We start from the raw sequence: 524,180 nt of genomic DNA, 5'->3' as shown, positions 1-524,180 counted from the left end.
AAAAGAGTGGAATGAAAGTATCATCATCCTGTCAGGTAGCATATTATCACACAGTACGGGAATGGATCCTATTGGCTGGAATGCAGCCCATCACGTGATAGCCATGTGGCTCTGGTGGAGGAATGTGTGGACTGATTCACCCGGTGCTTTTGTCTTAGGAGAGGATTTGCGACGATACTTCAATCAAGCTAAAGCCGTTTCCCACGAATTTAAGGATCATAGTGTTAACCATACCAACATCTAAAAAAGGGAAACTAAAGAATGTCACCCCAAGTGGCGTGTCTTACCTTAATCCCAGAGAATGTCTAATTGATCAACTGTTCCACATGTGCCTCTCCGACCATCACCCTGATACAATTATGTCCATGTAACGTTTGACCCAGGATGGATAGTTATTCAATGTTAAATTTCTCTTCAACAATCTGCATTGGAATCTTGTTATCTCTTTTGGAGCTAGTTGACCAAAAGATTCCTGCAATGAGAAGGCCGATGCTGAGCCAGCTGCTAAGACATCTGTTTATCAGCCCACAGACACCTAGTTGAGTATACTATAATTCCAATTAGAGGAATTTCATGTTCAAGTCATTGTTCACTACAAGGTGATCCTTTCACCTTGCCCTGTCTCCGAATATATATACTGCGACTTGCATCAATATACGACAATACCTTTCCCTGCATTGCAACGGTTGCGAAAACGGTCTACGGGAATTACAAGGCCTGCATGGGATTCATCAATCACTGTATTCCGAAGACCCAATTCCGCGATTCATCAAATACACAGTTTGGTGGCCTTGTAAAGCTCTAGACTATACCTATATCAGAGTAAGTTGGGATCTAGGACAAGATTTAAGGAACTAGATAGCTCACGATGGAGACTTAAGATTGCTGCGATAATGATTTCATCATTCCTGGGTGTTGTAGGGTGTTTTTTCTCAACTATTCATAAGAGTAATAATCATTTGACAGAGAAATTTGTATCAAAGCGCGATCTTAGGCGATGATAATGTTACAATCCTGCCGAGGATTTCTTCGTCAGTATGAAAATAAAAGGCAGCGATGTGAGTGAACCACCCCCTTTTTGAGCTTCTTGAACCTCCTAGAGCGAGCTAATCTCGGTGATCATAAAAAGATAGTGACCACCAGATATCGAAAGCCATTATCAAAAAAACACATGTAATTTTGTGTTGAAACATTCAGCTTTGAGGCAGTTGATACTTGAGGCCTTTTACTGTTTAGGTGTGGCGGCCCCTTTCTACTTCTCTGTCACGGACTGTAATAATAATCCTATCACACTTCCTTGAACAATCAATCCTCAAACTCGCCCACGCATTAACGAGCTGCTGTATGGTTTCCGAGACATAATTCTGTTGAACGTATCGTAGATATACTGAGAGTTCTGTAATAGAAAAGCTCTCTGAACTTATGAAAATTTTCAATAGATCACCACGAAAATGTTTGGACGCTAACATTCCGTCTCCGCATTCAATAGCAAAATCAGTGCCACTGACTTCAGGTTGCATAGATCATTGTTGAGATCGGAATATGGGGAACTAGTCGGTGTCCAGGATATTCTAAACTATTGATGCGCAATGCCTTCTGACCCATTCACTTTCTAATGTATAACGTTATACATCACGTTGATCAGGGGTTATGAGGGGTTGGAGTTGCTCGGAATACTAAATCACGGGTAGTATGTGAGGATAGAATTATATCTGGGCCTTGTATCGTAATGTTGTAAGTCATTTGGTCTGAATAAACTTCGCAAATCTATAGTAGGAAAATTATATTGGCTCCATAATATCCGGGCTGTACCACGGAGTAGCCTGTTACCAAAGAATGTGCAAGGAAGCCCTGTTCCGGATAGAGTACGTTGCGAAACCGGTGCAACAACCTCACTCTTTGATGAACTTTCCCACGTGTTCTCTAAGCGGAGCGTGAAGGCTGATTTTGTGGACCCACTTCCACGTGTATACACTAATAGACAATCAGATCCGCCAGGATCTAAGTTAGTCGCTACGGAATGCTCACGTTTAGACCATTTGCAGACTAGCACAATATTCTTTGCCCCATGATTGGATGAAGAACCAAGCTTGGTCTTGGACTAAGGTAAGTCAAATTGAGGGCACAGGAACAACGCTTTGACACCAGGGACATGACGTCATATTTGTTTTGCTTGCACCGTGATCTTCCGGATTCCATAGAATTCTGTGTCAGATCGACGACTATTCCTAATTAGGATGAGCAAGAGTACGCCTTCCACCTGGAAGAGTCCTTGACATCAGACTCCACCGTGTTCTAGACATCGGGTAAGGAGGGTAGGCATGAGGCGCCATTAAGACCCAGGGTCAAAACAGAGGGAGATAGATTGTGCAAACTGCTACTGATAGGCCTTCAAAAACTCAACGACGAATGAGACCACCACAGTCATGCGCTCATGCGCATCATCCAATACGTGAGGGCATACTGTACCAAATAACCGTTAATTTCGGAAAAATAGGTGAAAGTACGGTCATTTGGTTGTCAGTACCATTCAATACTTTGAACACTAATATTCACAATTGAGGTCCGTCAAATGAATTTAAGCGCCAATGCCTTGGCAGTGGGGCTCAGGACAAGAAAACTAGTCTGTAGGGAGGAAGCCGTTTTTGCTACGGACTATATCAACGGAGAACTCTTGACAAACTATGGCCGCACAGCTGTCTCGGAATATCCTTCGAACACCATTAATGAGCGCTGGAGATCATAATTGTGGGAGATTTTAACCGTCATGATCAACTCTGGGGAGGAGACGACGTGTCTTTGGTAAGACAAGGTGAAGCGGACCCAATCATCGACTTCACGAATGAATTTGCACTCAGCAGTCTACTCAAACGAGGCACAAAGACATGGCATGGTGCAGGACAGAGTGGGGACTGCGAGTCCACGATCGACTTCGTCCTGGCCTCGGGAAACCTAACAGACTCCATGGTTAAGTGTGCCATACTTGGGACAGAGCATGGGTCGGATCACTGCACCATTGAGACCGTATTCGATGCCTTATGGTTGCCCCCAAAGCACCCGGAACGACTCCTGCTGAAAAACTCTCCATGGAAAGCGATCAATGTTAGGATTACGAACAACCTAGCCGCTACCCCGTTAGAGGGCACCGTGCAGCAGAAAACCGATCGACTCCTGCCCGTGGTCTGGGAAGCGGTGCATGCCTTGACCCCGAAGGCCAGACCGTCACCACACGCAAAGCGATAGTGGACAGATGACTTGACACAGCTCCGTCAAACATACACATACTGGAGGAATCACGCCCGCTCGGAGCGACTGGCAGGACGAAAGGTACCCCATCTAGAAGAGATGGCCCAAGGTGTAGCGAACTAATACCACGATGCTATCCGGCAACAAAAGAAAAAGCACTGGAATGAATTCCTCGCAGACAACGATAATATATAGAAAGCTGCTAAATACCTGAAGTCGGGAGACGACGTAGCGTTTGGAAAGGTCCCGTAGCTCCTAAGAGCAGACGGAACGACCACCACCGATCATAAGGAGCAAGCAGAAGAATTGCTGACCACATTCTTCCCGCCTCTGCCGGATATTATTAATGATGAAGGGACGAGACCAGAAAGAGCACCGGTAGAAATGCCAGCTATCACGATGGAGGAGGTAGAGCGGTAACTGTTGGCGGCGAAGTCTTAGAAAGCGCCTGGCGAAGACGGCCTGCCGGTGATAGTCTAGAAGATAACGTGGCCCATAGTCAAGGACAGGGTTCTTAATCTCTTCCAAGCCTCACTAGAAGGAGGCACGTTGCCAAGGCAGTGGAGACACGCGAGGATCATACCGCTCAAAAAGCCAAATAAAGAAGATTACCGCATTGCTAAAGTATAGAGACCAATTTCACTGCCTACGACGCTAGGCAAGATACTAGAATCAGTGGTTACTGAAAGGATCTCACACGCGGTGGAGACGTACGGCTTGCTCCTAACCAGCCACTTCGGAGCCCGAAAGCAGCGGTCTGCGGAGCAAGCACTCGTGTTTCTGCAAGAGCAAATCTACACGGCGTAGCGCGGCCGACGGGTACTGAGTCTGATCAGCTTTGATGTCAAGGGAGTCTACAACGGAGCGTGTAAAGAACGATTACTTCAGAGGATGAAAGCGCGAGGCATCCCGGAGGATCTGCTCCGGTAGGTGGAGGCGTTCTGCTCGGAACGAACGGCAACCATCCAAATCAATGGCCAGTTGTCTGAGGTCCAAAGCCTACCACAGGCTGGACTGCCGCAGGGCTCGCCGCTGTCCCCGATCCTGTTCCTCTTCTTCAACGCAGACCTCGTACAACGACATATCGACAGCCAGGGCGGAGCAATCGCGTTCGTGGACGATTTTACCGCGTGGGTGACCGGACCAACTGCACAGAGTAATCGGTAAGGTATTGAAGCAATTATCACTGATGCACTCGACTGGGAGAAAAGGAGCGGAGCGACTTTCGAGGCAGACAAAACAGCCATCATACACTTCGCTCCCAAGGTCGACAAAACGGACCAGGAGTCTTTCACAATCAAGGGACAGACCGTGGTGCCTAGAGACCATGTCAAGATCTTATAGACCCATAACCGTGTATTTAGACACTACATTGAGTATTTACCTACCTATGTACACTCTATCTTCTTATGTGTATTACTACGACTTTATGGTCACCGCCTAAAGTCCGACATAGTTGTATATTGCATATCGCTTTGCGAGGGGTCAGTGTAAATGACATCACACACACACACACATACTGTAGAAGAAGGACGGGAGGGTGGCCAAAATCGTATTGTCGTGGAAAAGTGGAGAGATTCATTACAGTGACCTCGGATTGGTCACTTCCATCCCAGATTTCCTATGTATTTGTATGTAATATGCGGGTAACCCTTGACCATCGGTATGGTCACTCGAATACCCGGTTACACCGCCATGGGACAGCTCAACCTGCCCCTTTTCCATTCGTTCGAGTCCTTTCCTTTCTTCAATCAATCAACCTTCTCTGTATGATTCCGATAGTTCTCATTCGTCCATATGCATACTAGCCTATACCAATTCAACCGGTTTTGATACAAGACTATGTGTCAAGATATGTAGGATTGGTATAGACTAGTATGCATATGGACGAATGAGAACTATCGGAATCATACAGAGAAGGTTGATTGATTGAAGAAAGGAAAAGGACTCGAACGAATGGGAAAAGGGGCAGGTTGAGCTGTCCCATGGCGGTGTAACCAGGTATTCAAGTGACCATACCGATGGTCAAGGGTTACCCGCATATTACATACAAATACATAGGAAATCTGGGATGGAAGTGACCAATCCGAGGTCACTGTAATGAATCTCTCCACTTTTCCACGACACTATGAGACCCTGGACGACGAGAAGGCGACCGTTGGGAATCTGCCAACTTCCCTCCTTAAATTAAACGTCAGTCGCTTTCCACATGATATCAACGAATGGGCCCTTTGATCACTGGAAATCTTGACGGTGCCGAAGAAGTTTGATTAGCGCTGCAGAAGAGCTAGGTACCTTTCGACGGTAAGCTAAATGCTTGACCGCCCGCTGCCGTATGTCCTCCCAACTTGTGAGTTAACCCGCTACAAGCAAACAATATAAACATAAGTGTTTTCTCCGCCGCGTGCCTTATCACTACCCCGCACTGTAATCGCATGTCCTTTGTCTGGCTAGTAAAAAGATCTTCCTTTTAATAGTGCCGCAACCGTGTTATTAGCACGCCTCATCGCCTCTCTTCATCCAAAACAGCTCAAGATATTGCTCAAGGTGTAGCCTTTCTGGAGAGGGAACGAGGCCTACTATGCTGCATTCGCGCCTGCGATCAGCTCCCCGCCGCAAACCCTCTAAAACCACCACCAAGCCTGCGGCCCTAGCGCCAGACTTTCACGATACAGACTGGAGCTCGGATATCGAAGAGTCCCCAGGGGAACTCTTCGGTAATTTCCTGCTTCATCTCTTTCCCGATGATGCGCCTTCGTTCCATGGTGATCCCGGCCAGTACCTCCTCTACTCGTCCCCGCGATATGGCGAGCTGGAAATCATGATTCCGTCCTATCCAGGCCAGACTGGAAAGAAGTCGGAAGAGGTCACGATTGGACTAGAGGAGAAGGAGGGGGTAGTCAGGCTAAGGAGCAAAGACCGCTGTTTGCGCATTTTCTATGGAGTGCGGGGATGGTTGTGGCGGAAGGCATTGAGAATGCGAATTGTCAGGCAAAGGAGAACGACTCTGCCGCGCAGAAAGAGACTCATGAGATCTGGTCTGAATATGGGGAAACGGTGATGGAGCTCGGCGCTGGTAAGTTCCTCGAAGCAATGCGATACAACTATCTCAGCTTTTTGATATCCACCACCTAGGCGCTGCTCTACCCTCTCTTATCTGTTGCCCTCGCTAATGCCTCGCTGGTCATCGCAACGATCATCCTTCGTCGCCAGCCCTAAATGGTGCAACCGAATTCAATTTGAGGCAGAACCTCCTCAAACGTCAACCTTTCCAACGGACCGCCGTCTCTATCCAGGCCCACGAATGGGGAAACGTTACCGACTCCTTCTCCCAATCCTACAGGGGATCTTTTACCCGTATCATTGCCGCGGACTGCTACTGGATGCGCTCGCAGCATGAGAACCTCGTCCGAACGATACAATGGTTCCTTGCCCCGGCAGGCAGAGTCTGGTGTGTGGCTGGGTTCCATACGGGTCGGGCTATCGTGGCAGGCTTCTTTGAGACTGCGCTCAAGAACGGGTTTGAGATTGAGCAGATCTTCGAGAGGGATCTAATCTCGCGGGATGAGGAGGGTGGGGAGATTCGGCGGGAGTGGGTGCCCTTGCGGGAGGGCGAGAACCCTGAGAATCGGCAGCGGTGGTGTGTCATTGCGGTTCTGAAGAAGAGACAGTAAGTTTGGGGATGACAGGTGGACGATGGATCTCATTTGCATTACGTAGCATAGCGAAGTATTTATATAGCATTGCCTTTGGAATCTGATTGCTGATCATACTATGGAGCCGAGGCGATAGTGTCATGTGATCTGACTTTTGTGCAGGGCAGAAAGAATTCACCGCCCAGACACTCAGTCGGGTCGACCTCTGACCTCGGAAAAACTACCCCGAAGGATCAACAACCCTCCGAGAATCTTTCACCAAGTCAAGACCTCCCATCCACGACACGGATTGGTACCCCTGCTGGAATCTGTCGAACAGAAAGACCTTTGTGGAGCCATCTGATCCAAAATGGCCAAGGTCACTTTTACAGCATGGAAGACCAAGGCCCAATTACTCGACGTGCGGAGTGAATTTTACCCACCCACATGGTACGCTGGGCCGGACATGCGCTCACACGCCTGCGCCACGGTATGTGACCATCTTTCAAGGGCGCTGTGCTGAAGCTAATGCTAGACTAGGTTGAGGCTTGGAAATTACATGGCAATGTCCCACATCATGTGGAGGCCACAGCGTTGTTGACAGACGCGATTCTGCATGACGATGGGCAGCGGAACTCCATTTTTTCCATCCGGGCCACGTACTCTGCAGCTTTCTGTCGGTATGTGATTATCACTTCCCATGCGCTTGGTTTTGCAAGCACCCGACCGAATGACCTTCATGCATGTTCCGCAACGGGCTAACCAATGACACAGGTTTGTGACAGGCTTGGTAGACACCAAAGTCACTGGCCCCCGGAGAACAATGTTCCAGAGGGCGATGGATCTGGGCCTTCCAGCCTCATTTGTTGAACTGCGCCATGAAGCAACCCATCGTGAGCCTCCATCGCTCGTTGTCCTTCGCAAAGCCACACAGCGTTCGTTGGAGTGGCTGTGGGACAACTATTGGGCCAATATTGACCTCGAGGTAACTGGTGGTGCCATTCGTCACAACCATGATGAAAGCTTGTCCGTCACGACGGCACTTGGTGAGGTGTTGCAAGAGTTCATTCACGGGTCAGTCTCCAGACCAGTACAGAAGAAAAGGAAGCGCGGGCAAGATGATGGCTTTGCGGGTCAATTGGTCGAAATTTGTGGTGTTTCGAGGGATGGGATGGATGCTGGCCTAGCTGCTCTGTCGGTCCTTTTGTTGGATCGGAAACTGTTGCTTGATTCTGAGAGAAGGTGTGATTTCCCCATGTGTCTAATCTTGCTATTGCACTAATGGCTAACATTAGAACTAGACTTGGGGACTCCATGGACGCCATGTTCGACAAGTGGGACCCAGTTCTGCGGAAGGTGGCAGACAGTCAATCCTCGTTCTTGCTGTTCCTGTCCGAGGAGCTAGTGCACAGGTTGGCATTCAATCCGGCGACTGAATCACCAGAGAACACCATTGCTGAAGGAATTTTCCTGTGGTTGGATCATCTGCTCACCTCGCCTGCGTGGGAGTCGCAGAGGCCATCTCTTCCTCGGGATTACATCCTCGCCGTGTGCAATGGCCAGTCGACTCATTGGGCGAAGGTCGTGGCTCAGAATCTCATTCTCCAGCAACAAGTCAGCGCTGCTGTGGTGCCCCGGCCTCAAATATCGGCGAACAAGTCTTTGAGGAAACGAGCACATAATGTTTCGGTTGGTGATGTTTCAAAGAAGCTACAGGGGCATGGATGGAGGCTTGCGGAGAAATGGGACAATCGGCCACTGGGAATGACTTCGAAAAGTTAAGAGGCACATGTATACTAATCATTGAACCTCGTACTGCTGGCGGTACTTTCCATGAATTTGCGGGTTACTTTCCGTATACCTCCAATTGCATGTTTTGACAAAGACTTTCCCCGTAAAATCAAATCACGATGCCCCCATTTATCCCGCTTGGCTGCCACGAGCTACCCCGCTAACCTCAAATTCCAACGAGAAACTCATTAATCAACAGGTCGCACTTCCAATGTTCATATTCCTAGACACTGCAGACTAATCAAGTGAAATTTTGATCTTCGCTACTGCTTTCCAGTGTCCGCGGGACCCTCGGAGTACTTCGAGGCGGTAGTAACGGTCTCCGGAGAAACCGTCGTCCCGTGTGACGTGATATGTCATCGGGTGTTGTGGATGAGCTCAATTGGCCATCCCCGCACATCGTCCCTGCGTTTCTGGTAATGTATCTTGCAAAAGCAATTCGGTGCTTCAATCCCTGTTCAGTCAAACCACACAACATCCGCGCCATGCATATTCAATCAATTCCAATGTGTAAGTGAGGTGGCGCCGACCGTGTGCGCATGTTGCACCCGGAGCCATACGGTACCGAGATTTTTGGCGATCTGACTTTGATTTCTTGCAGGGACCGGGAAAGGCAATAATTATGCCTACCTGGTAACAGATGAGCCGTCGAAGAAGTCGGTCGTTATTGATCCTGCGAATCCCCCGGAGTATGTCAATCCAGGCCGAGGTTCATGACAGCTCGAGAAGTTGTTCAACTGCTGACTCTGGTTTCTAGGGTTGCACCGGAGTTGAAGTCGCAGATCAGCGCTGGGAAGATTGATTTGATGGCCATTGTGAATACGCATCAGTAAGTCAATCGCTACCGAAGACAATCCTAGCTCCCGGCCCGGCAATTTGCGCTGACATGCCAACTCAGCCACTGGGATCATGCTGGAGGCAATGACGAGATGGTCAGTTTACCATATCCCCACCTACAGATATGTTGTCTCTAGTCTGACTTTCCACAGTTGGGACAATTTGGTAAACTCCCTGTCATTGGAGGAAGCAACTGCAAGTCGGTCACGAAAACGCCGGCACATGGCGAGGAATTCAAGATCGGTGACCGAATCACTGTTCGCGCTCTGCACACCCCATGTCACACGCAAGACAGCATCTGCTACTTCATGCAAGATGGTGACCAGCGCGTCGTTTTTACCGGAGATACTCTCTTCATTGGCGGTTTGTGACCAAGATCTCTTCATGCTGGAGGAACCCCAGTTTCTAATTTCTCCCAGGATGCGGCCGATTCTTCGAGGGGAATGCCGCCGAGATGCACAAGGCTTTGAACCAGACACTGGCTGCTTTGCCCGATGATACCAAGGTTTACGTACGTTGATCACTCTTCGTGTGAGCTCCCCAACATGTCTGCTGACAATTGCATCCTCCAGCCCGGCCACGAGTACACCAAGGCAAATGTGAAGTTCTGTCTTCATGTGTCCCAGACAGAGCCCATCAAGAAGCTCCAGGCATTTGCCGAGGCAAATCAGCAAACGCAGGGCAAGTTTACCATCGGCGATGAAAAGGTATGTCACTGCTGGCCTTGTGAAGTTCGATGACCGTCGGGAGCTAACCCACTCATGCTTTAGCTTCATAATGTGTTCATGCGTGTTAATGTAAGTGGGATGAGACGAGCGAATTCTATTTTTGTTCGGTCTTTATACTAACTTGCTTCCAGGACCCTGAGATTCAGAAGGCCACCGGCAAGACCCATCCAGTGGATGTCATGGCTGCGCTGCGAGAGATGAAGAATGCCATGTAAATGTAGCCAATCCACCAACTCATGGAATTCCACAACTCAGTCAACCAATTTTCCCTATGTAGCTACATGTATGCGATGTACCGCTATTCCTGACGACTGGCCACGGCAGCAAGCATGAACCATGCGGCCGATACGTGGTCGACCATGTCCATGTGAGGTCGAGCTTTCGCTAGGCATCACAATATTCCATTCCAAGCAAGACAAAAAGATGCAAGGGAACGGATTTCTTCGATGCTCAGGCAGCAAACACTTGAATGGAATGGAAAGAAGCGGAGTGTTCATAACTCTACAACCTCGATGTGTTTGTTACATGGTGGAACTGGTGGGCTTCAACTAAAAATATATCAGACTTGTTAGCAACATCCCTGCTATTAAGCCATCCTTATCAATCGTTCTTCGTAGAACTGATTAAGCTTCCTTTGAATACCGATGCTATGTAAGCGTTTGTTATCTTACTTTTCCAGTAGCAGTCAGTCGTAGAAGCAGAGATGATGATGTAGCCTGCCAGCCAATTAGCCAAGCCACAGAGTGGGCCGCACTGCCACACACCGCCACAGCTCGAGTCTCAGGCATCAGGCTGCAAAAGCAGCAAACAAAGCAAGCCAAACCAGCCAAACACGCTAGCAAAGGGAACAAGCCTCAAGCCAATCCATGTATAGTGACCCGGTAGTATAAGAACTCAATACCAAAAACGAGGATGCTCAATCTGACCAAATTTCGCTATCATGTACCCGATTCTTCCTGGGGAAATGGAGTACAGTATGTTGGCCAATTACGATTCACTGTAGCTTTCACCGCTCGACGGTGTGGCGCTGGTTGGCATCTTTTCTGCCGACAGAAAAAAAAAAGTTCCGTGGATCGGTCTTCTGTTTCCTTCACCTCCTCCGCGGCATGCAATAACGCTTGCAGACCGAGTCACCCCTGGCAATGGACGCAACAACCCTTTCCAGCAACTGGAAGAAGCTACAGGCCACACTCAACCAAGGCAGTGCCGTGAAAAGTACATCAACGGTCAAGCGCAAGGCTGCAGACCGCGACTCGGCGACCGTGTCTGTGAAGAAACGCAAGTTTGTCGAGAAAGACCAGTCTAAGGCACGAACCTCCCAGAGCACCTTCAGGAAACGGAGGATGTTGGATGAATCTGCCAATGCCGGCCTAGAGGGCACCGACTCGGGCTCAACGACAGTCCGGCGAAGATCCAGCACGGTCGCGTCTACTCCCACAGTCCCAGTATCACGGACTGCAAAGGTGAACGAGGGCCGTTCTCCAAGGTAAGCAATCACGCGGTCAAAAATTTTTCCCTTTCTAAATCTTCAATACTCATGCCAAAATCCTTCAGTGCGGAAATCGGAAAATACATTGCCATGGATTGCGAGATGGTGGGCGTGGGTCCCAACCCCGACAACGACTCGGTTCTCGCCCGTGTCAGTATTGTCAATTTCAACGGTGACCAAGTTTATGATTCATACGTGCGACCGAAAGAGATGGTGACCGATTGGCGGACTCATGTCAGTGGCATTGCCCCCAAGCACATGGTGGAAGCCCGCACGCTGGAACTGGTCCAGAAGGAGGTTGGAGAGATCATGGATGGACGTGTGTTGGTGGGCCATGCGGTCAGCAACGACCTGGATGCATTGCTCCTGGGCCACCCGAAGCGCGACATTCGCGATACCAGCAAGCACCCGGAGTACCGCAAGATCGCCGGCGGTGGATCCCCACGACTGAAGATGCTGGCCGAGCATTTCCTGGGGTTGAAGATTCAAGACGGGGCTCATTCGTCCGTGGAGGATGCGCGGGCGACGATGGCATTGTATCGTCGGGAAAAGGATGCGTTTGAACGGGAGCATCTGAAAAAATGGCCGGTGCGGAACGCGCCCGTCAGTTCGACGACGGGTGAGCAGAAGAAAAAGAAGAAAAAGAAGAAGACCACGCGCAAGCGGTGATGTGATTATCAAGCTTGTTGGAACTTGGACTTGTCTGTGTATAGAAATACTTTGGATACCCACAATTTGCATTGAGTTCGAAGAGTCTGGTTGTCGATGGAGTTCCCCCCATATTCTTGTAAACACTCGAATCACCCAATCAAGTCCGACGCAACCGCATATAAGCTACGTACCATCGACCACTTTTCTTTTGTCAATTGCTGTTGACATCCCTCAATCGGTACACCCGTGTCGAAAGGGGAGATGTGGCTGGACTCGCTGGAGCCCGGGGACAATGACGTAGGTGTTGTATCCAGGCGTACGGAGTTGGACATAATGCAAAATGTAGACATCTGTTGTCCATCTGATAGACTATATGAGCACACTAGAAGTATGTTTCTCTAATAGACCAACATTGACATTGTTTGGTACGGCGGGGGAGGAAAATCCTGGGTGACGCTTTGCTGTACTGGACAATGTACAGGCTACTCTATATAAATGTGTGTTGTACTATATAGAGGATGTATGTATAATATAGACCTCCGGATGTAATAGTACATACTCCTTCAGAGTTAGTCCACAATAGATTAAGTACAGTGGCAGTGCATAAGTTTGAAACTATTTCCTTAATGCCAAGGCTTTTCTGCTAGTCAAAAATCTATCGAAGAAGAGAGATTTCATCCCAAACAACATTATATTTTGTATATCACTCTTCTAAGTCTATAATTTCTTGTACCCTGTGAGGCATCGCACCTATATCAGCTAATAAATAACGCATCTCGCGAAAGAGGTAGACGGTAATTAGGAGTCAGTAACAGGCGGTGAAACATGGGCGGTAAGCAGGAAATAGTTTCAAACTTTTGCACTACCACTGTAGAGACCCTGATGGCAATACCGTATGATTCTGTAATACCGGGTTGGTCTAGATGATTGGCTGGTTCGGCAATTCTTACAGTTCCCCTCAAGAAGTATTTGACCAGTTCCAATTTTTTAGATAATATTCTGCCGGAAAATAATGATGTCTCCAAATTCCTATTAGCCAAGCTAAAGCCAGTTTCGATGAATACAGTAGGCGGTAGGTAAGGTCAAATACTTGTTGACGGGCACTGGGACGCTTGCCGGAGGGTTACAGTACCGTACCATGTATACGGTAAATTATGAGTCTAGAACGCCGGTCTTCCCCACCGAAGGGCTAGACCCCCCAGTCAGTTCAAAACGGTCCCTGTCAACTCAGGCAAAGCAGCTTTTCCCTGATTATTCCCCGACATCCCCGATTTTGTTGCGTTTTTGGATTTCCCACTCTCGTTTCCTCGGTGGAGCATCCTATATGCCCGGGAATTACGTTCGGTCGCATGCGGATTCCTATCGCAGTGCAGCTTGCGCTGCTCGTCCTTATCACGACGCTGACGGGAATCGCCATCCTCGCCATTGCAACAGTACGCTCCCCCCCTCCGTTCTCAGGTCCTGATCAAGGCTGGGCGATTACGAGATCCATTGCTGACAGCGTTTAGTGGTTTACCACCTATGATTTTGTGGTGGATGTTGGGTAAGTCCTGATTTCAGTCGCGCAGCGCACAGTGATGGAGGCGGAACGCAGCGGTCGCATACGCATACTTATCATCCCAACAGGTCGCAAGGTCTCGAGCTCGTGGCGTCCATCAAGGCGAGTCAGATCGCATCGACACTCGAGGTCGTTGAGGTGACCTGCAAGACCATCTCCACTCGAATCCTGATTCAGGCAGCCCTCAAGCGATACTATGCCGGCAATACCTCCGCCAGCAATTGGGGCAGTTCGACCTTGGATTTCCAGTCCGCACTGGGTAGCCGAGGATATCTCAGCCTGTACCAGGCCGTACTATACTCACGAAGTGGAGAAAATGGAGTCTCGCGATTGCTCAATGTCACCAGTGACACGCTCCCGGACATTACTCTGCCCTACACCGACGCCAATGGGAGCGCCGTCATGCTGGGAGATGAGGTCTTCCCCTCCATGCTCTATCCAAATTTGACCTACACCCAGTCCTTCAACGATAACTCCTCATGGACCGTACGCGCCTTCCCGGACTATACGCTTGGTTTGAACACGACATTGATGCTTGGCCCGCTCTGGGTCAACGACTCGTTCTCCTTGGTATCATTGACCCTGCCCATTGTGAACAACACCTCCGATACTGAGCTCCTAGGCTTCATGACGTACGTGATTTTCATTCTGGCTACCTCGTTCAAGCTATGAAATCGATGCTAATGACTACAAGTGTGCTGGCAAGTGCTGCCAACATCCAGGACGTGATCTCATCTCGCGATGGACTCGGAAACACTGGCCAGGTGCTGTTGTTGGGGCCCTCTCGACCAGAGAACCTGTTTGCCGCAGATGCTCAGCCTGCAACCGCAACTTCAGCCGCTAACTCTGCCGGATTGACGGATGCGCAGGTTCATTATGTCTTTGAGCCCACCCCACTGCCCGGTCAGGCGAGCCGACATCAGCAGATGACGACCAGTACCCCTTTCGCGCTGTCGAGCTACCCGATGGCATTGGAGATTATGCTACAGCCATACGGTCGGGAGAACAAGTCCATCAGTCGGCTTTCGACAACCAACGAGGAAGGGGCTCAGGTGGCGGTGGGTGTCATTCGTCCTCAGACACAATTGGCGGAGTGGATCTTGATCATGGAAGAGACGCATTCAGAGGCATTTGGTCCCGTCCTGCGTTTAAGGAAAATTATCCTGGCGTGTGTCTTTGGCACGGCGGGTGCCATCATCCTGCTCGTGCCACTACTGACCCACTGGGCCGTGGCTCCGATTCGAAGGCTGCGAGAAGCTGCCCGTAAGTCAGTCGTGCCGCAGATCCAAACCCCGCCCTCTTCACGGCAAGCAACCAAAGGCAGCAACACTCATGAGGGCGACGTTGAAGCCATCGAGGAGCAGCCGGACGAGAAGAGCAGCCCTGACTCGTGGGTGAAGCACATTCGGCGACCGCTGCAGCGATTCAACAGCACGGGTAACGTGCTCAGTGCCACTGCTGATCGGCGATTCCAGATCCCGGCGCGCGTGAAAGAACGGCGACATTTCGTGAGAGATGAGTTGACGGAGCTTACCAGCACCTTCAATGAGATGTCCGATGAATTGACCATCCAGTACAATCGTCTGGAAGAGCGGGTGGCTGAGCGGACTCGCGAATTGGAGAAGGCCAAACTGGCCGCCGAAACAGCCAACGAGAGCAAGACTTTGTTCATTGCCAACATCTCTCATGAGCTGAAGACCCCATTGAACGGCATTCTGGGCATGTGCGCGGTCTGCATGGGCGAAGATGACCTGTCTCGAGTGAAGAAGTCACTCCAAGTGGTCTATCAGTCGGGCGACCTGCTTCTGCATCTGCTGAATGACCTGTTAACATTCAGCAAAAATCAAATTGAGCAGGCCATTCAACTGGAAGAGAAGGAGTTCCGCGTTTCCGACATCCGATCCCAACTGACCACCATCTTCCAAAATCAGGTCCACGAAAAGCGAATTAACTTTAGCGTGGACTGTTTTGCTGGGGACGAAATTCAAACTGGTCCCCGGAGTCGTATGTGCATCGACGAGGGCCATGGGCAACCACGGTCCAGCTTGGACGGCATGCAACCGGCAAAGCTCATGGATATGGTTCTTTGGGGAGATCAACATCGAATCTTGCAAGTGTTGATCAATTTGGTGAGCAACAGTCTCAAGTTCACACCCGAAAAAGGAACGGTGGCGGTGCGCATTCGATGTCTTGGGGAAACTACCAGTGGCATTGACCATGTTGAGTCCCCAACGGAAGGTGACTCGGGAAATCTGCAACTCCTCGTTGATCCTTCTCCAATCCGAAGAAGCGTGCCCGAGAAGGCTCGTCTGCAGGTTGAGACTGCGAACGAGGATCAGTCATCCCCAGTTGCCGACTTTCCACAATTGGCCTTCCAATTTGAAGTCGAGGACAACGGACCAGGCATTCCAGGGCATCTCCAACGGCGCGTGTTCGATCCATTCGTGCAGGGTGACTTGGGTTTGAACCGTAAGTACGGAGGTACGGGACTGGGGCTGAGCATCTGTGCTCAATTATCCCGCATCATGGGCGGTGTGATTCTCCTGGACAGCCAGGAGGGGCGAGGATCTCTGTTCACACTACGGATCCCGCTCGGGTTCGTGAAGGAAGCTGCACCAAGCACGCTTGCACCCAGTACGCCAGGTTCGCGAACTCCCAGCGTGCTCTCCTTGGAAGAGTTTGCAAACGCGGCACGAACCCCATCCAATCATGGCTCTGTGCGAAACGAGTCAGTTGCTCCGGGATTCGAAAAGTCAGACATCCAGCCCCGACTGGTGGGCCTGAGCCAGCCTTTCTTCACACCGACGGTCCCGTCCTCCACGCCGACCGCTCTCCCCAAGAATCCCGGATCGAATCCCGGTGACGTCAAGAAGGATGAAAATGCCAAGAAGATCCGTGTGCTCGTTGCAGAGGATAACACCGTCAATCAGGAGGTTGTGAGACGGTAAGAATGAGACGTATCATTCCTTCCAGATTGCATGAACTAACTTTTACCAGGATGCTGGCCCTCGAGGAGGTTTACGACGTGACCATGGTGAAGGATGGGCAGGAGGCGTTCGACACCGTCAAAGCCAACATGGAAACTGGTGCAGTCTTTGATCTGATATTCATGGATATCCAGGTAAGGAACCGCTGCCCACTACAGCTGATCTTGATTTGCGCTAACTGGGGTAGATGCCGAATCTGGACGGCCTTCAGAGCACGCGACTCATTCGTGAGATGGGATACTCGGCACCCATTGTGGCATTGAGTGCCTTTGCGGAAGAGAGCAACATCAAGGAATGCATGGATTGTGGTATGGATATGTTCATGAGGTATGTTCGGATTGACTAAAGGTTTGTGCATCGACATACTAATGGATGGTAGCAAACCGATACGACGACCGGTGTTGAAGCAAGTGCTTCACAAATTTGCCACTATTCCCGAGGAATCTGAGGCTAGCGTATCAAACAGCGCATATCGTTGAGTTTGTTTGGTGTGGATGTGTATCTGATTCTTGTCGGCGCAAGTGTGGAAGGTGGGAATGCATTGAACTGGCGTTTGGGACGGATTTTCCGTCATTCTCTTTGTACATAGTACCATTCAAACATCGAAAACGTGTCTGTTTGTCTCGAACCATTCCTTATCAATGTGTCTACAAATGTTTATTCCAAAGATCCATCATACCCACTTCTGCGTCTGCGTCCAGGGGGTTATCATAATTGCCAAAACAGGACACGATTCGAACACTGCTTACCCACACTTCAACATTATGCTGTATGTCCGTGGGTTGAAAAGTATTTCCAATGGTTTCCATTGCTGTCGAGGAAACCAATTCAAGAGGCACTTGGAAACAATTTTCGAAGAAGAAACTGCTTGTGGACATCTGTGGCTGGACCTTTTGTCCATGTAGATTCTGACTTTGGGAGTCATAGTACCTGTTCATCTCTGTTCCCTGGCCATCGTACAAGAAACACCTAATATACGGACGATGGCCTCATGTGTGGTTCATGGTGGATAGATGACAAACTAGTTTTTATCAGAAAGAATCACCGTGATTTTACCTCGGGAGCGATATGGATCACGTTTGATTAGAGTTGCCAAGAAGATCAAGGAAGTGGGGAGGATCCACGTGGACGGGTTACATATGTACAATGCACGTGGTTCCGCCCTATGAGAGTCTGTTTATAATATTCAACACCTGCGTGCAAGATATTTGACCACCAACCTCAAGAGGCTGTGCAACAAACTTAATCAAAAAATCGAGTCCAAAAAAATAAAAAAAGAAGACCGAGCCCGGGCCGCCCAGGTGGAGCAGTGGCCCCGGTCACCCGTTAATCCGCCCAACTGGGCATCCGGTACTTAAACCCGACGATCATGGAGAGAGGGTATCAATTCTGCGAGTGCCTCGACACCACCCGGTTTCGAACACCTCCCACTCGCCGGAGGTGTGCGTTAAGCGTAGTGTTTTACCACTACTTTACCAAGGGGTCTTCTTGCCAATTTTGGCCTTGAATCCCTATTTAACCTCTCCCGAGCAAACAAAATGGCCTTAGTTCAAGCCCCACGGGGCCCACCCACTCTTCAATATTGTATCTACAAGGTTTACGCAGACTTGCTTTGGATATCTTTTTCATATCCTCTGCTACTCATACGAACAGCACCATCACCGCACAACCAACTCAGAATGACCGTTGCAAAGCCCAAGGGCATTGTCACAAGTTGCAGTATGATTCCCCCTCCGCAACAGATGGAGCGGGACAATGCAATACTCATTAAAATGCGTACAGTATAGCACTCCTTTTCGAACCAGCACCTCAGTACTCTCCGCGCAGAAGCTGGTTAAGCCACGGGTAACCGAGAGATTTTTGTGCTGCCGATATCTACTCATGACGGGCCGGCTCACGATACAGAGGCAAATCAATCCTTCCCATGAGGGACCTCCCTTTGGAGGTCTCTGCACAGCCCTGCTGCAAGTCACTTACTGTCTTTACGCACGTCATGCTCCTCCAAACGCTAATGTATGGTAAGAAATGGTGCAGTCGGCAGAATACAAGGCATTATTGGAGAGGATTCTCTACAACAGGCATCACGACGTATAACTGCACATTGGACACATTTTGTTCAAAACAGCTCCCTACCAGAAGCATTACATTTTCCGCTCTCCCTCACGCATAGGACGACGGCTTCTTCCCATCTTCGACCCGACAGAGACGATTGCACAGTTCCCCAGGCTGTTGGCTGTGCAGACGAGGTCGTTTGTGGCTGTGGATGAGCGTGTGTCGTCCCTTCTCTGGGATAGATTGCTTCGATTTAGGTGGTTTCTTCTTCTCCTTATAGTCCTTTCTGACTGGTTGTCTCAACACAGAGACTTTCAATCACGATCTGCCGGGGACGAATAGCTCAGTAAGAGTGCTGATATGGTTTGGTATATGTTATGAATGGAGGTTGGAGCATTTCGGGTGGTTTTGGATGAGCCGAGTGCTATATTCGCGTACAAATAGCCCTATTACGCAAAGTCGGGGATATTAGGCTGTAATAATGTAATACCAGGGCAGCCGAGATATTTTCTTGGTAGTCCAACGCTAAGATACACTTATTCAACGCTTGTTTCATCATACACAAATGAGTTGAGAATCATTTTCAATTCATGCTTTATACCGCAATTACAAACTTCAAAAGGTTTCAAAGTACACCGATGAACTCCTGGGAAAGAATTCCAGTTGCATGTTCAGTAAATCTTTTTTCTTCCTTGCGAGAACCACGTCGTCTTGAATGCTCTCGCTGGAAATATTTACATGATGAATGACTTCCATTGTGGTAGAGCTTCTGCCCAGTTCGCGCTCGTACTGTCTTGCCAAATGCTTTTTAGTATATTCAACGCTGTACGAAGGTTCCCGAAACCGGTCTTTTTGAAGAAGTCATGAAATATAGAGGTGAAGAATGATCGATGGGCATGATCGACAGTTCCTGCAGCGACAATAAAGGTGGGCCAAATGAGAATTTTCCAGCCAGGACTCTCATGATGGTATTGGGAGATAGTCTGCCGGTATTGTTCTACCAGCTGGCGCGATTTTCCAGGGCTGAGGTCATTGCGTACACGGAGGGAGTAAATAAGACAAGCAATGTGAATCAACCTTGATGCTCTTTCCAGAACAACAGAATACTCAGGGTGGAGCTGTGAGCATTGAAGAAGACAGCCTAGTCCGCGGTCGATAGACTCTGTGTCATTGAACCTGTTTATGGCCACTTTAGGGTCAAGAAATGGGCCAGCATATAGTTCAAACCTGGTTATTCGATGCATTAGCGCGAATTTCTATCTCCAGGTAAAAAAAATTTGGTGCATACTTTCGCATTTGAAGTTCCACAAATGAGTCAAACGCGAGTTTGCCACGCCTTGTTTGAGTATTGCTGGCTTGTATTGAATGCTCAAGCATTTTATACAAGATGGGAAAGTCGGAGCTTCCAGTGATCATTGCACAGACTAACATGACAACTGTCGTCAGTATGCGCGAGGTCTGGGTTGGCTCGGTGTTGACGTTGGAGGAAAGCTGCATCAACTCATCGATGGCCTGTATGTAGAAAATCTGTGCTTGTTGCAACGCCTCAGTTTGACTACTGAGTTTCAGGGCGATATGATATGTAGATGACGCAAGAACTGCGTTAAGAACAGGTCTATGCCATTCGGCCACAGGAAGGATGATTGCTCGGTAGCCATTCGATTCGTCGTCGATAGCGACCATTGCTGGTGCGATGTGCTCGCTAACTAGATCCCATTCAGTGGCAGACTTTATCAAGCGGACTCTAGGGGCTCAGCACATACAATAGGTAACCAAGTATCTGTTCCATGGGCCCAAAGGGTCAAGAAAGTTACTTGGGCATAAAATGTCCGGCTCAAATTCCATCACACGCGCGTCGGTGCATGGCGACTTGGGTACTGGGTCAGCTCTGTGGAATATCAGTAAGCTGTGCAGGAATACACAACAAAAGAACAAGTTCATTTGTAACCTCTCTCCTGTTATATTCTTGCCGGCTAATTTTCCTCGAGAGGCAACACCATGATTGAACCGATATCGCACTCCCAGTCCAGAGCAAGATATGCCTTTATGAATGCATTTTTGGCAGGAAGGCTCCGTCCTGTCGCAGTTGATCCGACGCTGGGAGCACTCATAACAGCCTATTTTCTGTCAGTCAAAATAGCTCATAAGTTGTGGCTGTCTGCGGAGTCTAACCTTTGACTTTCGGCCGTCTTAGGCGGCGTGTGGGGACTGGGACCATGTGTGAAGCAAAGTGGGAGAGGAGAAAACAACAGATATGTGGTAGCTTCGTGATCCTTCCACCAGAACTGGCTGGTGGAATCGCCCAAACGAATTCCTGACTTTGCGCAAGTCCAGCAATGAGTTGGTCATAGATCGAGGCGTATGGCGGGCCACATCACGTGAGAAATCTCCCCGCATGTGCCAAGCCCCGAGTCCGTAGTCACGTGTTTCACGGGCCCCGCGTAAACTCATTTCCGTGCGGAGTCGCTCGGCAACCTTCAACGGCCACAGCCGATCAATGAGGGCAAAAATGGCATTGGCATTGGCAGTGGTCATCGGCATGGAACCGGAACAGCTATACGGTTGATGTATCGAACGCTACACCGCAGAGTACTCCCATCCTCTCATCTTCGCACCAATCTAACCAGCACTACCACAACGCGCACCATGCGGCTTCCATATGCCCCCAACACCCCGCCCACCGATGGTGACGATGTCGCCGACACCGCCGACATTTATGCCCGCATTGCGGCACGAAGAAACCCGCGACCCCTCATCCCTCTGGATCTCTCCCTGCTGCACAGCCCACCCGTCGCAGATGGTTGGAACAGCTTCCTGGGCGCCATTCGCACGCGCACCATTGTGGACCTGGGTCTCCTCGAATTGGCTGTGTGCCGGGTTGCCGTACTCAACGGCGCGGTGTACGAGTGGAATGCGCATGCCCCGCTCGCCCTGAAGGGCGGTATTGCACCAGAGGAGCTACAGGCTTGCCGGACATTGCCCTGCACCACGGAAGGTGACTTGGCTGAGTTGGAGAGTAGCGTGCTTACCCCCCGTCAGCGCGCCGTGCTGCGATACACCGACCAGATGACTCGGACCATCAAAGTCGAGGATGCAGTCTTTGCCCAGCTGCAGATCGTTGGATTCAACGACCGGGAGATTGTGGAGCTGACCACTGGTATTGCGGGATACAACTGCGTGAGCCGGTTCCTGGTGGCCCTGGATGTGGGTGAGAACAACGACCGCGAAATGAAGAGCGTTGAGGAATTGGTCGCCGCTCTGAAATGAGGCAGGCATAATCTACGCCTGACATCCTGACATGGATTGGTTTCTGTCTCGATATGAATCAAATCCGGATTGAGCTGGGCCTCCAACAGAAGCTTTTGGCGTTGACAAGCGTCGGAAGGCCCCGTCACTATCGTGCTTGTTCTCCAATTTCAGCGTTTTACATATTGGATTATTCTGGGTTTTCAAATCAATTTATCAAATCCTCATTTCACCTTCTTGTGTCTGATTCATCTTGCCTTTTCCTCGTTGCTAACGAAGTCAACATGGTTTCCGGCCGCTATACTTGGTTGGTTTTGCAACCATGTGTCTGTCTGGCATCCTCCATTTATGCTACAACGCAGAGCTGATCAACGACATTCTGTCGATCATTCATCTCCCCATCCCCCATTTTGATGACTCTCTTCGACCTTGACACTACACACCCATCGCAAAACCACCTATCACCACCACAGAGATCATGCATGCAGTCAACAAAACCACCTTCTACAATGCGCCCGGTGTTGACACCATACGAAACGCAACAATCAAACACGCAATCCAAATACTAGTGATCCTCATGGTCATTACCGATCGCTTCTATGCGTGCCTACACATCGGCTCTGCCACACTATCAATCAATCAGTAAGTCTCTTTATTGATTGTTTGATTGAGTCGTGCTTGTTCCCCGAACCTGCAAGCTGGACGTAGATGAATTTTTGGGATGATTTCAAGTAATAAGATAAGATGGATTGAATGATGGACGAGGCTTTGTACACCACATCGCAGTTTGCTAAGACGGTCATGATGTAAATTAAGATTAACGTTTAAGTACTGACGAGTTCATAATTCTGCAGGAAACAGCCCAGGATGACAATCACAACGACAATTTTCATGAACCAACATGCACGCATGGTTCTTTTTCCTGATGTATTTGCGAAGTCGCTTGGCCGTCCACCCTGGCTTCCCGATTAGTCCGCTCTTCCATCGACTAGTCATCCTCTCCATATACATGAAACACATCTTCCGAGTTTGATTTAACTCATTTGTTTCTTGTACCAGGTGGCGTGGATTGATGTTTCTATGAGTCATGTAATGATTAACGCTGCGATGAGCTACAAATAAGATAGGAGTGAGTATACGAACTGGCTCGTTCGCCTTCCAACGTAAACCGTATGGCTGATATCCATCCCCGCCTGAAGATCACCATGATAGGACTGGTAGGTCACTCTATGAGTGAGATACTTGTTTTTCCCAATCCGCACTGCTCTAGAGTCAGTACAGGGAAAACGTAAGGCGTCAACATAGACTTGACTACATACCTTGTGAGTAACCATCATGAGTGATAGCATACGGGGAGAAGACCGGAGATTTTGGCCAGGAGGGGGGTGAGATGAGAAGGCCAGTGAGCTCATCACTTGAAAGATGGCTATTCTCGTTAATAAAATTCCGCGAACGAAGAATTCTTCCGAGGGCTGACTGGAGGACTGCGAGGGGGAGCGTCTCGACCGACATGGTGCTATTTCGAGTACTATGGGCGAAGAACCGAGAGGTTGAGAAGTTTAGATGATGAGGTAGCGGGTGGCAGAGATGAGAAGCCGAAGAGGCGTGTTAACCACAGAGGTTTGTCTAGACAAAAAAGTGGAAATCATCAGCGTAAGTGAGGGCGGGAAGGTGTTACTTTTTCGCAACCTCGCCTCTCCATAAAGGGGCAGGCACCATGATTCAGAGAAGCGTGAAATCATTTTCTGTATTCTCTGAAGCTCGCTGCGTTAAGTTTAGAAGTACATGTTCACGATCTACATCATTTATCCAATATCCAACGTAATGTTCAAGGCAACACAATGTACTTCTCCAGATGCTTGGGGATGGCCGACCGCAGGTTCTTGGACTCGAGCCAAGTCTTGGAGAACAACCGATCAGCGTAGCGGTAAGCACCATCGCAGAGGATGGTCACCACCGTGCTGCCCTTGCCAAGCTTCTCGGCCACTTCCTTGGCAGCCACCACATTCAAAGCAGAGCTGGCTCCGAGATAGAGACCCTCCTCATCCAGGCAGCGATAGACCATCTCAATAGTCTTCTCGTCGGAGATGTTCAGAGAGCCATCCAGAAGATCAATATCGGGCTGCAGGTTATCCGTCACACGTCCCTGACCAATGCCCTCGGTGATACTGCCCCCAGAGCGGTCGATCAGCTTGCCACCACTTTGAATGTAGCTGTGCAGGACACTGCCTGGCGGGTCGGCCAAGAAGCTCTTGACCCTTCCGTCACTAGCAGACTTGAGGTAGCGAGTGATGCCAGCAAGCGTGCCGCCAGTACCGGTGGCACAGGTGAAAGCATCGATCTTGCCGCCGGTCTGTGCCCAGATCTCAGGACCCGTGGTTTCAATGTGAGCTTGGCGATTCCCGGTGTTATCGAATTGATTGGTCCACACGGCATTGTCCAGTGACTCGGCATGGCGGCGTGCTTGATGATTGTAATTCTCGGGGTTGTCGAATGCCACCGCGGGGACTGGGTAGACCTCCGCACCGAGCAGTCGAAGCAGGTCAATCTTGCCCTGCGATTGCGTGTTGGGCATGTAGATGACCAGCTTGTAGCCCTTGGAGCGACACACATGGGCCAGGCCAATTCCCGTGTTGCCAGCAGTTCCCTCCACGACGGTGCCGCCGGGGCGCAGCAATCCCTTCTTCTCGGCATCTTCAACCACAAACAGCGCAGCACGGTCCTTTACACTTCCACCGGGGTTCTGGAACTCGGCTTTGCCCAGGACATTGCACCCGGTCTCTTCGGAGAGTCGCTTCAATCGGATCAAAGGGGTGTTGCCAATGGCTTTGCAGCAGGAGATCAGTTAGTGTCATGTCGTAGGTCGAGCTCGAGCTCCTCCAGAGCTTCACATACCTTCCGTCAGTCCATTCACGACGCCCTGCGCCGTAGACACCCGAGTGGTGTAGGAAGTCTCCGCGGCCGCGGCCCGAAGAGCGGTTGTTCCGAAGCGTCGAATGCTTTGACGGAACATCTTTCGGGCTGGTATTGAAACCGTGAATCGACAAATGAACAACCGGTGGCCTTAAGCTCAATGATCGGCCGAGGGTCTGTACTCCGATGACGGCCGGTGTGGGTAACCACGTGACCAGTACCGATCGCGCAATCCTTATCTTATCGGCTGATTTGGTTTGTTCTGTTTGTCCTCCAGTATGAGCCTCGGTTCTCGCCTTGACATTGTAATGCATTGAGACATACTGGGATGTCGCACCATATTACAAGTAGAATATAGGACCTGTGAAATCGCGGCCAAAAATGACAACCTCTGGCGCTAGAAACGGCCGCCTTTCCACCCATAAATTTGGACGGCGAGCCGCTTCTTGACCGCCCGCTCCCTAGGATACGTAAGGCTACGGGGAGCGTACTAAGAGACCCCAGGAGTTAGTAGAGGTATCACCAGTCTATGCGACTTTATGGTGATCGCCGAGCACCAATCGGATTTCTACAGGTCTGAATTGCAAAGAGGCCCCTAGCTGGCAATTTGGTGGGCAAAACAATGACTAATACATGCGGATCTAGTTAACTAACTAGTCATTGTTTTGCCCACCAAATTGCCAGCTAGGGGCCTCTTTGCAATTCAGACCTGTTGAAATCCGATTGGTGCACCCAGATGAGCTCAGCAACCCATTTCCGATAGTTATTCTACTTTGATTTGCGAGGGGTCAGGGTAAATGACATCAACCAGCCAACCAACCACTGTACTCAATGGCGAGAGGCCATTTAACGTTTCGATACTTACGAAACCAAACAAACGTACTTTGGCTGTTGTGATCATAGTGTCGCAAGGTCAAATACTATGCAATAAGAAGAATTCCAAATGCTATCATATGGACGATTTGCGTCTGTTTCTGTAGTCCCAGGTCTTGTCAGGCTCGGTAATCGTGCAAGAAATCCTCCTTCAACTGCAAGGTGAGTCCCTGTGATGTAGGAGGCATCGTCGGAGAGAAGGACCGCAATTGCGATGGCACATTCCCTAGGTTCGCCCAGGCGTTTTGCCGCAATTTTTGAAGCGACCTGCGCACTTTCTTCCGGATTCATCGCCGTCATGGGAGTTGCTATGACTTCAGGTTGTAGTTCATTGATCCGAATATCTCGCCAAGCCCAGTCGGCGGCAGTCGCTCTGGTAATACCTCGAATGGCGTGTTTCATAGCTGTTTAAGGAGCGCGCCAGACAAGACCGCGATCAGCAAAGACGCTGGAAACATTCACTATGGCTTCCCCTCCAGCCTGATCAACGGCACGAATTTGGGCTTTCATGCAGTAGAAAATGGAAGACAGGTTCGTGCGGAGATAAAATCATGCATTGAGCATGTGATTGATGACTCGAGGAGAGAAAAACGTGGGGTTCAACCAAATTCCACTAAAACCACCGTTTAACTCAAGGTCTCGTCAAACGGTGCTGGTGAAAACTGCTAAATGGTGAGTCCTGACTTAACGAATGGACATGAATTTGCTTAAATATTGACTCTTTTCAAATCCACCCTATCAACATCCACTTAATCCCTATTTACTTTTACTCGAATGAAAATATTGATATTCCGCTTGTTTTCAACACTTAGAGGGTGTATTATCCAAGGTTGAGTCCGAAAGCTTTAGCTTATGCTCATGTTGTAGTCTAGAGGCTGTTGATACATTATACGCTACCAAATGCACTTAATCAACATTGTCCAAATCGTCACTTATTCTTCAACAATCACACCCACAAGGTATTTGGGCAAATCGTGGATACTGCATAACCATTATTGGCGGTATTTGCGGAAATGAACCGAGATTGTTAAACATGCAGCTTTATTGAGTTAGGCTGGCAAATCCATGAGCAGTTCACTACCAAGAAGCCACAAATCAGGTAATTTCACCAGCTTCGAAATCCGTTATGAGGGTGGGGACGTTGCAAATGAAGACTCCCTGGCTTTTGGCCTTCTCAAGGTTTTGATGTAGTTCACCGATTCTGATCAGTGGAAGATATTTTAAAATAATATCATTTAAACTGGAGGTGAAAACAGTCTCAATATTGATCTAAGATAGTGTACAGTAACATGTCCTAGAATCCCCTTACTTGTTCTAATATCCGTATAAGTTGCGCTATATAGACCATACCTTCCCACGATCCCACAGTCTCCATGACTCGATTCGAAGAAATAGACACCTCGCAGCAGGCATACTGCGCTCAAATCCCGCACACTACCGTGTCCCATTTGCTGTCCAGTTATTGGTCGAGATCCCCTGTAGGCGTGGTTGTACACTGGATGACTTTGCTATTTCCTCTCTAGGTTTCCTCAGTTGCTGTCCTTCGGCAGGATGAATTTCGACAAGGAATGATGGAGATTAAGGGGCTTATCATTAGCGATGCAGGGGGCGAAGTATCACTTGGCAACCAGAACCAAACTGATCTAGCCTTGCCGGGTTATTCGCACGAAGCTCGCATTTTAGATCTGCTCGCCGATTCGATTCACGAGGAACAATATATATCGTATTTTGAACTACGCAAGAGATAATTGTGAAATACAACGTATTGACGCAGAGCTAGTATCTCTAACTTATACAGAGTGTCGGAGAAACAATTTTTAAGGTGACAGTCTCAAACCCCGACCTTTCCTAGGTCTGACAACTGGACGCAGGATTGTCATAATTGCGAGATACGTAACGCTTGGAGCTATGATACTTCCTCACGGCGCAAAGATATCTCTTTCCGGTAAGTTGATAAAGATTGCTGATCTTTACCCATATCTGATGTGGTCAGTCTGGATGTGCGTTCTCTGCGTGTCGCCCGGAGCTACATTTCAAAGATGAAGGAAGAAGCAAAAATTCTGTGCACCTTGGTATTGACCATATTGAGCACACTAACTAGTACAAAAGAGGCTCTGGCTTCTTTTCAGAGCCGAGAACCTAGAATCCACGATCTCAATTACCTTCTTCCCCTTGTTCCGGTTTGAAAGACATCAAGCCTGGAAAGCGAAACAGATGAACATCCAATGTTATATAGCAAAAGTCACTTTCATCATCGCTCCCCCCCGCGGTTTGGCAGACAGCGCCATCTCTTGGAATGCCAAGTCGCCCATCAGCAAATCCAAGTCTGTGAACGGAGCTCTGGGCATCTTTCGTGCTTCGACAGTTGCACACTCTAGGTCGAAATTCCGAACAGTCAGTAGGAGCACAATTCGAAGCTCCTCCATTGCCAGCTCCTGGCCAAGGCATGCCCGGGCTCCGCGCTCAAATGGCCGCCAGGCGTCTCGGGGGACCTTATTCGGCTCCAGGAATCTTTCTGGGTCAAAAGACGAGGGTTGAGGGAAAACCTCTGGATCAAAGTGAATGGCATGTGTGCAAGGAATGATCATTTGGTTGGAAGCTGGGTATGACTTTCCCTTATACTGGAGCGTGTCGATTCTGCAACGTAAGTTAGTATTTTTCGAAGATTACTTGGATCCGTTGATGAGGTGAGAGAAAGGGCCATTGCCTAGAAGTATACTTACCCAGGTTTCGTTTTCCGAGCGCTGAAACCGGCAGGGAAGAGCCGAAGGGTTTCTTTGATTACTGCCGTCGTATATAAAAGCTCTGTTGTTTTGTTTGGCGTGGTTTGTAGAATCTCTTGCGTTTTGACTAAATCTGCACTGAAAACTTGGCTGTGCTCCCGTCGGATCCTTGCCATCACATTTGGATGGAAAGAGAGCATGATGAAAATGAACTTTCTAGCATTAGCAAGTTGGAATTATCGAAACGGAAGTTTAGGGTATGTCCATACGCAAAGTGTATCAGTTGTTGTTCCGTACCCACCAACGAGAAGCGCCTTTATACTGGTGCCTGTTAGCTGAAGTCAAATCCCGATAATTACGACTTGCATGCGTCGTTTAGTTTCGGGACTCATTGCCGTGGCACTTACTTATCAATGAGAACTTGAACAGAGCTCATGTCCAATTTACCCGGATTCTGAGAATTCATCTCAGATATCATATGATCCAAGATGCTTGTCCCTTGAGAGCTATCGAAATATCCACCGCTGTGGGCCAAGCGGCGCTTCTCAATAAACGAGCACAGGAAATGATCTATTCTCTGTACCGCTTGTCTCTTTCTCCACCACTTTGTCCATCTCTTCACCGGGTTTGTACCGCTCGCGACGGCTATTGACTGCGCGTAATCCAGGATCCGATCGATATCATAAAGCATCTGGCTTTGGTTTTGCTTGGATAGGGACCCACCAATGACCATTTTGCTGATGATACTAAATATGAGCTGGGCCGCGACTTTCTCCATTGAGAAGGCCTCGCCGGTTGACGCATACGCGGTCAGAGCCGGAAGGAAAATCTTAACTGTCTGTTCCGCAGTAACCGGCATCATTTGCCTCAGGGATGAGGGCCGGAATCCCGGGGCAATCATGCGATGTAACTTTTTCCACATCTCTCCGTCGGCTGCCGGGAGAGACTTATCACCCAACAGCGAGCCGACAAATCGGGGAACTTCGTCATGGAGTGGATATGTTTTCACAACCGTAACCTGATCCGCAGCGTTTGGGGCAATCAATACCATTTGCGGGGGGCCAAATGGCCATAGGTCCAAATAGAAGATGTCGCGGAGCTCATACTTCCGTGCAATTGTTGTGTAAAATACGGACAGCGCGGTGTTGGAGGGGAACAATTTCATCACATCGCTAAATAATTTCAGATGGCCCCAAAGGAAGCTATGTGGGGGTTTGGGCTGGCACAGATTAGCCTAATGGGACGATATGAGCGTCTCATGGATCCCCTACCAGGTCTTTGTAAAGCCGACGATGCTGGATAAGCCGGACGCCGAACCAGATGGGGCTTACCCCAACGAGTAGATAAAGAAGGGAAACAATGGTCATCTTGCGCCGGGGTGGGGGGAGAAGGAACAAAGTGGGAGAAGAACTAACGCAATTGCGCCACTCTATTTACTAGATGAGCCCATTTTTGAGAAGGAAAGAGGGAGAATAGATACTTGGTTCCCCCTGTTATTAAATATTTGCTAATTTTGCGAGACGGGGTAGGAGTGTGACGCTACCGATATCTGCGCATCGCGGCTAATCCGCTTTAAGTAAGTGTTAGCATGCGGCTGAATGTGCTTAGGCGGGCTACCGTCCGCTAGCTCATAATTATAAAAGCAATTGATCTGGTGCACCACAGAAAGTGCGGGGACTGTCGACTTTCGCTTCTCTGTGTACATATACAGGTCTTGATTCCGGGATTTATCTCGTTCTTCTTGAAACCACATTTTGCTTTCTGTACTCAGTGATAACGGCCAGTTTATCCACAGATTTACGTTGCCATCTAACAGGTGTGACAGGTCAACCCTGTTTAAGTTCATAAACACTGTCGATGGACCTTTCGCTGATTCTGTCAACCTTTCTGGCAAAAAAGCTCAGAAGCAGAGGATTCTAAACAACAGAAAATGAGAAGAATCTAAGAGGAAATCGAAGGGAAGCACACGGGATGTTCCAAGCTGCCCACCAGACGTTCGAAAGCTTCCGCTGAGCTCAACAAACGTTGATAGGAAGGTCGCGTTCCGACCACATGTTTCGCACACAAACCTTACCACTACAGCTGGTCCTAGAGTGCGCCTAATTAGCTCTCTACGCTTTTACTAAACAGGAACTCGGTAACCGAGTCCATCGTCAAACGGAAAAAAATACTTTAAATATCGGTCGCCGTGGTCTAGCTATTAGCGGTAACTGGTAGGGCCTACATCGCTTTCTATAAATATCTTTCCTCAAGCCTAAGCTAACTGATCTAGTCGCGAGTGAATTATAGGCGCAAAAGTCCACGCGATCTAGACCATTGCTCCCCATCGGCAGTAAACTAAGAGGCTCGCGGGCCAGGGAATCAGTAACAGGTACAAGATAGACTTAATAGATAACGGTGAAGGTTCTATGTAGCTCACAATACCAGTCCCGAGCAGTAGATGCATGCTATGACGGCGCACCTCACCCACCTCAAATTCCTTAAATTAGGTAGCTAGAATGGCCTAGACGTTTTTGGGATCAATGGTGAACACCAAATCACGATCGAGGTTGCGTAGCATGTAGATAGTGACGTAGCGACCCTCCTGTTCACTCATGATCTCGATACGACGCGTAGAAAGCTCGGGTAAGAGCTTCTTCTTGTCTGCCACCGGCGACTGCTTCAAGGTATCAATACCGACGACATCGTTGCATGGGAATAAAGGCAGGGTGCCGTATCCCAGTGCGCGGGCTTTGCGTGAGTGATGCCAGGAAGCTAACATCATGCGAAGGATTTGGATGACCACGGCCGCGGCCGTTCGAGCCAGGACAAATATATACATTATGGTCGCGCTACGGTGTAACTGAACAGGTAAGGTTGGCTCATGGTGTTAATACACAGGCGAGTGAGTGATATTATATAAAAGAATTGGTGGTCAGTTGAATGCGGGATCAAGAAGAGAATGGAAGGGTCTAAGCCTGGGTAATCGTGAAACAAACAGCCCATGAGCAACGCGGAGAAGTCAGCCACATATTAGAGGAGTTGTAGCGCAAATTGGGATTTCCTAAGCCGATTCAATCAACTGTGACTCGCTTGGTACGGCTGCAATCGAATTTGTGATCGCTCTTCATGAGGGAGGACCAACTTACCCAATCGGGAATGAGCACGTCGGTAGAGTGGAGACTGAGACTTCAATATATCTTGCTGACACCCGTGTGTGGCAACCCGACTCGACGCCGCGGAAGAGCTGAAAAGTCTCACCAGACCCAGAGACCTCTCGTCTGGTTAGTAACCAACGCTATCGATGTACGTTTCCACACTGATGGTTAGCGAAGGAATGACCTGGTTACGGTTACGGTAAGCAAGGTGGAACTCTCTTTTTAGTGTATCACTGGCTATTTTAGATAGAATGTCTACATTAGTCAAGCTGTCAGCCCAGAATAAAAGACTTTCATATAAATTAGCTTTGTCCTTCTAGAAATTGAAACCATTACGCTCATATCGGCCCCTGGACTCCATTCCTTTCACTTACGAGAGGGGACGAAATGGTCGAAACCAAGCCATGGGTCGATGGCCCCTACACTCTAATTAGCCCTTCCATAAGCGGCGCTTCAGTATGACTTATTGTATCCAACTAGCTGGAGCCCTGTGACTAACACTAGTGCAGGTAGGGAAAACACTGACACCGGCCAGAGCAATGGCAGCCGAAATGTCAATTGTCCATAACTGTCTGATTCGCATGATAAATTCGGTGCACAACCAGTGCATTAACGTCGCGACACGCGGAACTGACGCGGACCAGGTTGACTTCGCTAACTATGCGTTTCAGTGGACGGAGTGGCTTCATGAGCATCATTCAAGTGAGGATAGCACTCTTTTCCCATCCATGGGCGAAATTGCTGGGGTGCCGGGCTTGATGGACGTCAATACCAATGAGCACGCCGGATTTCACGACAAAATCTCACGATACGCAAATTATTTGAAGGAGGTTATCCGGGGCAAAGAGAAGCTCGATGGGGAAAAGGTGAAAAACCTCATCGATTCCTTCATGCCGGAGCTTCACACACACCTTGAGAATGAGATTGGCACACTGGTCAATTTGGAAAGTTATGACAAGGTCGACTGGGAGGCTTGGTTCAAGAAAGAGGTGGGCAAGATGATAAAGGAAATGATGGGCCAATATGAATACCGAGTAAGTTCCTTAACTGTGAACACAAAGAGAAGAGAATTTTTCTGACAGCTAGTGGTGTGGTGCTCAGATCAACATTTTCCCTTTAAGCATTATCTCACATGATAAGTCCTTCGGAGACGGCGTGTGGAAAACCTTCCCCCCAATTCCCTACGTGTTCGAATTGGCCCTGCGCTGGATGTATATGTACAAAAACAGACGTTGGTGGAGGTTCGCTGGTTGTGATTTCAAGGGCTATCCGAAAGAGTTGCCATTTGCATAAAGACATGGAAGCGGAGTTTGCCTTCGGTAGGAGGATTACTAGGTAGTGCTCTTGGACGGGCGACCGAGCTAGTGGAAGTAGTCAGAATTATTGCATAGTCAACCATATCGCGCACCAATTGGATATTTTTATTCTATGCACTAATTCGCGCATACGAGGGCGATTTCGGCTATCGATCCTTGACAGCCACGGAGGCTATTTAACATCTTAATCCGATCGAATGTGGGCTGAAAATAATATCACGCTGCCCTCTCTACCTTCGTATTTCTCGAATCCACTAAATTGCTGGATGTTGGGTGTTTTGCAGTGATAATTCGTGCGTACGGTTGCTTCGTGAGCGACCTAGCGTGCACTGCTATAATTATATTAATTTGCTCGCTTGATTTCTAGCCGCTAACGCCTGGTTCTTCTTGAGCGCTTGGCCGGATCTCGGGTATGAAACGGCCAGTGAGGAAGCCGGTGAGGTTTCTGCCATCTTTTCACAGGGATCTATCTCGCTACCCGATTCCGGGACCTGTGCTCCTCAATTAGACCCATATACACGGGCCATGTGCGAGGTTGCGATAACGATTAAGGAGGATCCCACCGGCCCCGAAGCTGTCCGTTTCGCCAACGCAAATGTTGCTATTGCGTCTGGCAATGTCAGTAGTCAGGAGGTCCTGCCATATCTACCCACTCGGCAGATCAAGACGTTCCATCCACGGTCGCCGGGAATTTCTGCGTATCGTGATGCAGTTTGGGATGCGATGGTTGAGGCTGGGTAGGCTTGATTCCGCCCGAGCTAAGTGAACTATCGTGGTGAATTGTCCGGTGCGCATTCTAGGCTGTTCAGCGGGAGATGAATTTTAGTGCTGTTAGTTGTTAAAAGGGCTAGAAGAGTAGAAGAGTCAGGAGTTGCGAAGAGCGAGAGTTATGAAATATACACAATAAACCTCTACAATGCTGTACCTTACTCTGCTACATTCGACCCTGAAATGGCCAGCCTTTCTCTACCCCGATTATTGCGTGGATCAACAACTGCCCCTGGTTTCCCCAACCCCATAAATCCATGGCTAGTGCACCTTTGAACCTGCATCGGAATATATGACCCGCTCTGGAACCATTTTTTGCCGGCATCCGTGGTCAGCAACATGTCGAGGATTCGCGAACGTGGAAGAAAACAAACCCACTATTCTCGCTAAAATTTATTGGAACGTTTGGGTCATTATTTCCTTCAGGGGCATACTCGCCCTCAGCGTCTACTCGCCTCCTGAATCGTATTCCTCTCCAGTGGGTGATTGGGCTGAGATGTGGGAGAGCCAGTATCCCTCTCGTGGCCTTTTGGCATCCACCAAGGCGTATTTTTGAAACGTTATCGGGAGAGCATTTTTTGGGCCCTCAGGTGTCACATTGAGAATCGGCACATCAGGCCTATGATCCAGTTAGGCTTCTTGATTAGCAGCAGTCATTAACAGGACGCTCAATAGGTAGGAGATACACAAACGCAAGAAAGCGGAAAACTCACACTCTTTCATCCTCCCGTACAGCTGGTAAAGGACTCTTGTCTGCCTTCCGCTACCGCTCTTCCCAAGAATTAGCCCTGAAAAATCCCACCGCAGCCTCGACAGACCCCCTCTCAGGCCATGGAATTGTCACCCCCTGCAGTATAAACGACACTTGGTTTTCAGGGCCGCCCCCTGTGAGAAAAAGCTTCGGCCCATAATGAGCATTGGGACTGGCCTGGTTTCTTGTTTCGAGCTTTTGGCCAACATGCGGCCTCGGAGGTCCCTACTCCCGCAGTGCAATCTCAGCACCGGACCAAACACGCAAGTATTGGCACTTATCATAGACCTTCTTCTGGTCTTTACCACTAGAAGCAAGTGCAAGAGCTTATAGTAACAGTCGGGCAAGCAAGTTCGAAAGTGAACATGCGAATCAGGCGATAGCTCCTAGTAGTATCACGTTGTAAAAGATGGATTCCCGATGGTGTGAAAGGGCCAACGTACGGACTCCGGTATAATATTCACAGTTCATTATCATATGCGTTCGATTTGGTATAACAGTAGGGACAGATGATGAAGTCCGGGTAGTACGGAAGGGTTGTTGCCAATATGGGGTCATCTCTGATTCCAAGAGTCAAACAGTGTGTGTTTGGTCTGTGCCGGGCGCAACATGTTAGTGAAATGATCAGTCTCGGCGGAGTGTAATGCAAGCTCCCTGCCTAATATCTACGCTATTAAAGCTGATGGTGTCAAGGACACCAGCGCAAGGAAGCCAGAGAGGGAACCTGAATCGATGGTCTATCTAGACCCATTGATGATGATGATCGAAAGAAGAAGAAGAAGGAACAGAAGAAGGAACAGAAGAAGGAACAGAATGCAACAAACTCCTGGTCCTGGAAACCACCATCAAACCTGCAGGCAATCTATGCAGGTTTGACCAGGAGGACGCAGTACCAAACGACCGAGTACTTCGAGGTCAATGGGACTCGAGTCATCAAAAGCGAATCAAAAAGTTGGTGGTTTCCCCCATGATGAGAAATGCTTTGATCGAAGTTTGAGTACTAAATTTTGACGTGTTGCTAAGGTGATGTGTTTTGTTCTAGGCTTGATGCCAAACGCTAAAACGCGACTCCGCTAGTCCGCAGGTAACTCCGCATATCACGGCAATACCGGGTATCTGTCGAGTGGTGCAGAAAAGTCATGTCAAAGTTGACGCGACGAGAATCAAGCAACAAGAAGAGAGAATCGAAAGATGCCGGGCTGATCAACCCGGAAAATAGGGCCTCTTATCCACTGAATCACCTAAGATGAAATCTACTTTGTATGTTTGACAAAATTACTCAAGAGGGTTTCCCCCATTATCTTCCCCAGCCAGTAGTTTTCCACAAGTCAATTCAACCACCCAGCTATGCCTCAATACGCCAATTTCGAGGAGGATCGCCTGGCAGGAGCCTGTGAGGCCGTATTAGCCCAGAAGAAGCCTAATACCGCTAACATTGCGTGTTAATTCGGCGTTAGTCGCACTACATTGAGCACACGCTTCAAAAAGGGCCAGTCGCCTGCCACTCCCACTAAATCGCTGAAAAACGCCCTCGAATCCTACCAGGAGAAAGCCTTGGTCAATTTGTGGTGCTAACAAACCGTTGTGAGATAAGACTGTGTCTTCCAAGAAGTCGGGTCGAGTCCCGGAAGGCACGTATATCACTTTAATGTCTAACCTCATCCCTGACTCTGGCAATCCTCCTAAATGTGGCTTGTCATACGAGTGGCATTTTTGAGACGCGCGAAATGAATATTTTCGAGACATGTCGAGTCAGGATCAGATAACCAGATAGTACTAACCGTGTCCACCTCGTACAGGAGAGACTATCGTGTACACAGTACAGAGAGTCCGGCAGGGAATTCTGGGTTTGTCGATGCAGGCCGAGGCAATTCTGGCTATTAGGCATGTGGTACACATAGAATAGAAAGTAGTACCACGCGGATTCAATCTTGTATGCACTGTTGTTTGAAGGAAAAGAAGAAATAAATATGCTGAGACAGGTCGGACTAACTAGCCCGTGAATGGCGCAAGTACGTGGTGTTACCACAACCAGAATGCCGAACACGCCGAATAAATATATGAAAAATACGGAATAGTGAACCACATGGTGTCACCTCCCTATGTGGTACATTATAATTCCATCTCTCGACAATGATTGATATCTACAGTTTCACACAGTACGATATCTCTCGAAGTTATTAAATTTCTCACCTTCTGCAACGTATACTTGCGATATATAGCATTCATCAGCGACCTTGTGCAGTCAAAAGGAGCAAGAAGATTGTAGAGTGTCAATAACGGGTCGACTATCCCTGCGGTCTTAGACCGTACAGTCAGACAGGGCTAGTTCGCGATCCCTTGTATGGAGGTAATGTGTCATTACTCAGGTGGCTTCTATCTGCAAAGGCAAGGCAGGTGTGACTGGATGGAGACTTGACTACTTGAGAACGACGAGCTACCCGCTGAGACAAGCAGCTGACTCTGGTAAGTCAGTTGTAGGATGAAGACAACCAGAACAGCAATACTTCTTATAGGCAGATAATGGAATTCAGCATGGAGTAAGCTTCGGAAGAAATAACCACAGGGATGGGAAATGTCCGTGGTTGATGACTGGTATTACAGGGTCGAGCTGAATGGGCAGACATGGTCACACAGTTGCGCTAGCCCGCTAGCCCGCCTCCCGCCGCTCTCTGGCACCAACACACTTGAATGAAATGTACATAAGTACCAGGCCTACCAGTACATCTTTCCAAAGTAATCCCACTTTTAAGCACCAAGGTTCTCCCATGGACTTCAAGCGCCCACAGGAGCCCTCAGTCGACCCTGTAAGTGGCAAAGAAGCATAGCATGTTGAGTCGTCCAAACGGTTCCATAGGTAGGAATTGCAATTTCTCGCAAAGTGGATGAACCTTTGGTTTTCTTCTGCCTTTTCTTGTTGCCCTTCTTGTTGGTCAAATTCAGTGTCCTCCTTCTGGTAGGATATTCTCTTGCTCCACTACTGCCACCATCTTGGCCTTGCGTCTATGATTCGCCCAATCATAAACGCTCCAACTCTGTAACAGTACTGATCCCTCTTTACTTTCGATACAACTGACTGCCCGGCCATGCCTAAGGCTGAACCAGACGCGATCATCTAGCTTTAAAGAGGCGGCTGTTCCAAGTAAGCTTACGAAAGTGTGCGCTTCCGGAGCGGTTCTCATCCATGTATCCATGCTTCCACAGGACACCGCAAAACGCAATTTCTCAACCAAAAGTTGCAAGACATCCATGGAGAACGGAGCAAGATATTCGTGGTCGTCAAGAAACAATAACCAGAAGATCAAGGCCGCTACATGGCAAGCCTCACTTATTGCCTCGGTGTCCGATACGAGAAACTCATCATTGATAAATTGCCCTGTATGTCGGTGGTCTAAGGATAACAACAAAGGGGCTATTCTGCTTGCCCATTTTGCTCGAATACCAGGTTCATCCGACTGAAGGGAGATCACGGATTGAATCTCTCTAAAGATCTCGGTCGTGCTAGGGGAGAGGTTATAGTAGCCTCCTTTCTTGGTGGCTGCTCGACGGAGGATGGCAGAGATGAAAAAGCTTGGGGGGACAAGAGGAGTTGGAGGAACGTCTAAGAATGGAATGTCGAGCGTGGTGTCTATGATAATGGCCTCGGAGAGAACGCCTCTGCAACCAGGAAAATAATGAGAAATCACTGATAATCGTTGAATTGACTTACGGTTAGGAAATACATACGCGGTGATCACTTCTGACAGAAACGTGCCAATGGTAGGATCCACGAGGCCACCTTTTGCTTTAATCATCTTCATCAGCGCTTTCTTGTGGATGCCAGATGATTCTTTGTCGCCAAAGGCGGCCTAAAACAGTCAGAAATTTCTTACAGACGGGCGTTTGGAGGCCTTTTGCAACCAACCTACCGAGAAAAACACCAATGTTGCAACACAGGCCATAAGAGACTCGCTCATTACTGCGTCCGGGTCATGAAGTCTCCCCTGGAGCAACTGCAGTGCCACTGTGTGGTGATATAAGGTCATTGTGCTAATATTGGCACCTTGAAACGCATCCAAATGGGCTGATGCGGCATAAAGAGTAGTGTGAAATGCACAAGGGTCACCGAGCGCATGTTGAATCCACGTCGCCCTAGAAAAGAATGCGATACTCCCGCGGTCAACGGGGAGTGGGTCCATCCCAAAGATCTGAGCGACTATCAAAGATAACCATAAGCACACAATTTGCCCAATGATTCTTAAAATCGAATATGCACTAATTGCTTGTCTCTACTTACACGAGTGAATAAGCATAGGCATGTGGAGTTGTTGTTCGACTGGTAACGGTATTACAGCATTCAACCGGCTAATGTCAAGCGAATGCAGGAAGGAAGCACTGGGGCCATCGATCACGAGAGCCTGCTTGGGATAAGCACAAACGGGATATAGTCTGTCGCTTACCATTAGCCATCTCAAAATTCAATTATCTTCGCTACCATAAGTGATACCTTGAGCATCGCCCGCAGGTCGGCCATTTTTTGTCGCATTTTCGTTTCCCTGCGCGGCAATTGAGACATGCCCCAATAGCCCTCGCTGCACCTGAAGCTTTGGGTACAATTGCTGGCTGATTGACACTGTTTCCGGTGTACAGAGACAGTTCTGGCTGTTGATCCGTCGTGAATTTCGGTAAGTTGGAAGGGTGCAGGTTTTTGTCGTCCTTCACATATTCCTGAGCTGGCACACGCGAAGAAGCTCTGTACCAACACTGTCGCTTTTGTCTGCCAAAAGGTCAGCAGATTGAGGGGATAGCGTTTTAAGAGCCCTTACTTGAAACATGCCGTACATTTGGGAAATAGACGATCGCATTTTCTCTTCTTTTCGGCACAGGACAAGCAAGCGTGGTTGGCAAGAGGATACATCTTGGGCGTGACAGAAGCGGATTGAATTCGGGACTCGAAAATGGCGATCTCGAAAACGAAGGCACAGAGTCCACTATTTAATATGTACTGGGGCTTTGGGACTTCGAACATCTAACAGAGTCCCTTTGGGAAAGACAAATGCATCCCTCTGGTGGAGCCTAGGGAGCGCTCAAAAAAGATTTTGGTATTTTCTCACCTTCAGTCGGCACGCTTGGCCAATCAGATACACTATTGATCGGAGACCCCACCAAAGACCCGATGCACAAGATAACGAGCACTGATCTACTATTTAGGCATAAGAGGTTTGGAATTTGCGGGGCTGCTTATTAGCATTTTGGGAGGAGTCAAATTCCGTTGTCCACTGGTCTCGTGACCTCTCCACCTTTTCACTTCTCAAATTTCGTTTGAGAATCCAAAGAAAAGAAACCTCAACTTGTTGACACAGACTAGACACCTTTTAGGGTATCGAGACTCCCGATTTGCCCGGCCGCTGGACTAACCAATGTAAGGCGGAGCGGTGAGGTGATGAAAAATACGATTGGACCCGTGCCTTCTACACTTTCCATAATAGGCAGCAACAGTATTAGTGCAGTGGGTCGCGCGATGGTCCAAGGCGTTCAAACGATTTTCAACCGGGCGCCAGCTAGCGTAGTTCCCGGCCCAGATCTCTTTTCGGCGCCCGGGGTCTCCATCGTTTCCACAGTGTCTGCAATGACTACCAGCTAAATGTAATCCCGGCTGAATCCAGCTCTTCAAGGGCCCACTTGAAGATTCACACTCTTACTATCGTTCGTCACTGGCCTATGGTTACTCCACGGAGACCCTTGCTCGGGTCATTGGCACTATATCCTTTTAAGTTCCACAGGTTTGCTTCGCCTCAATCTCGGTTGTATTTCCTAGGTCCCCAGCATCACTGTGCAAAAGAAGCCATATCCGCTCCCCACTGTCGACAGCGGCTAATTTTTTTCCCGATCTGGAGGTTTTTTCCAAAGGATATGGTTGATCGCTCTCATCAACCAACTGACATTCTAGCTCGTCATTCAGAGAACTCATTTCCTCGGCTTGGTTAGTAATCCGTTGGGACGTACGGAGGCCATTGATCGACATCGTCCTCGCGCTGATTTGCAATTAGGGCAAGCATGAGCTATACTGCCTGTATTCTTGTAAGGACGGCCAAGATCGTTATTGTAAGCAGCTGTAGATTGACTGAGTTGGTTCATACCCCAGGCACTAAACAACCTGTTGCTTCGATGGGCCAAATAATCATTCCCTGCCACTCAGGATAAAAGCAGTCGACTATTTCTTTGAGGATACGGCTTCCCCAGTTTCCCATCCATACAGGGTGGTGTATATGATGCAGGACAACCACATAGTGAGCCTAAACGACTAAAGCCAAAGGCTCCCTCTCCCGAAGTAAGGCTAGATTTCGAACAGGAATGGAAAATGCCCAGCAAAAGGCTGAATCCTTGGGTTCACACCCGCCCATGACTTGTTCTAAGGAGTAGCGTAGATGCTGGAGGGTCTGCTCGTAGACTCCCCTCTCATGGGAGGGATTTTGCTTCGCTTCCACCGCGTTGCGCGTTCTTAACACCGAAATGATCAATTGAGACATGTCTATCATTGCTGGACGAGTTAAGTCTGGTCGTACGAGCGGACATAATTCGCCGCTCGCGACCCGGTTTATCATGCGTGTCATGGCTCCCTTGAGTCTGTGTGTGACTTTCAAGACTTCTAGTAATCTATCTAGTACCCTAGGTCACTCCTTATCTTCTACGTTGGGCTCATTATTAAGACAATATATAAAGGGGTAAACCACTAATATATAGCACATTACGAATGCTATATTACATTGTGTCGAGGTGAGATTGTCGACGCTATCCAACCGAAAACCCGCTAGGGCACGACTTTGGTGCTCACGCGCCGAGAGCAGATATCGCTCTTTTCGAAGTATCCTGAGCTAATTGCACAGCCGATAGTGCCAATATGCCGTCTCGTAGTGCGGGGAGCTACAAGGATAATTGGTACCCAAATCGTTACATGGTCGTATGGGTAAACGCATAAGAATTAACCTTCTATACCGCTCTCACTATCAAATACACCTGCCTTCAATGGCGAATTCGCGATAAAGAACAGTCACTAAAGCGATCTGGGCGCCCGAAGATCTTAACTGATGATAACCGTCAAAAGGTCCTCCAAAAGATTCATGAAGATCCTCGAGTCTCGTGCGATGACTTACTCTCTGAAGTGAATCATAAATGCAAGAAGGATTCTATCGCGCGATTACTCTCTGTCGAGGGTCTCCAAAAATGGCGAGTTATGAAACGCCCATCTCTTAAGCCTGAGCATGCGGCTACACGACTATCTTGGGCCTTACGGTATCAACACTACACTAAAGATGATTTTGACCGAGTCTCTTGGTCTGACGAGTGTACAGTTGAGCGGGGTATTGGGCTACGTCCAGCATATAACTTTATTCGCGAATCCGACTAAGCAGTCTAAGGCGAAGTTCAACCAGTACCACATCGCGGATTCCAAGTTAAACAGATGTTTTAGGCTGCATTCTCCGGGTCGCTTCGCCGAAGTGGCTTAGTAGCCCGCCCATTATAGAGATTCAGAATCGCCTCGTCAAGGTGCAAATCGCTTTTTTATTCTGGATTTATATCAACGAATCCTACCAACTTTACTTGTTGATCCTACGTCAATCTTTCAACAACACAATGCATGAACGCATACTGCACAGATCGTACGCGAATTTGTAGCAGACCTAGGCCGTGAGATTATGATTTGGCCGCCTTGCTCACCAGATCTTGATCCAATTGAGAATCTATGGACCTTACTCAAGCAAAAGATCTATGACATTAGGCCTGATCTACTACATATGCCAAACAATAATACTACTCTAGCCATCTTGATCGATACAGCGAAGGAAGCATGGCAGCAGATCGATCTTAGTATACTAGACAGTCTATCAGAGAGTATGCCGCGGAGGGTGCAGGCTATAATTGCATCAAATGGCTGGTATACTAAATATTAGTTACTAGATTAAGGTCGTGGAAAAGTGGAGAGTAGCATTACAGTGACCTCGGATTGGTCCATTCCTTCCCAGATTTCCTACTGAAGAGGGAAACGCTCGACGGCAGTCTGACCAATCAGACGGGTCGAGATGAGAGAATATCTACCACCCAGCCTAGAAATCGTGCTGAGAGACCGAGTAGTGAAAGATAGGTATCCGCGGAGGAGAATCCAAAGAGTGTATATTCGTCAGTGTGTTCTTCTTGTCCCTTCGAGTCCTCTTCGAAGTAATGAGCGTTGAGAGGCCTGAATACCTCAGGAAACAGAATCTCAGACTAGTACAAAATAGGAAAAGGAGGCTGACTGGTAAATGACTGTTCAATCAATACTCCTCAGCGTATTCCAATACACCTCAGTGTACTCTCACCCAATCACCTTCTCTACATCGTCACCTGTTCTCCCACTACACTACGTATTTGTATGTAATATGCGGGTAACCTTTGAACATCGGTATGGTCACTCGAATACCCAGTTACACCGCCATGGGACAGCTCGACCTGCCCCTTTTTCCCAGTCGTTCGAGTCCTTTCCTTCCTTTAATCAATCAGCCTTTCTCTGGATGATTCCGGCAGTTCTTATTCGTTTCAATGCATACTAGTCTATACCAATTTACCCCGTTTTGACAATTAATTTGATTATGATTTTTTGGAGGTTTTAGTACGGCAGAATTTATGGCAGAAAATGGGCGGTCAGCTAGGGGTAGTCGGAGACTTTGGCGGCGCAACTGTACCAGAAGATAGAATTTCAAAATCGATTATCTCTATCAACACCCATACAATTTTGTATTGCTAACGATTCTTATAATAATTTATCCTATGACCAATTCCCCCACATCCGCTACACCTAGGAGGTGCCCTAGTACGTGGTGGATCTGCCTGATTAGGCAATTCGCCCTGTGCATGCGATACTACCCCATCAGCTTCTTCCTCCTGATTTAGCTGTTCAACTAGTAGTAGACCTTCTTCAACCGATAGACCAACCTGATGGGGTATCTGCCTATACGACCGATTGCGTTTCTGGCGCTTCATCTCATTGGCTGCGCGTGGATTCGCATTATCTTGAGCAAGTAATGCAGTGTTGTGTAAGGCAATATAGTGACCCTTGATAATCTGATCTAGTAAGATCTTCGATGGTGTTGAAGGGCTATTTGACCGTTGCTTTAGTAATTGCTTAAGCGAGGATGCTTGCTTATGTAATTAGACCACTGTCTTAGGCGTTTTTGGTGTGAATTGACTAGATCTGCTGCCTGGTCTGCTGCCTGGGGGAGTAGGGGTTCGTAGAGAGATATTTAGGTTTAAAAGGGCCCTCTCTGGGTTAATTGGATTTAGACCGGTGGCGACGAAGATATTTTGAATAGTCCTCGGTATAAAGGCTTCTAACCGCGCGCGTTAGCAATCCTCTAGGAGATCAAGCTTGTCGATATTTTTCCATCCCACACGGGCCAGATCGCTCACAAAGCGATTGTATGCACGCTTTACCACCACAAAACAGCCAACATGTAGAGGCTGTAAAGATGCGACGAGCCCGCAGGCATGCAGAGTGGTATGATATCCTTTCTGTACAGATTCTGTCGAATTGGGGTGTAAGATAGCTACCATGATCATCAAGAATCAATCGAAATCTCCCACACACGCGGGTATTGGTGTATGGTATAAAGATCTTCTGTAACCAGCGTAGACTAATCTCATCGGTAGTCCAACCGTTAGCAGAGGCCTCAAATTGCCCAATCTTTTGGTAGATTGTCAAAACAACTAGATATATAGACCTTGCCCTGAAAGACTATACATGGCGGAAGCGATTAGCCATCTACGCAGATAGATTCGATTGCAGTAACCCATTCGCGATTACCAGGTTGTAGGATAGTCCTCCGCCCATATTATTCTGCCCTGGTAACCAGCTTCTGTGCAGAGATAAGGCCAATTGCAAACCCGGTCTCATCAAAATTATAGATATCCTCTGGTTGTATGCCCTTCTCATCAATTATGTGTTGTACGGTAGTAAACCACAGCTGGGGGGACTTTGGATCTTCGTTAAGAGCCCTTGGTAATTGTATCTTCGCGAGAATCGTGTGCGTAGCTTAGGACGGCGGCTAGTTAACGAAGGATGATGACCAATTCTTACTAACAGTAGATGGTGGTAGGTTACCACGCGCAGCTAATACGATATTGGCCATATCTCAAACTGTACAGGGCCTAGGGGCTGCCCCACGCGTACCCATAGAGATTATCTACTCAGTAAGCGAATCATCTTCGGTTTGGGTCAATTTATGACCAGGTGGGCGCTTATCAACGCGTGAGATTTGCCCTTCACTACGCGCGTGTAGTGTTGTAAGCGATATTTAATATAGCTTTGCTACGGCACGAAGAGATAGGAAACGGCCATACGTAATGTCAGAAAGGGCTAATAAAATGTTGCCCTCTTAATTTGCCGGTTTCTGCCGAGATTCAGCGCGAATTGGTGGCATGGTATGTGGTTGAATTAGGTAGGTTGGTGAGAATGGGAGATTTTGGATGAGGTGTTCCGCAAGACTGGGTGTTGTAGGTGTTCCGGTCGGGCGGGAATTACGTTCTACAACTAGGATCTCACCTTCTCGATCTTTCTTGCATCTAGTGTCGGATTTTGGATCTACTGCCAGGTTCTCAAATGTGATTCCAGCTATTAAAGTATACATTGGCTACACAACGCACGACTAATAAGATTGTCTAGGCACTTTATAATTAACGCTTCTCCCTCCTTATCTTGACTTTCCTTGCTCTGCTCTCATTCCCTTCCTCCTATTCAACACCGACCATCTGGAGGATCGTTAACTCAAAATATCGGTCGCAAAGGATCAGTAATTTAAGGTTGAGGTGAAGATAACTAACCGTAGGGAGCCTCCAACTTTCTATCCTATAGCCCAAAGCCCATCCTTATCACAATCGGTCAGATGGTGGCCGTCTTCTATGTCGCTCTTGATAATATTGTATGATTTACAGTCCGTGGTCAGTGATTGCAGCACGTTGATGCAATCACCTAAGATCATAGCTATCACCATTCCTCCAATAATAGATGAATTGCTGTGCTCAACGATACTGGGTGGTAGTACGCATCGGTATTTAATATGACCTAAGGTCATGGTCTGTATTCTTCCGCTTAAGATCTCCATGTGATGGCTTCACTCATGGTCTATTTCTGGTGCATCAGCAGGACGTCTTAATTATCGGTATGACTGAGAAATATTTTCGGGCATTTTATTCAATGAGTTCTGATCCGGTACAGCAATATCCATTCCTTACCCAACGTTCTTGAGTTCGGTTTCATCACTCGGTTCCCATGGGTGCTCTTGCTCAACAGACAAGATAACTGCCTCCTGAGAGGGGCCACGAACTGTGATTGAACATTGGAATGGAGCCGGATGACTAATAAGACCCGGCTCAAATTTCGGGTTTCTTGTGATAGCACCATCTTGTGTAGCGTTGCTAATATTGAAAACCGCAAGAGTCTGCGCTACGCTCAGATAGACTGTGCTGTCCGCTAAGAAACGACCGGGACATATGCGACGTCCGAATCCAAAAACGATAGAGTGCGGGTCCAGCTCCGGAGCATGCCCCTCTATTTCAAGGAACCTCTCAGGTTTAAAAGTTCCTGGGTCAGAGAATAATTTCGGGTCGTGCATCATAGCCCTTTGTGCAGTGTCAGATTAGATTCTCTGACTGCTAGATGTATGTCGGACCACATACCAAATGTTAGGCATAATGATAGAGCCCTTGGGAATGAAGTAACCTCCCCAAGTATCATCTTCAGTTGACATATGAGGAACACCCATGGGTCCGACAGGGTGCCAGCGCAAGACCTCTTTGACTACAGCATTGATATAAGGAAGGCGAGAGCGGTCTGCCATTTTCGGTAACCGCCCAGGTCCTAAAACACGTTCAATTTCATCTTGTGCTTTGCGTTGGACTTCTGGATTTAAGGCCATGGCAAGAAAGAAACATGCAACAGATGAGACAGTCTAAGTGCGTCAGCGTGCGATGGAGTAAGAGGAAGGAATTTTCCTAACTAACTGTATCGGCCCCTCCGGTATAGAGTGATGCAGCAGTCCATTTTGCGACGAGCTCTTTTTCCGACCCAGGCTCAGGAAGTCCATGTCTTTCGAGATGATTAGACAAATATGATGGCTTATACTTACCACTAGCCATCCGTGCCTTAACAAATGCATAGGGCCTATCTGCTATACCTGTCCTTTGTTCCCTCCATGCTTGGGCTTTGCGCTTGAAGCTTGCCCCCGGGAGCCATGCCGGGATATGTTTCACTTTATCCATTAAGATTTTGAAAGACTTACTGAACGAGAAGTGAGTCTTAACACTTACAAGCGGGGATGATGTCTACCATCCAAGCACCAGGGGCCGCAGCTTTGACGAAATTATCGAGCGCCTCATTAGTAATATCCACTAGATGGTCACCACGAAAGGGCTCAATGTTGTAGCCATAAGCGACGTTCAAAATGATTGCCCCGGCTTTTCTGGACGTAATTAAAGTTTAGACCGTAATTCAACACCTGATATTCAATGAGTCTCACGTTTTTATGTGCTGAAGGAAATCATTCGGCTCCCGAAGTAATCGCAGCAAGAAGCGGTGCACTTCTTTCTCTTGAATGGTGTTGAACTGCGTGACAGCAGACTCAGACCCGATCGATGGATGTAATGCTTTGCGATAGGCACGAAATCTTTCTGTATAACCTTGAAAGATTATGCCGTCCTCCCACCCCACCCTGTTCTCAATCTTTAGTTTCTTTATCGGTGTCAGATGACCAGTAGGCGCTTAGATACACACAGTTCTGACGCAAAGACCATTCTTGGTCTTGACGAGTGAATTATAGATCGTTTGTTCAGTAGATCCGTGGCTGGTTCTAGATCATTGGCAATAACGATTGTTTGACCCAAAACTTCAAGAGAACTGATCGGGCCTGAACCTTGATTAATATATTGCCTAAAAGCAAATATGTATTAACCGAGGGGGTGATACCATAGAGCTCTTTGTGCTTCATCCAATGCATCCACTCCCGTTCACCTTTCGGGGGCAAGTCCGTAATATTGCCCAGGATTGGTTTCCGCGGGGGGCCCGGTGGAAGAGAACCGGGCAGTCTTCTATCTAGGAACGCTCTTTTCACAACATAGAGTGCCAGTAGACCCAGGGACAGAGTCGCTATAGAAACGAACGCCATGGCGCCATTTATTGTGTAAAGGCTCGCGAGTAGTACGGAACGAAAAATCCGACCGATATTCTTTGATAGGAATACCAGCGACGAGGTGCAATCTTTTGTATTCTTTTATCATGTCTATGATAGGAAATTATGCTTGTTTGTTACTCGCCACTAAACTGCATTTGGGAGTTGTACATCCCCTAAATATCGGTTGAGTAGACAAGGCAGGCCCAGCTGGACAGAGCCGCCAAACTTTCAGCTCGGTCCTCAATCAGCTGCTTGTGAGAGAGTTTGGTGCCGGCTTTCGTCCCGGCCGTCGCGACCCACGGCTGCTTATCAGAAAGCGGATAGGTTGAGTCTTGCATGCATGGTTGGCCGCTGTGCAGAAGCAGGCTTTGTGCCTTTCTCCACGTGTCGTCCGTTACTCCTGATCCCATCGACAACTGAAATCTGAAACTTACGGAGTTATATCAATCAGACCAAGTATTTTGGGCCTTCTATTGTAAGAAGGATTTTTGGTCGGTGGTAAGTCTACCTTTTGAAAAGTAGTAAATTGTGTGGTTGGGATTTAGAATTGAAGCTGGCGAAAGAAACCACATACTGTTAAATCGATAAACTCCGTATTTGGACCGGATGATTGCTTTTTGCCCATTTCGGTCGCTTTTGCTAACACCTGGAAGTTGAATCTCGGTTGTACTGACAGTAACACGTATCGGGAATCAGAGAACAGATCTACAGTGGCGCCGCAAAAGTCTGTGACCTCCCTGTTGACCGCTTTGGTCTCCGCTTTCCTATGCTGGACTAGTGGCTACCTTAAGTAGTATAGTGCTGTTGATCATTTCTAGTTTGGGCGAATACTAGTCTATCTCAAGAAGGCGGTCAGTAGAGGGGTCACAGACTTTTGCGGCGCCACTGTAGTAATCGTGGCTTGTAACGTATTTCACGACTGCTCAAACTAGTGAGTCTGCGGGCTAGCGGTGCGGACATTCTTCAACAATTACTATACGGGGTAAGTGCATGTATGAAGTTCATCTTTTGCCCCACTCTTTGGCCGATTGGGTACGATGGGGTCATGTAAAGTTTAGGATGTTGCGTCTATTGTACTCTAGTCTTCCATCACGGTTCAGCCGGAGAGGAACACCCGTCCCCACAATCTCCGACTGGTTCTGTCGATTAGTCTTCAATCAAAAAGAACTTAGCCCCACGAACATTCGTACTGTATACTAGTAAAGGACAGGTGATAATCGATAATTAATAAACAATAAATTTTGGTTTGGTTACAAAGTGTTCCACTCGATCCAATCAGTTGGGTGACTTGGGCTACAGGTGGGTTCTGGCCCTGCCACAATGCAAGAAGCACCTTGTGCTTAGTTGGCTTAGCTTGGCTAGCAAAATACCCAAATTAAGCAGCCTACAAACAGAACTTTGCGCAGGACGAATTGGAGGATGGGGCAAACGAGACGGAATCAGGACCGTTGGAAACGGCGTCACGAAGTAAGCAGGTCGATCGATACTGTCGGATACTGGGGGAATGATACTGGTGGTACTGGGGCCTAATAACGGAAGCTAAATTGAGCTCCTTGATCTGAAAGTGGATTCTCGAGCAGGGCAAATGAATCCAATTTTGCATCCAAGCAGAAGGTGCATCTTTCAGTTGCCACAGCCGTACTTACCGTGACTACGCAAAAGTATTTAAGTCTGGCTCCACTTTATTGACAGACTGGCTGAGTGTCATAAGTGCAATGCATAAGAAAACGTGTAGAACGCGATATGGCTTTATGATTCACCTACTGATAGATTCTAGAGCTCCTATTGCGCAATAGTCTAGTGTACCTGTAGTATTGTGAGGTTTTCATAATATCGTATTCTCCGCCACCTAAGACACCACATCATTCCGAACATCCCAAAACACCATACAAAATGCGATAAACTACAACAGGCGGCTGAAACAAGGCCCACTTGGATGTAGTCAACATTATGGAGCTCTCCTCTACCGTCAGCGAGGGAGTGATGCTAGAGCCATCCTACGAGCTGTTAAAAGTGGTTGAGCGCTAGTTGTAGTAGGTAGGTCTCATAATTCTTTCATTTCGTGACAGTCCGAGGATGGATTAGGGCCAGGATTTTACTATTCTAATTTCTTTCCATCCAACGTCAGATTTTAGGTACACTGTTAGCTTTGAAATATGATTCTTAACTTCTGAATTATATATTTATTACACGGTAAGCGATGTTGCGAAAGACCAGGCGCTCGATCATCGGCCTTTCTCCCTCACCATCTTGCGTCTCCTTTCCTTGTGCTGATTTCTCTCCCGTCTGTTCACACCGTTTACTTCGGGGATCGCTAACTCACAATGTCGGTCAAGAAGGATGAGCCACCTAAGGTCGAAGTGAACATCATCAACCACGAGGAGGCTGCAAATTTCTATCCTATAGGCCCAAAGCTCATCCTCATCACCATCAGTCTAATGCTTGCTGTCTTTTGTGTCGCACTTGACAACACGGTATGATATAATACCCAGGGTCTATGATTGCAGCACGTTAACACAAATCACCCAAGATCATAGCCGTCGCCATTCCTCGAATCTCAGATGACTTCCACGCGCTCAACGATGTTGGCTGGTATGCGTCGTCATACCTGTTGACAACCTGCTGTAAGACTTTGCACTATCACACTGGCCAACAACACAGTGAATGACCATGACCTAGCATTTCAACTATTATATGGAAAGTTCTATACGCTGTTTCAGGTCAAATGGGTTTACTTAATGGCATTATTCATTTTCGAGCTCGGTTCCCTCATTTGCGGTGTTGCACCAAACTCCACAACATTGATCATTGGACGGGCTATCGCTGGTCTAGGAAGCGCCGGCATGTGGACCGGGGCCTTGGTCACCTTAGCACATACAGTCGAGCTGGAGAAAAGACCAGTATTCTTCAGTACGCTTGGAGGCATGTACGGCCTTGCCTCGGTCGCTGGACCATTGGTAGGGTCCCAGCCCATTGTAAGATCAATATATGCATTTCTAACACTTCTCCAGCTTGGTGGCGCATTTACCGATCATGCTTCTTGGAGATGGTGCTTCTACATCAATCTTCCTCTAGGAGGTATTACAGCTTTTGGCCTTCTCACTTTACTGAAGCTGCCCCCTAAGGAGAAGACTCAGAAGACACCCATGGATATATTCTTGGAGTTGGATCCCATCGGAACTGTCATTTTCGTCCCAGCTATTGTTTGTTTACTTCTCGCACTTCAATGGGGTGGGGTGACGTACGACTGGGCGAGTGGCCGTATCATCGCCTTGTTCCTGGTTTTCGGCGTCGCTATTGTTGTTTTTGTCGCGCTCCAGGTTATACTTAAAGATAGAGCGACGGTACCGACCGATATTGCTCGTCAGCAGACGATTGCATTTGCCTCCTTCTTTGGTATTTGTATGGGTGGGTCGTTCTTCATAATGATCTATTACATTCCTATCTGGGTAAGCGACATTGTTTCTCTGATTGAATACAGTTTATTGATCCATTTATTAGTTTCAGGCCATTCATGGAGCAAGTGCCGTACAATCCGGCATTGACTCCCTCCCGATGATGCTGTCTAGTGTTTTCGGGATTATAGTAGCGGGTGGGATGACGACTCATTTCGGGTACAACGCGCCCTTTTTCATCGCCAGCAGCATTATCATGTCTATTGGGGCGGGTCTTACCACCACATTTACAATAGGTACATCACAAGCAAAATGGGTTGGTTTCCTCTTTATTTATGGCCTAGGAGGAGGCTTGGGGTTTCAGCAGGGTGGTGTTGCTGCTCAGGCTGTGCTACCTTTGTCTAAGGTATCCATCGGAACCGCCATTGTCTTGTTCCTTCAGCTCCTTGGTGGATCCTTGTTTGTCGCGGCCGCGCAGAATATATTTGCCAAAGAGCTCATCAAGAACCTCGAGGCCCTCAATATATCCGGGTTTTCCCCATTTGATGTGATAAATGGGGGAGCAACAAGTATTCGGGCCATTGTCAGCGAGTCCAATTTGTCCAATGTTCTTCTAGCATATAACAACGCGCTAGTCGAGGTCTTTCAGCTTGCTCTGATCCTCAGTTGCTTGAGCATTATTGGGGCCCTGGGCATTGAATGGAAGAGCTTGAAACCTAAGAAGGCGAATGAAAGGGCAGTCTGAGAAATGTTTGTCCAATACATAGGGGATGCATTTCCAAGGCGACTCTATACGCTAAGGGGTCCCCGGGCCGAAAGATGGTTATTTGGTGTCCAGGATACTTGGGATTTCGCTGGGAGCGAAATATAAGAAGAACAATCAGCAATGATTACGTTACCCTCGATACTGTTCACAACTCCTAACACATTTCACCATGCAAGTTAATCTCGATTCAGATCAATGTTGAGTTCAGGCTATTAATAGCGAGGCGGGCCAGTTGGGTCTGAACGGGGGGTTGACGGAGAGAAAGTACATGTTTATAATACCTGATGGAAGATAGCATATATGCTGTCAACCCAAATGGGTTGGTGCTCGTATCTCAACATACAGCCTGCAGTGTGACAACTACCTACAAGCATGAAATAATGATAAAGCATGTCTGCCCAACACAAATTTGTTGTTATTAGGCATCCCGGATTTGTACCATCCGAGGATCCTTGTTATAATGTAAGCTCATGGGTATTTCAACTCCCATGAGCGCCCTCATATCATGTTTCTCTTCAACCAATCACTCAATTCAATATCAATCCTCGCCCCCTTTGATTCCGTTGCCCTGATTAGCCCATTTCCAAGTACTCCGTAGCTATCACATTGTTGATATATGCGTATATAGCAAATTGCCGGGTATCATGGGTAAGTAGCCAGTTAGATTCCATATCTATCTTAGGACTTACTATTTAACCTCAGCCTTATTATAAGTGCTGCATGAATTCATTGAAATGCAAGAATCAAGGAGGTTGAGGGTCCTCAGCGAGTACCCAATTCCGAACTCCTTACCTTTTCCATATCCAGAGTCACTACAGCACTCAACGCTCCTATAAGGTCTACCTTTTTATTTTAAGTAGTTAATAGTTAACTATTCAAAATACACAATTAGTCATACATCACTGTTCTTGCGCGCAGATATTAAATCAGAACCTGTAGCATAGATTTTGTCAACCGAGCATTCTTACGAAGAGCAACCATAATCGGTTAAACATCTCGATCTATGCCTATGAGATGATATTTGTGGAAGGTCACCAGAGTCTTACTATAATTATATAGTTTCCTATGCAAATTCGACTATAGTCAATGGCTAGCTAGGTCGGTTAATCCTCAATAGCTATCTACGAAAGTAGGTTTGCCCAATAATGTAATCCGAGCCTAGCCTCACAATCAAAGTTGGACTTTTTATATCGATGCCATTATTTTCGTCATGAAAGAAGCATGCTTTGCGGGTATGATAGCTGGCCGCCTGCAGCTGCTGCATAGTCGCTGCCGCATGATACGATCTATTCTTAAGATTACATCGTCATTGACGAATATCTGGGGAAATTCGTTCACGATACTTTTGATGCTGACACGACTATATTTACTGCAATCGCGCTAGTCTGGTCGAAACTTAGCGTATCTTAGGTCATTTTTACTGTGCATCTGGAGGGACGTGTCGGTCATAAATAAATAGGATTATTTGAAAATACGGGAAGCTGCCCAACTTATAGTAGCGCCCAAGAATAAAGCAGTGCATAATTTTTGGTCCGACATTTGAGCCATCCGTCTAAAAAATTCATCAAATCATGGAGACGCGGCTCCTGCCCTGGCAGAGGTGACTATGAAAATTCTACGAACAATTGAAATAGAGATGAAGTACTTAAGTAGACAGATTCGATCATTTAGGGTATTTATTTAGTCCACATAGGTACAATTTCTCCTATGAAGGGAAGTTGCGGCCCCTGTGAATCAATGTCCACCATATTTTTTATAGAGTGGGACGGCTGGCCTTCCAGGTACTCTCTCATCTACTCTCAATATCCCCACCGCGCAATTGCCTCAACACACTTATATCGTTACCTTTAAACTAGCCACTGTGAAGATGAACCACATTTTTGACTATGAATTGGGGTATCTAGGCCAACTAATCAGTAACTCGCTACACCGAGAAGAGTGTATCTAGGCGGAAGGTAATGGAAAGCGGTGCCGGAATACCGTTTCGAAAGCATCCCGAATGGAGGGAGCACTATATTACCAGGCCTTTCAGGACCTTTCATTGAACTTTTCAACGACGTAGAAACTAGCATTTACAGGAAAGTTCTTACTTTACTTAGAATGCAAAAGCCATCGGTGTAATTAATAGGCTTAGCAATTTATACGTTAGTTAAATACACACGCAGACCAGACCGATAGTATCGCTACTTCTAGCTTATTAAACCGCGCAGAGGCCTCACATCAAGAGTAAGGGAATATTACCTAGCCTTTTCGGATAGATATAAGTGCCTGGCTATGATTAAAGATTTCTACGCTATGATCGTGTATTTCGAAAGAGATAAAGGATCTCCCTTTAACGTAATATTTATAGCCTAGTCTAGTAGTAAACGCGGTAGACGGCGTGTTTTTAAGAGCTACGGAGTGTATCGTTTCTCTATTATACGCGGTAGCGAGGCCTTAAATCTTAGTATAAGTAGCTTTAGAAAGCTAGTGTACTCTAAGACGCTTATGATAGCGACATCGGTCCTTGAATTGGCTCCTTATCTATGAAGTATTACTTCTATAACTAGTGTATAAGTGTTACGACCTTCTCGGGCCAGCCCTCGCAGGTACTGCACAACTGGTCTCTGCGGTTCGCAGTACCCCCAGAGTTTATACACACATCGCGTATGTACTAGAAACCTCAGCGATTAGTTTACACCGCGAACGCAGTCAATTGGTTTCCTTCACTCTAATTCATCTCCAACCTTATTAGGCCTATCGAGTACTAGGTCCTGACAATAAGCTATAATTAAGATACCGTAAGCGGTAAATCTATTTTATAGAGCTTTTAATTTCTGTATATTAGCCTCTATAGCCCGCTTCTGTATCGGAGTTAGCTAATACGAATTTTAGAATAGATAAACTTCGAAATATGTAGATCATTTTAGTGATACCTGTCGAAGTTCAGGTGGAATGCATAATCTCGTGGTAATGCACACAAGAAACATATGTATTCATAACAAGATAGGATTCAACGTTGTGTATAAGGACACGGTTATGAATATAAGGATCGTGCGTTCTAAAAGGGCAAAAACCACGGTTGTGGAGGTTGTGGAAGAAAAACACTGATCAGAAGAGCAGATCAAAAGGGATGTCAAACTCGATTCAATTCAGCTGGGAAACAGGGCAATATTTATATCTTATGAAACATGGTAAAAGATCATATGAAATATCAGGAATATCAGAAGTAACCATGGATTGTTGTTTTAGTCTCCTGCCTAGGGAGGCAATTCAATGCGAGCTCGTTGAGGATCAATCTGATAGATCTTATAGAGAAGATCTAGGAGCAGTGAGGGGTAGTGGGTCTTTCTTCACATGACCCCACAACATTCAGATGTTGACAGTGGCGACCTAAAATTCACAGGATACCGTAGCGGGCTAGATCATCTTGGTACTTCTACTCCTATACGACTACCGTTCTAGCTTGGGGAGCGAGGATAAGCTAGGCGTCGGATCGAGCGGTATCTCGGTGAAATAAAAAGGGTAGTGCGTCGGGCTAAAATCCAGGGCGTAGTGGTCGGTGGGGGCCAGAGTGAAAGAAAGGGGGCGCTGATGAGTATAAGATAGAGGAGTTGAAGTGAGGGAAAAGAAGGAAAGAAGGGGACGAGAGGGCAGGTCGAGTGTTTTATGTCAAGGCGACGGCGGTGGAGGTGACAAGACAGTGTATTAGGGCGCTAGGCCGGGAACGGCAAAACTAACCTAATGTAGTAAATCACAGGTCCCAATATTACATTAACTGGTGACGCGCGCTGTCGCACGCCGTGGCCCTGAAACGAAACAAGTACGAAAGATCAATCGTAAATTGAGTGATAACATAGAAGTCGAACGTGTAGTTTTGATAAGGCACCGGAACGGTACACTGTCCTAGGATCAGTCAATTATATGCATACCGAGTTGTGAAGCAAAATACAGCACATTGAAAATCGTGGCAGTATTGATCACGAAGGGCATCCGTCATGAAGATGAAGCCACACCTGCCCTACACTCAAAATAGCAACACTATTAATTTTTTGCCTTCCAAAAAAGCAAGGAAAAACATACAACAGCCAGGATTCGCATGTGGTCACCCACCATACTACTAACTGGCCGGCGTGTGGCTTATCTCCGGCAGATAGTCGGGTGGCTGCCGCCCGGGTGAGAAGTGGGTGAGCGCCGCTTTACGGTCGCGCGACCAGGGTGAGATGGGGTGAGTGCGCAATAGACAGGGTGAGAATGCGGGTGAGAGCGGGTGAGAATCACCCTGTGTCGCGCGGCCACCGCACTGACCCCTCTCATCTGAGCTCAGATGCAGCATTATTAGTTCATCTCGAACGGGCTGAAACTGCGGTCTCTCGACACGTGCATATCCCATCGAATTCCAACCCAGGATTGGCTAAACCTGACGGCTAGGCTGACTTCAATTTCGCCTTGGGCCGAAATAGTGGTTTGGCCTCCAGGCGCCACTGATAGCCGGGGACATCAAAAGGTTGTATTTAGTCAGAGCTTTCTATATAAGTTACACCTATTCTAAGTAATGAGGACTATGTGGGTTTTCTTCACTTCTTCATAGACTGTGGTTGAACTAAATTATGCTATGCACCCTTGCTCAAAGTTGGGCAATCAATATTTGTTTTGAATACTAGATCTGCCTTCTAGGCCTTTGGCATCAGTCTTGCGCAATTCTTACCCAAGGGACATCCAAAAAGACTGGAAAGTGGCGAATGGAGTTCCTCAGGGAAGCATCACGAGGACTCTCGGAGGCTCTGAGGGTCTTTTGCGATCCAAGTGCGGACGTCAACGCTCAGGGTGGTCAGTATGGAACAGCTCTCCAGGCCGCCGCATCAAGGGGACACACTGAGATCGTGCGACTCCTTCTCGACCAAGGTGCGGATATCAACGCTCAGGGCGGTCAGGATGAAACAGCTCTCCAGGCCGCCGCATTAAGGGGACACACTGAGATCGTGCGACTCCTTCTCGACCAAGGTACGGATATCAACGCTCAGGGCGGTCAGGATGAAACAGCTCTCCAGGCCGCCGCATTAAGGGGACACACTGAGATCGTGCGACTCCTTATTGACCAAGGTGCGGATATCAACGCTGAGGGTAGCCAGGATGGAACAGCTCTCCAGGCCGCCGCATTAAGGGGACACACTGAGATCGTACGACTCCTTCTGGACCAGGGTGCGGATGTTAACGCCCAGTATGGTCAAGATGGAACAGCTCTTCAGGCCGCCGCATCAAGGGGGGAATATAGAGGCCGTGCGACTCCTTCTCGACCAGGGTGCGGACGTCAACGCTCAGGGTGGTCAGTATGGAACAGCTCTCCAGGCCGCCGCATCAATAGGACACACCGAGATCGTGCGACTACTTCTCGACCAAGGTACGGATATTAACGCTAAGGGTAGCCAGGATGGAACAGCTCTCCAGGCCGCCGCATCATGGGGACACATAGAGACCGTGCGACTCCTTGTGGACCAGGGTGCGGATGTTAACGCCCAGTGTGGTCAAGATAGAACAGCTCTCCAGGCCGCCGCATCAATAGGACACACCGAGATCGTGCGACTCCTTCTCGACCAAGGTGCGGATATCAACGCTCAGGGCGGTCAGGATGAAACAGCTCTCCAGGCCGCCGCATTAAGGGGACACACTGAGATCGTGCGACTCCTTCTCGACCAAGGTGCGGATATCAACGCTCAGGGCGGTCAGGATGAAACAGCTCTCCAGGCCGCCGCATTAAGGGGACACACTGAGATCGTGCGACTCCTTATTGACCAAGGTGCGGATATCAACGCCCAGTGTGGTCAAGATAGAACAGCTCTCCAGGCCGCCGCATTAAGGGGACACACTGAGATCGTGCGACTCCTTCTCGACCAAGGTGCGGATATCAACGCTCAGGGCGGTCAGGATGAAACAGCTCTCCAGGCCGCCGCATTAAGGGGACACACTGAGATCGTGCGACTCCTTATTGACCAAGGTGCGGATATCAACGCCCAGTGTGGTCAAGATAGAACAGCTCTCCAGGCCGCCGCATTAAGGGGACACACTGAGATCGTACGACTCCTTCTGGACCAGGGTGCGGATGTTAACGCCCAGTATGGTCAAGATGGAACAGCTCTCCAGGACGCCGCATCAAGGGGACACATAGAGATCGTGCGACTCCTCGTCAACCAAGGTGCGGATATCAACGCTGAGGGTGGCCAGTTTGGAACAGCTCTCCAGGCCGCCGCATCAAGGGGATTCATAGAGATCGTGCGACTCCTTGTTGACCAAGGTGCGGATACCAACGCGTGGAGTAGTCTAAATGAGCCTGCACTCTACACTGCGGTATTAGGTAAACATACGGAAATTGTTCAATATCTTCTCCACCAAGGTGCAGACGTCAACATCCAAAGCGGCGAATATGGAACTGCTCTTCAGGCCGCTGCATTTATGGGACTCAGAGAGATTGTACAAACACTTCTTGAGGTTGGCGCAAATGTTAATGCTCAAGGCGGTCGTTGTGGAACTGCTCTTCAGGCTGCTGCATTAGAGAGACGCGCAAAAATTGTGCGACTCCTGCTTGATCAAGGCGCAGATGTTAACGCCTATGGTGGTCAGTATGACACTGCTCTCCATGCTGCCGCTATAAGAGGACACCTAGATATTGTACAGGAACTCTTTAAGAGTGGCGCAAACGTTAACGTTCAAGGCGAAGAATGTATAACTGCTCTCCAGGCCGTACTGGGAACATATGCAGCGACTGTGAGACTCCTTTTTGACGACGGGGACGATTATAGAACTAGCCAGTACAGCGCAACATTAGAGCAGCTTTCAAGGGTTGTGCGACTCCTTCTTGACCACGGTGCAGAATTTAACGGTCAAAGTGGTGAATATAGTACTGCCCCCAAGGTTGCCATAGAGAAAGAACAGGTACTCTTCAAGAGTGGCGCAGATATTGACGCTCAAGGTCGTCAATTTGCTCTCCAGGCCGCTGTATTTAGAGGACACACAGAGATCGTGCGACTGCTTCTCGACCAAGGTGCGGATATCAACGCTGAGGGTGGTCAGGATGGAACAGCTCTCCAGGCCGCCGCATCAAGGGGACACACTGAGATCGTGCGACTCCTCGTCAACCAAGGTGCGGATATCAACGCTAAGGGTGGCCAGGATGGAACAGCTCTCCAGGCCGCCGCATCAAGGGGACACACTGAGATCGTGCGACTCCTTGTTGACCAAGGTGCGGATATTAACGCTAAGGGTGGCCAGTTTGGAATAGCTCTCCAGGCCGCCGCATCATGGGGACACACCGAGATCGTGCGACTCCTCGTCAACCAAGGTGCGGATATCAACGCTAAGGGTGGCCAGGATGGAACAGCTCTCCAGGCCGCCGCATCATGGGGACACATAGAGACCGTGCGACTCCTTCTGGACCAAGGTGCGGATATCAACGCTAAGGGTGGCCAGTTTGGAATAGCTCTCCAGGCCGCCGCATCACGGGGACACATAGAGACCGTGCGACTCCTTGTGGACCAGGGTGCGGATGTTAACGCCCAGTGTGGTCAAGATAGAACAGCTCTCCAGGCCGCCGCATCATGGGGACACATAGAGACCGTGCGACTCCTTCTGGACCAGGGTGCGGATATCAACGCTAAGGGTAGCCAGGATGGAACAGCTCTCCAGGCCGCCGCATCAATAGGACACACCGAGATCGTGCGACTCCTCGTCAACCAAGGTGCGGATATCAACGCTAAGGGTGGCCAGGATGGAACAGCTCTCCAGGCCGCCGCATCAATAGGACACACCGAGATCGTGCGACTGCTTCTCGACCAAGGTGCGGATATCAACGCTCAGGGCGGTCAGGATGAAACAGCTCTCCAGGCCGCCGCAATAAGGGGACACACTGAGATCGTGCGACTCCTTATTGACCAAGGTGCGGATATCAACGCTAAGGGTGGTCAGTATGGAACAGCTCTCCAGGCTGCCGCATCAATGGGATACATAGAGATCGTGCGACTCCTTATTGACCAAGGTGCGGATATCAACGCTAAGGGTGGCCAGGATGGAACAGCTCTCCAGGCCGCCGTATCATGGGGACACATAGAGACCGTGCGACTCCTTCTGGACCAGGGTGCGGACGTCAACGCTCAGGGTGGTCAGGATGGAACAGCTCTTCAGGCCGCCATTCGTCGAGATCGTAATCATATTGTACGAATGCTTCTTGAGAGTGGCGCGGACTTTGATGTCCAGAACAAGGAGTGCCAGACAGCCCTTCACATCGCGGCTGACTCTGGGAATATCCAACTTGTCAGGTTGCTTCTTCGGTACAATGCCGACGGCAATATCAGGCACAAATACGGGAAATCAGCTTTTAACATCGCAGGACGTAGTTGGGATATGCTTCCCGTCATGAAACACCTTCGAACTTCAAGAGCCAGGAGTGCAAACAGGCCTCGAAATCCTGGCAGGTTTCATTCCCGGCTACAATGTCATGACGGGGAGCATTACTTTGACGGTGTCCATTACGTATGCTTTTCCAGTATACCAGCACCATCGCTCCTTGATCGGATAAAATTGTCCATAGAAAGCATTGTAGCGGCTCCTATTGATTGGTGGCCATTGCGTCAACCGTATGTGCCATGCCCACCTGGCCATGTGACAATGAAATGGATGGTAAGAAAGCCTTACATGCATACCACGTATGGAATACTTACCTACCATGTCAAGTATGGACCCGAAGAGCTTTGGATCCACTTGTCAGTGGATGAAGCAACCCGATACCGCCGACAGTGTTTGTCGCTATCACCACAAGTTAAAGCTCAATCGAAGCAAGCTCTACCGCGCCACCGACAGGATATCGTACAACCGATTTCCAGGAATGATCAACAAGATAATTCCTCGGAAAGCTCAGCTCACCGCCACCTCAGCACTTCTCCTACCTTCGACAATGGCACGGGTCGTCTTGGAGACAGCGCCCTCGACCAAGATGAAAATACAAACAGATCATCACACGTCTCCAAAGAAATATACTGGTGTGTTGATAGGCCTTGGTGTGAGATTCGAGAAACGTTACTTTCGGTGCTGGCAGATTCCCAAACCCTTCGCGACGATGAGGAACTTTACAGAAACCTCCAGTCTGAATATATCAAAGCTCGTGGTCGTGTCAGGCACTATCTCACTTGGAAATCCTGTCATTCGGTTGAATTTATCAAAGTAAGTGTAGTAGCCCTTTCTTAACACATCACGAGCTCATCATACAGTTTCAACTGGTGCGAGATAATCATAATGAAGTCGATCCTGGCCCAAATGAAGTTCCGACGTCGAGGCTAGAATACGATTTCGAGATGAGTTCACCTGAGACCCATGTCAGAGTCGCAGCAAAGAACATAACAAAGGGTCTAAAAAATCCTTCGTGGGGTAGTTCTACGATGTCAGTCCTACCAATGATACCAAAAAAGATTGCTCCACCTTCCATTCAGAAGACCTTTGGCACAGAAGGCTGGGGTCTGCACGCCATAGAGGGAATTTCGTTCTTGAGATTTATTTCATGGACACTGTTGACGCAGGTGGCTTGTTTTGCCTTCGTTTGTGTGTGGCTCACAATTATCAGCAAGACCGATTTGCAAAACGCCTTCCTTCCAAGTATCTTGCTCAACACGTTGATCACGATCGTTGCTGTCGGTTGTCAAATAGCCACCACTCCATGAGCTTCGTTACTTCTAGTTAATCAATCAATGATGTGGCTATTTCACACAAAAATCGTATCTTCTAACCAACGATGACTTGACAGATCCGTGCAGGAACGCGCGCGGCGTATACCAGGGACGCACCTTAGAAATATCAAGACAAACATCCAGCCCTATGCTAGGCAATTGGAACTACAACACTGAGACAAGCACCCGTGTTCAGAATATATTTATCGACCAACGTTCTGTTCAGCTAGCCATAATGCGCAACTCAACAGACAGTATTGCTGACTCCTCTGGCTGTTGTGGTAGTCCATCCATGTGCATTAATCCAACATCTGAACAAGGTAATCGACTGCATCTTGATTCGTTGGCAAGCTTTGAACCTGCCAAATCAACCATGATAGCTCTTCAGGAGCTGCAGAGCGTAGTGTGGCAGCCAGTTGGCACAGAGTAGTATGAAATTTCAACAGCCTGGCTGTGTACAGATTGGCTCGCTCGCTCAGGGAGCTTGACCGATTCGCTGTCATCCCGTCTACAATCCCCCGCACTTCCTAGAAACGATACGATTGAATGGGAGTGTGATACCACGAAACCAACATTGCTTCATTATCCCTGTAGGATTCCTTCTCTGGGTCCACACTTCCGGTTGGAATGGAACTCGGGTAACATATGTGTTTTAGGATGGGCAGTTAACTTGGGAAAAAGGTGCAGTGTAAGCAGCCCATTGGTTAGAATTGACAGAGCAGTTGGGGACGTGAAGGTCATTGTCATAGCCTTGTGTATAGCAGCTTTTTTGAGAGACTATAAGTAGCTGGAAGTCGCAGTCGGTTGGTTGGTTGGTTGGTTGGTTGATATCATTTACCCTGACCCCTCGTTCGAAAGCGATATGCAGGCTGCCTCAACTATATCTATCCGTGCGTACGTACATGTAGTGTTCCACTTCCTGAAAACGAACTTAGAGCCTCGTCAAGGCCTACCGTGGCCTAACTGCCGTTCCTCGTTCTCTGATGATCTGCCTCCCCTCCCCCCATCCCCAAAGGTGTCCCCGACTTTCCTCTCAGGATGCCTGGCACGTGCACTGGACGCGACCTGCGGACCGACAATAACCCGAGTTGAATTATGTCATACCTATGGCTGGCTGATGGGGCGGAAATGAGCATGGTCGAGGCTGGTTCGGGCCGACAGTCCTTCCGATGGCGGAGACCAGAAGCTGACATGCAGACACACGGTTCGTGTCACTTCAACCCCATACGGTCAAGGTTCCTTTATTTCCATGAATCATGGGTTCCACCGCGTCATTCCGTGGCTCCAATTATGGATCACAGATAGGGGCCAACTACGGTTCGGTCTCAAACGAGTTTCATCTTCCATGGGGTATTTTATGAGAATCTTTGTGAAGTGTCGATCATGCTAACCTCTATGCAGATCTTGACGACAAGTTATCTCCTGTGTCTGGGGCTGCGTTCGACTCATACGTAGATCAACATGAAGATCAGTGTCTTCCAGGCACAAGAACGGATCTCCTCTCCCAGATCAGCGAATGGGCTTCGTCACCACAGGGCAGATGCATATTCTGGCTGAATGGAATAGCAGGAACCGGAAAATCGACCATCTCTCGAACCGTGGCAAAATCATTCAGCCTATCTCAATCACTTGGAGCGAGCTTTTTCTTCAAGAGAGGCGAAGGGGATCGAGGGAACGCAAGAAAACTTTTCCCGACAATCGCAAGGCAACTGGCTATCAACATTCCTGAGATCGCCCTAGTCCTCCAGGAAACAGTCCGCGAGAACCCAGGTATCATAACAAAGACAATGCGGGAACAATTCGAAAAACTCCTTCTTCAGCCACTCCACAGCCTCGACCGATCTAAAATCCCTACCCAGGCCACGGTGATAGTGATCGACGCATTAGATGAATGTGAGGGAGATGGGGACATTCGGCTTATACTCCAACTTCTCCCACAGCTACAAAATTTACCTGCTATACGTCTACGTGTGTTTTTGACTAGCAGGCCTGATCTCCCGATTCGTCTGGGGTTTTTGAAGATTGCGGACGATGACTATAGAGACTTTGTTCTCCATGACATCCCTCTCGAGGTGATCAAGCATGATATATCGTTGTTCTTTGATTACCGATTGAAGGAGATTAGAACAGAACGCTCCCTACCAACAAACTGGCCTGGTGACGGAGATCTACAAAAGCTAGTGGCATTATCTGTTCCGTTGTTCATTTTCGCAGCCACGATCTGTCGTATATTTGACGACCCGGTTTGGGACCCTAGGGATAGTCTCACAGAGATCCTTACATGTCAATATGACCAATCGAAGCTAGACCAGACGTACCTTCCGGTTCTTAAGCGTCTTATTAACACAAAACACGAGAAGTACAAAGCAAAGCTGGTATCGGAGTTCCGGCAGGTAATTGGAGCCATCATGATACTAGAGAGCCCACTCTCTGTTGCCTCGCTTTCGAGGCTTCTAGGTATCAAGGAGAGGCTTATTCATCTTCGACTAGATCCACTACACTCCGTGCTAAGAGTGCCAGATAATGAAACGGTACCTGTGCGGCTCTTTCACCTGTCATTTCGAGACTTTCTTCTTGATCCAGAAACCCGGAAAAAAACCCCCTTGGGAATAAACGAGACAGAGATGCACTGTAGGTTGGCTAAACAATGCCTCCTGATATGTTATAGTCTACGGAAAAATATCTGTGGATTACCAAGTGATGGAACCGAACGTACGGAGATTGATCTCCATATTGTCGATAGCAACCTTCCTCCGGAGTTAAAGTATGCTTGTCGATACTGGGCATACCATCTAGTGAAATGCGCGAACTTGGATAAAATGACATATAGGGCTCTGTTGTTTCTTGAGAGGCATTTTCTACGAAAACATTTCCTACATTGGGTGGAAGCAATGAGCATACTCGGTCTTACATCGGAAATCCTAGGCATTCTTGATCGGCTGCAAGGGGCCATATCGGTTAGTTGCGCAGACAGGTCATATAGTTCACACTAATAGCTCTAGGGCAATGACTCTTCCCTAACTTCGGATTTTCTTCACGATGCAAAGCGGTTTATTCTGAAAAACTACCAGATTATTGATCTAGCGCCCCTTCAAGTTTATTGTGCAGGCCTTATATTTGCACCCCAGACAGCAATAATCCGTGCACAGTTCAAACGAGAGAATCCAACTTGGATATGCCAGTTACCACGAGTCGTGGAAGGATGGGATGCAGAACTACAGATACTCGAAGGCCATTCGGGTTGGGTTCAGTCGGTGGCCTTCTCGCCTGACGACCGGCTGCTGGCCTCCGGCTCTCACGATAACACAGTGCGGCTCTGGGACCCAGCGACCGGCGTGCTCGTCCAGACGCTAGAAGGCCATTCGCACTCGGTTTTGTCGGCGACCTTCTCACCCGACGGGCAGCTGCTGGCGTCTGGGTCGCAGGATAACACAATACGGCTCTGGGACCCGGCGACGGGCGAGCTCACCCAGATGCTCGAAGACCATTCAGATTCGGTTTGGTCGGTGGCTTTTTCGCCTGACGGCCAGCTACTAGCGTCCGGATCTAGCGATAACACAGTCCGGCTCTGGGACCCAGCGATAGGCGTGCCCACCCAGATGCTCGAAGGCCATTCGGATTCGGTTCAGTCGGTGGCCTTTTCGCCTGACGGTCGCCTGCTGGCGTCTGGCTCTCGCGATAAAACTGTGCGGCTCTGGGACCCGGCGACAGGCGCATTCACACAGACGCTTGAAGGCCATTCAGATTCGGTTCAGTCGGTGGCCTTTTCGCCTGACGGTCGCCTGCTGGCGTCTGGCTCTTGCGATAACACTGTGCGGCTCTGGGACCCGGCGACAGGCACACTCACCCGGATGCTTGATGGCCATCCGGATTCGGTTTGGTCGGTGGCCTTCTCGCTCGACGGCCGGCTATTAGCGTCCGGATCTAGCAATAATACAGTACAGCTCTGGGACCCAGCGACAGGTGAGCTCACCCAGATGCTCGAAGGCCATTCCAATTTAGTTCAGTCAGTGGCATTTTCGCTCGACGGCCAGCTGTTAGCATCCGGCTCTGGTGATAGCACAGTACGGCTCTGGGACCCGGCGACAGGCGCGTTCACACATACGCTCGAAGGTCATTCGGATTCGGTTTGGTCAGTGGCCTTCTCACCCGATGGCCGGCTACTAGCGTCTGGCTCCATCGATAATACTGTGCGGCTCTGGGACCCGGCGACAGGCGCGTTCACACATACGCTCGAAGGCCATTCGGATTCGGTTTTGTCGGTAGCCTTCTCACCCGACGGCCGGCTACTGGCGTCCGGTTCCATGGATGACACAGTCCGGCTCTGGGACCCAGCGACAGGCGCGCTCAAACAGACTCTTGAAGGCCATTCGGATTCTGTTTGGTCCGTTGCCTTCTCACCGGACAGCCGGCTGCTGGCGTCCGGCTCCATCGATAACACTGTGCGGCTCTGGGACCCGATGATAGGCGCCCTCACACAAACTTGGGATGTTGGGAAAATGGTCCTCACAGTAAAGTTTTCCTCCGACGGTTTATCTATCCACTCCAATGCTCGCATTCTTGATATCCAATCCAGGAACATTCCTTCGCCTCACACGCCTGACCCGCCCCATCCGAAGATCGGTATTTCTATTGAGCATGGGAAATGGATAGGCCTGAATGGTGAAAAGATTCTCTGGCTTCCTGTCGAGTCACGGCCAACTTGTTTCGAGATCAATGGTGATACACTCGCCCTGGGACACGCATCAGGGCGGGTTTCCTTCATCAGGTTTTGTACATAGATGTGAACGACTTTGGGTTTCTATTCATTTCTCTATGTTCTCATCTTTTTATTCTGAGGAAAAAGGGAAATTCATACGGCTCTATACTGATAAGAGAATATTCTATAATACTCTTGTTATCTGCCCGTGTCGCGGAAGGTGCGAGGTGACCCCTACACATGGTTTGCGGACCCACCATTAGCTTCCACGGAATTCCACTCAATTTTCGTCCACGTGGTATATTATTACGGAGTTATGTACTGTAGTATACTAGGCGCAGGTTACGGTGTTCTTCAGCAAAGTACGAGTAGTTCAATGGATAATCTACGCTAAGGCCTTGGCAGTGGGGCAAGAAAAGAGTGACTATGAGTGTACCCGTCAAGGCGATTTCGAGAACCCCTGTATCTCGAGACACTCATTATCTCCAATATGTTTCAATCCTCAGGAAATGAGAGCCAAAGGGTTTTCCAGGGGAAGAAATGATGATGGAGGGGAAAAAAACATGCTGTGCTACTGTACTGTAACAGCAGCTGAGAACTTGAGTGTCTTGGGGTGGCTTTTCCCGAAGGATCTCTCTTAATGACATATGTCCGTTAAAGAATCACAACGCCAAATAGACCCAAATATATATTCGTACTTTATAAAAATCTCCAAAAGTAAACCCACAATCTCAAGAAAATGCCCAGCCGCTCCCAACGAAAAATGGTTACATCTCCTCGACAATTGGTATTTTCAACCCAGTCACGAATATTCTCAACGAAACTTCGTGCAATTCCGGGTTTGATTCCCTTGTCAATGAAGAATTCAGGGTTTGATCCTTGTAGATGTGCTCAAGGTCGAAGCCATCTGATAGCATTACGACACACGCTTGTCGAAATGCAGCCTTGAGGGTGTCAACCTCTACACTGGAGGCAGCCACTCGCCAAATTCTTTAATGGCTACATCCTTGAACCAGGGGTGTTCAATGGACCCAAATCCTTTAATCCTGCTGAGTCAACAGCCGTCCTGGAAGCCGCAATATCCAATCCAGAGAAATGAGACTGCGACGGGAGAACATTAATGTTGATGGGAGGATAGGGGGCCCCAATCGCGAGGATATGTTCGCCCTTGCGCTTTCCTTTCTCCAGTCTCTGCTGCTCCTCCATGTATGACTCTTCCCCGATGTCATCGGGAACATCTTTGTGTGTCTCTAGGACACCACCTTTTTCCGCGTAGGTAACTAAACGTCGGAGATGATGCCTGATGAAGCAGTAAAGATCTGGTTATCTAGTTAGCTATCACCGAAATAGATAGCTGAGTCTTTCGTGCCATATAGGTAGGAAATTGGATGATCAAATATAGCTAGGTATAGACCTCGGCAGAGTCCGTCCATAGGCGGACAGGTTAGTGGGGGTGTGCCCATTACACTGGTAATACACTAGTAATATCATATATTATGTGTGTAAATGTGGTAAATACTGTGGAATAGGCGGGTTTGGGCGATGGCAACAAAGCCGGGAGGGTGGTGATTTTTGGGTCACCTATGCGGCGTGGAAAGGACAAAGCTCGGTGGTCGATTCTATGGACCCGGAATGAGCACAGAAGACGGCCGTTGGAAAGAACGGATAGATCCTCTTACCGAAGACAAAAGAGCAAATCTGGAAACGGTGGTTGAGAAGAAACTGGAAGAGATGAGAACAAGACCTCTAACCTGGGAGCCTGAGGAGGCGAGTCCGAAGATCTTGAACTAAATACCTGAGATAGGAGTACTGTGAAAGGGCGCGGTTTTTGTACATCTGTTTAGGAACTCTCCATGTAGTAGGCTTATGTAGATATATGGATATCTAGCCGTGCTAGAGGCGTGTCCCTTCGATTCTATTATGGACTAGAGCTTATCACGCGGCGGAAAATTGAAAATCCGAGAACTCTGGCTCTGGATCCGCAAAGTTTTGCCTTCTCATTGTACTGACCGGGAGATTTATTGTTACAGTGTGAAGTTCCTCGTTCCTGTGGTAGAATCTGGGTCTCAGATTTGCCCGTTCCACTAATTCCGTATAATTTGTATTTGATAGTTACGCGAGGTCGATGGAAAACCTTGGCCAATGCAAATGTCCATAAATATACAGTATGATATAGAGGTATATATATTTCTGTATTCCCTTCTCAGTTGAGGATTAACAATTTACCCGGCAATAACGGAAAAAGCAATACCATAACTCAATCCGATGTAAATTCATCACATCTGTTGACCGATCTTCTGTTCAGCGAGGCATAATGCGCAACAAACGGAACTGCTGTCTTCCATCGTCGTTGTAGTAGTCCATCAATATGTACTAACCCAACACCTGAACAAGGTAATCGATTGCCTCTTGATCTGTTGGCAAGCTTTGAACCTGCCAAACCAACGACAATAGCTCTTCGGGAGCTGCAGAGCGCAGGGTGGCAGCCAGTTGGCAGAGAGTAGTATGAAATTTGAACAGACCGACCGTGTACTCCTTGCGTCTACGATCACTGGTTTGATCATAGAGACACTGTTGTGCACTAGTTGCACATCTCGTGCACGGCGCTGTTCCCGAACACTACTTCCAGCTTATGATGTTAGCCCTGTCGTCAAACTCAGCAGTTATATTTCGGGGGTCAAACCTTGGTCTTCTTTCTTTGACATTCTGTGCAAGCGAGAGAAACGTTGCGTCGCATCTCTTTACCCGGGTTTGCTTCTAAGGACTGCATTGTGTGCTTGTCTTCCGCCGGCAGGAGGGTACGCAAGGTCTTAGTCGTTCCCATTTTAAATCGAGCGCTGTGTCTGAGATGAACACTGAATGTTGCGACTGAGCCAGGTCTGAGAAAAATTGCTACAGGGATCAGTGAGAGTATCAAGAATTCAGGGGCAACAGGAAGGCAGAACTTTCAGCTTTCTTCTTATGCTCGAGAATTTCTTTGTTTGCTCTATAAAGTACCGTACCCTCCGAAGCAAACAAAGAACTGACCCAGGAGACCCACTATGGCCTTTATGCCGCTGCCAGATTGGCTAACTGCCATGCCGGAATATATGTAATTCCGATACCCGCATCCGTTGTGGTACCGGCCTCCAAGTAGCGTCTGCAGGCAGGTAGAAACGTTCCCTGTACTGTTATGCCTAGTAAGCCCCCCATCGACCAATACTCTTCGAATGAGCGAGTATGCGGATAAGGTAAGTGAAGGGTCCTTCCTAGCAGGCGCACGTTAGAATCATCAACTTGGTGGCCTAAATGAATCGCCAATTAGGTCTAGAAATTCTTGCTTCGTATTTCTAGACCTTCACGTGACATAAATGCGTTAAGGTCTGTGGAGTCCCATGACGGAATTTGTGTATTTCCGATGCCCGTACCCTGCCCCTCGGAATTTGTTTCCGAGGTTTACTTTTTATAACGGGCAGCTCGAGAGCGCAATGAGCATAGCATATTTGAATTCGATAAGTACTAATATCCAAGAATCGATTTAGGAGTTACAGTCGCTCCTTTAATAGCACGCTGATTTTCTCGACGCCGTATTGAGCCCAATCAATAAGTAGGACCCTTTGGTGCATGCGTAAAATAGACCACTTCAAGGCAACTTCCAGATAGAGAGCTTAGGTTGATTTAGCACCTGAGGAAAGGGTCTTGACAGGGAATATAAAAAGGAAGAATCCGTATAAATTGCGGTATTTAGTCCAATACCTTCTCAGGGTCTTAGTTACTTGACAGTGTTTCGACGCAATGCTTTCAGCTCCCTCCAAATAGCAACATGATCCGCCTTTTCCCCGGCGATTACGACAAGGCAGGTTGGGGGTTTCTGCCATTCGTCAGCCACAAGTTTCCTCCCGCTCTTGGAGCAATACAGGTCTGCAATGTTCGGCGAGTAATGCTTGAGCTCGGTATCGTTCTCCTCGATCTATGGCACGGCCGGACGTTTGCCAGATACGCTGCGGAAACCCAGAGCCTACTCCATGACTTGTTTGGAGTTCGGTACGATATTGCGCGCAACTGGCTGGATATCAGTAGAGACGATATAAACTTCGAAAAGCCCTAGTCCAATTCCGGGCTATAAATTGTTAAATCGGCCCCGGGAGACTCATCTTCCGATTCATACAACCCATGGTCTATAGAATACAATTTTCCCTTCCCTTTCGCATTTTGTCTTTCGTTTGATATCAAATCTCGAATGGTGCCATCCAACCCTTCTCCGATATCGTTCTGACATTGTTGATCATCGAGACGCATAGATTCGATTGCATTTTTTTCGCATATATCCAATTCGGCTCGCTTTTTTTGTATATCCTTGAGTTGCGTGTGTAGTTTCCCTTCTAAAAGATCTTTGTTGCGCTTGAGCTCTTCAATTGCGCCTTTCAGCTCTCTTCGAAGTACCGAAACCTTTTCTGAACGAACTAAATCATCCAAGGCTTCAAGAAAAAGCTGTGCATTTTCGGCAAGCCGTTCGATACCATTTGCAGTCTTTCGAAGTCTGTGGACTGCAGAGTGTCGCAACTCATGAAGAAGGCTAAATAATTCGTGGGTCGGTTTATTTATGCCCTTTGCCGGCTGCGGAGGATGCTGAGAGAGGAGCTTCGTCCATTCTGTTAGTTCTCCTGCCTCAGGGCAATCCCAGCCTTTTATTGCTAAAACGCGAGGAAAATGCTGCTGAGCGAACTCAAAACAACTCTCTTCGAGTAATTTTTGTATCGTGGTAGTGATAAGATGTTGACACCGATACTGTATGTATACTGGATATAGCGATGGAATGGGTTTATTGATATCTGGCTTTCTCTGTAAGTGTGATTCTGTTGGAGTAAATAAATTGTATTGGGGTTTGATTTCTGTGAATCGGATATACCTACTCTCTGATTCCCTGTCCCCCTTGTTATCTGGTTTTGCTTGAGGAACGATACCGATATCTCTGGCGACTTCCCTTTCGGAGATCTCCCTTACCGCACTTGCTTCACCTCTCGCCGCCTCTGCTTCTGAAGCTTCTCTCTCAGCGCTTTGAGTTGGTGATACGTCAAACAATTCCGGGAATCGTATCTTGGCTTTCAAAGTATCGTCAAAAACTTGATCCTCAAGCAGCTTTTTCACAACTTTAATGGTACGATTGATATTGTGTTCCCGTAGAATATCTGTGAGAGAAGGCTCGTTTTCTTGAATCAAGCTCCTAATTGTTTTCGATCTTCGGACGTGGGAGTTAGAGCCACGGAAAATATGTTGGCAAGCCAGATAAACCAGTCTTTCATCAGGGTCGTTCTGCCCCATCTTTTGAATACTTGAAACCGAGTCTTCTACTAGGCACATCTATAGCAGTTCGGAAATTTTGATAACGGATAGGTGATTGCTCATGAACCGTGAATGTGAGTTCAAGATTGCTCTGGCTCATTTTCTTCCGCCATTCCCCAGACTTCTCAGAACGGCTTTCGAGGTAAGGATTCATGAATATTTTGGCTAGAACTATCCGATCCGTTATTTAATATAGAGGGACCTGGCGAATTGCCCACCTCTCTTGCTCCAGACCCTGGTCAGCCACATTCTATGACTTCGTAATCGATGACATCACCATATTTACCACTTTCAAAAGCCTCAAAACGCCCACGAGGCACCTCGGCGATTGCTTACAGATATTGCTCTCCTATTAGTCAGAATACTCTACACCCAAAATGAAGGCATGACGGACGCGGCGGTTTGCTGGGGACTGCACCGAGCCGTACGAGAGTTACGCGCCAGGCTCATTGAGACGGGGGAGGAGGCGAGAAAGGCCTTTCATCTGGACTTAGGGACTGCAGAAAAAGAGCTTCTGAACACTTACTGGATTCCCTACATCCACTTTGGTGTTTAGACGATGAAGTGGAGAGTACTCCGTTGTTTTCATCATGATTTTGTCGACGGCTTTCGCGTTTGTGATTTCTAAACTAAATTATCTGTCGGTTACGGCACGAAGACATCGAACCGTGGCTTGACTGGTTTCAGTATCTTCTTCTAGAATGTCTTCCACTTGACTTATCATTTTTGCATAGGCCCCATTATATTGACCGCCACACGAAGCTTGTTCCCTTGCTCCAGAAACGTGGTAATTTGTTACGGGCATGAACCTGGCATTTTTGCTTCCAATATTAGCGAAATAAAAGAAGGTTAGAAAGGGGGGCTGGTCAATTTAGACTATGAGGGCATCCTGAGATTACTTCTATCGACTCTCATATCATGAACCAAGGGCTACTTTTCAACCCAATTAAGAACGTTATTCTTGAAAGTTTATCCTGTTGCAAATGTGAACACAACATGTGGAGTTCATGAACACTGTTCATTTTGCTGGCTATTGTCATGAGTACCAAGGCTTGGCAGCGAGCTGAATATCCTACTTAGTGCGTCTTACCGGTGCATCAATAAGATATCAACGAATCTGATTTGCTTTACGACTTATCTTGGCAGGTGTAAAGTGGGACAAGCAAGCGTGTTCACAAACAATACTATTGGCTTCCTTGCATTTGTACTAGCCATCCCATGTTTATTCTGCCCACAATTGAATAAGGAAATTATATGCCTCTTGATCTGTTGACAAGCTTTGAACCTGCCAGAGCAACAATGATATCTCATCGGGAGTAGCGGAGCGCAGCGTAGCAACCACTCGAAAAAGAGTGGTTTGAATTTTCAACAGCCCGGCCGTGTACTCCTTCCGTCTACGGTCACTGTTCTGATCGTATAGACACTGCTGTGCGCTAGTTGCACATCTTGTGCACGGCATTGTTCCGGAGCACTACTTCCAGTTATGATGTTAGCCCTGTCGTCACACCTAGCAGTTGTTTTTGGGGTTTGGACCTTAGTTTTCTTTCTCTGACACGCTGTGCAAGCAAGAGAATGTTGCGTCGCATCTCTTTACCCGGGCCTGCTTCCAAGGACTGCGTTGTGTGCTTGGCTTCCGCCGGGAGGAGCGTACGCAAGGTCTTGATCTTCTCCATTGTAAATCGAGCTCTGTGAAGGTTGCGACTGGGCTAGGTCTGAGATAAATTGCTAGAGAGATCAAGGAGTGTCTCAAACTCAGGGGTAAAGCAAAGCAGAACTTTTCGGCGTCCTCCTTATGCTCGAGGCTTTCTTTGTTTGCTTGATAAAGTACCACACCCTATGTAGCAAACAAAGAACGAACCATGGAGACCCACTGTGGCTCCATCCCACGACCAGGGTGGCTGGCTCGCTCAAGGAGCTCGACAGATTCACTGGCATCTCGTCTACAATTACCTGGCAGTCCCTACTCTACTATGAAATCAAGGGGCGCCAAGGAGCCTTCCTCTCAGGCGTTATACCTCTGAAGATGGTAAGATGAACAAATCGTTAGGGAGGGTGTAAAGATTCTTGCTTTGAATGTAAGATTGGTGGAACGTAGCGATCAAGCGGCTTGTGGAGAACCCCTCATCCCGGAATTTGGGTAATTCCGATGCCCGCATCCGTTGCGATATTCACAGACGGGGCTCCAAGTTGCGTTCACAGGAAGCCAGACGACTTTCAAGTATAACTTCCTAGCCACAGAGTGAGCCATCTCCGTTCATTAGTCGGATGCTGGGATTGCTATCTGTTTTTCAGTTACTCTGTACCCCGAGCGGTAAAACAACTGGATAGGGAACGCCCTTCACCGCACGAGAAAAACCCCCTACTCGCGCGTTATCGGGAGGCAACTACCATGGCAGTCCTTTTGTACGAGAATGCCTGGAATCGGTAATACCCATAAACGTAGCTCTGTCTACTTCCTATCCGCGTCCTGGAATCTCTGTTACTATACAGGCGTGTATTTATGTACTATATTATCGGAACTGGGCTGCTGAGCTCATCTAGGTGCACCAATCGGATTTCAACAGGTCTGAATTGCAAAGAAGCCCCTAGCTAGCAATTTGGTGGGCAAAATAATGACTAATACATGCGGGTCTATAGTAATTCCTTCTTCCGAGTATCCACTCCTGGTTCTGCTCCGACACACCCCCTCAGCGCTTAGCGAGTGTTGAATAGCTTCGCCAATTGGTCTTCCTTGTTGAATTCAATCGAGATGAGCGCTGAATCTCTTCCAACAGCTCTCTCTTTTCTCTCAATTACACCTCAATTAGGTGCTGTATATCTTGCATGCGCAAGATCTTGATGAAATCTTCATGTTTCTGGCGTGGCAGGATCTTTGTGAGCCCATCTGCTGCCATCTTGGCAGTAGGCACCCATTGAATTATGATTCGACCTTCTCTAATCTCTTGTCTTAGCCAGTGCCCATGGATATCGACGTGACGAAGCTTTGTATCGATTTTGGCATGCTCCGAAGTCAATAGGTTGACTGTCTGTTGATTGTCACACTTTAATGTGATTGGGTGGCTTGGTTTGAATGAGATTCGGTCGAGAAACCTCATCCACCATAGGAGAGATCTTCCTGCGTCGGATAATCCAAGCAATTCGGCTTCGGTAGTCGATGTGGTGACTGTGGGTTGCTTGGTAGCTTTCCAATCTACTGGTCCACCATAAACCTGGCAGATATAACCTGCAGAGCTTCGGCGATCTCTGTTATCTGCGAAAGAAGCGTCGCTTGCCAATTCAATCGATTCCATATCTCCTTTGTCACCGAATTGCAAAGCGAGGTATCGCGTGGTATAGAGATAGCAGATGACCCTATCCACTGCACGTTGATGTTGAGGCCCAGGATTCTGAAGGAATTGTGAGAGTTTGGCGGTTGCCTTCGCTGCATCTGGCCTAGTAATTGTAGTGGGATATTGCACAGATCCCACCTTTCCTTAGTACAGTTTGACCTCTGCAGGGGTTGCAGTGCTATCGTATGGCTTCATTTCTTCCACTGGCAGTGGTGTATAGACCGGCGGACGGTCTGTCAGATTGTATCGGGCTGCCATACTGCTAATATAGGCATCTTGGCATAGCCAAAGCTTATGTTCACTGCGGTCGCGGATGATTCGAATGTTCAAGAACCATTCAGCTTCCCCATGGTCTGTGAGCTCCCAGTGTGCCTCGAGGTCCTTTTCTAGCTGCTTAGCTTTCTCGCGCACTGATGGGTGATTAGCAATGAGGATATCGTCAACATAGAAGAAGACGATGATTCCTTGTGAGACGAAGACACAGGGGTCTTCTGGTATTGGTGTGAGACCTAGTTTCTCGAGTACTCGAGATGCTTCTTGTTGCCATAGCTTTGGTGAGATGCGCAATCCATATAGCGCCCGCTGTAGCTTCCAACACATCCCTGGTCTATCGAATCCTTCTGGCATTCTTGTGTAGGTCTCGGTAGGCAGTTCACTATTTAAGAACGCTGTAACTGCATCTCTCTGGCGGAGATCGAGGTTGAACGCTGCGATTAGTGCGAAGATCATCCTCGCAGACCTTGCTGCGAGTGTAACCGCCCTCTTATCCTCTGGGGATATCGTCTCGAGGTCACCTCGCACGCAGATTCGTGCCTTGAGCTTCTGGAGGTAACCGTCCTGGTCGAATTTATATGCAAAGACCCATCGGAGTGGTAGGATCTGCTTCGAAACGTCTCTCGGTCGGTTTATGACGGTAAAGGTTGATTTCTCTTGTAGAGATCGTATCTCTTTCGCGCATGCAGCTAGGAAACCCTCTGCCATTGGATGCTTCATCATCTCTCTCCACCCATTAGGTACTGGTGGTAGATCGTCTCTGTGGCGTTGAATCGGCTTCTCGGTGTATAACGCTGCTGCGAATGTGCGAAGCAGTTCAGGTGGTTCGTTTTCGATCAGTGGTGTTAGGATAGTGGCGTATGCGTGGTAGTCGGGATCTACCCTTGGTCTTCTTCTTCTGCTGCCCTCGAGGATATTGGCAGTGTCGATTCCATCGCTTCTTCGTGTGTGTAGTTCAGTGTGTAGCTGCTGCTCGCTATCAGAAAGCGAATCTTCTTCGGTAACCTCTCCTGTGAGAGTTTCAGGCGGTATCTCCGGCTCTGGCGGCTGGTCTTCATTGAGACAGGATCTCTGGTTGGTAGCCTGGGATATTGGCTGGTTGTCCACCCCCTGACCAGCTGCACTAGGAGACACAGTGGTGATTTGGTCTCCTGGAGGACTTAGTGGTAAAATCGTAGGCTCTTCGATCGGAAATGAGCCTGGTAGGGTCTCCACCGGCAGAGGATGATCTACCAGTAGATGGTCTCTACTGTCAGGTTCCGGGGTAATCGGTATAACCACCCCCTGAGGTTCAGCGGTAGTCTCAACGGTAGGTTCTGCAGGGTCTCCTTGGTCAGGATCTTCTTCTTCAACCTCACAAACACGCTGATGAATCGCTTGGTCTTCGTGACAGATTTCGTTATGATCCTGTTGCCGATCCTCCTCTGTATTTCGGTTCGCTGATAGCTCCGCAGGCATCCCGAGGTCCTCTCGTAGGACATTCAGATGTTCCTCGTCGGTCAAAATCGTCGGTTCAGGTATAGGCAGTTCGATATCTTGCCAGTACTGCATATCAGGTTTCCATCGTCTCGCTTCATCGAACCTTGCGTCTCGCACGATTTCAACCTTTCCTTTCGCAGGGAACCAGACCTTCCAGATATTCGAAGCAACGTATCCTACCAAGAACCCAATCTCTGCACGGGGAGAGGTCTTCTGCAAGCGTGGTATATGGCGGATTCGGCAGTAGGTCAACGACCCATACACGCGGAGATTGGCAAGACTTGCCTTCTTCATCCTCTCGCCGCCGAAGTCCTTTCGTGCTTCATTCCACGGCACAATCCAGTGATTCTCCTCTTTCAGGTGTGTAGGGATTCGATTCAAAATCCATACTGCAGTGCTAACCATCTCTGGCCATAGCTTCTGTGGTAACTGGCTCTCTATTTGTAGGTGCCTAGCCATCGTCAGGATGACACTTCCCGATCGTTCTGCAGAACCGTTCTGCTCAGGGTGGTATGGGATACTGTGTGAGACGACGATGCCGATATTGCTTAGGAAGCTTTCGGTTTCTGCTCCTGCGGATAGCTCGTTGTCATATTGAAACGCTCTGATTGGTAGGTTCCACCAGTTCTTGACTAGGGCAATGAAGTTTCTGACTGCATCCCTACACTCCCATTTGAATTGGTGTGTATATAACCAGTGAAATCTGATGCCTTCAACATAGAAATGGGTCATCCATTGGTGGTTATTGTACCCAGGGGGAAACTGCACTAGATCGAAGTGGATTCGACCGTATCTCCCGAAACTACGACCGATGGGTCGTCTTGAGATCTGGCGTGGTGCGCTTGCAAGATTGCATATCTGACAGAGTTCCCTTTCTTCTTCCTCCGATGTCGAATCTGGCAGATCCTCGTTGATTTTGATGCCATCCACTATCTCGGCGGCCTTCTTGACCACACGCTTGGATACGTGGGCTAATCGTCGGTGCCAGCGGTCTACTGAAGCTTCTGCAACCAGTGGTTTCTCCGATGTGCGTACCGCATGTGCATGTGCATGGGCAAGGTCTTCTGGTAAGATTTGCTCCTTCGGTTGATCGAATGCCCATATATCTAACGCTTCGTTTAGGCGCACATTGATGACGGGTTCACCATTGGAATCCTTAATGCATTCGTTGTCCTCATCCCATTTCAGACCCTTCTTCTTTAGGCCTGCATAAGACATCAAATTCGCATGGAAATCAGGTGAATATAGCACATTGCTTAGTTGGATTGGTCTGGTAGAGCCATCAGGCCCCACGCCTGTCATTATGGCACTTCCAATTCCTTCAACAGCGGTATACGAGTCACCGGTCTTCAAGCCATCTTGCTTCGGTGTGAGCTTAGTGAATAGGTCCCTCTGGTTGCATATATGTACTGATGATGCGGTGTCCAAGAACCATCGCTTGCGAGTATCGTCTTCTCCTGCTGCTTTCACGCTTTGGTACACCTGCTTAATTGGAAAGCTGGTAAAGTACGAGCCCCAGAGCTGCGTTGAATTGGCCATTTTAGTGGTATCGTTAACCCCGTTCTTCTCGTTATGGTCCTTGACCATCTTCTCTATCCAGGTCTTCCACGCTTCATCTTTCGAAAGACGTTCCTCGACACGTTTGACCTTCCATCTCAGTGCAGGTTTGTCTGGGAAAGCCTCTCGGTTGATGACCCAGCAGTCCCATGGCTTATGGACCTTATTACCGCATGGGCACCAGCGCTTTGGAATCGGTGGTAAGAATCGTGGTTGCTGCGGTTGTAGCGGTTGCGCTTGCTGTTGATCTTCTTGCTTTGCTTCTTCGAATCCTTGCAGAGTTGAGAAAGAAGCTTTTGAGATCGTACTAACGGTAGATCTCTGTGGGTGTATCTCACGATAGGTTCCTCTGAAGTTTTCGATCAAATCGCGAGTATCCCACTCTTCTTGATGCAATACAATTGCCTCGAATTTGGATTGCCACCACATAGGAAGCAGATCCTTGACCGCACGAAGGAAGTCCTTGTTAGCGTTTTTTATCTCTGGCAGGTCTAGGCTGACACCCTGCTCTCTTAGTGAATCCCATTCGTTAATCCACTGGTCGATATCTGCACCTTTCTTTGGTGGTAATGCAGACACTCGCTTCCACTGCGTACGCACGTCTTCTTCTGCGGCTGTCGCTCTACCGAATCGAGTATGGAGATACACAAGTCTTTCGTATGGGGTTTGGTAGTTCAACATGGAAGTATGGTGAATTGCATCCAAATTGGAGATGATCCACTCGTTAATAGCGTCTAGGCTCTTATTCTGTTGTTCCCATTCGTTCAAATCGAGCTTATAGATATCCATGCGGTCTCTCCACTCTCTCTTCGCTGATTCGTTGCCATCTTCTGGGTATTGAGGTCTTCGAGGCTTGCGTATTGGTTCCTCGAGGTAACCTTCTTCGGTATGGGGGTCAATGAGGTCCCACACCCTCTTCTGGCGTGCGTACAGCTTAATTCGTGCGAACCAGTTCCTCCATTGCAGAGGGTCTTTCAGCTTTTCGCCCTTCATGGCGGAGATCACTGTTGACTCCATATTGATCGCCTTTCAGCAGTGTATTCAGCGATAGGAAGTTCAGGGGTAAGATAGGGCAGATCGTATATGTGGACTATCGCAATCATCGACGTATAGTCTCGAATTCGACGAATCTCCCTTCTTAATGGCGAATCGGGCTCATAACTATCGGAGCTGGGCTGCTGAGCTCATCTAGGTGCACCAATCGGATTTCAACAGGTCTGAATTGCAAAGAAGCCCCTAGCTAGCAATTTGGTGGGCAAAATAATGACTAATACATGCGGGTCTATAGTAATTCCTTCTTCCGAGTATCCACTCCTGGTTCTGCTCCGACATATATTAGATATCACGTGAGGTGAGGGTATCTGATCGACATCTTGGCCCGACCGATTTTGGCCTTAGTTTCCTGCCAAAACGGATAACTAATCTGTAAATCTGGTAAATCGATATAAGTGTCCCTCTTGGATAATGACCATCCCTGGTATAAAGAGGATGATTGCGCGGTGAAGAGCTGAAAATTGGTCTCTCGTTATGGATCACAATTTCTGTGATTCGCTCCGTCCTAAGCCTCTTCTGTCTTTCCATAGCCGCACCCGCTCAGAATCGACATGGCGTGCGTTACTTTGCTTGGCCGAGTCTGTGACTCACTTGCCTTACTCCTGCAGCAATATTAAAGCTCTCCTCCATCAGACACCTTCAATTTCTCCGTCCCCCGAAGTGCCAGAGGTAGCTAAAGCAAGTTCGTTGTATATTGAGGGCTATGCCACGTGGGCTACCCCTGCAGGTAACAAATCGTCAAGTCGCACCTGCGAGCTAGCTCCTATCAAGCACACATTATCTCGGAAAGTCTATATTGGAGAGTCTAGGCCGAATGACTGCAAACTCTCCAATGAGAATTCCTCTGGATGGCCTGGATTCCAGCCAATCTCTAAACCGGATACAAACTATCTCTCCGCCTTTGTACTTGGCTTGTCGTATGTCCTTTCAGCACGGCTAGTTGGAATGCGCCAAACCACAGTCACCGATCGGGAAAGGAGCAGATGCACAGGAAGAACGGAGCTACACAGAGTGAACCAAACTGGAAGCTAGAGAGTATCATATTTTGAGACGAAGCACAAGGTGTGAAGGCAATACCAGTAGGTCAAAAACCCCCAAAGGCCACATGGTCAGGCATACAGTGCCGCCACACAAGTCCTAGTTAAGTCCTGCTGTTCTCATAGTATCGTTGACAAGTGTCTCTCTTGATGCCAGGGCAATAAAAAACACACGACCCGAGATGCAGCCAATCGCAACAGTCCGGACACGTTGAAAAAAGGAAGGGTTTCCTGGTAAGAGCTCAGAAGATCGGTATTCGGGCGGTATCCAAAGGAGGTTCTCTCCATTGAAGGTGATCCAGGAACAGTCATCATTCAGGCCATAACCGTAAGGTGCTCGCAAACTTGAATCGATAGCGAATGTGCCAAAGGACGTATGGAGATGATTGAAATCCACTGAGCTACCTCCCAGGTCCTGACTGTCCTGACTGTGTTGTCCGAAGACGCGGATACAAGGCGACTTTCATTTTGACGTTCTTTGTGGCCCTCGAAGCTCACACGGCTTTTGAACCTCAACTGTTGTTTGCCTCCAATTAAAAGGGTTTTCATTCACAGTTGTCGCTAGCGTGGAGATCTGCGCCCTTTTCAATAAGAAGCCTTCTCACTGCTTCATGGCCATCCCTGGAGGCCCAGTGTAGCGGTGTCTGACTATTTTATCACTTGCGTGGATATCTGCTCCATTCTCGATAAGAAACCCCACAACTGCCTCATGGCCTTCTAATGAAGCCCAGTGCAGAGGAATTCGTCTCATTCTATCATTGGAGTATGAAGACCGTACTCGGTCGTGTGCCCATAATCAATCATGATTATACAACGGCCACAATACACAAAAAATTCGGGAATACACCAGCATCAACTCAAATGATTGCTGGGCACATGTTCCTGAGAAAACCAGACGAAGCATTGGGCGACAGTAACAGAAGACTAGTCACAAACACTGGCAAGCTGTATCTCCAGAACCAAACACGCAAAAGATAATCTATCGTAGACTCTGCAACGATTTCTTCTCCCCATGCATCGACAATCCAAGATCTGACTTACTGAGTCTTGCCAAGTACAATGTCACGCACTATTCTGCTGCTTCTTGCTCAATTTCCCCACACCTCCATTGAGCTCCACCGAATTGCCCTGGCCGATTGATTTGTTTAAAGGAACAGGCCGACTCTTTGTGTAATATGGTCTACTAATCATGCTTCGGCAAATCGTCAATATCCATCAAGTATGGACCATAGATATGTATCGAGATGTATATTTTCATGTCACAGATTCAGCGGGGTTCTTATTTATAGGTGCTTGGAGTAGTCTGACCAACCAATGGGTGGAGAAATTACGGAGCTAGGCTGCGAACAAGCCAATGCTTCAGCATCTTTTTTTCTCGCTAGTAAAGTGCACAGCGTTTGCAGAATCGGGGAGATACTTTTGTAAGTGATCCATTATAGGGGACATTTTGTGCACGGACCTGGCCCCGCCCTTTGATTGGACAGTATGGCTGAATCCCGCAACACGTTCGTTCCTCCTCAAAATTGGAGAACGCGAGGAAGTTTATAGTCACCTTTTACAGGCTTTATTCTAGATTCCCAGAACATTCCCATCCATTTAAACAAGTCTCGAAAAATCATAAGGCTATAATCTCATTTGACACACATCCGATTTTTCACTCCGTCTCCCACCACTATTATAGGGCGATTGAGTATCTTCGTTAAATATCCCAGGTCACGTCTGGTTAAGGTCTTGCGATCGACGCCGAATTCACGCGCAATCTTAGTGATATTCGGCTTCTTTTGGGAGAGGACCATTTTGCATGCCTCTTCAATGCGAGATTCATCGAAATTAATAGATTTAGGCATGGTTGGTAGTTGAATTGGCTAGTAGAAGAGTACTTGTGGGAAAAAGGTCAGGATTGCGGGCGCACCCAAACGCGGAAGCGGTTTGGGTGGGCAGAAAGGCACTGATACCAATGGCTTGCAGTCCCTTGTGTTAAAGTGGACGAACATACTTCGCCTCCACAGCTTAACAACATATCCGCAAAGGATCCCTAAGCTTCTACACACTATTCTACGTCAACCCATACAGTTCAGTGCAAGACCAGCTTCACCATTACTCCCTTTGCACTGTTTTTCTGCCCCACTGCCCAGCCACTAGTCCAGGCAAGCAGGTGCATTTTAAACAGCTGTCTATCTATTGCAGAAATCAGTTCAACGCAGTCTTACATTAGTCATAGATCAATTAAGTCAAAGGCTGGGCCTAATAAACTTAATGGTGCGCTTTAGAGCTGTAATGGAAAGCAAATCATGCAGTACGTTGAGACCTTATAGTGATCATTATTGGTTCCCAGATGGAGATCTGGAGTGCACAAACACAGCCTCTTCTCGACCCGGACTGTCCAAACGCAGGGAAACAGTCTTTCCATTTTGGTAGCTTCGAGGGTAGTTCGCTATTAGATTTCCAGTCCGAGTATCAGCTTTGATGAAACTACACGTTATCCTTCCACGCAAAATATTGGTACGTAAGATATACTGTCAACATTGCGACCAGAAATGCTCCCAAGCCAAAAGCAGAAGAATAATCAGACGTAATTGCTGCGTAAAGGATCACGCCGACTGCTATGGCCAATAGCATGATGAGTATTGAGAGTAAAATGACGACCCAGTTCAGACTCTCATTCATACGGATGCCCCATCCAATGACACGATGGGCATTATTCCCGGGTAGCCGGACCAATGGGTCTCGGAGTTTCTTGGGAAATGTGGTTATCCAGAACCTGTCAGTGTGAGGCCCCGGTTTCAAAAGGTGTTGCAACGGAATATCGGAAATTTCTACGTCTTCCATTGGGACTGGTGCATAAAGGTATCTTCTTGCCTGAACCTCGGCCTCTGGGGGAAATTCTCTCGTTTTGAACCATCTTGGACAATGGTTCATTCCGATGGGAACTAGTGAGAACTGTGAGCGAGAGTCAGTTCACTGGTTTGACCCTTTCAGCACCGTTTGCAAAACTATCATGTACGTACTCGGACGAAATCTCCCGATGCAATTTTGAAAAGCTGCATTTCGGGAAGTGTATGGCAAAGTTTCGAAGAGAAATGGAAGAGCCTCGACAGTGACAGGGGCAGTGACAGCCTCGTTGAAACCGCACAAAAGAAGTTGCGAATCCACAATGGGACGATCATCGAGAGCCTGAATTCATGTTTCTCACGAACGCTCCGGTATTCTTGATACAATTGCCGAAAGAAATATTGGTCGTTGGTGAGAGAACTGACTTCAATATGAACTAATACAGTTGAGTTCTTTGTATTCATACACAAGAGAACAAACTGAGGATCATGATTCTGGGATGTTGCGCTTCCAGCTTGGGTATCCTGGAGTTGCGTGGATAGTGACGACGAATGATGTGGGACCCTGTTTTGGACAGGGAAGTTTGAACTCAATCCGGGATTCAAATGCGCCTGAGGTGGGGGTTCTAGACGACTAGAAACAGGTGGATTCTGTGATTGAGTGCCAACGGCAGCAACGCTACTAAGAAGTCTTCGCCGGAACCTTTCAATCCCCCCTGCTGATATCTCCCTAACATCAAGGTAAGAAAGCTCCCCACAGCCCTAAAACATTGTTAACGCTAAATCATTTGGAAAGATTGGAGAACTGACACATGTGTAAATAATCCGTTGGTAGCCGGCCGCTGGCGGAGTGTAGATATTCACCATCCGAAGCCACCAGGACGACAATCTTGCCAGCCTCCCGGTCCCTGTATACCCGACCGAGAGATTATCCGTGAGACTATCACTGTCTTCTAAAAGCTGATTATAGTCGCCGGAATATGTATTCAACGGCGCGGATTCGGCAAGATCGTTAAGCCGGCAGCCTGTAAGTCATGTTACCAAAAACAGTAGCAGTCGTGACCACATCGATAGCTAACCTTCTCCGATGTTTGGGTATGAGGTACTGCAGTCTTCGTGGACTGCAGGAGACACCTCAATCTTTTGGTTCAGATCCTTACGTCTATCTTTCCTTTTGACTTCCAACCAGTCTCGAAATTCTTGGCGTAGACCGGGAAACGCTTTCGTTGATATCATGAAGTCTTTCACCTGTTCAAGGGTGCCGAATGGGGTTCGCTGATAGCTTTCCGAACTATCTGAATCGCTGTCCGCAGACAATTTGTCAGCATCAGCATCAGCATCAGCATCAGCATCAGCATCAGCATCAGAATTCGGACGACCTCCCGTCAGTGACTCTATCCACGCGTTGACTCGAGCCGACTTCGATACATCCAATTCCAGATTCTTTCCTATGGGAAGTTCGCCGCTATCTTGCATGAGCGACAAGCGAATTTGAGCCGCTGTCCGCCGCGCAGACTGCCGAACAAAATGTGCCGCTTGGCGTTGAAGTTCATTTGAAGCCTCGCCATTCAAGCTCCGCCCATAATTTCTCAAGATGCGCGCAAAGTTCCTTTGAAATCTATCGGGACCAACCCTTGAGATAGCCATTGGATATAGAAGCATCAATTCGTCGTCATTCAGTAGTAAATGGGTCAACTCAGATATAGCGATTGATGTGATTTCGCCCTGAGATGATTGGGAAGACAAGAAGGAATCTGTGGAGAAAATGCTTTCAATGTCACTTTGTTCACACATTGAGCTCTTCGTGTCAGCTTGGGTCTCACGATGCCATTTCTGCCGCCTTGTAGATTCACTGTGTTTGTTGAGCAGTCGATTCAAAGCGGGAATATCGGCTTCATTGTACTCGTCACCAAGATGTGGAAGGATCTTGGTGAGTCTTAGAACTGGATCGAATTCGAGGAAATGGCACACAGTAGCGGCGAATACGAATGACGGAACAGAGATTGTGGCAAGAGCCTGAATAATAGTGTCTCCGGGCCAATCGAGAGGAAGTGATTGTTCCTGTCTGATCTTCGAAAGCCGGTCCCGTAGGAATAAATGTACGTCACGTTCTGTTACCTCTTCGGGTATCTCATGAAGAGCTAGGTCCTGATACCCATGATCCGCGATCTCTGAAAAGCCGAGGCTGATTGGGAGTTCGGGTCTGCTAGTTAAGAAGATCCGAAGACGAACTGACTTTGCTTTCCGTAAAAGAGGCAGTAATTGAATAATGTTTCGGACATCTTGGTCACGTTCGCATTCGTCCAAAGCGTCGATCACTATCACAGCGGTTTGAAATTGTCGATCGAGTTGATCCAGATCAAGCAGCGGTTGAAGGAGTAGGTTTTCAAACTGCTCCCTGAGCGATTTTGACGCAATGTCAGGGTCATGATCGAGTGCCTTCTGCACGCCAGACCTCAGCTCAGGAATTCTGAACATCAGTTGCCTTGTTAATGTCGGGAAAAACTTCTTCGCGCTCCCTCGGTCCCCTTCACCCCTCTTAAAGAAGAAGCTAGCACCTAGACGATTAGTGCCCTTGAGCGACCTGGCCACAGTCCGAGATATTGTGGATTTTCCTGTCCCGGCCATTCCCTTTAACCAGAAAATGCTTTTTTGGGATGGCGACATAGCCCATTCCATTATCTGCTGGAGGAGATCGACCCTAGTGCCTTGGAGACATTCCACTTCGTCTCGATCGTCGAACGTGTCAAACCCGGCGTCAGTCGCAATGGGCAGTTTATCCAGTAAGGAATCATGGTCTATGCGATCTATGGTTCGAGCCACATGTTCAATAGCTGGCTTGAGAATATCCAGAATCCTCTCTTCTCTCTCCACTAGCCCAGGAACGATTCGGCATAGAAGGTCTTTGGCATAGGCTGCGGCGACCATTGCCGCATACCCTTGCCATTCTTTGTTCTTGTGTGAATCTGAGTAGTCACAGATACCGCGGATCACAAGGCATGGGAAGTGATTCATCAGCCCAGCCATTTCCATTTCAAAACATAGTACATCCATTTCTGCCGCAAATTTGTCACGGATTATAGCATCCTTCATTAGCTGATTAGCCGATGCGATCAGACCATAGTGAATGGTCGGGTTGTCTTCATCTATAGAGCGTGGATGGCGTGAGACTAAGGCGGATGAGTCATTACCACAAAGCATCTTACAATCCGATCTGCCTTCCGGTGGATGGACGATGTGACTTCGGTAAAGCCGGTCGCTTGCTAGATTTGGCCTCTGGTATTTTTTCCGTAGGCGTGGCGTTTTCTCCAGAGCACGACAGATGGACTCTTCCAGCTGATGGCCCTCCATCTCATATTGGGCCTGAAGGCCGTTGACCGCTGCGCGAAGGAGGGTAGGGGGCTGATTAATGAAGCCTGTCGGACAGAAGCCTTGGCCTTGCATCATTTTACCGAAGTCGTACTGAATAAACCCACTTCGGCCGTTGCGAGGAACGCTTATTACCACGTCACCAAGGCGAATGTCATTCTGAGAGCTTGGAGCTCCGCCGCCGATGCCAACCATCAACCCGATCCGAACATTAGGGAATGTGTGTAACATATCCTCGGCGACTCCGGCTGCTGAAGAGGTACCGTATTCGCCTAGAGGCAAAACGCAAATCACCACATTGTGTCTTCCAATTCTGCCTAAGGTGTATTCGTTTTTATCTTGAGGCGGTAAGGACTCTGGGCCCGTATGCTGTTCATCGAGGAAGGCTTGGGCGGCAACATATTCCGTAGTGATAGCGCAGATCCAGCCGACGGTGTAGGTTTTTGGATCCGCCATTTTTGATATAGTAGCACACTTGCTATACGGTCGCCTGGCTGATATTGCGGCCGATCCAATGTCTTCAGGTGTTGTGTTCGTCTGCGGGGCAGTCGCCAACGGAGGTGTGGCTGTTTTGCAGACGAGTTTCTATTGGTGTAGTGGCTAAGTAGGATTTCGGCTGGAAGTCGGCCCGAACCGAGACCCATCTCGTTGCCTTGCGCCTTTAGCCACCTCATCAACCTTGGTTGACAGCGTTACAAAGACCATTATGGCGCCTCGGCTCGCCCTCTTCTAGCTTGTGATGATATGTGATATAATTGACAGCAGATTGCTGACTACCTCAGAGATTACAGAAGCGGCTGGCTGCAGCAAGCGTTCGATTATCACCATCAGTCACAACCTACGAATGTTCGGCGACGTTCGAGCACCCTCGTGGCCGTCCTCATATGATCACACCGTTTATGCTCGAAATCCCTATGCGAAAACTTGATTGAAAAACTGGACTTATACCTAGACGAAATGGCAGACTTCCTATATAATAAATTCGAACTGCTCGTGTCCACATTCACTATTAGTCGAGCCCTTCGATCGCAGGGTTGGACCAAAAAGGTAGCACGACGAATAGCACAAGAACGAAATGCGCATCGTATGGGGTAGCATAGAATAGTTTGTAGAAGCTTAGGGATTCTTTGCGGATATGTTAAGCTGACGAGCCGAAGCATGTTCGTCCGCTTTACCCACAAGGGAATATAAGCCATTGGTACTCCATTCTCCATCCTTGTATTAACGTGATAACGTATTGCCCGAGCGACCGAGTTGACCGAGCGACCCCACCAAAAACCCATCTCAAAAAATAATACATCTTGTTTACCACAATAATCATGCCCCCCCCCCCCCCAACGATCTGATCGAAAAACAAAATTAATAGAGCAGGAGGGCCGTCTTTTGTTATCTATAAAAGCAATAAAAGATGGTAAATATCCCTCTGCTGCAGCTGCTGCGCGGTCTTTTCAATTACCAGTCTCAACTTTGAAGGCCCGCCTTAATGGGCGTGAGGCTGCTTCTGAAAAACGACACAATCGCTTTATTTTCTCTGAAATTGAAGAGCAATCGATTGAAAAATGGCTGTTGGATATGGATACCAGAGGTGCTGCTCTTACACTGCCTATGTTAAGAGATATAGCTAATTTACTCCTTCATGCCAAAAAAACAACCCGCTCTACTATTGGTAGAGATTGGGCATTTCACTTTGTTAAACGACATCCAAATTTGTCTACACGATTATCTCGAAAGTACGACTATCAGAGGGCTCTCTCAGAGGACCCTCGAATTATCAAACCATGGTTTGATTTAGTCCAAAGTACCGTTAAAAAGTGGGGTATCACTTCGGATAATATTTTCAACTTTGATGAGTCTGGTTTTGCTATAGGAGTTGGTGCTACACAAAGGATTATTACCTTAGCTGAATACCACGGAAAAAGAGCTCTCTTCCAAGCTGGAAATCGCGAGTGGGTGACTTTAATTGAGTGTATTAGAGCTGATGGAAGTGTTCATCCTCCACTCTTCGTTTTCAAAGGGAAATTTTTTCCTGAACATCTACGTATTCCCCTTGGTTTAAATCAACCTGGATCTCATCTGACTGTGAGCAAAAATGGCTGGACTACCAATTAAATTGGCTTATGGTGGTTGAAATCTCATTTTATCCCAAATATTGGGAAAAGAGTGGGAAAATACTGCCTCTTAGTCCTTGATAGTCATAGGGGTCATTTAACCCCTGAATTCGATCGAATTTATGAAGAAAATGATATCATTGCGATATGTATGTCTCCTTATGCCTCTCATCTTATACAACCTTTAGATGTCGGTTGTTTTTCGGTTTTGAAGAGGCTTTATGGAGGAGCGGTTTCAACTATAATACGGAATGGAGTTAATTCTATCGATAAGGAAGATTTCCTTGAATTAATTGCAGATACAAGAAAGGGAGCCTTTAAGACCTCTACTATCCAGAATAGCTTTTCAGCTACTGGATTAGCACCATTTAATGCTAATAGAGTCTTAGAAAAGCTTAATGTGTGCCTGGATGAACTTCCTCCTCTTGAGATCCTTCCTCAGCGACTACTCTCTTCTGGCAGTGATAGTGATTCAAACACTCTCTGGACTCTCTCAAAATTCTCAAAATCGCAATCTCGGATCAAAAAAGGTCTAGAATCTTCTTCTTCAATCCTTTCTTTACTAACTAAACGGGAGATTGAGAGGACCTACGAAATGACCATAAAAGTGGTCCATCATCATATTTTTCTTCAGAATCGCTGCGACCAATTAGAGGCTTCTAATAGGAAACAGATTAAAAAACGAGTAATTAAGCATAAGTTTACTAGCCAGAGGGGCATTTTCGGGAGTCGGGAGGATGGTCAGGATGATGTGGTTGTTGAGGATGATAATGCTAGTGAAGATGTATATTTGCCAGGGGTGCCTGAAGAACCACCCGCAGAACTTGCTTTACCCTCTATGCCTATAGTTAGGCGTCAGATACTCCCGGACAGGAGCAATAGCATACCTCGAGGAAGCTATTAAGGTAGCACGACAAGCTGTCGACGCCACCCCGCAAGACCATCCAGAGCGCACTCGGCAGTTAAGCAACCTTGGACTTCATCTAGGTAACAGACACTCTCGGACAGGAGCAATAGCAGATCTCGAGGAAGCCAAGCAATGCTTCAATGCTGCCCTACATCAATCTACCTCTATTGTTAGCGAGCGCATCACAGCCGGCCGTTATTTCCTGTCCTCCCCAGCCATCCTTCAAGACCAACAACAAGCATATTCTATTGCCAAGACGACGATCGATTTAATACCCTTACTAATGACTCGTTCCCTGCAAAGTGCTGATAAGCGACACCTTCTGTCTGCTGCTGTTGGGCTGTCGTCGGATGCCGCAGCCATTGCTCTGCACGTTAATCAAGGTCCAGTTACTGCTGTCCAACTTCTCGAGACCGGTCGCGGTGTCATAGCAAACACCCTTTTCGAGCGATCCGATGTTTCCGTTCTGGAGAGGAATTATCCCGAGATGGCGCGCTCTTTTATCGACTTGCGGGATCAGTTAGACTCGCCATCATCACGGGATTTTCTTGCCACGCCTATGCACCCCGCTGTGCCCGCAGAGACAGAAGGCCGTCAGCGCCAAGGGGCTGAGATCCAGCTTGCCAGCCTCCTTGAGACAATTCGATCACAGCCGGGTTTCAACCGATTCCTCCTTTCCGTATCAGAAGCCGACATGATAAAGGCTGCATTGTACGGCCCGATCGTTGTCTTGAACGTAAGCTCCTATCGCTGCGATGCGCTAATCATTCATCATTCCGGCATTCGACTGCTGGAGCTACCGCATCTCTCCCAAGAGGCCATCGATGACCACATCGACCATCTGCAGTCCCTCGAGACGCTTGAATGGCTCTGGGATTATATCGTCGGCCCTATTCTCGATGATTTAGGCTTTAGTAGGCCTCCGTCAGACAGTCAGTGGCCGCATGTGTGGTGGGTCCCAACCGGCAAACTGACCCGATTTCCGCTCCATGCGGCGGGATACCATCTCCGGCGTAGCGGTGAAACAGCGCTCGATCGAGTTATCTCATCCTACGGCTCGTCCGTTAAGGCAATCATACGCAGTCGCCGACGGCGGCTTCAAACACTAGCGGCTGGGAAGCACCACAATGTCGTCGCCGTTGCCATACAACACACGCCAAAACAGGAACCGCTCAACTTTGCCGGCGACGAGATCGAAGCCGTGCTTGCTATTTGCAACTTAATGGAATTACAGCATACTGAACCTCAACCGTATAAATACAACGTCTCATCAGCCTTGGAGGACTGTTGGATATTTCACTTTGCGGGACATGGTAGCACGCATCCCACAGAACCGCTACATAGCCAACTTCTCCTCGAAGATTGGGATCGAGATCCATTCACAGTAGAAAGCCTTCTAGAGACCAACCTTTCTTCAAAGTCGTCGTTCTTTGCCTACCTCTCTGCATGCGGGACAGGACAAATCCTGGATGAGATGTCCGTCGACGAAAGCATCCATCTGGCCAGCGCATTTCAGCTTGCTGGGTTCCGCCACGTGATAGGCACACTGTGGAGTGTCGATGACAGACTGTCTGTGGATATGGCTCGAATGACGTATGAGTTTCTGCGCGATGAGGGAATCAGGGATGAATCCATAAGCGGCGGCCTTCACCACACCACTCGGACGCTTCGAGACCAGTGGGTTGACAGCGAGACAAAGGCTATGCACGGGAAGTTCGGCGGTTCGAGTTCACAAAGGGATGGAAGGGTGGTGGTTCTACATCGGGAGCCGCTGCACTGGGTTCCTTACGTTCACTACGGCGTCTGATACTGAGGTTATATTTTATCCTGGATTTCGGCAATAACTTCTGGCCGCCCGAATATTATATCACTGATGTATATGGGTCAAGAAAAGTGGGTCCATTCATTACAGTGACATAGCATTGGTTCATTCGTTTCCCGTCTTTCTTATGTGTTCGTTGGTGTACCTACCACAATATAACCGAGGCGTATATCAATATTTCCACCTGTAACACCCCCATCTGAGACCGACCATTAAGCCAAGTCGAATGTTTTGGAAGGTAGATGTCAGGTGGACTGTCACGATCACGTGCGTCATGATGGTCTGGTCTGGTAAGTGTTGATCTGATCATGAGGTCGTATTATATAAGCTCTTAAATAACCAGACCTTGTTCTCAATCACTACCAACACGGCCGTTCCTGTTGGCGCAACCTATCGGTTGGATCACTCCACAGTGATCATAGCCCTCCCGCATGAATGCTTACTGTACCAAAACACGGATACAGGCAGCTTCCCGGAGGTCTACAACAAGCTGGTCATACTTTGGCTCAAGGCGACATTAAAGTCAGCCTGGTCATTAATCTAGCCAATCATGAGTTATAATTCTGTGAGATATGCAAGCGCCAAGAGATCGCGGTTTCAGGCAGCTCGAGGTGAACCAATTGTATCTGTGCTCAGGTGAGAGGGTCAGTGCGGGAGAGATTCGCCGGCATCCCATCTAGAAGTACCTGGCGGTCCCTAATCTACTATGGAATCGAGGGGAACCAAGGAGCCTTCCTATGGATCTTTTTGTAGCTCGGTCTTCGCAGTGACAAAAATCGAGAAGCGCTCGTCAAGTCTGAAGTATCCAACGCCCACAAGTTACAGTACCAGTAGTTTATGACATCCTTTTCAGCGCATTTTATCTCGACCGGCATTCCCATCCTGCGTCTTTTGCTGAGTGTTCCTGTTTTGGAAGCGACTCCCTTGCCACCTCTCGGTCAGGCCCGATTTCAATCTCCGTGAAGGCTTCGGCTCGCCATGGCGGCAATGGTCTTGGATCGATCGTTTCTAGGTCGTTCAGCCTGTCTACGTTCATGGTTTTCAACGCTTCCGCGAGCGGGAAGCGGGCATAAGACCCAATGTTGTTCCTAGGTTTCTGACCTCGCGATAATGCACTCTAAATAGGGTGTTCTCGAGGTAGAGTGTGGAGGCGTGCGATGGTGTTCTGGGCTCGGTGGCGGAGACGGGGGTGGGTAGGAAGGATGTGTGCCTCTACTTCCAGGGTTCGGAGTTACGGTCGGGAGCGAAAACAGCTTCCCTAAAGACTGCGTTTCTTCTCCCGAGCTCCACTGCTAAGGCATTAATTACGGCTAACAATTATTTGACTGACCTCGCTTATGGATATAACTGTTTAGGGTATTCAGTGGTATTAAAAGGTGTAGCATACTGTAGGGTGAACGACTCATTGACGAGTTCTTCCTTTTATTTAGCAAATCTTCAGGTTCGAGTGACAAATAAATAAAGGAAGAATTATAGTACTGTTTTTCGAGAAAGCACAAGGGATCAAGGGACTGCATAGCAAATAATGGGATCACGCTATGTGTCGAAGGCCCTTATGGATTTTGGAGTCTTTTGGAAGATAGAAGGTAAGATCAACTTTTATTGGCAACAAAAAATATAACCAGAAAATTTGAGACATGCAAATGCATCGTTTACCTCTAGCAGCCTGGAGGGGGGATTCCATAGTCTCTACCTGGGGCGTCAACATCGGCCCCGTGCTCAAGCAGCAGCCGGACGATCTTGTCGTGCCCTTCATGACTAGCAGCCTGAAGAGCAGTGTCGTACGCACCGCCGTGAGCGGTGACATCGGCACCATGATCTATTAATACTTGCACAATCTGGTCGTGTCCTTGAAAACACGCAGCTTGTAAAGCAGTGCCGTAGTGTCCAACCTGGGTATTGACATCCGCACCTTGGTTTATCAACACTTGCACAATCTGGTCGTGTCCTTGAAAACACGCAGCTTGTAAACCAGTGCCGTAGTATCTCCGTTGGGAGTCGATGTCGCGTTTTTCTTGACGGAGCATCTGAACGGCCCCTTCATGACTTGTAGTACAACAGGCCATCAGTAAAGAATTTCTATAATGTCTGGGCCTAGTATTGAGGTGGGTTTCGCCATAATTGAAACGTTCATCTTGGACATTGCTGCTGGCTTCGCGCATTATAATCTGCATGAAGCTTTCATGTTTTGCCGAAGATGCAGTTTGTAGGGCATAGCCGCAGTGTTTACCTTGGGCATTGGCATCAGCTCCATGCTCTAATAGTAACTGCACGATGTTCGTATGGCCTTCGAAACAAGCAGCTTCTAGGGCATTACCGTAACGTCCACCCTCATCATTGATGTCGACTCCATATTTCAAAAGCATCTGGACGATATTATAATGACCTTCAGAGCAAGCTGCTTGTAAGGCATTATCGTAGCGCCCTTGCTTAATATTGACATTGGCCCCGCTATCCAGCAATAGCTGAACAATCATTTCATCCCCCGAGAACAAGCGGACTGTAGAGCATTGTCGTAGCCTCCACTGTGAGCATTGGCATCGGCTCCATATTCCAAGAGCAGATGCGCAAGTGTTACATGTCCCCGAGAACAAGCGACTTGAAAAGCAGTGTCGAAGACACCGCAATGAGCATTGGCATTAGCTCCGTGCTCTAATAGTAGCCGCGCAATGTTTTTGAATCCCAAACAACAAGCCGCTCGAAGGGCATTAGCGTAGTGTCCACCCTGGGCATTGATATCGGCTCCATGGTTCAGCATAATATGCACAATTTGGTCGTGTCCTGAAGAGCACGCAGCTTGTAAAGCATTGCCGTAATATCCACCCTGAGCATTGACGTCGGCTTGATTTTCCAATAGGAGCCGGACGAGTTCTTCCTGTCTCCGAGGACATATATCCCGTAGAGCATTGCCATCGTAGCTGGTCCCATGCTCCAAGAACACCAACATAATCCTGTCTTTTTCTCCGCAACACGCAAGCTGTAAAGCATTGTAGTAGTGTCCACCGTGAGAATTGACATCGGCGCCATTGGCTAGAAGTATCTGGACAATCTGATTATGTCCTCCAGCACAGGCAGCCCGGAGGGGGTGCCGTGGCGTTCATCTTGAGCATTGACATCGGCCCCATGGTCTATCAACAATTGTACAATCTGGTCGTGTCCTTCAAAGCACACAGCCTGAAGAGTAGTACTATGGTGACCACCTTGGGCGTTGACTTCGGCCCCATGCTCGAGTAACATCCGCATAATCTGGTCGTGTCTCTTAAAGCACGCGGCCTGAAGAGCAGTATTGTATATGCCACCCTGGGCGTTGACATCAGCTCCATGCGTGAGTAACATCCGCACAATTTGATCGTGTCCTGCAAAACACGCAGCTTGAAGGGCAGTGTCGTAGTCACCACCCTGGGCGTTGACTTCGGCCCCATGCTCGAGTAACATCCGCATAATCTGGTCGTGTCTCTTAAAGCACGCGGCCTGAAGAGCAGTATTGTATATGCCACCCTGGGCGTTGACATCAGCTCCATGCGTGAGTAACATCCGCACAATTTGATCGTGTCCTGCAAAACACGCAGCTTGAAGGGCAGTGTCGTAGTCACCACCCTGGGCGTTGACTTCGGCCCCATGCTCGAGTAACATCCGCATAATCTGGTCGTGTCTCTTAAAGCACGCGGCCTGAAGAGCAGTATTGTATATGCCACCCTGGGCGTTGACATCAGCTCCATGCTCGAGTAACATCCGCACAATTTGATCGTGTCCTTCAAAACACGCAGCTTGAAGGGCAGTGTCGTAGTCACCACCCTGGGCATTGACATCGGCTCCGTGCTCGAGTAACATCCGCATAATCTGGTGATTTCCATTTAGTGAGGCCCGCATGACCGGAGTTGTCGATGTGCCATCCATTGTATCGATATCGCTTTTGTTTTGGGTAAGAATAAATTGGACCACTTGCGCATGGCTATTGAAAACTGCCAGGTGCAGTGCGCTCATTGTAGGAATTTCGTCGTATGGCATCACTGCTTTCCAAAAAGTGGGAAACCACATCCAAAACCTCGCTCCACTGGTATCATATAATTCATGCAGTCGATCAGTAACCTCTTGGTTAGAAGTCAAAGCCATTTTCCGTACATGGTCGGGCCAATGTACTGCTGAATATTCCAAAAACCTTTTCGTATCAGAGCATGATGTATCCCCATCGCATTCTAAATCCTCCATTAACAAGTATTTTAAACAGATAAGAGCCATCTGAACCTCAGTATCATTGAGGCTACACGAGTACGGGAAATCGGAATCATTCAATCTGGTCTGTTCGGTAAGAAATTCCCTTGCTGTCTGATGAATTAGATAGATCTTAGAGTCGTTGATAAAAACAAACAGGCCGCATAAATGTCGCAGCTTTTTATGAACCTGTAGTGGATCTAATCCAGCTTGTGCTATAGACCGCGATTGTGGGCAAATAGCTATACCCAAAGCTGTTGCCATTTCTGTCACAGTCAGAGGACGCCGTGCTGCAATTATAATACGGAAGACCTTTTTCACAGTATTAACTTGGCCGGAAGGGACTCGACGGAGAATCTTTCTATATGCTTGATTCACTGAATGAGGTATCAATCTGATTGATTCCTCAGAAGGCCGAAAGCTATTCTCGAATGTAGATCGAATATCGTCAATGGCTAAATGTAGCCAAAGATATGTCCGGTGTTCCATTTGCAAAAGCTTTTGCTCAAGTCGCTGTTGCATATCCCGTGATAATGCCGCTGTTTCAGCTAGCTCTTTAACTCGAATCTTTACGACGAGATCAATTTCTCGGCGAATTTGATCATTTTCTTCCTCGCCTTTCAGATGGAGATGTGGGAAAGAGTCTGTGATCCTTCGGAATCCGTTCTGGATACGGTCATAGGGGCGACTGGTGACTAAGAATTTCAACCAGGTATCCTGTTTTAGTGGACAGCGTGGGCGGTGAAAAGACTGGAGTTTCTCGATCAGTCGACCTTGATCAATCTCACGGCATTCATCAAGCGCATCGAATATGCAAATTGTCTTGCATGGCGTGTTAGATAATGTAGCCGCTGTAAAAATTCGCCAAAGTTCGTCAACTTCCCGTTGGAGCTTCTCCCCGTTCTTTTCCCAGGAGGGAATGGCATGACGTAATAATTGGGGCCGCTGGCTGAAGAGCTGATGGAGTACTGAGCACAGTGCTGCAGCAAGATGATTCTGTTCATCGTTGTCCTTGAAAAAAAAGTAACAGACCGCCCTCTCTGAATCAGAGGCTTCCAAATGGTTATCGATTATGGATCGGGACAGCACAGATTTCCCACAGCCGGGGTCGGCAGATATCCATAGAAGGTCGTTACAGCTGCTGTCCGACCAGCGGATGTATTCATCGCTCTGGAGAGCCCACAGGCAGGTTCCTTCCACTTTCCTCGGATTCATGTTCTTTTGCTCCTCGTAGGTTGATATCTTGAAGGTTTGGAGACAACGATGTTGCTGAGTTGTCAAGGCTCTATCCTTCTGTCCACTGTGATACTGAGCTTGTTCACTAAGTAGTCGATCTAAGCGCTGATTGGCGCCTTCTAGCTTTTCTGAAAAATGCCGTTGATCAATTTAAGTTTAAATAACACTTACAGGACTGTACAATACTAACTGGCTATAAGGTCACTGATCCTTTCCTCGGCCTCAATTCGGTTTAGAGGAATCCTCTGTATGAGGTCTTTTGTGTATGCAGCCGCCACCATCGCTGCATAGCCTTGCCATCTTTTGTTTTTGTGCGAGTCGGAGTAGTCGCAAATACCACGAATAACGAGACACGGGAAAGTGTTCATCAGTCCAGCGGCTTCCATTTCGAAACAAAGAACGTTTTTTTCCGCTGCAAGTCTATCTCTTATCAAAGCATCTTTCATCAGCTGATTACCAGAAGCAATCAGTCCATAGTGAATAGTAGGATTGTCTTCATCCTTAGCCCGTTCACATCGAAGTACTAACTTTGACGGATCATCCGCACATGATAAACCACAGTCTCCTAGGCCGTGTATCACTTCAGCTTTGAATAGCTTATCCGTATCGTGTGGCGGTCGCTGGTACTCGCCGCGGAGTCTTGAGTTCTTGTCGAGAATGCTATCGACCGTTCCCTGCAGTTGATGCCCTTTTCTTTTGTACAGTGCCTGTATCCCTGCCATCGCAGTGCGAAGCGTAGTTGGTGGCTGGTTCAAGAATCGCATATAATGAAAACATTGGTCTTGGGTCGACTTCCCAAAGTCGTACTGGAAAACACCACCCCCGTTATCACGGGAAGCACTGACCACAACATCGCCCAAACGAATGTCATGGCTTTCGCTTGGTACACCTCCTCCGATGCCGACCATCAGGCCGATCCTGATGTTGTGAAAACTGTTCAGCATGTTTGTCGCTACGTTGGCGGCGGAGGCAGTTCCATATTCACCATCAGGCAAGACAGCAATAACAACTTTATGTTCGCCCATCTTGCCCAGTGTATAGTCATTGTCATCGTGTGGCGACACGAAGCTCGGTTTTTCATGCTCTTCGTCGAGAAGTTCCTGTGCGGCAATATATTCCACCAGCAAAGCGCATATCCAGCCCACAGTGTATCCCTTAGGGTCTGACATGACTTCAAATCGAGAGAGAAGAAACTGAAGCTGTACGTGAAGTCTGTTCACTGTCCCCACTTTGCATTCGAAAGTCTCAATGTCTGCTGCGTAATAGAGACCGGAGTCACGAAGTCGACATGTGTTATTATGAGCAAGGGGTAATGAAGGAGCTTTGGGATAAAGAATATGAAATATAAGCCGCCTGCTAGGAAGGCTCAACCGCATGACTAGCACGACACGTCACAGCCGGCGGCAACAGAACAGACGCTATTGGTGGGAGCCGTCTTGTCCATGCGCCCGAAGAAAGAGAGAACCAGGATATAATAAGACAAGGCGCAAGCACAGGCATCGACGGATCAAGTGAGATGTCTGGGGTGTGAGAAGACTGCGTGGACGGAGGGAACAGAATAGACGCCATTCTCAACCACATGGGCTAAGTCTCGCGCCAAACCCGAAGCATAACGGACGCGAGAGTTGAGATGCTATTGGTGGGACCTCCGTAGGCAAGATGAGTCTCACTTGCTCTCACCCCGCATCTCACCCCGTTGATTGCGCACTCACCCTACTCGCCCATAGTCGCGCGACCACAAAGCGGCGATCACCCATTTCCCCACCAAGGTAAGCTACCTTATTTGCTAGGATTGGCAAATGGTGCGTGGCCTATGTGCGGCAGATAGTCGGGTGGCTGCCGCCCGGGTGAGAAGTGGGTGAGCGCCGCTTTACGGTCGCGCGACCAGGGTGAGATGGGGTGAGTGCGCAATAGACAGGGTGAGAATCCGGGTGAGAACGGGTGAGATCTCAGCCTCGGTCGCGCGACCACCGCACAGACCCTCTCGGCTGAGCTCAGATACAGCATTATTGGTTCACCTTGATCAGGCTGAAACGGTGCTCTCTTGGCACTTGCAGAACCCATTGAATCCTAACCCAGGATTGGCCAAATCAACGTCGAGGCTGACTTTGAATGTCGCCTTGGGCCAAAAGTACGCATGTACCAAGGCTTACAGCGGCAAAGGTACTTAAGTCTTGATCCTTTCATTCAATGGAGTTTCCTGCGCCTCGAAGAAGAAGTGATAAGTGATATTGATAAAAAGTTCTGAGTATGAAGTATCATCAATGAAATGGCGCGGTAGAATTATTTTCTGAAAGCTATTTTGCTACTTAATTTCTCCTGATCACATCAGAGAAGGACAACGCGAAATTCCTGAAGCGATGAGAGCTTCGAAGACCGCCAGAACGAAGGGACGGCGCCTACAGAGTGTCTTCACCCTATCCTAAAACTTGTTCATACTGTACGTATCTTGATGTCCTGCAAGTGAAACATCATGGGCAAAAATGGCCAGGCAAAGTTACTATTGAGACCGATGCAGGAATAGCAATATTCCGGTTTCAAGCCTAATATGGGCTAGTGTGCTGTGCCGGTGAGGGTAGAAGTACCACTTCCTACCTCCCCATTGTGTTCCTTTCATTTGGAATGTACAGTCGATACATGTTCCATTAAAACCCAGCTACTGCACAAGTATAGTCTTTTCTTGGTTATTGAGAGTGCTTTGGAAGTTGACTATTGCCATATTCAAGTTTAGAATGAACCTTAACCAGGGCCTCCATGCCGCTGCGAGCGCGGGTGACATTGATTCCATAAACCGAGCTCTCGAAAAGGGAGATGATGTCAACAGTACAGATGGAAATGGGGACACCCCACTTCATTGGCCGGTATGGAAAAAGTGTCGACATTCCGTCAGGTTATTAATACTTGCTGGGGCGAACGCAAAGGATCTTGACGCCCACGGGAAGTCGGTATACGACAGATGGAATGGGGAGGAGAAGACCTGTTGAGGTTCTTGAAGAGTGTCGAAGATGAATATTTCAAAGTCCAGCAGGGCCTACGTGAATGCGCTTCGAATGAAAATTGGACAGAGTTCGACAAGCTGTTAGAATATTCCGGTCTGATCAATATTTACCTGCCAGAGGGACATACCTTGTTACAGGAAGCAGCAAATTCAGGCCTATCTACAGTGTTAAGAGCACTGATCCAGACAGGTGCCAATGTTGAAATGAAAAGTAGGAAGGGCCAAACGGCGCTTCATTTTGCGATAAGGTCGGGATCTAAGCCCGCCATTTGCGAGCTTCTTGATTACAGAGCAGACTTAGATACCCAGGATCAGGACGGGCAGACATCTCTTCACATTGCTGCACAGTCTGGGTCTTCAGAGAGTACAAAAGTACTCCTTGACCGTGGTGCAGACATCAAGATCCAGGACCAAGACGGTCGGACGGCTCTTCATCTTGCCGCACAATCTGGGTCGTCCGAGAGTGTAATGCTACTCCTTGACCATGGTGCAGAAATCGAGATCCAGGACCAAGACGGTCGTACAGCTCTCCACCTTGCCGCACAGTCTGGCTTACAAGACATCATGAAAGTTATTCTCTGTAACGGTGCAGTTGCCGACGTTCCAGACAAAGACGGTCAGACCGTCTTTTCGATGATTCAAAGCCCCAGCCTACAAATCAGCATCAGAAAATTCGCAATGGCTTGGGAGAATGAGAAGTTGCATTTGCTCGCATCTAAAACTTGCCTGAATTCGGCCGTCCGTCTTAAATGCACATGCAGGCAGCATTACTTTGATGGCATTCGTGTAGTATGTTTCTCTGCTATACCACCCCCGTCTATCATTGGTCGCATGAAATTGGGCATCGAATCAATCAGTCAAGCTCCCATTGATTGGTGGCCCTTGAGTCAACCCAATACCCCTTGCCCAGCAGGACATGTAACAGTCAATTGGATGGTAAGCATAGGGTCTTGGACGAACGCGCTCAAAGCTAATCCCTGTTCTTGAAGTGTGGAACAAGACAGCTTTACCTACACCTACGACCAGATGAAGCAGAAAAATATCGTCAGGAGTGTGTCCCAATAATGCTCAGTAATATCCGCAACTTGAAACCAACCCTACCACGCCATCAGCAGGACATTCAAGATTCAAATAAAGACACCCACCAGAAGAGTGGCGAATCGACGAACCGACTTCATCCAGAACCGATTTCCTCTTCCTCCCAAAAAAACAGTGGGGATCAAAGTGGAGATAGCGAGAATATCTCCCGGGAAGACGATACCTGCAAAGAGATATACTGGTGTGTTGACAAACCCTGGATTTCCCTACCAGTAACGATGCTTTCCGTGCTCGATAATCCACACAATCTACGGTCGGATGCAGAATTCTACTCAAGACTCAGGACTGAATATACCAACATTCGTGGTTACTATGTACACCGGCTGTTTTCATGGAAGACATGCACAAGTATTGAATTCGTCAAGGTAGATAGGTCCACTTATCACTTTGCGGAAAATGTCTAATATCCCAGTTTCACCGCATTTACGATAATCGAAACGAAGTTTTCATTCAAACGCCAAAGAGAGTCCTTCCTCCAGGATCAGACTACGAGTGCAATATACTTCAACCTGAGGATGTCCAAATGCAGATAGCAAGTGAATACATTGTGAGAGGCTTTAGAAATCCTAATCTGGACAAAGATGACAAGCGCGTCCTCGAAATGATACCGAAAAAGATTGTCCCTCCTCCACTTCCAAACGAGAGAGGTAAAGAAGGATGGGGCTTACACGCCATGCATGGATGGTCATTTTTGAAGATATTTTTGTGGTTCGTTACGACACAGGTGATTGGTTTTGTATTTGTTCTATTTTGGCTTCGTTTTATCAACAAAACAGACCTACAGAACGCCTTCATGCCCTTGACATTCTTCACCACGACTATCATGGTGGGCTTTGGCATATGCCAATTTTTCACTCCAGCGTGACTGATGATGCTGTCCTTATTTCAAGCCTCTTTTAGCAACTCGGCGTGACAGGCATGCCTGACCTTGTTACAATTCCTGTGTTGCTTCCGTTCTTTGATATTTTGGCGTCCTGGCGCAAGTTTTTTGTATATTAATACCGATGTCAATAATCTTTTGCCCTGTAACTCGGTGACTGGCGTGTAGTCTCGTCGAATGCGCGCTCACCCTATGTGCACCAAATAATTCAACCGAATTCAGCGAGGAGCATATCAATAGAAAAGATACGATTGAATAGGGCCTACGTGAAGCACATCCAACAGAAAACTCGCTGCCGTGTTCAGGTCAAGGGCCGGGGCTCTGGATTCATCGAATCTAACACTGGACGGGAAAGCGACGAACAGATATTCTTGCATGTTGCGTGAGTTTCAAGAAACTCCGGGCTCACAAATCATTCATGCTAATCATTCTTCAAGCGGTCCCGACCCGAATGACGTCCAAGCTGCCAAGAAGCTTAGTGAAGATCTTTTGGCCAATGTCCGGGAACAATATCAACAGGCTAAATGGGCTGATTGGGTGTTGCATAAGCGCTCGCCGCAAGCCGGACGTTCACGCTCACCTAAGACTCCCCAAGGATCGTCCGCATCTCATGGCAATTTGCTTTGAGTTTTCTATCCCGAATGTAAATTTCCTGGCGCCCGGCTCGGTTCGAAGTGATCTCTGAATTTTTTTTATTTTAGATCCTTTGCACCTCTGTAGTAACTTGACAGGTTTTTCCCGCGATGTTTAAGCAAACGAAACAGCGTCTTTTTCAATTTATTGGCAAGGTCAAACTGTCTGACCTTGGTTTAATGTTGCCTTAGCATGTCTTCTCGCTGTCATATTAATTTGAATGTGTTGTTCAGAGCCACGCCACGCCAGGGTACATATATATCATCAAGGGCCCGTAGACTTCCCCAATTGAAACAGGCGAGCTATTACGGGAATCAAAAAACGATCTTGCAAGCCTCACCATCATCATCTGTAAAGAAATAACAATCTCCAATAGCCTCGACGTCATCGTCACCGATACCAGCCTCCGTAATAAAGATATTCAATTCTCCTTTCCCGCTCTCTTTAATGTGAATGGAATCTTCCCCGAGAACGGCTCCCTTGTTGTATTCCCTTGTTTTCAAAGTGCCGCTCTTGTAAAAGATCTCCCTCATGCGGTACGCGAAGACAAATTCCCCAGCCGAGCCAAAATTCTGGTTGTAGTGCGTAGCCCTGGAGTAGTTGAAATGTTCACCCACCTCGACTGGCACATATACCCCTGCATTAGTGCCTCCTTGGATGTTGGAACCAAAGGCGTGCAACTCCCTATGTGTTCCCTCGCCACCCCGCGCAATTTTGACACCTGTAACCATGTACAGATTTGGTCCGTATCCAAGAATCTCGGCTGAGACGGACGCAACACTCTTCTCAATGTACGCTCGCGTCGGTTCAATAGAGTATGTGTCCATCGTAGGGACTTTGTAGGCGCCGCCCGCAGTATTGTCCCAGTGGGCGCGTGCGGCTGCCCCGAGGGGCAGTTGCGCGACCTTAGCCCACAGAGCGAATCCTCCGTGGGATTCGCGGCCCAAATTAATGGTAAAAGAATCTTTGCGGGTATGATTGATTTTCATCTCACTGGTGATGGGAAGAGGGTCCCCAATGAATGACCCAGGGTCTCGCGGGTTCCGCCAGACGTGACCGAGCTGGATATTGTTATCGGGAGCATAGTCATCGTTGGCTGGTCGTAAATAAGTCTTCTTGGGCATTTCGAGGACTCAGCTCGGATTGTTGAAGGTTGTTGTTGCCCAAAGTGATGACTATTCACTTTGGGGATCAGTATGAAACGCTCGATCTCAAGTGGGGTCGAGATCATGTGCAGCCTCAATGAGACGTGGTGAAAGATGATTGGAGGAACGTAAACGAATGCTAGTGAGCTGTTGGTGGACAATTATATGGGAGCTGTCAGGGGAGTTGATCCTACGCTAAGAAGACACGCCATGTGCATTACCTTTCAGTCAAAGAAAATTCTACGCAATTTTGCCCAAATCTCGCAACAGGCCTACTTTCCCCTTCTAAGTCTACCTCCACGAGGAAGCGAGCAAGTTGATACCTCAATATTGGAGCCATTAGCTCGATAAAAGATTAGAGCCTCAATGTAGCTACTTCAGACAAAATGGCAATTCTATGACGTCGAGTTCATCAACATCTCAATCTCGTACTTATGACCTTCATAGTCCCGTTCAGGATTGAAGAGTCTCCAAGGAGCAATCATGCGGCAATCAATGTTCACGCTCTGATCGTCAATGGTTGACATATACAGAAAGACTCTTCGGAGTCCACGGTAGGACCGAAGGATGGCCCTCTGTGGCGGAGACACGTTGGGCCCGTGTCTGCCTCGCTGCATCGAAAACTCTAGGACAAGAGCTGCAATGCCTGCGGCCACCGGTGTTGCAAAGGAACTTCCCGAGACATATCGAGTTTTACAGCCCGATTCGTTTAGGTATGGTGGCCAGGCTGCTTTTATCCCTTCACCCAGAATCATAAAGCTATCATCGCCGTCTGAGCGCGTAGGTGAAGCAAGAGATCTTGAACCAAAGCCTGTAGCAGATCGAATACTTAGGACTTGCCCTTGGACATTGGCGGGATAGGTCACTCGCTTCTCCAGACTCAAGGAGCCTGAATTGGACGCAGCAGCTAGAACAATCTTGTTCAGGTTGAAGGCGTCCTGGATCGCCAAACGAATGGGGTCAACTTGCCGGTCAAACCCGAAAGATAGCACAATGATATCAACGTCCCATCCCGTTCTCGAAGCAGCATGATTAATCGCCTAGTCAAATTAGCTTTACCGCCGGAACGATTGAAGGCTCATGTTACCTCAGCGACTCTTGCAGCTGTTTGGTCATCGAAATGGGACCGCTCGGATACCTTTCCGACATACAGGTCTACCTTTGCTACTTGTAGAAGGATGTCACACACTGCAGTACCGTGGCCAACGCGATCTTCGATACCATGAGGAGAGTCGGTCCAATCCCGGTAATCCCTTATGCTAGAGCAGTTCTTTCTCCGATTTTTTTCGATCGCCGGATGTTCGCGGTTAATACCGGTGTCAAGAACGGCAACTTTCACCGCCGTGTCTCCTTGTCGTCGACGCTCACGTATCCGAGAGCCTACTGTTGTGCTCAATTTGTCGAGCCATATCTCTGCCGAAAAATTTCTGTAGACAGTTAGGCTGGTTCCTCACAAGAATGATAATGAGGATCTAATTTACGCACGATTTAGGGGGCTGAAGCACCGACTCGGAGTCAAAGAGAGACCCCGAAAGGCCTGAATGCTCAATTGCCATCTCGAGTCCAGTGGTAAGTGACACTGTTTGATCACTGGCGTTTTTCTGAAACGTCTTCAGCAGCACTGTCGGACTGTGAGGACTCAGCTCCATTCCCTCGTTGACTTGAGGTTGGACAGTCCTAGGCTGAATTGGGACCTTCGGCCAAAAGCCCCATATTCTATCCAGCCCCTGCAGCCGACCAGAGACATCCGGACTGATAACAAAAAGGTGGTCCCCATCATGTCTTACCGTCACCCAAAGCTCCCAAGAAAGCGAGAGTTGTGATTCCTTTGTACCCCTGGCCTCCTTAACCATCCATGTTATGCGCCTACGTAGGGTGTCACCTTCTTCCTGAGTCGCAGACGTCGAGGCATTAAATTGCCAGGTATGGCTGTTGTCCCTTCGAGGTCCGTAATCATCAGTCACCACGATACCGTGCCGAGGCTGCTTACCTGGAGCGCTTGCCTTGAAACCTACGCTCAGCGCAGCGTAGTCAAGTTTTCCAAATCCTTGCTGAATCTCGAGGTCCATGACTAAGCGCCACGCAGGGCATTTATCGTGTTTCCCGCAAAGTCCAGTGAGAACACCCCATTGGGAACACGGTTTGTAGCAGCACTTCACTTCGACACCTCCTAAGCTTGTCTCGGCAAGAAAGTCATTTTCTTCTAAGTTTAACGAACGAGGATCCAATTTGTATCTCCCAAACACGATCTCACCCACAGTTGAAACGAGCCCTGGTGTCATCGTTTCAAAAGCGATGAGTGGACCTAGCCGAGTTCAACTGGATTCTGAATTATCGACCGTTGTAACAGATGTGGTGGGCACAAAGCAGGTAGTACCGCCTTGGTCTAAATGTAGGCTCAACCGAGCACGGTTTTCGGGTCGGACCAGGTTATGAATAATTGCAAAATAATCCTGGCGATGTGCACATTAGGTATGCTTTATCTTTGACAAGCAGCGGGTTTGGGCTGGCTGAACAGTTTCTCTCACAGGATAAGCTGATGTGATCACCTGCACATGTATCACGACGCTAAGGCAGATTCCCTAGTTTTGGTGGAGAGTTACCAATGAGAAGAAGAAGCGGGGCGCGCGCGGCACGGGAGCAATGTGCAAAATTCCGTTGAACTGTCTGGTCATGCGCTCCAGGCCCGAAACGTACATCTCCAGCTAAGGCCCCATTCCTTTTACATGACTACTATTGATCTTCCACTACCTTGCTATCCTAGATACTGGTCCTTACCTGAGATCACAGCCGGTAAAAATTTATGTCGGTGCTCTACTTGAAGCACTTGTCGGCCCGAAAAGTCAACCAAGCAGTGGATACAAACGATGGTCTCTACGGAACCAGAACCCACATCGAAGGAAGTGACTAAGGCTACCCCATTTCTAGAACCTGGAGACACCATTTTGCTCGAGATGGAGGTACAAGAGGATATCCCTGCAGAACTTGAAGCATTTGTGCAGCTCGCCCGTCTGTCTCTTTTTCAAGAAGCCGAGAACTGGTTTATGGCCTGCCTTTCGCGCTATGGTCATATGTTCCCTGTCCTTGCAGAATATACGGATATGCTTCTGCAAAAGGGATCATACTCCAAACTCGTGGAAATTCTGGATAACATCGACCCTAATTCCCTGACCGCACTGGGCTACACAAACATCACCGACGTATTGCACCTTTTCAAATTCATGAAATCCTTAGCCACTTTACGTTGGAAAGGAATGCCAAAGGAGGGACTATCAATTGTAAAGGAGTGTTGGGATTATCTGAACGAGAGAGGTGTTAACGTTTCTGAAAGACTTGACACGGTCCAGATTCAAATGGTCGAAATATATCTAGGCATTGTCGTGGTTGCGTTTCAATCCAATTTACTTGAAGGAAAAGACAAATACACAAATCCACCATGGACAGGACTTGAGTCGCCACGATGGTCTGGATTTCGTGCCCTATACACGACCTTAAGGAAGGACGGCTTCCACTGGGAAGCACAATATGTTCAAAGCATGCTTCTTCCTGTTGTCTCATTCGAGGACGTGATGAGTACGTTTGTCCAGAAGGGCCAATTTGCGACTGTGGTAGGGGCCATTCAGGCATGCCAAGTCGACGAATCCGTGGTGCTTACGGAGCTGATCATCTCCAACCAAATATGCACGTATCTGCTGGAGTGGCAGCCACTTTTGATCATTCTCGCTGAAGCTTATCTCAACGCTTCCCGCTCCTTGAAGGCAGTGCTTCATGCAAATAGCAAAATAGACAATATTGAACAGGGACGCCCACTTTTGCAAGTCAAAAATCTAGAGGAGCTTTGCGACCAAGTGAAAAGCGCGCCTATGTCACTTGCAGCTGAGAAGGGACACCAGGGGGTAGTCAGGCTGCTACTTGAAAAGGGGGTTAACATGGAGACGAAGGGCCCTGGGAACAGAACGACGCTCCACATAGCAGCCGAAAACGGGCATAATGACATAGTCGGAATGCTACTCGAGAAAGGCGCCAATATCGAGGCAAAGGACAAGGCTGGCTGGACGCCATTGTGGTGCGCCGTGGTGAAGGGGCAAGAGGGCATTGTTAGGCTACTACACGAGAAAGGCGCTAATATCGAGGTAAAAACCGAGTTTGGCCGAACGCCACTCTCGTGGGTTGCCGAGAACGGACATGAGGGTATTGCTAAGCTACTCCTCGAGAAAGGTGCTGATATCGAAGCAGAGAGTAGCAAACAAAGCGGAACACCGCTCTCATGGGCTGCCGAGAACGGCCACGAGGGCATTGTTAAGCTACTGCTCGAGGCGGGCGCAAATATCGAAGCGAAGACTACCTCTGGTCGAACGGCGCTCTCGTGGGCTGCCAAAGGGGGGCATAGGATTATTGCCGAGCTCCTACTCGAGAAGGGTGCCAATATCAAAGCAACAGATAACTCTGGTCGAACGCCGTTGTCATGGGCCGCTGAAACGGGGCACGAGAATATAGTTCAACTGCTGCTCGAGAAGGGTGCCAATATCGAAACGAAAATCATGAATGGCCAGACGCCGTTGCTATGGGCAGCAGAGAACGGGCACGAAGATATATTCAAACGGCTGCTCGACAAGGATGCCAATATCGAGGCGACAGACAACTACGGTCGAACGCCGTTGTCGTGGGCCTCTAAAAAGGGACACGAGGATATATTCATGCTACTGCTCGAGAAAGGTGCCAATATCGAGGCGACAGACGACCGTGGACGAACGCCGTTGTCATGGGCCGCTGAAACGGGGCACGAGAATATAGTTCAACTGCTGCTCGAGAAAGGTGCCAATATCGAGGCGACAGATAATTCTGGTCGAACGCCGTTGTCATGGGCCGCTGAAACAGGACACGAGAATATAGTCAAATTTCTGGTCGAGAAGGGTGCCAATATCGAGACGAAAATCAAGAATAGCCAGACGCCGCTGCTATGGGCAGCAGAGAACGGGCACGAAGATATAGTCAAATTGCTGCTCTTGAAGGGTGCTAATGTCGAGGTGACAGACAACCTTGGTCGAACGTTGCTGTCGCTGGCCGCTAGGAATGGGCACGAGGAAATAGTCAAATTGCTGCTCGAGAATGGTGCTAATATCGAGGCGACAGACAATTCTGGTCGAACGCCACTATCGTGGGCCTCTAGGGACGGGCATAAGGGTATAGTCAAACTGCTGCTCGATAGTGGTGCTAATATCGAGACTACCGATAACTATGGCCGAGTGCCGCTGCTGCAAGCAGCGGAGAATGGGGATGAGGACGTATTTAAGTTGCTGGTCGAGAAAGGTGCTGATCTCGGGGTGAAGACTGTGCTACACCGAACACCGCTCTCGTGCGCTGCGGAGAACGGACATACAGGTATTGCTAAGCTACTACTTGAGATCGGCGTGGATACTGGGGAAAAAGACAAGTTTGGCCAGACGCCGCTTCAGTTAGCCGTTTCAAATAGGCACAGGGACATAGTGAAATTGCTGCTTGACGGGGGCACCGATATCGAGGCGAAAATAAAAATTGACCAGACGCCGCTGCTGTGGGCAGCGGAGAATGGGCACGAAGATTTAGCCAGAATGCTCCTCGATAATGGTGCTAATGTCGAGGCGACAGACAACTCTGGGCGAGTGCCACTGCTTCGGGCAGCGGAGAACGGGTATGAGCGTATAGTCAAACTGCTGCTCGATAATGGTGCCAACGTCGATGCGACAGACAACTATGGCCGAGTGCCGCTGCTACGGGCAGCGGAGAATGGGCATACGGGTATAGTCAATCGACTGCTCGATAACGGTGCCAATATCGAGACGACAGACAATTCTGGAAGAGCACCACTATCGTGGGCCGCTGGAAACAGACATGAGGGTATAGTCAGACTACTGCTTGATAATGGTGCCAACATCGAGGCGACGGAAGATTCTGGACGAACGCCATTGTCCTGGGCCTCTGAAAATGGGCACGAGGATATAATCAAATTGCTGTTCGAGAAGGGTGCCAATATCGAGACGAAAATCAAGATTGATCAGACGCCGCTGCTATGGGCAGCGAAGAACGGGCGAGAAGATATAGTCAAACTGCTGCTCGACAAGGATGCCAATATCGAGGCGACAGACAATTCTGGACGAACGCCGTTGTCATGGGCCGCTGAATCGGAGCACGAGAATATAGTCAAATTGCTACTCGAGAAGGGTGCCAATATCGAGACGAAAATCATGAATGGCCAGACGCCGCTGCTATGGGCAGCAGAGAACGGGCACGAAGATATAGTCAAATTGCTGCTCTTGAAGGGTGCCAATATCGAGGCGACAGATAACTTTGGTCGAACGCCGTTGTCGTGGGCCTCTGAAAAGGGGCACGAGGATATATTTATGCTACTGCTCGTGAAAGCTGCCAATATAGAGGCGACAGACGACCGTGGACGAACGCCGTTATCGTGGGCCTCTGAAACGGGGTACGAGAATATATTCAAGTTGCTGCTCTTGAAGGGTGCCAATATCGAGGCGACAGACAACTCTGGACGAACGCCGTTGTCATGGGCCGCTGAATCGGAGCACGAGAATATAGTCAAATTGCTACTCGAGAAGGGTGCCAATATCGAGACGAAAGTCAAGAATGGCCAGACGCCGCTGCTATGGGCAGCAGAGAACGGGCACGAAGATATAGTCAAATTGCTGCTCTTGAAGGGTGCCAATATCGAGGCGATAGACAACTCTGAACGAAGGCCATTGTCCTGGGCCACTGAAGAGAGGTACGAGGATATATTTCAATTGCTGCTCGAGGAAGGTATCGATATCGACGCGATAGACAATTCTAGACGAACGCCGTTGTTGTTGGCCTCTGAAAAGGGGTACGAGGATATAGTTCAACTGCTGCTCGAGAAAGGTGCCAATATCGAGGCGACAGATAATTCTGGTCGAACGCCGTTATCGTTGGCCTCTGAAAAGGGGTACGAGAATATAGTTCAATTGCTGCTCGAGAAAGGTGCCAATATCGAGGCGACAGACAACTCTGGACGAACGCCGTTGTCATGGGCCGCTGAAACGGGGTACGAGAATATAGTTCAATTACTGCTCTTGAAGGGTGCCAATATCGAGGCGACAGATAACTCTGGACGAACGCCGTTGTCGTGGGCCGCTGAAACGGGGTACGAGAATATAGTTCAATTACTGCTCTTGAAGGGTGCCAATATCGAGGCGACAGATAACTCTGGACGAACGCCGTTGTCGTGGGCCTCTGAAGGAAGGCAAAAGGATATATTCAAACTGCTGCTCGATAATGGTGCTAATATCGAGGCGACAGACAAATTTGGTCGAACCCTGCTGTCGTTGGCCGCTACGAATGGGCACGAGGAAATAGTCAAATTGCTGCTCGAGAAAGGTGTCGTTATCGACGCGATAGACAATTCCAGACGAACGCCGTTGTCGTTGGCCTCTGAAAAGGGGTACGAGAATATAGTTCAATTGCTGCTCGAGAAAGGTGCCAATATCGAGGCGACAGACAAATTTGGTCGAACGCTTCTGTCGTTGGCCGCTACGAATGGGCACGAGGAAATAGTCAAATTGCTGCTCGAGAATGGTGCTAATATCGAGGCGACAGACAACTCTGGACGAACGCCATTGTCGTGGGCCTCTGAAGGAAGGCAAAAGGATATATTCAAACTGCTGCTCGATAATGGTGCCAAATTTTGAGACGACAGACAATTCTGCCCAGAATCCACATGTCTTGGCCAGCCAAATAGCGCACGAGAGGATCGTTTGCCTACTGCGTTCTTAGCCATGATCCATGTATCTTATTGCACCGCCAGGCGTGTATGGCGGCTGCAAAGCCATTGTCTGACTGGTGTTTTCTGCTCTACGTGTACACTTGTCTTCTTTCCTGTCTCCCTTTCCTCGCCTGTCTTCTTCGGCCTTCTTCTCCATAGCCTACTACTACCCTACGAATGGGCTGCCATACACTTGAGAGCAACTAGATCTTTAACTCCTTTGTGTACCTCTCAGATATAACCGGGAAGGGAAAAAAAACCTTAACGAAGCGACGAATGTAAGAAAGACAGTGGCTTCCATTTTAGAGCCGCGAATCGGAAAGTGGCTTCGCTCTGCGCCCTGCCACATATGAGGATCTGATAGGATGGTATGGCGTGACCCCTATTACTGGAAGATAAGCGGAATGAGATTGATTTAGAACCTTGCACATTCTACGCGAAAATTGCATGTATTGGGGCCTGTAATATCCCCGGTCATTTCTTCTAATGTCCAGTCTCCTTCTGATACTCTATCCACCTGACCGTGACCCATATCTAGGTAATCTTGTGTTCATGATCGGTTCAGAAGCTACAACTGGCGAGGCAAATTCATAGTACTGGCTAGACGAGCTGACCCATACTGCGTCGTACGCGATAAGCGCCGGTATTCCAAAAATTCTTCCGGTTGATATGATGAGCTAGTTTAACTCTCTCCTGTTCTGTGAGATTGAGCTGGAATCGGAGACTTCGAAATGTCTTATTCTTTTTACAGATCAGTAATTAGATGAGAATGTTGCAATACCTTTTAGCTTTCATAGGGGCATGAGAAATTTACTTTCTTTGTCTCTTTCATTTTACTGTAGCATCTTGGACCTCTACTAATCAAAACAGTGATCGCACACGCAGGGGGTATACGGCCGGGCTGTTGAAATTACATGCTAGTATTGAAATAGAAGCCCAGAGCCTTAGCAGCGTTCACGGCTAGTTTGATACGAGTAAATGGAGCAGCGCCTCGACAACTCCAATTGTAGACTGCGGACGATCAAGGTCGTTCGTGACCCGGTCCACTCAATTCGCGTACAGTGCCAGTTTCCAAGGTTGTTCAATTAACTAGCTCGATCTGGGTGGTCTTGAGGGGTGGAAACCGCTGCCATATCTCTAAACACGCTCAGAAATCGCGGTCGTGCCACGTCGACATCGTCGATATCTCCCTTGCAAAGCTAACATCGGTACGTACCTACCAACTTCAACTACCTACCATGACACCAATTCGCCCTGAGTTCCGGCAGAAATCTCCTGCAAGTCAAGAGGGCAAGATCTTGTTAGCCCTTTCTTCTTTGAAAGAGGGGTATCCGCAGCGGCAAAGCTATACTAAAGAGCACGGATCTAAGAAGATGTATACATCCTATAGCCTGTCGGAGTCCATATATATATTCATGACTTGACGGACGGCGCATACGACGACCTAACTCTATCTAAGACTGTTGAGATGAATTCGCGTATATGGGATCCTGCTGCGTGGAGTGGTAGCTGGCTTAGCAGGCCAGTAGTATTCCACCACACTCGAGGCCATTTCATTATCGGAGGTGGCGTTGCTAAAACCGATTGCCTCGATAATCGGATAAGCCTCGGTCACGAGGAGCTCGTAGTCGACGTTATTGCTTGCTGAATACATGCACGTGACTTCGTCGAGAATTACGTCTGAAGGACGGAAGGGTCAAGCATGAACCCTTATACCATACTCACTTCATTCATATAGATGATCATGGCCGGTAGCACTACGCAGAAACTCGCTGTTCTGATTGATGCTGACAATGCTCAGCCATCTATGGCGAGGCTTTTACTGGCAGAAGTGGCAAAATATGGCACAGCTCATGTGAAGCGGGCATACGGAAATTGGACTAGCACTAACTTGAGCGGGTGGAAGGAAGAGCTTCTCAGACGATCTATTCAGCCGATTCAGCAATTCGCTTACACTCACGGAAAAAATGCAACTGACTCAGCGATGATCATAGATGCGATGGACCTCCTATATCTTGGTCATTTTGATGGTTTCTGCCTTGTTTCTAGCGACAGCGATTTCACTCGCCTGGCCGCTCGTATTCGCGAATCTGGATTAATTGTGTACGGGTTTGGGGAACACAAAACACCAGAGCCCTTCGTCGCTGCCTGTGATAAGTTTATTTACGTCGAGAATCTTGTCTATAACAAGGAACTTGTACCCCATCCTGGCAGGATTATGATGCCAAAAAATCATGTTCCAGTGCGACACGCCAAAGCAGACGTTAGCTTCATAAATCTGCTACATACGACGGTAGAGACCGCCTCCGATGATGATGGATGGGCTGAGCTCTCCAATATAGGCAATTTGCTGACAAAAAAACATCCTGACTTCGACTCTCGTTCCTACGGGTATTCCAAAATCAGCGATCTAGTCTCTGCCTTGCCACAGTTTGATGTTATCCGATATCCTCCTCGGGAAGGTAAACCAAATGGAATTTACATACGCGATAAGCTTCGGAAGCCTAAAAATTCTTCCGGGTGATGTGCTAAGCTAGTTTGACTCTCTCCTGTCCTATAAGATTGAGTTAAATTGAGCTTGAGTCGGGGACTTCCAGATATCATGATTTTTATAGAGCAGTAATTAGTTAAGAATGTTGCAATATTTTTGAGCTTTTATGGAGGCAGAAGAAATTTACTTCGTTTGCCTCATTTAATTTCTTGTGACATTTTGGACCTCCACTCATAGAAATAGTGATCGCAGACGCAGGGGATGTACGACCGGACCATTTAAATTCCATGCTACTACGAAAATGAAAGCCCAGAGTCTAAGCAGCATCCACGACTAGCTTAGCACGAGTAAGTGGAGCAGTACCTCGACAAGTCCAACCTTCTTTGTAGACTGTGGACGATCGAGGTCGTCCATCGACCTAGTCCGCTCGATTCGCGTATAGAGCCAATTTTTAAGGATTTTCAAGTAAGTGGCTCGATCTGGGTGGCCTTGAGGGTGTAGAATCCGCTGCCATATCCCTAGACACGCTCACAAATCAAATCGCGGTTGTGCCACGTCGACATCGTCGACATCTCCCTTGTAAAGCTAACATCTCCACGTTCTGTCCGCAATTCTCACAATTTCCAAGCAACGGCGCTTGGATATACAATTCGAGAAGATCTTTGACAAATTCGGGCACGCTTTGGGCAACACTGTTGTAGGCTATCTGAACAGTCTCCTCCCGTAGATAATTTGAAATATGGATCCGCGCAAAGCGTGCTGCAACCTCTTTCAAAGTTCTGGTTGATGTAAGAGGTAAAGCGTATACTTCTGGAATGGATCCGACTGCCCGTGTCCTGCAAAATGGAAGATTCTACACCCCTGTAGATGTCTCAGAACATCGTCTTTACGACGTACTGTCTTTATTGGCCTCAGCTGAAGTGAGGGACAGATATCATTCAACATATCCACCTCTTCTTTTGCATATGGAAGGTATTGGTTTTGGGATAGTCCTGGCGTTTCGTGCATAGCCACCGGCAGAGCATGGTCTGTGATAGGTCCTTCTTGTTGGCGAACATGGTGTCGGCGCCCGTATATCAATGACTTGACGGATGAAGCGTACGACGACATGACTCTATCCAAGGCTGTTTCAGTGGATCCCCGTGTATGGTATCCTGCTGCATGGAGTGGTAGCTGGCTAAGTATGCCAGTAGGAATCCACCACACTCGAGGCCAATTACCGTCGGACGTAGGCTTATTGAATCCGAGTACCTTTAGAATTGGACCACTAACGGTGTCCCAGAGCCACTCTAAGAGCGATGTGAAATCGGAAGACGCTATAGGGGACGATAGCTTGAGGCTGTGGACCCGTTCTTGAACTTCCTCTATTTTCAGGTTAGGTAATTCTAATACCCTAATCTGAGCGCGCTCGATAAGAAATGCATCGCAGCGATAAGCGCTTAGATTAACGACAACGATAGGGTCTGGATTTACCGCGGCCATTAGCTCATCTGCAGTCGGCGGAAGGAGGAAGTTGTGGAAGCCCGGCTTGGCACGAATCTTTATTAGGGTCTCGCTGAATTTCTGGTCCGCGTCACGTCTTCGTGTCACTTGAGCTTCCCAGGATAGCCCATTATCGGCAGAGCTTAGAATCGTTGATCGATCTACCGGCGAATCTAGCTCCTCTCGAAGGGATATTAATTCGTCTGCTAGATCAGGGTGCTGTTGCGTGAGATCAGAAATATCTCCGCGTAATTCCATCAGTAGGCCAGCGATTACGCCGCGACCAACTTCAAGGAGTTGTAAGGCGTGACAAGCACTCTCCCCAGCATTGAGAGCAGTTGCAGCTGCCATCGAAGCTAGGCCGGCGAAGGATGCGAGTATGTCCTGCTTGTCGGTGTGCTTCAAGGACTGTGGGCTTACAGCGGAAAGGAGGTGTACAGCCTCTTGCAGCAAGCCACTTGATTCTTTCCAATTTAGCCGTGTGGCTAGCATTTTAGCGGCGTTCCAGCCTAGACGGATGCGAATAGATGGAGCGGCGCCTCGACAACTCCACCCTTGTTTGTAGACTGATAGGGCACAGTTAAGATCGTCTATTAAACCGGTTCGCTCACCTCGGGTGCTGAGCAAGTGACCCATGTTGCTCCACCGACTAGCTCGATTGGGGTGGTCTTGCGGCGTAAATTTAACTGCCATATCCACAACATTTACGTGTTGTCGCAGGCCCAAAATAGACCACCCCGCTCGATACAGGCTCAAATCTCTAGCATTCTCACCCAGCACTCACAAATATCCCAGTCTCCCTCATACCTGCGGCTCTCAACTCTCTAACGAGGCCTACTTGCAACAACTGCTGCAAAATGTCGCAACCCACCACCATCCGCGATCTTCCAACCGAGATCCTACACATAATAGCCCATCATCTCGATGCGTTCAGTCTTATCTGCCTGCAACGTTCGTGCCGGCTCTTTCGTGAATTAATACCGTCTCCTTCTCATACGGAGTTGATAGAAGCGGAGATCACTGAATTCGGTACCCAGAACGACTTATACGCCTGTCGGGATTGCCCAAGATTACGACCAAGAGCAAAATTTGCGGATAATATGGTGAGAAGGAAAAAGGCTAAGTGGATGGACAACCGTTGGGATCGGTGGTGTGTGGACTGTGGCATCAACCCGCGCCCAGGCACTAATCGGTACACCGCTGGCAATATCATCGTAGTCCTAGGTGAACCATATGTTATCTGCCTAGAGTGTCGGGAATTCAGAGCGGCCGCTTCAGAAAACGGGAAGCCGTTGTCTGTATGCCAAGTCTGTCGTCGATTGACAAGAGCAATCGAAGATCGAAATGAGGCTCACAGAGCACGGCAAGAAAGGGCCCGTCTGCGAGCTGATCAGGCTGAACGAAGAGCCAGAAGACGTGAGACGTGGGGCTCAGCTTCTGACAGCGACGACGTATTCCCGCCGAGTCCTACATCTAGTGAAGAGTACATGGATATGATCCAGGCCGAAGCCGCCACATACATGAACAGCCCCGGGCCTGGGTCTGATTGAACATCCCTCGATAAGATCGACAGCTTTTGTGGAGAGTATTGAGAGAGAGAGAGCCATACTGTCCAGGCTTACCTGTCAACCTGATTGTGGGTGGATGCGCAGGACAGCGGCAGGCTCCGAGTGAATCAAAGACGAGAGAAATACTGACAATTTGCTTGTGCTCAATTTATTATCCAATACATGGCCTGTTTAGTGCAGTCAGTACCTCCCCTTAACTTGTACTGCCCTGGAGGATACTTTGTACATCTGGTGATGGTGAATTACGCAAAAGGGGTTAGCGTGCTATTTCGGGTTTAGCGCATCCCTGCGCGTTACTATCGCCGTGGTTTCTGTGGAAGACCCCTCCATCGCCGCTTCAACTCCTCGCTGCTTTTCGCCACTCTTCTCCTCCCTTTCCTCCCGTCCTCTTGTGAACCTTGCGAGTGAGGCAGTTTTGACATTGATCCGGATCACCCACACTAGGTCGTGTGCTCTGGCTCAAGCACTTCGGCGATAGCAATTACGAACAGCGGCGCAGTATTGATCCAGCATTGATCAACCAGTAAGACACTGGAAGCATGTCCATTTAGTAAGATGTCGAAAAGCTGCAGATATAGGTGGATACTCGGAAAGGAGAATGTATCGTAGTCCGAAGTCTTCGCGTAATACGGAGGATTTAGGTTTATTCAATCATTTGTGTCTCAGAGACTGTGTCTATACCAGTCAAAGGTAAACCCAATTTGCTCAGGCTCACCCGAACAAAGTAGACGAAGAAGTCCACGCCTCTCCAAGTCCAGGCAGACTCCTCTTTTGGAAAGAAATTCCTCCTCCAGGTTTCTATCCACGTCATCAGGGTTGTCGTCTTGAGCTCGCTCAGTGATTGCTACCTTGCCCTTGGTCCTGTGTGATAACGACGTCCACAACTTAACAAGGCCATGCCATACCCCGTGAATTAGGCGGCCCATAACCATACGCCACCAGACGATGAAAGATAATTTGACGGGGGATTTCAATCCATTGTTTCCTTCCTCTCTGTTTCCTTCTCCGTTACTTCCTGCCGGATCGGTTCTTTCATGCAAAAGCCTTTTTGTGTGCGCGGCCAATTCTGAAACCGTGACATATTTGTGATGCCAGCACTTCTTGATGACACTGTCAATTAATGGATCGCCATCCAATTTTGGAAACTCCATGTTCTGTAGTAAGTCCACGACCTTAGGACCATGCTCGTAGGGATCCTCTGTAAGACATCGATCCCCATAGACTTCAAAGCCATAGTTTATGAGATAGAACAAAGAACCGAGCGCGAACTGCTCTGTTCGAGGGCTCAGGAAACCGAAAGTTCCACACTCTCCTTGGTCCACGTCATTACTATTAAGTATCCTGCCATATGGAGCCATGCATGCTTCGTAATTTGTTCCGATTTCAGCCGCGCAATCAAAATCCGATAGTTTTAATCGGTTGCGATCAAGTAGGATGTTTTCCGGTCGTAGGTCGCCGTGAGCGAGGTTAAGTGATTCCAGGAAAGCGACAGCTTCAGCGAGGTCGTTCATCCATTCCTTGCGCAAGGACAGAGGTTCCAACTTTTCCACTTTCGTAACCACCATGGTTTCCTGGTCTCGAACATGGTTTTTCTGTATTCTAGAAGAAAGTGACATGTCTATTGGAGTAATTAGTGGCCAAGCTTGTTTGTTGTCAAAAGGGGGTCGTACCTCTCATGTACTCGAGGAAGATGCCGTTGTCCGAAAAGAGGAAACATTGCACGATAGACGGACAAGGCCGATTTTGTGCGAATATTCGATATATCTCTAGCTCTTTATGGAATTGCTCTCTCTCAAACTCTCCAGATTTCGGGACCTTTACCACAATTAAAGGATGGACCTCGTAAACAAAAGAAATTCCTCCCCCCCAAATCCAATGCACAGTAGGGAATTGGCGTTGAACATCCATGAGACATGCCAGTTGGGAAGAGACGGTTAATAAGTAAGACCAGGGGCAGGTTTTCTCTGTTGAGAGAACGGAGGATCGAGGAAACAAGGAGGTTGAGCAAAAGGGACACAAGTGTCGCGGTCGCCTAGAGTAACTTCTAATTGGTTCAAACAAGGTTGTGTTATTGCCCTTTTTTTCAGGCTACGAAGGCCATTTGCTCAGGTGTCACCGTAGAACCACCCGTGGGTACTCGGAGGAAGGAAATACAATAGATCCGCATGTATTAGTCATTGTTTTGCCCACCAAATTGCCAGCTCGGGGCTTCTTTGCAATGGAGACCTGTTGAAATCCGATTGGTGCACCCAGATGAGCGCAACCCATTTCCGATAGTTATCAGGCAACTACCTGGTTTTGTCAGGTGACCACCTGCGCACCTGCTGCAATTTGGATTCGACTGGCAAGGGTTCAATTTGGAGGCATAAATAGGAATAAGATTTATGAAAGTCAACCCAATTATCATGAGCCTCGCACATCCCCTAGACCTGCTAGGCTTTTTTCCAAATTCCGTTGCTCTTCACATAAGTACCGCTCGCAACACAGTCAGAGCATGGATCCCTTTTGGTTGTCTTGCCAAGGTGCTCTGTTTTCTGGATGATGCCACAATTCCCGCAGCCATCAAGTTCCCTGATCCTCCCAGGTGAATCATCTCTGTGCCTGCATAGATACTCGATTGTCTCGACAAGCTTCTGACACATGATCTATCTATCTGACAGACGTTGGTTTATGTAAGCCAACACGTTCCCTTCCAGCGGCAATCAACTTACTTGATAAAGACGTTACAGGTTAGAAATAAGCAGCAGAAGAATGCAATTGTCTTGGATTGCTGGTTTGGAGGTGGGACGGTAACGAAAAGAAGTAAGTACCTGAGGGATTCGGCTGTATTTATGGACCCTTCTGGGGGTTTGAGCGCTTGGGTCCTCTATTGAAGACCATTTTTCCCAGTAAACACTGAAACATACACGAGCCGCCTCTTTTTACCTGAAGCAGGAGTTCCACGTCGCTCGATCTCATACAATTGTGTTGACTTTGTCCTTCACTTTGTCATTTTCACATTGAGGCCGACCCATACTGGGGTATCATGTGCTTATGTTACATTCTACTGAAGAAGACGTCAGGAGTAGACACTCCATGCGGAAATCTTTCGGCATTCACCTTGCTAACAGGAATGGCATGTAGTCTATCATATACGTGGCCAGTTATGATTCTCCTGAAGCCTTCCCTCGAAACCCCTCACAATTAGCAGACAAGAGAACACTCAATCAATATTGTGCCCATACTCAATCATTAGGGGTTGACGATGCCCTGAATCCTGAGAGTCCCGTCTTGACGACCGCGTCGAAGAATGGGGTCTTGCACGTCTCTCGTCCTCCGAAGGCGCTTTCTCTTCTACGTAAACCGTTGCTTCAAGTTCTCCTGAAGGTCTTCCACTCTCTCCAACAACACCGTCACCTTGACAAAGCTCATCCGGCTCTGTGAAGATCACCTCACACTCTGTAGTACCGGGGTTGGCTGGGGATCGGCCACGCTTCTCGACCGCTCTTGACTCATCTTGAATCTCCTGGATGGATGCATAGCGGTATGACTTATGAGGCGTCTGAGGCTCTTTGAAAAAATCGGCCCAGCCATCATCGTAGATTTCCCCCGGTTCATGAGTCTGAGGTATTGTTTCCTCCGTAGTGGATTTCACTGGTTGTCTCGCTTGGGCCCTGTCACCGTCTTTGACTCGCTGTTCCCATGTCTGCTCATTCTTCTTGTTCTCTATAGCCGTTAGGACTTGAGATGGTGCATCATCAGAGACACGCTCGCGCAGCTGTTTCCGAAATTTCTCTTCCTCAGCCTTCAACCTTTCTTGAAATTCCAGCTGTTCCAATTCACGCTCGATTTTGGTTCTGCGAAGCTCCTCTTCTAGGGCTTTCTTCTTGTGTTGCAGGATCTCGAGCTCCAACTTGTCCAGCCGGTGGAAGACGTCTTGCTTAAACGAATCGTTTGCTCTCGCGCGAGATTTGCGAACCTCCTCGTAAGAAAGCAATCTAGAACCGAAATGACGATGTTCTAACTGGTCAGATGGCCCAGTTCCCAGTTCCCCTGAACGGGAATTTGCCGCGAACCCGTTTTTCTTGCTCTGATCGGCGCGTTCCTTGGCTTTTTCATTCTCTTCAGCGATCGCCTGTGCAAGCTTGTCGAGTGCCTTTTGAGTATACGGAAGACCTTCGCGCATTGAGTCTGCTAGCTCGGCATCCTTATTAATAGCCTCTGCGTCGTCGGAGACAGAGCGAGCTAGTGCGTTCTGCACCATAAGACCATTCCAGCGGGTCGCAACACAAACGTCGTCTTTAGGAGCGGCCTCGAAGTGTGAAGCGGCTCCTCGAAGTCTCTGGAGAAGCTCTCGACGAGAACTATCATCAATAGCAAGCAAGTATTGTGAAGTACAGGACTCATATAATTGAACAAGGTCCTCCTGGTCGTGCCCATGTAGTTGATCCAGCTCCTTGAACAATGGTCGGGGATCTTCCACGCGACAAATGAGCTCTCTGAGCACCATAGCTTGGGTCTTATAGTCTTGAAGCTCCTTGGAAGTCTTAAGCGCCCACTGTAATTGCTCGTTTGGTGGAAACTTCGGATCTGGAGATGGCCAGCCCGGATTTTCAGTCGCCACGGGTATGTAAACTGGTAGACACCACTTGTTGAGCACGAACCCAGAGACACCCTCGAAATGCAGTTCCCGTTGTTCGCCATATGATGCGCTCCGATTTTGCTGACGATCAAAATGTTCTTTTGCCAATATCCATTGCAGATATGGACGAGACTTCGTCAGATGAGGGCTGTACTCTTTGATATCTGCAGCACATTGCTCAGCCTGTTGTGCACAGCGTGCCAAACTCAAGGTGCGATCTTTTGGGAGTAAGCAGAGTGATTGGCTCCCAATATCGAGCATGTACATCATTTCCACGGTAATAGTCAAAATGGCCAATTCAGTTGCTTCATCGTATTCGTCAATGGTCCAATCTTTTAAAAGTCGTTCCAAGCAATGGATTGTCTGGGGGTTTTGCCCTTCTTCTCATCATCCGCATGGAACAATAGTTCCCACGTTCCTGATAAACCGAAGAAATGGAACATTGCTAATAGAAGATCGCAAAACTCCCAGATACGACCACCCATCAGGAGATCATCATAGAGTTCTGGCCAACAGCGCGTATCAAAGCCGGATATTGGTGTCTTACCCTTGCACCTAATTTCGGATCGAAACTCGAGATGATTGCGAATAATTTGGACCTAGAATCAGATGATCAGCCTAAACATTTCAAACTCGATTCTTTCAGTAGACTTTTAGGATAATAATACCTCCGTTGAATCAAAGGGTATCTCATCACCGTGTGCAGAGTAGGTACCGCGCCTGGACGTGGCTCGCTTGTCCAAGTATTCACAAAATGAGTGGGGTTGTAACCAGTCCATGACGGCGCCCATATCCTCCCCCGGAAAGCTTTCCAAAGAAAGCCTCTTTCGCAGCCCCAGTAAATTAAAGTGGTAACTATACAAATCCGGACCCTTTTCGTCGCTGCCAATCGGGAGACATTTCGTTTTCGGATCATGCCGCCGCTGATTTGATATGAAAGCATTTACAAAAGTATCAAACTGGTGGTAAGAACCCTGTTCAACGAGCAAGTCGGCACATTCAAGCAGAACCAGAGGTAGATCCAGATGATGCTCCAGGTTTGCAGTAAAGTATTGGATTGCTTCTTGAAAATGACCCCATCGTTTCAAGCGCGAGACTTCTTCCAGGTGGCCTTCAATGTCATCGGCAACATCGAGCGAGAAATGTATGGTGCTGTCACTCTGATCTACCTGAGAAGTAGAGACAAGGTGATATTGATCCGGAATATCAGAATTAGAGTCTTCGTCCGACGATGAAGCGGTCGAAGAGGAAACGCTCACAGGAACTCGCTCGAGGACTTTTTCCGTCGAGTTATCCTTTTCTGTTGAATTCTCCTTTTCTGGCGGAGGGAACTCAGGAGATTGATTCATCATGTTCAACGTTGGAACTCGTCGGACCAGAGGCAGCTTGGAGGGATTTTCATGCATCCATTCGACTCGTGAAAATGTATCCTGGCGATTGGTGGATGTTGGTATCCTCGTACGCACTGTATCCAGTGCCATTGCGCGTCCGTATCTCTAGTGTTGAACCAACGCCTTCAAACATAAAAAGACAGCAGTATTCAGATATAAGTCTCACGATAGGCTGAGGCCCCGGCTATATGGCCCAGGAGGATTAGCTACCAGAACACAGCTTCCAGAGAAACAAGGCGAGGCAGGCGGTTGTCAATCGTTCGTGGACAAGTCACCCAACGAGTGGGGGCGCAAAAGCGACTGACAGCAACCCCTCATCACCAGCCAATCAACAGCGATGCTGCTCGAACCGCCTCAACTCAGCCGTGCAGGGGTATTTTCTGCCTTTCGCCCCCAAATGAGGCTGTGACGGAGGGGGTTGTGGTGCTTTGCACCCTAATGTCCCCTTGATAATCCTCCAGCGCCTCACTCTTGGGTGAATTGGAAGAGTTCCCCAAACTGTTCGCCCGGTCTGTGATTGCCGGCCCTTGAGCTTCACCTAGGCGTGAGAACATTACGAATCCTGAGTCTGGTCTGCTGTTACTTCTCTTCAAATTTCTCGCCATGCGCGACATTCCACCTCAGCCCTCCCCTCGCCCCGTGGCGCGATTCGCTCGTCGGTATGGCTCGACATTCAACGCCTTTGATCATCTCGCCAATGTGAGTCTATGCTCACAGCAATTGGGCCAAGTCGAAATCGACTGCCGATTTCGGCATTCAAAAACTCAGTGGGGCGTTTTAGGGCCCGCTGAGAACCAGGCTGGCATTCTATACATGGACTTGACTTTCGCTCAAACAAAGCATTGCCGGTTATCAAGTGCAACTGTGTTGGTGAGCTTGGAAGATCCTGAGAATGTTCCCAAGGACGGCAAGTCCTCCGCCGCACCTACGCGGTCCTCGCCTAGAGAAGATAGATTGGCAGCCAAAGGCCGGCCAGCATCAGGGTATGGAACGGTCAATCCCATAGATACCACCGTGGAGGCGACTGAAGACTGGGATGAACTGCGCTTTCTACAATTTACCCAGGACTTTGGTCCACGGGAGCTGGCAGGAGAGGCTACAAGAGCGACAACCAAGAAGACCAAGCATGTGACCCCGCAGGTCAACGTTATGGGGAGTGGGGGTGGAGGGATGGGCTGGGACCGCGAACAAAGCATTGAGCAAAGCAGTCGATGGACATTTACTGGAAACCTCCTTCGAGGCTCAAAGCTCGGAGACAACGGCTTGGATATTGTGTATCGCACAATCAGATGGGAACTCTCTGAGGATGATTTCCAACCTCAGACCACTCACAGCAACACGATTCAGACAGCTTTTACCCTCGAACACGACGAGAAACTATTTGTCATTCGAATCGAGATTCAAGGAAAACTTGAAAGACGACACGAGCGAGTGAAGAATCACGTCAAGAATCTGTTGAAATTTCCAAAGGATCCCAGCAAAAGCCAGGGAGTCTCCCTGACGGTGGTCAATCCACGCGCGGAGAAGACCCAAAGGAGACTCGATGCTATTGCACGAGGCATACCCTTTGATATGGAACGTCTTAATTTTGAGGCTGTTCGACCACAGATACCTACAACGCTCCCTCTCTCCTTTCAACGAACTACTCAAATATCTGCAGATGAGAGTACAACTACAGCGACTGCTGTAGAGGAACCTTATCCTGGTCCCTCGACAACCGATCAGACGGCACGAACCAGGCTTCCGGATTACCAACCGCCCGAAAGAATATCATCCTTCCCCGAAGAGGAGGAAATAATAGTTAGAAGAGCACCGACGAATGAGATACCGGTTAAGACTAGGGGCCACGTTAGGGAACCTTCTGCCCGGACACAGATGTCCAGAGTCACAAACGAGAGTGAGCAATCACCCACGCAAATACCGGTCGGTCAACGAAAGTCAAGGTACGGAGGAGCACACTCAAGAAGAGAAACGGAAAGACACGAACAATTATCACGAGAGTCGCGGGTTGAAGAGGTGGTAGGCCCCAAGCCAGCAGGAAAACCAGTGCAAATTAGCCCGAGCTTGGAGCCATCCGACGGGAAGCCTTCGGAAGATGACTTGACCGAGCTTGCATCGCGACTAGTCCAGTATCCCTTCCTGCTTCGCATTATGCTGTGGCTCATTTCTATGATGAATTCAACCTCTACCAAGCCCCCGCGAAAGACACTGAAAAGCGAATGATCGCCGCGGCAATGCACCTGATCTAAATATGATGGCCCCAGCTCCAGATGCGAGAACGGTAATCTAACCGGGTTGAACGAGGCATAGAAAGAGATGCTTTGAAAAAGAGCCAGTCAGTATCTAATCTCATCGTCTCGAATATTTAGCAGATGGGACCTGCGTGTATGCACTTGTATTTACCTACTTTCAGCCAATGGCGTTCGTCGCAAGTGCGGCCTTTCCCGAATGCTTAACCTTAATTTTGACGGCCGGAGATGTGGGCAAGAAAACGCCGTATTTATCAAAATCGAAGAGCAGAATTCAAGATACAGTGTATTGCTGGACTGGCTCTAAGTTCTTTCACAAGGTCAGAAACCTTTCATGTATAAGGCTTAGCCACAATTAAAATCAATCAACGCATATATTGGATCTGGAGCATAACAACATGATCCTTGAATCAGGCAAGGCGGTTGGAGCACGCTAGATATATAAAAGTGCTTTGCATATTTTTTTGTTCAAAATAGAAGCTTAAACGACTGCATAGGGTTGAGGATTATATAGGATTGCCGCCCTCATGTGGTCTAAGGTCTGACAGCAAAATTAGCAGTGGTCGCGCGACAGAGGGTGAGAATCACCCGCTCTCACCCGGCTTCTCACCCTGTCTATTGCGCGCTCACCCTACTCACCCCTAGTCGCGCGACCATAAAGCGGCGATCGCGACCATAAAGCGGCGATCGCGACCATAAAGCGGCGATCGCGACCATAAAGCGGCGATCGCGACCATAAAGCGGCGATCGCGACCATAAAGCGGCGATCGCGACCATAAAGCGGCGATCATCCGTTTCCCCACCAAGCTAAAATACCTTATTTGCTGAGATTGGCAAATGCTGCGTGGCTTAAGTACGGCTGAGCGGACGGGAAGCCCTGTTCTCCACACCCTATGGTCGTATGTACGAAATAGACCTTCATGAAGAATACTATAGATATCGAGAAATATTATAGAAAGACGTGTAAAGGTAAGCGGATTTGAGCGATAAAAAGTGATGCTGTAGAGCCTCGTGGACGACCGAAGGCTAATTCAGGGATTGCACAAGCTAGCGAATCAGCGACGCTAAGTGTGGAAGTTAATGTCAGTGCGTTAAGAAAACTGAAGTCAAGAACAGAGTTATATAACTAAGGACGAGTTAGCACGAGCTAGTCATAGAACGGAAACGTAGACAGAAGTGTGGAACGAAGCCCTAGAACCCTAAGAACTAAGATGGACGGAGAAGTTCGACGAGCAATCCGACAACGTAGCTACGAACGCAAGCCAAACTTCGCGGGCAGCTCGCGCAGGGTAGTAACCCCTTCACTCGTTCCTCGTTTCAGGGCAAGACAACAAGCTGAAGCTTAATCTGCCTTAAGGCATAACTACCCGCTATGTAGCCCAGAAACACATTGTTTATCAAATAAGTTGGCTTCCATTGCTCGTATCTATGTCAAAGATATATTCCTGACCCACGCGCCCTTGATCCAGCTAACCCAAAAAGAAAAAAAATTCGATTGAAGCTTCCAACCGAAGAGCCTGCCTTGCGCATAACTCAAGACAAGGATATCGAGAGAAACAAAAAGAAGCAAAAAAAACATAGTTAAAACGGTCATGGTATGGTATCAGCATCATCACAGCGGGCACTTCCCTCCCTCTAGACAGTCTCAATGTACCTTCGTACCTCCCTAGAAACAAAAGGTTAGCTCAAGGCTAATAGAAATTTGAGGTAATAGGACAAATGGGAAATGGGTGGAGTAATCTGTCAGCCTTTTGGATACACTTACCAGTCAGTTACAGCCTCCTCCCACAGCCGAATCTCGTGCTCCCTCGTGCCGCCAAAGTGGTCCACGAAGGTATCGCCAAATACTTCCCGTGCTACACTGTCCGGCCGTGTGAATGTAGCGACTGCCTCCTTAAGAGACTTGGCTAGCCGCACGCCCTGGTCACTGGCACTACCCATGTCCTCGCCCTTGGACAAGGGTGGCACGGGAATCTCAAGCTTCTTCTCAACGCCACGCCAGCCAAGGGCCATGACCGCGGCAAGGACAAAGTGAGGGTTGGCATCTGCACCAGGAGTGCGGACTTCGAAGCGGGTCGCCTTCGCACTGGCTGTGGGTGGTGTGATCAGTCGGATGGATGCTGCGCGGTGCTCCAGGCCCCATGATACGGTGACCGGAGCCCAGAAGTTCTCCACCAGGCGCTTGTAGGAATTGATGGTGGGCGCAAAGAGCGGCATGACGTCTGGTAACCCCACCAATAGGCCTGCGAGGAAATGACGACCCAAGTCGGACAAGTGCGCCACATCTGGGTAAGGAGGGGAGGGGTCGGGAGTGTCGCGGATGAAAGCATTCTTGCCATCCGTGGTGACAAGAGAGATATGCATGTGGCCGCTGTTTCCAGGCAGGCCCTGGCGCGGCTTGGCCATGAAGCAAGGCGTGATGCCGTGCTTGATACCGTAAGCCTTGACAACGTATCTGATCGAAGAGAAAATATGGTTAGCTCGAGGTTGAAAAAAAAATTCCGAAACGTCGCAGATTCTCTCACTTGAACAAGCCAGCCTTGTCGGCCATCTCCTTGGCCTCACCAAATTGAAGTGCCTGTCACGAGGTCCAGTGTTAGCCTATTGTCCATGCATGCCAAGTACAGAGCATCTTCGCAAGGTACGCAACATGATAACGACTTACAGCCTCAAAAACACCAGGTCCACTCTCTGTGTGCCACCCCTCAATATCGCAACGGAACTGCTCGCAGGCGTCGAAGATGCCATAGTAGTAATCCTTGTTGTGCAAGGGGCGAGTAATCGAGTAGCCAAACATGCCCTCGGTTAATGATGGCAAAGAATCGACGGGGTTCGTCTGCAGGAAAGACGCCGTGGCAGATGCAGCGCGTTCTGGAGTTGGATGGTTGCCCGGTGCCCGGAACTGGTAGAATTCATACTCGGCTGCGATACGTTAGCTGGGATGCTAAATGCTTCCATGATAGAGGCGCATTGCCATTGGACATACCTCCCGCCATTGCGCGATAGCCTGCAGCCTCGGCTTTTGCGGACACGGTCTTTAACAGCCCGCGTGGGCATGCGCAAACCGGTTCTCGCGTGTCCGGGTCCAAGAAGCTGACGAGGAAGAACGGCACATTGTTCTCCCAAGGGATGCGCCGAAAGCTGCTGAGATCTGGAACTGCGACGAGATCGCGATATCCGTTCTCCTTGTTGCTGATCGAGAGCTCTTTGTAGTACGTCATATCATGCTGGTCCCAGCCAAAAATCACGGAGCAGAAGCCAAAGCCCTCGGAAACGATAGAGAGGAACTTGCTCTTCTTCATGAGCTTGCCACGCAGCTGGCCATCCACATCAATACCGGCGACCTTGACCATGCGATCGTTTTCAAGGATCTCTGCCACATTTGTGGCGGTGACGTCGGGGGTCGACATCATGTAACGTGGAAGAGGGTGTCGAGGTTCACCGTAGGGAGGTTCTGAGGGATGTTGATGGATGTCCACGACAGATACAAGAGAAGAAGATGTTATCTTGAGAAGTATGAAGAGGGGCTGCCATCAGATGCCCTGAGCACAAGCTTATCAGTGCAGGTCATCCTGCCCATTTGCGTGGGGCCCCATTTTCAGCCACCAAGTTGTGAGGAGGAGCCGACGCCGAGCGATGGACCGTCGGATAAGCGCCGTCGGACCCACAGCGCGGTCCGCGCGGTCACGGGGGAGCGCGGTCTCGGCTTATCTAACCACTGCCCCGCGGTCCCTTGGGAGTATACAGCTTGACCTCGAGACCGCCTGCATGATTTGTCCTTGACAACTTCACCTCCTTGTTTTCCCTTTGCCTTCTCTTCTCTCCTGCTTTATCCGCGCGCTACCATTGTCTCCGTCGGATCTCTTACACAGTGAGTGTCCACTGGTACAGCTCCGTGACTGATAAAGCTGCGCATCTTCCCCGCGGGGAGACCGACTATCAGGTCACTAACAGCTCAACCATTACAGAAGCTTCTTACCCCACCAATTCATAATGTCTGCTCCCAAGGGTCGCCTCCAAGGCAAGAATGCCATTATCACTGGTGCTGCCGGGTAAGACCATTCAACTCTCTCAACTGAAACCAGCTCGCTAATATTATCACCCGACTTGCACAGTGGCATCGGCCTCGAAACCACCATCCTCTTCGCCCGTGAGGGTGCCAACATTCTCCTCGCCGATATTTCTGAACCAGCCTTGGCCAAGGCTTTGGCCAAGGTCAAGGAGGTTGTCCCCACCGCTGGCCGCCTGGAGACTATCCGTTGCGACGTGTCGAAGGAGGCCGATGTCCAGGCCATGGTCGAGTCACAGGACAGCTGGGGTGGTGTGGATGTGATCTTCAACAACGCTGGTATCATGCATGCCGATGATGCGGATGCAGTCGATACCCCGGAGAAGATCTGGGATCTGACTCAAAGCATCAACGTGAAGGGTGTGTGGTTCGGCTGCAAGCACGCTGTGCTGAGCATGCGTCGCAACAACAAGAAGACTGGCAGTGTGATCAACACGGCCAGCTTCGTCGCTTTGATGGGAGCTGCCACCCCTCAGCTGGCATACACTGCCAGCAAGGGTGCAGTTCTGGCCATGACTCGCGAGTTGGCTATTGTGCATGCTCGCGAGGGCTTCCGTTTCAACTCGCTCTGCCCGGGTCCTCTCAAGTAAGACATTCCCACTTCCATAACTGTGATTTCAACAACTAACCGAGTTTATAGCACTCCCCTCCTCCAGGACTGGCTCGGTGATGACCACGCCAAGCGCTTCCGTCGTGAGGTACACTTCCCCAGTGGTCGCTTCGGCGAGGCTGTTGAGCAAGCACACGCTGTGGTGTTCCTGGCCAGCGACGAGAGCAGCTTTGTCAATGGCACAGACTTCGTCGTAGATGGCGGTCTCAGCAAGGTGCGTTTCCGATGGATGATGATATTCTCCCACACAATGACAGCACTAATTCGAATACATCTTTCTAGGCATATGTCACTGCCGAAGGCCCGCGCGCCAGCTGCGCCTCAGAACCTCGCCCATTAAGAGGGCCACTTTTAATGACACGAATTTTCTTGCATTGGCCTCGTTTGATTTTACACAATATTTGACACCTCATCATGGGGCAACCTGTTTAGTTTTTCGGGCTTTCTTTTACTTCAATAGAAATTTATCATGATCCGATTTGAGAATGAATAACTCTGCATATAGAATATCTTGCGAAGCGTGCGGATATAAACATGGGCAGTTTCTTGACGTAATTGGAATGAGTAGATACCAATGTTAAGATGGAGATGATAATGGCCTCCACTGTGAAGGCGCTCTTGGGTGACATTTGCTTTCAGATTATATGTCATTAGTATTCTGGCCATTGAGGGTCCACTTGTTCTCGCCATGCGCGAAGGCCGCCTCTGATGTCTCCAATGAATCTTTGTCCATCGCGGTCCAGCCCCAAATCCTTCATTCTCTGGACTGCAAGCTGGGAGTCGTTCCCGAGTCGACAGACAACGTATATTGGGTCATTGGACTCGGAAGCGGCCAGCTCCGCTGGAACCCACGATGGAGTTTCATCTGTTGATGTGGCGGCCAGAATGTTCGAAATGGGAATATTGATACTCTCTTCCAGACTGCAGATTCCAAATTGAACCTTGTCTCGCACGTCGATAATCGTATGTCCCCTTGGAGAGGACGGCTGACCAGATGAGTCTTGGGCTCTGAAATCGACAAGTGAATATTTGTCGTGATACTCTCGTGCCGATATGCGTTCATCGGGGGCGAGAAGTGACGGTGGATGAGCTGAGCCACAGAAGAACACATAGTCCGTAGATCCGGAGGTGATGGTATCCAAGGTAATAGTGGCTTCCGCAGAGCATACCGCGCAATTGGTCCGACGAGAACGGATGCGAATCGTACGGAACAAGGGATTAGAATATGCGGAGAACATGTGCAGCAGAGGAGATTCTCGTGAACCTGTCCCCGGGGGTTGTTCTTTGCCAGCACCGGTAGTGATGACCTTGATCGCTTCCAGAGCCTGCAACACGCCCATGGTGCCAACCACTGGGCCCAAGATGCCTCCATCCGCACAGCTCACAACACTATCAGCGGGAGGAGGCTTTGGGAAAACACAGCGATAGCAAGGCCCTCCGTCTTTGTCGCCAGGTCGGCGAGGAGGATTGTTCAACACCATCAGTTGTCCTTCAGTGCGCAAGGCGGATGCAGAGACCAATGGTTTCCCCAAGAGCACTGCAGTATCCGAAATCAGGTATCGTGTCGCAGGATTATCCGTGCAATCAAGAATCAGGTCATATTGAGCAAAGATCACGGGTGCCTCGCTGGGCATGAGGTGGGTTCGGTGGGCAATGTAGGTCGGATGAGGATTCAGCCTGTTGTGGGAGCGCACCAGAGTCAGGCTTAGGGTTTAATCGTCGTGGAATTCTCAGGATCAGGACTCACTCTCGCAAAGACTCAATGGCACTGTCCACCTTGAATTTGCCCACATTGCGGCTACGGTGGAGGACCTGGCGATGTAGATTCGAGACCTCGACCGTGTCCCCATCAATCAGGCCGAGTGTACCCACACCGGCGCCAGCAAGATACTGTGCAGCAGGGCATCCCAGACCACCAGCCCCCACCAGAAGGACTTTGGCTGCTCGCAGCTTCAGTTGACCTGTTCAAGCCGACAGGCCGAATTGTTAGCGATGTACGATCCTCGTTGCGCCACAAGCCCATGCCAATTGGCACGAAACTCACCTTCCAACCCGACTTGGGAGACAATCATCTGTCTACCATACCGCTTATACTCCTCTTGCAGTAGCGGCCATCGAGACTCTGTCTTTGGTTGATCTTGCTGGTTGCTGTCCGAGCCTTCTGCTCTGTTTGAGTTCGCCGCGGCAGCTTCCTGAGCGCTCGCAAGCTCCCGTTTGAGCCCAGCAAGCTGTGCCTCGGTAGCTGCAATTTGCGCTCGCAGGGAGGCGCACTTTTCTTCCAGATGACTCATCAGAATCGCTTTCTGGAATGAACAGGGGTCAAGACAGCTTCGAAGACCAAAACACGGAAACAGGTGCACTTCCCCGCGGGAATTTTAATGTACCACGTGCCGTGGTGGGGCACTGCAGATGAGGTCGTCATAACTCCTCTGCTTGGCTCTAGATACCACAGCCTTCGGGACCAACGGGTCCAATACTTAAATCACAATCACTTTGACATTAGTAATATTTCTAATGAAGAATGCAGTAAAGGGCGTCCATGTGGTACATTGACATGTAATAGTAAGGGTCCTTGGACCGAGTCTTATCAGCTTATCGCCTCATCGCGTTATCCGCTATCAGCTTATCGCTTATCAGTTGATCGACATGGCGCGTCACGGGGTCAAATCACGTGCAGATCACTCCGCAGTGCGTCACTCCCCAGCGATAAGCCCCAACCGCGATAGTCCATCTCCATCCTCGGCTTTCAGCATCATCTATCATCATGGCTCGTTCTCAGCACTCTCGAGCTCGACTAAGGTCCATGTCAAGCCTTTGGGCGTTGTTATTTTCAGCTGTCGTACTACCAAAGGCCGCAGAGGCTCAGAACAATGTGCCTGCGGTCCAGCTCCCCATCATTCCGCCACCCGTACCCTTGGATGAACCGGAGTTGTCATCCGAACCACATGAGTTTGTCAGTGACCTGCAAGCGTTCTGTCCAAATAGTCATGGCTAATCTCCCCTAGTCTCTCCGGCATATATTCCACCGAGGAGCATACCAACACCCCGAGCTACATGCCAGGCTCGATGTCAACCCCAACACCCGCCTGTGGACATTGTCCGAAGATGGCACCGACCGGGAGCCTATTTTGAGCGAAGGCCCCCTGATAGCCTCATCATCTCCCATCACGATACAGCGACTGGCGGATCGACGTCTATCTGTGGTTGAAGGTCATTTGTCGTTTGCCCGAGAATCGGGCATAGCAGCAACGTCATCGCCAGCGGATTGGGTGATGGACACACTCCCGGGTCCAAATGTCACGGACAAGCAGACGGTGTTGACCTTTGCGCAAATGACGGCGAATGATTATATTGAGGAGCCTGGCACGGCAGACTGGCAGACTATCCACGGAAGGTTCAACTATTCCAACAGCTTCGGGTGGCAGAAGGACGGCCTTCGAGGACACATCTATGCCGATAAAACCAACAGCACTATTGTGGTTTCATTGAAAGGCACATCTCCTGCTCTCTTTGACGGAGCCGGCACCACCACAAATGACAAGACAAATGACAACCTTTTTTTTAGTTGCTGCTGTGGCCAGGGAGGCTCGTACCTCTGGAGGCAAGTCTGTGACTGTCAGAGCGCCACCTTTACCGCCAATTTGACTTGCATCGCGGAGGCGATGGATGACGAGAACAAATATTACAGAGCTGCCATTGATCTCTACTCCAACGTCACTGAGATCTACCCCAACGCAGATGTCTGGCTGACTGGGCATTCGCTGGGCGGCGCTATGGCCAGTCTTTTGGGGTTGACCTTTGGCCTCCCGACCGTCACATTTGAAGCAATTCCCGAAGCCTTGCCCGCAGCTCGACTCGGTATTCCCAGCCCACCGGGCCATGACCCTCGTCTTCCACAATCGCGGGGCTTCACGGGATCCTACCACTTTGGTCATACCGCCGATCCCGTGTACATGGGAACCTGCAATGGCATCAATTCCCTTTGTACATGGGGTGGCTATGCGCTGGAATCTGCCTGCCACACTGGTCAGATGTGTACCTATGACACGGTGGGGGACAAAGGCTGGCGGGTGGGCCTTGGCACCCATAAGATCCAGAATGTCATCTCGGACGTCATCAAGGTTTACGATGATGTGCCGCCGTGTGCACCGGAGGAGGAGTGTTACGACTGTGTCCTTTGGAAGTTTTTCAAGAGCAATGGCTCTGAAATTACTACCACAACGACAACGACTAAGGCCACTCCAACCCTTACCAGGACATCTACATGCAAGACTCCGGGTTGGTGGGGCTGCCTGGACGAGTCAACCACAGCCACTACTACGATAACAAGCACAACCATCTTAACTACCACCACATCGACCTGCAAGACTCCCGGCTGGTTTGGCTGCAATGATCCAACAACCACAAGCGCCTCTATAACGTCCACCTCCACTTCCACGTCGACTTCCTCTACTTCCTCGTGCAAAACTCCCGGTTGGTTCGGCTGCCATGATTCCACGTCTACCAATGTCATGGTCACGCCAGCGCCCACTATCACCACGCCGGCCTCATCGTCAGCTTCGGCAACTTGCCATGATCCAGGCTGGTTTGGCTGTCGGGATCCTATCTCCGAACCAACACCCACTCACGAGTGAATCAGCTTTGACGTGAAGCTTTCCTGCATCTTCTGAGGCAGGCTGTGGTGAACGTGGTTCAACCTGTTTCAGCCCTAACTGCGATGCCGGCCCACCTGGTTTGCATGCATATACTCAAGGAGTCCTCTTTGGAAACCAACCGTCTCCACTGGCGACCACTGCGACATACACGACCACTGCGACATACACGACCACTGCGACATACACGACTTGATTTTGATTCCACCAATATACTCGCGGATTCGAGCAACCCATATATCAGATGATACGACACACACCCGAGCGAGCATTTTCTGTCTTTTTTTTCTTCCTTTCGTTCCGCTTAGACAACCCCGATGCGAGTTTGATGGCGTTGCAGTTCGATGTTTACTATAACTTCGGGTCTTTGGTTTTTCTTTTGCGCTGCCAGGAGTTTTGTTGGTTGTGAATTTGGATAGTCCCACATATAGCTTGCTTCGATTTCGAAATGGACAATCCATGGCTGTTCTGATAGATTGTGTTTTCTCTTTAGTAGATCATACTTGGCAAGGGATTATTGTCACGGTTGTAGCTATCAGGTGCTCATCAAATGTATCTCATTGGATGTTCTATTATTAATGTACATGATTGTCTCCAGGGTTGTTGTGATATGCCGTCGGTCAGCTTCCATGGCCTGCGTAGTGAATGGTATACGGCAAATCTGCGGGGCTGTGGGTTGGCGCCAGGCGAATCACACTGCCCCCAGAGCTGCCAGATTGACCTGACTGCACACGCCGGAATGACCGAATCGACGGTGTACGTACAGATCGCGGTCCCGTATATGAGCCACTTCCGACCGACAGTCCAGAGGCCGGGCTCTGCACTGCAGGAGCCGTATCATAGCCCGACTGGGTTTCCCAGGTCGACGCGTTGGACGGGCGAAGACTGTTGCTCCGCATCGGCGTGAATGTGCCTTCGTATCCAAAGTGGTCCACGGTATCCGTTTCACCCTCTTCATCCGAGGGTCCAATGACCGACTCGGTATCTGCGCGACGGTAACTTGCGCTGTCGCGAATCACCTCGAGGATGGGTGGGGCCAGAGATGTAATTCCTCTCAAAATCTCGGCGAAAAGATGCATGAGCTCTCGAAATTCGGCTTCATGGAGCTGATGCGATGAAAAGCGCGCGCGTTCATACAGCGCCAGAAAATCCGCAGCGAGTTCTGAGGATTTGATGACACCCAGGTCTGTGAGATGCCGAATATACTGCCTGAGACCCATCGATGCTGGCCTCTGCAGTGCTTCCACAACGCGGGTGTCCGGGAATGGGTCTGCTGCATTTGATAATGAATCATCGGCGGGGGCTATCGACACGGCCTTGGCTTCAATCAAGTTCGGAAGTTCCTGGATGACTGTTCGATAGGGGAGGTTGGGTAGATCGGGGGACGTGGGGGATGACCAGCCCGGATGCTCCACGAAACCCCATGGCGGGTGATCACGATCGACCAGAAGATCTGTGTAGTTCGAAAAGCTATCCGCTTCATCTGAAGTGTCGCGTGGACGAGCTTGGTACGAGATGACTGCGCTGCGGGCAAGGCCCTGCATTACCAGGCGCCTGACGCTCTTGTTGACATCTTCCTTCTCAATGGGAATCCACGCCTTTGGTATTCCGGCCAAGGCGGTCTGATTGGTGTAAATTCGAGTCGCATAGATGAGGATTGCAAGTATAAAGGTGATGACGTAGGCACCGGCGATAAAGAAGATGTTCGTGAGTCGTTTGGTCTCCCAGCACTGGTAGATGGCATCGGCCGGGGTGAGAAGGATGAGGCAGAGGCAAATCAAGCAAAGGAAGAAGAAGGAACTAGAGTTCAGGAAGCGCTCCAATCTCGCCGCCATGACTGTTCGTGCATGTTGTGGTGCGAACCGCCTGGGATTCGGTGGTTTGTCAAGGAAAACATGCTCCGGTTTGGTTCATCCCCATGAGCCGTCGGGATGGCACGTGATGATAACAACCCGATTACGTAGAAAGTATTATCGATAAGCTTATCGGGTCACAACAAGAAGTATTATGGAGTATAGTTAGTACTACCGTATGACGTTCCAAAACACCAGGTTTTCGAGTGATGAATATTTGCTGCCCAAAAAAAGCCTAGACTGATATTCCCTCTTTTCCATCCACAGCCCACAGTAGAATCCCTCATATTTCTCCTTTTCGTCTTCTGATGCCATGCGAGTATGCCTCGAAGTGCCAAGTCCGACCACAAGGTTATGATAGCGCCAGCATACCACTATACTGACCAGCTTCACCGAGGGGATTCACCCACTCTAAGCGCCTATCAGTGTAGAGCTCTGCTTGAGGTTTCCATTGTCTCAAAAATTCGTCATCAAATATCCCTGCCCGAACGACTATAATCCCGTCGGGTTCTCCAGACTTGATCTTTCGTCCATAGAGCGGCGTGCCTATCATTCTTGTCAGAGTCTGTCTTGCCAAATGCAGTCTTGTGATACACACCACAGTCCGAACAGAAGTAATTTCGAAGATCATTTCCACTATCCGACGTTTTTGCTATTTCTTTGGGGCTTCCCGAGACCTCCAGCTCTGTAGTTTTGACGACAAAACTCCAGGAATATGCAGACCCAGTGAGTTTGCGACAATCGAGACAGTGACACAGTCCCTAGTGAAGAACGGATTAGGTGAAACTTCCAACAATTTGGACGCTGATGGGCGCACTCACCGAGGTCAGAGGCTGGCCATTGATTTCAATGCGAACCTTGCCGCAGAAACATGCGCCGACAGCCATTGTTCTCGCAACTGAGTATCGGTTTCACACAAGTATTTGGGGGAAAGATTCAAAAATTGGATGACACGTTGCCTACATTCAGGCTGACTATAAGCACCTCATGGTTGGCCCCAACAATAATATCTAATATCCCAACCATTCCAGAATGGCCATGATGGCTCATTAGTCATCTACACTGCCGGGCAGGTGGTAACTATACTCAACCTCGGCACTTCTGTCAAGTACTTAGAGAGCAGGGGGAAAAAGCAAATTGGTGCATCTGACATTGGACCAAGTTACAGCTGGATGATTTTAAAAAAAAATCTGTAAAGAAAACAACAAATCATCTTCTCTCGCTATGAGGCTCTACTTGATGAACAAAGTCATCAGGAATAGAGCTGCCTAAGATGGTCTAAATTCTTGGAGAGGTCACTCGCCAGGTAATTAAGTCTTTCCTTTGGATTAGAAGAGACGGCATAATTTAAGGACGCGCGGATATAGGGCAGTAACAACACAACTGTCTCTTGGCAAAATCGATTTCTTGGACTATCTCGAGATCTATGGCTTTGAACAGGTGCGACCGTGGTGGCGCTGGTGGTGAACCTCAACAGCATTCCACTATCCCAAAATCGAGGTTTTCAAGGTGCATGCATTTTGCGCCAAGAACCCTGCAATTCAGTAGACGAGGATGGAAGATCGACCGAAATAACAAAAAGAACGACAAGCGCGACCAGCTCAAAAGTATGATATCGAGACGGACAGCCACAAGGTCGATGGATTCTCGATGTAGTCCGAAACTGACCGGGCAGCCTTTGCAATATCGCCCATGCTCTCGATCTCGTCGCGCTTCTTGTTATTCTTCTTGCTTTAGTCTTTGTTCCATCGCTCCTGGATTCGAGGGTTCTTGAAGCAGAATCTGCAGCTTGAAACCCTCGATCTTGGGATAGCAGACCGCTGTTCAGGTTCGCCATCACGGTATATCGCGGTCAAAACCGGTGTGAGTCGTTGGCCCTTGGGGTTATTTGAAGTTTGAACGTACTAGCAAGGCTGAGATCTGTGCTATTGGGAGATCGTTGTGGATGAAATAATGGCGAAAACTTAAATCGATGGGTAAAAGTCCCCTTGATTTTGATTTTCAGTGTGAATACAAACCATGAAAGTGTGGCCTATCGACCCTTTAGTCCCTCGAAATTTGATGCTAGAGGTGCCAGAAAAGTCACCACAGGGATAATTGGCTTGTGGCAGCCAAGCGTTCATAGCGATATTGCTTTTTGATCCTTCGATGCCGGCTCTTCCTATTATACCGAAGCAGAATTCGGTAAGCTTTGGATTCTTCACCCACTAATAGGGAACGTGAGCTGGGTTTAGACCGTCGTGAGACAGGTTAGTTTTACCCTACTGATGAAGGTCGCCGCAACGGTAATTCAATTTTAGTACGAGAGGAACCGTTGATTCAGATAATTGGTTTTTGCGGCCGTCTGACCAGGCAGTGCCGCGACGCTACCAGCTGCCGGATTATGGCTGAACGCGGTATGTCATGTAAGTTGGATGAGGTATGTAACCCTTTTTTCCAGTTTAATTTTGTCATCCCCGAATAATTAATACCATTCTCAACTTGGAGTCTGTCTTTATTCCGTCTTGATCCCCGCTGCTTTTCACGCATTACTTGAACATTTTTCATTCTCCATCTCTCAGTCTTGGGCTGACAAAGTCAATCATCCGTATCTCCCTCCATACTACACTATGTCCCGTCAAGTTAATCTGGATCTCTTCGATCAGAACATTGTGCCAAAATCACGCCGCGAAGGAGGGCCCCATAAGGTCGCCCAAAGAGCGATCCCTAACGTCCCGCAAGATGTTGATCTTCGTCCACGTCCAGATGATACCAAGATTCGTGTTGTACAGGACACACAAATTGAACCGTCTCAAAAGGTGATGCAGCAGGGACATATTGCAGAAGATGCGAGTAGGCTCCTCCACTCGAATCTTCGCCAGAGCGGGCATGCCTTGCCTCAGTACGTGAAAAGTGCACCAACATTAGCAGTGAGTCATCGAGGTGGTTGATTTACTATCGAAATTCTCAGCGGTCCGAACGTATCTGCATCTCGTCGCCAGCGTCCCGACTCTCTTCACCGAACTCTTGATATCCAAGAGCACCGCAGAGTGGATCATGGCAATGCTGACTAGTCATCCGGTCCAAATCGAGTTTGGCATCTAAATGGCTACACAAAGATATCTGAATTTGGCTTCGAGTTGTGTGCCACGCTTGGTGAATACTCACGATATGTCCTCCAGGTTAATGTAGGTTTCTCCGCGGGTAAACCGATTAGCGTCTACCGGAAGTACCTCGACGCAGTCTCGGAGTCTGGACACCTGCCGCAAATCCTTCAAAATGATCCGGATGTAGAGACGGCACCTGTTGGAGATGCTCATTGGGAGCTCAGACGCGCGTCCCATCCAGAGATTACGCAGGCCGACGGTTACTCTCAGAGCCGGAGCACGAACGATTCTCATCTTGTGCACTGGTGGTCGCAGGCGTCGAAATTATGTTTGTTTATTTGGAACGTAAGTTTTATGTTGCCTTTGGCTTCGGTCATCTTCTCACTAGTTATACTCCTTCACTAACCTGTTAAGCTGTTAGATTTGTTTCATTGCAACAAGATGCAGAGAGATGGGATGCTGACGAATATCTTCCGCCTGATACACTCGCCTGGTGCATGCAAGAGCTACAGCAGATGGGATTTGACCCTTACCATCCGCCGCCACGCGGTCGCGTTGCTCAGCCGTATAAATCAGTGTATCTGGGACTTCGTCAGCGAGGGATTCTGCATGTGTAATCGGGGGCTTTCCCAAGTCTTGGGATCTGCAAGCCGCCAAATCAAAAACTCACAGTGCCATTGCCAGGGCAAGCGGCAGAATGATTGGCCGGATGATCTAGCAGAGTAGCTGTGATCTGCAGTTTATAATCAATTTTGACTTGAGTGTGGGAAAGAATTCAGTCGCAGTCAACATCAAAAGAACTTGGTCTGCTGTCACACCGCATTTTGACAACTCGAGTATACAGAACATTGAAATGGAAGCATATTGTTGATCTTCAATCAGTAGAATGTCCTCTCCTTTGGAGATTTTGTCCCTTCCTTCCTAGTTACCATCCCAGACGTGGTCATTCTCATTGTGTCCATCAACATGGCCTGGGACACATCTCCTCTACCCACCCTCACATTCACCACGCAGTATACTGAGCCACCCCTCCAGGATAAGTGAAATACGCTGCTTTGGGACCTATGTGTCTGATTACATGATCTCGCGGAGAGAGGTACTCTAGTAATCCTGGTTGCAGCCTTCGGTCATCTGTTTTGCTCCCATTGGTAGAAGAGATACTGAGTGCGTACACTGCAAATTCCATGGTAGCACAACATCATATAATTTTTCGGCAGCAATAGCCGTTCCACAAGCTCCGTCAGCTTAGACTCAGCATTCCCCCAATTTCTAGACATTCAATTATTGTGCGCTCTGCTTATGGTTTTAAGGTGTTACCTTATGTGTCATTCCACAGGTACGCTTTATGTAAACCACTCGGAATCTTGACCATATTGCGTGTGTGTATATACTTTGACATGACCTGCTATTCCCTGTGTGAAGAGGTTCCACCCTGATGAAGTGCTTGATTTTGTTGTCACCGGCAATTATCCTGTGCATTCCTAGGATTATGAGCTCGGCTCTAGCGAAAATTTGAACCGCCCGCTCGATACATTGCTACACAGGTTTCAGGGAGACACAGCCCCACAATCCAAAGAGGAAATACGCCAAGGTTGCCTAGAGGGCACCGCAGTTACGCAGTGTAAGGTGAGTCAGCTCGCAGACATAAAGCTGCCACGTATGAAGAAATAGTCGCAGACCCTGTACCTCTGGGGGAGTGCTTCTGTAAGGTCCAGGCTACCGCTATTGAAGATAGCAAGCTAATTACGCTATATAAGACGTCGATCTTCTACAGCCACTGCCCTATTACGTGCCAAGAAAGCTTCTTCAAATTTCCTTTGGATTCGCAGTATCACAAAAACCATGGAGTCAGCTAAGGACAACGGCGAATCAAAGACAGATGTGTAAGAGATCCTTCTGTGTGTCTATTGCTGACAGAGATTCTGATTTACATTTCAGGCTCATCATCGGAGCAGGTCCATCGGGACTAATGGCAGCGTACTGGATGGCTCGCTGCGGCATCAATGCTCGCATTGTGGACAAGCGGGGGACTAAAGTGTTCACAGGCCAAGCTGATGGTTTACGCATGAGGACCCTCGAGCTTTTTGACAGCATAGGGTTCCAGCATCGTGTCCAACAGGAGGGTCATGTAGCCGTTGAAGCTAACTTTTGGGTCTGATAACTCTCCCAAGCTTGAAAATTCAAAGGCTGATGACAGGGATAATAGGTTCCTGATGGGAAAGGAAACCTCATTCGGCAAGGCCCGCACTGCAGTTCCAAGGCCAACGAGTCACCCTTCCGCAATATGCTCTTGAATCAAGGCCGCATCGAGCGATTCCTGCTAGACAGTATTCAAGCGCACTCCGACCTTCAAGTTGAGCGAGGTGTGATCGCAGAGACTTTTGAATATGATGAGAAGATGGAAGACGATCCAAATGGCTATCCGATCACCGTCAAGCTACGAACTTTGAGTGACGAAGAAGCGAATCCTTCGAGTCTCCGAGTGACAGAGACGAATCACACTGCGGCGGCCAGGGGAGTGGCTCGCGGCAATCTACTCTTGGATGACTGGAACGAGCTGGTTACAAGAAGTAGAGCAAAGGAGACTAAATCGGAGATTGTCAAGGCCAAATATCTGATTGGCTGTGACGGGGCACACAGTTGGACGAGAAAGCAGGTGAACATCCCGTTGGAAGGTTCAACTACGGATCATGTTTGGTAGGTGAAAAAGCCGTCATTCCGCACTTCGTCCATTCCTCGATGCATGAAGTCATTGGTTGATTGAATTTTTCCAGGGGTGTGATTGATGTGGTTCCAATTAGCGACTTTCGTAAGTATAATGGGATACCAAGTTGTAAACCAGCTTGAGTTCATCTGGTTGACTTGAATGAACCAGCGGATATTCGTCGCCTGGGAACTGTGACCCATGCGTCGGGTACCATCCTAGTTATTCCCCGGGAACGGAACATGGTCCGCTTATATGTTCCAGTTCAGACAATCGAAGCAGTCACCACCAGTGAAGGGCGTTTTGATCGCTCAAAAATTACGTTGGAGATCATCAAGCAGCGAGTACAAGTAATCTTCGCTCCGTATACTTTCGATTTCCAGGTCTGTGACTGGTGGGCTGCGTACCAAATCGGACAACGGATTGCACCAACTTTCTCCAAAGGGAACAGAATCTTCCTCGCTGGAGATGCAGTTCATACACATTCGCCTAAAGTGGGCCTGGGGATGAACATGAGTATGCAAGACGGTTTCAATATCGGCTGGAAGGTCGCTCTGGTTGCGAGTGGTGTTGCACAGCCGTCAATTCTTGGTACCTATGATGCAGAAAGGCATCGGTTAGCCGAGATGTTACTCGACTTCGATCGGCATTGGTCCGGACTATTCACTGAAGGCGACGAAGAGAGCAAACCTCAGAACATGATCAAAGTCGTCGAATTGTTTGAAGATTTTGCAGATGGACGAAAATCATTCTATGGGGCTAGTGAGCTGGTCTGGAAACTTGAAAATGACCGAGACCAGCCTGCAGCTCGGCATTTAACCCCTGGAGAGCGTTTCCCCCCAGTCAAGCTTCGTATGCAAGCAGATGGTAATCTCAGATGGACAACAAGGCTTCTGGAAAGCGATGGACGATTCCGAGTTGTGATTCTGGCCGGTGATATGCGGGAAGCAACTCAGAAAGATCGCGTTCTGGCATTGACACAAAGTCTCTCTGGAAGTGATGAGAATGAATCATTGGTCCTTGACCATTATACTCCTATCGTGGGCCATTTTGATTCCGCTATCGATGTGATTGCCATCCACAGTGCGCCATGGACCGAAGTGGAATTCTTTGACTTCCCAAAGATTCTGCGCCCATTTGACCCTGTTCGAGGCTGGAACTATGATAAGATTTGGTGTGATGATGCTTGCATATGGAACAAGGACTGTGATGGAAAGGGGTATGAACGATGGGGAGTGGATCGAATGCGAGGCGCCATGGTGGTTGTTCGTCCCGATCAATATATCGGGTGGGTTGGGGAGCTTGAAGAAGTGGATGAATTGACTCGTTATTTGGATGGAGTTTTGATTCGAAAGGCAGCCAACAATTGCCCACACTAGGCTTTGCTGGCAATGACCATCCCAATAGAGATTCAATCTCCTCTGTCACCGTCCATCATAGAATGCCAGGTCCTATTTTTTGGGCAGCGAAAACGTCTCGATGACTTGTGTAAATTCTATACAATACCATGCGAAAACCATCTGTTGGTCGGCCAGAGTACTCAACACCATTATTACCCTCAGTATATTCGATTCATTGAAACTATCCATATACTGAGTGCCATCGTTTGTAAGAACTAAATCTCTTTCCAAAGGCAGTCAAATCCTTGAAATGGTGGAGGCATTTGGATGTATATTCAATCACGTGATGTTACCTACACTTGGGGCGGGGAAGGGCTGGTTATGCCATGAAATACCCTATAACCCTCATTGTAAGCAAGTTTTTATTCATGATAAATTAATTTAAAAAACATAAGCTTGATTTCTTTCATTACGCTTGAATAGGCCCTCTGCAGCTTCAGTCAAGAGACTCGGAGTGATTGTCCTGAATAGATCGGAAGAACTATAATCCGGAGTCCAGTCGGGCATCTGGAAGGGATGACATAAGACTCCGTTGTGTGTGTATCAAGTGGGTGCAGATCTCAACCCACCAACGCCTTTCTCGGAGCCAGCTAGCCAGCTCACATCTCAAACAGCCTCTGGTGGGAAGTTCATGACGATACAACCCGCAGTCATGGACTCGAGCTCTCCAGATCCCATCTCAGAGGCTCACACCTTGGTCACTGAGCTGTACTCTCCCGCCAACCAAAGAAATCCAGCACGCATTAATGACATCCAAACGCGTCTGCAGCACCTCCAGAGAGGTGATCATGCCTGGCAGATTGCTGACTCACTTTTGAGGGGGCCTTCAGCCCATCATCGATTCATGGGTGCTCTCACATTTACAGTGAAAGTGAACGTCTCCAGTCACGATATCGACGAGGCGACAACCCTTCAGGTCTTGGAGCATCTGGTCCACCATTTTGTGACTATTGTCAAGGAGGGTGAGCAGGCCATGGTAGTCCGGAAGCTGGCATCCAGTTTGGTGACTCTCTTCAAGCATTCCGCATGTCCTTGCGAGAGAGTACTGCGGCAGGTCGCAGCCAGTTTGGCCCATGGGGGCTTTGTCTCTGAACAGCAAGCCCAAACAGTGGACTTTGCAACTGGCGTGCTGCCAAGCCTCGATACCCAGCAAGCCACAGCTTTGCTATTCTTTTCGGTCACACTTGCCGAGGCCACACTACGACTTGAAGACGAGCCCCAGGAACTAGTGGGACCAGCACTTCGACGAGCCGTCACCAATGCTTGGGATGGCTTCTTATTGGTGCAATACATCCTGCCACAGATCTCAGGGCAGTCTGGAGCGGCTCTAGATAAGCAGACTCATCAGACCCTGGGCAGTGAGGTTATGAACTCCTGGAAAGGATGGCTCAGTGTTGCTTCCAACCGTTCGCTACCAAATGGAGATGAAGTTCACGGACTCGCCGTTTCTTGCGGCCATAACATCATAGAGACCCTACGAGTCCCTGTCTTGAGTGAACTCGCTGCTTCTACCCTGACCCAGGTGTTTGAGAGTCGTCGTTCGGCTTTCGACGAAACTTCCATCTGGGTTCTCTCTCGGGTGCTCGCTGACTCGATCGTGACAGCACACATCATCTCCATCACAGAGGGCCACGAAGGCACCGAAAGTATGACCTATGTTGATCTTTTGGTTGCTTATTTATCGCATCTCCAAATGAAGGTTTTCAGCGACCCCATGAAGCCTGAGAATGCCAAAATCCTCACTGTCGCCCACGACATCTTCAAAACCCCTGGATATGCAGTTATCGATGACCCGGCCACGCCTCGTGTGCTAGAATTTTGGAATGAAATCGCGGAGGGGGTGCTCGATGAGTTGGATGGAAACGATCCGAGATGGCAGATGATCAAAACGCAGTTGGCACAGGTTGTGCTTGGCCTGTTCAACAAGCTCTTGTATCCTACATCAGATGACTTAGCTGACTGGACCGATGAGGAACGAAGTGAGTTCAATGCATTCCGCCACGAGGCCTGCGATTATCTACTGTCAGCATACCCCATCCTCGGTGTCGAATTGGTGAGCGTGTTTCAAGAAAGTGCAACGAGCCACCTCCAAAACGGTGACTGGCGTGGGTTCGAGGCTGCAATGTTTTGTATTGCCCAACTTTCCGAGGCCGTCGATGAGAACGGACATGCAGACCAATGCCTAGACGCTATCTTTGGCAGTGAGGCCTTCGCACGCCTATGCGCTGGCGGGGAGACGGGCATACCTCTCAAGGCCCGTCAGACTCTCGTGGACACATTCGGAAAGTATGAATCATATTTTGAGCGGCACAACTCGTTACTTCCAGGCGTTCTCAATATTCTATTCGAGTCCCTGAACTTTGAATCTTGCGCCCAGGCGGCTGCCCGGTCATTCTTGACCCTTTCGAAATCATGCTCTCGAGTCTTGACTTCGGAGCTACCCATCTTCCTTGATCAATTAGATCTCTTCCGCACAAAACCAACGGCGACCTCATCCACGATGCCGAAGGTCCTTGAGGGCATTGCGACTATCGTCCAGAGATTGCCCTCCGATGAAGAGAAAGTGCAGACGCTGGAGCGAATTCTAGGTTTCTTCGTGCAAGAAGCCACTCAGGCGCGACAAGAAGCTGCCAACTCGGCCTATGATATCGCTCGCTCACATGGTCACTTGATCCTGAGTTGCATTGCCAGTATCGGAAAGGGTCTACGCTTGGACGCGGAGGAGGTCATCAACGTCGATGCCGCCGCTCCGGAACAAAATCCCTATCCCCCATCCTTTTGGAACTCGGGGCCCGGGTCACGGGCTCAGCAGTTCATCATGGAATCAATGCGCCTTCTTATCGTGGACTTCCCTGTGGATAGCAACATGATTGATTCCGCATGTGATATCCTCAAAGCGGGATACACCGAGTCATCAGGACTATTCGTCTTTCCTCCATCTATGACGGTTGACTTTATCAAGAGTTTCCCGCTGGGCATTTCCGGCACCGATGTCATCATGGGGACTGCATCTGCATTCTTGGCCTCCCATGCATCCCATTCCATGCACATCCGTGACGAAGCGGTGGCGTTGATTACCCATGTTGCCCAACTCTTCGCATCGATGCTCGAGACTCCAGATCTGTACGATCCCGAGACAGCCAATGCCGGCATTGACTTCTTCTCCCGCTTGATACCCAAATACTACACGGTGCTATTTTCCCTGACGGAGCCCCTACCATCCCTGGCAGCTCATTCGCACTATCGAAGCACCCCGGCGTTTAGCGTTCCCTTGGACTTTGCCCTCCACGCGTTGACCCGACCCGAGGCATTGACTCTCCGCTCCGCATCTGCCTTCTGGGTCGCCCTCGTGGACCTTCGCGGCAACTCTCCGGAAGAGACTACCGCCTTGGACCAAGTCATTCAGTCGTTCATCCCCCGACTCAGCGAGACCTTGGTTAGCCAGATCGCCGGCCGTTGTGCGCGGTCAGATCTGGCCTCTCTCAGCGATGTGATTCGTCGCTTGATCTTCAAGAAGATGGCACTCTCACGGCCCAGCATTGATGCAGCCCTCGACAGACTGGACCTTCACACCACGGATGAAGCCGCGAATCGGGTCCCCCTTCTTTCTCAACAAGACAAGTCTCGGTTGGTGCAGTCACTGGTCGTCGCTCGAGGTGCGAGGCAGCAATCAATGGAGATTATTCGATCTTTCTGGCTCAAATGCCGGGGAATGAGCTATGATTATGCCCAGTGATGAATGAATATCCCAAGGGCCGAATAGCAGGAGTATCTCACGAGAACCATATCCAGCATTGGTAGCATGATGACATGACGGTTGCGTTTTATTTTTACGATAGATATCCAGAAAACACCAATGATACAGATTCAAATCATTCCGATCATGAATGGCGATCATCGTTAACTAGCTACAGTATAATTGTTGTATACTCAAACTGACTGTAGAACCAGATTCCTGCCTGAGTCTGGATGATCGCCGGCACGTGCTGTGACCATTGGACGGCACGTGTTTTGGGCGTCGATCCGGGGCCGCCAACTTCAAAAGTGTCAAGTCACGAGTGGGCAGGTGGGCAAGTGGGCAAGTGCGAAGGCGATAAGTCAACTGGATCAACACCCCTGTACCCCTCCTCTCTATCCATCTCTCTCAACGCAATCCATTCATGCACAAGTTGACCATCCTCAACGTGCTTGATACTCTTGCGAAACCATTTCCGACACCGCAAATCTCTCCCGAGGTGACTCAGCAGCGGTACGCTTGCTGATTGGTGGTCTCTGGCCGGAAGCCTTCGCCGCGCAGTGACGTGACGTGCACTAGCGATAAGATTGGGTTCATCCCCAAAAATCCTCGTCGGTTTGGGCGATACACCTTTGGGGACGAGCAGTCTGCATGAAGATGGTCTCAACGGCCGTTCTTCTGTCCCTCTGGGCCAGCGCCGTAGCATCAGCAATTCCACTCGAACAACAGCATCCCTTGGCCGATCTCAGCACAGATCCCAGCGCCCATGTCGTCTCCGATGGTGTAACCCAGTCTCCTGCAGGGGTGGCGGCCTCGGGCCCTCGCGGTCGCTTCTTGCATATTACCGGTACGTGCTGAACGATAAACACAATCGAAGAGAAGCGGACAAACATTGATAACAGCCCATGAGAATAGATTTCCACCCCGACCAATACTACAAAGCGGGCACCCTGCTCGATGAGAAAGGCGGGACATGCCATCGCGGCAAGGGGCCAGCGGGATACTTTGGCGCGGAAGGTTCAGACTGTGACTCTCCATTGTCTCTGGTCAATGAAACGTTTCGGTGGATTGAGGAAAACTTGAAGGACGAGATCGACTTTGTCATTTGGACCGGGGACTCGGTCCGCCATGACAACGATGAAAAACACCCACGAACCGCAGACGAGATCGTGGAACTCAACCAGTTCATGGCCCAGAAATGGGTCGATCTGTTTGGAGTCAGTGATCAAGCCAAAAGCCCTGCCACCATCCCCCGGCTGTCCGTACCGGTCATTCCCACCTTTGGCAACAACGACATCCTGCCCCATAACATTTTCCGAGAGGGTCCCAATACGTGGACGAAGAAGTTTGCTGAAATATGGCGCCATTTCATTCCGGAAGATCAACGCCACACTTTCGTCGAGGGTGGATGGTTCACCACCGAGGTCATTCCCGGTAAACTCGCTGTCATTAGTTTGAACACCATGTACTTCTTCGAATCTAACAGCGCGGTGGATGGGTGCAATGCCAAGTCGGAGCCTGGGTACGAGCACATGGAGTGGCTGCGGGTTCAGCTGCAATTGTTACGAAGCCGTGGCATGAAGGCGATCCTAATGGGCCATGTGGCTCCCGCTCGGTCGAATGAGAAGAAGAACTGGGATGAAAGCTGCTGGCAGATGTATACGCTGTGGATGGACCGGTACCGTGATGTCGTCGTGACCGGTCTTTATGGGCACATGAACATTGACCATTTTATCCTGCAAGACAGCCACAAGGTTGACATTGACGCTGTTTTGGAGAAGTCTACGAGTGACACGATAACGACGTTGTCAAAGGAGGACTATCTCGTCTCGCTTCGCAAGCAATGGTCCTCGCTGCCGTCGCCTCCTTCTGGTCTCTTCGAAAAGCTGCGCAGCTCGTCCGACTCTTCCGAATTCGACTCGACGAAAAAGAAGAGCAAGAAGGAAAAGAAGAAGGAGAAAAAAGAGAAGAAGAAGTATTTGAAGAAGATCGGAGGGCCGTTTGCCGAGCGATACAGCCTTTCACTCGTCTCGCCGAGTTTGGTGCCGAACTACTTCCCTACGCTGCGGGTGGTTGAATACAACATCACTGGACTGGAGGCCGATTCCAACTACAGCAATGATCGAGATTCTTCCGATTTGTCTACCGTGGGATCAACTGTGCATGAAACTCAAACTTCCGAGATCGATATTGAGAAGAAGAAGAAGAAAAAGAAGGACAAGGATAACAAGCCACCAAGTTTCAAAATCCCTGATGCTCCGTCCTCCACGGCACCCCCAGGCCCAGCATACTCCAACCAACCATTCACCCTGCTTTCCTACACCCAATATTTTGCAAACCTCACTCGAATCAACGAGGAGGCTGCGTCCCAAGGAAACAAGGCCCCCAAAATTGACTTTGAAGTCGAATATTCTACCAACGACAACGGCGCATGCCAGATGACGGACTTGACGGTCCGTAGCTTCTTGGAGCTTGCCATTCGAATCGGTGAAGATGGAGCAGCCGCAACGGATATCACCATCTCCCCGGATCCTTTGGTCACGAAAAAGAAAAAGGTGAACGAGGCCTGGCACACGTTCCTCTCCCGAGCATTTACTGGGTTTGTTGATGTGGATGATATGACTCTGAGCGCATACAGTCTTTGATTGGGTTTGATTACTTTGGACATATTCTATTTCCTGTTCACTTTCTATCGTGGCATGTCTGCATTACTTGATACTTGATATATGGGTTGCATTTGGGTGGTTCGTGAGGTTTATATTGCATTGACTGGGAGTTATCTTGTGCTAGAAAATGGGAATATATGGTCAATCGGAGATGTACACGTGAGAGGAGTGGTATTTATTGCAATCAATCAACCAATTGCACTTCGTTATTAATAAGAAAGTTGAAGTATTTCAAGTCTCATGTCCAACCAGATTTCGGCTTCGATCACATGCGAAATCCGTCGGGGAACACCCCGGTCATCGGATTAACTCTCTCTCCGAACCATCGGCATCGGCCGTCCAAAAGTTGACTTGGAGTTCTCCATTCCTCTCTCAACACTCGTGTTTTCCACGTCCCACGAGGTTTCTCCTCGCCAATCCCAGGTCATGAGCAATGCGCTCTGGGTCGCATGGCGGATACCATGCTCGGGACTTCGAAGTCCCGGCGTCTTGCCTCCAGTCTCGTTCCGTCCGATTTGTCGTAACCTCCGCATGACGCCATGGAGCTTGTCCAGCAGCCCGGTCAACCGCCCTTTCAGTTCCTTACACCCCACGTCTCCGTACAAATCTCGGCCTAGTACCTCCGTAATAATCTCTCAGATTTTCAGCCATGCTCCCATCCAGCGAAGGCTAAAAAGGACCACTGCTGCCACAACAGGTGCTTCAAAGGGTATCGAAAGCTTGCCAGGCGAGAGACCACGTTCGGATACGCAGATCAAGTCGATTTTCGCTTCCAACAAGATTTCCGCAAGGCTGGGCAATCGTACATTGGCAGTTCTCCAAGCTCGTCGGGTAGACGGTACCCTCGACCTCGACCTCCCGTCCGACATCTCCCGCGGCGTATCCCAATTACAACTCGATACCGCGTTGGAGTGGCTGCGTCAAAACTATCCCATTGATGAGGATGCTGCAATCCTGGCCCGGATCGAACGAGAGGAGTTTGAGGCAGAACAAAAGCTTGTGCGACGTGCGGAACAGCTGGGTCTGTACAAGCCCCAGAGTGGGTCCTACGATGCCGAGCTTGGCGAAGACAAGTCCGTCTATGGAAAGAGCGTTCTCAAAGAGGCACGGGAGAAGAACGAGAAAAGGTTGTTGGCGGAGAAGGAGCACAAGCGTCAGCAGTGGCTCGAAGGCGAGAATGAGGAGCTTGAACGACTGCAGCGCCAGGTGGAAGGCAACACAGCGCTACAGAAATATCAAGAATCTGCGCTGACGGAGGGTACGTGTATCCGAGAAACGAAAGGTTCGGAAATTGGCTCACATATTCGAACAGCTCGTCCTCGTGCGGACCCTAACGAACGTCCATATCTTGCATGGGTTCAGAAACACCACATTGCGGGAACTCTGAACCAAGCCGAGGCTGTGGACCTTACTACCGTATGGATGCCTCATTTCTTTCTCTGCGCGGATTTGACTAACCATTGATTCCAGTCACAACGCCTTCTGGCGCCTTTGATCTTCACAATCCTCACCTTGGGCCTTTGCTATGTATTTGCCCAGAATTACGAGGCTCCCGCGCGACAAGATCGTATGTGGCCCGATGTGCCTCCTGCTGCAGCGACGGTTGGAGCTATCATCACCGCCAATCTTGCCGTTACCTTCCTGTGGAAGTATATTCCTCCATCATGGAAATTGCTCAACCGCTTCTTCGTTATCGTTCCGTTCTATCCAAGTGCCTTGGGTGTTCTTGGTAGCACGTTCAGCCACCAGACCTGGAGACATTTGGCGACGAACATGATGGTCCTGGGTCTGATGGGAACCAGAGGTAAGCACTTTGTGATGACGATCGCCTATAAACCCGCATGCTAACCTCATTTGACGTTCCACAGTCCACGATGAACTTGGTCGTGGAAATTTCCTGGCCATCTATCTAGCCTCCGGGGCCGTTGGCTCGATGGTGTCGTTGTCACGTAGCGTCCTCCTTGGTTATCTTGGTATGACTTCTCTCGGTGCTAGTGCTGCTACCAGCGGTATCGTTGCAGCGTGGTGCATGTATCACTTTGAGTAAGTATTATATCTTCCCCCTCCATTACCAACCATGGCTAACACTTATCTCACAGTGACAAAATCACCATGTGGATTCTGCCACGTGATCTCCGCGAGACGCTTTGGACCCAAGGCTGGATTTTCCTGGCCTGTCTGGTTGCCACTGAGGTTTTTAGTATGGTAACGCCTGCGCGCTTCTTGCGGGTTTGGCCCTTGTCACGACTCACCAAAATGGACCATGCGGCTCACTTGGGCGGTTACTTTACTGGTGCTGGGTGTGGCTATGCGCTCGTCCAGCAACGGAGGGCACGTGAACGAGAGCAGAGAGCCCATGATTCGAAGTGGCTTGAGAAGTTTGTGCGGTAAATACCCTCGAACTATCTTGCCAAGGTCTTGGACATTGCTCGTGCATTGAAAGTATGTATCATTGGCCATTATAGTTTGGCTTGGCGTATTTGGATGTGACTTTTGTGGTGGGAGCCTAAGCATTGTATTATAGATATCATATAGGAATTTTTCCAACCTTCGGGCAGGTGTATACAATTTTCTACTTCCTAAACGGATGTTACTAGGACTCTCACAAAACACATAGTTGTTTCGGACGGAAAAACACCCTTGCTCAATTATTAGAGTTAACCGAACCTAATCAGTCTGTAACCATAATCATCCCGACTGCATTACTTGCCAAAGTCGGACTATCTAGTAATACATCTAAGAATCATCAATCCAGCCCTTCCATATCTACACGCCTAATTTACTCAAACGTAATCTTCACCACCTTAGCAGGCTCCATGAATGTACCCAGCACGGGAGCAACTTGACCTCCACTCGTACCAACATACAGAGTCTGCTCATCCGCTGCCAGCCGACAAGAAGTTGGACCCGGCATTTGGGTAGAAAGCTGACCACCAGCCACAAGAGAGATCTGACCATATGGTGTAATGCGAACAACCGAGTTCTGCGGGTCAGTCGCGATGTATGCAGTGCCATCAGATGCCACGTCCATGTTGTCCGGGAGGAAACCACTGGCGATGATCTCGTAGTCGCTGGCCGGGGTCGCATCCTGGTTAACCTTGACACGGCCGAATTGCATGCGGGTCGTACTGGAGTAGTAGATATAGTCATCTACCAGCTTGAGGCCATTGATGCCTAGTGGAAGAGCCTGGCCCTCGGCAGGGAGCATAGTGGTATCATTGAGAGCCACGGAGTATTCACCGGTCTGCGTGTTGAGCTTCCACGCCACGCCCTTGGGGCTGTCCGCAATCAACACTAGATGCGACTCCTTCGTGAAGGAGGCCATGCCATTCAAAGCTTGTGCTTCGGGGAGGGCAGCGATGTGGGATACCGATGCCAATTGGGTTCCTTGCTCGTTGTTGGTCGTGTGAACATTGTTAAAGTCCAGCTGCTGAACTGTGAAGGACCCAGCGGTGGGTTGGTACGTCTTGGTGGAGAAGTTGCCCACAACGACGGCAAAGACATCATCGTCAATTTCGCTGATTCCAAAGCAGCTGGTCGCATTGGCGAAGGAGTGAACCAGTGTCGCATTTCCAGTGGTAGTGTCTACCGACCAGACTTCGGGCGTATCCAAACGCGTGAGGAGAACGCTCCCATCAGAACGCAAGGCAAGATTGTCGATCCACGAGCCATTGTTGGGGAATTGAAACAACGTCTCGACCTTTACGGTAGGCGCATCATTGCGGTACGGACTCGCAGTTTCGGTATAGGAGATCGGCCAGAATCCCCAGGCCGAGGGGAGAGCTGCGAGCAGACCGATCCAAGTAGCGTGGAAATGCATCGTGAAACAGGCCAGACCCAGATATGGATTGGGGATGAGCGGATATGTTAACCGGGGATGTACTCGCAGGATATAAATGACTGTTTCCGGGGGTCTGACAACTCATGCTTTGTATTGTTGATATTACATTCCATTCCAGAGTCTCGACTCGTGTTTATGTTGGCCAGAACCCATCCCTACATTCCGCACGAGCGGACATTTCTTGGTCAATAAACTTGCCAAAGACCAAATGACTCGTTCCAGTATATGCTATAAGTGACATGCGTCACTTGCCCTTGGTTCATTTATGTGATGGGCCATGTCAAACCCAGCTTCGTAGCTGGTACTTCTCGATCTTGTGCCGGCCTCTATCTAGCCCGCTTTCTCATCCCAAATGATTTGATCTTAGCATGATACATCCAGTCTGCTATCAAAATGCTGGTCGTTTATGTTGAGTCATAGAGTATCGACTGTGATTTTGTTAGTGTACGTAACTGGAGATATGTCAAAGGCTCTTGGCTTCCGAGTATAGTACTCGAGAATGACCGGCTCCATAACCCAGATCAAACACCAAGGGAGAGAAGTTTGAGGCTATGTAAAAAAAAATCGAAGACAACCGAATTAAGCCAATAGTCGAGCTGGACCTCCAAAAAAAAGAGATGGCTGGGATACGAACTCCTAACTTGAAAGTACAAAAACACACCCGGTCAAGGCTGCAGTTTTGTGCAGACTCTCCTTATCAGCCAGTCACAAGGGGTGATCAGTCCCCAGACTAGCCAATCGCTGCTTAGGCTTGGAGGTCATGCGAACCGCTTGGCCATACGGATTATGTTTGACCATTTGAGAGTCTAAACAAAATATGAACCAGGAAGTATATCCATAGTAGTATAGAATGAGGCCCCCATATTAGCTAATTCCCAGGTTCCCCTCCAACTCCACACTTTAGGGTATAGTACGTATACGGTTCACTTGACACCAGACACCGCACTGGGCGGGGGACTGAGCGTGTTCACGCTCCACTTGGCCAATCTCAAACTAGCCTGTTTCCCTCTGATTCCACCTACATTACTTTTTGATACGGTCGAAGCTCTGTCGCTAGTGCTCTTCCCGTGTTTATTCTGCCTCGTCTGCATCCTTTCCCCATCACTTCCGAATCTCAATTGCTCAGATGCCTCGGCAGAAGACATCCTCCCTCAAGACTTATTTTGACGAGCTAGAAGAGACCAACGGTGATGAGGAATGCAAGGCCTGGTTAAGCAGAGCTTTTGACTCGAGGGCTGCACTAGCAGTTTTCGTCGCTGGGCGTCGGGAAGGAGGGGGAACCGGAAAACATGTTGGTATTCTTGAGGGTTCCTTCAACTTTAGCTTTCGCCTCAGCTTCAACGATGGACGGCCAGATGTTATTATTCGGTTTCCGAAGCCCGGACACCCGGCTACAGCTTATAGGGACGAAAAAGTTGTGAATGAGGTCCAGATCATGGAATATCTCCGCCAAACCACTGATATCCCTATCCCTCGTGTTCACAGCTGGGGCTTAATTACCGAGAGTCCACAACAACTTGGTCCATTCATCATTATGGATTATGTCAACGGTACACTTTCGTCGACTATCTTGAAACAACCCGACCAAGAAAATATGGTTCTGAACCCAAACATCGACATTTTGCCTCAGACGTAGAGGATATGTAGTGATATTATCTGATCTCAGTTGAGTGAGGAGTTACTGCACATGCACATTATATCTGGCTAGTTTGGTCGCGCACTACCTAGATACTGTACAGCCAGTATTCAACTATAAATGGCAACAAAGATGTTTCGACGTCTTGTCAGTCAGCTTCGTAAAGTTCGAAAAAGACCTAGTTGCGCTCCTCAGGCTCTCCGAGCCCAGCAGGCGAGATAATCGTCTTGATTTGAAGTTTGACGAGAATGTCGACCTGCCTGGTGAGCCAATAATGGCCCAATGCCACAGGAATAACCGCCGTGACCTAACTACGCCTATCTCTACCTTTTCATAAGTCATCAATCTTTTTTGACTAACAAACAACTATAGCCCCCAAGATATTCGATTACCTTTAGAAATATCATAAACCTGAAGCTTTCTCGTGCCCTGTAATATCAGATCTGAAAGCAAAACATTCTCAGCAAGCTGCGGAGGTAACAGTCCAAGGGTGAAAGCCATACGGCAATGATCAGCCCAGCTCCTGTTGGTTCTTTTCTAAGAAGCCAAGAAGGGGGAAGAGTGAAATGGTGAAAACCTACAGGGACCACGGTCAATATCTGTTTTGCTTCATTCGCCAAGCCAAAACTACTGGGTAGACAAAGGGCCGATAACGAAATCTTCCACGGGTGGTATTTGGGCTTCCCAGTCAAAATCCTTCTTGTAATATAAGCTCCCGCACTTGGGGAAACGGAAGTCAAAAATGTTCCTTATGCACAAGACCATCACGGCATTTTCGTGTGGTTGACATTGTTAGCGGCTGATGGAAATGTCCAATAATAGGCGTGATTAAGCCGCCTACAGACTAGGTATCTTGGAAAAGCCCATAAATTCAGTCCCTGGGGTAACGTAATTCCCCGCCCGACCGGAACACCCTACCAGAAGATAGAATTTCAAAATCGATTATCTCCATCAACACCCATACAATTTTCTATTGCTGACCATTCTTACAATAATTGATCCTATGCCCAATTCCCCCACACCCACTACACCTAGGAGGTGCCCTAGGACGTGGTGGATTTGCCTGGTTAGGCAATTCGCCCTGTGCATGCGATACTACCCCATCACCTTCTACCGGCTGATTTAGCTGTTCAACTAGTTGTAGACCTTCTTCAACAGATAGACCACCCTCATGGGGTATTAGTCTATGCGACCGATTGCTCTTCCTGCGCTTCTTCTCATTGGCTGCGCGTAGATTCGCATTCTCCTGAGCAAGTAATGCAGTGTTGTGTAAGACAAGATAGTAACCCTTGATAATCTGATCTAGTAAGATCTTTGATGGTGTCGGAGGGCTATTTGACCGTTGCTGTAGTAATTGCTTAAGCAAGGATGCTTGCTCAAGCAATTGGACCACTATTTTAGGCGTCTTTGGTGTGAATTGACTAGATCTGCTGCCCGGTCTGCTGCCTGGGGGTGTAGGGGTTCGTAGAGAGATATTCAGCTTTGAAAGGACCCTCTCTGGGTCAATTGGATTGAGACCGGTAGCAACGAAGCTGTTTTGAATAGTACTCGGTATAAAGGCTTCTAATCGCGCGCGTTGATAGTCCTCTAGGAAACCAAGCTTGTCGATATGGTTATATCCCACGCGGGCAAGATCGCTCACAAAGCGACCGTATGCACGCTTTAGCACCGCAAAACAGCCAACATCTAGAGGTTGTAAAAGATACGACGAGTGCGCAGGCATACAGAGTGGTATAATGTCGTTTTCTGTACAGATTCTGTCGAATTGGGGTGTAAGGTGGCTACCATGACCATCAAGAATCAATAGGCGAAATCTACCACGCACGCGGGTATTGGTGTATGGTATAAAGATCTTCTGTAACCAGCGTAGACCAATCTCATCGGTAGTCCAACCGTTGGCAGAGACCTCAAATCGCCAATCTTTTGGTAGATTATCAAACCCACTAGATATGAAGACCTTGCCCTGAAAGACTATGCATGGCGGAAGCGAATAGCCATCGGCGCAGATAGATTCGATTGCAGTAACCCATTCGCGATTACCAGGTTGTAGGATAGTCCTCCGCCCATAGTATTCTGCCCTGGTAACCACCTTCTGCGCAGAGATAAGGCCCATTGCAAAGCCAGTCTCATCGAAATTGTAGATATCCTCTGGTTGTATACCCTTCTCATCGATTGTGCGCTGTACGGTCGCAAACCACTGCCGAAGCGATTTCGGATCTTCGTTTAGGGCTCTTTGGTAATCGTATCTTCGCGAGAACCGTGTGCGAAGCTCTGGGTGGCGGTTGACGAAGGTTGATGGCCAATTCTTACCAACGGTAGCTGGTGGTTGGTTACCACGCGCAGCTAGTAGGATATTGGCCATATCTCGCACTGTAGAGGGCCTAGGGGCTGCCCCACGCGTATCCATAGAGATTATCCACTCAGTAAGCGAATCCTCTTCGGTTTGGGTCAATTTATGACCAGATGGACGTTTATCAACGCGTGAGATTCGCCCTTCACTACGCGCGTGTAGTGTTGTACGCGGTATTTCATATAGCTTTGCTGCTGCACGAAGAGATTTGATACGACCATTTTTGATATCAGAAAGGGCTAATAAGATCTTGCCCTCTTGATTTGCCGATTTCTGCCGAGATTCAGCGCGAATTGGTGGCATGGTAGGTAGTTGAATTAGGTAGGTTGGTGAGAATGGGAGATGTTGGATGGAGTGGCTTAAGTAGCAGTATCAGGTCAGCATGGAAAATAGTAAATCCGGTTCCCAAAGCGGGCGGTTGGCCCGAAATTCAAAGCGGTTGCAGCTGAACTGAATCCATGCACAACTCATTCACTCATCGCACACTCGACATTCCCCGGTTTAGTGCGAAACGCCTACGGTCAATATGCCACCCAAGGATGAACTAGGTCTTGCTCAGGTGAGTTATAAGTCTACGATGGCGACGGTGATGGGGCATGCTTGATCCCCATTCCACCTCCTAGATTCTGCAAAACAGACACACACTAACTCTCATACCTTCCAGGCCTTGGCCGACATCGCAAAGTATATCATATTATGCTCATCCGCCTAGTTTCGCTATCTAACCTGGACAACAGGGGGGAACAAACCGCCTTGGCACTGGAGAACCACCTCAACGCACTCGAAGGCAAAGTGGACGAGCTACTGGCCTTCTTCGAGAAACAGGATTCATCGCAGCAGGAACCGGCTGATGCAGCACCGCATAACTCGAAGACACAAGAAGACCAGGTTGAACCTAAGGAGCAGAGCCGTTGAACAGCCCCTCCATGTGGAATTGACCATCGGGTCCCTTCTCGACCACCCCAACCTCCGTGATAATTCCGTCGATCAGGGCCGCCGGCGTGACGTCAAAGGCAGGGTTCCACACATTGATTCCGGGGGCAGCGATGCAGACAGTCTCCAGAGTCAAGTTGCCATCGACCGCGGTAGCTCCGGCGCGAGGACCCTTGATGCTGGTCATCTCCGAAGCCGGGCGTTGCTCGATGACGATATCGCTTCCAGACTTGGTAGCCATATCAATGGTGGTGCGGGGTGCGGCGACCAAGAACTTCACTCCGTGGTGCTTCGCCAGGACAGCCAGACTGTAGGTGCCGATCTTGTTGGCCGTGTCTCCGTTGGCGGCCACGCGGTCTGCGCCCACCACAATGGCGTTGACGCCGACCTGGGCATCTGCCAGCAAAGCCGCCGCCATGGAATCCGTGATCAATGTAGCAGGAATCTTATCGTGAACCAATTCAAAGGCCGTCAGGCGGGAACCTTGGTTGTAGGGTCTTGTCTCTGAGCAGTAGGCGTGGCGTAGGACGTTCTTCGATGAGAGCGACCGGATGACTCCCAGGGCAGTGCCGTAGCCGGAGGTGGCAAGGGAGCTTGTAACGATGGTTAGTAACAACGATCAAGACATTCGTAAGATCAAAATGAAAGGTGAGCTCTTACCCAGTGTTGCAGTGCGTCAAAACCGCAACATCAGCGACACCAGGCTTGGTAGCATTGGCCATGATCCACTCCGCGCCATTGTGACCAATGCGCTGGTTATCATCCAAATCATTGCCCATCATATCCTCCGCACCCTGAATGAAAACAGCCACGACACTCTGGCCCGTAGCGCTGGACTGTCCAGCTTGCGTAGTCACCAGCGCGCCCAACTTCTGCGCCGCATCCGCCAAGTTCACAGCCGTCGGACGGCTGGTCACAAGGTACTCCAACTTCTGCGCAATCAACGCTTTCGTCTCCTCAGCCGACGTGGGGATCTTGTCCGCAGCCTTGAGAGCATGCAATTCCGAGGCGAGTGCCAGCATGGCGACGATCGCAATGGCGGGTGCGCCTCGAACCTTCATCTCCTTGATCGCATTCCAGCCATCTTCGGCGGTCTCAATCGGGATGTATTTCTCAACGAAGGGCAGTTGCAATTGATCCAGGATCTCCAGGTAGCCCTGGCTGTACTTGATGGCTTGTAACATGATGGTGATCTGTGTGCGAAGTGACTTGTTTCGTGTTCTTTTTTTTTCTTTTGAGCCCCGCGGCGGTTTGGAATGCGCCCCGCGATTTGATAACGTGTTGATGCCTGAGGCAGTAATCATGATCATGAGTGCCTCAGGCCAGGAATAAAGAACTATAAACACAACAACTGAGAATCAAAAACAATCATCTCTCGCAACATCGATTCTTTGGTATATCTCAGCTTTGGGGTCTGTGCCGCCTTGCAGACACGTTTAATTTATGTCTAACTTCGAGCCCTGTCCTTTGATACTGGGTTTCACGGTACGAATTCTGCACCAAGACCAGCAATATATTCACCACCAACGCCATCACGGCTGCACCTGGTCAGACCCAGTAAGGAGTGATAATGCTTAGGGCTATTCAGAATTTGAACGTGAACATATTAGCAAGGCTGCACAACCCCTAAGCTCGAAATATTCCAAGAAATCGATTCTGCCAAGAGATTGTTGGCTTGGTTTTCTCCTGATGCACCAGTAGGACCCTTCAACTAGTGCTGTAACTGAAAGCATTCGGGCCAATGAGTCCATTAGTTTATTTACACACACGACAAACTAAACAAGCTGAAGATACTATATGAAAGACAGGAACGGAGTTGAAGATATAGTTTTTGCAGAGGATCATGGCTCTTACTCTATCTGATTGGGAATTTGATAAAGGCAAATGAAGCTAATGAAGCTAGATATACAAAGAATGGAGAGACTCCTCAGGTTTATACAGTACATGTATACCGCGTCAAACATTGCCATTCCTGTTTCCAGCCAGAAGACGGAGAAAGAGTGGGACCGAGGCCAGGACCTCCGGCGCATCTCGCCAACGCGTCAACTTCCTGTTTAGGATTTCGAGCTTCGGGGGAATTCCGAGTGGCTTATGAAGCGTGTGACGACCTAATAGGACTACAAATGGTACAGCTAACGAGAGTGGCTATATGGAGCAGAGAAAATATTGGTACAGTACATTCTCTTTGCTTACTGGCGTAATAGTGTACATCTGATCCAAGGGGACCCTTCAAGCCTCAAAAAGGGGGTTCAAACTTGTTCGAATATCTGCCAACATCGTACCCCTTGAACTCGTGGGCACAACATGAAAAATCACTTCACCCATTCCCTCAATTAATAGCTGTCCCTCTTGAGGAAGACTCAAACAGTAATGGCGGTCAGTCCCATAGCATGGAAGTAGGAGATAAGATCCTGAGCGATGTAGTCGTGGATGATCAGGCCTGTGCATTCATCCAAGATAAGAAGGTCGGTTCCGTTGTAGGTCACCGAAGAGCCTGCCTTCAAGGGCCTGTCCGAGAATACCAATTAGCTTTTTGGCAGTCCAGAACACGAAATAAGTATCACTATGCTGGCGTTAACTCACGTGGGAAACAGTGTAAAGTTTGCGCCAAGGACGCCGTTCATCTTCCATCGGACAGCAATCGAACTGTCATCGTATAGTGAGTGGATGGGGTCAAAGGTGTAACTCTCCCATCCATTTCGTGATTTCTCAACAAAGGCAGTGAATTGGGTTCGATTGGTCACGACAGTGAGGTCGCTACCATTGCCACTTGACGAAGGGAACCGGTCAGAAGAGAGGGCGACGTCGGGGTGAAACGTGGTATCCATGAGTGATAGATCACCACCCCAGATAGCAAGATAGTTGCTCAGGATGGTCTCTTGGTGGCTACCATCCTTCGCATAGCCCCTACAACAGGCTGAACTGGCATGGTTGTTGGAAGTGGCATGGGCGTTGGAAAGGGCAACAAGGGAAGAAACGGCAAGCGTGAATAGAGTACCAAGGGGCGCCATTGTGAGTAGTTGAATGCCTTGGAATGGTCCGAGAGAAGCAAAGTGAAGAGTTAGAGAAGAGTGATTGATGGGATTCAGCTAGAAGTCCGGTATGGAACTGCCTATTTATACTCCTTTAACGAAGCTTTGAGGAGTGATCAAATCTCGATCCTTCTCGGCACAGCAATCTCCACATCATAACGGCTTAGTTGTTCCTTGATGCCGCAAACGTTGATACTATGAGGGCCTGGATTGGAGTCACACAGCAGTTCTTGAAGCCTAAGATTACCATGTGGGGATTTGGCCCCCAAACTTCTTGGCAATCTGCAGCTCGCGCGCAATCGTCCTTTTTGGGTTTAGCTTGTGGCCAGTGGCGCTTGCTGTCTCCCGTGCCGATGGAAGCTCTTTTCTAATTAGACACCTTCCTCCCTAGGCCGAGAATCAAAATAGCTAGGCAGATGATACTTCGTAGATGCTTCTGGGTAGGGGCTAAAACGAAGAAGCGACCTAGCTTGAATCATCAATTGGAGGGAGTAGCCGAGAAAAAGGCGTGAAGTGGACCTGATTCTATTTCCTCTACGTCGGCTCAGTATCGAGTGCCGATTGTTGGTGTTCCAGGACGCTCCAAAGCATATCGTACCTGCAGGTGGCGCAAAATAGGCTTAATATGATAGGCCTCACGTTTAAATGAAGGAACTTTCCAGCCGCAATAATAGCGTGAGTGCGGCTTACGGCACCCGTCCTGTGGACATTGCACGAAGGCTTGTATCTCACGCCAAGGTTATGCAATGTGCTTAGCTATACATTGTTTTTATGTAACGGGACAAGGATAAAATAATTTCCCTAAGGAGAAGGGCACTAGATGGGTGGCTGTTTCCATCTACAAAAGCAGGCGCCTTTCCAGCCAGGTACGATGATGGATCGCCCTCGCTAATAATCCATTCGCTCCGCGGAAAGTACGACCGCAAAATCCACGTTTGATAAAACGGACAATGGATCTAGACAGATGTAAATGTATTCTGGCTGGTCCAGTGGAGATTCAGTGCCCAGAGCAAAAATGATCTTGAACTTCTTGGTGCTACTAGAGTTTTACCTGCTACGAGAGATACCGATCATTACTCGCTTTTGCGGTCAAGTTTCTTTCAATTTCCAATGGTTAATAATTATATAGCTAATTGGACGACGCAAATCTAGAAGTTCGCATATTGGAGAGACTAGGCTGACTATGATGAAAGACATCCAGTCTATTTTGATTGAGGCTGTGTACATGAATGCTCCGTGGAAGAGATACCCCCAAAAATTTGCTAGTGGATATTCTTCAGTATTTCGGGAAAGCAACGAAGTCCCAAGTCTTGCCTCCACTGATCAGCTGTTGATCCACGCCCCCAGTACCACTGCTCACGTAGAGAACTTTGGTAAAGGAAACTTCACTGTAGTAAGTGAAGGCGACATGCGCCGGAATAAAAGCAACATCACCCATGTTCAATTGAGCGACGGGGTAGTCTCCGATCTGGATAGATAGCACGCCCTCGAGGACCTCAAAGGCAGCTGCGCCTGCGAGAACCCACTGAGTTGGATTTTGTTTGGTTTGCCGGCTGATGGAAAAGGTCGCCAGAGTATAGTTGGTATCTTGCGCCTGCTTGGGGGAAACCAGAGGCTGAACAATTTGATATCCATGCTGAGAGTTGAGATATTTAGGTCCGTAGCCGTTTGCGATAAAGTAGGGTTGGCCTGGAGTGCCCAGGTCATTTGCACCGCTGTGCCATTCGCTGGCATCGGAGGGAGCAGTGCCGTTGACCAAATCACGCCGGGGGTTAAAGTCCAGCTCGGCATATACATCGTATTTTTGCAGAGCGGAAATTGTGGACGCCCCGGGGCCAGTTGTAGAGGAATCATTGGTTGATTGGGGAACGTAGGGAGTGTCCGTTCCAGAGGTATAGTTTGTACCGAGGGCATAGAAAAGATCCCTTGTACAATCCATGTTAGCAAATGACCTGAGTCGAACTATTCATATGGGGACAGATGTAACTTACTCAAATCCACCAGGGACAATCACGCCGACCATCTCGGTATCAGGATCCAGAATCTGGAAGGTATGTGTAGTATTCCTCGGCACGGATCCATAGTCTCCCTGCGTGAGTAAACGAGCTTGCTGCTCGCTATCACCTTTCTGAGCCCAGAGCTGAAAGCGGCCCTTGAAAGAGAAGAAATTCTCATAGTGCACGCGATGAATATGAGGGAGCACACCCAATGAACCGCTGGAAGGAGCATTGGTGCTCATGAGGGTGAAGGCATATCCTGACGAGGGTCCGGTCACTGTGAATCGATATAGTTGGCTGTCGATGGTAACAGCATGGGAGTTTGCATAGTGAGGAATGACATATGGACGAGGGGAGGATGGTGCATTCTCAAGATACAGGTCATCCAGGGTTGGCTGAGCCTGAACTAGGCCAGTACCCAGTGATGATAGTAGCAACAAGAAAGAGGGCAACATCGTGAGAGGCTGCAATTATTCGCACAGCTCATGTTGGACAGCTTCAAGAATTATCTTCGGGTTATATGGTTAACATTCCTGCAGAACATTGAGCCCGGAATTTCCGGGCCAAGTCTTCAGCGACAAGAAACATCAATATACTTGGCAGTGCCAAGGGGTCCGGCGTGGGGTCTTCCTGACACAATTCCCCACTCTTATGGAGCACTCAATTCTGAAGTTTGTCGCGATTGTTAGCCGAAGAAAGAGAGACACTCGGCAATTCCGGATCGACAAAATCGTCAGGAATCCGCTTCATGCCAGGCGGATTCAGTCTGCAAGTTGGGTTGCTCATGCTTGTCTCCACCGACGTCGATCGGCATCAATGCTTGCTGATTAGGATTTACATGCAATTTCGGGCATGGCTGATAGTAGTAAAGATCTCTTTCGCCGGTAGCATTGCAAGCAGTGCAAGCAGATCTCTCGGATATCGAGATGTCCAGTTCTTCGAATGGTGAGGAAGGATGCCTCAATCAAGAAGATGGTCTCCACCAGGGACTTATTGCGGCATTAAATCAAGTTAGGAGTACTAAGACGGAATCCTGTTTCATGTTTCAAATAAGATTAGCGCGTCGGAAGATGCCCAGATGGACTGTGTAAAGGCTCTCTTCCTGCTTCAAACTGTAGGATTTGTATGATGCTGCAGGGTACCATTTTGTGTCCAAAAAACTCCATCTATAATTCGCCCCCTGATCGCTAGAATGAGTCTTAAATATTCGATGCAGTCGCAATGAAGTAAAGGTGAAGTTCATGTACTGTTCGTCCAAAGTTTAGCAACAGCCACCAGCGCGCCTCCCGGAGCCGACTCCACTTGCCGACGATGCCGATTCCACTCGGCTTCGCAGCCAAACATTCGGAAAAGGGAAGTCGTCAACGAAAATCCTGAATGGCACATGAGTTGTCTGCTTTGAGCATTAGTCGTTTTATTGTTCGGCGGTTGAATCCTCGAACTTGGCTTTCGGCCCGTAGACGAAGACATGATCAATCACTATTATGTTGTTCTATATTCATGAAGTTATGTAAATTAAATCGTACAAATAAATATCATCCGGCGGAACTGGCATGCGAAGTCATTACATTGACCAGTCCACATCCAATATTCCAATATTAGAGTGATGGCACGGGTATGCCTTCAAACCCTTTCTGCCCAGGCTTGCGATTTTCTACAAGAACCTGCAAGCCTCGTCGACCACAGTAGCCATCGTTGCCTGCGGTGCGCTCAACGGTCTGGAAGGAGCCCCCGCCATCCTGGCTGCCGTTGGGGACCCATACCGTTTCTTGCACGCGCTGGCCAGGAGTCTCTGTGCGACGGGGATTGTACCACGGTAGACCGACGAGGTGATTACCGATATTGTGGATGAGTGAATACAACCGTTCCCACCGACGGGTGATGCCCAGCCATGACAGAGTTCGGCCATCATAAGCAGTTCGAACGTATGGATTCATATAGATACCCGTGTCAGTGGTGTCGTCTTCCGCAGTCCGGGGATCTTGGATATCCGCATGAATTAGGCAACACTCTGATGCTTCCCAAAAGAGATCGGGTCCAGACCGGAAACGCGCCGGGGTGGTGCCTCCGGGTAGTGGGTCTTGGAAATATTTGGCGTCAAAAGCCACCATGCCGCCCCAGCAGCTACGGACTCGAACCGCATCTTTGCCCTGCAACACATCCTTTCGACTCTCATGGTTTCCGGCGGTGGAAAACCAGGGGAAGAATGGTAATCCCATTGAGTACCCCTCAAGATCACGTGTGGCGTAGGTGTCGTAGAATTTAAAGGGGTTGTCGAAATCGACGGCGCACGCGGCACGATATTGAGCCTCGCCTTGTTCATTGACATTGGTGGAGAAAAGAAGTTGCAGTGCATCTATAGGGTCGAAGAGGATATCATTCAGGTAAAGAAGTTTGTCGTATCGAATCTCGGGGTGGTCATTCAGCGGCTGGAGCGCTCGATTTCGAAGCTCCGCAAGGTATTCAATGCGCTTCACGCGTGTTTCTCCACCAGGAATGACCACGGATGGAATTTTCTTGAAGTCCAGGTGTTCTTCGTACACGATTGACTTGGCACTGGGAATCTGCTGCTCCAGCTCTCGCAACGCAGCTTGTCCTTCTTCCCCACTGTCGTTCTCATATATGCTCACGAACACATTGCGACCCCCCAAGAGGTCAATGAGCTGTAACAGCTGTGTACCCCATTGTCCTCGGGCTAGATCACCGCCTCGGTCATATAGACTTGCTGCAATGAACACTTTCTTATGTTGCGGGTTGCCTCTGCCGGCGACATTCCCATCCAACGCCGACTTCCGTAAAGTGGCGTAGTGCGCGGGCGGATTGGTATAAGAAGGCGTGAATATGGAAGCAAATAGCACGAGGGCGAGTACGATTCCGAAGATAACAGGGAATTGGCAGCATCGGCGGCGGGAGAAGCAGCGTCGCGCGCAAGTTGGGCGAGACGAGCTAACGAGGATGGGTCGGGCATTGGACTTTAAGCGTCGGTATCCGGAAGAAGAGAAGAGTCGAGACAGCCAAGGTAGTCGCCGCGCGCCTAGCCTGGATGTGGATGGCATCTGGGACTCAAAATCGTCATCGTCCAGGTTGAAAGTGCCATCTGAGTCGGCGGAGGACCGCGAGCCGAGCTCATACTCATCCGGGTGTAGAAGACGGGCCGACATAGTAGAGAAGGTGAGGAGGTGAGGGGGTGAGGAGATGAATAGAATGCAGCTGAGATGAGAGTCAATATTAAACCCATTTCTTCAGTACACGGTGGTAGGAACTTCGTTATGAAGATCGCTCGATAGGCGCTGCCCCGTGAATCTTTGAATGTCAGACTAGCCCCGGACTGTTGCCTGAGGCACTCAGTGATTGGACGGTAAAACACGGCAGAAATAGAGTTATTATATCGATAAGATAAGGTAGGATAAGATAAGATAAGATAAGAGGGTACAATGTACCCAGTGAACTCATCAGAGCAACTTCATTTTCTGCTCCGTGCAATAGCTGCCAAGCTAAATCGCCTGAATCGAGGGTAGTAGTATCTGGAAATGGCTCTTTATACCCCCAAGGAATATTGCCTTGAAGAATCTCCAGAGGGGTACCCGTACACTTCATCTTCAGGAGCACGCAATCTCATACATATCTCTTTCTCTTGACATTATATATGTCCGACACTTATATTCATGAAGAATAATCTATGTCTATTGCTCTATGCTAAGTCATAAATGCCACGTAATCTGATTATTCATCGATGGGAGCAACCAATGCGTCCATAGCCGAGCTGTGAGTTGACATATCCGCCGGATCCTGGAAGGGCCCAGCCCAAACAACACCCAGCTGGTTCTGTATGTTCCGATCATTTATCCAAATACTCCTCGCACAGCTATCAATGACTTTTTTATAGATATGGTTTGTGGACACTCTTTGGAGCATGCGCAGATTGCGGATGAAGATGCCCTTGAACTGAGTTGCATATGGAGCACAATTACTGGGCTCCCATGAGTCGTGAATCACCATATTCGAGTCGGCAAGGGCTTCTATGGCAGCTTGAGCGATTGTATTGGCGGACGCAAGTAACGTGTCGTTAGATCACAGGTTTGCAGCCGTGTTTTGCTTATAAAGATGTTGCTCGGACCCCGAATGAGCTGCTAGTTGATGTGATTCAGATCAAGGGGTACTTGGATGCAGCTGCAAGTACGTCACACAACTGGTAGGTTCGACGCTCCAGAAGACCCCTTGCAAGGCATGGCAAAGCCATGATTTCCATCACTTATGTGCATCATATCCATGTGTGATTTTAAGAGGAATGCGACAATTTATCGCATTGGGCTTGAGTTGGATTGATAACATGATGAATATAGTGCTATGTGTATGCGCCAGTGCTAAACTCATTGATCGAATTTTCTTTTTCAATCAGTCATTAGTCAATTGATTCTTAGCATTTCCAGGGGCAAATATCAAGATATTCAAGCTGTCATCTTCCACCCGAGTTCCGTTAATGCACGCAACCCAGACATACTTCTACGTTACATCGCCTGCATGATACACACATGGCCAAACCTTTGCATCACGTTATGGGAACTATCCTGTCAGAACCGGTTTTCTGGGCTTGACTAAGAAGGGAAGTCTCTTCTTCCTTGATTGGTCGTTGACCCCTCTTACCAGAGCCCGGCCTTTAGCCGACAGAGTACAAACCCTTGGCGGGCCGAATGGACGTGGAATATTTGCAATTCGAATGTACACTTGCATGATGGACATAAAATCTGCTCTCAAGTATCGCTATTCGTCGCTCGTAATCAAACAGGAACCACCATAAGCAGGCGGAACCGAATTGTTGAACAACATGATTTCGTCTCGTTAGTGTCGGGTCTCTCATTCTCTCTTATCGCACGCGGAATCAAATGAATGGCTTTGCATCTGGCTCCGGGGACCAGTCGGGCATGGATTCATCATCGGACGAGTCAGACGTGTCGGGGTCCAACGCCTGGCCCTTCAGCGCTGCCTGTCTCTCTCTTTCGGCGGCCGCTTGTCGCAATCCCGCCATCATTGCTTCGAAGGAGCCAGACGTTTGGATGCCGTTCATGCGCTCGAATAAGCCAGAGTTAGGCCGTGAAGATGCTGGTCCTTCGGGTTGACCCGATTGAATGGCGTTCTGGCTTTCGTTACTAGCTCTAAATGTCAGCGTGGTTGATGGTACAACGAGAGGGGGTATGGATAACTGACCCTTCTTTCTGTTGGACCATATCTTGCCCATTACCCGTGTCTTCTGCGTCTTGATTGTCTTCCACTTCTCTCGTGCCTTCACTACCCCGCCTAGATTCCTCATCTTCCACCTTGGCCTTGACTTCAACATCGCCGCCTTCGTCATCGTCCTCCTCATCTTCGCTATCGTCATCGTCATCATCATCATCGGCTTCCATCTTGACTTTCGCCTCGCTGTCTTCACTCTCGTCCTCATCATCGGAGCTGTCCTCGTCATCCGTTTCCATCTTAACCTTGGCATCGCTGTATTCACTCTCATCCTCGTCATCGGAGCAATCGTCGTCATCTGTTTCCGTCTTGAGTTTCACGTCGCCTTTTTCTTCATAATTGTCCGAGCTGCCCTGGTCCTCCTCACTGTCGATGATGTCGTCCTCAGAGCTGGAGAATACAGGATGGTTAAATAATGGGGTTGAATGAAGGATCAAAGGAATCACTGACTGTCGCAAGGGAGCTTTTCCTTGGGTCTCCTCCGTGTTAGGGTTAATGGGGCTCGTCGTCTTCTCCGCCGTTTGGTCAGCCGGCACTCCGACACTGGGAGTAGTTGCCTCTGTCGTAGTGTGTGTCGAGGTCCTTTCGTGACGTTTTGGTTCAGGCCGGTCTTCATCATCACTGGAACCGGGCGTGTAGATTGATCGACGAGGGGTATGAGTAGTCCTATGATTATGTTTTAGCTTAGTGAAGAGAAGGGGTCTGTCCTGTACCGACTTTGAGAGGGATACAGACTCTCGGGCCATCTGCTTCTCCACAGGCACATTTTCTTTATTTGAGTCTGTATCGGCATTGCGATTTTCAGCAGGACTCTCCGTGTCATCCTTGTCTCCATCGATATTCGGGTTTTCCGTTTCCTGGAGTGGTTCCGGGGGGACAGAAGGCGACATGATTGACCGAGCGATAGTCCGGCCTGTAGGGAGCATGGGCTCACTATCCGAGTTATCTGCCATTTCGCCTGAATCGCCTTCGGCCTCTGCTTGGACAGCCACCAGCCCAATGGGAGATGACATCGAATACATGGCGTCCTCGAATACGCCTGTGGTGGTTATAGCTAAGGTATCAGGCTCAGTGACAAACTGGGCATATTTAAGTCTAGCCCAGGCGTTACCAATCCTCTTGCGGGTGTTTCTGATGTCTTTGCTCAGTTTTTCACGTCTTGTCCGCTCTTTGTTCCGGGAGGATTTGACGACGCCGCCCTTGTCAGAACGTTTGGGGCCGCGCGTCTTTGGTTCAATCTGCCTGCGTTCCCCCTCGAGAGTTTTGACCAATTGGTCTTCCTTCAAGATCTTTTCCAGCAATTTGACAGCCTTTTTCGTAGTCATTGGTGTTGATTCCGAGGTGGCCTCTGGCGAGCTCTGTGGATCTGCGTCTACTCCCCGCTGAAGGTTATTCAGCTGATTCTTCACAACGAGAATCCTACGCGCGTCTCTTTCCACATCTTCATAGTACCGATCTAGCTCTGTTCTAGTGCGCGGGGTGGACAGAGGAGTGGAAGTGAACGATATTTTGGTTGACGCTGGAGTCCTCAGGGATCCGGTTGAGGGGAAAGGCAGAATTCGACGTCGCTTTGACGGCGTAACTGGGGAAGAATTAAGCAGGCGCTTTTGCGACTGCTGTCGAAGGGTTGTAGATGGGGGTGCCATAGGCGTCGCAGACTCGTGGGGTTGCATGTTTGGGAGACCAGAAGATGAGAGGACGTTTGATTGAGATGAAGCGGCTTCCTTCGAGTGCGCAGAAGGACCGAGAGATCTAATGGGATGAACTGTCAGACACGATTATGAAAATAGAAGCTTTCTCAAGTTCGTCCAAGCGCCGAGGTACTTACTGCGACTGAGCGTGCATTTCCTGATCTTCAGCGTGTACTCTGTTGATCTGGCCGCTGGGGCCCGGAGGTCAGGCAATGAGGGTGCGAGCGGTAAGCTCCGGGTCTGAAAAGCTTGGTAAAGACTGGTCTTTGTGTAGATGGTGCGGCGCGATAGATGGCGCTCGCGCGGTGGCAGTGGAGTCGGGGTTCGGATAGGGCGCGGGACTCGACGCGTGAACTCGGCAAGAGATGAGTGGTATCCGGACGGTGGTTCAGGCGTGAATAAAGAGTGATCTGGTCAGAAAAGAAATAAGCTGTCCTGAGAGGTCAGGTAAAGTGAGCGACACCGGGATTGCGCGCGAAGTGAATGAGGTAAAGAAGAAGCCGCGACGGTGAGAGCAGAAAACTGCGGAGCAGCCGCGGAGGTTCCTCGATGTGTGCCTGGTTTCTCAGGCACCGATATCTTAGGATCTATACAGACACAACTCGGGGGGATTTTCTGCGTGCTGTACTAATATGTACGGTTCGGTAGTACAATGATACCTTCAGCCGTCAGATTTAGTTCCATGGGTTGTTTCATTTTACGGTAACTCATTTATCTTGAAAAATTAGTCTTTCGAAACGTCTTTGAAGGGCTCTGGTCAGCAAGTTTTTGTTGTTGGACCTCTACGGTAGCTTGGAAAAAGGTTTGCAAATCGTCAGTCTGAACTTTATTCAAGGCTTTAATGCATAATGCGCGATTCAATCTCCACTTCAATCCCCGAAAGGAAAGCGACTACCGTTCAGTCCTGGACTTGAAAGCACCTATATGCGACTTGCATGGTTCTGAAACATTTCGAAGTACATTAATTTAGTTTGGGTTCCCAAGCAGTCAATAATTAGATCTAGTATGTTGCTAGACAGGAAGAAGATATTGAATATAGGTAGAAGACTAAATAGTCTTGAGAATGGAAGGGTACAGTAGCCCGGATGATCTGACAAGAAAAGGAAAACATCGAAAAGAAAAAAACATCGATTCCAATCGTAAGAGAAAAAAAACAAGTTATGTGGGTATCCGGCTATTGACATTGAATCAAATGACAAAAAAGGTTATTATATGTAAATACGGATTCTTCTTCAACTTCCGTAGATGGGGGTCGCACACAGTCACCTGGCGCGAAAGAAGGTAAAGGTTAAAAAAACACTACACCTGAAAAAAGGTACAGGCTCATATCAAGAATAACTCATGAGTCGCTCATAAACCTCCTAGACAATCTCCGTCTTGGTCTTCAGGGTCTCGAAAGAATCAATCGAGGTCCTGCGATCCTTGATGAACTTGGGCCAGGTGTTGGTGAGGACGAGGTATTTGATGCTCGCCTCTGCGTCCTGGAAGACGGTCGCGTCGAATTGTTCAGGGATCTCACCCCAATAGTGAACACGGTTTCGAATGCAGTTCGTCATGCCCTTCTCGGAGCTCTCAGAGACAGTGGGGGACGCAGGCTCAAAGTTGAAGTTGTCGAAGGGGCTGACAGGATCAGCCTCACGCTCCTCGCCGTAGAGAAGACGAGCGGGCCGTTCGAAAACATCCTCGAGCTTCTTGAGGTCGCTGGATGAGATGTTCACGGGGAACTCGGCGTGACGGACACTGATGAAATCGGCATAGATATGGAGAGCGCGGTTGAAGTGTTCACGAAGAACGTCTTTGGAGGCACCATCCCGAGGAGCAGTGGGGTCCCTCAGAACCGTCGGAAGCGAGTTCTTCCACTCAGAAAGGCTGGTGAGGAAGGCAATGTTCTCTCCCGAGAATTCACGAAGCGCAGAAAACTCCTGGAGAGGAGTAGGGTTGCGCTCCAGGACGTGCTCAAGAGCGCTCATGGTCAGAATACTATCGCGCGAGCCAGTAGTCTTGATGGAAGCGTTGGTGGACTTCCATCCCGACATCATGGACTCCACCATGGTCGTTTCCGAGTTGAGAGACTTGTTCTCGGAGTTGTTAGATTTCACCTTGGTCTCCCAGCGAGCAATGGAGTCAAGAGTCTCTTGACGAAGGGACTGGTGACGCATCACTTCCCAGCAGGGAAGGAAGACGGTAAAGATTTCGATGATCCAGATGGACAAGCAGATCCTGCAAATCACGGGAAACCACGTTAGAGGATGCAGAGGGAATTTCAATACCGACCGTAGGGGGCGCACTTACCACTGAGGAGGAATGAAGTACTTATTGACCGGAGCCATGCCAGGAACGTAAAGAGCGATGAGCCACATCGGGGTAGCGTGGAGGCTGGAAGAAGAAAGAAAATTAACACATTGCCCTTCTTAAGTGTTCGGCTCATCCATAATGATCCAACTTACCTGCCAAGAGCACAGCCAATGGTCTGCACCCGCCAGCCCTGGGTATCGTGGATATTACGCGACTTCCAGAGAATGACGGGAGCGAGAACCCAGGACCAGAAGAATTGCCAGAAGACGCCAGGCCACCTGATTAGTCCAATCAATTGTTAGCCGTTGTCATTGAGATATGATGTGAAGCATAGAACTCTCGGGTTCTTACCATTCCCATCCAGAGCCCTGTGCCGACTTTTGAGCCATTGCGCTACCGTGGACCTCGGTACCGGGGATACCCCAGGAGCTATGGAACTTGCGAGAGATAAGGTAATTAAAGATGGTGAGGAAGACCTGGACAAACATCCCAATTCCCACGGTGATGAGGATCTTGGTCGTATAGTCGAGACGGCGGAAACGATTGATCAGGCCGGTCTTGGGCTTCGCATCGGGCTTCGCATCGACAAGGCGGTAGCCATGCTGAGCATACTTGCGCTGCAGCTTGGCGACATGCAGGAAACGAGTGTTGGAGGCGTGGAAAAGAGCGATACCACAAGGGAGATAGGTTCCCATGATCCAGTATTGGGCGTCTCCGGGCAGAAGGGCACCGACCATGTTGCCGAATTGGCAGACCCACCAGTAAAGATGAAGAAGAACGATTGAAGAGAGTGACAAGGCGAGGCCTCGAATTCGCAGAGTAGGCATGTCGCGATGGAGGATCAGATATGCCATACCAGCGGCTACGGCGGCCGTCCAGACGCATCCCCAGACGACCCACCAAATGCTGACCGGCGAAAGGTCAAGAGCCGCCTTGGAATCGGCGGTAATTCCCAATTCCGAACCCATGATAAAGGTTTGGGAGGGATTGAGCAGAAGTGCTGAAAGAGAGTGACGAAGTTGGATAGCGCTTGCCCATCAAGATCGGGGGTCGGGGATCGACTGGTCTTTTTAAACGGTGGGAGCCTCGCAGGATTATCTGCGAAATGAAGCAAAGTAAAAGGATCCAGTTTAGGCCCCAGCATGCAACGGCAAGTGGGACCCCCAACCAACTTCTGGTGCGTGCTTGAATCAAAGAGCACGAGCAATGGGAGACAATCCCCTGTCGATCCCTCGATGCGATGGGGGCCAAGACTGATAGTGAGTGGAGACTGGCCAGGCCATATCGGGATTAAGATGAGCGCCAGTGGAGACGGTTAGCAAGCTCATTGGCATCCCATTGGCCTCATTACGACCACAGACTCCGTACCTGCAGGTATTTGTCAACCTCTTCAGATCTTGATTGGGCTTCTGGGAGGTTACGGAAGAGTCGCTTGCGGGCCCTCGCGGGGTGGTGACCGGCATTCATCGAGCGATTTCAGATCGCGCGATAAGAACCCAATTTTTTCCCTCGGAAAAGCTATTGAATCTGATCGACAGGGCTATTGATTCTCAAAACTCTGCAAGGCCCAATTTTCCCTCCACAGTTGCCATCTTATTTCCTATCTGCATCGCTGCAGAAATGCGGCGGTACCAAGCACCATGTCCCCGGGTCGGGCGGCCAGATCGATAAACGCCTTGGTGTAATCTGGATATCAAACAAGGCTGGGTCTGTGGGTATGCTTCGTAGAATTAATAAGTTGGCCTTCGCGCCCTGGGAGAGCAACCGAGTCCATGGGATGTCCACATTCGGCCGGGATGGACGTTAAAGTCTCCAACCGAAACAGAAGGATTATCAGTCAACGTCGACGTTTGGAAACACAGGTCTCGAAGAGAAAAAGGTTGGTAAAATGATTCAATAATTGATCATGCTGAGCGAGGTCGGCGAATGTCCGGTCAGCAGGCTGGCAAGGCGAACGTGACAGTACTGAGTTAGTATAATGGTATGACAACATGACAATATGATACAATAGTATGAACAGACTCGGTCGGACAAGCAATGCCATGTGGCGCTTGCATACTCGACTGGCCCAGCCCCCAAACAGCAGAGACAGGGGGGTTTTGTATGGGCGTGAGCCAACCCCCTTTGATACCCCAGACCTTTCCCATCAATCGGGGTCCAGGTCTAGATCGTCTTTTTCCATTCTAAAGGTCACACAGAATGTGATGCATCCTCCAAGGCTGTCGTGACAGTCATGTTTGATCGCAGACGAAAAACCACACAATGGGTGGTATCCTGGATGAATGTCTCCACGATGAGCAAGTTATCGCGTCACTCGGCTGGACCAGCTTGAGACAGACAAGCATCCTTCGCGCCGAGTAGGCGCAACGCACCAATCGACGCGTCGCTGGTGGGAAACAGTAGACCGTGATGGGAACTTGGCCGCCATCGGTTGCTCGAAAAAGAAACAAAGCCAGGCGGATCGGCACGCACTAGTAGCCAAAAAATCCAGGAACGCGCCCCTGGCGACAAAATCAGCACGGACCGAAGTGGATCACCCTCACGAAGGATGACTTCATTCGCACGACAACGGTGCTGGTTTGTCTAGGTGGCGCCATTGTTCAACCGATTCATTATCATGCTAGCTCGGAGCGAGCGTGAAATTTGGCCTCGGAGTTGTTTGCCATCATGATGATGGTCCACTCACTCTTCTGGCAAGCTTGAGCGGTTTTGGGTAGAGACCAACTAACTATTGGCATCCCGCGACTAGATCGGATTCCCAGACACGGTCTTAATTATCAGTCACAGTCACCGGATTGTTTTGGATTCAGGAGAAGACAACGAGGTGGAAGAAGAAGAAAAAAAGAAGAATTTAAATGGCTCACAAGAGGACTTCACGGTTGAAAGGAAACTATTCCGCGGGTCAATTTGGAGAACTCCTTGCGCTGTAGCTTCGTTAGTCGTTGTTTGTTGACCAAAAGGCTGCGCCGCCGAGGTCCAGTAGTGATCGTCAAGACGGAATCATATGAAAATATGGAGTTGTGCGCAATTTTAAGCCATTGAGCTCGAAGGGCGGTGTCCACTGGGCTTTCAACGAAATGGGACAGAGCTGTCTTTCCTAGATGTCACGCTGTCTGCGCTCTCATCCCCAGATTGCTGTAATGTAGGAATGGTAATTGGTGATATTGCTACTCCGAGCTGTATGGAGTCCTTGTGATGGAAGTAGTTACCCGTTGAGGCCTGACGACATTAATGGCCTTGATGCCTTAGTGCCTTTTCTGCCCCAGGCAGAAATATATCCACGTGCCAGCTGTGAAGCCTGAGGCACCCCCACATAACCGCCGAAATTCGTTGGCTTAGTCAGTCCAGAGCCGGCAGGATCTATCGAATCAGACTGCGCGAGACGCGACCACCGAACTCCACCGCCAGCAAGTTCCCCCCGGAAGTTGGAACTGCCCCTCGTTTGCCATTTGCAACCCGGCGCTTTTCTCCGATTTCCGGCACATACGGCTACATGAGCACCACGCTCATGGTCTATGGGGATATCTTATATCGGGCGAGTATAGGCCGATCCTGATGGACTTGGGGTATCGGAACCTCCTGGCACCGAATGGGCCACACCTGATCCCCCCGAGCGACTTTCGGTCCCCGCGCCTGCCACGGCCTCCTCCGCTCGTTGACGAGCTGCACAGGACCCCCGATTCTGGCGAGATGGAGAAAGTCCCGCCTGTCACGGGGAAGCGCCGAGGCGGCTGTCGGAAAGCTTGCAATGAGTGCAAGCAGCAGAAGGTAAGAGAGTGTGTGTGCCACTCCCACATGCAAATTCCCCAGCGGACCTGGGCTTGCCAGTTGCCCTCCCGACTCGCTCGCCTTTAATTGTCGCTCCCTCTTGCCCATGTGGGTACACCGCGTGCTGGTGAAGCTGCTAATCTTTGCGTTGGACAGCTACGATGTGATATCGTTCAAACTCCTGCCGCGGCATGCTCTCGCTGCCGTAGGTTAGGGATTGACTGTAAAGTCGAACCATCTTTCAAGCGTATCTCCAAACGAAGGTGATTTCCACCCCATGTAAACCAGCTAGCATACACATCCAGTACTTATCATCATCACTTTTTATACAGACGCAATGCCGAGATGGAAAAGGAGATTGCGGATCTTCGCCGCCGTCTCTCCACCAATCCAGAGTATCCTCAAACGAGAGAGCCTCGCGAGGGCGATGAAATGTCGCAATGCTCGGATGAAGCCTTTGCTCGCCGAGACTCGACAGGCATTGATCGATCTCGGCCTGTCTCAGTACCGGCCGAGTCGCATCCGTCAATGGCAACTCCATTGACGATGAAAAGGGACGGGTCTATCCTGTCTCAAGACGACAACACGCCGTGGAGGCTCGAGGATATCACTCTCTCCCGGCCGCGAGTCGCCCGGCTCTTTGAGCAGTAAGTCTTTGAGGTACTCACTTGCACCTCCAGTAATGAAGGCTAATTTGATTTCCAGTTATTTCAATTATTATCACCCCTTTCTTCCTCTCTTGAATCTTCCCAAACCGCCTGAGGTCTATCTCAGCCGGTGTCCCCTGCTGGCCTGGACAATCGTCTGTGTGGCTTGTCGTCGGTCTCCATCAGATCCGGGACTCCTAACAGCCCTCTCGGGACCATTCAGTCGACTATTATGGTCAACTATTACAGGTGTTCCTCAAGATTACCGTGTGGTCAAAGCATTATGCGTGTTATGTACATGGCCTTTACCGACCACGAGCCAACGAACTGATGCAACTTTCATGTTGAGTGGCCTGATGATGCAAATTGCCATGCAGCTTGGAATGCACCGTCCAGTCCAAGCAGAAGAGTTCACGACGTTCCGCATCGAAGCCCAAGGGGAAGCTTTGAAGGATCGCCTGCATACATGGGTGATCTGCAATATTGTGGCACAGAAGTGAGTATTTCTTTACCTTGTGACGTGCGAACCTCCGTTGACTTCTTTCCCCAGCGTGGCCACTGGCTATGGTCAGCCTCCTAGCACCATCTACGATTGGGCTCTTGAGCCTGCTTCGCTGAAAGATGCCGACTATCATCTCCCCGAGAACCTGGCTATCCGGCTACGTATTGAAAAGTTCTGTGATCGAGTCACCAAGTCTTTGTATAGCAGCAAGCCCGAGCCGGCTGAATTTGTCAGTGCGGAGAAGCTTGTCATTGTGCAGATTCTTGAAAGTGAATTGAAGGAGATGGAGCTCCAGTTTGGTCAAGAAATTTCTGGTATGTCTACCGTTGCCCATCGGGCTACTGGATTTTCATCCACTAACTCAACCCTTCAGCCATCAACATGATTCACCTGCGTGCGGCAGAGCTACACCTTCGGTATTTCGTATTCCTAAGCTCCAACCCCCGAAGCGACGACCTCACCAAGCTTTTCATCGCAACCACCTCCTTCCTGGGCCGAGTGCTCGATCTCGAAACCTCGCCGGGCGAGCTAATCGGCCACTCCACGAATTACATCCTCCAGATGATCGTGTCAGCGGCCTTTGCTCTCATGAAACTTCTCAAGAGCAACTTCAGCCGACACATCGACTTCAACCACGGCAAACTTCTCTTCAACGGGGCCATCTCGGCCATCCGACGCATCAGCGTCATGGATCATGATCGGCCCGTCCGACTTGCCGACATTTTATCTCAAATGTGGAATGCGACCGGGCCCGTAGCCGCCGAAGAGGATGGTCTCCAGCTCAAGGTGCGCTGCCGAATGAGCATGAGCCATGTCTACGATACGGTTTGGCGATGGCGACAACGATTCCGACCGGGGAAGAGTGTAGAAGAAATTCAAGGTATGGCTACTCCGGCTCTCCTTCACGTTGAACCACTTTTGTAACATATTTCTTCTAGCGGCAGCGGCGGCGGCGGCGAATCAAGTCGTCACGACCACCAATGGGATACCAGCCCCAGACAGCGCATTGGATAATCCGGGGCTGATGCTTCCTACTCAATTCGACGAGAGCGGGGCTTTCTTCAGTGAGGCAGGATTCTCGGAGGTATTTGATTCTTTGAATTGGGTTTTTGAGGGGATTCCGGATTCGTCGTTTGTCGCACCGGTAGTGCTGTAGCTTTGGGTTTATGATAGGGGGATAAGGCAAAAAGTTTTGGATTGTACGCTGTTTTGTAACCTCTCCCTCCGCCATCTTGACATAGAAGACCTCGACCTCGCCCTTTCGCCCTCGGTTTTCCTTCCTTCCCCCTCTTCAACTTGTCTATATTGCACACATCGCCGCCCCCCTTCTTTCATTCTGGCCCCTCAATTAAACGTCTTTTGAATTGAAGGGTTTTGGTCATAGTTTCAGCACAACGTTAAACTTCCACGCTTGAGGTAGACGATAAGCGCCAATTGCTCAGACCCTATTTTCTAAGGCAGCAAGTCCGGCAGAATTCATATGACCTACAGAAGAGAAAAGAGGAGATAAAACGTGCTCGACCAATAGTTCATTCAAAAATTGAGAAGGCACAGATAGACATTCATGTTGTGCTTCCAGCGGCTTACGCTCGTGATGACAAATTGCCTCCCACATTTTCGTTTTGAGCCAGCCTGTAAACATTTGAAGACTTGTAATGCACCCCTGGTGATCTTGCTTTCATCCAGCGAAGATGCCGGTGACTGGATTTGACCCAGAATTATCAGCACAGCTTCACAACCAGATTTCCGAACGTGCGTGGATTGGGGCCGGACGAGATGTCGCTTCGCTTCCCTCCAAGAGCTGGTGGGAAGAGTCGTCCCCAATTCCCTTCGATCCCGCATCTCGCCTAAATTCGAACTTGATTTAGTTCCTACGGTCGGTAAGAGCTATCATATTCGACCATTCTTCGGAGTTCTATCTTTTCTATTATCTATTCGCGCTCCATAGAAAACACGAAATTCTGCAGGAATCTCTTCTCCGATAGTGGGGTGATCGCTTAGTATAGTTATATCTATCGACTCAGACGAAGAGCGATAAAGAAGTCGGTATTATATATGATTCCCCTCACAGTTCTCCGTGGTACAGAATAAGTCTCATAGGTCGGATCGAATAGCTTTAATTAGGAAACTAAGCTAGCTTCCTTCATCCTAGACTAGGAAGATTTAGTCTAGTTTAATCTAGAACGGTGGCCGTGGCAGCCGTTACAGTATATCCTTTAAGCCTATCTGGACATCATCGATCAGGGCAAAATCACGACATATTCTGACCGCGGAAAGGAAAACTGTAGGTTCAGAGTGTTCCCCTAGGAGATCTACCTATATACTCTAGGGGATATTGAGGGGGCTGTCACTGCCATTACTCGTCTTCTTGATGCTATCGAGGCCCGACTTCCTTCTAGTTCGACAGATAGTAATAGCCTCGGGCAGCTTAGCTTTGAAAAGATAACTAGCTCTTCCTTACTCAGAATCCGTGATTAGTGCTTCATCTATAAAAGCGGATTCCTTTACCGGGCGATTTCTCTCGGCTCTTCCGGTTCGTCAACTTAAGTTTCGCTATATTACTCCCGGGATTAGATTACAAAGTCCCGACGAATTCATAAATTAGCCTTTCTCGAAATGCCACAATTACGACTGCTTTCCAAAATCATCTATTACTGGTCAGCCGATAACGGTTTTCCCTCTCCTTCTATTTCGAGGAGAGCAGGAGAACAAGTCCCTCTAGGGTCGGCCCTAGTTTCCGGACGGAAATAAAGTAGATATTCCCGCTGGTTTTTATATCGAACCTACCCGCGAATCTTTTAACTGGTCATCTGGTAACAGAAGTCGACTACTGCTGCCCTTTGGAATTGGTAACAACGGATTTACTCGAAGCAGCAATAGTGTTCCATTTGTCAAGTATCTTAGGGGTATAGGAAGCCTGTCTGATCAGCTATATCAGTCGGATTCATTTAGTGAATATAGTGGCTATTTACCGTGGGATTCACGTAGCTCATAACTACACAGAGTATTGGACAATTAGGCTGAACGCGTGGAAATAGGTGATTGGCTGGTCGGTCACGACGGTGTCGTCGGTGGTTTTGACAAGTTCAAAGAGGCCGATACCGAAGGACATTAGAAAGAATATATTATCCCTTGGTAAGGGGTTTTGGGAAGTGCCGTTGAAAATGAATCTTTATTAGCTAATTGCAACGGCCACCCGTATAAGACTACTACTAGTGAAGACTGTTAAGGCCTCGATGTTTACGGTTTCCGAGGGCGCTCTTTTGAAAAGAACACTTCTACCTCACGGCTACACTATATCCGTGGAACTCGGTGCTTCGGGATTCCGTAGTAATCTCAACTTCGAAGTGGAGAATCGGTATGCAATAAGATTCACTCAATCCCGGGTAAACTATGTTGCTCTCAACCTGAGCAGTATTACCCCTGCCTTCTGTAGGTTGCTCTCTTAGCAGTTTTCAAATATAATTTGTCAATTTGAAACGTAGGGAGAGAAGGAAAGAGACCTATGTTATGAGATGTGTAGGAAGCTTACTTCTATCGATGATCTGGGGGGTTTCCAAGATCGTCCTGGGGCATTTGACCTAGACCATTGGCAGATATATATTCCCGGAATTGGGTGTGATCGCGCTTGCGTAAACCTCCCACTGGTAACCTTGAAGTCCAGAATATTGCGAGCATGACCATAGTTAGCTGCACCCAGTACGGTTCTCTTCATACTCAATTGATTCTACTAGTACGGTGTATATCTTCGAGGCCCTCCCTACGTAGATGCCGACGTAATTCCTACGGAAAAGGCCGAGGATCGCGGAATGAAAAGTGGGCCCGATCGGCTCGCCCCTGACGAGATCCACTTTTTTGTGGTGGACAGTACTGTACAGAGTACAGAGTACAGACCGTACAATAGGATTGTAGAAGGCTGTACGGAGTATCGAGTCAAATAATAAAATTCACTAATTGTTATGCTCAAGGTTCTCTGCACTGACTATATTTAGGTACTCCGAATAGGAGTACCATTTAAACTAGTGTTCTTTGCCTGGTATCAACATAAATTACAGAGTCTATATGACTAGGAAATAAGCTTAGGTCTTTTCCCTTGTATCCCTCCTGGTACTCTCACCGCCGAAAAACAAGGAGTATTTATCCTGGTCATTAATATTCTGAGATATAGGGGGCAACATGCACAATTAGCAATTTCATGATGTGATTTAGCAATCTCCAGAACCCTTCTTCATGATATGGTGGACATGCCAAGAAGCTGGGCAAACGTGATAATGCAGGCAGCATCATAAGCCACGCCAACGAACCCATTCCCTTGATCGAGCCATGTGAAAACGATAAGACAGCATAATTCAATCCCTGTAAGTATCCCCCCCCAATGCAGCATCTTGCAGGAGTATCTGCCGGCCCAGATCTCAACGGGAAAGACGGTCCGACCGGGTTTGAGAATCTAGAGAGGGTCGAGACTCGAGACTCCCGCGGAGTCAAAAGCTTGGCTGGACACTAGTCTCGTCGGTGTGGAGGTGTTCCAGTATTTCATCATGGGGGTGAGATTGTGAATATTGAATATTGAATATTGTAGTCTATAGTAGAGTATATAGGTAGTATATTCCTGTGAATAGTTTTACCAAGTATTCCAAGCTCGGTACTATATCCGGAAATTTTCAATTTAGTCTTTTTTCGTTGTCGAGTGGTTAACTTTTCCAGACTTGTCGGCTGGGTAGACTCGGCTGGACATTCATGGTAGTCTGAATCAATTTTCAGTACAGAACTAGGATGTATATCTATAGGAACCCATTCAAATACAGATCTATATATCTGTCTCTCTCTCTCTCTATATATATCCTCATTCTGAATAGTTCTCCTTTTCTTTGCATCTTGTTGTCCCTGGTTGGCCGGTAATTTACCGGGCGGAAAAACGATCGGCAAGTGCACGTTTTTGGCAGCAGATGGTAATTTTACCGCCCCGTGACCGTACTCGCTGGCCGTTTGCGCCTTTTTTTCCGGGTTTCCAGTGGCCACCGTGAAAGTTCGCGAGGATTTTCTTTCTCCTCGACTTCTTCTCCTCAACTCCCTCATCCTTATCATAATGCTCACGTTCTCTCTGATGCTTCAGTGTGGCCCAATGCCGCGCGGCTAACACCGGCCTTACACGCCTCGTGCTGTCCTGCACGAAAAAAAGAAACTCTCCGTCAGCGATCGACATTCTCCCACATGTATGTGCCCCCCGATCTGTGCGATGCGCTCTTTTCATGGGACTAATCAGGGCGGATTCCGGTAGTTTTACTTTTTGCCTTGTTGAATCGCCAAGCTCCCCTCCTTCGACGACCCAAGTTTGCCCCCGTCATCACTACTTCATCCCTCCCCCGACGCATTGTGCACTTCGTGGAGGAACAACGGCGTCATCGCCGCCTTCCATTGACCATGTTTTCGGCTCTTGTCCACCGGCTGAACAATCTCAAGCAGCGAGTCCCGCTGCTGAACCAACTCCATTTAAACTTCATATTCATACACTATACCTATATCATATCATGGGCCATTATCGGCTCTATCATCGTCTACCCCGGTGGCAACCTCGCCTATATCGATGCTCTCTTTCAGGCGGCCGGCGCCGCCACCCAGAGTGGATTGAACACCGTTGACCTCAACAAGTTGTCCACATATCAGCAGATCGTGCTCTATATGATCACCATGCTATGTACTCCCATTTTCATTCACAGCGGACTGGTCTTTATACGACTCTACTGGTTCGAGAAGCGGTTCCAGCATGTGGTGCGGGATGCGCGTGCCTTGCGCACGACTCGATCTCGCATGGACACGGTCACTCAGGATAAAGAGACTCGAGAGGTGAATCGTGCCGAGTCAGGCGGGGTCGGGGGCCGTTCGATCGTGGTACTGCGAAATAATGCGGGCGACGCGCGAGGGAGTCGCCTCCCCAACCCCACGGCCCAAGTCCCCGAGCCCCAGACCGGCGAGGAGTCGCCCGATGGCAAAAAGCCCAGTGAGCGCTCTAGCTCGGAGGATGCAGAGGAACCCGTCGTGGAACGCCGATTCGGACTGGGAAGTTTGCGGGTGCCGACCCAGCTGAGCCCCGAGCATCACATCGCCTTCCTCGAAAACCAGCGCAAGAACAAAGGCGCCCTGCGCATTCCGAGTCCCCGCGAGTACGACCGAGGTGGAGTCCCCGAAGCTTTGGACGAGGGTGAAGAGGAGGAGCGCGACCCGGCACAACAGCCATTGAGTCCGCGATCGGATAGACGACGGAGCTCGGTTGATTCGGGAGATAATGACCAAGTTGGTCCGCTAGAAGGACCTCACATTACAATCAACGAGCCGGATTTCACACGCACTCGGACTCGCGGCAACACCTTTTCTCGCCTGGACACAAGGCCGACTATCCGCGATACCGTGACCAAAGATGTGGATGATAATGCCCTGGGTACCTCAACGACCAAGAACACTTTCCGGGGTATCTTCCGATCGCTCACGAAGGAGCAAGAACGGCCGACTCAGCCGTACTTGAGCTGGAATGCCACCGTGGCGCGCAACTCTAACTTTGTGGATTTGACTGAGGAGCAGCGTGACGAGCTAGGTGGAATCGAGTACCGCGCGCTGAAGACACTGGCTGTGGTGCTTATCTCTTACTATGTTGGTTTCCATCTCATCGGAGTGATCTGCTTGGTCCCTTGGATCATGACGGTGGACACATGGGGCGATGTGGTGAGAGCCGATGGCGTTGGACGGCCGTGGTGGGCAATCTTCACATCCGCGTCTGCTTTCAACGATTTGGGATTCACGTTGACCCCGGATTCGATGTACTCGTTCCAGAGGGCGGTTTTCCCGCTGCTTCTGCTGGCATTTTTGATTGTTATTGGTAATACTGGGTTCCCATGCATGTTGCGACTTATGATTTGGACTTTGTCAAAGTTTGCACGACAAGGTACCGCGCTGTGGGAGGAATTGAAATTTCTACTTGATCACCCTCGTCGATGCTTTACTTTGCTTTTCCCTCGAAATGCAACCTGGTGGTTGTTTGCAATCCTGGTAGCGCTGAATGGCATTGATGTGATTTTTTTCATCATTTTGGATGTGAGTGGTTGTGCTTTTGCTTTGGCTCTGATTGGATAATGACGCTGATCTCTCGTATAGCTGAACGACTCGACTGTCACTACCTTGCCACCCGGTATTCGAGTACTCGACGGCCTCTTCCAGGCTGCGGCCACTCGAACCGCCGGGTTTGGCATTGTGAGTCTGTCGGATCTTCACCCGGCCATTCAAGTATCCTACCTGATCATGATGTACATTTCCGTCTTCCCCATTGCCATCTCCATGCGTCGCACAAACGTGTACGAGGAGAAGAGTCTGGGAATCTATGGCTTCGAAGAGGAGAACGACGATGAAACCCAAACGGCCCCCAGTTATATCGGCGCTCACTTGCGGCGTCAGCTGAGTTTCGATCTATGGTATGTGTTCCTGGGACTTTTCATCATCGCCATTGCCGAAGGTAGCCGCCTGGAGAACACGAGCGACTATAGCTTCCAATTGTTCACCGTGCTGTTCGAGGTGGTCTCCGCCTATGGTACCGTGGGCTTGTCATTCGGATACCCGGGTGTCAACACGTCTTTCTCGGGGCAATTCAACGTGGTCTCCAAGTTGGTCATCATTGCCATGCAAATTCGTGGTCGCCACCGTGGCTTGCCATACTCACTCGATCGTGCCGTACTACTGCCATCCGACGCGTTGAATCGCCACGAGGCTGCTGAGTCCGAGCGCCGGATGCGCCGGCGTGCATCGAACCTGAGCGGCGCCGAATCTTTGGGTCGGCCACGATCACGCAGTTATTCGCAGTCGCAGGTAGACGGTGCCCTTTCGACGGGCCTCGAATCGCATGATTGGCAAACTCATCCAGCGCCAAACGGAGATAATCTCGTGCATCGCTCGTCGACCGTTCGGTCTAATCGGTAAATGTTATTGGGCTGGTTTGTTTGTTGTTTACTTTTAGCATCTCTTCTTGTACATTCATCCATCATCTATAGAGGACTTGGCGTTTTTGTTGTTACGGTGATTTGGTAATATATTCACTTCATTGCTCGTGAGCTTTTGTTTTTATATGTTGCTTCTTGTACTTGTAAAGAAAATTGTTTCTGATCAATTTGACTCTGCATTCGTCTGTTCCTGGCATCTCAGGGGACATGACGTGGGTGTTTTTCCACGTGCGGGTCATTCACATTCTTAGCTGAATGCGGATGTCCAGCTTGCTCCTATCAGTCTGTTAGAGCACCAGGGAGTCTGTATATTCTGCGAGGAATTAACACATTGATATTTTTTGTCAGTTACTTTATTTGATGATACTATTGACAAGCCATTTCGCTACCAGGCGCTCGACTGGTGAGTTCTGCGAGAATCAACAGAACACTAGCATAGGGAAAGATGTCCATATAGGTGCTTGATCGGCATCTGAAGATCCATCTGACACTGGTAATGCGAACTATCACTTAATTACTCAAGTTATTCACTGTATATACCCAGCGTTAAGCTTTTCATGCTGGCCGACTCCCAATCTCGTGTCGGAGTGTCGCAAACGGGCCTTCCCAAAGGAGTCAGCACTTGACTTTTTTGGGCGCATGCTGGCATTCCAGACACGACAATGATATCATTCCAACATAATCATACTAAAATCAGATTCAAATTCATTTTTGACTGCATGAATTGCCTTCATCCGTACTCAAACTTCGATCAAATCCGCACTTATTGAGTCTACAAGCAACGAAGCTTGCGCAGTTCATCCTATACTTGTCAACTCCCATCAACACCAAAGATGGACGATCGGCATCTCCCACCAGAATATGGCAATCGCTACAGCGGGGCTACCTCGCAAATCCCCGAGCTCGACTCTATGAATATACCCAAGTCATCTATCGTGCCAACAGTGACCAACGCAGCCAAATCTCCAGAACGGAAACCTCGCGTCTTTCCATGGTATCACCCGCAAGGATGGTCACGACGCCAACAAGTCCTCATAGCTGCAGCAGTATCAGCAGCAGTGATTATCGTCACAGTAGTAGGCGCAGTCCTGGGGGTCCGAGCTAATCGATATCCAAACTACACCCCCTAACCTACCGATTGGTGGATACATACCAAGGGACATCCTTCTTCGACAAATTCCACTACTTCTCCGATGAAGACCCGACAAACGGCTTCGTGGTATATGTCAACCGCGACGCAGCCCAAAATCTCAATCTCACCTATGCGAGCGATACCTCAGCTGTGCTGCGCGTTGACTCATTAACGCCCCGTGCCGTCGGGGGTCGTAACTCGGTCCGCATCGAGTCAAGGGCTACATACGACACGGGCCTGTTTTTGTTTGATATCATCCATACGCCGTACGGCTGTGGGACGTGGCCTGCTCTGTGGTTGACGGATGGCTATAATTGGCCGATGAATGGAGAGATTGACGTCCTCGAGTCTAATAATGAGGGTTCGAACGGTAACGAGGTCACCCTGCATACGACCAAGGGGTGCAACATGGACGTCAAGCGTAAAGAGACGGGCTCCCCTGTGCATACATCATGCAATAACAGCACTGGTGGGAACTCTGGCTGTGGCGTGCTGGGCGATTCATCCACGTACGGACAAGAGTTCAATCAGAATGGTGGTGGAGTAAGTACAATCCTCATATCCCTATACTACCCGATATCAAAGGGATCATCGACTCACACAAGTAATTCAGGTCTACGCCCTTGAACTCCGTGCAGCAGGAATCCGTACCTGGTTCTTCCCCCGAGCGTCAATCCCATCAGACATCTCCAATCCAACCACCACCCCCAACCCATCAACCTGGGGCACCGCTCTCGCCGACTTCCCCAGCACAGACTGCGACATTTCCTCACACTTCCGCAACCAGAGTATCATTGCGAATATCGATTTGTGCGGAGAATTAGCCGCGCAGCCGCAGTATTACGCTGAGATGTATAAGTGTCCTGGTACATGTTCGGATTTTGTGGCGAATAATCCGAGTAGTTTTGAAGAGGCCTTTTGGGAGTTTGGGGGTTTTAAGGTTTATGAGGCTATTTAGAGGATGAATCTTGCTTTGGCTTTGATGATATGTTTTTCCTTGGGGAAACTTGTCTTTTTGGACGATTTTATGATTTTATTTGGCTTGGATTATTTTCACAGGGCCAGGTGCTTTGGCGTTGGAAACTAATGGGTATGTTGTGAAACTCTTATATACTACGAGCATAATACACCTAGCAAGGCTATGATAATATGATTCGGGATGATCGAGCTCATTCAATTGAATATACTTTGCCATCTTAAGCGGCCATGATGAGGTACAACGTCGGTGATTGTATGAGGAAACTGGAACCCACGAAGGGCTGAAGCAACACTTTGTTCATTCTCACTAGGCCACAGGGTACATATGTAGAACTAGATTGGAGAAGAGAAAGAACTGATAAAACGAGCAGGTAAGCAGGATTAGCGATTGTCGTACTTTCACTCTTACTAGACAAGCCTCCAGGTTCTGGCTAGGTGATCACCCACCAGCCTTGACCTTGAACCTAAGAAGTTAGTTATCAGACGAACCCTCACAACATTTTCCTTTCCTTTTTATGTTGGACCTACCTAGGACCCGCTACAAGTCGGACTGGGTGAGAGAACACATTCACGTAAGTTTGCATCAAACTCCGTTCCTAGGGCACAAGGTAGAAGAAATGCCTCTCCCAGGTCATTGCACTGCCAAAATGTAGCGCAATCATCGGGATTTTGATATAGACAATCCTTTGTCCCCCGACAATCTTCGTCTCTCGGGCAGACAAAATCATCATTTCTTTGGTGTCAGGGTGTACCCAGGACAGATTGAGAACGGAGGGCAATGATAGCCACAGAGTATAGGGTGAAACTGTTATTGAATTCGTGGTTGGTCAAAATAGTTATAGGAAAAGAAAAGGGTAAAATGTATAAAGTGAATAAAATGAGGGGTTTAACCTCTGCTTGTTTATATAGAGATCCAGTTTTCCTTTCTTTCTTTTCCCTTTCATATTCCCCCTCTACTTTACTAACCTTATGCTAGGTCTTAGTAGATCCAGACTAATTTTCGTTGATCATTTGATCAACCAGAATGTATATAACTCTCAGCAGTACTATATGGTACATTTCAATAAATGACCAACGATCTAGTCCACTTGTAAACAAAAGCAGAATATCCGTATTAAGAATGCTATAGTTAACATTTATCATGAGGCGTGAGTGGCGTTTATGGTTGAGTCCCTTAACAGTCGGGCGTAATATTGGAAGTTTAATTTCTTACTTTGGGGTAGGACAACGAGACATAGGGCGTAGCTACTGTTTTACTCTTCAAAGGGTCTATCCCTACCCCGTGTCAATCTTTAGGATCCGAGCATGTCCGTTCGTCCTGATCGGGTTGATACCAGTTTAGTAAATTGGTTGACAACGTCAACTGTAACACCTTACTACCTTTTTATACAAACATCTCCAACAGAAAATGTAGTGGATCGTTCAGTGGGGACTAACCCCATTGCCAAGCCTATCAAATTGCGCCTCCGGAAGTTGGGGTCTCCTCACGCCTCCACATCGTGCGGGAGAAGGTTACCCTCTTTGTGCTTTTGCTGACCGTCTGACTCATGAGGGTCACTGCATGAGGGGGTGAACCTTTTGCTATTGTTATTAGTATATTTCCTATCCTATACATTGCAAACCATTACGACGAAATCAAAAATGTCTCAAAATGGCTTATCAACCATTCTCAAAGCAAGTTCCCTCGACTTGACCCCATACGAGGATCTCTACAAATATTTCCACGCCAACCCCGAACTCTCCCTCCAGGAGAAATCCACCTCTGAAAGAGTCACCGCCCATCTAGAGGCACTCAACGCCTATGAAATCCACACTCACATCGGTGGCTACGGTCTCGCAGGCGTCCTCCGAAATGGCCCCGGGAAAACCATCCTGCTGCGCGCTGACATGGACGCACTCCCCGTCCAAGAACTCACGGGTCTCCCCTATGCAAGCTCGGTCACCATGCGTGATGCCGACGGAAATGAAAAGTCGGTGATGCATGCCTGCGGACATGATATGCATATGACTTGTCTCCTGGCTGCGGCCGAAACTCTCGCCAAGATGCGAGATAGCTGGAGCGGCACGCTCATCGTGCTCTTCCAGCCTAACGAGGAGCGCGGCGGTGGTGCCCAGGCTATGGTCGATGATGGATTGTATTCGAAGATTCCTATCCCGGATTACGTCTTCGGTCAGCACGTCATGCGCATGCGTGCTGGGAGCATTGGTTCCCGACCGGGCACGATCATGGCCGCGGCTGATAGTATGAAAATCACCGTCTTTGGCCGTGGTGGTCACGGCTCGCTGCCCCATCAGACGGTTGATCCGGCTTTACTCGCGGCGCATATCGTCGTCCGACTACAGAGTATCGTGAGCAGGGAGGTTGACCCTAGTGATCTAGGCGTCGTCACGGTAGGAAGTCTCCAAGTCGGACAGGCCGAGAATATCATCGCAGACCGGGCGGAAATCGGACTCGACTTTCGAACTGTGAAACTGGAGACTCGCCAAAAGATTCTCGCTGCGATCCAGCGCATCGTCGAGGCTGAATGCCTGGCTAGCGGGTCACCCAAACCCCCCGTATTCACGCCCACACGCCGATTCCCACCCACGGACAATGAGAAGCAAGTCGCGGCTGAAGTGGCCGCATCATTCGAGCAGCATTTCGAAGACTTTGATAATGATACACCACGTACCAACGTGAGTGAGGACTTTTCCAACCTGGGTCGGTGCAGAGACATTCCATGCTGTTTTTGGCTGTTTGGTGGGATTGACCCCGAGCTTTGGGATCGGGTACACGGAGCAGAGAATCCCAGTGAGGAGATTGCAGGGAATCATTCGGCGCGATTTGCACCTGTGATTCAACCGACGATGAGGGTCGGTGTGGATGCTTTGTGTTTGGCAGCGTTGACGTTTTTGAGGAAGTAAATGTCGTCAGTTATCGAGTTGCAAGGGGTATATAATTGAGGATGGAGACAATAGAAATAGATACGACATTACACTAGTCAATAGAGCACTAATTACAGGTACTATGATATTAAGGCGAATGGAGTATTTAATGACTTTGAGTTGGATATACTGCTGTGCGTTGTATAAGCCGATGGCGTTGATTGTGGATCAAGCCATCTATGTCATACCAACTAAGTTAACTACTGACCGAGTTGACAGCAACAGGATCATGGACTTTGTCGATAATTAGGATAAACCTGTAGACCATCTTTCTAGAAATATATACTCTATTCTACCAACTGTTTAATATTCTGTCAATTGTCCTACACCTACTTCTTATGGTATAGCATACGAGACTATGATTGTTGTATACATGCATGTGCTCCCCTACAGTATTCTTTCCCCTAGAAAATGATTAATGACAGGTAATTACCAGTACTCTGAATTCTTCCAGGCAACCAATTAATTCCTGGACAATTCAGCCCTACGGTCCCCCCCCCCCAGTCTAGTGGGCCCTTCAACTCGGACTGAAAAAAAAAAAAAAAAACTTCGTTGCCTCTCGGAGGTCGGCCGCGCCCGCCGAGTTAACCCCAAAAGACTAAAAGTTGCCCAGAGTTGGGGTCATTTCTGTTGTTCCGCGGACTTGACTTTCTTTCCCTCATATATTCTCTCTTCTTCCCCTCCCTCTTCTCACCGTCGCAACTTTTCACCAAAGGGATATTCTCCATCCCTTCCTATCTTGTGGTGACGTCCAATTGCGCCTCGAACTCTCTCGGTCGGAACAGATCCGGTCATGGAGAAAACCACTCAACCATCCCCGGTCGCGCCCGATCTCGAGGCCAGTCCAACTCCAGAGTCCCCCAAAGAGTCAACCCTCACGCGACGATGGAAGCAAACTCTAGACCCGACCAATGCGGATCTGGTGTGTCTGCTACTATGCTTCCTCACGGGTCTCTGCGATAGCAGCGCATACAATGCCTGGTCCTGTTTCCTGGGCATGCAGACCGGTATGACTCAATCCATAACATACACACAAGACAGAATCTAATCAGTCTCGCATGTATAGGAAACACCATCTTCCTTGGTCTCGGTGCCTCCAACCAACCCGCCAGTAAACCATGGGGCTGGCTCAAATCCCTCGTCTCCATCGCCTCCTTCTTCTCCGGCGCCATGATCTTCTCATCCGTCATGCGTCGCGTCGGCGCCCTCCGCCGCGGCACCCTCTTCGTCTCCTTCCTCATCCAAACCATCCTCATCATCATCGCCGTAGCCCTCATCCAGGCCGATCTGATCCCGCACACCTCGACCGACCAGGGTCTTGACGGCGGACCCCTCTTCCTCGAGCTGATCCCGATCGGCCTCTTGGCATTCCAGTCCGCGGGCGCCATGACCTGCAGTCGCTCCCTGGGTTATAATGAGATTCCGACCGTGGTGTTGACCAGTGTCTACTTTGATATTGCTTCCGATCCGAAGATTACGGATAAGCCTACGACTAATGTCAAGCGCAATCGTCGCATTGGCGGTGTCGTTTTCTTGTTGATTGGTGCTATCGTTGGTGGATGGTTGAGTCGCAGCAGTGGCGGTATGCAGTCGGCCTTGTGGATGGCTGCTGGCATTAAGCTTGTGGCGGCCATTGGCTGGCTCTTCTGGAAGGCCGCTGCTCCGAAATAGAGGGGAGAAAGAGGGAGATTTAGAGGGGAGTGCAGTTGCTTGGCGACGGACTCTGGCTGATCGAGTTCATCGTTCATTGCTCATAATAGAGAGATCTTGATAGACTGCGATGCTGGTGATGGGCGCATTGCATAGTACAGTTTCAGCGACATAATGCATATAGAAGATCTATATAATACAATTAACATTTAAATACATCTCTCACTTCTGAAGGCTTGCAGACAAGTGTGATCTAGAATACATTCTTAAGTGCGACCGAAATAAGAGATAATGGCACAAACTACACATCCTGGAAAGACCTGGTATAGTTCCGACAGCCTCCTTTCTTCAGCGCCCTGGTCAAGGACCACTCACTGTTTAGAATTAACGTGAGCGTCAAGTTAGTCTCACCCTCGAAGCGACCGGCGAATGCCCAGTGCCTGGCAGGAAGGCTGTTTCGTAGTGGAGAATAACACTCGTTGCGAGTGGTGACATCTGCCACCATCGCAACCCGAAATGATGCCATTCGCACGGAGTGGGGGCAGTCCATGAGTGGCCTATTGATCCATAAATTAATGGATCGATTGCCGACGGTACCAGCTGGATGTATGAGATAACCATACTGGTATTTTGTACTCTTGTTTGACAACAAACTTTGTCTTCGCATCTCATCATCGGAACTTTTAAGCTTAATTGAACCCTCGGACATTAAATCTCGTGACTGCAGTACTTTGGCATCGTCTTGATATCCACTTCAACCTTCTTTCTAGCATACCCCAGGTCATCTCCGCATAGTTATACGGGGCTTATCGTGAAAAATTAAATCCTCAAGCCTCTTCTCTCGCGATAGCTATCGGCCACTTAATTTCTTCAATGAGCGAAATGTAACGGCCTCGGGACGGCCACTAGCCCCAAATGCTGCTTTGACCACCATCACCCCCGCCAATCCCCAAGCGCAATGCCCTACTCTCTCTGAAACTCGCCCGCGATAAACCAACGACCATGACCATATCCCACCAAGGTCAGAATACCGAGCCACCAGTCAGCGCAGCCATGGCGAGTCCCAGAGAAAGATCAACACCACGCGCCGAACCCCCGGATAGACGCGAATCTCTCGAATTACGGGAACTGCAGACCCGCGAAGATGAAGAGCAACTGGGGTACTCGTCCCCATCCGCCTCGTCGGGTGAGGAATACCGAGTCACCACCCGAAGACGATCCTCAACTTCAACGACCGTGCGACGCGCGCAACCCCCACGCAAAGGAAAAGATCCTCTTAGTAGGATCGTTCGCTTCTGGACACAGCATGTGACACTGACTGTTCCTCAACGAAGTAATCGGGACCATTTCGGTGCGTTATTCACCCGTTTCAGTGTATACGATATGCATCTCCATTCCCCCATTCTGGGCAAATCTTGGCACTCCACCATTCCCACCAACTCTAAAACCTTCCATACTTGAGTCTATACTTACTATGCACTACTTATACTTACTCTATCCAGCCCTAGAAAGAACCCTCCTCGCATACATCCGCACCTCAGTAGTAATCTCCATGCAAGGCGTCCTAATCTCCCAACTCTTCCGCCTCCAACAACCAGGCGACCGACTCAGATTCTACGTCGCGGGCAAACCCTTAGCAGTGACGTGTCACTGCGTGGCTATTTTGGTTGCGCTTATCGGGGCGTTCAGATTCTGGAGGCAACAGGGGGCTATTTCGGTCGGGAAGGTTCATGCTGGTGGGTGGGAGTTGAATGCAGTCGGGTTTTTATTTGGTGCGGTACGTATGAGGGTTGACGATGAGTGTCGGGCGTGCAGGGGATGACTGGCTAACTGTTGGATAGATATTTCTAGTGACGTTGATTTTGTCGATTGCGATTATTGTTGAGACGGATTTGAGTCAATCTATGTTGGTGCAGGAGATGGGGAGGATATCTTCTTCGTTTTTGAATAAGAGGTGGAATTGATGATTGTGACCACAGATTGGCTCTTGATGTATACCCTTAACTACGATACTACCTACGATACTACGGTGTCTTACGAGAAATGATGACGGCACAAATGTTTTCATAACGAATATACAGCTCTATTGATTCGCATCGCGAATGGAAATCATGTCCAAAAACGCCAAGACGCCGGATGTCTCTATGCGTCCCTCATGTTAATAATATACAAACGGTGAAACACACGGTTATGAGGACTGGAGAAAACCAGGATAACATTCCCAAATCAGATTGGAGCCGGGAAACTCAACAGCTTACAGATATCCTGTAGTCATGGTCAGTGTGAACATTAATAACATCCACTTCCTATTACATACCTTGCGCTTGCGCCGGAACTCATCATAAAGCTGTCTCCAAATCTCCCGATCACGGCAACCACTCTCCTCCGGCGTCCCGGGATTATTATCACATGCAGGCTGCAGCGAGGCCAGCTGTTCTTGAGTCCACATCACCCAAGGCTTGGGCAATGGCCAATCCGAAAAGTGAACGAATTTCGCCTGCGCAACGACCTTTTCAGGATTCCACTGCTCATGGTCATTCCCCAAGTATGCGCGGTGGTCCTTTGTACGGAACTCTCCCGAGATCAGACCATATTGGCGGTGCGGGAGAACGAGTGCGCTGTCCCCGTAATTCGTGTTGAGAATCTCCATGTCGTACCGGCTGTTTGTGAGATTGAGGTCGAGTTGACCAAAGATAGCGGGTTTGATTGCTTCTTTTAGCAGGGTGTATTCACGGTATGATGGTTCGATAACGGCTATGAGTGATGAGAGGGTCCGGGTCTCGGGTAAGAGCCAGTATGCCCGAGGCATGGCGATGGTGGTGGTGGGGAGGAAGAATAGTTCGTCCATGGGTTGGAAGAGCATCATGTCGGAGTCGAGATGGATGACTCGATCGTATTGGATCACGCCGAAAGCGTAGAGTTTGGCAGTGCTGGTATCCCAAGATGACTCGGAGAACTCTAGCAATCGAAGTATGAAATGTTAGCCACTGTATTAGCTTTGGTATCGTCCCCCATATGTTATCGACTCACCTCCTTCACCTCCTGTCTCTGCCATGATACCTTCAATGGCGACCGGCACCATTTGCACATTATACTCATCCTTTGCCAGCACCAGCAACTGACTGATGCGGTCCGAATCACTTTCAACAACCAAATCCCATTCCTTCGGGTAAAACAGTAATCGATCCGCGCGCGAACCAAGCCGATGCAAAGCCTCAAACACCATCACACAATTGCACAGATACGTCTCACTAGTCGCATATTGTGTATAAGCGTAGCGCGACCAGTCCACCTCATCGTAATGGATATGCGGGAGTGGTGGCGGCGGCGGTCCAGGGCGGCGCATCCATTTGATCAACACGAAGAATACCAGGAGGACGACCCAGGTGCGGACTCGACGCAGCTCGCGTTTCACGACGGATAGACATGATTCATCGGGGATATCGAAGAAGTCTTTCTCCGAGGCATTGGATCCCCGGCGATAGGGGAATGTGGAGCTTTTGATCGCCATTTGGAGGGTCGGGGGAAGCGATGGGTAAAGGCGTCCTCATCGTTACATGGGAGACTGTTGCTTATCATCACGTGGTGATTGAGAAATTGAGAAGGATGACGACGCCCAAAGTTAGTCAGGTGACTTTTGAAGAAACTATATTGCTAAAAATAAGATGGAGATGGTTGTCGTTGCAATATTCAATATTGGCAATAAATGAGGGTTATCACCAACTTCCAGGTCTTCCAGGTAATCTCCCCCCTCATATGGCCTAGTTGGTCAGCCAGGTTGGTCGCCACCTGGTTGGCCAAGGGTGTGCCCCTGTGAAGTAAAATTTGAGGGGAAATATGGTTGACTGGTATTCGATGTCGAGCATAACTCCACGGATGACTGGGCACACCCTAAGGGGGAGAGAGGGCGAGCGGCTAACCCCCCCGCTCGCCGATTTCTTCTTTTGTTTTTGTTTTTTTTTATTTGATATATAGAGCCCTTTAATATCTTCTATTCTAGATCTAAAATTACATATTTTAATAGTTTTATGGTGGTGTAGAGGGAGATTGTTTAATGGGTGTAGTCCCGGATGGTATGTACTTGAGCATCGTGGGATGGCGATGGAGCATTTTGGTGAAGTATATAGAGAACCTCAAGGTCGAGGGTTCGATTCATGGACGAGGAAGCCTTTTTTATTCTCAGCTTCTATTTTCATTAATGTGCAGTTTGATATCAATCGCCGTCTCGGGGACTGAATCAAATTCCTTGCAAAGTATATAAAGTACACAAAGTACATAAAATATACAAAGCTAGAATCGTTTAGTCTTCTTCGCCGACTTGATGGTCATAGTCTTATGAATGGATGACTCATGACTTCTATTTAAAATCTGCATTTGAAACAAAAACAATGCCTACCGGGAGCCGCAAATGATGTGATTCTGGTCTGGATGCCCTCCTTATCAAAGCGGCGGTCTAGAAACCCCCGGATGGATCGGGAAGATCTCAACATTCCCGGCCATGGCGACATTTCTTATCTTTAGTCATCCTCAGGCTAGTCCCTACACAGCTAGTGACTTGGTACATCCTCCTGACAATTGCGGACTCCGGATATCCATTTTTCGTCATCCGCAGCTCCATCGTTCTCCGTGAGGTGATTCACCGCGGAGATGGCGCCATCACGTGGATCCACCTTAGCTAATCCCCACGCTCGGCAGATCACGGGGTCTCGTAGGGCTTGGCATTAGCCAATAGTCTCTCTGTCCTGGGCTCACCGCCTTGGCCATCGCCCCCCCGTCAGGTTGCGTGATCCTCGACATTTCTCTCTCATCGGACTCATCCACTTCCCTGCACCTCCAACAACCACCCTGTCGGGATTGTGCAATCGCCGTTCAAATCTGCTGGGTCACCGACTATTTGAACTGCAACTCCCTGATTGCCGACGACTTTTCTTTCAGCCTCCTATTTCTCTCCCCCCCACAGACCATCTACAACACATCGATATCTGGCAAATCCTTATCTTAGCCCTCGAGGTATCCTCCAGGGTCCTCGTCATCCTCGACTCTCCCACGTTGACTCGCTGTGCCCCGATACTGGCACCTTGGTGGAAGGACCTCTTACCCTGGCGAAAACATCGCCCGATTGCCTTGCGCAATCTACATAGCTGTCGCTCGTGTGATACAAAGAGTCTTCGAAACCTCTTATCTCAGCCCTACGCCCTCCCGAAACAGAAGTGACTCCCGCAGCGAACGCGATCGTATCTACGAACAATCGGATCTCATCCCTTCGTCATGGAGCCCAATACTAAGGTCCCCTTGACCGTGACTGGCCTAACGACTCACCGCGAAGAAGACGGAAAGAAGGCCGATGCCAACCGGGCGTCACCCGACGATGCCAGCGATACCCTGACGGAACTGGCCAAGCAGAATGTCGCCCCATTCCTCGCAAAATACCATCCACGACAATATGCGCCCCTCCGATCGGAAGATGGAACAACCTCGGTGCCACGTACGGTCAATGCAGGCTACTGCTACCGCCACCAGCCTGACTCCAAGTGCACACGTCAGGCGGATGAGCAGTCGATGCACCAGCTACAACGAGTATGTATTCCAACCATACCCCCACTTTTCATCGCTAACACGTATCTAGGAACTGGAGACACTTCCCCAAAGTGATCAGCAGGGCATCGCCCACGTCTGGTCGCTCTTCTCAGCCGCCCCTGCAAAGCAGCGCAAACTGATGCTGCAAGGTATCCTGGCTCAGTGCTGCTTCCCCCAACTATCCTTTATCTCCGCCAGTGTCCGTGAACTTATTCGCATCGACTTCCTGACCGCGCTTCCCCCCGAACTCTCTTTCAAAATTCTTCGCTACCTCGATACTGCTTCCCTCTGCCGTGCTGCACAAGTATCCCACCGATGGAGAGCCCTCGCCGATGATGACGTCGTGTGGCATCGGATGTGCGAACAACACATTCGTCGCAAGTGCAATAAGTGTGGTTGGGGGTTGCCGCTGCTGGATAGGAAACGACTGCGGGAATCGAAGCGCGAGATCGAGCTGCGCGCGACCAACTGGGGTAACCAGCCCTCAAACAATATTCCGGACGGAGCGCCTAACGGCACCTGCTCGGTGGTGGAACTTCCTACCAACGGAAAGCGCAAGATCGACGTGGATGATCAAAGCTGTGCGATGATCAAACGCCACTGTATCTCACCAGCCTACAAGCCCGAGCCGGACGATGATTACTTCAAGACTCGATATCGCCCATGGAAGGACGTCTATCGGGATCGTTTCGTGGTCGGCATGAATTGGAAACACCGACGCTGTTCCGTCAAGGTTTTCCGTGGACACACCGACAGTGTGATGTGCCTGCAGTTTGAGGACAATATCCTCATGACTGGCTCTTACGACGCGACTATCAAGATCTGGGACATGGAGACTGGCGAAGAGTTGCGCACCCTTCGGGGACATACCGCTGGCGTGCGTTGTCTCCAGTTCGACGATACCAAACTGATCACGGGAAGTTTGGACCGTAGCATTCGAGTGTGGAATTGGCGTACGGGTGAATGCATCTCCACATACAACGGTCACTCCGAGGCGGTGATCGCCCTCCACTTCGATTCTACCCTCCTTGCCTCTGCGTCCGTCGACCGAACAGTCAAGATCTGGAACTTCAAGGACAAGTCGACATCTATCCTGCCCCATCCCGAGGGTGTCAACGCCGTGAAGATTGACACTTCTTCCCGTACCGTTCTGACTGCATGTGACGACGGTGCGGCACGGTTGTGGGATCTCGATACCAAGACTTGTATCCGTGTCTTCCACAATCACATCGGCGCAGTCCAACAAGTCATTCCTCTGCCACGCGAGATTGAACTGGAGAGTCATCTCGCCGACTGTGAAAACGATCACGTTAGCACATCTTCCCAAAATGGTGACGCTGTCAACATTCTCTCCCCTCTCCTCGAACACAAGTCTCTCTCCGCGCCTCCCTCTTCGTTTGGTGCCTCCTTCGATCAAGATCAGGATCGCTTGGAACCTCCTCGCTACATCATGACTAGTGGTGTCGACGCAACCATCCGTCTCTGGGAGACCAACACCGGCCGATGCCTCCGCACCTTCTTCGGTCACCTGGAAGGCATTTGGGCATTGTCAGCGGATACTCTGCGTATCGCCTCCGGCGGAATGGATCGCATGGTTAAGATCTGGGATCCTCGTATTCCAACCTGTCAAGACACCTACGAAGGCCATTCCGCGGCCGTCAACTGCATCGGACTTAGTGACAGTCGTTTCATTACTGGCGGTGACGATTACCATGTCCGCATGTACGACTTCCGGGCATAATCTCCCGCTATCAGCCCTCTCTCACACTCTTCCAACCCAATATCCTCTAATCACCTCCTTCCCGCCCTCCAACCTTTCATTTCATCTCTTTCTGGTGCTCATTCAGTCGATGGTTAGATACCCGGGCGCTTTTTCAAAATATTGTTATTCTTTCTGTACATTCTAGGGATCACGGCTGGATGTCGTATTTGCGCAAGGACTGCATTACCGGCGCTTTTTGTTTAACTTTGTTTATTGATTACTTGTATTCTCAACAATAATACATTTTTACACTACAACGCTAGGCAACAGTAAGGGTAAAATTTGTGCCGAGAATGGCTACACTTGGCGCTATTTTAAGCGTGTTCTTTACGATCTAGTTCGGCCCACTATTTCCATATGCACCCTGAGGCTCATATTGTAGTTGCCCAATGCCGATAAATAGGGAGATGGTCATGTCTCGTCCTTGATGTTATCAGATCATAGCCAATGGTAAAATTGGAAAGCTCCTTTTCGTCGCACCACCATACATCATGAAGCTTGCTTTTTCATACTCGTTCGATCAGTAACGCCACGCCAAGCTCACTAACTGATTAGTTGACCCTGAATCGTGCAAGTATGACTAGCATTCCCAGGGTCTCGTCCCCCATCTCCGACTTCCCCTTTTCTCTCCACACAATGGATCTCTACATATTGTACTATCTCTTTCTGCTCTTTCTTTTCGGATATTTCGTGCTTTTTCACTTTCAAAGAATCACTGGTGTCCGTCCTGACCTTTCTTCTTCCTCTTCCCCCACGGCCCTCGACCCGGCTTCAATTAGCAAACTGGTGGACGAAATTGACCAACATTCTTTCTACCAACCGAATCGTGCTTTTGGAAACTTTGTGGAACAAAAAGGAATTTACCGCCGAGTATACATACAATTCTCAACAAATTTTCGATATAACTTCGCCCAGAAATTCCTTTTTGGCCAAAAACATCATTCGGGGTCATGTTGAAGAAATTTTTGAATATTGGATCTTCAGTGGCAACCCTTTGAATGGTATATAGATTCAAGACTTCGGGTCTTGCGTGATTTGCAGGTAACTTGTCTAATTTCATAAAGTAGCGATATCAAATATCATGTTATCAATCGGTAATTCCATATGGAGAAAAAAAGTGTCTTTTTAGATTGAAGGGAATTTAAGTCAAAGCACAAAAAGGGTATCATTGACGTGCATCACGCAGGAGACGGTGAACATCAGAAACAAGGTACAAGCTGCCAGCAATGACAATGGGACCGCCCTGGGCGACCTTGCTGGCCCATTGAATCGCAGGGAGCAGATCGCCCTCGAAGCTCTCCACTTGCCCAATTTCCGAGATGGATCGCACAGTTGATGCAAGTTCAGTGGCGTTGGTTGGTGTAACCCAGGGCATGCCATCGACTGGGCCAAATTCTGCCGTTGCAACATTATCTCCAGGCCGAATAATGGAGCAAAAGACTCCAGCTAGATCTTTACCGCTCGACGCAGCAATGACCCATGTCACGTTTTCTGAGGTCGGGCGGAGCTTGCGGTCAATGTACCGACCAAGAACTGCAGCGGACTGTGGGTTGTGGGCACCGTCCAGAAGAACTGGCCCTGTGCGCTCGATGAGAGGCTGGAGGTTGATATTCTCCAAGCGGCCGGGCCATTTGACGTCCGACAGATGGGGCAGCAGAGAGAAGGCATCCACTTGAGGTCGAATCTTGGCTAGAGCGAGACGTAGGGCAGATACGGCAGAACACATGTTCTCCTGTTGATGAGGCTCGAGATCCAATTTTCGGAACAATTGTGCAAGAGGTGGCAGTTGCTCTTCGGCTTTGTCCGGGGAGACGAACATTGCGTCGATGCCGAGTTCTTGGATGCGGTTCGATAAGGTCTCCAATACAGCAGTCTCGTTGGTATTATCAATGACACATGGAACACCAAGTTTGAGGATTCCTCCTTTCTCCCGGGCAATCTCCTCGATGGTCGACCCCAGGAATGCCTGGTGGTCCATTCCGATCTTCGCGATGACCGAGACCAACACATCAGTCAAGACATTGGTCGCATCGAGGCGACCGCCCATGCCCACCTCCACCACTCCAACTTCCACTTGCTCATGATTGAAGATTTCAAAAGCGGTAGCGGTCAAGAGCTCGAACTCGGAGGCACCAATGCCTAGCTTCTGGTCTCGCTGTTTGACCTGGGACTCGATCTGCCGGAAGAGAGATTCCTGGACAACCCGTTCGCCAATGGTGATGCAATCCCATCGGTCAATCAAATGGGGCGAAGTGAAGCGGCCGCACCGAACATCGCTCGCGGAGAGCAAATGAGAAAGGTAGGCACTGATGGAGCCTTTACCGTTGGTGCCGGCAATGTGAATAGCTTTCCATGTCAGCGGTGTTTGTTGGAGGAGTCGCGCAACGCGGCTCAATCCTAACTCGATCATTCCTCCAGCTGTACAATGGGTGGAAACCCTCAAGTCATGATCAAAGGAGCATTGAGTCGAGGTGGAAGTTAGCCTTATCGGTGGGAAGTCAACGGCGGAGTTTCGGGAAGTTTCCCGTTTTCTTTGGGCGGGCAACTCGGGCAGCCGGGCACGTGACTTGGATGTACTCCGAACTCGGGCATGCTGCGAATGACAATTAAGATCGATCCTTTGAAGGGATGAATTGGCGGTTGAGTAATGGAATGGTTGATAACCAAGTTGTGAGCACAAGGAATGACAGATAGAAGTAACAGACCAGGTTAGTATATGTGGTTCCTACAAAGATCGTCAACACAATGATGTCATCACCTAATTGAGAACACTGAATCTCAAATAGGAAACTCATTGGACTAATCAGGTTTAGACCAATCATCTTCCAGCAACTTTGTGTTGCTAAACTTCTTCAATTTCCTGGTTTTATCGTCTCGAACAGGTTAGCCTGTCCTAATATATAGAAGATATTCTCTTGTTGCAAATCAATAATGGAATCGCGTCCACCCCGTCCACCCCGTCCACTTCATCCAAGACGCGTTTACATCGTGTTAACTGCCTGAAAGCATTCATCTTCAACATTTCAAGTCACCAAAACATGGCCTTTCTCCCTTATCATCCATTCCGATTTGGACACTACAGAAGTAATGGATGTGATCCAAGGATGACATAAATCTCAGGGTACTTGACATACGCTTATGTAGATGCAAGTCCACGTAAGTCTCTCTTCCGTGTATAACAGCTTGGCTCTTCCATACCCTCCAATTTCGAGATGCTCGTAATCCTGGTGCTCTCAAATTAATTTCACGCCGTTTGACTGAACGCAAATCCCACCCATATAGCAGCCAACCCAAGTAGCACGGGCGCTGCGACCTTGATTCCCGCCGTCCAAAGCAATCTCGTTCGTGCTTTTACCTCCTCGGCATGATTACTTGCTTCATTCTCCCTTGGAAATGGTACATTGGGCACTTCCACATCCAGGAACGCACACAGTGGATTCCATCCATCTCCCATATGATACTCGAGCAATTGCTCTGGTGGAACAGCTGCTCGCACACTGCGATAGTACGTTTCATACACGTCTTTCGCATGCGCGAGGATCTCCTCCCGACTCTGTGCACCAAAGAAACCAAAATGGATTTTTCTCATCGCCTGCACGGCCGGAATACCCATGAGATACAGTCCAAGGAACCCATTAATAGCTGCCATAGGCTGAAGCATGACCCGATTGAGGACTTCACTCTGAAAACTTGGCCACCACCGCTCAAAGTCGCGTTGGACCACCACGACCTTGGCATTGGGATATGCTCGGATAAGCTCGAGGGCAAAGGGCGATGCCAGGTCTGTGACGGCGTCGTACTTTTCACCCCAGAGCTTGTCCCAATCAGCGCGGGTGAAGGACGCTCGGGGGCGTGCCCCGGGCGTGGAGGGCCATGTCGACTCGGCGGCTTGCTCTAGCTGTACCCATGGGGTATCGGTGACCTTTTCAAGGAGTCCGTGGTGTGTTTTGAGACCGAGGATCTGATATGCGCGGGCCATAGATTTTGTGCCCGTGCGGAAGAGGCCCGCGTGGATGAGTAGTAGGCCATCGCCTTGATGGGACTTCTCTGGTTGAGATGCCATATTCAGCTGTCTGAGTCCGAAGTAAAATTGTCAGGGAGGGTAGGAAATGTAGGAGATGCACCCGTTTGATCCTTGAACAAAAGTGATGTGGAGTAGCTGGGGTTCCACGACAGACATAGAGGACCGTCAGCATCTAGTGCTTACGCCGATCGATCAGCCTCCCGGTTATCCCAACGCAGACTTGGGGGCCGAATTTTGATGAAAGTAGAACATTAAAAACTATTTGATCAATCACTGTTATATACAATCAATACATTATTCACATGTCTCTTTATGCTCTCCAAATCTATAATCCCCAGTCATTAAGGGGTGCCCAAGAGGGTACAACCATCCGCTAAGAGTACACAGTCAAAAAAAATCATGAAAAACCTCTAAGATCTCGAATGGACCAGCCGTCCAGCGACCCAAACAGCCTTGACATTACGATCATCACCACTCCAAACCCACTTGTGGATTTTCTCCTCCCACGTCTCCGTTCCAAAGAGATCCACGTTACCAACTGGGCCAGTCTTCACCAGACTTGAAGCACCATTCGTTTGCACCTCGAATGGGTTCTCGCTCAATTCTCGGACAGCACCGAGCTCGATGAGCTGTGCGTCCCAGATCATCCCCTCGTCGAATCCGCCGAGATCATCTGCCATATCCACGACCGCGGCGCCGCCACGAGTTGCGAGGTACAAACTCTCTTCGACGGAAAGTTTCTCACGGCCGAGAGTGGGCTTATCAGCGTCACCGTTCTCGTGGGCATGCTTGATTCCCGGCTGGCAGAAAGACTTCGTATGGCCGAGCAGTCTGGACACGAGACAAGCCTGACGCGCAGCTTCGAGGATGCTGGGACTATAGCCACCGCTCACGTCTGTGCCCAAGCCAACGGTAATGCCTTCGTCAAGGAAGATGCGAACGGGGGCAACTCCCGATCCAAGAGCCGAGTTTGAGGCCGGACAATGGGAGATCTTTGCGTCCCGGCGGCGAACCAGATTGCGTTCGTCGGGAGTGAGATGAACAGCATGAGCCAGGATAGTCCGCTTAGTGAGAAGGTTGTACCTGTCGTAGACATCTGCATAGTTCTTTGCTTCGGGGAATAGTTCCTTGACGAGCGCGACTTCGTTGGTGTTCTCAGAGATATGAGTCTGGATGTGCAGTGGCGGGTTGAACTCTGCTGCTAGCTTTCCGAGTCCCTCCAAAGCAGGCCGGGTGCAAGTCGGTGCGAACCGTGGAGTGAGGATCGGTTTAACCAGAGTACCCTTCGGGTCAAGGGCATGGATATACTCAATCATCGATCTCGTTGCGCTCAGGGAGTCATCGGCTGATAGGTCCTTGTAGTAAGGAGGGCAGAAGTCCGGGTTATCCATGCACACGCGTCCGATGAACGCACGCTGCCCGCGTGAGTGACACAAGGCAGCAAGTACATTTGTCGCTGGGACATGGATCGTGGCAAAGTATGATGCACATGTCGTGCCGTGAGACAGTGTACGTGCAACGACTTGATCATAGATTCGCAGTGCAGATGGGGGTGCATCTTTAGGAAGCTTGGCATCTCCATTGGGTTGGTCCGCTTGGACTCCAAAGCCCGATTCAACGGGGAAAGTATAAGTTTCCAGCCAATCGAGCAGAGTCGAGGAGCCGAATAGACCCACGTTGGGGAATTGTGGTGCATGAATATGTGTGTCTGGTCCATATTAAACACGTACTTGCTCGTGAGATAGGGGTAGATGGGACCATACCGATAAAACCTGGGAAGAAGAATTCATTCCTCTCCTCGCTCGCGTGGACAATCTTCACCTTGACCTCGTTACCACCGTAGCCATTAGTTTCAGGTGCGTCTACATCAACCCATGCATTGCGGGTCATCAATTCCCTGAAGGAGGCATCATCGCAAGCCTGCCAGTCAAAGCCTTTGATTCGACCGTCTGCAGAAGACACCCACAGCGCCCCGCGATTGCGGACAAGCTCGATCTTGGGCTTAGCGGTAGATTCTGGGAGACGAGGTGTCTGAATGAAAGTACCGCGATAGACGGTATATGCGTAAGCTTGCGCCATGCTGTGTTGTAAGCCCGGGAGATCGGCAAATCGATCAATGAAAGTTGATAAAGAGTGAAAGGCGATGTCCAGTCCAGTTCCAAGGAATGTGTCAAATGTAAAGGACTATGAACACTCTTCAAACGACAAGATCACCAAAGCCTCGAAAATCAAGCATCCATCGAGACGGCAGCCGGGTCTATTGATATATCTTTTTTCCCCTGAGTAGGACCCGATAAGGATCTGCCCGAACAGGAAGTCCCAGCACGAGGATGCGGAGTCTCGGTGGGAAATACTACAAAACTAAGGCTGGTCCTGCTGGATTGGAGAGCTGCAAGCTCTGCGGTAAGATCGGCTGACACGAGGGAGAGAGACGTGTAGTTCGAACAAGGTGGTAAAGAACAGGCCAGTTCCTTTTTTCGTGACAGGCGATTATCCGCGGCGATCGGCTGTCTCCGGGTGAATTACGATACTTTTTCAATGTTACACATAGTCTGAGAGGGGAGAAGGTGCGGGTGAGTGCGGGTGAGTGCGGGTAAGCGGTATGGTATGGTAAGAGGGGCACCGATAAGCGACGGCGGGGCGCATCAAAGAGCTTAACCTAGAGTCAAGATACATCAACAGGAAGACCATCTTTTTGGAGAAATCTGACATTGAGAATGGTCGAACGCCATCAGGTCTTCTACAGTGCCGCCCGTTATTGCCTTCCATATCTAGAGACAGAGAGACGCTCATTCAAACACTAATCACGTGATTGGATGACCCTAATATGGAATCGCGTAAATTACGCGTCATGATTATACGTAGTACTAGTACCTAATTGTGTACCCCCTTTTGTACCGATATAACTCTTGAAAGGTAGGGACGACTAGAAGGCTCTATACAAACTAAGTACACTAGCTGTCGGAGTTTAGCGGTGTGCATAAACTCGTGGTAGTACACACAAGAAACGTATGTGTGTATAAGTATGATTCAATGTTGTGTATAAGGATATGAATATAGTGATCGTGCGTTCTAAAAGAAGAAGAACCACGATTATGGAAGAGAAACACCGATCAAAAGAGAAGATCAAAAGTGATGTTAATCTTGATTCAATATAACTATGAGACAGCAGTATTTATATCTTAGGAAACATGATGAAAGATCACATGAAATGTCAAGAACATCAAAGATAGCCATGGAGTGTTGTATAGTCTCCTGCCTAGGTAGGCAATTCAAAGCGAGATCGTTGAGGATCAATCTGAAAGATTTTATAGAAAAGATCTAGAAGTAGCGAGGGGTAGTGGGTCTTTCGTCACATGACCCCACAACCTCCATATGCTGACAGATACCTGAAGTTTGGGGCTATTATTACAAGTCCTTTTAGCACCTTTGAAGTCGTTCTCGAATGCGGCTTGACGATACACACTGAGGAACTCTTTGCCGACCCCACCGCTAAGACCCTAGCGCAGATCAGTTATTGAGCGGGCAGCTTTGAGTTGGGGCTCACTGCCTCCCGTAGGTTATGTACGGTTTCTTACGTTGAGTATTTGACAGGATAGTGAAATGCATTCGCTTGTAGGTTTAATGCATTGCACAATTCTGTTACCTTTTGACACCCACCATTAGACAGGCTTGAGCAGTCATGGCTTTTGCCGGGACAAGAATTGGCCCGGTAAGTAATTGGGTCCAAAGCACTGACACTATACGCATTCATATATTCATACTCCGTACAATGACTACGCGAGAGTCGAGGAAACCTCATTCTGCCAACGCCCTCCGCTAATCTAAACCCGAAATTACCGGGCGGTAGGGCAGTTCAAGGAAAACGGTAGCAGAGGGGTACCTGGAATCTTACGTAATCTGGTCTGCAATACCGGACAATCAACACCAGAATTCCACGTCAGCGCAACTATCGTGGAAGGAGCCCTCAGGCGACGTTGAATGACTGTTAATGGACCATGATAAGACATCCGCTTCTTGTCATCACGGTAGTGGGTTCCCAATAGTAGCCAATGACTCGCCCATTTATAGGGCACAGCGACCTCTTAGCAGGTGTCCACAACTCCTCCAGTCGGAGGCCATCGTGCCGCGCGAGGGCCCGTCTCAGCCAGCTATGGAACATTATACCTTGCACCTTGCGAATGACGGTAAAGTACCTATCCCACGAGGGCCAAACCTCGGAAGTGTGACGTCGAAAAGGCGAGTCAACCGGGCATGTGACCCTTGTCGTGAACAGAAGGCAAAATGTAGTGGCCAATATCCCGCGTGTCAACGGTGCCGGCAAAGTGACATCATGTGTATCTACTCGGACAATAAACGAGAACGAGATAACAAGTTTAGTTGCATAGCCTCAGGAATCGCCACGTGGGTAACTTGCTGATGTTGGGTTCTATTAGGCGATCGGCCGATTATCAATCTCGAGTACAAGTGCTCGAAGACCTCCTACGGAACTTGCATCCCCATCTTGATCCTGGATTAGCTACACTGGTCGAGGACGTTATCAATGGGGTAAGAAGATCAGGGTGTGTTTTTACCGACGAAAAGTCTGACGGTGTTCAGCTTCCGGTCACGTCTTCCACGACATCAAGCCCGAACCCGGCGAAGGACGGCCAGCAAGCACCAAATAACCCAGTACAGCCGACCGACCACACCGTCGAGGACCACAACCGGGACCGAGATGCTCAGGCCACAGGATTTGTGGGTAGGCCATCCGAGGTGGCATGGCTCCATAATCTGCAGATGGGATTGAACTCGCGCACCGAAACAACGCGTTCCTTGGGCCTGTCAGGAATTCTCCCGCCTTGGTCTTCCAATTACTTTCTCGATGACATGCAAGTTTTTTCGACGAATCAAAGTCATGAACTGGGCTGGCCCTCGGAGGAGGCTGCTACTGAGCTCGTTGAAAGCTATTTTCAAAACGTACACGCTTCGTTTCCCCTTGTTGGAAAACTGTTATTTTGGGAACAGTTTCGCTGTTTATATGCAAATCGTGATGTCCAACCTGGCACAAGATGGATTGCTATTTTGAATTTGATATTTGCTATCGCTTCGCGGCACACCTGTCTCGTGAGAGAGCAATCTGGAGCCGGCTTGTCCTACTTTACGCGAGCTTGGGATCTTTACACGAAAGACTTTGTTGCATTAGAACACCCAAGTCTACAACAGGTACAGATTGAGTCTCTTATATCGCTCTACCTACTTTCGGTCGGTCAGATTAATAGGTTGGTTCATTTGCTTATCGCGTTCAAAACTGTCAGGGACTAATATGAAACAGGGCTTGGCGAATGTGTGCCATCGCATTGCGATCGGCAGTGGCTATGGGTATTCACCTTCGTACTGAAAATGAAAACATTTCCAGCATATCGAAGGAAACGAGGTATAGGCTTTGGTGGGCATTGTACTCATTGGACGTTCAGCTATGCCTAATGACTGGACGACCACTCAACATGGACCTGGAATATTGTACAACGCCTCTTCCGGTGCCGTATCCAGAGGAGCAGTTTCTGGATGCCCGTGTCGCACAAATCATCGCAGATGAAGATGCTAGGAAGGCTACGGTAGCATATTTCGCTACCTGTGTGGTCAACAATGATAGCGGATTTCAGCAACGTTCACCAAGTTCTCTCCACTCCATTGTGAGTGGAGGGTATGAGAACAACCCAAATACCACCTTCGCGCCGGATAGCATCGAGCCTAACACATCCCTATACTTCTTATGCCGTGTAGGCCTTGCTTGCCTTGGTAGGCGCGCCATGGACGAAATTCACTCTCCTAGGACTGCGTCGCTTTTGTGGGATGAGATAGAAACTTCAATTTCCAGGAACAACGCATCTGTTGATCACTGGATGGCCCAACTACCATCATACTACAACTTTGAAAAATCATCGCGCAGTTCACCATTTGCTCGTCAGCGCACTAGCCTCGCATTCCGATTCTACTCTATTAAGCTCATCATCCTAGAGCCATGCCTGCGCCGTTCGATAGGGGTGCTGACCGAGGGTCCATGTAGCTCCCGCTGCCAGGCCATGGCTGCTATGTGTATGCAAGTAGCAGGGAATGTCCTTAACCTTCTACCCGATGAGCCGGACATTCCCTGGATATACGAGTATTGTCCATGGTGGTCAATTGTCCACTACATCATGCAATCTTCCACCATTCTCCTGGTCAGCCTTGCTGGTCAGATTGAGCATGACTCCGTACAACTTGAGAAACTGTCGCGCTATATCAGGAAGGCATATCGATGGTTACAGGAGATGTCCAGGACGGATGAGCTCGCCAGACGAGCCTGCCAAATTTTGCAAGAGGTAGCCACTCGTCACGTTCCGGATTTGGTGCGTGTATCAATTTCATCTTGAGGCCGCCATCAGATCCGTAACCATTGCCATGGTAGTGCTGATAGTGTGAATTACGGGAGCATTCAAGCAATGTGGTTCACTGTTTTTTTCATTTGGCTGAGGCCCACAATATCTAGTCGTTATTTACAGGATGTGACCAGACAAAAGTGATAACGATTTCGGATCTTTGATATTTGTCTTACAAGAAAGCTAGTGTGTCTGAGGGGTTAATCTGTTTTCAAACTTCCTGTATGGAGGCGTTGTAACTTATTCCGTTCTGACGTTCTGATATGGGGGTTTATTGATTGGTTTACTCTGGCGCAGATGACAAAGAAACACCGGCCCTTTGTTTCTCTGTGATGGATGGCGGTAACTCATACCTTCTCTACCGTTATTCCCGCATGTCGAAAGTGGCCTTCGGCACTCTTCTGCTTTACACCAACCTTATAAACGCACCGTCGAAGGAAGGCATGGAACCCTTGGCCAGGATTCGCCTCATATACTGACTAAGCTTTCTTGATATATGCCTTTAGTTCGGTAAAGAATTCTTTAATAGGGTTAGAATCCGGCGAATACGGCGGTAGGTATAGTAGCTTAACCCCTACGTTAGCACATAAGGTCTTGATCCGGTCGGAATGATGGAAAGATGCGTTATCTATAATAAGGACGGATTTTGGCTCCGGCTACCTCCCACAATGCTACAGAAGCTGCTCGATAAACGATTCGAAGAACGTGGCATTAGTTAAGCCTTTCAAAATACGTGATAGAATAACGCCGTCTTGAGTATATATAGGAAGTATCTAGAAGCGTTAGCCGCGATGAAATTTCGATACTTAGACCGGTGTCACGCTAAGTAGTGACTAGCCAGTGCGTCTATATCCAATCCTTTTATCACACCTAGACTTATCGATAAACATAAGATAATACGACCGAAATCCGGATAGCTTATGTTGGTAGAAATCTCGTAGTTGTGGGTTCTGTTCTTTAGCTTTCTGTTAGGCTTTCTTTTTTGTCTAGCCCGCCCGCAAAAGAGCACGGTTGATACTAGATAATAACGGTAGAATATTGAACTTATCCTATAGGAAGATAGCTATCTCTTCGATGTATAGGCTAATGTCTCCAGCCAGGATGATTCGGAACATACGCCACTCGATTCTTTGGCGCTTATGACGCGCAGCGTACCAGAATCACGGCGGGCAATCCTTCACCCTCGACTATCCCCGTGGGAGAGTATGAACCGCAAAGCTTATGGCTCCACACGACATGCCCAGGCGGCCATTTCAAGCTGGATGAATGCTGATCTCCCTGCGTGGGCCATTCCTTTACCGCAAGACAGGGATAATTTCAAAGGAGACGCCGAAAGTGACGACGATCTCCCAACCCTTATTGATATATTTGGTGAACCGTAATTCCTCCTGGTTCGGGCCCTCCTTCGTCGAATGCCAAATGGACTACTTGTACAGGAGTTGAGACGCACCGCAAACAAAAAAATCCAAAAGACAAACAAAATATCTTTTCCTACCAGGATTGGCTCTATACGGCGCAAGCACAGCCTTCTGGACGGGCAGTGGCAATCTAGGCCTGGTGGGAAGGCAGAAACCAGGCAGACGGTCTTGCTAGATCGCCAGATCTATCTGGCCATCCAAAGGGATTCGAAGTACAGCGTGTTTGCCAATTTTGTGTCAAATACACCAGCTTTGGTATTTAAGATGTATTGTTAAGTACGTGGACTATTGTAGAACATTGTGCTTAAAATGCCATCCAATTAGAACTCCCATATTTGGGATTTATTTTCTGGGAATCAAGTCTACAGAGTGTCAAGTCAAACCGAATTTCGAAAACTACTGTATCGAGATTATAGTCTCTCCATTTTTGCCGGAGACGAAGATTGATCCCCATGCTCAACGTGTGACGCCAGAAGGATTAACTAACTATCATCCCAACATAGGAGTTATAACCTAGGGCACACTCTTAGCGACAAAAGACGGCGAAAACTGCGTCAGACGACTACCTAATAAATGAAACCAACTATGACCGCTTCCCAGCTCTCCCCAAACCCCGCATTTTAATTCATCGAGTGCCTGGACCACATCCCGCAGGGCTCTCGGGCAAGATTTCCCTAATTCCACGAGGGAAATATTCCCCGTCCCTGACTGACTTCTGCGATGGCCCACACCCACGCTGGTCCGGGCACCCGATCGCAGATCAGATCAGCCATTGGACGCTGCTATTCTCCAGCCAGACCGTGGAAACCAGCCCCTCGACCCTTGATCCTGAGTTAGGAAGGGTAATTCTCGTCGCCCCTTGTGTCTTGGGGAGCTCCCTGCTTGGACGCGGGGCAAATTGCTCCCCTCCACATTGAGACATGGGGAAAGAGGCACGACGTGATGCCTCCACGATCCATTATCGAAATGATATTTATACCATGACCCGGGCGACCTTTTCGCTTTCATTCTATTCATCACCTATTCTACTCTCACTGAGTCCAACCTCCAACCTAAGCGACTGAGTTCGCAGGAGTGACTTTGTCAACTACATATTGGACGAGCTTTATCTCTTTGCTCTTCCTCTACTTGTCATTTTTTTAGCGACACAACTATACATCCAGAAAAAATGCTGTCCCTTCTTGCCCTCGCCCCGTATACGGTCGGGTTGGTCTTTATTTCCTTCGTCTACTTCCTCGCATATCCCTACTATGAATACCTTCGTGATCCTAAAGGTATGTTATGCCCATAGTATACGGCATAAAGTGTACCATAATGAATACAAGGAGCACTATAACTGACCTCCCGCACAGGGCTTCGAAAATACCCAAACCTCTCTCCCTTCTCGGGCATTTCGGCCCTCCCCTTCATGTTCATGGCCTCGCGGGGTTTCCGGTCCATGGAACTCACCCAGTTGCACAAGGAACACCCAGTCATTCGCACGGGACCCAACATGTTGTCTTACGGAGATGTACGAGCCATCAAGGATATCTACGGACACAACACTAAGTGTACCAAGGATGCATCCTACGCAGTCACTGCAGGCACTCACTTCAACCTGGCGGATGTCGTCGATAAGCCCGACCATGCTATAAAGCGCAAGGTCCTGTCTTCAGCTTATGCATTGAAGAATCTCGAGAGTTGGGAATACAAGGTCACCGATAAGGTCCAGCGCATGTTCAAGCATTTTGATGAAGTTTGCACTCTTACACCCAAGGAGGACGTTGCCTCTGGCAAGGTGGCTCCCGATCCCCAGGACTTAACTCTGGATCTGCGAGCCTGGACCAACTTCTTCACTCTCGATGCAATTGCCGATATTGGTCTTTCCGAGAAGCTTGGCTTCCTTGATAATGGAAATGATATGGTCATGGCCGAGCGGAGGGATGGTACCACATACATGACCAGTCTGCGCGAAGCTCTCTACCCCACGGCCCGCAAGCAATCCCTTATCCTATGGAACTATGAATGGTACCCCATTCTCGACAAGCTGGTTAATTTCATCCCCTTCTTCGGTCGCATGGCCACATCGGCATCTAACTGGGACAACATCATGTGGCGCCGAGGAAGCGAGAGACTGCAACGGTACGAAGCGGGCGAGAAATTAGATGACTTCTTCCAGGCTCTCATGGAGGATAAGAATGGTAACCCGAACAACCTAGAATGGGGCGAGGTTATTGCCGAGTGCAACATCATGATGAACGCTGGAAGTGTGACGACAGCCATCGCCATCACGAATGTCATGTACCAACTTCTCCGCAACCCGCGCTGCCTGGTCAAACTGCGCGAGGAAGTCGACGCCGTCCTTGACGATGATGATGCTGTCGCCGACTACGACAAGGTTAAGCATCTCCCCTATCTCCGCGCTTGCCTGGATGAGTCCCTACGTATCTTCCCTCCTACTTCTCACGGCCTCCCTCGTGAAACGCCTGCCGAAGGCACAAATATTCTGGGAGAGTGGGTTGCCGGTAATACCTCCGTCAGCATGTCAGCACTAGTTGCCCATCGTGACGAAGGTGTCTTCCCAAATGCCGATCAGTATATCCCCGAACGTTGGCTCGGTGAAGAAGGCAAAGCGCTGCAGCCTTATCTGATCGCCTTTTCAGCGGGTGCTCGATCCTGCATCGGTCGCAACATTTCCTACCTGGAGCAGACGAAAGCGATTGCATCCATGGTCCACCGGTATGACTTTGCGATGGCTCATCCGGGTTGGGAGTTGAAGCGATTGGAAACTATGAATTTGATTTTGGGGGAGATGCCGGTGAAAATTTGGCGGCGGAGTTTGGGAGTGAACGACTCATAGAAGATTTGATGCTGGAAGCGTTTGTCTTTTTTTTCCTTTTCTAAACTTCTTCTTTGTCTTTTTCTCTTGACTATTGATGAACCCCTTTCATGAGATACACAGGAGATTCCAATAGAGTGGTCCTTTTGTGGATATAATGGTATTTTTCTCTATAAGTATCTTCAAACCGGTGGGATTGATGTATGATGCTTCTAACATTCTCAAAATACTATGAATGAACACTCGGTTCAAACCTCCCTACATGACTATACAACTTGTTTTTCAGCCCTTGTGGTTAAAAGTAGTCGCAGCTACTTGGAACTAAATCTGGGGTGTTTCCCTGTCTGTACCCAAGCTTTTCGAGCCCGTCGGGGTAATTGCCCCGCCCCGGGTCCTCCCCACTCGAAGTTACTAGGGCTCACGATGAATTTGGGTTATGTAAACTCTGTAAATGGTGATTTGATGACTCTCGACCACCAAATGTTGATCTAGAATCGCATTTAAACTTCGAATCTTATTTCGCCGGCTGCATGAATGATCCGGTAACAGTAGGCACACGGCTCCCACCTTGCGCCTCCAAGTCTGTATCGCGTCTGACCATACGTATAGGTTCCGATAATCTGGTGATAGATTCCGATAAACCAGTGGGCACATAGCGAGTTGCATCTCGTTTCTTTGTCGTGGGACTTTTTACCTTGCCTAGTATATGTCCCATAATCGATGTCGTCCAAATCCAGACCGCGTCGATGTACTCGATTCTAAAAGCGATCCAGATGAGGAGTGCCGATATGAGGCTGGAAATGGGGACTACAAAGGACTGTAGGTAAGCTACTGGGCTTTCTACGAAAGAGAAGTATTTAGAAGGATAATGGCCATGCACTTACAGACGATATATGAGACGTAACCTAGGTCAAGCTTTCCCTCAGCATTAGTGCGGAATTGGCTGATGTCGAGAGTGAAGAACGAAGTCATAAACGACAATGGGAGCTGCAACGAGTCAATCTCAGCCATAGATGAGGGAGAAGCTACACTTACGAAGACGATAGTAGTGAGGGTGAAAATAAGGACAGTGCGTCCTTGATTTGTTGTTTCTCTGGTCATCTTGAGCGACTCCTGCGCGTCCATCACACTGTTCTGCTTCAATTTAAGGTCTACCAGGAGATTAATCTGGGGGTGTGGTCAGCGAGAGCCTCAGAGGATATACCACGAATGGGATAGACTATGTACCGACTGGCTGGCCCTCTCGGCACGCTCAAACATTGCATTGATATCGTCGATGCTGGCTTTGACCATGGCCAACGGTAGACTGAAGTCATCTGAGTCGTTTCGGGCTCCCCAAACCACTGTTGCGCGTTGACCTGCGTACACATCTTCTGCTTTCGCGGTTTCGTCTGGGTCCGAAGTTGCGTCGCTGATATTGCTCGACTGGCTGTCCGAGTCTGCAGTTTCAAAGGCTGAAATAAACTTGACGACTCCGTCCATGGCCTTGAGCATGTTGCGCTGCTCATTAAACAGAATGGCCATAATATTCAGCTCATCGAGGATCGATTTGATCCTGGAGATTAGGACGATCTCGCGCTGTATATTTTCCAAGTTTTCCTTCTCGAGTTTGGTGAACTTGCCAAATACGACACCCTCCTCTTGAATCTTTTACAGGAATGTAGTTAGCTTTGAAACCTACCAGAACGGAGTGGGTAGAGACATACTATGTCGCTAATTTCCGTCTCGTAGAGTTCAGAAAACTGGAGCGTCGATTTGATTTCTCCGAAACTCAGGGTACTTGCCCGGTCGAGGTAGATCCTGGAGCAAGTAGCGGCTATAAGCCCTGCCAGATCGTAAGCGTTTTGAACAGACGCGGGCTCATCGATGAGTCGCAGCTTCACACAGCGCAAAACATTTGTCAATCCTTGTTTGTCTGGATCTGCTGCTTCAAGAACCGGAAAACAGCTGACGACGGTGTCGGGCTTGCCTTGTTCTCCCTTCAGCACCCAGAGCCACAGCTGATCGACCATAGTAAGGATGTTTGGTTTCAGCCCATTTTCCTTTTGATAGCGACCGAGAACCTGATCTTGGTCTCTCCTTGAAGTATCTGTAACAGTATGATAGTAGTACTGATCGAGAGTACGCCGGATATGCAAAGGATGCTCATCAGTGAGATACGCTTTCAGCAGCTTTTGGTCCCGGGTAAGCGTTTCATTCATGTTGGGCTTTTGAGGGAAGGTGTTGGCAAATTCTTCGCGGTTGGAGTGCATTTCTTCTAAATCCCAATGAAGGAAGGGCATCTGTCCTGTATGTAAGTATCTGTCTTGGTCGTTCTCGGAAGGAGTCATACAAACAACACTAGGTCCGTGTGATAGTCCGTCCCTTCCCCATCCGGGGCCCCTGTCGACTATGTTAGACACGGAGGCAATATGCATGGTAAATAAGATCGCTTACAGAGTGCGGCACTTGGAAACGCCTGACACTGCGGCCGCATAAAACGAGCATGGTGAACTCCAGTGGCACCATGATGTTGTCGATTAACCCAGCGCTCGGGTTTGAGCACTCTATAAGCAGAAGCTGGGTTATTGTATAGTCGGGCCATCAAAAGCTGTCGCTAGTTAGCTTAATACGTAGAGGCAGAGGCAGGGAATTGCCCTTTCTTACCTCAATCCATCGCATCTGAAAATAGTTAGCTCGTGATCTACAATATGGGGTAGTTGACTTACATTATTTACCGGAAGATGCAACCATCGAAAGGAGGTGGAGGAATTTGCTGGAGCAGTAGAAACCCAAGGGGATTTCAGTAGTTCATCCACAGCAATTTCTACAGCGCAAGGCGTCAGGATACCAGAAACGGATACAAAGTCGATGACGGTAGCTTTGAATTCATGGTCAATGTTGGAGTGAAGGTGATTATCCTCCGTTTCCGCAAGTCTCTCGATGTTATCTACGGCGGCAACCATGTGGAAGAGGATTGGATGGTGGTTAGCCAGGTCCACTGCTGCCTCTCCATTGGCGTTCCGCAATTGAACGCTGGCCCCGGCGTTAAGAAGCACTTGGACAGCGGCCTCGTGCCCAGATCGAATGGCTAGTCCAAGGGGAGTGTCTCGAGCTTTGGTAGTTTGGTGGTTGTGTGCCGCTCCAGCCTTAAGCAGAGTCTCCACGACCTCTGCACGCCCTTGCTCTGCAGCGACACAGAGAGGTGTGCGATCGTCGCAGTCCGGATTGATGGAGTCTATTTGGACTTTCTTCTCAATGAGCAGCTTTGTAAAGATACACCACCCCCTTTGGGCAGCTTTGTGCAGATAAAAGTCTGTCAATGGCAACCCGGCGGGCTGTTTGTATATCTCAGGTAGTAGAACTTCTTCGTCCATCAAGATCCGCAAGGTACTCTCCTGCTCATGTTTAGCTGCCCAGAAGAGGGGACTGCTGTCAAAATCGAAATCGGCTTTTTCGCTCATGGTAGCGGAGACTATCGGATCATTCCTTTTCGTGTGACTTATCAAGGTCATCACAGCATCGACGTGCCCGTTTCCAGCTGCCCATGAAAGTGGTATTCGCCCCTGGCAATCTGGCCGGTTACTGTTGACCGTTGCTTGAGCTAATAGCAGGTTGATAGTATTCACATGACCATTCTCTGCAGCCCAAGATAATGGCGTCCTGCCGTCGATATCCACCTCGTCGACTTGTATGCCCGGTTTATCAAAAAGCAGCTGGGTAACCACCGCTTGTCCACTACCCGCGGCCCAAGAAAGAGCCGATCTTCCATTATGATCGAGTTGTGTGATCCCCTTTTCTTCAACTAGCACTTTTACGCAGTCCTCCCATCCGTTTGCCGCTGCCCATGACAGAGGTGTCCAGGCGCTGCTCTCTGATATTTTGGGCAGGATATTTTGCGATACCTGCCCCTCCCCTCCGTAACCGCCGTGATGTATATAAGCCATGTCAAAAACCACAGGGAATGGAGCTTCCTGTTCGGTTCGTTGGCGCCGTAGCAGAATAGCCACACCATATCTTTCTGAGTCCTTCACTTCTAAAACCGTCTGCTGGGCTCCGGTCATATCGAAGCCAGAACCATCTAGGACGTCGCCTTCCACAAGTCCTACGGAAGACCGACGGAAAAAGCCAACTTTCCACTCAGCATTGGCAGCATCGCTGCCAGGAGTCGGACTCAAATCACACGAAATGGTCACTTGTGCAGTCTGGATGTTGTTATCAAACTGAAGTTCGAAGAGCGCAAGATCTAGCGAGTGCGTGTCGTTTACCATCTCCGGGCTATCAGGGAAGCTGAAAAAACCGTCAGGTACAACCTTGGGTGGAGGTACCCAGCGTGGGTCGTCAGCATCCATTCTGGCATGCACAGGCTGGTGCGCCGCTGCGTCGTTCGCTGCATTCGCTGTTTTTGCGTCCTCGTCTTCCGATTCCGTTGGCTCTGGCAGAGGCCACATGTGCATCGACACCGACATGCCCGGCACCACCACATGTTCCCAAACGGATGGAAGGATGACCTCGCCATCCGAGCCGATCAGATCGTAGTGTCCTTTGTAGACGTGCGGTCCGATAACGCTGATGTGGATGAACGCCTCTCGAACCAGAGTCTCAAACCCCTAGGACAGATTGTCAGCAACGTATCGCAAGGACAATGAACGATGAAAATTGTATGAAAGAACTTGCTTAGTGCGTACTTACGGGCCAGGTAGCAACCATCTCATATGGAAAGACGAACTTTCTCCCAAGGGCATCGCAAAATTGGATAGGCGCCTGCTTTGGTTTCTCTAGCTTGCGCTGTGGGCGTTTCTGTGGCATGACTCTACCAATGCCCTTTTGCGGTAACGGTGCGATGACCATTTTGAGAAAAAGTGGATGGCACTCGAGGAATTGAAATGTTGGAAGTGTGATGGGACTGAGCAAGCCGAAAGATTGTCGTAAGCGCCCTGGGCAGGTAGATAGCCCCGCACTATGAGCAGGGAGTCAGGCCAGCGAGTAACAAAAGAACCTCTTGCTCCATATATGGTAAATCTTCGCATCAAGACCTCATCACTATAGCATTGTCTCTACGGTGGTTTGGTCAAATGGAACTAGAATGCTCAGATCTAGTGAAGTAGTCATTCGCCCATTTGGTGCATCTATAAGGAGTAGTTTTCCCCGCGGCTGGCAAGGGACATCATCATACTCGATATTTGAACGCGGTCTATGATCATATTGGAAAGTATCTAAATTAAACAGCATGCATGGTGGATATCATGTTTGGAAACTGAAATACTTAATTCTATCTACTAATTCATGGATATAGTACTTAACCAGTGGGTAAGTCCCGCCACCGCGTTGCCCTGGAAACAATCGCCAATCCCGATGACACCAAAGCTGTGCGACTGACATCAGACAGAGAGGATTCACAATCAAGTGAACCTGACAAGTGATATCTGATTCTCTCAAATTTGGAGATTGCAATCTGATCCGGTCGCGTCTTTTTCTGCCAGGGCAGCGCGGGCCACTACGTTCTTCTCGAGATGTTGGCCCAAAGACCCTCATTCCGGTTCCTGGCCACGGGCGCCATCGTCTCGATCGTCGCTTTTGCATTCCTCATTTTCGGCACACGTTCCTCACGCGATGCGGCATCAAGATACATCCTGAAGACAGCTCGTCTCGAATCATCCTCACAAACACACTGTGCGCAGGAGACATATCCCACTCCGCCGAACAGCAGCTGGGAGTTTGTTGTTGAGCGCGATGCCTTGAACCATGGCCTATCGGATGAGCAGTGCCAGCTTGCTTTTCCAAAGCTCTTCGTGGAGACCGATAAGTCTGCATTATTGAGACAAGAAGCAATGATCACATACAAGGATCTGGACTCGAGAGAGGTGGAGGATGGTATGGTTCGGGCGATCATTGATCGAGGTCAGGTAAGTCACAGCTAGCTGGCGTGCCTCAACCTACTCAACTGGAAGCATTTTGTCCAACATCTCTTTCAAAACATAGCTTTACATTGTCGAATATGCCCCAATGCCCGTCACAGCCTCGCGCGCCCGTGCTACACTCAACTCCCTCCATCGTGCTTTGATGGCCACCCCCGACCGACATCTTCTGCCGAGCATCGAATTCATTTTTACCACGGAGGATTTTGCCAATGATCCCACGGGGAGAGGACCAGTCTGGGCTTATTCCAAACGCGATGCAGACGACTCGGTCTGGTTGATGCCGGACTTTGGATACTGGGCGTGGCCAGAGGTCCAAATTGGACCGTACCATGAAGTGCGGCGCCGCATCGCCGCGATCGACGACGGTGAAACAGCTCCCGATGGATCATATGTCCCAGGGCTGCGTTTCCAGGATAAGAAGAAGCAGCTCGTCTGGCGCGGTAGTCTCGCCACCAACCCGGCTGTTCGCAGCAAACTGCTCAAGTCCGCCCAAAGCCGGAGCTGGGCAAGCGTGCGAGTGATCGACTGGGCTGACGAGAATGATATCCGCTTCAACCTCCTCCCTATCGAAGACCACTGTCGGTACATGTTCGTCGCTCATACCGAGGGGCGCAGTTTCTCCGGTCGCGGCAAGTATCTACTCAACTGTCGCTCCGTGATGATTTCGCACCCGCTCATCTGGCGTGAAGCGCACCATGCAGCCTTGGTATCGTCCGGTCCGGACGCGAACTATGTCGAAGTGGAACAAGACTTTGCAGATTTACCTCGGAAAGTGGACTTTTTGATCGATAATCCACAGGTTGCAGAGCGCATTGCTGAGAATGCTGTGCGAACCTTCCGAGATCGGTATCTGACACCTGCTGCGGAGTCCTGTTATTGGAGGCATCTTGTTAAGCAGTACGCTTCGGTGTTGGACTTTGAGCCTGTGCTCTTCGCGACCAGTCGCGATGGGAAGTTGACACCGCGAGGGACGCCGTTTGAGACGTGGTTGTTGATGAATTGATGACTTTTGGATATCCCCTGAGGGCTGTTTAGCTATGATGTTTTATTAGCGAATTTTGGCGTTGGGTCATATGTGTATATTTTATCACTGTCTATGACACTTTTTTGTGCTCTTATCCTGGATTCTCTGTCTATTCATTGCCTATCTCCTTGTGGAGAGCTCTAGCGTAGATGCAGAGTCACGTTGTGTATAACTGTGTAGTACAACTTTGTCTTGGATAAATCGAGATTCTCCAAACTCCAATTACTGTACATACAGTAGGACCTAGATCCTCCACTAGAGCCTCAATTGCATCTCAAATGCAATCCTGATTCTTGCCATTGGGCCTAACTCTTCCCCTGTCGATGAATCACACCAGCGCGACTTCCAATTGGCGGAGACTCGGCGGCCCCACCGGCGATAAAAAAAAGCGACGAGCCCATCGCGAGGATTCCCCCCAAAGGAGTTCCGAACCATCGGGGCCCAGCCTGCTAGACTCCAGGATGCACCATGAGCAAGCGCTCTTTCGATGAGTCCAGGGGCAGCCAGCCATCCGAGGCCGATCACAATGGCCTGCTGCCCATTCATGAACTGCTCTCGCCCGACGAGCAGGATCATGACCCGACTCCACCCGCGGGTCAGACCAAGAAGCCCCGGAACTTCATTGCCACGGTGGTATGTCATTGCGGAGTTCCGCGGGGTGAAAAAGAGTGTAGATGTTGTCCCTGGAGTAATGCGCTAATGTATGGGCTAGGCTTGTGAGACGTGTCGCTTGAAGAAAACACGATGCGACGAGTCCCGACCGAAGTGTGGGCTATGCAAGTCCCTAGGTCTGGATTGTGTGTATAATGAACGAAAATCTTCAAAGTCAGTCTTGCCTTACTGTCAATTGGGGTGTCATGTTGAGATTTAACGTTGCTAATCATTGGCGCAGACGGGATCAATCCCTCACAATGATCATGAGTACTCTTCATCGACTGGAGACGAAGCTGGAGAACATTCCATCATCTATCCTCAGCGACCTCCAATCGCTAGAAGGCCAATTACGCCACGTAGGTGGCCGCTCGCAAGAGGTGAATCCATCTCCCGGTCGTCGCGATGAAGGACGGCATACATCTATTATGCCGTCCACTGCGACCCCTGGCTTCACCCCAGCCGCCCGAGATGGAGATGACTTTGACTGGGAACAGAACGAGTCCACTCCGGATGCCTCTGGTCGTATCTCCATCTCATTCAGTCAACACGGAGTCATTCTTTGGCCGGGTGCACGCACTATTCTTCCAGAGCAGCTTCTCTCGGCATACGAGCTACTGGGCAAGAACTACGTGATCGAGCTGGAATCGACGCGTCCCCCCCTGCCCATGTTCACCAGTCCATTCCCGTTGCACTCGGGGGAACACTGGCTGGAAGTTTTGCCATTGGCCATGATAAAAGGTTTGGCCGATGCGTTCTTTGCCGTGTTCAATCCATTCACTCCGATCATGGATAAATCCTTCTTTTTCTCTTTTACCCTCGGCGCTGCTATCGAGAGTGGCTTTGGTTATACCATGGAGAGCTGTCTGGTTCTGAATGTTTTGGCGCTTGGTTGCCTGGGCGTGCTAGCCTATCAAGAAGGAAACTATCCACTTCCGGGAACGCAGAGTCATCGCTTTGAGCCACCAGAGTGGATGAACGTGGTTTATGAAGAACAGCCTGGCTTACGGTTCTTCAATGAAGCTCGTCGTCGGATTGGCTTTTTGATGTGCAACAATGATATCCAGAGTTGCCAGTTCTTCCTGCTTTCTTCGTACGTTCATCTCCACAACCATGACTTTGGATCATGTCATGCTTACTACAACCAGTGTCTACTACAGCCAGATTCCCCGTCCAATGGATGCCTGGGCGATGATCCACCGTGCAGCGACATGTTGCCTCTCTATGTTGACCAAGTGAGTATTACAGTATCATCAACAGTGGAGCCTTCACTTTCTGACTCTCGTCTAGCCACGACGTAAGCTTTGATGAATGGGAGGGAGATATGAAATCTCGCGTGTATTGGAACTGCCTCATGAACGAGACAATCCTAGTCCAAGAACTACATCTTCCCCCGAGTGGACTCTCTCGTCTCGAGGAGCAAGTCCCTATTCCCAAATTCATCGCCTTCGAATCGACTGGCTACTCGTCCACTCGGTATCCCTCGTCTACGGTCGTCGACGATTCATATTTCCAGTATCACTTCCTCGCACAGGTGGCACATCGCATCATCTTGACTCGTATCAGGCATTCCCTTTATTTCTATTGTATGTTTCCCTTCTCCTCCTAATACCATGTACCTAGCTAACATATGCCAATCCAGCCGACTCGGGAACAATCCCTCTCCCAGCAGTCAACACTGAACTCCATCACCAGCTTGAGCAATGGCGCAACAATCTCCCATCTGCCATTCAATTCACCGACGCGCAACTCCAGCCATGCTACTCGACCCCAGCTGGCGACTTGTCATCTGTCCACCACTCACCTGCCTCCGCGGCATCTCCAAACCTTGTCACCCCACGCCCTGCAGATCCCAACCGTCCACTATCACCGGCGGTAGCAGTCACCGACGCCATGCTACGCGGCCGATACATGATCGCAAAGTTCCACATTGGCCGACCCTATCTTTACAAAGCACTTCGCATCCCGAACTTGTTAACGGATGACGATCTCGAGCAAATCAAAAGTGGATTGCACAATGCGATGGACTGGCCCGTGACGCAGGGCATCTTCCGAAAGATGAAGAGTTGCATTCCTATCAAGTTTGCATTTTGTTCACAGTAAGTGGTTATCTCATGCAATTCATCATTTTGAAGTCGAGTGTATAACTAATCGTGTTCCGTCACAGGTTCTTTGGACAAATTCTCCTCTTCTACTGTATTGCGCATTCGCCCAGTGCTCGGGTCCGTGAAACGTTACCTAGCGGCTGGGAACGTTGGAATGAGGAAATGATGCGATTCTTGGAAGACTCCGCCCGGACGAGTCCCGCCGTGGCGCAGGATCTGGAGCTTTTGCGCTCTTTATGGCCTGGACATGAGTGACGTGCTTGGGCGTAGTCTTTACATACCGCTACCTAGATTTCATCTACTGGTTGAGACGAGAAGCAGAGGATCTTCACGTGCTATAATGGTTTTGATGTTGAATGTGTTCGTTTCGGGTGGTTCTTTTCTATGTGTACGGTGTTGGTGGTGTCCGGGTTTCCTTCATTTTATAGACTTTATTGATAATGTTATATTGCCCTTTCGATTGGAAGAAATTTAGCTGTGCAGCCCATCTTCATCGTCAACTCCTAGATCTCAAGCGAAATTGCCCAGGATTATTACTTGGGCTGTAGGCGGGAGACTTCAAAACCTCAAATCCGTTGGATCAGCGTCGATATGCTTCCCCCGCCAAGCCCTCGTTAAGGACTGCTTTCTGTACACTGGTTGAATTGAGGCAGAAGGCAGAACTCAAGGCACTGGCTTTCGGCTTTTGAGGTAACTGGCGATATTAGGTCGCTGTTCGAAGGTCTCCTTGAACTTGACGAGCGGCTCCGGGAGGATGGACTAGAAAGTATAAGTAAATCACTTTGGGAACAAAGAATGAAGGCTAATTCGTTGGCGTACCGGAAGGGTGCCTGTTCTCTGATCGTTGTCGATAGATTGATAGACCGCAAAGTCGGCATAGGTGACCTTGTCACCCAGGAGATACGGGCCGTCATGGTCGCTGTAGTACTGGCTCAGAAGGTTGTAGTACTTGGGGACAAAATCATCCTTGTAAGCATCCTCCTTCGTTTTCAAGTTGGCGACCCAACGAGACTGCAGGCAAATTAGAAAAGTAAGCTTACGCCCGAGATGATGGTCACTCACTCTCCAGTCGATGTAGATATCGGCTACCGCGTCAACAGCGTATTTCTCGGCGTTGGTTTCCCCGTCATATCGACCAAGGTCTCGAGCGAGGTAACGCAGGATCGGGATGTGCTAGCGTTAAATTCAGCCTTCCATAGATACAAACCGGTGACTCAATTAGTGTTACGCACCTGGGTTAAGATTATGCCTTGGTACTCGAGTGCGGGCAGTTGGCCCGTCCTGGTTGTCCCCTGGTGCTGGAGAATTTGGCTATTTTGGGGCCAAGTATGATCATACGGATAAAGAACCTCTTTGAATTCGATGCCGGTGTCTTTCAGGAAAAGGCTTTGAAAATAGGTAAGCAAATAGCTCTGATGAGTTGTGTAATTACTGTGAAATTATTAGAGGAGGCCGAGACGTGAGAACTCACTTGACAACTTCACCACGGCCCAGAGGGGCAATATCAAGGTAATGATAGACCGCACGCGAAGTCATGATGATCGATTGCTTGCAGTGTTTATCGAGTTTTTCGTAAGCCGAAAGTTGCGGTGATCGAACAAAATAAGTAAGCCCACTAGCTGCACATGTAGAATATGAGTTTAGGGTGAAGTGAGATTGACAATTCTCCGTGGAAAAGGTCAGCTTTATAGTAAGCGAGCGCATACACTTCGTAAGTAATCAGCTACTTCTTTGAGCGACGCGGGGAAATAATTACCAATCGGCATGATGTCACTCCGGTTGTAACTATTCGCGCATTATTAGTGCGTACACGCTTGACCATCGAGAGGCCGACTGACGACTCGGGTTGCCTAAATGTCCGGGGTGTTACTCTGGTGGTTATCGCAAAAACGAGGGTCTAGAATAAGGCTTAAACCCCGTAGGAACCTAATTTGTTTCAAAACAGCCAGGCAACCTAAGCTAGACTCACTATGGAAAGGTCGGATTTCTCTAGGAACGTATTTCGGGGTTTGAAGCTCTACCCGGGGTCGCATGGGCCGTGCACAATACTAGGAAGTCATGACGACTAATGGAAATGATTCCAAAAAGCAAACCCCGAAAGCCAAACAATATTCTTGTCATCTAGAATATGACCGCCAAGAGGCTGTGTTTGTCAGCCACCATGAGCCCTGGCTGGCCTAAATTCCACGGGACGATGATTCCAAAGACTTTAAGTTTCGGCCAGATAGCCGTATCTCCCGAGCGTCGTGATGGCACAACCCGAACGATGCGTCGCCACTGGGTACTTGCCCTTTGTCAAAGCCACAATGAAACAATCGTCATCGAGAAAGAAATATACAAATCGGCCTAGATAGCCATTTATAACACACTGCTACCCTGAACTTCCCCCATCCTCAATTCTCACAAGAGCAGAACGACAGATTCAATGGCCATAACAGCACTACACGGCTGGCATCCTGGAGAGCTAGCGATCCAGCGCAAGCTCGGATTTGCCGATGCAGTCAGGGATCACTGGTCTATCGTTGGAAACTTCATGCCTGCGCAACACCGGATATTCCATACGTCAAATCTTCCGTTTATTCCCGTTACTATCCAGGACGATCATGGCCGTCCTTGGGCATCCATCGTGTCTGGGTTGACTGGGTCGGTAGGCTTTGTCAAAAGCCCAGATGCGCGAACCCTTTCCGTCCTCGCGCGACTGTGGGAGGGTGACCCACTTTTGGATGCTATTAGGACATGGAAAAGCCTCAAAGGCCGCGATCATATCACCTCTGAGAAATTTCTCACTGCTGGTCTGGGTATTGAGTTTTCGACCCGGCGACGCAACAAGTTTGCGGGGCATATACGAGGTGTTCAGCAGGTGTCAGAATTTGATTACGAAATTGACCTAGCAGTTACGGAGACTATTGGGTACGTTCCGAACATGGAGATCGAGCTTTTGGAATATGATCTTAGCTAACCCAATGACAGGAATTGTCCAAAGTATATCAATATTCGCAAACTTGACCCCTATCCGCACACACGACCTGTTGTTGCGTACCGAAATCAACAACTCTCCCCACACGAAAAACTTCCAGATGAGGTAGTAGACTTCATCCTCCAGGCCGACACGGCTTTCATAGCATCTTTCTACAAGTCAGAGAAAAGAACTGCCGATATGTATCCGTCCCACGCTGGAATGAACGCCCGCAGCGGCTTACCAGGTTTCATGCGCGTCCGTCCATCCGATGGCCGCACAGTGGTTATTCCAGACTATTCCGGAAACCGTTTAGTTACCAGCCTGGGGAATATTGAATCCAGCGGACTGGCAGGATTGACCATCGTTTCCTTCACAACGGGCGACATTCTTTATTTGACAGGGACTGCCGAGAACCATGTCGGCCCAGCCGCGCTCAAAATCATGGCCAGACATGCGAGCCTAACAACCGTGAAAGTAACGGGTTATACCTTGGTCAAAAATGCTCTACCTGTACGACAGCAGCCTAGGACATCGGTCGAACGCAGCCCATACAGCCCCAAAATCAAATATTTGGTGGAAGAAACGGAATCGGAAACGAGTGATTACGAGGGCCATCAAGCATATCTTCAAGAGGCTGTGCAACTATCCTTTGACTTGGCCGTGTTCAAGTTCAAGGTTGCTACGAAGCCCGGCGCATCGGGGATCAACATACGTCCTGGTCAGGCCATCGTGCTTGATTTCATGGACTGGATGGGACCTCCTCGGTATCAACACATGGCAAACTCGGCTCCTGAATCGATCAATGACGATAGAGTTCGTACATGGACGGTGTCGAGTGCACATGAAGGGCAGAATATGACATCGTTCGAACTCACGATGCGCAAAATGCCCGGCGGTGCAGTGACGGGCGCATTATTTGATGCTTTGAAAAATCATCCATTGACTCGATGGGGACAGCCGATCAAATTCGATAACTCGGTGCGTGCCGGGATAGTGGGCATCACAGGCGACTTTTCTTTGAGTCCTGAAAAAGTCAATGAATTATGGGTAGCTGGAGGAATCGGAATAACCCCATTCATCGCAATGCTTCAAGCGCTAGGAGAGCGTGGTCCTGCAGCCCAAGGCAATATATCCCTTGTTCTGGCGACAAGGGAGCCAGAGATTATGCTGCAGTTAATCCAGCCATCACTTGCAAAGATGCCTCCCACAGTCAAAGTGGAACTGGAAATCTTCACAAACGATTTTGATTTCGATACGCGAGTTATCAACAGCCCAAATGTGAAAGTTACTCTTCACCAAGGGCGCGTGAAGCCAGCATTCTGGGCAACCGTTCCCAAAGATAACAAGTTCTTCATTTGTGGACCTAATAGTTTTGGAGACTCGGTAGTGAATGGTTTACAAGCTGCTGGTGTACAACCGAGTCAAATTCACCGAGAAGGATTTTACTGATGAGGAAGATCGTGTTAATGGGAAATAATACATACTGGCTTTAGTTCTGCATTCCATTATCTGTACCAAGCTAAGATGTACTTAAGAATATAATTTTTTTTTCATCCATGGAAAGGGTAGTACTCAATTTAATCCCAGAATTTTGAAGATGGAGCTGAGGAAACAAGCTGCACGTGCAAAATATCTGGCCAGCCAGTGTGATATTTGCAGGATGGGAACAGCGTTGGCCAGGTTCGGTGTTTCCAATTTCAGAAGTAGTCAAAATAATCCAGATCATTCCTCCACAACCCTCATTAACCTTTGTTGGAACGCCGACTTCCACATTTCTTTCACGGCTCCATCAGATGGTCTGCAGACGAAGAAGTATTCCTGAAGAACAACAACCGCACAGTCCCATTTCTCAAGTGAAAGTTCTGTGGCGACTTCACGGAGGCTTTGCAAAACCCAAGTATGGCAGTTTCGTCCTCTTGAGGCCAGACTGCCGATGAATAAGATCCAGAGGAGTAGATCTGGGGCTGTTGTTTCGAGAGAGGCGAAGCTTTTTTGGAGACTTTTTCGAAGGGTAGCGACGAAAATATCTGCACAGGGCATCCCTCCGAAGCCACGGATTCGAATCACAGTATATATCAAGACTGCCAGTCGGAGGGTATCTTGGAAGGCAGGCAAGGAGCGGTCGTGTGCCAGCGATAGTAATTCGTGATTTAAGAGAAGGAGTCCATCATTGTCCATGCGTGTCTGTTTCCATGATGAGGAATTCACATTCTCATATAACGACACGAGCGTTTGCAATGAGCGCAGAGTCGAGACGAGTTCTGAATGGAGATCCGAGGACCAAGGAGAATTGAAGAAACGGCGTCCAACAAACGTCTTGATATCGAAGTCTTCCCGAAGGAAAGAACACTCCCTGTGTACTTTGAACTCCCATTTCCAAGATTTATTTAGTTGAACGGGATGTTCATTAATGAGTCCTCTCATGAGGTCGCAACTGATGAGTGGATTAGATGGCGCCAATTTAAGGAGAGAGTCAATGAACACGGCTGGCATAACTCACACGTATAGTATAGAAAGTGCATCATATCCCAAATTGTTTAGTCCACCCCGAGCATCAATGATTTTCTTGATAGCCTTTTCATGAGCGCGGACTGCTAGTACATTTGCCTCGGCTGCCTAGTGATGTCCTAAAGTCAGTATGAACCACATAATACCAAAGGATGGATCAACAGGACTGCGTTACCTCAACACACATAATATGGGCAATAACTCTGAGTGTGGCCTCGGAATAAAATTCGTAAGGCTTGATCAGGATCCCCTGAAGCGACTTGATTGTTTCCGATCGCAAACGAATGGCATCTTGCGTCGAGCTCTGGATTATCTGAGGCGGTGCACCGCTGACGTAGTGTACAGTGGCCCGGTGAAAGGCACTTGTGGAAAGGAGAATCTGCACTAGGGCTGGATAATTGAGTGCCATCTGTAAATATCGAAACGTAATCTGGTTATCTCCCAACGGGAAGCATAATTTTGTGGCGTGAACTTGGTCTATAGCGGATATTGTTCAGATTCTAGGTCCAATGTCATATAGCAGGCGACATGTAAAGTACCCTTGACTATCGCTTCGAAGATGCCATGTTACTTACAGTGTTGAAGATATAGCGTCATACTCTGATTAGTTGGGCGAGAGAGGTATGGAAAGGCCATCGAAATGCATGCCTCGAGAGATTGGCACAGAACGGGAGGCTGAGTGATCAAGAAACGATCATTTTGAGATTTTTGACTACTTGAGTCATCGGAAGTGTGATCCCGGCTTGCTGCCTCAGATGGTATGGAATCGCTCTCAGCTGGTCGTTGCTGCATCGATGTTTTCAAGCTTCGCATCTGGGATTCTTTCTTCAACCTATGATGCCTCGCCCGGATGAAGGCTTGTTTCTCCCGGGAGGCATCGCGATCTCGGGGATCCTCCTCCTGGGCGTTAATCCAGAGGAAATCTACTGGAGGTTTTTTTTGATCATTCTTGGCTTTCGTCGTAGCCTGCGATCGCTTGGCCTTAGGAATGGTTGGCTGGGAGTCTGGCTTGGTCGACATTATTAGCTAGAGACCAGATTTTAGGAAGAAAAATAACGTCGCTCGGTCGCAGTTTAGTCAACAGCTAGTCAATGTCGGTGCAGCTCATTTATGAAGCTTGGATCAAGACCACAGTCTTCAATTGGGCTGATTTGGGGCTGATAAAGCTGCGCCCGGCCCCGCGCATCCGTTTAACGATCGTCCCCTACAATTGGCTGTGGGGTTTGTGCAACCATGCCAAATGCGACGCCAAGCACGCTGAGGATCGACCAGGGTCGGCGTCCCCGACCCAAATATCCATAGACGTAGGTTATTGGTCATTCTCTGTGGAGTGGTGAACGTATTTATGCAAGGGTATATGCGGTGAGTCTGTTGAAGTCGTTTGTCCCATGGCTCAAATTATGAATGACTCGACTCTGGCATGGACGATAGTTAGCTCGATTTGCTAATTTCTTGCTTATTGACTCACTGAAATGGCCCCCATATGGATCCATTCCAGGGTTAACCTTAAGCTTGTCTTTGTAGGTAGCAGCAGGTTCGTGCGGGACAATCCGTCGTAGATCTATATTTTGGTTGTCAGCACGCACTAAGTATATGGTCCGCCAATGTTTCTGCCTGGTCTTGAAAAGAATGGAAGTTGGAAATTCACCATGAAGGAAAAATAGTGAAGACTGGCCATCTGGAGTGCCAAGTGACAAAAAAGTATACATTATTGATGTGGCCATAGTCATCGTAGTTGGAGAGCACTCATACCTTCGCAATCACGTGCTTCGTTCATATCCACCACCCCCGCGGAGACCTGCGTCATGCACCACGAAATTGAGCTCTTGCTGGCTTACCCTCTTGTTCAAGATGGCTGGAACTAGCCATGAGGGCCCCGAGTCTGATCGGAAGCTCCCAAAAAACCCACCCTTGCCAGATGACGGAGCCGATAGCGATGAGGATGAGTTTCACGATGCGCGATTCCCCGCCGAGGAGGAAGCTGTAAGTCGACCTTGAATGACGGTCGGACGGCTGAAGAACAGGCACCAGTACTGACGCGAATGACTGCAGCGACTGTTGAAAGAATCCCAAACCATCAAACAAGAAGCGAACCAGCTTTTTAGCTCCGCATGCTACGACCAGGCCATCTCTTCCTACGACCGCGCGCTTTCGTCCTGCCCAAACTATCTCGACTATGACGTTGCTGTCCTCCGGAGTAATATTGCTGCTTGCTACTTGAAACTAGAGGATTGGAAGGCTGCAATCGACGCTGCGACGGCATCTCTTGATCGATTGGAGAAGATTATTCCTACGACTGGCTCGGATAAAAACCAAAGCGATGGGGATCAATCGAATGCGACGAATACCACCACACAGGAGAGCGGAGCGGTTGTCGAATTATCTGCGGCAGATGCAGAGGCAGAGGAGAAACAGCTGGCACACTTGAAGGAGTTGGACACGCAGCGTACAAATGTACTACGCATCCGCGCCAAATCTCTTATGCGACGTGCCAAGGCGAAATCCAATCTTGGCGGTTGGGCCAATCTACAGGGCGCTATTGAGGACTACCAAGTTCTGAATTCAATGGAAACCCTCCCACCAGACGAGAAGCGCATTGTGCAGAGGGCGCTTCGTGAGCTTCCTGCCCGAGTCAACGAGGCGAAGGACAAGGAAATTGGGGAGATGATGTCCAAGATGAAGGATGTAAGTGGTGTCCCTAGTCTTACAATGAGCGCGATGCTAACTTTGAATGAATTCAGCTGGGTAACGGAATCCTGAAGCCCTTTGGCTTGTCAACGGATAACTTCAACTTTGTCCAGGATCCTAAGACTGGCGGCTACTCTATGAACTTTCAATCATGATCGGCTCGTATAGATCCTGGCAAAGACAAAAGGCTCCTGGCAATATTCATGACCGCATGTGTTAATGCAGTCAAGGTCCATCTTTGTGGGCTACCTACCCATCCCCCATGATTGCAAACGATCCCCGGATCAGCGAGGAGGCAAGTGCGAAGTGGTAGCCTGGCAGTATTGATAATCGCCCACGCAAACCATTTGGAAATTTGATGGGATTCAAACCGGCTTCTACGACCCAGAGCTCCTACAGTAGGGATATACAAAGCGGGAGTAACAGACTCTTGAGTGGCTTTCAGCCTCCCCAAACGATGAGGCCCTCGGCCCTCTCAATGGCCTCACATTATGGCCAATTTAGCACTGTGAATTTCAGTCAATATGTACCAGAGAGCTAGAAAATACCATCTGAAATCCTCTCATTCGGTGGCAAGACAAGTAGATCGTATGGAGAAGAATGCATAACGTGCATAATTGACGTCGATTACCCGATTCGGCTAGTGCAGACATAATGATGACTAACCTTCACCGCCGTCGTCATCGCATGACAAAAACAAAAAGGAAGCCTTCGGAGCTCCTTTTTCGCAACCCAGCGCTTCTGACGAAATACGACTCGACTTCGCCATTCTCAACTAGCCTGTTTTCACGTTCCAGCAAATCCCACTATCGCATTCTTTGCTATCTGCTTCCTCGAATCCCTGCGCTCAAACGCACCCCATGGACCGGTAGCTTCCACGCCCCGCAAATACACCATTCACCCCAAAGCACGCCAAGTGCAAAGGGCCAGCTTGATTCGGCTACAATGTCATTCACGGCATCGGCGGCTACAGCCTTATTTACCATCCTTGACAGTGACCCTGAGGATGGGGACCGAGGCCGGCATTGGGAAGACCAGACGCAGTATCGGGATTTGTATACCCAATTTGTGATCAGTTTCGCGCTGGGACTGGGCGCATTCGTATCATTCTGTGTAGGCTTTGGACTCATACTCGGGATTATACGTGTTTTGTCGCTAACCCTGATTCTACGGACAGGTGCTGCGACCAAAGTGGACGGAACTATATGCCGCTCGGAGGCGACAACGTTGCGCAGCGTCGGGGCTACCAGAGCTACCCGACAGCTTTTTTGGATGGATTCCTGTACTATATCGGATTACAGAAGAGGAGGTCTTGCACTCCGCAGGCCTTGATGCATACGTGGTGAGTAGGAGGAGATCCGCTACTGCTACTCGCCACCCTTCAATTCTGCTGCTAACTGGTCTCGTGCTATATAGTTTTTGTCGTTCTTCAAATTTGCGATTCGCTTACTTTTATCCATATTTGCCTTCGCTGTCACTATCATACTCCCACTTCATCACACATACACCGGAAAATGGGGAGTTCCTGGATGGGACGATATTTCACCACCAACCAACGACTCTATGAGCGCGATTGGTCTGCTGGGCAAGGACAAAGACAAAGACAAGCTTGTGACCGATCCTGGGTACATCTGGATCTATGTTCTATTCCCCTACATTTTCAGCGGCTTGGCCATCTACATGCTCCTCCAGGAAACAAACAAGATCATTCGCACTCGCCAAACCTACCTCGGAAACCAGACCACAACCACCGACCGCACAGTTCGCCTATCGGGAATTCCCCAGGACTTGACCAGCGAAGAGATGATCAAGGACTTCCTGGAGGGACTGCGTGTGGGCAAAGTAGAGTCCGTCACTCTCTGTCGAAAGTGGGCTGAACTCGACCGGCTCATTGACGAGCGGATGAATATTCTTCGGGGGTTGGAACGCGCTTGGACCAAACATCTTGGATACAAGCGTCCACGAAGGGATGGAAATACACTGCCTCTGACCCGTCAACCTCAATACACCAGGGCTCAGTTAACCTTGGAGGAGGACGACGAGAGATCCCAGTTGCTAGATGGAGTTGACCAGGATCATTTTTCTGGATATCTTCACGAGCGACCAAAGATCCGCATTTGGTACGGCCCCTTCAAACTGCGTTTCCGCATGATTGATGCAATCGACTACTATGAGGAGAAGCTGCGGAAAATCGACGAGCAAATTACCTCCGCCCGCGAGAAAGAGTATCCCCCAACGGAGATTGCCTTTGTGACTATGGAGTCCATTGCCGCCTCTCAAATGCTTGTTCAAGCTACCCTCGACCCGCATCCTATGCAAATGTTTGCCCGGCTTGCTCCCGCACCAGCGGATGTCGTCTGGAAAAACACGTATCTCTCTCGTTCTCGGCGCATGACCCAGTCCTGGCTTATCACGCTGATCATCGGGTTCCTCACTATCTTTTGGTCGGTCCTGTTGCTCCCAATCGCAACTCTGCTGAAACTGGGTACACTACACAAGATTATACCCTCTCTAGCGGAGACATTGGCCGAGCATCCCATCTTGAAATCCTTGGTTTCGACTGGTCTGCCAACTTTGGCCTTCTCCCTCTTGACAGTCGCAGTTCCATATGTCTATGAATGTAAGTGCAGTGCTGGTGATGCAGAACTTCTCAGAGAACCATGGAATGCTAATTAGGTTTACAGGGCTCTCAAATAACCAAGGCATGATGTCTCGTGGCGATATCGAACTTTCCGTTATTTCGAAGAACTTTTTCTTTTCCTTCTTCAACCTGTTCCTGCTTTTCACTGTTTTTGGTACTGCCACAGGATTCTACGATTTCTGGGAGCACCTGCGTGATGCATTCAAAGATGCCACTACGATTGCCTTTGCCCTTGCCACCTCCTTGGAGGGCTTTTCACCGTTCTATATTAATCTGCTCATTCTTCAAGGGTTGGGATTGTTCCCCTTCCGACTGCTGGAGTTTGGCAGCGTTGCATTATACCCCTTGCGATTCTTTGGAGCCCGAACTCCCCGCGAATATGCCGAATTGGCAACGCCTCCAAAGTTCAGTTATGGCTTCTCGATTCCGCAGACCATTTTGGCTTTGATTATTTGTATCGTCTACAGCGTTTTCCCCAGCTCGTGGTTGATTTGCTTATTCGGTCTGGTCTACTTTTCGATTGGCCAGTTTATCTACAAGTATCAGCTCTTGTATGCGATGGACCACCAGCAACACTCGACCGGTCGGGCGTGGCCGATGATTTGCAACCGGCTATTCGTCGGTCTAGTTGTGTACCACCTGGCCATGATCGGAGTACTCGCCTTGCGTGGTGCTATCACTCGTTCTTTGCTGCTCGTTCCTCTCCTTGGCTTCACCGTGTGGTTCTCCTATTGGTTCGCACGAACCTATGACCCGTTGATGAAGTTCATCGCTCTCAAGAGCATCAATCGTGACCAGGTTGGTGGTGATGTCTCACCATCCCCTTCATCCAGCTTCTCGCCCTCATCGGGTATGGATCGTGACGCGCTTCCCATCCGCATTGGCAGCCAAGAACTTGGCCTGCGGCTGAAGAAGTACGTCAACCCGAGCCTGATTCTACCTCTTCATGATGCCTGGCTTCCAGGCCGCAGTCCCGATCAGCTCAACGGTGCGTCTCCGGCTGGACACCCGGACCTTGCGGATATTGTCTCCGCTTGAGTTAAGGGACGCTCCCAATTACCCTGTACATGTTTTTCTTTGAAGTCCCCTTTTTCATTGCTGTATTCTCCGTTGAGCTCGGTCTGATTCTCCTTGTTCCGGACTCCTGATGATATATGACCTCGATACCTCCCCTGTACTTAAGCCCTTGAACAAACGAAGTGAGAGAAACTTAACTAATTACCGTGCATTAATTCTGCACCCGCAAAAGCAATACGCTTCTCTACGTAATGGCCTTGCTGTTACGCATGCCACTCGCATGCTTAGAAATATAGCAGTAAGATAAAGACCACATCATGGGAGTAAGAGAAATGTCTAGAGCGGTGACAATTCGGACGTGCTCGAGAAGACCGATTTGACGATCGGAATAAACACGGATAGATGATAATAGAAGGTGTTTCCTAGCGGCGCAACTAATCAGCACCATCCTACTACATTCTCCTCAACCATGATACTCTCATTGAATACACAGGTGGCTTTGAATCAAAATTGACCTCTTGACTCGTAACAAGAACCAAATTTTGTTGTCTCAAATACTCCAGGAAGGGCTTCAAAAACGGGGTACGCCTGCCACCCAGTCAATTCTCGTCTAACAAAGCTCTGGAAGAGCTCTAAAAGATGAAAAGACCAAAGCCATAATACCAAGGCGTGCCAAAACATGCACGTGGATTAGGATCCCCTTGAGAAAGACTTGTGTACGTCGAGCCCTTTCCCAATGGCTGTCGTCTTTAAGACTTGACAAAAATGCTGGAAAGTGATGAAGATCTTTCACATATCGTAACCCTTGCCAAATAAGGTTGACTGTATTGAAAGCGCAGAGTGTGCCGATGGCAATAAATGAGAAAACCATCCATACGATCCACTCGGCTCTGGCTGGAAAGGGGAAATCCCATCTGAATCCAGTTATTGTAAGTCGAGATACTGTGATGAGGAAGAGCTGTGCTACTCAGACTGCCAGGTTGAGTCTTTAGAACTACCTAGATTATCTAACAATGGTAAACCACAATCCAGTAGACTGCGTAGAATTTTGAATTTTGTAGGAAATTCATGTCACATTGACTGACGGTTAAGAAGCATATCAATTCTGTTCTTCCTGAAAGCTCTTGAACAACCCCCCATACTCACTGCACAGAAAACTCCATGAAGGAAATGTGCCCTGACGCGTGTCCTAGAACAAGCAAATTGCCTTTAACTGCAGAACAGGTCGGCCGATACTCAGAAGGGAGCCATATCACCCTTTTACCGTTAAGCTTTATCCAATGTTCTTGGTCAAGACCAATTTCCAGATTCCGGTGAGTTGAACCCGGCTCATGTTCATCACGGCCCGGCTGAAAATCAAGGAAGCCTATATTCGTGATCAGATGCGAACCATCCTGAGCAAATGCAATATCGTTGATGAACGCATAGCAATTGATAGTCTGCTGTTTTGCGCCTGTCGACACGTCCCAGACACAGACGGTCTGGTCTGCGGAGCTAGACGCTAGTAGACGGCCGTCCAGCGAGAAGGCCACCGACTCAATCATGTTGAGATGGCCCTTGAGAATTCGTTGCATTGTGCCCATCGCTATATTCCAGAGATTCACAGTATTATCTCTAGAGCCATAGGCTAGTAGCTGGCCATCCGGTGAGAAGGCTAGTGACCGAACCCCCTCTGTGTGGGCTTTCAGAGTCTGTTGTAGTGTACCCGTCGCTGTATCCCAGAGACACACGATATTATGTAGAGAGCCAGATGCTAGTAGCCGGCTATCTGGCGAGAAAGCTACTGGCCAAACATCGTCTGAATGGCTAAGAGTCTGCTGTAGGTCACCCGTCGCTGTGTTCCAGAGACGGACAGTCTGGTCTGCGGAGCTAGACGCTAGCAGCTGGCCGTCTGGCGCGAAAGCTACCGAGTTAAGTATATGTGAATGGCCCCGGAGAATATTCTGTAGAGAACCTGTCGCCGTGTCCCAGAGATGTATAGTCTGATCATAGGAGCCAGAGGCCAATAGCTGGCCATTCGGCGAGAAGGCGACCGATTGAATAAAGTCTGAATGGTACTTCAGAGTCTGCTGTGGCTCGTTCGTCATCACTATATCCCATAGATAGACTATTCCATCCGCAGAGCTAGAGGCTAGTGGCGCGTTATCGGGCGAGAAAACCTCCGCCATAAACGACTCTGAATCGTTCTCGAGAGTCTGCTGTGGCGTACTCGTCGTTATGTCCCAGAGACGCACCGCCTCATCCATGGAGCCAGAGGCTATTAGGCGACCGTTAGGCGAGAAGGCCACCGACAAAATCGAGTTGTATGCGCCATCGAGAACATGTTCCGACTTGAGAGTATACTGTAGCGTACCCGTCGCTGTGTCCCATAGACGTAAGGTCTCATCCTCCGAACCAGACGCTAGTAGCTGACCGTTAGGCGAAAAGGCTACCGAATTTACCTCGAGTGAATGCGCCTTGAGAGTCTGCTGTATTGTGCCGGCCCTGATGTCCCAGAGGTGTATGGTCTGACCTGCGGAAGAGGCTAGTAGCGGGCCGGCCGGTGAGAAGGCCACTGACCCAACCTGACCTGAATACGCATCGAGAGTTTTCTTAAGTATGCCTGTCATTACGTCCCAGACACGCACTGTGTGATCTGCGGATCCGGAGGCTAGCAACTGGCCATCCGGTGAGAAAGACACTGATGTTACACGTTCTAGATGGCCCTCGAGAGTCTGCTGTAGTGTACCCGTCGTTATATCCCAGAGACATACCGTATAATCTGCACAGCCAGAGGCTAGTATCTGGCTGTCGCGCGAGAAGATCACCGACGTAACCTGGCCTACATCGGCCTCGAGACTCCGCTTGAGTGTGCCCGTCGCCATATCCCAGAGACGTACTGTAGAATCCCAAGAGCCAGAGGCTAGCAACTGACCATCCAGCGAGAAGACTACCGCTGTGACCGCACCTGTATGGCCGTCAAGAGTCTGTTGCAGTGTACCTGTCGTCATATCCCAGAGACGTACTGTAGAATCCCGAGAGCCAGAGGCTAGCAACTGGCCATCCGGTGAGAAAGCCACTGATGTTACACGTTCTAGATGGGCCTCGAGAGTCTGCAATTCAGCACCCCACACGTCCCTAACTTGAGGTAGTCGGCAAATCCAAGCGGGCAGATGGATCTCGAACTGTTCACGGATTTTTGATGTTCGGGGGGCAAAGATTAGCCCTGCGCAGTAAATTTGAAGTGGGGCCACATCAACTATCTGGAGATTTCTGAGAATGAAGCGTTTTGCATCATGGAGAAAATTGACAATCATCAAGTTGGGTTTGCCCTATATCTATCAGAGAAAAGTCTATGTATCATTCGACGGGACTCACCGGTACAATCTTCAGGAGGAGATTAATCATCTCTACCACATTAGATATCAGACCTAGTAGGCTCATTGCTTCAACCCAATGGAGAAAATGCTCCTGAAGGAAATCCCACACATATCCAAGGTCCAAGGAAGAGAAGTTACTTTGTGAAATATGGTGCACCCAGTAGTGACAAGAGTATTGTAATTCCAGTGGTAAATACTGCTGGATGAATTGATGATCGATCTCAGCCCTTAGCATTCCAGGATCTTGCTGATTGCTAATATCCTTTCGCAGAAATTTGTGCATCGTCTGGAGACAGTATTTAGTGATTTCCTTGTGTTTATTCGGCTCGTCCACACGAAATTCGCTTCGGGATTGCACTAGAAAATCTCGGAAGGACAGGTGTAGAATCGTCACGGGTAGGTCTCGGTCATTAGGAATTCTGAGAACAGACTGGAATGAATCTAATCGATTTCTGATCTGGCCTTCCCGTATCTCAAGAAACTTCGATAGTGTACTTGAGGAAAGTGGCGTGGCGAGAAGAATGATGGTACCGACTATGTCCTGGAACTCCTGCAGGAGCTGCTGCCGCTCCGACTCATCATTGTCTTGGTCGTCATCAAGCAGTTGCTTCAGGATTGGTAAGTATGTCTTATCCATCTTTGACACGTATTTAGCTTGATCTTTTAGAAGATCAGTGAGGCGCATTTTGGGTTCCCATTTTGAATGTTCGATATAACGGCAGACGGTGGCGGCGGAAATGAAAAGTGGGACAGGCATTTTAACGATTTTTTTGGATAATATCGTCGCCGGGCCAATCGTGATAAATCCCTCTGTTATTGTTGATCTGTGCAAATCGATCTTGTAGGAATAAATGTATATCGTGTTCTGTCACTTGCTCCGGTATCTCGTGAAGTGCTAGATCCTGATATTCACGTTCCGCAATCTCTGAAAACCCGAGGCTGATCGGGAGCTCAGGCCTGCTAGTCAAAAAGATTCGAAGGCAAACCGCTTTGGCCTTTTGTAAGAGGGGTAGTAATCGAATGATATTCCGGACATCTTGCTCGTGTTCACATTCGTCCAATGCATCGATCACTATTATAACGGTCTGAGTCTGAGGTTCTCGGCCGACTTGGTCCAGATTGAGTAGGGGTTGAAGGAGGAGTTTCTCAAACTGCTCCCTAAGCGATTTTGACAAAATTTCAGGGTCCTTATCGAGTGCCTCTTGCACGCTAGGTCTGAGCTCAGGAATGCCGAATATGAGCTGTCTAGTTAGTGTCGGGAAGAATTTTTTTGCGTTCTCTCGGTCACCTTCACCCCTTTTGAAGAAGAAGCTGGCGCCTAGGTGGTTTGTATCCTTGAGAGATCGTGCCACAGTGCGAGATATTGTGGATTTTCCTGTTCCAGCCATTCCTTTCAACCAGAAAATGCATTTTTGGGATGGTGACGTAACCCATTCCATTATCTGCGACAGGAGCTGGGTCCTAGTGCCTGGAAGACATTGGACTTCGTCTCGATCGGAGAATGAATCAAACCCTGCTTCCATCACGCCTTCCAACTTCGCAAGGTCCAGATTTTGATTGATGCGATCGGTATTTCCGGCCACACCAACCATCAGGGAGCTGTATGGAGTCATTTAATTAGTCAAACAGAGTTATCATACCATGGTTTAATATCGTGGTCGATAAACGTACGTTTGGTCCACCTGCAAAGACAGAATGAATGAAGACTTATATTTCTCCAGGCTTTGAATAACGCCTTCCAACTCTGCGCGCTTTAGAGGCCATTTCAAGGTTCGAAATCCCACTTTGCTCATTAGCTTCTTTGCCTTCCCTAGGTCAAGTTTGGCTTCCAAAGCTCCGAGGTCGGAGAGACAATCGGCAATGTTGCTGACTAGTCGTGAGGAGGTAGGTAAGGGTCTGCCTTTATCTTGTAGCAGTTTATGCAGATCTTGGAGTGTGCCTTGGAGGCCTGTAATCGCCTGTTGTAGGCTGAAAATTTGGTCTCGGGCATCTTTCACGTCTTGAATATAGCCCCCGCAAAGCTTCGCGATGCTTCCTGCTAGTTGAATGACCGCGATGACGCTCGCCGCCGAGGATAGAGGATCCATTTGGAAGCATGTGCATTAAAGCGGAATTTCGGTAGAGGAAATGGCGATCCGGTTGTTATAACTCAGCTTCGGATTAGAGGTTGTGCTTTTCTGGACAAAAAAGGAGGGGTAGGATACGCGTCGGGCATGAGGCTGAGATCCAGCCAGCGCGTCAACTAACGCTATCCAGTTAATGGGCTAAATTAAGGGCCAATAATAAGACTAACGATACTCTCCCCGCACTAATTAACTACAAACTCCTTGATACAAACTATCTGGGCTCTGCCAACTGGCGCAGCTAACTTAAAAGGAGGTCATATTATATAAGGCTTACGCCCTACACCTGTTGTAACAATAAGCATTTGATTAGAAAAGTCGAGAGTGTTATATTTTCTCGATGGATATGACAGAGCACCTTCGCAAGAATGGTTTTCCTGACGCAAATAACGACAAGCAGCAAGTCTATAGATCTTTTTTCAGTCATATTCGTGGAATTCATAAATTACCCCCAATATATGCTTCAATGTTCGTATAATGATGCATGACCGCCAAGTCGACCCAGGTAAATGACCTGAGGATTCCCAACAATTTCTCCAGACTTGTCACATGTAGGTTACGGCAGAGCTCCTTGAACAGTAGTGAAATTTGGCCGGAATATTCTGTTCCATCAAAGGCAATAAGGGCCAAGCTCGTACACCACAAGATTAATGGGCTCGAAAAGCCTCGGCCAACTATTGATAGGAGTCTTGGGTACAGTGAGCGGAGCATTTGCCCTCTCGCGACTGTTGGCCTAGGACTCGGGAATGTGACATGAGTAGCGTATAGGAGCACCCCAAGGCGACAGATCAGGTAAAGCTCCATAGAACGTTCAGTTGTGCCACCAGTCGATTGGGTATCGATCTGCAGGATCTGGTCGGGTGGATCGTCTTCAGTTGGCAGGGAGAAGAGTCGGTGGTGGACCAGATTCCGGCTGCTAGCGAGGAGATCGAGCAACTGAGGGTCGGACTGTGTTGACATACAAGTTATAACATAAGATAGCTCTCCGACGTGGGAGAACGCTGTAACAAGCATTTCATGCACCGGCGGCTCTATAAATAAAAGCTCACTAAAGCCAGAGCCCGCCTTTTGTGACTTAGCATCATTGCAAATGTCACCATGAACGTAGGGTGCAAATAGTGCGAGAGGAGAAGGTAACTCTAGCTTCTGGCCATAAAAATTCATAATTGGAAAGAACGGTTTTCGGAGAGTATGCACGGCATTCGTGAGATCGGCTACAGAGACCTGCCACGCTAGTGCACCGTAGTGAAGACCCTCGATTCCGCCGTTTTTTTCAAGCAGCTCGCACAAAATATTCCAGTGGAGAGGATCGTAATCGCGACTGCCATAGGCTTCTAGACCATGAAGCCTCGTGAATGTAGGCGTAAACGGATTAGGGTCGCGATATAGCCGCTCGCTCGTCGTCCCATTCACAGCGAAGACGAGAATGCACCCAATGATGCTATCTAATGGTTTCTGCCTTGTATAACTTGCAACTTCTTTCCGCAACGCCTTCAGAGTGAGGCCTTTCAGGGTAAGTTGCTCCTTCAGTCCAACTGAATCCTCCGGTACGCCAGATATTTGGCGTAGCACACCCTCGTGGTATTTGCTAGACCAGAGGAAGCTGAACAACTTTAATTCATCGTTGTCAAAAGGGAAGGCCCATGTTCGATAAAGGTCAGGTAGATCCAAAGAACGGAGCTTCGGAAATATATGCCTGCAGGCGAAACTAAACCTCTCATTCAGCTTAAGCCGAGAAGTCTTTTCATTGATGGGGAGCATCGGGTCGAGAACAGTACATCCCAGGTCATGCACTCGCTCATTTGCGAACAGGGAGTCGCGGGAGCGTGGAATATGACGGCAGAAGCTGCAACGAGCCAAGTCTGCTGGCCCTTCTGGTTGGCCTCCAGTCAGGAATTGAGACGGTGTTTCTGGAACGGTCGTCCGGCGACAGCTACATCTGGCAGCTGCTCTCTGCTTGAGCAATTTGTTTATTTCTGCCATTCCATTTTCCTGCCGCTGAGCTTGCGTCCGGCGTTGCGCTTCTCGGATAAGCTTCGATCGGATTCCACTGCCCCCCACGCCTGTCAGCGCGGGCTGGCCAACAAAAACAAATCGATTTTCTTGGCTCCTGGGAGCTGGTTTCCTCGGCGTGTCCATTGGCTCATTGGCCTGAGGCGTAGATACATAATCGTCAGGTGGGTTCATCAGCCCTGTGGGTACTGTCCTCGTAGCCTCCCAAAGACACCTGCGCGACTACAAAATCAAAGCGAGTCACGAGCGGGGCAAGGCTCTTACCAGTTCGCTAAACTTGTCCCCTTTCGCGTCAACCCTATGACTAATTCGATCCATCACAGAGCTTAAAATTTCTAGATATCACTGCGAAAATTTAATATAAACCGACGAGATAACCCACTTCCGAAGCTCATCAGATGGCCTGCCCGTCATTGTTCTGCGTATGACGATGACTTCGATATCACGTATGCTTCAAAGAACCGCTTTGCGGATTTGGGAAATGGATTTAGCCAGCGCGAGATGAACCCTTAGGCCGACCTTGCATTTTATATTCGCGAACAGGACGATGATGATTCCTCGATTTTTGGAAATCTGTTCAGCACGTATAACGCAAAGGACATTGGGAATAAAATGACGTCTTCGGCAGAGCGGGCGATTTGAGACAACTCAGTTACTGATGTTTGATCCTAATGCAAATTGTATCTCTGTTCCTTTATTGGCCGTTCAATATGCTTTATTAGAGCTATACTAAATTTTATGTTCACATGTCGATGGAATGAACGAACCTCTTTATTAACGAGTCGTCCTTAGAGCCGTCATGTCGTCCTTGATACTATGGAGGTTTAACCAATCCTGGAGCTCAATCTGCACTAGCTCCTGGGTCTGCATCTCGGGTTGTTCTCTTCTTTCTCTTTTAAGGATGATCAGATGTGTGCAGGAAAAGATGATACAAGGGAGAGAGGCCCGCGATGCGGACTTCACATAGCAACCAACTCTATCTCTCCCGCCTATTCCTTGATTGACTGAAAAACGCCCCTCCCATCATGGGCCGGTACGGATTCGGAAGATTTGATGGATTGGACGGCAGGGTTTGGCCGTCTCGAGGGCTTTGTAGCGACCTCTGGGGGTTGGAGGTGTTGAAGAGGAAGAAAGATTGTATGGGCGAGGGCGCCCATGCGGAGGGACTGGGGAGCAGCGACGTGTTTGGCTTGTTTGATTGGCTTTGTTTGCTGCATTTGCACCACTTCCCTTGTTGGATGCGTGGGTGGTGAGCTTTGCGGCCTGATTTCTGAGGCCTCCAAGCCACCAACCTTGGTGGCTTGGTCAGCCGGTTCTACCACCATCTTTCTTCTCTGTCTGGTGCTGGAAAAGCAAGGTACAAATCCCATAATACCCCGTATATGAAGGAAGTTAAATCGGGTTTCTGACCATTGATTGATTGATTGGATACATTATATATATGCATAGGTAGAAAGTTAGCGATGAGATCCTTCTCTTTTAATGCGTTAGGTAGGTTCTAGACAGGCTAGCTAATTTACATTGGGGAGTTGCATATCCCCTAAAGTCCTGGGATTGTTCAAGATATCCATGCCAAGATATCCATGCATGGTTTGCCGCCTAGAAATCCCGTCTGACACGTTGTATCCACAAGGTGATTTGCGAAAAGGCTATTAGATTTTGTGCTTATCTGACTCATCTTTGACTTAGGACACCTACTACAAAGGGCACTTGCTTCCACACTATGCTCACTTGCGCTCGAGAATTGGCGCGCTGAGGCTAGGATACGATTCAAATCTCCACCTTCCAAAACTGGAATACGAATGAAGGAAGCTAAGGTATGTGAACACCCCACTCTACCTAACTAAATCCTTATCTTACGTGATCTAACTTACTGGCTGACCTGTAATCTGTATATGAGTGGTTTACTGATTCTATGCCCTTCCTTCTATTCTGCTTTATCATCATCACTCTATACTGTGGTTTGTAAGTGTCGATGTTTGCAGTATTCTGGTTCGAACAGGGCTAATTTTCGTGGCTGAACTTATATATAGTTTGATGATTTCCTTTTTTTTTCCCCTTACCCTCAAATCGCTAGCACCTATTGAACGGGATCTATTATTTCATATATGAACAGATTTGGCACACTTCCACGATCCATATCTCTTAAGGCGTTGGCTCCACGCTTTCAGCTCAGCAATCGATACTCTCGTTTCACCTCCAAAATGATCTCACCCAACTTGACACTTGGGTCACACCAGTTCACTGCTCCAAATGGAATCACCTTCAACTACCTAATCCGTGGTCAGGGTCCTCTGGTTATTTTTCAGAGTGTCGGATGGGGACCGTCAATGCATATGTACACGAACAGCATGAAGGAACTAGAAGAGGGCTTCACGGTGCTATACTTTGAGGGGCGTGGAAGTGGGGGCAGCTCTCGTCCATCAGCTGATGAAATGAGCACAAGGGTCATGGGTTCAGACTTGGATTCGCTACGCATTCACCTAGGACAGGAGAAGCTGCGACTCCTCGGCCACTCTAACGGTGGTGCTATCGTCCTAGCATACGCCGAGGACTTTCCGGATAAAGTTGAGAAGCTCGTGCTGATCAATCACGAGCTGCAAGGTTTCAGCTCTGATAACTCCGCAACCTATGCCGCTGCTCGTCAGGATCATCCTGTGTACGGACCGGCATTGAAGAATATCTACAAGTTGATGCAGCAGCCTCCCTCAACCGATGATGAGTTTGCTGAGGTATTACACTCAGTTCTTCCTTACTATATGCACGACACAAACAAGACCTCTTTGCTAGCTGATGCGCTGCAAGGAGGATCTCTCTCAGTATGGAACTTTGTGAACCAGCAGAGATGCGACAGGGATTTGAAATTCTCCGCCGTTGAAGGGTTATCGAAGGTTCAGGCCCAGACACTTGTCATAAATGGAAGGGATGATGGAGTATGTTCAGAAGCTGCCGCTCGGAAAGTTGCCGACGAACTTGGCTCCAAGGCGGAATTGGTACTTATCGAGGAGGCTGGGCATGTACCTTGGCTGGAAAAGCCGATTGAATTCTTTTCTTCTGTCAAAAAGTTTCTGAGTTCCTAAAAGACACACCTTTTTTGTCTGGCATTATTATGACAAGATGGAGCCAGTTTATGTTAAGTAGCTAGTGGGGGTAGCCGCGCTAGAAGCCACCCTTAATTCGATCGGCTAGCCTTGGTACCCTACCTTCCTACGCCTTGTGCGTTGTTAATATTATCAAGTGTCAATGTTTATTTGTATCAGCCTGTAGGAATTGGCGACTTGGGGCTAAGCACCAACCTGGCCGGCAATTTAGCGGCCGCTTGCTATCGAAAGTCCTGGACAAATGGCGGATGTTTCTGGTGCTAGAAGCTGTCATTTGCGGTGTCAATTTCGTAGGTCCCGATACTGAATTTTAAAGAGCCGGACTACTGACCGTGACGCAACTTCGACCGACCTTGACGTGCTGCACTGGGGATGTCGTACAAGCAGCCAGCTCCATTTCTAGTGAAGCATGAAGGTGCAATCCTTGGTAATTCTGGGTTAGAAGCAGAGAACAATGAAAATTTTCCTTGATATTTGTCAATAATAATCGTAACATAGCAGTGAAATCATGCTAAAATGCAAGAAGCCGTAGTCTATTGTAGCTTCGCTCCCCGAAGGGCGTCATATCAACCATCCCTCGACACGACCTGTTAGTGCTCCCAGTTTCCTAACTGGGAATGACTGCCCCCCATCAGAATCGAATTTACTGACGGATTCCAATTGCTAGTCATGTATACGGTCACGAACAGGTCCATTCGGACCAAAGGTTCTTCATCCCCAGTGTCCCTAACTTCCAAGTTCACATATACCAATCTCGTTCCATTCAAGAAGATTGGGCGATGATTTTCTTCAAAGCAGCCGCATCCCTAGGTACGAACCGCACCTTGTACTTCTGCGGGATGGCGACCAAACTAGCCGGGTCCGAGTTACCTCGCACGGGATGCCAGTCCGTATCATCATGGGGTTCAATACGGAAGCTGTTGAGTGTCCGCATGAAGACTAGGTACAGCTCACGGTTTGCCAGGAGAGAGCCTGCGCACATGCGGTATCCGAGACCGTATGTGAAAATTGGTGCGTCGGGCTGTTCGAACCAGCGCTCTGGTCGGAAGACTTCGGGGTCGGTCCATACATCGGGGTCTATGATCTTGTTAGTCCGGAGATTGGAATAGGCGTGATTGTTTTCATGACGAACCCATGTTGCAGGCCCAGGCGTTCAGGAAGAAGACGGTTCCCTTGGGGATGACGACGCCTTCGTAGGTAATGTCTCGAATAGAAGTGCGAGGGAGAGCTAGGCGAAGAACGGTGAAGTAACTATGATGTGTTAGCTGGAGTCTCTTTCCGTAACAGATGGGGGCCACACTAACCGAAGACACTCCCTCACCAGAGCCGCGACATAAGCACACTTTTGATCGTCGTCGGCTGAACACATTGGCTCGTTTGTTCCGTACATCTCTTGAATAGCCTTGGCAGCCTTATCCTGGACATCGGGGCGGCTAGAGAGGAGACCAATACTCCAAGCCACCAAAGTAGTAACAGTATCCAGACCGCCAGAGAGCATAGTCAAACTGATAGAGGTGAGTTCTTCAGTGTTCAGCTTAGCCTCTTTATCCAGGATAACATTAGCCTGAATACACGGCTTGTGAGTTCCCTTCTCCATGCGATCTTCCAAGTCTTTGTTCAACGCTCCAAGGTACTTGTCTCGGCGGGCACGCATCTCAGCAGCCTTCTTCGAATTGGTGCTGAAGGGGTTGAGTCGCAATAGAGGAATATAATCCTGGAGATTGCCAGTAGTGCTTCGGAACTTGCTGATTTCCTCCTCAACCTCGGTGATTTCATCGAACAGATCTTCTTCTTGCGATGCGACACGAACACCCCAGTTCAAGGTCAAGGCCAGACTCAAACTCAGTCTTTGGATCATCGGCATCGGGTCGACGGGCTTGCTGCCGCCATTGCCATAGCGGTAGAGTTCTTCCACGAAAGCCTTGGATTCAACATCTAGATGGGAGACGTAGCTTTCGACTGAGGGGCGGTTGAGAGCAGAGGCGGCACCCTTTCTGCGGCGCTTCAGCGAGTCGCTGTATGGGGAGGTACCAATGGTTGTACCGGCAGTATTGGAGACAATCTAAGATTATCATCAATATACGCAAAAAATAGAGATTGTAATAGTCGCTTCTTATTCTAGACTCACCTTGTGGAAAGTATAAAATTCCGGTCGCGAGCTCAAAGCCTGGGCATTTTGACCGAATAGGACCTTTGCCGATGCAGCCGAGTTGACGACCACAACAGGGATATTACCGAGCTGGATCTGATAAACAGCACCAAACTTCTTTGACCATGTGCGATACTGTTCAGCGGCGTTGACTCTAATTTGTGCCAAGTTTCCGATCAAGGGAAGGCCGGTAGGACCTTTGAGACCCTTTACACGGGCAGAAGACCGAATGAATTCGTTCAGGATGACATAGAGGAACGGGACCAGGATAGCGGCTACTCCGAGCGAGTGCCATGGGTATTGGATGACCCTACCCTGAAGTGTGGCGAGAGCTGTTGCGATAGCCATGGTGTATGTTGAGAAAATGTCCCTTGGCGATACATTCAAGACGAGATAGTTTGAAGATCAGGCCCAGGGATATAAAGGACTGCTGGGATATCCAGCTATGGGGCTTGGAGCGCAGGATTTCCGTACTCTTTCTGCGGATGGTCACATTCCAGCTAGGCCGACCAGACCAAAGGCAGTGATTGGCAGTTAGCAGCATCATCCAGTCGAATGAGTGCAGTTGGTCAAGTTGGTTACCCCACATTTCTTCCCCAGACCTGCGTGGGCCGAATTTCCGCACACGCGGAGGAGTTCCGCACTGAGCATGTCCCCGGAAAGTTGGCGCTTTATAGTTATATTATTGCTTCTTGCCACTATACTCGATGATTATAGTATTTACAAAATATACAAAGGTAGGATAGGAAACTAAATAGAATGATGTTTTATCTTACGATGGATAGCTGACGGTATAATCAACCCTCGCCTAACTCTGGTGCTGCAGGCAGTGTGCAATTCCAAAATTCGCCCCCGAAAGGATCTTACCAAGGGGTTTCAAGCTATCATATCTTGTAGATCTGTCTCCTATCATACATGGAAGTGAAGTCAAACAATATTATGACTGTTGAGAAAGGGAAGAGTATGGCGATTTCTATTCTCGCCATGGCGTTCGGAATGCGCAAGCACGACCCCCTAAAGCCGATACGCGTTAGTACGGTTTCCACGGCTTGGGCGTAAAAGCTTCTACTGATCACCATTCTATCTAAGATAGCTACAACTGTTTTCATTGACTCGTGCAGACAGGAACCCTGGCATGTGATGGCTGGACGAAAGGCTGGCATTACCCCTACTCAGCTCTACACTCCAGACAGGAGGGAAGCTCTCCAGGTTCAACAAGGGGATATCCATGATAGCGATTTCAGTACTCTTTAAGCGGCATACCAGACAAGAAGATTGCTATACCCAGAACCTCAATGCGCCTAGCATTATCTGGCATTAAGGTTAGCTAACTGTCCTTGGTGTGGCATCGACGTAGCGTATTTTCATAGGTCCCCTAAGCCAAGTAAACGTACCCAAAACTCGTCTCTCTGGGAGGTTTAATAATCGACGTAGCCTGACTTTTACAATTTCTACCTCCTTCATCTCTTCTCCACATTCACTAACCACCTTTCTAAATATACGAGTGTTTCCCCCTGAGAAATTAGCGGGTATACCCGTCAATGTCCATCCCGCCCCGCACGGAGAATAGCCGGAATAAGGTCACTAACAACATAACCCTCCTTCATCTCACTTTTCACCGCTAGCTATTTCAATTGACCGGGGGTAATTGACTCCTTGATATATCCAACCGGAAAAAAATGGGTCAAGGTCTTGAGCGGAAACCCACCTTCGGTGTCAGCTTGTACTAATTCTAAATATATGAATGGTCCAGAGTTTGAGTGAGGCGTCCTATTTAGTTGACTTTCGCCAAACACTAGACTCTATATGCATCTATAGGCCCAACCTCTACTTTGATACCTGATACAGACAAACCAAAAGGCGATGGCAAGATCGCACACAACAAGAATAAAAGAAACGCGCGGAAAGCACGATAGATCCAAGTCATAGTACAGATTCCACATAGGATGGTCAAGGCAAGATTCCCGGTGGGTCGCCGGAGGTTACAGTGACAACCGCTATTGCCTTCCATGCTGGGAAACATTATGATACTCTTTCAAACCCTGATTACATGACACTCTTATCTCGATATGCATATTCCCGTATTTATCCATGTGTTTTCTGTTTTATTACACATGGGAACATAAGTAGACTATACGGCTATGTATTGTTACAATACCAAAATAATGTGATCTTTCATGATATCTTATCAGCTCGCCGATAGTTAATCTAAGCTTCAAACCCAACATGAGTCATGTTGAGTAATAGAGAGTAATAGAATCGAATTAACCCTGTTCGTCCTATTTAAAGGCATTCTTTAATTTTGGTCTTACTCTTTTTAAAACACTAAGAACTATCATCTTACTCGTTCTTGTATTGTATTTAATTCAAGGTTCACTCTCCCGTAAGTTAATATTCTTACTTTGTGGTCGGATCCTGTGTCTTCCCAGCTCCGGGGCTTAATAACCCCTGCGGGCCAATCATAGCTTACGCTCGGTCTACAACTCATACATTTTCATCGCAGAGACTAACCGAGGACTTCGTTCATCTCCAGTTTATCTATGCCCGAACTTGATCCCTACAACAACTGATTCAATTCACACTCTTAATACTCTCAATAGAGTATAAATCCAACATCAAGAATGGATACCTCGAATGTGACGGGAACCCCCTTGGAATCTTTCGTCATCTTAACACCAAGACTCATTATCCTTCCCACACCGCACGCCATCTCATTAATATCCTACCGAAGGCTTTATGCATCACTCCACGCAGATAAAGGTTTCTGCGAAATGGCCTTTGGGGTTCATTTCCCGCCTAGGCAATGGAGCGACGATGAAACCCGTGATGTGATTCAGACACGCGATATTATGCGATGCTGGAAAATACGCGGCATGGGTGACTTTGCCGTTGGTCTACGCCCGCCCGAGATCTCAATGGGATCCAGCAACGATAGCGAGATTCTGGAAGGAGATGATTTCGAAGGAAATTCCCGTCTAAACATCCAGACTTTGAATGACATCGTCTGGGTTGGCTACGCTGGTGTCCGTGATGGAACTACAACGTCGATTCCACCACGAGAGGCCGATGATCCACCCCTTCCACCATGGAACGAAATGGTTGAGATTCGCTATGGCGTCTCGCCTATGTACTGGGGTAATGGAATTGCGAAGGAGGCAGCAGAAGCTGTCATTCACTGGGCTGTGAAGGCGCGAGGTGTGACGAGGTTTATTGCCGAGACGGAGAGGCCTAACAAGAGGAGCGCTAGAGCTTTGGAGAAGCTTGGGTTTACTCGAAGTGGTACGAATTATTGGAAACAACCTAGTGAGATAGAGTGGGAGAGGAGACAATAAAGGCCACTGTTTTTCTTAACCTTAAATCCCACGTTTTTAAATTAAATTCAACCTCGCGCCCTTGCGACTCAATTCCCAAAATCTAACCCAGCCCAAGGCAAACGTAAAGGAGTTTATTACTCAGACCACTTTGAGATTATTATCGGAGAGAGAGTATAACGATCAAAATGATTCTAGTATAGTAGGTTGATCCAGTCAACAATAGTATTACTATACTGGTGGTATCACATAGGTCATACAGGTTACCTGGCTCTTCAATATACGATCCTCTCTGGTCTTCTATCTACTATCTCTCTTATTCTTCTTCTTCTTCTCCCCGTGCTCAAGATCTTGGTTGATAGCCACCGCAATGTAGACTTTCAAGTTCATCGCTAATGGGCGTGTAATAGGTATATCCAAGTGTGAAGTTCTTTTTACCACTTTTTTATGACAGACTAAACCACCAAAGCAAGACTAATATTTCATATAACAGAATTCCTGGTACCTAGAGCAATTCCGATTTTCCTGGCCTTCACAAAAACCTCTCTAGCATGGTCACTAGTTTGGAATGATCCAGTGCCTTGACTTTTAGTCCCTGAGGTCCCTCCATGTCTTCCGCACCCAGTAGAGCATTATAAATCGCCTCTTCAGTAGCATCAGCTGCACATTCAAATATGGCATTGATCGTGACATCCTGAACTACTCCCACTTTTTGCTCAACTGTCGGCTTCCAGTTAAAATCTGGAGCTCGTGGAATTTTCTCGGCGGTGCTAAAAGCGATGAATATATCGCCTGAACTGTTGGAACCCCATCCACCAACGCGTGATAGCCCAACCGTAGCTCTTTTAGCCAGGCGTTGGAGCTGCTTCGGGTGAAGAGGGGCATCCGTGGCAATCACGACGATGATACTGCCATCTTTAGCCTTTGCTGCGTCTGCTTCTTCCGATTCTGGCCCTTTTTCCTGCTCCTCCATTAGACGCCCAACGGGAAACCCTCCGAAACGAAGGTCTCTTTTAGCCCCATAGTTTGCCTGAACCAAAGCTGCGACGGTATACTTGACTCCAACGCCGAAAGAAACAGCATCAATGACGCGACTGGAACTACCAGTGCCCCCTTTGAAGCCATGACACATCATACCTGTTCCCCCTCCCGTATTGCCTTCCTTCACAGGGTCCGCACTAGCCTCGTCGATTCCTCGTACTACCATATCAGGGGTGACCACCATGGCGCCGATGTCATTTAAGAACAAATCGCACGTCTCCGCCACAACCGGAAGGAGAAACCAATCCACGAGACCGGTGTCTTTATTTCGATACTCCCGAATCGCATATTCGTAGATACCGCTATAGCACGGACCAACGGAGAACGAGTTGGTAAGTATAATGGGTGAATTGAGTAGACCGGTTTCATCGAGCCAGTGCGAGCCCGTCATTTCGCCAGAGCCATTGAACCGGAAATAGCCCGCATAACAGCCGTGGCTGAACCAATCCCGACGTGGTAGAATGGTGGTCACGCCCGTGTTGACTGCGTGAGTATTCTCGGTCGAGGGACGATTGATCGATTGGGTGTGGACCAGCACACCAGGGACATCGGTGAGAGAATTTAATGGGCCAGTGCGATAACGGCCAATATGAAGTTTCGGTAAAAGGTCCTGAACACGAGGTCGCGGAGGAATGGAGATTGGTTTTGACATTTCGCGACTTTGAGATCAACGAATTTGAAAATTTGTCGGTCTTTTCAAAAGAACAAGTTCAAAATTGGAGAACGCCTTTAAATAGGATGAAGGGGGTTGATTAGATTCTATTACTCTCTATTACTCAACATGACTCATGTAGAGTTTGAAGCTAGGCGTAGTTTATTGGCAAGCTAATAAGATCCATATCATGAAAGATCGGATTATTTTGGTATTGTAACAATACATAGCTGACAATACAGGGCCGTATGGCTTACCCACCTTCAGGTAATAAAACAGAAAACAAATCGATAAATACGGGAATATCTATATCTATATCAAGATTGGAGTGTCATGTAAGTAGGGTTTAAAAGAGTATCACTATGTTTCCCAGCATGCAAGGCAATAGCGTCACTGTAAGAAATGGAATTTTTGAAAGTGGTTGATTTCGCTCGAAAAAACCTCGACGTCTACTTCGTATAGAAACAATGGTATAATTTTTGCAGGGATGAGGACCAGAAAAGAGTACACAACTTATTCATAGTGCATCTTGCGGAAGAAGTCCATCACACCAGTGAACACGACGAGAAGGATACCACCACCGGGGCCCAGACGGAGGACCTTGGGGATGAAGCCCTTGTACAGAGCTCCGAAGCCCTCCTCCTTCATGACGGTGCCCACAGCGGGCCAGGCCCAGTTGTACTTGGGGGTCTGGCCAGCAACCTTGGTGGTGTTTTGGATACGGGACTTGACGACGTCCATGGGGGTGTTGAGGATGGTACCGGCAATACCACCAATGGTACCGGCGATCAAGTCATTGCGGGTCTGTTGGCTCTTGTTGCCGGGCTCGGGCTGGGGCAGCTGAGAGCGAACCTGGAAGATACAGCCAAAGTAACCAGCGTTCCAGAGAATATGACGCCAGAGGGTGGACTCAAGACCGTTGTACATGGCGAGGGGACCCTCCTGCTGAACAATCTTCTTCACAACATCCAGCATGCCGTTGTACTTGCCAGCGGAAGCCTTATCTTGCAGACGAATCTTGACCAGCTCGAAAGGAACCACGACAAAAGCCTCGGTCGCACCAGCAGTCGCACCGGTCAGGACAGCCAAGCTCTGGGTCTGCTTCTCTACACCGAAGAGGCCGCGGTAGAAGGTCCCCCAGCTGTCGTTGGCAGCGAACTTGGTCGCACGCTTGGGAGCCTCCATCAGAATGGGAGCGGAGATACCACGGTACAGACGGGAGAAACTATAGCGGTGGGAATGCGCGTGAGATTCGCAAGCCTAATGCGGTGGAAGACACGAGAGGACTCACCCTTCTTGCTTGATGATCTTGCGGAAGCAGTCCAACATGCCATTGTAGTGCTCACCACCAGCAGTGGCGGCTCCAGTCTGAAGTTGCCTATATAGATAGACAAATATTGCGTTAGCAAGCGTGAATCGGGGCCGGATCGGGACCGGATGAGGCATCCGATGGGGGAAGCAATCAGACTTACACACGAGTCTTGACAACGTCCAATGGGTACCTATTCGAGTCGCAATGTTAATATTCACCAGTCCTGCTATTATACTAGGGGATATACATGTGTCGCAAGCTGGATATGCGCTGCGCAGGCATGGATTGGATGGGCAATGGAAGCGTACATCATCAAGATCTGCCGTGCGGGGAGATAGATGTTAGTTACTGGACATCTTTCTAGGGGTCACGCGACTCGACGAAGCCAATATGCAGAGTCGAGCGATGTCTATAGACAGGAAAACACATACCTCGGAGACACCAGCCACCGCACCGGCGGCGAACTGGTAGACGAAGGGGAGGGGTTGTTGCGGCTTGTCAGACATGATGGGCGACCGGCGGACCTGAGAGAGTAGAGTTAGTCCTGATGGGAGGGATGATTGAGAGCGCTCAACAAAAGCATTGCAAAAATTGTAGACTCACCAGAGAGACGAGACGGCAACGAGAAAGAAAAAAGGAAGGAATGGGGAGGAGAAGAGAGGAGGAGAGGAGAAGAGAGAGAAGCTAAATTGCGGGAGCCGGTGTCGGTATCGGCAAGATTCGGTGATTTCCCCGGAAGCAACTGCCAACTGGGATCACCTAATCGAGTAACGTGATTGATTCACCGCAGGAACGAACTGCCGCGACCACGGGACCTGCTGACTCAGCCCCGTGGGGTTTCGATTTTCCCTGGCCAGAGAAAAGAGAATTAAGATAGAACATCAAGGTGAACTAATCATATAGGAGAATGAGGAATACCATGTTAGTAACTCAATCGTTTGATATGTAGTTAGTTTACTGTATGGAAATGGAATTGGCGATGGTTCAATCCATGGATGATTCTCCGTATCCGGCAGGCATGTTAAGGTTATCTCGAAGTCGCCTTAGAAAACAGGCATCTTCGGCATTACTTAAGGCTGCCTCATTCCTTCCACCAATTCTACACCATTGCAGCGAGTATACAGTCCTGTTCTATCAGTATAATATGGTTGGACCCTTTGGGCAGGACCTCGGGTCCGCCAGGCATAGAAATGAATGAAAATGTCAATGGCTCCATCCCTACAGGTGAGTCGAGACTCCACATGTGGAGACAAATATACCCCTCACGGGTCTTTAGCCTGAGGAGAAAGCCGAGTGGCTTCATACGAGTTTAACCGCCGGCTTGAAGATGAAATGATTCAATTATGTACAAGGCCAGACACGCCATAGGTCGAATCTCATAGCTCATCCCAAGGTCATTCTCAGCAGCCATACAGAGACCTTGTCGACCAAAATGCGCCCTATCCCCCGAGCTTCCATGTTTCGTGGTTCGTCCTATTTCGTTTACAGTTTACCCTTCTGCTTGGATAACTCCTGCACCTGCTTCACTCGGCCCCAAGCTTCCAGGGCAAATGGCTTGGCCCGCTTGGCATAATCACCAGCCCGGGCGCTACTGGCCTGTCGAGCAGCGTATCGCGCCGCAATACCCTGCATAATCACAGACCCTCGGAAGGCGAAGAACGCATCTCCCCATAGAATATCATCTGCCGGGTTGTATCCAGAGACCGCCGTATACCAGCGCACGCAGTCCTCCCGCGAGGGGAGGCCAGGAATGTGCCCAGGCTGGAATTCTTCCTTGGAGTGCTCGGCGCCATCCATGATATACGGGCTGGTCAGGTTACAAAAGTCGGACAAGGGATGTCCGACTGTGGCCATTTCCCAGTCCAAAATGCCAATGACCCGCGGTTCGGTCTTGTGGAAGATCATGTTGTCAATCTTGTAGTCGCCGTGCACCAACGTGCCGCGGTCGCGTGGCTGGGTCGACTTCTGGGCAAAGAATTGCACCATATCCTTAAAGTGCGGCAGTTCACCGACGGGCTCCTTGGTATCTTTATCGAGGACTTGAGATTGAGCTTTGGAGACGGTTGTGAAGGTCGCGATTTGTCGATCGTAGAATCCGGAGGGCTTGCCGAAGTTCTCGAGACCAACGGATTTGGGGACGACCGCGTGGAATTTGGCTAACGTTTCGACGGCAGATTTCCATCTTTCCTCCTAGTAAGCAAGATAATTCAGCGCAAAGGTTGAGTTCGTCAAACATACAGAGCGTTCCTCTCCGCCGGGCTCACTCCAGGCATCGCTGGGTCGGTAAAATGACGACCGTCCAAGAACTCCATGATGTAGAATGGGGTGCCAATCACGCTGCTGTCTTCGCAAAGGCAAAGGGCCTCCGGTACAGGTACATCGGTATTCCCAAGGGCCCGAATGACCTGGTATTCTCGGTCGACTCGGTGCGCGGTCTTCGAGAGCAGCTTGCCGGGTGGCTTCTTACGCAGCACGAGCTTCCGTCCATCGGCAGTAGTGATTTGGTATGTTGGGTTTGATTGACCGAAGCCGAACTAATGTAGAGTCCAAAATTAGCGCCTGGTAATACCCCGTTGTTATGACCTTTGGCATCTCTCACCTGCTTCAAATCCAGCGGGGTCTTGACCGCAGGCACGTTCTGGTTGAGGTAGCGCTCCAAAGAGGGCAGATCTATCGGTTGGCGTACTTCGCCCGCCATGATTGCGGGGTGGGGATCAAAGAAAGGATATGGACTAGATGTATTGGGTTAAATGAAGTTCATTGACACGTATATACACCGAGAGAGGGAACCGAAGGGGGTAGATGTCGAGTTGAGCGACCAACAGCCGGGGAACCTCGGTCAACTGTACCTCGGCGGCTCCGAGCGGGGGCCGCGTTTGATTGGTTTGCATGGACCCCAGATCAGATCGGCTTGATTCGGAGTATACAGTGAGTATGGCAGTTGATTACTTCCATGCTTTCCTACGTGTTCTCGAAATTTTGACTTTTGCATACTTCCTTCTTAATAGCTGGCTGGTGAGCGCATCAACTGTGACCACCTTGTTGAGATGGCTCGGTCAAGATTGGGCCGACAACGACCTTGGGTCTGTTTAGAATAGCCATTGAATAGGTAAAGAGTATCAAATGTACGAATCGCACTGTGAAGCACGTGATAAGCTTCTAAATGAGGCGAAGAGTCAATCCCAAGCACTTATTGAGGAATCACGACTCTCGTTAACCTCGATTCGTTAGCTCCAGATATTTTCATGCCTGATACTTTAGGCAGCCTCCCAATGGGAGCCGCAATTGGCACAACCAACGCGACTATCATCTTACCTTTACTCCTCCTCCGCCATTCCTCTTTAATTTCCCACCAGAATGGCCCAAGTTGGACCAGAAAATCTCCCACCGGAGGTTATGTATATGATTCTGGGCTATTTAGGAGTGCCTACCTGGTGGCAGCCCTCGTCCGGCCCCCAATTTTGTTTGTCCAAAAGCCACGAGAAGCCCGACCAACCTGTCTGGTACTCGGTGCAGCGTAACTTGTTACGCAACCTGTGCCTGGTCTGCCGTGAATGGAGGCGACTGGTGGAACCCATTTTATACCAAGAATTCATGCCAGGGCATGGCGGCTCATGGCGTTCCGATTCTTACACCTGGGACCGACGACTAACCTCGTTTATGCGGATCGTGGCTCATCGGCGCGATCTGGCTGCCTAGGTCAGACAAATCTATATCCACAGGTATCTGCTGGCCGACCTCAGTATTGAGAGGCCTGAAAGAGCAAAATGGGCAGCAGCACGCGCGCGCGAGGTGCCCACTCCACGTCCGGAGCCGATCACTTGGCGAGAGGCTAAAGATACACTCCGAGAAATTGCGCGGGCACTAGAGAGCGACGACTTACGGACACTCTCCCCTAGTGATCTACTAGCTGGCTTGATGGCAGAGCTCCCTCATTTGGAACACCTTAGCCTACAAATTGGTGGTGCTGGTTCAATGCTGGGCGCCAAGGGGCTCCGCGCCGCCGAAGTCTCTCGCCTGCCCCTCAAGACAATCGACATTTGCTATGCGGCATCGAAATACGTGGTAGAATGTGCGATGCTGTTGCCTCTTGATGAGTACGTCAGCGACCTGTGGGAGGCCTGTCCCTCCTTGGAGACGCTCAATCTGCACATGTGCACGAGTCTCTGGAATCGGCTCACGCCGTTTCCGCCCCTTCCTAAGCTCACTACGCTGCGTCTCACGCACAGCTGCCAGAGTAAGTCAAACTTGGAACACATTCTATCGGCATCTCAAGGGTTACGTCACTTTTACTACGAATCCACCACCCGTGGCCATTTCATTCCCGGTGATCCGCTTACCCATGACAAGGCCGTGCAACTCGGCGACGCGGTAGAACTTCTTAAACGCCACCGGGCTACCCTCGAAACTCTCCACCTAGATAGACGTCGAGAGTCAATCTTCCCGGGTAGCTTGGACCTTGGACCGGTTGTTAGGTTTCAAAATTTTCCTGCTTTGTACCATCTGTTTCTGAGCATGGATGAGATTCACCTCCGAATTGAGGGGCGAGACACTAAAGAAGACCCGGAACTATGGATCCAGATACTACCACCCAATATCAAGTCTCTTCATTTAGCGTCCACCATCCTGGATGCGCGTTGTCTCGGCGAGGAAAGCCTGATTAGGGGCCAAGCACGCGCGATTTCACGCGGACCATTCTCGTCCTTGCGGGAGGTAAGATGGGGTGCACGACAGAAGAACCAAGGTGAGTGTCAGTTTCCAGTCTGTCCCTTTCAACCGCTACTACCGCATACTTATAAGGACCGCCATATAAAAGTCAAGGAACTGTCAAGTCAGTCGGCCATAGAGGCAATGTTCGCGGCCGCTGGGGTGGACTTTGGGGTCGCGGTGTGGCCGGGAAGTTTAGTAACCTTTTCCGATGCGAGCAAATTCCATCTCGGATACTTTAATGTGGCAACGAACGACAACTATCCCCCGCAGCCCTTGCCAGATGAGGATGAGGATTTATGGTGATATGTGGGATTCCCATACATCACTAGATGAACAGTCAATCAGGGAGGCCACGAGGAAGTGGGAGTTCACTAACTCAGACTGATCGTCGTGGAATGAAGTATCGACGCAATTGATGAGGTCCTATCCCGTATTCCAGGTGTCGGGCTGGTCAACAACCGCCTGTGCCAGGCCACAGGTACCCTTGAACTTCGCATGGGTAGCAAGAAGAGTTTCGCACTGAAGGCTACATGCGCAACGATGTATCGGGGCGGTTCAAAACTAATGGGCTGAAGTAAATCATGGGTCCCTATATTATAGCTACAATAGTTGAACCACACGCTTGGACTCTAGTTTGTGAGAAGTACTTCTCCTCTAGATGGAGCAGTCATGGGTGACCGTGAGGTTGTCACCCGAATGAACTGAATGCTACTGGTATCTCTAACTGCGAACCACAATGAATGGAACACGTTAATCACAATCCATGATATGCCTCCCAATTTTAATTCCAACGGCACGGTTTCACCTTTTTCTTAATCCAATTCATTGGAGTCCAACCATCATTGTCGGCAAGATTCACATCCACCCGCCTGTCCTCCACCAATATTCGTACTGCATCCACCTCGTGCATTTCTGCGGCGTGAGATAGGGCAGTCCGACCTGTACTATCTTGTGCATTAGGATCAACTTCATCTAGAGCGAGCAGTTGCTCCATCACCGATAGTGCCTCTCGGGTCGACGTATCCTGCATGGTGTCTAGTTCAAGCGGTAGCCGACTCGCAACCGAGGTTGCTACCTTCTCCCCTCTGAGCAGAGGGATGATAATTTTCTCCGTTTCTTGTTCGTATGCTTTATCACGAACGAAATCGTCGGGTCTACCCAGAAACCTGCCAGACCTAGCTGCCTGTATCAACGGGGTCATCTTGGGGCGGTCCCTCGAGGACGGGTCCACGCGTCCAGTTTCAAGCAGGACTTTGACCACTTTGCCTGCTCCAAAGAACGCAGCAGATCCCAGTGCTGTCCGACCGTACGACTCTCGGTGATCAGGATCCGCACCTGCTGCAATGAGCATGCTGACAATCTTCTCGTGGCCATTGCTCGCAGCAGCAAATAGAGGGGTAAAATCACACGAGCCCTTGCTGTCAACTTCGACAGCTCCAGTTGCCAACAGATACTGGACCAATTCAGTATCACCCTTTCCAGCGGCATGAAGGAGGGGAGTTGCGCCCGAATTTTCCTTGGGGTCGAGCTCAACACCTGGTGTTTCGAGGAGAATCTTCGTAATGTTGGAGTTTCCAGATTGCACGGCGACAGAGAGAGGGGTCCGCAGTGAGTTATCTCTCATGTTTGGATCGACACCATCCGAGCTTAGAATCATCTTGAAGACAGCTTCATGCCCCTGGTGCGCGGCTGCTCCCAGTGGTGAGTTATATCCGCTCTTGGGCGGCCATGGAGGTGCTTCACGCAGACAGAGCTCAACGAGACTCTCATTCCCACCCCAAGCAGCTGAAGCCAAACTCTGGCCGTCTAGCTTCACGCGACCATCCGCCAGCAGAATTTTGACGATTTCTTCCCGTCCCTCTTGCAAAGCTTGCCTCAAGGCATTGCTGAAGTCAAAGGAGCTAGGAGGGCCAATGCCAAGCTCGTTAATAGCATTCGATGGGATATTGGCTGAATGGTCCAGCAAAACCATTACAGCCTCTGAATGGCCGTTGGCAGCTGCTTTAACAAGTGGCGAGTCATTGTATCCCGAACGCATGTTCAATGCGCTGGGTTGATGGTCGAGTAATAGCTTCAATATTCTCGCATGTCCATTTCTAGCAGCATCCTCGAGTGCCATGAAGATCCATTGTCTGGGGTGAGGCTGGCGGTCCCAATTGTCAAGGTACGAGTGTCTGTCCACCCGAATATCGCCTCCGCGTCGCAGCATCGCCCGCACAACATTTTCAAAGCCATGCTTGGCGGCCCAGTTGAGCGTCTCGTTCTTCTCGTTGCCAGAAATCTGATCATAAATGTATTCACGAAGAAGATTATACCGCCGACGATCAGTTCTCATCAGTGCTGACCTGCTGGCATGGTCTGGTAAATGCTGTGCGATTATGAAATAGAGTTCATTGGGCAGATCGAACAGAGACATCTGCATTTGATTAGCCGCATAGAATTAACTCAAAATGGGACTGGTGCTTACGGCTGTCTCCGGCTATAGTGTCGGTCCCGAGGCGCTCGGTGCCGCGTGTCCTCATGGGCCATACGGAGAGGATGGATTGAAGTCAAGCAAAAAAGGGCCCCACTTACTGGATGGTTGTGTTCAGCCATTTACTAGCCTGATTTGGTTAGATTGGTTTGCTACACCCATAGCTAATTTGTTAAATCATGCTCCTTTGCCAGATAATGTACTTTGTCCAACACATGTATCTTGAATCCCATTCGCTCTGCCTTGTTACTAGTCAATACCTATGTCTTAGCTTGATTTAATGTTACGGATACGTTAAGGTTAGACCTGGACCCCTCGGCCCGCATTTTGGGTTCGGCAACATTATCACCGCCACGGCGGGGCCGCGACTCCCGAGGTGGCTAGGTCCGCCGAGGGTTAACATAGATGGGTTGACTACAGGCAATTGAACTATTGAAAAAAGGGTAGGCACGATTGAATGTCAATCTTGTTTGATGTTTCCGTAATTTGGCGGCTGCGAAAGGCAGAAGATTGGGGTTATCACGCCTATATATATATCCCGTGATATTTTTCGAATTATACCTACGAGCTTTGCAACGATATGGATCCATTGGGCTCGGAGAACGTTGGAAGGTGGCCAAAATAGCCCCATTGCTGGCCAGACGAAAAGGATACATTGCATTGGATATTTTGTCGTTAAGTGCCTAAATTGTCAACCTAGACGTATCAGTCCCAGCCCTGGAGCGTGCAGGATACCCTTCCAGAGGCCAGACTTCAAACCAATGAGGACAATTCATTGGGGCAAGAGCCTCGCTGAAAAGCGGGTTGCATAGATAGATCTTGAACAAGATCAAGGTGAACAGACCTGCTAATTATAAAACTGCATAGTTTATTCTACAGTAATTCATCTCCCTTGAATAGTATGTAGTATGTAGAGACTTGTATACTTGTGATTATAGTCAGGTGACTTTCTTCGGTCCCGGCCGCTTATCTTATCGCTTATCTTATCGTACCCCGAGGACCGGCGAGCGCCGACGAGTTCTCCGCTTCCTCAAAAAGGCGGAGATTCCTATAATCTACAGCTTCTACTCTCGCACTCTCTTACTCGAAGAATTCGCCAGAAAGCGCAAATATACCCGGTGAATCAGAGCTCCCCGAAGCTCCACCATTCAATCACCATGGCGCCCATCCTCACCTCCAATCCAACTATCACACTCGTCCCCGAACCCCTCACACCAATCAACTTCGCGCCATTTGGAACAGTAATCTGCTCACCACTCCCTCGAGAAATCAGCGTCGCTCCTCAACCCTCCTCACTACCCCCCTATGATCCAACCCCAGTCCTAGCAAACCAAAACTCCGCCCTGAAATACAGCCCCATCTCCCCCCTCATCGACGGCTACACCAATGGCTGCCCAAGCGGGAAACCCTCCTCCGCACGGATGACCATGTTCTGCTGCTTCCCCCGGAAACCGCGCATAATCAATGCCAAACAACAACCCGAGAAGGAAGTCTTCGATGTGCGCATTCTCGAGCGTCACCCTTTCACCAATCAGACCTTCATCCCTACCGATTTATCCAGTCATTCCAAGGTGGGTGATGGCGAGGAAGAGCCCATCTTCTTGGTTGTCGTTGCGCCAACGCTTAAGGGCGAGGTAGCCACTGCGAAGAACGCTGCTGGTGAAACAATTACCATCCGCGATCCGCCTGACCTGCGCAATGTGAAGGCTTTCATAGCACGCGGTGGCCAGGCTGTTACCTATGGGGTTGGCACGTGGCATGCGCCAATGGTGGTTTTGGGTCCACGACGAGTCGACTTTGTGGTTGTGCAGCATGTCAATGGTGTCGATGATGAAGATTGCCAGGAAGCTGCCTTTGGTGAGGGCATTGTCGTGGACTTGGGAGTGAAGGGTCAATATGGTCGGCCGGAGAAGACTCCTGCTCGACTGTGGGCGAAGCTGTGATTGGGTTCGAAAAAGAACGAAGCAGGATGAAATTTGTATATTCCCTTTTGAGTGCCTTGCAGTTGATTGCGAGGATGTGATTATTTGGTACCCGGATAGGGCCACGAACAAAACGGTCAGACATCTGTACATAAACGTTCTATACATGTTCAAAATTCGTTGGCTCTTGGCCAGAGATTTCCCCCCAACTTACACATTTCTTGCATAGTGTTAAGTAATTCGATGTCGGCGACTGAGTCTGGATTCGAACGGTCATCTGGACAGCCATTGATCAAGAAACATGCTTGCATGCAACAGGGAGGCGAATGAGAACCGAGTGAATAATTTAATAAGAAGAGTAGCACATTCGGGGTATACATAATATAGATACAAGTATAGTACAATCATTTCGCCAAGAAGGCCTGGAACGCCTTATGCTCAATCACAACATTTCCAACAGCGCGAAGCCTCTTCCGGCCTTCCTTCTGCTTCTCCAACAACTTGCGCCGACGACTGACATCACTAGCATGAAGCTTTGCCAGCACATCCTTGCGGTACGGCTTAATAGTCTCACGAGCCACAATCTTCTTGCCAACGGCCGCCTGGATGATAATCTCGAAAAGCTGTCTGTCGACATGCTCCTTGAACTTGGTGACCCACTGTCTTCCTTGCCAGTTTACCTGACTCATGTGCATGATGCGTGAAACGGCGTCGACTGGGACCTTGTTCACGAGAAGCTGGAGCTTGACGATGTTACCGGCTCGCCAGGCAGACTCTTCGTAGTCTAGACTGGCGTAGCCTTTGGTGTTGCCTTTCAATTTGCCAAAGAAATCATCGACCAAGTGAGCCAGTGGCAGTTGATACTTGAGAATGACCTGGCTGGAGGTGAAGTATTCGATACTCTGCTGTTCACCTCGGTTGGCCTCGCAAAGCTCGATAACCTTGCCGAGGTACTCATCTGGGAATGTGATGGTCGCTAACACGTACGGTTCCTGCACCTCAGCAACCTTCAGACGAACGCTGTCATCATCGGGGAACTTTGCGGGGTTGGTGATGATTTCTTCGGTGCCGTCTTTCCACACAACTTTGACAGGGACCGAGGGAGGAGTAATGATGATACTGGCACCGTGTTCCTGCCGCAGCCGGTCCTCAAATACAGAGCAGTGCAGAGTACCCAAAAAGCCCATTCGGAAGCCAGCTCCTAGCGCCTCGGAGGACTCTTTTTGAACCGTGATACTTCGGTCATTCAGAATGAGCTGGTTGATGCTGTCTTCCAAGTGCTCAAAGTGATCCGCGTTCATGGGATACACGGCGACGAAGACCATAGACTTGGGCTCTTCGAATCCAGGGAGTGGCTCCACAAGCTTCTCAGACCCGACTCTGGTGAAAGTGTCGCCAATTTTGGCCTCTTGACTGCGCTTCATGCCGGGGTTGAAGTAGATGTACCCGACCTGGCCCGCTCGGAGAACGGTCTGAGGGGTCTCGGTGGGGTACATGATGCCAACCTCGCCCACGTAGTACTTGAGACCGGTGACGAACGAGACCAATTGCTGGCCTGGTCGGACCTCGCCGTCAAATACGCGCACTAGGAGAATGACGCCCTTGTATGAGTCGTACCATGAGTCTACGAGAAGCATGCGGAGAGGCTTGGAGGGATCTCCAACGGGCCTGCAGAACGTGTCAGAACAATACAATGCTCACAGAATGGACCAGTTTAAACATACGCTGGGATCTTCTCAACAACTCTTGGTAGGACTTCGGCAACATTCAATCCGGTCTTTGCTGAAACCTTGACTGCGTTCTCGGTATCCAACTCAAACGAGCTCTTCATCTGCTCCAGAGCCCGCTCCGGATCGGCCGAAGGCAGGTCCACCTTGTTGATGACGGGAATCAACTCAAGGCCTTGCGCAAAGGCCAGGTAGAAGTTCGCGACAGTCTGTGCCTGCACACCCTGACTGGCATCGACCAGAAGCAGAGCTCCTCCGCAGCTAGCATAACTGCGCGATACCTCCGCACGGAAATCCACATGGCCCGGGGTATCCACCAAATGGAGCAGATAATCCTCGCCTTTGTGATTGTAGATCATTGTACACGTCTGTGCCTTGACTGTAATTCCTCGTTCTCGCTCGACATCCAATTTGTCGAGTACCTGTTTGTTCATACCGGGCTGAATCGTACCGGTGAGCTCCAGCAACCGGTCGGAAAGGGTGCTCTTGCCATGATCGACGTGGGCGACAATACAAAAGTTGCGATACCGGTCGATAGGAATGGCCGCAATCCGCTTCTCGAGATCCGTGTCCGGGGAGCTTGGAGACGCCTTCGCTCTAGCACTCCAAACGGCTGAATTCGTAAAGGGTCGAAGGGAATTATATCGGGACGAGAAGCCAGCCGAGGCGAGGCTCGCGATCCGACCTTTCGGTGCTGCGCTCAGCCATCGGGCTACCTGCAGACATCCTCGCATCTGGAATCGTGCAATGGCATGGAAGAAGAGAGGATTGCCCTATCTCCTTGCGCTGATCACGATCAACAAAACAGCGAATAGAAGAGGATCGAGACTTTTGACGCAAGGCGGTGTGATTTGCGGAGAAAAAGATCGGGCGGTGAGTCGATCACCGCGGGGACCGTCGAGGTGTAAACAACAAAGCTTCCTGCCTTCTCTTTTCAACTCTGCAACATATCTGCGCTGTTCAGTGATTCCAATTGCTCGCCATGCCTGAAACAAAGGACAAGTCCAAGGTTCACAAGCTGTCCATCCGAGGTCGGTACCCGTTCGAGGGTTTGTTGGTATTATGATGAAGCTTATGAGACAAACAGGATCGGCTAAGCTGGTGTCCGAATTTGTGAGTCTCTCTCCTGCTATGACCCTGGAATGAACAATGGCTAATGGATCCTTAGTTTGAATACTCAATCAATTCAATCTTGTGAGCGGTATATCGTCACCAAAGAACGAAACAGGAGCTCATCGCAATCATCCACCCAGGTTCCAGCGCGCTGTCTACCCTCCCGAGGACTTTACAACGTAAGTTGGGACTCACACCGCGGGAATCTATTTCAATATACTTATACGCTATAGTGTCAAAAAATATGGCCTCAACATGCTCGGTGCGTCCCTCCTTCCCTCGCGGCAACCGACAATCATCTTTCGGACACCCCATGCCCTTATCGATCCAGTCTAACCTGATGATAGTGTCCGCGGATGACCAGGTCAAGGCATATATCAAGAAGATCATGTCACAGCTGAACAAGTGGATGGCTAGTGGAAAAATCTCGAAGCTTGTGGTTGTCATTACCGACAAGGAGACCGGGGAACATGTGGAGCGTTGGCAGTTTGACGTGGAGATCTTTGGCAAAAGTTCCAAGAGCCAGAGTTCCCGCAAGGCCGGCGATAAAGAGAATGCTGTGCCTGGGTAAATATGCTCTTACTCTTTCCGATCCATTCTTAAACTTCTATCCGCGGTGCTAACCAAAGTTGGTTGAATGCAACAGAGACGGCGACGGCCCAGCCCCCGAGCCCGTTGAAAAGACCGAGAAGGAGATCCAAGAAGAGATTCAAGCCATCTTCCGCCAAATTACTGCCTCCGTCACCTTCCTCCCCGTTCTCGATGGCGATTGCACATTCAATGTTCTCGTCTACGCCGATGCCGACTCGGATGTCCCCGTGGAATGGGGTGACAGTGATGCCAAGGAGATCAAGAACGCCGAGAAGGTCCAGCTCCGCAGCTTCAGCACCAACAACCACCGTGTTGGCACTCTTGTCAGCTACCGACTGGCTGATTAAATGGAGGGTGCTGGGTGGCGTTTCATGACCCGATACGAGGGATACAGCTTGCATAGGCGTTTTGGCGGGTTGAGTTTGGTTATTTGATGTTTCAACGTGTATATGTGGTGTCTAATGAATGCTGCATTACTTTTATATGATACAATGCGATTTTCATGATGGCGGATGTCCATAGTACCAGGGCAATCTTTCTATGTTCGGAAACCATTCGTTTCCTCCTCCTCCATCCCACGCAACCAATTGCTCCACGACGGGCTCGGACATCCCGTCGAGACAGAGTTCGTGAATAATTTCTGTTTTCCACCCTCGGATGATGCGTTTGCCAGCCAAGTCTTGGCCGACGCCGTACAAATCACGTCGCCATAATCCGATTCCCCGAAGCGATTCGCCCCGGATCAGAGATTCAATGGGAGTAACCTCTTCAGGCGGATCGATACCAATTACAGATACTCTTGGGTCATGGACAACTTCCTCGCTGGCAAAGCGATGTAGTAAGCCCATAGCAGGAAAGTGACATTCCACAAAACGGGCGCGTTTGAACTCGTGGGTCACGACAGTGACTCGGTTAGGGTATACGCCCGTGTGAAATCGAAAGCGTAGTATCGAGAACAATACGTTTTGATAGGAGTCCGTTGCATGAGATTCTGCAACGACTCTTGATGGATCGATTGTAGATAGATCCGGCTCGTGCTGGAAGTAGTTGTTGTCCCGAACTAGGTTCTATGGTCTCTGTTAGCCTGTTATTCACAATTAGGATTCAGCCGGTCTAACCAGGTATGATTGCCCTTCGCTAAGATCGGTTCGAGGCCTTTTGGTTGGACCACTGTGTAGAAGATATCAATTAGATATGGCCGAATTTCCGTATACTTCCAGGCTTCTTACCCTGAGAAGACAAGTAGTCCATGGGGATCATTTGCAAGGGCTCGTAGTCCAGCCTTGGCATGGTTAATGAAAGTTGGTGTCTCTTCTCGCTGGAACGGCTCAATTAACCTGTCAACAGAAATTGGAAAGATTCAGTGGACAGTAATCTTGTGGGCAACAATTGTTTATATTGAACTTGAGCCTACCATTCATTCTCCTCAAGCCCGTGCGTTGGACCACCAATATAGATTGCGTGACAACAAACGACGATCAAATGGGTTAGACGGTCAGTGATGGGGCAATTTTCAAAGGCCATGCTCCTTCTGATTATACTGTTGGTGGTGGAAAGCTAATTCACGAGAGGACAGCGCAAGTTCAGATCGACCAACCAGGCGGGATTCCCCTGCGTGAACAGCGTGGCCCGTGCGGACGATGCCGATCGCGATGACGCTCTTCCACGATGAAAGGACCAGCAAGAATCACCCTCGAGACAAGATAGATTCGATTGGCTTGTGAAACTGTGGAGGTGAAAACACTGTACAGCCTATCCAAAATCATCGGTAGAAGTTGCAGCTATTGACTAAGTTTCTATCATGCGACCCATCTTGACTAACACGTTATCATGCGTGTTCAAGGAGTGCCGCCCACAAGGCATTTGGTGGGAACGAGGATTCTCTCGTTATTCTCCATCATACAGCAGACAAATAAACAATGGATTTCCAAAACACACGGTGTCATTCACCACTAGAGTGGCAAGTCCGGGGGTCCCGAGGAATGCATTCAATATCAATCAATATTGCCGACACACTCATACAAAGCCCACACCACAAGATATACTGAATCTATCCCTCTCCCTCTCCCATGGACGCATGAACGGAACAACCGAGTTGACATGCACTCTTTTTGACGCGAAAGGGGCGATCGAGATGCCTGAGACCCGCCTGACCAAAGCCAATATCGCTCGCCAGTACGATGTCGACGGGCGAGACCTGCGAACGGTAGATGCAGTATCAGAGGGAATCCCCCATTTCGTCGTTCGACCAACGACAATCTTTATCAGCCTTTTTTCTTTGAGACTTTTGATTCAATCGGATCGAGCACTCTTGATCAGATGTGGCTCCAAGGACGGCGACCCCCATGCCTTCCTCGAGGAGATCTTTGTCACAGATCTTCAGAGTAAAATGTGCGGCAATCATCGTTCTGGGTTCCCGATTTCACTTCCATATGAACTTCGCGTCTTCGAGGCAGCATTAGCATCCGTGACTGCACACTTAGAGGCAGAGCACTCGCTCATCCGCAAGGATATCGAGTACAGCCTGAAAGATCTACAAAGCGAAGACATCACTTCAACCGGACCGAGGACGTTACTAGAGAACGGGAAAAAGCTCGTCAATATCGAACAACGCGCTCGACAGATGCGTACCGCACTGCAAGAATTGCTAAGCAACGACGAAGATCTCGCCGAAATGTACCTCACCGACCAAAAGGCCGGCCGACCCCATGCCATCGAAGACCATCAAGAAGTCGAGTACCTACTCGAAGCATATTATAAAAGTCACGACGCGATTGTTGAATCCGCAGGGGCCTTGTTGAGTGAAGTACACCGTACACAAGATGCAATCTTGTCTGTTCTCGATGTGCGACGCAATCAGATTATGGTCTTTGAGGCGCAACTTGAGATTTGCATGTTGGGATTTGCGGTTTCAACATTCGTTGCAGGCTTGTATGGCATGAATGTGATCAATTATCTGGAAGATTATCCTTATGCGTTCCCGTCCCTGGTAGCGGGATGCGTGATGGGGACGCTGATACTCGCACGGATCGGGATGTCGAAGCTGCAGAAGTTCCGAAGATATCGGCTGTGAACGCAGCGCTCTTGTCAATTCTAGAGTTTGGAGTGACACCAGGGGAGCAGCAATAAGAGCTGGCTCTTCTACGGCTTGAAGAACTTGCGTTGTCACTGATCAGACAAGAAATCAATTGAAGCGATATGAAGTTGAACAAAATTCCGAAAAAAATACAGCAAAATAACAATATCCATGCAAGCCCATGCGTAATCAATCCACACTACCATTCTCCGCCAACTTCGTAATGGAAGATCTTGTCGTTGATTCTTCCGCCGGTAAACCGCCACAGTCGAGCAACAGACTGTCAGTCGTTAGCTCCCATTCCATGAAAGTCCTCGCTCGAATACTTTTATTTTACATACCGCATTTAACCATACGCCGTGCAACATGATCTGAATGAAGGCATACTCGGCAGGGTGCCCATTACCCGCCGGGCGATCGCCCAGGTCGAGTCGAGAGTTGGCAGGACGATACGTCGGCATACGACGATGATGAGTCGGCCAGTCAGCCGGCTGCTCTGAATTCACCGGTACAGAGGAGCCATTCTGCTCAGATCCGCTATGATGGACCTCGTAGTCGGCGAGGACAGACAACGAGCGTGTCGTGGTAGTAGTAGCAGTCACAGACATGATGGCGCGGGTAACGATTCTGGAGAGAGGTTTGATGAATGTCTTCACCCACGTATCAAATGAGTCGGGCTCGCTCATATTCCGGAGATAACTAAGCGGATCTAATTAGTTACCCTTAGTATGCAATAGGAAAAAACGGGGGGGAATGGGGGGTTGCAATGACCCACGGCCAAACTGGGGGAGAGTCGACGGGCGCCCGCATTCTCCCCCACATCCCGATGGACTTTTGGCGCAAGGAAGCCTCGGAGGAAAAATAGCTGGTAATGATAGCTCCGAGCACAAAAATGTGCTGGTCTGATGCTTGGAGAAAGTGGGCGCGTACTTCTTCAAGTGTTCTGGGGGATTTTCTGTCTTGACCTTTTTGTGATTTTGTCGTTTCCGTTCTCCTCTATACTACCCGCCGTTCATCATGGAGCTTGCCCGCATTCTCGCCGCTAATATCGACGGCCGCACTCAGAACACGCGGTACCGCCAAGCGCAGTTCCATCGTCTGCAGGCTGTGCTTGTTGAGCACATTGCTGAGATTCAGGATGCGATTCGAGCAGACTCGGGACATACCCAGCAGGAGATTCGTGCAGAGGTAGTCCTGGCGCTGCAAGAGCTGCGAACACACTATACATCCCTGAGCTTGAAGAAGGATTTGGAGGTCGAGTATCGCATTGCAAATGGAAAAGACAATGCGGAGAACGTGCAAGGTGCTGGTATTGTGTATATCGTGCCGTCCACGCATACTCTGTTCTTCTCGGTCATTTCTGCGTTGACCGCAGCTTTGGCGGCCGGTAATTGCATCGTTTTGGAGGTAAGCATAGTCCTTGGAAACATAATATATGAATGGAAGCTTACATTAGGATTATGTAGCTCCCCCAGACGACCATGGCCCTGCCAGCGTTTTTGCGCCAGATCCTCCCCGATGCCCTGGATCACGACACCTTTGCGATTACGAGCCAACGACCGGACAAGTCATTCCTGGACAAGGCTCTGATGGTTGTGCAGACGGGCGCAGATGGATCCCACGGACTCATTTCACCCGCAACCTCGCGCAGTGTTGCTATCGTGGATCGCACCGGCAAGGTTTCCGAAGCTGCTCAGGCTCTGGTCGCGGCTCGTTTTGCGCTGGGTGGACGCTCACCATACTGTCCCGATGTTGTGCTGGTGAATGAGTTTGCGATGAAGCCATTTATCGAGGCCGTCATTCAGCATGCTTCGAAGTACCTTGCTGGTGAGAATGGTGAAGCTAGACAGGTCTCCACGTCGCCGCGACGACCGGGTGTGCTTGACTCGATTCACAAAGATAGAACTGCCCGCGTTTTGGTATCGGGCAGCAACTGGGGCGTGGTTGAGGTTCAGGATCGGTAAGTCTTAGCTGATGTACCGCGGCGATCTTGATTTGGTGCTAATTCGTGTAGCAACTCTCCCCTGTTGAAAAAGAAGATCGATGAAAAGGTGTTGCTTGTGCATCCTGTCACCAGCTTGGATGACGCTATCGACGTCAATTTGTATGTTTTCTCTTCTATCTTCTGTGATGGAAACACCCTGCTAACTAAAATAGCAATGAGAACCTCGCTGCTGTTTATGCCTTTGCTGCACCTGCTTCAGCCAAGTACCTCACTCAGTTTATCGACGCTGACATCTCCTGGGTGAACCACGTCCCCAGCCACATGCTGAGTACGTATCAAAGCTCCTCTTCATTCCCTAACTTGTCTCGATCATTCTCAATACATATTTCCCCGGATTACGAATATCTTTATTGACATTCATTTCTAGTTGGCCCTGCCCTTCCCCGCAACACTCCTTACAGCCCACAAACCCGCTACGCCACATCGCAATTCCAAAAGCCCCGACCCCAACTCATCAACCCCTCTGCTACCGCCTACGCCACGCATACAATTCTTGAGAGCGAGAATACTGTACGATCTGACGCCCTTTGGCGTGAGGCATTGGCACCTTTGCCCTCGACCAAACAGAGACCTGGATTCAAGATTGGATTCTTCGAGCAAGGTATCATTACTGGCGTTAGTCTCACACTGATCTCGCTCGTGGCGACAGTGTCGACGCTGGGATACTATACCTGGGCGTATGTGAGGATGCGCGGTTAATCGTTGTTTGTGACTATTTGTGTATCTATTCCATACCTTCTTTCTTCGTTGTACGTAGCGTTCATTTACTGTTGTCGCAATATGCACTTATAAACTTGTTTGATAGAAGACCTTGGGTATATACTTGTAGTTGCGTAGTGCGGAATGGAGTACTCGATCTGTCAAGATACAAAGTAATTTTGAAAATTCAATTCGGCAGAAAATATCTTTGAGATTTCATTTTATTTCATAAATCTTCGCATCTATATACTGTATACATTCCCTCTAAGTGCTAGCCCGAACACCAATACCATCAACAACCTCACCCAGACTCTTCCCCCCAATCTCCATAGGCTGGGAAGGAGCAAGAACGTACAACATGCGCGCCCACTGCGGGGTAACCTCCTTCGTAATGGGGTCCACAACGTCAGGAGTAACATTGCGCCAGGCATGGTTGGTACCACGCTGAACAGCAACATCACCACGCTTAAGCAGTCTCGTCTCGCCCGAATCCAGAACAAGCTCGACTTCACCCTCCAGCACGACGCCATAATCCAGCGAAACGGTGCGGTGCATAGGACTCAACGAGCCGGGCTGCATGTCCACGATGCGGCAGACGGTGCCGGTGGAAATTGTGATGCCGGGGGGCTGGTGAGGTAGCCCTTGTACTCGTCGACGTCGGTATCGTTGTTCAGTTGTGCGGGGAAGTGGTCGGAGGTATAGGCGAGACTGAAGTCTGCGCCGTCTGGGATTCCCTGGACGGGCATTTCCTCGGAGAGGGCGCTGGAGAAGATGGCTTGGCCGTCGGCATTGTGGGTGGTGATGTACCGGTTGAGTGGGCGGATGTTCTTGGGGGTCTTTGGGGCCATGATGGGCTGATGTTTTTTTTGAAGAAATGGAAGAAAAGGAATTGATCAATGGGTTGATTGCTAGGTGGTGTGGGTGGTAATCGTCTTGTTTGTACCCTGATCTATATCTCTCGTGCGGAGCGTCATTCTCGGGACCACTTTTGACCACATCGGCTGTGGGGTAATGGCCGCACGGACTTTAGAGCTTCGGAGATAAATGACTTCCGTGTCGGCTTTTTGGATCGGGAACTAGTGGCATGCAGGGCAGGGTCTATTTTGCGCTTTTTATGGTTCGGCATATGGGTACCTTGCCAGTTTATGCAAGCCACGTTGGTGAGCAGCGAAATGAAGAAGTGCCGTAGGTTGACACACGGATATCGGGTGGCTGAGAACTGTACTACAGCTCAATTGCAAGCTCGAATTCGAGGTCAAGTCAGTAATTTAGTAATGATACAGAAATTTCTCATTGAATTCTAATAATAATCCGCGGAAATATTTTTGTCTATTAATTGAAGTTACTATCTGGAGATATCCGATATGGCAAATTAGTGCAAAATAAGAAATATGTTCATTTGGTCTATATCATTCATTTACAATCATTTCTGCCTATTATGTGACACTTCAAGGAATAATAGGAAGAGTCACGTAGTTGTCGCCCAGGCCAAAGTGAATGTGGTTCTGGCCCTGGAAGCGTTCCACGGAGCTATAATATCTGTTAGCACTCTGTCCATCAAGCCACGAAGAACAAAGAACATACCGATCAACAGGGGAGTTATGTTGGAAGATACCGCAACCCTGAGTATCACCACTGGAAATCTCCAGAATAATCTTACCACCCTTCTCAACAACAACGTTGGTAGGCCAAACCTCCACGTCGACCGGGTAAACCTCACCGGGCAGAACGGGCTGCACATCCGTAGAGTAGTAGTTACGATGAGGCAACCAAGGTCTGTTGCGAGTGTTTTGCTCATCGACCTTGCGCATGCTAGCACGCAGCCAGCCCTTGCACAGGGGAACGGGGTCACCAGCGGTACCAGTGTAGAAGACCTCCTTGCCTTCGGGGGAGATGTAGCGGAGAGTGATGAAGAGATCGAGATCCTGAGGGGTAGGAGCGCCGGGGATTGCGCTCATGGACACGTTAAGATGGGCGACGATGTGTCCAGTGATCTCAGTCTCCTTCTCAAATGCTGGAGTGACGAACTGCACCAGTTGGGGGTTGGCCATTGTGCCCAGAGCCTGGTAGGAGATCTTGCTGGGGCGCTCGGCGGGAGCATGTGTGATGAGTTCACGCTGGGAGGTGAGGTAGAACTTGGTGTATTGAGTACGGGCAATGGGCCACTCGTGCTCGATACGACGAGGGAAGAGCTTCTCGGCTTCGGCATTGTTGAAGCCAGCATCGCCCTTGCGCAGCACCATATCGACCTTGGGAGCCTTGCCAGTCGACCAGCCCTCCCGGTCCTCGCCCTTGAGGAATGCATCCAAGAAGCTGCGCTGGATCTCAACCTCCTCGGCGTAGTAGAAGGGAAGGTCGTGACGACCAGTGATGAAGCGGAGGTACTTGAATTCGGAACCGGCGTGAGTCCATCCTTCAACGTTTCCACGAAGATGAAGAAGAATACCACCCCAGTTGGCCACAGACAGCAGAGGCACCTGGATATCGGAGAGACTGTACTCCTTGGAAGCGTAGTAGAGATCGTCGCGGAACTTGTTCTCCACATTGTCGATAGTCTGATCCTGGCGGTTCTGCACCAGCTCTTCCTCTGACAAGTCTCCCTCAATAGTATCAGGACCCCAGTTGCGAGCGGCGCGACCTCCCAGACCGTACTGGTTGCTCACCACCTGGCGATCCCACCAGAACTTGATGAAAGCATTGGACAAGATGCCACCGTGTCTGCAGCGATCGCGATAGTAATCCGACATACCCTCCCATGGAATCATACAAGCAAGACCCTTGGGCTGACGGGCAGCGACACGCCATTGACTGCCGGCGAAGTAACTGATTCCCAGCAGACCGACCTTACCAGAGGACCAGGGCTGCTCAGCGGCCCACTCGACCACATCGAAGAAGGCCTCGCTGGTGCCCCGCGACATGGTATCGAGCTTGCCGACCGACTGGCCAGTACCACGCTCATCTGCGCGCACCACGGCATAGCCCTGAGTGGTCCAGTACTTGGGATCGGGAGTCTCCCAAGCAGAATGCTCCGAGCGCTGTTCGGGGTTGACCTCGCTGAAGCTCTGAGGGTGGAAATCCTTGTAAGGAATGTCCTTGCCATAAGGACCGTAGGTGACCAAGACCGGGACCTTGTCGGAAGTCTTGGGGCGATAGACGTTGCATCGCACCAGACCCGATTGGTCCTTCAATGAAATGGAGACATTCTGTTCGTAGATGTAAGGGAAGGAAGTCTCATCCTTGGTGGTGATGTCCTTGATCTCGTTCGGCATTTTTGATGATTTGCACCGAATATGTTCACAAGGAAAAAAAAAGATAGACCAAAAACCAAGCTCGGTATCAGTTATCATGCCATAGCAGCAGCAACAATTCATATACATTCGTTCCCCCGCTTGTGGCCGCGTCGTTCTCTCCGAGGTGGAGCCGAAATGGACATCCGAGGGCCTCCTCCAAACTGACCCAACACGGCCCCAAAGTGTAACCCGAAGGAGGGACACGAGGGGGCGGGACTATCGGAAGAATGTGACTATATCACTATGGCCATAAATATTTACCCCGGACGCGCGGAAGCTGCGGGACGTTGCTTTTTGGTTTCAGTTGCTATACCGTTAGTAAAGGGTTAAACTGAAGATGGCGATTAAAGAACTGAACGGTGAAACCGCGACCGGAGGCCTTCGTGTCTTGATCGTCGGTGCGGGCATTGGTGGTTTGACAGCAGCTATTGCTTTGCGTCAGCAGGGTCATCGTGTTGAGGTGCGTTTTCTGAGTTGCTCAGTGCAATGAGTATAGGGAGATATAGTTCGGGATTGTTGTATGCTGACCCACCACCTACTTGACAGCTCTTCGAGCGATCGCGATTCGCAAACGAAATCGGCGCTGCTATTCATTTGTCTCCAAATGCCAATGGAGTCCTGCAAAGACTGGGAATTGATGCGACCAAGTTTGGCGCTGTCGAGTGTGAATTGGTACGTTCTACTCCGCTGTGTTTTCGCTTGTGCTTGAACTAATCGTCTTTCTAGTTGCGAGAGTATACCCCGGCTGGAGAGCCCGTTCACATCACCGAAGTAAAGCAGCATGCAGGCATGTGGCGACACGTTAGTACAATTCTGAACCTTTTGATTTGTACATTTTAGTTGACTTCTATGACTAGAGCTGGCTGCTCGTCCACCGTGCCCACTTCCACGAAGGACTCAAGGCTGCGGCTCAACAGCCTGGCAAGGGAGAGCCTGCCGTTCTGCACACTGCCAGCAAGGTTGTCGACGTCGACCCGCACAATGCGACCGTATCTTTGGAGAACGGCGATGTCATCAAGGGCGATGTCCTGATCGGTGCCGACGGCGTGCACTCCCTCACTCGCACCAAGCTCACGCAGGACATCAAGCCCGCCAGCTCGGGCAAGAATGCTTTCCGCTTCCTCATTACTCGCCAACAGGCACTCGATGATCCCGAGACGAACAGCATCGCCCAGGACTTTGGCGCAGTCGATATGTGGGATTCCAACGACCGTCGGGTGGTCATTTACCCTTGCGCTAACAATGAGTTGCTCAACTTTGTCTGCATTCACCCGGATTCAATGACGACTATTGACGCAGCTGGTGATTCCTATAATCAGCAGATTGGAAAGGAGACACTCCTCGAGGTGTTTAAGGATTTCAACCCGCAGGTGCGCAAGCTGCTCGAGAAGGCTGATCCCCAGACGCTGAAGCTGTGGCCTCTCCTCGATATGCCCACTCTGCCAACATGGGTGAATGACCGCCTGGCTGTGCTGGGTGATGCCGTTCATCCTTTCCTGCCCTACCGTGCTTCCGGTGGCGCTATGGCTATTGAAGATGCAGTCTCGTTGTCCGTCATGCTGCCACGAGGCATTACGGCCGCCGAGGTCCCGGAGAGACTGAAGGTCTATGAGAAGGCCCGTCATGGACGTGCCACCACTGTTCAAGAGATGACTCGCGAATCTGCGCAGCTCTTGGCTCCTGAGAAGGGTAAGTCTACTCGCGACTACCGATAGTTTCCCGCGAGAAATAAATTTACTAACATTCATCTACAGCATTCGGTATGGTCGTGTACATCTACGGCCACGATGAGTTTGACCATTCCGCCCAAGTCCTCCGCAAGCACCAGTGGGAACAAAACCCGCACATGTACTGGCGCCAACCCATCGTGTTCGGACCCATGCCCGGTCCCCGACAAGACTTCATGGGCAACGACCGTGCTCTGAAATCCCTCGAGTCCACCTTCCAAACCGCCTCAATCAAGTTCAAGACCAGCCGCACCCTCCTGCAGAACCTCTTCCCATCAGACCGCTACAGCTTTATTTCCCCCGGCAGCGTAGCCCGCGCCAGTTTCTCCCAGACCACCCTGAACGGCATGGACTGGCTGGGCGGTGGTGGCTACCGCCACATCGGACTGTACATCCACGGAGTGCAGTATAAGAAGGAGAACGGCGAGGTGCTCAAGGGTACTTACATGCCGATTTTGTTCGAGAGTCTGGCAGATCCTATCGTGTCTGGCCGGGAGGAACTCGGTATGCCGAAGCTGTACAGCGCTATTGACATTCACGAGCGAAACAGCTCGTACCGGTACCAGACCAGCTGGCAGGGTGCCGTATGGGGACACTTTGAGCTGGAGGATCTAGAGGACGAGGATCCGACCGCGGATAAGGGTACTATCGGCGGTGAAGATGATGATGGAATTTTGGTGTACCGCTATATCCCCAAGGTTGGTCGGGATACTAAGGGTGAAGCCGAGGCAGAGTATCCCGTCTTCGTTCCTCATGCGCAGGAATCCAAGGTTGTGCCTTCGAAGGTGACGCGCCTTCGTCGGACGAAGAATGCTAAGATTGAGATTAATGCGCTTGGATGGGATGCTTTGCCCACTTTGAACCATGTCGTGTCTCGCCTCGGTGAGATTCCTATTGATGAGATTATTGATGCTAAGATCACCGAGGGTCGGGGTGTGCCTGATGTCTCTAGTGCTCAACGAATTGAGTAATGTGGATGATGGGAAACTGTGATAGAATAGTTTGTGAATGAAATGGTTTTTTATCTGTTGACAAAAATTGAATATCCATGTTACGTCTTCTGATTTGAATGGCTGTCCACCAATTGGATCTATAGAAATACAAGACTTTCACCTAGCACAGGGTAAAGGGAACACAAGAAATCCAGAACCTGTAAAAAGAAGACTGATCAAGAGGAATAAGCTGTCCGAGCAGACTCCTCGGCCGTAGCAGCCTAGTCCATACAGCCTTATTCTTCTGTATACTAACTCTCGGCGTGGTAATGCTTGCGCCGAGTGTGGGGACATTCGGGCCGTGGCATAAAGGCGACTTCTAGGGAGAAGTACCCGAATGGAAGTAGAATAAAATGGTATATTTTATTAGATGAGAAATACAGATAGATAAGACATTAATTGAACTCTCAGGTACTCTGTATACATTGACTACATCACTATTCGCCTTTGCAACATACTTGCTGGAGCGGGTAAAAGCAGAGCCCGCCAGCGACTTCCCAACTTCACTCGGTAAACGAGCTTCTCCTCACGTCCTCACAACGCCAATTATCCTCCACCACACTTCCCAGCACGACCATCTCGGGAATACTTGACATTGACCTACGAACCAAGTCACAGACTTCATAATGGCAGCTCGCAACACCCTCCGTCGGTCTCTGCTATACGGTAAGCAGACCACAACCACTCGCGCACCGCGTCTTCCCCGCATTTTCCATGCGGAGCTCCTCGGCTTGCTCAGGATGCTAACAATCGATTCTCCCCACCACGAATAGTCCCCGGCTCATCGCAGCGATTCCTCGATAAGTCCCGCTCTCTTGCGGCGGATTGTCTCACCTATGATCTCGAAGACAGCGTTACACCACACATGAAGGCCGAGGCCCGGTCGCTGGTGCGGAGAGCGATCGATCAGCCGACGCCGGAGAAGATTCGCGAGCGTGCGGTGCGCATTAACTCGGTGGACAGTGGGTTGGCACTGGGGGACCTGACAGAGGTGGTGAGTAGTATACAGTTCCGAACTGTAGAACGCCGCGGGGCTAACCTTGTTCAATCTAGCTGCAATCACCCAACTTGACAACCATCGTCATTCCCAAGGTCAATTCAGCTTCGGACTTGACATTCGTCACCGACGTCATCAGCCATACCTTGTCCCAGCTCCCATCCCCGGAAAAGAGACCTCCAATCTCACTCCTCGCCCTCATCGAGTCTGCTAAGTCCCTCACGAATCTCTCCGAGATCTGTTCTGCCTCGCCTCTCCTCCAAGGATTGATTTTCGCCGCTGAAGACTTCGCGCTGGATCTGAGCATCACACGCACACCTTCATTGACGGAATTCCTGTTCGCGCGCTCGGCGATCGCAACTGCTGCTCGTGCTGCGAACCTCCCGTCTACGATTGACCTGGTCTGCACTGCATACAAGTCTGATAAGGCGGATGGATCTCCGCCAGCCGCGTTGGAGGAGGAGTGCCGCGATGGACGTCGATTGGGCTTCAATGGGAAACAGTGTATTCACCCTTCGCAGGTGAAGACGGCGAATGAGATCTTCGGGCCGGACCCGGCCGAGACTACATGGGCGATGCGCGTTGTCATTGCCGATGACAAGGCCGCTGCTGCGGGACGAGGTGCGTGGACGCTGGATGGTAAGATGATTGATGTACCCGTTGCGCATAAAGCTCGGGCTATCGTGAAGAAGGCCGAGGCTTGTGGTGTGGATGTCAAGGCTCTGCGGGAGAAGTGGCAGCACCAGGAGCCTGAGTAAATCAGGCATAAAGGGAAATGGGAGAACTGTATATGCTGAGCACAATATGGAGATGGTTATGATTCCGTGAAGAGTGGTATTTTTGATATCATATTCAAATAGGAGACGCTCGTCAATAAATAATACACAAATGGCCTCGAAGATTGATGTCTCGCTCCCCAAGGACTTTCCACCGGCAGATATTATCGTACACGCTTTTATAGTCATACAGCGCCTTTTCCAAGGCGGCAGGAGTATTTTTGCTCAACAAATGATGGGAGAATAGATGGTCGACGCGATTTGCAGACGGAAGAAATCTCGATCAAAATGCGAACAATGAGACAATCGGCCGATGTTGATCATGAGCTCGGAAGGAGGCGTAAAGAGTTTCGGCAAGTGGCGGACAGTATGGTAGAATCCCTCAAGACGTTCATTTCTCACCCAGCATCTCCTTGCGCATTTCCTCGCGCTGTATCCTCGATTCCTCCTTAGCCTGAGCACGCTGCGCCTCGAGCTGCGCCCGCTTGCGATCCTGCTCTTCTTGCGCGGCGTACCAAACTAAATCAACACAAGACCCTGCATTAGCCATACCTCCTCATCAATATTCAGGTGTAAGCTCCCAACATACTCGACTTATCCGATTTAGACCACTCCTTCAGCTTCTGGACATAATCATCAAACTCCTGGGCCTTGCGATCGCCCTGCTCCGCGCTGCGCTTTTGCAGGTCCGGGTTATACCGCTTGACGAGCTCTTCGTCTGAGGGGCGGATGTATTGAACGAGTGCTGGACCACCTACACAAAAGAGGATGCCACTGAATTAAGAAACGTTGTTAGCTGGGTTGACTCTGGGCGGGAGCAGGGATATCACTGACCCTCCGATTGCTTTAGCCCACATTCCAGCGCGAGACATGATGGATGAGTTGTGTACTGAGGATTGGAATTAATTCTTTGGGATGACTTGAACGTAGATCGTGGATTTGTATCTCTTGTAAGAAGAAGATGCTGTCCCCGAGTTGAGGGGAGGACGGGGAAAGTTGGCGATGATCATCTCGGCTGCAAACTGAACAAACACCGCGAGCCCGGGGATTTGCTTAATCGCCCTCCTGATTGGGTAATGGAAGTATTCAGGCTGTCAAGACTCGAGATGGCCCTTTGGAATTGAATTTCAACAATTATTGAATGGCAATAAGGAGTAACATAGCAGGTCATAGAAATAGCTTGCCCGGATGAAATCAGTCATATTCCGAGACTTCAGTTTTCCAGAGGCAGGTGTTTTATTTGGGGAATCACTCGAAGAAAACGGCCCCCGCATCGATTGTATGTGTATACTTCGCTTGGAAGGCATTCTAAACATAGTATGACTTGCCTCGTTTGTTGAAAGTCAAGTATAGGTCAACGATGTATAGTGGACCTTGATACAAAATGGGCAACTGTTCACGTGCAATAGTACTCTCTACCAGCCTAGACATAAGCTTCACCTTTTAAGACTCATTAAGCAAAATCAAGCGAAGGTACTCGCCATTAGGATCCGTAGATTATCGGAAGGCTTTAAAATGTGGAGTGAAACTATATTTGAAAGCTATGGATGTCTCTTTCTTATGTGCGTTTGTCAAACTTTGATTTCCCATTTGGCATTATTCTTGGACACAAAAATAAAGCAACAAATCATTCAGAGATCCACGCTTCAACAATATGCTTGATCATATGCCCATCATCTCGTCACCACCTAAAACAAATAGATTTCTCTCCTGCAGACCCCCACGACTTGCCGCTGCCGGGTCAAAGTATCGAGACGTGGTCGGTGTGTCATTCCCATTGAAGGTCTCTCCGTCCGAAGGCCACTGAGACTCGTCATCAAAATCAATACAATCATTTAGAGCAGTTGAAAGATTAACTGGGCCGAAGGCGAGGAGGGGCACAGTCGAACTAACATTTGCAGGGCGATGAAAGTATCGACTCGTGCTCGGCGGCGTCGGCGGCACAGCAACCTCAAGCATTTCCACCTCATTAATAGTCGGGCAACGACCGGGCGGGCGAACATTCAACTGCACGGAGTTATCTGTGTCACTAGCGACAGAAAAGTCGGGGCTAGGCGTATCACGCCGTGGACAGTGAGCCTCCGGAGACTGGGACATGTTGTTCTCCTCGGAGCTGGACTCTGAGCAGCTCCCATCGTCACTCTTGGGTGGCACATAGGATCTGGTCGACTCACTCATGCCCCGCGCAACTCTCCGTTCTTGGTTACCCAGAGCGTAGTGTATTTCTTCCGACACGACGGGCTCCGGCGAGCTGGCCGAATCTAGCAGTTCCTCACTGTCCCGACAAGTATCCCCAAGATTCATTGTCCATGCCTGGTGAATATCCGTTGCGAAATACCAGCAATACTCTTCGGTTACACCGAGCTGCTGCGCTAGACGCACAAGGATCGAAGAATGGTCTTTATGGCCCTGAGTCTGGAGATTGAGTCGTAAGTCTTGGCGCAGACGGCGATGGCATGTCCCCTCCGCTTGGATAAGGGATAGCTGGAGAAACTGCTGGATCTCGAGATCACGGGAGGCTACATCTTCCAGAGTGGCAATGTCAAACGTACAGACAACTGCCTCACTGGGAACATAACCCCAGATCGCGAACTCGCCGTACCCTTTCCACCGACGAACAGTGGTCCCAGTGGTTTGTGCCAATGGCTGTGCATTGAAGACAGGAGTCGGTAGCTTCCGAGGATCGACCACTGAGATTTTGGCATCGTCACGATTTCTCAACGCTCGATGGATCGGGGCCAGTGGTCTCGCAAACGCCGAAATGAAAGGTGTAGGAATGTGTACCCTTGTCACATGAGAAGTGAAGATTCCCAGAAATTCTTCTTGGGATAATTGTCCAGGGAAAGTGACATTAGGGTAGCTTCCTGTGAACCAACCAGCGACAAGGATAGACTCCGTGTTCACGCCCTGAGAGTTGGTGTTCGACCAACGATAGAGCAATGGTGGCAGCTCATCGACACCACATAGGCCAGGAAGGTGGTTCGAATCGTGCATGTTGAGATCAGCTGGAGCAACGTTCTCAGCATCGAGTGTCGGACTTTCCCGCACACAGGGCTCATTGACTTCCTGGTTGTGACCCTGGGGGCTTTCATCAACACGGCTTGCGGTTGGCGTATGATCCTCAGGATGCTCCCCTTCTCTTACGCACCAGAAACAAACCTTGCCGTGGCTGGTGACTAAAGGTTCATCATCTTGACTCGGGTTGTAGGCGACATAGATTTCTGCCCGAGGAGGACTATTCACAACTGGAATGTGAATATCAGGCGTCTTACGGTTGTCGCCAGAAAGGATTGTCGTAGCCTCGCTCGTTGGGGTGCCCGTAGCAACGGTGAAGGGGGATAGGAGATTTTCTGAGGAGGATTCCCCGACGAAGGGGTCCTCAGTCACGACATCATCGTTAGCACCAGCACCAGCAGCAGTAGAGGAGGACTGCTCTCCGGCCTGGCTTGCTAATAGCACAGATGTCAGATACTCACCGAAGTTGTTGTTGACATCAAAATCGTCGTTAGGGATACAGATGGTGTCAAACAATTTCTCCTGGACCCGAAGCCCTAACTCGAATGCAGTGATCCGAATTTTATGGATAATGCCTTGCCATTCTCGGTCCGTTCGGAACTCGGTGTCGATGTGGACGTGATGCCACACTGGGCGCTTCTCCCGTTTCAACCAAGACCACTGAGCATTGAGCGTGACGTATGAGATATCGTTGTTCCCAAAGCCACAGTGTATCAGGTCGGCTCGAAAGATTGTAGAGAAAAGGGCTGAGAGTTGGTCTTTGTTGCACTCAAAAAAACGGTAGAGGCAGCATAGGACTTGCCGATGGTACGTATTCCACGACAGCCTCGGGTTCCTGGCAGAGTTCGCTGTGTTCATCCTCGGCTGAGGCGTCATCGCCGTCAAAAAACGTGAATGTCACAGTGAGTTAACGATAGGGAGCTCGGATTTTGATAAAGCAAGAAAGCAACGGACGTCAAATAGAAATGTAAAGGTCCTAAGATGATGGGGAGGCAGAAGATGGAATGAAGAGGATGAAGGGGGGTGGAGTCGAAGAAGAAAAGAAGAGGAGGAGGAGCGGAGGAAGAAAAGGAGAAACCAAGATACAGGGAAAGATCCGAGGGGCGAGAAACTCGAGTTACCTGGTCTGAACAGGAAAGAAAGAGATATTGCGGAAGTCGAGGCAGTTAATGGAGTGAAATCGGTATCAAAATAAACTGCACTTTCAATTACAGGAAACGCTTTAGAAGGTTTCACTACCAACCATGACCGGGTAAGAACTAATACGTGGACTCTTTGTATCAAGTGATTTCGGAGTAACATAGCTTGCATTTTTACTATTGATCACGAGGGATGAGAGTATGAAGAAAGTGTATTTTACGCATTTAACTTGCCAGCTTCACGATTAATTGTATAGATCTCTCAGGTACACTGTATTAATTCTTGAATACTATGCTGAACTAAGTTGAAATTCGATATAGTATACTTAGAAGGTCCGAATTCTCTCTAGGTAACATGCAATACTGCTAGCAGGGATTCTGGAACGCGAAAGGCAATGGTTAGAGGCCATGCCTATGGCATACTAAATGGTAGTTACAATTTCACATCCTTGGGCCACATTTCTATGCTCATACAGCAGATCAATAACAGTCTAAGTACAGGAATATCTAGAGCATACATTTTCATACGATAAACATCAATTCTTGGTGTTTATTTTTGTGCTTCTTTTGGTTTAGCATAAGTGGGTTGCCTCCATGTACTATCTACGGATGACTTCTCGAAATGTGTTCCCTGTCACCTTGCGATAGGTGGTCATCTTTGTAGTTTCCATGAGGCTCAACCGTACTTAGCAGAGTTACCCTCATCCTAAACGGCGATAAGAGAAGTCATCCCCTGATTTCCCCAAAATAAAGCACCAACTGTTGTCCTGAGAAGACCACATCTAGACCAGTCTATGAGGTAAGCCTTAGAAAAAGGGCAGCCACCGGGGAGGTCGGGGCATCTCCGGAGAAGCTCACGTGGAGCGGTCAATGTTCTGCCGAGAAATGCGTCACCGCGCGATCGGAGAATGCGGCGCATTTCGATGAGCTGCACTTGCTTTTACGCTACAACAGAGGGTCTTTGTCTTTTCTGTGGCCTTGGAAACTACAGGATATGTTACCGGTCAAATAGGAGGCTTCCATACAAGTCACAAGCCTTCCCTATCCATCATGCAGTGCGCCCCTTCACCTCGCTTCTCGGGGCAGTTCCTGCGGCGCTGTTTCTCATCCTCCGCACGGCGTCTGGAAATTCGGGATGTTAGTGCTTTATCACAACGCCTGCTTCCGAAATATCAAGGTCTGTTTCTACTACCGAGAGATATCATTTCCTGACGCTAAAGTCTTCTTTTTGACTAGAAAACCGAGGTGAGCTTCTTTCTCTACAATGGCCAGCACCGCCGCGGAATGTTCTTCTGGTGCGGAAGGACTGCGCTCCAGCAGTAACAGACTCCCTGATTGAATTTGCCAAGTACTTAATCCCTCTCTTTCTATGAGAAATGTATCTCTAACAACTGGTCTCTTTTTCAGTCATATCACATCATCATACCCCTCCATCGCCGTCATCCTCGAATCCAAAACAGCCGCCGAGGTCCACGAGTCCCTTTCCTACCCAGTCTACACAGCATGTTTGGAGGACAAGCCAAATGCTTTCCACGATAAGGTTGATTTGACAGTTACACTGGGTGGAGATGGCACAATCTTGCATGCATCTTCGTTGTTCGCTACATGCCCAAATGTTCCCCCAGTGCTGTCATTCAGCATGGGCACCCTGGGGTTCCTGAGCGAATGGAAGTTCTCTGAGTTCAAGCGAGCCTTTCGAGAAGTTTACATGTCTGGCGCTGGCGCCGGAGATCGTACGCCCGTTCTTGAAACTCGGCCGTCACCGGAAGTAGCACCTGGGTCGGAGACTCAAGAGCCATCTTTGGGTCCAACCGGATGGTCATCTGTGCGGGGGCAGTCTATGGGCGCGACTCGTGGGGCACCTATACTCATGCGCAATCGTTTGAAAGTCGGACTCTTCACAGCAGACGGCAAAGAGACGACTCCGGTCCGAGGCAAGACTGATCATGGTCAAGGAGTGTACGTGATGAACGAGCTGCTCATCCACCGCGGCAAAGAGCCTCATCTCGCAGTGGTGGATATCTTCGTGGGCGGTCGGTTCTTGACCGAGGCCGTGGTTGACGGAATCATCATCTCAACGCCGACGGGCAGTACAGCATACAGTCTGAGCAGCGGTGGGAGTATCGTGCATCCACTGGTCCCCTCCGTCCTCTTGACCCCAATTTGCGCCAGGAGTCTGAGCTTCCGGCCCCTTGTTCTCCCCTTCAGCACACCGATCACGATGCGACTTAGCGAGAAGAACCGCGGTCGAGAACTAGAAGTCAGCCTGGACGGTGTTAACCTGGGTCAAGGCATGGCCGTTGGAATGGAGGCTCGAGTATGGAACGAAGAGATGAGGCATGGAGAGAATGAGTGGCAGGGTGGTGTCCCAAGTGTCATGCGCCGGAGTATGGGTGGTGAAGCTCACGAGGGATGGGTGGGCGGTTTGAATGGACTGCTCAAGTTTAACTACCCCTTCGGTGAGTGAGTCTGTAGCTTTGTCTGTCTATATTTGAGATACCCAATCGCATTATTCTTGAATGATTTCGTTCCTTTTCTGCGATGGATTACTACCAGTCGTTGACTTGGCCAACTAGGTAAACTTTGAATCTTGGTTTCTGTTGTCTGGTTTTTTTCTTACTTTCAATCGCCGAGCCTTGCCAGACCATAACCACTGCATATATGACCAGACATCGATGTATACAATGAGTGCTACCAATAGGGAATCAAAAATATCCTTCTCGCTTACTGTGGATGGTTCGGCGGCATCTTCAACGAACAAATGCCGAACTTTTGGCAGCTCCCATCAAATGCCGGGACCCACACTTCTTTTTTCCAAGGTTCAACACTGCAACTTTGAATTAAAGGCCCGAGCCATGAGGATCAAAGGCCGGACACCCAAATTTTGCCTTCTATTTCCCCACTTACGATGAAGCCGGCGTGGGTTGCAGGGATTTTTCGTGGAGTATACCTCCTCGAGAATCCTTAAATAATTTCTTCTACTAACTGGGTTGGACTCTGCATCTCATCAGAATCAACTGGAACTGCACGAGTGCAGTCAAAATCTTCGATATCGTTCCCGTTTGCGCTTTACTCATGCACGAGAAACCCCGACATGATGTGCAATCCACCGAGAATCAGATCCGTGAAGTGATCGAACCCAGTTCTCAATTGACGATCCCACCCGGGGATAATTCCCCTCCTCCGGATGGAGGATATGGATGGGTGTGTACCGTTGCAGCTGCCACTATCAACGCCCATTCTTGGGGCTTCAACTCTGCCTATGCGGTGTTTCTCGCCCATTACCTGAACAACAACATCTTTCCCGGTGCCACTTCACTTCAATATGCCCTAGTGGGATCATTGAGTCTCACCTGTCTGATGCTCATCTCGCCCGTGGCAACTCTCGCAGTTGGCAAGATAGGAATTCGAGCAACCATGTTTTGTGGTGTGGTCCTTGAAACCGCCAGTCTATTATGTGCGAGCTGGGCTTCACAGATCTGGCATCTGTTCTTGACGCAAGGGCTCGTCTTCGGCATGGGATTGGGCCTCATCTTTATTCCAGTGGCTGCCGTTGTTCCGCAGTGGTTTACTACCAAGAGATCACTGGCCAGCGGGGTCTCGCTGGCTGGCGCAGGTCTCGGCGGCGCAGTATATTCGCTTGCAGCTTCAGCTATGATACAGAATCTCGGACTCAAACTCACCTACCGAATCCTGGGGAGTATCGCTTTTGTCGTGAACACGAGCTGCACGCTTTTAATCAAAGACCGCAATCGCGCTACTGGTTCAAAGCAGGTAGCCTTTGATGCTAAGCTTTTCAAGAGATGGGAGTACATCCTACTGCTCGGATTCAGTGTATTCAGCATGTTAGGCTATTTCATCTTGATCTTCAGCCTGGCCAATTTTGCAAACTCCATTGGCCTCAATTCCTCGCAAGCATCCGTCGCCAGTGCATTATTCAACATCGGCCAGGCAATAGGGCGGCCCTTGATCGGGTACTTTAGCGACACCACCGGTCGAATCAACATGGCAGGCTCGATGACCTTCATCGCCGGTGTATTACCCTTGGTTATCTGGACTAACACTAGAAACTACGGCGTGTTGATATTCTTCGCCATCGTCGAAGGTCTGGTCGCTGGCAACTTTTGGGCTACAATCGCACCCCTCGTGGCGGAAGTCGTCGGCCTGGAGAATGTACCATGTGGCCTCAACCTTATGTGGCTGGTCATAGCCATACCATGCACATTCAGCGAACCCGTTGCGCTAGAGATTTTCTCCGGCACTGGGAGTTATCTCGGCACGCAGCTGTTTACTGGGTTTATGTACATTGCTGCTGCGGCGTGTATGTTGGCTCTGCGAGGATGGAAAATTGCGCAGAAAACGCAGACCATTGATGAGAGCGACTTTACCGATACTGTGGGCGCTCACTGTGTGCAGCAGACCGAAAAGATCAAGGTTGGAGGCTGCGGCTCTAACTGCTTCAAATGGGCGAATGTATAAATTTTGAAGCTCTTCAAGACATAATTCCACAATGCATCCTGTAAATATGAAGGTTGCTGCTCTGTCCATGGGCGCAGGACAGTAATGACCAATTTGAACATAGAACTTAGCGATCCCCCGATTGAACTTAAGCTCAACCCGCTACCCCTGACACACATAGTGGTGAATCATAGGCAAAATCAATAAAGTACCGATATGTCTGGAATGTCTGCGACTCGAGTGGTTTCGGCCAGGTCAATTGAGTTTGAACTTCCGGTCGCAACGGGATACCCTCTGCAGCGATATTGGCATTATGATCGTATAATTCGGGATAACTCGCAAAGAACGCAGGATCAAGTTTGTAATTGGACACATCCCTGTCCATCTTCAGGTAACTAAACACCGCTCGGGAGTACTCTGAAGAGGAGAAGAGGGTGGCCACGTCTGGAGCAGGGAGGCTGACACCAAGTGAGAAGCTGTCCGCATCAGTTGTCGGCGATGAATCGATATTCGGCACAAGATCCGTGACGCGAACATAGGCTTTTATCATTGGAGCCCCCTCAATCAAATCCGACATCCAGGTTTCGACCACGTAACTGCTGACGGTGTCGCAGAATATTTGATCGATTTTTGGATTCGCCGAGTGTAGTTGGATTAGACGATCGCGAATTGATGGGAAAGGTATCCAGTCTATGACTTTTGGGTAGACTGTTTGAAGTTGTAATGCAGTAGGCTTGTATTGTGGATGTATGGCGTTGAAGGTTCTCGTGCACGGCATGATTTGCCAGGCTGTCAAATTGACAATGTGATAGAATCGTGTTTTTGCGTACCAGCGCATGACATCTGGTCGGGTCATGCTGTTGAATAAGGCGAGTACCATGAGGACCTCTTGATAGAATCTATAAGTGGCGTTAGCTTTCCATGCCTGGTTGCCTCCGCAATTGGTGCAATATCTGACAGGCACTGACAAACTACTGGTCTGGCTAGGTAACTTAATTTTATGCTCGATTTTGCTCTTCATGAGCCGTTGAAGAACACTGATGTGGTCCGAGAATGGTGAGTTCGACTCTGTCCACGCCTTTCCTAGCACCAGGCATGATTCTTCGCTATTTATGATAGCGGTACTGTATGTATCTTGGCCCATCTGGTACTCGAAAGACCAAATGCTGGGAATTTGCTGAGCTAAAGAGTTGAAGCTCTCGAGAATGTTCGCGCCGGGGCTCGTCTCTTGTCCTAGTTCATGTATAACCGGTAATTGAGGGGACTCTTTCTCGGTGGTTGTGATTTCAAAAACGCCATCAGACTTCTGAACTTCTAGAAAATTCAAATTATCCGGTCCATTCAAAACGACTTCATCGGTTCTGAAACCCGGTGATGTGCAATCTTCGATCAAAGCCGTTGCATTGTGCGAAGGTTCTCCCAGGTCCGAGTCATCGAGAGCTTTAGAAACTGTTCCTGACAAGCCCTGCATTGTCGCAATTAGACGAGCCAGTTTCGCTTGGACCTCAATGAGGCTTCTCCGTAAAGAGCTATTCTCTTCCTGTAACGAGCGAATAACTTCATCATAGGGCTTGTCGCTGGAATCCGCCCGATCTAGAAGGTCTCTCATACGATCTGCTTGTCTTTGACGAAAGGCTCGCTGGGCTAAGCGGTTACGTAGCCTCCTAATCACTGTTTAACCCCCATTTGACGCGGTACGTGAGCAACTACGCACCTTTTGTCGACATCCTCATTCCTTCGTGGCTTGGCCGCATCTGTTGACGACTTGCCCTTCGTGGAGACCACCATTTTTCACTGAAAGTTGCAAGGGGAGAATTCGGTGTATTCAAGTCTATAAACAATACTAGGGCGATGTCGAATTTATGAAGTTCCATGAAACCACACCATCAGGCGCGCTCTTCCACGCGATGGGTGGAGCCGACGGAAGAGAAGGTTGGTGTTCATCCAGCATCCTTCGGGCTAATTAACGAATCCTGCACTTCGTCGAAGAATTTCCCCGTATCTTTTAACTCGACTTGGTAAGGTCTTATCTTACAAGCCAAAACCAGTGAAGCCTAATTCTCTCCATTTCCGAATATTCGGAAATGGTGGTACTCGGGAATAAATCATCGGGAATACGAACATTCGGGAATAATGATGAACTTGCAGGAGATTTCCCATTATTCAACACTCCCACGATAAGATTCTCAATTTGATTAAGCATAAGATAAGATTAGTTTTATAGAAACATCGACCCTATAGCCAAATTGAGTGTAGGTTAAAGTGCTCTCCACACTACCTAGGTATGTCTTAGTTAGGTCGTTGTATATATCTCGCTAGCTCACGTCCCGACCCATCCCCCATATGGCTCAATCATAGGTGATTTCTTGTTCGTACCCCTCACCATCCCTTTTCTGGACTTAGGCTAAAACTGAGGATACGACAGTCAATGTCCCCGTTTTAGAGATCAAGTATTCTTCAATAGCGACATCCTTGCCTGCCTCCTTTCCGTATCCGGATTCTTTGATTCCGCCAAAAGGCGACTCCGCTGCAGATGAGTTGCCTGTTCGAGCATGTTAGCGACCATTGGGATCTTAATGACTATGTAGTCATTATCGAAGTGGTTTCAGAAAGTTTTACCTGTGTTCATGCCAATCATGCCTGCTTCAAGGTTTTCCAGTAACCTCCAAGTGCGATCCACATTTTTCGTGAAGAAATAAGAAGCCAGACCCATTGAAGTGTCATTCGCCATTTTCACAGCCTCTTCCTCCGTCTCGAATTTGTACAATCCCAGGAGAGGTCCAAAGATCTCCTCCTTGGTACTCAGCATCTCCGAAGTCATGCCGGAAATGATGGTAGGCTCGAAGAAGTAGCCAGTCAATCCAGCAGGCTTCTTTCCACCGCAGAGAATCTTGCCTCCATGCTTCACAGCATCAGCGACGTGGCGCTCGAGCTTCTCGACACCGCGGCTGATTGTGAGTGGGCCCATTGTGGTGCTTGGGTCCGATCCATGACCGACCTTAATCTTTTGCGTTGCGTCCAGCATCATCTGAGCGAACTCGTCGTAGACACCACTTTGAACATAGACGCGGTTGGCGTGTGTGCATGCTTGTCCGGCAGTTCTCCACTTAAGGATCATCAACGCCGCGACTGCTTGTTCGAGATCACCATCGTTGAACACAATGAATGGACAATTGCCACCGAGCTCCATGGTGACTTTCTTCAGACCTTCGCTGCAGTGCCTAGCCACGATACTGCCCACGCGGGTGCTTCCAGTGAAGGTCACCTTTCGAACCAGGGGATGCTTGCAAAGCCTTTCGCTCACAGAGGGAGTGTTTTCATTATCAGTGGAGATAATATTGAAGACACCCGCAGGAAGTCCAGCTCGAAGGGCGAGATCACCTAGCGCATTGACACTCAACGGAGTCTCGGGGGATGGCTTAACCACCATCGAACAGCCAGCAGCCAGCGCCGCAGCAACCTTTCGAATAATCATTGCAACCGGAAAGTTCCACGGAACAAGGGCTACGCTGACACCAATAGGCTGTTTGATGACGAAGGTCCGACGGTCGGAGATAGAGGGTTGAGCGACAGAGCCTCGAATTCGCTCTGCTTCTCCAGCAAACCACCAAGCAAAACCAAGGGCGTAGTCTACCTCTCCCAATGCTTCTGCCATAGGCTTGCCGGTTTCATAGACCATGATCTTCGCTATATCTTCTCGGGCAGCAGTAATAAGATCGTGCCATTTGAGGAGGATCTTTGCTCGAACTCGTGGATTCACATGGCGATAACCATCAAAAGCCTTTTGAGAAGATTCGACATATTTGTCGACATCAGTGACTTCGTTCGTTGGGCAGACAGCAAAGATTTGACCCGATCCTGGATCTGCAAATAGTAACACTAATCAGCATACTTCGTTTCGTTGACAGAGTTCGCGAGTACTGTAGACTTACCCTCGACATTGAATGTTTTACCTGAACTGGCTTGTACCCACTCTCCATTAAGCAGAGATGCTTCGTGGACAAGTGATGGATCATTGAGCTGTAAACTCTTTAGTACTGTAAGAACTGTCTGTTCAAAAGTTCATGAGACGTACCTTTAAGATACACTTCGTCATTGTTGCTTGCTCGACAAAATTGACTAGAGATTCCGAGTAGAGTGCTCAAGATGGCAACAAATTGACTTGTTAGTTACTGCGGGTATTCTTGGGCTACAATGAACAGTATATATACATGGAATTATGCCCTTATTAGTTTCTCATCATTGTCTACTCTATAATCAGGGCTAGATAAGAGAGTATCGGGCGTGACCGACGAATCAACTGTCGCCTTCCTCCGAGGGTGATTAGCTTACTTCAACGATTACGTGTTTAAGGAATTTTTTTTCCTCTGAAGTCAAAGATTTACGCTCGATATGCTTATTCCATCCAGTTATATAATTGAACGATTATGGTCGCTCGGCATGCCCGTCGAGCTAGGATGGTTGGGGCCGAGTGGAGACATTTGCTATCGACATGTAAGCGTTCGATTACCTGAGTGTCCACCCTCCCGACGAGGCCAATATCCTTAGAAATCGGGGTTTGAATGATGTTTGAGAACATTTTCATGGTTCTATAAAGAGGCTAAATTCTTGTGAAAAGAATAGGACCATTGACCACAATATTAGGTTTCTTCCAAGTCAAATGACCCATCCAAAACAGATACACATCGCGGTTATCGGTGAGAGAAGCAGTCCAATGCGACAAAACGCTTTAATGAACTAGTGATCTAACAAGTCTTTCCCCAGGTGCTGGTGGAGTGGGTTCGTGTTTTCTTTCGCAGTTAGCATGGCTTGCCAAAAACCAGCAATCGGCACGACTGAGCCTTTGTTACCTTGCGACTATTGACGGGGCGCTCTACAATCGCGACTACGCCGATATTGATATTGAAACGGCTTTGCCTACACTGGAAGCGAAAGGATCTGCCCTACCTTCCATTTCGGACACAATTGAGTATCTGGCAGGTGCACCACACAAGGTTGTCTTAGTGGACAATACCAGCTCTGGGGCTATCGCAGAGGCTTACCCCGAGTTTCTCAAACGTGGGATAAGCATCATCACACCGAACAAGAAGGCCTTCTCTGAGAGCTTTAAACTTTGGCGAGACATATTCAGAGCAGCTGAATTGGGAAGCTCCATGGTATATCATGAGTCTTCCGTCGGAGCTGGAATGCCCATCATCTCCACATTGAAAGAACTCGTCCAGACTGGAGACGAGGTGACCCGCATTGAGGGTGTCTTCAGTGGAACAATGTCATTTCTTTTCAATCAATTTTCTCCAAAATCTGGCCAAGCAGGGAAGTGGTCAGAAACAGTGAAGAAAGCGAAGGAGCTTGGGTATACAGAGCCCGATCCTCGTGATGATCTCAATGGGCTGGATGTTGCTCGGAAACTGACTATTATGGGTCGCTTAGCTGGCTTGCCGATCGAGTCTCCTACATCATTCCCAGTGCAGAACTTGATTCCCGGAGAGTTACAAAGCTGCGACACCAGCGAAGAGTTCATGTCAAGGCTACACGAATTCGACGACCATATGGAAGGACAGAAGCTGCTTGCCGAGAGGTCCGGAAAGGTTTTACGATATGTTGGGAGCATCGAGATGAGCACGGGAAATGTTAAAGTCGGAATGGAGATGTTTGATCATATGCATCCGATTGCTACATTGAAGGGAAGCGACAATATTATCAGCTTCTACACAAAGAGATATGGCGAGCTGCCTCTAACAATTCGAGGTGCTGGCGCTGGCGGAGATGTCACTGCGATGGGTGTGACAGCGGACCTGCTTAAAGTGCTTTCCCAGATGGGCTAGAGAGTGACATCCAGAGAGCTTTGTTTCTGAATGCGACTGAATATCCATACTTTTAGTGTTGAGTATCTGCAGTAGTAATGTAGAGACCCAAGAAAGTATACAACGAGATGCTTGGACTTCCTATATTTTGACAGGTCTCTATATACTTGGAACCTTTCTAGATAAACGGGCATTATTTGGTTCGTTTCTGGAGAGGTTTTGCCGGGGCTCGTAGCACCCAACTCCTGTTCAGATGTGCTGGTCATTTTGTGGTCATCATCGCGTATACAACGAAATATGCATGCCTGGAAGAGTTTAGTGCTGGCTGTACTAAGAGAAGTCCTTCTGCTTACCCTCCTTGCTTGCTCGGTCTCTGTCTTCCCTGGTCCTCCGAGAACATCTTTTCTCTCTCTCAACGATTTCCTAAAAGGTACGCAAAACACTACGTGCTTCTCGTCTTCTGTTATTTCAACTGTGTATGCGTCTGTTGCCTCTTAAAGCCTATTTGACCGGTCCATTTAACTCAAGCCCTTGAAAATGGAGTCAGAGGGAGAGCACTACGACTTTGAAAGGAATGTTTGGGACGAAGATGACTATGGGACATTAAAAATGTCCATGGCGGAACTTAAGCAGTTCATTACCAAGTCCATGGTTGAGGTATGCATTACGCGCAGTGGAGAATACTTGCTCCTTACTTTACTCGCTTCGTCCCTGCTCACGCTACTTGTCATCGCAGAAGAGTAAGCTGGATGCATGCTTGGACATATTCCTTGTGGAACTTCGGGATATTCCCAACGAAGCCGACAACAAACTCCTGGATTTCTCTGGATATACGGGCAAGAGCAATGATAAACTACAACACGCCGCGAGTAAACTGCGAGAGAACATCGATACTCTCCTTCCGGGGTTCCTGGAACTTCCCACTGGATCCAATATTCTGGAGAATGAGAAGTTAACGGAGAAACTTCGTGATCGAGTGGATCGCCTAGGTAGAGACAGCCTGAGCAAGTCCGAGTTTGGAACGCAGTCCTTCCACGCCGCACAGAAGAGCTTTCTGGATACCCTCGTGTCTAGATACTGTCGCCAGTCATCACATGGACGAACGAATTCGGAGCCAGCTCCATTAAGCGAAAGTGCATTTGACAAATCTTGCCAACAGCTGGGGCAATTTATCTCTGGCGAAAAGGCCTCCGCAACTTTTGCCTGTGGGGGTTCCGTATCCATTGGCGACAACTTACCCCCAGGAACCCACGATGTTTCACCACCAGTTCGCATCTCCTGGACAGCCAAGGATGGTTCATGCGAGCACAAAGCAATGCTTCCCGTCAGTGGCAGTAATCAACTTAGTGCTGAACAGCTTGCTCAACTGGTTTCAGACTGTGAGGTGGCGAGATTTGGTAAAGGGGAGAAAGAGATTGTGGATCCTGAGTACCGCAAAGCTGGCAAGCTTGATCCTACTCGATTCCTGAGTAGCTTCCATCCCGCCAACCTCCAGATACTTGATGATGTTGAGCAGCTTCTTGCACCCAACTTCAACAGTCTGACGGAGAATCAGCTTCCGTTTCGAAGTCTGAAAGCAGAACTTTACAAACTCAATGTGAGAATTTCACTACCATTGTCTGTTTCATATATACTGACGTGATGTGTCTCTAGGTATACTCGGGGCCAGACGGGCTGTTTCGGAAACACGTTGACACCCCACGATCCAAGACACAGATTGGATCTCTCGTTGTTTGCCTACCGTCTGCATTCAAAGGTGGAAGACTAACCGTACGCCATCATGGAAATGTCGTCGACTTTGACTGGAGCGCTCGCAGCGATTCGGTCATACAATGGGCCGCATTCTATAGTGACTGCGAGCATGAAATCAAAGAGGTTACGGAGGGCCATCGGGTTACCTTGACATACAATCTCTTTGTCACTGATTCCGGCTGTGGATCGATTCCTCGGAACGTCAATATCGACCCCAAAACGTTGCCTCTATATCAATTGTTGAGAGATCTTCTTGCCAAACCTGGCTTCATGAAGGAAGGTTTGTACTATCCCGGCAAGATAGAACAGATCTAGGTATTTTCCCAAATGCGGTGCTGATTCTCACAGGTGGAATTCTCGGTGTTCACTGCTCACATGCGTATCCACATGCATCCTCACAAGCCCAAGAGCTTCTCCCCAGGGGCCTTGAAGGTGCTGACTTGGCGGTGTACTCAGTACTAAAGTCTCTTGGTATAGACGCCCATGTGCTTCCTGTTCTCAGAGAGAAACACGATGATGATCTCGAGGAGGTCGCGGTAGGAGATATGCTACGATTTCTGCGCGATGGGGAGGAGTTTGAACCAACATTTGCTCAAATCCCCCAAATTTTGCCTGTCGAATCAGATTTGGAAAAATACTGGAAGATGCTCTACCTCTCCCGCAGACTACATGGTACAAGAAAGATAATGCAATTCGCAAAGGAAAGAAAGTTAATGGATCCTGGGCTGTTCCAGGACAGAAAAGGAAACTACTTTGGGACCGAGTTGCATCGATACTCGGTTGATCAACACATGTTTGATATGGGCGAACCAATCTCAGAGGTGACTTTGCGTCCTGAAGTATCATATTTCTACGTTTGATATGCTGACACGCATTTAGGCAGTCAATAGGCACTGGCCCGCACAGTTCATCCCAGGCATTACCTGGATTTCCGAGCCTTTAAACAAGGAAATGGCGTTTTCGTACCTGGCCGAAGGCAATGAGCCCTCCATTAACACATTCTATTCCTGCGCTACGATACTGGCTGCGGTCCCTCCATTTGACCAACGCCAGCCCACGCGGGAAAGAGATGCTGGCAAAGTGCATACAGACGGGGAATAAAGCCATTCAACTCGCTGATATGGAACGAAGATTATGCCTGTGGGGACATCGCAAGGAGAACTAGTTACCAATTTTAAAATACAAAAACGCTCTGTCGACTCCTTGGTGTTGCCGAAATCGGATGCTTTCAGTTCAACTGGCGGAAAGTTGCTACTAGAATACTTCTGGAGATACAGATAGTGCTATCAAATCCTCGAATCATCGCTATTGTATAACTATTGTACAGGCCCATGGTATCAATTCCTCCTCATGTCTAGACAGGGTCACATGCATTCATTCATAAATCGTTTCATCGTCAAATCTTCCACTGGTGCGCGTTGTCCAGTCCACGAGTACCAGACAAGTCACCTTCGTCCAGATAGCCGCAGATTCTTCCCTGGGGATCCAATTTGCGTCGAATCTCCATCAGACGTCGGGCGTTATCATCAGCCCAGAACTTGGTCTTGCGCACCTGGAAGTCCGAATCACCCAGGTAAGCACCGACCGAATGTCTCTCTACTCCCTTCATCACATTTCGAACCCAAGCTTGGCACCGTGGATCGTCATGCGCATCTTCCCATACGGTATAGAGAGCGAAATAATGGTCCGAATGCATGCTGAGGGCCATGTCAGGAAGCTTTCTCCGACTGCAAGGGTTCATGGCAAACCACAGCGCAAAGGACTTCTTGTGTGGCAGGGTTGTAAATGCCTCCTCCAGCACTGCTGGAACATCAGCGTCGTTTTGAATGTAAGCATTGTCCGCGCAGTAGCGATGCTTCTCCGGATTAGCGTGACCTTGTTTGTCGTACTGCTCTTCAAGACTGTCCTCCTTGCAGAACCACTCCTCTACACAGCCCGCAGGTCGAGTATCTTGAGCCGCACGAAGCGCTTTCTCCGCGTCTTCCGCCTCATCCTTCATGGTTACGAAGAGGATAAACAATCTCATCTCATCGCTGCCGTCGGGATAATGCGAGATTGCAGCGATTTCAGTGTCGTTGTCAAAATCTGGTGAGATAGAAATGACCCAGCTGAGAGCTTCCCGATACATTTCAATTGGGTAAATATACCCAGAGGACCGGAAGCCATTCTTCGGGTACGGGTTCAACCGAAGGTGAAACTTGGTGACCACACCGGGGAAGCCTAGAAATGAAAGTGTCAGTGAAGACATGTCTTTGGTATATATGGTCACTAAATGATACCAGGTCCGGCCCCTCGTGCTGCCCAGTAAAGCTCCTGATTCTGCTCAGAATTACAATGAAGCAATTCTCCCTTGGCTGTCACAACATCAACAGCTTGGACTCGCTCGCATGCCCAGCCCCAATTCTACGAGGCAAAGTTAGCACACAAAGCACCGTCTACCACCATGTGACTTGATTTGCTTACGCGACAATTCCATCCCATTCCACCTTGAAGCAAAAAGCCCCCCAGTCCAACATCGGGGCAGTGGCCACCAGGGAACATAAGCTGGTGATCCTTGATCAAGACAGAGTTCAGTTCTCTACCAGTCATACTCGGCGAGGCACGGGCCATTTTATTGTTCGCATCAACTTCCATGGTCTTGTAGTTGCCCAGATCGATAAGAATCGAGTTATCGCGCACACTCCATGCTGCCCAGGAATGTCCACCGGATCGAACGGCAACCCGGCAATTCTTCTCTGCAGCTAATTTGACAGCAGCCACGATGTCTTCCTGACAAGTCGCTTTCACGACTGCCAATGGAAAACGCTCAGGACGACGATGATTGAACACCCGACCAACACGAGCATCCTCATAGGTGGCGGTATCCGCCGATTCTCGCCAAATGATTTGCATAGTTCGTGGTTTGATTCACAGCTGTACTGAGTGACTGACTGAGTTAGGCATGGAGCTTGATGAAAGTCATCTATTGTCCTGAATGTAGGGTATTTGTATTTGAGGTTGGTCTAAGTCCCCACGGTCTCGAAAGCGTGTCCGGCAATTAGTGAGGGGGATTTCCGACGAGGCGATCTCTCCGTGAGCATGTGGACACTGAACCCCATGGGGTACTTTTTGATGAGGTGGTCCACATCCCGACCGGTCGCATGTCAATTGGTGAAGAAAGGGGAGTGTTCAGACGCGGGGTTAAACTTAACGGGTAAACTTATTATTCATATCAGTACTAAGCGGAGGATCACCAGCTCGGCTCTAGGCAACTATACGAAATCAACGCACACGGAGACGGGAGCAGGTATCGAAATCAGTCACTAAACAGGTTCTCTACGACTCCTACTTTGTTCTTCTCCTTTAGCTATCTTCCTAGCTTATTTTTCCAATTATTAATAACAACTTCTCCCCCCTGTTCTGGCTAGATGTTAGAAATTCTGGGATTGAAAGTTGACGCCTCGGAATCGGAAAGCAATCCGAGTACCTCTTGGTAAGTCGGCAAATCTAGATCAAGGGAAGTGGTGCAAAGTATGATCGTCGAGGCCCCTCGCAGCAGATGCTTTTTTTGGAATTTCTATACCAGACACTTCGTGACATTGGATAATGCTCGGAGCCTACAACTCCGCTTAATAATTAGACGTACGGGCCCGAGATCTAACTAACTAACTAGAGTTCTTAGGATCCACAACAACAAGAATCCCGTCGGTTCAAACGCCCTCCACCAAACGGCAACGAATGACTGACTACCCGTAGCTAAATGCGTGGGGAACCATCTGAGAGCACTCGGTCAACTTGCCGATAATCCCGCTTCTCGGCTAACTGCCGCGCTTGAAATGTAACGTATACGCTGTCATATTGTGGCACGAATTGGGTTTCCAACTAGGAAGCGGTACAAACGCCGAAGATTCTCAATACTCGGTTCAGTCTTACCTTCAGGGAAAAACACAATTTTGATGAAATATCCCTGGTGTCTCCCTAGTTATGATTATTTTCAGGTTTCGTCTTCAATGCTCAAGACACGTTGAGCTAATTCGATTCTAATCGCCGTGCCTGAGCCTTGGACAGATATTGGCTCCCAGTCCATCCCTCATAGGCCTCTGCACGGGACCGGAAAGACCGCACCCAAGACCGCATTAGACCGCACCGCGCGGTCTTTGGTCCCAGACCTTGAGACCGCTGGGCGGTCCTACATTTTTAGGGACCGCACCACTGCGGTTTGGTGCGGTCCTGCGGTCCTGCAAACAAGCAAAACATCTTAGACCCAAGGTATGCATAATTTATGTAGAAGTCGCCTGTATTTTTGAGTATTCTGCTTTCAAATGATATTTAATTTTATATAATTCTGAGGTAGGAGTAAAGAATAATTCTTTGTTTGGTGTCTGTTGATTTCTACCGAAAAAGCGAGGATTGACTGATTTCCTTATGAATAGCTTATGTGGTTCTTGTTTCTATTAAAGATATACAAAATCCTCATCCTGTCTCAAGCGCTTTGGAACACGCCCAGATGAACGCCTCTGAGTAGTCCTCCCTTCTTCTAAGTGGCTATTATCAGGCAGGGGAACCTCATCATCATCATCGTCAAGTTCAAATAGCTGATCCGGGGTAGCCCTTCTCTTTCCAAGCGCTCGCGCACTAGGAAGTTGGATAGTTTCGGCAGAATCTTCAGTAGTGGATAGGTCTTCCTCGTTATCACTAATTGGATCAAATTGTTCCTCTTTCTTCTGGGCGTCCTTCTGCTCTTTCTTTGCTTGCTTCTCTTGCGTAGAAAGATACTCATCAACTAGGGCAAGCTGCTCTGACTCCACGTCAAATTTTGTTGTACACATAAACAACATCAATTCCTTGATTGTCTGCGGTTTCAGTGAGCCCCGGCGATAATGGCAGATATCACGCGCAGAGTTAAATAACCGCTCAACGCCAGAACCACTGGCTGGTGTTGTAAGGATGTCTCGAGCAAGGCTTGCCAGAATAGGATATTCATTTTGGTGTTCTTTCCAGAAAACGAGAGGGGTTGCTTCGACAGTACCTAGTGAGGGTGGTATAAGAGAAGGAGTATATAAGAAGAGGTATATAGATTAACTTACTACTTCTAAGATACCGTGTAAGCTCATCTGGAGCCGTCACGTTTGACTGAAGAGATACAGTAGGTCTCAGAAGGATATCAATGTCAGAGACGTCTTGAATTGTGGGCTGGAGAGTTGATGTAGACTGTGCCTCTTCGTAGCGCTGCCGGTAAGGCTGAATGTAAGCCTCTAGCGACTGCTTATAGCGAGGCCCCCAGTGAGGTTCCCATTCAGATGTTGTGAAGAACTCTAGCTTGTTCCGTGGTCCTAGGATAGTCGCAATTGCATAGAGATCACCAGGAATATCATCAGTCTTTCCATAATACTCTGTAAGCTTATCGCGCGCACGGTCAAGCGCGGACTTCATCACTCTCTTCCAACCAACCTTCTTTCGCGCTAGCTGCACTTTCGCCTTATCAATATGTGTGAATAGGGCGTTATAGATACCAAAGACGTTATGGATAGTCACGTCTGTAGTTGCCGAAAGAGACGAAGTGAATTTGAAGAAGGGATAAGTGATTGACAGAAGATAGTCAACTTGTCGCCATTCATCTCTGTCTATCTTTACATCAGCGAGGTTGAATTGGACACAGAAGTCATCAAAGGCAGACTGCAATCGCCGGGCACGCCTGAGCATGAGGAACGTCGAATTCCATCGTGTCCGAACATCTTGTATAGGCATAAGCTTAGGCTCTTTCGTCTGAAGCCTTATGAAGCTCTCGCGGCGCTGGGGACTTTTGTTGATGTAGACTGCTACCTTCCGAACCTAGAATATAGTGCGAGTTAGTAAAGAAAGAGAGATAATAGTAAGAGATTAGAGAGAGCTAGACCTTGTTCAGAGTATCCACGATCTTTCTATTCTCTTGCCGAGCTATATGCCCTTTCTCGGTCCATTCAATCTCTTCCCTCTCGTTTCCTGGGTTCGCGTCCATCTGACCAAGGAGCTCCTTCAAACTGAGCTGTATAACATGTGCAATACATGGTATACGAATAACCGGTATACTACTAGGTAGCTGTAGGGATTCGACGACCTCTTGAAGGCTACCGAGTAATGTTCCGTTATTAGATGCGTTATCAGTAGTAATAGTTAACACCCTCTCAGTAATCCGATGCTTCTCAAGAAGGTCAAGCAGGACAGTGCTTAGATAGGCCCCCGTATGTGAGCCCTGTAGAGGTTCAAAGCCAAGCAAGAGCTCTCGGTAATTCCACTCTTGGTCAATGAAATAGCCCGTTATTGCCATAAAAGCTTGGCGAAATGGTGAGGTCCAGCAATCTAATGCAATAGAGAGCTTAGCACTATTAGGAAGCTTCTGTAGAAGAGTATACTGGCGTTCTTCCACGATCTCTTGAAGATGACGGCGGACTGTGGTTGCAGTTGGGATTTCGGGGAAGCAGGGAGCAAGCCGGGCCATCTCAAGAAGGGCGCGAAATTCAGGATGCTCAATAAGCTGGAAGGGTAGCCGCGAGGCAGCAATAAAGGTAATTAACCTTTCCATCCAAGCTTGCGGCGTAAATGATGCTTTACGAGACGACAGATATGCCTAGAAGGGGTATTTTATAAGATTAGTAATAATTAGAAAAAGGTAGACTGATTATCCATACCCCGTTCTTGATAGCCTTCCTAATATCTTGCGACTGAGTCGGTCCTCTCCGACAGGCACCTACTTGCGAATAATGCCTATTCATAGTAGATGTTCCCCGGCGCTTATCGGCAGGATGGGCAAGGATATGGTCGCAATTCTTGCATATTACCTTAGGAGACCCATCCTGGATAGTAGCGACCTGGTAGAAGTGGTCCCAACATTCTGCATTGCGTCTACCCTCAAAGATATTCCGTTTCATCTTACTTCCATACTCCGTCTTTAACCACCAGACGATGAAATCCTCATTCGCCATTTCTGTCCAGAGGATATAGTTTTTCCTTTTAGGAGGACCAACGCGTTCGAGTGTTTCTGGGATAACAGGAGGAATCGCCGGTCGGAGTAAGTTCACGTTAGGAGTAGAAGTTGGCGTTTCGCGCCCGTCGAGGTTAAACAGCCCATCAGATGTGAAGAAGGAGAAAGTATCTCGTGGATTATCCTCAAAAGCCGATGAGGGATACTGATCAGAGAACTGAGAGGAGGCCTGACTCTGTAACATTTTGACGAAATGAGTATAGGATAGGACGGGGGAGGTAAAGGACTTAAGGAGATACCTGCTAAAATATTTCCGTCTACTAGAAAAAGCTGAATAAAGGATTTTCTCTAGGAGAAAGCTATAGGCATGATTTAGATAGATCAAATTGAATTGTAATAGTGATTAGGCAGTAGGCTCCACTTTACTACAATCCGATAGGATAAGGGCTACGAAGACCGCAGAAGACCGCATAGAACCGCAGGAAAAACCGCGATAGACCGCATAGAGGGCTGCAAAGACCGCAGAAGACCGCATAGACAGCTAGTAGGAAATACTATGATTGACCGCAGAGGACCGCAGAGAACCATGAGGAGGACCGCACAGGACCGAAAAGGACCGCTAGAAGGCCCATATAATAGTATAATCCTCCTTTTCTTTCTAAGTCTACACTTCATATCAGAGAAACCAATTTTGAAAAGAGATTATTATGATATATTAGTAGTAGAATATAGAATTTCAAGATAAATAGTTAACTAGAGAATCTAAGCTCTCTGATAATACCCTTAATACCTATTTTAGCTGTATGTAGGGGGTTATGTACACTCAACGAAGAAGTCTCAGATGAAGATAGGGTCAGGTACTGATATCGAAATATATATTTCTTACCTCATACACCTAGCCAGCAATAATTATTACTAAACCTCTCTATTAGAACTTAGAAATATACTAGTACTGGCAGGTCTAGGTATTTTAAATAGTAGATTTTCTATATACGAGTATATTTCATCTGTTTTCATAGTGGCTGATGCTGAAATACAGTAAATGTTTATGAAGGGACCAAAACAGTGTTTAATAACAGTAATTAAATGGGATGAATCATCAATTTATGTAGCCGAAAAGAGAAGGTCTTGGTAGAATTATGCAATTGCGGTTCACCGTGGTGAAGACCGCAAGGGACCGCGGTTCACTATGGTGCGGTCTCAACCCCCGAATTCGAGACCGCAAGACCGTGCGGTCCGGTCCGCGGTCCTCGACCTAAGGACCAAGACCGCACCATGCAGAGGCCTAATCCCTCATCATCCCTTGCTTCTGGATCGGCACCATGATCTAGCAGCAGCTTGAGTATATCATCCTTGCCCTCTATCCCGGCTAGATGTAGTGGAGTCCGGAATTTCATATCTGTGGCATTGATGTTTGCTCCACGTCTGAGGAGCAGTTTGATCCCGCTGCCACGGGATGTCATACGTGCCGCACCATGTAATGCCGTCTGGCCCAATTTGTCCGGTGTGTCGATTGTTGCACCCCAGTCAAGAAGGACATCAATTGTTTCGAGGGTCCTGCACAGGACTGCGTAGTGGAGCGCAGTCTTCCCATAGCGGTCATATTCGTCCACGAGGGCTCCCCGGTCGAGGAGAAACTGGCAAATATCCGGGTGCTCATAGTGTGCAGCTGTATGGAGAGCCAGGTGAGCAGACCCGTCGATGTTAAAACTTGTCCCATTTGGGAGTCCGCTCTCCAAATCAAGCTTTTCCTTCAGTAATGCATCAATAAGGGCGAGACGCCCCTTCTTGATGGAAAAAAAATAATGCGTTCCTAACATTATCAGGGCGCTGTGACCGACTGCCCCATGCCAAGAGAATCATGATTGAATCAAGATTCCCACCACATCCAGCTTGAAAAGCGAGAACTGGGATATTCTTGTCCTGCTCTATCTGTGTCCACGGACAAAGATTAACCAGTCCTTGGACCGCCGTCGAGTCACACTTTTCAACAGCGAAGTAGAAAATGCGAAAGTAGTCAACCCAAGCAAAGCGCTTCTGAGCGACTGCATAGTTTACCAAAACAAAGAGTACAGTGAGTACGCAAAAGTATTTGTACCCCCTTAGCCCCACTTTGCTGACCGCCCATACTAATTTCCTACCGCCTACTAGAAACGCGTAGTAAGAAAACACGCTAAACTGCGTAGAACGCGGTAGGTGTAAGATAATTAGAAACCCCCTATCCTACACAGTCTTATACACCTTCCTGACCGATTCTATATGATAATCAGATATCCTCTTCGATTTCTACTGCGATTTCTACCCTAATGGGTCGTTCAAAAGAGCTTACCCCAGCGCTTCGCGAGCGTATATGTGAGCTACACGATATTGGATGGGGATATAAGCGTATTCACGGTCGATACCCATGGATTGCGCTATCAACTATCGCATATACGATTAAGAAAGAGCCTCAGCGGAAGATGGGTATATCGAAGCCTCGCTCTGGCCGCCCGAAGAAGCTTAATGATGAGGATAAAGCCCGAATCCTCGAGGTTATCAGTGAGCAACCCCGAGTGACCTACGAGGACCTACTTTCTGAGGTATCTTATAAGGTTAAGAAGGACTCAATTCGACGGCTATTAAACGCTGAGAATATGCGAAAATGGCGCTGTGCCTGGAGGCCTTATCTTGATGAGGAACGCGCTGCAAAACGTCTACAGTGGGCTCATCGTTATCGGCACTTCTTACCTACTGATTGGGCCCGTGTTTACTGGTCTGATGAGTGTACTGTTGAGCGAGGAATTGGGATACGTCGAGATTGGACCTTTATACGTCCTCGAGATCAATGTAAAGAGCGCGAGGTTCATGGTTTACCACACCGAGGCTTCCAGGTTAAACAGATGTTTTGGGCTGCTTTCTCTGCTACACGACGAACAGGTTTAATACCTCTATTCGGTGATCCTGAATCTGAACGTGGTGGTATAAATCGATTTGTGATTGAAGAGCTATATCGTCGGGTTCTTCCTACGTTACTACCAACTGAGGGTGGCATTTTTATGCATGATAACGCACCTACACATACTGCGTATATTGTACGCGATGCATTGGAAGAACTAGCGATCGAGGTAATAGTCTGGCCACCTCATTCGCCTGACCTTAACCCTATTGAAAACCTATGGGCCCTTCTCAAAGCAGAAATCTATAAGCTCCGACCAGATCTTATGCATATGAAGAACAACAATGAGACCAAGCGAATCTTAGTGGAAACTGCGCAGATTGCATGGCAAAATATCGATATGAAGCACTTAGAACACCTTTCTGAGACTATGCCTAATCGGGTACAGGCAATTATTGATTCAGAAGGGTGGTACACGCCTTACTAGGCAGTTTCTATATGTATTTAGTAGTTGATATGCAATTCATGGAGTTTTGGTGGAGGTTTTGCGACCGGCAGTATATTATGTAATTTAGGGGGTGTGGGGCGGGGGTACAAATACTTTTGCGTACTCACTGTATCTTTGTATCGCCGGTACTCGCCGCATTCTCAAGCATATCCTCCAAAGTATGCTTGGAGATGATGTTATCGGCATGCGGGAGCAAGATCTCAAGTGCAACTGCGTCTCCAGTCTTTATAAGCGGGGATATTTCCCACTCCACACTTTTAATCGGTGCCGCTCCATGCTTGGTCAAGAGATCAACGGTTGTCCTGTGTCCGTTCTTTGCCGCGAGTAGCCCTGGACTCGATCCAGAGATGATGTTTCCAGGTTTCCATCCATTCTGGACTAAGGCTAACACGACACCATCGTGCCCTCCTTGTGCGGCTAGATGTAACGGCGTTGTTCCGAATGTTGCTTGTGAATTATAAGTTGCTCCACGACGAATCAATAGCCTGGCCATGTTCTCGTATCCATTTTCGGCGGCAATATGCAGTGCAGTCCTCCCCTGGCAGCGTCCACAAACCGAGGACGGTCCCAAACGTTTCTCGTAGTATTTGTAAAGGCAGTCCACACACCTGTCGGGATAATTAACGTCGGCTCCATGCTTGAGCATTAGTTTTGTCATGGCAATATCGTCCTTGCCGACCGCTTCATGAAGCGCACCCATCCAACGCCCTTCTTTGAGAAACCAGCGACTCAGCGGGATTCGCCGTTGATGTTCAAGTAGTATCTTGACTGTTCGCTGGTGTCCGTTCTTCACTGCAAGATGTACCGCCGTTGGTGGACACCAAGTTGGACTAGAGTGTCCAACATGTAGTGAAGTTCGGTGGGTGTCTATCTCCAGATCTATTGTCGCACCTCCCTTGAGCAGCATTTTCACCAGCTTTTCATGTCCGGATTCTGCAGCATATTGTAGAGCAATATCCTGTAAATACTTTCGGTTTAGTTGGCTGGCCTCGAGATATTCTGTTACTTTGGCGATATCGCCTTCTGCGGCTGCGGCTGCGATGAGGTGAGTCGGTTGTTGTGCCATATTGAATAAGGCTCCGTCCTTTGACCGTTAACGAGCTAGAAAATCAGCAAGAAAATGATATCCAAATACTCTTCAACTTTTGCTCTTAAAGCTTTTTAATAGGAGCATGTCTGTTGCCTTGGCAATCTCCACGTGCTAATTTTCTCGTATTACAACTGTTGTCATTGGCTAAGCTGTGACGACGTGCTCGGGTAAGAATAAAAGGCTCTGGGTACAGCCTCCTAAGTTAAGCCCCATCCTGGTAGTGATAATACCTCCTAGGGTTGATATTTTGCGGTACTGTCAGCTCATCCAATCATCGTGGCTTTTTTTTTCTTTTGCCTTTCGTTGCTGCCTTTCACCTTGGTCATTTCAGAGGCGGAGCGCGCGAGACTAGTTTACTCTCGCAACCATTTAGATACCATATGACTCCTTACGATACATATCTTCGCTCAGAAATGGCAGCCTAGTAGGGCCCGTAAACTTATACGAGTCTTGGTACTCGATGTATGGCGATAATCAAACAATTTTGAACGCGGGAGGCGCGAAGATTGCAGGCTGCCACTATTTCGATCCGACCCGTAACAATAAGAACGCGTATCTCAAAGTTTGGCAGCGTACATTCGCTTCTGTGGTTTTTGATGTCGAGACTCTCAAAAGTGGAAAGCTAAGCTTGACAATTTGGGATGTTAGTTGCCAGAATCCCATTCGACCTCTACAGACACCTTATTCCCAAGGGACGAGAGGTATCATTTTCGTCGTCGAAACCAGTGACTTAACTCGTGTCGAGGAAGCAAGTGATGAATTGCATAGCTTGCTAGAGGAGGATCTTTTTAAGGATGCGGTCTTCCTCATTCTATCGAATAAGCAAGATTTGCCTGTAAGTCTTTACAATGGCCAAAAGTCCAAAAACAAAGGAGATGTTGTAGGAGAGGGGGAAAAGTTAACCTCGTACTTTGCTATCCGAATCCTCTAAGCGCTTCGGAGCTTGCTAATCAGCTAGACATGCAGTGCGTGAAGAGACATTGGGTGAGTCTGACTTCTAATCTACCAGGATTGAAAAAGCTCTAATATGACTTTGAGTACATTCAAGCAACTTGTGTAATCACTGGTGATGGTCTCAAAGAGGTGCTTCAATGGCTAGGGAATGCCCTACAGTGAGATCCAATCAAACAGAACTGAGTCTAGCTACCTTTTTGCTTCTAAGAAGAAATAAACACATCATCCTAGCTTATCAAATGGTTTCCGTAAGTCTCTAGCCTCAGGTGTGTGAAACATTCTCCACATAATCCCCGCCCCTCTCTGACGGAGTGTAAACCTCCGCGTGCGGGGATTAAGACCCGGAAGATGAGTTCCCGACGGGATGAAGCAACCGAACCAAGCGTTATGGTCGAGATATATGAGTGAAAAGATTGGTGTTTCAACCGAAGAACATCTTCATCAATAAAACCGGCTGCCGTATTCTATATCCATATCCAGCAATGTCGCTACCATCAACCTGCGACATTCTAGTCATCGGCAGTGGCAACGCAGGTTTCTCTGCTGCCCTTTCAGCCGCCCAACACAATCCCAAAGCCAGCATCATTATTATCGATAAATGCCCTGCAGCCTGGGTTGGAGGAAATAGCTATTTCACCGCTGGCGCATTTCGTATTGTCCATGATGGCCTAGAGGACCTGCTGCCAATAGTCAACAATGTGCCTCCAGAAAAGGTGGCACGTATCGATGTACCTGTTTACTCGGTAGCAGACTTCACGCACGATCTCCAACGGATGACCGGTGGTCGGACAGACCCAGCTCTTTCCAGGATACTGGTTGAGGATTCTCGGGACACCATTGGCTGGTTGGCTCGGAATGGTATCCGATTTCAGCTCTCGTTCAATCGTCAAGCGTATGAGATAGATGGTCGAATCAAGTTCTGGGGTGGTATGGCGCTGAAGACTGAGGATGGTGGAAAGGGTCTTGTTGAAGATCACCTGCGGGCTGCGGAGAAGCACGGCATCAAGGTCCTTTTTGACACTGCTGCAACCAAGCTCGTTACCAATCCCCAGACTGGTGCAGTGTCAGGTGTTGAAGTTGTCACTCGCGTTCATGAAAGCAACGACCCCGAGTCTCAACACAGTGAAAGAATGACGATCCAAGCAAAGGCAGTTATCATGGCTGCTGGGGGATTCGAAGCAAACCCTCAATTGCGAGCGCAATACCTGGGTCCAGGTTGGGACGCTGCACGAGTCCGCGGGACTCCCTACAATACCGGCGATCTGCTCCAAATCGCACAACGAGACGTCTCTGCAAAGGCTGCGGGTAACTGGTCCGGCTGTCATAGCGTGGCATGGGACGCGGACGCACCAGCGCACGCAGGCGATCGTGCGGTATCCAACGAATTTACAAAGTCTGGCTATCCCCTGGGAATCATGGTCAACAGAGACGGAGTTCGCTTTGTCGATGAAGGCTCAGATATGCGGAACTATACCTATGCCATGATCGGTCGTCGCATCCTCGAGCAGCCGGGACAGATCGCGTTCCAGATATGGGATGCCCGAACGACGCCATGGCTTCGCAGCGAAGAGTATCGACCGGAGGTGACCCGTCATCTGACGGGAGATTCGCTGGAGGAACTTGCAGATCGATGTGTTGAGGCAGGCCTGGCGGATAAGGAGAGATTCCTTGCGACGCTTTCAGAGTATAATCGTTCTGTGCCATCCGAGGAAGCGTCCAAGGATAAGTGGGATCCTGCGGTCAAGGATGGCCTCGCTACGAAGGGTCTTCCAGTGCCGAAATCCAACTGGGCCTTGCCCATCGATAGGGCACCTTTCCTGGCGGTGAGAGTCACATCGGGGATCACGTTCACATTCGGCGGCCTTGCTGTAAACCCCGAGACAGCAGGTGTGATTTCAGAGGTCACTGGTGGTGAGATCCCTGGATTGTATGCGGTTGGTGAGATGCTTGGTGGTCTTTTCCATAATAACTACCCCGGTGGTAGTGGATTAACATCAGGTGCAGTATTTGGTCGACGAGCTGGGCGAGCTGCGTCGGAGAGAGTGAAGTAGAAAGAGTGGAGGTTTGATAGCCACGTATCTCGGTTAGTCCAGTGCTGGTCATAGACGGAATATCGCATCAACTGAAAATAAAACAATCATCGGTGCCATGAATCGAACCCCCGACCTTCAGATTCCCTATATACTTCACCAAAATGCTCCATCGCCATCCCACGATGCCGAAGTACATACCCTCCGGGACCACACCTACTAAACAATCCCCCTTTACACCACTATAATACCTTTAAAATGTTTTATTTTAGATCTAAAATGGAAGATATTAAAGGGCTCTATCTACCAAACAAAAAAAAAAAAAAAAGAAGAAATCGGCGAGCGGGGGGTTAGCCGCTCGCCCTCTCTCCCCCTTAGGGTGTGCCCGGTCATCCGTGGAGCGGTGCTCGACATCGGATACCAGTCAACCATATTTCCCCTCAATTTTTCCTTCACAGGGGCACACCCTTGGCCAACCAGGTGGCGCAAACCTGGCTGACCAACTAGGCCATATGAGGGGGGAGATTACCTGGAAGAACTGGAAGTTGGTGATAACCCTCAATATCTCAACTTTGCCTGTGCCTCGGCCTCAAGCCCCCAACTGCACAGAATGCCGCACCAGTCATTATACTATTATCTATTCGGTCCATATCGTAAATTCTGCGGTTTTAAGCTGCTATGAACTGTCATATGCATGATCGCCGTCCCTAATTTGAAATATGACGTCGGCAAGGCAGAATGCTGCGACTTGGCCCCCATGGTGGCTGTGTTGACAGTCCTGCGCCATAATCGACAAAAGTCTAAAGTTTATATTAATATACACTCCTTCTTTGTCGCTATATCTTGACTGGTTTTCCTAAGGTTTGATTCCTCTTGCAAAGCCATTTTCCACACATTGTTCACTACCTCCAACATACCACTACTCGACAATATGCATACTCAACACGATGACCGCGATATCCTCCCTGGTGCAGTCACCAAAACACCACCAAAGTCCAACGCGTCTTCATTGACTATGCTAAAAGCATCCGCCGGTCCGAATGAACTCGTTTTTACTCGTATCGGCCCCTGGCGCATCAACATGGAAATCTCAACCAAGAACCAACCCGAAAACACACTATACTCCATCGACATTGCCGGTCTATTCAGCGACAACACCGAAATAACAATGTACAGCGGATCCAAAAAGGAAAACCGTGTCCTCGGTCACTGTCGCTTCAACAAGTTCCGCCCATCTGAGATGCAGATTAGCTCTCATGGGACCTCATCGCGTATGATATGGATCAAGCAACACGATTCTTATCGCTGGTCTGTGCCGCAAAAGTCAGAAGCAGGCGAGAAGACCGAAACGATGGATGAGAAGTACTTCTTATGGAAAACAGTCGAATACCCGGCGTCTTCATCCGGTAATCGGGTATACCAGAATCTGGAGCTTGGTGATATGGACAACTCTACTGTCTACGCTGCGTATTCCGGGGGTGCACCTGGTACCAAGAGTGGTGGGAGTTTGCTTTTGAGAGAGGATATGGGAGAGGATATGATTACGATGGCTGTATTGACTGTGTGTGGTTTGATTGAAAAGGAAAGGCAGACGAGAGCGAGAAAGGGGAACTTTACGATTGGCATGCTGGCCTATTAATTTTAGTCTCCATGTATCCTCGTTGATTTAACAACTGGGAGGTTGACTAAAATATGACGATGATATACTCATGTATACACCATTCACGCCTGAATCTCCGCCTTCATAGCAACGACACCTCCAGGCCCCAGAATCTGCACCTTGGCCACATCCCCATTCTCCTGCAGGACAATCTTATACTCATCACCCGCATATAACGGACTAGTCGCCCGATACGAGATACTCCGTGGAATAACCGCAGTCGGATCGACACCACTATTCCCCTGATCCCGGACATCTCGCCACAAATCCAAGATCGAGATCAAGTTCAATGGGCCGTGGACAACGATATCCCTGTGTCCCTCGACATCACGCGCCCAGGGTAGGGAGTAGTGGATTTTATGCGGGTTGAATGTTAGGGCTGAGAAGCGGAAGAGTGTCACGGGGGATTGGACGAATGTTTTTGAATGGGTGGTGCCTTCGGTGGAGATGTTCGAGGCAGAGGTCTCTGTGAGATGCGATGTTGACGGGGGCGCGGTGCTAGTCGGTGTCGAAGTTGATGGGATTGGTAACGCTTTGCGGAATACCCAATTCCTATTTCTACCGTTAGTATATTTCCATAGCCCAGGATTAAAAGGACATGTTTACCTTCGATCAATAATCGAGACACCATGTTCATTCGAGAATTCCTTCTCAACACCGACAACGATCATATCCTCGCCCGTCTTCTTGACAACCTTAGACTCGGCGCTAAGCACACGCGTCGTCTCGCGGACTTCCTGTCCCACACGTAAGGGATTCGGCTTTCCATCTGCGCCCCGAGGCCAAGAGACCTCCCCACCAGCCCACATGCGTCTCGTAAACGGGAACTCGGGGTTATAGGATGCATCGGTACCATCAGCGCCCAGCTCTCCTTCTAAGAAAGCAGGCGTGAAGTAAACAAGGTGGTAGCCCGGAGGCACGGGGGTGTCAAGTGGAGGCGCATTTGGTGTATTGGAAACCGAAGGCGAGCCCGGGTATAAGGAAGGACGGTTCAGCGTGAGTGTGAGAAGTTGTAATTGATTCGCGTCGAGTGTTTGAGTTCGTGTTTGAGGACCGGACGATTGGAAGCGGGAGAGGAATGAGGCTGCGACTGAAGAGGCGGGCGGGTCTGCGGAGAAGAACCGGGCGGAGGTGGTGAAGGTGCGAGGGGCGTTTAAATAACGCGTTCGCGAGAGGAATTGCGGTCGCATTGTGTGGAGGATGCGAATAGACATGAAATCGATAGAAATTCGCTGAATAGCACTCGATCCTGTGCAATTGCAAAGTTGGAGAATGGGCATCTCCAATCTTCTTAAAGCGCGGGGAAAGCTGCGCGAGCCGAATCCACTCCGAGTCGGCTTTATGCCCGAGACCCACTGCGAATGGCTTCGGCTGTGAATTCGGACTCTTGTGAGGTTGCCGAAGTAGACGAGGTTGAGATAGGACAAGCATTGTTCCACATGATACTTTGGGATAGATAATAGTCACAGCTTACAGCAGAGTAGGCTTCTAGGTAGCCTGGTCATCGTCTATTGATGCCTCCACCCGGGCATGTATCTGACTCTTTTGGCATATCGCGAATATATACATTCAAACCATTTATAGCAAAAGTCTATTTCTTCTCCTGCAAAACTTCTTCCGTCGTCCGAACAACAATATCAAAAGCATTGCGCACAAACTTCTCCTCGGCCATGGGATTCGCACTCACCACGCGAATGACATAAATCCCATCAATCACCGTAGAAGTAATGAAAATCTCTCCACGGGCATTAATCAACTCATATACCTTCTTCGTGATACCATCAGCGATCTCATCCTTCTGCACGACAGTCACACCGCTGGCACTGCCATTAGCCACCTGAGGGTTCTTGATACGGAACACCGTCAAGGCAAAGGCAGGCTTGGTGACGATCTCGAAGAGATCTGACCGGCCACGGACGAGGTCGGCAAATGTGTTGCCCAGCTCGATAGTCTTGCGGATGTGTGCCTTCATGCCATTGAGGCCGTAGCTGCGCATGACGAACCAGATCTTCAGAGCGCGGAAGCGACGGCCCAGCGAGATGGACCAGTTGCGGTAGTCGATCACGGTGCCCATATCAGAGTATGGGTTGCGCAGGTAGGTCGGGGTAATATCGAGGGCGTTGGTCAAGTCGAGACGGTTGCGGACGAAAAGAACGCTGCAGGTGTCAATAATCAGTTTGGTTGAGAGTAGAGAGAAGAAGGATGAAACTAACCTTGCATCAAAGTTGACCAGCAACCACTTGTGCATGTTCATATTGAAACTATCCACGCCTTCCGCAAAGTTCTTCGCAATGTACTGCCACTCATCTGCCACCAGAGCAGCTCCGGCATACGCAGCATCGACATGCACCCAGATACGCTGCCACGCAGGCTTCTCCTGCAGAACAGCCTTGATCTCTGCAAAGCGATCCACGCTGCAGGTGTTGGTGGTACCAAAAGTCATAGTGAGATGATACGGCGTCAACCCATCCTTATCACACTGCTCCAGGACCTCCCGGAGCCGGGAACCAGTCATCTCCATATTCTCCTCCAACCGCGTAGACACGCTGCGGAACCGAGTACCAGCAATCAACGCACCCTTGGCAGCACTGCTATGCGTCTGGTCACTGGCGATAGCAACCAACCTCGGCTGAAGATCCATTTTGCGCTCTTCGTACTCGGTAGTTCCCTCCTTCAGACCCTCTGCGAGGACCATCTCGCGCACGCGTCTCTCGCGAGCAGCCACCAACATCGTCGCAATAGCATCACTGGCACTGTTCTGAATCACTCCACCACCGAGATTCTTGGACGTACTCAAGAAACACTCCGGAAGACCCAGCGCCTTGGCAACCCAATCCATGACAATGGTCTCCATCTCCGTACAAGCCGGTGAGCACAGCCAATTGAATGCCGGCGCCGTGAAAGTCGCCGAGTACATCTCGCCCAGGATACTCGGATACGTCACGCTGGCTGGGTAGTATGCCATGAAGTTGGGAGACTGCCAATGGGTGAGACCGGGCTTGATTTTGGTATCAACATCTTCTTGGATCTTCGCCCAGTCTTCTGGCTCGGTCGGAGGGTTCTCGGGGATCAATGGGCGCAGGTAACCAGGGTCAACGGCGGGGAGGACTCGACGGTCGGGGACGGAATCGAAGTAACTGACGACTACGGAATGACCCGGTTAGCTTCAGATAGTCCTGGGAGCGTCAATTGAGAAGCTCACGTACTATCGTCGATGGCCGAATGGGCCGCAGCCCGGAATTGTTCGCGGTCCATGTCTTGCGATGGAGCAGAATGTATGAAATGTATGCGAGCGGGGGAGACCTGCAGGCGATCCGGCGGCGTGCGGGGCAGAAGTTTATGCAGCAAGACAGACGTAGCACCAGTATCAGCGCAAATTTTAGTCAATGGGGCTTGAAAGTGGTCAAATGTGAGAATTGAAGAAGTAGTTGGAACTGGTGAATAAATATTTGGGGAAGCAAAGAATGTCGTACCAGATTGAACTGGTCGAAAAGTGGTCGTCGGGGAGAAAAGCTGCTCGGAAGCGGAACTCCTTCCGATACTCATGTTTGGCCTGAAAATTGCGGATCGCCATGTCCGTTCCGCTCCGTCAGCAATTCACACAGTCGCAATACTGTAGACAAAACTTCTGTTTCACCACTGAATTGCATTTGAATGACTGGTAGAACATTCTAGACCATACTATATCTTCTTCTGCTCCTACAGCGACCTAAGAGTGGAATATCCGTCTCAAAATGTTGCAATGACTCGGAATGGTATTGCATTCGAATGTCCCTGGTCTTCTATTCTGTCTCGGCTTCCATCGATGCCTCGAGAGTACGGGGAAGAAATTGAGGTGTACAAGGTGTATGGCTTGTCTTGAAAATATATGATGCGATCACTTAATAAAACACATAGAAGCACTTTGATACACATTGCTGTCCAGGACAAGTCATTCGATTTTAGTACATTGGTTTTCAAAATAACTAGATATACATGGTGTTTCTGTATGAATTAAACGGCGACCAGAGCCAAAGCAGCGGCAGCACCACCCGCAACCCAGAGACCATGCGCAGTCATCATGGGTATAGCGGCGTTAGAAGAGTGCGAAGCGCTCGTGCTAGCCGCAGATGTCGAAGTCTTTCCACTCTGCGAGGCAGATCCAGTGCTCGTTCCGGTGGTAGTAGAACCAGAGCCAGTCGAAGTCGAGGTAGCCGTGGAAGCGGAAGCGGAAGCACCAGTTGAAGCAGCTGCACCGCCAGTCTGAGTCGCCGTGACGTGGACGGCTTGGAATCCACCGTAGGGGATGGTTGCGATTCCAATCGAATCGGACTCGGTCTCGGTCATGGTGCCGGAGACAACAGTTGCCCAACAGGTGGCGGAGGTGGTTCCGTCCAGCTTGCAAGTTTGGGAGATTGTCCTGCGTGGGTTTAGTGACATGTCGATATGTAGGATAAATATATGGATGGTTGAAATGCGCTTACTCGTCGCCATAGCTCATGCCGTAAATCACACTGGAGGCACCTGCGGTGACTGTGTATCCAACATCTGGGAGACCGCAGCTGTTGGGATCCTCCTTGGGCGGGCAGTTGAGCAGGTAGGTGGTCATTGAGTTGCTCTAGATGGAGGTTAGTAATCGATTCTAGATATTCCAGGCCGGGCATGTAGATCCTAAACACCGTACCGAACCAAGGATTTTCGCGTCAATTGACTGCGCATCAAAGCCAGGCAGGAAAAGCGTGACGGTGCTGTCAGCGACCGCAAGAGTGGCACCAGCCACGAGAGCAAGAGACTTGAAAAGCATTTTGAAATATGAATAATTAACTTAGAAAAGAGTGGTAGAATGATATCAATGGCGTGGTGTAAACGAGCGTAAACGAGCGTGGGTGGGGACGAAGAAAAAAAGGAGAAACGATCATCGAGAAATAATGGGAAGACCCCAGATGTAATGAATCAGGGGTCTGATTGCATAATCTAGAACCCTGAATAATAAGCACCGTCCATAATCCTGGTTGAAAACCAGGGCGGCTTACGCCAAGACTGAACTATGAGTTGCTGGTGGCCAATAGGCGCCAGAGAATCTAGCCTAGCCTCAGACAAACATCTGATTCTTCACACATTCTTCACACTGGTGGTTCTGCAACCGAAGCGCCCTAGGAGAGGAGCATGAATACTTTACAACTCTGTCGTTGGAAGTCAAGTACCTTATATGCGAAAAAAGAGAGACGGGTGGTGTACCTCCAAGTTTCTGTTGCTCCAAGTTTGCCTCTTCGTCTACGGTATAACATTCTTACGCTCTTCTCCATCAGGCATCGGGATGCTGGCGGCTGTGCTGTGCTTGATATATTTTAGTTTTAATTTATTTGCTAGCCCTGGAATTTAATCATGCTCATTGGTTCACGTGGTACTATAAATGACTCGACTAGTACACCGATAGTAGGGATTTGCCGAACATTCAATTCTTAGCACGTTAACGAAGTGTCCCCAGGAACTGAACAAGTCGGCGATATGTCGATGGACGTGGGCCTGGTGAATTGGTCTTTTCCGCGACCATATGGTACGCCTGCAAAGTATTTGTCTTGAATGCATGAGTCCCGCCCCACAGAAATAGTCGGAATATGCGATAAGTTTCTTCTCCCCAGCCTGCAATGACTTCCTCCTTGGCTGCATCTAGTCTCTTGGCCCATTCCAACATGGTAAGCTCATAGTCCTTGGTTTCTCGAACTATCTCGATGACCTCGAAGCCATGATACAAGAATTCAGCCATGACATCCTGCACAGTCATGAAAGTGTGGGTGCCCCGCCAGATATAATCCCTCGTCCATGAGCTCACAGCAAACTTGGTAACAGCTGCCGATCCATCGAGATAAATTCGTCCTCCGGGTTTAAGTACATCCCAAATCCTGCGAGCAAATCCTCGGTAATCTGGAAGATGCTCGATAACACCGTAGATGACGACATGATCGAACGGCTCCTCGGGTTTGAAGTTTAAAAAGTCCTGTAGAAAGACCTCACCGAGGAGGTTCTTTTCGCTAATCAGATTTTGAATGTACCGAGCGGAGTCCACCGTTAAAGTTAACGTTGTGACGTGTACACCACGAGCACCACAGTACTGCGTGACACCTCCCCAGCCGCCACCGATGTCAAGCAGTCTCTGTCCAGGCTTGAGCTCCAAGCCGTTGAACATGCTCTCAAGTTTATGCTCCGATGCCTCCTCAATAGTCTCGTCCGGATGTTTGAAGAGTCCCTGAGAGTAAAATCTATATCGCTTGTCGATAAACGTGAGGTAGAAATCGTCGCCTCGACTATAGTGTTCGCCAATAGCCTTGGAGTTCATGGCCGTTGCAGTCCGGAAATAGTCGTATAAGAATTGGAACTTTTGTCGCAAAGGCATTTTATCGGGCAGTTTATCTCGCGCATCAAAAAGAGCACCAAAGTCCCCTTCAACTTGAATTTCACCAGAGACATAGGCACGACCGACGCCGAGTTCCGTCATCGGCGTACGGAGAGCACTTTCAGATCGAAAGATGACTCGGTATTTTGGCGCGCCATTACCAACTTTGACAACAGTGCCAGTAGGTAGTTGGATTTCACCTGGGATATCAAGACTCGCGAGGAGGGCAGCAAGCCCAGTGCGTGGCAGCTCCTGGGTAATACCCATGGTTATGGCCTTGGGTAGAAGATAAATTTTTGACCTGCAGGTTTAGCATTGGCTTATCACTGAACTTATATAGTTCGTGGGGCCATAATTATTGTAAATTCATTGGGTCAAGGAGGCGTGTCGGCTCGCGTAATCTAGGTAAGCACTAATCCTTGGTAGTACTTGGCTTGTTCTGCAGAGCGGCCCATAAATCCTCATTCAACTCCACGTAGAACCTGCAGCCCCTCTTCTCTGGTGGTAATAGGAGTGTTTCTCCGATTGACACATCATCATAATTGGTTGGTGACCATACACGATCAAGGCGTGTGGAGAACATGAGTTCCTGTCCTCTCGCCTGCAGTCCGCCTCGAGGCCTCGATAAGGGGCCGTCGGCCTTGGTGTGACCGTAGATCTATCACTCGCGCAATCCAGTTGTTCATAACACGATGATCACATCGAATCATGAATAAAGTGAAAGAAATTCACTAGATAACTTCCTGGGGTCCTTAGGTCACCTCTCCCCGGTGGTGTAAGCACTATACCTTCGCTCTTGTGATAGGATATGTAGTAACTCATGGGACCGTTGATCATGCTTGTGATATCCGCTATTTATGCCGAGTCCTTTTTGCATGAGACTTATGGTGAAATGTAATCATACACCCGCACCCCAGAAAGAATCCGGAACTCCATTGGCAGTTCACCGTGTACTAAATCGTTGAATTTTCGTGCCCAGTCCAAAAGATTATCAGGGCCGTTACCGTCAACTCAAGGTGAAGTCGCGATAATAATGGATATTGGCTGAAGTTGTCACTCAGGAGCTTGCAGTTGAGTGAAATGACCAATTTGGTGAATGAGAAGGAACAACGTTCTGATCAATATCCTCCTCTTTTGCTAAGCTCCACCATGTATTCAATACACAGTCCGATGAGAAGTGCAATTCGATTGGCATGTCGTCAAAAACTGAGCTGTCGTGGCACGTACTCTCTCTCGGCTTGCTAATTAGACCTATTGTATGCAAACGTCAATTATCCCAGATAGGGGCTCCAACACGTCGGAAGGCTTGGAATTTCACATAAAAGAGAGTGTGTCTCACATCTCGGAAGAAACCACACATAAAGCGATATTTTCCTATAATGTGATTCTTTCGTCCAGCCATGGCACGGATCCTTTCCCAGTCCTTGTCCTGGTCGGTGCCATTTGGAGGAGGAGGCACAAACAATTGCGCTGGGGCGATCGACTTTTCTGGTGAAGGAATTGTCACAAGAAAGGGGAAACAATGGTCCAGAATCACTGTATCGCTAGGATACATCACGGCCAGACACTCTGCAATGGTTTTCAATTCCTCGAGGCGCCATTTTAGCCAGCATTCTTGGACATATTGCTTGGTGAATGAGTTGATTTCCTCTGATGACCAGGACCACCGTATATTCGCCGCGTGATGAACGCAATTGAATGTCGCTAGGATCCAGAGAATTCGATTTGCGCGATAAATCTCAGCCCAGGATGGAGGATGGTACTTGAATCGGATAGGTTCATTTTGGGGTTCGGGTAACTTTCTCCTAACCCATTCGTACGCTTTGCTGGGAGGACCGACCACGCGACGAGGCTCTGCAACAGATAGACGATCGAGAAGAAGTTGAACACATACTAAAGCGGCAAAGTGGATCCTCGTCGCTATGCTGATAGCTTCTCGCACAGCTCGAAGAGAATGGATAATGGGGAGAGATAGTGGCACAACCGAAGTCGTACAAGCACCCTCAAGAAGCTCCGGTGGGGCCGAGGGAGTGAATGCTTCTGATTCGAGGGACACAAGATTCCGAAACTCGTAATGCAGTCCCTGGCCCAAAATTGGATCATTCTTCATGACCGATTCTGTGATCGGCTGGTAATATTCGTTCAACACCTGCTCCGCCCGGGCGGATGTTCTGAGCAAGCCATCTAAGCTAGCGCAGTCAGAGCAAAATTAGAGGATTGAAAGAATTATCTCAGGTGGAAGCAGTGATAAAGGGTCCATGATGAGCTAGGAGATCAAGAGAGACCCCAGTTTCTGCCAGATCGATGTACCTTTAAAATTAGAAAGTCTGTGCCGGGAGTGCCAAGAATAAAGGTAAACATCTGGTAGGCAGAGCCTTGGCAAAGAGGCGCTACTGGGCGATTGGTTGGATAGTGTAAATTAAACCGAGACATCTAGGTAGTCTGCCTAAGCGAAAGGGTGTAAATGGGTGAGGCTCAACACGGTCGTAATCCTGTATGGAATTTAAGTACTTTTGATTGGTGCCTGTAAAGCACGCCAAAGCTTTCTCCCACTCCCAACAATTCACGCATTTTCAAAAATTTCATCAAATATCACCCTCCCTCTCCAATCTCTTGCTTCTATAATGACGGGTCCTCAGTCATTCCATCATCTTTCCTGGCCTGAACCCTGGACCCACCCCGAGTTCACAATTCCTTCCGAGGAACGCCTAGCACTTTGGAAATCACAGGGCTGGTTAAAAGATGGGAGCCGTGCCTCTGTGCAACTCATTAAAAACCTCAAGTGGCCTTGGGGTTTTATCATATATCGTACCGTTTATACCCCGGAGTCCGATGAACTATGGTCTGCTTGTCTTGATAAAATCGAAGAATCTATCCGGCTGGAAATCGACATCTTCGGGGGGGAATACACAGACCAAACCCCCGAGAGAATTCTCAAGGACACCTTCAAAAACGTCGTTCTTGAAGATCGGGACCGTTGGGAATCCGCGTCGGTCGAACAGATTCGCGCAGACTTTATCGCGCATTTAGAATCAATTGGGTCATTTGTCGGAGATGATGCTCCTCGATCTACCGTTTGTCTCGTCATCGACGACGCGTGCTTGCAATCTATCAGGAATACATTTGACGAGCCTGAAAGCAATCGCGGCAGTTGGGCGCCAACGGGGTTTGTTGGAGTGATTGATCCAACGTACACAGAAGACAAGAGCTACTGTAATATGCAGTACCGAGGATTCATGAGAGTACGGATTACATGTCTCTTTGAGCTCGTGGCCCGTCAATTGACATGGTGCTCTATGCATGAGGTTTGTCCAATTATGTATTATTATATGCATCCTAGGGTGGTCGACCCGAAAAAGATTCCTCTTTATACGGGGCTTTGATGAAGTATGGAAGGTGGAAAATGTCAGGGAAGTCCAGCTAGTCCTGTTTCTAGATTCCAAATATATAGGAGGTTTCATTCATTATGCTTTTACTTACACACTCCCATTCTTTCCCTTTTCAACTGCTATGGGAGTCGAGTAAATCTGGGCAACAGAAATGACGGATAAAAGATCTTTCGCGTAGCCCGCTGCAGTTGCCGCAGCATACCCTTGCCAATCTTTATTCTTATGTGAATCTGCATAGTCGCAGATGCCTCGCACAACCAAGCAAGGGAAGTTATCCATAAGTCCGGCTGCCTCCATCTCAAAACATAAGATACCCAGACCTTGAGCCAGTCCATCCCGTGTTGAACCATGTCGCATGACCTGGTTCCCAGAGGCGATTAACCCATAGTGTATCTTGGGACCGGGTTGCCGTGAACGCCGTGTAACTAATCTGCTTTGATCACATTTTTCGCATGTGCCTAGAGATTCAATGTGCTCATAGTCCGCTCCAAAAAGCTGGTCCTGCTCCAAGCCCCGGCAGGAAAATTCGGACCTCATGTTTGGATTTTTCGTCAACATTTGTTCCATGTAGTGGGAAACCTTGTTGTCACCGGCAGTCAGATGTTTTGTCCGTAATGTAGCAACTGCGGTAAGGAGTGATTGCGGTGGCTTGTTCAAGACACCTGTCATCTGGATCTTGTGTCCGACATGTTTGCCAAGATCGTGTTGAATGACACCTCCATAACCCCCTGTAGGGCTGCTCACAACCACATCTCCTAGTCGAATATCGTTCTTGACTGAAGGTACGCCCCCTCCAATTCCAACCAACAAGCCAATTCGGACTTGATCAAATGTGTAAAGGATGTGCGTAGCTACCACTGCAGCTGAAGTCGTGCCATACATCCCTTCTGGCAAGCATGCCAACACAATGTTATGGGAGCCAATTCGCCCCAAGCTATAATGATTGGTATCCCTGGGGTGTATGGAGAGGCTTGGGTGAATCTCATCGAGCATTTTCTCTGCTGCTGCCATCTCAATATGTAAAGCGCATATCCAGGCGACAGTGTAATCGCTATGAGTATATGTTGAGTGTTTGCCTTGATGGATGGTATCGGAACGATCAGTGTCGACCCTGGCCTTCTGCTCTACCCAGAATTTTGGATGATCGGCTACAGAATTCATGGGCTGCAAGAGGAGTTTGGTCGCGTTTCGGTAATTTTGGATATTTAGCGTCGTCATCTCATAATCCAATTTGGACGCAATGTCATCCAACTGGAACTCGTTTGTACCGGATGGAGTCACGATACTAGATATTGATTTTATTTTGCTTTGCTCCATAGGCCGGAAGAACCGGTACTTCTTGTTCTTTGCTGCATGAAGGCGACCATTAATGTGGACATCGATTGAGAAGGGCTTCATGTCATGCCGGAGGACCAGGGCCAAGCGCAGACCTCCGCAGGCAACAGTGTCCTCCACCAACCACTCTATGCGCCGGGGAAGACCGCTTGCATCTTCAGCTAATGGCCATGAGAAGCCCCGTAATGTCCATTGAGATTTATCGCCGGATGGCAAAGTCATTTGCTCTCTTTCGTTTCTCGATGGCCGCAGAAGATATGTTTGTCCAAAGAAATTGGATGCATCTTCGTCTCGAATACCGCCTTCTGCGCTGATGATTTTACCATCAATATGCTGGGGTCCAAAGTAATCGGTAATTATGGGTCCCAGTCGCGTTGCACTTGTCCTTCTTTGACTCTCTGGGTTGTGCGACCTGAAAATGACTTCCACATTTGCACTGGCGAGGGAGCAGTCTACGGGCTGGCTGATCTTGACATCCAGGTAGAGAAGCCAAGCAGGCGAGGCCGGTTCTTTCCCAATCACCCCCCATCGAGAATCAGGCATAAAGGAGCAGTCAATCTTGACCGTTCGCACCTCCCTATAAGCCAAGCTTTGTCGATGCTGCTCCAACAGGGTTCGAGTTTCCTGCTGGTACTTGTCGAATCGACGCTTCAAAACATAGCGACTCCACATAATGCCGTACGGCTTATGGCCATCTTTGCCGGCCTTTTCGCAGTAGAGAAGTTTTGGGGAGAGGGAATCCAGAGGGGCTCACGCAAGGAGTGATGTGCGCTTTGGCCACCCGGGCACCACCACTCCTGCATGCTCACATAATTGTGATCTTGATCAACTAATCGACCCTTCATCTGAGAGTAAATTTCATCCCCGCATCGACACGAAGACAGGGTTATTGCCCAAAGGACTATCTGCTCAAGGGTCAAAATGACGGCGAATGTGTCAGAATACCCGGGTCAAGAAGCAGCTCCATTTTCTTTGACGATGGAGGTAGAAGAGGATATCGAGCAGGAGATCGAGAGTTTTGTACGGTTCAAGCGACGCGGAGAGTACGACCGAGCGGAGGAATTATTTCAGCAAACGCTCTCAGCACATCTTTCTCTCTTTCCAATCATTGCCGAGTACGCTGACCTGCTCTTGGTGCAAGAGAAATATCGAATTCTCTCGGAGTTTCTGAATATTCAGATTCAATACTTGGAGCCGGTGCTTGAAGAAGAGGAAGTTGAGCTGCTGCAAATCATGAGATCTCTCGTGCATATTCATACTCGCGGTTCATTACGGACGGCTTTGATACAGGCAGATCGGACGTGGAAATTCCTTTATCAACGGAGTACAACGCTTCCTTCGGGTGCATTTCCCAGTGATGTAGAGGTAAGAGGCTGTTATGAGTTAGTGTTTGTTGTTCGTGTATTGAACATTCGCAGATTCATATTTTTGAGGTCTATATCAGGATTTTGGTCTTTGCCGTGATGAACTCCAACTGGGCGAAGATGGGTGACGTGAAATGCCCATGGACGCCAGCTCAAGAATCTGACAATTGCGACTTTGTACAATGGTACTTGACGCTATGGTGCAACGGGCATGTTTGGAGTGCTTCTCAAGTACTGATCCTTCTCCTACAAGCCCTACCGCTCTTTGGAAAGCAGGATGTTGCGGTCCTATTTGGCAAGCATTGCTATGGAGAAATACCGAATGAACCATCACCCGGCGAGATGAGAGAAATAGATCAGTTGATCGCATGTTCCGTATCATTTAGCAGGGCACAGGCACTGCTCGATCTGTCATTAAGGGTACAACGATACAGTCCTGATGGTGGGAGGTGGAGAGAGATCTATGAGCTAGCAGCCTGCTACCATCATGCCGCAAATTTCACTCCCACGATCTTGTGTTGTCGCAAACTCGAGGCACATATTCAGGAAACCCAATTTGAGCTGGTGTTAGAAGCCCTCGCCAATCATCACCAACCCAAAATATCTCCAGGTCGTGCGTACGATCATTGCACAGTAGCTTGCGGCCAGCGATGCGACCTCATCTCAATTTTTCTCTCTCTCATGAAAACTCCCGGCAGTACCGATTACTATAGCAACGTCTCAGAGGCCCTTGCATCACTGTACTCTTTTCAGCTAGAAGGTCAGGGAACCATTACAGGATTGATTCAAACACTTGACCTAAGTTTTACTCTAATGGGCAACCTCATACCAGCCAAGGAGGAAAAATGTCGGACGGCTCTGTTATCCCCAGCAGCCGATTCTCTCTTGCCACATCGCCGGCTTTCGACTGTGAGGATGAGCCAACACCGGATCAGAAGTTTGAAGAACGACTCGATTTCACGGCTTTGGGATAAAATATCCAATATTGTGTCTCAAAAAAGTCCACGGCTCGATTTTGAGCTGTCCCCAGAGCTGAGTCATTATTATGAGGAGAGCTCTGGGGGGCTTGATATTCCGACATATTTGTGGGCACTGCACGACATGCTCGAGAGCTCCAATGGGAAATCCCCGGGGCCTCTCCATTTGTTGGAAGTCCCCGGATTCAGCAACTCTTATGTAGAAATGATCCGGAACTTTCTACCAGAGCCTATCCTAACAGATAAAGCCAGTCAGATTGCTAGCTATATCCTAGATGCAAACCAGAAAGAAGTCGGGACAAAGGGTTCTGTCGAGGAGACACAAAAAGCAGAGACCCGGCAGGAAAGTGACGCAATGGTCGTTTCTTGTCCTACTGAAACTATGCTGGAGCCGAATATCCAAGCGGCCTCGAAGGTTGAATCTCGACATCGGTGTACTCTGGAACAAAGCGGCATCAGGCCATCTGAGCAGCCACAAGAGCAGCCCATTCCGGAATTGCAATTCCTCGTTCAATCACCGTCAACAGGAAAGTATACAATCAACGATCGACAGAAGCAGACATCCACGGAGCCCTCTTCCACAAAAGATAAACCGACTATTTCTTACGGGGATATCTGCAGGGACTTGCGTGCAGAGCTCATGAGGTGTTTTCAGCGGCCCGACGACTATGACCATCGGTTCATCATTCGAGGAACCGCTCAGGAGGTCTTGCATGAGGAGAAATTGGTTCGACTTTTTCAGTCTCTGCATTTCCCCGACATCGGCTCCGAATTTTCGAATCCCACCTTTGAGGAATTCCTCGCGCGGAGGTTGAATGAGAAACGTCTCCATAACTTCCTGGCCGTCTTAATTTTTTCCATGTACGACATCGAAGCTGTTCAGAAGTTTTCTACCAAGGTCCTTGCCACAGAGTCATGGCCCGCGATAGGGTGCTCGCTACCAACGAGTCAACAGACCCTCAAGCAGTTATTCGGGGAGAATAGCGCCTCGTATCCGTTTCTCGCCAATCAAGCAATATTTTGCCCCGCAGTGATTGTGAAAGGATCAAGAATCCTAGTTCCGAGTCTTGAGGAACAAAGGCTTCCATATCTCCAGGAAGAGCCTCTCGGGCAAGGATCCCTCGCGTCGGTTTTCAAGGTTAAGATTGCGCGAGGCTACTTGTATGATCCGCTCAGTGGTTATTCGAATCAAGAACCTATAGATGTTGCAAGGAAGGACTACATTACAAGTGTCAGGTTCATCCTTCAGCACATACCAGACGACATCAGGAATGCAATTTTTCCACTTGGGAAGAAATGTGAAACCATCCTTGAAAGCCTTGGCGCCTTTTCCATTGAGTCGTCAACTTATAGTCTCTTTATGCCTCTGGCAACCTGTGATCTTGAACAATACATGAGGAACAATCATCTGACGCGGCGCGATTCGACCGCTAGAAGATCGGGATTTATCGAAAACATCCAGGGTTTGGCGGACGGGCTTCACTTCTTACATGCCGAATTGAAGGCAAAAGAATTGGATCGCCTTGTCTGCTATGATTTGGACTTAAAACCCGAAAGCGTGCTCATTTTCTGGGAAAAGACCGCCGACGGGGAGAGGCTTACTTGGAAGATCAGCGATTTCAGCATGAGTTATGTCAAGTATCGCCGGCAGGGCGAAGAACATGATAGGGTGATACATCTCAAGAACAGGTTCGCTCGCTTTCGTCGGCCAAATACGCACAACTCTCCAACCTCGAAAGCCACCAACTGCAGGGGTGAAGGCACATGCCTTGCGCCAGAGTCAATTGCAACCCCTCCCATTATGAGTACCAGTAGCGATGTCTGGTCCCTGGGATGTGTGATCAGCATCGTGTTTACCTATCTGGAAGAAGGTCCCGCCGGCATACGGAAGTACGGGAAGAAGAGAGGAGCACATGAAGGAACTGATGGGTATGATCGGTTTTTCATTCATGACGGAGACACGGCCCAACCTCATCCATTTATCGAAGAATGGCACAGCCGTCTCATCAAAGGCGCAATGTACCGCAGCAGGTGTGAGGGGAAAGCAGTGGAATTGACGCTGAGATTTTTGGAAAGTGCAGTGTTTCAAGAGCAGGCAAACCGGTGTGATGCTCTTAGTGTGAGGCAAAAGCTGATCGAAATATGGACAGCATACAAGGAAGAGGAGGTCGAGAGGGTTGAATATTTTCAGTCCAGCCTTGAAAGATTCATGCGAGATCCTCTGAATCGCCTGAATCGCCGAATTATCCCTCGCAGAGAAGCGCAAGAAGGGCAAAAGGATGACAAGGATTAGAGAATTGTTCCAATATTGCCTGTAAGCTGCAGAGAGTCCCTCAAAGTCAATCTGAGCAATTCAAAAATACAAGAGCCCTCGTTTTTCCACCTCGATTAAACGTCTGGCCATTTCCGTCGCGCGGCATATAGCACGAAACATTCGGTTGAAAGGGCTTGGTTCCAATAATAGTCTTCTGGAATATGCCGGTCGCTTTATGAGGAGGATCAAAAGACAACCCAGTGTAAACATAATGAGGTACCATATTTTCCGTACAGTATCAAGAACATTAGAGAGGAGAGATGTAGAAATAAGCTCGGGGGTTCGCCTTTTAATAACAACTTCAATCGAACAAAATGGTTGGAAGTTCCTTCCATAGCCACTACTTTTCAGAATTAGGGCGATCAGGCAGGGCGAACTTGTAGGCGTAGGAGAATGACGGCCATGACCGCTATCTAGAGAAGTAAGAATAGTCACTGTCGCTGGTGGTAAGGTGATCGAATAATTCATCAAGTGAAAGGTTAGTCTTATTCGGTTTCAGGAACTTTATAACTACGCATGTTAAGCTGTTTACTAGTTTCACATTAGGCGGCGTGAGAAAGGTTCGTGCATTTCATAACTTGAAGTACTGAACATGAGTCTTAATATATCATAAATCTAGTCTATGAATTATCGGCGCAAGACCAGCAAGCCGAACCCCCAGATTCCTTGTAACTGTTGATGATACTCACAACAGACCCGTACGTGCCTGCAACCATCAAGAAGAATCCAGCCACGATAACAAAAATGGACCAACAGACCATCAGGTTCCACTTCATGGTGCGATGGTTCTTGCCCTTGGACCAGTTATCGTACAGCCACATACCACCCATGGGCTGGAAGCACATTGGGGTACCGAGCAAGGCACCGACCAGAGAGACGAGGTCGCCAAAGACGGGGATGGCACTAGCGATGATGTAGGCGACAATGGTGACGCCGAAGGTGCATCCGAGCCAGATGACCCAGTGCTTGACGGTGTTGGCGGTCAAATGGCGGGAGCCCTTGAGCATGCGGACGAAGATGTATTTTCCAGTAATCTAGTCGCATGTTAGTATTTGATGACACATCTTTGGATGGGACATTCCCTGTCGAGGTGTAGTTGGGCTACTTACGTGGACGAATAGCAATGTGCTAACAATCAAACCGGGCAGCGCAAAGCCGTAGCTCACCTTCTTCACGACCGGACCAGCCGAGCCAAGAGCAGGAGAGGAGACATAGGAGCCGCAGTAATAGTAGATGACAATGCCGATAGCGAGGTAGAAGCATGTCACGACCGACTGGCAAAGTATCAAGGCCCGGTTATAGTGTGTTGGGTCGCGCATCTCGGAAGCGATGGAGAAGAAGGCAGGGGTGCCTGCATACGCGAAGATGATTGTCGAGATGGCGGAGATAGCATCGGTGAATGACGAGCTACCGACGATCTTGTAGTCCGAGACCCAAACAGCATCGGCAGGGGCGGCAGAAGGGCGATCTTGAATTCCGACGGCGACGGTAACAATCAAGACTAGGAGGATGATTAGACTACATAAGTATGACGGTAGGAATGACAATTAAAATGGTACTTACTGGAAGTCAGAATGCAGAAGAGACCAATCCAGGCCAGCCACGAGATGCGCCCAAGCGTCTGAATACTCGCGAATAGAAAGGCGACGATCGCAGCGATTGCAACGTAGACTGCAGTACACGTTGCATGCGAGGAGACAGCATTGAGACCGATAGAGATACCCAGCATGCCAGAGCCAGCCACGAAGATCCACCCTATAGATACGTTAACAAAGAAGCCAGTGTCAATGGAAGGTTAGAGGCCAACTTACAAAGACAGAATGCAGAACCCAGCAGGTAACGACCCGGTCGGCCCATCAGTAGCTCACCCACATCGTCAATGCCATAGACTTCACGATGCCTCAACTTGAATGTACCAATAACGTAGTCGGACCACGTCGTAATACCGGCGATGACAATCAAACAGATGACGCCAGGTACGACACCAAGAGCATCAAAGGCGACAGGGATAGATAGGACTCCTAGACCTATTTGGGTCTTCATCATCAAGACGGCCGTTCCTTTCCATCCTACCTACGGAGTGGAAAAATGGCTTGTTAGCGGGCAATTTCAGAGCAAGCACCATTCTGAGTATGACGTACAGCACGATAGTTAGGACCATCCTCAGTGATTTCACCAAAGACAGCATCGTGAGATCCTTCAAGGATTTCGCCAATCTGGGAGGGCACGGGAGCCAGGAAGTCTTCTTTCGTTTTCTCCGACATGATGTGACATGAAATAAAGACAGAGACCAAAGAAGAAAAAAGGAAACTTGGTTGAATTGAATTGAATGAAAAACAAACCCTTGCTAAACTATTGAGATCTGCAACGATGGCAGGGCACCCAGGTAACTTTTAAACCATTTCTCCCCCTCGCGGCTAACCCCGGTTGCCAGGGCCCTTTTCCGGTTGTTATCTTGGGGCCAAGCCTCCCACGCCTTTTTAAGTTCTCCCAGTCTCCAGGGGGGAAGGCGAAAGGCGAATCCAAAAGGACCAAAAGGACCGGAACGGCTTACCGCGATCGGCGAAACGCCTTCCCCGCCAGCCACCGGCCGATACGCAAGATAAAGGGGGAAACTAAACTGGTTATCTATGTTGGTTTCATGCTTATCAGAAGAGCCTCTCCATCTGATAGTCATTTCTTTCTTGCATAGCTTTCTCTCTATCGATTTTTCTTCGCTCTTGCTCTTGAATAAACCGTTCTATCCTTGGCATGAAGCCATCATTACTACGTGGGTCTCTCGTCGGGTTCCATCCCCAGATTCACATAGCCCATCCCATTCGCCCCCGCAATCGAACCGCTTCCAAACTGGTAAACCCACTTTTTTGAGTGCGGGGAAAACTCCCTAGGACCCCTAAATCCCTCATGGTGTGATGGGGCACTGATAGCAATTACGACTTGCGGTTAGTAGTTGGTCGGTTAGTTGCACCACTTACGACATGCGATGTACGACATGCGATGACATCCGCGACATACGACGTCGACATTCCAAGAACGGCCCCCCCCCCTCACATCCAAACCGGAAGGTGATGATATGTATCCACTTAGGACTTTTAGACGGTCCACTCATGATAAGAAGATCAGACTCGGGCGCAGCTCATTGTCATTTTCTTATCGGACACCCCGTGATAGCTGATTATTCACCTAGTTTTGATAGGTTTAATAGGTAACCATCGCAGAAGCCTGCCTGTTCCATCTACGGTAGGAATTGACCCCATCCGCCACGCGTAGGTCTGCACCGGGCACTATGGGATTGTTGGGGTTACTAGTCCTGCACAGCGACCGGCTACAAATATCTCAACTCAGCACTAATGACGTTTTACGAGTGTACGGAGTCCTCGTTGATCCGTGCTCGTCCAACCCTCGGCCAGATTCCGCGTTCGCCCAACGGGTTTGTTTCACTCCTTATGTCCGCAAGTATCTCATATCGTTAATACGTGGCCTGATCGAAAACTATACTCCTTATAGATAGTCTTCCGTCGAGCGCGCCGGGATATACCCCATATATCTTCCTAGGGAGATAGATCTACGACGAAGGATATCCCAGTGGTCCCCGGCCAGAACGGAAGCCGCAACGGAAACGCTATGCTTGTCTCAGTCACGCAACGCCACTGAGCCTCACCTTACCAGCCAAAGACCCCTTGCCCCCCGGACTGGAGTGGCGTCGTCCAACTACGATGTATTGTACCATACCTACAACTGCATGGAGTAAGGAGCCCACCAGTAGGGAGGGTGTTAAAGTAGATAAAGTTGCGAAATTTAGAAGGATCATGCTTAATATCAGACCGGGATCTGGATCGCACGCCGGGGGCGATTGTATTCCGTGTATCTCCTGCATACAGGACGATCTAGGCACTCATCGAATCAAATCGGCTTCGAAGACTACGTAAAGCAAAGCCGACCGGCTGTTGATCCGGAGGAGGCGAGAAGCAACGGCCCGGCGAATGTTAAAAACAGAGTTTCAGACCGAAGGATTCGGTGGCAAATTGGGCTAATCATAACGCTCAGCGTTGGCCAGGGTGCAAAGTGTAAATTGTAGAGTTCAGATGGCGGGAGGTTGACCATGGAACATTTTCGCCCCAGTCCTCAGCCTTCAAATTTCAGCATCCAGGGTCCAGGGGCTGTCTGGGAGATGGAAAACGTGGTTCTTCGTTTTCCTTGCAGATTCAGAGTCAATTGTCTGAAAGCCAAGAAAAGGAATAGGTTTCCATTGCTGATAGTGCGTTGTATTCTGGGGGTGATCGAATTGAACATGAGCGCGACTGGGAACAATTCAAGATGAATTGTCGCATTTCATGTTCAGCCAATGAGTCTATGGAGTAGAATTTGCTCTGCGAAATCTTTCTCGTGCAATAAAACATAAGGTCTGTGCAAAGACTGAGAATCATTTTCTTGGTGGTTGGGTGATGGCAGTTGCTAGATAAACCAGCTTTAAAATACGTAGGTCAAACCCAGAGAAAACTGAAGCTCGTAATTTACATCACGGCTGCTCGTTGGGCAACGGGAAAGTCCGCAATACGCAACTTAGCAGCCCCATACGGAACTAGCCTGATCCTAGTCGGTTCACCAGTAACAACGGGATACTGGGGTGGAATAGCGGCTGTCCCAGTCTGCTCCTCCCAATCGATCAACCACCCATCTACCCAAAGGGCGATAGGTGCCGCGTCGCGTGCCCAAATTGGATTTTGAAGATCTTGATCCGGGTCATGCAACTTCTCAACCGTCACAGATGCGGGATCGATAGCGTACCGCCATTCCGAAGTTGGATCTAGAATCCAGTCGCGAGTTTCTGGTAATATCTGACCATCTGGGAGTGGAGTACGGTCTGTCCAGTTGAGGGGGGTGTGGTTTGATAGGTTGGCGTATTCGATGTCCAGGGCGTAGAGTAAGGGCCCGTAGTGGATTGCTACGGATCCGTTGCGAGGCTCCGTGATTTGAACTGACATCTCGAGGTTGATTTCTAGGTGGGTTTCTCCTTTTTGAATAGGGAGTGTTTGAAGTCCTGCAGACTCTTGTGCGAGAGGCTTTGCCTTTGCGCCATCTATTGAGTAGGTATTCTGTCCCGTACTGTTTGTCCAGGTAGGGATTCGAATGGAGAATTTCATGTCTGTGGCTGACGTGATCGCATAGACTAACTTCCCCGAGAAGGGGTAGTTAGTTTTACACGATATGAGGACATTCTTACCATTGACCTTAGTGTGCAAAGTAGTAGGTCCCAGTAGGGCATGTATGACATGGTCTTCCTCTTCGCGCACATACGAAGCTGCCACGTACTTAGGATATCCCTGACCATGATTCACAGTGCAGCAAGGGAAATTAGGCTCTAGACCGAAAGTGTTGCCGTAAGGTACGACGTTGAAATATGGCTTTGCTGTTAAATTCCGAGACCAGGGTTGATTGGTCTGTTGCACGTATTGGTGCGCCCACCCTACTTCATGTCAGTCTGGTTGGCAACCCGGGGGAGATACACGGCTTACAGTCGGGAGACAATGCCGCTGGCAAGGCATTGAATGCAGCTCGTTCTGCCTTGTCTGCGAAATCGTTGACACCATGGAACCGGAAGAGGTAGCTCATCGAGAACATAATTTCCACTGCCATGCATGTTTCTGATCTGAATTATTTGTGTTTAGTATCCTTTTCACGCTTGATGGTTTGTAATCTTACCCTCGTTGGGGACTCAATCCACCGAGATGTTCATCTGCAGTAATGCTCCCTGCTCTTGTCGATTGATACAGATAAGTCCAATTGACAGCGTCTGCTGTCTGTTGCAGTAATGATTCATTGCCGGTCATGCGATATAGCACAGTCGGATATCGGAGCCCTTGGCACATTAACATTTGTCTAGAAGTTTTGTGAAATTCGATATTCGCGAATCATACCTTCAGCTAGGTTGACACCATGAGTGAATCCACTGGTCTTGATATACGGCGTCCCGATAGTATGAAACACCCCTTCGACGAAAAATGTTGTCCAATCACGGCTACCCTGTCGTCCACCAGCAAACATGAGATCCATAGTCTCCCATATCACCTCGGAGTTATTTCGAGGATGGTTCTCGTAAAGCCACTGCAGTGCCAAAGGGAGCTCATGTGTTCTAGAAAGCCCGAATCCGTATGGATCAAAGTTGTCTTTCTCGGACTTTTGTTGAATCAAACCGGTGAAATTGTTCTTCAGCATGGAATTTGCCAGTGTGGAAAACTTGTGCATCGCAGTTACGATACGATCTGTCTGGGATGTATCGGCTTCGGCGTATTGCTGTCCGTGAAATGGATTAGTTTTGTCATCCACCAGTGGTATAGTATTCTACAGTAAGACTTGAGATAGTCTACTTACCATCAACGCAAAACATAGCAAGCTTCGCGCCCATATCCCTCGCGTCTGCCGTGTAGTCTCCGGCCCCAACCATCCATCGGCTGCTTGGTGATCAATTACATAGTCCAGAAACTGCTGGGCCTGATTTTTCAACCTTGGATCATCAAGGGTAAACGCTAGGGGGACAATATAATTGAACCAGTACGGCGCAGATTCATGTAGCTCGCTATATTCGTACGTCCCGCCCACCCAGGATGAGTTCGCAACGTAGCGGTAAAAGTCGAACAGGTGGCCAGCGAGTCCATTGGCTTCTAAGACGAGTTGGTCTTCAAGCCAGCCAGTGGCTTTGATGGAACCCAATGGAAATGTGGAATATGTGAATGGCGCCAATGCTGTTTGGGATAAGTGTGAGGGAAATCCAATTGACAAAGGAAGTTTGACTCACTGTTGGCTGGCTCTTTTGGCTGAGCCATCGTTGTAGCCAAAATAAAGGCACATCTTATTAACGTCCAGGGCTTCATTTGATCCTAATACCTTCGCGACCACAATTCTTCAAGGCATGAAATGGTCCTTATGAGATAAGTGCAGATTGAAATATTTATATTCCTCGTCTCTTCTTTTTCCCCAGATATACCCCGCATATATACGCCACGGCGAGTAAAGTTGGTGCTCGTTCTAGATGGCACATCACCGCCGCTCCTGGGCCGAATGGGATCTTCCAGGATACATCCACACCTATAGCCGAAACGCCGCACGGTACTGTCTATAGAGCATGCTCCAGGACATACTCGAGAGAAAGAATTACCGGGAAACACTCCGGTATCTTTCCACGGGGTTTGAGGTTATCTTGTTCCAGAGGTCTTTTGCCTGCAGCATGTTAGTGGAGTCCTCCTCGGGCGGTAGGTCCGGTATTTGCCCCGGGCTCCGAGAGAGTTTACAAGTGCCCCAGCGGTCTTCAGATCCAGCGATGGAGTCGATACAATCAAATTAGACCCAACCCCTCGCATTTGCTTATCGTGGCTTCCGTTCCAGAAATTTCGCGAGCCGTGCCCTTTGGCTTTCACTTGTATATCGCTTGACTGGGTGCAATGCTGACTGTTGAAAAGTCGCCCATAACTGGCACCAGAGTTATTGTGAGCTCTCATAGCCTTGAATTGGGCAATTGGCTGCTCAGGACGCACTTCGCACTCTGGTCGAGTTCAATCTTCATTTGAATGGCAGACGTATCTATATCTAGCCCGCTCTCAGACCAGGTAAGTGGCATGCAGGTTTGCAATGGCGATTATAGCCCTCGAAGAACGACTTCGCTGACACTGGTTATCCTAGAGCTCTCCAGCATCACCATGGACTGCCGATACTACCAGAGACAACCGCAAGATCATCATCTGGAACACGGCAATAGATTCCCCATGCATGGCCAGTTTGGTCGACGAGCAAGTCAAACAATTATTTCGCCGAGTGCTAGGACGCTCCACGTCATCCGCAGCGAGATCAATCATGGCACATTTTCCGACCCTCCCCGAGCCAAGCTGGGCAGCTGGAATTCACGAGGTTCTACCAGCGCAGTATCTCCTCGTCGCGCTGAAGGAGCTGACTGTCGTCGCACCGCATCATTCAGGTGTACGACAAGCCGTGAAAGAAGCGGGCGAGCTAGTGAGAGCCGAGGCATTGAGGCATATCAAAGTCATGCTTCGAAAGGACACCGATTCAGATCCTACTGCTAGTATCATGGCGATGCACTCCTTTCTTGCATTGGGCTTGCATGTACCAACATTCTACCGCGTCGCAAAGGGGTTCCTGTTGGATTTCCAGGACAATTCGGAAGGCGCGATATTGCTTCTCAAGGGGCTTGATGGCGGGATATGCCGTGTCCAGTTCACATTTCCCATGTTCAAAGACGTGCTGGATTACTTTCGCCATAACAAGGTGCAAGGACTCGGTCCGTAAGCAACGGGGTCAAGGATGGTGAACTCGGTACTCGATGGAATGGATTTCCTCGACCGGTTCACTTGATCAGGGCTTCCAAACTAGAATACTGCGGTTAGGACTGGCGGTTTTCACGGGCCGTTCGACTAACTATAGTTAATTGTGAGAAGTCCTGTTAGTCACCGAGTCAGCTGTTTAGTTACGAGGTGCTCGCCATGAAACGCACATCAGCTGTGGATAACACGAGAAAATGGCTTGGTCTGTGGCCTTCCCCATTGCGGGTATTCAAGACCAACTGCGCAATGCTGCACGACTCCACTCGCAATGACACACCTGGTTCCCGTGACGAATGAAGCAACTTCTCGTGTCCTAGTGGGTCTTGGGGACTCGCCGTTGTACCGTCAGGCCCACCCGCGAGTTCAAGGGCCCTTGTCTCGGCCACTAATGCGGGCGCGGGATGGCGTTGAGCTGAGGCCATTTGTTGGTATCGAAAGGTCAGAGCTTCATCTCCAGGAGTTCCAGTCCGGATAGAGAAGAATAAATGTGGTTCAAGATGCAAAACAACGATTTATATGGTACAGGTCATCAGCAACTAGCGTGCTCTAGATACTACGATGAATCTAAGTCCTCCTGTTGGCAGAGTCTAGTGGACTCTCTCCGTCTCTTCCATCAACTCCTCCACCTTAAAGTTCTCCGCATCGCCCCTCGTAAACATCCGCACCAACTCGCCCTTGCGACCACTCGCCTGGCCCCCAAAATCGTAGAAGCGCTGCACGGAACTCACCAACCAGGTGGCCTCGGCGGTAGAAACACCCCGGTCAGGCATGACCTGGCCATGCATGAGAACCAGACCCTTGTCATCAGCCAGATCCAAATGGTGCGTGACAGTAGTGTGCGGTTGCGCGAAAGAACCGTGCATCTTGAATGCGCCGAGATTGGTGAAAATCACAGTCGAAGTGTGGTTGTTGACCGACTCTTTGGAGGTCGGGACGAAATCGTCCGCGGCCGGGTGGAATGCCCACTGGAGGAAATGGATCTCTGCAGCAGTCTGTGCCGGTGTTCCATCCGGCGTCTCCATATCCTCCTCGGCTGCCTGGCGAGGCAGAGGGAGGATAAATTGGGGGTTGTGACGGGCGGCCTCGGCGATGCGCAGGTAGGTTTCGAGAGGAATCGCGGCACAGATGGAGGTCGAGCTGTTTGCGAATCGAAGGCGCCAGAGGGCTTCGATCTCCTTTGCAGGCAAGTCGCGGATCTTCTCGACATCGAGGTAGGTGCTGAGCGGTTTGATCGGGCTTCCACTGCCGGAGACTTCTCGGGCGGCTTGCTCGGTGGCCGATGGGGTCTGAGGAGGTGGGGGAGGGTGGAAGGCTGGAGGGGTATCGTGGAAAGACTGGGACTTGGCTTTTGGCGTGGGCGCATCTGGTTCTGGGGTGGCCGCAGTGGCTGCTTTGCGGCGAAGGTCCTTGATTTTGTCGCCGTAGGCCTCTTTCAAGGCGTCGATAGAGTCGAGGCCCTCCCTAGGGGAGAGTGTCAGTACGGGTCAGGTATTTGTTGAGAATAATTTCACACTAGGTCACTTACTGTTTAGCCTTCTCGTCCAACTTACTCCTGTACTTATCCAGGACATGCTTAGGGTCATGATGGGAGGCCAGGAAGCGGACATCGTGAACTTGGGCCCAGCGACGCTGCTGGGGCCGCAAGAGATGGGACTTGCCACGAAGGACGGACTGGAATCCCTGAAGTCGTCGTGATGCCATGCTGTGCAGATCCACTAGGGGTCTTTAATGTTCACCGACTCCGAAGTACACAACCTTTGACTCCAACGATAAGAAATTCGGCGTCGGAATTATGTAAGTTCCGGCCCCGATCGGGATACCCTAGGGATGACGTATGTCCATACTTCAAGTTCTACCTAAAACATATTGTTTGTAAAGTTTTATTCAATTGGGACTACAGATAACCTAGAATGTGTATTTAAAAATTGACGAGGCACCCCGGCGAATATTCAGGATTGAGGAGAAATGCCGGTGACGTCGTGGCTGCGTTGGCCAGTTGCTCACGGGTTTTATTGCAGAATCGCTTCCAGAACAATAATGGTCCCAAATTGACAGAATTGTCGTCTCTAATTGAAGAAAGCACTAGTCTAGTAGTTTGATCATAGATTGGGCATCAGAATATGTTTCAAGGAAACTATGCCGAGATCTAATTTAGTTACCTGTCTATCGATTTGATTAGACCACTCCGATACTACGCAACGATATATATCATGCGACCAGCATAGATTTCGCGGGCACCAATAGTTAACCCCACAATCAAGCCCAGGTGCCATTTGATCAATAGGGACATAGACAAACACGAGCACATCTTTACTCCATGATTCTACCCCAGAAGAATAGCCACGGTGGTTCCAATTGCCCAAGTCGGCTGGACGGACCGAAATCCCGAGTGGCCGCGACTCCGCGAGTGCCGCGACCGGCTAAACTTCGGGCGCTTCGGCGGCCGCTTCTCCGTGCCTGTTTGAGCTGGTCTTCTTGGGGTTTGGTGGGCTTGTCATTCCACTCTCCACTAAGACTGCTTAGATTCTCTCGCCAAAGAGGACTGTGAGCTTGAGATCCCCTCCTTTGTTTGGTACACGTTGGTCATTCCATTCGAAGCGGGGAGACCGGTTCCACAATCTTGGAGAGGCTGCGGTGGTATAAGTATTCGCGCAACTCCCCGGACATTCGCCGTATACTTATTCTCTTTCCAGTTGAGAAACACCTATTGCATGTTCATGTTCAAGTTGGAACAGATTCGAACCGTACTGCCTCTCTCGATCTTTGGATTCTCTCTGTGATTCCTATACCTGGAACTATTCCTACCGCATTTGGCCGGTCGGAGTAAAGCAATTCCCTTGCTTCGCGCTTTCAAAAAGCATCTTCACTCTATAATACACCCATATTTACAGCAAAATGGCCCCAATCGACGTTGAAAAGACTATTGAAGAGCTGACGCTCGGCGAGAAGGTCGCTCTCACAGCTGGTATGTTTTCGAGAAACCCCTCCTATGTTCTACCCGGAATGATGATCATCAGTTTGGGGTTATGATACCCCGCCATTCAAGCCAATGCTGACTCTATTTATTCAGGACGTGATTTCTGGCACACGACACCCATTCCACGTCTGAACATCCCTTCATTGCGCATGTCCGATGGCCCCAATGGTGTCCGTGGCACTCGCTTCTTCAACGGTATTCCGGCTGCCTGTTTCCCATGCGCGACCGCCCTGGGTGCTACCTGGGACACCGAATTGCTTGCCGAAGTCGGCTCATTGATGGGTGAGGAGGCGATCGCAAAGGGTACTCACATTATCTTGGGCCCTACCATTAATATCCAGCGTTCTCCTCTTGGAGGACGTGGCTTCGAGTCCTTCTCCGAGGATGGCGTGCTCTCCGGTACCCTGGCGGGTCATATGTGCAAGGGTATGCAAGAGAAGGGCGTTGCCGCAACGCTGAAGCACTTTGTTTGCAACGACCAGGAGCATGAGCGTATGGCTGTCAACAGTATTGTCACGGAGCGTGCGCTGCGTGAGATTTATCTGCTTCCGTTCCAGTTGGCTATGCGCATTTGCCGGTCGGCTTGTATTATGACTGCTTATAATAAGGTCAACGGTACTCACGTTAGTGAGAACAAGGCTATTATTGACGATATTCTCCGCAAGGAGTGGGGATGGGAGGGCCTGATTATGAGTGACTGGTAAGCTCTTCGCCTCGAAACTGAGCTATATTCATTTGTTAGGGGATTTGTTCTAACTGTCTACCCAGGTTCGGTACTTACACCACATCCGATTCAATCAACGCCGGCCTTGATATTGAGATGCCCGGAAAGACCCGCTGGCGAGGCGAGGCCCTTGCTCACGCCGTTTCCTCAAACAAGGTTCCCCAGTTCAAGCTGGACGAGCGTGTGCGCAATATTCTCAACTTGATTAACCGGGTCGACGCCGTTGGTATCCCCGAAGGAGCCGAGGAGAAGGCCCTCAACCGCCCCGAAGATCAAGCCTTGATGCGCCGAGCAGCCGCTGAATCCGTCGTTCTCCTGAAGAATGAGGGCGGTGCTCTCCCTCTGAAGAAGGACGGCTCTGTGCTCGTCATTGGCCCCAACGCTAAGACTGCCTCATACTGCGGTGGTGGCTCTGCCTCGCTGGCTCCCTACTACACCGTGAGCCCATTCGACGGAGTCGCCGCGAAGAGCCAGGGTGAGGTTAAGTATGTGCAGGGTGTCTACTCCCACAAGGAGCTGCCTCTTCTGGGTCCTCTCCTGAAGACTGAAGATGGAAAGACTGGCTTCACCTTCAAGGTGTACAATGAGCCGCATGGTGCCGAGGAACGCACTCTCGTCGATGAGCTTCACCTTGTCAGCTCCATGGGATTCCTGATGGACTATATCAACCCCAAGATCAAGTCTATGACCTTCTACGTCGACATGGAAGGCTACTTCACCCCCGAGGAGGATGGCCTGTACGACTTTGGCGTGACGGTTGTCGGCACTGGCCGTCTGCTCGTGGATGGCGAGGTGGTTGTCGACAACACCAAGAACCAGAAGCAGGGCTCTGCCTTCTTCGGTACTGCCACCATCGAAGAGCTCGGCGTCAAGGAACTTAAGGCTGGCCAGACATACAAGGTTGTCTTCGAGTTCGGTAGCGCTCCCACCTCCGACCTGGACACTCGCGGCATAGTCGTCTTCGGACCGGGTGGTTTCCGATTCGGCGCGACCCGCCGTGTCAGCCAGGACGAGCTCATCTCCAAGGCCGTCGAGCAAGCCAAGGAGGCCGAGCAGGTCATCATCTTCGCCGGTCTGACCAGCGAGTGGGAGACCGAGGGCTACGACCGTGACCACATGGATCTGCCCCCCGGCAGCGACGACCTGATCAGCCGCGTGCTCGCCGTTAACCCCAACGCCGTCGTCGTGATCCAATCCGGCACACCCGTCACCATGCCCTGGGCTAACGAAGCTCGTGCCCTCGTCCAGGCCTGGTTCGGCGGTAACGAGTGCGGAAACGGTATCGCAGATGTCCTTTACGGAGACGTCAACCCATCCGCCAAGCTCCCCATCACATTCCCCCGTCGTCTGCAAGACAACCCCTCCTACGTCAACTTCCGCTCCGAGCGCGGCCGCGTCCTCTACGGCGAGGACATCTACGTTGGCTACCGCTTCTTCGAGAAGAGCGATGTTACACCCGAATTCCCCTTCGGCCACGGTCTCTCCTACACCACCTTCACCCGCTCAGATCTGCAAATCAGCACCGTTCCCGAGGAAGCCAAGTACACCGAGTCCGGCGAACCTATCACCGCCACCGCCACCGTCACCAACACCGGCTCTATTGCCGGTGCCGAGATCGTGCAGCTTTGGATCGTCCCTCCCAAGACGGATGTCAACCGTCCTCTGCGCGAGCTGAAGGCTTTCAAGAAGGTCTTCCTGCAGCCCGGCGAGTCTAAGACTGTCGAGCTCAGCGTGGAGAAGAAGATTGCTACCAGCTGGTGGGATGAGCAGCGGGAGCAGTGGATTTCGGAGAAGGGTCGTTACCAGGTTTCTGTGACTGGTACTGGCGCGGAGGAGTTGCAGGGTGAGTTTGAGGTTGGCAAGACCAGATTCTGGCTGGGGTTGTAAATAGTGATGTTAATGATCTTGAAATGAGTCGTGATTCAATTGCATAGTATAGAATGAAACCTCATGTATTACTGCCATGTTTGTTGTGCTTACTGCGTAGTCTTATGATGTTGTTACGATCGATGAGCTGTTTAGAGAGAGATGGAGACTAGCCTAGGAATTGATATCCATGGATGCTTTGATTCTATGACCTCTATGGATACACTCTACTGTCACTCTTATCTAGCCCCAGTCCAGAGATGCTCTCCACTACCTTTGACCAGCCTGGGAAGAAGAATCTGGCCATCCGCAGCTTGGCGCAAATACACTCCTAGAAGGGCATTCATACCTGCTGCCTCAGCAGCGTCAACCCACTCCATCAAAGAAACCGTTTCAAATTGCTCCCCAGCACCCGATTCCATCATCGATTGTACCTCGTGTTGCCCGACTTGAATCTCACCAGACTCATAGACAAACCTCACTCCCCCATCTGTGGAAGGTGCAGTACCGGAGAGACGGACACCATCGATAATCTGCGCCGCCGCTGACTCCACTGAGATAAAATCAAAGACACCGCTCCACGCTTCAGAAGCTGGGATCTTCTTGGTAGTCTGACAATACCGAAGAACGTTGCTCATGAGATCTAGCTCTGGGGCATCAGAACCTGTCACGCTCGAAGGACGATGATTCCACACTGGCAGACCCCATGATTGACTGACACGCTCCAGGAACACCTCGCACACCCATTTGCCCGTCGCATAACCATCTTGTGGGATAACAGGAGGTGGGAAAGAAGCCACAGAAACCTCTCCAAAGGAATCAGTGCCTGCGAATCGAGTCACACTCGCAGTAGAGATGAAGTGGAACGGAATCCGCCGCGGCAAGGCAAGTTTGACCAGTTCCGCTGTTGAAGCGACATTCGTCAGCTTTAGTGATTGATAGCTCTTCATGAAAGAGACATCAGCCCCATTGTGAATCACGATGTCTGCTGATTGGAAGATTGAGGATGCATCATTATCTGATAAGCCCAGCCGAGGGGAGCCCAAGTTACCGTGATGAACGTGAACTTTGCGATTGGCGAAAATGGCGGGGAGTTGAGTCAATGGTTTTCTAACTGCCAGACAGTAGATGACATGAAATCGGTCATCGGTCACGAGCTGACGGAGAATTTCTTTGCCAATGAAGCCGGTTGCTCCTGTCAGGACCACGACACCAGTCCCGGAAGGTCTATCTGGCACATCGGCATCTGGAATGATTGGAACTTCAGCAAGAAGAGCCTCAAGCTCTTCCTCCCAGTCCACTGACGAGGAGGATTGCTCAGAAAAAATTTTCTGAATGCGGGATGCCATGCCTTGTAAAGTGCTTGCTTCAAACAGCTGATGTAAGGGGACAGAGACACCAAATCGATCTTTCACATGCGCTTGAAGGTCGACCAGAGATAGCGAGCTGCCACCAACATGGAAAAAGTCGGCATGTGAGTCGAGAGAGTGTAAGCCAACTATGTCTTGTGAGATGACTTCCTGCCATAGAGTACGCAAAGATTCCTCCATAGGGGTGAGAGCTCCATTGGTGAGAACCTGGGGAACGGGCTGTGAGATCGGAATTTTGCTGACAGCCAGCCTGTCAACTTTGCCAGAGGTATTTTGTGGGAAAGCGGCAAGCGGAACGACCATTGCAGGGCGCATATACTGAGGTAGGGGCAAGCTGGCTGGTAAATTTCTCAATAGTCGAGATTCAGCTTCAGAGTTCTCAGTATTGGCGAGAATGACAAAGGCAACAAGGAACGATCCACCGTCGTGATTCTTAGACCCTGAACGAAGAGAAACGATGGCCTGTGAGATAGCACCTCCAGAGCTCTGGACAATGCTTGCCTCTATCTCTTCGACGTTGATGCGAATTCCACCAAGTTTAATTTGATTGTCACCCTTGATGCGACCTAGTAGTGTTAGACGGCCATCTTGGGTGAGCCGTCCTCGATCTCCCGTTCGATGAACTTTGGTCCAACCCTGGCTCTTGAAGTAAGGGTTTGCGTATCGATCAGGCAAAAAGCTATCCTTTGTCAGTTTAGGATCAAGATATCCTTCTGCGATGCCGGCTCCTCCAATGACTACTTCTCCTGGTATACCAATCGGAAGCGGCTGCATGTCTTCATCAACGATGCAGACAGAGTAATTTGGGAGAGTGGAAAGACCAAGGCAAGAATCCAGGGAGTCTGAGTTCAGTTTAGTATACGGAATTTCTTCCGTACTGCAAGCAATCGTTACTTCAGCTGGACCGTAGACATTGAAAAGCCTTAGGTCCGGTTTGGCAAGACATTGGAACCCCTTCAAAAGACCAGTCGTTAAAGGCTCGCCCCCAGATATTGCGAGAGCGAGTGAAGATCGTTGCAATGACGCTTGACCGTCTCGTAGCCAGGCAAGGTATTCTGTTGGTGTTGCAAGGACCGTCGTCACTTTTTCGGACTCAATGAGATCCGTTATCGCGACAGGATCACCACGTGTCGAGTTTGGAGCAATTATCAGTGTTGCAGCGTTGCATAGAGATAACAGAATCTGATACATAGACATGTCCCACGCATAAGAAGACTGGTGAAGCACAGTTTCCATGCCTAGTGGAAAACTCCAAGTTTGACTTGATGCTTGTATCTGGTGCAGGTGCGAGGAATGACTCAGGGAAATTCCTTTCGGGACACCAGTTGAGCCACTGGTGTAGATGATGATTGCAGTCTGGCTGGGTGACGCCACGTTTGGAGGAAGAGGCTCAGATGACGTAGCCAGATCGCCGATATTATGCCCTTCAGCTGAGCTGTGAAACCGAACAAAGTCAGAGGTGGTTGTTGAGTCTGTCAGAATGACAGCAGGCCGTGATTCAGCAACCATCAGGGACAATCGCTGTATCCCAACTTTCTTATCCAGTGGAAGATATACAGCGCCAATACGCCAGATAGCGAGCAACGAGCAAATCCAGTTGATACTAGGCGCTTGGAAGACACTAACGCGGGTCCCAGGGGCAACACCGCTGCCAAGCAGCTTGTTGGAAATTGTGGCGACCCGTTCTTGCAGTTGTGAGTAAGTTAGTTGCATTCCATTGGGTTCTCTCATGGCAACATGGGTTGGGTAGAGCTCCATTATATCATCTATGCGATGAACCAAGGTGGATGACCATGGGGTTTGGACTTCCGGTCCTTCTGAGAGTTAGAATAACGCAGCTGCTTTAAAGGAAGGAGAAATGCCTACCTCTACCTGTTTCAATCGCATTTTCAATATCTGTCTGCGAAAACAAGGGCGGCCATGAAACTTTAGTCGCAGGGTTACGGGTGAACGCCTGGACAAGATTTTCATAGCTGCGAAGCAGAATCTCAGCGTGTTCGAGACTATAGAGATCTTGCTGAACGAGAAGGTTAATAAGGGTGTCTCCGTTTGAAAAATTGACCACGTCCAAATGGAGATCATTAGAGGTCTCTCCCGTTGTAAGAAGCGTTCCTTCCGCTTGACAGCCACAGAAGTGGCGGGACATCTCCGTTCGTGGACGGTAATTGTAAAATGCCTGGAACAGCGGGCTGTGTGACGCAGACCGGGGGACATTCAGCTCAGACAGAATAACATCGAATGGAACACGAGAATGGGCGAGGGCTTCTTGTGATACCCGCTTCGCCTCTTTGAGGGCCTCTCCGAAGGATTGAGACGAGTCCAGCGAGAATCGCATCGGAAGAAGATTGAGGAACATTCCCACGCTTTGTAGGATATCGCCATCAGCACGACTGCCATCAGCAAGCCCGATGCAAAGACTTGGAATATTGAGGTGACGATGGAGAAGAATCTGCCACATGGCAAGATGGAAATGAAACGGGGTGACTTTGAACATTCGACAGCACTTCTCAACTTCATTTGAAAGCTCTACGCCTAGGCGGATCTGTGCACGATAAGTAGCATAGCTTGAGATTGTTGGCCGCGCTGGCTGAAGAGAGAATGGCAGCAATGGAATTGGCTCTGGGAGAACCGCAAATTCGCTTCTCCAATATTCCAGATCCTCCATCCAGATGCCTTCTTCATACTCGCGTAGTTGTCTGGTTGTGAAATCGGGATACTGTAGTGAATGAGGCGACTTGACGATGCCTTCATAAGACTCGTTGAGTTCCAACCACAGGTTTTCAAAGCTGAACCCATCCATGTTGATATGATGGAAGCCGAATAATAACCAATGATGACCCTGTGTCAAGGTAAGCAGCTGTACGCGCATAACCTCGCCCTCGGCGATACTGAAAATGTGCGATTTCATTCTGTGCTTGGCCACATTCACCTCGGCCTCGTCTGTAATAAAGACGTGCTCTAGGTGCAGAGATGCCTTCGCCCAAATCCCTTGCATATGGCGCTTATTTTCATCAGTGAAGAAGAACGTCCGAAGCGCTTCATGGCGCTGGCCAACAAGTTCGACCGCATGTGACAAGCTGTCGACGTTAATCTTCCCCGTCAGCTCAAACGTTGGAGTGACATTGAAGGCGGTCTGATCTTGCACGAGGGACCGGAGGAACCAGAATCGCGATTGTCCAAATGACATTGGGACAGTCCGCTCAATTCTTTGCTTTTCGGGCGCGTCAGACTCACTGTCAAGTGAGGTCAGGGAAGAGGTGTCTTCGTCCTGGTCGGAACTAGAGTCTCCTGCAGTAATCGATGCCGATGAGGTGCTGGTTGCACGATTCACAGATGGAATGTACTCCAAGTGGAACGTCTTGATCTCATCAGTCCCCTGTGACTCGGGGTCACTCAAAAGGCTTTGAAGAGTTGAGGGACGATCGGAAGGTGTTGATTGGCTGGGCGGTTGCGACTCTTGAGACTTGCCCATGTCACTCTCTGCCACATTTGGTACCAAATGTGAGGGGAGACAGCTTGCAACAAAAGCAAGCAACTCTTGGATCGAGCCAGCGTTGAAAATCTTCAACACAGTTACGTCAACACCAAGTTCCTTCATGAAGTAAGAGCGGAAGTCAACGGCATTGAGCGAATCAACACCAAGCTCATCTGGACTCATATCGAGGATCGGCTTGTCGGGATCAAGTTGAAGCGCTGACTGAAGTTTAATGGTAAAGGCATCTAGAGTTCGATGAGTAATCTGTCACCGGTTGATAGAAGGATAAGCTGTTATTACCTTGCAAGGCCTCTATCACTTCAATGTTGGACGTTGCCTCTAACAACCGAGCCTTGAGCATGACGCTGGTCTTGCCCTTCTTGTCATCCTCGATCAGGGTGTTTGATTTGAACACAAGGTGTTGGAATATGGGGTTGGATACCCATTCCTTGGAATCATCGTCGTCGATGCGGAGACCACTGCAGATATCGGCCGTCTCCTTCCGCTCCATGCATGAGAGAACCCCCTCTGCAAATATCTCGTGGAAATCTTGTTCAGACATCCAGTTGTGACCGACCTTGTAGAGATATGATTGTTGTCCCATGTTGAGTTCTCTGGTCACATACCCGTTGCCCACAATGGCCCCAATATTGATGGCATGGCCAGCTAAGCCACGTATTTTACGCTGAGCTGCCAGGCTGGCCATGAACATATTGGCCGCGTTGTAAGCTGCCTGACCGGGGTTTCCGGTCAAAGCAGCCATGGACGAGAAAAAGATCATGAAATCCAAGGAGTCTTCCGAGAACAGCTCGCCCAGCATAACACTGCCCTGGACCTTAGGCTGAAGCGCGGCATTGAAACGGGCAAGGTCGAGATCGAGGAACATTGTGTCTTGTAGGACCATGGCCCCCTGCGCAACTCCACCGATTGGAGGCATTGATTCAACGATTTGACGGTGAGTGCTTTGAACGGAAGTACGATTTGTGATGTCACTATCCCAGTCAGTAAGCAATTCCAGACAGCGTCCAAAGTGAGATGGAAAGGGACATACTTCGCAAAGACTCTGACAGTGCAGCCGTTGGCGGCCATTCGGAGTATCCAGGTCTCATCCACTTTGGGGTTCCGACTAGAAAGTGCAATGTATTTCGCTCCCTGGTTGGCCATCCATTGGCACAGGGAGAGACCTAGGCCACCTGTCAACCCAACCAACCAGTACGTTTTATTCTTGGCGAATTTGACCACTTTGGTAGCGGGTCTGACTTGAGCTGGGAGCTTCGAGTGATCCAAGGTAATCAAAGACTGGGGAACAATCCCCTGGGTCTCAATAAGGTTCTGCAAACTCAGCCGAGGTAGCCTGTTAATATTAACAGGGACGTGGTCCTGGTCTTCCCTTGTCCAAGTCATCTGCATCTGTGAAGCGAATCGATTCACATTGACAGACGAAGATACTTCTGAGATGTCTCGTGTCATGTTTTGTTCATTTTCAGATTTGCACTCCGCAGGTAATATGCTCTTCAATAAAAGCACCACCTCGTCGCCGCCGCCGACGTTAAAAAGTCGAGTGATATTTCGAGGAATCTTGTTAGATAATTCTCGACGTGTTGAGTAGCGATGTACATGGATCCAAGGATAGGAACATGGACTGCTCGTTGTCGTGAAGAAGACAAGTTGCACACCTGCCTGGCGAGCATGATGCGTCAGAGCTGCGGCGAATGAAAATTCTGGCTCCAAAACAGCCAACGCCGTTCCTGGAGCCATCTTTTTGAACATCGACTGTGCGAGAACATGAACATAAAGGCTGAGTAATGACTTTATGGCTTGATCCTCTGAGTCTCCACGCGTTATGATCCATGAGGGTGGCACGTAGACCCGGGAGGCCAGATTTTCAGCGAGCATAACCAGATACCCATTGCCATTAGGTTCTTTGCCAGTCACTAGGAACATGTAGTCTGTCTCAGATACCGAGACAGAGCGCAGAAGGCAACTCGTTACCTGCACTTCGATTCGGTCACCGAACAGTGGAGGGTTCAACATCTTCGTCTCCAGAACGTGATAATTCTCAGCCTTTGAAATTGCAACCGCAGAGGAATCGCGATCAATGGCATCAACGATAAGCCTCTTGGACGAATTGTATCTGTCATTTCGCTGAGAGCTCAACCGAAGCCTGGGAATGAGCATCTTCCCATCTTGGAAGGACAACTCAGGTTCCGTGTACCAAAGCATCCCCCCTAGCTGGTCGCTTTGGTCCCAGACGTCAGTAGCCACGAATTGGAGAAGCTTCTTTCCAATCAATCCAGGATTAGTGTCAGCGATTGATGAGAAATTGAGTGATTGCATGCGCAAATGACGCATTTCCATGGCAATAGTCCGTTGGATGCCGCGGAATAAATTGCCCGCTGGATTTTCGCCTAAGGCACCATGTCCAACCCAGAGAACATTCTTGCTCTGTCTGAAAAGTTCTTGAAAGCCCTTCAAAGTTTCAGGGCTCATGTTAAACAATGCGGGTGAATCAAGCTCTGCCAAGTTGAGGACCGTACCCATGAATGGAAGTTCGTCAGGGCCAATATCCGAAAGCTCAGGATAACTCCGAATCTTGTCAAAGTGCCAACCAACCGCGTTCTTGATATCCGCCACCATGGCAGACGTGTGAGAAGTCTTACCGCCAATGACTGTCAACGATTGGAGATCCAGCCTTTGATGACCCGTCCCAAGAGGGTCTCGCAAGAATTTGACACGATGGTCAACTGCCTTTGTCAACATCACTGAGAAAGGTACCAACTGCTCTGTGTCATGGAGAATTGAGGCATCAATACCGGAGAAGCCGGCATCTTTCATCATCTCGTTCCACTTTTGATGAGATACAAATGGTGACAAGGTTCTTCCCTCCTTATGACCTAGCCACCACCCAGGGAGGCCCGCCAGGACAACTCCAAAACGCATCACATTTGGATCGGTGATTTCAAGTGTGAGCAAATATCCACCTGGCTTCAGGAGACGGCGGATGTTGGACAAGGTGCGTTGAAGGTTCTCAGTAGCGTATAAGGCAAGAGACGCAATGACTAGATCATACGACCCCTCTCCGTATCCTTGTTCAACGACATCCTTTTCTATATCCAAGACTCTGAATGCCATTTTAGCCTGGTGTGGCTGAAATTTGTCTTTGGCACTCTCCAGCGAATTTTCCAAGAAGTCTGTGTAGGTATAAGAGGAAAAGGCTGTGTCCAGTTCGCGGAGAATAGGTTCGGTTGCCTCGCCAGCACCGGCGCCTGTACGCATTGTCAGACCTTTGTCGTAATACCCTCGGGGGTCTAGGGTGAAGACAAACCGATTTCTAGAACATTGACGTGGGGATATCTGTTGCCAATTTGACCAGCAATGCGACCCATTTCGTTCAAGTAGGACTTTATTCCAAGTGTCCCATTATAGAACCGACTCAACATATTGTCCTGCATTAGAATGTCAAGAATGTTGGTCTCTCCACAAACAATAGCCGGGAGGCTTTCTCCCACAGAGCGCATGACCTCGGCGTCAATGCTGTCGGGCAATCTAGAGTTGGTCAGCGCTGTGACCTTAGTATTAGGGAAAATATTTACCTTTGCAGTATCTCTGATATGCTTCCATTAGTGTCATCTGCCCATTCCTGCTTTGCAAAAGGGTGATCGCCAGACTTGACGAGGGTAGTACAGTGGCCAGCATATGCAAGGAGATGAGAATGGTGCAATTGGGCCTGTGGCCTTTCGGTGGCAGAGATTGACATATGAAGATTCTTCAGATAGAAGTGGGCAATGCGTTCCAAATCTAATGAATGAGTACAATCTTCAATCAACCAACTTCGAATGACATCCCCTTCTCGCCCGCTTGGCTCCTCGGCAAGCCAAGTCATCTCTGTGAACATTGGCACATCTGTTGCAGACGAGAGTGGTGACAAAGGAGTGGTGTGAAGTCCCTGGAGTTGAACCACGGTGTGCTTTCCATCGGCAGAGTATATGTCAACATCACCGGAAAGCTCTGCAAACCGGGCATCCGCAACGGATGCGTAGAAGGGAAGAAGTGTGCCAGGTCCAGCCATGCTCACACAAGAAGAGGGGTTGATGCGAATTCGGTCAATCTTCGTCGGGAGGTAAAGCGTACGTAGGCGCCCATCACCAGGGAAAGAATAGGCCAGCATGATTGACTGAATAGCAGCATCCAAGGGGCCCGGGTGAATTATCAAGGGCTCATTAGACTCTTCATCGACGGGTACAATGATCTGTCCAGTGGCTTCATCCATCTTCCGTGTCAATCCAGTTAGAGCGCGGAATGGGCCAGTGTAACCAAATCCAAGCTCGGATACAAAGTTATAGAATCGCTCCTCCTCAAGATGCAAGAAGGAGTGTTGGCTCTCATTGCACGAGGGAAGGGCTTCAGGATCAGGGTCTCCAAGGAGGATATCAACCTGCGCGGAGGCATGCAATGACATAGATGAGACTCCCTTGCTCCCAGCAGAATAGCAGCTATACAAAGCTCTGACGGAATCCTTGCTTGTATCCGTAACAGTGAGAGTAAACAGAACCTCAACACCGGAATTCTCCTCAAGCACCAGAGCCTGTCCGATGAAGACATCCTGAAAATCGACGAGTTGAATGGACTCCAGCCCATAATGTTGAACCAAGCATTCGGTCGCGGCTGAGATATACCCTGCAGCAGGGAAGACAATCTGACCTTGTACCTGGTGATGAGAGAGCCAGGGAATCTCGCGCGGATGGAGATAATTGCGCCACCGGAGCTCCTTCTCAGTGCCATCTGGACATTTCATTCCTAGCAGAGGATGGAATTCTCCACTTCCAACTCGCAGCGTCGACGATATGCGGGACTCATGCCAATAAACACGGTCATGATCCCACGAGTAGGAAGGTAGTCCTTTTAGTAACATCGGCTGTCGGTCATCCCCTGTTGCCCTTCTGTCAAATCCTGCAAAATCAACAGCATGCTCCCCAAGGTGAGCCCACAACGCGCCAAGGGAAGATGCAAATGACTTTTTGTCACTTTTACAGCGAGACAAAGTACCTGTATATGGTAGAGACATTCCGGAGATTTCTTGGATCGTTTGCAATGCCGGTCCCTTCAACGCAGGGTGAGGACCAACCTCGACGGCCATGTCAAAGGGACCGAAGGCAGCGACAGCGTGGCTGATGGCTTGCGAGAACATGACAGGATTGATCATATTGTTGCTCCAATAAGTATCTGCAAGACTGTCATTGACATCATTGATGTCCTTGCTGTAGACACTAGAAATCCAGGCAGTTTTGTTGTCAGAACGAGGTTGGATGGTAATTGCACATCTCTGCATTGCATCAATGTAGGGAGCAGCACAGGGGAGCATATGATGAGAGTGATACGCTTTATCAACCTTGAGAAGTCGGGCAAACTTCTTCTCGTCCTCGAAAATGTCCTTTGCTTCATCGATAGCATTGGCATCGCCAGAAAGTGTGACACTGGCTGATGAATTGCTCGCCGCGACACAAATTCGACCTTCTAGTGACGGCATATCACAGAGTTCCTTTGCATCTTCGAGAGAGGTACCCACGGCCATCATAGCACCTTTGACCCCGTTACAGTCTCGGGCATTCTGCAAAGACCATCCGCGGTAGTAGGCGGTCCTAATAGCATCCCGTGCGGAAATGTAACCAGCCGCATACGCTGCAGCGATCTCCCCGGATGAGTGGCCAACAACAGCGATAAATTCAACGCCAGCGGTGCGCAACAATTGAACGAGCATGACCTGGACAGCTGTACTGAGAGGCTGCGAAAACAGAGCTTCTCCGATGCGAGAGCAATGTGTGTCTTTCAGAATTTCGTCTTTCAGGGACCAGGAAGGACGGTCTTCTTCAGGGAGCGTCTGGAGAGCAAAATCAAGCTCTGCAATGCAATTGGCGGCCAGAGGAGAGCTTAGTAGCAGCTCCGCTCCCATCTGAGCCCATTGCGCACCCTGTCCTGTAAATATACCGAGCACCTTCGGCTGCCTGATACTAGACGTTTGGCTAGGTGGCAGAATATCCGACGGCGATAGTATGGCATTTTCAAGGTTGGCGGCAAGATCGATTGCGGTGGAGCCAACTAGTGAAAGTCTGAAGGGTAGTGTAGACCGGCGACAGTTCAGGGTCCATGATAAACTGCGAAGGTCTATATGGGGATGGGCTTTCAAACAGGAAGAATACTCTTCGAGGCTTGCAAGGAGGGATCTTTCAGAGTTCGCAGAGAAGTTGAAAGGTGTAAGAATGGCAGTAGACAAATCCGCAGGGTCAAGTTGTACATCGCCCTGCTCGAAAGATTCCAAGATGGCGTGCGCATTGGCGCCACCAAAACCAAAGCTATTGACACTGGCCCGACGCGCAGTCTCCGCTGGGAGGTTCGGCCATTCCCTCGCCCTATTCAGAATTTCGAGGTCATCATAGAACGGTCGTACAGATGGATTGAGTTCATTCAAGAGAAGATTTGGGGGAATGACGCCATGCTGTAGCGCCAAAGAAGCCTTCAATACTGCGGCTAGTCCAGCCGTACCCTCGGTATGTCCAATAACTGTTTTGATTGATCCGACATACAGCGGTTCCTCATCAGCATCTGTGCGACGGTAGTTGGCTTTGGGGCCGTAGAATGCCGTACTGATGGCTTGGGCTTCGACTGGGTCTCCAGCGGGTGTTCCTGTTGTTGTTAGCCGGATTAGATCAAGAATATAACGGGTCTGGGCGAGTGCTCACCTGTGCCATGTGCCTCGAAATACTGGGGTCTGTCGCTGGGTTTGGACAAGTCAAGTCCAGCTCTGGCATAGGTTTCATGAATGAGGGCTGCCTGTGCGACAGGATTGGGCATGGTAATGCCTTTCGTACGTCCATCCTGATTAATACCAGTCTCGCGAACAATACACTCGATCTGATCACCGTCGGCCAGCGCGGCACTCAAAGTTTTCAGGAAAATCGCAGCTATGCCGTCACCTCGAGCGTATCCGTCTGCATCTTTGTCCCACATCCGCGAGCGACCGGTCGGCGAAAGCATCTTGAGCTTGCTCTCAGCAATATACTGCTCCGGTCCAAGTAGAAGGTTCGTTCCTGCTGCCACAGCCACGTTGCTTTCACCATTTCGTAAACTCAGCACGGCCTGGTGAAGGGCGACAAGGCTGGATGAACAGGCTGTGTCGATGGTCATGGAAGGTCCATGCCAATCGAAGAAATAAGAAACACGATTGGAGAGGATGCTTCTTGCCGTCCCTGACGCGAAGTATGTTGGGAGGTTCTGGGCATCCCTCCCCAGTAGATCCGCATAGTCGTTGGTCATGAGTCCAACATACACGCCGGTATTGGACCCTTGCAGCTTTTCCATGGGGATACCCGCTGATTCCAGGCATTCGTATACTGTCTCTAGTAGCAGCCGTTGCTGAGGATCGATGGAGTTGGCCTCAATCGGCTTAGTTCCAAAGAACTGCGCGTCGAACAACCGATGATCATCGGACAAGACATAGGAATGGCGCACATTGGTTGTACCATGATGGGTACCATCAGGATGGTAGAAGGCTTTCGAGTTAAAGCGGCTATCGGGAATCTCGGCGAGGACATCTCGAGGTTCCTTGAGTAGTTCCCAGAGCTTCGCGGGAGATATCGCATCACCAGGGAAGCGGCAAGCACTTCCCACGATGGCGATAGGCTCGGGTCGAGCCTCACAATGACTGGACATTGGATTATTCGAGTTGCACCAACGATCAACGGCCCGGTGTGACCAGCGTGTGACTGTTGGCTCGCAACGAGGATTGGGAGTGTTAATTCTGGTTTGCCGAGGTAGAATTGTTCCGTAGGCGTTCAACTGGAGGTTCTCTGAAACAAAGATTGCATAGCAATGGGACGAGGTTTCAATTCATAGCAAGATAAAATGGATCAGGATTCGGATATGTAGCTAAGAGTTGTTTAGCCATCTCATAAAGCAGGATTACATCCCGATCACTCGCGCCAGGGCGCTAGTATAATTGGCGAATCATAAGCTGAAGCGTAGATCTAGAACGTTAGTTTTCACCTTCTCTTGCATATTCCACGAGAATCTTTGCATCTCGGTTCCTGGCTGCAGTCTGGAATCATCGCCATGAGGCTACAGGGGCGCCGGTGCTGATGAATCTAGTGCTAGGATTGGTCAAGATCCCAACGATGACCGACTCCGACTCCGACTCCGAAGGAGTATCGCTAGGAAAGTTGTGCTCAAGCGGTATCTGGATGTATATCAGTGGACACTTTGTATTTCAGCTATGCAAGCATGCTAGATGTAACTTGAATGGAGCATCGAGCTTTTTCTCTACGGTTGCCCTGTTCTTGAGTTCTGGCCCAGGGGTAAGCGTGATGAGCAGCGATCATGGTTGGAGACTCAGGTGAGCTCGTGCAACATGCAACGAAGCAGGAAGAAGACCTAAGCAAATGAAGATAGAGCAAGGCAGGCGACGTTGTTAAGTCGCCAATCGAACTGTTGTTTGGCGGAGACGCGACGTTCTGCCTCAGGCTCCAACCTCCTGTCAGGGGCCACGGGCCTCCATGAGGCCATGCACGAAGCCGTCTTATTTTGTGCAACAAGCTCCATTGTGCATTGTGTGATCATGGATTCAGATCTCAATGACTAGAGCTCATGAATTGCAGTCCTAAACGGGCAAGAGACGTGTATGATCACCTGACACCATACCGCTGGGCTGTGCAATAATGTATTTTTGCAAGCATGCATCCACGCGAGGAACCTAAGGGTCGCGATTGAAATTATGTTGGCGCAAACCCTGATTTTGAAGGACACCTCATCGAAGGTCTCGATATAGAAGACACTGGAAAGACAATCCATGTCAGAATGACCTAGAGATAGACTTGTTGCTCATGGTTAGCCTAATTCATGCTTTCGGCGATCGGACTTTGGTAGGTACCAGACTCAGGTTTCTCGATCACAATGCTCACACATGAGTCATGCGATTACAGCTCAGCCTGAACTCAACAGGTTCGAATCGGGTCATCTTTCCATAGAACATAATTTGTGGACCTGGGCATCTGGGATATGGATAGCAAAAAGGTATGTGTGATTCGTTAAAGTTGTGCATGAAATATGTGTAGGTCGCTCAATTCCTTCAGTAAATATATACAAATTCATCATTCTGCCGATCGGTCAAATCATCGGCCACATGTGCACCAGCATGAGCAACGTGCTGCCCACTCTCAGACTCTTCAGAAGTCTCTTCAATACCGTGGAAATGTGACTGCATGGAGTGATCAATAATCTGGGCACTCTTTCCATTGCGCACTCGGCGGCGGGCCTGTTGCTTGTTGAGGAACCACAGATTGACCCACTGGATAAACACAATGGCAACCATGGTGCTAAAGATGGCAAGACAGGCACGGAGACCGGGGTGATACTCGGGCGCATCCTTCGCGGCGAAGAGAAGGGGTCCGACGATGTTGCCGGCAGAGGAGGCGGCGTTGTAAAGACTCATCGCGACAGACTTCTTGGTACTTCCGGCGGTATTTCCAATAATCCAGGTCACGACCAGAGGGTTACCACCGAAAAGGAAGGCAAGAAGATAGTATCCGGCAAGCAAGGCGCCCTGGTCGGAATTGTCTCGAGGAACCGCGTAGAGAATGGCAAGACCAGCCACGACGGGGAGCATGAAAAATGCGAGGATAGCACCCTTCAGGCGGGCTGTTTGGGCAAGATAACTAGCAAGAAGGATCATGATCGTCTGCAAGGCACCGAAGGGCATGGTGAGTAGACTAGTGGTGTACTTGTCGTAGCCCAGGCCGCCGAGAATCAACGGACCGAAAGTATTGGTGACACTAGCGCCGATGTTAAGGAGCATAGCCATACCAATCCACAGATAGGTCTTCGGCTCCAATGCAGCCTCCAACACGTGGCTAAACTTGAATTCCGTGTTTCCCGTACCGGTCTGGTTGGCACGTAGTCGCTCCACCGCCTGTGCCTTTTCTTCTTCGTTAAGGAAGCGAGCGGTGGTCACGTCGTTGTCCAAACGCCAGTAAACGAACGGTGCCGAAACGATGGTGACTAGTCCGACGAAGAGGAAGATGCTGCAGAATGCGTCAGATAATGAACCTATTTCTCTCATTGGTGAGAGAGACTCACATTTGCCATGATTTCAAGAGATCCGACTTGATGTGTGCCAGACCATACGACAGTGCAGCCGCCACAATGGTTGCAATTCCGTTGGTACCATACCAAGCAGCAATGCGCAAGGGCTGCTCCGCGCGACGGTACCACTGACTCGTGATAACTCCAAACAAGGGCAAGCAACCTGCCTCGAACAAGCCAAGGAAAAAGCGCGCCGCCATCAACTCTTGGAAGTTGTGGCAAGCGGCCATGCACGCCTGAGCAATGCCCCATCCCAAGCATAGGGTGGGCATGAGGATCTTGTGCGGCACCTTCACAATCAAGTAGGATGAGAATGGCTGCCATGCCAACTGGGCGATCGGGGCGATGGAACCGACGAGGGAGTACTGGTTGCCCGTCAAGTGTGTGTCGGTCCGTAGGCCAAAGGTCGCGCCATATCCAAGCACCGTTTTGTCAAGAATTTGTAGGAAGTAGACCCAAATCAATACCACCAGGATTGTACGGTCGGTTTTGCGGCAGATTCGCTTGTTGTCCTCCTCGGTCAATGGGACGTGTGGGATCTCAACCTCGAGGTTCGGATCCGGCTTGGGCACACGAGAGCCTTCATCGTGAATAGCAACTGGTTTGGCCATGTCGAAGAGAATGTTGAGACTGCCACGATGGAAGATCGGACCGAATTTTCGACCCCGGAGTCCTTTTTATCTGTTGGGACACCCCCACGTATCATGAGCTCATGGTAATTGCCATCTTTCACCAGTGGGGGCATTACTTCCCCGCGTTCCCCCACGTCTCCGCTTCTGGGATTTGGGCCAAGATAGAAGGCCAACACGGTGATCCGCTGGGTGGCGCCACAGGCCGAGGTTATGATTGGAAGTCGCTCCCGGAAGACTGCACAGACGGAGGGGCTGGACCAATCCGAAGAGAAACCCGAAGGCAAATTGGCAGGATTTACTTTCCCTCGTTGCGAACTTACCGACTCCGGGGAGTCCCATGCGAAGGTGTGGGGGAAGGCGTCGGGTTCAGTCCGAGTATTCTCCGTTGAAGTTTGGGGAAGGGAAATGTCGGCTTTGACTGTCACACCGCTTCCCCGTGACTTTCCTCCCGAGGCCAACCGGCCGGAATCGATCCCGCGATCCACAACGGAGCTTTGTACACTACAAAGTTCACTACTCTGCTCATATGATCCTCGGGCAAGGGGAGCTCCATCTCTAGTCGTCATCGATTCGCTATTGTCACGACCAAGCCCCCCTGCTTGGCGCCCCAAACATTCTCGCTCTTCACTCGATATGCTTTCTACCTTATCATGTACGCCCCCACGCGTTAGGAGCAAGGACCAGCTCCCTACAGCACAGATGTCTGAGACGTTGAGCGTGGGAATTGATGTCGGCAAATGACCCCCATGACCTGTCAGACATGGCGTTATCACAACGGCAAAAGCAATAGTACGATGTTTGCCGCCGACACCCGTCCAACCCCTTGAAGGGGTCAAGATACTTCGAAAGGATTACCCGACGGCAATTGAAGAAGCAAGTCTTACGATCATACATCTGAATTCGACGCTGGGCCCGATAAGATCCCTCAACCCGACTGGACATTCGTCCCTTTCATATGTACACGACCTCAGGATCACGATATCTGGGGAACCGATCACTCTTCTCAATGATCTTGATATTCAACGGAAGTGAGGCCAACCACATGACGGCCCAAAGCGCCTGGAACAAGATTAGTTACGATAAAAGTCGAGCAGTCTGGCACTGAAACCGACGTACCTGGAATATCGTCTCTACGACGACAACATCCCCTCCTTCAATTGACAAGAACCATGCTTCCCAGCTCACGCCAAAGCAATTATTCGGGCAACGCTTCAGAGCCATCGGGCTGACCTCCTCATATGCGAGTGAGTCTCCGTACGCAAGTGAGTCTTGCCCCGGTCCAGGGACCCTCTGCATCAGCCGATCACGGTTCTCATTGTGATCAGAGCTTTTTCCCCAAATCGCGCGTGAAACGCCTCTCTTACCTCCGGTGGTATAGAGAGTTCCAAAAATTCCCATTCCACTCCTTGAAAGCGCTGCGGCTCGTTAGCCAGCTGAGCGAAGACCGCATGAATCGCTTCGGCGGCGGCAAGGGCATCTGTTTTGAGATATCTACGCGGGATCTTGCCGAACTGGTCGAATGAGCTCTTTTCCTCGGGGCTCAGCCGATACTTGAAACTATGAGAGCTCAGATGGCCCAGTTGAAGTGACGTGCTGTCATACTCGTATACCCATTCGGCGATGACGGACCAGAGTTCCTCCCACTCGGCCCAGTATCGATCCCGCCCGCCCTTTTCTGTCGTGGAGATCGGGCTTGCTATGACATCGAACTTGTCTTTCTTCCATCCATACAGTTCACCGCCTATGTATGTCATCTTTTCATATTGCCCCGGTAGCCGACCGGCATAGGTGAGGTCCATGTAGGCCCCTGCGCCGCAGGCAACACTGATGGCAGGGCCAATTGCGCATGGCTGCGGATCGGCGCCCATCAAGCGCGCGCGTGAGGTGCGACCGGCAGTTGCAAGCAGTGTGACCAAATCCTTGGGAAGGCCGACGGAACTGGGGTCTGTCGGAAAGTCGACCACCTCGGGTTGTTTCCAAGACTGGTCCTTAGGCGGGGTCAGAGTCCTCTGGGTTGCATCGGTCGGTTTCTCCCCCTGAGGGAATCTCTTGCTGAAGAAAGCATGCAACTGTGACCAATCTGGGTGATTGAATATATCACGCAAGATGGCGGCGAAGAGTAAAGTTGCTGTCGATCGACCGGAATTTTGATCGATGAAGGCAAAGTCGTGGAGACCGAAGCGTTGTAATTTCTGGGCGCAAGTCAACGTCAACGATATGTGTCTTTCTTTTGAAATCATTGCCCAAGAAAGCCTACATACCTCACCGGGCTTCCAACGCTCGTCGGTTATTATATTGTACGTTTGAGGGCTGGAAAGGTGCAGCGCCAAAGGCAGCGATACCTGCATTGGGATTGGCATTTCGAGTATGCAACCTGGCTATACAAGGCTCTAGCTTGCGATGATACTGGTTTAGACTTCATGGAGGAACTGGAGGAAATGACCTTTTGTAAATTGCGCACCTTCAGAAGTCGATCACACCCATGAGCAAATCCCTGTCAATAATCCCGAGGTGGCTGTGCACTCTTGGTTCAATGGGCTGCTTTACCGGGCCCCAATGCGCCCAATGCCGAGCCTGGTCAGCGTCCTATTCGAGACTAGTTGAACGGCATCGAAACGCCTCTACAGAATGAATACGAGCAGGAGTACGTGGGGCATGACTTGCTGCGGCTCAAACAAGAAAGCCTTTTTCTGAGGCATGATCTTTTATGAAGCACTCGGATAAGATCCTCCCCTTCATCTGCATCAACCATGGACGTTCTTGGAGTTTCGCTCGGAGCCGTCTCGCTTGTTACTTTATTCAAGACATGTCTGGAATTGTTTGAGACGTTTGAGAACGGAAAGAACCTAGGAAAAGACTACGAAATTCTATCGACCAAAGTTGGCATTGAACGTATTCGTCTTGCCCTGTGGGGAGATTCCGTCGGCCTCACCAGACTTGTACCAGAGCAGGCGAAAAAGTCCGACCAAAATGACGGTGTTGACCCTCGTCTTGTTGAGCCGCGCATGGTCAGGGCTGTTTCCGATATCCTGAATTGTATGCGACGGTTATTCGAAGACAGTGGCTCTCTCACAAGAAGATATGGTTTACAGGCATCTACCACGACCGGGGTGATTACAGCGAGTGCTGGCGATAATGCAGTGGCAACGACATTCCACAAAACCTATGTCCGTATTCACGCATCAGCTTCGCGTATTCAACGAGGCTCGTCTCTAGTCGCAGCTGCGAGATGGGCTATCAAGGACAAGAAGCGCTTCGAGCGCTTTGTTGAAGATCTTCGCGGCTTCAACGATAGCCTGGCTTTGCTGTTTCCAGATATAGATGCAGATGCACGCCAGGCTATGGCAGATGAGATAAAGGAGTCGACCGACCTGAACGGTCTTCAGATTGTTGAACAGGCCGTCTCTGACTTGGACGGAGGGGAGTCGCTTGTGGAAGCGGCGAGCGTCCGCATCACGCAATTGTCTCAGTACACACAGAGCGTTGCTGAGGACCACACGACACAAACTGACGACAGTGCTGTAGACATTGATGTCAACCGTCTTACCCGACAATTGGGTAAGCTCGAGGCTTCGATGAGCAAGAGAGTTGAGCTGCGAGGGGGGCTGCGGTTTACTCTCTCCGCAATCGTGGGGCATGATTATTTCGCCAAATTCTCGTTTTATGGCATGGACAGTAAAGACTGGCTAGTCGAGAGACATAAGGAGGCTCAATATGTGAAGCATTCGACTCTGGCATGGTGTAAGTCACGAGCCTAAGGGTGAGCTGAGCAGCACATTTCTCTAATTCCCCATTCAGCGTTAATGTACATGTCCGACCGAGACAGACATGACCAGGCTGACTTTAGCCGACAGGACACAGAGGTATGACAATACAGATATCCATTCAAGTCATTATCTGACCCTAGCTCACATTCCCCAGTGCCACCGACTCTACGAAGGGAAGCTTCCTGGTACGCGAAGCATTGATGGATATATCGCCGATTTCAACACGTGGATACAGAACAACAATCCCAAAGTTGAGCGATTCTTCAACACAACAGGGCCCCTACCGGATGTCCCATTTGAGAAACTAGTTGAGCGTGCCCGCCGCGCACAGCTTCAAGGCGACCGGTTCTGGAATCCCGGCGAGCGCTCTACAAACGACGACCTCGAAGCGCTTATCGGTCCCCCTCATTTGGGAAACAGGATGCAGGATGAAGTCACACAACTACTGAGCACTCTTAATCGCCGCAGGGACTTTCCAGACGTACTTGACGGCGGCTCGCTAGCTACCATCGCTCTCGGTGCATCAGATAGTCTGTATGGCTTCCTCTTGGAGATGGTCTTAGCTCGTGAGCTACGCATGCGCATGTACCGACTCTCCGATATGAGTTTTGGCAATGTCAGTCGCCGGATCGTCGCTACTATGCACGCTTCAGAGCGGTGGCTTGACGGCGTCCATGTGAAAATGCCTGATCCAAAAGGGAAACCAAACTACGTCGAGCTGCATAGCCTTGTCCATGAGCAACAGGTTGAGGGATTGGTTCGCTTTGCCGAAACCATGGCGTGGCCAGCTCTTGGAGAGATGCGCATCTTCGCAGAGGAGGTTTACGCTGGTATCAGGGCGGGCATGACGAATACCAGCACTCATCTCTGGGACTGGCTATATGGCCTCATGCTGCCTGGGAATGCCTTCATTTTTGCGATCATGGCCGCGCTAGTGGCAGCCACCCCAAGTTTACAGAGTCTGGGGGCGGCCCAGTTTTACGCTTCGGGATTAGTGCTTAAAGACCGATCGTACTGGCGGACGAAAACGGTGTTGGGACGCGTCTTGGGCGGGATGAAGGGGGTCAGAGCGGCCAATGGGTGGATTGGGCCATGTCCAGCTCCGGTGGATGTCCGAGACGAAGCCGTCAAGGAGGGTTGGTGGCCTGTCCACGCAAGAGATGTTGCCTTCACTCGCTTCATGGCCAGGGATCTCCCAGCGATCGGGGATCGATTCGCCCCATTCCTTCGCCGTGAGCCTCGTGAGGAAAGCTCAAGTGCGGCAGAATGGATTCGCAGCATGGGCGACCGTTCAGAATGGGCAGTGCCGATCGGACCATCTGAATCGTCAGATCATGTCGAGTTCCGTGCCCTGCGTCTTCAGAGGATAGGCTGGCACAGCAGCTCAGAGCCACAGCAAGGCACACCTGAGAAGGACGATCAGAGTGAAGAGCCAGAGCCAGAGCAAAGAGCTACTCTCGAGGTGCTTATCAATGATCGCCCGGTAAGCTTCACCCTCTACAGCAACCCCGTATTCATCGCGGCGCCAGCATGTATAGATGGACCCCATGCTATTCTTCAGAAAGACCTTCCCAAGATACAGCACATACTGGGGCCGAGTCAACTTCCCGACCACGTCCACACGGACACGAGGGTGCTCATTATTGACGCTACTGGGAAGGGGGAATGCGAGTTAGTTGCACGGGCATGGTGCTCTCAGAATGGACAGCATGCGATCGTTGTTAGAGGACAGGGAACATGTTTTGCATGTGCAGTTAAGGCTGCGAGTCAGGGTGGTCTTGTCATAGGCTGTGTTATCTGGTCAAAGTCGTGATTACAGAGTGCAGAGAGCATGGCATTCATGAGATTCCATAGCTCTGGGACCTTTGACCAATCTGAAATAATTGTTTTATCACACGAGTTGGACGGAGGCTCAATTCATGAGACCTGAGTCGCTAGGAAAGACGAGTTGAAATCCACTTGCATGATTTTTTTAGAAAGCAAGTGGACGCCATTTGAGTTTCGGAAGACTGTCAGTGTACAAGAATAATGCTTAGCCATGCGGCCTGCCAATTTTCACGCTGAGCCTCATTCCTGCGCTGCTAGATCTATAATCAAGCATTGACCCCGCAACCTCGTATAAATTCACGGCTTACAAGGACGGCCCCTCGACCTCATGCCTAAGCGGCTTGGCAAGAGGCTGTGTCTGTGATCGCCAGCGTGTGCAATGCGCTTACTCTTTTCTTCCCTCATATATGCCGTAATCACTCACTCTAGCTTAGCTGCGAGCAGCAGTGCCAGCAGCATTCCTCATCATGGAGCTCGCAAGTACTGCAATCGGCGTGGTCGGGTTGGCCGCCCTGTTTAGTACTTGTACAGAGACATTGGATACACTTGCCGCGGCTGCCAGATACAGCGTGAATCGTGAGATATTACAGACAAAGATTGAAGTCGAACGACTACGACTCATGGTCTGGGGGGAATCGGCAGGATTGACCGATATCGACCCCAGTAGACCTGAAGACGAGACTGGCTATGACCCTGATTTTCTCAATGAGTCTCTCGGAGGTGCCGCCCTACGCCCGGCTGTGGCAGGCCTCTTAGCCTGCTTCGCACATTACTTCGAGGACATCGAGCAGTTGCAAAGTCGATATGGTCTTGTCACGCAGAAACAAAATCAAGACAAAGAAAGTACACCGGCGTTGGCGGAAGCGCCCACTCGACAGATACTCCTCACCACCTTTCAGAGAACCTACGCGCGTTTCCAGCAACGTACTTCAAAAGTACAGGCAAGCACATCAGCCTTTAAAAAAGCCAAATGGGCTATTACGGATGAACGCAAATTTCGAAACCTCGTTGCGGAGCTTAAGGCAATCAACGACTCACTCGATTCGCTACTTCCAGCCATCAGGGACAAGACGCGAGTACAAATGCGTACAGCGATCATGCGGAGCACTGATGTGGATCAGCTGCAAAATCTAGTCACTGCTGCTGATGAGGCGACAGATCTCATAGCCGAGACAGCGAGCTTGAGACTTGAGATGCTGTCAATATCCGGTAAAGGAGCCGTGAAGCCAGCTCCAAAGGTTGTGCAAGTTACATCGGCATCTAAAGAGTTGAGAGGAGAAGGCTTGAATAATGCGTCTACACAGTCCGGGCCGTCGGGGTCAAAGTCGGTAGTGCAAGATCTAATCGCAGCCACAATTGCAGATGCCCCGAGTCCTGCTTCTGTCTCTACGGCGCCAACAGGGGACATTTATGATGATACCGGAGCATTAGTTGTTCACAAAGCCTATCATAAAGCTGACAGTCTAGCATGCTTCTCCTGGCACGTTGGACTAGGCGAGACTACAGATCTAGCAGAATGTCCACCAGTTGCTGACGCAATGTTTGGTAAGATGTGCAAGCTCTTTTCTCATAGGAAACAATGTGACTAACCCTGGTAAAGATTTACAATATATCCCAAACCACATATCAGGCGTTGCAGAGAGTTTTCTTGAGGTGGACGTCGTGAGCGACAGAAAGTATGCTGGATGGTCTCCTGGATCAGTCTCCTTGATTGGTTTTGCCAGAGAGGCCACTTTCTGGAAAAGGGCAGGAGAACTGGAAAAGAAACCTAATCCTCCCAGCTGGTATCGAGTTAACTCAAAACCACTTTCCCAAGACTTTCTTGATAAGAGATGGAGGCAACTGGTGAAAGAAGGACTTGGAGATGACTTTACGGACAAGAAGGGCTACGAGCAGGTACTGGAGCTGCTCGGCCCTAGCCAGTGCGTCTACCCAAACACTGAACGAAATCAAAAGGTCCCGCGCTGATGGTTCTACAGCTACACATGGCTTGATCCGAAAGAAGGGTACAAGCTGCGACATCAAATCACCGACCTCCTCGGGGCCCTGAGCAGCTCGATAATACCCAACTTCGAAGAGAGGGGCAGTATCGGGCTCGTCGCATTCCACGATCAAACCGTTCCGAATTCGCCTTTTGGGTTTATCGATTTTATGCGGCAGATGGTCATCGCTCGCGAGCTGACACTACGCATCCAGCTGGCCAACCAACGGTGGTATGGAGGGATCACACGCAGAGTTATCTATGATATGATAGCTGCTGATCTGTGGACACGGCATGTGGAGATCAAGCCCGTAGCGGCAGCCTTTGGAATACCTAAAGCTGTATTTCAACGCCAGGTGCATGGCATCATCAGATTTGTCGATGAGATGCGCTGGCCCTATGCGGATGAGATCCAAAAAGAAGCGAATCATCTACTCGAGAAAAACCCCGAAGAAATAGCCTTGGATTTGCGATTGCAAGACTGGCTAATGGGATTGGTACTCCCAGGGGCTCGCCTCCCTCTTATCCTCGTTGGTGTTCTGTACCAGCTGTCCCCGACATTGCGACCCCACATACCGACCGAGAGCGTCAAGTTTCGCGATGGAAACTTTGGTATTGTTTATCCCGAGGCCTCATATTGGAATGTCCGCTCTGTACTAGGCAAGGTATTGGCCCCGCTTTCTCGGGATCAGGAAACAAACCATCGGAAGGTCCACTGTTTAGGTGGCTGGGTTGGGCCATGTCTTTCACCCTCCCTCCCAGAGTGCCGACTTGGCCTTACAGTTTCTTTGTCAACTCGCCAACCTCCCTTCGCTCCACTGGAATTGGACTCTAGCATCGGTGACGCGACTAAAACCACCTTGTCGAGTATTGGTGGGCAAGGCCATGGCGGAGAGTGGATGCTACCGACGCCCCCCGAACTATCCCGTGATACCGTCGCACTTCAGACCGTTCGCCTGTCCAAGGCGCCGAAGGCTGATTTGAGTGCTAAAGATGCACTTTATTATACTGCACGTATTGACTTCCGGTTAGGGCGCAGTCGTACCTTTGTTACGTTCACACTTTACACCAATAGCGTTTTTGTTTCCGTTCCACCTTGTCGAGGCACGCATAAGGTTGATCCTCATGCCGCTGGCCGTTACACGTTTGCGGTTAAAGGAATCGAAGAAATAGCACGAATATCCAAAACGTGTGATGCTGCTACTGATATGGCCATTATGGTCGTGAACGCTACCGGAGGACCAGCCAGTGAGGTATTTGCGCGGGCATGGTGCTGTCAAACGGGGACTAATGCCGTGATATGGAGGAGGGAAGGAGGGAAATGCTGCTTCAAGTGTGCATTGATGGTAGCATCTACAGATGGACTAGGAACGGGGACTTTGATTGCTTGCTAGATATTGTGTCCCTGTGATCACGGTGGTTCATGAACGAGCCATGAATTTAGTTGAACTACTGTATCTCTTGGGAAATGGATTGGTCGTTGATTTGATAGTATACATTTTTGGTTATTAAATGTGAGGTGGTTCCACAGTATCTGGTCGCTTGTGGATCGATTTTCAGCCAAGGTTACTGCTTCAAAGCATCGTGTCCCCAGTTCTTGAGTGAACGATAGCTTTTGCTGTCGGGGTTTTTCTTGGCAGTCTCCTCCTGGGCTATATGACGCTTGCAGTAAGACACAACCTTACGCATATGATCGATATCAGACTCGCCATAGCCAGAGGGCTTTCGACTTGGATTGTGCTCCAAGATATCGACTATCTTCCGACCACTAAATAATGGACGTCGCCAGTTGTAGTTCTTCAAGTTAACCATATTCGGGCATAGTAGATTCCAGAGAGTCGCAAACCTTACCTCTCGTGACCGATAGTCTCACCTGATTCACTAGTCCATCCTGACGACTGCGACTGTTCTTCTTTGAGCCACTCGCGAAGCTCATTCGGGGTCATATTAACAAGCTCATTGAACTCGCTTGTTTAATATCAGCCACAACCTTATTCTCTAAATAGGTATGTGGTTCTTACGCGAGAGGACATACCTAATCACGGTGTCTTTGTCTTTCACCATTCTGACAACCTCAATAGGGTATGTAATAAATCAAATTCTCTTTATGGATCAGAAATTCGCAACTCCAGAACCCTCACTCCTGATATACTGGCGACTTTGTGTCGTGGGAGTGACGTCACCGTTCCTCATTCGCCTCTTGGTTCTTGAACCTTGGAAATCATCTTGGCCAAGTTCAAGGTATGGGGTTACTCGGATGAAACAAAAATCAATTGAAGTTGTGCTTCAGCGTCATGATATCTTCAAATTGGTAGATTCGATGTTGTCCCAACTTGCATGTCAGGGATTCTTGGTCCGAGCTTCATGTCACTCTTCGAAGGTACCAAAAGACCCACAAAATTTGACTCGCACATGCAAGCCAGGTCTATGGACAGGGTACGGGGGGCGTCAAGCCTTTGACGCTCGGGCGTCTGCGGGTCATTATTGTGCAAGTATTATTGTGGAGGTTATGATTTACAATATTTCAAATCGCGTTGGATGACATCCTACTTCGAGATAAGAAAATGACTTGCCCGAGCTTCAGAAGACATCGATAATTTGACCCTGAAGAAACAACCTCCACTAGTTCGCCATATATTCACCCCCGGACCCACGACCGACCGAGTGCCAGGTTTTTGGGTCAGATCCCGCGAAGGGAACTTTTATTTTTCGATTCTCAATAGTCTATTTCCCATAGATAACAACTCTCGTTGAGACTGGCTTGAGCTGGAGATAAGCAATATTGAAAGGCAATGATCTCCGCCTCCACCTCACATGCTATGCCATGTCGATCACTCGAAAAATCACAGAATAATTCGGGCTTCATGAAGTGAGCAAGATCCAGCCAATCCTCTTTTCTGTGGGGAGAGTTAGGAAAGAAATCGATATTATGCAATTTAATCTAAACGAAGCATGCAAAAGTTTATAGTACAGAACCGAAATTCTAGAAGTTCAAGTGTTATGAAGGGCGTCCACTTCGGCATCGAATCATCGAATCACCAATTGATATCATTACTTTTTATAAACATGCCCCGTAAGAGATCAATCTAATCTGCGCCAACAAAAGCAACACATTTGCTTGGGATTGCCAATAATTGCATTCCGAACACACTGGTCCGCGGAGATGGCTCACTCGAATTCCATTGCCGGCCCTTATCTTTGCCAAGAATGATAAGTTGCTGTTCTTCTATTGGCTGCCAGGGTGAACTATGGACGCGACCAGCAATTATGCGACATCCATCACGAACTTGAGCTTATTCTTTATCTTGTCCCCACCCCAAATGGATGATGGGGCTTAAGGGATCTACTCCGGCTGCTTTATCAGAGGCCAATTAGGTGACTCATGGAAAAAGCATTGGTCCCTTGAGATGCATGGACTATATCGTGCGGAGGAAGGATGGTCTCGTCTTTAGCAATGGTGTTATATATGCCAAGGGAATCTTGCATTAAAGGTCTTGTGTTTCTCTCACAAAATATTCTCGAGTCAGGAGGCTTTCCTTTGAAATTTGCAGCCCTGTGTCACCCGAAAGAATCCAAATTTTCTTCAATTGGTTTTGGTAAAGGAGATCAAGTTGCCTACAATGACATTCGACTCCTTCTCACCACTAGAGGTGATCGAGGCTGTGGCCAACACAGGTGTGTACAAGGGTAACATGCGCTTGGACAAGGTGTTTTTTAGCTCCATCTCGGCTGGTTGCTTGCTTTCCTTCGCATGTGGAACTGCCCTAAGCACCAATGCCTCCCCTTGGTTTCAAGAGAATGCTGCGGGCTTGATCCGCACTATCAGTGCCCTGGTTTTCCCTTACGGATTGTGCATGATCATCTTGACTGGCGCCGATCTTTGTACCGGCTCTTTTATGGTGCGTTAATTATCCGTTGCATCTCAATCATATTCCAACCAATGACTTATCAACCAAGTAGTTTACTACCGTTGCTGCTTTGCAACGCCGACTGCCCTGGTGGAAAATGCTCGTGCACTGGGTCGTGACCTTCTTGGGAAACTTGGCGGGCTCTCTATTTATGGTTGCAATTATCTTTGGCTGTGAGTACATCGCCATACTTTCTATCTCAAAACGCAACTGACCTCGCATAAATAGATGGCGAGGTCTTCTCCAAGGACCCCTTCAAGTCGGCCGTCATCAGTTTTGCCACAAAGAAGCAAGTCACTCCTGACTTCCACATGATTTTCCTCCGTGGAATTGGTTGCAATTGGCTCGTCTGTCTGGGATGCTTCTTCGGTTTGCAAGGACGTGACCTGGCATCCAAAATAATTGGTATCTGGTGGCCCATCTTTGCTTTCGTCTCTCTTGGATTCGATCACGTTGTCGCCAATATGACATTCATTCCCCTGGGAATCTGGCTTGATGCTCCTGGAATCAGTGCTGGTCTGTATATCTGGAAGGGCATCATCCCCACCTTGATTGGAAATATCCTTGGTGGTGGCCTCTTCTGCGGTGAGTACACAATTTATGATACCCAGGGGAAGTCACACTTTACTAAACATTTATTAGGTACTTACTACTGGTACATGTATCTACTTGACCTGAACACTCTCCCTATAACTGGATTGAGCAAGAAGACAGACCCTCCCACTCGGCCAGCATCAAAGGGAGATATCGAGGCCGCTGCTGCAGACGCCTCTCCCGCATCCACCGTGCTCCGCGCTTGAGCGGCTGATATGACATCCTTATAACTCTAAAGCGATAGATGAATAAGTCACGCTTCGATCCTTTTTCTATGAAGCAAATGCCCTCGACCAATAAAATAAATTACGCCGAGGAGACACGATAATAGTGGGTGGAACTTTGTAATTAATTTAGGTATACTTATAATTTATGAACATACGTTTTCCCTACATTGCTAGACTTTGCTATAGCCAGACCATCGAAATGTGATTGTGAAGTTGTCTTTCGGGGTTTGAAAAGACTGACTGCCGAAGTATGCTTAGTTTTCGGATCTAGGGTCCTAAGATCATACAATATTATCGAGGACAAACATCTAGCGTTATACGAGGTTGATAGTTGATTCCCAAAATATGCCTTGTGTGGCTGGTGCGATCTTTCCATTCTCCATAGAATCACACAATCTTGCGTGATTGTGGCAGAATCGGGGTTGTGACCGATTAGCCGACGAGCCGACCGTAGGTGCGCTTCGTCCTGTGTTGAACTGCTGCAACATGAGCTCGAAACTTCGGAACTCGACACAGTGGCTGCCGATCGATCCGACCGTCCGATGCGGGGGATATACAACTATGGAATTGGTTCTCGAAAAAATTCATATATTAGTTGAAAGAACGCAGTGAAGGGCGTTTAAAATTCCAGGATTGAAGTTCGTACTAGGACTTGGGTTCACAGATAAATTGAAAGGCATACCAAGCAGATCTCATCATGGCATCAACAGTGGTAGAGACAAAAGCTTCCCAAGCCACTCCCACCACTATCAACCTCTCCGTTTTCCCTGATGGATTGAAGACATCGGGACAACACCCACCCGTCTATTCAAGAGTTCGACCATACAGCGACTTTCCAAAGGTTCACGGCGGACCTACTCTATGGAAGGCTGAGGACTATCGTGAAAATCCGGAGCTTTGGACCCATCACTTCACCGATGAGGAGATTGAAGAACTTGGAGCTGTGACAGACAACTTCATTGAAAAAGACTTGCCCTTGACTGGTATCTCCAAGGTTGGTTTCTGGAACTAAAACAGGAGTGGCCATGTTACTAAACATGCAAGTAGGCGAACTTCCCTCTCCCTAAGCTCTCAAGTCGGCTCGAAGCTTTGCGAAAGGACTTGATTGATGGGAAAGGCTTTTTCCTGTTTAAGGGAGTTCCTGTACGCAAATGGGATCTTCGTAAATGCGCGACAGCCTACATGGGTCTTGGAACCTATTTGGGATACTTCACAAGCCAGAATGGCCGTGGACATGTTCTAGGCCACGTCAAGGATCTTGGAGAGGATCCAACAAAGACCGATAGGGTTCGAATTTATCGTACCAACGCTCGGTAAGTGCAAATGCGGAGGCACCACTGAGTATCATCAACATTTACTGATATCCTACTAGCCAATATTTCCACACAGACGGTTCTGACATTGTGGGCCTTCTCTGCATTGCCAAATCTCTTTCCGGTGGAGAATCAGACATTGTTTCTACACACCACCTATTCAATGTGCTTCAGGAGAGACACCCTGACGTTGTTGAAACTCTGGTGACACCTAATTGGTATTTCGATCGCAAGGGCGAGGTCTCAGATGGCCAAGAGCCTTGGATTCGTGGCAGCATCTTTTACCTTGAGAACGAGCGCGCGGGTGACAACCCTCGCGTCTACGCCAGATTCGACCCGATGAATGTCACTTCTCTGTCTCGCTTCAACTCTGGACCAGACGCTAAGATCCCACCTCTCTCCGACAAGCAGAAGTATGCTATGGAAATTTTCGAGAAGACCTGTGGTGAGCTTTCTCTACACATGATTCTCGACCCTGGTGATATCCAGTTCGTGAGCAACTCGCACGTGTTTCACGCGCGAACTGCCTATACTGACCATCCTGCCGGTGCGGTTGATGAGAATGGACTGCCCGCCCGGCGGCGACACCTGATGCGACTTTGGCTCTCTGCGCCCGAGTCCGAAGGTGGTTGGAAACTTCCGTATCATGACACTCTTGAGAAGAAGCGCGGCGGTATCCAGGTCAATGACCAGCCCCCGGTTTGCCCTTTGGATGCCGAGTAAGCTTTTCTCATGCTTATGAAGATAGTCAACGACTTGAATGTACTTGAATGTATTTTACTCAATTTATTTCAAAATACCTTTCATTGTTTTTGCATGAGTTAATTGCGATTGTAATCTAACAATCAAGAAAACGAGCCGAAATGACATGTCACTGCCTTTCGAAATACTGACTTGAGGTAGAATAGATCATAAAAATGCTGTAACCATACGAATATACGGCTGTCGTACATGAAAAAAGAATGCAACCCCGAAAATAGGGACATTGTCACTAGTGAATTGAGTAAATAAGTCTCTATTGATGTAAACACTACTGAGACAAAAAAATATGGATGGGGCATTTTCGGTATAGCCCGTGGGACCAACGGTTGCATTTCCTGCTTAGGTCTGTTGCGAGAACGGGAATGCCGGTACCCATGGCTCTGCCTGAGTCGTGGAAAAGCCACCAGCCCATGGCAATAGTCCGGCTGCCTCGATACCTGAGCCAACAGCTGTGTCTGCTGGTTGCCATGCCCAACCCAAGTCGGACATGAACAGTGTCTGAAGCTCCTCGAGGCTGGCCTGGCCTAATCCCAGTTCAGGGTCGTGGGAAGTACCGGTATCTACCCCTTGCTGCATAGCGCCACTTGAAGGTGGATCCGTATCAGTGGTGGAATTGGGCTTCGCGCTATTCGGAGCCGAGGAAGTCGCGGCCTTTTCAGGGGCGTGCCTTTCAGGGATAGACTTGCGCGCCATGCGAAATATAGACAATGGATTCAGCACGTAGTCAGGTGCACTCTGGACTGGGGTTCCCGGGACGCTCTCACTGTTATCAAGTTAGCACCTCCAGCTCGAGTAGGAATAAATGGGGGACATACGTCTGCTCCTCCTCTCCATGAGGCTGGTAAGGATCATCAGGTATACTGTTCTGAGCAACAACATCTGAGCCTATACCCGAACGGTCAAGCATCTTCTCAGCCGCAGTGCACTGTTTGCAGAGTAGTGTCAATTCAAAGTTACTATCGATGTCTTCAGCAATTCGAAACTTACTAGAGAGTTGGAAATCATGCTGAGTGATCCCATGACTTTCATAGAGTTGATGTTACTTCGTAAAAGCGGAATCGTTTCAATAGTGATTCTTTTCGTTTCTTCAGCACGCGGATCTAGAATCTGGGTCAAATGATAGACCATGATTCGACAGCTATCATATGTGATAGTCGGAAGCCAAGAATCCGCCAGCATGCGTGATCCATGATGGGCTGTCTCCCCAATGATGCTCGCTAATGTCCTTGCTGCATCAAAAAGGACCTGTTGTAGGTGTCTCAGAAAGTCTTGCTGTTCAGGTGGAAATTCGAAGGCGGCCCGCAACTTGTACAGAGCCGGGGCGCCTAATCGGTATAAGTCACAGATCGTTTGGTAGTGTGCACAATGTAAGACGCAAAGAGCACCAAGTTGCGAAGAATCTTTTCGAATGTATATTGCATTGGGCGTGAACTGCAGGCTTGGTGGTAATGATTCGTACCATTCGCGACAATCTGCATCTAGCGTTGCGAATTCAGATTGAGGATCCCACGGGACCATGGCATCATCAAGATGTTTGATGTATCTACGTTTCTCAACATTAGCACGACCTATCCTTGTAAATTATGGAGGGGCGTTTTACCTTAGAACCCTTTTGCGAACGGAGACATGCCGTACAAAATATGCCATGATGCCCATATTCGGTAGGATGGCGCTGGGGTCAGCTTCTTGGGGGACAAAGTTTAACCAACTACCAGGCTCCAGTGTTTCTGTGAGGCATGGGATCTGCTGGGTAAAATTTCTCTCGTTGCATGGCAGCTGGATTTTCATGTCCTTCTCGTCAATTAGTGTCAGCTGGTCCACTCCACTTCCAACGAGGGCGTCCATCACATAGCAACTCCACATCACTCGCCGACGAGATTCCCTGGCCGTTATAGAAGGGCCAACTTCATTATTCTGACATAGAAGATCGGTATTGTACTCCAGATTGATCTGTAATGCTTGAGTCATGCGCGTAATGATACCACTCAGCATGAAGGCATTTGCAAAGTTGCCCATGCGGATGGCATAGTCGTTTAGCAATACAGCTGCCTGTCAATTTCTTTCAGTAAGACTGTCGTGGAAAACAGCGGGAGGATGGACAGACCCTCAAGTTCTCAATCGTGACAGAGTCTAGCGATTCAAGTATGAGTCTCTGGGCAACTTTCGCCCACTCATTTCCTGCCAGCAGGACAAATCTGGATGGAAGCGGCGATACTGTCTCACTGTAGGAGAGTGCATGGAATCTGAGGTAATCATCAGAGGTGCCCACTTAGTTCGAGGTTAAATTCCATACTTACTGGGCTCCGAGGGCACATATTATATGGAGCAAGGCATTATGCGAATACTTATTGTCTTTATCCAGTCTCTGTAGGAATGTAGGCCGGTGGATGAAAGCAAAGCAGCGTAGGGGGTGGATATTGTTGAAGTATTCTTCGACAAGCAGTCTTATTTTCCAAGGGTCAGGTAGCTGACGGGCGGTTATCCTGCGGAAATGTCAGACCATATTTAATTAGAATTGCACCGCTTGGCTCACCAATCTAGTGATGAAATCTGCGGCTCAACGGTGTCCGCTTCGAATGGGTGGCCATATGATTGGCATGGGGATTGCGGAGTGCCTTGCTTTCCAACAACCTCTGTTGAGGTTGACTGGGGGAAAGTTCCGGATGTCCCTCCAGGAATACCGTCGTCTGGAGTAAGAAGAATATCCTGACTATTCTGTGGCGTGCCTTCAACGCGTTCTACCCAGCTAGGTTGAGAAGATTCAGAATAAGCACAAGTGACAGCCTTGTTTTGACACCTGCGACATGCTGGACGTTCTCCTGAACATTTCGTTTTGGAGGCACGACAAGCTGTACAGGATCGATACGTCCTTTTCCGTTTAGAGCTGACTGTCACATCTTGTGAAGAGTCTCGGGCTTGATGCCTTGGTGATGTTCCATAGCCTAGGCAAACTAAGCGTAGCCTGACACAATTACCACACTCTCCAGGCCGTTCGTCACACTTGACCTATTATGATCGGGAGTTGTTAGAGTATGGCTGTTCTTCCATGTCAGTTAGGATATCTCACTTTACGCGCTCGGCAGGTGCGACAACCTGTGTATGCTATTAACATCGATGTCAACAAATTGCATTCCATCAACGACTTACCGAAGCGCGACCTTGATGCCTTGGATGTCCCGGGACTTGCGCTAGTTGCCATTTGTAATGATATATATCCTCAAACCCCACTGGGACTCTTGCGACGTCGTTGAATGAAAGTAAATTGATGAAATCGAAAAGTTCCGGGCCATCGGCAACATAACGGTCGGTCGGCTGGCAATCCCACGATGTGGTGACATGTAGGCCTTCGATGACGGAATGAAGAAAAGCGGGGAACAGCGGGGCTACCGAGGCGCTGTTATGTTTACACTTGCAAGTTGCCGCGTGGACTGGAGATACTACTGTGGCGCATCTATTTACTCCACTGTCAAAAGGACCTTCATATTTAAGATAGAGGATCCAGGTATATAGGCATCGGACGCTTGGCTAGTTCGAAGTTGGATTCTGTCCTCATGAAGGCCTTCATTCATCCCCTTCCTAGGCGCCCGATGGAGCAATGAGATTATGACAATCTAGAGGCTGTGGCATCACATACCAGGCTGTCACAAAACTATATCGTGCAGAGTTTACGACAGTGAAGAGGCAGATGTGGAATGTCCTCAATGGCTATATTTTGGCCAAAACTTCGAACTGTTCCAGTAGGCAGCAGGACTAAATGGGCATGCTCTTGAAGAACACAAAGTACCCTTCGCGTAAGACGGCTTGTGCTCGCATAGTTTTGCTAGCAAATAGAAGACATCTTTGATATCGATTGAGACAAGCCAACCCGTCTTCAACTCACTTGAAGTGATCGGAAATTTCCCAGAAGTTATTTCTTGAAGCTTGGCATCGTAAGGATATACGCTGCATTCGCGCCAATAGGAGAATTACTGCGTTCTCAAAATCGCAACATCCCGGTGGGCTTCGACGGCTTCAATTATGGTGGGGTTGATCATTTACCGTGATGCTCGCTCATGCGAGGAATTATTTTGAGTCTGATCAGACTCGACTAAGTTGAAACACGAAATGCTTTCCACTAATAGTTTATAGGACTAAAGATTTGGATATTCATACATCAGCGACGGCATAAAATGTTCAGATGCTGCCACTAATTCACCTGAAACAACACGCGCGAGGCAGATTCTTTCATATCCCAGTGTTCGTGCCTTTTTGTTCCGTATGGCTTCCCTGAGGAACATCTTTCTGGTAAGCTTGTCATGCCTTCTCGGTTTGACTGCTGCGTGGTATAATCCGATTCGCAACCCTGGTGGCAGTGATCCCTTTCTTGTCTATACTGGTGGATATTACTACCTCTTGAGTACAACGTGGACCGATGTTGAGATTGCACGAGCAACGACTATAGCTGGCTTGGAGACTGCGACCAAAAAGTCCGTCTATTCAACGTCAACAGCATCGCGATGCTGTAATGTTTGGTCTCCAGAGGTCCACTATTTGGGTGACACATGGTATATTTACTATACCGCTGGGGAAACAACCGATCTAGATGGACAGCGGCTCCATGTCCTGACAGGTGAATTCTTTATGGCCATGAATTAAACCTCGCTGTATGCATATCACTCACGATGATCATCCAGGTGGCTCCACCCCTTGGGACGATTTTACGTATACCGGTCAACTCACCACTGAGTGGTCCATTGACGCGTCGGTGCTGCGGTTCACAGATTATGGAAATTTCATGATGTTTTCGTGCTTCCACGATGTGACATATCAATCGATCTGCATTCAACAGCTAGGATCCGACTATGTCTCGTTAACGGGTGATATTTATGTCATCTCCCAGCCTACCGAGTCATGGGAAACAAGCGGCACGCCCGTAAACGAAGCACCTTCGGCCCTTTACTTCGGAGGCACAACCTACATCTCGTACTCCGCCTCATACTGTTGGACGGCAGACTATTGCCTCGGGCTTTTGACATGGGACGGCTCTACGGATCCTACCGATGCTAGTGCTTGGTCCAAGAGCAGTGACTGTGTTTTCTCCTCGGCAAATGGAAACTATGGGACCGGTAGCAATGGTTTCTTCCAAAGCCCAGATGCAAGCCAAACATGGATTGTTTATCATGCCACGGAATACAGCTCAGGCGCTTGCAATGACAGTAGGTATACAATGGTTCAGTTATTGGGAACTCACACGGATGGAAGTCCAAATTTCGGCAGCCCTGTGGCTTGGACTCATGCTTACAGTGAGCCTAGTGGAGAGTAAGCCTGAGGAAGCTGTCATGGGTATCTCTTAGGTGGTTGAATTACTTGGGTAAATTTACCTTGGACGGGTGTTAGTTGTAGTGATCAATTAGGAATATATATTGTTTGAAGAACGCCCGTCGACATCCATCATCGAGATCAGCAATTAATTTTCCTAAAATCTCTACACAAGAGGCTCGATGTGATTCTAGAGGGTTTTGAGGATAATTTAACAGGTATTTGGGACTCATCGCCGTTTTTCTTAATTTTCACCATATCCGTGAAACTCGGAAAGGTTGTTGCAGTCGGCGGGTTGTTGTCGGCATGATTGGCCCGGCAACCAGCATGGATCTTCACTTCCACCAGCTGTGGCGCGTTGACGCGAAGGTTCTCTGGAGACATTTGCAAATTAAGAAAATGACGATATGTCACCATCTGAACCGATTCTGGGGATCTATATGGTCTCTAGGGGTACGCCGAGGAACCTAGACCGATTTAAACTGCGTCTGTCTCCAAATGGCCCTCGTTACAAATCGGCCTTGGGACTCAAACATCTGCTCTGTCTCGCTCACAATATAAGAATGGACGATCGATGGTGCTCGACGCCGGGGAGGGACTGCTCATGATTTTTCATCACTTCTTTGGTTGTTGAATTTAGCCGAGAATTCGCAATGTTATCTGTATCAGAGATTCCTGCAACACAAACGGCCATTATACAACATGATGGAAGCGAGCTCAGGATTACATCGGGCTTACCCATTCCTGAGCTGGAGGCTAACGATATACTTGTGCGGACCGCGTCCGTGGCACTGAATCCTTGTGATTTTAAGATGCCCCTACGTTTTCCCACTCCTGGACTCTGGGATGGATGTGACTTCTCAGGTACCGTCATCGCCCTAGGTAGTAAAGCGGCCGAGAATGCTCGATTCCGTCTTGGCGACAGAGTCTTCGGAGCTGTTCAAGGGTCAAACCAATCCGACCCGACCTCTGGATCCTATTGCGAATACCTGAAGATTGATCAGGATTTTGCGTTTCATATTCCGAAAGCGGTGGATTTCAAGGACGGACCCGCAATCTCCGGTACTGGCATCGCAACACTTGGGGTTGCCTTATTCTGGTCGCTTCAAATTCCTGGAAGCTTAGCAGACCCCTCGAAAATCCCCGTGGATGTCCTCGTCTATGGAGGAAGTAGTACTATTGGACTCCTGGCTATTCAGATGGTAAAACTGTACGCTGAGTGGATCTCATCTCATGACGGTCGAAGAGTTGCAACTAATAATTGCTTAGATGCGGCCATCGTGTTATCACAACATGCTCCCCAAAGAACTTCGATCTGGTCAGGTCCTACGGTGCTGATCTGGTTTTCGATTACAAGTCGGACACTTGTGCACGAGACATTCGGGCTGCCACAAAAAACACGCTTCGCTACGCTCTTGATCCGTTCGCGGAGGCAAGTACCGTCCGATTATGCCAAGACGCTATTGGCCGAACAGGGGGAAGATACTGTGCGTTGGAGCAATATCAAGAGCATCTTTGTACTCGAAAGACGGTCAAGAACGATCTAGTCATGGGAGGTGCTATCTCTGGCAATGGTGTGCAACTACCAGAACCATATGGAATCCCCCGCGCCCCTGAAATTGGGGACTGGGCTCGATCGTGGTATAAAACGATTCAAAACTTGGCAGATGCTGGCAAGTTGAGACCAAGCCCAGTCAGACTGCTTCCTGGGCGTTTTGAGGGCATTATCGACGGGTTGAATCTGCTGAAAGAGGGTGCAGTCTCCGGTCAGAAGCTAGTCGTTTTACTAGAGGAGGCGGCATAATCTACCCAAAGTAGTTTTCAAAGGAGTATTCATATGCGGCTGTTCTCTTTACTCGTAGCCTCTGTAATCCTGCGCTGTATGTACTCTATAGACAGCAATATCCTAAGAGGGTCAAAAAATGGTTATGGTAAATCACATCTAAAAGGCATGTTGATCAAGGGCTATAGGAAAATTCTATCGACTTACAATTGACTGACTTCATCCACACTCACATGAGAGATTGTACCCGAGGTGCAACTAGGTAGTAAGGCTGACCATAGGTGGGCTAGATGCATTGACGCTTTCTTTGTAGAAGAAGATGATGAATTGATACACGGATCTGTCAGGCGGTAACCCGATTTGCCGGCAGGACACTTTAGCTAGGCGGTAAGCACAGATCACATGACATGAAATTTTTTTCGTCTCCGCTTCCGCCCCTCTCAACCACCAGTACTGTAACTCGGTTAACACCGTCGAATCTACCGAAAAAAAAGAAATATCTCAGGTTTTCTGTAGGAATAGCCGAACGCGGGGGTCGAACCCGCAACCTTGAGATTAAGAGTCTCACGCTCTACCGATTGAGCTAGCCCGGCAGGGCTGGTTGAAGAGAGAACAGATTTATGGCTACATAAGGGGAAAGTCGTGGAGTAATTAATATTCATGTTTTAGCATGGAGCTATATACTCATACCATTTCTGCTCTTGTATTTGAATGATCATGAATCAGCCGAGGCCTTCACGAGTTGACTCAAGCAGTGCATTGTTTCCTTCAATGGTATTCCAGAAATAATACCCTCGTGCGCGATAATCTGTTCTCGAACGGCTGCCAAAGAAGATTTGTCCCGCATAGAGACCCCGGGACTGGCCGCCAGATCAGACTCAGAAGTGAATTCGGGCCGCAACTCGAGGGCTTGTTCAAGCTTTGCAAGCATATCAAAGCCGAGTTCAATGAGTCTTTGAACTTGAATACTTAGCCCTCCGTCCATTCCAATTTGGCTATATTGCGAGTTTGAAAATAACGAGAATCTTGAATCTTCCGGAGGAGGAATGATCAAAAAAATTTGATAAAGTTGCGTGAATATGGCATGGTAGAGTCGGATGAGATGGCAGTATGTTGTTAACATGCTGAGGAAAACAGGCAATCTGTTCCCTGGAAGCGAGATTCCGGTTGTATCTTGGGAAGATACCATTGCTGTCAGATAACCGGAATCGTGGGAAGAGACGGTCGCTATTCCGGCTTCTGTCGTTTCATCCATGACAAGTTTCTTTGGTGATTGGGTAATGGCGTGGGAGTATTGTCCAACGGGCTGAATAGCAGGACTGATGCACGTATAACCGTCAGATTGATATCTTTCAGAGTCAAAAATCCCCAAAAGTCTGGTTGAGTGGTTCAGCATGCGAAAAATTGGAATATCAAGTTTGCCGACCATAGTGCTCATGTTGTCACCAAAGAAGTTCATCGATGCCTGAGCTGTCGACTCCCATTCGAGGAGCTCAATATCCTCTATCAATTCTAGATTCAAATTGAGTAGCCTCTTCTGCGTAGTATGTAGGCTGGTCGAAGTCAAATTGTCCAGACAGTCAATTCGATCATCATAATCCTCTGTAGATGCATTCCGTGGCCTCCAAGTCGGATTCCAGACCCCACACTCTTCTGAACTATGGCGACGCTCCACACAGGGGTTAAAAGTAGAGGAAATTATGCCATCTGTGATGAATTGATTCGAACAACTGGACGATGGCTCGGTGATGAGTGTATTGGAAACTTGAAGCTGATCTCCAATCTGAGTTCCAGGCGCGAACAAATCCATGCCAGTTGATTTCTGGTTTCCCACTGATTAGTACGTATAAAATGGAAAGTAATGATTCTATGCTGGGATACCGACCGTTGGAAAGCTAAAGTTCCAAGACGGATTTGCATCATGCCACTGTTGCGGAGCAGCAGATAAGGAAGTGTTTGATTGCACCGATAGAGAAAAATCATTCAGCCCCGGAGCCATGCTTCCACTTGCGAGATACGACCCTGTATCAAAGTCTTCCCAAGAGCTCAAGATTTTACTATCATGCCTTCGCAAGATCCCAGACTGCAGAACTGGCTTCCGCACCCTCGAAAGAGTTGGCTTATGAAGAGGCGGCATAAAGAGTCGACCATGACCGTAGAAGCTTTCCTCATATTCGCTCGGTAGTGTGGGAGCGTTGACCTTTGACGAAGAAAAGCCAGAGGCCGAATGACTGAGACTCGTGGTACAAACCACTTGAGCTTTGAGACATCTCTCGCACGATCTACCACTCACTTGATCTCGTTCACAACGAAGTTTGAATCCACGACATCGATCACAAGCAGACCGTCGGGACTGCCGATAATTCAAAGCTGGATGCATTGCAATAACTTTGAAATCAAGGGAACTCGCTCATTGACAGAAATTCTTCCGGTAAACAGTAAAAAGCCCCACGTATCCGTATTATGGGCAATATCCATTCCCAGCTTCCAGACACACATGGCTATCTCTTATGTCTATGCTGACATATAGAATTTCTCCGATTGAAATATCATCTACTTGAAGATAAGACCAAGCGTGGGACTGAAGTAGAATAGTCCTGTTTGAAAGTAATGCCTGAGCTGATAGATGGCGAATAAATGGTGGACGTTTTGAGGATACTCAAGGTTTCTATTTCAATGCATAGTCTGCGTTTATCGAAAATGACCTGGCCTTTTAAAAAGCGCTTTCTTAATGGGGCAAACAGGAGAATTTACAGGGTTTCTTTCAAATATCTCAACACAGTTCTTTGCCTGAATTCTGAAAGAGAATTGTACTGAATAGATATCACTGGTCTTCATAACTCAAAGTTAGAAGAACTTACAACCAAATGCAGCCAGTACGGTTACATAATCTAAATATTCGAATCAGGGCAGCCTTGTACATCTTCTACAGAGAACTAAAATTGTAGCTATATGGCAATGATGCTAAAGCGCAATCCACAGGGATTGTAAGGTCCAATTGTCTACAGATACTATAGATTTTGGCTCCAGGTGGACAGTATGACAGTCTGTCAGACCAACCCTGCTCGGCCATCCTTGGGTGTTTACACACGCACATGCATGAAAATTCATGCATTATATGGAGCTGCAGGGACAAAATTGGCAGCAAACACTAATGCATTTTCAGATGGTCGGAGAATTTTTCTCATGACTGGGCAGGGATGCACCTGAGAAAATCGCTTCGTGGCGTCTGGGGTTAGACATTTGCCCCATGATTTCTTCACCGACTGTCCAAGACTTGGTCGTGCACAAAGATGGTGTCCCACAGCAGCTGTAGGTCTGGTTTCAGTGAAGACGAGCAGATGAAACAGGTAGCATGACTGTAACATAGGGCTAAATTCGATAGTTGACAAATAATCGGCAAAGTTCAGCAAAAGTAGAAGATGGATCGTGTAGAGCTCATAGCGCTATTTGAAACATTTCATAATCGTCCGCAGGCTGAGCTTCCCACTGCGGTTAGCCTAAAATGTTTACAAGGACTATACCACCGTCGACAAGACACCTATCACGTCCGGCAAATCTCCTACCTATAAATACTCTGCAGTTTAGTATGGCTTCCCAAAGTGATGACCTGCCAGGAGTCGTGCGACATTCAATATCAAAGGACTAGGCCAACGAGAATCTAATCGATTATAATAAGAGTATTCCATCCATAGGCAAGTTTTGTTACACAATTCCTATTTGGAATCTTACCAGCCTCATAACCACAGTGTTACTCAAACATCTAGAGCACTACCAGCAACATGGGTTCTGAGCGCATGTGTACCATGTGAAAGCCATGGAATTTCCCGCCAACATGGTCTTGGGTGCGAGATAGATCAAACCCCCAAGAATCTAGTCAGTATTGATATGGCTGGGTGTGTTTGGTGTGGCACGATTTAAAAAAGGAGTCCGTGGTTACAAAATGGGGCGCATTTGATGCTAGAACTGTCAAAGTTCCTAACACATCTTTATTGGGAAATGTAGGCCATCTTATTATCTACCACATTGCACAACTGATGTCTTAAGTTATTCCAATCGACCATGATACCATAATGCTGGAAGGGATACTTAAAGTATACACAAGAAGGATGTGACGCCAAATAAACTAGAACCTCCTCCCTATACTATGCCGATAGCCACCGCTGGGGCATTTTCCGCTCTCCTTTTCAACTTTGTTAATTCTGCTGACTTAGCGGAAGCTACCACTAAGGATAGAAACTGGCTATCGGTAAATGCTTCCGACTTCGGGCTCCGGTCAATTGGCAACTGTCTCTAGAAGAAGAGAAAATGATTTACCTAAATTTCATAACGTCAATTATCATCATATTATGATGAACGATGATACTCTCATCCAGCCAATCCATAATGCACAAGTGGAGTAGCAACCGAAGTGGAAGCCGAGGTCCGAATGCGGGGAAATGGGGCATAGGTCCACTTCTCTAACTTCCATACATAAGGTCAGGATGGGATCAAGCTCGATATTCAGAGCTCATACAGTCGTCAATATGAATTTTGAACTTCCAACTGAGTTAAAAGCTCATATTCAGTCAATTGATTCGTTTATCCAGTCTAGCATCCTCCCACTGCAGAACGCGAACGACAACAACCGCTTCTTCGATCATCGCCGTGAGCATGCTCGAACAGATTGGGATCAAGATGGCAACCCACGTCCAGAATGGGAAGCCTTACTGAGTAAGTCTTATATAAAAACCGGATATCAGACACTGAGAGAAGATATTAAGCTCTTACTCGAATATAGCCCAGGCTCGTATCCTCGCTGATAAGGCGGGCTTGTACCGATTTGCACTCCCCAAACAATACGGTGGCCAGGAGCATCCTGACACCAATTTGTGGATGTCTGCCATTCGCTTCCATTTATCATCACATCCCGTGTATGGCGGTGGTCTAGGGCTGGCGAATGATTTGCAGAACGAGCACAGTATTGTTGGAAACTTCCCAGATGTCCTTATGCTTCACCATTTCGGCAGTGAAGAACAACGGCAGACACTTATCCCTGCTCGACTTCGAGGGGAGTTCCGAGCAACATTTGGACTAACGGAGCCTGATCACGGCAGTGACGCAACGTTCATGTCGACTGTAGCAAGTCGCCAACGGGGTGGGTTCGAAATCAGCGGAGCGAAAAAGTGGCAGACAGGCGCCCATCATTGTACTCACTTTCTCATATTTGCGAGGACCTCCGGAGCTGCAGGATCTGCAAGAGGCATCACAGCCTTCCTGGTACCCCGCGATACCCCGGGAGTCAAAATCGCCAGTTATGAATGGACGTTGAACATGCCAACGGACCACGCAACCGTCGAGTTTGATCGCGTTTGGGTACCCGAGTCGGCCGTGCTGGGTACTGTCGATCAAGGCCTAGCCATAGCACAGACCTTTGTGCATGAGAATCGTATACGCCAAGCAGCAAGTTCCTGTGGCGCGGCCAAGTTCTGTCTCGATCGAAGTATTGAGCGTGCTCGTTCGCGAAAGATCTGGGGCGAGGGTAAGATGCTGGCGGACAACCAGGCCATCCAATTCCCTGTTGTTGAGTTGATGACCCAGGTCGAGATGTTGCGCCTTCTCATCTTGAAGACGAGTTGTGATATGGATCTAATTGTGGCTGCAAGTAAAGCAGGAGAAATATCGCAGCCTCCATGGGTCGCTATTGAGCGCCAGCTGAGCGACAAGGTGGCTATGTGTAATTTCTGGGCCAATCGACTATGTTGCCAGGCTGCCGACCGAGCGATTCAGGTATTCCCTGCAACTTACACTTTAAAGGATTGCGCTAATTGAAATAGATCCACGGTGGCGATGGTTATTCACGCCACTATCCTTTCGAACACATCTATCGCCATTTTCGACGCTATCGGATCACGGAAGGTGCCGAGGAGATTCAGATGCGAAAGATTGCCGCGTACATATTTGGATTTGCAGGCCCTCGGAAGAAAGAGATGGAAGCAAAGGAGTCCTCGAAGGCGAAGATTTGATCGACTTACTATAAGGAGGGAGCACATCTATATAGATCTTGTGAATACCTAAGAGCGCAGGGTCGTCACTGTGCCAGGATAGTGACCAGCACCACACGTTTTGAAATAGCATCAACAATAACTTGATCGCAAAAGATAACAAGGCTTTTCCTCGCCATTTTTAGATCAATTTGATTTGTGATAAGAATGGTTAAAGCAATAAATGTTATTTCCTTAGACCTGTGTCCATCCACGGTGCACGTGACCTATACAAAGCATGAGGCTTGGCGTTTATTAATCTCCTCTTCTTCTCTTCCTTCAAACTCCACTTGAGAACACTCCAGAACAACACCAAGCATTTCAGTCAGCAAGACTGTCAGGCAGCATCATATCGGCACCACACAATGTCTGGCTCAACTCGGCTTGCCGACTGGTGCCACCAGTCGTGTTCTCTTTCCTTTCCGGCACCTTTTACCTAAGAAAATTCCTCTCCGCGTGGTGGCTGTGGGTCCTTTTTTGCCTTGGACGGAACCGCACCGAGGACCAGCAAGCGAAAACGGAAATTTGCAAGATGGAGGCAGAGAAAATTCTTGCCAGCTTTCTCCAGACAGTTATCCATCACTGATCGGCTATCCGGGGTGTCAATAGACACTTAACGATTGCCCCCGTTCTTTTGCGCCGTTTCTAACCCCATCGGCCCGTCATGGCAGCTAAAGATGTTGCCCCCGCGCCCGAGATCACCAGCAAGTCGGTGAAAGGCGAAGCTCTCGACTCGGACACCAAGCATGTCGCCCAGGATATCAAACCATCTGATGCGGAGGGCAATCACTCGAAATCGCCTCCCGGAGAGCTGAAGCGCAAGCTGAAGAGTCGGCATCTGCAGATGATCGCAATCGGTTCGTTCATATAACTGCATACCAGCCAGGCTACAATTACATGTCGCTAATGAGTACCGTCTTACTTTCTAGGTGGAACTATCGGAACCGGTACGAACTCGGAAGAGTGATTCGATTTGACGACAATCATAACTGACTCTCTTAGGTCTATTCATATCTAGTGGAACTGCGATCGCATACTCCGGCCCCGCAGGCGCTCTCATTGCCTATATCTTTGTCGGCTCAATCGTCTACTCCGTGATGACCTCGCTCGGCGAAGTCGCGACCTATATTCCCATCCCTGGCGCCTTCACATCTTACGCTGCTCGTCTGATTGATCCGAGTCTTGGTTTCTCTATGGGATGGATCTACTGGTTCAACTGGGCATCTACATTCGCCGTCGAGCTTACTGCTACGGGAACTATTATTCAGTACTGGGATCCAAGTCTGAACATTGCGATCTTTATTGGTGTCTTCTGGGTGTTTATCACCGCCTTGAACTTCCTTCCTGTGAATTTCTATGGAGAACTGGAGTTCTGGTTCTCATCGATCAAGGTCGCAACGGTCATTGGATTCATGATCTTCGCTATTTGCATTGATTGCGGTGTGGGTGCGCAGGGCTATCTTGGATTCCGTTATTGGCATAACCCCGGTGCCTTTGCGACCCATCTGATCGAACAGCCAGTGTCAGTGGGCAAGTTCGTTGGATTTTGGGCCGTCTTGATCCAAGCCGGTTTCTCGTATCAAGGAACTGAACTCGTGGGTGTAGCTGCCGGAGAGACTGAGAACCCGCAAAAGACTGTGCCCTCTGCCATTCGCAAGACCTTCGTGCGAATTCTCCTCTTCTTCGTGCTCACCATCTTCTTCATTGGCCTGGTTGTTCCCTACACCAATGACAGACTGACTACTAGCACCACCAACGCATCCTCCTCGCCTATGGTCATTGCTGCCGATCTGGCCGGTGTCAAGGTTCTGCCGAGCCTGATTAACGCCGTGTTGCTGACTGTTGTCCTTTCGGCAGCAAATTCCAATGTGTACAGCGGCAGCCGAATTTTGACTGGACTCGCGCACGAGGGCTTTGCCCCCAAGTTCTTCGCCCGTACTACTAAAGGAGGGGTGCCATACAACAGTGTCATGTTCACTGCCCTTTTCGGACTTTTGGGCTTCATGAACGTGTCCAATGATGCGGGTCAGGTGTTCAACTGGCTGGTGAACTTGTCCAGTGTGGCTGGATTTGTGACTTGGTCCTCGATCAATGCATGCCACATCGCCTTTATGCGCGCACTGGCCGCTCGTGGCATCTCTCGCGATACACTCCCTTACAAGGCTATTCTCCAACCCTACCTAGCCTGGTATGGTCTTTTCTTCAACGTTCTCATCGCCCTCACCCAGGGCTTCACAGCCTTCATCCCGACATTCAATGTCACCGACTTCTTCATCGCCTACATCTGCCCTATTGTCTTCGCGGTTCTTTACCTGGGGCACAAGATCATCATGCGGCCGGCTTTCGTTCGTGCTGCCGAGGCTGATCTTGATACTGGACGAATGGACTATAAGAAGGAGGCCGGTCCTCCCAAGCCTTGGTATTGGAGAGTCTGGGGTTGGGTCACGAAGTAAGGATGGCATGAACTAGAATGATTCGAAAAAATGACATGTATCTATATTGCACTGAATATACTTGAGAGCGTTATTGCACACCAACGAACTTGGCTTCCAAATTTTGCCACTATTTTCATGTAATCAACAGGTGTGGACTTGAAGTTGCGACACACCTTCTCACTCATTCAGGACTTGAGCCATTTCATAGCCATCTGAGCTTTCGCGCCACCACTGCCACGCCGCCGACAAGTGCGGTCGCTCCTGTACAGACCACAAGCGCACCATACCCACTCCCGTACGTTCCCCATGCGTGGCCTTTCCAATTATCCACTCTGACCAGCGCTTCACTAAGTGGACCACTGGCAATATTTCCAATTCCCCGGCCGGTCTCCATGAATGGGAAGATGACAGTTGCGTCCGCAAGGGGGTTGGCCTTGTGTATCTCAGTTGCCATCCCCGACCACGTCGAAGAAAACCCACCCGCAAGGAGACCGTAGGCCACGCAGAAGACATACAGAGCCGGAACAGTAACGGCAAATCCCCAACCAAGAAACACGGACAGAACTGTGCCGACGGTGGATATCAAGATGACGGTGGTGACATGGTAGCGGTCAGACAGAAACCCGGCGAGTACAGAGCCGAAGACAGATGCAAGGTTTACGAGGGCCACCGTCAGCGAGCTTAAAAACTCGTTGGCACCCAGACTGCGAGCGTACATCGGCAGGTAAATTGTTGGTAGGAAGTATCCTAGCGCCTCGACGGTGTTTCCAAGCTGATAAATGAGATATACCTTGTTGTATAGGAAGTGGAAATTGAGTCGGTCATGTCGGACATCCTTCGAGACTGGCAGACGGGGTTTATGAAAGTACAGGAACGGAGCGGATAGAATGAAAAGAACTGCTGCCGCGACCCTTAGGGTGGTTTTGAACCCATATTGGTCCAGTAGCCACTCAATGATCGGTGGGAACATCACGCCTGATATTCCGGAGCCGGCCTGTTCTCATCAGTAAATTGAAGCCGCCACGACGAAGCTCGAATATTGACTCACCCATACAATGCCAAAGGCGAGGCCTTTCTTCGTGACAAACCACTCAGACATGAAGAGGATCGATGGCGTATAAGCAAGACAGCCACCAATCCCAAAAATGACCCCTTGGGTCAGAATCAGGTGCGTTACATTCTGAGCAAAAGAACCCAATGCAAGCGACAGACACATAATTACAACTCCTATAGTCGATACCCAACGGGCGAGACGGGGAACGATAATCATGAATACGATAGCCAAAGGGGCGATCAGGTATGCAATACCCTATGAAAGTTGTCAGTCGAGTTGAGGGTTCCGTAAATAAGAAGCCGTACCATTCCGCATGTCCCAATAACGGCGATATTCTCAGATACTTTAAATGGTTCGTGTACGCTGTAATAGTCCTGGAAAATCCCAAAGGCATCCGCCCAGCCTGTACATATCAGTAACATGTAGACTAGATTTCGGAGACTGGACTCACCCCAGACTAGGGCCTCAAGCACAGTTGACGCTGTCAAGAATAGCCATGCTTGCATTCCTCCATCGACGGCCGGCAAATTGTGCTCGTAGTGAGATACTTGAGCGCCCTTTTCTTCATATGAAAGTCGAGATGGGTGAGCTGCGAGACTATCACTCCTGGTACTGGGCGCATAGTCTTTGACATCGACCAAACCAACTACATCATCATATTTATCTGTTGAAGGCATGATAACACTCAGATGCTGATATCAGAATCAACACCCTAGACACGTTCTCATGAGAGCATCAGAAGAATTGTCTGAACTTTACTCAAGCGGGGCCATCGTCACTGCGACAGAGTTGAAATAACCTTCAAGGAGCTTGAGCTATGACGAAACAACTCTGAAAGACTTGATAACCATCAAATTCAAGATACCAATAGGCTCACATAAAACGCGCACTTGGAATTCGGGACGTCACTCCCGCTCTCAGCAATGTGGCATCAAATCCCTAGGTCGGCGTAAATGCCCGTCAAGCCTATGAATGAACCCTGAAGCCCAAATCGATATGACTTACTACTCTTGCTCGCCGAGTATGATTATCTGTGATGCAAGCAAACCATTCTCGATAAGCCCAAGTAATTGCATCGCCACTTAGAGCGAATAGCTCACTGTATTCAGTCGATACCAGTTTGAGTGCTTTCCCGTGATTATTGAATACCTCCTACGCACAGACCAAAAAGTTGTACAAGTCTTGCTGGTCGGGTGAGTAGCACAAGCACTGGAATGTTGATTGAGTTGATAAGACGCGTCAATAGGCAAGAGGGTGTCAACGTGAATCGATATCACAAATGCTCTTAGCATGGCCAAATCCGAATCCAAATATCTATAAAGGGCATAATCAGATGATCCACGTCAAAGAGTAGATAGACATTGAACTCAGTCTCAATACTACTACATACAGTCGCTTCTACATCATCTCGCACTTGCATTGGCTTGTATGTAGTAAGTAATTTGAGTGCTGGCAATCCAGGCAAGCGATATGCCACTCTTAGGTAGTGTTACGGTTCGTGACCGGGCGCACTAACCAAACAGGTTAAAAGTACTCAATAAACATGCTAGTTTAAAAGACTAAATATGCTAGAACGCTATGTTCTAGCATGCCCGGGACTGATATATAGTAGCGCACAACGTTAGGCCTAGGTGGACGAGGCCTAGGTCCTAACACTCAGCCTCTTGTGTTACGGAATTTTAAGCCAAACTTGATCAAATCTATCGCAAATACACCGGAGCAGATTTCTTAAAAGTGGGTACCCTACGAAAGGAGAAAACTCGCGGTAGGGCTACATTCCAGAAAGACAAGCTCTGGGTGCTCGACGCCTAGATCGACCAACCAAACAACGGCTCCCTGTTGAACTTTAAATATTCGCCATTCCTAGAAATCTGTCTCGTGAGGTTAACTAAGTCATGTGGAAAAACTGATTATTCTCAGAGGGCTGCGTAATAAGTGTCTCTAACTGAGTGTCCTGCATTTGGCTCCAGCTATGGTGAAGGCCATTGAAATGGCAAGGAGGATCAGATCCATGACACGAGCTGCTCCTGTCAGGATACGTGATAATTAAAATTTACGGATACTGCATTTTGGTCTAGATATAGGTACTGTAGAATCATTTCAGAGGCCTAATTATTTATCAACACTTTGCTGGCCTATGCTTTCGCTGATAAATTGGAATGTGGGTGTTGCGAAAAATCTTTCAAGGGGCGACAAAGGGGTCCGAGGGATGAACCCCCATGATGTTTATATTACAGGGCCCAATATAAAGGCAAGGGAAAGATTTGATAGCTGCCGTTGTCATACTGTCACGCCGATACACGATACCCAAACCCAAAGGACCGAGGCACCCGGCAGAGGCTCTGCAGTGAGCCGATCAATCGGCTTGCCGACCTCACGACCCGAATTTTACAGCGGACTCGGAAATGCCGCGTTACAGACGCCACTAGTGGAGCAACAACGACTAACTGAGCAATAATTGTGCGCGGTACCTTATCTTGGGCTTCTGTGTCTGTAGCACGTAAATCTTATGATTTACGCGCAAAGGATCTTCAGCATACGAGGCAATTTTATGCTGAGAATTCGTTCAATTTGAAACTTGTTTCTCTTCGCCTCTCATCACACCCAGGGTTGTGTATGGGATCAGCTTTACACCATGCCAACGATGGCAAAAGATTGCGATGAAGCGCCATACCCCCGGCATATACCTTATTGGAGACTCATGACCGATCAGGGTTTTGTTACCCAAGAGATCATCGATTATCCCTACGCTGGTGCAGGAACAGAAGAAGATCCGTTCGTTGTTGAATGGATTCCCAACGACCCCAGAAATCCCATGCAGTTCAATCCCCGTGTCAAATGGCTTTATACCGTGATTGTCGCGTTTGCAACCTTGGCCGTCTCCCTGGCTTCCTCGGCATATGCAGGTGGTATATCGGAGGTGCTCAAAGATATGGATGTCAGTGAAGAAGTCGCCACTCTTGGTGTCTCTCTTTTTGTCCTTGGATTTGCGATTGGGCCACTTCTTTGGGCTCCTCTCAGTGAGCTTGTCGGGCGTCAAGTCGTCTTTTTGATTACATTCCTTGCTCTTTCCTGCTTCTGTGCTGGTGCTGCTGGGTCTCAGAACATATGGACTCTGATCATCCTCCGCTTTTTCGCCGGTTCTTTCGGCTCATCGCCTTTTACCAATGCGGGCGGAGTGATTGCCGATATATTTGCTGCGGACCAGCGTGGTCTAGCGACGAGTTTGTTTGCCGGAGCACCTTTCCTTGGCCCCTCGTTAGGTCCTGTGGTGGGTGGATTTCTCGGTGAGAATGCCGGCTGGAGATGGGTGCAAGGATTCCTGGCTATCTTCACTGGTATCATATGGATGGTGGAGAGCCTATGTATTCCTGAGACCTATGCACCTGTCTTGCTAAGAAAGCGTGCTCAGCGTCTCTCTTCTCTCACTGGCCATGTGTACCGCAGCAAAATGGAGATTGACCGGGGCAAGGTATCTGCGCGCGAGGCATTCGGCGCCGCACTGAGTCGCCCCTGGATCCTTCTATTTGCCGAGCCGATCGTCCTGCTACTTTCAATTTATATGGCTATTGTGTATGGAACTCTCTATATGCTTTTCGACGCCTTTCCAATCGTTTTTCAAGAGATTCGTGGCTGGAGTGAGGGTATTGGGAGCTTGCCATTCCTCTCGGTGATGATCGGGATGATGGTGGCGGTGGGACTCAATATGCACGACAATAAACGGTATATCCGTATTCACAAAAAGCATAACGGGTTTGCACCACCAGAGGCTCGTCTACCTCCTTCTATTTTAGGTGGTCTCGCTATTCCTATCGGCTTGTTCTGGTTTGCCTGGACTAATTCTCCATCGATCCCGTGGATTGTGTGCGTGCTTGCTACCGCCCCCTTCGGCTTTGGCATGGTGCTGGTTTTCCTGGGGATCATGAATTATCTCATTGATTCGTACACCATTTACGCTGCCTCAGTCCTTGCTGCAAACTCTATCATTCGTTCGTGTTTCGGTGCAGTCTTTCCGCTTTTCACCACATACATGTACCACAACCTCGGTATACACTGGGCATCGTGCATTCCAGCTTTCCTTTCACTTGCCTGCGTCCCCTTCCCATTCATATTTTATCGCTACGGTCCTGTTATTCGACAAAGGTGCAAATACGCAGCGGAAGCAGACGATTTTATGCGTTCCTTGACCAAAAAGGCCAATGACCTGGATCCCGAGCCCGAGCACGAGATTGAAGCGGGATCTGATCTCATTGGTGTTGAAAACAATCCTGAAATAACGGATTCGCTCCACATCGCGTCAGACAGCGCTTCGACAAGTTCTCGGTCGACATTGGAGCGTACAGAGACAGTCTATGAGGCCAATCCCTACGATATTGACCACGTGAACACGCACAATTCCGCTATCACCCAGCACTCAAGGCGTGTCAAAGAAAGTCGATGGAAAGTCTTTAGCTTTGGTCGTGACTGAGAAGGTCTACATTGTCAATTTAATTAATGTATATTAACATATTCCCCGGCTAGGCCGTCTCCTTTCAAATGAGGGCTCGATAAATGTATATCCTTGGTGTCTTCTTTGTTTCTTTCGCCCGAGTATGGATTGGAAACCCAGAGCTTTATTTTGCAGCACATTTTGAGCTAGTTCCAACATAAAGGACTTAACATGCATGCACGAATGACGATATGTGTGAGTACAAGTAAAAATAAATTCGGACTACCCAGTAAGCTTAAGATTGAGCCATTATCGATTTACCGCTACATTGACCTTTCTCGAGCTTCGGGAAGAGGTCTGAATTGTTGGTCATGGACGGTCCATCGACGGTAAAGGATCTCCAAATATAGCCAAACTGTAAGGCTAGTGCTCAAATGCCTCTAATTGGTCTGCTCGAATAATTTCAGGCAGTATCCCGAATCCTTGCGCGTTCTGATTGGGTCGTTCGTCTATATTGGGGGCCAGAATGTTTAAGGTCGTGCTCAGCCCCTCTGTGTTCTTGGATAAGCATCGTGAACTATGGTGCCTGAAATATACGAGATGGTGCAGCTGTCGAGCCCAGAAGCTATAAATCTGTCTGTAATCTCGCCTAGTAGCCATGAAAATCATCCAGAATAAACAATCATCTTTGCATTCTATATCTTCCTTCCCTTTAGCGAACATATAACAATTACAATGGCACCCACTGCAACAATTTCAGCCTCATCTACGACAATCTCTTCAACAGCGTCAGCGACTTGCCTCAATATTGCCCCTGGAAAGAATGGATATCTCCCACCTGAGTCATGCGATGCCATACTCTACTATGTCCCTTCATTCGCTGCTGCGGTCCTATTTTGTGTGTTTTATGGGATGACCACCCTTCTCCATGGCATTCAGGCTGTGATGTACAAGAAGGCTAGTACAATATACTCTTCTCTACCACTGTCTGGTCTAACAGCTTCTTTAGGCCTATGCATGGGTAGTGATCATGGGCGGAGCTTGGGAACTTCTCGCCTTCATTTTTCGAACCCTTCAAACGCGCCAACAAAATAATGAGAACTGGGACACCTTTTACGTGCTCTTCTTTCTCCTCGCCCCGATATGTAAGCTATCATCCCCAAGATATTCCCTTATGCTTCATCTCCTTACTGATAATTACCTGATTAGGGATCAATGCCTTCCTCTACATGACCCTCGGTCGCATGATACACTTCTTCCTTCCGGATCAGAAACTCGTCGGCATCTCTGCGCGCCGGTTTGGCGTACTCTTCGTTTGCCTCGATATATTCGCCTTTATCGTCCAGGCAGCTGGCGCTATTCTTGCCAGCAATCAAGATAATGGAAGCCTTGTGATGACCGGACTCCACATCTACATGGGTGGAATCGGTCTTCAGGAGGCTTTTATTCTTTGTTTCGCCGCACTCGCAGTTAACCTCCAGCGAAAGTTGATCAAAATGGAGAGCTCTGAGCAAATCTATAATGAAAAGCTCACTCGAGGACCATTTTCATGGAGATGGCTCTTCTATGCTCTCTACTTCGCATTGGGAATGATCACTGTGAGTTGATACAACCTTCACACCTAGTCACGCTTTCAAATGATCGCATCGCTGACGCTTATACCGCACAGATTCGCATTATCTTCCGAATCAGCCAGTATGCGCAAGGAACCTCCCCAACGAATCCAGTCCTCACCCACGAGTGGTATGAATACGTGTTCGATGCCGTCCCAATGCTCCTCGCCTTGGTGACTTTGAACGTGATCCACCCCGGTCGCATCCTCCAGGGACCAGACTCAGGCTTCCAACAAGTGCGACGTGCCGAAAAGGAAGCAAAGAAGGAGAAGAAACAACAAAAGAAGATGGCAAAGGAAGAAAAGAAAATGCAGAAAAAGATGCTCAAAGATGAAAAGAAACAACAGAAGAAGCAAGGCTCGATTGACGACGATGTTATCGACGAAGGATCTCCTCTTCGGGCTCATGCCAGTGAGGAGCATTCGAACGATGACGAGCCGCACCAGCAGCAATGGCCAATTTACGATCAAAGAGATGGAAGATATGAGGATACTAGATACTACGGTCACCAAGTCTGATTGGAATGGAAAGTGATTAGGTATTATAGTCGGTTGGGCTTGGATTTTAGCATCTGGCGCTTGTGGAATACTTTGTGGGATGGGTTGAGGCATAGAAAAGGTTAACCCAATTTTCACATTGTTAGATTATGACTTTGAATGAACATATTTCCCTATTGACATTATCATATTCATTTCAATCAGTCTAGACTGTCGGCATCTTCCAAGATAAAAAATTCATCCCACCAGGAATAATTCCACCCCGCCAAAAGTCGGAGAAGAACCGATGTGAGAGCGCTTCCACTTACCGTATTGGGACTGTCCTTCGCAAAGTGGAGAACAGATGAGTTTCCACCCTCCACCAGCTTCACCCCGCATTCCTCCCATTGGTTCTCCGGTAATTCTGGGGGCTAAAGAGGATAAATTCTTCTGGGGTGGCGGGTCACGCGGTGGTTCTCATTGCAGGTAGATGCCAGCAAGGCAGCATACGGCCACTTTGCCAGCGCATCCATATTCTGCAGGAGGGCAGAGCTTTATGGCAGAAAGTCAACTATCTAAGCACGAACCCATTGTGATCGTAACGGTTGATTTCTCGCTATTGGTGGTAGAAACAGCATTTGTCATGTCTATTTTCACTTTATTTCATTCAACTCGATTTGTGGATTTTCCCACCCATTCTATGTAAGTATATGCAATCCGTGCCAACTCCCAAAATTAGAGACAAAATCGTAAAACATTTATAGCTCAACAAACTCAGTGCGGAGCAACTCATCACCCTTCAACTGGTCAAGGTAGCCCGCCACCTTGCTCGTCAAGGTATCAATATCATAGCCGAAGTACTTATAAGCTGCCTTGCCAGGAAGACTGTGGCCGAAGCGCTTGATGCAGATACCAGCATCGGCGTAGCGCTCCCAGCCGTTGGGGGCGTATGGCTCAATGACGACAGCAGGAATTCCGCGGTGCCGACGGAGAGTATCGCGCTTGTACTCGAGCGACTGCTGCTCGAAGAGACGCTGGCAGGGGAAACTGACCACACGGGCTGTGATACCCTTCTCGGCCTTGAGCTTCTCCGCAACCTCCAAGGCGAAGGAAAGCTCAGCGCCGACACCGATCAGAGTCACGGTCGCAGACTCATCCTCGGAAAGAACGTAGGCACCGTGGGCGACACCATCACGGCGAGTCTGGGGCAGTTGAGGCAGGGTTTGACGGGAGGTGGAAATGATGGAGGATGTCTTCTTAGCCCCGATGGCTGCGATCCATGCACCAGCCGTCTCCTCGCTGTCACCAGGACGGATATACAGGAGGTTGGGCATCGCGCGATACAATGCGGCAAGTTCGATAGGCTGGTGAGTAGGGCCGTCCTCTCCCATACCAATAGAATCGTGAGTAGCGGCATGGATGACTTGGAGGTGTTGCAGAGCGCCCATGCGCACGGCTGGAGCGGCGTACAGATAGAACATGAAGAACGAGGAGGTGACTGGAATGATAGTGTTGGGGGCGTATGCGGCCATGCCGTTGGAAACGGCACACATGGCATGCTCACGGACACCGTAGTGGATATAGCGACCGGAGTAGTTTCCGTTGATACCACAGGTGGTCTTCAAGTCGGGCTATCAAGGAGGTTAGGATGTGAGAAATCATTATGGGACCACAGATTGATACTTACATGCTGGAAGTCAACCTTGCCAGGCCAGATCATGTTGACGGATGGGGAGAGATCAGCAGTTCCGACCATGAAGTTCTTGCACTCCTTGGCAATGGGGTTGAAGACAAGACCAGAAGAAGCACGGGTCGCGGTAGGCTTCTCAGGGAAGCTCTCGGGGATGTACTTCTCCCAGTCTGCCGGCAACTCGCCCTTGACACGAGCCTGGAATTCAGCACCAAGCTCAGGGAACTGGGTAGTGTAATCGGCTACCAGCTGGTCCCACTCTTGAACCAATTGCTCACCACGAGCGGGGAGGCCCTGGAAGAACTGGCGGACGGTCTCACCGATGACAAAGTGCTCCTCGGGGTTGAAGCCGTAGAGAGCCTTCATGTCAGCCACGCTCTTGGTACCGAAGGCAGCACCGTGGGCAACAGCAGTACCGGCCACATGGCTGTCAAGACCGATAACAGTACGGACGTTGATGAAAGTGGGTTTGTCCTGTGCAGCGCGAGCCTGCTCCAAAGCACGAACAATTCCTTCAATATCGAAACATCCATCCTCGACATCAATCACGTCCCAACCACAGGCACGCATCTTCGCATTGACGTCCTCGGTGTTGGTCAGGTCGACAGACCCGTCGCAAGTGATCTGGTTGTTATCGTAGATGACGGTGAGGTTGTTGAGACGCAGGTGACCGGCCAAGGAGATGGCCTCGAGGCCGACACCCTCCTGCAGACAAGCATCGCCGATCATGCACCAGGTGTGGTTGTTGACTACGTCGTAGCCAGGGCGGTTGTAGGTTGCGGCCAGGTTCTTCGTGGCCATAGCAAGACCGACGGCATTGGCGATACCTTGGCCTAGAGGGCCGGTTGTGACTTCGATTCCCTCGTGCTCAATCTCGGGGTGGCCAGGGCACAGCGCATCCACGCGGTCGGAGTGGTAGGACTTAAGCTGGTCGAAGGTCATGGCCTTGTAGCCAGTGAGGTGCAGGAAGCTGTATTGGAAAAGGCAGGTGTGTCCTACACATGGATCAGTCAGTGGTCAGAAGCTGCCATTTGTTGGTGGCTCTACTTACCGTTCGAGAGAACAAAGCGATCGCGGTTGAAAAAGTCTGGGGAGTGTGGAGCGTAGCGCATCACATACTTCCACAGAGACACGCCAATCGCAGCCATGCCAATGGCACCACTGTCACATAATCAATATTTGATCGACTTGAAAGTACTCAAGAGAGATTTCGATCTTACCCAGGGTGACCACCGCTGAATTGCTGGCACAAGTCCGCAATGAGCAGACGGAAGGTCTTGAGCACCAAGTCATGGTCCTTGGATAGCTTCTGCACCAAAGGCAAAGCCGATGGCACAGACTTGTGGACGCCGTTCGTTTCGACAGTCATAATGACACAGTAAATAATCAATCAACAAAGGTGTGTCTGTCTTATCTTCCCACATCCATCTATTCGGGGCAAATCGACCTTCAAATAGGCCTCCGGTCGGCGTCGACAAAAACAACCCGTTCAGGCAGTCGACGAATGGGGTAATGCTAACCGCCTCCGTAAACTCGGCAAGTTGAACCACCACCACCAAGTCACCGTCCATCAACAAGGATACTTTGCCGACGCAGTGGCAGTTACTTAAGAAATCTCCTTGTCCGGTCAAAATTCCCACGCCTCTCCACACTCTCCAACGACCCCGAGACCCTTGGTATTATAGTCTGGAGAATTTCCGATCGAACAAATGGCCCCGTCAGTACTAGTGGATCAGCTGGAGCAGGCACCCGTCGCGGTTGCGACCAAGTCGCTCGATCGCAGAGTGATCACAGCCTCACATCCTAACCCGTCATTACAAGTGACGGCTGATCATAAGCTCAAGTCTGTTGAAGCGCCCATCTATGCGCCCGGGCAGGGAGAGGTGTTGGTACACATCAAGGCCACCGGTATCTGTGGGTCAGATATACATTTCTGGAAGACGGGTCGCATTGGATCGCTGGTGTTTGAGGGTGACTGTATTATCGGTCATGAGGCCGCGGGAATTGTCTTGCAGTGTGGTGAGGGTGTGAGCCATCTTAAGCCAGGTAAGAGATGGTGTTGTGATCGTTTCGTGTATATTTTGTGTGCGATGCTAATCTATATCTTGTGTAGGTGACCGAGTGGCCGTTGAGCCCGGTGTTCCTTGTGAGCACTGCTTCCTCTGCGATGATGGACGATACAACCTGTGCGAAGATGTCCAATTTGCTGGAGTCTACCCCTACCATGGCACAATTCAGCGATACAAAGTGCACCCGGCAAAGTGGCTACACAAGCTTCCCGACAATGTCACATTCGCCGAGGGAGCTCTCCTCGAGCCTCTCTCCGTGGTGATGCACGGCATCAAGACCGCAGGACTCAGTCTCGGCCGCGGTGTTGTAGTCTGTGGTGCTGGTCCTATCGGTCTGATCGCTCTGGCTGCTGCTCGTGCCTCGGGCGCCCATCCCATCGTGATCACTGATTTGGAGCCCTCCCGTTTGGCGTTCGCGAAGGACTTGGTTCCCTCGTGCATCACCTACCAAGTTGACCGAAACAAGGACGCCGAGGGCAATGCGCAGGCTATTCGGGCCTTGTTTGGTCCCACTGAATACGTTGCGCCTGAGACCGTTCTTGAGTGTACCGGTGTTGAGAGCAGTGTTTGTACTGCTGCTTATACTGCCCGACGGGGTGGTACTGTGATGGTTATTGGAGTGGGCAAGGCGATTATGAACAACCTGCCATTCATGCATATTTCTCTCGCAGAGGTAAGTTGGCCTTGAATATCCACCGAACTTCACATATAACTCATACTAATCGTAATAGATTGACCTGCGCTTCATCAACCGCTACCGCGACACATGGCCTCCGGCTATTCAATGTTTGAGTGGTGGTATCCTCGATTTGAAGAAGTTGGTCTCACATGTATTCCCGTTGGAGAAAGCAGAGGATGCCTTGCATCTTTGCGCTGATCCTCGGAACGGCAGCATCAAGGTTTTGGTGGTGGATGAGGAGGAGGCTTCTTTATAGATTATGAACATAGTGCTTATTACGAACATACACAATTACAATTCCATGGAAAATGAATCATAGACCTACAAAAACCACTGCTTATTGTCTTTTCTTTTCTCTACACGACTTTCCTGGGTACTATGAAAAGTGTGATAGGTATAGGGTTCATTATTCTATTTTGAAATTTGGCAAATGCCACGCTAACCCAGAGCGAATGAAATCACCCACTGGGTCAAAAGGTATATGTGTTCAGAATGGTGACTTCGCATGGCAGTAGATAGAAGTAATCGGGACGGGTTCCTTGTTCGAGTGGTCGCCGGGACTGAGGAGGGTGTTTCGACCGGTGCATAGGGAGCCACTAGATGAATGAGCATCAAACTTGGGACCATAAAAGGGTGGTTCAACTTACGTGAATACGCGACAATGCTTTCGAATGGAGATGGTGTATACCTCCCTAAAAGCTTGTCAGTCCAATAACATCCCTAATTTCCGTTACCAGGCGACTCACTCCTCGTCAAGCTCGACACAGTCTTCTAGTTCGACATCCTTGCCATAGCTAGCCTTCTCGGTCTCGATACCAACCTAAAGGTCAAGTCAGTACAGAACCTGCAAAGGGTAGTCATGAGCAAAATCACCTACCATCGTCTTCTTTGCCGCTTCCTTGGCCGTAACAGACAGGAGCATCAAGCTCAGGACAGCAAGTTGCTTGAGGCCGTACATGGTTCAAGCTTGCAGATGCGAATTGCTGGTCAAAACTTCAATGCGACACGGTCGGGACTACCACGTTCGTGGATTTGATCTTGGAGAATTGTTGACTTTGTCAAAGCAGTTTTCCGTGCTTTGGGGAGCGGTCCATTTTGTGGCATCCCTTGCGTGTGCGCAGGGTGAGGCTGGCCAAGTGAATTACAGGGCAAGGGTCTCCCTTCGAAGGAGTGATTGGTTTCCTGGTAGGGCATTGGAATGTGAATGGGGATCTGAACACGTTTGACACAATCGATAGTGTTTCTACAAGTGTACATATGGATGTTATTGGATGCTCGTTGGTTTCGCGAGGGTTGGATAATTCTATGTATACGCTTCGGGATACTTTAGGGTTGTCTGTTGAACTATGTATTCAAAAAAAAAAATACTATATCTGATTGAATTTGACCTCTACCTATTAATCTCAAATATAGATGGAGGAATTTTGTCAAGAGCATGATGAGATTTACCAATCGATATACATAAGGTTACAGGCCCTTGTAGGCCTACGGCGGACGATAGAGGGGACTTCCCCAAAACCCTTAGTTAGCGATCTTCAAACTGGCAGAATCTGGATTTCAGTTATTCTTTGTCCCATATAATCTATGGATTTCCTATATCCCTTAGAAAAGCGATTTCACCACAGGAAACCGATTAAAATAGATTTGAATCAACCAACTAATAAGATTACTTATGGTCAAATTTAAATATAATCTACAATCTCATAATTAATCTCAATACCAATCTCAAGACTAATCTTAAGACTTAGAATCTTATTAAGGCACTAGGATTTAGGAGGTTTGGGGAAGTTCCCTCTATCGTCCGCCGGAGGTTTGTTTCCCCACAATTTCTGTCGTCCGCTTCCCCATTCCTTCTTTTCCTCTCCATTCTTCCTTTCCCCTTCCCTCCTGGCCCTGGCACCCCCCTTGTGTCCAGTTCCTCCAGTAATCTAGCCAGCACACATACCATGCACCATGTACCCGTATCCCAAACGCCGGCGCCTCACGGGTGACGTCCCATTCCCAACCGAGCTCGATAACGGACCAGGACTTTCCTCGCCACCAGCCTTTGCGCCGGGCCTCAACAACGACTGGGCTCTCCCGCAGCGGCATGCGCCTGCATACACACCTTCGGACTCGACCGATGGCCCTGCCTTCCCTTCTCCACTAGGTGCCACCAGCTGGGGCCATGACGGGTTCTTGCATGATCCGGGGTTCCTTGCGTCGCAGGAGGAGCTGCGATGTATGCTTTTTACAATCGCCCAGTCTGCGGCGCCGACGAGGGCGGCGAGTCCGGATGGGAATGGGCAGGATGAGGATGAGAGAGAGAGACGGATGGAGAGGGATCCCTTGCCAATGCGATCGGCGCTTTCCAGTCGGAGAAGAGTTGAGTACTTGAAGAATTACGTGGGACAAGTTGCTCCATGGGTAAGTGGTTCTATCAGATAGGATGGCGTTGGTGACTACGGTCAAGCTACGAAGAAGTGCGGTGGTCTGCGACAGTTACAGGCATGATTGGAAAGGTCGGGTTGGCTCATGCAATGTGATCTTCTAGCTTGACATGTTCGATTCTCAGTGCACGTTTCGCGTGCAAATCCCGGCCCTCGCTCGCACTTTTCCTGCTCTACTCAATGCGATACTCGCCATATCAGCTCGACAGATGGAGCGAAAGGAGGGTATTCAGGACTCGTTCGATAGTATTGAGCTCTACCAGGAGGCTATTCGCTTGCTCAGTCCACTGCTACAGATGCGCGATCCTAAGGTGATCGCAGCTTGCGTCTTGCTCTGCTGCCTCGAAATGATGTCGGCACGAGCGCAGGATTGGCGACGCCACCTGGAAGGGTGCACGGCTCTCTTCGACGCTTTTGGAATCAATGGCTTCAGCAGCGGACTACTGCAGGCCGTGTTCTGGTGTTACGTGCGCATGGGTGAGGCTCAGACAACGTGTTGAAAGCGTATTCCTTGGATGTATTGCTAATTGGGCAACTAGATTTATGCGGTGCACTTATTTCAGACGGGACTCAGAGCACCCTGCTTCGTCCCAGCAAGTGGCTTGCGCCTGACTGTCGGGAAGAAGATGCAGCCCAGCTTTTCCAGGCCACCCAGTCCCCAGATATGCATGCAAATTATGCTGTTTACTTGTGCGCAAAGACCTGCGAGCTGGTTGCCGACCGGACTCAGTTTCTCGAGCTGGGCGCACAGAATGATTGCACAGGTGACGTCTTCCAGCGGCGCTGGCTTCGACTCTGGGATGACCTGCAGCAGTGGGTGGAGGATCGACCACCGGAGCTGCTGCCGGTCCAGACGACTCAAACCAAGCCTTTTCCGCACATCCTGTTCTTGCACTGGGCCGCCATATCCTCAAACCAGCTCTACCACACCGCCTGTATTCTCCTGCTGAATATCATGCCAAAGAGCATCAAGCTACGGTCGGCGCCGATCGTATCAGCGCTGTGGCATGCTCGGCGGATCTGTGGCATATCCCTTGCAAACCCTCACCAGGGGTGTCTGAACAATGCCATCCAGCCTTTATGGATTGCCGGGCGCCTGTTCAGCCATGTCTCTGAGCATGCGATCATCATTGACATTATTCGAAAGATCGAAGCGGAGACGGGATGGGGTGCATGCTGGCGGATCCGCGATCTGGAACTTGCCTGGGGGTACCAGTTGACTCGTCGGAGTCGGAAATCTGGTACACAGCACTCGCCGGTAGCTGGATGAAGGATTTGCGAACTTTCTGCTTCGTCTTATCTTATTGATACGCAAGTATCTAGGCCTCCGGCCAGCCCCATTCCACTTGAAGATCTCGCAGAAGCTCTCCAGCGTTCCAACCAGTGATTTTCCGGATGCGGCCAAAGCCCCGCAAGATTTCTTGCTGCTGCGACTCATGTGTCATGCGGCGCGCGGCTGTCAGAAATGATGCCAACAGACACGGATCCCAGCACTCGCGTCGCTCGTTATTGAGAGCGATACTGCAAATTCGCTGAGCATGCCACAGAGGAGACATTGTCGCCGAACGAATGTCGGCAATGTGCGCCGTTCGCGGACGGCTATGTAATAACAGCAACATGGCTGTGTGGTATAGCTGGTTGGAGAAGACTCCAGCGCCATTGGCAAAAAGAACAACCGAGAAGCTTTGGCTCGGGTCGGCGGCTTGATCGTCTGTCTCAATCTCTAGCATTGGTTGGAAACCCTGAGGCCGTTCCCGGTACCACTGTTCTAGTTCTTCGACAATTCCCATCCACGCATGAAGCGGGGGCAAGTGCGGAGAGGGATCTTCATTGTGCATAAATTCTATAGCACGCGCACAGAGCCAGAGAGGGCGATGTGCGTATGAGAAGACTAGTCCAAAAGGGTCACTACCAAGATCTCCTTCCGCAAAATATGGAGGCGACGGAGGGATTGGAACTTGGAGACTGGTATCTGCGGCCAGCGCTGCTCCGAGATCTTTGAGATAATTTCTTGTCAGTCTTTGCTGTAAGCCCTGAAACCATTTCAAGAAACATACCTAGTCTCAAATATAGCCAGTATATTGTTGAGTTTAGATCTCTCCCGACTGTATGTGCACTCAATGGCTCAATAATGTCATTATCGCTTTCCCTCTGCAAAGACCATGCCGAGGGCATATCCGTAATGCAGTATCTGGCCCTGTCTAGGACCCGCATAAAAGCGATCGTTGTGATGTCCAATTGCCCGTCGAGAGCCCCAGGGCTTCCGATACTTTTCTCTGTTCTCGCCCGCGAAGAATGTGGGCGTAATAAACCTATCGATGCCTGCGAGAGAGAAAGCACCGTTGTTCGGACCGGATGTGAGACCATTGCCAACTGCAAGCCCTGGATTCCAAACATTTGCCCGAGATCACATATATCCAGCTGTCCATGTTAGTCTTGATATGTTTCCCTTTCATGCTGGACAGACATACCCATGGGGCTACCTCGTAGCGATAATGTCGAAGCAGTTCCAGCGTCTCTGTTGGTGACATCTCCGGATTGAGAGGAGCCGGTTGGGGCAGATGACCCGGAGAAAAGGTCACCGAATAATCGGGGAAGTTGATTGGAGTCACTGTTTGAGCGAGGGACGGTTCTCTTGCTGGCGGTGAGATCGTGAATTCCGACAGGTTCAGATCTGGCGCCATCGTTTCGGTTGTACTCGTTCCCAATGCTAATAGCCCGGCGACCGCAGACTCGTCTTTGTCACTGAACATTGCGATTGTGGGTTGCGGAGTTGGTACTCTAGATGGCTCGTCGGCTGACCAGATAGGTAACTCTGAGAGTGTTTCTGGTTCTGCTGGTCTGCCTACGTCAGAATCGGGAGGGTCTTCATGCGGCGGTTGAGTTTGAGGTTCCTCGGCCTGAAGAGAGGGTTCATCTTCTCCATCGTCAAGCTCATCCTTAGCATTCTCAGGGTCCTCATTAACAAACTACCACTTGATCAGCAATTTTCTTTTCTTTTCCTCTATTTTGCTGTCTCGCACTTACTCGAATCACTTCATAATTAGCCGATAAACTTCCCACCTCCGAGGGCTGCACAGTCTGCGCATTCTTCGTCAAAAACGTCAACTGCGGGCCATACTGGCACTCAAAGTTGCGATCGATACAATTTCGACACCGCGGTTTTCCCTCGTCGCCTATATTTCTCGTTAGAAATCGACATTGACCATCAAGAGACATTCAACATACATTTTCGTCGTCGTATGCGACATCGCATACACCCCGTCCGACACCGGGTGAGCCGTCGGGCGCTCTGTTTGGCGTCGGTCATGACCGCTGGAGACGTGGGGAAACTGGAGAAAACGACAAACGGGAAGGGGCGAGCGCCAACGAAAGAGGAAGGCCTACGCACCGGTCACGTGGAGGGTCACATGTGGGGGCGATAAAATGGGAATCGCCTATCAGACAGAGCGTGGGTATTGACACAAATGGCTCGATACTATTCGGATATACACAAGCTGGAATTGCATCAAAATGCCTTGACACTGTCATTCGGAATACATATGCGAATTACACAAGGCTTCGTTTCTTCCTCCACTCCTCCACTATCCCTGCATATGCAGATGGCTCGTACACACCCGTGAGCTCCTTCAAGAACCCTCCTCCTAGACGGTGTGGGTTTAACCCGAGATCGCGCATTAGGATGTCATTGTACTAGAATCCTGTTAGCTTTCATTCCGTATATTGATGATAAGACCGAGGAATCTTCTAACATGAATAGCATCGACTTCGAGCCCAGAGCCAGTCAGTGACCCAAGTACTACATCTTCGGATACTGCTTTTTCCATAACGCTTTGTGGTAAAACATCAAGGCCAAGAGCAGGAGGCTCCTCGGACTTGCAGTCTGCAGAGCTTTCATCCAATCCGCCTGTCAAGAATGCCGCGACCCAAAGTGCTTGAACCTCTGCGACTACCGCGATAGTCGAGGTGAGCACAACGCCCATGCTTGCAAAGGAACGATCTCCGTCAGCAACGAGTTCTGGGGCAACCATCCGACGGAAGAGACGATATGGAAGAGGCTGCGAGTCTCCGATCCATGATGGCGTGCCCCGTTCTGCAGGTGTGCACCCGGTCGCAGCGAGTGTCTTTCTCACCAACTCGTCTGACTGCCGGTCAAGGGCTTTCCAGTGTTCGATATGTCTATGTACTGTCGCATCCAATGGAATCTCAACCCCATTACCTGCCTCGCTCTGATTAACTGTGCTGTCTTTCTCGGTGGTTTTGTGAATGAGACCCGACATGCCCAAGACCAGGCGATAGCTCGGGGGGTCGAAGTTAATCGGAACAATGGGCTTATATCCTGTTGCGTGGATGACAAGATCCACATCTTCAAGACAGATATTGTCATCAAGATATATGTTCACACTGCTGCTCGGTTGGTTCTCTTCATGTGAATTCAACGCCGAGATCTGTTCGATAGAGGACCGATATACCTTCACGTGTGACGACCGGATCGTCTCCCACAGATCGGGCTGGTTGGTGATACCAATACCGGACGCACACGAGACGACGCTGTAATCAATCAGCTATGCCTTTACAAATAAACCATGAAGAGCACAAACCTATTGCTCGGTCGAAGCAACTGCATTTTCGGCTCAGACTGATATTGTGCAAAGTCCTCCAATCCCCGGTCTACCGAGCGCCAGAACCAGCGGATCCACCATCGGCCGAGGGGATTCCCGTGCAGGAGACGTACCAACCATGATCCTTCCATACGCAGATCTCCGGACAGGCGTTTGGGAATCTCGTAACAACATGGAACCAAGTAGTGAAGCAGTCTGCTGCTGACTACTTTGTCACTTCCAACGGTATCACCGTTTAGAAGCGAAGATGTTGGCGGTGTCATCCATGCCGGTCCTGCTCCATCCTTGCGGATAATCCAATGCACTGTCACTGGATCTTTGGGCGCTAGTTGTAGATGTAGCGCGGGATCTTTGCGATGGAGGGTGGCGAAGAAGTGCACCAAGTCAAAGGACGATTTGGCGCCTCCGTAGATCACCACAGATTTGAGCGGGTGGCTCTGGTCGTTATTTGGATGGCTTGACTGTGCTGGTGCTCGGGTCGATGGAAGAGTTTGGTATCCTAGATTCTCGCGAGCCCAATCCCCAACGTCCTTGGCGTGAATGACAGACTTGGAATTCATCATGCTCGACGAGGAGTTTGTTTTGGGAAGATTCGGCACCGAAGTGAGTCCCGTAGCTAGGATCAACCTGTCGCAAACCACCCTGATCTCCCGCGGGGGACTCGACGCGATGTTAACGTTAAGCTCCCATTCTTTACTATCGAGGCGACAGATACTCTCAACCTAGGCACGGTTAGAAATGCGAACCCATTCACAGATTTCACACCCACCTTCCATTTTAACCTGATATGCCTCTTGAGATTCCACTTCTCAGCCCAGGCATGCAAGTATCGGTTGATCTTCCATCCCGCGATGAACTGCTGTCCAACGCCCGTCGCTTCCTCTGGGACAACATGTGACAGAGGGAGGTCACTGAACTCGTACATTCCATATGAGTTCTGGCTGAGCAGGTTCGGGTACAGGCGCTTCTCTGCCCAGGTCCCTCCGATGCCCGAGGCCGCGTCAATAACCAGAAGAGAACATCCGGGTGTATGCTCCACGTTTTGTCTGGTATTGGAGAAACAATTTGGTAGTGCGTGGGTAGTTTGAGTTGTGTCATCGTCTTGTTTCGGAGTGTCGTAGGCGCCTGCGACTTGTAGGTAGGTCTTTGCCGCGATGAGGCCGTACAACCCTAAAAGGGTAGAGTTAGTAGTATTCTCCCTGTATGTTGGTATAGTACTGACCGGCGCCGACGATCACCACACGATCCATGGTGTACGATGGCAGATTGAGGAGGATAGAAAGGGCGAGAAATAAATGTAGGAGAGTTTCATTTTGAGAAATAAAATCGAAATTGGGGGTGATTACTGGGAAGCATTTGCCAAACAACGGAATTGGGCTTGATATTGTTCTTCGTATTGTTCTGGTGGGGCTCACCCATCGTCTTCCAACAACTCCCTATTTACTGGTCACTCAGTGAAAATCGAAGCAAAGTGACAGATCATTTGTCCTATTTAGGTGGTATTGCTTACAAGATCACTCGATATTTTCTTTCAGATATAATTCCATGGCGCCATGAGTTTCCCCCCGATCTCTTGCCCCTGCTCACGGCCCTCGTTGCATCGCTGGAGGAGACCCTCGACAGCCTCCTGCGCCATATGAATAATGTTCATTTCTTCTGTCCGTCCTCCTCGTACCAGCCTGCCTTCTCTGACTAATATCACTCCATTCACCACTGTCATATCCACATCGCGACCAGTACACCCATGAACCACCGTGGTGACGGGACTAACCGCGCTTCTCGAGGATCGGCTGCTCCACGGCACGGCCCCAAGCCCACCAGCTCCATACGGATCCACCACCACAAAGTCGGCCTTTTTCCCTTCTTCGAGACTTCCAATCTCTTTCTCAAGGCCTAAAGCCTTCGCACCATTGATGGTGGCCATCTCCAAGGCAGTCTCGGCAGGAATGAGAGTCGCATCATGTTGGACGCCTTTGTGGAGGATTGCGGCCAAATGCATTTCTTGGAACATGTCGTAATGGTTGGAACAAGGTGCACCGTCAGTGCCGAGGGATACGTTCACCGGTGATGGTGCTGAAAGCATGGCATGCACTGGAGCCACGCCGGATGCAAGTTTGAGATTGGAACTCGGGTTATGCGCGACCGAGGTCTGAGTGCTGGCGAGTAACGGGATATCGATCTCATCGTCCAGATTGACCATGTGTGCTAACACCAGTCGATGAGAAAGCCGATCAGAACCTTGACCCGCTGGTGTCTTTTGTCCACAAAGCTTCGCGTCTCGAATAAACTCCATCGCGCTTGATTGATACGTATCCCGGTATATCTCTCGGTCTCGTGGGGCTTCCGCGCAGTGCATTGTTGCGGAAATTCCATGCCTGGCACAAGTTTCGCCCAGTTCGAGGTAATGGGAGATTGAGGTACCGCGCGGTGTACCAGCAGCAGCCCATACGTGGACTCGACCCTCGTGGCTATCATGATGTGTCTCGTGTGCTTTCAGAAGTTCTGGGATTGACATTGCAAGGAGATCTTGGTCTCTCGGATCGGTGATCGATAGTTGTCGATTTGTTTCGGTGAACTTGACCAATTTTCCCTATCACAGGAGAATCCAGATTAGCACACTATTCTCCTATGGGTCACATTGGACTGGCAGACTAACGAGGCACCCTCTGATTCCCATTTCGCCAGCTACTTCACAAATTGCATCGAAGCCGGCTCGGTATGTTAGCATTGGGTCAAGGAAACATGTCGTCCCAGTCTTTAGCATCTCCGCCATAGTCAGGCGTGCAGCCCGGACTCCGTCATCTCCTTGGAACGATGCTTCCAGCGGCCAAATCGCATCGCATAGCCAGTTATGCAATGGAAGATCCTCTGCCAGTCCTCGAAGAAGAGATTGAACCAGATGAGCATGGGTGTTGATCAATCCCGGAATGATGATCTTTCCATCACAATCGATTCTCTCTGCATCTGAGGGCAGTTCTCCCAGATATGGGCATTTTCCGACCGCGGTAATTCGACCATTATCGATTCGGATGTAGCCCTCACGGATCACCTCGCGTCGTTCATTGACCGTGATGATGGTTGCGCGCTCAAAGAGTTTGCAACTGGTAATAGCTGTTGTCGTAGACATAATGGGCCTAGCAAACAGCGCGCAGTTTTAATTATTTACAGCAGAAACTAACGTGGTAATTCCTAGGACTAATTATCTTTTTGAAGGATTTCCACATTGCGGATAACAGGCGCATCTCGGGTTTCCTCAAGACCTCGGCCGAGGCCAAGCCATCTCGCTTGCTTATCATTCCCCACGGGCCCCCCGATAACTTAGCGTGATCCTCCGCGATACAGCCCGGGGAAGGAGATATGATGCAAGAGATATGACTATCATCTTCCGATTGCCTTACAATACTCGATGATGTGGTATATATCGGACGCCTTCGACGTCCCGTCGAGGAGAGAGATTACATGCAATGTCTGCAAGCCGGCAGCAAAAGAAACTAGGATTTTCTTGAGTCTCGTTGATCAACATGGATTCCACACGGAGGCTACCGGAGAAAGAACAGTCCGATATGCCGGTCACTTCTTCTTTTGAGACATTCGAGACGGGAGATAGAGACTCACGCATCGTCGAGATCTCGCCCCTCGCCGAGACCCGATGGCAATACCTTCGCCGTTACTTTACTACTAAGGATGGATGGATCGGCAACTACGTACGTCGGACGAGAGCTGCATGTCGATGCGAGTCCTCGAAACTAACTTTATTATCAAATCAAGGACTACGCATATCTTGTCACGCCGAACATCTGGCCATTGAACAAAAAGTACAAGGATTATCAAGCTCCGTTCTACGGGTTGAACGATGAAGTCCCAATTCTTCTTACCATCATTCTCGGCCTGCAGCATGCCTTGACCATGATTGGATCAATCGTGTCGCCTCCTTTGGCAATTGCAAGCGGTGCTTTCTACCTCGACGCAGAAAAAAGCCAGTACCTCGTGTCTGCAGCCTTCATCACCACGGGCATTGCAACTGCTCTCCAAGTAACGCGGGTCCACTTCGCTAACACACCCTTCTACATCGGAACTGGTCTTCTATCAGTGGTTGCTCCCACTTTCGATGTCTTGGCTATCGCATTCAGCTATTCGGATATGCGCTATGCGAATGGGACGTGTCCGACAGCATCTGATGGAACCAAGCTACCGTGCCCTGATGCATGGGGCGCAATGCTAGGAACTATTCTTTGCACCGTCTGGATTCAGATCTTGCTCTCTTTTGTCCCGCCTAAGACTCTGAACCGTATCTTCCCGAAGGTTGTCACTGGTACCCTCCTGCTCCTCGTTGGTGTGTACCTTATTTCAAGTGGCATGGAGAACTGGGGTGGTAGCTCCAACTGTGATGGCGGTAGTGGGTACTATGCACTTTGCCCAAACACCGCAGCTCCTAGGCCATTGCCTTGGTAAGATTTTGAGTCTATGCGAGTCTTATTGATATGAATACTGACAACGTACACAGGGGTGATCCGAAATTGATAGGCCTTGGCTTCAGCGTTTTCATCACCATTATTTTTGTCGAACTCTTCGGCTCACCACTAATGCGCTCCGCCTCAGTTGTCCTTGGCTTGGCCATGGGTTGCGCAATCTCCGGTGCCACTGGATACTGGTCGCGAGAAAATATCGATGCAGCCCCCGTTGCTACCTTCCTCTGGGTTGAGACTTTCAAATTGTCGGTAGACGGAGCCTTGGCGTTGCCCCTTTTGATTATGTTCATTTGCGAGGCAGTCAGCTGCATGCCTGACATCCTTGCCACTGCTGAGATCTCCGGGGTAGACATTGATGGGATCGAATTCAACAGTCGAATCCAGGGTGGTATCCTGTGCGACGGTGTGGGCAGTCTGGTCAGCGCCTTGGGCACGGGTTTACCCATGGTTAGCCAGGCAGGAAATAACGGTGTTATCTCTTTGACAGGGTGTGCGGTATGTTTCCAACTACTTCCATATAAACAAAAACATGACCTTCGGCTAATCTAACATCCTCATACAGAGCCGAAGAGCAGGCTGGTGTGCGGCAGCCTTCCTAGTACTAATGGGCATCTTCGGCAAATTCGGCGCAGTCTTCGGCTCAATGCCCCCATCTGTCCTGGGAGGAATGCAAGTCTTCTTATACAGCACCATCGTCGTCGCTGGTGTCAAGGTCCTCAGTTTAGTCGAGTTCACTCGCCGGAACCGCTTCATCCTAACCGCCGCCCTGGGAATTGGCTTCATGGACATTGTCTCTCCAAACTGGTTCGCCAAGATTCTGGCTTATGAGGGGTCAAATGTACGATTACAGGGCTTTGAGCAAGGTATCAATCTCATGGTTGAAACTCCTTTTATCATTTCGGCCGTTGTTGGGGTGGTTTTGAATTTTATTCTTCCGCATGACGGTGGTAAGAAGGTGGAGTTGCTGGATGGTCGAGATGGGCGGCCGGCCCTTCCCACTTAGCGGAGATTTATTGAAGGATTGTATGGATTCTAGTAATAATTATCGGAGATATTGCATAATTAATTAAATGGGCGGCTTGCCTAACCCTTATCACCACTTTCTGACCGTTGTATACCTATTGCTGTTACTTTGTTCGAGGATTTGATCGAGGATACGGATCCCGAGGGAATAGTGACAGTGTCCACCAAATTCACTGTTTCTATTATAATCTTCAATAACGCTCTAGAATTGCTAAGGTCTGAAATGAGACTCACTTCGGTTCAAATGATTGAATTTGAGGGTATAGAGCCGCAGGTATTGTTGTTTTACTTGTTGGTGGTCCAACGTAAAGACGGGCCGTGAAGCGGACCGTGTGAAAGTACCCTTTCCATCGTCAACGGGCGGAAGACGGTCCGTGAATGATGATTATCCCACTGCCAGATCGGCAGATGTTATCTTTGAGAGTACTTAAAGTTGATAGTAGATTACTTTTTTCGTCCTGAAATTCAACTTATCGAATTCAAAATGGACAAAAGTCAAAGAATTGTCATTGTTGGAGCCGGCGTCTTCGGCCTCGGGGCAGCCCTGCGATTTAAAGAAGAGGGTTATACTTCAGTCACAGTCCTCGATCGCTCCATGCCACCTGTCCCGGATGGTTCAAGCAACGATATCTCTCGCATCATTCGATTCGACTATGGTGATGCCATCTACGCAGAAATCGCCAAAGAGGCATACGACTTGTGGAAGACCCCAGAGTTCAATGATGCATTTTACTCCACACCCTGTCTCTGGGTATGCCAGGAGGGTACTGCCGACCAGCCCGTTCAATCACGAGCGCAAGAATATAGCACAAAGACTAAGCGCGTCCTCACTGAGATGGGGCAACCATGGCATGCTGTGACGAGCGTGGAGGCAGCGAAGAAGAGATTTCCTGAACTCACGGGACGCTTGGCCACGCCCGGTTTTGATGGATTCTACAATACCAACGCAGGCTGGGCTGATGCTGGCAAGGCTATCGCTCGTCTCGCTGCCCGCTGTATCCATGCTGGAGTGTCATTCATGACCGGTCCCAACGGCCATGTCACCGATTTCGAGAAGAATGCCGATGGCAGCATCAAGTATGTTTGCACCGCTGATGGCAACACGGTGGAAGGCGATAAATTCATCGTGGCCACAGGTGCATGGACTCCCAGTTTGGTGCCGGCGTGGAACTCGATGCTCGCAGCCGGTCAGATTGTCGGTTATCTTCGACTGACTGCTGAAGAAGCTGTCCAACTTAAGAAGATGCCTATTTATTTCAATTTCTCGACTGGATTCTTCTGTTTCCCGCCACATGATGGCACTGGCTATTTGAAGGTAGCCGTTCATGGCTTTGGATACACCCGAAATAATGAGAAAGCGAATGTGTCGTCGCCTCCCACAAATTCCGTTGCTGCGCGAGCCAACTTTGTCCCGTCAGAGGGGCTGAAGAGGATGGAAGCCGGTCTGCAAGATCTCTTCCCCCATCTTGCATCGCGCGGCTTCGAGAGAACTGGAATCTGCTGGTACAACGATACACCTACCGGTGACTTCATCCTGGATTACCATCCCGAGCACAAGAATCTTTTCATCGCCACAGGTGGAAGTGGGCAGTAAGTTGAGAAAATATCCAGAATTACAAAGGCTTGGTGATGCTAACGCGGTCTTTAGCGCATTCAAATTCCTCCCCGTGATCGGAAAGTACATCGTGGGGAGCTTCGAGCGTAAACTCTCACAGAATCTTCTCGATAAGTGGAAGTTTCCCACGCAATTCCGCGAGCGTTTCCAGGGAGACGTTTTTGGTGGAGATGGAAGTCGTGGTGGCCCCGAGCGCCGCGAGTTGACTTCTAACGAGCGACACACTTTCGACTCGGCTTTAGTAGCTTCTGTCAGACAGAGCAAGATCTAACGACAATACTAGCATGCCCGCATGCCAACCAGTCATGATATTGGATGTTCTATAGAATAGAAACCGGAATTGGGGCTGACCAATACGGCCAAGAAGTTTTCGAGTCATCTTTGTAGTCACAACCAGCGTAAACTCATAGTGCGGCGATGTGCCACGTGAACCACGTTATCATTAAGCCATTATACTCAAAGATGTTCAGACATGAAGTCTCCAAATATCATCCAATCGGGAATATCTGGTACCAATGACCCAGGACCGTGACTTCCACCTCGATCGGGAAATTGCCAGTCAGCTATCGATTCATCATTCACGATTGGCCCGCCCAATCCGTCAATGCCATGATCCTCATGAGAGGGTACGCCCGGGGTGGTTGTATTCTCCAGGTCCCCTTGTTCACCGAGATTCCTTTGTCGCGTCGATCTTGCCGTCGGCTGTTTTGTCATTTTCCTTTTCTTCGTCATCGGTGCTGGCGAAATAGCCTCGGTCGCTTCCAGGGGACTAGACGAGGAAGCGAAATCTAGAATGTCCCACATCAAGGCCTCGTCTTCGGTTGACATTCTTGGCAGGTTTGCTGGTGTGGGCATGCTGGACAAGGCTCCTGAAAAGCCGTCTTGATTGTAGAACAGAGAGCCATAATTGCTATGGCGAGCAGCTAGTTCGTTTATCCGATGTGCCTATGCTAAGGTTAGCTTTGCGTTCATAATAGCGTTTGCTGTAGCACTTACCAATACGCCCATATTCTCCCAGTGGGAGGAGAGTTCCGTGATGAAGTTGACAAGGACCCGGTATTCATTGTTGAGCAAAAGTGCGATTTGCGGGTTCTTGTTCCCAGTATGCTCAAGCTGGATAGTAGCCGCGATCGCAGCGAGATATCCAAAGAAAGGGTCACACAGATGCAGGTCAACCTCTGCCATTTCCTTGATAAATCTGGCAATCCAGCGAGAGTGAAGTAAAGACGTTTCAAATGACTTCTGTAAGAAGGTCGCAGACAAATTCTCACTCAGGTGACGTAGTTTGATCATGGTCACGAAGGGATGGTGAAGAAGACACTGGATCGAATGGAACAAGAATTGAACACAGAGCCAGGTTGACAGGTATGGCCGAGATTGAGGATCTTGACGCGCTCGCCGTTTGAAATCAACGTTCATATAGCGATGGACATCTGCAAATTGGGTCTCGAATATCATCCACTCTGATTCGAGGATCGCAAGAGCCGAGCCGGTCCGCCAGGGGGGCAGAGTACTCGTGGGAAGAGGTTCGAATACCCATTCTGTTGCTTTGCCCCAGAGTGAGTATAGCCTGAGGAGGCAAGCGATAATGCCTTGGTCGACCTTTTGCCCCTGTTTCATTGATTTCTCATGCAGTGTTCCCAGCGCAGGGGAATCTTCCGAGGCAGAAGGGAAGAACAACGTAAAATGATTATCAGAGAGGCACAGCGAATAGTTTCGCGAAGCGTTGTAAGTGCGATCAAGCATGAAAAATGCCCATGTTATCCGCCTTCTGGCTTCAGCCTCGGTCTTGGTGAATGAGGAGAGTGTCTTGCCCTGGTTGAACCCAAAGGACTGGATTGTTCGGAGACCAACAGCAACCGAAGCACAACCACGGTGCGCATTCCCATCTGCAAAGTCTAGCTGGGCGACAAGAAACGTAGCCTGTAGGAAAGACAGGCCCGTCTTGCCCTGCTGGTACTGCGTTGATAGTATTTTCCAAGCTCTCTCCGTACAATATTTCCCCGTTGGTGTATCCAGATTGGGCATTCCAGGAGAGTTAACTGTGAGACGTCGGGTAAGGCCGACCAACGCGAAGGTGATCTCCAATGGCAAAGATCTCGCATTTGCTCGAAGCCATTGCTCGACGAACACGCAATAGGGCTGATCGTGAAACTTGTTGAGATAGACCTCGACTTCGGCTTGGATGAACGCAGTGGAAAGTGGACAGCTGAATGTGTGAGTTGCGTGTGCTCCAGATTCAATTATCCTATCACATACCTTGTCGACTCGTCGTCCACCGTTACCAGTTCACCCAGGTCAAGTCCTTCGTTAGGCTGCTTTCGGATATGCTCTAGAGCTGTGGGTATATCACCATTCAGAGCTTCAATCAAGGTATCGGTTGGTGGAAGGCGTTCTCTGTATCAGATAGTACAAGATGAATCAGTCTTTATTGGTCAAAACCAAGGCAAGTGGTCACGTTCTTACCGAAGTAACGAGGAAATTTCGTCCAGCTTGTGTTCTATACGCTGGACACGCCACGCAGAAGGAACGTCTGGATCAGCACCCTAGATATCATAACGCCAGAAATTCAGCTATGTTTGTGTATTCAGTTACTCCCAGATTACAGCATACCTCGACTGATCCATCTAGATTGGAATTCTCATCATTCGCGGATCCCGTACGGCCTCGGGTGCGACTGGGCGCTTCCTGCGATCCATATGTGCACCTTTGGCCCAGCCTACCACATAGTGAACATGTGGGCTTCTCACCCGGGCAGCGAGCTTTTTTGCGACTATAAGAGTAGATGAGATATTAGCTTCGAGCTTTGTCGTCACGTCCATTACGCGTTCCCTTGAGGAAAGCAATGCACTTACCGACATGGACCACATGCTTGGCGGGTACGTTTGAGGGAAACCTTGTGGATTGTGTAATTATCATTCGAAGTGCTCATTTCATTGTTCACTCGTTCAATAAAGCTGCACTGCTGTTCTTGGAGTCACGACAAATTGAGATGACGCAAGTTGGAGCTCGGTCGGCAGAAAAAAAAGCAAGTAGCGAAATCGGAGACACTCCGACGAACCAGACGGCTTCCTGCGGAATACTCCGCCTCGAGGCCAACCTCCATGGGCCCAGAAGGCCAATAGGCACCGAATTTCCACGGTTATCGGGTCTCTTTGTCTCCACCAAACAGAACCTACCGCGTGCGGGGTAATATTATCGTCGTGAACAGTGCGCCTGCAGAGATAAGAATAGACCACTTGGAGGATTATAACCGCCGCCGCGATACGACGGACACGTGTTGATTATTTAAGAGATTTTTGAAAGAACTTGGTCGTTGCGTAAGTGCTGTAAATCAACTGGACGATTGATAAGCCTGGAAAGGATGACTCGCCAGGAGGAATGCTGCTAATACCTGCTCCCTTGTCAAGTAAATGGAAGGGGATTCCCGATCCAGGAATGCCTTCCTCCATGTTTCACCATTCATTCCATGTTCCCCTCCGCTTCTAAATTTGAACTCCGTATCGCAAACACATCGGCAGCCACCATTCAATGCATCGCGGAGCTCGGTTTTACGGTCCGAACGATCCATGTATTACCAAGTACCGGCTGCAGTATATCGGGGGAGATGCCTAGCTCACACATCGCAGCCCCACCTGCAAGTATATATTCTACGGATTTTGGATTCACTACGCCTACGAAACCGTGTTGTGTTTGTTTATTGTAGATAATTGTAGATACATACAAGGCCTTCGGTGTAGCAAGGGTTGTAAAACGATATAGGCCAATGGATCTTTTATTGGAGTATTTTCCATGGGTACAAATTGTCTATATTCGAACTCATAATCTGAGCTCCGATTATCATTGTTCTTTAGACGGTGCAAAAAAAGTCATTGCAGATCAAGCCGGCATTGATTGGAGGAATGAGTGCCGATAGGCCACGTCGATCGGCCGTGCTTATTAGCACGAAAGCTGGAGAAGCGCCACATTGGAACGAATATTGGAGTAGTCGAGGCAGGAAAAAGTACAGTCGTACAGCCTGCCAAACAAAGAATGAAGTTTTAATTAGAAGTGCTCATGTGATCGGCCCGGGCGCGCATGACAAGCATTTGGGAAGGTTATTGCGGGGAGAGTCACGAGTCGTCCGCCACTTGGAGTCAAATTGGAGACTCTTTGGCCTAGACTTTGGAAAGCTGTTCAATAATAGATAATACAGAAAGAATAATAACTATGTACCTTAGTTGACAAAGGCTGTAGGGCTGTAAGTAGTCTTTGACTCGGTTACCAATTGGACCCTTCCGACCCGTCCTGATGTGGACGAGTTTGGTTTCTTCCTATAGTACGGGACCTCGCTCTTTGTTTAACCTCACGAACTTAATGTATGCACATACTGCGTATATTGGTATGATATAGAAATGTGCTGATTAGTGAGATTGTGAGGCACGCTTATTTGTGTTCGCCGTTTGCCACCCAGTCAATTTTAAAGGCCACTACAATCCTCAAGGCACACCGTTAAATATCACTATTGTAGCAATGTTGCAGTTATTTAAACCATATGGGCCTCTGGAGAGAAATTTCAACACATTTCTCGATGCGCGCAGTTGGCCAAGTTGCTTATCATGCATCTTCTTTCAAGGGCAGAACAGGTGCGGGTATTAGGATCCGACCAGACCGGTGTGGCGTTTAGGAGAGCCGGTCGCGAGGGCCGTTCACCGTGGGCCATGGTCCCCAATTCCAGCCCCTAGGACACTGATTTTAGAACCCAAGCCGCTAGCGCCCGTCCCAATTCAGTCTCCGTCCCGATCCTGTGATCGGAAACTGCCCTGATATGCCGTTGCGACCCACGATTACTCGGTACACCATCATGAGAGCAATAGTAAAGACAGCAGTAGACAAACAGAGAGAGAACTATATATGAAGCTTTTTGAAACCCTGAGTAGAATATCAATCAACAAGACCATCAAAGCCACCTCCTACAATAACCCACCGGCGCAGTGTATACTCCCGATCAATCGATATGCCACCAATCTCGACAGGCGATCTGGGCCTCGATGATGCCGCAGGCAACGGGCCTTCCCAGACGGAGAATTCCCCTTTGAGGGCGCTTCCTGCCTCTTGGTATACCTCTCCTGAAATGTTTGAGCTTGAGCGACGAGCTATCTTCTCCCGCAAGTGGCTCCTGACCAGTCATACCTTGCGCTTCTCCAAGACGGGTGATTGGTTACGATACGATATCGCTGGCTTCAGCTTCATTCTAGTTCGCGATAAAGAAGGTGCCGTCAACGCATTCCATAACGTCTGTCGCCATCGTGCATTCCCAGTTGTCACCGAAGATGGAGGCACCTCAAGAATCTTCTCTTGTAAATATCACGGCTGGTCGTACGGGCTAACCGGAAAGCTCGCCAAGGCGCCGGGTTATCAGGATCTTGAGGGGTTTGATAAGAGCAAGAACGGTCTCCTCCCGATTCACGTTCACACGGATGCCAATGGGTTCATTTGGGTGAATTTGGATGGCTCTGAGGAGCCGGAAATCTCATGGGAAGATGACTTTAAGGGAATCGACCTGCAATCACGATTCAAGGATTTTAATTTCGAGGATTACACATTCGATCATTCTTGGGAATTGAACGGCGACTACAACTGGAAGATCCTGGCCGACAACTATAACGAATGCTACCACTGCTCGACGGCTCACCCCGACGCTCCCTCGGTGGCCGATTTGAGCTCCTACTCCGTCGACACTCAGAAAGCCAGCATTATCCATGACCCAAATACCACTCCGGAGCAGATTGCGGATGGTCTGAAGATTGCCAGCACCTACTATTTCCCTAATGCCTCGATGACAGTTTCGCCAAACTTATTCTTCATGCAGCGATTTGTACCAACCTCAGCTACCAGCTGCTCCATGAGATACGAAGTTTATCGCAAGAAAGAATCCAGCGACGAGGATTTCGAGAAGATCAATTCCATCTTCAAGCGCATCATGTCCGAAGACAAGGCCCTCTGCGAAAACGCCCAGAAGAACCTCAACAGCGGGGTATTTGTCAGTGGCGAGTTGCACCCTCGCCTCGAAAAGGGTCCGCTTTACTTCCAGAACATGGTTAGGGATCTTGTGACCGAGTTCCATAAGCGGGAGGAGGAGGCTGGTCATGAGATCTGGCCTTCACGACAAACACTACCATCCGAGGCTAAGACTAGCCAGGACGATATTGATTTCTGCTCCAAGCTGCAGAGTAAGAGCCAGGCCAATGGAGACTGCTCAACTCGGGTTGGTGGCTGCGGCGGCGGTGTGGCATGCCAGTCTGGCAACCCGGCGTTAGCCTATTAATTCGTTTTCGTTTTCTGACTTCGTTCACGTTTTGCTCGCATTTTAGCCCCCAGAACATTTGTTCAGTCTTTGCATAGATAATGATTGTTTATTACGCCTATAATTATGAAACTTATTGAGCTAGAGTATCAAATTTTGATCAGAGCATTTTTTTAACCTATCTTCTCAAGGGCGAGTAGGTTTTTTTCTAGGGGATTCGAATTAAGCAGATGCCCGCATCGACCCCAAAATTAATCCGCCACGATATGCATCTCAAACGGTTCAAATGCAAATTTCGCCCAAATTATACACTTTCTTATCGGCTATCGACTATTGAGCCCCGCCCCCTTAGTTCTCATGTCGTATCCGTGGGCCCATGGAGGTATCTCGAATAGTGTTTGCTTCTGGCCTAAGATAAGGAATCACAGACCCAACGAACGTGCTTGTATCGAATAACCTTATCTTCATCGAATGATGAAGTGGCCAATTCTCTTCGAGTACTCACCCATTACCCGTGTACTAAGAAAGTATTCATTGGAGCGATAAACAGTCTTTCCGCATCGATCTGCGACAGGGATGCCTTCTGGAGGGGTTCTGTGACGGGCGCAGGATACTTTTGCCTTTTTTAGTAAGGTTTTTAAGTTACATCACAAACCTAGTGCCGACTCACGGACTATTTCCGACCATCATGATCCTGCCGACGTGGTTCTAGCGCCCAGCGCAACAAACTAGGTTGAGTTTGGAGTAAAATGTACAGGCCCCTCCGTAGTCCAGATCACTAGTCGCTGGTTCTCTGCGGGTCACTTTCCACCATATGCAGGCTTTGTTTCTCTCTTTATTGCCCGGTGCTGACAGGGCCATGTTTCCCCGCTCTTCCCCATTTGTGTTATCATGTCCCCGTCATTCCAAAACCCCTCTCGCCTCCCCATCGTTCTTCACGACCTCCTCTGCTATCGCATGTGATGGAAATTTGGCCTTTTTTTGTTGGACCAGACCTATTCTCAGTCTATCGCTTCCGATCAATATAGTCAATTATTTTCGTTCTATCCGGTCAATTCCTGGGGTTCCAGAGTCGCGCTCGTCATATAATGCCACGTGAAGGCACTCGGGGAAGATTACGATCGCATGAGGCCTGTCTGAATTGCAGGTAAGTGAACATCATTAATACATGGATGCTCAACATCATGACTCTGACGTCCCATAGGAGGAAGAAGACTCGTTGTCCTGCTGAGAAGCCAGCCTGTTCAAGCTGTGTTCGCTTGAACCAGCAATGTCTGTACACAGCCGTGCCAAGAGGCTCTCGCAGTGGCCCTTCTGTATGACCACGATTCCGAGGAATCTAATGAGCATAGTACTGACCATTCTAATAGGCTGATAGACTCGCTTATTTGGAGGAAAAGGTCAATCTTATCTTGAACGGTGGCAGGTACACATCCCTTCATTCAGAAATGATTGCCTAATTCGAAAGCTCTGACACTTTTGTCAGGTCACTTCCTCAGGAACCGAATCATAGTGGAAACAACAATGAAGCTGCTGATACAACGTACTCGGCAGCTTCTTGTCCATCATCGGCCGACTTTGGTCCCTCTCTCAATGATCCATTCCTTTTGGGAATGGGGTTCGAAGACTCGAAGATCAACCCGTCTTCCAGAATCTCCCAGGCAGTGGATCTTTACTTTCAATACTGCCACAGACAGCCAATATGGTGCTTTGATCGTGAAGAAGTGAAAGACACGAGTTACATCTCAGAAGAGCTTGTGTGTAGTATTCTAACTCTAACCTCACGTTTTTCACAAGAGCGCGATGAGTTACAGCATTATGGCGATAGCGCTCGGACACTCGTCATGCTCCGGATTGCCAATGGCACTGTAGAGCTTGAAACGATAGAAAGCCTATGTTTGCTCTCGTTCTCGTCTTTCCTCGGTATGTGGCAATCTTCTACTAGAACAAAGTTGAAGAACTAATCATTTTCTAGATGGAAATGGTCATCTGGGAAGGTTCCATCTTAATCTAGCTCTCCAGCTTTGTCGCTCTGCGATGCTAGACCTCCACTCTACTTATGGCATTGAATGCCCCTCCGCTGAACGGAAGAAAAGACTCTTCTGGAGTTTGCAATGCCTGGAACAAGCATATGGCCAAATCAATGACATTCTCAGTGTACCGTCAGAAGTCTTGCGTTCCTTTTACGTTTCAACGGGTGATGACCGGGAGCTCTTAAAGAACCTTGACACGAGTCCACCACCATTACCGAACGATGACATTGGGTGCACCAGCTCATCCGACCTTGGAATCTGGAATTTGGCCTTGCATTTTGGGTGGGTCTGGAGCAGAGTGCGATCATACATTTTTGACTGCGCTCAGAGCCGCTTGAAAGAGCCATGGAGGCATGACTCTCTGTACGCCATGGTACTATCCGACCTTACGGAGCTGGAGAATAAACTTTCACCGTGTCACCGATATGACTCGGTCAAGTTTTATGAGCGCAGGGCCGAGGAGCTCAGAGCTCATCGGGAATACTGGGCCCCTTGGTTGAAGCTGCAGTTCACCTATCATTCCATCTTGACGGTCCTCAATCATCCATTCCTCTACATTGTGGCATCTCAATACAACCACAACTTGACGATCCCCAACACGTTCTGGAGGAGATCATCTGAGTTGGTCCTACTTCACGCTACCTGGATTGTTCGACTTATCGACATGGTATCTGAAAAGAAGATGCGACTGATCGACCCATTTTTCGGACACGCTGCCGCAATTGCCGCGACGGTCCATCTTTACTACTGCTGTGCCTCCGATCCAAGATTGAAGTTCAAATCAAAAACGGACTTTGCAAAATGCAGAAGATTTTTGAAAAGCTTCGTGTCCTTCTCCCCCGCCTGTGAAAAACTGGTATGTTGCAACCACACGAGAATGGACCGGTAATCTCAATACTAACAACCCTAGAACCAAACGCTGGACAAAATGACTCGCATTGCGTCTGGCTCCGAGAAGGTGGACATTGACTGGGAACCGTCAAAAATACACCTCAGTATTCCTCTGATGTGGGAGCTTCTGCAAATAAACTGCACCCCAACTTCACAAGAGACATCCACCGCTGGCTTGCTACACCCTTCCCTCAGTCCTGCCGTATTTCCAGAAGAAGTTGAAAACCCATCATCCACTCTTGAAATCATCGTTGCAATGTCCCCCGACATTACTGTCAATACCGCTGATGGAGGATCCGCCGCCCATATGCCACCTAATTTACCACCACGCGTCGCTACGGCACCTGCATCGCCAGCAAGCACAACTATGGCCGAAAGGCTCGTTGCGCCCGCCGATAGTCTAATGGCCAACACGCCTTGGCTTTGGACCGAGCCTTTACAGTTCATTGATATGGATAACCTTGGCTATCCCGAGTCAGAGTCCACGATGGGCAATGTCGACGGATTTTCCACTTGGTGGGATTTTGGAAACTTATAAGAGTATTATATTCATTCATCCATCTCTATTTCTCACTTGGCGAGCATTTCAGGTCCACAAAGATGATAACCAAAACAGTCTTCAAGATCTCATAAGATCCTAAGGCAGCTAAGTTACTACACTAGCTTCGACCCGAAGCAAGTCCATAACAATTACTGCCCAGATGTCCCCCACGCGATTCAAATCCCCCATCCAATCTATGCCGCCGCGACCATTTTCAACTTCTCCTGCAACGCAGCAAAATTCCTCTTCATCGCACTCTCGGTAAACTGGGCCCCGGTCACCATTGGATACTTTTTCAACGGCCCTTGGATCAACGCGTCCTTGCAGGGCTGATTGAAGTATGCAATGCTGTATCGGTCCCCAAAATAATCCCCAGACTCACACGGGGCCTTAACCCGGTGGAACGTCGACTTGAACCGATCATCCGACCACGACATGAGCAAGTCCCCAATGTTACACACGATTTCCCCAGTCTTCGCCTCCACCTTGGTCCATTTGTCTCCAATGCCGAACTCGGTAACGGATTCCCGACCGGGACAAATCTCCAGCCCACTCTGCCCTTCTTTCTGAAACAGTAGAGTCAGAAAGTCCCAATCAGCATGTGCCCCTGCGCGATGATACTCTTTCCCATAGGCTTCCTCCGGCAACGCAAAGTAATGAAGTAACCGCATGGTGGTTTGAGAGTCCGACCGCGACACATCGTGACACTTGATGAAGAAGTCATCCGGGAATCCCAGGCCCCGAGCAAAACACCGCATAAGAGATTCCGATATTTGTTGCACGCGATGCATAAATGCCAGAGCGGTGGTTTCGAACCCCGGGAGATGCTCGTCAGCGACCCATAATCCCTTCATGTTGTCTCCGAATTGAAGTTGATAGGACTCTTTGCTGTCTGGCTTGCCGGTTGATGGTCGGATTTGTGAGTTCTTCTCCCATCCGACATTGTTGGAATTCCACGGTACGGTCGCTTTGGCGTCGTCAGGTAGGTCGAAGAAGCTCTTTGAAGTTGAGAAAATAGAGTCGATGTCTTCCTTGGAGATCCCATGGTCGATCAATGTGAAGAATCCCACATTTTGGGCCGCGTCAGTCAGCTCTGCCGTAATGGCGTCGATTCGGTTCTCGAAATCGGCGAGGGAGATTTGGGGAATATGGCGCTCGACGTATTGAGTTTGAGACATCGTGCTTGTTTTCGTGATGATCGAGATTAGGTGAGTCGAAGTCCGTCGGTACCTTTTGATCTTTCTAGCACAAACACAAGGATGCGACCGGTTCAGTCATATATAGACAGTCGTTGGCTGTGACTTTTGCTCAACGCGCCGATCCCTGTATTTCTTATCTCCAGCCTCGGCCGACCCCCTCGGCCGAGCTCTTCATTCTTGCAGGTCACCCTCGATGCCCTCCAAACATGATTGACCTTGGGATAATTCCTACACATGGCTCTACATGTCTAACTATTTAAAATTACCTGTCAGGATTAGAACATGAGATTATTTCTATTTACTTCGTAGAGGGGCGAGTTGTTGCTCGAGAAGGCTTCGGCCGAAGTCGTTAACAATAACATTTGGGCCTTGCAGGCTTGAGCGACCGGGAATAATTATCAAATTTCCATTTTCTGTAGTTTGATTCGTCAAATAATGTTCTAATATCCAAAGACCCCGTGTCCCCCCTTCGACGTATCTGTAATGGAGGATAGGGATCAAATAGAGTAGTTTACAGATAAGAACCTCCCCAGTTTGCTGCGTAATCGCGTAAAACCGCCAACCTCCGAGGCAGCAGATAAGACAATCATATCATAGCCTCTGCTCTTCTACTTCATCCATACCCAATTCAAAGGCAAAATGAGCAGCGGTATTCACCGAGCACGTCTAGCATGTGTCGAATGTACGCGTCGCAAAGTCAAGTGCGACAAGATTCTTCCATGTCGTAATTGCACCAGAAAAGGGTCTCGATGTACTCGGCCGCGCGAGCGGGACTCTCCGAACCCGAGCATTTCTCAATCCGAGGGACGAAGTGAGCGCGAAATCCTAGCACGGCCGAGCGTGGATGCTTCCAGGACCATCGAAATCCTTCAAAACAGAGTTGCCCAGCTGGAAGCCTCACTCAGCGAAGCTAGGAACTCGCTACTTCGGCCGCGAACATCCGCGCTCGATGCTGAAATACACGATGCCACTTTCTCGCCGGCCGAGACAATATCCGTCGACCGTTTGACTGTTCCCACACATTACTCGGTACACGTTGAGTCAGATACGAATCCGAAAGAGATAGAAGATGCTGCAACAATACTAGAATTTTTGGCTTGGGGTCGTCGCAAAGATCCGACCTACCAGGATGAGATTGTTAAGCGAAACAACTTGGATCATTCTCCAGGGGATGTACCCGCTGACGATGAATGGGACGACATGCGCATGCCAGGACCTCCGGTCGCTGCTCTTTGTCAAGCACTGCTTCCCACGAGACAAAAGGTTTACCAACTTTCCAAATACCACTGCGAGTGTCTGCTCTGGTACCATGGAGCTTTTCATGCAGCTACCTTCCTACAGGAGCTAGACGAATTCTACGAAAAGGCAAATGGGAAAGTAGAAAATCCTGGAGTTAATTTGCAGTGGATCTCCTTCTTGTTCGCAGTGCTCACGGGATCGATGGCGTGTGCACCAAGGTCGACTGCCCAGGCATGGGGTTTCCGTGAGCGAGAGCGAGATACTTTATCCAAGCGGTGGCTGAAAGCCTCAATAACATGTTTACATCAAGCTGACTATATGGCAAACCATTCAATCTACTCACTCGAAGCCATCGCCAGTCTCACCATCTCAGCGCACATGCTCGGCCATTCCAATGGTTTCTCCGTGCTATTGGCATCAGCTGTGCGAATCGCCCAGGGGCTTGGGCTGCACCAACTCGGAAACGATGATAATTCACAGTCAATTGATTCGGTGAAAAGAGAGATTGGTCGCCGCGTTTGGTGTCAGCTTTGCCTCCAGGACTGGTTTTCCATTCCATACACCGAAAGCTATTTGATCCATCGATCATGTTTCACCACAGAGAGGCCGCTAAACTGCGACGATGAGATAAACGATCTTTCAGAGAACCACCCTACCGTAACGAGCCACTCACGCCTGAAATACAAAATTGCTGCATTAATGCCAGACCTTCAAGATGATATAACCTCGTGCAATACTCTCTACACCCGGTACGAAGAGGTGCTCAAATATGATCGTCGATTACGAACCCTGGCGACTCAACATTTACCATACTACTTACAAAACGTTCCCTTAGACCCATCGTGGCCATGCTACGTAAAATGGGCTCGGCGAAGTCTAGCTATCAGCTCTGCTCATAAGGTGATCATGATTCATAGGAAGTTTCTAAGCCTGAGCTTCGTCAATCCAATGTTTGAGTTCACTCGGAAGACCTGCGTGGCTGCATCAAGGACAATAATCAAAGAGCAAAAAGAAGCTACACGTAACGGGGGACCTATGATATGGATACATCAAGCATTTAGTGTCACGGCAAGCGTAAGTGGTCCGAATTCACCTCTTCGTAACCGAACTAATCAACTGATTATTTGAAGATCATACTATGTCTAGACATGTTCCATCAACCTCACCCAGACCGTCAAGCCTCCGAGCATCGGCAGCTTATCGAAGACGGAATTGAAATTCTATCACATTGTGATACCGATATGATCGCTCGACGAGGCGTATCTCTTCTCCGGGCAATGCTCGAAGCTGAACAGAACCAACCTCGAGAAAGGAGATTTGTGGGTGAACCAGCAGAATCACCTCTTCTACGTGACACCGCCCCTCGAGAAAACGGCTTGGACATTGCAGCCATTATTCAGACTTTTTACCGGCAAGATCGAGCGAGTATTACCGAGCACTGTCGACCAGCCCTTGGAGGGCCATCTCTTTCAAGAACTACAGGGCATAGTCGTTGGCCTGATCTATCAAATGATATCTCGGGGATTATGCCCGGTGTTGATTTGATGATGCCGTCGGGCGTTGATTATGCGGAGGGCTTAGATGACATTCTGAGCTTGGCAACGAATTATCTTAACTAGAGAAAGGATTGCGCGATGGTTACACGACAAATCTAATTTGTTGAATTCATTTTCTTACAAATATGCACCTTTTCAATTTCAGTGCGTAGTGGTGAAGGGGTATATCGAAAGAACCAATTAAATGACATATGTGTTGGTGAAGAAAATGAGGGACCTGCCCGTAAGACAAAGTGTTTGATATGCTCTCCTCGGAATTCAAATGCCCACGAAGCCCCAGAAACCCCAGGGTCTTCATGGTGACTGGATTGAATTTTATTCCGTCTTGCGAACCTGCGTCACTGGAGCTTGATAGACAAGGCGACCATGGCCAAGGTACTGGACGATAGCGAAAATCACCACGACTCCAAAAACGAGAATCGACCAGTTCATATCTACCGGCGTGGGGTTCGCGGCGGTCGGGAAGAAAGTGAAGATGATAGCGAAACAGAGATACGCCACAGAGAAAACATTGATAGGCAATCCGAGCGCTCCAAGAGAGAAACGAGAAGGAGGGATTCCACCGGGCTGGAATCGAGCTCGAATGAATGCACCAATCGATAAGATATACGTGGTAAATAGTGCAGCGATCATGACAGATGCGATCGCGTTAAAGGCAGCAGTAGAGCCGATGTTAATCAAGCTCAGCAGCAGGGTGATAATAGTGGAAACAAGAACTGAGGTAACTGGGATCTGAGTACGACGGTTGACGTGGGCTAGAGAACGAGAGAATGGGAGGGCGTTATCACGGGCAAAAGCAAAGGTCTGTCGGGAGGCAGTCGCAAGGATACCAATCGCACTGCAAACTTCCATGACGAGAATTATTGCGGCCACGCCATTTGTAGCAGCTACGGACCCTGTCGCATGATGGACGGCTGGGATGAATGAAAAGCTGCTCGGTGGGTTAAGAACATCGGCAATCTCGCCCATGTTGTACAAAAGAGTGACAAGCATGACGAATCCTAGGCCACCATTGATCAGGGCAGTAGACACCATGCACCATGGAACAACAAGAGCCGCATTTTGAACCTCCTCTGCTACTGGAAGTCAGCATTGCGTGTACCTCAAACAAGTGCATCCTCACTTACCCATATGAGTTGCAGCATCGGGCCCTGTCCAAGAAAAGATGGGAGTAAGCTGGCCCACTAGACACGCCAGACCCATGCTTGCCCAGCCACCCTCGTTGCCGAACACAGTCCACACTTCAGATGACGGGGCCTGGCCGGGCGACATCACCCACATTGGCACCAGGACGGCAACGAATCCAAAGATGTGAAGGCCCAGGATGATGCCCTCCAGTGGAGGCAAAAACTTCGCGCCGTAGGTGTTGACCAATGTGCCGACAGCAGCGATCGCCATTGTCAACAGGGTTCCATGCCAGCGCTCATAGCCATAGATATATCCCTCAGGGCCAGAGTAGTTGAACACGAGAAGACCCTGGATCAGGGTTCCACAGAGGAAGCAAATGCTGGCGAAGGCCGCTTGCCACCCCAGAACGGACAGCCACCCTTGACGGTATCAGAAACCATGTGCGAAAAGAAAAAAAAAATTGAGAAGCAGTCTTCCTACCAGTCAGATAGCTCAAGAACCGTTGCCAGCGCGGAGCCGCGAATTCGCTGACCCAGTGATATTGACCTCCGGAGGTTGGGGCGCTAAGTATGAAGTCATTAGATCCAGTCCAGCTCCCGATTGAACAATAGTATAGCCAGAGACATACATCGAAGATATCTCTGCCATAGAAATAACAGATGCGAAAAATCCCACAAACGACGCGAGATAGACATAGACCATGCCGGCTCGCCCACCATCAATCAGGCCATAGGTACTCGTGCTGCGATCGTAACATTTCCGGTCAATACGACAATTGCGAGGATGCGACCGCGACCAAGACAATCACTTCAGCTTACAGAAGAATAGACTCCCACGAGGCCATCAACGTCGTTGTGAATCCCAGAATCGAATAGAATTTGAAGTTTCGCTGTGGCGGGTCAGCCCAAAGCGCCATCCCCCCGCAATCAACCATACGCGACCGACCTTAAACTGCTGGGCTTTCCCCAAACGCTCCATATCTCGATCATCCTGGGAATTCGCATCCAGGCCGACCTCATGGGCCAGAACCTCCTTGCCACCCGCCATAATCTGCAGTGGTTTGCATATACACGCAGAAAGACCAAAGGCTCAAAGTAAGCAGAGACAGGGAAAAGAAAAATTGGAGATCATCGGAGCAGGAAAGACGAGTGTTAAGGGGCGTTCTTGGAGAGACCTCGCCGAGCACCAATCACAGACTCGCGACCGAGATGCTCGACGAAAGTGGAGATTTGGAAGATGATCAGAATGCGCCCGTCGAAAAAAAAGGGCTGCTCTCCCGCTAGTGCCAGCGCCACGACGCATCTCCAAGTTTCCATTGCTAGCTATTGGCGCTGCTAGTTTTTGACCTTCCTCATGAAGGCTGGTCTTGAGCCGTTTTGTTGCATCCTTGAGCTTCTTTTTGCACATGATCTACATCAAGGACGCGTTTAACTGGGCCGTTCGCCCGCACGACACCCTCAATCAGCGACTGGCGACCGATACATGGAGTGATAAGCGTTTGATAACACTGTTCTCTGCTACGGCCGTGGGACGGTCAAAGGTAGCTCACAGACCAGGATATGCATATGCAACCCTCCTCTTCATGCATCATCGGAGCAACGCATGGTCGCAACATGGCGTGATCGGCACGCTATCATCCCTATTTGGGCCTCACGGTCGCAGCCAGTGGAGAAACCATTGATCTTGGAACATCCTGGAAATAGCGGGACCTACCGCCAGCCACTGTCTCAGGGAGAAGAAGGTTTGAAACAGGATCCCGACAGGATCCCAGCGGAAGTTAAAAAGAGAGAAGGCACTGCAGAGTAGTACTGGGCCTCGACCACGGGCCGGCGGGTCTGCTGGTTAAGCCTATTGAACTCATTTTTGAGATTAACCACAGCTGATACCGGTGTCAATACTATCGAGAATACCTATAACCTAAGTAGATGCAACTTAGAGTGGTTTGAAGTGAGTGAAGTACTGGAAAAACCCCTCTCTCGAAACCTAACGGGTTTAGCTTCTAGATTACTCTAGGCGGCCGAAAGTGAAGCACTACCCTTAAATGCTTTCAGCATCTGGGCCCTCTCTTAAATTATCGACCTGAACCGTATACTACACACTGCAGTTTAGTTTTGTCAGGCTGGACTGCCTTCACAGAACTTTCGTCTCATTAGTATAAATGTCTGTTCGCTTCAGTTTATGCAGCGACCAGAGCCCCGTAATAACAATTTTGTCTTCTTCCTAGGACGAAGACCTTCCGTTCTTCTGCCTTAACAGCATTCCAAAATAACTCCAAACCCAGCTTTTGGTAGCCTGGTAAAAGAGGTGGTTGGTCGAAGCTTTTCCCAGTGCAGGTGTCAGATGCAGCTGCGAGCCAAAGAGATCATGGGGAAAAACTGTTCCGAAGAAGAAAAAGGAAAAAGACCATAAGATAACCTAAAAACGGCTAGTAAATATATGCGGTCCTGGAGATATCTAGGAGTGAACCCCCGAGAGGAAGGTTCTACCACCTATGGAGGAGAAACTCCTTCAACCTCTTTTTTGAAAAGAATTGTAGTGGGAATAGTGGAAGATGCGCTGTCTAGGAGACAAAGTGTTTACCACAAACCGCGGACAGAGCTTGAGGGGCTTCATCAATCAAGGCGAGGGAAACGCTTCCATCATCGTGAGGATCAATAACCAAGGCGAAGGCGCCTGCTTGCCTAACTACTATGAAAATCCTGAAGGGAGGAGACAGAAGAGAATGTATGTACGAGCGATGTATAGGGAAACAGGCGAGGGAGAGAGACAAGACTTGAATAAGTCTAGGTATACCTAGGCTACTAATCCCCGATATACACTAAGTTGGCAGGGTCGCTGTTTCATGCGTTTGGATATCGCTAACGGGATGTTGTTTTGCAGTACTTTTCTGAATTCTCCGAGGCTTTTGTTGTAGGCGGCGGTGAAGGGGTCACTTAGTCTATTTTGCGTGGCTGGTGAGAGACATCTGAGAAGCTAGGTGCTTGGCGTTGCCTCTGGTCCCTGAGAGAAAATGCGGGGGAAATTCAGGGTCCAGGGCATGGACACTGTAAAGTAACAACATTACGGATCATGCCTATCTCGGATTTCCCTGCCCCAGTGAAACATTGACAGCTGCACGGAGACCACGTCGGCGCCGAAGAGCAGAAGAGCCGAAGAATTGAAGGCGCCCTGTCAAGCAGCCCAGGGAAGATGGCGCTTCTCTCGCTGCTCTATGTGATGACGACCATCGCAACGAGCGTCATGGCTACGGCGCTGACGACCCCATAGGTGCAGCCCAGCGGGTGTACTTCGGCCTTCCAGCTCACTACATCACGGCCAACTTCGATAACACGCTCACAGCAATCACTGTCCTCGCATCTGATGCCGCAGCCCCCAATTTCTCGGCCTGTCAGCGGTCAGGATAGGATAGTGGGAGCAAGACGGATCTTTTTACCTTCAGTCCAGCCGTCCGCCCCCAGGACTGGACGTACTACGAAATATCATCGACCAAGCGGTACTCAGCGGTGTACTGCTGTGCTAGGTATTTCCATGAGCCTCTTCATCTCATGATGTTATAATGGGTAGCTTTATACATTATCAAGGATAAAAAGTGAGGTCTCTAAGGGCGTTAAACCCTGACCATGTCTGACCCTTCCAAGATCTGAAATACTAGTAAACCTACCATCTCGGCGGCTCTCTCCATTTTGTATTTCGGCTCTCTAATTTCCCTTCCTCTCCCTCAGTCACTCTTTCTCCATCAACATCGCCATCAAAGCTACAGTTTGAATTTAATTCGCAACCAGTCGTATTGAAACCACCATCTAGGTCCTCATAAAACTCTTGAATTCGTCACCATCGCCATCAAAATGGCCGCACTACCGTTGAATCCAGGCTCGAAAACATCATGACAGGGGACACTGACTACCGGACCTTTTTCTCCATACCAAAGGAAGATATCACACAGCTCGCCGATGTATCCACTATTTACGACCTCAATCCCCTCAGTATGCCGATTGACCGTACGAAGATGAGACTCTGGCTGGCCGATGCCGAGCGAATCTTGAGGCAGCAAAGCCTCGAGAAATTCCTTGACATCAAAATCCCACGGCCGAAGAAATCCTCCCCTGAAGCAGTTAGGTGGATGAGAACACCCGGTACATCCAGGTCTGGGTTTTTCACGGACTTTCCTTTGAAATTGCTGACCGGGTCGTGTCCCGAATGTATCACATCGACTTTACAGACGAGCTCGTGTATAATTTGAAGCAGGAGTTCCGTGGGCTTTAATGCTGCAATTTATAACTGCGAGGCATTTCTTGGCCTTCAACCCTCTGATTTCTCTTCTGCGGCTGAGTATGTCGCTGCCCTGCGGGATGGATGGGCAACGGTAGTTCAAAGAACCATCATCCCTGCTATCATGGTCATTGTGAAGCTTCTCAAGGACCTGGCGACGAGTACCCTGAATTGGTTTCCTCTCGTCGTCAAATTTTCCAAAGTACATTTACAGATCCTGAACATTACCCCAGGTGACATGAATAGGATCTTCAGAGACGTCCTTGCAGAGCTTCGTTAATAAGTGAACTCACACTCCGCTTGCTCTTCTCTCTTTTCTTATCATTCCTCGTGAACAACTCAATAGACTTGTTTTCTAGACCCATTCTCTTCATTGGTTCTTGATGCGCTGGTGCCTGTAAACACAGTCTTCCCCTTTGCACGGTGAATAAGAAGTCACTTGGCTCCTTATGTCGCGTCACGTGCCAATGTTCTCGTGACTTGGAAATTCCTTTAGGCATGCACGTGACATCTCTCCCACCGCTTGGCAAAATCGGCAGGTGCGACCGGCAAATTTCAGAACCTGCCTCAGGCGGCAATTGCCCGCTTAGTCATAGACTATTGCCCCCGTTCCCCGCTGCTTCCAAGATACTGGAGATTCCCAAAGGCCGGCTATTGTTTGAAGTCCTGTGGCTTAGATCTACTATCAGAATTGCAAATTTTCTCCTTTAAGATCTACATCATTTATGCAGGAAATTGTGTAACGCGCTCTATTAGCAAGGCTAATGTTTCTGCATCGAGTTAGGAAGGGTAAGGAATATATCCTGGTCGAAGTCGATACCTACGGTGATATATATTTCTACTCCTAAGCACCGAGTTCTACTCAAGCAGTAGGAATTTTAGGTACGATTCATATGCAGTCATGACCCGACAAAACCTTAGGTCGGACGGATGACTCGACGACAGCAAGCGGAATCTTACTAGCACTATAGTTATTTCTATCCATCCGAACTATATGCTGGCAAAATGGATCAATTGTTGAGTATTGACAGGCCGTCAATAATGATGCGACCGGCCTCAGTAGGGGGTCTCCACTTCCACTTAAAGCCGATTACAAAGTCACGATGGTCAGTGCGGCAATGGTTAGTCTGGTTACAACATGCTCGGGTTTAACCTAACCAGGCTCTCTAGACCGAGCGTTGTACGCGAGTGCACGATAGGTAGGCCGTTATTAGCGAATGAGCGAATGGTATTGCACGATGTTACTATCGAAGAAGACACCCGACCTATGTATCTACCCTGAATAGATGAACTACGAATGAGCCTTGGCCCGAAAGTATTGCCTAAAATGGGCGAGTTTTCGCGGGCTTCAGTGTGTTCGTTCTCGTACCCTCTGCCTTTCTGGGCGCGAGGCCCACCGCACCAAGAAAGGGGACTCGCGGTGGACAGGCAAGGCTCCGCTCTTCTTCAGGGTCAACTTTTCGGGGTCTAACCCTTCTAACAGTGCAATTCGTGTTCTACTATTCCAACGACAAGGTCAAAAGGAAGCAAAGATGACCGTATCTCACAATCAATCGTATCAGCCAACACAGATCTACCAGCGGGAATGGCGTCTTCTCGAACCGCCAAAACTACGGATAGTCGGAAACTCGGCAGATGGCTGATGAGCCGTCAAATGAGCACATTGACGTTATCTAGATCTGATTGGATCCAGGGGTATAATATAGTCCACAACCAACCTTTTGTGCGCCACATGTCGTTGCTGCGACGGAGGACGCGTGGGCTCGTGGCGCTGCGGTTATTGGGGCTTGGGTAGGGGGCCCGGCGGGGGTCTCGAGAAAATTGAAGTCCACAGCTTTCCAACTGATCGTCCTTACTGGCTGATTTTCGGTGGGTGTTCTCTCGAACCTCGAGCCAAGAATATTTTACGGAGTCGCCAACGCGCCCGCCGGCTAATTGTCTTCCCCGTTGGTTGGTTCTATACGCAATCCCGGAGGCGCTACCGCTCCACCTTCCTCTTGGCAGATAGGAGTTTTTATATAGGAAACCTCCAAATGTCCGAATTAGCACGCGCGTCCAGAGGGGATCCCACGCTGTTTTCAAGCTAAGAACATCCTTTCTTGCGGGGAAGCGCTCGTCATGGAGTCTCTCGTGGTGGCTAGTGGGACGTTGGCGCTAGAGAGACGACAAAAGTCATATAACATAGGGAGTCCAACCTCACAGTTTTCCACTTCTCTTCTGATGCTCTCTCTCCGGATGGTAACTACGCTTCTTTACGCCCAAAGCTTTCCACTACCCCGTTAAGGACCGCGATGCGCCAATGTCCTTGCGGACTTCTTCCGCCTCCCTGAGCCTGTGCTTCTGGCCTGGCAGCAGAGATCGGACAAACGTACCCGGTCGCCGTCGCTTGATATCTGCCGTCATTGCTGCCATTGGAGCCTTTGTTCTATTCTACCTTTACGCGGTACCCCAGCTCAAGAGGTTTCGATTCCGCTCCGAGTTGAGCTGGTATGATCTGGGACTATATGGGTTCGGACCATCCCAGAGTTACATCTCCTTCGACGAGGAATCCCCAATCGTTGAAATCTCACCACCTGGAGCACAATGCGATCCACGATATACTTTTCTTGCGCCACGAGGCGACTCGGTGGCACACCCGGGGCCCATGATCTTGGATGCTCGGGGTGAGTTGGTGTGGATGAAATACAATTGGGGCACCACGCAGGACTTTAGAATTCAGCGCTATAAGGGCCAAGACTATGTCACATACTGGCAAGGTGACGAGGAAGATGGACATGGCCGTGGATCATGGTATATGGTAAGATCAAAGACGGACAATATACATGGAAGATTTACTGGCAGCTAACATGCGACGGTTACGATAGCTCGACTCAACATACGCCACCAAATACATCGTCTCCCCCGTTGGCGCCATGGATGGCGATCTTCACGATTTCCACATCACCGTAAATGATACGGCTCTGATTACGATATACGACCCGATCCCGGCCGATTTGACGTCCGTTGGTGGACCGGAACTTGGATGGCTGTACGAGGGCGTCTTCCAGGAAGTTGACATTGAGACAGGAGAGCTCCTCTTCGAGTGGCGCTCATCCAAATTTTTCCCACCCAGCAGCAGCTACGAGCCAATCAACGACCGGGGTCATGAACGAACCCTGGGCTATGACTATTTCCACATGAACAGTGTCGACAAGGATGACCAAGGCCGCTACCTGGTCTCGGCACGGCATACCCACTCCGTCACTTGTATCGACGGATCTACTGGCGAGGTGCTTTGGACCCTGGGTGGCAAGGATAATGAATTCTCCGACGCATCGAATGGGGCAGCTACTCAATTTGAGTGGCAGCATGACGCGCGCTGGCATGGTCCCAACCAGATCACGCTTTTCAATAATGCTGCCAACGGCGATTACGATCTGCAAAAAATCAGTCACGGCGCCTTGATCGAGTTAGATATTCCCGCGCGCCAAGCGACGTTATTGACCAGCTACAATCACCCCCAAGACCTGATGGCGACCTCGCAGGGCAATCTACAGGTTCTTGACACGGGGAATGTGCTTGTCGGTTGGGGTCACAGTGCTGCATATACGGAGTTCTCTCGCGAGGGCGACGTGCTATGCGATGTTCACTTTGGTGCATCGGCGTATTTCTCTTTTGGCCGGATTGTTTCATATCGCGTTACCAAGGGTGATTGGATCGGTACGCCGGACACTTTGCCTGACGCCGCGGTCGCCGATGACAGTGTCTTCGTGAGCTGGAATGGCGCTACCGAGGTTGTCTCTTGGCGACTTGAAGTCTGGGACGGCGCAGGGCTGGAAAATATGGTGTTTACAACGGTGGATGAAGTCGATCGTGATGGGTTCGAAACCGAGATCCCGCTACATCCCGAAGTTACCACCTTCTTCCGAGTGTGTGCCATCAACGCCGACGGTGATATACTCAGTACAACCGAAATCCTGCAACGCGGTCCCTCCTCAGCAAGAGGAGACTTCTTGACAGTCCATTGGGGTGTAGTCGTTATTGCGATTTTCGCATCGGTCTGTCTCGTTTGTGGCTTGTATTGTGCTGTGAATCGTCAGTTGCGACGGCGCCGGTCCGATGCCTACGGGCTGTATCGATTGGTCGTGCATAAGGATGAAGCTGAGAATGACTCTGAACATGACCGTCTGCCGATTTAGCGTGGGACGCCGGCGTCCTTGATACCCAATTAGTTGCATTTTTTTATATAGAATTGCGCAGTTTTATCGTTTTGCACATATCGAGTTCCTTTTCAAACCAATATCTTCCAATATCATCCTGCTTGAAATGTTTCCTGTAAGTATTGCGAGTGTTCGAGTGTGTTGAGTGAGAGACATTTGCATGGGGAGCGAATTAAAGGAGGCTTGAGGCCCTTGTTTCACGACGAAGACCCTGCTGCTTCTTAGTACGGGAAATATGTATAGGGGGGTACATCTGATAAGCCGATGTCGGATCCCCCGAGATTCCCGGGCCATACAAATTATCTTCAAGTGTGTCTTTCTCTTGATTGGTGCACATGAGATGTTAAATGAGGACCATATGACATGCCACATGCTCTCGAGACCGAAACATTCCGCGCCCAACCTCGCGTCGAAGCGAGGGGAAGAGAATGCAACTTGGCGGCATTTTCCGCGATCGGCTTGGCGGTCTTTTTCCCGTTCGCTCATTGAAGCGATCCACTTTATTCCGACACAGCCATTTTGTGTACTCAACACCAGCGCTGCGATCGCGACCACGACGTTGACTATACCACAACCACCCAAAAAATTGCGAACCCGAAACTTGCAAACACAAAAAACTGAGCCCATCCGGATTTCACGGAAGAAGGGAATTCCCCTCTCTTAGCGAAAAAAAATTCGACCAGCGTGGGACACGAGCGCCACCAAACGCCACCCCACACCAATGAGGAACAAGACCGACGAGTAATCTAATCAGATCCGTTTCATCCACAGCTGAGAAAATTCTCCTTCCGAGCCCATTGGGTCCATCATTTATTCGAAGCTGTCGGACAGATTGAGACTACAGTAAATTGTGCTCACAAGGAACTAACTACCAGTCCGTTCTAGGATTCCATTGGGGAATTTACTTTGCCAAGAATGATTTGGCCAGGTACCTACTCAAAGCGAGTTCCGCCATTATTGCCTCTCGTATTATTTACCACATCTGCCCAGGTCCCTTCTGGCGCCGGGAGGAAAACAAAAAAAAATTTCTGTTGGCGTGGATGGGGTCCACTCCACAAGCTAGTAGGAGGACCGCGAATAACGAAGAAAGTTATCAGATCCTTGCCTGACCATGGATCAGCCCCGAGACGGCACCGAGACAAAACAAAATCAGTCGTCACGGGCCCCAATTATTCGGAGCAAAAAAGCGAGTAACACTGTGTATTTGCCATCTGGTCTTTCTGGCAATTGTAACGGAGGCCTTCGGGTCTAAAATGACCGTTGAGTTGCCACGTTATGTCGGACCCACGATACAAGCACATACCAAGCACATACTAAGCACATACCAAGCAATACCAAGGCATGGGATGGGGACAAGCTAGGCGCTCTTGCCGCGCCTTGCACGGCATATGTCTATCATACTGATCTCCTTGGCACGGCATATTCCATTGCGTGGTAATGATAATAATGCGGACTAGGACCTCCATCAAGTCAGCCCTGCAATGTGGCCCCTTTGGGCTTCGATCCTTGGGAGTATCGCTTCGGCAATGTTAGGATCAGATAAGTGGGGGATGTCGGAGATTGCTCAGCCAGAAGCCATCACCACACACCGTTGTTACTTGCTTCCCTGATTAACCGACCTGGTAAAGGGCCCACAATGACGAGCACAAATGGGCTGTTGTTACCGACCTGATGTATTTTCCCATGTCGGCCTATGCTATTTGGTTCGTAGGATGCATTATTATCTTCCGGAAACGCCCCCATCTCGTAGAAGTTTTCAAGTCCGCTGACACTAGCACAGATCCCCGTCAACACGGGTCCATGCTCCAATGCAGGTAGTCGTCCCGGGCGAGTCGTCGTGTAGACATGCTGCCAAGAAGCCATTCGTTGCTTAGAAGGTAACAAAATCCACCCTCCTAGTCCACTCTAAGTTACTACAATATGGTTTATTGCTAGAACCACTCTCAAGTCCAGACGCTTTGCGTCCCTCGTGGAAGAAAAGACCCCGCCGGCACCACCGGTGACCGGGAGCATCGATTAAATTTCCTGTTTCGCCATAGCTACCAGCAAATCACGATGCGTGATCGAGCTATTCTCCGGTCCTCGGCTTGCGTGGCTTGCTGCTAGTGTCCCCCCGCTAACCCATTTTACGAGTTATCAATCAGTTCATCAGTACGGTACGTCGGCGGGTACCATCTGATTAGCGATGGTAGGGTTGATCTATGCAGTATAAGGTCAGAGATTTCCCTCTTGTGCTTGGGGCATTTCTGTTCATCCATTGTTATCACACTGTGAGATCTCCAACAAAATGGGGTTCGGAAACATCTTTCGCCGTAAGACGACTGAGGATAGCCTCACTCAGGTTGATGTGAACATGACCGAGGAGAGCAAGAGGGATGTTCCTGCTGATGGTGTCGCCGCCGAGAACAATGGTGCCGTCGACGCGGACCAGCCGGCCCAGACTCCGGAGGAGGAGCTTCACCGTGGTGTTCACGATATTGAAGCCATGACCCAAACCTGGTCAAAGGGAGCCTTGATTGCGGTCTTTTTGAAGTATGATCACCTTCCCATCCCGTCAGGCACGCGTCCTGAGGCATTGATCTAACAAATCCTCTCTCCTCATAGTATCTGGCTGCTATACTTCACAAATGCGTTCCAAAGCTCGATCCTCTACAGCTTGATCCCCTATATTAGCAGTCAATGGGACTCCCACTCACTGCTCAACACAATCTACATTGTCGGCGATGCGATTACTGCCGCCTGTTATGTTCCCCTGGGACGTATGATGGACCTTTGGGGTCGTGCGGAGGGCTTCTTGTTCATGACCATCTGTGCCACAGTGGGATTGATCATGATGGCCGCCTGCAACAACCTTGCTACTTTCTGTGCCGCCTATGTGAGAATCTCCAGCAATCAATTGCCAATGAAAGTAGGATTTAGGCGAGGCTAATCTGATCATAGGTCTTCTACTTGCTCGGATTCGGTGGTATGACTTACTGTGTTGACGTTATCACTGCCGATGCGTCCATGCTGAAGAGTCGAGGTCTGGCTTATGCCTTTACCTCCTCTCCCTACATTATCACGGCCTTCGCCGGCCCCAAGGCAGCCGACGATGCTCTGAGCGATAACGGTATTGGCTTGCGCTGGCCATTCGGAATCTTCTCCATCATCTTCCCGATCGTCGCAACTCCCCTATACTGCATCTTGAAGTACAACCTCCGCAAGGCTGTGAAGGAAGGTCACGTTGTCAAGGCAAGCAGTGGAAGGACGATTCTTCAGAGCATCTGGTTCTATATCATTGAGTTTGATGGTAAGTCAACGATCATTCCGCCAAGCATTCTAAGATGCTGACTAGAATTAGCTATGGGTGTTTTGCTCTTCTCCGCCGGTCTCGTCCTTTTCTTCCTTCCCTTCGATATCGCTGGTAGCGCTCCCAGCAGCTGGGAAACTCCGTACATCATTGCCATGCTGGTCGTTGGTTTCGTCTTGCTCTTCGTCTTCATCATTTGGGAGACCTGGATCGCCCCCAAGCCTTTGCTCCAGTACAAATTCCTTTTCAACCGTACTGTCATCGGTGCTTGCTTGCTCGACGCAACTTATCAGATTTGCTACTACTGCTGGGACAACTACTTCACCTCGTTCTTGCAGGTGGTCAACGATCTTTCCGTCGCTGATGCGGGATATGTTGGTAACACCTTTGACGTTGTGTCTGGTGTCCTGCTGTTGATTGTTGGTGTCGCCATCCGGAAGACTGGCCGTTTCAAGTGGCTCCTGTGGATTGCAGTTCCTCTCTACACCTTTGCTCAAGGCTTGATGATCTACTTCCGTCGCCCCAACCAGTCTGTCGGCTACCTTGTCATGTGCCAAGTCTTCATCTCTATCGGTGGTAGTGTGTTTATCATCGTTGAACAGATTTCTATCTTGGCCGCGGTTGACCATCAACACGTTGCTTCGGTGCTTGCCCTGCTTAACGTCGTTGGTACCGTTGGCGATGGTATAGGTGCGACCATCTCCAGTGCGATCTGGCAAAACACTTACCCGAACGCGCTGAGGATGTACCTCCCCGAATCAGCTATGGATAACTTTGAGAATATTTACGAGGATATTGACACCCAGTTGAGCTATGCTGTTGGAACCCCGACCAGACTTGCAATTCAGCGTGCGTATGGTTATGCTCAGACCAGAATGCTTGCTGTTGGTACTGGTATCATGGTTCTGGCCTTTGTTTGGACAATGATGATCAGAAACATTGACCTGAAGAAGGTGCCCCAGGTTAAGGGTATGGTGTTCTAAGAGCAAAAAACTTTTATTCATAGCAACATACACCCGGGATATCATTTCCATGCCATTGGTAGTGGGAGCCCAAAAACCTCTGGGATTTGCTGTATCTTTTATGATCTATCCTCTGAGACCTTGTTACTCATTTCTCTTCGATATTGATAATCCACCAATAATAATGTTCACACGTTTCATGCACTCTATCTACTCCACTGTAATTGGTGTAACCGCGGTGATCGCGGCTTTCTTGTCCTTGACGCTTTCCTCCTCTGACGGTATCGACATTGATGCCGAGCTGCTGGTTTCTGCAACGATCTCTTGGCGTTTATCCCACCACAGACCAATCTGAATTGCAGCAGTCACGACCACTTACGAGGAAAGTCAGTCATGAATACATGTAGGAATAAAATGAAGGGCGACCGAACTTACTTGATAATGCTTGTAGAACGATTGCCCAGAGATAGCCTTTCTTTGCAGCTGGGAAATCCGTGGTTTTCCATACGAAGTTCGGAGCCTGTTCATGTCAATCATGGATCCTCTTGGTTGATACGGTATGACTTACCACTGCTTGAACCACATATGCAAGGTCGTTCGCCATTGCTACAATCAAGGCTCTCTTCTCCGTGTCGTCCGAGCATATCTCATTAGTCCAACTGAGAATTAAAGGTCCGGCTCCGAGCTATCTGAAAGTTAGCGAAGATGGATTTTCGTAATCTCGCAAGGTACTGGAACTGACTCCGATGTTGCTTAGCCAATAAACAATCTTGCGACCCTCTATATTGCTGTACAATGGCATTTGCCTCAATAGCGCGCAGAACACAATCTGAAGAAATTGGAACGAGAAAGTTAGTAGAAAATTTCTAGAATTGGGGGTATCTTGGTAATACCGATATAACCGCTCCGACATAAACAAAAGGCCAGCGTGAGCCACGGCAAGGACCGTCCGAGAGCCAACCCCATATGAAGGCAATGATGATAAAAATACCGGTAGTGAGTAGCGGCACTAATTTATGTGTTAGGGTGACCTCTCACTCGCAAAACTTTGATTTGACATACAATTGTTGATCTGGGCAACTGAGAAGGAAGTGCCTGGGACAGGAGCGGGGTTCGCATTAAAGCTTTTCAACCAATATCCCATGCCAACCTGTGGCCAGCCGTTGTTCCATACGACGTAGAGCAAAGCTAAATTCCACAGTCAGAGAGAGCAAAGGCTGGAATCAGAAGGATGCGAGGAGGACATACGCAGTAGATAGGTATGCCAGCTCGAGAAAATTCGCCTAGCTTTTGCTTTAGTCCAGGGCTCTTTGCCGGCTCGGCCAATCTCTTGCATTCGTTTGACAGAAAGCTGGTGTTCCTCCTCGGTTATCCACCAAGTTTTCTTTCCACCTTGCGGTAAATTCGGGAAGAAGAAATAGCCAGCTACAGCAAGTGGCAGCGTGATGATCCCATCAATAATGAAAAGCCATCGCCAGCCTGCACGGCCTTGAACATCATTTAAATTGGTGTAGGCTGCTGCTTGCAAAAAACCACTGAATAGTTGGCCAATCGAGCCAGCCAGCCAGAAGATCATCGCGCGCTTGCCAATTTCCCGGGGTGTATACCACGACCCAAGCAAGTAGTGGATTCCGGGATAGAACCCAGATCTGAAATAAACGTTAGCCAGGTATTTGTGGTGTCTCGGGAGTATAATGTGCTTACTCGAAAATACCGACAAGAAAACGAAGCGCGTAAAGAGCCTGGTATGACTTCACACTAGACATGCAAATGACGGCTATGCCCCAACCTACCTCAAGCTATAGTAGCTGTCAGCATGATTAATATATCAATTCGAAATTCATGCTTACTGAAGGAATTACCCATCTGGGCGAGACTCTGGTCAGGAGTAAGTTGCAGGGGATTTGGCCGATGACATAGCCCACGGTGAAGACAGATGTACTTGTAACTAATTGATTGCCGTACATCTCCAAGTCTTCCTCCATGCCGCTAAGATAAGCATTGTTTACATTGTTAAGATCAAGATTCTTGAGAAAGTAGCCAATCTGTGGCAAGAGAGGGTGAGTAATGAAACAAAAGTAGTCAATCAGATCTTGCGAAAAAGGAGAGACCTACCGATGCAAAAGTAAGCACAAACGCATCCAACTTAAATAGTAGCCAACGTTGATCTCTCGGCAACTCCCATGTGTCCCAGAGGTAGCCTTTCCATGTTTTTATGGGTTTGACCAGGGTTTCTTGAAAGTGATTGGCCTCTGCGTCCACTGCCATGAGGAATATGCTCTGTAATTTTGGACATGGATATTGATTCTTCTTAAGTAGTTGCGCACGCAAGACATCACTCAATTGCTCTCTATAATCACGTCACTTCTCACTAGAGCCTTGAGATGTTTAACCAGGACAAAGTGGGCTTCGAAAGATAAGAGAAAGTCAGAACTTCGCCTTCCGACTTCATCATCCCGAATATGTATGTTAGTATGTATTGGGTCCGATAAAATCAAGATATCACAAAATCTGTACCGAACTTGTTGAATATCTTAAAATATATAATTTGAAATCGAGATAATCGTCGCGTTGGAAATATTTTTTTTGAAAAAAGGGTAACCAAGCTCAATGGCGCCATAGTATCCACGGATTAGAAATTAATGGACTAAGAGTTTCACGACCACGATATCCAGCGCGAAAACATTCATCCCGATGACGATTGATACAGGTCCAGATCCTCTCTCCATGAATCATATGGTAATGGAATATAATCCAAGCATCTCTTGGGAAACATCTCCGCTGCAAGGAGCGGGGTAGGCGGGCAAACTAGTGCCGAGTGCCATTTTGTCCTGTCACTTTCTTTATTTTGTCATCTGGCCCTGACAGTGAACACTTTCGCCTTTGACATATATTTTTCATTTTCCTGTTAATCATCTTCCGGGAAAACATGTTCTTAAAGCTTAAACTAGTTTGATGGTAAATACAGATATACGAAGAATGACGGGAAGGGTGTTAGACGCGAGGAAATTGTTTAACGTTGAAGTTACGAGGAAGATCCCAATAATGGAACACAGACGAATATTTTGAATGGATATTACATGGAATACGATATTAAAGACATAGCTGTAGGACAGGTTGACCCGCCTGAGCACGGATTTACCTGGCATCGGCAATAATAACCTCCGCGGCCTTCTCGCTGATCATGTAAATCGGAAGAGCGATGTAATAGCCAGGGATCTTGGGGAAGACCGAGGCATCGACGACACGAAGACCATCAACTCCACGAACTCGGAAGTCGGAGTCTAGAACAGCTTGTGAATCATTATCTTCTCCGATGGGAGCAGTGCAGCAAGCATGATGACCCCAAGCCTCCCGTTTAATGAAATCTTTCAATTCAGATTCCGTGGTAACGTTAGGTCCTGGCCAGACTTCTTCGAAGCCTCCATCAAGTGGAACGAGGTCCTCAAAGATTGTGCGAGAAAATTGCATGGCTTCATACACAGCCTGTAAGTCCTTCTCGTCGGAATCATTTGCAGTGACGCCCGCGTCAAAAGAATTGAAGTTGATGAGGGGCATGTCTCGAGGGTCGGTAGATCGAAGTTTCACAGTTCCAGCATTGTTGCGGCTGCGTGACTTCAGGGTAATCCAAGTCCAATGCTGAGCATCTTTGAGACCCTCATAAGAGTAGTTCGGGTAATAACCCGGAAAATTCGCAGGAGCCCCTGAGATGAGAAGATCTGGCTCGTCCTCCGCAACAGAAGACTTTCTAATGATGGCGATGGCGATACCATTGGTAGTGTATGTCCCTTTGAACAGGGGATCGTTTTCCCATTGCTCCAAGCATGGATCAGGAAGGGAGTACAAGAATGTGCACTTGGAGGTGAGAACAAAGTCGGTGGGGGATTTGCCAACGAGGCCAGTCTCGTATCGATCCTGAAGATTGGACCCCACCCCAGGCAAATCTACCAAGGTTGGGATCCCAAATTGAGACAGTTCCTCCTGTGGGCCAATCCCGCTCAGCTTTAGCAGCTGCGGGGTATTGAAAGAACCTGCAGATAGAATAACCTCTCGGGTCGCGTTAACACTACCCGGCGTGCCCGTGGAGGATGATGTTTGAGAGGCACGCGGATCTGCTCGATAAAGACTTTGACCAAGAAGGTAATCGACACCCGTAGCTTTAGGCTTGCTGCCAGTGGTATCAAAGCGAACCTTCGTTACTAGCGTTTTCAGTTGTATATCAAGGTGGTATTTGCGAGAGCCATCTGAGTTGACCGCATTCGCTGTCTTGAGAACAAAATCGCGTGGGCCAGTTCGCTTGTATTCAGGGACATCCACAGCAAGAGGCACTTGGTATGGCCCCTCATCATAGTCACGCGATGGCAGAGGATTGTTAAGATCACGTAACAGAACTCCCGCAAGCCCGGTGACTGTGGTGATCAATTTTCCCAGCAAACTTTGACCTGCAGCAGTCGCTCCTGCCAGAATCAAGGACAAGAGCTTTTGATCCTCAATAACAAGACGCAGGTCTGTCAGACTTGTTGTGAGCCAGCCGTCGAAGCCGTGGCCGACTAGACTGCTGGGCAGATATCGATTGCGCTCTAGCCTTTCAAAGTATTGACGCATATTTGCGGCAGACCAAGAGGTATTGCCTGTGAGGCTAGCCAAATTTTCCCAATCGTTTTCGTACGGGTAAATTGTGCTAGAGATTGGCGTGTTAGGGCATGATCCATTGGAACGGTGTGTAAAATTTGCATTGGCTGAATATAACTCACATCATAGCATTGTGGGCAGAGCATCCACCCAAGGTACCTGCCCGAGGGTATAGAATTCCTAAGGGCTCGGAGCCTGTAGGTGCATTTTTTCCAACATGGAGATCACCAGAGGGAGTCCGATAAGTCATCTTGGAGTCTTCCTCTTGTCGGGTTAAGTTCGAGTAGTGATTCACAAAATAATCCCACTTCATAGGCTCATATTCAGTTGACTGGAGCTGTAGAGCTGGAACTTGTTGCGTGGTGGCATTGCCTTGATCATCTCCCGCATCCAGAAGAAGGACACTGTACCCGGCAATGGCTAGTCTGGCGGCTAATGGGCCACCTCCTGGGCCAGAGCCGACAACAACATAATCGTACTCAACGCTCGTAGAGCGCCTATGGGCTTCATGATGATGATGAGATGACCTATGATTGCTACATTGGATGTCAGTTCCCGTCATCTGGGTTTGCATCAAGATATGAAAGTCAAGTTTCGAGGGCTTTTTATAGACTACTCACGAAGCTAGAGCACTTGGAAGGGTAGCGAGTAGCCCAAGAGCGACGGCTATACGCATGGCGAGTGATGAATGCCGGGAAAGAGCGCAAAGCGGGATTTGAAATCAAAAGTGCAGGCAGGCCTAAAAAAAGATAAAAAACGTGTTTCGAAAGAGTGATGGGGCATTTAACGGCTTCTGAGGATCCCTTTTTATAAGGCCGAAACCAGACCCTGAATGCATTGAAAGGGCGCTATTCCTCACATGTTTACTATGCCGGGGTTGCGGTAATATGGCAAATTGATCGGCACAAGTTTGCTTTTTCTACAATAGCTTGTTTCCACCGGGGCTCTCCTTCGACAGTTTTATTTCACATGTTGCCCCTTAATCCAAGGTTGGGAAGAGACTGCAGCATTAATCCACCGTCACACTGGGCCTGGAGTTGGGACTCAGGCTTGAATATGACGGTGCATTGAAGGATAGACTATACACAACATTGCCCCTGGTTATGGAATGGTGTAGCCAATTAAGAGAGTCTTTACTTCAGAGTTTGCCTCTTAACATGAACTCGTATGGCTATACTAGTATGTCCCTTTAGCCTCTTCGACTTGTCGATCACACGGCATCAGGGCGCCACCAATTTACCGGCAGACTTCAATTCTCTTTAGGCATGTCTTTTTCAACGATCACCATGTGGAACTAACAACCCCTGTCCAAAAGTGGGTCTAATAATGCTTTCTAAGGATTGTGGTTCAACGCCTCAAAATGGCAGCTGCCACTCGCAGGGCTTTGACCGTTTGTGGAGGAGGTGAAGATCCATCGCTAAGACAGGATGGCTGGGCAGTACCCCACCAGTCACTCATTATGTAGCTGTAACCGAGAGCTTCATCTGAAATGATTTCGGGCCCACCGTCTTCAGAAATATTCAAGGGCATGCCTAATTACTCATCTCAGGTGCTATTTCGTGGAACTACGCTTTTCCGTAGGCCGGAAATTGGTGATACGGCTCTGGTACTCGAAGGAGAAAATTTCATAGTCAATGCAGAAGCAGGCTTGCCCGTTGTGGGGGCTTGTTTCAAGTGGTCTTGAATCCTTTGCACCGGGTAATTATTGGACTCCTACTGAGCAGCACTCAAGGTATGATTCTGCCAGATAAGATTCTGAGTAAACTTGAGCCCACCTTCAGAGGGAAGAAAAGTCTATATCAGTGCCTGCATAACTGATCAACCAAAGCCCCGGGAAACCTTCCTATCTTTTTAAAACCTGCGACTGACTAAAAAAAGTTCATCAAGATAGATATGGAGATAAAAGAACATGAACATATTGAACAGACAATATGAATGAGCACTATAGGGACCCCTTCACCCTCGCCCAGATAGCGAAGACTGTGAATACAAGCCGTCCCCACTCTTTTACTACGCCCGTTGGTGGAAGTGGGCTTGGCTAGAGGTCTCTATATCCCCCAGTGGGTAGAACTGCCGACTTTCCCCTTTGCCTTGAACATAGACTGAACCATCCAATCGAGAATTTCCACGAGTATGCGAATTCATCCCGTATGACTTAGTTTGTTCTGTGTCGCCAAAGATTCCAGGGGCAGCCTGGCGTAGCAGAGATCTGATCGCGGGCAGGCAGGCACATATAACTCCGACGTCGCATTCAATAGTGCTCCAATAGCCAATAGTCACGTAATCCCCTTGGGGAAAGTTGTTAGTGGAAAGAAAATCGGGAGAGAGGAGAACGGTAACTCACAGGTCAAGTTATCGGTCGAGGCAAAATGAATAAGTGAATTCAATCGTAGGATGCTAACGAGTGTGACACTAGAGATCAAAATTAGCGAGTGACCTTAATCCATCAACATGACAAAGAACGACACGCACAAAATACCCAGCCCAAACATACACATAACATAAGCCTTCTTTCTTCCCGAAAGATTGAGATGATATAGCTGGCGTAGGGGAAGCGCCATGACAAGTATATCAAGGATCATGTTGATTATTGCGGCGGCCCAGCCCTGCGCGTTGATGTTGTTGCACTGATAATCGCCCTCGCCATCCCAGTGAAGCCACGCTCCAGGAAGGGGTCGGCATTGGAACACCGATATCAAGACAAAGACAACCAAGTAGCTCAGATTCAATCCAATGACGAAGTAAGTCGCCATTCGAAAGCGGCGCTCTGGGAAGATACGAAGATAGAAGCAGAGAATTGAGATCTTCGTCAAGGGCAAGATGCTCAAGTATATCAACTCGTCCCAGAAATAAATCTGATGCAGTTTGTCAGCTCAGGAGTCAAGCTGGGAACCAAATCATCTGTACTTACATAGAGAATATGGGTGATATTGTTCAACGGAAGCGTCCACAAATCTCGACCCAGACCGGTGTCGGCCACTTAAATAGTTAATTAGCCGGTCATGGTCCATCTCAAATCACACCGAGGCATACTTACAAACAACCGAGAGTGCACTGAGTGGAATAACGAGGCACTGTCGATGCGTTAGCCAAGAGTAACATAGGTTAGATCAAAAAAGCTGTACGAATAGTACCATTGTCAATGTCATTGTCCAATCATCCATTCCAAATGCACCAGAGCATTTGAAACGAGCCACCATTCTGAGAATGTAAGCGATTAGAGCTACTATACCACCTCCGACTCCGGCATAAGAGACGAGCTTAGTTCTGTCTCTGATCGGGGCTCCACAGGCCGATGTCGTGACATTTTTCGTAGCTTATATGTCTTAGCGGCAAGGACTGTAATCAAAATGCTGTTTGGGCGATCATACTCAACGATTCACGAATTGTGCAGCTGGCGAGCACACATTCCTCAAGTGCGACAGTATACTTGGCATCCGTGCATAGACATTTCTGGTCTGTAGCTGTACAGGACGTTTGCGACATGGACGACATCATGCAATCCAGCTTCAAGTTGTCAGTCGGCTCGGTATTCACAGGTGAGGGATAAAACTACATACCGCACATGAGGGTAAAATGGCCGCTAGCTGCTCTGTGCCAGCCTTCGCAGTGGCGGCACAGAGGAACGCCACCAGAACTGCTATCTTGAGCACCTGCATCGCGAAGTTGTCTGAATTGTAGGCATTCGCAAAAAATATGATTGCGGGGGATGTAATGGCCAGAAATATGGTGCAGTAGTTGTTTCGATTTTCTCCGAAGCTCAGGGGAGCCTCCTAGGCGAGAAGAAGGATTCGGTCATGACATGCTAATGAAGATCTTAGCGTACTGGTTCCCCAACATCATCCCAGACGCGAAATTTTTCTTGGGAATCAACTTCCACACCCTAAAGTCTTAGGCCAACTTTGTGAGCCCCTAAGGAATAATTAGGGTGTCTTCTTTGTAGATCACGGAGAGTATTTCCTAGACTATGGAAAGCTCTTAGAATTCTTGTAACCCATGTAGGGGAATAATCAGACGCTGGCTGGACTGATATCGCGCTGCCCCTAAGTTTGAGCTACTTGCGAACAGTGGCTGATTCTTGAATTGGGATCAGCATTCTATACGAACGGTGTTACGGAGCACTGCTCAGCGTTTATGCCACACTCTAGACTATTTAGGATGGTGCTGGAGTGATAACCCTGTGTGGAGAAGCGACTGGGCTAGACGCGACTCCATTGCAGAACGAGGAGCTGATGGGTTGTGATCTACATTCCGGGTCCTGACATTTCGCCCCACAATTTCGAAGGGCTTTCAGAACAAACGACATCGTCCTAGTCCTTTTCGGCTAGGAAGATATACCGGAAAGACTAAATGAATGCCGTCGCGAAACAATGCTAATTGCCGTTTAACTTTATTCATTCAAACAAATCCCACTAATTTAGTGACCACCTGGGGCTCCTGCCGTTCCAGGACAAAGATCGCCCCCTTTAGGCAATTTTCTAGCCCGCGTCGGAGAAAACCCGTTAGCAAACTTAGGGTCGACCCTGATCGGCAGTGTCATTCAACGGGGTTAAACCCGACCGCAGCGTATACTAATCTCGGTACTGTGGTTAGTAAATGGGGATGCCGAACCTTTCTCTAACCAGTTATGATCTACTTCAGCGTCCTGTTGCCCAGTCGAGAAGAGATTATGGGCAGAATTTTCTTGAGAATAACTCCAAGAAACAGGGGCGGGCGTCAAAGTCCCGCCAGGATCTTCAGCGTATCTAACTAGTGAGCGGACTTGGAAGACAGAACCTTATGAGAGTACCCTTTGAAATTAAAGATAGCTGTCCCGAGGAAACATTAGCATTGGATCCAGCAGTCCCATGCCAGGTGGGGCTGCTGATTTGTACCTTCCGTCCAAACACAATAATGCAGTATTTTGAAATTCTGAAGCTCAAGAATAATTTCAAGAATAATGGGGTTATGTTCGTGTTAAACCCAATTAGCATTATTTGCACGTGTGATCGACTGTAATGTGCCGAGTGACCATTCAGGGGGAATGGATTAACCAGCAGGAGGTCATCTATACTTGTACGGAGTAAATCCCTCCTTATCCAAGAAATGCCCTATTTTTTTGCAAAGCAGTGAATTTTTTTCCACATCCCAATAAACATATTGTCTCTTAACATATAGTGCTGGCCTGGCTCAGAGCCAGTCTTCCATTCACTATGCGCATTGTTGAGCCAGTACAATTGCTTTTGGCATTGCCATTCATTACTCTGGTTTCAGGTTTCCCCGGAACAGAGAATTCTCACAATGGCGGCCAAGCTCATCGGGCTCTGCACAAGAGATGTCCGTACGCCAGTGCCGAGTCTAATGCCTCGCCAGGGCTCGAAAAGCGATTTCTCTTTGATTCAATGGCGTCACCTGTTGATGGTAGGGACAGAAGAACATATAACTCCATGTTTTATGATCCTGACAAAGGAATAATAGTAACCGGAGAGCACGAATTCCAACCGCCCAACCTTACAGGCGGTGACCAGCGTGGCCCTTGCCCAGGTCTTAATGCGTTGGCAAACCACGGGTATATCCCGCGAAACGGAGTAGTTTCAGTGAGTTTCTGGGACAAACTCCCATAGCAGTGAATGGGGCTAATATTGAAAAGTTTGGGAATGTGATCACAGCAATCAACGAAGGTAGAGTGCTACTATAAAGTCTCTAGTGACTCATCTATTAACCCCCGGCTCATAGTGTACGGCATGGGAATTGATTTGGCAACGGTCCTGGCAATCATGGGCACTGTTTGGACAGGGGATCCTTTGTCTTTGGATCCCAGCTTTTCTATTGGAGATCGCGACACCGGTGTAAACAACCTTCTGGGAAATCTAGGGGGACTCCTTGGTCAGTGTCACTGGTTCTTGCCATTTGAAACATCGTCAACGCCAAGGTATTAATTTCTACATAGGCGAGCCTCAAGGACTTATTGGCTCCCACAATTTCATCGAAGCGGACTCATCCAACACGCGGGACGATTTATATGTCACAGGGAACAATTACGCGCTCAACATGGAAAAGTTCATGTCCTGGTATAATATGTCTGTCGATGGTACATTCGATATGAATCTTATGGCCAAGCGGGCAAAGCTGCGGTTTGAGGAGACAATCCAGACCAACCCGAACTTCTACTATGGACCTGTGACAGGCCTTATTGCACGCAATGCCGGCTACATCTTCCCAGGCCGGCTGTTTCGGAACCATTCCCGGGAGAACCCAGAAGGAATTTTGAGTAAGCAGTCACAAAGAGTCAAATGAAGCAATTTAGACACAATGCTAACTTGATTCAATATAGCCAAAAGTCATCTTCGAAACTTCTACGGCATCTACGGCGAAGATGGTAATCTTACCTACCGGGAAGGATGGGAAAGAATTCCCGAGAACTGGTTCAAGACCCCTGTGGACTACGGTCTCTTGCAGCTTAATCTGGACACTATTGATTGGATGGTGAAGTATCCAGAGCTTGGGAGGTAAGAATATTTTAAATGCTTACATATGTCGGGCCGCTGACACCGTTTTCAAACATAGTATCGGAGGCAATATGGGCAAGGTCAACACCTTTGCCGGCGTCGATCTAGCAGATCTGACCGGTGGAGTTTTCAACCTAACAAATCTGTTGGAGGGTAACAACTTGCTGTGCTTTGTTTTTGAAGTGCTGAAATTCGCTAGCCCCAATGCGCTTGCCAGTTTATACAGCACTCTAGCTGAACCCTTGGACTTCGTGGGTAATGCTTTATCAGTTTCTTTGTTGAACTTTACTTGTCCAGCATTCCAAGACCTTCAAATTGGTGGCAAGCCTTTCTGGGAGGCCATCCAGAACGATTTCCCGGGTGCTTTGAAGAGTGGTCGTGCCTTCTGAACGAGTTCGCTTGTCAAGGTACATTTTGATCTGCAGTGACCCCGGTACTCAGATCAAACCCTGATTGATTCTCGAATTTTATGCGTTAATAATTCATCTTCTATTCAGGCGTGGATGATCCTCGTGTACTATAAGTGACTATCAATTCCAAATCTTATTTGTAATCCTGGATCGAGCGCTGAAGTCAGAATCCGCAGCGAAGATATACGAACAGACTTCTATGATGCAGGGAAATGATGTGTCAAGAGCTCGACACAAAAGAATGGTAGCATGAACAGCGAATTTTGTGATTGGAGAGCAGCAGCCGCTGGAAATGGTTTGCTTCACCCCAAGCATGTGAAAATATAATAAGCCCATGAAAACATTCAAATCATCCGTACTTAAAACAGTCCCTGTTATTAATTTTTAAGAAATATTGTTGCTTGTTGATCATTATTTCCCGGGGTGAGTCCATGAAGCTACCCCGCAGTGAGAGGAATTTCGATTGTCTAATCGGCCCCACTATGAACAGGCTAGCCTCGCCATCCCGGCCCGGGTATCGTGGAAACTTCCGTCATCGGAGGGCTTGTCAGTAAGTTTGGAGGGTCTCGGAGGATCCCGAGTTGCATCGGGAGATCCATTCTTGACCAAAAACGTAATCTCCTGTCGATATCCCACCAAGACCCATAAAAACTCTGGCTCAAGTTTCCTCTTAAGAGTCAGCTGTGGACCCAAGGCCCTCAACGTGGGGAAAATGGCCGGGCCGGAAAACGAATGTGCGGAGGTGACTATTGACCCCAGACAACTCACCCCGTGGAGAAAGAAAAGCTGGGGATGAACCAAGATCAAAAGCCATATAATCCTTGAGATCGGACAGACGTCTTTAGGGCTGCCCTTGGTCTCAATAGTCAGAATCTTCATAAAGTCTCGCGTCAGAGAGCTGGGTATGATGGCCGACGACGAGGTCATCAACACACAAACCCAAACCGGAACAGGAAACAAAGAGCATCGCGATTCGATATCGAAATACCAGGGAGAATTGCGTCAAGATGGGAATAACTTTGATTCTGAAGAGAAACAAACCTATGGGGAGGTGAACCAACTTCCAGACCTCCAGCGGAGGCTAAGAAGCCGGCATTTGCAAATGATTGCAATTGGTGAGCGATCAAATTCCATCCGCAAATATATGATGTCTACGTCGTTGAAGCTAACGTGAATCTATTTTCAGGCGGTACAATCGGAACCGGTTTATTCATTGGAAGTGGTACTGCGATTGCCATTGCTGGCCCTGTTGGGGCACTGATTGCATACATATTTGTTGGCTCCCTCGTTTTCTCAGTTATGGCTGCACTAGGAGAGTTGGCAACATATCTTCCAATCCCAGGGGCTTTTACCGCATATGCCAGACGTCTGGTTGACCCTAGCCTAGGCTTTGCAATGGGTTGGATTTACTGGTTTTCGTGGGCGTCGACGTTTGCCCTCGAATTAACTGCGACCGGTCTAATCATTCAGTACTGGAATGAAACTATCCCAATCGCTATTTTCATTGCTGTATTCTGGGTGCTCATCATTGCACTGAATATGCTTCCAGTCAGCTTTTATGGCGAGACTGAATTTTGGCTATCAAGTATCAAGGTCGCCACTGTCATTGGATTTATGATATTTGCGATATGTATGAATGCGGGAGTGGGCAATGAAGGTTATATCGGGTTCCGCTACTGGGTTGACCCAGGCCCCTTTAATGCCTACTTGGTCGAAAGCAATGCCTCCCTAGGCAAGTTTCTTGGATTCTGGGCAGTTCTTATCAAGGCTGGGTTTTCATACCAAGGCACCGAGCTTGTTGGTATTGCTGCGGGAGAGACTGAAAATCCTCGCAAGAACATCCCGTCGGCTATTCGAAAGACTTTCTTCCGGATCATTTTCTTCTTTATATTGACCATTTTCTTTATTGGAATTGTCGTGCCTTCCACTGACGAAGGATTAACGGCTAGCGAAGGCACTGGAGCTAGTGCGAATAATGCTAACGCCTCGCCCTTCGTCATCGCAGCTAGGCGAGCAGGCGTGAACGTGCTACCTAGTATCATTAACACCGTCTTGTTGACTGTGGTTCTCTCTGCCGCCAATTCAAATGTCTATTCTGGAAGCCGAATCCTTGTGGGCCTTGCTCATGATGGGTTTGCACCCTTGATCTTTATGAGGACAACCAAGCACGGCGTTCCCTACTGGAGTGTGCTATTCACAGCCCTCTTTGGCCTACTAGGGTTTTTGAATATTTCCAACACCGGGAGCACAGTCTTCAATTGGTTGATGCAAATTGCAGGTTTGGCAGGTTTCATCACCTGGACATCCCTAAACGTTTGTCATCTAGCATTCATGAAGGCCTTCAAGGCGCAGGGAATTTCCCGTGACATATTGCCCTACAAGGGTCCCTTGCAGCCATATCTCTCATGGTATGGCTTATTTTTTAACGCTCTGATTATAATCACTCAGGGATTTACCGCCTTCATACCCTCGTTCAGTGTGACCGACTTTTTCATCGACTATCTCAGCCTCATTTTGTTTGCTGCTCTCTATATTGGACACAAGATTGCTTTCCGACAGCCATTGATCAAGCCTGAAGAGGCTGATGTTCATACCGGTCGGCTAGAATTCGAAGATTAGAATACATTGTATATAGAATGCATCTTACGGGGCAAGAACGGAATTCTAATACCACATCCATTCCAACTGAAATTGATTTGGACTGCCCGGTGTCACATTAAGAATCGAGATTGCCAGGTCCTCTTCAGCCTTTCATGGTGGGAAAACCTCATCTATTTTTAAAACTAAATCGTCGCAAATATTTGCGTAGCCATATCGCCCAGAGTAATCAAAAAAAGTTACTCAACTGTAAATTTGACGATGGTAAACGTGGGGCCTCGAGACTGAACTTCTGAATTTTAATCTCAACCAAATACCATGTCCCAACCTTAAATTGCGAGATATGCAAAATATAATGTCAATTGAGGTTACAACAACAATATCGTAGCCAGATACTTCCGATATATATAAATGCATTAGATATATCAATATATTATCAAAAGCACAATTGAAAATATCCCCTTGAAAATAACGCGTGTGTAAAATTCTGATGTTGAGGTGAAGATCAGATGAATGGCGGGCGGACTCGACACTACCTGTGCATGATTCTGGTTAAATCGCCGGCCTTCACGTAGCGATTAAATATCAAGAATATTCAAAGTTGTCTGTGCACTTTTAGAATAAGAAAGATCAAATGGTGATATAACCTTAATTGATGGGGTGGCATGTCTAGCCATTTATAAAGCGGACCGTAGCGTAACGTTATTTTTTACATTGAAAAGGTACTGCAGCCAAGGCGCCAGTAATGGGAGAATCTATACGGGTGAGTAAAAGGGTTTCTATTGGTCTGAGCCAGTCATATAAGCCATGAAAATAGGAGCACACCCTGTTTGCGAGCCTCATTGTCTCCCGCAGACGATGAATCGCTTCAAGTTCACTATGAGCGGGCCTGAATTCGCCTCCAGTTTCTCTCCCGACCAGACAGAATTCAAGTATAGAGACGGCAAGTGGAGAAATTAATCTACTATGTACAATCAGAAACGGAGCGGTGGAGCAGACTCGTCAAAAGAGGCAATTGATGTGCAGAAGCTGAAAAATTCTTCCGACGCGGGACCGCTTATCTCGAATTAAAACTGTTGGCCTAAAGTTTTCTGGTCAACACCTCTACAGCTATCGAGATCACAGAACTGGCCCGCCTGCTGACTGTGCATGGCACGAGTGTTTTAGCCAATCTACTAACTGGATTATTATTTGCTAAGTAGGACGGGGCAAAGTTTAAGGGACGTACAACTCCTTAATGTAGTTAGGTCGTGTGCCAAGGACCGCCACTGATTAGCATCGTGGGGCGTATTTAGGCTCGCTAAAATATCTAGGGCCTTGAATTCGGGGCAGCAGAGCGGGGGCATTGCGCTGGTAGAAAAATGTGCTAGAAAGGAATATGAGTTGCTTGACAAGGACATACGTTATCTGACTCGATAATACTTGAAGCCATGGAAGTAGAGCAAAAAAATAGCATTGCTTTTCAGCTACAGCGCTAATATGAGCTAGCCGTTCTTGTCAGTATCTCCGCCTAGTTTAGTTAAACTGGCAGTGCTTGAAGGGAAAAGGTCAGACGAAACAAGCTAGTAGTCCGCTAGCGCCCGTGTATGTCAGCCCTCGCTCAGTAAGGACAGTGGTGAGTGGAGCTACTGCATAGCCATTATTATGTAGCCACGGACAATGAGCCCACAGTGGGCAGGCATTATGACAAGCTTGAGCAGGCTAATCACATGGTAGTTATTATCATAAGAATGGATAATCCTATAAATGGCTTGCTGCTACGCAATCAGGAACAAGGCTTTTGTCCACTCGTCGGTTCTGGTACAATAGATTCAGTCACGCCATTCGCCGCCGCTATGCCATTTCCTTGGGTAGCAAGCCTTTTGCTGGGCTTCCTGGCTGTCTATGTCATGAAAAAGACAATGCTAGATAAGACGTTGCCCGGTCCTCTTCCACCAGGGCCTCGGCCTAAGCCGTTATTGGGTAACCTTACAGATCTACCCCCGAAAGGCGAACAGGATTGGATGCATTGGTTGAAGCACAAAGAGCTCTACGGTAGACATTCCACTCTTCACATACAAATTCACACTTTCAAAGCATTATACCTTGGTTATTGTAGACGTTCTGACGCGTATTCTAGGGCCAATTAGCTCCCTCACAGTCTTAGGGCAGACTATCATCATTGTCAATGATATGAAAACTGCCGTGGATCTGCTAAATAAACGGTCTGCCGTTTACTCATCAAGGCCAAAGATGGTCTTTGCATCCGAGATGTAAATCCTTCAAAATATCTACTTGATTTTCATTTTCGATACAAGAGCTAATCAAAGGGATAGGGTGGGATGGGAAGATGGTCTCGCTTTCCAAGGTTACACTGAGAGATTCCGAGCCTATCGCAAAGCAGTACAACCATCATTCGGATCCGAGTCGGCTGTCTCGCAGTTCAACCCCCTTCAAGAAAAAGAGGTTCACCGCTTCTTGCTACGAGTACTTCGAGAACCAACGAAATTTATCCAACATATTCAAACGTGAGTCTCACCAGGCAGAAGTTTGTGAAAAGTTGACTAAGTCGACGATCCATCCAGAGAAGCAGGCGCTGTTATTTTGAACATTGCATATGGCTACACAATTGAGCCGTTCCATCGTGACCATCTTGTAGATATCACAAACGAGGCACTTGACCATTTCGCCAAAGCTGCGACTCCTGGAACTTGGATGGTAGATATCATCCCGGCATGTAAGTGTTATGACTCGCTTTACTGATCGAAAATACTCTGAACTAATGCATTTAGTGAAATATATTCCTGCATGGTTCCCAGGGGCAGGATTCAAGCGCATCGCGCAGGCCTGGAGGGGGCAATTGATTGGTATAGCAGACAGACCTTACGCATTCGTCAAGGCACAGATGAAGAGTGGCAAGCATAAACCATCATACTTGTCAAACATTTTCAGCACCCATGGCATCCCAGAGCCTGGATCCGAGAAGGAAACCATCGCTAAGTGGACTGCCGCGTCACTATACACTGGCGGTGCTGACACGGTAAGTTCGGTCACCATTCTTTCTTTGCTAACTATCGAATGCTAATGGAATTAGACTGTGTCATCTATCCAATGTTTCTTCCTCGCCATGGCCATGTATCCAGAAGTCCAACGTAAGGCACAAGATGAGATCGAACGAGTTCTAGGACGCGGGCGTCTGCCAAAAATGGCAGACCGTGCCAACCTTCCGTATGTGAACGCTATAGTCAAGGAGGTTCTTCGCTGGCATCCTGTGGCACCAATGGCCATACCTCATTTGTCCACAGCGGATGATACCTGGGGAGATTACTTTATTCCTAAGGGCTCTTTGATTATGCCTAATATCTGGTAAGCAATAGAATATCCACCGAGAAGCCTCATCAACTAACGTCAAATTAAGGGCTATGATGCATGATCCAAGCATTTATCATGAGCCCATGATCTTCAAGCCCGAAAGATTCCTTGAGGCTCAGGGACATGGTCCAGAAATAGACCCTCACTCCATCGCTTTCGGGTTTGGTCGTCGTATCTGCCCGGGTCGTTTCCTAGCAGATAACACCGTCTATCTGAGTGTAGCGCAGACTCTGGCAGTCTTCAACATCAGCAACGCTATACAAGACGGAGTCGCGATCAAAAAAAGCCCCAGGTTTGAGCCGGGTGTGATTAGCCACCCAGCACCATTCCAATGTTCGATCGCAGTTCGTGGTCCTGCTGAGGAAGCACTCATATTGTCTGTTGAGCAAGAGCACCCATGGGAACCGAGCGATGCATCCGACCTTGAGAAGCTTGGGTATTAAAGCAACATATATGCACCAGTTACGATCCTGTCTCAACCCTAATCATTGAAAGAAGTCCTCGGATGTACACATACTTTTCTCTTACATGTAGATATCATATTCCAGCCCACGTTCCATGGTACTCGTAAGACAACATGACAATCGAGGGCTGCGTGGAATCTGTCTTAGCTCAGTCTAACGTTCTGGTATGGCCGATGATCCTTCTCTATGTTCTGGGTTGATAGCAGTGTACTCAAATTACGCTGTCCTTCAGTTCTATGTTTCCAAGTGGTGACCTTTTATAATATAATACTCCAAAATGAAGAAGTCATTCATATAATTGGAGGCCTCCGTGCACTTTCAGGCTGATTTGTAATAGTATACGTGATTCTTGCTTCACACGCGGGAAATGCGGGGAAAATCCGCGCTGGGATCAATCTAGCCGAGGTACCTCTTCGGCCTTCAAACCGCCAAAAAAGGATTGTTTTTATCCTATGATATTACTCATCCTTCATGTCAACTTCTGCCAATGACAGTCTTCATCGGATATCACGGCAGAGAACACCACCCCTCGTGATCTATGGCAGGGTTGGTCTTCCATAAGATACATTAATGTTGGTTCTCTTGTCAGAACCAGCGAACCAAGCGGATGCGGGGGTCGACTTTATTCCCACGTTTTTCTTTACGCAATATTCGCGCCATTTATGAGAGAAAATTTCGAGGCCGTCCCCAGAAGACCATTTAATTGGAATGAACCGACCAACTCATTTAGAAGAACAGCTTAAAGAGCTTGGGCCCACACAGCCGCACAATGAAGACACACCGGAGGTGCCTCGAGTGTCTGGCCCGTCACGCAGGATAACAGGGCCCTTCCAGGTACTGGGAGCATTTTTTGTGTGTTTTAATGTTTGGTAAGTAATATGGCTCTATTCTTCGCTAGTTCTTATCCATTGACAAAGCTTTATTCAAAGGGGTTTAAACTTTGCCTTTGGATCTTTTCAGAGTTTTTACGCTCTCACCTTCATTCCCTCATCTACAGCATCTGCTATTTCCTGGGTTGGAACTATTCAGTCATGGCTCTTGATCGCCTGCGGTCTAATCTCTGGTCCGCTATTTGATTTAGGTTACTTTCCAACAATGGTGATGGCTGGAAGTTTTTTTTCTGTGTTTGGCTTCATGATGCTGAGCATTGCGCATAAATACTATGCAATATTCCTAAGTCAAGGAATATGCATGGGCCTCGGGTTCGGATTGCTTTATGTGCCCACTGTCGCCTTGATAAGCCAGAGATTCTCCGAAAATCGCGCTGTTGCGTTAGGCGTGGCCACAAGCGGAGCTCCCGCAGGAGGTATCATCTATACCGTCATCTTCAATCAGCTGATCTCTAGAGTGGGCTTTGGATGGACGGTCCGCATTATGGGATTTGTGATGCTGTTTCTTTTTATTATGGCTGCTCTGCTGCTCTCTTCAGAAGGAGGTCTGAAAAGCAGGGTAGTGAGCGACCGACCCAGAGTTCTCTTTGATACCCGAGCACTGAAGGATCTTCCATTCTGGAGCTTCACAGTTGCGAACTTCTTGATCTATTTAGGCTATATGACACCGTACTACATGATCCCAACGTACGCGCAAACCGTACTTCATACGTCACGTTCATTAGCCTCATACATCTTGATGGCATCGCAAGCTGCCTCGATCGTGGGCCGTGTTGCTACAACTATTTTCGCCCACTTTTACGGGTCTATGATTTCATGGGTTCTGTGTGGCATGTTATCAGGCATGCTTTGCTTGTGCTGGATAAGTGCCGATGATCTTCCGCGATTTTTCGTTTTTGTGGCATTCTATGGTAAAGCAATTCCTATCCCACTTCATAGGCTTAACTGACTGGGAAAAAGGAGCCATCTCTGGGGCCTTGGTCCCCCTTCCACCGAGCGTCTTTCCTCATGTCTGTCCTGATTCTCACTCCCTTGGAACTTGGCTCGGCATGGCCCAAAGTATCAGCAGCTTTGCTTCCTTAGTAGGGCCGCCAATTGCTGGGGCATTGGCGTCTATAAATTCTGGCGGAAGCGCAGATCTGAACTTTATGGGTATCCAGCTTTTTAGTGGGATCACTATGACACTCGGCGCTTGTTCGCTAATTGGCCTTTGGTATTTGCTATATAGACTAAGAGACAAAAAAGGCTTCTTCTGAAGTGAGTGCAGGACAGCAAAAGACAATTTTACAGAGCCGATAACCTATATTACCTTGTCACCAATTAATGCAACTGCCTGCATTGCATTCACGCGTACCTCAATGATGAAATCTTGTAATAATTTGACATTAACCCTTCATTCTTACCTAGCTTCAACTGATATATGCGGAAGAATTGACACTTTACTGGCTAGAGAAAGCGTGGGGTCATCACGACTTCGGGGCTCAAGCCGTCCGGTACTATAGAAACGTATTTCTTTTTGTAGAAAAAAGAAGAAAAATGCCATAAAAACCCAAAAATTCAGTATCTACATGTGCTTACCCACAATATTATTAGGTAGCCGGCATGTGGCTTGAGTGGCAATTAGTCAGGAGGGTGTCGCCCGGGCTAGTATAGGGTCATACTCATGGCACTACAAGAAACTTTCGCGACACTATGACGCCAAGCCTACTTAGGAACGCCCTTATAAGTAGAACATGGTATATCCGACATCTGTGTACAGTGGTACTTCAACATTTTGGAACAAGAGATAGCCTTGCCAGAGATGCTTCAATCTCCTATGTTTCTAAAGATCATTCGGGGATCCTTTTAATCGTCCTTTTAATTGGATTTTTAATCGTCTTTTTTCAATCATCCTTTTGGAGTGCCCTAGTAATGTCTCTCTATTCATCTTTTGAAGTATAACTAATAAAATGATTTAGGCCTTTAGTCGGGGTGGTTGATCTCGTGAAGCTTCACTGTATATAACTACCTATGTGATAACCGCTGCTCACTGATGGCCCTAGTATCGTTGTACCATTCTATACCCGTAAGGTGCGTTCCAATTAGGCTTGGAATTGTGGTGTCGCGAAAGTTTTTTGTAGTGCTATGAGTATGATCCTTACTTTACTTTGCGAATAACATCACCCTGCGTGATAACTGGCTATCAAAATGGATACTAGCCGAAGAGTTAACCCCGCCGGGCCGGCGCCAATTATATGAGATCAAAACGGCATACCTGCTCTTCACTGAGTTTGTGAGAGGGGGGTGGCAGCTGCCATACTGGAGGGGTCTGAAGTGGAGTCTTGACTAGCTTAGTTCGAAACACTGTGCTCTAGAGAAGATAGGATGAAGAATATACCCAGGCCAACAGCCATCGAGCCAAATGTAAGTGGAATTCAAATAGAAGAAAAGGCGGGTAAATTTCAGACCGGGAAAAGACGATCTTGATACTGCAGGATGGCTTTAATTAGCCCGTGTGACCAGAGCAAGATCTGAGACTACTACGTTCACATACCCTACACAACAAATATGGTCGGTCTCGTGTAAAGTGCCGTCGTTGCTCACTAGGACTCTAATACAAGCCAGCAATAATAATGCGCTATCTCATAATTTGTGACGAGCTCTCATGTAGTGGAGAGAGGAGACCTAGAAATCCGATGATCCGAAGAAGAAATGCGCTGTCGATTCTAACCATCCCGCGGGAGCTTTGGGGGAAGGGTCCCATATCACCGAAAATTCAGTCATTGAGGAAGTTAGCATATTTTTCGGTGTAAGAAACAGTTGATGCGCTAATCCTGACATGTGATCCACTTCTTCTGCCATCAAGTCATCTAGGCATTTCATTGCCGCAGTGAAAGCTGTGGTCCGCAGGTCGAGGAGATCAGAGATAGAATCATCTCGCATCGAAGCGAAACTGTTTGAATCTTTGAAGTCTACGCCTGAAAGACCTATTGCGTGCTGAATCCAAACCGACTTATTTTGTTTATCAAATTCAGAACTATCCCCTTGATGGCTACAACTGTCTAGAATGTGAGCTGTTAGCCATTTGAACATCAAATGGATTATGGGACCACCAGATGTTGCCTACATTCTCTGATCTGTCGTGACTCCAGAGCCGCCTCATGACTTGATCTCCGAGCTGTATGCCGGTATCGACCGTGTATCTTCGTGGGTTCCGGGTGCCTTTTTCTTGGAGCTTCTTAACACGAGCGCTTGTCAAGGCGACAATGCATGCAAGGGAAACCAGATATAGCACCATCACAGCGCTTCTTCCGATCACGACACGCTTGGCAGGCTACCTGGGCACGCGCACATCGTGTTGGATGTGAATTGAGGGAATTTTGAGCGTTTTCCATAGTAAATTCCAGTGAAAAGATTAGGATGTGGAAAAATGTGTAAACTAGAATTCCAAGGTGCGGATGGCCAACGCCCCTTATATAGACCTCTTGACATTATCGCTACATTATAATTGGCCTCAATAGACTAGCCTCGGCTATATTCGGTGTATTAACAAGCTCCATTTGATAATAATTTTGATCATTATGGAGAATAAAAAATGCAGACTGCTCAGGATAGTCCGCTTGAAAATATCCGATTGCTACCAGGTCCGCAGTTTCGTCATTGTGTCTTCTTGCAATGTGAATCCCAGCTTATTGTACTACATAGTTTTCAGATTGGTCATCGTGGCCGATTCAAAGATTTACAGTGCCACTCCCAAGAGTATGCAAATTCCTTCGATAACTACCTACTCTGCACCCTCCAGTTTCTCCTGGCTCGCAACGCTCGCTGCGTTGCATCGCTAGCCACCCCCACGCGATAGATTCGCTAAGCAGAATACTCCACAGTCGTCGTTTCCGGTTTATATTCGTCAGAGATTTCATGCGAATTTGTGTTCTGGCAGTGTGACTTGAAACGACGTGCCCTCTTCGGCGGATCGAAGATGTTCTTGGCTTCTAATGATGTATCTTGAGTCCAGCGGTATTGTGCCTCATATCCTGTCAAACAATTAGGCGGCCTCTGTGTTGCTGTTTGAGTTTTTCGACAACCAGGAGGGCCAAGGGCAGTGAAAACAAAGAAAATATGAACGACGAGGAATTGGAAACTACATATGTTTAGTGTAATTTTTCCTCTTATTTTTCTAGTTTTCGTTTCTGGGCTTGAGGTTCGATGGATGTCTTCCATGGAGTATTACTAACCAATCTTCTCAAAACTTAAAGACAGAAAAGCGTTTGCGCTAGAGGAGAATTATATTCAGATTGCAGAGATTCTTCTCCTGTCCTTGCTTCTTTTCGCCCACATCCCCGTTGATTCATATTCATAGGGGCGACAAAGACTCAATTACACAATGGTTATATACGGGATTTCTCTCTTATGCCAGCTCATTCTCTTAACTCTACGCAATAGGTGCGTAGAAACTGAACTTGCCAGAGGGGTCATACTTCTTCTTCAATGAATGCAGACGGCTTTGACGCCAGCTATCACTTCCATACAGCTCCTGGAGTGTTTCATCACCATAGGCATAGTTGACATAGGCTCGGAGGTCGTCCTGGCCTGTACCATCCCGAAGAATGTCACGAAGCTGATTGCCCAAGTTGGCTACTTGAGTGTCCAGTCCGGGGCCAGCAGGCAGATAGTTAATTAGCGGAGCGGCGAGGATGTTCTCACTGCGGAACGCAAAAGCGCTAGAGTCGGCAGAAATTGCGTTCACACCCTGCATTGAGTAGCCTTCAAACATGAAGATTGAGTTGTTGAATGCCGAGTTGCCACGGACAGCATTTGCGAAAACCCCATACGCCTTCTCTTGAGCGGCGACGTTGTACGATTGGAGGTAAATCGGGAAGCGGGGGTTTGCAAGAGCGCCCTTTTGGCAAGGTGGGGACGAGTTGGCAATTCCAGTCCAGCCAGCCAGATCGGTGTAGGTTCCTGACGCAGGCTCGATTGAGATGGGTCCGATGTTATGGAAAGGCTGGGTATAAGCACCGTCGACAGTAGTGACACCTTCTTGAATGATGTAGAAAATGATGACCGGCTGATTAATGTCAGAAAGAGGCACCTGTTCCACGCTCTGGAATTCAATCAAACTTACGTTGTTGGGGTCAGCTCCCGGGTTGTTGAGCCAGTAGGACCAGTTAATCAGACCTTCCGGCTGTGTACCGTTCTTCAACAGATAGTCATTTGCAGCTTGATACACAGCCTCTACCTTGTCACCGCTGAAAGTGAGGGTTTCAATTGCCCAGTCACGATGCTGAATATCAAAGACCTTGGTAGTGAGTGATGTAACGATGCCGAAGTTATGGCCAGCACCCTTCATTGCCCACCAAAGGTCAGAGGTTGTGTCAATCGTTGTTAACTTTCCGTTGGCAAGAACGATGTTCATTGAAACAAATTGATCAGCAACCAGTCCATGGTGTCCCTGGAGCCAGCCATGACCTCCACCAAGACCAGGTCCTAGAATACTGACGCACTCGCAAGTTCCGGTCACTGATTTTAAAGATTAGCGCCTCCCATTTTTGAGATATGACATTAGGATAAGCAAGGCACATACCCGCCTGCTTTCCAGCATTCCAAAGCGCGTCCACAACAGCCTTTGACATGGCTCCACCACCAATCGTCGCTGTTTTTCCATCCCCGGCGACGGTGACAGTATCAAGTTGAGTCATGTAAATCTCGATTCCCTGATCCATTTTGCCCAGCGTGGTCAATGATCCATGAGCGCCAGTATACGCGAGGAACGGCAACTCCCGCTGATTGGCGAATTGCACCTAGATGGTTGTCAGTTCAATGACCCACGCTTGATCTTCTCAATCTCATGTTTTCACGAGTGTCGTTTTTCAGGGGACAGTGCAACTGAAGGAATGATAAAGCAGCGGAAGGGGACAGAAGCACCTACGGTCGCAGCAACGTCATTTTCGGTGCCTGGAACGACAACCACATTCACCTTAGGCTCATCCAACAGGGACCATCGGGCAGAGGCATCATCGAACTCGGTTGAGTTGGGATAGTAAATTTTGGCAGAGCTTGAAAGCTTATTCTGGAGCTCTGTCATATCATAATTGCCTCTTGAATGAAGACCGGGGGCGCGATCCCGAGCGACGGGCACGTTCTGGCCGCCCGAGGTGAAAGCCCAGGCGGCAATCGCCATAACGGCTTGCATCTTCAAGTAATACATCGTGAAAGCTCGACCTGAACTGCCGTGACAAAAAAACGCTTGAATTCTGTTGCGGCTATGCGGCCTTGCTGTTGGCTGAGCAGGAATCCCGGCAAACGGCCTCCGTAAAAAGATGGGTGCTAGGAGGCTAGGCGAGCGTACAAACGAACCCCTGTCAATTATTCCGTGGGGGCTCGAGGAATTAATATTTATTTCGCACACTGTATGGGACTTCTATTAGTTAGTTTCTACCCCAATTGACTAAAAGGTTTAATTTAGGCTTGCTGAAGCCCGGGTTAGCAAGGCTGCCATCGTGGGATATTATTATTAAAAGGCCGAACAACCCGTCCACCTCCCTCGGACTTGGCATCGTGCGCTCGCAGGATTTATAAGTTCTGTGTCCGCAAGCCAGAGGGGCGAGTGTCCGTTGATAATTACAATCTCTAGAAGTCAATTTTTGAAGATCTACAGAGTACTTTCCATTCTCCTCGTAGTCTATGATTTGAGGGACACAAAATTGTGCCTGGCAGTACCAGCCGGCCGGTAGAATCCCCCCTGCAGCAGGAAAGAAAGACTAATTCATGTAGGGGTCCAGCACGTGCTACATGCAATATGGAAGCCTAGAAAACCTTCTTCACGATGATAAACACGGCCAGACTACCAATATCTCCAATCTAAACTCTGGGAACAATTTGCTTAGTTTCACACTGAGACGAACCATAAATTGAATTCATCCACTTAAGTTTGGCCCCCAAGCCACTTGGCTGCCGGGCCAAGAATCATGGATGGCCATAGGGATCGGTGGCGCCGCTGTTCAGAGGGCCTGACCGCAGCATTCAGGGTCCACTTGATGGATTTCCGGCCGAGGCCGATACCCCATCGCAGCGTCGATGCCACGATCCCGAGCCTTCCGAGGAAGAAATTATTATTATTATTATGGGTTAGACTCTTGTTCTTTGACCTACATACTCCAGTTTTGTCAATATATCTCAGGCCTAATGCATACTAAGAAATCCGGCTCAGCCAAGAGCTAGAGAAATTGCCAAAGATATTTCCGTCCAGGGCAGACTTTCTTCCTTAGAGACGGTAGTCCGTGAAAAACCGGTTCTTCATATTTCCTCGCCCAGCCTTTTCTTCAGACCGGGAACCAATAAGCATCACCACGTGCTAGTAACCGTTACCCTCTCGATGGGACAAGAATAATGATCTCAGATATGCAACGTGAGAAGGATCGGGAATCGGGCTCCAGTTTTACTAATAGAACTAATCGCTTTTCAAAAGAATCATTCAATTTCGAAATGAGCTGTGGATACATTTTCTTCTCGCAGTTGGAGCCAACTTTATTAAGGTTTCCGAGGAAATGGTCACTTAGCCGTCACGATTGGAGGGAATATTAGTGCTAGAATCGTTCGGAAGATTATTCGAGAAAGTCTGAACATCCCCAAAACTTAGAATTGGGTCTGTGCATGTGCTGCCGATCAGAAGAATCACTTCCAGGTACCTCATTAATGGTTTCTTGGTACGGGCGATAAGCTATTGTATTGTGTGGTGGCTGCAATTCGGGCGTTCTCTCAATATACAAGACCAACTTCTTTTTTCAATCATCCTTGCCCTCGTTTGGCGAAGATTCAACCGCTATGCCAGCCCGCCATTGAGAGGCACATTACCGTAGTATAGCGCAGAAGTACGTGGCTGACCGGTCTTGCCTTCTCTTGTCGGATTTGATTTGACATTCTAACATGCTGACTTCATTTAGGTATGTCTGGCATGATTACTCTAGTTGCTAGAGATGCCGCCTCAGAGGCAGCTAAAGCTGCATACAAAGCAACGGTGGAATTGTGGACGCTCTATTCATTTGGAGTTGCTGTGACCTTGCTTCGAACATACGCCAGAGTGAGGGCCGTGGGTTTCAGGAATCTGAAAGCCGACGACTACCTTATCTGGGTCGCAATTGTTCGTAGATCCGCAATCATTTGTGGGTGCTTGATTCTTACCATAATATTTCTAGGCTTTCTATACCACACAGACGGCATTGGCATATAGTGTCGGCAATGTCGCCCATGGCCTTGCAAATAACAGCATGACAGATGCCCAACGTGCGGCACTCTCTCCCGGGGACCCTGAGTATCAGGCAAGGTATGCCACAGTCAACTGAAGAGCCCGTGAAATAATATTCGAAGTGGGAACTTACAATATTATTAGAGTGATTGGCTCTAAGATTCAGGTCGCAGGGTGGACGACTTATATGCTATTAATCGGGTCGCTTAAACTGTCCATGCTCGCATTTTACCTCCGCCTTACGGTATGACTTGCTGGTCTATGCGACATAGCAAACCTGGCTTGCTAACCGGTGCCAATAGGATGGCTTGGGTCGACGCTACCGCATTCCCGTTTATATTGGATTTGCCCTCGTTTTGGGGAGCATGATAGCCAGTGTCTTGACAATCTTCACTGCATGTCGGCCGTTGAATCACTACTGGCAGATTAACCCGGCCCCGGAGAGTGAGTTTCCTATCTTTTTTATTTCTTCAATTCAAGTCTAATATTCCATTTCACCTCCAGATGTCTGCCAGCCTGCTATCTCAATGCCCATCATTTGGGTGACATTCGCCGCAAATCTCGCTACCGACCCATACCTTATCTTCATTCCCATTCCGATGCTTTGGAAATCGAGTCTAAAGTTGTTGAAAAAGATAGCAGTGACAATCGTCCTGAGTGCTGGTGTCTTTGTGCTGGTTTGCGCAACCATCAAGAGCGTTTTTCTCATTGTGGTATGTCCTGCATTGTTCCCCGACTCACCCGCACATCAAAGCATCTTTCTGATCAGCGCTTTTCTAGTCACCTGTAAGTGGAGCACAAATCGCTGAGGAGTGGGGAACTCGAGAAACCTTCGTCGCCGTGATCACCACCAACCTTCCTATGATATTCCATCTCTTCAAGACCTGGCTAGGCGTGTTTTTTGGAAGTGCCTTCCAATCGTCGCAACGAACATACAAAACTCCCTCTGGTGGGTTCCGCAGCATTGGTGGTGGCGATTATCAGAGTCGAGACCGCCGTGGGCCACCCAGCTCGAATCCTGTTACTGCCAACATGACCTTCAACGAAAGTGAGGAGCGGATTGTCGACGATATCTACTTGGAGGGTTTGAAAGCCTACGCTGGACCAGGCGATGAAAATACTACCCCGAATGCTGGAATCGTGGTCTCCAAACAAATTGAAGTCACACACGAGGCAAGGCGTAGCGCTAATAGCGTACCTATACCGGAGCAAAGCACTCATGAACCTTGGTAATGGAAAAAAAGAAAAATGCGTTGGCTTGATAACGATATGACGGGTGGCTGTTTCATGTTTGCGCTTATATTTGTTACCCTGTACCTATTTATAGACCGCATTTTCTCCTCTACTGATTAAGAGAGCAGCTCTATTCTGTGATTTTTACCGTATCTTTCTACCTTGGCTCACAAGCGTACTTTGAAAGTATTTTCTTTCGGGCTCCAGATACCATTTAGCCTCCCTACAAATCTACTATGATGCTCATGCCGCGACTTCTGTTCACTTTCATACGGCCTGATCTTCTCCAAATATCGTATCTGCCCCCGTGACTAGCTCAATTTGCCACAATACGCAAATGACTGATCAAAAAGGCAATAAAGAGGTTATGCATTCGTCATGGTATTCAATGTACCTACAAGACTCAATGTCCGAAAACCACGGTCTCAGTCTTGGCGTCCTTCGCATGCTCCTTCTGCCATTTCTTCGAATACTGAACACCAAATCCTTTGCTGAAAACATCCCTGACAGCCTCCAGTGGCATACCTTTGCACTCAGGGTAGAGGAATACGATGAACAACCAACCAACGAAGCAGATTCCAGTGTAAAATCCGAAGGCTCCACTAGGCGTCCAGCTCTTCATCATTGAAAGAAAGGTCGAAGCAATGATAATGTTAGTACTCCAGCATGTCACCGTGTTCTGTGAAGTTGTTAGTGTCAAAGGTACAAAGGGACGAAGTCTCGCAGGACATACCAGCATAGTTCCAAGTGCTCTGACTTCGATGGGAATAAGCTCTGTACCAATCCACGCGATGGTAGCGACACCTGAAGAAAAGCAAGCGACGTAGCAGATAATAGCCACAAGCACGACGGGGCCTGGCCACCCAACTTGGTCGGTCTCTAGCTCCAGATTGCTCGTATTCACAGGAATATAGCTGAATGCTACAGCTGTAACCATCATGCAAATGGCCATTCCCAGTACAGTGAATGTCAAAATGATTCTTCGTCCAAGTCGATCCACCAGAACAATGTTGACAATGGAGAAAACAAAGTTTGTAGCTGAGACGGTAATCCCGACCGCAGTCGGATTATTGAATCCCACCATAGAAAACAATACTGAGGCGTAATACATGAGAGTATTGAAACCTGACAATTGACTGATTGCCATGACCATACATGCTGTCAAAACTGCTCGGCCGGTAGCGGGAGTTGTGAAGATACGCTTGAAGGTCACCCACAACGACTCTTCAGTCATAGCCTGAGTAGCCTCGCTTAGCGACAGCTCAATTGACATGATCTTGGCCCGTCGTTGCTCCTCAGTCGATGTAGGGTAAATTCGAAGGAGGACAGTGTTTGCAGCTTCGTGGTTACCATGAGAAACAAGCTGCCTAGGTGACTCTGGGCAGAACACAAGAAGTCCAGCTAATAAAAGAGCTGGAGCGGCTCCAATGCCGACTGTAGCTCGCCATCCCTCGCCCTTGACCTGAGCAAAGCCAGCGCCTAGAGCGCTCGCGAGTAGCTGACCAAAAGTAACGCTCATGTTATTGAACGCAACCATACGACCCCGATATTTTGCAGGTGCCAACTCGCCAACTTCGATTGGTTAGTCGCGTGTATAAGCAAATGGATAGGCAATGGGTGACGTACTGTACATGGGAACAATCATAGCAGCGCCTCCGACGCCCAGTCCAACAACAAACCTGCCAGTCGCGAATTGCTCGACTGAGTACGCGCAGGTCTGAAGGACAGTCCCGGTAACAAACAACACGCAAGCGCCCCATATAGGCCACCGGCGACCAAACCGATCAGCAGTGAGACCTGCTCCTACTGCACCCACCAAAGCACCTCCACTTGTCAATGAAGTCACCATTTCTTGTTCATTGGAGCTCAGCTCGTGGCCTAGTGAAGAGCCAATGGTCACCAGGACGGCGGAGATGTAGCCTGTATCGTATCCTGTCTCGAAGTCAGAAGATATGCTCGCGAGTTGGATGGGAGCCCTACCAAACAGAAGACCTCCGATTGAAACCACGATAGAGATAAGCCACGCCGCTTTAGAAGCAGCCGTGCCTTCAATATTGTTGAGCTCTGACAGATCGTTTCCAAGATCTAAGGGCTTGACATTCTCAATCTCCTCAAAATCTTCTTCTGCACGGTCATCAGCCTTCATTTTCTCTGTGGTGTCTTCTCCGTGCTTGAAGTTCATCTCTGGTATGGAATAACAATTCAGCAAGAATGATTGGAAGTGGAGAGAGAAGTCAATCGATGATGAATCTGTCCAAGGCAAGGTAGACGTTGAGACCAATTTGTAGGCCTTTTATAGACCTGTCATCTCAGCATTCATCGTTGATAGTCTAATCTGATCGGCCGTTGTCCGTACTATTAGTTAAATTCCCCGTGGGTACAAGAATGGCGGGGAATAGGGCGATGTTCAGAAAATACGCAGTAAGGTGGAGTTATCTAGGATCTGGTTGGGCGATACCAAGGCGGAGCCCGATCACAGTTTCACCACACGCGGGAAATAGTTCTCCTTCAAGAGAAAGTGCAGCGCGCCGCAAATGATGACGGTACCCCCACAGAATCTTCCCCGCATTTCCCCGTCTTCTCCGGCTTTTCAGGGTCTTGGGTCCTTCATCCGGAGGTTGGACCTCGGAGGATCTCGTTACGGTCCTTAACCGGAATCACAACATGAGACAATTGACCTTCTGAGATAATTCGGCTCTTGGTTGTTTAATTGCCTTTCTTCGGGAGTCGATTCAAGTGCCGTACCTCTAGCCGTCTCTCCAGACCAAACTACATTTCTTCGAGTGATTCAAGTAATGCAGGAAGTCATTGAGCAAAGTGGATTCGCCCTAAATGAAGTATAATCTAGCTCGCTAACTATGACTAGCACAGTTCCTCCCTACGTAGCTGCCCCCACTTGTTGCTTTGGTTTGGCTTTGGTTTGTTTTGGCTGGGCCTGGCGCATCGATAACAGATCTCGAAAATAACTCTTTCTCTAGAAGGGGCTGGATTATTAATTTGCCATCGGAAAAATATCCCCGTTGAATTCAATCCTCTCTATGGCAGGGCGTGATTTGTTAGAGGGCGCTATGTCATGGGCGGGAATCCCGCACTCCACAGTAACCAATCATTGCTTCACCTGGCTACCCATCCATTGCAGTCAAAAATGAATCGAAATGAAGCTGATCAGACTGAGATTTGATCCCCAGACCTTATCGGGGCTCTACATGATATTTAACCCCGGGCGGGAGATCGTGTGGGCTGGATGTGCTTAGTGTTTTGTCACAATATCGTGGTAACGTTAATCGCCCCACTCAACATCGGTGATCACGACGCGTCACACTCCTACTAGCGTAGTACCCGATCACCTTTCCAGGCATAAGGAACCTTAGAATCTTCAAGTTTCTACTCCCATAAAAGTATGATCTTACACATCCAGATTAATGCTTATGTTTAACCGAGACTAAAGCGACTCAACAAGACAGAGATTAGCCACTAGGGTAGCAAACTGAATAACTGATCAGACTTGAAGATATCTACACCAACTTGTAAGTCGTCATAGAGCAGCCAATCAAAAAAATGTACTATCGCAACTCTGACCATTACGGTAGATATGGTCGCACCTCAATAGGTAGTCTGAGTTCAATGGTCACAAAAATGTTTCTGGCAGCCCAGGCAAGGAGATGTATATCAGGTTCAATTAACATGGGCCAAACGGAGAGACCGAGCCTTAATTAAAACAATTTGACCTTTCATCATCTGGCCCTATTCATCCAGTAGGCATCGTATATTCTCTGTCTATATACTTATTCGCATGTCCTAAGCGATGACTGAGTCGCGACAACATTATTAGAGGGGCAGCAGTCAATCGTGATGCGGCTCAACAAGCCCTTTCCTAAAGGGGGTCTTAGCGCCGAGCATCCGAGCACATACTTAAGCCCCCACTCTCCCACCTCACTCCTACAGCTTACACCCACCACCCTTCATTGAACCCAACAAAGATCATCACAGAATTATTGCGCATCCTGTCCACCATGTCGCTATCAGATTCCGAGGGATCTGATGCCGTTATGGTAGGCCCGGGCGATATCCGTGATTTCAATAAAGAAAATATCCTTCCTCTTCCAACAGAGGACTTCAACAAAATCAGAGGTTGGTTACAGCCAACACCTTATGATCTAGAGAGATCTGAGTTTTCCAGGCATCTTGGATCGTATCTGGTGGGCACCTGTCAGTGGCTTATATCCACAAATACATATCAACAATGGCATGAAGGCGACGCGAATGGCCTTCTTTGGATCAAAGGCATACCAGGGTCGGGAAAATCCGTCATGGCTGCCTCGATCATCGACCAGCTACGTAAAGAAGATGTTCCGGTGCTTTTCTTCTTCTTCCGACAAATTATCGATGCAAACCATCAACCAGTGGGAGCGTTGCGGGACTGGCTATGTCAAATTCTCCCCTTCAGCCCACCCTTGCAATTTAAGTTGAAAACCGAATACCTCGATAACAATCGCTCTATTGATAGTCTTGCTACGATTGATCTCTGGGAAAACATCAAATTTGCTCTTTCTACATTTCCTAAGGCCTACTGTATCACGGATGCCCTGGATGAAATGGACCAAGGCAATGATGACTTTATTCAGGCTTTGGCCGAGTTCGGCCAGTGGCGCCCTGCGAATCTCAAAGTCCTCATTTTCTCGCGGCCAGTTGTTGCGGTTGAATCTCCACTGAGACCCTTTTCCGTATCCTCTCTTTGTCTAGAAGAACAACTTGTCGACATCGATATTGCTGCGTACGTGCAGCACCGATTGCAAGGTTCCGCCGTGCCAAAGGAATACTGGAATCTCATCACCGAGGCCGTTCCTGGCCGAGCGAACGGCCTGTTCTTGTATGCCAGGCTTGCAATGGATGCTTTCTCAAAACCCGGCGCTGATGTCAAAGAGGTGCTCAAGAAGTTGCCCGCAGACCTGAATGTGATGTACAACGAGCTGTTACGCGAGCATGGAAAGCGCTCAAATGTTCCTGGCGACCTTCAATTACTCATTCTGCAGTCTATTACACATGCAACTCGCCCCCTTCGTCTTCTAGAAGTTGCTGAGATGATCAAAGCCACCCATGGTCCAATTGGAGACCGTAGCTTGAAAGATATCAAAGATCTAGTCCGAGCTGCTTGTGGTCCACTGCTTCAGATTCTCCATGACGAGACGGTGTCAGTTGTTCATCACTCATTTACGGAGTTCCTCAAGGGATTCACCCGCTCCGCCACCCTTGATAATTCAACTTATCCCATTTTGGAAGCCGGTCCAACCAACCACCGTCTTGCCATTGCATGCTTAGACTATCTCACATCTGGCTGCCTAGACAAACTTGAGATCAAGAAACGCACTAAGAGTGAGGAGTTCTTCCAACCAAAAAAAGCACAACAGAGTGGAATCCGTCTACAATTTCCATTTCTCGAATATGCAGCGGCCAACTGGTACATCCATACTCGTCGTGCAGCGCTGGCTGGCATCGATTTGTCATCATTTTACTTGGTACTTGACGAATTTGTTGCGAACAAGCAGAGGTTTATCGCTTGGCTGGATATCGACTGGCCGGAGAATGTAATCGAAGGCCTCACTCCCCTCCATGCTGCTGCCAAAATTGGGCTAGTTGAATACGCCGCACACTTGATTCAAAACGGTGACGCTGACCCGAACACCAAGAGTAATCGCGGTGATCCGCCTCTCTATTGGGCTGCTTCCAGTGGCCATGCGGATATTGCAAAGCTTCTCATTGACGGCGGTGCAGATCCGGATGGAGAGGCGCACGAAGGATATAAACCTCTTCATGAGGCCGCCCGCAAAAACCGACCTGAGGTCGTTAAGATCTTGCTTGCCGCTGGCGTTGATCCACTAACACCTAAGACAAGAGAAGCCCCAGGCAGACGCTGTGGCAATGCACCAACCTCAGTTGGTCACACGCCACTCATGTACGCCTGCGGGAATGGACACACCAAGGCCGTAGCCGAATTTTTGCCATATCTCACGGACCCCGATGCTATCACAAAGGCCATTTTTTGGTCCGCGGGCTCAGGGCGTGGGGCCTGTGTAGATCTTATTCTTCAACATGCTACCGTGGACGTCAATTCAAAGTACAGAGGAGAAACTCTGTTGTTCAAAGCCTGCCTCGGATGCGATTTGAACACGATCAAAATTCTTCTAGCAGCAGGAGCGGATCCTAATATATTCTGTTCCTATCCGTCCTGGAATGAGTTTGGGGGTATGGGCCCCATGATGATGGGTGGGTCAGGTCGATCAATTAAGCATCCAAATGAACCCAGGGGCTACACAGCCCTACATGGTCTGATTGGAATCAAAGACCGGCATCGAAGTCGCCTGCCTTCACTGGAGTGTGTTTCAGTTCTCCTCCAAGCTGGTGCAGATATTCATTTGAAATCTCCTGATGGCAAAACGGCCTTGCATTTTGCATGTGTCAACAACATTGATATCGTCAAACTACTATTGGAAGTAGGAGCAGACCCTTATGCGGAAGCCGACAACGGGGAGACAATACTGCACAGCGATGGATCGACGGACAAGGAGCTGCTTCCTATACTGTTCGAGTCAGGGCTTGTTGATGTGAACAAGATAATGGCAAAAAGCAACGGAGGACCTTTGTTCAGTCGCCTTCGAGGCCATCATTTCAAGACCGCTCTGGAGTTTTTAAAGTACAAACCAAACTTGAATGTGACTTTAAAAAATGGCAATGGTTTGCTGCACGTGCTGTTCAATCACTGGGGCTTCGATTCCAAAGATGCCGTTCTTGACGCTTTCCTCTCGGCTGGCGCTGATCCGAATCTCCAAAATGAAAAGGGCGAGGCGCCTTTGCATTTGATGGGACGTGAAACTGGGGTTGAAACGATCTCCAGGCTGCTTAAAGCGGGTGCCAATCTTGAGATCCGGGATGCACTGGGTCAAACGCCCCTCTTCAAGAATGTCACATATTCAAATGCTACCAAAGACAAACCCGAGCTCTTCAAAACTCTTATTGAGCTAGGCGCAAGACTTGATACCCGAGATAACAAGGGCCGAACCCTCCTGCACCAAGTTGTCAGGAACACTGATCGTTTGAAAGAGTTGCTCGGCCTCATGGACTTCGATCCTTCCTTGGTGGACAATAAAGGAAACACGCTTTTCCTCGAGCTCGCTTCCAAGAAGGCCAAGTGCGATAGTATTTCAGCGTACAAATGTGTCAAAAAAATCGGGGTTGATATCGACCAGCCTAATAACAGCGGAAAGACTGTCTTGCACAAGCTGTGCTCGCGGAAACCCAGAGACCGCAGTTGGAAGCCTTCTATCACGACACTCTTTGACTATGTCCTTCACGAGTGCAAGAACCCGAGTCCTCAAGATATCGATGGGATTCAGCCATTGCACATTGCAGCAGCTGTATCTGAGGCTTTTGTTTTCAAGCTTCTTAATGCAGGGGCTGATATTTTCGGCGTAACCAAAGAAGGAATGACGGTTCTCCATATTGCAGCTCGAGCCCGACAAGCTGGGATTATCGGTCTGGTCCTTTCCAAGATCGCCGACCTTGACGATGAAAAACGGAAAGCCTTCATCAATCAGAGAAATATGGAAGAAAGCGCGGCTCTTCACTACGCCTGCTCCTCGTGTCGTCCTGAAACTGTCCGCCTTCTGTTGGATGCCGGCGCAGACCCTAATTTGCCAGGCAAGAATGGATGGACGCCTTTCAGAGCGTGCGCTGAATTTGAGATTGAACAAGCACGATGGAACAGCATCGGGGGCAAAGACAATACTAAAGTCCTCAAGATTGCCAGTATCTGGCTCGGTGCCCGAAGTGAGCCATCAGTATCAGCGAGGGAGGATAGTGAAAAGTCTCTACGGAGCTTGCGTACTGTCAAATACGAATCGGACTCAACACGTCTAGATGAAATTCTGATTGACTTGATATCATATGGCGCAAAAATTACAGGAGACAATGGCTCTCTCCGTGATGCATTCCATGTCGCTGTCTCTAACCAACGCGACTACACCGCCGAATGTCTAGTACAACTTCAGTCTCGTTTTCTCCCCAGGCTGAATCTACTGGAAGGATCAGATGGCGATGGCTTCAACTTCTGCAAGGCTCGTTTGGAAGATATGAGATCCTCGTTGAGGAAGGAAGAGGAGAACCGGAAGACCCGTAAGACCACGCAACGATCAATGAATGATGCGCAGGCTATGCATATGGTCAAGCTGCTACGCCGTGGCGAGTACGTTCTGTTGGAGGAAATGATGCCAGAAATAGATATACTTATGCTGAACTGGCAAAGCATATCTCTCCCGCACGCCCTTGTACGCACCGGTCTGTCAGATCTCCTGGATCGTGTCTGCACTCCTGAGGTCGCATCGAAATTTGATGATCATGAATGGTGCAACCAAGCTGAGGCTGCCAATCACTGTCACAGGAATGTGGCCAAACCGCTCCTCATTGCCGCATGCAGCCGTGAACAGCCAAATATGGAGGTGGTCCGTATCCTTGTGGAAAAGAAGGGTGTCAACATCAACCTGAATTGCAGAAAGGAAAGCCTGACCAGCGGCAAGGCCGTTCTACATGACCTTGCAGAGGGTGCAACTTGGTGGAATGTGCACCAGGCTTTGCCCTACCTCATCGGAAAGGGTGCCAATCTGGAGCAGCGCAATGATGATGGCGAGACAGCTTTGCACATTGCCTTGGACTTTGAAAGGTACAAGGGTGTTTTCTACAAGCAGGCTGTGAAAATTCTTCTCGAGAATGGTGCCGATGTCAACGCTGTGAATAACAAAGGGGAGACCTGCTTATCAAAAGCCGGCACTGATATAGAGCTGATCAAAATGCTTCTATCTCATGGCGCGAAGGTTTCCCCTGCTGCTATATTCTCCGCAATAGAGCTAGGCAATGTTGAATTGTTGGAGTTCTTCCTTTCTCAGGGCGATCTAGCTAACAAGAGGCGGCCCGATCCCGAAACTCCGGAAAGGATCCATTCACTTCATCGAACCTGGATTCCAATCGCCCAGATATACCCTTTGTTTCACGCGGCAACTTTCAAATCTAATCCACGTGGCCCTCCCGAAAATGCGGACCATACCCCTTTGCGAGGGCGCATGATGACCGCCCTTCTGAAGAATGGTGCAGACCCATACGCTACCTTTGTCAGGCTTCATCGAGTGAACGACAACTCTTTCAAGGATGAAGAGGAGTTAAATGAATGGGACGAGAACTCAGAAGAAAAGTGGAATCCCGAGACATGCACTGTCATACATGAGATCCTGAGAGCAGGCGACGTGGTTGAGCCACTGCTTCAGCTTCCATCACTCCAGGTTGAATCGCGAGATGATCAAGGCTGCACTTTAATTCATTGTACCTGTGGGAATGAGCGAATTTGGAGCCTTATCGACCGTGGTGCTGACATTTCCGCCCAAGACAACTCTGGTAAAACCATTGTTCATCGTCTCGTTCAAGGCCAACCTAGTGAGCAAAAGATCAGCACCATCAGGGATCTTTTAACTAGAGATCCCAGACTTGTGCACATGAGTGACGAGGCCGGTGATACCCCATTCCACTACGTGATTAGAGCACGAGACATACAATTTGAATACATCGACCTACTGCTTGAACACGGCGCTGAGCCCGTCCAGCCAGATTCAGAAGGCAACACGGCCCTCCACTTTCTCGCTACCAAACCATTCACTCACAAAGAACGCATCCAGCAATTCCTGAACCATGGTCTAGACATCAACTCACGTAACACGAAGGGCAATACACCACTCTCACGGTATCTTGCACATAGTGCATTGCGACCCGGAGGCATGTTCTGGCGTACAGCCGAGACTGAGGCGCGCAGCGATAATGATGGCCTACTATTCTTCAAGGATCTTGGTGCAGATTTCCTGACAACCAATAATTCAGGGACCTCATTGCTCCATGTGGTTGCTGGTAGAAAGGTTGGCAGTAGAGGTTATTTCCGTGAAGATGAGTTGAAAGTGCCAATCGAAAATCTTGTCCAGTGGTTCAAATATCTCATGGACATGGGCTTGGATCCTATGCTAGAGGATGCTCAACAGCGAACCTCTTTGGATGTCGCTGCTGCTTGTGGCAATGAACATATCCTCAAATTATTCAAGGAGAAGAACACAGAGTAAAGCTCAATTGCTTGAGGTCGGTGTGAATGAGCACGCATTCATTATTCATTGTATCTAGTTATCGATTTTGTTTTTCAGGCCCTAAATTGAATATGCTTTTTTGCATGCACTGCAAATTATCAATCAAACTGGAAGATAGTTTCATTACGCACAAGGAGTGACATATATAAATTTTAACCTATTTAGTTTACTGTCTCAAAGCTTTACCTTAGTGGGAAACGTGAATTTGATAGTTGAGGTAACTCTAGATATTGCTGCTTACATCGATTTTGTTACAAAGGATCTGCTAAGAACTGATTTGAGATACAAATGGCTTGACCTTGTTTCTCCTGAAACAATATATCCTAAGTCTTTCCCAGAAGGTATCCAAAATAGGTGACCCAGATCCCAAAGTAAGACCGGTAAAGAAAGAACTGTAGCAATATCATTTTCTAGGCCACGGAGGAAACCGGGGTTTGACTTGATATCGGATTGATTTAAATTGCTAGTCTGTTCACTCCACTAGTTGACATCCCTATGAGATAATCAACCGAAACGCACATTGCTGATCCTGCCTTTGTTGTTCCCTATCTGAAAGCCCGAGTTGGTTCCTGAAAAGACAACACTGTTGTTGTAGGTAGTACTGGACTGAATGACCTTCACGACAGTATCACTGAGCATTTTGTCCTGCCCAGCAGCGACTTCCTTAAGTATAGGAAGGGCGTCTTTGATTTTGTTCATCTCTGCTACCTCTTCCTCGCAGAGCTTACGCTGAACCGCTTGCACTGCTGGGAACAGCTCAATCAAATCATCAACTAATCCACTCGTGTCTTCAATCAGTCGCACAAAGTACTTCTCTTCGTAGAATGCCACGTCATCTGCTGGGTCTTGTTCAGAATCACCCTGTCTTCGTTTGGCAACCTCGCTCATTTGCTGGTGGAGCGATGCGGAGACAGTGTCTAGTTCCTTTGCAGGGTCCAGTGTTGAAGTATCGGGGTTTTTGCGCTTGAACCGTTTTGCATATGTCTCAGCGTCGGAGAATTGGTCCATGATTCCGCCAAGTAGCTCCTCAACCTTAGGAATGTCGTCGGGCGAGAGTTTTGCCTGCTGGAGACTTTGAATATCCGCCAGGTTTGCCAATCCAACAGACTGGCCCCAGCGAGTGAGGCGTAGCCTAATCACGTCCACCTTTAAGAGACTGGTCTTGAACGAATTGCTAAAGCCTTCCCCCATTTGAACGGATCCAAAAAGCTGGATGACTCCATTGAGCATTCGAGATTGTTCCGTCATTTTTGCCAGTGTCTCTCGTTGCATTTCGCTCATCTCCCCCTGCTTGGATACAAGGTTCTGGTTCTGCTCCAAGATCGCGTTCGTGTTTGACTCTATGGCTGCTGTTCGCTCATCAATCAGGGTGGCATTGGAGACAAGAAACTCAACGTTTCCATTCATGCTTTGGACAACCTCATCAAGGATCTCAACGGTCCGTAGAGTGGCCAGGCCAACGGCTTCGCTCATCTCGTTAATTGCCCCCTCCAACTCCGCGCTGGCCCCAGCCAGTTCTCCGTCGGTTCCATGCATCAAGTTTTCAAACCATTTCTCTGATGCAGCAATATTAGCTGTTGATGCGAATGACAAGGTACGATACATATTAAATCAGGCAACTTACTGAATCGTTTTTCTGCGCAGTATCTTTGTGAAATCGCACAAATTTTGAGTATGCTTGAAAATACACGACTGACGCAACGCTGAAACGGAGGCAGATCGGGCATCTTCTGCTCGATCATGGAAAGCCTGTCAAAAAATCTATGCGTGAAATCGAAAAAGCCCATAACCTTGTCATAATCGGCAGAGACGTCAGCGAATGACTGCATAACCTGTCCAAAGGCTGTAAATATCAAACTGGCGGGCATCGCGGGTGGAAAGGCCTGCGAAACTCAGAATATTAGTCTCTTTATATCTCGCTAGAGGTTCAGTTCAAGGCTTACTGATGCGGCGTTGCCAATATTCTGAACAGTATTGACCACCTTCTGAATCAACCACATGTTGTTTTTCAAAGCAGTTCGCACTTTTGTCACTTTGGACTCATCGCTGCGAAAGTCCTTGAACTTGCTCGACAGGCCTTCGGTACCAGCCATGATTTCATCCATGCTTTTGAACTTCCCCAATCGGAGATTTTTGCCGGTCGCCTTCTCATATTCTTTGATTGATTCTTCCCATAGTTGGGTGATGGTAGCTGTGCTGCTTGAGGACTGAGTGGCCATGTTTACGGGTGTTCCTATTTGTGAAGTGGTTTCCCTTGGGCAATAGATGAATGAACACAAACGGTTGACTCTCGGGCTCAAGTAATTGGCAAGATCAGCCTGCTCATATTAGCTCTCATAAAAGTCTCCCTCGCAAGCCCCCCTGCTGTAAAAATGAGAGTCCAACCCGTATTTTACCCTGAAACCGCGGGGTCTTGATAGCTGAATTTACGCATGTCTCCACTGTAAGACTAGTAATTCAACCTTTCATTGAGTTGATCGCAGCTGACAATCCCTGACTATGCTCCAGTCCTCTTCAAAATGTCTTCAGGTCGCCATGGTAGCGCCACCCCGCCTCTGAATCCACCAAATAATGTCCACGTAACATTTATCTTGCATGAACCCCGCTCTTGGTACTGTTGCGCGATATTTCGCTTATAAAAAGGGCAGAAGCTGAAAGCCATTCCCGGGTCCCCCGCGCCCTTTCTTCCGTACCCCACCATGAGTAGTACAGCTTTCTAGAATGTCAAGTAGGCCCGACTATGTGTAGTCTTAATTCTGCGGGGTGGTATGCATATGTATTCATAAAATCATTGATGCACAATATAGCTCGAAGTCATAGGAGGTAATTGCTGCGGTTTCTCATGACGGATATGCATCTGCAAAAAACTTATTTCGGAAGAGTATAATGTGGTGGACACATTAGCGTCGGTATCCGTATGCATTCGTCGCTGTTTATGAAATTTTCTCGGTGGCTGGCTGTATCAGTGACTACTTTTGGCATGGTGGCTGGCTGAAGCTCTTTTGCTAGTCGTAAACGGTACGCGTATTTTTTTGCTATCGTCGGAATTTGTGTACATACAGCGCCCGTCACAAAGGTCTACCGTAGCGAATGCGTTGACCTCGGACATTCTTTAAAAATCTTAGTACGGATATCATATCCATTGATTGAGGAAAGTTACTAGAAATCTATCACAATGAGATCTCAAGAGATAAATCTGAAGGATAAATTGCATGACGGTAAGTGTCGAACAGAAAGCATTGACAGCCTGAATTAGGTGCCGCCATGTGATTCAGGCACTAGATAACTCCCAAGCCAACCAGCTTGTAATTCATTTCACTACAACAAAGAAGGTATTATCTAGCGCCAAATGTAAAGCCAGTCTGGTTGCCTGTATTCTGACCAAGCTGGTAGCCGTAGTTGGTCGATCCAGCGAAGGAGGCATTCGAGATATTATTGACTGTTCCTTTCTCTTCCGGCTCAGGGAGATCCTCGACCCAGTCCTGGAGGACTCGGCAGACCTTCTTGAAGTCCTTGTCTTTTTCGCTGTCAAATCGACTCATCTGGTGATGATTTCCTGCCAGTCGAGTAGGGGGGAATCATCGGTGAACTTGGCCACAGCTAGATCCACGATCTTCACCTCTCCACCATTGACTTTTGTAGGCGATCCCTCATAAAACGTTTCCAGCTTCAGTGGAGCTCCCTGTCTGAATTTTGCAAATTCTTGAGGGATCGTTAGAACAAATTTAGACTTTTCTTGTAGGTCGGAGTCGCTTGGGACTTCTTGGTTTGCAAGTTGGAAAAACTTTGTTGCTTCGTTGATCGTTCCGGGGTGGAAATGTGGGGTTCCGAGGAGTAGAACTCCCACAACGGAGTTGACAAGCTGTTTCTTCTTCTCGTGATTTGCCCCTCTAATGAGGGCCTAGACAAAATAAAACAGAATTTATCAGTTGGGTCTATCCATATGTAGATAAGTAAAGGGACACCTACATTCTCGCAAACTAAGCCACCTAGGCAGTGTGCAATGAATACAACAGGGCGTTCAGCCTGATTCCAAGAGTCGATAGTCAGTAAAAGGCATAGGACATTCATCCACGGATAGGTAAAAGTAGATATGAACCTTGTCACCGCGCCGCTCTGCCATGAGCTCGCTGAGAAGGTCATCTGAAATATCAGAGATCAAATCCTCCTCGTTCCAAAATGAATCCACCTCCGCATCCTCATATTCGAAAGCCAAAATGCGCGCATTCGATATTTGTCCGGGAAGGATTTTTTCCGGCCAGAACACAGATTTCTCGGTCGTCCAGTGTTTTTGGTCGGCCTTCAAGCCATGGACAAACACAATGCTGCAAGACGTAAATCTGGTCAATATCTGGACATTGTTCATGAAGGCGAGGAGAAAATTTCATACTCCAGCTTAGCATCAGACTGATCCTTGATAACGTTGATAGACATTTCTGAAGATAGTATAGAATAGACTGGTCGAGTCCGCTTTTTGGGCTTTTACGGTGGGCTTAGCCTTCGTATTAGTACTACGAGGCATACCGTCCAAGCCACTACTGGCCGGACTCATCAAGTTTCAGAGGACTCGGAGAAAACAGCGGTATTACGTTTTGTCAACGATAGGGTCTGTACACATATTTAGCACCGGCGACTCCGAACCAAGGATGCCTTGATACATTCGGTTCCGATCAACGGTTGGCTAGGAGAAGTCTGTTGATCTTGGCCGATCAATATCTTGTTGTGACATGAATACCGTACATGGCTTTTCATCACATCCACTTACGCTTTGGTTGTAATTTCCTCTCCCTGGAGTATCTCTTGGAAGGGTAATTGCCAGATAGCAAACAATTATGACTCTGTCATCGTTCGGGTTTCGCAAATACTGTTTTTCTTTTTTTTTTCTCTGCTAATAAAAGCCTCTCACGCAATTTAAATTCAAAATACCTTTTTAAATATGATCCGAAACCCTATTTATGCAGATAGAATCCACGTAGCACCTGTGACGGCCATTCGAATCGTTTGGAGAATTATTTGTGAACTACCTACAAGGATAAATGGACCAGCATAGAGGCAGGGTCATCAGTTCATCAGAATACAACGTCGAGAAGATCCACAGCCTATCGGTTCTCGTAGCCTTGGTTGTTCCCGCCCATTACCCCAAATTAGATCTTTTCTATTGGGTAAAACCAATTCTGCACGTGTGCTGTACTGTGCACATATTTACAGCAAGCCTCCTGCAAGTCGTAATATGCACAAGCTGAACTGTGGGGCTGAGCGCGACAGGGGTACCAGCTCTCAGTTAGATTTTGGGAGTCCTGACCAGCCCCACAACATGAACTTGGATACTTGGTAAACGAAAAGAAATCAGACTTCCCAGTGCTGTTCATTTCACTCGATCCGCTTCTATACACTGTTCTCAATTACATCTACATTCCTTTGCAACCTAAGGAATCTATAGCCATGAGACTACCAGGTTCAAAAGCAGAGGTTTGTATAGTGGTTCGAGAAATCTTTGCGGCATAACTATAGTCGTTTTGACTGATGTCTTTGGGTAGACGCCGGCGCCGTCCGCCGACTTCTCGAAGTCGGAGAATAATGGACTCCAGATAGGCCAAAATTTTGGAAATATGGAGGCTTCATTCTACAGTGATTCAATTCGAGGGATCAACATTGCTGCGGGGGCATCCGTCTTCATGGGTAGGCGTGGCCCAACACGACTTTCCCCTTCATTATCCAAAGAGAAATGAAACCACAAAAGTGGCCACTTAAGGTTTACTGACATTGTTGATATTTAGGTGAACATAAAACCGTTGAAGATAAGCTCCTTGATATTCTTATCGCCGGAGATTCAAAAGACAGAGTCGATATAGCTCAAGCAGCGCGTGGAACATGTGAATGGATCTTCGACAGCACCCCATTCCGCAACTGGGCCCAAACCGACTCCTCGGAAACCGGGCCGCTCTATATTCAAGGAATTCCCGGGAGTGGGAAAAGTGTATTGCTGAAGTTTCTTATCAAGGAGATCGAGAAACGATTGCGTATTGGGACCCCATCTCTTTCGTCCCCAGTGGACGAGAACCCTCCTCCCGAGCTGGGCGTCCCCGGAAAGACCATTGCGGTTGCATGTTTTTGTGATGACCGTGATGAGCATCGACGCACCCCAGTCTGGATCCTGAGGACTCTGCTATACAGGCTAATCCAGAAAAACCGAAAACTGGTGAAGCACGTTCAGAAGCATATCCAGAATATCGAGGACCTAGACACGATGGGTTCTGATTTGGATGAGTTCCAGTCTCCTGATATTCTCCAAAAGATTCTCGAAGAACTCATCCCAGATCCAGAGGTGGAGGTTGTCTATTTTGTCATCGATGGCTTAGATCAGTGTGGGCCCTATCTTCCTGGGGTTGTCCGGCTCGTCAATGAACTTTCTACAAAGATTAATAGCGAAGCCAGAAATCAGGGCCAACAGTTCAGCCTGCGCTGCATAATCTCTGACCGAGGTAGTCAGATCGTCCGCGACAAAGTACTCCCCGAGAATATTATCGATATGCCGACTGAGAATAAGCGCGATATTGACGAAGTCACCGACCATCGGGTAAAGAGCATTCAAGAGTATCGAAACTTCAGTGAAAACATTCGACAAACTACCACCGATCTGTTGAAGGAGAACTCTAATGGCATGTTCATGTGGCTATCGTTGGTTTTGGATGACCTGGGCACTTGGGAGGGTGTCTGGACCGAAACCAAGGTCAAGGAGAAGCTGCGCAGCATACCTTTGGACGTCGCAACCTTTTACAAGTCGATGCTTGAACGGCAACCGCGAGACTCTGTCAAAAGATTGCAAATGCTGCTCATGTGGGTCTACTTTGTGTGCCGACCCATCACTCTGCAGGAGTTGGACGTGGTTTTGAATTTGCAAGAAGAAAAGGAATATACCTGTCGGAAGATTCCAGATGAGGATATCGAAGCATTGCGGAGCAACCTTGAGGGTAATTGGGGTGCTCTATTTGCAGTCCGTGATAACTTCGTACACCTGAGTCACCAATCCGTGAAAGACTTCTTAGCAGATGTCTTCAGTGACGAAGGCGTGCAGGAATATCCAAAATACGGCATGACCCAGGCAGATGCACACCGACAGATGGCATCTACCTGTTTGGCATATTTACAACTCAAGGAAGTTCAGGGACGGGAAGTCCCCAAGCCTCCGGTCAACAGCGAAGGAAAGATCGATGAGTCGCAGCTTACGGCGGTCAGACAAGAATATCTCGATGGGTTTCCTTTCCTCCAGTATTCAGTCGAGTTCGCTGGTCATCATCTGCGAGAAAGTCAAATCGAAGAAGAAATGGACGTAAAGGGAATGAAAGAATTCTTTGCTGACAATTCGGCGGCCTTGTCTACCTGGGTGCGGGCCTACGATCTGCTGAAACGGTGGACAACTGGAAAGTGTAAGTCTTTCTTGTCGATATTCGAGACCAACTGCTAATACTTCTTGATCAAGATTCGGGGTTCAGCAGCAGTACCAGTCTTCTCTTCGTCGCAGCGCGCCTCAATCTTCCCTGGTTAGCGCAGAAGTCGACGACATGGGTAACTTACGCATCACTCCCATCCGCTATATGCGCCCCAGACTATTCTGGCTGGAGCGCCATTCACATTGCGGCGGATTCGGAGGCCGTTGGAATGGTGTCCTGGCTCCTAAAAAATGGTGCAATGGTGGATGTGGAAACCCTTGGCCTTCCTCACCTTGGCCGCACTGCCTTGCATTTTGCTGCATCCAAGCGCTCCGAATCCGGGCCCCAAATGGTCGAGGAGCTGCTAAAAGGAGGCGCGAAAGCGAATATTCAGACCAGGCAAGGAGGGAACGCACCGCTCCACTATGCCATCGATGGTCGTTCAGTTAAGACAGTGAAGGCCCTACTGGACTCTGGTGCGGATGTGAATCTTGCAAGCAGATCCGGTCTTACTCCTCTTCACAAAGCTGCAGCTATTCCCGGTTTGGAAGAGATTGTGGAAGTACTCCTTGAAAATAGCGCCGATCCCAACAAAAAAACCAGCGTGGGCGCCGTCTCAGCGGCCCGAGGACTCGCCAGTCTGAGAGCCTCTGGATCTTTGTGGAATACATACTATGCCGTCAATACATCTCATACCGCGCTCCATATCGCGGCTAAGGTCGCAGATACAGAACGTACAGTCGAGGTTCTGTTAAAGAAAGGGGCGGATCCAAATTCCCGAGATAGTTCTGGACGAACTCCACTGCATATTGCGGTAGTCGGGATAAAGCCCGAGGCCATCATGAAGCTGTTGGTTGATCATGGCGCCGACGTCAACGTACGGGATGCAGAAGGCAAGACCCCGCTCCTTGTGCTTCTAATAGCCATTTATCTACAAGCACAGCATCAGCCTCAGTTGTTGAATGATGATCATGCCTCACAAGAACGAATGATTGTGATGTTGCTGTCCGCCGGAGCAGATCCACTTGCCGAAGGGAATGATAAACAATCCCCAGTCAGTTGCGCCACGCAGGGCAACCTACAGTGGGCCTCGGATCTGTTGACGCGGAGTTCCAATGAAAGAATGACTCCCAAGGCGGGCGATGCCTCGGATCAGAAAGCCGTTGAAAAATCAGAATCACAAGGTGGACAAAAAGAACCCAAAAAGGGAATTCTTGAGACTCAGGCATCGCGATGGCTTCCTAAGAGGACCAGATGGTAAATCATTCGGTCATGTCAGGAGAATTTTGTCAAAATTAGTTTCTTCTTTTTTGTTTCTTCCTTTCTTTCGTTTTCTTTTTTTCCATTTTTTAACAAGCTTGGTCAGTGCAGTATTCTACCTGTAGCAATCGAAGATACTATAACGCTTATTTCAAGGGGCCAGTTCCCATTCGTAAAAGTTATGACCACTATTTGGTAGGCTTGTAGATTATTTAGTTACAAGGTAATAGGGCCTTGTCGGAAGATTTTGAGGGGGTTCATATTATTCTACCTGCCTATCCCAAAATCCCAAGTAGCACTTTGAGCCTGGTCTAGTGCGCGGAATGAAATTTTGATTGAATAATACACTAAGAGGACCTAAAGAACCATTTGTTTAGACGAAGTAAATACTTTGACCAGACTCAAGTTCCAGGACCTGGTGTTGATCCCGCACGGTAATCCACAGGTGTGCAAAGCACCGCAGAGTTATGATCAAGTGCCCTAGGTACCTTGAAGGACTGGCTGGTCCGCGCCGGCGATAAAGAGGGTAGCGGAGCTCGGTGATCCGGATCAATAGCAGAAATCCCTCACTATCTAGCTGTAGGCAGGGAAGAAGGACAAAGACAAGGTAGATAGATGGAAAAAAAACATGTAAAGTTAAAGGAGCGATAAAACAGACTTTATAGTACCACGCACAGGGAGAGAAGGCTATCGCTACGCTAATCCTAAATAGGTACGCCAAACCGCTTTAGGGGCCCCACAGTTACGGAAGAATAACCACTTCCCGGATTCCCTTGTAATATGAACTACTATTCGGAGGAATTGGACCAACCAGATCCGTGTATTCACTTAAGAAAAACTACATATTCTGTTCATTGGACCCTGTATGGACACAATCGTGTTCAAAAAATAAACAAAAAGCAATGACCAGACTGGGGCTCGATCCCAGGACCTTATCGGTGTTAACGATACGTGATAACCAACTACACCATCCGGCCAATTGATATATGGAGTTTCAAACCTATGCTACATGAATCTTTCATTTCCTTAGATGATGTCGAGATATGCCTTTCGACAATTAGATTGGTTCCTCGCATGGGGTAGATAGGTAAATATCAGCCTATCTTTCGTAGTTAGCCTGATTTTACGAAGTCACCCCGGATCACATGCCTCCCAACGTAGACAAAAAGACTACCATATCCGCTAACCGCGGACATGACCCAGGTCCCGATATATATAATAGTAACGCAAGATGTCAGGCTGCGCTATAACACCTGAACGGTTAAAGTTGGCGTGATATCTATTAAGCGTACATTGACAATACTATCCTATGGGAAGGAAGTCTCAAATATGTGCGTCGTGCCTCTGTATTGACGAACGATGGCGAGGTGAACAACAGGAAGCCCTAATCCTCTAGCCATTCAAGAGACAATATGTAGCATATCGAAGCAAATACTAGATAAAATATGTGTTGTTTTTTTTTCCCTTTTTTTTCACATCCGAAGTGAATTAGGAAATAAATAACATTTAACTAACGAGATCGTAGATAAGGTCTTCTTTGGTCCGAAAATTGTGGGCACTTAGGAAAACCATGGCCTTTAATTGAATATCGTGGTTCTTTGCGGAAGCCGGCATCCTTATAACAGATCGCGAGCTAACAAGAGGCCACGGGTTCCCTTTATCCGACCTGGGTAGGGTTGTGAGCTTGGTGTTACGCCGTCGATAGTAATATAAATAAAGCTGTACTATTGACAAAGAAGCCGAAGCTGGAGAGGGAAACAGAAGAGAAAGTGGGGGAAGGGGAAGAAATTCCCCAACGCCTTCTGCATTGTCGTTTTGATGTAGTCGCCTGTTGATGCCGTTTTCGAGAGGCCATTTGCCCTGGCGGCTCAGAGATCCTGAGGATGTCGGGTTTAGGGGACCCATGCAGCCTGATCGGTCGAGGTGGGGGATCGAGGTCGGAGACGAGCTTGAAAACGTCGATGTAGAGGGAGAGTGGTCTTAGTGAGTCTCGAGAAAGGTCTCGTGAAAGGTCTCGTGGAGATGAGAGAGAAGGGAGATTCGCCAGACGCACACTCTTTTACTCTTCGATTTATATGCAATCTGCATGGTTGTTTTGACAGCCGTCTCTTCACTTCTAAATCTCGTTTACCACATCTTTTCACGGTGGCTTTCTCTATATCTAATTGGCCCATTCAGTACTCGCTGCCGGACTCGCAGCGTGGGTGTTGTATGGCCTCCTGCCAGTCTTGTTGATGGTGTTTGGCGCATCTACTCGTTCTTCTTCGATTTGCCTATCTCTCTCGTGCCTCGACCTATCTGTACCGAACAGACTGCCACAGCGCATCCCTTTGTTTACTATGTAATCATAAAAAGGTCACGAAGATAGGGCATGCATCGATTGGTGGTAAGAGGGGGTTGAAACACCTAGTGTTTGCAGAGCAATGTTATCCGTTTTAATTAATTGGATTTTTCAGAATCAGTTCATTTTATTCGGGGCTCATTAAAACAAGCCGGAACGCATAAAATCGGCAAAAAAAAACGTAGACAGACACATGTTACTTGAGACGGCGCTACCGGCATGACTCGGGGTAGAGGAGATCAAAAGGGACCAAGGCCGTGAGTCGAGCCCGGGTCGCGCCCCTTCGAAAAGGCACCCCAGAAGGGCGTGACTCACGCATGCTATCCACTACACACCTTGGCTTTGTTGAAGTTATGAAGAAAACACCATTCTGGAAGCCTAACGCGGAATGTAGATACACGATCAAAATCTACAGAAGAATAACTCACAGATACCGTCAAATACAGAAACTGCCTTGGCCGTGTCGTGGATTATTGGCACCAAGACTGTCCTAGCAAAGTGAATGATTTTACCAGGATAGCTTAGGTGACGTTGTTTGTGAATAGGCAAACAAGTTGTGTGGGAGGAAAAGAAGGCGCGGGCGGGCGAGGTGGGTGGGTTTCCCCTATTTATTTCTCCTCGGCAAGGGATGGTATTTGCTAAGCCCCACAAACAGCCGGTTTAGGCTTACTAGAAGGGAGCCCTAACTCGGATTAAAACGGGCTACGTGATCATGTCAAGTCTGCACTAATTTGAATAAGTTAGCTAAAGGCCAAGTGTGCCACCCCAAAATACCATACTAATTACGATCTCTTAGGTTAGAGTAATTAGATCAATGACTGGAAGGGGGTTTGCTTGATATTTGAAAGTATATACATTCTGTAGTGGGGGGCCTGCTGACGGAGTTTGGTAGATTGTAGTGTGAGGTAATTGGTCAATTCTTTCCTTTGGTCTTGTTGGTGTTTCTTCCTTGCTTTGTTGCTTCCCAGGCGCGCTCTCGTTCAGTTTATTTGTTTCGTTTTGGCTTGTCTGATTGGTTGATCTGAAAGGCTGCGGCGAAAGGCTTCATGGAGATGGGAGGATACGGACACACATTCCCAAGGAGATACGCAGGCTTCCACGTTTTGGCAGTCGTTCTTGTCAATCATTACTACAATTAATTCTCGGCTTATGTGTTTGCATGTTTTCCCGCTCGATTTGCTTGGCCCTGATTGGCCAATCCAGTCTTCTTCTCTCCTCGAGTCCTTGCCCTCGACCGTGAATAGAAAGAGAGCTTTATCGTTGCTCATCCTGGTGTCGGTTTTATATGCCCTCCGACCGCTCTAGACTTGGAACATTGTTTATCTCAATTTGATTGATAAATCATTTAGTCTCCCATCTACCTGATTGGGTGGGAACAAGGACATGTATTTTCACACCTGGCGCACCGAAGACCATGGCCTCATTCCTCCCATACTTCATAGAATCCCAGGAGCTATAGTTAACTCACCATATTTAACAATGGTCACACCGAGCGAAACTCTATATAGCCAAGAGGATCCGGAAGAGGTCTAGGATGTATTGCACGAGTACTCTTTGGAAGATGCGAACATATCGCCATCGAGGTCATACTCAGCCAATCAGGAGCAGATTCTGCTTTAGCGGCACAGAGCAGAGACTGGGATAAAGACAAATTTCAGACAGCCCTGGAAGATACTAAGTGACAGCGGGATTGATTCGCTCACTCGAATCAATAAATCAAGTCCATGATGGCAGCTCTCCGAAATTGCCGTGTATTTCGCACATTGCGCTCCACACCTTATCCTCCAGGCGATCTGATCTGCCTTTGCTTCTGCGGACCTGCTCCTGCCGGTCATACGGCTCCTCCACTCACTTTAATCTACTTGAATACTACCCAGTATATTACCCTGGCCACGAGATAACACATGCCACTCACCATAAAGCGGCATTAAATGTGGCTGATTGAAGGAATATCAGCATGACCCATCCCTGTCGATTCCACGAACCAGGCTGGCCCCTACGTTGATCGACAGACCTCATCGAAATCAACTATGTGCCTCGGAAACAGGCAGAAATAGAAGAGAATAAAAGAATCATGCATATTGAAATTTCAGATAAACAATGCGACTCTCCTAAAAGGTTCATTGTCGTTGTTAGTATGTATCGCTTTCATGGTTGGCAGGGCGATTTCCCAATAACGAAAGGCTCCAAGTCGACACCTCAGGCCACAAAATTGACATGACCACTCGAACCTGCTGTTATTATACTATCCTCGGACTTTGAGCGCTTAACACCAGGCTGACAATCGAATTAATGAGATCTAGCGTAACCACTAGCAGGCTAGACGTCATAAGGTAAAGATCCGAGGCTCAAAGACAACTTTTGATTGGCCGAGTCCCGTGGATGACGAAAGTCGCCGAAGTCTCCCTTGGCTCGGAGCAATGGTGCCACCGAGTGCACGCAAAACCATCGGGCTGAACAGTCCCTTTCAGAGACATCTCCGAAACAAAACCGGTAACTTGGCATCGGTGTGAGTCTCGGTGCGGGTAAATCGGCCCGTGAGGGTCGGAAACTTTTGTTCGGGCTTGATTATAATTTATGCCGCGATATCATGATAGGCTGAGAGCAAACTTGATGCCTGAGTTCGGACTTCTTTCCGAATACACAGAACGTTTCTAGAATAACCTTAATTTCCTTTGCTTCTTGCAATGGGTCCAACAGTGAAATTCTTATCGGAGCACCCACATCGAACCCCCACTGGAACCAGACAACAATCAAGAAGATGCTGAGAAATCGAATGGAAAACCCAGTGAGCTCTGGAACTTCCCTGAATGTTTTAAAAATGAGAATATTCCTTTCACGTTCCTGGTTCCTTTCACAATAGAAAATCACCCACTATCTTCCGTCCCTGCACCGGTCACCGCATTGCATCTACGCATTCACAACACCATGAGCGTCACATTCGAAGTTTTCCGCGGGTCGAAAGAGGGAAAGATCGTTGCAGACAAGACTACCCGCACCCTTCAGCACAATGAGGTCTACATCGAGACCACCCACTCCGGCCTCTGCGGCACAGACGAACACTACTTGCGCTCCGGCCAGGTTCTCGGACACGAGGGTGTCGGTATCGTGCGACAGATTGGCCGTGACGTCACCAACGTCAAGGTTGGTGCTCGTGTCGGTTTTGGATACACGCACTACGTGTGCGGAACCTGTGAAAAGTGCTTGAGCGGTATGTGATGATGGGAATTTCCAGGGAGTTAGGAACTTCAAAGCTGACATGTTCGATTCTGATTAGGCTGGGACCAATATTGCGAGAACAAGAAGGAATATGGCAGCCACGACCACGATCTTGGATCCTTCAGCGAGGGTGTCGTTTGGGATGCCGGCTGCGTCGTCCCCATTCCCGATGGATATGACTTGGCAGATGCTGCCCCGCTGATGTGTGCCGGTGCAACTGTCTGGACTGTCCTGACAGAGTACGGTGTTCGCCCTACCGACCGTGTTGCAGTTATGGGCATTGGTGGCCTTGGTCACTTGGCCATCAAGTTGGCTGCGGCAATGGGGTGCCAGGTGGTCGTTCTTTCCAGCTCCGAGGCCAAGCGCGAGGAGGCAATGGCCTTCGGTGCCTCCGAGTATCACGTTTTCAAGGCCGGTCAAGAGATCAAGGACTTCAAGCCCGTGAATCATCTCCTGCTCTGCGGTAGTGCCAGTGTCGACTATCAATCGTGAGTTTTGAAAGTCCTCCACTGTAAAAGGAAAACAGAGAACTAACCTTCGGAACTTCAGCTTGATTCCCTTGATGGATATTCATGGATCCATCTATCCGTTGACCGTCGACATGACTCCCTCACCCGTCCCTCTGCTTAGGATGTGCCTCAAGGGTATCCGTGTCCAGGGTTCTCTCGTTGCATCTCGCCGCAGCCTGCGCTCTCTAATGCAATTTGCTGCCGATAAGAAGATCACCCCGACTACGATGACTTTCCCCATGGACCAGGAGGGAGTTGAGGAGGCCATGCAGACCCTTCGTGATGGCAAGATGAGATACCGTGGCGTGCTCGTTCGTCAGTAAATATTGAGCATCCTATAGGGCGTTCTGATAGATTATGAGTGATACCGCATAGCAAAGCGTCCATATGTGAAAATAATGAATCCGAATGTTTGATGAGAGATCAAAGTTGTTAGAGAAAGTCTTGGCACGTGCCTCGAAGTATACTTCCTTCCCCTTTCTTTTGCTTCATGATATTGCTTGATTCACCGCCCGCTTCTTATTGTTAGTGATACCGGTGAATTGGAGCTATTTCTGTTTATCCTTGACGCGTCGTTCCGTATTCGACGTACCCTTTCCTTCTCACCTTCAACATACTCTTCCTTCATCATGTTAATACCTTCAATATCAAGTGGCCCCTTCACTTCTTGGTAATTATTTTGCTCATGTCCCCCCTTTTAGTCTTCCCCTCCCTTATGAGAAGCCAAAATTCGCTGACTCTGAGCAGTGAAACAACCATGGCAATCACTTCGCCGGACAATCCGGCCTCGGCCCTGAAGTTGAACGCGCCCCTCATAGGCATCAGCGACGATGATCATGTAAAGGCTTGGCGCCAGACTGCATATCAAAGGACCGAGAAGGGCAACTGTACCTATTGTGAACAGTATGGCCACGGTCCAGCCATTTGCAGATACATCAATCCCCACCGTCGGCCCGAAAACTGGAAGCCTGATCCCAAGCTCTGGGTTTACGAGGAAAGCGCACAAAATGCCAGACCGGAAAATCAGCAGAGGACCCAGCCTGCCAATGCCATTAAGAAAGTCAATCCTACAAACCGAATCCAGTCAATCTGGGCCAAGCGGTCCCAACCCGGCGGCAAACATATTCAGGCTGCACCGGTTGTTAACACTCGGATGGCTCCAGTTGTTTCCACTCGGAAGGCACCAATGGTTAACGCTCAAATGGCACCAGCTATGAGCACTCAAATGACTCCAGTAGTGGCAACTCAAATGACTCCTTCGATGGATTTCCCCGTTTACGGAAACAACACTCAGTCGTTTGATTTAGTTCCCTTGCCAATCAACGAAATCGCCGCCTCGAAGGTCCCTCAGCATCGTTGGGCAGTCATCCTAGGTTATTTCCAGCATATCACCAACAACAAAGACTGCTTTATTGATTACCACGAATACACCCCAGGAGAAATCCCTTACCGATTCCGTGACCAGACTGGTAACCTCCGGACCACCCTCGGCATCGGGCGAGTCAAGATCAATCTCTCGGATGGGATGCGCTTCTACGGCGAACTCATCATGAACGCTGTCTATTGTCCCGATCTGCCTTTCAACATCATGTCCTTGGAGATGGCCGGCCGAGCAATGAATTTGTTCTACTCCGTTTCGACTTACACTCTGCACGACATCTCGACCCACCAGGTGGTGGCAAGTACCTTTGAGCAGGACTTTATGCTCTTCCTCAAGACAACCCATGATTTGATCGCGTGAAGAATGTTTGAGAAACTTCGGATAGTATTCACATCTACCGAATTCTCCACTGAAAGTGTCTTAGATCGCCGCCACCGCTTGGTGGCTGGTGATACCCCAGGTTCATCTTAGCTACTGTTCAAAGGCATAAAAGGAATGACCTATCTTTTGAAAGCGCTGAATCTTTCTCGTATATAACTGTAGAGTAGCATTCGGAGGTTACACCACCTCGCTGTCATCCACAGCACGTACTTTAAATGCATGAGACGTCTTTCCTGTCACAACTCCCACAGTATTCTCAATATTGGGACAATGGAACCGGGAAAGTGCCAGCCGCATCTCCGGCTCGCCGATCTGAAGCTGTTCCAGAATCTCTGCAACCGCAGAGTACAGAATTGGGATGTTGCCATCCTCGATCTTCACAGCTATTCCAAGTGCACCTTCAGCTCCGAGCTCCATGGTCCGCTCGGTCTGCTTGACGCCGATTCCGTAACAACCGGCCGCCCCAAGCTTGCCAATCACCAGGCCTTGGAAGGCTGTCATGAGCTCCGTACAGAAACGGTCATCACCGGCGACAAGCTCGGGATAGGTAGACATGGCGTGGAATACCTGGCTCAGTGCCCGTGTCCTTGCGGTTGTTTTAGCCGCGTTAGAATCCACTTGGCTGGCTCCATCGGCAAAGACAGCAAACATGCGAGCCAAGCAATTCAAGGGAAAAGCAGGCGCTGGGAGATTGCAGCCGTCAACGCCCCATAATGACCCATTCGCTTCGAGATGACAGATTTCATCCACAGCCTCTCTGACTCGTACTTGCATGGGGTTGGTCGGCAGATGGTAGGTTCCCACATCAGCACCGAGAGCCTTCGTCCCAGCCAGCATCCCAGCATGTTTTCCAGAACAATTACTGTAGACCGCAGTCGGGGTAAAATCCGCCTTGATCCACGAGCGGTTGACAGCAACCGAAACCGCAGGATGACCACCACATTGCAGGAGCTCCTCGCTGCATTGTATCTTCGACAGGATACTCCGGGCCCGAGTAACGTGGCGGTCTTCGCTACTGTGCGATGCGCACATCAGGGCCAAATCGGCATCGTCGAGGTTGAATTTCTGCAGGGCCCCAGTTTCAACAATAGCCAATGCTTGAGCGGGCTTGGCTGCGGATCGGGCAAGGGTAATCCTTGACGGATCGCCAACGGCGTATAAAAGGCGACCGCTTGCGTCGACGATGGCGGCGTGGACACCGTGACGGTTTTCGACCACGCCTGCCCGGTCGGTGATCACACAATCAGTGGAGAACAGTGTGCGCATGATAAATTAACGCTTGGTATGAGATGATACGAAGAGATTTTGTCCCACGATGACTATTTTGGGTATTTTTGATGTTCCGCGGGGCAGACTGTCGTGTGCTGATTACGATCGGCAACTCCCGACGGTGACCAGGCCGAGTCTTTTCCAATGTAACGGTATCGAAAAAGAATTGCTCAACTTTGCACTACGATTTAATTGGTAACATACAAAGTACCAGTGACAAAGCTCAAGCCTGAGAAGCTATATCATGCTAAGTAGAGGGATCTCCCCACCAACAGTCCTCGTATGCGAGCATAAATGTCCGTTGGATGCCGATGCTAGGCGACCAAGGATGCTTAGACCCCGAACTCGGCATTTGAAGCCAATCTCGGCTTATGATCTGATTATGTGGGGCCATTGTTATTGTAAAAGGTGATTTCCTGTTGCTTAATGATATTTCAGAGTCCATCTTCACACCGGCAGACGAACTGGGCGAGCTTAGCTTACTGATCAATGGAACTTTCCTAGATCCCATTCTTTTGACAACATCCAGTAGACCTTCAATGAGACTCGATGCGTAGTAGACTAACCACTCAAGTTCTATACAATGAGTTTAGGTTGTTCTGCCAGGACAAAGAGTATTCTCACTGGACCTGAAACTACCACAGCCTTTTTGTGACTTGGGGATGGGCAATGTAGATATGATCTATAAAGGCCACAATCGAAGCACCTTCCATACTCTTGAGTTACCTTTAAGAGGAAGTTTCCATGACAAAATAGTTGTAGCTCGAAGATATGTTTCTGGCTATAGACGGAAATTCCCATAATAAATGGTCAAAGCCCCGCAAGACTATTGAGAATAGAAAGGGCTTCACGGTGGGATCTAAGCTGACATTCATTGTTTACATTTTGGCTCTTGCTAGCCAAATGATTGATAAGTGCTTAACTTCCTCCTACCTCCTAAAATTTCTTCTACTCATTTACCACTATAACTCTAGACATGGCAAGGAACGAGGCAAAAGATAGATTATAAGGGTTGCCTAAACAGTATATAGCCTTCCAGCAATGGTTGAGTATAAGTGGAGACCGGAGATGTCTGGAAGGTGGCGAGGGATCACGAAGAAATCACAAGTCCTCCAAATCTTTGATATTTAAATGATGTTGATTCTTCCCTGACAATATCCAGCCGTTCTCAGATGACCGAGTGTTATCCTCCATCTATCCCCTCACAGAGACAACGTCGAGATTTATGCAAGACACTCCATATTTCTCTAATTTCTACCGCAGTCTACTCTTATTTCAACCCTTACGGATAGGTACTGCATCACTTCGAATGCAATCTCCATCACCCTAAATACGACCTTTGTCACTCAGAATACGACAAAATGGGGAAAGCTAAGGTCGCACCACGGGAAATCGAGCGCCGACACGCTCTCACTCCCCCTCTACCTCCGTCATCCCAGATCACCAAGGACTACCATCAAAGGGCATCAACGTTAGCCCAAAGCGATCGCGCTTCTTCAAGTTACCCCAAGAACTACACGACCAGACACACCGGTACCTTTCCATCTGGCGAAGACCGCTCATCATCTGTCAGCGCAAGCGGTTTAGAGGAGGATCTTTCGCTCATCTCTACATCCAGCCTCAGAAGGACCTGGAGAAAGACGGGCTCCCAGTGCATACCCGGATTTGGCCTCACACTACCCGTGGCCGGCGGAAAATCTTCGGGCTTCTGGTAAGCTATCGACAAGTGTAAGTGAGAATCGATCGAGAAACTTATTTTGTTACGCCTGTATCTATGATTGGAAACTGACCCTCACCAGAGGTACACCAAGGCCACAGAAATCCTTTACGCCGAAAACACCTTCTACTTCAGCGGTGGAATCCGTCCACCCCAGTTTATCCAAATCCTGCCTCCCGCACAACTGAACACGACCCGACACATCACGCTTGAATGCCCGGAATATTTGAGCTACAACGACAGGGCGAGTGGGTTGCTTTGGAGAGAAATGATCAACGCTGCAACTCAATTGAAGGGCCTTCGAGCTGCTACGGTGATTCTTTCTCCTCGGCGAGAGGATTCTCGCGAAGTAGACGACTTGGAGGTTCTCCGAGGAGCTCGATTTGCGGGGCTGAAGATCTTCAACGTGCAAAAATGCCCTGTTTGGGAGCGTAAGGGTTTGGCATTGGGTGCAAATTGAGGATTGCATTACACGACCCAATTCCTGACGATGACGAGGACCTCCAAGCTGCCGCCGCACAAGCCGTAGCTGAAGCTTCCACCCAAGCTGCGACAGCAGAGGAGACTGCCAGACTGCCAGACAAAATCGAGACACTAGGGGACAACAAGCTCGCGCTCGTCCCCGACAAGCTCAATTTCCCATACACCAGTGCTTTTACCAAGTTGCCTTGCTTTCTTTCCAAGGTGACAATTTTCTCCCAAGTTGTTTTGCTCCACCGGAGACTGAGCTTGGCAGAGTAACCTTGGTACTGGCTCCAGCCTTGGAAGTTACCTAGACTGATATTCATCGTTTGGATTTTGGGTCTTGTTAGCCAGATGATTGATTGGGGTTTAAATCCTCTCCACCTTCAGAGCTAACTTCTATTCATTTATTATACTGTTATTAATTGAAACTGGCAAGAAATTAGCCAAAAGAGACGAATTACAAGGAACTTTTAGAGTATCTGGCCCCAAGAGATTTACATAGAACATTGCGAGGTATCGTAGCTCTTTCAGCCGTTTAGCATGTACACAGTATTGTTTCTTCCTTATGGAAAATTCCATTTATGCACGAACAACAAATTTGATTCTCTTTGTTCAGGCAAAACCTTTCTCTCCCTAAGCCTTATTTTACCTTACTACTTCCAAACACTTTCCTCATACCTTCGCCACCGCCCCATCAGTCTGCTTTTACCGACGATAGCAGAGGGCCTGCCCAGGTCAAGATCCGCACTAAATAGCAGAATCCACCGCGACCTGAGTCCTACTCCCTCAGGACCAAGCAAAGCGATCAGCTGGACCTCAAGTCGGCAAATGTCAACCCACGATCAAAGGCAGTCTCTTCTGTTCTCCCTACCACAGGAACTGCTGGACCAGATCTATGGTTATGTTTTAATCTCGCCAGGGAGACTGGTTATCCACGAGCGCCCATGGCGAGCACACCTGCTTGTCCAGCCCTGCAGAATTCGGACAGCTGGACTGGTGAATATTGTTCTCTCACCTCTAATAAGCAGGGATTGTCCCAGCATACTGGGGCTACTTCTGACCTGCCGACGAGTGCAAGTACCCGGAGATACACATACAGCGCTCACCTGACACGCTTCGTAGCTACACAGAGGCGGTTGAAATATTCTACAAGGAGACCAGATTCTTTTTTCGCAATGTCTTGGCTTTCCCCCGACTCGTCGACATCGTCCCTTCCTCCCAGCTAGGGACAATCCGCCATATCACCATTGAATCTCCACAAGATCTAACGATGATTGAATATAAGGGTGGTAGCCTCTGCATTTGGAAGGAAATAGTCAAAGCTGCAAGGCTCTTGAAGGGGCTTCGCAGCGTTACTGTGATTATACCACCAGCATTGGAAGAAGATGAGAACACGCACATACTGCTAGAGGTACTTGGACAGGCCAAACTTCCGGCACTAGATATTGTGTATACCTACGTTTCTTGGGGCTGGACCGGTGTAGAGTAGATGTTCTAAATGATAATTCTGCTGTCGGGGTATGGCAATATGTAATACGGTAGACGTTGATCTTGATGCACTGAGAGGCCAATATGACTAGAAAATGGGTTTCTATCTCCCCAAATGTTCTTTAGGGTAAATTTGACATAGGGACTGTTTGATAAAGACGTTAGGCCGTTGAATACCTTGAGCTAGAGGAAATCGATATCTACAAGCTAACGATATTCCACTCAAAGCCGTAGCTGCTTCGAAACTCCACGTCTCCGATCTTACAATCCGACTGCCCCCATCAAAAATCTTCAGCTATCATCAGGCAACTGATCCTAGTTCTCTTGCCTTGTTCACTTCCAGCAAAGAAGCTGGAATTTTCCAACACTCATTTCCTCGCTCTCCTACCACAAACGTCATTCTCCAACTATCTCCTCACGTCTTCGCAACCATCACGTTCTCCGAATACTTCAAAATGGGCAGGTCTGAGTCCGCACTGCCAGATATCAAGGAGCGACGCGCTCTAACTCCCCCGCTAGCGCCACCGCCACGGATCACGAGGGAGTACAGTCGAAAGGAAATGACCTACCTCCAACAGGCTTCGCCGCTCTTCAAGCCACCGCAAGAGCTCCGTCAGGAGATCTACCGATACGTCCTACTCACGCCGGGAGTATACGTGATCTGCGATCTTGTCACACCTTGTTCCAACTATTACAGCATTTGGTTACTGAGTGATGCAAAGAAAGATAAGAAGACTGAATTATTTCTCGACTTTCTACCAACCAGGGACGACCCCACTATTCTTGGGTTATTGCTAAGCTGTCGAAGAGTGTAAGTAAACGCGAATTACTATTTGATATGATATACAGTCAACCTAGCTCTAACACTCTAGGTGTATAGCTACGCCGAGGCAAGGGACATTTTTTACGGGGAAACTAAATGGCATTTTCCCCTGGACAAGGGCCTCTTCCAGCTCATTGAACGCCTTCCTCCAGCCCGCCTGAACACAATTCGAGACATCGCGCTAGAAGCTCGAAACGTAAGAGGCAAGGGCGGAGATGATGACCTCTCTATTTGGAAGGAAATGGTCAAAGCAGCAACCAGCTTGAAGGGCCTCCGTACAGTTACCGTGTACATCCCACCGTCGGAAACCAAGACGAACACGCAAATGGTAGAGGTAGCCCGAGAAGCCAATTTCCCGGCTTTAGAAATTTTCCGCGCGGATGTTTATCTGTATTGCATTTCATTGTGACTCAAGGATTGCTTGGCGGTTCTGGATAGATGTGGCCTCAAATGTCTACCTAGTTCAATAGCTCATAATACCTGTCCAATCCAAGGCTTCCCAGGGCTTAGTTCGCGTCCTTCATCATTATCACTTCCAACGAGACATTTCTTGAGGATCATGAGTATGGCCCTCTCTTAGAGGTTCTAGGAAAGGCGAAGAAAGCATCACAGATCGAAGTGATCCCTTTATGTAGGATGATAATCGTAAATATCTCTAATGAAATTATGGAACAAACCACTTTAAACACATCCCATGCAAGTCTAAAACAAAAAAAGATCGCTATCTTTCCCAAATGCACGCCAAACCCACAAGAACACGCTAAATGAAAACCATAAGAAAAAGCGCTCACAAGATAAACCAGAGAATAAATGCATCATGTCAACAAATGAAAAAAAGCATGTACAAGCCATATGCGAAAATAGCCAAATCCCAAGAAAATGTATGAAGAAATTGCACCACCCAAAAGCCTAGAAGCTGAACAACCCAGTTCGCTTCTTACCAAACGGATAAACCACCAGGGCAGCAATAAACAAGCCCACGGTAATACCGATAGCGACCTGAATCATACCAAAGCCCAGACTCGCGACCGAGGTATCCGACAAACTGCTCGTGGAAGTACTATTGCCCGAAGTCTCCAGATTATACCGAACCTGATCCGCATACCGGATACCCGCAATAAGCGAGCCACTCGACGCCAGACCGGAGGGCACCAGGACAAAGATACCAGGTAAAATAGCAGTGGCGGCATGACCGTGCCAAAGCCGACTGTACAAGTTACCCAGGACACCGATCGTAAAGGCGCCGACGGTATTCGCGACTTCAGATTGGGAGCCAAGCTTGGTCGTGCTAAAGTAATTGGTGATATACCCCGAGACAGCGATGAAGACCATCACTGGCATTTGCTTCCATTTACCATGGTTGACGATGGCGAGGAAGACGGCGTAGATAGCGACGAAGGGGAACTGGCGGGCGTACACGGAGCCGTAGACGTCTAGATTGGAGCATGTCGTTGCGGAGGTAGCGTTTCGGTCGATGAGGCCGTATATCGTCGTGCCGACTGTGATACCGTAGCCCAGGAAGAGGGAGTAGATGATTGCGTAGACCATGCGGATAGAGCCGGCAATCATTTGGTGGGATTGCAGTTCTAGACTGCTGCAGAGGACCATGAAGCCTGGGAGGATGAGGGCGATGGAGGATTGAGCGAGGGCGGAGAAGCAGAAGAGTTCTTCTGTTTGGCCGTTGCGGGTGATCTTGATGCTTCCTAGGGCACGGGCCAGGAAGGATGTTAGGACTGCGGCGGTGACTTCGAAGACGTTGGAGTAGAGGACGGAGCGAGGGGCGAGGACGTGTTGCATTAGTCCGACTAGACAGCCTAGACAGAAGATGACGGGCATATCGATGGGCCGGGCGCTGAAGGCGAAGGGACCGACAGATGCACTGGCTAGGCCGTACATGAGGACGAGGATCCACTTGTTGAAGCGTGGCTTGCGTGACATGATCTCGTCTAGCTCTTGGGTGGCTTCTTCGACGCCGATGAGATCGTGCACCACGTTCTTGTACACGTTGTGTGTATCCGCCAGACGACCCAGGTCAACGCCCTGTACCATACGCACTAGCTTCACCTCAGCCGTGCGGGTGGTCGGGTCATCAAAGGACATGATCATGCACCCGGGGAGATACAAGAATTGACCCGAGACTTCGAGTACGCGGGCCGTCATCTGCATATACTCCTCGAGGCGATGCGTGGGTGCACCGTAGCGCATCAACGCACGACACAATTGCATGATATACCGCTGCCGAGCCAGAATCTCTGCAATATGCACGGTAACCCGAATCTCATCCTCCAGACGAGTCCGACGCTTACTCTTCTTATGCCTCTTCCCCGGGTATAACGAATCCACCGCGCCGGGCGGGAGACTCGCACGACTGAGGTTCATCGAGGCATCAATGAGAGAGGACGTCGATCTATGCGCAGACTTCTTATACCACTTGATCTTCTCCTTGCGAGGCGTGGCAGAGCCAGAAGTCGGCATTGACGGGGGAATAGACGGGGACAACGACCCGATTTTCTTGGGCGTGGTCGCGCCCGAAGAAACCTGCGTATCGCTATCCGAGTCATCAGTAATGACACTCTCCGGCCGCGACGAGCTCGTCTGGCTAGCGTGCAGCTTCAACAGCTGCGAGAGAATCCCGCTACCACCGGCAAACCCACCGCTCGACCGACGCCGAGCAGCAAAGTCCTTCAACATCCCCTCGGGCGTGGTCTGACCAGACCGCTGGTACGCACCGCGAGGACGACGCTTCCGCAGGGCCAGATTATCCTGGACCTGGGTCATGCTGCGCACCAGACGATGAGCCTCCGCGCTGGGCGGGGGCTCATGCGGTTCCTCGCCGGCTTCCAGCATGCGCAGACGATCCGCGTCGCGACGAGCACGACGAGCCTGCAATTCCTCCATGGGAATCCCCAGGTCATCCGGCAGGATGGACGCACTGAGCGCCTCACCCTCGTCAGCGGGACGACCAAGACGCTCGGTCAATCGCACGGTCTTCTGGCGCAGGAGCTGACCGGCAGCTCGGAAGCGGTCGCGCGTAGGATGAGCATGCTCTCCATCCCGCTCCTGATGCTCACGTTTCTCAAGATCGACGGGGAGATAATCATTGCGACCGCCTGCGCGACCCGCGTGGCGCGAGAATGCCGGGGCTGGCGGGGTGACGGTTCCGGATAACGGGGTATCGGTCAGGTCCGCGGGTGGCGGCAACAATGGATGTTGGGCGGCGTCGGACTGGTCTGAGAAGACTCGGTGGGAGCCATCGTGCAGATGGTGGTATCGTTCACTTATGGAACGACTGATTGAACGAAAGCGCACGCGTGGCGATCGGATTCGCGGTTGTTCGGGTTCGGCATCAGCGAGCGGTTGTACGGGCACGGTCTCGGGCTGGGAATCGGCGAGTCCGGTCTCGTATTGATGGGCATCGACGGTGTTTTCACGCTCGAGACTTTGACGACTGGATGGGGTTATCGGGATAATTGGGTCGATTGGGGGGAGAGGGAATTCGGCATATTCTTCGTTGGGGCTGGGGTGAGGAGCATGAATTGGGTCGGACATGCCAGCGAAGATTCAGGGCTGAGGAGCCCGAAGAGGCGAAAAAAGATGTCCAGTCGAGAAATGATAGAGACCTGGTATTGTATAAAGGGGAATAGGAAACGAATGGATAACTGATAGGGAATGCAATATGGTATAACGATAGTAGGAAAACGGACGATGGAAGGAAGAATGAGCAAGAAAGATGGATTAAAAGAGATCCTACATTAAAAGTTCAACCAGCTAATTCTACTCTAGTCAGATAATCAATGACACATTCCAGACCGGGGAGTAAGAAAGAGATCCACGGAACCAGCGAAAAAGGTTGATCGGTAAAGTTCTTCTGTGCTGGTTTCTTTGGCTCTCGTTCGTTCCAGAGTCCAGAGTTAGCCACAAAGGATCGACCGAAGATCCACCGGAAGTATCCACGATAAGAACTCCTCCTCGGTATATACTAGCTGTATACTACAGTAGCTGTACTAGCCGTACGGATATTCTTCCGATATTCAGATATTTCATGGTCCAAGCGGTGCTCGGGCCAACTGCATGACAGTCGCGCATTATCGTGGCTGATTCAACTGGCCAGTCACAAATGCCCCGAGGACTTCCAGCCGGTTACTGTCATTCTGTCCCTGCAGAGGATTTTCTTCTAGACTACTTTAGCTGCGGCTTTTTATCCAACCAACACCCAGACTCTCTTTATCGCCGAACTGTACGGAGGACGGAGTACTGTATACCGTTTCTATCAGACAGGTAATTCCTGATCGTTGCATCATCGCCCCTTGCAACCCTGCCCACAGAGATGATTCGTAATCCTTCATCATGCGAGGAACTATGATTATCATTCGTAGATTATTATAATTCTTGTTATTATTCGTAGATGCCTGTGATACCAGGGCAGCTCCCCTACGTTCTAGAATGCTGCACACGTACTCCTTGGTACATCCTACCGACCGGGTGGGGTTCCTGGGTGGCGATAGTCTTCCACTACGTATGGACAGGAGTCTAGAAGTATGTACTTCGTTCTAGCTTGGGTCCCTTGAACCACTTCTTCCAGTGGCACCGCGACCATCCGGTTCGTTCCCAATTTTTCTAGAACCTGATAGTTTCATTTTTTCCCGCGGATTCGGTCAAACCTAAACGGATCTAGCCAGTAGCCCGGCTAAACTCCCTATCCTAGAAGGACCCTAAGTTAGTTCCTGGTCTGGTCCTGGCTTCTTAGGCACGGTGGACGAGGAAATAATAATAATGGACCCTGCCCTTATCGAACATTGTTGGGCTGCATTCAGAGCGGGGCAGTTACTCTAGTCTCGGTCGCGGGTAGTACAAGTACCCACGATCAACAAGGCATCAGCGGTGTAAGCCACCTCCTGGAAACTGGTCCCTGCGAGGAAGGAGGGGGATAAACAATAATATGACAGCGTGATGATCCACCGATATGGGATCATCGTCGATACTGCAGCGTTGATAGTTACTCGGTTGGGCGAGGGAGGCGAAGTGGTCGAAGGGCAACGAAAGGGCAAAAAAGTGGAGCGGCAGTTAAAACAGCCTGATAAAAAGATTTAAAGATAGAAATGAAACAGTCATGACTGAATGATAAAAAGAATAATAAAAATGGCTAGGAAACGAGGTATTGGACCCGCCCGGAGGATTCGACGGAGAAGCTTGAAGAATAATCAATCATCTTAGGCGACAATACCCTGTGGACAGTTAGGATACTAGAATAGAAACAAAGTGGCTTTCCACGTGGCGATCAATTTGGGTCATTGAAGCTGATCATCTCGTCATCATAATATAATGAATACACTCGACCATGTAGATAACAGATTCAATTGCTATTTGGTATCACTATTAGAGTCTTTCTTACTGATAGCATCCAAACTTCCAGACCTCGACATGCCATCAATGGAGAGCAGAAAGTGGGCCCGACAAGTCCAGCTGATCGATAGAAATTCTCCTCCCGCCGCTAGAAGCCCACTTAAGGTACCAAACACCGATAGAAACACACAAAACAATGAAAAAAAGTCTGGAAACAAGGAACCTCAATACCCACCCAACAGCACTCGTGCATATCAAATCACTCTCGCACGGTCCCGGGTCCCATCAAAGCTCCCCTTCGCCCAAGCGCCAATAACAAGTAAAACCCATACTCCATCCTCGTCGCAACACCTTCCCTACCCAACCATGATATCACCTCCCCTTGATATCCATCTCCCCAAAGAGGAACAACCTCTACTCACTCTTCTTCTTCGGCAAACTCCACCCATTCAAATACCCCACTCCAGCATTCAAATACGCCGCATACCCCAACCACCCCAAATACGGCGCCATCAACCAAAAAGCCGTCCGATCCGCATCCCACCAATTCACCAGTAGCAGCGACACGTTCCCAATAAGCAGGGCCATATCGCCCAGCGCAGTCGCTGGTCGACCTAGCCCGAAGAACAGCGGCATCCAGATAAAGTTCAGTCCGAGCTGGGTGGTGTAGAGGGTTTGCGCGGAGCGGTTGGCTTCCTGGACGGCTGGGAGGAGGGATTGGGAGGCGACTGTTGTTGCGTGGTGCGAGGCGTAGCCCATTAGACCGTAGAGGAGGGTCCAAGCTGGGCCGAAGAGCCAGGATGGGGGGCTGAAGGGGGGTTGGCGGAGGTTTGTGTAGGTTTCTTTGGTGTTTGTGCCTGGGAGGTGTTAGTAGGGGCGTTCCTAGGCTTATTGGATGTGTGTAGCCATGGTATAGCAGTTGCTACACATGACCTGTATAGTTCTCATTTGGAGGATGTCAGCACGTACGATTGGTGAGCAGCGCAGACGTCGTGCCCACAGCGATGGGTGTCGCGATCGCCAAAAGCGGCGACGCGAAGATAGCTTGAGGCAAAGCGAAAGACCACGGCATACTGGCGATATGGTAAAGAGTTGTAGAATCGAGACTGGTCCTCTGGTGATCCCGGGGCAAAGACGCGGCAGTGACGATCTTAAGAACGCAGAGGGATGTGGTGATCCTGAGCTCCTGAGCTCGATCGCGATCTGAAGATGATCGGTTGCTCTGACGTCATTGGCGTGCCTCGGCGGGTAGAAGCCACCTTCGCTTAGAGCACGATGCCACTAAAGGGGTTGTCAGGGACAAGCTAGAAGATTCGATGTTGGCATTGTGGGGGGATTATTGGTGATGCCTGCGATCGGAGGGGCTGTGGGTTATTAGATCGCTGTGACGCGTGGTCGTCTTGTCTGACAGTATTATTCTACAGTATATATTCTACGGTTGGAGTTGTCGAATACTCGGTTTATAGCACTACCTCACCAAGATTTGAAAGATTCCACCTTGTCATATTCTCATACTCAAAAGCAGCTGCAACTATCTGTTACAAGTCGATTATGTATGAATTATAGTTATTGGGTGACGATGGCCAACAATATCTCCTCCGACTACCCGGATAAGCTTAATTCAGGCTATCGACCAATCAGATCTTCTAGCACGACTATAACGCACCACATCCTAAGCTAAAGGCTCACTGGGATTTAACATCGAAAAGACTTGGTAGTCTTGTCTTTTGTTCTTATCATAGATAGAAAGATTCCTTAGAATGGTCAAAAATATGGATGCCTGGATAAGCTACCTTGCCAGACATCACCAAAGGACCGAGATCGTGTAACTCAGCAGTCTGCAACGTGCTGGGCCATCACGGGGACTTTTTTCGAGAAATGATGCTCTTGTATGTCAGTCCGATATTCTCGCGACAACATGCAAAATCACCGACATGGAGGCATCTTCCAAGTGCTGGAAAATAGACGCCTATCAGCCAACGACGAGTGGCCTTGAGGGTAATATAAAAGTAGCTGTGCTCATAGCACCAAAGTATCAGCAAAGAGGTCAGCTACACTCCATCTAGATCATAAGTAGCACCGGCGAATTTTCAGTTCATCTCCACGCAAAATGCCACTACGGCTCCTGTGTCTCCACGGCTGGGGGACGAGCGAGAAAGTCAGTCCACCCTTTCCCCAAGTATCCCGCAAATCTAACACTTTCACCCAGATACTACGATCACAGCTAAGTACGAACAACCCCATCATTCCCCAAAAAGGATTCTCTTCTAATTAACCGCACCACCTAATCTAGGCAGCCTAATCGGAGATTTACAACGAGACAACACGGCCACATTCCACTTCCTAGAAGGCGAACTCGACTCCGAGCCCGGTCCAGGCATAGCAGGATTCTACGAAGGCCCGTACTACAGCTACTACCGATTCCCACGGACCTTTTCCGCAACGGATGACGACGAATCCGACATCTTCGCCGCCTACGACCAACTCGACGAAGCAATTGCCCTGCACGGACCCTTCGACGGGGTCCTAGGATTCTCGCACGGCGGCACACTCGCCGCGGGATATCTAATCCACCATGCGAAAATGTCGCCGGGAGTGACTCCGCCATTTCGGTGTGCGATCTTCGTCAATTCTTTGCCTCCGTTTCGGATGCATCCTGGTCAGAGGCCGGTGATTGAGGAGGGGTTGGAAGGGTGGATTCGGATTCCGGTGGTGAGTATTGCCGGGGCGAGGGATTTGTTGTTCGAGTTTTCGTTGGCGCTGCATCGGATTTGTGATCAGCAGTGCTCGAGTTTTGTTGTTCATGGGAAGGGTCATAATGTTCCGACGGATGTGAAGAATGTTGCTATCATGGCGGGTGCTATTCGGAAGCTTTCGGTTAAGATGTTGGGGGGTTGGTGAAAGGGGATAGGTGGAGGTGTTGATTATCGTCGTTGTTGGACAGGAAAAGGTACTGGGAGCTGGGTTGTTGGCCTTCTGGTGTATAGAGCAGACAGAACATTTTTCGTGCTGAATCTTATATTTCTGTATGACTCTTGACGTTGCAAGACGGTGATTTTTACTCTAAGACCGCTTATTGAGAGAATGTCTAGTATCAAATGAACCGAAAAGACAAAAACTAGGTCGTCTTTGGAAAGCCAACATCTTCTGGTCGTAAGGTTTTCCCTTTGATCCTCCTTTGAGCTTGATATTCTCAACCCTATACCACCTACCCACGTCTAGACTTTGTTTGTCAACACAGAAAATATGAAAGAGATTCCCATAATTCTGGAGACCACTGGCTCCGAAGTTTTCGAAGAATGTATCACCCAGTCAGACATCGGAGACAGTGAGCCTTCGAAAGGCCCACCGAATGACCTTGCCATTCTCAAGGAAGATGCATCTATGCCGATAGCAGTGATAGGAATGGGATTTCGTGGGCCTGCAGATGCAACAGACACGAATAGATTATGGCAAATGATGCTTGAAAAACGGGAAGCGTGGTCGGCAATTCCGAAAGAGCGGTGGAATAACAAAGCATTTTATCATCCAGATCATGCTCGGCATGGCACGGTGAGTAGCAAATAGACTGTCCGTGGAATGGGTACTTTATCGCTAACTCGTTTTAGATCAATGTGGAAGGGGGTCACTTCATTGCCGAAGACTTGTCGTTGTTTGATGCACCCTTCTTCAACATGACCAGTGATGAGGCAGCAGTAAGAAGCCATCATAAGATTGAAGATTTCAGAAGATGACCTGTGATAGGCCATGGATCCTCAACAAAGGATGTTATTGGAAGTGTCCTATGAAGGTCTAGAGAACGGTAAGAGCCAAAATGAGCCAGCAAGTATATGGTGATGCTAACATATCCAAGCTGGTATCCCATTAACCCGAGTGACTGGCACTCGAACTTCATGTTTCGTGGGGTCATTCTGCGCAGACTATACAGACCTACTTCACCGAGACCCCGAGTGCGTGCCCATGTATCAGTGCACAAATGCCGGCCAATCTCGTGCGATGATGGCAAACCGAGTTTCATATTTCTTCGACCTGAAAGGTCCCAGTGTCACGGTGGATACGGCTTGCTCTGGTAGTTTGGTGGCCTTGCACCTTGCGTGCCAGAGTCTCCGCACGGAAGATGCATCGATGGCTATCGCTGCAGGTGTGAACTTGATTCTCAGCCACGAGTTCATGTCCACGATGAGCATGATGAGGTAGCACTCACACGTCCCTCAAAAGATCCTCCAGACTAATGAGGGTAGATTTCTCTCTCCGGACGGGCGATGCCATACGTTTGATGAAAAAGCAAACGGATATGCGCGGGGCGAGGCAATAGCTTGCCTCATACTGAAACCGCTGGCTAACGCTCTACGTGATGGAGACACTATTCGGGCGGTTATCCGTGGAGCGGGATCAAATCAAGATGGCCGCACACCGGGGATCACTCTGCCGAGTGGAACTGCCCAGGAAGCGCTGATCCGAGATGTTTACGCTCGAGCCGGTCTTTGCCCCAGTGAAACGGAAGTGGTCGAGGCACATGGAACGGGTACGCAAGCTGGTGATCCAGTTGAGATTGGCGCGATAGCCAGATCCTTCGAGCTTGGGCATGACACTGATCGTGTAACGAGGATTGGATCAATTAAAACAAACGTTGGCCATCTCGAGGGGGCGAGTGGGGTGGCTGGTGTTATCAAGGCCATTATGATGTTAGAGAATCGGGTAATTTTACCGAGTCGGAATTTTGAGACGCCAAATCCGAGAATATCATTTGACGACTGGAATTTGAGGGTTAGTGAACTTGTTTTTCTAGTCTTGTTCTCTAACACTGACATATACAGGTTCCACAAACCCCGGAACCATGGGATACACCTGGACCCCATCGAGTGTCTGTCAACAGCTTTGGCTACGGCGGTAGCAACGCTCATGTCATCCTGGAGGATACTTTGGGATATCTATCAGAGCGTGGGCTGCAGCGATGGTTTCGAAGCCCTTCGCGAATCACGCGAAAACGACCTCGCGTCGACGAACGTGCGGAATGTTCAGACCCTCCGCGTCAAAGAGTCTTCATCATTTCTGCATTTGACGAGTCATCGTGCAAGTCCCAGATTGCAAATATTCGCGACTATCTAGAGTCAAATAAGGATCTTGCTAGTGATGAATTCTTAGATGATCTGGCTTTGACGCTCAACGAGCACCGGACGCGTTTCATGTGGAAGGCCGCGGTGATGGGCTCCTCAGGTAGAGTTCTAAGCCATTCGCTATCAAATAACCTTGAAATTCGGTGCTCGGCTCGGAAACCTACTTTAGGGTTTGTTTTCACTGGACAAGGGGCACAGTGGGTGGGGATGGGCAAGGAGTTGCTTCACACATATCCGGTGTTCTCGAAGTCAATATCCAGGATTGACGAGTATCTAGCAGAGATGGGTGCTCCATTTTACGTGTCTGGTGAGTGGGGTTTAATTATTATCTGCGAAATTTGTTACGTGGCTGACAGCTCGACGGGTCAACTAGAGGAACTTTCAAGAAGCCCAGAGGATTCTCAACTGAACCACCCGCTCCTTAGTCAAGCAATATGCTCAGCCTTACAAATAGCTCTTGTCGACCTGCTTGCATTGTGGAATATATACCCTAACTCAGTGACTGGTCATTCTAGTGGTGAAATTGCTGCTGCATATGCTTGCGGTGCTCTCAGTATGGAAGATGCCATGGCGGTGGCGTATTTCCGAGGCATAGCAGCAAGCCAGCTTCTCATCTCTCCGGATATAAAAGGGGCCATGATTGCAATTGGCATGTCAAATGAGGCAATCCGAGAATATCTGGGGAAACTAACTACTGGAAAAGCTGGGGTGGCTTGCATCAACAGTCCGTCCAGTGTGACTGTTTCCGGAGATGCGTGTGCCATTGATGAGCTAGCAGAAATTTTGAAAGACAAATCCGTGTTCTTCCGTCTTCTAGCAGTCGATGTTGCGTACCATTCGCATCATATGGAAATCGTCGCCAATGAGTATCTCAGTTCTATAGAGCACATATCCCCTCGTCATGACCACACACCCGCATCGCAACTTGGGAAAGTCGCTTTTTTCTCATCCTTCACGGGATCCGAGATACAAAATAGCGATATGGGCCCTCAGTACTGGGTATCAAACCTCTTGGGGCAGGTGAAATTCTCCGAGGCTCTCAAGAATCTCTGTTTTGAGACAGACAGTCAACAAAATGTGACAGGTCTGATTTCTAGGAGAAGAGGAAAGAGGCAAGGCGCTGCACAAAAGCCAAGTGTGGATTGTCTTCTGGAGATTGGCCCACATTCTGCACTTGCTGGCCCTGTCAAGCAGATAATACAAGAAGACACTAAACTTCGAACATCGGAAATCAGTTACCTGAGCATGCTTTCCAGAAAAAACCATGCCGTCTCTTCAGCTCTGACCGCAGTATCCGCCCTGGCAACAATGAGTTACCCAGTGAATTTTGAAGCAATAAACTTTCCAAAAGGCAATGGGCTTGCACTAAAACCACGACTTCTTGTGGACATGCCATCCTACAGGTGGAATCGTACACGATCTTATTGGGCGGAGCCACGAATGAGCAAAACCTACCGAAATCGCGAATATCCTCGCACGGATCTACTCGGCGTACCAGACAACATGGCCTGTCCTTACGAATGGCGATGGAGAAACTACATCCGAACTTCAGAGATACCCTGGCTTCAAGATCACAGGATTCAGTCAGACATTATATTCCCTGCTGCTGGGTATATTGCCATGGCAATAGAAGCAATCGTGCAGTTGATAAAAGATTCCGATCATATAGAAGAATTCATCTTGCAAGACGTTCGGATACGCTCCGCGCTGATTGTGCCCGAAGGATCAGGGGTCGAAATTATGACTTTTCTACGAGACTCTGACAAGGGTTTCACGCATGAATCAGACCGATCGTATAGGTTTCATATATACTCGGCGACCCTTGAAAATCAGTGGACAGAACATTGTGCTGGAATCATCTGTGCTCAAATCGATTCGAGCAATACCGATGATGAAACCTTTGCTGATCTCAATGGATTCGCAATCGCGCCCACGACAAACAACACCAGAAATATTTCCGTCATTGACATCCCTCAGCTATATCAAAAGCTACATGATGTGGGTTTAGAGTATGGACCTTGCTTTTCAAACTTGACATGTGTTCATACAACTCAATATGGGGTTTGTTTTGCTGAACTCACCATTCCCGATACTCGAACTGCCATGCCAATGAACTTTGAGAATCAAGTCATAATTCATCCGTGTACCCTTGACAGCGTATTCCATACTATCTTTGCTGCGTTGCCGGAGAACATGGACCTTGAGACCGGTCCGCTTATTCCAGTTTCATTCGAGACGGTAAAGATTTCTCGTCAAATTCAGAGATCAGCCGGGGAAATCCTCAGTATATGCACCCACGTTCAGCCTGGATTGAAAAATAACGTCGTGGCCTCAATATCTGCAACGGATAGTGTTGACGGTCTGAGCGGCATGAAGCCAAAACTATCCGTTCACGGACTTCGTTGTGCCCGCCTACAAGGGTCTTCAAATCATCTCGAGAATAGGAATGATATCCCAATTGCATACGGAATTGAGTGGCAGGCAGACCCGGCCTTCCTTACCAGAGAGAATGCAGCATTTCTGTTCCAGCAGCAAGATACAGATCCAAGCCAATCGCTTCCCTTGCAAGCATCTTGCGAAGAACACACAGCAAGCCTCATCAAGGACACGGTTGCAAAGTTATCCGAAGAGAGTAAAGAGACACTTGACCGCACGTACAGCCGATACCGGGATGATCTTGTGGCTATTCTTCAGGCGTATGACAAGAACCATCAAATTTATCCACCCAACCGGTTCACTTCACTGCAAGAAGAAAATATGGGTGCTTCGTGCGGTATGAAAGATCTGCTTCGCGTTGTCTCCTCCCATCTCTTTTCGTTGCCGCCAACAAACCTGGAGGCGTTCAAGGAAGCCCAGAGAGAGATATGGAATTCATACAAAGAGCTCATTACCGAGAATCTGGCGTACTTTGCCGCAGCAAAGTATGTTGGCCTGATTGGTAATAAAAATCCAGATATCTCAGTTCTGGAAATCAACGATGGAGGAGACCGGCCATACACCTTGTTCTTGGAGGAACTGGCTCCACGTCCCGGTGGTCAACAAGACAAAGTGCCTCACTGCACAAAATATGCATTTGCGTTCAGAGACGAGGATAACATAGCCCGAGCAAGAGCGGATTTCGGTCATTGGGAGGATATTGTGAAGCTTGAGAAGCTGGATCTCAATTCTGATCTTTCTAAGCAGGAAGTTAGCAAAGATGTCTACGATGTCATCATCGCCCCGAACTTCTTCTACTCGGCACAAAACACCAAGAGGGGACTTCTCAAAATTAAGTCACTTTTGAAGCCATCCGGCTACTTGATAATACCTGATACCTTCCAGCCCAAGAGAAGCCTTTTGGATGCTCTCTTAGTTACTAATCTCTACCATTGGCCACATGAGACGGCAGACTCCATCCAAAGCGGAGAAAAGAAGGGGGAAATTCTTCCTGAGGCCGGATTCAGAGCAGAGGATATTATCGAAGGTGCTTTGACTGTTTGTCGCCCACTGCATGAATCAAACTTATCCGACAATAAGATATTGGTCATTCGTGAAGATGATGATGAGACCTTAGTGAAATTCTCAGAAGCACTGATCCAAAGATTGTCGGACGAGACGACTGTGTCAGACATTATGGAAGCGAACACACACGGCCGTATCTGCGTCATCGTCAGCGACTTTAAGAAAAGCTCATTTCAAAGCCCTGATGCCAATATGTTGCAGAAACTAAAGGAGATTTTCTTACAGAGTGAGGGGGTACTCTGGGTGACGAGAGGCGGGACGATGCACGCTACAAACCCCCAGGATGGGCTTGCAGTTGGCTTCGCAAGAACGGCTCGCTCAGAATCAGGTGTTCAACCGATTATCACACTTGATCTAGATCCGAACTTCCCGATACTAGACAACTCTAGGGTGAACACCATTGTCGAGCTCGTGAAGACCCATTTCTTCCAGGAAGGCCCACCAGAGCAGGACACCGAATATGCAGAGCGTGATGGAGTTGTTTTGGTTCCTCGGGCGGTAGCTCAAGATGACTGGAATCGCAACATAACGATGATGAATAAGGCGGTGACATTATCACCGGAGCCATTTCACCAGCCGGACAACCTCCTCTTACTGCGCAGGAATGAGCTTGGAAAGAACGAAGTTTACTTTACGGCTAGCAAGCAGAGCACGGGGATTCGCGAGGGTCATATCGGTATCAAGGTTTTTGCTTTCGCCTTGAGTGGGTTTGATACAGACAGCGGCAAAGAAGCGAGTGATACCCTTGATGCAGTTGGATTCGGATGTAGCGGGCAAGTATGCGAAGTCGGGCCAAATGTCCACGAATTCTCGGTGGGAGATCGCGTCGCTTGTCTTGGAACTGGAACAGCACAAAATTACTACTACGACCAGGCCCCAGCTTTTCAAAAAATTAAAGATGACACTCCGTATGATCTTGCCGCATCATTGCCTCTCGCATATACCGCGGCATACTGGATTGTTCACGAAGTTGCCAGAATCAAGGGCGGCGATGCGGTCCTTATACACGACGCAGCAAGCTGGTACGGGCAAGCGTTGACTGAGATTTGCATGCTAGGCGAGTGTGAAGTCTTTGCAATTGTCTCCACCGATACTCAGAAGGATTCCATCTCAGACACATTCCAAATCCCATCATGGCAGATCTTCGTGGACGGAAAGGACAACATAGCACGACGTCTTTTGGAGTCCGCTGATGGCAGGCTTCCCGGGACTGTGATGACATTTGCTGAGTCTGACAGCAAGATATTCAAGACTTTATGCAAACTCGCTGCACCATTCGGCCATGTAATTCATCTTCGGACTAGGGTGCTGGACCGTCAGAGGGACTGTACTTTGAAATCGGATTTGAAGAACATTTCGTTCTCCACATTCGATATTTTCGATTTTCAACCAAACAAAAATGCCTCAATCTTGGAAATCTGGTCAAAAGTCATGTCTCTTTTCATCCAAGGAAAATTGCGCGGGCCGTCTTCCTATTCTGTTCATAGAGTGACAGATGTGGCCAAAGCTATCAGTACTATCTCTTCAACGAATTATGCCGTGATCGTCACAGAAGGTGATGAAGTTGTGCAGGTAAACTTCGCTTCAATTATTTTCTACATGGAACTCTCACTAATTATTCGAAGGCCACCACGGCAAACGCCCCGAAAACTCTTTTCCAAAAAGACGCTTCGTACCTTGTGGTGGGTGGACTCGGGGGAATTGGACGTGAGATTGTTTCCTGGATGGTGGAGCACGGCGCCAAATACTTGATTCTTGTCAATCGCAGCGGGTTGGCTACAGACACGGCGCGATCTACCTTACGGCTGCTTCTTGATAAGGGCATTGAAGTCGCCGTGCGTGGTTGCGATATATCAGCCAAACGAGCTTTCAGTGAAATGTACAACGAAATATCGAAAACTATGCCACCTATCAGGGGTGTCATTCAGGGTGCCATGATACTCAAGGTAACCTATCCGAGTAGCCAAGGTATTGTGCATGCTGTTTGCTGACATGAAATAGGATGTTCATATCGAGAGGATGACGGCGGAAGACTACAATGCAGTTCTACGTCCCAAATACGCTGGAACCTGGAACCTACATAATTACTTGCCCAAAGATCTGGACTTCTTCGTGATGCTGTCATCCATAAGTGGCGTGATTGGAAATGCTACCCAATCCGCCTACGCGGCTGGATCCGCATTCATGGACTCCTTTGCCGCATACCGAAATACCCTAGGCCTGCCCGCTGTGTCGCTGGACCTAGGTGCCGTTACAAGTGTCGGGTACCTGGCGGAAAACAAAGAGCTAGCAGAGAAAATGACAAAACAAGGATTCCAGAGCACAGATATCAAAATACTCTTGTCGCTCGTCCAGCTTGCGATTTCAGAGCCACCTACTGGCTCTCATTCGCAGATTGTGACGGGCCTTGGGGATTGGAAACCAGGCAAGTCCCTGGCTAATTTCGACGCGCCTCTCTTCTCTCATTTCCGGAGGAGATTCCTGGTAAATGACCCACACGAAGAGGGGGTTGACAATTCCGAGACACTACGTGAGAATATGAGAGCTGCAAAAACTCGGGAAGAGGCCATACTGGTTGTCTTCGAGGCTCTATCCGGAAAGCTTGCTGCGCAGCTGAACATCCCAATAGACAGGATCGACCCAGAGAGTCCACTCTCGGAATTTGGCACCGATTCAACCGACGCAGCCGAGCTACGAAACTGGATTTCCAAAACCTTGGATTCCACGGTGCCTATTCTTGAAATACTCGCGAATGGCTCGATTCTTCAGTTGGCAGGCCAAATCGCTAGCCGATCGCAGTTACTGAATGTCAATGACGAGATGCCATAGAGAAAAGAGAAATAGAGCGTGTAGAGTGAACCACCTGTGACTTTTGGGCCCTATAGGATTTTTTTAGTGATAAAATTATTCGCTTCACTGATGACGTTGACTGCATGTGCTATGCAACATACTTTCAGAATTGGGTGATCTAGAACTAGAAATAATTATCCAGGAATAAGAGAGAAATAATATAGACTGTGTAGTTTAAAAATACAGTATCGGTATCTCGAATCCAGCCATTTCATAACCAGAATGATTACATCATGGCAGCTCTGATCTCCCAAGCGGAGCAACGTGACCTTAATGGCGTCCTGCGAAGACTGTCGCCAACAAATCCTATAGAACCCCTCAGTTCAAGGGACCGACTCACCTCAGATAGAGTTCAAATATTTGTTCCTTGCTATCTTCCAGACACAGATCGCTGATGTCATGATAAGTATGAGCGCGGGGCTCGGGTGGCATGATTGATGTGGCAAGCTGCGCAACGAAAATCGGCCGGGTCTTTTCTACTTCACCGAGTAACAACGAGGGAATCATGCCATGATTGTCGGATATGTCTGGTGATATTCAAGCATTTTGGCTCTTGAGTCACAGTAGAAATAGAGAGAAATCATGGACTCGCAAATATAATTAGAATCGCATCGTCAACTTCTACGCAGCGACCAAATTACCAAGAATACTTCTCAAAACAACGACCAAGAGCACCTTTTATCATGCAGTGCACCAAACTTATCACAAGAAACATATCGCCGGCTCTCCCTCGCAAGAAACCGCAAAAACTACGACCGGTCTTGATCAGAGCGGACAATCCGAAAGTCGCAACCCACAACCCAACCCCCGACTCGGACCAGCTTGCATATCGACTATGTGAGCTGTCCCTACAAAAGATGCAAAAAGAAGCAATAGCATCAGAGCCTGATCTAAGGCACTTCCTAGCATCATCATCAATGCAAAAGATGGCACAGAAGGACCTTCTCCATCGACTTGATACTCTCCAAGGCGCAGTGCCTCTTTATTCAATGCCACTTCTTCCCGGCGCAGATGAGCCGTTGTTATCAGAAGATGAGATATGGGATATGAGAGAGCTTGAGCTAGCGGCCTCAGAACTTGAGAAAGCGAGCAAAAGGAGCGAGATTGCACGGCTTATATGCTTTCAGCATGCTAGCGAGATGTAAGGGCTTTATTTTTTATGGCGTTTTCCTAGGAGTTAGGGCGGCACGGCGACATTATCGGCTGGTCAGATTTATTTCTCAAAAGTCCTTTTCACTGTTCTTCTATTTACCCGGTAACTAAATCTTACTGTCCACACGGAATTCAAAGAGCAGCCCTGCATGGCTCCAAACTCAATACTAGTGGCCATCTCCAGCAAAATATGAAGACCCACAAGAAGCCATTAGCGGGATGCATCCCGTCATACCTATATATTTTCTATACTTGCCAAGTAAAAAGAATTCAGGTATCCTATTGCTTGTTAGCATTGCCCTAGAAGTTTTCCTGGTAGTCTAGACTCCCATTGAGATATAAGCTAGCCAATTCGGCATCTTGTTCCATTTCCACAATCGGGGTTTACGAGCTACATCCACAACGACACACCACAAGATTACATAGCCACATCAAACATTAGGTAATGTTGTACTTTTCGCATTTGTGCTTCTGATTCATCTCATCGCTCGCATGAATCTGGCGCGGAATATCAACCATACTATGTACTATTTGGCTCGTGGACAATGTTTCTTAATTCACCCCTTCCGCACAATCACCGTGCTTGTGACCATCTTGTCCTTGTGCCATGCAGCCTTCCATCTTCCAGCCCTACTCTCTCTATGTCTGGCAGCTGATATCTCCTGATGTCTAATCGTGCTTGAACTTCTTACTGACTTAGAGGATTCCCAGATCACACAGCTGAACGGCATACGTGAATCTTAACCATCCACTCAATCATTCAGTAACTCTCGAGCGGAGAGGGACTTTTTACCTCTTCTGCGATTCCAAGACCATCTCTCCCAGGTTCGCCCTAACCCCAGATCCCCGAAAACATCATAGATGCAAATCTGTGTCTATGTCCCGTTCGGTACCTCCAAGGTGACCTCCCGTCTGATGGCCTTTGATACACCGATTTTGACTTTTCTATGACAGTTCCTTCCTTATCCGGACCTGGTTGATACTTGGGACTCTGAGTATCAGAACTCTTCAAGTTACCCAGTTCTCACGACTCCCTTCCATTCCGATACCCCAAAGCTCGAGCTGTCTCAAGAAATCCAGCCTCATACATCTCCCATCTCTTGACTCTGAGGTGGCCCTTCCCAGCCTCTTCGGAGCCCTACAAACCTTCCCTCACGGACACACTTCCTCCCATTAAGCCTACGTTACTCTCGACATCCTCAGGCGGTTTCACTCACTTTCTCCAATCAACCATGGAACCAACTTCGAGTTCGGCCTGTGATTCGGATCCCTCCCTCCAGACGTGCGTCCGATGCTGCCTGGAAAAGCCTATCGATGATTTTGTGTCAAGAACGAAGGCAAAGCGACCAACCAAATGGTGTCTTGCCTGTCGATACTACGGCAACGAGGTGAGGAAACATCTACCACATTAATTCTTACGCATGAGAAAATAGTAACCTGACTGAGCAGGGCCACAAGCGCTGGGCAGCAAGCAAGAAATTGCGGCTCGAAACAGAGAAAGACCCCGAGTCGCAGGAGAAAGTTAGCAGCGGGCAATCCGTGAGCGAACAAGAAGGCACAGAAACTCCAGTGGTCAGCAAGATGCCACATCGGGTCCGTCCAAGCTCTCGCAGGGCTCCCTATATGGTACCTGCCTACGCAACAAAGACCCTGCCGTACAAGACTCCCGAGGCCGGGTATTTTTCGATGATCCCCGAGCAGACTCAAGTCCCGATGCCAGGCCGGGCAGCAGCATGCCAGACATATCCAATCCCTGGATATGTTCCGTACATGCCCCCTGGTAAGTGATGGCACGCTTCCTTAACCTTAATCATTACTGACGTGGGATCTAGGTCCTGGCACCTACGGTCTCCAAGGAGCACCCGGATGTTTGCAGATTGTCACCCCTCCGCTCAACCCATCCGCCATGTACTCTATAAGGTGGAACTATGGCTATGGAGCATCACTGTCCATGATGCAAAGCCCACAATGGGGCGCATCTAATGATTTCAGTCCTCTGCCCGCCGCTCAAGAAAGCGATGGGGGAGATACTAGCGGTTCCGAAAGTGAAGGCTCCGGGTGTACCACGTCCAATAGTGGAAGCTCCGAACAGGGAACCCCCCAGCATGACAGCTTGAGTCAGGGAGTCCTTGGAAACGGATTTTCTGCTAACACCACGTCCCAAGATGAAACTTCGGTTCATGTGACAATTGGGGAGGAAGATTCTGATAACGGAGACACCGTGAGCGCGGTCTTCGCAAAGCTATCATCAGTGTCATCATCTTCAGGTGTTACAGGCAACCCACTCCGAGTCCAGTCCTATGATTGGGAGGGAGAAAAGGAGAAGATCGGTGAAGGATGTCAAGAAGAGAAGTTCCGGGTCTCTTCTGAGGACCCTGAATCTTCACCAGCCCCCTACTTCATTTGCTTATCCTGTTGTACCCCGAGGCCAAGCCGCCTGGGTGATGACGGCATCTGTGTTTACTGCTTTGAAGATCCGACGCAGTATTGCATCCAAGGAGGTCATGAGGATCACAAAACCTCGTTCATCGACACTGATGGGCGATTTCATGAGGTTTGCAATCGGTGTCGTGCTAATTCAGATCTACGATAATTCGTGGCTTCACTCATATCCCAAGAGGGTGCTTGGCTGCGGATTGTCCAATTCGGAAGACACGACCAGAGTACATGAAAACGGCCCGGTCAGTCACAAAGAAGCGAAGTTGTCTTGCTGGCTTACCTTTATGTGTGCAGTGTCACCCTTATTCTTACCACGTGCTATCTTATCTGGCCGTTCGCTTTATCTTTTATTGAGGTTACATCGTCAAATTAGCATGGTTTTCCGTGGCCCATGCATAGCTATGTATCTTTCAATACGAGCAACAGCCAACAGAATGGGACTAGTGGGCTTTTTATTTTGTGCCATATCATCGCTTCTAAGTGTTGTCACCTTAGACCTATGCACATTAGGTCGATTTTCCTTCAAGGTCCGCCTTCAAGGTCCGCCATGTTGACCCCCTC

The 524,180-nt window shown here is 49.0% G+C and overlaps 184 protein-coding genes across 184 annotated transcripts; 92 read left to right on the top strand and 92 right to left on the bottom strand.

Moving 5' to 3' along the window:
• Nucleotides 1-5,827: 5,827 nt before the first annotated feature.
• Nucleotides 5,828-6,920, top strand: N7496_009106 (putative nicotinamide N-methyltransferase; the record flags this gene model as incomplete). The annotated part of the gene is made up of 3 exons (XM_056702025.1): nucleotides 5,828-6,142; nucleotides 6,238-6,322; nucleotides 6,460-6,920. 3 exons carry the CDS (start codon nucleotides 5,828-5,830, stop codon nucleotides 6,918-6,920), a joined length of 861 nt encoding a protein of 286 aa, XP_056554088.1.
• Nucleotides 6,921-7,251: 331 nt separating this feature from the next.
• On the top strand, nucleotides 7,252-8,663 carry N7496_009105 (rRNA-processing protein LAS1; the record flags this gene model as incomplete). Its single annotated transcript, XM_056702024.1, has 4 exons — nucleotides 7,252-7,371; nucleotides 7,422-7,561; nucleotides 7,656-8,123; nucleotides 8,183-8,663. 4 exons carry the CDS (start codon nucleotides 7,252-7,254, stop codon nucleotides 8,661-8,663), a joined length of 1,209 nt encoding a protein of 402 aa, XP_056554087.1.
• Nucleotides 8,664-9,157: 494 nt separating this feature from the next.
• N7496_009104 (hydroxyacylglutathione hydrolase) lies at nucleotides 9,158-10,452 on the top strand (the record flags this gene model as incomplete). The annotated part of the gene is made up of 9 exons (XM_056702023.1): nucleotides 9,158-9,182; nucleotides 9,274-9,361; nucleotides 9,430-9,501; nucleotides 9,571-9,604; nucleotides 9,662-9,872; nucleotides 9,929-10,020; nucleotides 10,082-10,216; nucleotides 10,280-10,306; nucleotides 10,369-10,452. 9 exons carry the CDS (start codon nucleotides 9,158-9,160, stop codon nucleotides 10,450-10,452), a joined length of 768 nt encoding a protein of 255 aa, XP_056554086.1.
• A 927-nt stretch (nucleotides 10,453-11,379) lies between these two features.
• Nucleotides 11,380-12,395, top strand: rex4 (putative 3'-5' exonuclease; the record flags this gene model as incomplete). The annotated part of the gene is made up of 2 exons (XM_056702022.1): nucleotides 11,380-11,723; nucleotides 11,792-12,395. 2 exons carry the CDS (start codon nucleotides 11,380-11,382, stop codon nucleotides 12,393-12,395), a joined length of 948 nt encoding a protein of 315 aa, XP_056554085.1.
• A 1,331-nt stretch (nucleotides 12,396-13,726) lies between these two features.
• tcsB (putative sensor histidine kinase/response regulator TcsB/Sln1) lies at nucleotides 13,727-17,401 on the top strand (the record flags this gene model as incomplete). The annotated part of the gene is made up of 7 exons (XM_056702021.1): nucleotides 13,727-13,810; nucleotides 13,886-13,920; nucleotides 14,004-14,567; nucleotides 14,630-16,879; nucleotides 16,933-17,056; nucleotides 17,110-17,249; nucleotides 17,302-17,401. 7 exons carry the CDS (start codon nucleotides 13,727-13,729, stop codon nucleotides 17,399-17,401), a joined length of 3,297 nt encoding a protein of 1,098 aa, XP_056554084.1.
• Nucleotides 17,402-19,708: 2,307 nt separating this feature from the next.
• On the bottom strand, nucleotides 19,709-21,192 carry N7496_009101 (Zn(II)2Cys6 transcription factor; the record flags this gene model as incomplete). The annotated part of the gene is made up of 4 exons (XM_056702020.1): nucleotides 19,709-20,201; nucleotides 20,263-20,716; nucleotides 20,738-21,091; nucleotides 21,147-21,192. The coding sequence occupies 4 exons, from the start codon at nucleotides 21,190-21,192 to the stop codon at nucleotides 19,709-19,711; spliced, it is 1,347 nt and encodes a 448-aa protein (XP_056554083.1).
• A 428-nt stretch (nucleotides 21,193-21,620) lies between these two features.
• Nucleotides 21,621-22,241, top strand: N7496_009100 (carboxymuconolactone decarboxylase family protein; the record flags this gene model as incomplete). Its single annotated transcript, XM_056702019.1, has 1 exon — nucleotides 21,621-22,241. One exon carries the CDS (start codon nucleotides 21,621-21,623, stop codon nucleotides 22,239-22,241), a length of 621 nt encoding a protein of 206 aa, XP_056554082.1.
• Nucleotides 22,242-24,048: 1,807 nt separating this feature from the next.
• Nucleotides 24,049-25,233, bottom strand: N7496_009099 (cysteine synthase A; the record flags this gene model as incomplete). The annotated part of the gene is made up of 2 exons (XM_056702018.1): nucleotides 24,049-25,046; nucleotides 25,116-25,233. The coding sequence occupies 2 exons, from the start codon at nucleotides 25,231-25,233 to the stop codon at nucleotides 24,049-24,051; spliced, it is 1,116 nt and encodes a 371-aa protein (XP_056554081.1).
• A 3,001-nt stretch (nucleotides 25,234-28,234) lies between these two features.
• N7496_009098 (cytochrome P450) lies at nucleotides 28,235-30,096 on the bottom strand (the record flags this gene model as incomplete). Its single annotated transcript, XM_056702017.1, has 5 exons — nucleotides 28,235-28,643; nucleotides 28,730-28,941; nucleotides 28,999-29,050; nucleotides 29,137-29,948; nucleotides 30,001-30,096. 5 exons carry the CDS (start codon nucleotides 30,094-30,096, stop codon nucleotides 28,235-28,237), a joined length of 1,581 nt encoding a protein of 526 aa, XP_056554080.1.
• Nucleotides 30,097-31,232: 1,136 nt separating this feature from the next.
• N7496_009097 (Cytochrome P450 E-class CYP52) lies at nucleotides 31,233-31,550 on the bottom strand (the record flags this gene model as incomplete). Its single annotated transcript, XM_056702016.1, has 1 exon — nucleotides 31,233-31,550. One exon carries the CDS (start codon nucleotides 31,548-31,550, stop codon nucleotides 31,233-31,235), a length of 318 nt encoding a protein of 105 aa, XP_056554079.1.
• An 855-nt stretch (nucleotides 31,551-32,405) lies between these two features.
• Nucleotides 32,406-32,945, top strand: N7496_009096 (hemerythrin HHE cation binding domain-containing protein; the record flags this gene model as incomplete). Its single annotated transcript, XM_056702015.1, has 1 exon — nucleotides 32,406-32,945. The coding sequence occupies one exon, from the start codon at nucleotides 32,406-32,408 to the stop codon at nucleotides 32,943-32,945; it is 540 nt and encodes a 179-aa protein (XP_056554078.1).
• A 762-nt stretch (nucleotides 32,946-33,707) lies between these two features.
• On the top strand, nucleotides 33,708-33,923 carry N7496_009095 (uncharacterized protein; the record flags this gene model as incomplete). The annotated part of the gene is made up of 1 exon (XM_056702014.1): nucleotides 33,708-33,923. One exon carries the CDS (start codon nucleotides 33,708-33,710, stop codon nucleotides 33,921-33,923), a length of 216 nt encoding a protein of 71 aa, XP_056554077.1.
• Nucleotides 33,924-37,791: 3,868 nt separating this feature from the next.
• Nucleotides 37,792-38,999, bottom strand: N7496_009094 (uncharacterized protein; the record flags this gene model as incomplete). Its single annotated transcript, XM_056702013.1, has 5 exons — nucleotides 37,792-37,797; nucleotides 37,854-38,358; nucleotides 38,428-38,549; nucleotides 38,610-38,896; nucleotides 38,978-38,999. The coding sequence occupies 5 exons, from the start codon at nucleotides 38,997-38,999 to the stop codon at nucleotides 37,792-37,794; spliced, it is 942 nt and encodes a 313-aa protein (XP_056554076.1).
• A 6,942-nt stretch (nucleotides 39,000-45,941) lies between these two features.
• Nucleotides 45,942-47,873, bottom strand: N7496_009093 (cytochrome P450; the record flags this gene model as incomplete). Its single annotated transcript, XM_056702012.1, has 7 exons — nucleotides 45,942-46,332; nucleotides 46,390-46,661; nucleotides 46,714-46,961; nucleotides 47,020-47,171; nucleotides 47,229-47,420; nucleotides 47,483-47,615; nucleotides 47,675-47,873. The coding sequence occupies 7 exons, from the start codon at nucleotides 47,871-47,873 to the stop codon at nucleotides 45,942-45,944; spliced, it is 1,587 nt and encodes a 528-aa protein (XP_056554075.1).
• A 179-nt stretch (nucleotides 47,874-48,052) lies between these two features.
• On the bottom strand, nucleotides 48,053-48,504 carry N7496_009092 (uncharacterized protein; the record flags this gene model as incomplete). The annotated part of the gene is made up of 2 exons (XM_056702011.1): nucleotides 48,053-48,295; nucleotides 48,454-48,504. 2 exons carry the CDS (start codon nucleotides 48,502-48,504, stop codon nucleotides 48,053-48,055), a joined length of 294 nt encoding a protein of 97 aa, XP_056554074.1.
• A 1,699-nt stretch (nucleotides 48,505-50,203) lies between these two features.
• N7496_009091 (MDR family MFS transporter) lies at nucleotides 50,204-52,019 on the top strand (the record flags this gene model as incomplete). Its single annotated transcript, XM_056702010.1, has 5 exons — nucleotides 50,204-50,353; nucleotides 50,410-50,503; nucleotides 50,559-50,836; nucleotides 50,891-51,328; nucleotides 51,381-52,019. 5 exons carry the CDS (start codon nucleotides 50,204-50,206, stop codon nucleotides 52,017-52,019), a joined length of 1,599 nt encoding a protein of 532 aa, XP_056554073.1.
• A 4,068-nt stretch (nucleotides 52,020-56,087) lies between these two features.
• N7496_009090 (ankyrin repeat domain-containing protein) lies at nucleotides 56,088-60,580 on the top strand (the record flags this gene model as incomplete). The annotated part of the gene is given in 5 exon segments (XM_056702009.1): nucleotides 56,088-56,195; nucleotides 56,684-57,143; nucleotides 57,184-57,229; nucleotides 57,242-60,542; nucleotides 60,557-60,580. Coding segments are annotated over 5 exon segments (3,939 nt in total), but the record flags the coding sequence as incomplete, so codon positions are not given.
• Nucleotides 60,581-62,985: 2,405 nt separating this feature from the next.
• N7496_009089 (WD40 repeat domain-containing protein) lies at nucleotides 62,986-66,510 on the top strand (the record flags this gene model as incomplete). The annotated part of the gene is made up of 3 exons (XM_056702008.1): nucleotides 62,986-63,046; nucleotides 63,131-64,266; nucleotides 64,777-66,510. 3 exons carry the CDS (start codon nucleotides 62,986-62,988, stop codon nucleotides 66,508-66,510), a joined length of 2,931 nt encoding a protein of 976 aa, XP_056554071.1.
• A 2,291-nt stretch (nucleotides 66,511-68,801) lies between these two features.
• N7496_009088 (Zn(II)2Cys6 transcription factor domain-containing protein) lies at nucleotides 68,802-69,252 on the bottom strand (the record flags this gene model as incomplete). The annotated part of the gene is made up of 2 exons (XM_056702007.1): nucleotides 68,802-69,047; nucleotides 69,112-69,252. The coding sequence occupies 2 exons, from the start codon at nucleotides 69,250-69,252 to the stop codon at nucleotides 68,802-68,804; spliced, it is 387 nt and encodes a 128-aa protein (XP_056554070.1).
• Nucleotides 69,253-70,230: 978 nt separating this feature from the next.
• On the top strand, nucleotides 70,231-70,515 carry N7496_009087 (uncharacterized protein; the record flags this gene model as incomplete). The annotated part of the gene is made up of 1 exon (XM_056702006.1): nucleotides 70,231-70,515. The coding sequence occupies one exon, from the start codon at nucleotides 70,231-70,233 to the stop codon at nucleotides 70,513-70,515; it is 285 nt and encodes a 94-aa protein (XP_056554069.1).
• A 4,708-nt stretch (nucleotides 70,516-75,223) lies between these two features.
• On the bottom strand, nucleotides 75,224-79,405 carry N7496_009086 (uncharacterized protein; the record flags this gene model as incomplete). The annotated part of the gene is made up of 1 exon (XM_056702005.1): nucleotides 75,224-79,405. The coding sequence occupies one exon, from the start codon at nucleotides 79,403-79,405 to the stop codon at nucleotides 75,224-75,226; it is 4,182 nt and encodes a 1,393-aa protein (XP_056554068.1).
• Nucleotides 79,406-84,383: 4,978 nt separating this feature from the next.
• Nucleotides 84,384-86,660, bottom strand: N7496_009085 (uncharacterized protein; the record flags this gene model as incomplete). Its single annotated transcript, XM_056702004.1, has 2 exons — nucleotides 84,384-86,107; nucleotides 86,516-86,660. 2 exons carry the CDS (start codon nucleotides 86,658-86,660, stop codon nucleotides 84,384-84,386), a joined length of 1,869 nt encoding a protein of 622 aa, XP_056554067.1.
• Nucleotides 86,661-89,976: 3,316 nt separating this feature from the next.
• On the top strand, nucleotides 89,977-91,500 carry N7496_009084 (CHAT domain-containing protein; the record flags this gene model as incomplete). Its single annotated transcript, XM_056702003.1, has 1 exon — nucleotides 89,977-91,500. One exon carries the CDS (start codon nucleotides 89,977-89,979, stop codon nucleotides 91,498-91,500), a length of 1,524 nt encoding a protein of 507 aa, XP_056554066.1.
• Nucleotides 91,501-93,173: 1,673 nt separating this feature from the next.
• N7496_009083 (ankyrin repeat domain-containing protein) lies at nucleotides 93,174-93,881 on the bottom strand (the record flags this gene model as incomplete). Its single annotated transcript, XM_056702002.1, has 1 exon — nucleotides 93,174-93,881. One exon carries the CDS (start codon nucleotides 93,879-93,881, stop codon nucleotides 93,174-93,176), a length of 708 nt encoding a protein of 235 aa, XP_056554065.1.
• Nucleotides 93,882-93,988: 107 nt separating this feature from the next.
• On the bottom strand, nucleotides 93,989-94,462 carry N7496_009082 (ankyrin repeat domain-containing protein; the record flags this gene model as incomplete). The annotated part of the gene is made up of 1 exon (XM_056702001.1): nucleotides 93,989-94,462. One exon carries the CDS (start codon nucleotides 94,460-94,462, stop codon nucleotides 93,989-93,991), a length of 474 nt encoding a protein of 157 aa, XP_056554064.1.
• Nucleotides 94,463-94,545: 83 nt separating this feature from the next.
• N7496_009081 (ankyrin repeat domain-containing protein) lies at nucleotides 94,546-95,499 on the bottom strand (the record flags this gene model as incomplete). The annotated part of the gene is made up of 1 exon (XM_056702000.1): nucleotides 94,546-95,499. One exon carries the CDS (start codon nucleotides 95,497-95,499, stop codon nucleotides 94,546-94,548), a length of 954 nt encoding a protein of 317 aa, XP_056554063.1.
• A 1,649-nt stretch (nucleotides 95,500-97,148) lies between these two features.
• On the bottom strand, nucleotides 97,149-98,132 carry N7496_009080 (uncharacterized protein; the record flags this gene model as incomplete). Its single annotated transcript, XM_056701999.1, has 1 exon — nucleotides 97,149-98,132. One exon carries the CDS (start codon nucleotides 98,130-98,132, stop codon nucleotides 97,149-97,151), a length of 984 nt encoding a protein of 327 aa, XP_056554062.1.
• Nucleotides 98,133-99,919: 1,787 nt separating this feature from the next.
• N7496_009079 (ankyrin repeat domain-containing protein) lies at nucleotides 99,920-100,883 on the top strand (the record flags this gene model as incomplete). The annotated part of the gene is made up of 2 exons (XM_056701998.1): nucleotides 99,920-100,750; nucleotides 100,872-100,883. 2 exons carry the CDS (start codon nucleotides 99,920-99,922, stop codon nucleotides 100,881-100,883), a joined length of 843 nt encoding a protein of 280 aa, XP_056554061.1.
• Nucleotides 100,884-102,886: 2,003 nt separating this feature from the next.
• N7496_009078 (uncharacterized protein) lies at nucleotides 102,887-103,696 on the bottom strand (the record flags this gene model as incomplete). The annotated part of the gene is made up of 1 exon (XM_056701997.1): nucleotides 102,887-103,696. The coding sequence occupies one exon, from the start codon at nucleotides 103,694-103,696 to the stop codon at nucleotides 102,887-102,889; it is 810 nt and encodes a 269-aa protein (XP_056554060.1).
• A 416-nt stretch (nucleotides 103,697-104,112) lies between these two features.
• Nucleotides 104,113-105,999, bottom strand: N7496_009077 (S8/S53 family peptidase; the record flags this gene model as incomplete). Its single annotated transcript, XM_056701996.1, has 3 exons — nucleotides 104,113-104,757; nucleotides 104,805-105,144; nucleotides 105,203-105,999. 3 exons carry the CDS (start codon nucleotides 105,997-105,999, stop codon nucleotides 104,113-104,115), a joined length of 1,782 nt encoding a protein of 593 aa, XP_056554059.1.
• Nucleotides 106,000-106,584: 585 nt separating this feature from the next.
• On the top strand, nucleotides 106,585-111,417 carry N7496_009076 (uncharacterized protein; the record flags this gene model as incomplete). Its single annotated transcript, XM_056701995.1, has 1 exon — nucleotides 106,585-111,417. The coding sequence occupies one exon, from the start codon at nucleotides 106,585-106,587 to the stop codon at nucleotides 111,415-111,417; it is 4,833 nt and encodes a 1,610-aa protein (XP_056554058.1).
• A 1,818-nt stretch (nucleotides 111,418-113,235) lies between these two features.
• N7496_009075 (NYN domain-containing protein) lies at nucleotides 113,236-114,015 on the top strand (the record flags this gene model as incomplete). Its single annotated transcript, XM_056701994.1, has 1 exon — nucleotides 113,236-114,015. The coding sequence occupies one exon, from the start codon at nucleotides 113,236-113,238 to the stop codon at nucleotides 114,013-114,015; it is 780 nt and encodes a 259-aa protein (XP_056554057.1).
• Nucleotides 114,016-114,753: 738 nt separating this feature from the next.
• N7496_009074 (uncharacterized protein) lies at nucleotides 114,754-116,100 on the bottom strand (the record flags this gene model as incomplete). The annotated part of the gene is made up of 1 exon (XM_056701993.1): nucleotides 114,754-116,100. One exon carries the CDS (start codon nucleotides 116,098-116,100, stop codon nucleotides 114,754-114,756), a length of 1,347 nt encoding a protein of 448 aa, XP_056554056.1.
• A 1,594-nt stretch (nucleotides 116,101-117,694) lies between these two features.
• Nucleotides 117,695-118,940, bottom strand: N7496_009073 (uncharacterized protein; the record flags this gene model as incomplete). Its single annotated transcript, XM_056701992.1, has 2 exons — nucleotides 117,695-118,650; nucleotides 118,703-118,940. 2 exons carry the CDS (start codon nucleotides 118,938-118,940, stop codon nucleotides 117,695-117,697), a joined length of 1,194 nt encoding a protein of 397 aa, XP_056554055.1.
• A 1,294-nt stretch (nucleotides 118,941-120,234) lies between these two features.
• Nucleotides 120,235-121,923, bottom strand: N7496_009072 (uncharacterized protein; the record flags this gene model as incomplete). Its single annotated transcript, XM_056701991.1, has 1 exon — nucleotides 120,235-121,923. The coding sequence occupies one exon, from the start codon at nucleotides 121,921-121,923 to the stop codon at nucleotides 120,235-120,237; it is 1,689 nt and encodes a 562-aa protein (XP_056554054.1).
• A 383-nt stretch (nucleotides 121,924-122,306) lies between these two features.
• N7496_009071 (uncharacterized protein) lies at nucleotides 122,307-123,134 on the bottom strand (the record flags this gene model as incomplete). Its single annotated transcript, XM_056701990.1, has 1 exon — nucleotides 122,307-123,134. The coding sequence occupies one exon, from the start codon at nucleotides 123,132-123,134 to the stop codon at nucleotides 122,307-122,309; it is 828 nt and encodes a 275-aa protein (XP_056554053.1).
• A 513-nt stretch (nucleotides 123,135-123,647) lies between these two features.
• N7496_009070 (uncharacterized protein) lies at nucleotides 123,648-125,267 on the top strand (the record flags this gene model as incomplete). Its single annotated transcript, XM_056701989.1, has 1 exon — nucleotides 123,648-125,267. The coding sequence occupies one exon, from the start codon at nucleotides 123,648-123,650 to the stop codon at nucleotides 125,265-125,267; it is 1,620 nt and encodes a 539-aa protein (XP_056554052.1).
• A 1,787-nt stretch (nucleotides 125,268-127,054) lies between these two features.
• Nucleotides 127,055-128,703, bottom strand: N7496_009069 (glutamine synthetase family protein; the record flags this gene model as incomplete). The annotated part of the gene is made up of 4 exons (XM_056701988.1): nucleotides 127,055-127,748; nucleotides 127,819-127,871; nucleotides 127,959-128,215; nucleotides 128,280-128,703. The coding sequence occupies 4 exons, from the start codon at nucleotides 128,701-128,703 to the stop codon at nucleotides 127,055-127,057; spliced, it is 1,428 nt and encodes a 475-aa protein (XP_056554051.1).
• A 583-nt stretch (nucleotides 128,704-129,286) lies between these two features.
• On the top strand, nucleotides 129,287-130,312 carry N7496_009068 (putative short-chain dehydrogenase/reductase family protein; the record flags this gene model as incomplete). The annotated part of the gene is made up of 3 exons (XM_056701987.1): nucleotides 129,287-129,345; nucleotides 129,409-129,948; nucleotides 130,003-130,312. The coding sequence occupies 3 exons, from the start codon at nucleotides 129,287-129,289 to the stop codon at nucleotides 130,310-130,312; spliced, it is 909 nt and encodes a 302-aa protein (XP_056554050.1).
• Nucleotides 130,313-130,622: 310 nt separating this feature from the next.
• On the bottom strand, nucleotides 130,623-132,263 carry N7496_009067 (HesA/MoeB/ThiF family protein; the record flags this gene model as incomplete). Its single annotated transcript, XM_056701986.1, has 3 exons — nucleotides 130,623-131,649; nucleotides 131,720-131,933; nucleotides 132,017-132,263. 3 exons carry the CDS (start codon nucleotides 132,261-132,263, stop codon nucleotides 130,623-130,625), a joined length of 1,488 nt encoding a protein of 495 aa, XP_056554049.1.
• Nucleotides 132,264-132,775: 512 nt separating this feature from the next.
• atg15 (triglyceride lipase ATG15) lies at nucleotides 132,776-134,606 on the top strand (the record flags this gene model as incomplete). Its single annotated transcript, XM_056701985.1, has 2 exons — nucleotides 132,776-132,925; nucleotides 132,978-134,606. The coding sequence occupies 2 exons, from the start codon at nucleotides 132,776-132,778 to the stop codon at nucleotides 134,604-134,606; spliced, it is 1,779 nt and encodes a 592-aa protein (XP_056554048.1).
• Nucleotides 134,607-135,244: 638 nt separating this feature from the next.
• Nucleotides 135,245-136,459, bottom strand: N7496_009065 (uncharacterized protein; the record flags this gene model as incomplete). The annotated part of the gene is made up of 1 exon (XM_056701984.1): nucleotides 135,245-136,459. One exon carries the CDS (start codon nucleotides 136,457-136,459, stop codon nucleotides 135,245-135,247), a length of 1,215 nt encoding a protein of 404 aa, XP_056554047.1.
• Nucleotides 136,460-139,086: 2,627 nt separating this feature from the next.
• Nucleotides 139,087-140,607, top strand: N7496_009064 (uncharacterized protein; the record flags this gene model as incomplete). The annotated part of the gene is made up of 3 exons (XM_056701983.1): nucleotides 139,087-139,386; nucleotides 139,576-139,908; nucleotides 140,449-140,607. 3 exons carry the CDS (start codon nucleotides 139,087-139,089, stop codon nucleotides 140,605-140,607), a joined length of 792 nt encoding a protein of 263 aa, XP_056554046.1.
• A 798-nt stretch (nucleotides 140,608-141,405) lies between these two features.
• Nucleotides 141,406-143,646, top strand: N7496_009063 (putative phenol 2-monooxygenase; the record flags this gene model as incomplete). The annotated part of the gene is made up of 5 exons (XM_056701982.1): nucleotides 141,406-141,446; nucleotides 141,502-141,715; nucleotides 141,770-142,260; nucleotides 142,338-142,372; nucleotides 142,439-143,646. 5 exons carry the CDS (start codon nucleotides 141,406-141,408, stop codon nucleotides 143,644-143,646), a joined length of 1,989 nt encoding a protein of 662 aa, XP_056554045.1.
• A 673-nt stretch (nucleotides 143,647-144,319) lies between these two features.
• Nucleotides 144,320-147,403, top strand: N7496_009062 (putative importin 13; the record flags this gene model as incomplete). The annotated part of the gene is made up of 1 exon (XM_056701981.1): nucleotides 144,320-147,403. One exon carries the CDS (start codon nucleotides 144,320-144,322, stop codon nucleotides 147,401-147,403), a length of 3,084 nt encoding a protein of 1,027 aa, XP_056554044.1.
• A 424-nt stretch (nucleotides 147,404-147,827) lies between these two features.
• Nucleotides 147,828-150,048, top strand: N7496_009061 (endopolyphosphatase; the record flags this gene model as incomplete). The annotated part of the gene is made up of 4 exons (XM_056701980.1): nucleotides 147,828-147,916; nucleotides 147,983-148,048; nucleotides 148,099-148,250; nucleotides 148,319-150,048. The coding sequence occupies 4 exons, from the start codon at nucleotides 147,828-147,830 to the stop codon at nucleotides 150,046-150,048; spliced, it is 2,037 nt and encodes a 678-aa protein (XP_056554043.1).
• A 447-nt stretch (nucleotides 150,049-150,495) lies between these two features.
• Nucleotides 150,496-152,460, top strand: N7496_009060 (rhomboid protease PCP1; the record flags this gene model as incomplete). The annotated part of the gene is made up of 5 exons (XM_056701979.1): nucleotides 150,496-151,327; nucleotides 151,382-151,485; nucleotides 151,540-151,873; nucleotides 151,938-152,112; nucleotides 152,169-152,460. 5 exons carry the CDS (start codon nucleotides 150,496-150,498, stop codon nucleotides 152,458-152,460), a joined length of 1,737 nt encoding a protein of 578 aa, XP_056554042.1.
• A 388-nt stretch (nucleotides 152,461-152,848) lies between these two features.
• N7496_009059 (uncharacterized protein) lies at nucleotides 152,849-153,889 on the bottom strand (the record flags this gene model as incomplete). The annotated part of the gene is made up of 1 exon (XM_056701978.1): nucleotides 152,849-153,889. One exon carries the CDS (start codon nucleotides 153,887-153,889, stop codon nucleotides 152,849-152,851), a length of 1,041 nt encoding a protein of 346 aa, XP_056554041.1.
• Nucleotides 153,890-155,036: 1,147 nt separating this feature from the next.
• Nucleotides 155,037-155,546, top strand: N7496_009058 (uncharacterized protein; the record flags this gene model as incomplete). The annotated part of the gene is made up of 1 exon (XM_056701977.1): nucleotides 155,037-155,546. One exon carries the CDS (start codon nucleotides 155,037-155,039, stop codon nucleotides 155,544-155,546), a length of 510 nt encoding a protein of 169 aa, XP_056554040.1.
• A 3,245-nt stretch (nucleotides 155,547-158,791) lies between these two features.
• Nucleotides 158,792-160,013, bottom strand: N7496_009057 (S-methyl-5-thioribose-1-phosphate isomerase; the record flags this gene model as incomplete). The annotated part of the gene is made up of 2 exons (XM_056701976.1): nucleotides 158,792-159,422; nucleotides 159,490-160,013. The coding sequence occupies 2 exons, from the start codon at nucleotides 160,011-160,013 to the stop codon at nucleotides 158,792-158,794; spliced, it is 1,155 nt and encodes a 384-aa protein (XP_056554039.1).
• A 1,176-nt stretch (nucleotides 160,014-161,189) lies between these two features.
• On the bottom strand, nucleotides 161,190-161,840 carry N7496_009056 (nuclear transport factor 2 family protein; the record flags this gene model as incomplete). Its single annotated transcript, XM_056701975.1, has 2 exons — nucleotides 161,190-161,337; nucleotides 161,413-161,840. The coding sequence occupies 2 exons, from the start codon at nucleotides 161,838-161,840 to the stop codon at nucleotides 161,190-161,192; spliced, it is 576 nt and encodes a 191-aa protein (XP_056554038.1).
• Nucleotides 161,841-163,137: 1,297 nt separating this feature from the next.
• On the bottom strand, nucleotides 163,138-164,313 carry N7496_009055 (cupin domain-containing protein; the record flags this gene model as incomplete). Its single annotated transcript, XM_056701974.1, has 2 exons — nucleotides 163,138-163,786; nucleotides 163,853-164,313. The coding sequence occupies 2 exons, from the start codon at nucleotides 164,311-164,313 to the stop codon at nucleotides 163,138-163,140; spliced, it is 1,110 nt and encodes a 369-aa protein (XP_056554037.1).
• Nucleotides 164,314-165,456: 1,143 nt separating this feature from the next.
• Nucleotides 165,457-167,019, bottom strand: N7496_009054 (glycosyltransferase family 69 protein; the record flags this gene model as incomplete). Its single annotated transcript, XM_056701973.1, has 1 exon — nucleotides 165,457-167,019. One exon carries the CDS (start codon nucleotides 167,017-167,019, stop codon nucleotides 165,457-165,459), a length of 1,563 nt encoding a protein of 520 aa, XP_056554036.1.
• A 1,992-nt stretch (nucleotides 167,020-169,011) lies between these two features.
• On the bottom strand, nucleotides 169,012-170,763 carry N7496_009053 (uncharacterized protein; the record flags this gene model as incomplete). The annotated part of the gene is made up of 1 exon (XM_056701972.1): nucleotides 169,012-170,763. The coding sequence occupies one exon, from the start codon at nucleotides 170,761-170,763 to the stop codon at nucleotides 169,012-169,014; it is 1,752 nt and encodes a 583-aa protein (XP_056554035.1).
• Nucleotides 170,764-172,142: 1,379 nt separating this feature from the next.
• Nucleotides 172,143-174,044, bottom strand: N7496_009052 (uncharacterized protein; the record flags this gene model as incomplete). Its single annotated transcript, XM_056701971.1, has 4 exons — nucleotides 172,143-173,001; nucleotides 173,074-173,157; nucleotides 173,229-173,354; nucleotides 173,428-174,044. The coding sequence occupies 4 exons, from the start codon at nucleotides 174,042-174,044 to the stop codon at nucleotides 172,143-172,145; spliced, it is 1,686 nt and encodes a 561-aa protein (XP_056554034.1).
• A 2,587-nt stretch (nucleotides 174,045-176,631) lies between these two features.
• On the top strand, nucleotides 176,632-179,149 carry N7496_009051 (transcription factor domain-containing protein; the record flags this gene model as incomplete). The annotated part of the gene is made up of 7 exons (XM_056701970.1): nucleotides 176,632-176,844; nucleotides 177,001-177,107; nucleotides 177,177-177,491; nucleotides 177,550-177,987; nucleotides 178,042-178,307; nucleotides 178,367-178,873; nucleotides 178,932-179,149. 7 exons carry the CDS (start codon nucleotides 176,632-176,634, stop codon nucleotides 179,147-179,149), a joined length of 2,064 nt encoding a protein of 687 aa, XP_056554033.1.
• Nucleotides 179,150-183,414: 4,265 nt separating this feature from the next.
• Nucleotides 183,415-185,955, top strand: N7496_009050 (potassium ion transporter; the record flags this gene model as incomplete). The annotated part of the gene is made up of 2 exons (XM_056701969.1): nucleotides 183,415-185,079; nucleotides 185,140-185,955. 2 exons carry the CDS (start codon nucleotides 183,415-183,417, stop codon nucleotides 185,953-185,955), a joined length of 2,481 nt encoding a protein of 826 aa, XP_056554032.1.
• Nucleotides 185,956-186,808: 853 nt separating this feature from the next.
• N7496_009049 (glycoside hydrolase family 16 protein) lies at nucleotides 186,809-188,065 on the top strand (the record flags this gene model as incomplete). Its single annotated transcript, XM_056701968.1, has 3 exons — nucleotides 186,809-187,055; nucleotides 187,133-187,650; nucleotides 187,721-188,065. The coding sequence occupies 3 exons, from the start codon at nucleotides 186,809-186,811 to the stop codon at nucleotides 188,063-188,065; spliced, it is 1,110 nt and encodes a 369-aa protein (XP_056554031.1).
• A 1,661-nt stretch (nucleotides 188,066-189,726) lies between these two features.
• On the top strand, nucleotides 189,727-190,989 carry N7496_009048 (M20 family metallopeptidase; the record flags this gene model as incomplete). Its single annotated transcript, XM_056701967.1, has 1 exon — nucleotides 189,727-190,989. The coding sequence occupies one exon, from the start codon at nucleotides 189,727-189,729 to the stop codon at nucleotides 190,987-190,989; it is 1,263 nt and encodes a 420-aa protein (XP_056554030.1).
• An 814-nt stretch (nucleotides 190,990-191,803) lies between these two features.
• N7496_009047 (YoaK family protein) lies at nucleotides 191,804-192,681 on the top strand (the record flags this gene model as incomplete). Its single annotated transcript, XM_056701966.1, has 2 exons — nucleotides 191,804-192,017; nucleotides 192,077-192,681. 2 exons carry the CDS (start codon nucleotides 191,804-191,806, stop codon nucleotides 192,679-192,681), a joined length of 819 nt encoding a protein of 272 aa, XP_056554029.1.
• A 981-nt stretch (nucleotides 192,682-193,662) lies between these two features.
• N7496_009046 (DUF202 domain-containing protein) lies at nucleotides 193,663-194,624 on the top strand (the record flags this gene model as incomplete). Its single annotated transcript, XM_056701965.1, has 3 exons — nucleotides 193,663-194,011; nucleotides 194,163-194,437; nucleotides 194,502-194,624. The coding sequence occupies 3 exons, from the start codon at nucleotides 193,663-193,665 to the stop codon at nucleotides 194,622-194,624; spliced, it is 747 nt and encodes a 248-aa protein (XP_056554028.1).
• A 262-nt stretch (nucleotides 194,625-194,886) lies between these two features.
• N7496_009045 (Glucose N-acetyltransferase 1) lies at nucleotides 194,887-196,171 on the bottom strand (the record flags this gene model as incomplete). The annotated part of the gene is made up of 3 exons (XM_056701964.1): nucleotides 194,887-194,925; nucleotides 194,978-195,618; nucleotides 195,691-196,171. 3 exons carry the CDS (start codon nucleotides 196,169-196,171, stop codon nucleotides 194,887-194,889), a joined length of 1,161 nt encoding a protein of 386 aa, XP_056554027.1.
• A 1,757-nt stretch (nucleotides 196,172-197,928) lies between these two features.
• On the top strand, nucleotides 197,929-199,978 carry N7496_009044 (F-box/WD repeat-containing protein; the record flags this gene model as incomplete). The annotated part of the gene is made up of 2 exons (XM_056701963.1): nucleotides 197,929-198,237; nucleotides 198,287-199,978. The coding sequence occupies 2 exons, from the start codon at nucleotides 197,929-197,931 to the stop codon at nucleotides 199,976-199,978; spliced, it is 2,001 nt and encodes a 666-aa protein (XP_056554026.1).
• A 1,186-nt stretch (nucleotides 199,979-201,164) lies between these two features.
• N7496_009043 (dihydrofolate synthase) lies at nucleotides 201,165-202,409 on the bottom strand (the record flags this gene model as incomplete). The annotated part of the gene is made up of 1 exon (XM_056701962.1): nucleotides 201,165-202,409. One exon carries the CDS (start codon nucleotides 202,407-202,409, stop codon nucleotides 201,165-201,167), a length of 1,245 nt encoding a protein of 414 aa, XP_056554025.1.
• An 834-nt stretch (nucleotides 202,410-203,243) lies between these two features.
• On the bottom strand, nucleotides 203,244-204,062 carry N7496_009042 (sulfotransferase family protein; the record flags this gene model as incomplete). The annotated part of the gene is made up of 1 exon (XM_056701961.1): nucleotides 203,244-204,062. The coding sequence occupies one exon, from the start codon at nucleotides 204,060-204,062 to the stop codon at nucleotides 203,244-203,246; it is 819 nt and encodes a 272-aa protein (XP_056554024.1).
• Nucleotides 204,063-204,433: 371 nt separating this feature from the next.
• Nucleotides 204,434-206,102, bottom strand: N7496_009041 (guanine deaminase; the record flags this gene model as incomplete). The annotated part of the gene is made up of 2 exons (XM_056701960.1): nucleotides 204,434-205,731; nucleotides 205,787-206,102. The coding sequence occupies 2 exons, from the start codon at nucleotides 206,100-206,102 to the stop codon at nucleotides 204,434-204,436; spliced, it is 1,614 nt and encodes a 537-aa protein (XP_056554023.1).
• A 2,074-nt stretch (nucleotides 206,103-208,176) lies between these two features.
• On the top strand, nucleotides 208,177-210,394 carry N7496_009040 (uncharacterized protein; the record flags this gene model as incomplete). The annotated part of the gene is made up of 3 exons (XM_056701959.1): nucleotides 208,177-208,397; nucleotides 208,460-209,284; nucleotides 209,338-210,394. Coding segments are annotated over 3 exons (2,103 nt in total), but the record flags the coding sequence as incomplete, so codon positions are not given.
• A 2,616-nt stretch (nucleotides 210,395-213,010) lies between these two features.
• Nucleotides 213,011-214,681, top strand: N7496_009039 (cytochrome P450; the record flags this gene model as incomplete). Its single annotated transcript, XM_056701958.1, has 2 exons — nucleotides 213,011-213,116; nucleotides 213,195-214,681. The coding sequence occupies 2 exons, from the start codon at nucleotides 213,011-213,013 to the stop codon at nucleotides 214,679-214,681; spliced, it is 1,593 nt and encodes a 530-aa protein (XP_056554021.1).
• Nucleotides 214,682-215,174: 493 nt separating this feature from the next.
• N7496_009038 (ankyrin repeat domain-containing protein) lies at nucleotides 215,175-219,490 on the bottom strand (the record flags this gene model as incomplete). The annotated part of the gene is made up of 10 exons (XM_056701957.1): nucleotides 215,175-215,467; nucleotides 215,545-215,647; nucleotides 215,696-215,827; nucleotides 215,888-216,307; nucleotides 216,367-216,942; nucleotides 216,993-217,042; nucleotides 217,097-217,250; nucleotides 217,307-217,321; nucleotides 217,369-219,249; nucleotides 219,332-219,490. The coding sequence occupies 10 exons, from the start codon at nucleotides 219,488-219,490 to the stop codon at nucleotides 215,175-215,177; spliced, it is 3,783 nt and encodes a 1,260-aa protein (XP_056554020.1).
• Nucleotides 219,491-220,152: 662 nt separating this feature from the next.
• On the top strand, nucleotides 220,153-221,563 carry N7496_009037 (uncharacterized protein; the record flags this gene model as incomplete). Its single annotated transcript, XM_056701956.1, has 2 exons — nucleotides 220,153-220,545; nucleotides 220,622-221,563. The coding sequence occupies 2 exons, from the start codon at nucleotides 220,153-220,155 to the stop codon at nucleotides 221,561-221,563; spliced, it is 1,335 nt and encodes a 444-aa protein (XP_056554019.1).
• Nucleotides 221,564-222,052: 489 nt separating this feature from the next.
• N7496_009036 (uncharacterized protein) lies at nucleotides 222,053-224,595 on the top strand (the record flags this gene model as incomplete). Its single annotated transcript, XM_056701955.1, has 7 exons — nucleotides 222,053-222,217; nucleotides 222,297-222,409; nucleotides 222,477-223,328; nucleotides 223,384-223,470; nucleotides 223,526-223,821; nucleotides 223,878-224,334; nucleotides 224,403-224,595. 7 exons carry the CDS (start codon nucleotides 222,053-222,055, stop codon nucleotides 224,593-224,595), a joined length of 2,163 nt encoding a protein of 720 aa, XP_056554018.1.
• A 408-nt stretch (nucleotides 224,596-225,003) lies between these two features.
• On the bottom strand, nucleotides 225,004-225,876 carry N7496_009035 (glutathione S-transferase; the record flags this gene model as incomplete). Its single annotated transcript, XM_056701954.1, has 5 exons — nucleotides 225,004-225,099; nucleotides 225,160-225,351; nucleotides 225,403-225,513; nucleotides 225,573-225,726; nucleotides 225,812-225,876. 5 exons carry the CDS (start codon nucleotides 225,874-225,876, stop codon nucleotides 225,004-225,006), a joined length of 618 nt encoding a protein of 205 aa, XP_056554017.1.
• Nucleotides 225,877-226,765: 889 nt separating this feature from the next.
• Nucleotides 226,766-228,748, top strand: N7496_009034 (putative oxidoreductase, FAD-binding; the record flags this gene model as incomplete). Its single annotated transcript, XM_056701953.1, has 2 exons — nucleotides 226,766-227,250; nucleotides 227,311-228,748. The coding sequence occupies 2 exons, from the start codon at nucleotides 226,766-226,768 to the stop codon at nucleotides 228,746-228,748; spliced, it is 1,923 nt and encodes a 640-aa protein (XP_056554016.1).
• Nucleotides 228,749-229,021: 273 nt separating this feature from the next.
• N7496_009033 (uncharacterized protein) lies at nucleotides 229,022-230,827 on the bottom strand (the record flags this gene model as incomplete). Its single annotated transcript, XM_056701952.1, has 4 exons — nucleotides 229,022-229,733; nucleotides 229,800-229,915; nucleotides 229,983-230,284; nucleotides 230,383-230,827. 4 exons carry the CDS (start codon nucleotides 230,825-230,827, stop codon nucleotides 229,022-229,024), a joined length of 1,575 nt encoding a protein of 524 aa, XP_056554015.1.
• An 831-nt stretch (nucleotides 230,828-231,658) lies between these two features.
• On the top strand, nucleotides 231,659-232,650 carry N7496_009032 (uncharacterized protein; the record flags this gene model as incomplete). The annotated part of the gene is made up of 3 exons (XM_056701951.1): nucleotides 231,659-231,790; nucleotides 231,860-232,492; nucleotides 232,549-232,650. The coding sequence occupies 3 exons, from the start codon at nucleotides 231,659-231,661 to the stop codon at nucleotides 232,648-232,650; spliced, it is 867 nt and encodes a 288-aa protein (XP_056554014.1).
• A 790-nt stretch (nucleotides 232,651-233,440) lies between these two features.
• Nucleotides 233,441-236,174, top strand: N7496_009031 (putative DUF221 domain protein; the record flags this gene model as incomplete). The annotated part of the gene is made up of 4 exons (XM_056701950.1): nucleotides 233,441-233,596; nucleotides 233,673-233,837; nucleotides 233,912-235,115; nucleotides 235,180-236,174. The coding sequence occupies 4 exons, from the start codon at nucleotides 233,441-233,443 to the stop codon at nucleotides 236,172-236,174; spliced, it is 2,520 nt and encodes an 839-aa protein (XP_056554013.1).
• A 1,121-nt stretch (nucleotides 236,175-237,295) lies between these two features.
• Nucleotides 237,296-240,197, bottom strand: N7496_009030 (WD40 repeat-like protein; the record flags this gene model as incomplete). Its single annotated transcript, XM_056701949.1, has 2 exons — nucleotides 237,296-239,395; nucleotides 239,511-240,197. The coding sequence occupies 2 exons, from the start codon at nucleotides 240,195-240,197 to the stop codon at nucleotides 237,296-237,298; spliced, it is 2,787 nt and encodes a 928-aa protein (XP_056554012.1).
• A 73-nt stretch (nucleotides 240,198-240,270) lies between these two features.
• Nucleotides 240,271-241,599, bottom strand: N7496_009029 (uncharacterized protein; the record flags this gene model as incomplete). Its single annotated transcript, XM_056701948.1, has 2 exons — nucleotides 240,271-241,111; nucleotides 241,184-241,599. The coding sequence occupies 2 exons, from the start codon at nucleotides 241,597-241,599 to the stop codon at nucleotides 240,271-240,273; spliced, it is 1,257 nt and encodes a 418-aa protein (XP_056554011.1).
• Nucleotides 241,600-242,073: 474 nt separating this feature from the next.
• On the bottom strand, nucleotides 242,074-243,774 carry N7496_009028 (uncharacterized protein; the record flags this gene model as incomplete). The annotated part of the gene is made up of 1 exon (XM_056701947.1): nucleotides 242,074-243,774. The coding sequence occupies one exon, from the start codon at nucleotides 243,772-243,774 to the stop codon at nucleotides 242,074-242,076; it is 1,701 nt and encodes a 566-aa protein (XP_056554010.1).
• Nucleotides 243,775-245,852: 2,078 nt separating this feature from the next.
• N7496_009027 (alpha/beta fold hydrolase) lies at nucleotides 245,853-246,728 on the top strand (the record flags this gene model as incomplete). The annotated part of the gene is made up of 1 exon (XM_056701946.1): nucleotides 245,853-246,728. One exon carries the CDS (start codon nucleotides 245,853-245,855, stop codon nucleotides 246,726-246,728), a length of 876 nt encoding a protein of 291 aa, XP_056554009.1.
• A 784-nt stretch (nucleotides 246,729-247,512) lies between these two features.
• On the bottom strand, nucleotides 247,513-249,246 carry N7496_009026 (cytochrome P450; the record flags this gene model as incomplete). Its single annotated transcript, XM_056701945.1, has 4 exons — nucleotides 247,513-247,826; nucleotides 247,882-248,000; nucleotides 248,054-248,811; nucleotides 248,878-249,246. The coding sequence occupies 4 exons, from the start codon at nucleotides 249,244-249,246 to the stop codon at nucleotides 247,513-247,515; spliced, it is 1,560 nt and encodes a 519-aa protein (XP_056554008.1).
• Nucleotides 249,247-251,519: 2,273 nt separating this feature from the next.
• N7496_009025 (GNAT family N-acetyltransferase) lies at nucleotides 251,520-252,230 on the top strand (the record flags this gene model as incomplete). The annotated part of the gene is made up of 1 exon (XM_056701944.1): nucleotides 251,520-252,230. The coding sequence occupies one exon, from the start codon at nucleotides 251,520-251,522 to the stop codon at nucleotides 252,228-252,230; it is 711 nt and encodes a 236-aa protein (XP_056554007.1).
• A 511-nt stretch (nucleotides 252,231-252,741) lies between these two features.
• Nucleotides 252,742-253,902, bottom strand: N7496_009024 (P1 family peptidase; the record flags this gene model as incomplete). The annotated part of the gene is made up of 1 exon (XM_056701943.1): nucleotides 252,742-253,902. The coding sequence occupies one exon, from the start codon at nucleotides 253,900-253,902 to the stop codon at nucleotides 252,742-252,744; it is 1,161 nt and encodes a 386-aa protein (XP_056554006.1).
• A 513-nt stretch (nucleotides 253,903-254,415) lies between these two features.
• Nucleotides 254,416-255,720, bottom strand: N7496_009023 (putative mitochondrial 2-oxodicarboxylate carrier protein; the record flags this gene model as incomplete). The annotated part of the gene is made up of 5 exons (XM_056701942.1): nucleotides 254,416-255,127; nucleotides 255,194-255,280; nucleotides 255,375-255,404; nucleotides 255,523-255,533; nucleotides 255,646-255,720. 5 exons carry the CDS (start codon nucleotides 255,718-255,720, stop codon nucleotides 254,416-254,418), a joined length of 915 nt encoding a protein of 304 aa, XP_056554005.1.
• A 976-nt stretch (nucleotides 255,721-256,696) lies between these two features.
• On the bottom strand, nucleotides 256,697-257,912 carry N7496_009022 (phosphotransferase family protein; the record flags this gene model as incomplete). The annotated part of the gene is made up of 3 exons (XM_056701941.1): nucleotides 256,697-257,404; nucleotides 257,449-257,748; nucleotides 257,814-257,912. The coding sequence occupies 3 exons, from the start codon at nucleotides 257,910-257,912 to the stop codon at nucleotides 256,697-256,699; spliced, it is 1,107 nt and encodes a 368-aa protein (XP_056554004.1).
• Nucleotides 257,913-258,571: 659 nt separating this feature from the next.
• Nucleotides 258,572-260,227, top strand: N7496_009021 (uncharacterized protein; the record flags this gene model as incomplete). Its single annotated transcript, XM_056701940.1, has 2 exons — nucleotides 258,572-258,870; nucleotides 258,937-260,227. The coding sequence occupies 2 exons, from the start codon at nucleotides 258,572-258,574 to the stop codon at nucleotides 260,225-260,227; spliced, it is 1,590 nt and encodes a 529-aa protein (XP_056554003.1).
• A 478-nt stretch (nucleotides 260,228-260,705) lies between these two features.
• Nucleotides 260,706-262,346, bottom strand: N7496_009020 (ankyrin repeat domain-containing protein; the record flags this gene model as incomplete). Its single annotated transcript, XM_056701939.1, has 1 exon — nucleotides 260,706-262,346. The coding sequence occupies one exon, from the start codon at nucleotides 262,344-262,346 to the stop codon at nucleotides 260,706-260,708; it is 1,641 nt and encodes a 546-aa protein (XP_056554002.1).
• Nucleotides 262,347-263,554: 1,208 nt separating this feature from the next.
• N7496_009019 (ureidoglycolate hydrolase) lies at nucleotides 263,555-264,340 on the top strand (the record flags this gene model as incomplete). The annotated part of the gene is made up of 1 exon (XM_056701938.1): nucleotides 263,555-264,340. One exon carries the CDS (start codon nucleotides 263,555-263,557, stop codon nucleotides 264,338-264,340), a length of 786 nt encoding a protein of 261 aa, XP_056554001.1.
• Nucleotides 264,341-264,723: 383 nt separating this feature from the next.
• On the bottom strand, nucleotides 264,724-266,780 carry N7496_009018 (GTPase GUF1; the record flags this gene model as incomplete). The annotated part of the gene is made up of 2 exons (XM_056701937.1): nucleotides 264,724-265,987; nucleotides 266,044-266,780. 2 exons carry the CDS (start codon nucleotides 266,778-266,780, stop codon nucleotides 264,724-264,726), a joined length of 2,001 nt encoding a protein of 666 aa, XP_056554000.1.
• A 248-nt stretch (nucleotides 266,781-267,028) lies between these two features.
• N7496_009017 (spindle checkpoint protein MAD2) lies at nucleotides 267,029-268,097 on the top strand (the record flags this gene model as incomplete). Its single annotated transcript, XM_056701936.1, has 7 exons — nucleotides 267,029-267,095; nucleotides 267,134-267,159; nucleotides 267,215-267,240; nucleotides 267,300-267,338; nucleotides 267,393-267,421; nucleotides 267,507-267,726; nucleotides 267,806-268,097. The coding sequence occupies 7 exons, from the start codon at nucleotides 267,029-267,031 to the stop codon at nucleotides 268,095-268,097; spliced, it is 699 nt and encodes a 232-aa protein (XP_056553999.1).
• Nucleotides 268,098-268,250: 153 nt separating this feature from the next.
• Nucleotides 268,251-269,274, bottom strand: N7496_009016 (DUF218 domain protein; the record flags this gene model as incomplete). The annotated part of the gene is made up of 4 exons (XM_056701935.1): nucleotides 268,251-268,817; nucleotides 268,869-268,920; nucleotides 268,980-269,087; nucleotides 269,165-269,274. The coding sequence occupies 4 exons, from the start codon at nucleotides 269,272-269,274 to the stop codon at nucleotides 268,251-268,253; spliced, it is 837 nt and encodes a 278-aa protein (XP_056553998.1).
• Nucleotides 269,275-269,827: 553 nt separating this feature from the next.
• N7496_009015 (CorA family magnesium transporter) lies at nucleotides 269,828-270,823 on the top strand (the record flags this gene model as incomplete). Its single annotated transcript, XM_056701934.1, has 1 exon — nucleotides 269,828-270,823. The coding sequence occupies one exon, from the start codon at nucleotides 269,828-269,830 to the stop codon at nucleotides 270,821-270,823; it is 996 nt and encodes a 331-aa protein (XP_056553997.1).
• Nucleotides 270,824-271,025: 202 nt separating this feature from the next.
• Nucleotides 271,026-271,434, bottom strand: N7496_009014 (uncharacterized protein; the record flags this gene model as incomplete). The annotated part of the gene is made up of 2 exons (XM_056701933.1): nucleotides 271,026-271,106; nucleotides 271,168-271,434. 2 exons carry the CDS (start codon nucleotides 271,432-271,434, stop codon nucleotides 271,026-271,028), a joined length of 348 nt encoding a protein of 115 aa, XP_056553996.1.
• A 409-nt stretch (nucleotides 271,435-271,843) lies between these two features.
• N7496_009013 (uncharacterized protein) lies at nucleotides 271,844-273,530 on the top strand (the record flags this gene model as incomplete). The annotated part of the gene is made up of 5 exons (XM_056701932.1): nucleotides 271,844-272,233; nucleotides 272,293-272,786; nucleotides 272,841-272,930; nucleotides 272,984-273,099; nucleotides 273,199-273,530. 5 exons carry the CDS (start codon nucleotides 271,844-271,846, stop codon nucleotides 273,528-273,530), a joined length of 1,422 nt encoding a protein of 473 aa, XP_056553995.1.
• A 264-nt stretch (nucleotides 273,531-273,794) lies between these two features.
• On the bottom strand, nucleotides 273,795-274,378 carry N7496_009012 (cupin domain-containing protein; the record flags this gene model as incomplete). The annotated part of the gene is made up of 2 exons (XM_056701931.1): nucleotides 273,795-274,157; nucleotides 274,187-274,378. The coding sequence occupies 2 exons, from the start codon at nucleotides 274,376-274,378 to the stop codon at nucleotides 273,795-273,797; spliced, it is 555 nt and encodes a 184-aa protein (XP_056553994.1).
• A 600-nt stretch (nucleotides 274,379-274,978) lies between these two features.
• N7496_009011 (CocE/NonD family hydrolase) lies at nucleotides 274,979-276,799 on the bottom strand (the record flags this gene model as incomplete). Its single annotated transcript, XM_056701930.1, has 2 exons — nucleotides 274,979-275,060; nucleotides 275,115-276,799. 2 exons carry the CDS (start codon nucleotides 276,797-276,799, stop codon nucleotides 274,979-274,981), a joined length of 1,767 nt encoding a protein of 588 aa, XP_056553993.1.
• A 358-nt stretch (nucleotides 276,800-277,157) lies between these two features.
• N7496_009010 (uncharacterized protein) lies at nucleotides 277,158-279,518 on the top strand (the record flags this gene model as incomplete). Its single annotated transcript, XM_056701929.1, has 5 exons — nucleotides 277,158-277,280; nucleotides 277,367-277,492; nucleotides 277,547-277,621; nucleotides 277,678-278,509; nucleotides 278,575-279,518. The coding sequence occupies 5 exons, from the start codon at nucleotides 277,158-277,160 to the stop codon at nucleotides 279,516-279,518; spliced, it is 2,100 nt and encodes a 699-aa protein (XP_056553992.1).
• Nucleotides 279,519-280,165: 647 nt separating this feature from the next.
• On the top strand, nucleotides 280,166-281,294 carry N7496_009009 (HpcH/HpaI aldolase/citrate lyase family protein; the record flags this gene model as incomplete). Its single annotated transcript, XM_056701928.1, has 3 exons — nucleotides 280,166-280,205; nucleotides 280,313-280,533; nucleotides 280,593-281,294. 3 exons carry the CDS (start codon nucleotides 280,166-280,168, stop codon nucleotides 281,292-281,294), a joined length of 963 nt encoding a protein of 320 aa, XP_056553991.1.
• Nucleotides 281,295-281,703: 409 nt separating this feature from the next.
• Nucleotides 281,704-282,184, bottom strand: N7496_009008 (uncharacterized protein; the record flags this gene model as incomplete). The annotated part of the gene is made up of 3 exons (XM_056701927.1): nucleotides 281,704-281,831; nucleotides 281,902-282,086; nucleotides 282,147-282,184. 3 exons carry the CDS (start codon nucleotides 282,182-282,184, stop codon nucleotides 281,704-281,706), a joined length of 351 nt encoding a protein of 116 aa, XP_056553990.1.
• A 790-nt stretch (nucleotides 282,185-282,974) lies between these two features.
• On the bottom strand, nucleotides 282,975-285,185 carry N7496_009007 (uncharacterized protein; the record flags this gene model as incomplete). The annotated part of the gene is made up of 1 exon (XM_056701926.1): nucleotides 282,975-285,185. One exon carries the CDS (start codon nucleotides 285,183-285,185, stop codon nucleotides 282,975-282,977), a length of 2,211 nt encoding a protein of 736 aa, XP_056553989.1.
• Nucleotides 285,186-286,750: 1,565 nt separating this feature from the next.
• N7496_009006 (NADH kinase POS5) lies at nucleotides 286,751-287,933 on the top strand (the record flags this gene model as incomplete). The annotated part of the gene is made up of 2 exons (XM_056701925.1): nucleotides 286,751-286,761; nucleotides 286,874-287,933. The coding sequence occupies 2 exons, from the start codon at nucleotides 286,751-286,753 to the stop codon at nucleotides 287,931-287,933; spliced, it is 1,071 nt and encodes a 356-aa protein (XP_056553988.1).
• A 608-nt stretch (nucleotides 287,934-288,541) lies between these two features.
• Nucleotides 288,542-289,945, top strand: N7496_009005 (MCT family MFS transporter; the record flags this gene model as incomplete). The annotated part of the gene is made up of 1 exon (XM_056701924.1): nucleotides 288,542-289,945. The coding sequence occupies one exon, from the start codon at nucleotides 288,542-288,544 to the stop codon at nucleotides 289,943-289,945; it is 1,404 nt and encodes a 467-aa protein (XP_056553987.1).
• A 133-nt stretch (nucleotides 289,946-290,078) lies between these two features.
• Nucleotides 290,079-291,395, bottom strand: N7496_009004 (uncharacterized protein; the record flags this gene model as incomplete). The annotated part of the gene is made up of 1 exon (XM_056701923.1): nucleotides 290,079-291,395. One exon carries the CDS (start codon nucleotides 291,393-291,395, stop codon nucleotides 290,079-290,081), a length of 1,317 nt encoding a protein of 438 aa, XP_056553986.1.
• Nucleotides 291,396-292,323: 928 nt separating this feature from the next.
• N7496_009003 (NAD-dependent succinate-semialdehyde dehydrogenase) lies at nucleotides 292,324-294,020 on the bottom strand (the record flags this gene model as incomplete). Its single annotated transcript, XM_056701922.1, has 4 exons — nucleotides 292,324-292,466; nucleotides 292,544-293,788; nucleotides 293,857-293,944; nucleotides 294,000-294,020. The coding sequence occupies 4 exons, from the start codon at nucleotides 294,018-294,020 to the stop codon at nucleotides 292,324-292,326; spliced, it is 1,497 nt and encodes a 498-aa protein (XP_056553985.1).
• A 564-nt stretch (nucleotides 294,021-294,584) lies between these two features.
• On the top strand, nucleotides 294,585-295,749 carry N7496_009002 (homoserine dehydrogenase-domain-containing protein; the record flags this gene model as incomplete). Its single annotated transcript, XM_056701921.1, has 2 exons — nucleotides 294,585-294,621; nucleotides 294,689-295,749. The coding sequence occupies 2 exons, from the start codon at nucleotides 294,585-294,587 to the stop codon at nucleotides 295,747-295,749; spliced, it is 1,098 nt and encodes a 365-aa protein (XP_056553984.1).
• A 516-nt stretch (nucleotides 295,750-296,265) lies between these two features.
• N7496_009001 (uncharacterized protein) lies at nucleotides 296,266-298,581 on the top strand (the record flags this gene model as incomplete). The annotated part of the gene is made up of 5 exons (XM_056701920.1): nucleotides 296,266-296,385; nucleotides 296,465-297,325; nucleotides 297,382-297,760; nucleotides 297,829-298,301; nucleotides 298,360-298,581. 5 exons carry the CDS (start codon nucleotides 296,266-296,268, stop codon nucleotides 298,579-298,581), a joined length of 2,055 nt encoding a protein of 684 aa, XP_056553983.1.
• A 295-nt stretch (nucleotides 298,582-298,876) lies between these two features.
• N7496_009000 (FAD-binding oxidoreductase) lies at nucleotides 298,877-300,372 on the bottom strand (the record flags this gene model as incomplete). The annotated part of the gene is made up of 3 exons (XM_056701919.1): nucleotides 298,877-299,700; nucleotides 299,760-299,883; nucleotides 299,944-300,372. The coding sequence occupies 3 exons, from the start codon at nucleotides 300,370-300,372 to the stop codon at nucleotides 298,877-298,879; spliced, it is 1,377 nt and encodes a 458-aa protein (XP_056553982.1).
• Nucleotides 300,373-301,913: 1,541 nt separating this feature from the next.
• Nucleotides 301,914-304,664, bottom strand: N7496_008999 (uncharacterized protein; the record flags this gene model as incomplete). Its single annotated transcript, XM_056701918.1, has 4 exons — nucleotides 301,914-302,488; nucleotides 302,547-303,291; nucleotides 303,356-304,066; nucleotides 304,128-304,664. 4 exons carry the CDS (start codon nucleotides 304,662-304,664, stop codon nucleotides 301,914-301,916), a joined length of 2,568 nt encoding a protein of 855 aa, XP_056553981.1.
• Nucleotides 304,665-305,607: 943 nt separating this feature from the next.
• N7496_008998 (ankyrin repeat domain-containing protein) lies at nucleotides 305,608-306,240 on the bottom strand (the record flags this gene model as incomplete). Its single annotated transcript, XM_056701917.1, has 1 exon — nucleotides 305,608-306,240. The coding sequence occupies one exon, from the start codon at nucleotides 306,238-306,240 to the stop codon at nucleotides 305,608-305,610; it is 633 nt and encodes a 210-aa protein (XP_056553980.1).
• A 486-nt stretch (nucleotides 306,241-306,726) lies between these two features.
• Nucleotides 306,727-307,782, top strand: N7496_008997 (uncharacterized protein; the record flags this gene model as incomplete). The annotated part of the gene is made up of 1 exon (XM_056701916.1): nucleotides 306,727-307,782. One exon carries the CDS (start codon nucleotides 306,727-306,729, stop codon nucleotides 307,780-307,782), a length of 1,056 nt encoding a protein of 351 aa, XP_056553979.1.
• Nucleotides 307,783-307,906: 124 nt separating this feature from the next.
• Nucleotides 307,907-308,869, bottom strand: N7496_008996 (ankyrin repeat domain-containing protein; the record flags this gene model as incomplete). Its single annotated transcript, XM_056701915.1, has 1 exon — nucleotides 307,907-308,869. One exon carries the CDS (start codon nucleotides 308,867-308,869, stop codon nucleotides 307,907-307,909), a length of 963 nt encoding a protein of 320 aa, XP_056553978.1.
• A 1,460-nt stretch (nucleotides 308,870-310,329) lies between these two features.
• On the top strand, nucleotides 310,330-311,898 carry N7496_008995 (uncharacterized protein; the record flags this gene model as incomplete). Its single annotated transcript, XM_056701914.1, has 1 exon — nucleotides 310,330-311,898. The coding sequence occupies one exon, from the start codon at nucleotides 310,330-310,332 to the stop codon at nucleotides 311,896-311,898; it is 1,569 nt and encodes a 522-aa protein (XP_056553977.1).
• Nucleotides 311,899-312,808: 910 nt separating this feature from the next.
• N7496_008994 (uncharacterized protein) lies at nucleotides 312,809-313,516 on the top strand (the record flags this gene model as incomplete). Its single annotated transcript, XM_056701913.1, has 1 exon — nucleotides 312,809-313,516. One exon carries the CDS (start codon nucleotides 312,809-312,811, stop codon nucleotides 313,514-313,516), a length of 708 nt encoding a protein of 235 aa, XP_056553976.1.
• An 83-nt stretch (nucleotides 313,517-313,599) lies between these two features.
• Nucleotides 313,600-314,751, bottom strand: N7496_008993 (hydroxyacyl-thioester dehydratase HTD2; the record flags this gene model as incomplete). The annotated part of the gene is made up of 2 exons (XM_056701912.1): nucleotides 313,600-314,089; nucleotides 314,144-314,751. The coding sequence occupies 2 exons, from the start codon at nucleotides 314,749-314,751 to the stop codon at nucleotides 313,600-313,602; spliced, it is 1,098 nt and encodes a 365-aa protein (XP_056553975.1).
• A 377-nt stretch (nucleotides 314,752-315,128) lies between these two features.
• N7496_008992 (putative aromatic-L-amino-acid decarboxylase) lies at nucleotides 315,129-316,792 on the bottom strand (the record flags this gene model as incomplete). Its single annotated transcript, XM_056701911.1, has 3 exons — nucleotides 315,129-315,693; nucleotides 315,751-316,681; nucleotides 316,744-316,792. 3 exons carry the CDS (start codon nucleotides 316,790-316,792, stop codon nucleotides 315,129-315,131), a joined length of 1,545 nt encoding a protein of 514 aa, XP_056553974.1.
• A 738-nt stretch (nucleotides 316,793-317,530) lies between these two features.
• N7496_008991 (uncharacterized protein) lies at nucleotides 317,531-318,320 on the bottom strand (the record flags this gene model as incomplete). Its single annotated transcript, XM_056701910.1, has 3 exons — nucleotides 317,531-317,936; nucleotides 318,001-318,134; nucleotides 318,201-318,320. The coding sequence occupies 3 exons, from the start codon at nucleotides 318,318-318,320 to the stop codon at nucleotides 317,531-317,533; spliced, it is 660 nt and encodes a 219-aa protein (XP_056553973.1).
• A 666-nt stretch (nucleotides 318,321-318,986) lies between these two features.
• Nucleotides 318,987-320,177, bottom strand: N7496_008990 (S-adenosyl-L-methionine-dependent methyltransferase; the record flags this gene model as incomplete). Its single annotated transcript, XM_056701909.1, has 1 exon — nucleotides 318,987-320,177. The coding sequence occupies one exon, from the start codon at nucleotides 320,175-320,177 to the stop codon at nucleotides 318,987-318,989; it is 1,191 nt and encodes a 396-aa protein (XP_056553972.1).
• A 1,000-nt stretch (nucleotides 320,178-321,177) lies between these two features.
• On the bottom strand, nucleotides 321,178-322,020 carry N7496_008989 (uncharacterized protein; the record flags this gene model as incomplete). Its single annotated transcript, XM_056701908.1, has 1 exon — nucleotides 321,178-322,020. One exon carries the CDS (start codon nucleotides 322,018-322,020, stop codon nucleotides 321,178-321,180), a length of 843 nt encoding a protein of 280 aa, XP_056553971.1.
• Nucleotides 322,021-322,534: 514 nt separating this feature from the next.
• On the top strand, nucleotides 322,535-323,150 carry N7496_008988 (uncharacterized protein; the record flags this gene model as incomplete). The annotated part of the gene is made up of 2 exons (XM_056701907.1): nucleotides 322,535-323,076; nucleotides 323,135-323,150. 2 exons carry the CDS (start codon nucleotides 322,535-322,537, stop codon nucleotides 323,148-323,150), a joined length of 558 nt encoding a protein of 185 aa, XP_056553970.1.
• A 2,947-nt stretch (nucleotides 323,151-326,097) lies between these two features.
• Nucleotides 326,098-329,268, top strand: N7496_008987 (kinase-like domain-containing protein; the record flags this gene model as incomplete). The annotated part of the gene is made up of 1 exon (XM_056701906.1): nucleotides 326,098-329,268. One exon carries the CDS (start codon nucleotides 326,098-326,100, stop codon nucleotides 329,266-329,268), a length of 3,171 nt encoding a protein of 1,056 aa, XP_056553969.1.
• A 641-nt stretch (nucleotides 329,269-329,909) lies between these two features.
• On the bottom strand, nucleotides 329,910-331,553 carry N7496_008986 (uncharacterized protein; the record flags this gene model as incomplete). The annotated part of the gene is made up of 5 exons (XM_056701905.1): nucleotides 329,910-330,323; nucleotides 330,399-330,790; nucleotides 330,853-331,044; nucleotides 331,101-331,362; nucleotides 331,431-331,553. 5 exons carry the CDS (start codon nucleotides 331,551-331,553, stop codon nucleotides 329,910-329,912), a joined length of 1,383 nt encoding a protein of 460 aa, XP_056553968.1.
• A 2,250-nt stretch (nucleotides 331,554-333,803) lies between these two features.
• Nucleotides 333,804-336,113, bottom strand: N7496_008985 (uncharacterized protein; the record flags this gene model as incomplete). Its single annotated transcript, XM_056701904.1, has 6 exons — nucleotides 333,804-334,756; nucleotides 334,806-334,939; nucleotides 334,993-335,149; nucleotides 335,208-335,583; nucleotides 335,662-336,032; nucleotides 336,086-336,113. 6 exons carry the CDS (start codon nucleotides 336,111-336,113, stop codon nucleotides 333,804-333,806), a joined length of 2,019 nt encoding a protein of 672 aa, XP_056553967.1.
• Nucleotides 336,114-337,137: 1,024 nt separating this feature from the next.
• Nucleotides 337,138-337,587, top strand: N7496_008984 (uncharacterized protein; the record flags this gene model as incomplete). Its single annotated transcript, XM_056701903.1, has 1 exon — nucleotides 337,138-337,587. The coding sequence occupies one exon, from the start codon at nucleotides 337,138-337,140 to the stop codon at nucleotides 337,585-337,587; it is 450 nt and encodes a 149-aa protein (XP_056553966.1).
• A 303-nt stretch (nucleotides 337,588-337,890) lies between these two features.
• N7496_008983 (uncharacterized protein) lies at nucleotides 337,891-338,097 on the top strand (the record flags this gene model as incomplete). Its single annotated transcript, XM_056701902.1, has 1 exon — nucleotides 337,891-338,097. One exon carries the CDS (start codon nucleotides 337,891-337,893, stop codon nucleotides 338,095-338,097), a length of 207 nt encoding a protein of 68 aa, XP_056553965.1.
• Nucleotides 338,098-338,209: 112 nt separating this feature from the next.
• N7496_008982 (ATP11 family protein) lies at nucleotides 338,210-339,323 on the bottom strand (the record flags this gene model as incomplete). Its single annotated transcript, XM_056701901.1, has 2 exons — nucleotides 338,210-339,083; nucleotides 339,148-339,323. 2 exons carry the CDS (start codon nucleotides 339,321-339,323, stop codon nucleotides 338,210-338,212), a joined length of 1,050 nt encoding a protein of 349 aa, XP_056553964.1.
• Nucleotides 339,324-340,517: 1,194 nt separating this feature from the next.
• N7496_008981 (beta-glucosidase) lies at nucleotides 340,518-343,210 on the top strand (the record flags this gene model as incomplete). The annotated part of the gene is made up of 3 exons (XM_056701900.1): nucleotides 340,518-340,587; nucleotides 340,693-341,299; nucleotides 341,368-343,210. The coding sequence occupies 3 exons, from the start codon at nucleotides 340,518-340,520 to the stop codon at nucleotides 343,208-343,210; spliced, it is 2,520 nt and encodes an 839-aa protein (XP_056553963.1).
• Nucleotides 343,211-343,428: 218 nt separating this feature from the next.
• On the bottom strand, nucleotides 343,429-355,741 carry N7496_008980 (Polyketide synthase-nonribosomal peptide synthetase; the record flags this gene model as incomplete). Its single annotated transcript, XM_056701899.1, has 7 exons — nucleotides 343,429-346,376; nucleotides 346,426-348,279; nucleotides 348,335-349,026; nucleotides 349,086-351,300; nucleotides 351,360-351,580; nucleotides 351,628-354,715; nucleotides 354,772-355,741. The coding sequence occupies 7 exons, from the start codon at nucleotides 355,739-355,741 to the stop codon at nucleotides 343,429-343,431; spliced, it is 11,988 nt and encodes a 3,995-aa protein (XP_056553962.1).
• A 1,411-nt stretch (nucleotides 355,742-357,152) lies between these two features.
• N7496_008979 (putative MFS transporter) lies at nucleotides 357,153-358,776 on the bottom strand (the record flags this gene model as incomplete). The annotated part of the gene is made up of 2 exons (XM_056701898.1): nucleotides 357,153-358,104; nucleotides 358,160-358,776. 2 exons carry the CDS (start codon nucleotides 358,774-358,776, stop codon nucleotides 357,153-357,155), a joined length of 1,569 nt encoding a protein of 522 aa, XP_056553961.1.
• A 972-nt stretch (nucleotides 358,777-359,748) lies between these two features.
• On the bottom strand, nucleotides 359,749-361,145 carry N7496_008978 (uncharacterized protein; the record flags this gene model as incomplete). Its single annotated transcript, XM_056701897.1, has 4 exons — nucleotides 359,749-359,856; nucleotides 359,914-360,087; nucleotides 360,162-360,989; nucleotides 361,059-361,145. The coding sequence occupies 4 exons, from the start codon at nucleotides 361,143-361,145 to the stop codon at nucleotides 359,749-359,751; spliced, it is 1,197 nt and encodes a 398-aa protein (XP_056553960.1).
• Nucleotides 361,146-361,547: 402 nt separating this feature from the next.
• On the top strand, nucleotides 361,548-364,377 carry N7496_008977 (uncharacterized protein; the record flags this gene model as incomplete). The annotated part of the gene is made up of 3 exons (XM_056701896.1): nucleotides 361,548-362,538; nucleotides 362,596-362,660; nucleotides 362,719-364,377. 3 exons carry the CDS (start codon nucleotides 361,548-361,550, stop codon nucleotides 364,375-364,377), a joined length of 2,715 nt encoding a protein of 904 aa, XP_056553959.1.
• Nucleotides 364,378-364,858: 481 nt separating this feature from the next.
• On the top strand, nucleotides 364,859-367,766 carry N7496_008976 (uncharacterized protein; the record flags this gene model as incomplete). Its single annotated transcript, XM_056701895.1, has 3 exons — nucleotides 364,859-365,936; nucleotides 366,022-366,313; nucleotides 366,371-367,766. The coding sequence occupies 3 exons, from the start codon at nucleotides 364,859-364,861 to the stop codon at nucleotides 367,764-367,766; spliced, it is 2,766 nt and encodes a 921-aa protein (XP_056553958.1).
• Nucleotides 367,767-367,938: 172 nt separating this feature from the next.
• N7496_008975 (DUF3140 domain-containing protein) lies at nucleotides 367,939-368,436 on the bottom strand (the record flags this gene model as incomplete). The annotated part of the gene is made up of 3 exons (XM_056701894.1): nucleotides 367,939-368,140; nucleotides 368,224-368,340; nucleotides 368,408-368,436. 3 exons carry the CDS (start codon nucleotides 368,434-368,436, stop codon nucleotides 367,939-367,941), a joined length of 348 nt encoding a protein of 115 aa, XP_056553957.1.
• Nucleotides 368,437-369,992: 1,556 nt separating this feature from the next.
• On the top strand, nucleotides 369,993-371,080 carry N7496_008974 (formate/nitrite transporter family protein; the record flags this gene model as incomplete). Its single annotated transcript, XM_056701893.1, has 4 exons — nucleotides 369,993-370,271; nucleotides 370,333-370,453; nucleotides 370,509-370,865; nucleotides 370,923-371,080. The coding sequence occupies 4 exons, from the start codon at nucleotides 369,993-369,995 to the stop codon at nucleotides 371,078-371,080; spliced, it is 915 nt and encodes a 304-aa protein (XP_056553956.1).
• Nucleotides 371,081-371,798: 718 nt separating this feature from the next.
• N7496_008973 (TauD/TfdA family dioxygenase) lies at nucleotides 371,799-373,137 on the top strand (the record flags this gene model as incomplete). Its single annotated transcript, XM_056701892.1, has 3 exons — nucleotides 371,799-372,095; nucleotides 372,149-372,414; nucleotides 372,474-373,137. 3 exons carry the CDS (start codon nucleotides 371,799-371,801, stop codon nucleotides 373,135-373,137), a joined length of 1,227 nt encoding a protein of 408 aa, XP_056553955.1.
• A 378-nt stretch (nucleotides 373,138-373,515) lies between these two features.
• Nucleotides 373,516-375,982, bottom strand: N7496_008972 (fungal specific transcription factor domain-containing protein; the record flags this gene model as incomplete). The annotated part of the gene is made up of 8 exons (XM_056701891.1): nucleotides 373,516-373,939; nucleotides 373,992-374,101; nucleotides 374,164-374,719; nucleotides 374,777-375,225; nucleotides 375,281-375,419; nucleotides 375,474-375,659; nucleotides 375,710-375,922; nucleotides 375,951-375,982. The coding sequence occupies 8 exons, from the start codon at nucleotides 375,980-375,982 to the stop codon at nucleotides 373,516-373,518; spliced, it is 2,109 nt and encodes a 702-aa protein (XP_056553954.1).
• A 1,451-nt stretch (nucleotides 375,983-377,433) lies between these two features.
• On the top strand, nucleotides 377,434-378,478 carry N7496_008971 (glycoside hydrolase family 43 protein; the record flags this gene model as incomplete). Its single annotated transcript, XM_056701890.1, has 2 exons — nucleotides 377,434-377,785; nucleotides 377,850-378,478. The coding sequence occupies 2 exons, from the start codon at nucleotides 377,434-377,436 to the stop codon at nucleotides 378,476-378,478; spliced, it is 981 nt and encodes a 326-aa protein (XP_056553953.1).
• Nucleotides 378,479-379,127: 649 nt separating this feature from the next.
• Nucleotides 379,128-380,278, top strand: N7496_008970 (zinc-binding alcohol dehydrogenase family protein; the record flags this gene model as incomplete). Its single annotated transcript, XM_056701889.1, has 2 exons — nucleotides 379,128-379,684; nucleotides 379,744-380,278. The coding sequence occupies 2 exons, from the start codon at nucleotides 379,128-379,130 to the stop codon at nucleotides 380,276-380,278; spliced, it is 1,092 nt and encodes a 363-aa protein (XP_056553952.1).
• A 4,505-nt stretch (nucleotides 380,279-384,783) lies between these two features.
• On the top strand, nucleotides 384,784-386,262 carry N7496_008969 (acyl-CoA dehydrogenase family protein; the record flags this gene model as incomplete). Its single annotated transcript, XM_056701888.1, has 3 exons — nucleotides 384,784-384,970; nucleotides 385,038-386,026; nucleotides 386,074-386,262. 3 exons carry the CDS (start codon nucleotides 384,784-384,786, stop codon nucleotides 386,260-386,262), a joined length of 1,365 nt encoding a protein of 454 aa, XP_056553951.1.
• Nucleotides 386,263-386,944: 682 nt separating this feature from the next.
• On the top strand, nucleotides 386,945-388,733 carry N7496_008968 (putative amino acid permease (Can1); the record flags this gene model as incomplete). Its single annotated transcript, XM_056701887.1, has 3 exons — nucleotides 386,945-387,137; nucleotides 387,210-387,227; nucleotides 387,283-388,733. 3 exons carry the CDS (start codon nucleotides 386,945-386,947, stop codon nucleotides 388,731-388,733), a joined length of 1,662 nt encoding a protein of 553 aa, XP_056553950.1.
• Nucleotides 388,734-388,917: 184 nt separating this feature from the next.
• Nucleotides 388,918-390,446, bottom strand: N7496_008967 (uncharacterized protein; the record flags this gene model as incomplete). Its single annotated transcript, XM_056701886.1, has 4 exons — nucleotides 388,918-389,709; nucleotides 389,764-390,024; nucleotides 390,075-390,172; nucleotides 390,221-390,446. The coding sequence occupies 4 exons, from the start codon at nucleotides 390,444-390,446 to the stop codon at nucleotides 388,918-388,920; spliced, it is 1,377 nt and encodes a 458-aa protein (XP_056553949.1).
• A 1,967-nt stretch (nucleotides 390,447-392,413) lies between these two features.
• N7496_008966 (MFS transporter) lies at nucleotides 392,414-394,237 on the top strand (the record flags this gene model as incomplete). Its single annotated transcript, XM_056701885.1, has 1 exon — nucleotides 392,414-394,237. One exon carries the CDS (start codon nucleotides 392,414-392,416, stop codon nucleotides 394,235-394,237), a length of 1,824 nt encoding a protein of 607 aa, XP_056553948.1.
• Nucleotides 394,238-394,933: 696 nt separating this feature from the next.
• N7496_008965 (RTA1 domain-containing protein) lies at nucleotides 394,934-396,329 on the top strand (the record flags this gene model as incomplete). Its single annotated transcript, XM_056701884.1, has 4 exons — nucleotides 394,934-395,155; nucleotides 395,208-395,343; nucleotides 395,408-395,796; nucleotides 395,868-396,329. The coding sequence occupies 4 exons, from the start codon at nucleotides 394,934-394,936 to the stop codon at nucleotides 396,327-396,329; spliced, it is 1,209 nt and encodes a 402-aa protein (XP_056553947.1).
• Nucleotides 396,330-397,045: 716 nt separating this feature from the next.
• On the bottom strand, nucleotides 397,046-399,346 carry N7496_008964 (transketolase family protein; the record flags this gene model as incomplete). Its single annotated transcript, XM_056701883.1, has 4 exons — nucleotides 397,046-397,918; nucleotides 397,975-398,972; nucleotides 399,029-399,138; nucleotides 399,198-399,346. 4 exons carry the CDS (start codon nucleotides 399,344-399,346, stop codon nucleotides 397,046-397,048), a joined length of 2,130 nt encoding a protein of 709 aa, XP_056553946.1.
• A 340-nt stretch (nucleotides 399,347-399,686) lies between these two features.
• Nucleotides 399,687-400,981, top strand: N7496_008963 (NAD(P)-dependent alcohol dehydrogenase; the record flags this gene model as incomplete). Its single annotated transcript, XM_056701882.1, has 3 exons — nucleotides 399,687-400,023; nucleotides 400,091-400,719; nucleotides 400,778-400,981. The coding sequence occupies 3 exons, from the start codon at nucleotides 399,687-399,689 to the stop codon at nucleotides 400,979-400,981; spliced, it is 1,170 nt and encodes a 389-aa protein (XP_056553945.1).
• A 231-nt stretch (nucleotides 400,982-401,212) lies between these two features.
• Nucleotides 401,213-401,683, bottom strand: N7496_008962 (uncharacterized protein; the record flags this gene model as incomplete). Its single annotated transcript, XM_056701881.1, has 4 exons — nucleotides 401,213-401,321; nucleotides 401,373-401,417; nucleotides 401,472-401,545; nucleotides 401,603-401,683. 4 exons carry the CDS (start codon nucleotides 401,681-401,683, stop codon nucleotides 401,213-401,215), a joined length of 309 nt encoding a protein of 102 aa, XP_056553944.1.
• A 995-nt stretch (nucleotides 401,684-402,678) lies between these two features.
• On the top strand, nucleotides 402,679-404,424 carry N7496_008961 (uncharacterized protein; the record flags this gene model as incomplete). The annotated part of the gene is made up of 3 exons (XM_056701880.1): nucleotides 402,679-403,131; nucleotides 403,259-403,631; nucleotides 403,694-404,424. 3 exons carry the CDS (start codon nucleotides 402,679-402,681, stop codon nucleotides 404,422-404,424), a joined length of 1,557 nt encoding a protein of 518 aa, XP_056553943.1.
• Nucleotides 404,425-404,473: 49 nt separating this feature from the next.
• Nucleotides 404,474-406,464, bottom strand: N7496_008960 (Zn(II)2Cys6 transcription factor domain-containing protein; the record flags this gene model as incomplete). The annotated part of the gene is made up of 4 exons (XM_056701879.1): nucleotides 404,474-405,211; nucleotides 405,626-406,111; nucleotides 406,182-406,330; nucleotides 406,413-406,464. 4 exons carry the CDS (start codon nucleotides 406,462-406,464, stop codon nucleotides 404,474-404,476), a joined length of 1,425 nt encoding a protein of 474 aa, XP_056553942.1.
• A 394-nt stretch (nucleotides 406,465-406,858) lies between these two features.
• N7496_008959 (uncharacterized protein) lies at nucleotides 406,859-409,026 on the bottom strand (the record flags this gene model as incomplete). The annotated part of the gene is made up of 4 exons (XM_056701878.1): nucleotides 406,859-407,705; nucleotides 407,756-408,498; nucleotides 408,546-408,946; nucleotides 408,999-409,026. 4 exons carry the CDS (start codon nucleotides 409,024-409,026, stop codon nucleotides 406,859-406,861), a joined length of 2,019 nt encoding a protein of 672 aa, XP_056553941.1.
• A 281-nt stretch (nucleotides 409,027-409,307) lies between these two features.
• Nucleotides 409,308-410,903, bottom strand: N7496_008958 (amidohydrolase; the record flags this gene model as incomplete). The annotated part of the gene is made up of 2 exons (XM_056701877.1): nucleotides 409,308-410,366; nucleotides 410,433-410,903. The coding sequence occupies 2 exons, from the start codon at nucleotides 410,901-410,903 to the stop codon at nucleotides 409,308-409,310; spliced, it is 1,530 nt and encodes a 509-aa protein (XP_056553940.1).
• Nucleotides 410,904-411,297: 394 nt separating this feature from the next.
• N7496_008957 (uncharacterized protein) lies at nucleotides 411,298-413,248 on the top strand (the record flags this gene model as incomplete). The annotated part of the gene is made up of 4 exons (XM_056701876.1): nucleotides 411,298-411,480; nucleotides 411,545-412,224; nucleotides 412,281-412,740; nucleotides 412,808-413,248. 4 exons carry the CDS (start codon nucleotides 411,298-411,300, stop codon nucleotides 413,246-413,248), a joined length of 1,764 nt encoding a protein of 587 aa, XP_056553939.1.
• A 504-nt stretch (nucleotides 413,249-413,752) lies between these two features.
• On the top strand, nucleotides 413,753-415,154 carry N7496_008956 (NAD(P)/FAD-dependent oxidoreductase; the record flags this gene model as incomplete). The annotated part of the gene is made up of 2 exons (XM_056701875.1): nucleotides 413,753-414,858; nucleotides 414,917-415,154. The coding sequence occupies 2 exons, from the start codon at nucleotides 413,753-413,755 to the stop codon at nucleotides 415,152-415,154; spliced, it is 1,344 nt and encodes a 447-aa protein (XP_056553938.1).
• A 185-nt stretch (nucleotides 415,155-415,339) lies between these two features.
• N7496_008955 (uncharacterized protein) lies at nucleotides 415,340-417,815 on the bottom strand (the record flags this gene model as incomplete). The annotated part of the gene is given in 6 exon segments (XM_056701874.1): nucleotides 415,340-415,828; nucleotides 415,880-417,131; nucleotides 417,143-417,280; nucleotides 417,350-417,429; nucleotides 417,497-417,656; nucleotides 417,739-417,815. The coding sequence occupies 6 exon segments, from the start codon at nucleotides 417,813-417,815 to the stop codon at nucleotides 415,340-415,342; spliced, it is 2,196 nt and encodes a 731-aa protein (XP_056553937.1).
• A 2,064-nt stretch (nucleotides 417,816-419,879) lies between these two features.
• On the top strand, nucleotides 419,880-421,190 carry N7496_008954 (aromatic ring-hydroxylating oxygenase subunit alpha; the record flags this gene model as incomplete). Its single annotated transcript, XM_056701873.1, has 1 exon — nucleotides 419,880-421,190. One exon carries the CDS (start codon nucleotides 419,880-419,882, stop codon nucleotides 421,188-421,190), a length of 1,311 nt encoding a protein of 436 aa, XP_056553936.1.
• A 1,007-nt stretch (nucleotides 421,191-422,197) lies between these two features.
• N7496_008953 (putative C6 transcription factor) lies at nucleotides 422,198-424,631 on the top strand (the record flags this gene model as incomplete). The annotated part of the gene is made up of 6 exons (XM_056701872.1): nucleotides 422,198-422,316; nucleotides 422,374-422,485; nucleotides 422,540-422,595; nucleotides 422,656-423,092; nucleotides 423,145-424,058; nucleotides 424,113-424,631. Coding segments are annotated over 6 exons (2,157 nt in total), but the record flags the coding sequence as incomplete, so codon positions are not given.
• Nucleotides 424,632-424,828: 197 nt separating this feature from the next.
• N7496_008952 (uncharacterized protein) lies at nucleotides 424,829-425,812 on the bottom strand (the record flags this gene model as incomplete). The annotated part of the gene is made up of 1 exon (XM_056701871.1): nucleotides 424,829-425,812. One exon carries the CDS (start codon nucleotides 425,810-425,812, stop codon nucleotides 424,829-424,831), a length of 984 nt encoding a protein of 327 aa, XP_056553934.1.
• Nucleotides 425,813-426,472: 660 nt separating this feature from the next.
• N7496_008951 (Zn(II)2Cys6 transcription factor) lies at nucleotides 426,473-428,691 on the top strand (the record flags this gene model as incomplete). The annotated part of the gene is made up of 2 exons (XM_056701870.1): nucleotides 426,473-428,146; nucleotides 428,203-428,691. The coding sequence occupies 2 exons, from the start codon at nucleotides 426,473-426,475 to the stop codon at nucleotides 428,689-428,691; spliced, it is 2,163 nt and encodes a 720-aa protein (XP_056553933.1).
• A 252-nt stretch (nucleotides 428,692-428,943) lies between these two features.
• On the bottom strand, nucleotides 428,944-430,803 carry N7496_008950 (uncharacterized protein; the record flags this gene model as incomplete). The annotated part of the gene is made up of 6 exons (XM_056701869.1): nucleotides 428,944-429,704; nucleotides 429,756-430,175; nucleotides 430,237-430,319; nucleotides 430,385-430,498; nucleotides 430,575-430,645; nucleotides 430,693-430,803. 6 exons carry the CDS (start codon nucleotides 430,801-430,803, stop codon nucleotides 428,944-428,946), a joined length of 1,560 nt encoding a protein of 519 aa, XP_056553932.1.
• Nucleotides 430,804-436,324: 5,521 nt separating this feature from the next.
• On the top strand, nucleotides 436,325-438,203 carry N7496_008949 (arylsulfotransferase family protein; the record flags this gene model as incomplete). Its single annotated transcript, XM_056701868.1, has 2 exons — nucleotides 436,325-436,822; nucleotides 436,890-438,203. 2 exons carry the CDS (start codon nucleotides 436,325-436,327, stop codon nucleotides 438,201-438,203), a joined length of 1,812 nt encoding a protein of 603 aa, XP_056553931.1.
• Nucleotides 438,204-440,511: 2,308 nt separating this feature from the next.
• Nucleotides 440,512-442,496, top strand: N7496_008948 (MFS siderophore iron transporter; the record flags this gene model as incomplete). Its single annotated transcript, XM_056701867.1, has 4 exons — nucleotides 440,512-440,756; nucleotides 440,829-441,099; nucleotides 441,165-441,513; nucleotides 441,565-442,496. 4 exons carry the CDS (start codon nucleotides 440,512-440,514, stop codon nucleotides 442,494-442,496), a joined length of 1,797 nt encoding a protein of 598 aa, XP_056553930.1.
• A 370-nt stretch (nucleotides 442,497-442,866) lies between these two features.
• Nucleotides 442,867-444,824, bottom strand: N7496_008947 (major facilitator superfamily domain-containing protein; the record flags this gene model as incomplete). The annotated part of the gene is made up of 9 exons (XM_056701866.1): nucleotides 442,867-442,995; nucleotides 443,044-443,160; nucleotides 443,218-443,304; nucleotides 443,369-443,484; nucleotides 443,538-443,663; nucleotides 443,724-444,124; nucleotides 444,180-444,274; nucleotides 444,326-444,520; nucleotides 444,591-444,824. Coding segments are annotated over 9 exons (1,500 nt in total), but the record flags the coding sequence as incomplete, so codon positions are not given.
• A 789-nt stretch (nucleotides 444,825-445,613) lies between these two features.
• N7496_008946 (GMC family oxidoreductase) lies at nucleotides 445,614-447,783 on the bottom strand (the record flags this gene model as incomplete). The annotated part of the gene is made up of 3 exons (XM_056701865.1): nucleotides 445,614-447,156; nucleotides 447,230-447,634; nucleotides 447,728-447,783. 3 exons carry the CDS (start codon nucleotides 447,781-447,783, stop codon nucleotides 445,614-445,616), a joined length of 2,004 nt encoding a protein of 667 aa, XP_056553928.1.
• Nucleotides 447,784-449,117: 1,334 nt separating this feature from the next.
• On the bottom strand, nucleotides 449,118-450,766 carry N7496_008945 (putative integral membrane protein; the record flags this gene model as incomplete). The annotated part of the gene is made up of 8 exons (XM_056701864.1): nucleotides 449,118-449,395; nucleotides 449,452-449,519; nucleotides 449,580-449,962; nucleotides 450,019-450,086; nucleotides 450,145-450,181; nucleotides 450,242-450,423; nucleotides 450,479-450,614; nucleotides 450,668-450,766. 8 exons carry the CDS (start codon nucleotides 450,764-450,766, stop codon nucleotides 449,118-449,120), a joined length of 1,251 nt encoding a protein of 416 aa, XP_056553927.1.
• A 1,533-nt stretch (nucleotides 450,767-452,299) lies between these two features.
• Nucleotides 452,300-453,984, top strand: N7496_008944 (peroxidase family protein; the record flags this gene model as incomplete). Its single annotated transcript, XM_056701863.1, has 7 exons — nucleotides 452,300-452,507; nucleotides 452,565-452,683; nucleotides 452,737-452,767; nucleotides 452,823-452,972; nucleotides 453,037-453,357; nucleotides 453,421-453,595; nucleotides 453,654-453,984. 7 exons carry the CDS (start codon nucleotides 452,300-452,302, stop codon nucleotides 453,982-453,984), a joined length of 1,335 nt encoding a protein of 444 aa, XP_056553926.1.
• A 925-nt stretch (nucleotides 453,985-454,909) lies between these two features.
• On the top strand, nucleotides 454,910-456,624 carry N7496_008943 (uncharacterized protein; the record flags this gene model as incomplete). Its single annotated transcript, XM_056701862.1, has 2 exons — nucleotides 454,910-455,120; nucleotides 455,192-456,624. 2 exons carry the CDS (start codon nucleotides 454,910-454,912, stop codon nucleotides 456,622-456,624), a joined length of 1,644 nt encoding a protein of 547 aa, XP_056553925.1.
• A 1,814-nt stretch (nucleotides 456,625-458,438) lies between these two features.
• Nucleotides 458,439-460,397, top strand: N7496_008942 (cytochrome P450; the record flags this gene model as incomplete). The annotated part of the gene is made up of 7 exons (XM_056701861.1): nucleotides 458,439-458,637; nucleotides 458,723-458,855; nucleotides 458,919-459,110; nucleotides 459,168-459,319; nucleotides 459,375-459,622; nucleotides 459,677-459,948; nucleotides 460,001-460,397. The coding sequence occupies 7 exons, from the start codon at nucleotides 458,439-458,441 to the stop codon at nucleotides 460,395-460,397; spliced, it is 1,593 nt and encodes a 530-aa protein (XP_056553924.1).
• Nucleotides 460,398-461,126: 729 nt separating this feature from the next.
• N7496_008941 (uncharacterized protein) lies at nucleotides 461,127-462,564 on the top strand (the record flags this gene model as incomplete). The annotated part of the gene is made up of 3 exons (XM_056701860.1): nucleotides 461,127-461,270; nucleotides 461,379-462,219; nucleotides 462,269-462,564. 3 exons carry the CDS (start codon nucleotides 461,127-461,129, stop codon nucleotides 462,562-462,564), a joined length of 1,281 nt encoding a protein of 426 aa, XP_056553923.1.
• Nucleotides 462,565-465,719: 3,155 nt separating this feature from the next.
• On the bottom strand, nucleotides 465,720-467,495 carry N7496_008940 (putative FAD-dependent oxygenase; the record flags this gene model as incomplete). The annotated part of the gene is made up of 4 exons (XM_056701859.1): nucleotides 465,720-466,355; nucleotides 466,413-466,807; nucleotides 466,872-467,088; nucleotides 467,217-467,495. The coding sequence occupies 4 exons, from the start codon at nucleotides 467,493-467,495 to the stop codon at nucleotides 465,720-465,722; spliced, it is 1,527 nt and encodes a 508-aa protein (XP_056553922.1).
• Nucleotides 467,496-469,232: 1,737 nt separating this feature from the next.
• N7496_008939 (uncharacterized protein) lies at nucleotides 469,233-470,765 on the top strand (the record flags this gene model as incomplete). The annotated part of the gene is made up of 6 exons (XM_056701858.1): nucleotides 469,233-469,427; nucleotides 469,483-469,610; nucleotides 469,677-469,776; nucleotides 469,835-469,976; nucleotides 470,037-470,245; nucleotides 470,313-470,765. 6 exons carry the CDS (start codon nucleotides 469,233-469,235, stop codon nucleotides 470,763-470,765), a joined length of 1,227 nt encoding a protein of 408 aa, XP_056553921.1.
• A 403-nt stretch (nucleotides 470,766-471,168) lies between these two features.
• Nucleotides 471,169-472,947, bottom strand: N7496_008938 (Major facilitator superfamily domain general substrate transporter; the record flags this gene model as incomplete). Its single annotated transcript, XM_056701857.1, has 3 exons — nucleotides 471,169-471,444; nucleotides 471,499-472,337; nucleotides 472,392-472,947. 3 exons carry the CDS (start codon nucleotides 472,945-472,947, stop codon nucleotides 471,169-471,171), a joined length of 1,671 nt encoding a protein of 556 aa, XP_056553920.1.
• Nucleotides 472,948-474,778: 1,831 nt separating this feature from the next.
• N7496_008937 (uncharacterized protein) lies at nucleotides 474,779-480,913 on the top strand (the record flags this gene model as incomplete). Its single annotated transcript, XM_056701856.1, has 1 exon — nucleotides 474,779-480,913. One exon carries the CDS (start codon nucleotides 474,779-474,781, stop codon nucleotides 480,911-480,913), a length of 6,135 nt encoding a protein of 2,044 aa, XP_056553919.1.
• A 525-nt stretch (nucleotides 480,914-481,438) lies between these two features.
• N7496_008936 (uncharacterized protein) lies at nucleotides 481,439-483,153 on the bottom strand (the record flags this gene model as incomplete). Its single annotated transcript, XM_056701855.1, has 3 exons — nucleotides 481,439-482,490; nucleotides 482,559-482,817; nucleotides 482,878-483,153. The coding sequence occupies 3 exons, from the start codon at nucleotides 483,151-483,153 to the stop codon at nucleotides 481,439-481,441; spliced, it is 1,587 nt and encodes a 528-aa protein (XP_056553918.1).
• A 1,116-nt stretch (nucleotides 483,154-484,269) lies between these two features.
• On the bottom strand, nucleotides 484,270-484,476 carry N7496_008935 (uncharacterized protein; the record flags this gene model as incomplete). Its single annotated transcript, XM_056701854.1, has 1 exon — nucleotides 484,270-484,476. One exon carries the CDS (start codon nucleotides 484,474-484,476, stop codon nucleotides 484,270-484,272), a length of 207 nt encoding a protein of 68 aa, XP_056553917.1.
• N7496_008934 (esterase/lipase family protein) lies at nucleotides 484,473-485,368 on the bottom strand (the record flags this gene model as incomplete). Its single annotated transcript, XM_056701853.1, has 4 exons — nucleotides 484,473-484,835; nucleotides 484,904-484,960; nucleotides 485,034-485,259; nucleotides 485,325-485,368. The coding sequence occupies 4 exons, from the start codon at nucleotides 485,366-485,368 to the stop codon at nucleotides 484,473-484,475; spliced, it is 690 nt and encodes a 229-aa protein (XP_056553916.1).
• A 1,008-nt stretch (nucleotides 485,369-486,376) lies between these two features.
• On the top strand, nucleotides 486,377-489,625 carry N7496_008933 (uncharacterized protein; the record flags this gene model as incomplete). The annotated part of the gene is made up of 4 exons (XM_056701852.1): nucleotides 486,377-486,403; nucleotides 486,472-486,613; nucleotides 486,712-488,361; nucleotides 488,415-489,625. The coding sequence occupies 4 exons, from the start codon at nucleotides 486,377-486,379 to the stop codon at nucleotides 489,623-489,625; spliced, it is 3,030 nt and encodes a 1,009-aa protein (XP_056553915.1).
• A 5,268-nt stretch (nucleotides 489,626-494,893) lies between these two features.
• N7496_008932 (NAD(P)-dependent alcohol dehydrogenase) lies at nucleotides 494,894-496,016 on the top strand (the record flags this gene model as incomplete). The annotated part of the gene is made up of 3 exons (XM_056701851.1): nucleotides 494,894-495,176; nucleotides 495,243-495,672; nucleotides 495,734-496,016. The coding sequence occupies 3 exons, from the start codon at nucleotides 494,894-494,896 to the stop codon at nucleotides 496,014-496,016; spliced, it is 996 nt and encodes a 331-aa protein (XP_056553914.1).
• Nucleotides 496,017-496,996: 980 nt separating this feature from the next.
• Nucleotides 496,997-497,419, bottom strand: N7496_008931 (uncharacterized protein; the record flags this gene model as incomplete). The annotated part of the gene is made up of 3 exons (XM_056701850.1): nucleotides 496,997-497,062; nucleotides 497,144-497,266; nucleotides 497,339-497,419. The coding sequence occupies 3 exons, from the start codon at nucleotides 497,417-497,419 to the stop codon at nucleotides 496,997-496,999; spliced, it is 270 nt and encodes an 89-aa protein (XP_056553913.1).
• A 213-nt stretch (nucleotides 497,420-497,632) lies between these two features.
• Nucleotides 497,633-498,721, bottom strand: N7496_008930 (asparaginase; the record flags this gene model as incomplete). Its single annotated transcript, XM_056701849.1, has 1 exon — nucleotides 497,633-498,721. The coding sequence occupies one exon, from the start codon at nucleotides 498,719-498,721 to the stop codon at nucleotides 497,633-497,635; it is 1,089 nt and encodes a 362-aa protein (XP_056553912.1).
• Nucleotides 498,722-500,085: 1,364 nt separating this feature from the next.
• Nucleotides 500,086-501,182, top strand: N7496_008929 (uncharacterized protein; the record flags this gene model as incomplete). The annotated part of the gene is made up of 3 exons (XM_056701848.1): nucleotides 500,086-500,435; nucleotides 500,526-500,872; nucleotides 500,950-501,182. 3 exons carry the CDS (start codon nucleotides 500,086-500,088, stop codon nucleotides 501,180-501,182), a joined length of 930 nt encoding a protein of 309 aa, XP_056553911.1.
• Nucleotides 501,183-502,849: 1,667 nt separating this feature from the next.
• N7496_008928 (uncharacterized protein) lies at nucleotides 502,850-503,626 on the top strand (the record flags this gene model as incomplete). The annotated part of the gene is made up of 2 exons (XM_056701847.1): nucleotides 502,850-503,205; nucleotides 503,275-503,626. The coding sequence occupies 2 exons, from the start codon at nucleotides 502,850-502,852 to the stop codon at nucleotides 503,624-503,626; spliced, it is 708 nt and encodes a 235-aa protein (XP_056553910.1).
• Nucleotides 503,627-504,126: 500 nt separating this feature from the next.
• N7496_008927 (threonine/serine exporter family protein) lies at nucleotides 504,127-506,766 on the bottom strand (the record flags this gene model as incomplete). The annotated part of the gene is made up of 1 exon (XM_056701846.1): nucleotides 504,127-506,766. The coding sequence occupies one exon, from the start codon at nucleotides 506,764-506,766 to the stop codon at nucleotides 504,127-504,129; it is 2,640 nt and encodes an 879-aa protein (XP_056553909.1).
• A 2,208-nt stretch (nucleotides 506,767-508,974) lies between these two features.
• Nucleotides 508,975-509,632, bottom strand: N7496_008926 (TspO/MBR family protein; the record flags this gene model as incomplete). The annotated part of the gene is made up of 2 exons (XM_056701845.1): nucleotides 508,975-509,417; nucleotides 509,530-509,632. 2 exons carry the CDS (start codon nucleotides 509,630-509,632, stop codon nucleotides 508,975-508,977), a joined length of 546 nt encoding a protein of 181 aa, XP_056553908.1.
• A 1,038-nt stretch (nucleotides 509,633-510,670) lies between these two features.
• N7496_008925 (putative DUF341 family oxidoreductase) lies at nucleotides 510,671-511,461 on the top strand (the record flags this gene model as incomplete). Its single annotated transcript, XM_056701844.1, has 3 exons — nucleotides 510,671-510,718; nucleotides 510,770-510,788; nucleotides 510,854-511,461. The coding sequence occupies 3 exons, from the start codon at nucleotides 510,671-510,673 to the stop codon at nucleotides 511,459-511,461; spliced, it is 675 nt and encodes a 224-aa protein (XP_056553907.1).
• Nucleotides 511,462-511,806: 345 nt separating this feature from the next.
• Nucleotides 511,807-520,007, top strand: N7496_008924 (putative polyketide synthase; the record flags this gene model as incomplete). The annotated part of the gene is made up of 8 exons (XM_056701843.1): nucleotides 511,807-512,112; nucleotides 512,169-512,255; nucleotides 512,305-512,362; nucleotides 512,414-512,753; nucleotides 512,802-513,327; nucleotides 513,378-518,750; nucleotides 518,804-519,124; nucleotides 519,180-520,007. 8 exons carry the CDS (start codon nucleotides 511,807-511,809, stop codon nucleotides 520,005-520,007), a joined length of 7,839 nt encoding a protein of 2,612 aa, XP_056553906.1.
• Nucleotides 520,008-522,412: 2,405 nt separating this feature from the next.
• Nucleotides 522,413-523,773, top strand: N7496_008923 (uncharacterized protein; the record flags this gene model as incomplete). The annotated part of the gene is made up of 3 exons (XM_056701842.1): nucleotides 522,413-522,568; nucleotides 522,639-522,960; nucleotides 523,013-523,773. The coding sequence occupies 3 exons, from the start codon at nucleotides 522,413-522,415 to the stop codon at nucleotides 523,771-523,773; spliced, it is 1,239 nt and encodes a 412-aa protein (XP_056553905.1).
• Nucleotides 523,774-524,180: the final 407 nt, after the last annotated feature.

This window comes from Penicillium cataractarum (genome assembly GCF_028827025.1).
Source record: "Penicillium cataractarum strain IBT 29864 chromosome Unknown utg000007l, whole genome shotgun sequence".
Classification (NCBI taxonomy): Eukaryota; Fungi; Ascomycota; class Eurotiomycetes; order Eurotiales; family Aspergillaceae; genus Penicillium; species Penicillium cataractarum.
The sequence above is the reverse complement of the archived record's forward strand: the minus strand, read 5'-3'. Positions and strand labels throughout refer to the sequence as shown.